Source organism: Acomys minous (genome assembly GCF_964271855.1).
Source record: "Acomys minous genome assembly, chromosome: 1".
Classification (NCBI taxonomy): Eukaryota; Metazoa; Chordata; class Mammalia; order Rodentia; family Muridae; genus Acomys; species Acomys minous.
The window spans coordinates 129,669,356-130,246,071 of NC_140483.1; the positions used below are offsets into that span (position 1 = coordinate 129,669,356).

The 576,716-nt window shown below is 41.3% G+C and overlaps 7 protein-coding genes, 1 long non-coding RNA gene and 1 pseudogene across 21 annotated transcripts; 7 read left to right on the top strand and 2 right to left on the bottom strand.

The window, feature by feature from the left end:
- Positions 1-20,732: 20,732 nt before the first annotated feature.
- Positions 20,733-28,730, bottom strand: PRDM13 (PR/SET domain 13; the record flags this gene model as incomplete). The annotated part of the gene is given in 5 exon segments (XM_084780551.1): positions 20,733-23,013; positions 26,383-26,503; positions 26,786-26,917; positions 28,444-28,667; positions 28,670-28,730. Coding segments are annotated over 5 exon segments (2,235 nt in total). The 3' UTR covers positions 20,733-21,316.
- Positions 28,731-63,052: 34,322 nt separating this feature from the next.
- Positions 63,053-83,524, top strand: CCNC (cyclin C). 5 transcript variants are annotated; one of them, XM_084776399.1, is made up of 13 exons: positions 63,148-63,324; positions 64,909-65,054; positions 65,529-65,635; positions 66,847-66,931; positions 67,095-67,164; positions 69,883-69,934; positions 74,583-74,638; positions 76,185-76,220; positions 76,819-76,910; positions 77,914-77,981; positions 79,940-80,019; positions 80,270-80,388; positions 81,772-83,524. In XM_084776399.1, the coding sequence occupies exons 5-13, from the start codon at positions 67,126-67,128 to the stop codon at positions 81,824-81,826; spliced, it is 597 nt and encodes a 198-aa protein (XP_084632525.1). In that variant the 5' UTR covers positions 63,148-63,324; positions 64,909-65,054; positions 65,529-65,635; positions 66,847-66,931; positions 67,095-67,125; the 3' UTR covers positions 81,827-83,524. The 5 variants fall into 5 exon arrangements, with proteins under 5 accessions (XP_084632526.1, XP_084632525.1, XP_084632524.1 ...); XM_084776398.1 differs by lacking the exon at positions 64,909-65,054 and adding an exon at positions 81,123-81,216; XM_084776400.1 differs by lacking the exons at positions 63,148-63,324; positions 64,909-65,054 and adding an exon at positions 63,053-63,135.
- Positions 83,525-90,471: 6,947 nt separating this feature from the next.
- On the bottom strand, positions 90,472-100,359 carry LOC311594597 (thiosulfate sulfurtransferase/rhodanese-like domain-containing protein 3). Its single transcript, XM_084776441.1, has 4 exons — positions 100,204-100,359; positions 93,163-93,336; positions 92,914-93,073; positions 90,472-91,561 (listed from the first exon to the last, which is right to left on the bottom strand). The coding sequence occupies exons 1-4, from the start codon at positions 100,271-100,273 to the stop codon at positions 91,489-91,491; spliced, it is 477 nt and encodes a 158-aa protein (XP_084632567.1). The 5' UTR covers positions 100,274-100,359; the 3' UTR covers positions 90,472-91,488.
- On the top strand, positions 95,487-100,197 carry LOC311594603. The gene is made up of 3 exons (XR_014778142.1): positions 95,487-95,952; positions 95,986-97,190; positions 97,222-100,197. It is a non-coding gene; the product is annotated as an uncharacterized lncRNA (long non-coding RNA).
- Positions 100,360-104,779: 4,420 nt separating the features above from the next.
- On the top strand, positions 104,780-171,165 carry USP45 (ubiquitin specific peptidase 45). Of its 5 annotated transcripts, none has more exons than XM_084796541.1 (18): positions 104,780-104,826; positions 108,965-109,074; positions 113,348-113,520; positions 114,873-114,976; positions 116,657-116,757; positions 127,157-127,299; positions 127,685-127,780; positions 130,278-130,408; positions 138,305-138,392; positions 145,339-145,420; positions 149,985-150,076; positions 151,439-151,495; positions 152,055-152,198; positions 158,424-159,060; positions 160,245-160,342; positions 165,328-165,414; positions 167,229-167,382; positions 168,072-171,165. In XM_084796541.1, the coding sequence occupies exons 2-18, from the start codon at positions 108,975-108,977 to the stop codon at positions 168,200-168,202; spliced, it is 2,418 nt and encodes an 805-aa protein (XP_084652667.1). In that variant the 5' UTR covers positions 104,780-104,826; positions 108,965-108,974; the 3' UTR covers positions 168,203-171,165. The 5 variants fall into 5 exon arrangements, with proteins under 5 accessions (XP_084652667.1, XP_084652670.1, XP_084652668.1 ...); XM_084796544.1 differs by having other exon boundaries at positions 113,351-113,520; XM_084796542.1 differs by having other exon boundaries at positions 104,816-104,954.
- An 8,451-nt stretch (positions 171,166-179,616) lies between these two features.
- Positions 179,617-203,646, top strand: PNISR (PNN interacting serine and arginine rich protein). 3 transcript variants are annotated; one of them, XM_084796509.1, is made up of 12 exons: positions 179,619-179,765; positions 185,393-185,491; positions 188,087-188,275; positions 189,835-190,058; positions 191,606-191,777; positions 192,679-192,869; positions 194,828-194,965; positions 197,885-197,984; positions 198,712-198,765; positions 199,850-200,020; positions 201,983-203,069; positions 203,308-203,646. In XM_084796509.1, exons 2-12 carry the CDS (start codon positions 185,404-185,406, stop codon positions 203,336-203,338), a joined length of 2,445 nt encoding a protein of 814 aa, XP_084652635.1. In that variant the 5' UTR covers positions 179,619-179,765; positions 185,393-185,403; the 3' UTR covers positions 203,339-203,646. The 3 variants fall into 3 exon arrangements, with proteins under 3 accessions (XP_084652637.1, XP_084652635.1, XP_084652636.1); XM_084796510.1 differs by lacking the exon at positions 198,712-198,765; XM_084796511.1 differs by lacking the exons at positions 189,835-190,058; positions 191,606-191,777; positions 192,679-192,869; ... (4 more) ...; positions 201,983-203,069; positions 203,308-203,646 and adding an exon at positions 188,505-189,828 and having other exon boundaries at positions 179,617-179,765.
- Positions 203,647-208,359: 4,713 nt separating this feature from the next.
- On the top strand, positions 208,360-240,839 carry COQ3 (coenzyme Q3, methyltransferase). The gene is made up of 7 exons (XM_084796615.1): positions 208,360-208,518; positions 226,741-226,867; positions 229,723-229,875; positions 233,770-233,869; positions 235,080-235,322; positions 239,016-239,175; positions 240,511-240,839. The coding sequence occupies exons 1-7, from the start codon at positions 208,410-208,412 to the stop codon at positions 240,720-240,722; spliced, it is 1,104 nt and encodes a 367-aa protein (XP_084652741.1). The 5' UTR covers positions 208,360-208,409; the 3' UTR covers positions 240,723-240,839.
- Positions 240,840-250,173: 9,334 nt separating this feature from the next.
- FAXC (failed axon connections homolog, metaxin like GST domain containing) lies at positions 250,174-312,992 on the top strand. Of its 3 annotated transcripts, none has more exons than XM_084796591.1 (7): positions 250,174-250,372; positions 251,003-251,124; positions 256,228-256,363; positions 262,432-262,628; positions 273,798-274,021; positions 298,106-298,222; positions 304,833-312,992. In XM_084796591.1, the coding sequence occupies exons 2-7, from the start codon at positions 251,018-251,020 to the stop codon at positions 305,120-305,122; spliced, it is 1,071 nt and encodes a 356-aa protein (XP_084652717.1). In that variant the 5' UTR covers positions 250,174-250,372; positions 251,003-251,017; the 3' UTR covers positions 305,123-312,992. The 3 variants fall into 3 exon arrangements, with proteins under 3 accessions (XP_084652717.1, XP_084652716.1, XP_084652715.1); XM_084796590.1 differs by lacking the exon at positions 250,174-250,372 and adding an exon at positions 250,467-250,558; XM_084796589.1 differs by lacking the exon at positions 250,174-250,372 and having other exon boundaries at positions 250,579-251,124.
- Positions 312,993-374,445: 61,453 nt separating this feature from the next.
- LOC311606743 (small ribosomal subunit protein uS19-like) lies at positions 374,446-374,842 on the top strand (annotated as a pseudogene). Its single transcript has one exon. The product of its transcript is annotated as a small ribosomal subunit protein uS19-like (transcript).
- Positions 374,843-576,716: the final 201,874 nt, after the last annotated feature.

Sequence of the window (576,716 nt, forward strand, 5' to 3'; positions counted from 1 at the left end):
AGAGAGTGATGGAGGAAAGAAGAAAGGGAGAGAGTGATGGAGGAAAGAAGAAAGGGAGAGAGTGATGGAGGAATGAAGAAAGGGAGAGAGTGATGGAGGAAAGAAGAGACAGAGCGAGGAAGGGATGGAAAGAAGAAAGGAAACTGATCCCCAGTCTGGACTTTGCTCATTTGTTTTGTATCATTTTAGTTATCTGATCTAGGTTTTCTGGATTAAACTAGGCTCCTTAACATGTTTTCCCTTGATACCTCTACAAAATCTCAAGAAAATTGGACCTTGATTTTTCTTTCTTAATGTTCTATCTCAAAGATGGATTAATCTTTTCAGTTAATAAGAGGGTAGGACATAAAATTAAGAATAAAACTTGAAAGGCAAGTCTGGAGAGATGGCTCAGTGATTAAAAACACTGGCTGCTTTTGCAGAGGACGCAGGTTCAATTTCCAACACTCACATGACAGCTGGAAACCATCTGTAACCCTGCTTCCAGGTGATCCGATGCCCTTTGCTAGCCTCTGCACACATGTAGTGTACAGACATACATGCAGCTAAAACATCCATGCATATAAGAAAATTTTTAATGAAAAAGTGTTTTTAAACTCTCAAGGTTAAACTGCAAGGTATCCTGTACCAAGAACACTTTCTCCAGAGACAAAGTTTGACTCACCTGTTTTATACCACCTCACCTCCACTCTGTCTTTAGCTAAAGTACACATCAGCAGCTCCTGAAACCAGCCCCCACTGCCCCATTAGGAGAAGAAAGACAGCATACATCCCTTTTTATTAACTAGCATATATTCATTGCACAAAACTCAAAGCACACTTTTTGTAATTACCATCAGTCACCTTCGACAAGGCTAGAAGAAATGAAGACTCACCCAGGACGGCACATCCTTCAGCCTCAATTCCAACACATTGTCTGCCAACTCTTACCCCACAGATATAATGAAGGTAACCATACCTCAAGCTGTCTTCAAGGCCCCAAACCAGAATGTAACACTGATTTCTTTCTCTCCTTTTCCTCCAATGAGCCAGGTGTAGTGGCACATGTCTCTAATCCCAGCACTCGGTAGACAGAGGCAGGTGGACGCCTGTGAGTTCAAGGCCAGGCTGGTCTTCAAATCGAATACAGGACAGCTGGAGCTATTACGCGGAGAAACCCAGTCAAAACTTTTTCTTCTCCAGTATAAAGTCCATGTATAGATGCTCAAGACCCTATTTCAAACTTAAGCCTGCTTCTAATTGCAGATCAACATTTACTGCTAACCTAATCCCCATTTCACTGACATTTATCCCCTGAAATATTGCAGTCATGTTCCACACAGTCTTTCCTTACAAAACAGTCAATATGACCTTACACTTTCCCCATCTCTGACTAAAGCTTTCTAATGCCTTCCATACAACACTCAACCCAAAAGTCAGCAGCATTGTTGTATCTTCCAGAACCCTGACTGTTCTCCCCTTCTGTCAACCTCAGGTACCTAGGTACATCCCATTTTGTCCTCATCATGCTGGGCTTTCTCTCTTGGAAGTACCAGACTTATAACTGCCAAAGGCATTCCCATGAGCCTTGCCTTTGCATTAATGGGTCTCCCTTGGATACACAATGCCTGGTTCCTCTGATCATTCAGTCCTCATCTTAAATGCCACTTCCCCATAAACAGCCCTTTGACAGAATGATTTACAAATGCTCCTGGTCCCTTCTGCCAGTGTTGAATTTTTGCCTGCCTAGTGTGTTGTTCCCCTATTTATTTGTTCCTGTTTTCTTCTGTTACTAAACTGTAAGGTACATAAAAGGTGGGGTTGCTATGCCTACTAGCACCTAACGTGTATCTGGCACAACGTAGACATTCATAATTTGTTGAATCAATGTAAATGAAGACTGGGGGACTCGAGGAAGGGTTGTAGCTTATTAGTTTTCCTCATCTGTTAAATAGTGAATGTGGATTCACAGGATTATGACAATAATCAAAACAGCCATTTTATATATTTACATATATGGCATGTAATTTTCTATTATTGCCTTTTAAGTGAAATAAATAAGTAATGACTTAAGGGTTAATCCAGGCATAATGGAACACACCTGTAACCCCAGCTATTGGGAGGTGAAGGAAGAAAATTGGGAGATAAATCCAGTCTCAGCTACACAGTGAGCTCAAAGCCAGCCTGGGCTACACGTGACCCTGTCTCAAAAATTAAACACAGAAGTAATTTTATTGTCAGTATGTAGTATGAACAAGAAGTAAAACTACTATATATTAATTTACTAACACAGCGAGACTAAGACCGTATCTCAAAATCAACTCCTGGAGATAGAGATGAGTACCAGAGCCTGTGCCTAAGAAATGCAAAGCCTAGGGTTCAATCCCTAGAAGCTGTTTCCATCCGATAATAGCTAACATTTTTAGTAAAGGTGATAGAATGATAAGGAAATACAATGTACATATGTACAACATGCACTAAGATCAGTTACTACCGCAAGGAAAATCCAGAAGCTCTTGACCACAGAAACAGAACGATTCAAACTGGACCCTTCTTCTACACAGACATCACCATGAGTGACCAGTCGTCCATGCCAAGTCCCCTGCATCTTCATTAGCCCCAATCATCATCCGCCTAAAAACACAATATGTGACTTGATAACCATTTTTGATATGTCTAAAAATCACAAAAGTCTGAGGAAAGATAAGGCCCTCCGGGTCACCCACTCGTTTCACACTACATTAGGAGTATGTGTGCCCCACAAGTCCCATGGCAATCTACATAAGCATGGTGGATGTCTGGGATACTCACAGCAAATTAAGAACTCTGTCATCTTCCTCTGATATAAATCGAAATCATCACCAAGCTGAAAAGCAGTTATTCCTCTAGGAATATATTATAGGAATAAATAGTTTTCTTTCACATTCCCAAGTGATTTTAAATGTTTGACCTTTTTTATAGCCCAAAGAATGTACTTCTTACCAGCACTAGGGCGTGCATCCAATCGCACGTCACAGCACCTTCCCATTCAAGTGACCTCTTGGCCGTCCGTACGTTCATAACTCTAATGACTGCAAAGCACCTGGCACTAACCAGACACTCAGTAAAAGTTTTGTGAAGGCTTGAGTGAACAAATGAATAAAAGAACCTAGAAATGAGTAAAGACAAAAATTATGTGTTCCTTCATTTTTTTTTCATTCAAAACAACACTATGCCTCTATATGCTAAAGTACTGAACAGAAAAGTATTTCAGTTTAATAAAAATACTACCATGCAAGGTATCTGAACATACTTTTTCTAGTTTGGTCTCTGGTGCTGTGATTAAAAACCATGACCAAAAGCAACTTGGGAGAGGAAAGGTTTTATTTGGCTTAAAGGTCATAAACCATCACGGAGGAAAGCGAGGACAGGAACTCAAGGGAGGCACCTCAAGGTAGGAACAGAAGCAGAGACTTCGAAGAAATACTTGCTGGCTTGCTTCCAGGCTCACATTCAACTACCTTTATTTACTCTATAGAACAGGTGGTATGGTAACTTCCACAGCAGGCTGGGCCTTCCTACATCAATTAGCCATGAAGAAAACGCTGTGCAGTCATGCCCACAAGCCACTCTAATCAAGACAATTCTTCAGTTGAGGTTTTATTCTTTCTGGGTGTTTTAAGTCCACAAGAAAGATTAGCTATCATAATATGAAATACAAAAATCAGCCATATTGGCACTCTGGCTATGGGTAGACGACAAATCTATGAAAGGTACATAGCCAAGTCTATATGTAATTAAGAAGAACATTTTGACTATTGCTGTTGCAATGTATGCACAGCAAAGGTTCATCCAGCTGATCCCAACACTAAGTAGGAAAAGAGAGCTCTGCTTGACTTTGTTCTTTTCTGTTTCCTGCCTTGTTTTCAAAAGATGGTTCCTGTTGGGCTATGGTGGTCCAAACCTTTAATCCCAGCACTTGGGAGGCAGAAGCAGGCAGATTGATATGACCTCAAGCCAGCCTGGTCTATGGAGTAAGTCTCAGGACATCCAGAGCTACTCAGAAAAACTCTGTCTCGAAAAAAAAAATGGTTCCTAAGGACAAAAAACTAATAAATCCAAAGTTAAAGAAAAAATATATGTTTATGTAGTGTTTAATTTTATGTATCAATCAGAGGCATTGCAGTTTATTAGAAACTGGTGGCTTAAAGAAACCATGTTTTCTCATGAAGACCCACTTGTCCTAGTATGAGGAAGGCCTGGGAGACATGTCATAAATGCTGCCTCTGTCTCCCCAACGAGCCAGAAATAAGCTGAGCAGAACAAAGCCTCGAATAAAATAAAAAAATAAAGCTTCGACTTTTCATACAAGGACAAAAGGCAGTTATTAGGCATACCAGGAAGGTGCTTTCACAGATGGTAATTACAAATAAATTGGGTACATATAATAAGAAAAATCATTTTCCTCTTCACTTACTTAAAAATGTGATTTCTTGCAGTCATTATATAATTGCTGGTATTTTTCGGTAACATTATTAGGAATAAATGGGCGACTATTTCTGGAATTATCATGAAGATAAAAATACTGGGCCCTCTCTATTAGGACTAGTTGCTGTGTAGGTGGGAAAGGAAAATGGTCCCTTTCGGCAGTAGCAATCTGAGCATTCTTCTGTGGCAAAAGGGATAAATTGATCATTCTTCTCTCCCCCAAAAAGTGATCCTTCCTATTTCCCACATATCTTTACAAACATTCCATCTTCAAACTTCCTGTGCTTTATTACTGCTCACCTGTGATTTAAAAAAAAAAAAATAGCTCTGCTAGGAACTGGAATGCCACCGCTTAACTCACCAGAGCCAACATACTACTGAAGGAAAAGGAAAAGAAAACAGACTCTGGTTCTTCCTCTCTCTGCTAGCTTCAGGATTTATGGAGAGTTATTGTAGCAGAAGGCTTTACATTACTATAGTGAAATAACCTGAGGAAATTAACTAACTATGAAAAGAGAATTCGGCACTGGGAAGATGCCTAAGAAGATAGAGCACTTGCTCAGCAAGCATGAAAAACTGAGTTTGATCCCTAGCACCATGTAAAAATCCAGACATGGCCATGAACACCTATAAAGCCAGTGCTATGAGGAGTGCAGAGAGGATTGCTGGAGCTTGCTGGCCACCAACCAAGCTCCAGGTTCTGGGAGAGACCCTGCCCAAAGGAAATAAGAAAGAGCAAGACAGCCTCCTCTGGCCTTCAGGTACACACCCACACACCCACACACCCACACACAGAGAGAGAGAGAGAGAGAGAGAGAGAGAGAGAGAGAGAGAGAGAGAGAGAGAACAGGCATACACACACACACACACACATATGCACGAACAAATACTATGCATACATTCGCACACCCACTATGTGTATATTCACTCACATATGCACACACAGAGAACAAGCATACATTCACACACACACACACACACACACACACACACACACACACACACACACCATGCATTCATTCACACACAGTTCCCTTCTGTGGAGCATTCCCAGTAGTTTAAAGATCTTCTAAAAGGCCCCCAATTCCTAAAGGTACCTCCCAATAGTGTCACCATGGAGACCAAGCCTTTAAAACTGAAACCTTTGGGGAACAAATACATAAAGAAGGTAACTTGTTTTCCCAGTCTTTCACTATTTCCTTCCTCTGCCTTCTGCCTGCTGCTCTTCAGTCCTGAAGACCTCCACATAAAATCCTGAACCACCGTCCCCCATCCCAGTAAGCACACCCCTTTTTTAGTTGCAAGCACCTCTCATCTTCCTTTTTTGGAAAGGAGAATGTTTTGGCTTTGGGTTTGGGTTGTTTTGTGGTATGTGTTTGTGTGGTGTGTGTGTGTCATTTTAGGTCTTTTATTTGGTTGGTTGGTTGCTTGGTTGGTTTTTGTTTTTCAAGACAGTGTTTCTCTGTGCAGCCTTGGCTGTCCTGGATTCACTTTATAAACCTGGTTGGCCTATCTTAAAAATAAACGATCCCATGTTCACTTTCAAAAACACAGTCCATGGACACAGATGACAGCAACCAGCCAACAAAATAAATGAATTGTTGTTAACATATTAATGTTTGATTTTTCTCCCCTCAGCGCTTAATATTTTGATAATGTCATACCTTCACCTGGTTACAGTTTTGAGGCCCTCAAAGGAAGTAGCTTGTTGGGCATTGCCAGATACTACATCTGGAGAAAAAGAAGAGTATGTGTATAGGTTCTCCTTTAAGAAATTCTCAGCGCAGATCACATAGATATCAAAAAGCTTGCACAGTCTTTGATGTTGTTACTCAACACTTTGGAGTAGATGGGGAGAGAAAGCTCCCAGGGAAACCTGGTTCCAGGACATTTCTCAAAGCCAAGTTAGAATCAGAGGCGAGATGCTAAAGCCAGGACATGGACCAGAACCCATCCCCAGGGAAAGGAAGGTTGAAGTGGGCAATGCAAATAATACAGACACCTGCGTACTAGCAAGTGTGAAAAAAAATAACAAGTGCATAAAGAAAAGTAGAACTAGAAAATGACAAATTTACACTCAAATAAAAAATGAATTTAAGCAAATTTCTTCAAGAAATGCCCAAAAAAAATTTAGTTAAAAAGATGCTTTTATAGCTAAGGAGATAGGGACTGGAAAGGGAGATATAGAAATATAGAGGGAGGATAGAACAAAAGGTAGATTATTGAACCTACTCCTCATCTCAAGGCCCTAATTGTTACTCACAAATAAGATTATTTTTTAATTCAATGGCATTGAATTTTGTATATGGATGCAAATCATGCTCATGTCAAAAACTGGTCTAATTTTATCACAAGAATATATATTCTAGGTCTAACAGATAGATATAATTCTATAGATATCTGAGGTAAAATAGTTAAATAGGGTCTTCAAAAACCTCAGAGACCTACAGAATATGGCAATAGAAGATGTTTTTATTATTCTAAAGATTCTACGACAAGACAAGTTAACTCCTGGCAACACCCAGCCTGCCTCAAAGAAGAAGATGAGAATCAAAGAACCTCCTTATGGAGATGGTTTCAAATGTGGCAAACAAGCCACTGGGCAAAATGTCCTCTTTTCTGCCACAGACAGAAATATGTCAAAAAATGGGCAAGTTTAGATGCAGGCAGAGTCGACCAAACTCTGCCAAAACAGGGTAAGCAAGTACTCAATAGTTCCTGCCTCACTAATATGTCCGTCAGATATATTGGGCCAGAAGGCTGAAGATGATGCTCCAAAGTTACAGAGTGGTGGGTGACTGTTCAGGCAGTAAAGTCTATCAGTCATTTTTTTTCATTTTGGAAGTTGCTAACCTACACTCCGGGTTCACTCAGGTATTTAAGTTTTATCCCTTCTCAAGTCTCTGATGGGTTTGAAGACCAGATGGTTTAGTCTTTCAATTAAGCTTAGTAGGTTAGGGGTTAAGACATATTTAGATCAAGATAGATGTTTTACATTAATAGAGATGAGATATGGTAGATATTAATCTCCATTCAGAAATTTAGACCCAATAAGACAGGAAAGATGTTTACTTCAAGTTTGTCAAACATAATAAAAACTTTTCCCAAAAAAAAGATGCTTACCAAGTTGGGAGATGGCTTAGAAGATAAAGTTCTCACTGTTCAAGAGTGAGGACCTGCGTTTGAATCCTTGTAAGCCACATGAAGCCTTGTGACACATCTCTGCAATCCAGTAATGCCTCAGAGAGGCAGGAGATGAACACAGAGGAATCTCTACAAGTTCTCAAACCAGAGAGTCTTACACACTCAGCAGTGAACAACAGAAGACCCTGTCTCAAGTTAGGTGAAGGGAAAGGGCAGACACTTCAGGTTGTCCCAACCCCCCTACACACACACACACACACACACACACACACACACACACCTACAGTCAAATGCATGCACACTGGCACACTCACACAATTACTGGGTTGAAAATGTAACTCTCCATGGTTGAATCCTGGCTACCCTTGAATTTAGGAATTAATTATCTCTAAAACTGAGGCATATATTACCTGCCTCCTGGGACAAAACATAGGAACTTTGTAGCCCTACCCATATATTTAGTTGTTCCCCATTAATCTAAATGATCCTCACAGAAACTGTAATGAGCTAAAGAATGTGACAACAAAAAAAAATGTAAAGAATTGCTAGGAGTAGACCTCACATGAATACCAAATTCAGCTGTAAAAAGAACAGTTTCAGATTACTGCAAAAATCCATTATGGACTGGGGAGTAGATGATGCTAGGGAGCACTTGTCAGTTCCGTCAGAGGTATAGCATCCACAGCTGGACTGATGCAAAGTTTGAACTTTAAAACACTTAAGCAGAAGTAAAGGAAAAAAGATTTAAGACATCAAGGGAGGCATCCTCTCACCTTTTTCTCTGCTTTGTGCTACCTCTCTCAGGGAATTCATATCAAAATATCTCTTGCTTGGTTGCTTTACTCCATTGCTGACAATCTATTTTCTTCTGGTTTGCTTTGCTTTTTTGTTTCATGCAGGTTACAAGATATTCTTGACAGCTTAATTAAGTAGTCACATCCTTCTGTACAGGGCTTTTTGTTTGTTAGCTTGGGGTTTTTGGTTTTGTTTTAGGTTTTTGGTTTTTTTGTTGTTGTTGTTGTTTTGTTTTGTTTTTTAGGCCTGATTTCATTCAAAAGGTCCAGCTAATTAAGAGAGACCGTGCTGTACACAACCACGGGGAAAGTGAGTCAGCAGCTGAGGGAGATGGTTGGTAGCTGTCACCAAGCAAGTGGGGAGCCCTGTGAGAAAACACGGGACCTGAACAACTGGCTTGACAAAGACAGTGTGGCAAAGTTCCTCACCCCAAGCACAGACCTACTGGCTGCTTTCCCATGCTTGCTGCCAGCTGGCGCCAAAGGTCTAAGAGCCCTGTCCCCCTCCTCCTCCCGGCTCTGAGCCAGCTGTCTTCCTCCTCCATCTTCCACACCAAGTGGCCCAGGGCCTGGTGGACAGTTCTACCCAGCCAACAGCCCGGTGGCTCCAGGGAGGGCCCTCTACCCAGCAGTGAACAGCCACACTGAGATGGGCAGCTTTATCAAGTTTTTTTGTTTTTGGAAAGAAACAGCAATTTTTATCTATGGCCTGTGTATTAGATGTTGTTACAGAATTAATTGCCCTTAATGGGGTACAATTCGTGCTAAAATTCTAAGGGTTAACTTCTTATAAGATCAATAATGTACTTGGAAATCTATTCCCAATTACTAAATCAAAGCAATAAAACTAGACTTGCTAGTGGGAAACCAAAAGGCAGCAAACTCAATCAGAAGACTATATGCCCTGCACAAAGACTGCCAATGTTTTGCATGTAATTTTCCAGTATTCATTTATAGCACATATCCTTCAGTAAAGGTCATAATCAGAGGCAATCTTTGTGTACGTGTTCAGCAATTTTTCCCCCTGTGTACATGAGAGTGGATGTTTGCCTGTGTGACTTCTGCACTGACCCTCTTCCCTCTGAGACAGGAGAAGCCCCTTCCTCGGTGTATTAGTCTATCACTACACTCACCACACAGTGTAGTCAGCGTAGTCAGCTCCTACTCCCGGACTTGACTCCTCAATTGGAACAGGAGCAGCTTGGAGCAGCTTAGCCACACTAAGCAAACTGTGTTTCAGGCACCAGTATTTCATCAATGTTCAATAAGACGGGAACTTTAAGGAGGACCAGGTAATTCTCAAATACCCATGGAATTCTCAGCAAGTCTGAGGTATGTTTTCCTTTGTGTGTGTGTGTGTGTGTGTGTGTGTGTGTGTGTGTGTATACATATCCATGTGTACACCAGCCTGTAAAGGGCAGAGGTCAACCTTGGGTGTCTTCATCACTCATTCTATGCCTTATTTGACAAGGGGTTGCTCACTAAACCTTGAGCTAAGGCGATTTTTTTGTTGTTGTTCATTCATCCAATCAGGCAACTCCACATGCCCCAGTTCCACACCAGGTGGTCTTTTGTATTCAGTCACTTTACTTTGCAAGGTACATGTTTTGAGCATAGGCTGCCACTTGCTTACAAAATACTTTAAGGGCTAGTATTCTCCACAGGAATGAGGAGACATGAGGGGAGGTTTAAAACTGTTGTCAAAAGATGAAGATGTTCAGAAAGTAAAGTCGTGTAGCAATCTTTCTAGTGTCTGAACACATGTGTGAGCTAGGACCATGGTTAGCAGTAAATGGCCAAGCTAAGAAGCTGGTCTCCTTCCTCTTCACCCTGACTCTATCAGAACGATAGAGTCTCTTCCCTAATCTGAGATCAAGGTGCCAGATTTAAGTTTTATTCCAGGGCTGTCCAAAGAGAAACTTCTCGTTATATCTCTCAGGCCATCTCTTAAAATAGAAATTCATGAAAAATAGTCTATATAAATTAAAAAAAAAAAAACTAGAAACCGTTACATCATGAGATACACTGCGGATGATCAAACTGTAAGAAACATGTGCAGCCTCATGTAACATATTCAATGGCTGTCCTAAGGTCACGGAGGCCTTCCTACAAAATGTGAGACATTCTGTTTACATCAAACACAGAAAACTCATTTACAAGTGAATGTCATTTTCATCTTTGTTCCATGGCCAAGTACATCTCATTTGCATTCGTTTGTCTCCCTACTGGAGTGCTTTTCTACAGCTGGCGGGGGTTGTGCTCAGTACCTGCTACTTACCACAGGCCTGCATAATAATTCCAGTGGCATTTTTATGTGTAAGTTCCAATGGTTACAGCAAGGGAAAACAACTCAATAATAGTATTCATGGCAAAGAACTCGAAACTTCTAAGTGCATGTGCATACAAACAACATTCCTTCTCCATATTAGACTGGCATTGAAATTTCCATGTTGGCCAGATGATGTGGCATAAACCTGAAACCTCAGAATTTAGAATTATAAACAGAGAGAGGCAGGGGGATCAGGAGTCACATAGTGAAACTGAGGGCAACCTATGCTATAGAAACAACTAATTAATTAATTAATAATTTTTAAACGTTGCCTGACCTAGAAAGGCACAATTTTGTAATCAAGAATTCCCACCATGTCTTGGCAAATCCTAAAAAGAAAAGAAAAGAAGAAACAGAGTGGATGCTCTACTGCCTACTGGTGTCTCACTATATGTGTAGTCAAGAACTGAAGAGACTGTATCTTCCAAGTATGGAAAGAATAACAGAGCAAACAAGTATCCCAGCATCCTTCAGAGAGAGGTTCATTCTCTCCTGAAACTGTCCTGGTCATCAATTTTCTCAGTGGATCTTCCTACTGTAATGATGGCAAGCCTTCTAAAAGACACCTGCAGCCTTTCTACAAGAATTACTTAGCATTAACTATCCATTAAAACATTCCAACAGCCTGAATGCCCATCAGGAGAAGAACTAGCTAGATATCCTTTGTACTCCTACACAATAGGGTGCTGTGCAACAGCAAAAGAGAGAAAGGAATAAGGACATTCTCTTTATAACAAGGAGAAAATGAGTATATATATACTGTTTGTTCTGGTATGGCTTGGTGCTTTTAGTCCAACTCCCATAACTCCATGGAAATAATAAGTCATGAGACTCTAAATATTACTTACAAATACCTAGGCCATAGTGCTAGGCTTTTCTCTGACTAGCTCATAGCTTAATAACCCATTTATACTAATTTACTTCTGCCATGTGGCTGGTTCCTGGGCTCAGGTACCATGTGTCTGTCTGTCCTCACATCTTGCCGGCTGAATATCCCACACCTGGCTCTATACCAGAATCCCTTCCGCCCGCCGGATGTCCCACCTTCTATTTCTGCCTAGGCTATAGGCCATTGGGTTTATTATTGACAGGTGCTACATCCATACAATACACAAGATATTCCTTCTTATAACTGTTGGTTGTTTGTACTTTAAAAGCAAAGACTAGGACAGGTAAGATGGTTCAGTGGATAAAAGCACTTGCCAGGCAAGCCTGACAACCTGAGCTCAGTTTCTAGGATGTGCTATGGAAGGAAAGAATCAACTACTGAAATTTGTCATCTAACCTCCATGTGCATACAAGTGTGTACCAACACTCATATATACCATATACTAGTGATAATAAATTAAAAAATGAAAGGCTAGAGTATATTAGAAATAACAATAAAGATCAGAGAGATGGCTCAATCATAATGTACTTGCTGGGCAGGCAAGATGGCTAAGTAGGTAAAGTCGCCTCCTAGTAAAGCCTGCTGGTCTGGGGAGTTCAACCCCCAGACCCACACAGTGGGAGGAGAGAGTTGATTCCTTCAAGATATCTTCTGGTTTTCACATGTATGCAATGGCATACAGGTGCCTGCACTCATACAGACACAGACACGGACAAAAAATTCAATGTAATAAAATGAAAAATAATAAAGTGTTGAGACTTGAGAGAATGTTTCATGCTTAAGAACACTGGCTGCTTTTTGCAGAGGACCTGGTTCATTTCCCAGCAACCACACAGTGGCTGACAAATATCTGCAACTCCAGTTCCAGTGGATCTGACACCCTCTTCTGACCTCCTCCAGCACTGGCACACACAATGTACGCATATGCAGACACAATGCTCATACAAATAATAAATTTAAAAAAAAATAATAGAGTATTGCTGTGGCTCTGCACTAAGGTGCCTCCTCCCTGCCCCCAGAAAAACTGACATCATTTCTGCTCCTATGCCCAAGAAGTTGCTCCTGACAGCCAAGGATGACTGCTACACATCAGCCCCAGGGTAATAGTGTCACCTTGGGCAACTTGGCCAAGGCCATCTTTGATTTTGCCTCCAAGACTTACAGCTCCCTGACCCTCAGTCTCTAGAAGAAGACTGTGTTTACCAAGTCTCTATCAGGAATTTACTATCTTGTAAAAATCCACACCACAGACTCCATTCAAAGGATCCAGGAACCAGGTGTGACTAATACATAGGATTTTTATATCACAAAAACAAAGTGAATTAAGTCTGATAAATAGGAGAGAGAGAGAGAGAGAGAGAGAGAGAGAGAGAGAGAGAATGAGAAATATGCTTGGCACGCAAACATGAAGACCTGACTTCTATCCCCCCATGTAAACCTATGGGTACAACAGCCTCTGCCTGTAACCCCAGCACCAAGAAGGCAGAGACAGATGTTTAGGGCTTGCTACACAGGCAGCCAAGCCTAGTTAGGCACTCCAGGATCAGTAACAAACCTTGTTTCAAAAACTAAGATGGGGTTCTGGAGAGATGGCTCAGAGGTTAAGAGCACTGACTGTTCTTCCAGAGGTCCTGAGTTCAATTCCCAGCAACCACATGATGTTTCACAACCATCTATAATGTGATCTGATGCCCTCTTCTGGCCTGTAGGTGTTCGTGCAAAAAAAAAACAAAAAAAACAAATAAAAACAATACCTAAGATGGAAAGTGTTTAATGAAAAAAGCGTGGCATCAACCTCTAGCTTCAACATCCATGCACATCCATGCACACATGCACACACACATGTACATGCATGTATACACAAATGATAATAAGTTATTTCACAGTGAATATCCACATGGTGAGCACAGCATAACGTTAAAGTCTTCTAAAAATCTCTTGACAGCAAGGTTCATAATATGTGTACATAGACTGACAGAAAAATAGAAATTAGATGGAATTAAATATTCTTATTTATAGCTTGACCTTCAAAATACCAGCAGTACCAGGTTAAAACACAAAATTAACTTTTACATAAATCCTTGGGCTAGAGAGCTGGTTCAACAGCCAAGAGCACTTGCTACTCCTGCAGATGGCCAATTCCAGCACCCACATGGAAGCTCAAAACTTCAGTAATCCCAGTTCCAGGGGATCCAGTGCCCTCTTCCCTCACTCTCCCAAATGTTTATGAATGCTTGCTGTGTACATGAATCTAATCAGACATGCACACTACACTAAAAAATTTTAAACATACTAATAATCCCTCTACCTGGTTCCAGCAATTTCTGATCATGCTCTCCATCACTCCTGTCACAGCCCAGGCTTCTGGTTCTAATGTGGCCCCATATTGCTCACTACTATCTACAAAGGTTCTGCCTCTGCTGAGCTCTATCTTGGTGGTTATGTGCCTGGTGCTCTACTTTTAGTTTGTACCCTCAGTTCCCTCTCTAAGGTCACTGTCAGCTTTGCCATTAGTAAGGCTACTTCAGACCAACAAATCCCACCTCAGCACCTGCCTGAAATCTAGCCTGCTGCCTGAAGCAGCATTAAACTGCATCACAGGTAAGCTCTGATCGTGAAAGTCAGTATCAGAATAGAAAGTAGGCAGTTTTCTGTCCTGAAAAAAACAAAACCAAGCTATCATACATTTGCCAACATAGACCCAACCTTGTTTACAAATTTGTGTTTAACAAGATAAATGAGGCTATATTGGACTAGAGAGAATGTTTTAGGGATATGCCAGAATTATAGTGATTCCAGGCCAAAGGTGGTCTCTAACTTAAACTCTGCCTTCAACTGTAAAGCCTGGGCACCCACTGAACTGTGAGTGCCCTTCAGCATCACTGCTCAAGACAATGACTAGCTGGTCACATCCCTTATCAGGTAGTAATGCTTTATGGTATCTTATGTTTTTATTATTTGTAATTAACTTACGAAGAAGTTGGTTTCATTGTGACATTTTCAACATATATATCCATATTCTTTGCTCTGATTCAGCCCCCTCTAACACTCTCCTCCATGTCCCCAACTCTCTTCTGAGGGCCCTTTCCCTTCCCTGAAAAGTCAGGAGTCACTCTTTTCTCCTCCCGACTATCTCCCTTAAGATTTGTTCCTTCCCTAGCAGGCTACCAAGAAGAGACCTGATACCCTATGAGCATATACAGGGGAAGGTAATCCCCCTCAGCAACAGTCATAGGGGAGGGGAATAAGGGGAAAATGGGAGGGAGGGAAGAATGGGAGGATACAAGGGATGGGATAACCATTGAGGTGTAACAAGAATAAATTAATTAAAAAAAAGAAAAAGAAAAAAATTTTTGTTCCTTCCCTTCCTAGATTTTCTTTCTATTTTCATGACCTACACACATGCATGTGTGCCCACAGACACATAGAGATTTGAATCTATATTCTATATGTGATAGAAAATATGTGTGAGAAAACATTTTTTTTGAGTCTAGCTTGTTTCCCTCAGTGTAACGGTGTCCAGTTATATACATTTTCCTGCAAATGTCATGATTTAACTTTTCCTTGTGACTGAATAAAATTCTATTGTATGTATGTATCGCATTCTCTTTCTTCATCTATTGATGAATGTGTAGGCTGGCTCTGTTTCTTAGTTGTTATGCATAACAGATTGATGTACAAAGATATGTAAATATATACCTGATATGTTGACTTAAGAGTCCTCGCGGTGATATCCCCAGAAGTAGTATACCTGGGTCATATGCTGGCTCTATTTTTAGTTTTGAGGAAACGTCACACTGACTTCCATAATGATTGCACTAGTTTGCATCTCACCAGCAGTGTGAAGGAGTTCCCCTACATTGTCACAAGCATTTGATGTTGTTCATTTTATTGGTAAGAGTTATTCTCACTCCTGTAAGATGAAACCCCAGAAATGTTTTAATATACAGTTCTCCGAAGGCTAAGGATGTTGAACACCTTTTCAGGTATTTATAGGCCATTTATACAGGAAATAGTGTTTTAGAAATCATGGGTAATATATTAAAAGTGAGTCTGTGGATTCAGTAGGAAGAGGAATGAATCTCAGGGAAATGTTTCACTGGTTGTAAAACATGATTCCATTACTCCTCGTTTAGGAAATAAAATGTTACAAAGATGAAATGAGATAATAAAAGATTTAATGAAAGGAATGCTTTTAGGGCAAAATAAATTCTCTCTGTGTGTCTCTCTGTCTCTCTGTCTCTCTGTCTCTCTGTCTCTCTCTCTGTCTCTGTCTCTGTTTCTCTCTCTCTCTCTCTCTCTCTCTCTCTCTCTCTCTCTCTCTCTCTCTCTCTCATTTGTAAGAGAACATTGAACATTGACCAGGCACCAATTCAAGTCTTTAATACACAAATTGATTTTCCAAACAGGGGAAACAATGTGTATACAAATACCTATAGACGCCAAAGCCATCGCCCTGGGACCAGATTTCAGGATGTTAGCCTTAAATAGTTTAGAAAGCCTATCCCATCAACTCCCTGTGTATTCATTTCCCTCTAGAACATCTTGATTGCTAAGACATTTCTTTCTCCTGCTTTCTGAAAATCACAAATAAGCTTATAAAATGTGACAGGCCACATTGACTCACTTCTCATTGGAGTGACTGTTAGCATACCTGAAAGCATTTTATTGCTCACAGATGTGTTTTGCTGTGGCCCAATACCCTCAAGTTAATTTGAATGTGACCTGGTCATGTCTCCATTTTCCTTAAGGTAATAAATATAGGAACGTACTTCCCAGTGTCAGATATAGAATCTTATCTTTCTGCTTCTTTTTTAGTGAATTAAAAAAAAATTTTTAAAGAACCCTTTGCCCTTCACTGTCTTATGTAAAGACATCTGCTGTTGCATCTCCTCTGGATGTGTCTCCTGTCACATACGTCATTTCCACCCACAGCGTTCTAACCTATATTTGAGTGTCTCCCGTTTGGATACAACTTCTCACAGAGCCTTGGATTTTAAACAATCCACTACTTAAAGTATCGTCGGTAACATTATTACACTGCCAACATTAAATATAGGAAGTGTGCACTTGCATTCATGTCCTACAATCGCCAACTATGAAAAAGTGCACATGAATAGGGGGAAAGTGAGGACATGATATTTAGATAGCTAATGTATTTCATTTTAAATGAAATCTAAATTTAAGTTTATTCATTTCACGTGAAAATGTTTGTCTTCATCTGTTTAACTCAAACAACCAATTTTCCCTTTGATGATATGACTTCTACATTTTTCAACAAACTTGTGTTTTAGTTTTTTTTTAATCTATTGACGTAGAACGTTTAAGTTTAAATAACACGTACTAAAAATGAAACCAATGTCTTTTTAAAAGGCCATCCACCAAATCTTGGTCCCTTTTTGTAGGACCTTTGGATGGTTTCCAAGTCAGAGGCATTTACAAGTTGTCTGTCGCACGTTTTCCCCTAATTTGAATTGAACCATAGTTGCAGATGACAGAAGCTCTCCTTTCATCTTTTGTAGGAAGGTCGCCCAGCTCCTAGCGAGCTACCCGGGAGCTCCTTCTGAAACTAAACACTTAGGCTGCGCCTTCTGTTGAGTTCTCCCTCTTCTGCTCACACCTGGGTGGCCAAGGGTCACCTATGACCTCGATGGTGGCTGTGCTTCTGCTTTCTTCCCTATGGGGAGGCGGCAGATGGCGAGGTCGCAGGGCGCTGGTGCGCAGCTCCCTGCCACAGCCAGGCAGGACTCGGAACGGGGGACGAGCCTGGCTGCAACCGCTCGGCTGCAGCGGGTCGCCGTTGCTTTTCGAGTGCATTTGCTCCGTCGCCCCACCCGGAAACTCCCGCTCTCAGGGAGCGAAGCTGAGTCTTTAAAGTGCGCTAGTAAACAACAGCTTACCACTGTGCTGCGGGCCTGAAGCTACCACACTGCCCGAAGGCCCGGCTGCCACCGCCCAGGTTCCAGAGCACTGCGAGTCCGCCACCAATGGCCACCCTAGCTACAAGGCGTGAGCCAATGGGGGCTTTAGGAATGAATAATGACAATGACAGTCTAGTCCGCTCAGCTCAGCGGACCACAACGCTAACCATTCACTTGCTCTGAGCTTAGAATTCCCCACCACTGCCAAACCATGGCACTTCTAGAAGTCTTGGCTCTCCTCTAGACTACGGAAGGGAGGTGTGCGCTTGCCCGCCTCTGCCCTGTGCTTCTGTTTACACTCAACCCTCACAGCCCAGGCAAGCTTTTGAAAAATTAGTAAGTGGAAACGAAAATGGCATTTTCTCCCATCATCAACCTTTGGAACTGGCTTCTGGGCTTACAATGGAAACCGAACAGAGGTCTGAAAAAGTTTCCCAAGTGTAGAAAGCCTCTACTTACCGAAATTGATGTGACCTCATGAGGGACTAGAAGAACAAAGTCAAGCTGGTATCCTGAACAAGCTGCTAATGCTTATAAAACCTAGTATCAGCCCTTCTCTTTACAGTGTAGTCTTTTACATGGAAGCAGAGAATTACTTACTAGAGTAAAAATGAGAGCTTTCTGTGCACCAGGCATAATTTCTAAGCTACTTACCAGCATCACCTTGGAATGTTCAAAACTGCTCCATTGCTTATTGTGTCCTCTGTTACAAACGAAGAAACAGTAGCAACAGACTGTCTGGCACAGAATGTGACAGTCGTAAGTGCCAGAGGCAAAGCCAAAACCCAGATGTATCTGACCTTTTTAAGTTAGCAAAACTTTTCAATATCCAAATTAACTAAAGCTAGACAATACGGAAGCTTTCTCTTCTAGAAAGCATGAATCGCCATCCTTTGCTTTCTTTCTTCCTTTCTTTCTTTTAATTTATCTTTTGGTACAAAAAAAATTTTTTATTAAAATCCAGGAACTATTCAGTGCCTTTAGCATTGCTCTCTCAGAACGAGTTATGGTCACCAAGTTAAGAATTACTGAGTGAAGGGAAGTAGAGAAAGGGACACATGCTTGGAATTCTAGCACTAAATAGAGGCACTAAGGCAGGAGGATTCCTCTGAGTTCAAGGCCAGCCTAAGGTACATAGCAAAATTCTGTCTTTAAAAAAAAAATAAAAAAATAAAAAATAAAAAATAAAAACTTCATTTACCAGATTGTGTTTTACTGATTTGACTTAGGCATAGAAATAAATAATGTCTATTATTTATATAGTTAGAATGCATGCATGAACAAATAGGGGGGTTGTCTTAGTCAACCTTTGGAAAATTACAAACAAGCTGCAATTAAGAGCTTTGTAAATGTATGTTTAATTTTTATTTTTAATGTTACAATCTATTCTGACAGGGAGAAATGGGTGGCTGGGCTTTTGTTTTATTAAAAAAATTTTTTTTAGCAATTTTCAATGTATTTCATTTAACCAAACAATTCTTAACTTGTTTGTTTATTGACCATTTTCCCACAAAACAAGAACCACAGCAATTAGTAGTGGTTGTAGAAATAAAGTGCAGGAGCTGCTTTTATAGCTAATAGAATATTTCTCGTGTTTCAAACCTGGGAGCCTTTCTAACTTTCCCTGAGGATTTATAAAATCTGATTTCAAAAGGGAAAATTTTTTCTTTTCAGTATTCTACCCAAGGATGAATCTGCTTTCAAGTGACAATTGCTACAAAGGACAAGGCTACAAAGGACAAAAACATGATAATTAAGCAAGTGGTGAAAAACTGAATTATGGAACCTAGGTTTAACAAGCAAATGCTAACCATGAGTATCAAGCATAGATGTTCAAGATCATCTCTGAAGCCCCGTTATGGAAAGGAAAAAAATGCAGATAGTTTAGGAATCTGGCCCAGAATAGTTCCTCAACAAATGTATGTTTACCATTATGTCCACAAGAGTTCTCTCTTTCTCTCTCTATCTCTCTCTCTCTCTCTCTCTCTCTCTCACACACACACACACACACACACACACACACACACACACACACGTTTCTGTGTTTCTGTCTCCCTACATCCCTTTATGCCTTACACAAGAAAACAATGTCAAGCCAGCTAATATCAAAAACCTAAATTTTCCAACACATACCTTCACTTCTCACAGAAAGAATTTTTTTAAAAAAAAAAAAAGCACCATTAAGAGAAATCAAATGTTCTTGGTTGTGAGGTGGGGGGAGGTGCTGACAACTGCCTAGAGACCAAGGCAGTGTTTCCAATCAGGAGACAACAGTGGGATTCAGGATTCAGGACTCAAGGACAAGGTTGGATGAACATGGCCATCCCAAACCTATCCAAAGTTTCTGATAACATGCCAAATTCTTTAACACCTGGACCATTGGTGTACCTGCCTTTAACTAAGGGCCTAATTCTCTACTTCTAAAAGGAGATGGGGAAATAGTCCTAGGATGTATATCTAACATCGCTTTTTAAACATAGCAAATACAGTCACTGCTAACAATTTTGCTATTCTAATTATTGTCTACATACCGTAATCTAATGACATTTTCTCTCCTGTAAAATGGAACCAAAACTGACAGCACAAAGTTGTTGGAAGAAATAAAAGGGGAGGGAGACTTAAGCCCCTCCAACAAAATAGGTCCTCCTTTAGTGTTGGTTGAATTAATACTAAAGTGTATGACTCATAAAGGACTTTGGACAAATTTCCTCTTATATCCCCAAGGTAAACTGTCAAAAAAGTAGACAAAAAAAATTACTGATTCCAGTTCCACGATTCTTTGTGACAAGGAAATATATGGAAAGTTGTTTTGCTTTAGTCTTGTTGTATACTTTTTCTAGAAGGTCCCTGATTTGAACATAGAAACAAGTATCATGATTAACAATGGTTTTAGAAGCCAGTGAGTTTTGCCTGCTTTAAGTACACCCTGATTAACATTAATTCTGTGAATAATACAAATCCTCTATGACTTAACTTGTCAAGTTTCCTCAAAGGTTGTCTTCAAATTAAATTATTTCTTTAAATGTTTAAATGGTCATCTGAAGTAAGCAAGTAATAGAATTCTCATTTGTATCTTTATTATTCTTAAAGATTGCACAAAATGGAAACAAGAGCAAAGTACTGTATCCACTGTACATCATCCATTATAAAACAACATAAACATCTGGACTCTACCAAATAGGACTTTATTTATATAGTGCGTGCTTTTAGATTCATGCGTTATTTTACATTTATCATTATTCTCTCATAAATAGTTGCAACTTGACCAATTTGTACATCCACTACCACAGTAAACTCCACGTGACAAAGAGTGATCTCTGACAAGAGAACAGATGAAAAACGGAAACGTGTTTGGGTGTCACATCTACTGTTGTGCCTGCTATGCAGTGAAATACTTAACATAAAATTCACGCGGAACATCTTTTCAAAAGGCACGGACTTCCCCCACAGAAAAAAAACGTTTTTTAAAACGCGTGCCAATTAAAATCATCACCTTTGAGGGCACTGAGATACTTGTATTGATGAGATCCGGGACCCCAAGACCAGAATGTTTGCAGGGCAAAAGGTTATGCCAGAGTCCAGGGGCCTACCCACGTCCTGTGGGTTGTTCATTGACTGTGTTTCTATAACTCATCCTTAAACTTTGCTCCACTCCAGAACTGGAGCGGCTCACTTCCAAATCCGACACCCTCCCAGAATTACATTATGAACCAAGGACATTATTAACCAAGTCCTTCTTGTCACCACCTCACTCTACTCTGTCCATGTCCCTGCCCCTTCCTTGGAAGACGTGTTAGGAGGCGTGCTCGCCAGGGCCCCCAGCCTCAGGGTCGCTCTGGTCGTCGGTGAAGCAGACGTCCACATCACTGTCCTCGCTCTTGGGATCCCCAGGCTCCAGAGCATAGCCAGGCTCAGCTCCTGGGCCCTCACCTGCCTTGGCGATCAGGCTTTGGCCAGGGTGGCGGGACTTGACGTGACGCTCCAGGTCTCGGCGGCGCACCAACACCTTGCCGCAGAACTCGCAGCGATAGGGTGTGTTGCCTTCTGCATGCAGTCGGATGTGCTTGTTGAGATTGCTGGGGTCGCCGAAGGGCCGCAGGCACACTTTGCACTTTAGCGGCTTGTAGCCTGTGTGCGTCCGCATATGGATCTTGAGCCCGTACTTGCGCGAGTACAACTTGCCACAGTAAAGACACAAGTGGCCCGTCTTGGGCTTGCCTGCCGCGCTCCCGGAGCCGCTCCCGACGCTTGCCGCGGCTACTACGGCTGGAGGCAGAGTCCCCGAGTCCAGGCGAGCGCGACCCTTCCCGGCCGCCATCTCCGACAGCTGCTGAGTGTGCATGGCGATCTCGCGGTCGATACTGGCCAGGGAGCCCAGCTCGGCAGGGCCGATCGCCGCCGCAGCAGCAGCCGGCCCGCTCAAATAGGAGATGGATTCGGGGTATTTGAGCAGCCCGCCCAAGTGCAGCTTGAGAGGGTAATAGGCGGCAGGTGGCCCGTAGAGCAGGTCTCCGCTATACACAGTGAAAGCAGGCATGACGGCTGGCAGGGGGCTGCACTCGCCGCTGGAGTAAGCTTTGAGCCCGCTGGCGTCGAGGGGCGGCAGCGCACAGCGTTCCAGGGGGAGCCCAGGCGCAGGGAGAGCGGCGTAGCGCGCGGCAGGCAGCCCGGTGGTGGCGGCGGCGGCGGGAGGGGCGCGCTCCACGTGCTTGAAGGCGGACGCTTCTTCCGGGTGGCCCGCGAGGAAGGGGAAGGCACGCAGGGCCCCGGGACACTGCAGGCCGGGCGGCGGCGGGTCTCCCGCGAGCAGGCACTTGGGGTGGTGGTGATGGTGATGAGCGTGGTGGTGATGGTGGCCCGTCGGGTTCTCCCCATTGCCGGGGCGCCCGCCTATCCGGCCCCCGCCCAGCAGCCGGCCCAGAGCCAACCCCGGTCCCTTGCCGCCACCCTCTTCCCGGTAGGGGTCGCCCTGCGCTGCTGCCCGGGCTAAGCCTGCGGGTTTGAAAGCGGAGCGCACACCGGGGTAGAAAGCCAGACCCCCATTGCCGGCTGAGGAGCCGCCCACAATCCCCAAGAAGTGACCGTGGGCGCGGGCCGGCCCGCTGGCGTCCAGGGGGCGGTCTGGCTGCTCTTTGCCCTTCTTGGGAGTTCCCCACTTGCCCGGGGGAGGTGAGGTGGCTGGGGGCGCCAAGGAAGCCTCGCGCTTGATGCTCTCCCGCGCCCCGCAGGCCTGGGTAAACTGAGTGGCCTGTGCTGGGGGCCGCAGAGAGGCTGCCTGGACCGGCGCGGTCAAGTCCGAAGCAGTTGGTTTCGGAGGGAGGCCAAGACCTTCTGCCACCGGGGCAGCACCAGGCCGGGAGGCATGCTCCTGATGCAGGAAGGCGCGGCCCCCGCCGCCACTGAGCACACAGTGGAAACGCAGGTGTGCCTTGAGACTGTTAGGGTATCTAAAGGTCCTCCAGCAGTACCAGCAGATATAGCGCTCCTCCCCTGTGCAAAAAAAGAGTGGAAGAGTAACCAGGTGAGAAGCAAAGAAGCCAGGAAGAAAGCGCCAGCACAACAGGCATTAGCCCAAGTTTTAACCTGCTGGAGGGGGGGGGGGCGGCGTGGCGGGGGGGGGGGGGGTGGAAGGGTGAAGTCTTAGAATGATAAAGTTTAGTAATCCTATCAAGACCCTCCCAAGGCTTGTAAATGGCCAATTCTTGTCGCCTCCATCCTCAAAGGCCTACTCAAAGAGTAAAACAGGTGACCCGGGCCTTTCCGATGAAGACTTCCACCAAGCCCTCATAGTAAATCTCTCTTGGAAGAGCAGTGCTCAGGAAGGCTGGCCGGAAAGAGCAGAGAGCAGCTGTTGCCTTAAATCAAGTGTTGAGGCTGTGCTGTGCTGTGCCCATCTGTTGGCGTTTACAGAATAGGTGGCGTATGTCAAGGAGTTTGGAAAAACTAAACAAAGGCCAATCTAATAGTCGTGAGCGCCTCATTACCAGGCAAGACAATGTCCTGTATGTATGGGCCATATGTAATCATTCCTTTTCATATAACAATGTCTTTTGTGTCCGCTCTCCGCCCTTTTTTACCCCCTCCCCGTCTTAACCACTTGCCTGAGGTTTTCCTGGAGTGTGACCAAATGAGCCCCCACATAAGGGGGCTATTCTTCAAAAGTACTTGCATCCTTATTTCCTTTTTAGCTTCATCTGATTGGATTGGAGATTAAAAATCCTACTTCCTGATATTCTATAATGGATGATGGTGTTCTGAGAAAGATGGTGTAGCATTGTCCTGTCTGGTTTTTTTTTACCTGGTAGTTAATTAACTCCTAGGTAGCTGCACAGATGCAAACTTAGGAAAGCACTTAGGCAAGATACATTTCATTTAGTTAATATATAAAAATGAGAAATGTGCTCAGCCTTTTAAGGTGCAGATTTCTCTATCACGAGTGGTTTGTGCGTGTGTGTCTGTGTGTGTGTGTGTGTGTGTGTGTGCGCGCGCGCGCGCGTGTGTGTGCACTTGTAGTGTCAATTCTTTGTGTCTCTTACATTATAACTGTTTTGACTTGCTAGGGTCTGTGAACACAAACCAGAGACAGGTGTATGAGACAGCTACTAATCCAGTGCTGGAAACTAATTTCTACATATTGCTGTGCATACAATGCAGTTATTTTTTAAGTGGTTGATTGATAATACTAAAGGTGCCTGTGAGAAGTTGATTGGGCCACAAGGAAAGTACATTGTAGATCTCTTAAGATTTACTGGAAAAGTTACAGTCTCAGCCTTTATGTGCACTCAACTCACACTTTCAAAACATCACTACAGAGCCAGGCATGATCGTACATGCCTTTACTCCCAGCACTTGGGAAGCAAAGATGGGCAGATCTTTGGGAGTTAGAGGTCAGCTTGGTCTACATAAAGAGTTCCAAGCCAGCCAGGGTTACATAGCAAGACTGTCTCAAAGGAGAGGAGCAGAGGTCAAAGGAGAATTGGGAGAAATGGGGAGACAGAAGGATTAGCCTATCATAGCCTATTACAGTTGTTTGGTGAAGACTTAGACAAGACCATCTCAATATTCCTGTAGCCTGTGTTAAACATTCGCATAAAGCAACTCTTGGAAAAAGAAAGATGGATGGCCCTTGGTTTTCTTGGCATTGTATGAAGTTCAGAAGCTGCTTTGCTGCAGCTCTTCAAAAGAGTTTTCAGTCTGTTCCAGAATGACCCTGCCCTGCAGAGCCAAGTAAACCTTGTTCTTAAAACAAAGGGTCAGTAACTTAATCCTTCTATGAAGTTAAAACTGACTGAAGTTAGCCAGTGTTGTAAAGGGATATGGTATCCCTACTTATTTCTTTCTTTTCCCAAAGTTTAAGGTGTGTGTGTGTGTGTGTGTGTGTGTGTGTGTGTGTGTGTGTGTGTGTGTTATTCCACACATCACTTTTCCAGCTTATCTTCATCAACAGGTTCTGCAGACCCTAAAGTTCAACTCTTGCCAAGCGAACCAAACACTCTTCATAAGTGACTTTGCCCCTCCCCATCATGTCATAACTTTAAGGATTTCAGACATTCTCAATCTAGAAATACAAGGGTCAAAATAGGATATACCTTCTCTAACAGGAAAAGTATGTTTTTTTATATTAGCAGTTGTCATGTGGCATTTATAAAAACCAGCTGTCAGAAATAAAATACACAGTTAAACAGGTTGCTTTTCTCTGTTTGGTCATCCCTACAGAAAAGTATTCTGCGTAGAAGTGGCTGGCACAATTTGTTATAGCGTGTCAAGTTTGAGAGTTCCTTGTGACGCTGCTTGTACTTATTAGTGACAAAATAATCTGATAATGTGGTTCAAGGAACAAACTATATTAGGAGAATTCTTATGAATATTGGACCTACGTATCTATTTAAAAAAAACAAATAGGATTGATTTCCAGAGGACAGTGACACTTTGAAGTGAAATGACTCAGGGCTCTGAATAACCTGTCCGGCTCATGAAGTGTTTCCTAATTACCACACTTTTATCAATATATACCTGTTTCTAAATGGGTGCAATAGAGCAGCAGTTCCGGAGGAGATCATATTAAAAATACTTTGGAACACTTATTTGTTGTCTATAAATAAATGGCTTCTTGGGGAAAAAAAATTACAAACAAGCCAAAACAATTGGCAAGGGAGGGAGAGAAGACCCGGGGAAGGCTTATGAAGGATGAAAATGGAGTCTCAAGACCTTAACTACGTTAGCACCTTCACACCTTCTTCCCATAGCAAATGTCCTTCAGTGTTGTGTGGAGGGTTTGGAAATGTTTTTCTTTTTAGTTGCTGTACCTTAATTTGCATAAATTGGCTCTTGGCTTAGAAGGAATCAAATAAACCTGCGAAGAAACTGAGATATACCCAGATTCAACTTAAGTAGGCTTATGAGGGAGAAATGAATAAATACCATTTTAAAGAAGGATGTTAGTGCCTGCTGCCAAGGGACCAGGTGTAAGCACTGTGATGCTTCTAAATGCCATCAAATACATTACTCTCCTGAAAAACTAACCGAAAGAGCAACCTCATGCCTTCTTAAAAAGCATTCTAGGTTTAAGCTTTGGTCTCTAGAACTCAAGTGTAATTGTTGTAGCATATTAATTCTCCTTTCCTGTTTCTTAACTGAATAGATACCTGTCAGAGTATGAATATGGGAAAGAAAGAACCCATGAAGTTCATGAGGAGTGTTCCTCTGGTGTTGGGACCACTTGCTAATGGTTTAAGGCAGCAGTTTCCTCTCTGTGTAAAGAATGTTCCTCAGTTCTGGGATCAGCTCCCACAACCCAGAAGAGCTGGATTCTACTCTTGCGCACCCTCAAGGTTGGGGAGACCTTCTCAGGGGCAGTACCTTTCTCATCATGAGTCGGAGTTGCAGTCGTGGGGATGTCAAACCACTGAGCCAAGGAGTTAGAATACCACACAGTCAGCTCTTCCCCTGGCTGTACGTCTCGCAATGCCCGATAGAAGATCTAGGACACAAAAAATAAGATTCTCTGTCACCACCCCGGGTGGTTAAGAATAAAGGTTCAAAGGCTGACAGTGTGATCCACAAGAAGCTGTGTGATAGCTTGGGATCCCATCCTTCATTCTTTAAAAGTCAAAACAAAAGTATCTTCCTTACAGGGTCATTGGTACTTTAAAGAGAGAACTCTCGCCTTTCAAAAGTTCTTTGCTCATTAAATGCCTGGCTGCCTTGGGGACCATTAATAGATGGAATTGGAATTGACAGTGATTAGGGGCACTGACAGTACCTGTCCTCCTGGTAAGTCTGCAATAGCTTCCAGAGTCTGTTCCTGGGGGTTCCTGGCTGCCCGGATTAACCCTATCCACTCCAGAGGGGAGCCCCCTGACTCGTCCACCAGCTCCCCTCTCACCATGCGCACCTGCAATACAAGCAGTGGTCATTCCCCCACATGCCACAGCCAGGCTCACAACCCAGAGGCAAGTTTATCCTCCATCCCACCCAACTCAGGAAAATGTTCTCTTTAACCCAACTTCTAGGAGCTGCTGGGAGAATAGTTCTTTAGGGGGTGGAAAATGAGGGAGGCTAAGTAGTAGACAGTACCACCACCACCACCACCACCACCACCACCACCACCACCACACACCTTGGAAATATTCTCAGAGCTCCTGGGTGCATCTTGTTGCAAAGCGCCCCACCTCTTCCCCAAATGAGGTTCTGGGATCCTTAAACCAGGACAGAAGTGCCTCCAAGTTCAAGCTCGCTGGTGCAGCACTTCTACCCTATTCCTCAGCCTCTCAATTCTCTTGTACAGCACGTAGGTGCAAGTGAACTCGGCAGTGAAATGCTCAGAACAAAGCGAGCACGGAGAAATTTTGCCTGCAGCTAGCAGGCCATTTAAAAGCAATTAAATTGCGGTTAAAGAGAGAGGCGTGGTGAGCTACAAAACCGGGTGTGTAGACCGGAATGAGAGACTAGGGGCTTTTTCCGGCACCAGGAGAAAAGTTCAGGCCCTGCTGCTCAAATACGAATGATGCTTCTTACAAGAAAGCTCTAGGTGGCTACTAACAAAAAAAAAAAAAAAGATCTTCCCATCTTAAATGAGTTTGGACTTCAATTCCTGGTTGCAGTCTGCCAGTCCTTGGTTGTGAAGGCGTACCCCATCCTCTGTGGGCAAGAGCCTTTAAAGTGTGTGTGTGTGTGTGTGTGTGTGTCTGTGTGTGTGTGTGTGTGTGTGTGTGTCTGTGTGTGTGTGTATGTTTGTGTGTGTTTGCGGGGGAGGGGGTGGCGGAGTTGAAGAGTTGTACCTGGCCTCTCTGGGACTCTCAGAGCCAGCTGCAAGGGTCCCAACTGTGCGTCCCCAGTTGAGTAGGGTGGGCTCCCCTACCTCCTAACAGCTATCAAAATTCATCACCACCTGGCTCATCCTCTCGGTTTCCTACCCAAACCTACAAGCAAGTTAGCGGGTGGGGGGATAGTCTAAGAACTAGGAGCCTCACAAGAAGTATCTCTTTGGTGAAATGGAATTAGATTGTTTAAAACAAAATTTAAGCCTCATATTAGTAAACAGAAGGGGAGAGAAATCCTCCCCGCCCGATACCTCCAGCGAAAAGTGTATGCCTGGAAAGGAAGCAAGGACCAAGGTAGGAGTTAGGAGCCTCCATCACCTTGCTGAGGACACCCAGGAGCTCTGGGGAAACTGCCCTTTCCCAGAGGCCCCCATACCTACAGACCCTGGCGCTCTAGAATCCGTTCTCGCTCAGCTCTGCGGTCCCTTCAGCCCGCCCAACATCCAGTTCAGTTATGAGACATGCTAAGGATAATTGGATGGTCTGCGTATTTAGCAGGTATCCCTTTTCTCTGCTGCTCCTCTCTATCCCATTTCTGGATCAGGGCAATAAATAGGAGGCGAATGGCAAGGGATGGAGATCCAGAACGCCCTAGTACCTTTTTCTTGGGCCCTGGTTCTCTGCGATCTGACAGGTACTTGCCCAGCTTGAAGGTGCCAGGCACCGGCCCTAGGCGCAAGCCAGCCGGGATGCAGCAGTCAGCGTTCACGCTGGTGGCTGGAGTGCGGGAAGTTCCGTGCATTGTTGCCACCGCCGCCAGGCAGGCGCTGGGGCTCGCCGGGTCCTCCGCGGGGCGCAAGTGACAGAACCAGGAGCAGCCTCATGCGAAGAGAGAGCCGCACCCCGACGTGCGTCTTCTGCCCGCGGAGTGACGCGGGCGGGCATGCACTGCGCCTTTTCAATCCGGGCGGGCGCCTTTTGGCACCGTGAGCGCAAGGGCGCGGAGTTTGGTGAGAGAGTTGCGCTGTGAAGCAGCTGCAGAGTCCCACCCGAGAGGGTCACATGGAGTGGTTCCCTCAGCCCCCTGCATAATCGAGGCCTCTGAATGGCTAGCACACAATGGTCCAGGCGACCTTCCCATTCCTAAAAATCCAATTTGTCAAGGGCGAAGAAAAGGCGCTGGTGAATCAAAGGTCCGGCGGGACCATTAATCCTCAGCATGGGGTATTGTCCCTGAGACAGTTACGATATTTTAAGTGACAAATCCACTGTATAATTTCTCCATAAATTTTACTTCCTTTTATTGTTCACCGACAAACCAGTTTTGGGAAATAAGTGACTACTTTAAGTCTACTTGGCTGATTCCTTTGAGCCTTGGTCTACTTCAAAGATTCTTAATTCTCCCCCCTTGGCTTTATTGTAAAGGAGATTAAACAAAGGGATGGGGACTGTTTGGAGGACTTGTTAACTTCTATTGATTTCTGGCGTGTGCCATACAGAAATTAGGCAGGTACTTGATGGGAAAACACCAGAAAATACCTACACTTTTTAAATAACGACCATAGTACCATTTCGGGGATTGGGCTCAGGCCAGTCCCCTGTTTAGAACCACTTTAGTTGTTCCCTCAGCCCCGATTTGCCTCCAAATATGAAACCACCGGAAGAGTTTGAAAGAACGAAAGCAAGCTGAGCATCGCTGGGCACTGAGGGCCCACACTTTCTGAGGGTAGGAAACCGGCCACAAAGCCAAGAGCTTCGTAGGAGATCTGCTGTGTGGATCACGCTGCAGCCTCGAAGAGGAGGAAGCTCTCCAGCACTGTTATCAGTCACATCTCCCGCACAGGCAACCCATCAATTTAAAACTTGTTTTAGCTTTAAAGTTTAAAACGGGAAGGAAGACCTGACACTAACGTCTACAGAACCAAAAGGTTGAATTTGTACTTATTTTTAGAGCAAACAACAACAAAAACATCACAGTCTCTCGACGGAAAAGGAGAGGCAAAGCGGGAATTCGGGCACCATTCCCCTCCAAATGCCACGCTGCCATCACTGGAGCCACCAGGAAACTCATGCAGAGGCTCCCACCTCATTCTGATCCCCACCTCCACCCGACCCGGTGCTCACAGAAAGCAGAACTGAGGACCCTGAGCAGCACGCTCACTGGTTCCCCCGGTGACCTTGACCGAGAAGGGATCGGGAGTGACTCTGTCTAACAGCTAAGGGCTACACCTCGGTCCCCATGTCAAAGAGAGCCCTTAAAGTAGCTTACTAAGCTGCCCTCTGTTGGAATTTTGTGTTCACAACCATAGGCAGGACCAGAAAACTAACCCAAGACCCAAGACCCAAGACCCACGACACCTTACAGGAATTACTTGGAGCCTTGATCTGTAAAGTGGGAATGCTGCATACAAAAGGTCCCTTGCCTCCCGCTCCACTCTTCACTCCAGTTTATTGGGAAAGTGCATAACAATGGCATCATGAAAGACAAAAAAATTCCTTGTTTGCAGCAATGGGGAAAGCCAGGTCAGGTCAAAAGCCTTCAGTCTAGGCAAATCAAGATAAGACCACGCTGGGACACAAAGAAAATAGATCTGGTGTCCGCTCCACAGCCTATGTAGGTATACCTACTTGGGACACGGGAGAACCTCTTGGTGGGCCTTGAGCAGCCATGTCTATGTGACTGCGCTGTACCTTGCCTGGAACTACTTTCTAAGAGAACACAACGTTCAACCTTCCAAGTGCTTCTCTGAGGATAAAGAAAGCTATCCTCCAGAGATAGAAGAGAGCCTTTGATCCTAGGGCTTATGAATGGCAAAACCGGAGGAGGGGATTAGGAGGGGGGCCGCTGCGGAAGCCTCTCCGATGAGTCCAGGGCAATAAATTTAAGCCATGAACATGTCCCTCTAACCTCTGGCCTGACGACTCCGATGACACCTAGTTTAACTAACCAGCCCTGAGAGCTAGAAAGGGGCGAACGCAGGGCCTGGGTTCGGGGCGCCTCCCTACCCCTTCTTAACCAGTGAAAAAGCGTGAACGACACGCGAACAATTTTATCAATAGGACCATGTAAAGGCCGACTGTGAGGAAAGTTATTTATTAATATAGCCAATTGTGACTGGTTCCCAGCTCTGCGAGAAGAAAGAGACTGCGCCAGAGGCATTCACACCAGCTCGCCGAGTTTTATTCTGTCCTGTGGCTCAGAGTTGCAGTTCCCCAAGTGAAATAAATTGTCTACAAAGGAGAAAAGGAACACATTTTCTTTTATTTTTCCTCCCCTAAAAAGCAAGGGTGAAACCAATCTAATGTGCCCAGTGGAGCAAGATGGGCCGTGAAAGGCTGGGTGTTAAAAGTAAAAGCGGGCTGTGCAGCAAATGGGATGGAAAATTAAATGAAATTAAATAGCTTGAACGGCCGTATTGTCCCTTATTAAAAAGACACATTAATTACATGGTCTCAGCCTTATTCAAAGACAATGTTGAGACTCAATCAAAACATTCCACACGGCTTTTTTATCGACTTTAAAATGGGCGTCCAGAGGCCCTGTTAAAGCGAAATCCCTCCTACACGGGAGGTGCAAGGCGAGCGTGGTTTGGGGCGGTCCTGCAGCCTGCCCAGTGTGAACCTCAGTCCGCTCCGGCGGAGGTAACAGGTTGCCCAGGGAGGGCTCCTGCTCAGAGAGAGTCGCCATGGGCGGGAAAGGCGAGCGCGGGGGCTAGGACCTGCTCGGCTCTCAGAGCCCTCGGCCTGGCCAGCAGTCCCCGCCCAGGTCGGGGCAAACGCCTCGGTCCGCGTCGCACGCGCTCTGCCAGCTAGAAAAGAGGCCGCGCATCCCTTCCGGGCGGGTCGCAGGGATTCCTCCCGGGAACACGCTCCTCCGGGCAACCTGTCTCCGCCAAGCAAGGCCTGGGTCTCCGGGTCCCCTCAGAGGCTGAACTGGCTGCCCCGAGTAGGTCCAGGAGTCACCACCAAACAATTGCAATATCCCCGCTACTGAGTCGCACAGTCCCCACCCCGAGGTGGCGAGAGCCCCGGAGGCCGCGGACTGGAGCCACGGTTCCGCAGCCGCCTTCGGGCCGGCGATGGCCCAAGAAGCGCCCCCTGCGGGTGTCGGTGGCGGCCGAACCGCCAGGTCACAGCAGACCAGCTGCTCTGCCCCCGAGGCGCGGGTGGGACATTAAGCCTAGGTCTGAATAGAGAGGCTGAGACAGGCTCTGGGAACGCCACCAGATGACGCGCAGGCGACTGGGCCTTTTCCCCCTTAATTGCGTGGACGGTGGGTGCGCGGCGGCCCAGAGTCTTCAAACTTGTAGCCAAGGACGCAGCCCCGACACCGCTGGTGGGTTTTGTGGTGCCTTTTGTTTTGTTTTGTTTTGTTTTTCGGTTTGGTTTGGTTTGGTCTTTTTTTTTTTTTTTTAAGTCTAGCGTTAGAAACGACTCAATAAAAGTATTCAGAGTCCCTCTCAAGTTGCCTTTTAACCGGAGTTCCCCAACTTATTTCTCGGTTCTTTCGGTTGACATGGTGCAAAGAAAAGTCAGCGAGCGTGCTGCTGAATTGCAATGTCTTGGGGCACCTCCACATTCACGCTTCTCTGCCGGCCTCTGCCCGAGGAGCCCGCGCTCAATTCGATTTTCCTTGCTATTGGGCACATTTAGGAGAGCCTCTATTTGTGAAGTTCATTTCTAGGCAAATGTATTCAAGAGCTGATGGGAATGAATAGGACCGTGTGTCAGCCGCCCCTAATTGGGATTAAAGCACTTAGGAGCATATGCAGAGACTGACAGAAATTCTCAGGTTGCCTTGTCTTCAGACTTCCACCCGCTCGGACGCTCCTCCTCCGAGGGAGATTTATAAAGATTGCGGGGAGAAACTGAGGAAAGAAAGAGGAAAGGCACTGAGCCAGGCTAATAGCTCGGGGTGGGGCTGCAGTTCAGGGAGTTGAGGTGGCGGCTTTGCAGAAAAGAGACTGCAGATAATTGAGCGAGGGCGGGGGGGGGGGGGAGAGGGGGGGAGCAGGTCCCGGACTCTGAAGGGCTGGGAGTTAAAAGGCGAAATAAAGATGTTCTTGAGGCTCCCAGACGCCCCTTCCTTTTTTGTTCTTCCCCCCCCAAGAACCTGTCTTTATTTCTTTTTATCTCTGCTGCTCTTCTCTACCCCGAGGCACATGCCCTCTCTTGAAGAAATAGCACACAAGTTGATGCTTGAAAGGGAGAGGAAGGAGTCACATAGGAGGCAAAAAATAACTTTTGTTATGTTGAGAAGGTCGTGCGCAAACTATCCTGTAAAAGCTTCCCGATGAATGGGTTAGATTTATGCACACTGTGTGGAAACACAAGCACGGTGAGTTGTCGTAGGCATACAAATTGTGGTTTTGAATATATTACTGTAAATTTACCGGCTACCTGTAAATCTCAACTCAGAAATGTGCACTGACAAAACCTTTTCAAGGCTTGCAAGTGGCATGGAGCTGAGGCTGAACCAATTTCCAAACAGAGAGCAAGGTGAGGTGAGGCTCTGGAGAGAACCGTACAATAGCTTTGTGATCGATTCCTACTCAAGACTTGACTCCCATCCTGACTCCAGGGTCATCAACCACACAAAATCCAGACTCCTCAAGCCCTGGCATGGCTGTAGTAGTAGGAAGCTGTGCTCTCCAGCCCTGGTGGGGATTCCGGACAAGAGCTGACCATGTGGCACAAGAACAACCTCTCAGGAGTGAGCGGACATTTCAGTTCCTCAGCAGAGCTAAAAACTTCTTCTCTCACTAGGATAACCCAACTCCTAATTACATCGCACAAGTTTGTGTCCTATAAAAAGAGAGTCTTTCCTAAATCAGTTTTGGTTGGGTTTTGTTTGTTGTTGTTGTTGTCGTCCTCACTAAGGAGTGAGGACTCCTGTTAAAAAAAGTGTGTGTGTGTGTGTGTGTGTGTGTGTGTGTACACCATGGCACATGTGTGCAGTTCAGAGGACAACTTAGGGGTCAGTTCTCTCCTTTTATCATGTAAGTTACCAGGATCAGACTCAGGCCATCAGGCTCAAGCCATTTTACCAGCCCTCTTTGCTTCTTTTTATTGGCATTTATTAAGTGTACCAAACAATGAATTTCATTGTGGGAGTTTAATATGTCCTTGACTTACTTTGATCATATGTGCCCTTCTTAGTACCTGTTATTATCTATCTTCTTTGGAAGGTGGTACATAATAGGAGGAAGGCTGCTGTACAGACATATTTATAGGAGCTGAGACACTGTATGAATGATGGAAGTTCATAATATCCATTACAATAGTAAGAGGAACAAAGCAATAGAAATGTCCAGCTATGTCACAACTGAGAACCAAACCCAGACGCAGGAGCTCCACCTGCAAACGATTCACAAGCTCGCCCCCGGTGTGGCAAATCTGATGCCTAGTGCTCACATGCCTCTCTGATGTTGCTCCATCCCTTCTGCTCTCCATGCTCATAGGGCCAGCAAGTGGTTTGCTTAGATTCCTGAAATTGTGTTCGAGTGCCATATATTCATGCATTCAGGTAGTCTTTCAGACAGATGGAATAATGATGTAACACTTAGATGAGATTACAAAAAATGAATTTTATGTAAATACTCGGAAACCTTTTTGTTTCTTTCTAAATAGTTTTATACAGATACAGTGATTGGGGGCATACTAGCAAACAAGCCTTGGGATTCACGCGTGATCTACTACTGATCTAAACTCCTAGCCCCTGACATACAGTTCCCACATCATAAACTCATCCACTTAAATGAAAATTTTTAGTATGTCCATAAGCATGTGCCGCCACTGCAATTATCGATTTTTTTAAATGTTATATTGCCAACTCCAAGAAAACTTTTATTCTAGGAAGCCACCAACATATTTTACAGCTTCAAAGAATTGGTTTTTCTAGACCTTTCATATACACAGACTCACACAACATGTGTTCTTTTGTGACTACATTACATCATTTTAGTGTCATGTTTTTAGAGTTTGAGTCCACTTTCTGTTGTTGTAACAGATTACTTAAAGACTGGCAGCTAGAGAAAGAGAGACAGAGACAGAGACAGAGACAGAGACAGAGACAGACAAACAGACAGACAGATAGACAGATAGACACATACACACACACACACACACACACAGATTTAGGTTTAAATTCTGAAAGCAATGAAGTTCAGGGTAAGTTCACTGTGTCTCCTGGTGTGATGTGAAGGCCCTGAAGAATGCCAAAGAAGCACATTGTGAGAGAGAACAAACTTGTCAGCCTATGTCTTTCTCCCTCTTACAAAGTTAATTATTGTATTATGGGAACCCTACTCTCATGACCTCACCTAATCTTTTTTTAATTGGAAAAAGACTTTCCATACAGCATATTCTGATTATGATTTACCCTCATCCAGCTCCTTCCAGCTCCTCCTCAAATCCACACCATTTCTTTCTCTCATGAGAAAAAAATCAGGCATCTAAAAAATAATAATAAAGTAGCAAACAAATGTGAATAGGGCAAAATAAACAAGTAGAAAAAAAGAGCCAAAGAAAAAGCACAAGAAATATATACACATGCATAAATACAAACATTAGCATACACAGAAGTCCCTAAAGATACAAAATCAGAAACTGAAATATATAAACAAAAGATCTTTTAAGGAAAAATAAAAGTCCAGACAAAGCATTATGGTGAGGGGGAAGGAGAGAGAGACAGAGACAGAGACAGAGACAGAGAAAGAGAGAGACAGAGACACAGACAGAGATAGAGGCAGACACACAGAGAGAGAAAGACAGACAGACACACACACACACACACACACACACAGAGAGAGAGAGAGAGAGAGAGAGAGAGAGAGAGAGAGAGAGAGAGAGAGATCCAAAACACTATTGAGATCGTTTTTGGTTTTGTTTTTATGGACCATCTACTAGGCATGGGACTTGCCCTTAAGTGTGGTTTGTATACTCAGTGAGACTCCCATGGAGAAAACAAAATTTTCATTTGTGAGTGGTTGTCTAGCTACTGGATTAAGGATGGGAGCTTGTGTCACTTTCCTTTCTCAGTGCTGGGACGTGTCTGATTTGCATCTGTGCAGGTCTTACAGTCTCTGTGAGTTTATATGTGTATCAGTCCTGTTGGGTTTGGAAGACACTGTTTCATTGGAGTCATCCATCACCTGGAGTTCTTATATTTTTACCACCTTATCTTCTACTTCTATCTCTGAGCCTGAGAGACATTTAGGACTGAGTGTTCCAAGGCTGCTCACTTTCTGCACATTGTCCACTGTGGATCTCATTCTCTCTCTCTCTCTCTCTCTCTCTCTCTCTCTCTCTCTCTCTCTCTCTCTCTCTCTCTCTCTCTCTGTATTGGTTTCCATCCACCTCAGGAGAAAGCTTCTCTAATGAGGACTGACAAAGACATTGATGTATGAGTATAGCACAATTTTGTTAGCAGTCATTTTATTGCTATTTTCCTCTAGTAGAACAGTAATATTTGGTTTTCCCCTTGGTCCCTACCCTACCTAGTCTCAGGGGCCACTCAAACAGTGTTAGGCATGGGTTCCACCTCATGGAGTGGGCCTTAAACCTTACATCCAATCAGATGTTGGTTGGTTACTCCCAAAACTTTTGCTCCCATATTACACCAGTGTATTTTGCAGGCGGGTCAACATTGTATATCATTGTAGCTAGTTTGGGGTTTAGCTTTCTTCTCCGGTGGCACCTTACCTAATCTTAAACATGTATGAAAAGTCTCACCTCCAAATACCATTCACTTTGGGGATTAAGTTTCCAATGTGTGAAATTGAGGAGACACATTCAAACTATAGCAGAATCTATCCATGTTGTAGCATCATTTCTTCTTATAGATGAGTGATATTCTATTACATTGTTTTATTATATTTCATTCATTCTTCAATTGACAGGCCTTTGAGATGTTTCTACTTTATTATTTTGAATAATGCTGCTTTTAATGTTTATATGCAATCCTGTGTGTGTTTTGGTGTGGTATCTATGTATGTATGTATGTTCGCCTAAGTGTTGTTGCATGTGTGTAGGTCCAAAGTCAACATTGGATGCCTTCCTCAATCTCTCTAATTTATTTATTAAGGCAAATTCTCTCACTGAGCCAAGAGCTCATCAATTCCATCTAGTCTAGCTACCTAACTTGCCCTATCTCTTCTTCCCAAATATTGAGATAACAGGAGGCTGCCATGGCTGCCTGCCTGCCTAGCAAGGATCTAAAGAGGACTCCTTCAGAGCAAGTGTTTTATTCACTGAGCCACCTCTAACTCTATGCAAGTGTATTTTCATTTCTTTCAATTGCATATATAAAAGTAAAAAACACTAGGCCATGTAATTACTGGATTTTTTTGTTTGTTTTGTTTAAGAATCATCAAGCTGTCTTCCAAAGTGGCTGCACCATTTTACATTTTCTGTTTCTTTCTATCTTTCTTCTTCTATTTCTTTATTTATTTTTGGTTGGTTGCTTGGATTTGTTTTTGTGTTTGCTTGCTTGAGAAAGGGTTTCTCTGTGTATCCCTGGCTGTCCCAGAGCTCACTATGTAGAACTCACAGAGATCTGCCATCACTGCCTCCTAAGCCACTTTACATTTGCAGGAACAGCATGTGAGGCGTCCATTTTCTCTCTATACTTTGCAGCATCGCATGCAGGTGTGTGTGTGTGTGTGTGTGTGTGTGTGTGTGTGTGTGTGTGTGTTTCAAGACAGGGTTTCTCTGTGTATCCTGTCCTGGACTCAATCTGTAGATCAGGCTGGCCTCAAACTCACAGAGATCCCACTGCCTCTGCCTCCCAAGCAATGGAATTAAAGGCATGTGCCACCACACCCAGCCCCTTTCCAACATTTTTGGTTATCTGTCTTTTTCATTGTAGGCATCTTAGTAGGAATAAAATAATGTCTTACAGTAGTTTTTATTTACTTTCCTGTATGATTAAATGGCCAATGTCCATCCTTTCATGCATTCATGTATCTTTCTAATTGTATGTGTTGTCTGTAAAAATATCTGTTCAAATTTTTGCCCATGTTTTCATTGAGTAATTTGTTTAATTATTATGCACACACAGATTTTTGTTAACTTTCAAAATGTTCAAAACAATATAGGCTACTACATTTAATCATAACAATACCGTGAAATATATTTTATTATCTATTTATTTAACTAATGAAAAAAATGTTCAAAGTGGGGGAGGAGTCAGATGTTGGAAGAGTGGGGAGGGGAGCTTTGAGGGGCTGAAGAGAAAAAGGAAACTGAAAGGGGGCATTACTCCAGCTTAAGGAGACCTGTGGCAGGGTAGGCTCTAGGGAGGTCTAGGTAGGTTATAGGGAGGATGTCTCTAGCTGAGCCTCCTAGCAGCAGGAGAGAGGAGACTGAAAAAGCCACCTTCTAGCCAGGCAGGACCTATAGTAGTGGGAAGGGAACACCAATCCACCTATAAAATCTTCTAACCAAAATTTACCCTGCCTACAAGATATGTAGAGATAAATATAGAGACTGCAGCCATGACCAACTAATGCCTGCCCAGCCCGAGACTCTCCCCATGGGAAAGAGCCAACCCCTGACACCATTAATGATACACTGCTATGTTTACATACAGGAGCCTAACTTAACCTTTCTCTGAGAGGCCTCACTCAGCAGCTGAGACTCACAGCCAAGTATTAGGCAGAGCTCAGGGAAGAGTGGGAGGGAAGGATAGAAGGACCCAGACTGGACCTAGGCCCCCTACACATATGTAACCTATGGACAGTTTGATCCTTATATGGGTCCCCTAGTAAAATGAGCAGGTGCTGTCTATGAGATGGACTCTGCTACCTGCTTTTGATCACTTTGCCCTAACCAGGCTGCCTTACCTGGCCTCAGAGAATGAGGAGAAGCTCAGTCCTAAAGTGGCTGAATGTTCTCGAGTTGGTTGGTTGAGGGTTGGCTCCCGTTTTCTGAGGACAAGGGGAGAGGGAGGGGGGAAGAGGGAAGGAGGGGAGGGAGAATAGGAGGGAGGGAGGAATTAAGATCCAGTAAGATTGTGGGAGTCCAAACTCAGGTACTTATGCTTACGGGATAAAATTGTCCTATTTGCCACCTCCACGGCCCTATCAGCAATTTGTAACTGATAATATAAGCAAATGAAAGATACTAGCTTTGAGTATGTGAGATCAATGAACTGACATTTTCGATTCTCTTATAAATTATGTTACTTTTTGAAATACTTATAAACAAACCTTCTAAATTGAGAAAATATATTTTTTGCCTAAAATATCCAGAGGGAAAAATAAAATTTTAAGTTGTTGTTAAAAGAGAAAGCATTCTGAAAACTGTCATTTCAATTTTTCAAAGGTATATTCCACATAGGAGAGAAAACATGCCATATTTTGCTTTGAGTCTGCCTTATTACACACTTAGGTTTGGACTCTTCCATTCCATTTTGTTGCACATGACATCATTTTATTTTTCCGTATGTCTGAATAAAATCTGTGTATTGCCAGGCATGGTGGCGCACACCTTTAATCCCAGCACTCAGGAGGCAGAAGCAGAGGGATCACTGTGAGTTCAAGGCCGGCCTGGTCTACAAAGCAAGTCTAGGACAGCCAAGGCTACACAGAGAAACCCTGTTTCAAAAAACAGAACCAAACAAAAATCTGTGTGTTTTCTTTTTTCATTTGTCTGTTAATGGGCACCTGATCTGGCTCCCTATCTTGATTATTTCAAGTCGAGCTTCAATAAATAAGTATCTCTATAGAACACTTACTTAGATTCCTTCAAGTATATCCAAGAGTGGGCTAGCCCAATCATATGCTAGGTCTATTTCTAGTTTTTTGAGGAATCTTCTTACTGATTTCCATAGTGGCTGCAACAATTTACACTCCCACCAACACTATATAAGAGGCCTATGCTGAGTCCTCACCAGCACTTGTTGTTCACTTTTATTTTATTGTGTGAGTGTGTGTGTGTGTGTGTTCTCATGTGCTGTGCATGGCTCCCATTTAGAGTCAGAAAACATCTTTAGAAAATGACTTCTACCTTTATGTGAGCGTCTGGTATAAAACTCAGGTCATCAGGCTTTTGTGGTAAGTGTCCTTACTTGCTGGACTATCTTGCCACCCTTGTCATTTCTTTTCTTGATGATAATAATTCTGACTGAGATGAGATGTAATAACAGTGCAGCTTATTTGTATTTCCCTGTTGGATAAGGATAACAATATTATCCTATCTTTATTGGCCATTTGAACTTCTGTTATGGATGTCTTATTTGATTTATTTTGCAAGTAAAAAAATTACCTAAGCTGACCCTGGTGGCTCATGTCTGTAATTCCAACACTTGGAAGACGAGGCAGTAGAATTGCCTTGATTTTGAAGCCATTTGGGGCTATCTAGTAAATACCAGACCAACAGAGCCTACAGAATTGAGAGAGTTTCCAAAAACCACAAATGCACCCCAAAACAAGGGGGAAAAAACTAAAATGATGCTTCACTGTTGCCCTGTGTCTGGCTCTAACTGTTGCTGTCATATCCTCAATGAACTCAGCTTTAGATCACAGAGATCACATATATAAGATATAAGCAAAGCACGCATAACAAAAACCACATTCAGCAAAGCACGCTATAGTGTGTAGTTAGCATGTCTAAGGCACGCAAAAGCCCTGGTTTCAATCTCCAACACCCCTACCACGCCAAATCTGCCCCACGCCCACGCGTGAAAAAGAAAGGAAAAGCCTCTTATTTTTATATCTCACTCAGGCTCAGCTTATAGAAGTTGGATAACATGGATGAAAAGTTGCTTTTCGTTTTCCTTCTGTGATTTTTTTTTTCTTTTTTTTAAAGACAGGATTTCTCTGCGCAGCCCTGACTGTGCAGGAACAGCTCACAAGAGATCCTCCTGCCTCTGGCTTCCTGTCCTTCTTTGATCTCTTAGACTGGGTCTTGATTTAGCCCAGAGGCGGGGGGGGGGGGGGGGGGGGGGTGTTGGGGGGGGGTTGGGGGGGGGATGCCTTGCCTTAGGCTCTGGCAGGCTGCACCCAGCTAGGCCTTTGGCTTTCCACAGGGCTTTTCCTGGTGATTTTTCCCTTCCTCGTTCACTGGTTAAGCTCCTGTGGGAGGCTGCTCTGTCGTGATCATTCCCAGTAATTAAAGCTCCCCCGTCTTCATTCACATGTATAGTGTCATCTCACAATGACTTTAACGACTCCTCTGATGGGTGGGAAATCAGCAAATGTTGACAAGCAGACGCTTAAGTACTTGGACATCTGGGGCTGGCTTTTTTTTTTTTAACATATTATTGATTGTCATCAGAATCAGCCTGATCTAGCCCCCTTAAAAGACCAGCTGGGTAAGATCCAGTGGGAACCTGCAGAAGCTTAGGAGGAAAGGGTTGTAGGAGTCAGAGGGGACGGAGGACACCAGGAGCACACTGCCCACACTGCCCACAGAATTAACTAAGCAGCGCTCACGCGGCCTCACAGCCACTGAAGTGGCAAGCACGGAGCCTTCAACGGTCTGCACCAGGTCCTTTGTGTATGTGTTATGGCTGTTAGCTTGGTGTTTTTATGAGACTCCTAACAGTGGGAGTGTGTCTCTGTTTTCTTTGGCTTGTTCTTTGAGCTCTATTCCTCTTACTGGGTTGCTTTTTCCATCCTCGATATGAGGGCTTTGCTGTGTCTTATTATATCCTGTTTTGTCATGTTTGCCTGTTGTCTCTTGGAGGCCTGTTCATTTCTGACGAGGGAAGGGGGTGGGGGAGGGGCGGCATGGGGCGAGTGTGGAGGAGGCGTGGAGGAGAGACTGTGGTTGGGATGTATTGTATGAGAGAGAAAAATCTATCTTCCACTAAAAATAAAAAAGACCAGCTGCAGACAGTGTAAAACTACCAAATGATTATAGCCAATTGAGTTAGATTAGGTAATACAAGTGAACATCCTTTTAAGGAAAGAACAGCCCAAAGTGCAAAACTGCAGGCACGTAAGTTGTCTTGTCACTAACTTTTTATGTAGCTAACTATTTAGGAGCAGGCAATTGATCTTTTCTAAATTAATTAAAATTAAGTATAACAAAGATAGAAGGCAGGGAAGGGTGGAGGGACCCACCTTGGTTCAAGCGATCACCAGTCTTTTCCTGCCCTGATGTCACTAAGCATGCCAAAGGGCAGGAAAACAAGCTTTGTTTCCTACCTACTACCACAGGATGGCGTTTGCCAAATCCAGTAGAGTCCCTGATGAGGACAAGAATGGAATACACACAATTATATATTTTTCCCAGAGTCCTGTCCTGTCTCTGTCTTACAAGGTCTGAGTCTGCTTTGATAATAGTTAGTGCTCAGAACCCAGGTTAGCAGGATCTCTACAGTAGCCCGAGAGCCACAAAAAGCAAAAACAAACAAACAAACAAAAAACCCCAGGAGCTTGGTAAAGTTGAAGCTGGCCACTTGGAGAAAATGCAGTTGTCTGTATCATCCAGGGCTCTGTAAGCAGCCACTGATAAAAACTCATTTTATCAATTCGTCCAGATAAACTTGAATGAGTCATTCTTTGGGTTGCTGGTGCTACCTCAATTGGAAGAAAACATTAATTTTATGTCCACTCAAAAAAAGGTCACTTAAAAAACTATCTTTGGTAAATGCTAAATTCCCAAGGCCCCAGTACGTGAGTCTTGAGTACCTTAAGTCAGAAATAACAGTTCTTTTCCTCTTGTTTATGGGTACGGTAGTAGTGTCCCTGTCTGGCCCCAAACAAATGAGAGCAAGCTTTTGGGGATGTGCCTGGCCAGAGATTTCCCTTATTTTTTAAAAGGATGTGAAGAATGTGACATATGCTACCCCATTGATGAAGTCAGATAGGTAGGAGTTATCCCTCGTGGCACTCTGCAGATAGTGCAGCACCAAATGTTCCCCCAAAGGGTACATGGGTAGCTGTGCTCCCTGCTAGAACGCTCAAACAAGCTTTCAAAGAGTTCTCCATTATTTTTTTTTCCTTGACTAGTATACGAAAAAAAAATTGCAAAATAGCATCAATCAGCAGGGCGTGGTGGTGAACACCTGTAATCCCAGCACTCAGGGAGGCAGAGGCAGGTGGATCTCTGTGAGTTTGAGGCCAGCCTGTTCTACAAAGTCCAGGACAGCCAAGACTACACAGAGAAACCCTGTCTCAAAACAAACAAATAAAAACAAAATAGTATCTTTCCTCATAAGGGAACAAACCTAAGGACAGACATCAGTGTGTTGAAGTGTTCAGATACTTGTGATTGGGCCATGCTGAGGCACCGAATGAAACAATCTTACAGCAGATCCTCCTTTAGATAAACACTGCCTCAGGTGGTTAGTTTGGTTGGTTGGATGGGGTTGTTGTTGTTGTTGTTGTTGTTGTAGTCATCATCATCATCATTGTCTTCATGGCAGTTCAATGCAGAGTCTCATCGTGCAGTTCTGGTTGTCCACTATATAGACAAGTCTGGCCTAGAACTCACAGAGATCTGCCTGCCTCTGCCTCCCTAGTGCTGATATTAAGGGCATTCACTGCCATGCACCAGCTCCTTAAGGTAATGTGTTCTATGAGGCCGAGTAAAGTGAGGCCAATACTGGAAAAGGTGGATTTTTATGGGATGGCTTTAAAAAGATGTGATATTTGACTGGAAGGAAGGGAGGGAGATACTCACATAAAATGTCTGGGCTGTATAAATGCCCTGTGCTGGATAGTTTTATGTCAACTTGACACAAGCTGAGAGAAGAGAACATCAATTAAGATGACACCTCCATAAGATTGGGTGGTATGCAGGCAGACATGTAAGACACTTTCTTAATTAGAGATTGATGGAGGAGAGCCTAGCGCATGGTGGGTGGTGCCATCCCTTGGGCTGGTGGTCCAGGGTTCTATAAGAAAGCAGGATGAGCGAGCCAGTAAGCAGCAGCCTCCTTGTCCTCTGCATCAGCTTCTGCCTCCAGGTTCCTGCCCCGTTTGACTTACTGTGCCAACTTCTTTAAGACGAAGAGCTATGTGGAAGAGCAAGCCAAATAAAGCCTTTCCCCTCCAACTTGCTTTTGGTCATGGTGTTTTGTCACAGCAATAGAAACCTTAACTAAGGCATGTGTCAACACAGAAGTACACCTTGTAGTTTCCCATTTTGGAAGCTGCTAACCCGCACTCCCTGTATACTCAGGTAATTACTTTTATTCCTTCTCACGTCTCTGATGGGGTTGAAGACCAGATTGTTTAGTTTTACAATTAAGCTTATTCGTTTAGGGGTTAAGATGTTTTTAGGTCTACATAGATGTTTTAAGTTAATAATGATGGGATATGATAGATAGTGAGCTACACTCAGAATTTTAGACTCACCAAGATAGGAAAGATGTTTTCTTCAAGGCTGCCAAATACAAATAGCCAAAACACTAAGAATGTAACATTTATATAATTCCTGATTGCTTCGTGATTCTCCTAGCTGTAGGTAGTTTATTGTATATATGTGTAATAATATAAACATATATGTAAAAAATAAAAATATTCAAAGGCTAGCAAGGAAGCAAATTGTGTGGAACTGAGAATGTGAGAGAGGGTGGGGACGTTAGATGATAGCAGAGAGAAAATAATGAGATCTACTTGTGTAGGTTCTTTTGAATTATAATAAAGACTACAGATTTCCTTATGGTGGAAATCATCTGGATTTGAACAGAGGTGTGATAATTTTGTGTGAGAAAGTTTCTGCTGGCTAGAGTATGGATAATAAAATAATGAAGACAAATACGGATGCATTTTTGCTGGGCATCTACAATAATGTCTAGAAGGAACACAAATAGAGTAGGATAAAAGCGGTGGTGGCGGTGGTGTATGAGAGATTCAGCTTCCCCTTTGTACCTCACCATGCATTTCTATTGTAGTTTTTATTAAACATTTTATTTACTATTCATGTATGTATATAATGTATTTGAATCCAACCCATCCCTGTCCTCTCCCTACTGTAGTCCTTTTTTCCAGTTTTTAGTTACTCACTTATTTCCTGTTGGGGACGGGCTACATGGCCAATGTTCAGCCATCTTGTCAGAACCTGGGTTCCTACTTCTCCAGAAGTCTGCCATTCACCAGAAGCTAGCTGACCTTGTCGTAGGTCGGCAGTTAGACACCTGTTGTGGTTTATTGTGGGGGCTGGTCATTCCAGACCCCCGAGCTACTCCTTTTCCGGTGGGACTACCGATAAGATCAGATTAAGGGCCAGCTGCCTGCGAGCAGCAGTTCCGGGAGCTTTTTCCTGACTAACCAGATCCCTCACAACGTTCCTGAAATTTCTCTCCTGCAATTAGCAGCTGTAAAGGTAGATACCTACCTGCTGGAACATTCCAGAGTTAGGCATCCATAGCAACCCTTGCTTATGTAAATACCCATGCCTCTGTGCCTATATAAACTCAGTAAAAATTCTCAATAAATGGGGTTTGATCAGAATGCAGACTTGCTCCCTTCTTTGTGTCTAGTGTTCTATCTCCATACAGGAAAATTCTCCTCCTGAGCATTAGTCGAACCCCTGTGGGCCCGGGGAATTTCCCATTTCAATCGTGGTTAAGTGTAGATTCAGTGGAGTATATGCATTCAGACCCTTGAACAAACATCACTACCCATTCCTCAAACACAAACTTTGTATTTATTAAATAATAACTCCTGTTCCCTAGCCATCCACTCTCCACTCGCTCACCTGCATTTTACCTTGGCTCTCCACAAATTTGATCATACAGGTCCCACACGCAGTAGAATCATACAAAGATTATTCTTTTGTGTCGGGACTATTTCATCCGGCCCAGTGTTTTCAAGATGAGCATTATAAAGTCTAACGATAAAAAGTACATGTTTTACATGCAAAACAGTTTAACACTGTACTCAGCGGTCTGCACAAAACAAGCATCTTCAGCAGGCATCACTTCTTAGTCCAGTCTTTTAGAGGAAAAGGGGGAGAAGCAACGTTAGCTTTTCATCCTGGTACTCTCATGCCTCCTGTTGGGACGCCAAGGAACTGACTCTCTCCATAATCACTATTGAAACCCAGAAGCAATTCAGGAAATTTAAGTATTGCAGAAGAACCGGGCATGCACCTCAAGTTATTTGCAAGTCAAATTGCCTGACAGGGGATGTGCAACAGAGTTTCAAATACTCAGAAGGTGGGCAGGAGGACTGCTTGAGCCTAAGAAGCTGAGACTGTTCTGGGGTATCCACCAGAAACATCTACTTAGACATGGGTTTAAGCCAATAAAGTCTTTATTACCTGGCGCGTGTCTACACTGAGTGCTCAGGATCCCAGTGTAGTCTTTCTCAGGGTAAGCTTTTAAGCACAAAAACCATAGCCTGGTTTGATGTACTTCAGCTAACAAGAACAGTTAGCCAGAAGCAGAACCACAGAAGTGAAAAGCAAAATTAGCACATTTAGAGACTGTCTCAGAACTATGGACTGCAATGGATTAGGTCTTTGTTTTAGTTTTGGCAGGTGGTGCTGTCTATGTCCTGAGTTTTGTGGCCCGAATGGCACTTTCATCATGGCATCCATTGTGCTAAAGTCTGGTTACATTACCCACTGGTTCTATGGGTGCGAGTCAAATCGTGGATTCATCTGGGGCAGGGGCTTATGTTGTCATTTTAGCATTAGTAGTTTAACAGAATTTATTCTCAGCTTTACATAGATACTAGGCAGTTGAGCAAGGAGAATCCTATAGTGAGAGCTAGGAATAAGAGGACTTCAGGCCTAGCCATGGCCCTAAGTGCACTATTAACAAGGGGGTCCAGGGAACAAAGATTGGTACCAGTTTTTAGATTCCTGACATCTCCTTTTTCTTTTCTGAAGGTTATTTCTGATTATGGCTAAGCTTTTTTTTTTTTTAATTATCCCTGGCTGGTTGGCATAGAAACAAATTTCTCCCAGTGGGATACAATGAACTCCTTGTCTCAACCAATATACAAACATGTAAGCATCCACGTATGTGCATGTGTGTGTGCATTGTGAATGCCTGCATGTCTGTGTATGGGTGTGTGAGAGTGTATGTGTGTGCTTCTATGTATAGTATGTACATGTGCTTGTGTGCAGGTGTGTGAGTGTGCACCTGTTTGCAAATATTTGTGTGCATGTATGTGCATATGTGTATGTGTGTGTGCATATGGAGGGGATGTGGGGGTGTGTATGGATGTTTGCATGTGTTTGGGTGTGTGCACAAGCATGTATGTGAAGGTATGTTCATATGTGTGTGAGCGTTTCTGTCTGTGTATATGAGTGTGCATGGATGGCTGTGTATGTGTGGGCATGTATGCATGAATGTGTGTGTGTGTGTGTGTGTGTGTGTTCACCCATGTAATTCCCTGGAGTGGGGAGGTGAGGCAGAGCTGCTTTTGAAAGGATGCTGATGAGAAACAGGCAGTACCATCCTCATTCACCCAAACAAGCCTCAAATCTAAAAAGGGTTTGGGTGGACAATGCTGCTGAGTGGACAGGTTAGGATGGAGAGAAATCTGACTTTGTCATGCTCTGTGACCTGCAAGGCAGTGGCCAAGCACTATCTTGAGAGAGAACCTAATGTTAAGAACTGAGCTGCCCTGCATTTATGCATTGGAGTTGCAGGAAGTTTCTTGATGCTTGTATTAATATTTGCATGTTTATAGTGGCCCAAAAGGACTAGGGAGCAAGAAATTGGAGGGGATGGAAAAAGAGATGGATTTGGTCAAGAGATATATGAGAAATTCCCAATAACACAAAACCAACTTGGAGCTGATCTGGATAATCTCATGGGCATAAATAATATATACCAACTGTTGAATCCTACCAGTGTTTATAAATAAAATATACTATATGTGTACATAGTAGCATATGATAGGCAAAGGAAATAATTAAAATGAAGTTAAGAACATTCTTTCACATGTGTATCTGTACAAAACAATAGCTCATGTATCATTATAACACACAAAATAATAGCACATATTCTGGCAGCTTGGGATGGGGAGGCATCAGCTTGGACAGGAATAGTACTGGATAGATCAGAGCCTCTTCAAGTCATGTGTGAACCCACAGTCCCAGTAGCCCCTGAATGTAATCGTTTACAGAAATCTACCTGGAAGGTCAACTGGGTCTCTGTGGATAAATCGGCTATGAGCTCTTGGGTTCTCATCTTTCTTAACTCTCATATGAAAGGTCCTGGCTTATGGGGTCTGGCAGCTTTTCCCATGGGCAGACAAAATAAAGAAGACAAACTCTGTAACTACAGAGCCCATGTCAGTCTTATTTTTAGGGGTAAGAGGACCTGGTGACAACTCTTCTGTGTTCTCTTCTGTTGCCTTCTTCAGCATGGTGCAGTGGGTCCATGGAGTGACATCGTGACCTTGGCTGCTATTTCAGGTGAGGATTCTCTTTACCCCTATAAGGTCACTAGGTGGGCAGGCACAGACATAGGCAAGGATGCAGTCACTCAATTGCTTTTCTGATGAACAGTCCTCTGTATCTGTTGCAGGGCCTGCATGGACTGGAGGAGAGAATGGTTAACGATTTTTGTCTTAGGAACTTCTCAATATGGGGTGCACCTGGCCCTTAGAAGAACAAAAGGTAGGAGGCTGGCTCAGTTTTTGCCAGTCTCAAGGACATATTTTAAAGATGTTTGTCCCCCACTCATGCACTCTTTAAAAAAAGACAAAAACAAAAACCAAAAAAACCAAAAAACCTGTCCTGAGCATTGTGGCGTATAGGCATAATACAGTTGTTAATATTAAGTGCACTGTCAGATTTAGACAAATTTTGGCTGTTGAAGTCTGGGCCATTGCTGGACACCAGGGGAAGGGCAACCCAAATCTAGAGATGATATCTGGGTTTGAGTAACTCAGCAGTTTTAGTTGTCCTCAGACAGGGTTTAGCAGCCATCTGCCTTCTGATAATGGCAAGGTATCCTGGTCTGGCAAGACATCACCAATTTATCTCCTGTTTGGCATCTTTTCTTGTTGTTCACTTGTTTCTTTGTGTGGACTGGGCTCCGGAGCATCTCAGGCTCAGGCAGGGTAACCAAGATCTAGATCTAAAGAGGCCCCCTGGCTCTAGGGATGCCTTCTGGGTGGCCAAGACTACTACTCTGCTCCCTTGGGCCTCTGGAGATTCCCTCTTTTTATTTCCTTTCTGGCTGAAGTGAGGAGCTCCCCCCCCAATACTATAGTGGACCCCATAGACATGGATCATGGAAAATGCTTACCAACTATCCATGTACACAGTTTACAATATCCATATATACAATATACAGTATCGGCTTTCAGTGAAGTACCTGGGCTAACTCCAGGAGCTTGGCTTTGTGTTGAAGGCCCGAATTGCCGTATCCAAAGATATGGAGCTAGCTGGTCCAGGAGAAGTGACTGATGATGTGTTGTTTGAGCATTGTACATCCACTTCTCTAGGGTTCCTCTCAAGAGGGCCACTACAGAGTGTGGGGTGGTTAGGGACAGTTCTTGGCCCTAAGTTAGTTTCTCAGCTTTTAATAGTGTGGCTATAGTAGCAACTGCCCACAAAGAAGCCTGATAACCAGCAGAAACAAGATCAAGTCTTTTTTTTTGACAGATAGGCCATTGCCCCCCTTTAGGGTCCCAGTGCCTAGCCAAGGACACCCTTTATAGGACAGGACATCTTTGGCTTCTCCTTTTCCCCTCTGTGTCTCTGCCTTCCCCTATTAGATTTCTTTTACATTATAAACCTTTTGAGCAATCTCCAATAACTGGGAAGTATTTGTATTTTTAAACTTCTGAAGTTTATTTCTAATATAAGGGACCAACTATATAATAAAGCCAGGGTTTGGTTGTTGTTGTTGTTGTGTTTCCAAGACAGGGTTTCTCTGTGTAGCCTTGACTGTCCTGGACTTGCTTTGTAGACCAGGCTGGCCTCAAACTCACAAAAATCTGCCTGGCTCTGCCTTCTGGCTGCTGGGATTAAAGGCATGTACCACCACCACCTGGCTAAAACCAGTTTTTTAAAGAGTATGTATGTATGTATGTATGTACGTATGTATGTATACAGTACTCTGCCTGTATGTACATCTGCAGGCCAGAAGAGGGCATTAGATCACATTATAGATGGTGTGAGCCATCATGTGGTTGCTGGGAATTGAACTTGGGACCTCTGGAAGAGCAACCAGTGCTCTTAACCTCTGAGTCATCTCTCTAGCCCCCAAACTAGTATTTTTTTAAGCAGTTTTTTTTTTTTTTTAAGATTTACTTATTATGTTCTGCCTGCATGTGTGTCTGTCCACCAGAAGAGGGCACTAGATCTTATTATAGATGGTTGTGAACTACCATGTGCTGTCTGAACCATGAACTCAGGGCCTCTGGAAGAGAAGCCACTGCTCTTAACCTCTAAACTATTTCCCCATCCCTAAGCAGCTGTTTTTTAACCTTCTCTTAAAAGAGTAAAATTTAATCAGGCTGGCAAAAATTGTTTAAAGTCTCCTTACCTTGGTCGGTGTTGGACAGAAAGGAAAATCCATTTTATGCAGGCGGCACTGTCTGGCAGTGATTACCCCAGCTGGGCCAGGGATGGTTTCTCTACTGTTTTCAGAGACTGATTTTGACTTTTCCAGTTATATAGATCATTGGGTGAAAGGAAGACATACACTACGAAAGAAGGAGTAAAATATATTGTTTGCCCTAGGGTGGGGTATTGGGGAAATTAGGGAGTGCACAGCTCAAGGAACTATTTCTCCCTGAAGTCTTCATAGAAGGAAGGGGTCCCCCAGATGAGAGGCCAGGTCCCTCCCAGCCCCTACAAGGAACAGACCACAAGCAGGGAGTCAAGTTACCAAACCAGCAAACAGGAAGAGGAGGGGAGATGTCAATTTCCTCTGTTGAGGCTGAGAGAACATACGGAGGTTTTGTGTTTCTCTGGAAAACCAAAAGGATTCTGATGCCCAGCAAGAGGACACAAGTCTTAAGCCAGGGTGGGTCTTGTAACCAGAGAAATCCACTAGTCAATAGAGAGGAGCTAACTGGTTGCTATAGCCAGGGTTTGAGTCACCTAACTGCAAAGGAGGGCATGTTGAATTCACAGAAGGTCTGGAGTGTTTCAGTGTGAAAAACAGACATCACATCCATCCTTACGAGCACAATTCTCCTTTGGGCCAAGGCAGGCCACGCCCAGCATTGCTCTTATCATCACCATAGCAACAGTCTCCAGCTGCAGCCACAGCTGATGCCTGAAGGGAGGCACGGGGCACAGTGCTGCCTATAACCTGGACCTAACGCCTCAGGTTCAGCACCCCCTAGGGGGCCTTTGACAATTGCATTCTTCCCCTGCTCCAAGACTCACAGTGTCTTGAGATGTGGTCTCTAGCGACCTTGGTGGAACCTCCAGAAATGTTGTAGGGTATCCAACAAAGAAGACAACTTCAGACAGGGGCTTAAGCCAATAAAAAGTCTTTCTTAGCTGGCTGACGACAACAACAATGGGATTCCAGTGTAGCCCCAAGCCTTTCTCAGGAGGAACTTTTAAGCACAAAAGTCATCCTGGATTGACATGCTTCAATTAACAAGAAAAGTTAACCTGAAGGGGAACTACAGACACTAAAAAGCAAGGTTAGTACATTTAGAGGCTTGCCCAGCACTATGGACTTTGATGGATTAGGGACTCTTTTTTGTTTTGGCAGATGGTGCTGTCTATGTGATGAGTTTTATGGCCTGAGTGGTACTTCTATCATGGTGTCAGTTGTGCTAAGGTCTGGAGGCCTGTTACAAGTTCAGCATGAGTAACATCATGAAACCCTATCTCACGCTGAAGATATAACTCGGTTGTAGAATGCTTTTGTTGTTGTTGTTGTTGTTGTTGTTGTTGTTGTTGTTGCCTCCCAAGTGCTGGGATTAAAGGCATGTGCTGCCTGACTTAGAATGCTTTTTAGGCATGCACAGGTTAGACCAGCCACACCATCGAAAATAATTAATATTGTTATTATATTCAAAAATATTCACAATATATAAGACAAATGAAGTCAACAAGACTCTTCTCAGTTGCTCCATTAAACTCAAAAGAACATTTTGGTCTGATGCTGATATCAGAACTGATGAACATTTGAAAGCCAACATTTCTTGCTTTGTTCTCTTTTTAATTTTTCTGGTCTAGTATTTAAGCTACCTTCTTCTCTGTATCTTATGATACAAAACAAGGAGTACTAGCTCATTACTACAAATAAATAATGCTGAAATACAAGAAAACATGGACAAAGGCCAGAGAGCAAGAATAAAGCCCAGGGTGGGGGTGGGTTGTTCATAATAACAATCCTCTGTAGAAATGGCCTGTGGGAAAACTTCACAGCTTTGGTGTGTTTAAAGGGCAAAACAATGTATGGGGTTCACAAAAATGCAAGGAATTTTTTTCTTTTCTTTTTTTTAATTCATTCATTCATATTACATCTCAATGGTTATCCCATCCCTTGTATTCTCCCATTCCTCCCTCCCTCCTGCTTTTACCCTATTCCCCTCCCCTATGACTGTGACTGAGAGGGACCTCCTCCCCCTGTATATGCTCATAGGGTATCAATTCTCTTCTTGGTAGCCTGCTATCCTTCCTCTGAGTGCCACCAGGTCTCCTCATCCAGGGGTCAAATATGGGGCACCAGAGTACGTGTGAAACTCAGTCCCCACTCTCCAATCAACTGTGGAGAATATCCTGTCCATTGGCTAGATCTGGGTAGAGGTCTGTATTGTCCTTGGCAGGTGCCATAGTTTGAGCAGGACCGCTGGGCCCAAATCTGCCTGTCATAATGTTCTTCTTGTAGGTTTCTAGGACCCTCTGGATTAGCAAGGAAATACTTAAATGGTTCTAAAAGTGGCAAACTTGCATTTATTAATCAAATAACTCAAGGGACAACTCGCTTTTTTTTTTCAAGACAGGGTTTCTCTGTGTAAGAGCTCTAACTGTCCTGGAACTCACTCTGTAGACCAGGCTGGCCTCAAACTCATGGAGATCTGCCTGCCTCTGCCACCACTGCCTGGCTCAGCTCACATTTTTTTTTAACATAAGAATTTGCTTCATTTTACTAAACCATAGATTTTTGGCCAAGGATGAAGTACTCAGATATCCAATGAAGCAATTCTTAATATTTTTGTTACTTAAATTCTGGATAGCACTGCCTTCAAAAATCTTATTTTTATTTTACATGGTGGCCTTGGAGAATTAACTAGACTCCATGCAATATTTGTGAATAAGATACAGTAGATACTATATGTGTTGACCACTGCACTCATTCCACTTTCTTGTCATGATTTCTGTAACTGGAAAATACACGTTAACAGTTCCTCCTACTAAGATGGAAAGACAAAAAAAAATGTGGAAAAAGAAAACTAAGTTTTTTGACTTCTGAAAGAATTTTATACCCAAAGATCCTGTGAGCTAAAGATGGTTATGATTTACTCAAAGCTCTACCGTCCAGCTTTTCATTTTAGCACAACAGGCCATGGAGGTTAAGACTAAGAGCATACTTTCCTTCATATTACTAAGTGAATGTAAGTTTAAGAATCTTTAGGTATGGCAAGTGGATTTCATTTTAAAATAAGGCATTGCATAAAAAAGGGTGCTAGTCTGAAAGGAAAGGAGGTCCACTGCTCTCAGAATCACAATATACTCTTTCCCAAACACTTAGAACCAGGTACTTTTGTTTGTTTGTTTTGTTTTGTTTTTTGTTCTTCCAAGGCAGAGTTTTTCTATGTAAACTTGGCTGTCCTAGAACTTGCTTGGTAGATCAGGCTGGCCTTGAACTCACTGAAGTCCACGTGCCTCTGCCTTCCAAGTGCTGGGATTAAAGGTGTGTGTCATAATGCCCGCATCTCAAGCTTTTTATTAGAATTGTTTCATCAAAGGTGATCAAAGGTTAGCTTCAGTGTATTCCAGCATTTCAACTATCCTCACGTCCTGTCCTGTGGAGTGTCCAATTTGTCAAGTCTTGGCAATAAGATCTCCACCAAGAATGAAAAAGTGGTGCATGTCTCAGTAACTTGGCAACAGTGTTGTAACTGAGAATGTGGGAATTTAAGCAAATTCCTTTTGCACAACTGAGACTAGATGGAAGGGCAGAAACTGCTAAATTAAAAAAATTTTTTTTAACTATTTCAGCATTGTCTGGTCTTCTAGAAACTGTGATGACTAAAGTTATACTGTAAGTTTAAATTACTGTGCTTAAGAGATCTATAAACCAGCCGGGCAGTGGTGGCGCACGCCTTTAATCCCAGCAATCGGGAGGCAGAGGCAGATGGATCAACGCGAGTTCAAGGCCAGCCTGGTCCGGGACAGCCAAAGCTACACAGAGAAACCCTGTCTCGAAAAACTAAAAAAACAAACAAACAAACAAAAAAATCTATATTCCAAAAATGCCTCTAACCTGTAAGCTCCACCTGCCCAAGGACAGATAACTTCCCAGAATGCTGAGGGCTGTTGTTCATGTGAGATAACAAGCCATGTATTTTCACTTCTGTAAGTTTGGTTTCCCCAGCTGCACAGCATATGATTGATCACACGGAGACAGGAGGCACATCGGAATTCGCGTTTGCTGCTGATTGGACTTAGGTGTGACATACATTGCTTTGTATGTATAAACTCCTTGTCCATTGTAATTCAGAGCCATATTTTGAGAATCCTGGGTATGGAAATGACTAGTGTCCATCATCCCGGCCAATATTTAATAAAGCTTGCTTCGAGATTGAGGAACTGTCCAGCCAATGCCTGGCTCACCTGAGGCCCACCGCATGGAGAGAGCCTATTAATGACACTCTGCTACACTCACAGACAGGAGCCTAGCATAACTGTCCTCCGAGCAGCTTCACCTAGCAGCAGATTGAAACAGAGACTGAGACTCATAGCCAAACATTGGTCTAAGCATAGGGAGCCTTGTGGAAAAGTGGGGGAAAGGATAGAGGGACCTGGAGGTGACAGGAGCTCCACAGGAAGACAAACAGAGCCAACTAACCACTGCAGTTCTGAGCCCCAAGCCAAGCCCAGCAGAGGAAGAGTCCAGAGAATCCCAGCTTTCTATACCACCTGAAACCGCATCTCGGGGGCTCCAGGGGCATTCCCAACCCCCCACTGGGGTGGCCACTTTGAACCTGCATGAGCACCCAGGCCCAGCCCTGGCAAGTGCGACACCTGCTCCACCAGCCCAGCCAAGTCTTGCAGCCCTGTGAGAAGCAGAACTTGTGTGTCAGAGCTGTGTAGACCAGATACTCTGACTCTCCCAAGCTTTGCATCAGAAGACGCACAGTCGGAGGGGCCACCAAAGGTGCAAAATCCCAGAGACATAGATGGGGCAGAGATGACTCCTCAGGCAAAAAAAAAAAACCTTTCAAAATAATAATGTTCACTAGTTAAAAAGATACAAATGGTGGCCGGGCGTGGTGGTGCATGCCGTTAATCCCAGCACTTGGGAGGCAGAGGCAGGTGGATCACTGTGAGTTCAAGGCCAGCGTGGTCTACAAAGTAAGTCCAGGACAGCGAAGGCTACACAGAGAGACCTTGTCTCGAAAATAATAGTGATAATAATAATAATAATGATGATGATGATGATGATGATGATGATGATGAAAAAAAAAAAGTAGGGGTTCACTATGGTCCAGAAAAGGCTGATTATAGTAGAGTTCGTGGTATGAATACTCTTCTTTGGTTAATTCATACAGCATCCACGCCTTCCATGTGCATGTCCTGAATACATTCTAGCTCCTCTCTCAGTGTAGTGAGTACGACCAAGGAGGCAGTTACACGCAGTCTTCAAAAGTGGCTTGAAAGCCTTGCTGACCATAAACAAAGGAAGAAGGTCACATTCAAGGCAAGATGGCTCATCACATTCTCTCTGTCCCAGTGCAACCCAGAATTGGATGTTCCCGAAAAAAACGAAGGTCAAATGCGGAATCAGTCACTGTCTTGAGACAAATCATGAGTAAGGACTTCTTGATTGGTTGCTTGTTTGTTTGTTTGTCTGTTTGTTTTCCGAGACAGGGTTTCTCTGTGTACCCTTGGCTGACCTAGACTTACTTTGTGTGTGTGTTTTGTTTTTTTGAGACAGAGTTTCTCTGTGTAGCCTTGACTACCCTGCACTCGCTTTGAGAAATACAAACCAAACACCTTTCAAAAAGTGAAGTCTTTTAGAAAAATTTCAAGGTCAAAATGTTGAGATTGTCAGGTGAGTAGCTGCATTCATCCCGCACCAATCCACCCAGGCAAAGCACTCTGGGGTAGGGGACTTGAGGGGAGGGAAACACCAGGCAGGGTGATGCCGCATACAGCATAGCAGCCACCCTGGACTTGAGCCCCTAAGAGCCTCTCTGGCCTGGCATCCAGACTCAGCCACTGGGTGGAGGCTGGGGTGCAGCGAAGCCAGAGGAAGAACTTTTTAGAGGCTGCGGCAGGGGAGGAGGGTGCCCGGAGAAGTCCCATCTGGCTGAGCTGCTGCGGGGCCTCTGCGGTCCTCAGGTATGGCTATCTGCTGAGCTTCCGGGCTCCTGCAGGCGGTTGGGAGCCTCGGCAATGCCCTGGGAGGAATCATCAGGCAGTGGAGCTGCATGCAGCTGGCTTTAGCAGATGGAGCCCCACAGCCTGAGCCGACTGAGTACCTCTAGGCCAGACTTCAGATGCACACGCCATCACCTCCAACCCCGCCAGAAGCTTGAACTGCTTATGTAAAGCTTCTTAGTTAGCTCTTGGGTTTTAGGTTTCTGCTGTGTGTCTCCATTCTTGTAGAAACCGGTTATGGTGGCTAATGCTCCATAACTGGCTAATGTCCCACTATTGGAGAGGCAAAGGCAGGAGAATTACTAAGAATTTGAAGTTATAGCCATGCGTGGTGGCCCACACTTTTTTTTTTTTAACTAGAATCTATTTAATTAGCCTATAGCACAATGCTGCGAAATAATGACTCCATCCTAAACCTCCATGCTAGTACAGTTTCCTCCCATTCTGATTTCCCACTTTTTCTCTGTGTAGCCTTGACTGTCCTGGACTCGCTTTGTAGATCAGGCTGGCCTCGATCTCACAGCGATCCACCTGCCTCTGCCTCCCAAGGGCTGGGATTAAAGGCATGCGCCACCACGCCCGGCGGATTTCCCACTTTATACTTGCTTTTAAGTCATCATTTCCTAGGCCCGGTTCATTTCTCCTGTTGTTTTCCAGTCTCCTCCTCGTGGCTCCATCCCAGCATTTGGGAGGCAGACAGGATAGCCATAGTTACATGGTAAGAACCTGTCTTTAAAAAAAAAAAATTTTTTTTTTTGAGACCCTGGGTCGATTTCCAACACCCACGTGGAGGCTCATATCTGTTATCTCCATTTCCAGGGAGATCTATCGCCCTCTTCTGGCCTCCATGCGCACCGCACAAGTGTGTACATGACGCACAGACATACAAGTAGACAAAACAATCACATACATTAAATAAATAAATAACAACAGCTATAAAAGATGCCAGTTATGGGAAATTTTCCTATTGGTTGCCTTAAAAGGACAGAAGAGGGAAAACTGGGCCAAAGAGCTAGAAATACAACAATCCTCTCCCCTTTCCCTGCACAATTGTGTGTGTGTGTGTGCGTGTGTATGTGTGTGTGTGTGTGTGTGTGTGTGTGTGTGTGTGTGCGCGCGCGCGCGCGCGTGTGTATGGGGGGGAAGAGTAACTTTCTAATGAGCATCTTTAAATTTAAGATTTGAGACTACAAAAGCTGGCTTAATGGCACATGCCTTTAATCCCAGCACTCAGGAGCATTTGAAACCTCAAAGCCCATACCCAGTGACACACTTCCTCCAGCAATGACACACCCACTCCAACAAAACAATAACTCTTAATAGTGTCACCACTCCCTATGAGCTACATCTTTCTTTCTTTCTTTCTTTTTTCTTTCTTTCTTTCTTTCTTTTCGGTTTTTTGAGACGTCTCTCTGTGTAGCCTCAATTGTCCTGGACTCGCTTTTTAGACCAGGCTGGCCTCGAACTCACAGGGATATACCTGCCTCTGCCTCCCAAGTGCTGGGACTAAAGGCATGCACCACCACTGCCCGGCTGTTTCATTTATTTTTTTGTAGTGTTTTTGGGGTGGGTGGTGGTTTTTTGTTGTTTGTTTGTTTGTTTCTAGTTTATTGATTTCAGCCCAGAGTTATTATTTATTGCCATCTACAGTATGGGTTCAGGAACAGCTACACACTGACCACTCAAACACCAGACTCAGACTTATGGAAGATTATTGAACACTGAACAAAATCTGACTGGTCAGGGACATACTCTGAGCTCATGTCTGTTTCTGCGGCAAGCTTTTTATATGAAAAACTGTAACCAGGTAACAACCAGGTAACCAGGTATGGGAAGGGGGAGGGAGGCTTTGCATCATTTTGACCAGTTAAACAACGCATTTCATCTAGATAGCTAGACAAAGCATTTTGAGCTGATTGGCTAGATAGAGACTTGGGGACTTTCCAGTTCCCCATCATTCCAGGAGAAAGGAACATAGCAGGATGTTGTGGTCTTCATTCTAACAGAACATACAGTTATCTTTAACCCAAGCAGAACATGCATTTATCACCTATTGTTTTATTCTAAGCAGCAAGTATTGAACTATTGAATTGTATTCTGGTCTGAGGCATGGAAGGCCTAAGAACCTGAATTCTATTTTACCTTATAACCAGAACAGAAACTTGGAGGCAAAATGGCTTCTGATATGTTAGAGGCAACACAGGTGTTAACAGAGCAGCCACAGTTATGCTAGGCATGATAGAGTTGATACCAGGGCTATAGAGTTTAAGCAGGTTAAGCAGATTACAACAATACTCCTTTGGGGTGTGATTTCTTCTTATTCTACAGTTTTCAGGTGTGTTTTTAAGTTACTCATATTGAAACAGGACCCCAGACCATAGCACAATTGGTTCCATAATGAAAGTATCAGTCAGGCTGTGCTCAGAGTATAAACAGTTCTACCTGCCAAAATGAAAACAAAGACCTAATCCATAAAAATCCATCATTCTGGAAAAGTCTCTAGATGTACTAACCTTGCTTTTTGGCTTCTGTGATTCTGATTCCGCTTCTGGCTAATTGTTCTTTTTAACTAAAGTACAGATATGTGTTTTGTGCTTATAAGAATTATTGTGACTATGGTGTCTCTTCACAGAAATAGAAACCCTAACTAAGACACTGGCCTTTAGGAAGCAAGAGAACCTGGGGAATCACTCTGTGCCACAGGAAGGGACTCTGGAGATAGATTTACTGTCCATAAAAAAATGTGCCCCCCTCCCAGGCTTCTGGACCTTTGGGTTCCAACAAAGATCTCCTACCCATGCTGAGTCCTCAACTAACTCTCCCCTTCCAAGCATTTATCATACCTGGGCTAGAGTCCCACCTCCATTGTCCTGAAAGCTGTGGTATCTCATCCCTATTTTCCACTCTTGATAAGGTTCACAGCTTCATTAATTATTCCCAGTCAGGATTGCTTGTTATGCTTAGACCCCTGACCTCATACCACATAGAATTAGGAACTAACCAGACTGCCAGCCCACTGAAGGAGGGAGAGAGGCAGGGGGAAATCCTGTAATGAAATCATATTTTAATAAAGTTATCATTAAATTTAACTGTGTGTGTGTGTGTGTGTGTGTGTGTGTGTGTGTGTGTGCAGGCATGCACAGTGCATGCAGGTGCCCATGGGGGCTAGGAGGTGTTCATCCCCTGGAGCTTGCCATTGCAGCTGGTTGTAAGCCATCTGGTGTATGTGCTGGGAACTAACTCTACTCCTCTGAAAGAGCCACAAACACTTTTAACTTTGAAGTCATCATTATAGCCTCCCCTAAAATTGAATATATATATATATATATATATATATATATATATATATATATATATATATATAGATGTTTCTTTCCAAAGTCTGTTCCCATCTAATTGATTCCAAAAAAATGAACACTAAAATTCCCACAAACATACATTCTGGTCACGCCAAAGTTAGGACTAGAGGGCAGAACGAGTGATAATGGAATGATTTAAGCTTTTACATTGCAAATCAACACAATAAATTATTGTTCACTGCAAAGTATAATTGCTTTACCGGTATCAGACAGAGCAGATATTTTCTGTATCAAGGCAGGACACTATTACTAAAACCAAGTTCTTTGTGATGTGTATTGTAATCCAGGCTTTCTTGTGTAATAGAAGCTAAAAGTGAGCCAAGTAGGATGGCATGCAACTTTAATCCCGGCATTCTGGAGGCAGAGGTAGGTGAATCTCAGATTTTTTTTTCTTAGATCATAAGGCTTACACAAAAATGTTTTTATCCACTGTGCCATTTTGCAGACCAAGTTTTTTGCTTGTTTGCTTTATTTTTTATTTGTCCAAGGTTTGAAACTTACCACCTGTAAAGATTGTTTGAAACATACCACCTATATGGATTTTTTTCTTTCTCACATGGAAAAACAAGATATCTAGGCATTTAAGAGGTTTTGGAAATCACTCTGTTCCAACATAGATATCCTTAAGTAAAATTAGCTTAAATGGGCATGCTGTTCCTATCAAACCACCTTCTAAATATTTATGTTCATGCCTATAGATCAGTGCTGCTCTCAGCACTGGCCAGAGAAAGCTTATTTTGCAGTGGACAGAGGTTACTGCAGAGACTTCTAATTAATTGGCCAATGTGCAGAGAAAAAAGTTGTTGTTGAATACTCAGCCCTAAAAGGAACATCTACAGTACCCCTTCCTTGGTAAAAAAAAAAAAAAAAAAAAAAAAGAAAAGAAATAAGGATATGCCACTCCCAGGTATGGCTAAGGAGTGAGTTTATTGTAGATATGAGAGAGAGCATAGGCCGAGCTGTCTGGAAGAATCCAAAGTGAACATGGCTGGCAGACTTAACACAGCCATGTGTGAAAGGAAAGAGCGGAGAGGGGAGAGCCAGAAGCCAAGAACCTAGGAGAGCTGGAACCAAGAGTGGTGGCCAGGAGACTACAGTAGCTGAAAATGGCTGAGTTATACAGAGATCCAAGAAGCCTTTCGTCAGTATTTTTATCCCAGCAACACAGAAGCAAATCAGAACATTTGACTTCATAGTGTCCTGAACTCACTATGTAGACCAGGCTGGCCTTGAACTAACAGAGACTCACCTGCCTCTGCCTCCCAGAGTGCTGGGATTGTAAGCATGCACCACCTCCCACAGCTGTTGGTTCACACTTTTAATCCCAGCACTCAGGAGAAAGAGGCAGGCACGTCTTCGTGAGTTTGAGGCCAACCTAGTCTACATGTGAGTTCCAAAACAGCCATGGCTACATTGTGGGATCCTGACTGAAAAAGAAAAAAAATTAATGATAATAACGTCATAGAATCACATAAAACATTAGTAATAAGACTTTGTTACAGAATCCTTATGCAGCGCTGACAAAACAAAAAGAAAAAAAAAACAGAGAGTTGAAAAAAATTTAAACTTTTATGATGCAGCCCATGGCTTGGGTGATAGTGTTTTTAAGACACATTTTTAAAAATGTGATGATCTGCAGTGAAACAAACAGCAGTGTTCACAAATGTATTACATGCTCCCCAACATTTTTCAGGCACCTCGGCAATTAAGTTGGAGTCATGTATGTGGTATCGTGGTCAGTAGGTCATGGGAACTGATGACAGTGTTGTTTCTATTTCAAGACTCTCAAACGTGGCTGGAGAGGTGGCTCAAAGGTTAAGAACACTGGCCATTCTTCCTAGAGGCCCTGAGTTCAATTCCCAGTAACCACAAGGTAGCTCATAACCATTTATAATGAAAGCTGGTGCCCTCTCTTGGCAGGCAGGCGCACAAAAAGGCAGAACATTGTATGCATAATAAATAGATACATTTTTTTTTAAAGAAAGGATGCTTAATACCAGTTATCTCAAGAGCTAGTTTGAGTCCTCTATGCTCTACCCAAAAAGATTTTGAGCCAGGCAGTGGTGGTGCATCCCTTTAATTCTAGCACTTGGGAGGCAGAGGCAGGTGGATCTCTGGGAGTTCGAGGTCAGCCTGGTCTACAAAGTGAGTTGAGGACAGCCAGGGCTACACAGAGAGACCCTGTTTTGAAAACACACGGGGGGGGGGGGAGACAGGAGAAAGAAAGAGGGACACACACACAATGATTTTGGTCTTGGAAGCAAGAAACCTTGAGGTGAGTAGTTGAGAGATAGAAACACTCTAGCTCTCTGGAGATCTAGAGGGCAACCACGGAGAACTAGCCAGCTTTAGGGAACTGCATGAGAATGGCATGCATTTTTTATGCTAAATTGGGGATATTTGGGGTGAGAGTGGAGAGATGGTTTGGCAGTGTAGCCTAGTCTAGCACATCCAAATTCATAAATAGATTTATTTCACAGGCTAATTGTGTGTGTGCACAAGTGGACCCAATTTTAAAACATCTTTTTATAGCTGGCATACTAGTTTTACTTGAAAAAAAAAGAGTTTTCACTCAGTTCCACGCCTCAGTTGGTCTCCACCCACGAGGGAAAAACACTTGTGTTATCTGCTTCAGAATTCCTGCACACTTTTCAGGTGTGCCCAATCACTTAGAGACTGGCAGGGTCGGGGGAAGAGTTTGGTGGTTTGTTGTTGAGGGGGTTTTTGTTTGGTAGTTTGTTTTAGTTTTGTGGAGACAAAGTTTCTCTGTGTAGTCCTGACTCTCCTGGGACTCGACCTGTAGACCAAGCTGGCCTTGAAATCAGTAGCAAGCACTGCATCCCTTGACCTAGTCCCCTACCACAAACCACCGCCCCTATATGTTTTTCAGTGTACAAACAGACAGCTCTGACTGTACTAGAAATTCTACACTTACTGTACTAAAACCCATTAACAAATTAGGCTTAATGCCGGCAGGAACTTCACTGAGGGCACTTAGATTGTAAGGCTAAAATTATTTTCATTGATTTCTCCTTTCAATCCTAGGAAAGAAAGCGGTTGTTTAATGTCATGGTTTCTTACGAATGCTGGAGTGCTTGTGGGATGGGGGTTTGGTTTTTTCGAGACGGGGTTTCTCTGTGTAGCCTTGGCTTTTCTGGGCTTACTTTGTAGACCAGGCTGGCCACAAACTCACAGTGATCCGCCTGCCCCTGCCTTCAGAGAGCTGGGATAAAAGGCGTGCACCACCACATCCGGCCAGAGTGCTATTTTTGAAGGCCTAGAAGGTGGATTAACAAGGTCCCTAAATGGAACCAAACGAAACCAATACTAGACCAGAAAACCGTGGCGTATTTGCCCAAAGGCGGAAATCACAGGAAATCTTTCGGGAAAGGTTCCGCCTCTGTTTACTCTACTTCCGGTCACCTGTCTCAACTCTCCCATTGGCAGTCGCGCGTTCGCTTGCTTCCTCCGCTACTAGGACGGGGCCGGAACTTTTGTCGGGCGGAACCGGTGTACGCAGTTCACTGTTGTCGACCGGCGTCAAGGCAACAAGGGATGCTGTTCTCTTCCTCCGGCTGCGGTTGCCGTGGAGTTCAGTCCAGCCAATCTGGTTGAGGAGCACGGTGGTCTGTACTGGGTCTATGGTTGCTCCGCTGGCCGCTTTACCGGCTGGTGCTTTTGTATCAGGCCAAGCAGTATTCCATGGCAGGGAACTTCTGGCAGAGCTCCCACTAGTAAGTGAGCTTCCATTTTCTCGCGTGGGACCGGTTCTTGGGCACGGGGAGGACCGGGCCTGCCTTTCCCTCGGGGGTTTCCACCCTGGTCGCTCGCTGTTGCAGTCGGGGTGAGCCCTCCCTGAGAAGCCGGGGGTCCCAAGTGTAAAGAAAGCACTTGCTTGCGGGCCTTCCCTCTTCGCCCAGCGGGATTTTCGGGAGCTGGGCTGGAAGGATGGGTCAGAAGAAGGTAAGAGGTCCAGTCTCCGAGAAGACTGAGCTGGTTTTATTTTTAATTTGGGGCTTAGGTAAGTGGGCACCGGCAAGGGCAACTGACCCATTGTAGCTCTGTGAGGTTGCCTGTTTCTGATGTGTATGGCTTTCTTTTGCTGGTTTTGTCGTAGCAATGACATTATAATCTCTTGTCATTTGCCTTACTTGTAGATTTGATATTTATTTACTCTGAGGAGGGGAGTGAGTCCCGCTTGTTTCTATCTGCTGTTTCCTGGCTCTATCTAGATTGAGTCCCCCCTCCCCCGCCCTTCTGGAGTCAGGGTTTCTCTGTGTAGCCTTAGCTATCCTAGAACTCAGTAGATCAGGATGACCTCGAATTTACAGAGATCCTCCTACCTCTGCCTTCCGAGTGCTGGGATTAAAGGCGTGCACCAGCATTTGCCATCTCCTAGACTGACTTTTATGTCCCTAGAATCTGAGAGCGCAGGTACTCTCAAAGTGTATCCATTTTCACTCTATTAGCCAGTGTCTTATATTTTGTTCTAAAGGTGTGTGTTTTCCAGATTTTGTCTCTTCCTTTAACCATTTAAATGAATAAGTTTTGATGTCTTTCAGTGACCATGGAAGAGCTAAAGTAATACTAAAAACATTTGTCTCTAAATGCATTTGGCTAACATGCACTAAGTTGTGTGATTGGGCTAAGCATTGAGCAGGCTTTCCACTAAATATATAAAAACTGAACAGGACTTGATAAAGACATTAAGTTCAAGTACATTTTAGTGGGAAGAGAAAAACAAATTTTTAATTCTGTGAATTGGGTTGGCTCTTTTTCCTCTTTGCCCAAGAACAAAGAAGAAAAAAAGTGAATTTGGAAACCTGTTTCTGGGAAGCATGTTTTCCCTTGCTACAGAATGATTTTGGGGAGATGAAATGGCTAGTGACGCATCACAGTGGGACATTATTTTATGTTGTTTTCACTCACTGAGATGTTTTAGTTAGAGTTGAAATACAGTAGGATTAAATTTGGGCCTGTACTTAATTCTGGTACTCAGATACTGCCTTGATTGTCTCAGTGATGTAATACAGACAATAGTATGTCCTTGGACATCTGTCGTTAAGGATGGGCCTTACCATAAAGGGTCTGAGAACCTGTGAGTTGGTACTTTGTACAAATGACAGTCTGAAGGAAATCCAGAAAGAGGTAGAGAATCTGTGAAAACATCAAGTTTTTTTACCCTCAAGTTCTCCAGTTTCTTCCTCAAAGGATCTTGTTTGAGCTGCAGGTGGGCTGCTGAAAAGCTAGAGAAATCTGATAAATAACTTATCTGAGAGTTTAAAATGGCATCCACAGCATCCTTATTCATTGACCAGGCAGAATGAGAGTCAAGTGGACTGACAGAATTATTTGAAGATAGTTGGCAAAGCAGTCACAAATAGCATCAAAAACCAAAAGGATTACATTGGTCCAACAAGACTGAAACTTTGGGGTGATGGTGAAAATGCTGATTGAAAAAAAGGTATTTCATTAGAAAAAATGTATAATTTCTGAGGCAGAATTTTACTTGGAATAGGTGAACTCAAGCATTTCATTGCTGAATATAATTTAGGCAGTATTTTAGAGACCTATTTAGAAGAATTAATGCTGGAGTTTCGGGGGTAGGCTAGTGCTCTATCTACCCCTGAGCTACATTCCCAGCGACACGCTGTCTATTAAGGATGTACCTCCAAAAAGAGGAGCTGGGGATTGTACTGCATGCCTTTAATCCTGGCACTTGTGGTGAATCTCTGTGACACTGAGGCCAGTCTGAGTCTCAATCTATAGATCAAGGACAGCCAGGGCTACACAGAGAAACTCTGTTTCGAAAAACAAAACAAACAAGCAAACAAAAGAGTACCTCTTAGAATATGACCAGCTTGTTAAATCTTAGTGTTTTATGTGCTTTTGCTTGTTTGCTTTCTATACCATGTTTTAACATCTTTACTTTTTCTAGTTTGCAGTGGATTTTGGATAAACAAGATCTGTTGAAAGAGCGCCAGAAGGACTTAAAGTTTCTCTCAGAAGAGGAATATTGGAAATTACAAATATTTTTTACAAATGGTAAACTTTTACACTGGTTGAAGTAATATATTGAGACTATTTTCGGTGGTAATTTTCAATGGACTGTTACAGACTATAGTTACAGCTTTTATTTCTGTATGTATCATTTTAGTGTTCTGGGTGACACTGATTGCTCCTTATGTATCATAAGCACATAAATGCTCCTTAGGCATTTCTAGTCCGGCCCATTTTAAGGTTGGCAAAAGCAAAATAGTTAAAGAATAAATGATTCTTTAAATTAAATCCTATAGTTGTCATTTTTACCTTATAATTTTGCATTAGCAAAGAGATTCAGTCAAGGGACCTTTACTATGTCTGGGATAGCTTTGTTGCCTGTTTTGGGGGGGGCGTTGTTTGTTTTGGTTTTGTTTTTATTTACTTATTTTATGTATATGGGCATTTTCCTTGTATCTGTGTGCTGTATGCTGTGCTTGATGCTAAGGAGATTTGGATCCCCAGGGATTGGAGTTACAGATGGTTTTGAGCCACCATGTAGGTGTTGGGAATAGAACCCAGGTCTTCTGCAACAGTAGGTAGTGCTTTCAACTCCTGAGCAGTATCTCCAGTCCTGTCTCCTGACCTTTTTCTTTTCTTTTCTTTTCTTTTTTTCTTTCTTTTTCTTTTTTTTTGGTATTTTGAGACAGGCATTCTCTGTGTAGCCCTGGCTGTCCTAGACTAGCTTTGTGAACCAGGCTGGCCTCTAACTCATAGTGATGAGCCTGCCTCTCCTACCTGAGTGCTGGGATTACAGGTGTGCACCACCACGCCTCTCTTATGTCTCCTGCTCTTTAGCTCTGTCACTCTCTGCAAACCTACCTTTCTTGTGTATCAAAGGTTAACTATGGATTTCTTGGTGAAATAACAATATCTATCTTAATCTTTAAAGCTATTTCTGTAGGTAATATGAAAATCATTAAAATATGTAGTAAAGGAAAAATATTTGATATTCAACCTCCTTTTTGCAAGGATAATTTGTAGGCAATTTCTTTTTCTTGTTTATGCATATTGCTACATGTACAAGTCTTAGACTGCTGTGGTTGATAGGGTGTCAGAGTGTGCTCGGGTGTGAATGATCATTATTCCAACGCATAGAAGTTACTGTTAAAAGTTAGTGTTATTAGTGTTGTTATAGTGATGCCAGATGATGCATTTAAATTTTGTTGTTTAAATAAATAAATAAATAAAAATAAATTTTGTTGTTTCCTTTTTAGTTATCCAAGCATTAGGTGAACATCTTAAATTAAGACAACAAGTTATTGCTACTGCTACAGTCTATTTCAAGAGATTCTATGCCAGGTATGGCTGTTTTATTTTTCTGTTATGCCTGGTTGAAATTCTCTTCTAATTTCTATATGCCATAAATAAGTGAAGCACTTGCCTGCTGTAGAGTTATGATTCCCCTCCCCCCAGTGTGTTTTCTAAACAGTCATCGTTTAACTCTTGTCTGATCATATTGTAGGTATTCTCTGAAAAGTATAGATCCTGTATTAATGGCTCCTACCTGTGTTTTTCTGGCATCCAAAGTAGAGGTATAAAACAATTTTCTGTTCTTCATCAAAGTATAGTCACTGTGTATGGTTAATCTTTTTTTTAACATTGCCTTTTTATGGATAATCATAAGTGATAATTTATATAAAATAATATATACATCTTGCAAATATTTTTATTTTTTTATTTAATAAATATGGCACTTACTGTGTATCGGGTTATTTAATGAGATCCTTTACAAATTCCAATGTAATCCTATACCTGTAGTATACAGCAGTAGTATCCCTGTAGAGTAAAAGGGCCAAGAAGAGAACACCCTGACTTGAGTCCAAGCTGGAGACTGAGGTCAAGAAAAAGAAGCCCACCAATCCCTGAGCACTAAAACCCATCAGTTCACGAGCCTGCCCCAAGACCATGCCACCCTGGTACCGTGCATACAGGTAGACAGACAGACAGACAGACCGACTGACCACACACACACACACACACACACACACACACACACACACACACACACACACAAAACCCTATATAAAGCTTGCCTTCTGTTCAGTTCCCCGCTGCTTCTTGCCAGAGCAGAGGCAACCACCTTATCTTTCCCAATAAATCTCTTGTGTGAAGCTTCTGACTGCCAGGATGCTTTTCCTCAAAGTTGCAACACCAGGAAACCCCCTTCCTCCATGCTGTAACTCCTCCCAAGAGGGAACTTTGCTTATCAGTGCTGCAACACCTCTATGGAAAAGCCTTTCCCCTCAGAGCTGTAACCCTTACAACTCCCGTTTTATAAATGAGAGGGCAGTGGTCATACACATAGTGAGGGCAGAGCCAGGGCTTGGGTTCTAGCAGTCTAGATGTCCAGCTTGTCATCTCACTGCTTTGCCATCTTTAGAAGACATTGTTTGACTAGGTGTGGTGTGCCTGTAATCCACCTGGGAGGTAGAGGCAGTTGGATCTCTGTGAATTCAAGGCCAGCTGTATCACATAGTAAATTATGAGTTCCAGGACAGCCAGAGCTACGCTTTAAAAAAAAATTTTTTTTTTAATATTTTATTTAATTTATGTGTGCTGGTGTAAGGGTGTCAAATCTTGGAGTTACAGACAGTTGTGAGCTGCCATGTGGGTGCTGGGAATTGAACCAGGGTCCTTTGGAAGAGCAGTCAGTGCTCTTAACCACTGAGCCATCTCTCCAGGCCCCAGAGCTACACTTTTTAAAGACAATGAAACCCTGTCCTGAAGCAACCACAACAAAAAAGACATTGTTTGGTGCTAAGTTGTGTTAAGAACCACAGCTTGTCTACTGTAGCTTGAGAATGTCTCTGCTTCTTGCCCATGTGCTTTTTATTTACTCCTGTCGTCTCGGTAACAAGCCATGGGGGAAAGTGAAAGGGCCGGAAAGGCTATAGCTCTGTAGACTTTAGCAAGGAAAACCGTGCATAAGTGGGGGCGGAGAGGGTAAGAGAGAAGGCAGGTAAGGACTTGGACCGGCAACTGAGTTTCAATATGTTAGACAAAGCTTATGTTGCAGCCAAAATACAGATAGTAGCAGAGTCTAAGAGCAGGCTGCTTTCCTTAACTGATCCACACAGTCCCTAGTCTATTGTTTCTATTCTTAGGTCATGACCTTAGAATAGTAATTGTATCTGTGTGAATTGAATATTACTTTAACCTAGTAAGTTTATATGTGTGTTCATTTTGATTTAGAAGCATCCATGACATTTTTTAAAATTACCTCCTAAGTAAACAAAATTGAGTATATTAGAAATACTAAATTTCTAGGAACTTGTGTTAACTCTTGAGATAAAATTTGAATAAATGTAGTTATGGAGGTCAGATATAGTGCTTGCCTAGTTTCCATGGCCTGATTTCAGTCCTTAGGACTGGGTGTGTGTAGAGGCTATTTTTGGATATTGAGGTCTGGTAGGCCAAAACAAACACCACACACACACACACACACACACACACACACACACACACACACAGAGATAAGGTTTTAGGCTACTTTTTTTCCTTCTCCTTCTCCTCCTCCTCCTCCTCCTCCTCCTCCTTCTTCTTCTTTTTAGGTTTTTCAAGACAGAGTTTCTCTGTAACAGCCCTGGCTGTCCTAGACTCACTTTGTAGACCAGGCTGGTTTTGGACTCACAGAGATCCACCTCCCTCTGCCTCCTGAGTGTTTGGATTAAAGGTGTGCACCACCATGCCCATTTAGACTACATATTTTTAATAGAAGGCATTTGAATTGTTTTTAATTTGTTAAATAAGGGACGAACTAGTGGTTTAGAAATCTTAAGTGGTTTATTTGAAATTAAATGAGAGTATATTTAAAGTAATTTACATGATACATTTTATTTATTTTATAGGGGTAGTATATTAGATTGAAAAAGAAATGAAACCTTATATTCCATTATAACTGTTTCATTATTTAGAAAAGTGGGTGTTTTGTATGGTCTTTTGAGTAATGTCAGCATTTGTTTCTTGACTGACTGGTTGGTTGGTTAATTGTGCTAAGGACGGAACCCAGGGCCTTGCATATTCTTGGCAGGCAAGTAATATACCACTGAGCTATATCTCCAACCCAAATTATTGAAATTTTAAGGAAAGGTAATACATTTACAAATGTAAATACTTCATAGATTAAATAGGTAAGGACTGAGTAGACTGTAAACATGAGAGGAACTTGGAAATACTGTTTTGGATAGATCTCAGATATCTTTAATTTTGGGGGGGATAATAAGTACTTGATCTCATTCACTTTTCTCTAGGAATTTGGTGTCGTCTCAAATACAAGACTGATCGCTGCTACTACTTCTGTATGTAAGTGCAAAGCATCTTCTGCTTTAAGGATGAAATCTGAAAAAGCTCTAACATACAGATTTTGCTTTTGTTTTTTATGAACAAAAACAATGCTTTTTATCATTAGCATATTTGACAGGAAAAAAATGTTTGAAAAGAACTTGATTTTTTTGATGTTGTGATATTCTGTGACCTCAGTGCTTACGAGGTGGAGGTAAAGGAGTAGGAGTTCAAGGATAGCCTCCCCCACATAGTTTGGGCCAGGGCTGGACTATCTCTAAAAAGTTTTTACATTCATTATGGCATTAACTTTTTTGGTTTGGGGTTTGTTGTTGTTGTTGTTTTGGGAGTTTTGTGGGTTTTGTTTTGTTTTTTTTGAGACCCAGTCCCATCTGAAACTTAGGCTCCTCTAGCTTCTGCTTACCAAGGAGGGTGGTTAATCTCCAGCTGAGATTACACATGTGTGCCACCATACTTGGTTTAAGACAATACTTTTTAGTAGTAAAAATGAGTTGTATTGATGAGAATTAACCTTCAAGTTGAAAAGTATGGTACAAAATGCTGATTGTAGTGAGCCAGTTGAGCCAATTTTTGTTTGTTTTTTGAGGCAGGCTGCCACTGTGGAGCCCTGGCTGACCTGGAACTCACAGACATCTGCCTCCTGAATGCTGGAATTAAAAACTTCCATCATCACATCTAGCAACTCTTGTATTTTTAAAGATTTGTTTTTAATTATGTGTGGGTGTGGTGTGCATGTGGATATGCATGTGAGTATAGGTGCCCAAGGAGGCCAGAGGCATGAGTCCCCTGTAGCTGGAACTACAGAGGGTTGTGAACTGCCTGGTCCTCTGGAAAAGTGATCTTAACTGCTGAGCCATCTCTAGTCTTAGTGAGCCGACTTTTACCCCATTTCTGGTTCTTTGTAGTTGTGTTCATCCTTATCCAGTTATATAAGTTTTTAAGAAGTTGCTTTTCCTCTTGGCCTTAGGTTTGTTTGTTTCTGGACTTTTGAGACAGAATCACTGTGTAACCCTGACCTGGAGCTCTCTTGCCTCAGCTCCTAAGAACTAACATCACCCACCATCTTTCCCAAGTTATATCTCAATTTTTAAAATTTTCATGTGTAGGTGGGTGGGTTTGTGTAGTTTGCTGTATATGCAGCATATTTGTATGTGGTAGACATCTATAAACTTGTATATGCTTACAGTGTCAAGACCTGAGGTCTTCATTTCTCTCCCACCTTACTTGTTGAGGCAGGGTCTCTGAAATAAACCCAGAGCTTGCTAATATGACTGGCCTCACCACTAGCCAGCTTGCTCTGAGGAATCTTCTGCCTCTGCTTTCTGATGCTGGAATTACAGATGGTTTGCCACATGTGTAATAATTTATGTGACTGGGGACCCAAACTCTGGTTTCTAATGAGTGTAGTGTCTCAACAGCTGAGACCATCTTCCTAGACTACATCTTAGGCTTAAGGGAAGAGGCTTGCAAGAAAAGTTTAGTATTGCCATACATCTCTCTCCATATTGTTTTCTGGAAACATTTCATGTATTTTCTCATCTGTAAGGATAGAACCAGTTTGTATATACAGCATATTGAATAATGCCTTGCTCTATCTTTATTAGGGTTGTAACAAAATGCCAGATTTGATATTTAAACAAAATGGTATTTTCTTAAAGTGCTAGATGCTAAAGGCCCAAAAATAAAGACACCAAGCTTGGTTTTGCTTGTGGCTTCCTTATTTTGGCTTTTATGGCATTTTCCCCTCTGGGCCTCTCTCTGTATGCCTATACCTTTTTCTTTTTCTTTTCTTTTTTTTTCAAGATAGGGTGTCTCTGTATATCCTTTGCCGTCCTGGACTTGTTTTGTAGGCCAGACTGGCCTTGAACACACAGAAATCGGCCTGCCTCTGCTGTGCCACCACCACCCAGCCCTTTTTTTCCTTTTAAGATTTATTTATGTGTATAAATAGTTTGTCTGCATGTGCACCATGCTTGTGCTGTGGAGGTAAAAAAGAGAGGATTGTGTCTGCTAGAACTGGATTAATGGTAATAGTGGCGGCCATGTGGATGCTAGGAGCCCAACCTGGGTCCTCTGCAAGAGTAGTAAGTGTTCTTAGCCACTGAGCCACCGCTCTACCCATCCCTGTATGTTTCCCACATCACTTTAAGACAGCAGTGCTCAGGTGTGGTGGCACATACCATTAAGCCCAGCACTTAGGAGGCAGAGGCAGGTGGATCTTTGAGTTCAAGGCCAGCTTGGGCTACAGGGCTAGTTCCAGGACATCCAGGGCTACAAAATGAGACTCTGTCTCAAAAAACACAAAACAAAGCAAAAAAAGACAGCAGTTAGATGTTTTCATGCTGTAAAAAATACTGAGTGAAGCAGTTTTAAAGGAAGGATTTATTTTTGGCTCATAGCTTCAGAGAATTCTGCATGTAATTTGCTACTTCCATCACTTTTAGGGCTGTGGCAAGGCCTGGGCTTGGACACCTACCACCTCCACTGAGATTAGATTCACTTTCTACTGTCAGCTTCTGCTCCACTTCATGCTAAAATGACCACCACCACCCCACACACCACACACCACACACCACACACATAACCTTCTTTTGGTACAAAAAAATTTTTTGAAACAGGATCTGACTATGTAGACCAGGATGGCCTCACGCTCAGAAAGATCCACCTGCCCCTCCAAGTGCTGAGATTAATGGTGTGCACCGCTATGCCAGTCCTGTACAGACATTATTTTACCTTGTTGATTCTCTGCCGTTAGTAGGAACCTGTCTTATTTGTATACTTTATACCCTGCTTAAATTTAAAGGAATTGTAAAACCCAGAAACCTTAATAGGAACATTTTCTTTTTTCAATTTTTTATGTTTAAATTTAGATTATTACACATACACAAAATAAACTACATAGAGTAAGAACAACCAAAACAATGTGTAGCCCAGGCTGCCCTTGAACTTGTGATCCTCTTGCCTCAGCCTCCTCAGCAAATCCTACCAGCATGTGCCACCTCAACCAGCAATAGGAACATTTTCAAATGAATTTCCTAATATCAAGCTTAAATAGTTCCAGACTTCAGATCTTGGCAGATGTCATCCTAATTCACCGTAGAGTACCTAATTTATAAAATACCCTTTTTGAAAATGAAATACATAAAATGCACAGAATTCCTCTTACTTTGAAGGAAGAAAGTCACTTGTACCAGTGGAAGGTATTATAAACTAGAGCTGCTGAAGCTGCCAGTTGATACCCTCATTGGTTTAAATATTGTAACTTAATGACTTAAATACAATTTTCTCAATAATACTTAAGTATATGTAACTTATGACTTCTTGAGATAGTTAAGAATAGTTTTTCATTTGTACTTTATTAGTGAGTACAAATAGTAACTATGTAGTATAAGAAAATCACCTAGAGACTTTGCATGTGTGTTGACAATTTCTCTAAAATATATGCTTTGGTGAGGTGCACTAGTGCATGCCTTTAATACCAGCATAAGACAGAGGCCAGCAGATCTATATGACTTTGAGGCTAGCCTGACCTACATAGCAGGTTTCATGCTAGCCAAGGCTACATAATGAGACCTTGTCTCAAAAAACTAAATAAATAAATAAGTTTATTTGTTTGTCTTTTGGCAAAAAAAAAAAAAATAGAAAAGAAAGAAAAAACTTCTAAGTTCTGAAAGTATCAATTAGTTAAAATACAATTTTTATAGTCTCAGATAATTACTGCTAACTTTTTGACATATTATCCTAACATTTCCCTCTCACCTTTTTATAAGTTAATATGTATGTGTCTTGTGTTCATTTTAAGCTAACTTACAGATAAACAGAAAAATACCACTCTAGAGTTGAAAAGATTTTAGAGATGACAGAATCTAGTGATTTTTTTCAGTCTTTTAATTTTTTTTTTTAGTAATTTATTTATTTTTATTTTATGTGCCTTGTATTCTGTGGGTATCAGATTTTGGATTTACTGACAGTTGTGAGCTGCCATGTATGTGCTGGGAATTGAACCCGGGTCCTCTGGAAGAACAGTCAGTGCTCCCAACCGCTGAGCCAGCTCATCTCTCCAGCCCAGTCTTTTAATTTTTAAAAAAGCAGCAGAAGCCGTTGTTTTTTGTTTGTTTTGGTTTTTCAAGAAAGGGTTTCTCTGTGTAACAGCTCTGGCTGTCCTGGAACTCACTCTGTAGACCAGGTTGGCCTCGAACTCAGGGAGACTGCCTGCCTCTGCCTCCCAAGTGCTGGAATTAAAGTCCTGCTCCACCACCGCCAGGCCCCTTTTCTTTTCTTTATCCTCTCCTTTTCTCCTTCCCTTCCCCTTTCTTGTCCTTCCCCTCCCCTGCCCTTTCCCTTTCCCTTTCCCTTTCCAATCTTCCTCTCTCCTGTATTCCCATGGCACCTTTCCAACAAGAACCTTTTCCTTTTTTTAGTATAAAATTAAAGCTCTACAATTGTATAGGCAAGTGTGCTTCCTACCACTCTCCTACCACTCAATCTTGTTCTCTCTGGAAACAAAGCTCTAGATCTGCATTTCTGAGAGCTCCAACTGAGATAATACACCATACCTTCTAATAATTTTGGATTGTATTGAAGGAATTTTGAATAAATTCATGTTGATATTTTCTTGGTTTTAATTGTTTTGTTTTGTTTCTTGTAGTAAAAACTAGATTTTCATATGCCTTTCCAAAGGAATTTCCTTACAGGATGAATCATGTAAGTATATTATGTAGCACTCTGTATTAACTAACTACAATTATATTAGAATAAACAAACCAGAGTCTCTTAGAAATGGGAGTTTCAAGTATTACAAAATATAGACATTATTTTACATTAACTCTCAGTGGCTTCTCTCTGTATATTTTTCTGGCAATACTTAGCTATAGTGGTTTTAGTGATTATTAATCTAGGATCCCAGTTAAGTTATCTTAGGAAGTTTTTAATAAACTTGAGGTTAGGACTTCTCCAAATTAAAACAGAACTTCCAGGCTTCAGTGGTCACTGGCCGTGCTCTTGTATCAAAGCTTGTTCGAGCACTACCATAATGGAACAATTTGAAAACTGCTCCTGAGAAATTACCTGCTGCGTTTCTGTTGATACTTTATTTATTTATTTTATCTTATTTTATTTTTGGTTTCTTTGAGATAGGGTTTCTCTGTGTAACCTTGGCTGTCCTGCACTCACTTTGGTAGACCAATCTGACCTCAGAGCAGTCCACCTGCCTCTGCCTCCCAAGTGTTGGGATTAAAGGTGTGTGCCACCACGCCCAGCCTCTGTTGATATTTTAATAGATGTACCTTTTCCCATCTTGTAAGGAATTTGTTTCTTCCATTAAGTATAGATACTACACTATGCATTTGTCAAATAGAAAGTACTTAGATGGGACTGGAGAGATGGCTTAGCAGTTAAGAGCACTGACTGCTCTTCCAAAGGTCATGAGTTCAATTCCCAGCAACCACATGGTGGTTTACAACCATCTGTAATGAGATCTGGTGCCCTCTTCTGGTGTGCAGGCACATATGTGGGCAGAATTCTGTATAAATAATACATAAATAAATCTTCTTTTTTTTTTTTTTTAAAGAAAGTACTTAGAAAAAAAATGAAGTTTGTTTTGTTTATGACAGGGTTTCTCTGTACCTCTGGCTGTCTTGGAACTCTCAATCTTGCTCTGTACCAGGTGGGCCTCAAACTCAGAGATCTACCTGTCTCTGCTGGCATATGCCACCATACCTGGCTTAAATTTGAAGTTTCTAACAGTTATAAAACAAGCTTTTTTTTTTTTTAAGTAGTAAAAATTCTGAGGTAGTAGCTCGGTAGAAAAGTAAGTGTTTAGCATATTTGAGACTTTGAGTTCAATTCCAAGTTACCCTGTCACCCCCAAAATATATGATAATGCTTTTCCCATGTAAGAGTTTAAGATGTATTATATAATGGTAAAAAGCAACATTTTTCCATTCCAGGTGGAATGGCACACGCCTTTATTCCCAGCACTTGAGAGTCAGGAGGGCAGATCTCTCTGACTTTGAAGGAAGCCTGGTCTCCATGTTAGACCCTGTCTCCAAAAAACAATCAAAACTAGTAATTATGAATGTATGAATGTTAATACTAATCTAAGCCACTGTGTTTGTTTTTTTGATTTAGAAATTTTATGTAATACTGACAAATTATTTAATTTATCTGTATCTTTTAAGTTGTTATTTAAAATAGAGTATTCGTGTAATTATGCTTTTTTTTTACTGGGTAATTTTTTTTCATTTAACAGATACTAGAATGTGAATTTTACCTTTTAGAATTAATGGTATGTATTTTTTTTATAATACAGTAAAACTTAAATTAATAAGTTGTATTGAAAGGAAGTTAAAATTTGAGTGTATCCAAATGATATGTTATGGGAAAAATTATAGAATATAAGAGTATCAACACCTATTTCCTTTCTGAAGCCTGTAAAATAATTTATCTTGCTTGGACTGGAAAAAAACTTTTGTAATCTTACTGTAACTATAATAAGGATCATAAGCAAATAATCCAGAACATTAAAGCACTGTGAACTATGTGCATTTGTTCAGTTAAAGAGAGAGTGTGTCTTTGTCAGAACTCAGCTCCTCCAGGTGAGAATTATGGACTGATAGGCTAATAAGATGTCTCAGTGTGCTGCAGATATGACGTTTTAATCTCTAAGGGAAAGAATGATGCTGACTGAATGCCAACCAATTTACCGAGGTTATTTCAGAGAGTACTGCCTTCACTGTTATAGTAGCCTAGGGCCGTATGTGAGTAAAAGGGTAAAAAGGGAGCAAGTATGACATAGAGAAATTAATTTGAAATTTGGAAAATGATAATGCTTTATGTTGCAATAAACCTGTATTTATATGTACATATTTTAAAACTGTTTCTAGGATTGTTGCTTGATAGTGTATCATCCTTATAGACCTTTGCTCCAGTATGTGCAGGACATGGGCCAAGAAGACGTGTTGCTTCCCCTTGCATGGTAACAAGAACACATGTTATTCATGTTACTAGAATAGGAGTGCTGACAACTGAACATGTGGCTTAGGAGTTTAAAGTGCCCAAGACCTTTTACATATATTAATGTTCTGTATGAAAAACCAGACTTTACATAAAAATTATAGTCCTTTTGCTTTTATTCGAGGCAGGGTTTCTCTGTGTAACTGCCTTGGTTGTCCTGAACTGTCTTTATAGATCAGGCTAGCCTTGAACTCACAGAGTTCCACCTGCCTGTGCCTCCTGTGCTAAGATTAAAGGCATGCGCCACCATGCTGGGCACTGATTTAATCTTAAAATAATACTTTTTTGTTGGATTTAATACAAACTTTATTTATTTATTTATAAAGCTGGATTTCTCTGTGTAGCCTTAGCTGTCCTGGACTCGCTTTGTAGACCAGGTTGGCCTTGAACTCACAGAGATTCCCCTACCCCTGCCTTCCCTAGTGCTGGAATTATAGACATGCACCACTTTGCCTAACTTTACAAACCCTTTTTTTTTTTTAATGTATATGAGTGCTTTATTTGCATGCACACCTGCATGCCAGAAGAGGGCATTGATTTACATTATAGATTGTTATGAGCCACTTTGTGGTTGCTAGGAATTGAATTCAGGACCTCTGGAAGAGCAGACAGTGTTCTTAAACTGTTGAGCTATCTCTCCAGGCCCTACAATCCCATTTTAAATTAGGGCTTTTTCATCTTCTGATTTTTAAAAAATGTGAACAACTTTTACTATACCTAATTTGTTGTGAGGTTCTAAAATTGAAAATATACCCATTAGTACATGGATTTTATATTAATCATGTATATATCTCTTTGCTGTCACATTCCTGCATCTGTTGTTTTGCTTCTGTGTTTCATTTTTGTGATTGTGCTCAGTAATTGAACAGGGATGTAAGTGTTCAAAGGTGGGAAGTCTGGCACTGTCTGGGAGAAGTTACATAGTTGGGAACCAGCTGTGCTTTTAGTAATTTACATTTTTACAGGAGGATAGTGAATGACACCTACAGGACGGATCTTTGTCTGTTGTATCCTCCCTTCATGATAGCTTTAGGTATGTAAATTTGGTATGCCTTTATTGGTTAAACTGTTTTTGCCTACTTAGATCATCCTAAAATAAATTTCACCTGAATATAACTTACGTTTTTATGAAGTAGTAGACTAGTCCTTGAATGTGAGCTTCCAGTAATATGCACTACAACTGTCACAAATTAGCATTATTTCCCCCTTCCCCTTTTTTGGTAAGGTTTCCCCCCCTTAATTCACTTAAAATCATTTTTCTTGGTATCTAAACAGTGTTTTTGTTTGTTTGGGGCAGCATTCAGGATTAAATCTGCTGGTACTAGTCATATAAATAACTGGTTCTGTTCCTTTTTTCTTTCTTGTTGATTTTCATGACTCCTTTTTCTTTCTTTCTTTTTTTTCTAAGACAGTTTCTTTTGTGTAGCTTTGGCTGTCCTGGACTCACTTTTTTTTCCAAGACAGAGTTTCTGTGTGTAGCCTTGGCTGTCCTGGACTCACTTTGTATACCAGGCTGGCCTCAAATTCACAGAGGTCTTCCTACCTCTCCATATTCTTATTAGAGTTATATTCTGCATATTATTGAGCTGAGCTTGTGATTCTAAATGGAAGCTAACCTCCCTCCCCATTTCCACAGGGACTATTTGGCAGTTATGTCTAGAGATGGACTTGGATTTCACAGTGAGATAAAATGCTGATGGCATCTTAGGGGTATAGATGCCAGGGATGCTATTTACCATCCTTTACCATACATGACAGCGTTAAAAGCTTGTCAAACCAAATGTGACTGTAGTGCAAAGGTCAATAAGTGCTTAAGTGAATTTAGATTATAGTCTCCAAGGACTATCTAGGAAGGGAGTCTGGGATAGACATTCTGTGGGATCTGCATGAAGTTGGCTTCTACCGATAGCAAAAGGGCAACAGGTCATTAACAATATGCACTCCCAGCCTCCTGGATGGAATGCAGGTGGTTTTTTTAAATGATTGATTTCTTTTTCTAATATGTATTGGTGTTTTGCTTGCATATATGCCTGTATGAGGGTGACACTGGAGCTATAGACAGTTTTAGGCTGCCATATGGATGCTGGGAATTGAACCTGGGTCCTTTGGGAAAGCAGGCAGCACTCTTAACTGCTGAGCCACCTCTCCAGCCCCCTGGAACACAGGTGTTTTATTTCCTTCTCTGAGGAAATGCTTCTGCTTGATTAACATTCCTGGTTTCCCTGGTGCCCTCAACAAACTTTTCTTTCTTTTTCCTTTTCTTTTCTTTTGGTTTTTCAAGACAGGGTTTCTCAGTGTAGCTTTGGTTGTCGTGGACTCACTTTGTAGACCATGCTAGCCTCCAAGTCACAGCAATTCACCTCCCTCTGCCTCCTGAGTGCCACCACACCCAGCCTCAACAAGCATTTCTAAGACTGAGCAGTGCATTGGTTAGGTAGTGCTTTGTTTTCTGTCACAGACTTCTGGGTGTGATTTGACTAACTGAACTAGTTTTTATAGGTGATTTTTTCCTGTCCTAATTTCTTGGTTGGAGTTGTTTCTCCTGTAACAAATTCGCCCTCAAGGCACCCTCTCTGTGACCAATACACAGTGAAGACAGGGTATGAAGATCCATCTTGTAGCTATAGGTTTTTTTCTGTATCATCAAATTGATAAATGTTCTATTAAATGTTGATACTTGCCGGGCGTGGTGGCACACGCCTGTAATCCTAGCACTTGGGAGGCAGAGGCAGGCCAATCTCTGTGAGTTCAAGGCCAGCCTAGTCTACAAAATGAGTCTAAGGACAGCCAAAGGTACACAAAGAAACCCTGTCTTGGGAAAAAAAAGAAAAAATATATTGATATACAATATAATGTGTGTGTTTCTCAACATTGTAACGACACTTTTAAAAAATTAGTATTAGAAAATAAGACAATCTTTATGAAAATCTAGAGTTCTTAGACTATGTTTGCAGTTAAATTTGAACAATTGTCTTCAATTTTTCTTTCTAGCTTGCCTACATGTAGCCTGTGTTGTACAACAGAAAGATGCTAGGCAATGGTTTGCAGAACTTTCTGTGGATATGGAGAAGGTACTCTTTTCTTTTATTGAACACATGGTCTCACTATAGCCCTGCCTTGTCTGGAGCTTGCTATGTATATCAGGCTGGCCTCCAATGCCTAGAAATCCACCTGTCTCTTTCTCCCAAGTGCTGGGATTGTGAGTTGTGTCACCATGCCCTGCATCATGTGTGTTCTTTACATACTAATATGATCTGTGTTCTTTACACTAATATATTGCTAGTTTTTGCCACTGAGATCTTTTTAAATTTTTTCTTCTAGATTTTGGAAATAATCAGGGTTATTTTAAAACTATATGAGCAATGGAAGAATTTTGATGAGAGAAAAGAGATGGCAACTATTCTTAGTAAGATGCCGAAACCAAAACCACCTCCAAACAGGTACATTTTAGATCTCATTACTAGTTTAATTTTATTGTATTGTATACTCAGTTACTGTATTCTTAAAATGTCTCATACCTTTTGATTTCTATTTATTTATATAATTTCTGTCTTGATAAATTGAGAATGTCTCGGTTTTAAGATAAATTCTTCTGTCTAGTAACTTTTTCCAATGCAATGGAGGTCTATTACAGGTATCCCTCAACATACAGCCACACTGTGTACATAAATGGAGCTGAATTAGACAAACATTCAAAATCCAGAGATAAAAAGCTTGAAAGTAAATCTTTCTATTTGACTGCCATTTCTCCCTTCAGTAATGATTATTCTTCTATTTTATACATTTCAGTAATCATTTTCAAGATTTTTGATGATCTGATATGCTAAATAAATTTTGGCTTCTGAGTGATCCTATGATCGATAGCACACAGTTATATATAATTTTGCCAAAGAGGAACATCCTGTGCTAAGGAGTTTTTGTTGTTCACTTAGTTGAGTGGCTTTCTGCCTTCCTAATGTATCAGATCATTCAAAGAAGAAAGCAAGGTGAGAAGGAAAATAAATGCTATAAGCTTAGTTGTGTGTTACCTAGGAAGGTTATATAGCACTAATGCATTTATAGACTGCTGCTGGTTACATGATATTACAATTGAGAAGAAAATGATCTTTAAGTGTTACTAGGTACTGCTTAAGGCAGTCATTCAAACAGCTACCTTTGGATGCGTTTTTTACAGAAGCTCCCTGAGTGATTCTCCACTAATGGCAGGGCCTGAAGCTGCAAGATGATGCTGGACAAGATCAGGCAATCTCCTATTGTCACAGTTACTGGTATTTTCAGCTTTAGTTATTTTTATTTTAATATTTGGCATTTTTTCAGGAAATTACCATATTTTTTATGTATAAAGATTTGTTATCATTACCATATGATTTATGCCATTGGACAACAGGTTTTTTTTCCCTTTTTTTTTTTTTTGAAGGACACTTTGGATTTGGATTTTCCTAAAGAGTAGAATAGTTTTACATGTCACATTTTAATTTTGTAGGAAATTTGTTTAGAAGAAGTTGTAATCTCTATGTTGAGTGATACCTGTAATAATAGTGAAATCCCAAACTCTAACTTAAGTCTTTGAATGTATATAGACACTAACTTCCAGACTGCTTGTTATGTACAAGAACACAAAGCTACAGAAGAATAAAAACATAAAACCAACTGTTAGTTTTCTGCATTTTAATTTTCTACACCTGTTTTTTATAATCAGGAATGTCTTTGTTTCGTAGAATTGTTCCACAGAATAATGAACTTCAGAAATTAGTAGTACTAGCAGGGTGTTGAAAATGAATCTTTTAATTGGCATAAAACTTTTTTTTTCCTCATTTGAACAGTGAAGGAGAGCAGGGTCCAAATGGAAGTCAGAACTCTAGCTACAGCCAGTCTTAAAACACCCTGGAGACTCCTGTAGTGGACAACTTGGAAGTAAAGCATTGGACAGTTTGAGTAATGTCTTCATTGGAAATCAGATGCAAACGAATAGCTTGTTTCTGTCAGTCATATTGGGAAGTGACTTAATTTTCACAAAATAAGTTTTCTTTACCTAATTGATTCTAGTGTATATTTTATTAAATCTTAATTATAAAATTTAATAGAGCTCTAAGGGGACCTATAGCCAGCCATACACAGACATTTCAGAGTTAACCTCTCTTTCTCTCTCTCTCTCTCTCTCTCTCACTCACACACACGTACACACACAGTGACACATTAATACTGGTTTTTGATTAGTATAATTTTTTATTAATAGCTTTTTTAAATTAAGACAGGAAACATGAAATGTCATTTCTTTAAAATTTTCTTTATACATTGAGGGACCAAAAAAGAACATAAAGTATCAATAAAAGTTCCCCCTACCCAGTTAATATTTAAAAGTTTAAAACTAAGAAATTAAATCTTACTGGGCCTGGTGGTGCACACCTTTAATCCCAGCACTCAGGAGGAAGAAGCAGGTGGGTCTCTGTGAGTTTGAGGCCAGCCTGGTCTACAAAGTGAGTCCAGGACAGCTAAGGCTGCACAAAGAAACTCTGTCTCAAAAAACAAAAACAACAACAACAACAAAAATTAAATCTTAGAAAATCCGGGAAGGTTTTGGGAATAGTAATTGTAATGTGAGGGAGATTAATCAAGCACTTACAGATTTTAAAATGTCTTTTATTGATTTGTATCATCACAGAAGATAGCCCAGCCTGTGAGAAAGTGCAATGTGTACAGCATACTTCGGCATTTTAAAGGTTATGTTGACTTACTAGCTGTTTTGAAGTGCTGGGAAACCTGAAAAAGTTATTTGCAATTAATTTATAGTTAATAAGCATTTACAAGTTTAATTTGGTTGGATCGCTATGGGTTCAAGGCCAGCCTAGTCTAGAAATCTAGTCTAGGACAGCCAAGACTTCAGAGAAACTCTGTCTCAAAAACAAAAACAAAAAGAGGGGAGGAGGGCTGGAGAAATGGCTCAGAGGTTAAGAGCACTGACTGCCTAAGTTCAATTCTCAGCAACCACGTAGTGGCTCACAACCATATCTGGTGCCCTCTTCTGGCATGCAGGAAGAACACTGCATAATAAATAAACAAACAAACAAACAAACAAACAAGCAAGCAAGCAAGCAAGCTTAATTTGGTTAAATAATTAAGTTAAAATTTTAATAATTGCTGGGTGTGGTAGCATACACGCCTTTAATCCCAGTACTTGGGAGGCAGAGGCAGGCAGATCTCTGTGAGTTCCAGGCCAGCCTGGTCTACAAAGCGAGTCCTGAACAGCCAAGGCTACACAGAGAAACCCTGTCTCAAAAAACAAAACAAAACAAAAATTTTAATGTTAATCTTTAATCTGTCCTGAAACTTTTATGAGACACATACACCAGTTTAATTTGTGCTTTAGTGCGAGCTGACAGGTGTATAGCAAGTATTCTGAGTCAAGAGCCTAGTCAGGTTTCAGGCCAGTAAGATAGTGTCTGTTCTTAGTTCTTGTAGGTATAGACTTCAGAGTAAATGTTATATCTGTGGGACTGCTATCTCTGGAACTTCATAAATGAACTCATTTCTTTGCACTTGAAGGAAGAATGATAAATAAAATGTGGAATAATGGGATATTATTGTATAGTTTTGCACTTTTAAAAAACAAATCATGAGGCCAGGCATGATGTACGCCTTTAATCCCAGCACTAGGGAGGCAGAGGCAGGTGGATTGCTGTGAGTTCAAAGCCAGCCTGGTCTACAAAGCAAGTCCAGGACAGCCAAAGCTACACAGAGAAACCCTGTCTGGAAAAACCAAAAAGAATAAACAAAACAAAAATCATGAAAAAAATTATTAAGTCTTAATTAAGTTCTTCAGCTATATTTACTAATGTCCTGAATTCATGTTGCTAAGTTTGACTTAGGTTTTCTATGAATCTTTCTGTGTGTTAAATTAGCCCTATCCTCTATAAAGGGCTGGTTTTATATAGTTTATGAATAGATGATAAGGAAAGTCCTGCTCCTTATAGAGAGTATCAGTGCTGGAAAGGAGACGATGCATCACCACCAATATGGTCCTCTTAAGGTTGTGTAAGAATAAGAAACAAGAAACCAAGCTCCCCTCAGGCCTGGGGGCTGGAGAGATGGCTCAGAGGTTAAGAGTGCTGGCTGCTCTTCAAGAGGTCCTGAGTTCAATTCCCAGCAACCACATGGTGTCTCAACCATTTATAATGGTGCCCTCTTCTGGCAGACAGACACATATGCAAATCTTAAAAAATAAATAAATAAATAAATAAAAGACAGACAGAAAGAAAAGAAACAAAGCAAGAAAAAGAAAGGGGGGAAAAAGCTCTCCCCAGGCCTGAAAGGGTTAATCTGAGCTTAGCTTGGATGCTTGGTGATAGCCAATCATAGTCATTAACTATAGTTTTATCTTCAAGCTTCTTTTAACCCAGGTTAGTTTATTTTATTTTATTTTATTTGTCTAATCTCTGTGGTTCATAGTTTTCTTTGCAATCGCTTGTTGTAAATAAAATATTTACAAGAAAATAAATTTACAGGAAAATAAAACATTTACAAGAGCAGACAAAGCAGGGTAATAAAGCAATTACTGATTCATAGCCAATTTCACCTTATTTAAACTTACACACCAGTCTCCAGTTTGCATATTATTTTGAACAAAATTCCAGCTATATCATTTCATCCATAAATATTTCATACTTCTAAGAGGTAACATAACTACCAAATATCACATTAAAATTCTTAATTCCTGGGGGCTGGAGAGATGGCTCAGAGGTTAAGAGTACTGATTGCTCTTCCAGAGGTCCTGAGTCCAATTGCCAGCAACCACATGGTGACTCACAACGATCTATAATGTAATCTGATGCTCTTGTCTGCCCTGTAGGTGTACATGCAGGCAGAGCACTGTATATATAATAAATAGATAATCTTTTTTTTTAAAGTCTTAATTCCCTGAAAATTGCAGAACATTCTATGTATTCATTTATAAAAATCTTTTAGTTTTAGATTCATGGAGTCTTCCTCTATGTTTAAAAAAAAAGAAATCCCTGTTTTCATTTGTTCATCTACTAAGTTTTCCTTAGCCTAAGTTTTGCTGTGAACATCTTTAGAATGCCATTTACTCTGTGTTGTTTTTTATATTTCTGTAAATGGGGAATTGAATATAAAAGCTGATACTTTTTGTTTTGGCTAAACTACTGTATCAGGTGGCATCTCTTCCATTAGTAAACACGTAGTGGTTGTTGCTGTATTGTCACCCACTTATGACAAGTATTGTTTTTGAAATCAGTTACTGTTAGGCACACTGTCCAGTATCATAGCCACCAGCCACTTAGGGTTGAAGAGTTACTATGTGGCTTGTGTGAATGCAGATATACTGTAAATGTGCAAACATGTTGGATTTCAGGTACTTAATACAAAACAAAAGAATGTTAAAATTTCAATTTGTTTATAACCATTATGTGTTTTAAATGATAATATTTTGGATACATAGAATTAAATAAAATATTATTACAATTAATTTTTCTTGTTTCTTTTTAATTTTTTAAATGTAGCAACATTGAAAATTACAGAGTGGCTTACATTGGACAGTGCTGCTACCAGATAATAAATAATAGATTTCTGTCTCATCCCACAACCTCTCATTTGCATTTCCTGCTTTTCCTTTTAACTTTTAGATATTTCTCTGCTATTTACTTCAACATTTCCAATCCAATTAGCAAACTCCTGATATTGTTAATTTAAGCACTCCCTGTTTGCCAAGTTACACCCTATGCTGTCTCAGTTTAGGGTAATTCTCAGAGTAGGTTTACTGTTCAGCCACAGATGACGTGTGTAACAGCTTAAATGCAGGTTCTAATTGTAAACCCTGGACACCTGAAGTCCAAACACTTCACGTATTTCCTCTTCTGCTTACCCCTCCCTTTGTATTTTTTTTTTTAGTTTTTTGAGACAGGGTTTCCTCTCTGTAGCCTTGGCTGTCCTGGAATCACTTTGTAGACCAGGCTGGCCTCAAACTCACAGCCATCTGTCTGCTTTTCCTCCCGAGTGCTGGGATTAAAGGCGTGCGCCACCGTATCTGGCTTTATTTTCATTTTTTATATTATCCTACTTTGAAAGATGGAAGATCTTGCTTTCTCACACATCTTCCCCTTCCCCCCTACAATGGGACTTCTGTCATTTAACTATGCAGTTTGAGCTGGCCCACACCTGTAGTACCAGCACTTGAGATGTGGAGTCAATCACACTTAGGAAGACTTTGCTGAGTCTTATCTTACTGGCTAGAATGACTGATTTTAAGACCAAGTATCATTGCTGCTGTAGGAGTGGCTAAATTGGGATTATCCTTTCTTTTTTATTATTTAGTCACCAAACTTGGGATTTCAAGCCTTTGAAGTAGCACCTTGAGAATTTAGATTATTCTCTGTCTAAGACTATTAGGCTTGTTGGTTGTTTTAAGGTGCTTTTTGTTCCCTGGTGGGTTTTTTGTTGTTTTGTTTTTCTTCCTAGACAGGGTTCCTTTGTATAGCCCTGGCTGTCCTGGAACTCACAGAGATCCACCTGCCTCTACCTCCAAAGTGCTGGGATAAAAGGCATGCATCACCACCACTGGCTGTTCCATTTTAGCAGTTTCCTTCATGTTCCTTTTCTTATGTTTGGCTTAGTCACACTGTTTCAAGTTAGAATCTTGCCATAATTTAAAGGATCGTACATAGTTGAGAAGACAGAGAAAAGTAAACAGTCTTTCTTATTACCTTTCTCTATCTTCTCAACGTAGTGTACAGGGGCTGGAGAGGTGGCTCAGTGGTTAAGAGCACTGATTGCTCTTCCAGAGGAACTGGGTTCAATCCCCCGCACCCAGTACTCACAACTATCTGTAACTCCAGTTCCAGAGGATCTGACACCCTCACACCAATGCACATGAAATAAAATTAAATAAACTAAAAAAATAAGGTTAGCAGCATGGCTTTAAAAGAGTAGCATAGAGCTAAGGTGGAGGGAGGCAGTGGCACACGCATTTAATCCCAGCACTCAGGAGCCAGAGGCAGGCGAATTGCTGTGAGTTTCAGGCTTAGCCTGGTCTACAAAGCAAGTCCAGGACAGTCAAGGCTACACAGAGACCCTGTCTTGAAAAACAAAAAAAATAATAAAATAAAAAAGTAGCATGGAATCAAAGATGAAACAACTGTCATCAGGACTGGAAAGTTGGTTCAGTAGTAAAGAAAATTGGTTGTTCCTGTAATGGACCCAGATTTGATTCCTAGAACCTTCAGGGTGGCTCACCACAGCATGCTGCACAGAAAAAGGCAGAGCACTCATATGATTAAAATGAACCTAAAAAAATTTAAACCTATCATCAGATATAATCTTCAAAGAAAACGTGAAGAGGAATTTATAAACACGCTCAGATATAATCTGAAATTCTACCTGGATGATACTTTCTAGAAGTTTTTCCTTTCCCCTTCCCTCTCCTTATTGAATCTCTCATCTTTTTCTCCTCCCCCTCTCCCTCACTCCCTTGGAGCTGAAAAAATTTATAGTGTTGAAAAGGTATTGGTAATTTAAAAAAAAATTGTTTCCCCCACACAGGGAACAATATAGTTTGCTGGACACTGTGGGAATTGTTCACTCCTTAATTTAATTGATTGATTAATTAATTGGGTGGATGGCCTCAAACCATTGACGCCCTTGCCTCAGCCTCTGTAATGCTGGGATTGAAGTTATGAGCCACCAGGCTTGGCTTCTTTATTTTATCTTTATCATTTGGGCTAAAATGATAGCTCAGCAATTAAAAGTACTAGCTGCTAGGTTGAATTCTCAGCATCCACATGACCACTCTGTAACTCCGGTTTCTGGGGCTCTGATGCCTCTTCTGGCTTCGGCAGGGACCAGTCATTGCAAGTGATGCCTAGGCACATGCAGATAAAATAACTATACATAAAAATAATTTAGAAGTATTTTTTAAAAATAATATAGTAGCCAGGCACGGTGGCATATGCCTTTAATCCCAGCACTCCAGAGGCAGAGGCGGACAGATCACTGTGAGTTCGAGACCAGCCTGGTCTACAAAGCGAGGACAGCCAAGGTTACACAGAGAAACCCTGTCTCAAAAGCAAAACAAAACCAACAACAAAAAGGCAGTATTTAGTGTTGGGGAGATGGGTCAGGAGTTTAAGACCATTTGCTACTCTTTGCAGAGGACTCTGGTTCAATTGCTAGAACCGTCTGTAACAACAGTTCCAAGAGATCTGACTCCTTTTTCTGACATATGTGGGCACTGTGTGCATTTGATGTACTACCAAGCCAAGAGAAACAGTTACACACACACACACACACACACACACACACACACACACACACACACATATATTTTTTTTTTCGGGACAGCGTTTGTCTGTGTAGTCCTCTCTGTCCTGGACTCACTTTGTAGACCAGGCTGGCCTTGAATGCACAGAGATCCACCTACCTGCCTTTGCCTCCCAGGGGCTGAGATTAAAGATGTGTACCACTGTGCATGGCTTATATAAATGTTTTTTAAAAGAATGTAAAACATCAATAAATCTTGTGTTGAACCTGTATCCATTGTTATGACAGATAGATAGTAAAAAGCAAAATATATTCTTACAGAATCAAAGAGGCCCCTTGGAAATCATAAGATAGATGAAGACGATAGTAAAGGGAAACAGACATTTGATTAATTCAAAATTCTGTCCATTGTTGGCACGTTTTCTATGGCTACCTCTGTTCCCTTGTGATCTAGTCTTCTTGAAGTTATCTTCTCCAATGATGGAGATAAAATAGCTACTTTATTTTATTTTGTTTTATTTTTTAAAGATTTTTTATTTAATTTATTCAGATTACAACTTAAATGTTATCCCCATCACTTGTATCCTACCATTCCTCCCTCCCTCCCACTTTCACCCTATTCCCCTCCCCTAGGTCTAAGACTGAGGGGGGGGGCCTCCTCCCCCACTTTATGGTCATAGGCTATCAAGTCTCATCTTAGTAGCCTGCTTATTCTTTCTTTGAGTGCCATCAGGCCTCCTCACCAAGGGGAGGTGTCAAATATGGGGCACCAGAGCTCATATCAGAGTCAGTTCCTGCTCTCTACATAACTGTGGAGAATGTCCTGTCCATTGGGTAGATCAGAGTAAGGGTTCAATGTTTACTACTTGTATTGTCCTTGGTTAATGCAGTAGTTTAAGCAGACTCCCCTGGGCCCCAATCCACCCATCCCGATGTTCTTCTTGTAGGTTTTTAGGACACTCTGGGTCCTCCTATTTCCCCATCTTCTATATTTCTCTTACCTAGAGTTCCCACTAGGATGTCCTCAGATCTATCCCAATCTCTTGGTAAGTGAAGACTTTCATGGGACATGCCTTTCGGGCTAGTGCCCAATTATAAGTGAGTATATACCATGTTAGTGTTTCTGCTTCTGGGTTAACTCATTCAGTATGATCATTTCTAGTTCCATCAGAGAAATGCAAATCAAAATGACTCTGAGATTCCACGTTATATCCATCAGAACGGCTAAGATCAAAAACTCAAGTGACACCACATGCTGGCGAGGATGTGGAGAGGAATACTCATTGCTGGTGGGAATGCAAACTTGTACAACCACTTTGGAAATCTGTCTGGCACTATCTCAGATAACTGGGCATAGGGCTTCCTCAAGACCCAGCTATTCCACTCCTTGGCATATACCCAGAAGATGCTCCAGCACCCAACAAAGACATGCTCACCAATGTTCATAGCAGTTCTATTCATAATAGCCAGAACCTGGAAACAGCCTAAATGTCCCTCAGTTGAAGAATGGATAAAGAAACTGTGGTACATTTACCCTGTGGAATACTACTCAGCTATTAAAAACAAGGAAATCCTGAAATTTGTGGACAAAACAGCTACTTTAAAAATAAGGCATTAGGCCAGTGTAGTGGCACACACCTTTAATCCCAGCAGTCAGGAGGTAGAGGCAGGAGGATCTCTGTAAGTTCGACACCAACCTGGTCTACAAAGTGAGTCCAGGACAGCCAAGGCTACACAGAGAAACCCTGTCTCGAAAAACCAAAAAAAGTAGACTAACCTGTTCTTGAGTCTGTGTGTGCATGTATGCATTTGTATGTGTGCTCGTGTGTGTGTGTGTTTCTCAATATTTCTAGTCCTAGTAGGAAGAACAATCAAGAAACCAGACTGACAGTGTGAAAATAGAAAGTCAAATGTTTCCCAGCACTCAGGAGGCAGAGGCCACTGGTCTACAGAGTGGGTCCAGGACAGCCAGGGCTATACAGAGAGAAACCCTTAACTCCAAAAAACAAAAAGTTCAAATGTTAACTATTTCCAGATTTTTTAAATGGCTTTCCATCTTATTTTGGGAAAGGAAATGCTTAAAGAGCTTTGCTAGGTAGGTCCTACATCATCTAAATAACTACATGAATGAGGGGTAAAGAGCAAATGGGTCAGAAACGGCAGGAAAACACACGTTTACTTTGTTACTATTATGCCAGCACAGTAATAGCCATATAACTTAACATTCTAAAGAAATACATGCATGCCAGGAGGAGTCAAGCTGGCATAATAATTGTTTTTATTAGTTTTTACATGGAGGTATATTACTTGTAAAACATATTTTTTATGTTCGCTTTGATGAATTTTGACACACAGCCCCCTGATGTTTCAGTCATGCCACAGAACACCTCTGCTGCCCTACAAAGTTCCCTGGCCTCTTCTGCTGATCTGGTCTGCTTGCCATAGTCATAACCCACTGCAACTTTTATCCTCACCTTAACTTTAATTTTTAAAATTAGTTGCATTGTTACTATTCTGGCCATACTTGAGTCTTCAGAGGCTGTAAATGTGTTTTCCTGTTCAAAGTGGACTTCATCAGACCACAGATTCTTTTCTTTTGAAAGAGGATCTCTGTAGTCCAGGCTGGCCTCAAACTCATAGCAATCTGCATCAATCTCCTGAGTATTGGAGCTACAAGTACAAGCCTAAAACTAGATGCTTCATCATTGTTTGAGATCAGAACTGCTTGTTAATACACCATTTTTAGCTCATGGCCATGACTGTACATGATTTGTTAATACAAACTACCTGATATTATGGAATGCCAAAATACTTAAATGTAGATGGAAGGGAAACTGGTCTGGATCAATGTATGGAAAAGTAATAATTAAAAACATTAGCTGTAGAATCTGTATATTTCCATGGTAATTCATATTATCTCCGTTTTCAGTAGACTTTGAAAATGTTCAGGGGAGCAGTATCTTGTTTGTTTTGGTTTGGTTTGGTTTGGTTTTTTGAGACAGGGTTTCTCTGGGTAGCCTTGGCTGTCCTGGACTCACTCTGTAGACCAGGCTGGCCTTGAAGTCACAAAGATCCACCTTCCTCTGCCTCCAAAGTGCTGGAATTAAAGGCATACGCCCAGTGTGGAGAGCAGTATCTTTAGTTCACAGTTGAGAGAAGTAAGAAGCCAAGTATTTATACAGAATCTATTAGCCTTTGGTGCCAAGATTGGATTTTTCTTTTGCTTTATCCACTATCCTTGGATATAGGAACACAGTCTGTTATATCAAAAGTTAATTTTCTTGTTTCTTCTCTGAGATTTCATAGGTTATCCATTCCTTCCATCCTCCAGCATAGTGTTGAGCACTGAAAACATAGATCAAATAGTGTTTCATAACAAACTGAGTGGAACTTTGCAATAGCAACTCACCATACAATGGAGATTCTACATGTCTTAAAAAATGTGTTAACCAATACCAAGAAAAGACTTGATACCCTATGAGCATATACAGGGGGAGGAGATCCCCCTCAGGAACAGTCATAGGGGAGGGGAATAAGGAGAAAATGGGAGGGAGGGAAGAATGGGAGGATACAAGGGATGGGATAACCATTGAGATGTAACAAGAATAAATTAATAAAAATTTTTTTTAAATGTGTTAACCAAAAACAAAACCAAAACAACCTATGTATTTAGCCGGGTGGTGGTGGCGCACGCCTTTAATCCCAGCACTTGGGAGGCAGAGGCAGGCGGATTTCTGTGAGTTCAAGACCAGCCTGGTCTACAAAGTGAGTCCAGAACAGCTAAGGCTGCACAGAGAAACCAGTCTCAAAAAACCAAAAAATAAAAATAAAATAAAAAATCAATAAATAAGATTTGTTGTTCTTGAACAGGTTGGAAAGACAAATGCTCTTAGTTTCTATACCATCTGCCTGCCTGCCTGTCTTCTTCCTTCCTTTCTTTTGTTTTGTTTTGTTTTTTTGAGACAGGGCTTCTCTGTGTAGCCCTGGCTGTTCTGGAACTTGCTCTGTAGACCAGGCTGCTCTTGAACTCACAGAGATCCGACTTCCTTTGCCTTGGGAGTGCTGGGATTAAAGGCATGCACTACCTCTTGGCTGTACTGTCTTTATTAAATAATTTTTTTAAACCCCTGTGGTAGTAGTGCTTAAATCCAGGAACTTGTTCATGTCAAAAATATATGGTTTACCACTGTATCATATCACCAGCCCCAAGAAACTTTTTTTTTTTTTTTTTTTTTTTTTTGGAGACAAAGTATCAGTGTGGCACTGATTGGCCTTGAACTTTTGAATTTTTGTTACATGGTTATATGGTTATAGATGTTTTGTCTGCATGCCTGTCTGTAAACCAAAGGATTTCTGGTGCCTAAAGAAGCCAGAAGAAGGTATCAGATCTCCTGGAACTAGTTAACAGACAACAATGAGGTGCCGTGTGTGTTTGTGTGTGTGTGTTGGGGGGGGGGGTCCTCTGGAATTAAAACAGCACTCTTAACCATTGAGCAATCTCTCCAGCCTTGCCCCTCCCTAAGACATTCTTAAGTAAAGTAAAGTAAAGTAAGACATACTTAAGTAAAGTAAGAGATGTTTATTTCTATTTTTGCTATGCTGTGGATTGAATCCAGGGCTTTTCACATAGTAAGCTATAGCTCCAAACTCCCAAATGTCCTTGTAATACTGCAATACACAGTGCTCAATCTACACACCTGTTAAAGCCCAGTGATATTGCTGTGTCCATAGCCTTCTTGCTTCTCACTCCAGCTAAACAAGAAAACACTAGACTGTCAGATTTGGATGGCTTCACTTCATGGTACTTCTCTTTGAAGTCCCTTGGGTTCATCTGTAGAGCTTCGCCTACCTCATCCACTGGGAGAAAATGTTAAGGCATTCAATTAAGTTTTGGATATAATCAGTTAAGCATACAAATGAGTCTGTTTAAAACACATATTACTTACATGGTATGTTGATTGATCCAGGTATTTTTCCATGCTCAAGAATTTCCCATGTATCTCTAACATCAATTAACATAATGTCTTTGGACTTCAATAGGTTTTTTAGTTCCCAGTAGGTCACATCCTTAGAAAGAGTAGAACAAAAATGCTGGCTGCTTCCCCATATTGACTTCAAACCTGAAAAAAATGAAAGCTTAGACAACTTTGACGTAAGTGACACTAGTATTGACAGCCCTAAGTAGTAATAGTTAGATAATTATAATTAGGAGACAGACATGACTGAGTCCACCTTCTTTAATAAACTCTAGATACATACCCTGTCCCTGTTTTCCTGACTTGTAAGTACATAGAACTTCTGAGGCTTGTAGGTGACTCCTTTGTTTTAGTGAGGTTGACTCCTGTGACCTAGACAACTTCAGGGTGGCACCGATCACCACAAAGGCCAAGCCATGAATAGGGCCTGGAACTTTTATGCCTGGTCTTCCATGCAGTGGAACAAGACTAGAAGACTGAATGAGCAATCAACAGGGCGAACATTATGGCATACCCATTAAGCTCTTTCATCTTTGGAGTTGGGAGATCTGCTGAGGTAGCATCCATGTGTTGCAAACATGGTACACCCTGGGTCTGGGGCTTAAGAGTTATGTGGGAGGAGCCAGTCCACTACAGGTATCCCACCCCCTCCACAAATGCACTTACGACTCCTCAAGATCTCATACCATGACTTCGTCAGCAGGTTATTCATCTGAATTCCCTAATAAATAATTTAAAAGTGTTTACCTTCAGCAGGGCGTGGTGGTGCACTCCCAGCACTCCGGAGGCAGAAGAAGGCTGATTTTTATGAGTTCAAGTCCAGCCTGGTCTACACAGTGAGTCCAGGACAACCAAGCTACATAAAGAAACCCTGTCTCCAAAAACCAAAAAAAAAAAAAAAAGTGTTTATCTTCTTTCTGTTAGCAAATTACTGAACCTGAGGAAGGAGTCATGGGCATCTTTGATACATAGTCAGAAGTAAAAGAAGCCTGACTTTGGGTTTGGTATCTAAAGTGAGGCCGTTTTTGTTGGAAAGACTGTATGGTTTCTTCATTAACTCTGGGTAGTTGGTTCAGAATTAAAATGTAATTAGAGCCGGTGGTGGTGGTGGCAGCACACACCTTAATCCCAGCACACAGGATGCAGGGGCAGGTGGATGGTTGTGAGTTCAAGGCCAGCCTGGTTTACAAAGAATCCAGGACAGCCAAGGATACATAGAAAAACCCTGTCTTGAAAAACAAAGTTATTAGAGAATTAGCTTGGTGTGGGAAAACTAGCAGATCATGAAAAATATTTCCCAACACACATACATTCTGACTGAACAAGAGGATATGACCTGCCACATTGCGGTGAATGCTAGACTGCCAACCTTCAGCAAGCTCCATATTCTTTCAAAACCCTTTATTTAGCAAGAACTTGGAAACATATCAAACATTTAATAATTGAGTCCTGTTTATAATTTATTAGTCCCACTCTAACTCAAATAAGATAGTAACCTGTATATCTTATGGTTTCTGTTGCTGTGATAAAACACCATGACCAAAAGTAAACTGGGAAAGAAAGGGTTTATTTCACTTTATAGCTCATAAGTCCATCACTGAGGGAAGTCAGCGGCAGGAAGTCAAGCAAGGAATCTGGAGATAGGAGCTGATGCAGAGACAGGACAATTACTGTATTACATTCTCTAGTTTGCCATGGCTTGCTCAACCTGCTTTCTTGTATGTTGGGAACAAATAAGAACCCCAGGATCATTGGTGGAGGGGGGTGGCCCCTCCCACATTGCTCTTAACTCTTAAATCAAGAAAATGCTCCAAAGACATGCCCACTGGCCAATCTGATGTGCTGCACCAAGAAGAGCGCACAAGTTTGTTACTATCCATGCCAAAAGGTGCACCTGGACTCTTGTCAAAAGGAAGCGTGCAAACTGATATTTCACATTGGTTGGAAAAAATATTCAATACAATTTTCAATCAACTAATTAGAAGAATGTAATAAGCACACTCCTGATTCCTTGTTTTGTTTTAAAGATTTATTTATTTATTTTATGTCTATGAGTATACTGTCTTCATGCGCACCAGAAGAGGTCACCAGATCTTGTTATTGATGGTTGTGAGCCACCATGTAGTTGCTGGGAATTGAACTCAGGACCTCTGGTAGAACAGCCAGTGCTGTTAACCACTGAGCCATCTCTCCAGCCTCCTTGATTCCTTATGTTTAAATAAATTCTAAATATAAAGGTAACACCTTAAAGATACTAAGATAGCGTATAGATAATTTAAATTTTGTCATAAAGATTATGACAAAGGTCATAAAGGAGTTGTCCTTAAACGAATGTTCAATGAACGATTTGATGACAAATTGCAGGCAAGAAGGCATTTGTAGATGAAAATAAGAGGTAGTCTTACTAGCTGGGTGGTGGTGGCACATGCCTTTAATCCCAGCTCTTGGGAAGAACAGGCAGGTGGATCTCTGTGAGTTAAAGGCCAGCTTGGTCTACAAAGAGTTACAGGACAGCCAGAGATACACAGAGAAACCCTGACTTGAAAATACAAACAAAAAGCAAAACAAAACAAACAACAACAAAGTAAATTACTGAAATGGAGCTCATAGAAATAACAGGATAAGGTCAAACTCCCAATAGAAAAGTGATGAAAACATATGAACAGAAACTTGATGGGAAAAATTTAAATGACCAATAAAATGAGAAAAGTGGCCCAATCTCACTACAATTAAAGAAATATAACTCATAGCCAGGCAATGGTGGCATGTGACTTTAATCTGAGTACTGGTCAGATGGAGGCATGCGGATCTCTGAGTTCAAGGCCAAGCTGGACTACAGAGTGAGTTCCAGGACAGCCAGGGCTACAGAGAGAAGCCCTGTCTAAAACAAAACAAAAAAGAAATAACCAAAAAGCAGAACACAACAAAACATATAAAAGTGAGAACTTCGTGTCAGGCCTGTAAATCTTAAGCATATTGATAATGCCAAATATTAGTGAAGGGTGTGAGGAAAACTATTCTCTCAGACACTGTCATTCACAAGTCTTCCATGGGGACTGCAGAGATTGCTAAGTGGTTAAGAGCACTTCTTGCTCCTCCAGTGGACCTCGGTTTGGTTCCAGGATCTGATGGTGACTTAAAACAATTAATCTGTAACTTCAACTTTAAGGGATCTAGAACCATCTTTTGCCCTCTTCAGGCCCCAGGCTTGTAGGTAAGACATATATGTGGACAAAATATTTATACAGGTAAGATAATAAAATATGTATCGTGTTGTTGTTGGTGGTTTTTCTTGGAGACAAGGTTTCTTGACATAGCCCTGGCTGTCATGGAACTCACTGTGTAGATCAAGCTGGCCTCAAACTCACAGAGATCTGACTGCCTAGTCCTCTGGAGTGCTAGGATTAAAGTTTTTGTTTTGTTTTGGTTCGGTTTGGTGTTTCAAGACAGAGTTTCTCTGTGCAGCCTTGGCTGTTCTGGACCCACTTTGTAGAGGATTAAAGTTTTAAATAGAGCTTTTGTGGAGAAGTAGTAGGGATAACATTTTAAGAAAGCATATTCTTTTTGTCTGATGGCTTTACTTTTAGGAATCTGTCCTACAGGAGGAGCCCATGTGAAGATGAGAGGACAATTCTGTAGAATCAGTCCTTTCCTTCCACTTTCACATGCATTTCAGGAATCAAAGTTAGGGCATCAGAGTGACTGGCCAGCACCTTTACCCACTAAGCCATCTTGTCAGCCTCAAGATGAGATTTAAATTCTTTTTCTTTAACTGTTAAGGTTTCCTTCTTGTGTATGTGTGTAACATACGTGTGGCGAGGCCACATGTCCGGAGCTGGAGTTAGAAGCATTTGTGAGCCACCTGACATTGGTGATGGGAACTGAACTCAAGTCCTTTAGTGTGGAGAGCCACAGATAGCAGCGCCCCCTGCTGCTTCCCCGGCACAATGCGCCTTTGAGCGAGCCCCTTATGCGCATGCCTGAAGGCATAGCGTGAGGTGGCATGATCCGAACAAGGCATATCGTGAGGTGGTGTGATCCGAACGCACCAACCAAGAGCGACAACGTGGCAGTCTCTGATAGGACCAGGCACACTATAAAGGTTCTGTGGGAGCTTTTCACGGGGTCACTCCGGTAGTCAAGGTTCCTGAATAAACTGTGGCAAGAAGAGTTCCCGGTGTTGGTGTCCTTCCTGCTGGTCGGGGGCGGCATCGACACTTTAGGAGAACAATAAGTGCTCTTAACCACTGAGCCATTTCTCCAGCCCAAGATTTATTTATTTTTATTTTTGGCTTTTCAAGACAGGGTTTCTCTGTGTAGCCTTGACTGTCCTGGACTCACTTTCTAGACCAGGCTGGCCTCAAACTCATAGCAATCCTCTTGCCTCTGCCTCCCGAGTGCTGGGATCCCAGATTTATTTTTATATGTCTTCACAGTACACATATGGAGTTCTCAAATGACACCCTCAGAAGTCAGAAGGGGGTGTTAGCTCCCCTGGACTACCTGGCTGGGAGTTGCCGGATCCTTGGCACTAAACTCAGGGCTTCTGCAGAAGTGGGAGCCTTTAACCACTGAGCATCTGTCCAGCCCTCAGCATTAGATCTTTTAAAAACTGGAATAAACCGATTCAAATTACAGACAGTAGGCTGAGGTTACAATCTTCTATGTGGCATAATAATCAAGTAGAAAATGATGTAATCTCACAAATTATGTTAGTCTTGATTCTAGCAACAAGCAGCATCCCCCTCCCCCCTCACAGGGTCTCTCTGTCCTGGACTCAATTTGTAGACTAGGCTGGCCTTGAACTCACAGTGAACTCACACCTCCTACCTCTGCCTCTGGAGTGCTAGGATTAAAGGTGTGCGCCACCACGCCGGGCTAACAAGCAACTCTTAAAACTGGATCAAAGAGAATTTCTTTTTCTTGTCATTAAACTGGCTTTTAACTTCCTAGAATTCAGCTGCACTCACCACTCACTTGTGAGGTAATATATAAGGAAGACAGGTTTTCCTGCCTTTCCACTCAGAGATCAAAGCCTGGAGCAACCACCTGTTTCTCTTTAATCTCACCTTCCTCAAGACTCTCAAGGTCATGAGCCTACACTGTGCACTGTTTACTTGCATCAAGCTATAGGTGTTTTTGTATACCATATCCTTCTTGTAATTGACCCCTTGATCTAGTGTTCAACCAAAGAAGCATTCATCAGTTTTACACTAAAGGGGGTGGGGGGGGGGGAGGAGGCTGTCTATGCAGGGCAGTGGTGGCGCATGCCTTTAATCCCAGCACTTGGGAGGCAGAGGCAGGTGGATCACTGTGAGTTCAAGGCCAGCCTGGTCTACAAAGTGAGTCCAGGACCGCCAAGGCTACACAGAGAAACCCTGTCTCAAACAAACAAAAACCAAAAATGGCTGTCTAAGTTTTAGAGAATGAATATCTATATATTCTTTTGTCAAGGCTTGAGCCAAAATAAACGCATTCTGAAAATTGTTTTTGTCAGGTATGTTATAGAGAAAACTGATGAATATATGCCTTTGGTTTTAAATAAAATTAATGTATATACAGTGAAATCAATAATTATTGCTCTTTTCCTGAATTATACCATACCGTCTCCCTTCATTTCTACACAGGATGCTTATTCTTCTTTCATATCTATTTACTATTGCTTGCCACTTCCCTTTAACAATTCTATTCCTAGATACTCATTCTAGAAAAATAGTTGTTTATGTGCACAGGGTAGATTACACAATGATTATCAAGTAATTTAATAATAAAAACCTAGAACTAAATTTTTCTATAAGTGACTGGTTAGTAAACTGTAACACATCCTTGGTATGCAAATTTAAAAGCTAAATACATATGAGTCAAAAATACAGAAGTATATACACAGTATTTACATATAATAAGAACTTATTTATGGGTAATCATAGGGAGTATAAAAGAGTTTTTCGAAATCTATATCTGAGAAGAGTGGGATGTGAGGTTTTAAAGGAGATCTGTGGCTGGGTGGTTTTGTTTGTTTGTTTGTTTTGTTTTGTTTTTTCTTCAGTGAGAATATAACCATGTACTAATTGTGTGACTTTTAAAGCACACAAAGACATCTTCCTCTGGCGTTAAGTTCACTAGCTGAGGCTTTCCCATTGCAGTCACACTTGGATCAGGCTGTGTACTTGTGTCCCTGCCGCTGCCCACCCGGGCACAAATGGTGAACTCTTTAGCTGCTGGAGCTGTAGGCCCTGCAGGAAGCCTGGCAGATTGTGTCTAACAAATAATTGCTACAGAAAGGTGAAAGAAAACAATTTTCACAGAAAAGCCCATCTTCTGTAACAAAAGGTGTTCACAAAGGAGCAAGGGCTAGCTTGATAGGCCCCTGCAGCTGCTTCTTTGGAAGAAAATAGGCTCAAAAGAAGAGACCATATTTTAAAATAGGAAAAGGGGGTGGAGTTGATACCCCGAAGGTACTGAAGCCCTGGACTGAGCTTTAGACCCAGCTGGGTCAATATCTACTTTCAGGTCTCCGCCTTCTGCTTCCGAATTTGCAAAATCAATAGAAGGGGGAAACATCTTCCTGGTTCTAATTCGGATGGGTGGGGTTGGGGTGGGGTGTCTGTTTCATGAAGAGATGAGCGCAGTGCCCTGATGGGTCCCAATGGTAAGTTAAAACGGTAGGTATGTAATTAAGTCTCTCCGGGGCCTTCTTGCTGGCTCCTTTCAGTGGGGGAATTGACCTTCCTCCCTTAAACTTGCACAATGCATTCCTATTATAAATAACCTTGGTGCCATGTTTACTCCGTCGCTGTGCTCATCAGCGCATTTCCAGGCAGCGAGAGCGTGGAATCCGGAGGGTCAAAAAGAGCAAAAGCTGCAGGCGGGCACTGCATACCTACGCGCCAATTGTAACAGGCTTCACTTTTATTAATAACTGAAAATCTAAAGAAGAGAGTACAGCCAATGTCACTCCCTCCCCGGCACCCGAAATCGAGCGCTTTTCCAATCCCCGGGGATCAAGCTCACCGCCAAGCGCAGGCTGCACCGATCCTAGGGCCGCCCTGCATGCGGTCCCAAGCACCCGCCTAGCCAGCATCACCAAGGGCTCTTTGGGACCCGGGAGCAGCTGACCACTTCCTCCTCCTCGGCTTCTTCCTGCAATTTTTACCGCAGGCGCTGTCTAGGCTCTTGAGCGCCCCCGCAGCCAGCACCGGCAGAACGGGACACTGCCATACAGTTAAAACTGACATGTTTTAGGGTAAGGTTAAATCCAACTGCTTTAGAGTGTTAGCTTCCCACTGCTACATCAACAAATTACCACATGTTTACTAGAGTAATACAACAGAAGTTATTTACAATGTTTAAATTATCGCACTTAACTAAAATCAATGTGTCAGAAAATACGGTGTATTTTCTAAAAACTTTCTGAGAAGATTTTGTTTTATTTTACTTTTACTTGCCTTTCATCTTTTCACAAGACTTTATCTATCTTCAAAGCCAGTATTTTAGCATCTCCAAATCTCTCTGGCTGACCCTTGCTTCTGTTGTATGTCCTTTCATCTGTCCTTCCTCTATTCTTCCCCTAAGGACCTTTACATTCAGACCACTGAACTAATTCAAGTCAGTCTCTCCACTTCCGGATAGTTTATATGTGATAATATCTTCAAAGTCCCCTCTACCAGGTCTGATGGTTTAAATAAGAATGGCTCCCAGCCGAGTACAGGTGGCCCAGGCCTGTAATCCCAGCACTCCAGGAGGCAGCGGCAGGTGGACCTCTGTGAGTTCAGAAGCCAATCTAGTCTACAAAGCGAGTCCAGGAAAGCTAAGGCTACACAGAGAGACCCTGTCTTGAAATCCCACCCTCCCCCCCCACACACACACAAATGAATGGCCCCTATATATTTGAATACTTAGGGAGTGCCTTCAGAAAGGTGTGGCCTTGTTGAAAAAAGTGAGAGAGAGCTTTGATGGTTCAAATGCTTAAGCCAGGCCCAGTGTCCCTCCCTCCCCCTCCCCCCTCACCATATCTGCCTGTGTGCTGCCATATCTCCTGTCATGACAAGGATGGACTAAATCTCTGATATTGGAAGCCACCCCCCAATTAAATATTTTCCTTCATGAGAGTTGTTATGAAAAACAAAAGCAAGAACAACAACAAAAAAAAAACCCAAACACTTGTCGTGGCCATGGTGTCTCTTTACAGCGATAGAACACTGGCTAAGATACCAGGTAAAATAACACATTACCAGTTCCAGGAATTAGAATTTGGGGCCTATTTGGAGTTGGCTATACTGGGGCTTTGTTTCCCCCACTTACAGCTTCTCGTTGTACGGGTGATGTATGCCCAAGGAATAATTCCATTAAGCACACACTTTGAGGTCAGCCCATTTTAATAATTCTGTATTTTTTTTTATTGTATGTTAGGTGTGTGTGTAGTGTGTTGTCTGTATGTGTATGGAAGTACTTGTTAGAGTGTATGGAGGGCAGAGGTTGATTCTGGGTGTCTTTCTTCAGTCATACCACCGTAATTTTTGAGTCAGTGTCTCTCACTGAACCTGAAGATGACCAAATCAATAGAGAGATGGCTCCACGGTTAAGAGTACTGACTGCTCTTGCAGAGGACCCAGGTTCAATCTCCAAGGTCTATATGGTGGTTCACAACAGTCTCTATTTCCAGTTCTGGGAGATCCAGTGCCTTATTCTGATCACTGAAGGTATCAGGCAAGCATGTGATGCACAGACACACAAGGAAACAAAACACTCATATAAACTAATAGATGAAAAATTATTTTTAAAAATAAGACGAACATGTCGTCTAGGTTGGCTGGCCACTGAGCTTCAGGGATCAGCCTGTCTTTGCATTCTGACCCAGTTACCCCTCAGGAGTGGAGTTACAGGAGCATCCTGCTCTCTCTATGGTTCTGGGATTCTGAACTCGAGCCTTATGCTTATGTAGCAATCACTTCACCAACTGAGCCTCTCCCTAGATCTAATAACTTAATAATTAATAACCCACATCAGATTTCTATACCAATGACATTATCTACTACTAGGTTTCCCCTAATCATTTAGAGTTTAATTTTTAAATTGTTGATGTGTGTGTGTGTGTGTGTGTGTGTGTGTGTGTGTGTGTGTGTGTGTGTAGACAGGGTTTCTCTGTGTCACTCTGCCTGTCCTGACCAGTCTAGGCTCAACCTCACGGCGATCTGCCTGCCTCTGCCTCCTGAGTGCTGGGATTAAAGGTGTCTGGCACCACACCCAGCTCCAAATATTCCACTTCTTTAAAAGTGGCAAAATCATCCCTATGAGTTCAAGGCCAGCCTGGTCTCCAAAGTGAGTCTAGGATAGCCAAGACTACACAGAGAAACCCTGTTTCAAAAAAGCCAAACTAAAACAAAACAAAACAAAAGAGCAGCAAAATCAAGCTGTGCACAAGCAAGTGAGCATCCACATGTTTATTTGTATCTATCCACTTGTGACTATGTATTGTTGGAAATGAGTTCAGGGTTGATACCAACTCCATCAAGGCAGACTTTACTTTTGATAAAGATGCGCTCAGAAAATTGAACATGGACAGGAAATACACTTGGTTTCTATTCAGAGTTTGGTGGTGACTGTCTTTTCTCCATCGAATAGGGTCAGAGCCCTCAGCATTAACTGGCTAATCTGAAAACAACTGGTGAACAGAAAATGAAGGAGAATGTAGCTATTGCTCCAGGCCATCAAATTCTTGGAATACAGTAGTAGATATTTCAGTAAATCCTTTCCAGGGAGGAGGGTAAAAAAAGATTTGAATTCCTTGTCCTAAACACAAGTTTTATAGTATTTGATACAAAGACTTATATTTGCTATTTCTTACAGTGTGATATTTCTAGCTGTCTTAAATTCTACTGTTTCCCAATCGTCCTCTGATATGCCAATAAAACAGTTTACCGCCAGGGGAGAGAATAGGGTTGGTCATTCTGCCATCCAGATGGATGAGAAGGAGTTAGAGGAGGAAGTGGGGAATTCGGCCACAAGCAGAGGTCCAGAGATTTCAGGAGAGAGGGACTGGAGGCGAAAGCTACAAAATGCATATCTCGGGGATGTATGCTGGAAGAAAACCAGACTAGCCTAGAGGGTTAAGAATGGAATAATTGGCCAGGTGTGGTGGCACACACCTTTAATCCCAGCACTTGGCAGGTGGATCTACGAGTTTGAGACCAGCCTGGTCTACAGAGTGAGTTCCAGCACAGGTAGAGCTATACAGAGAAACAGTGTTGAAAAAACCAGAAAATAAAGAAAACAAATTGCTGCACAATTGTTGTGTCATGAAGCTTGTTAAAACAATATGAGTCTCAGTTATTTGGGTGATAGCCGGGTTAAGAGATAAACTGAGAAACAAACACAAGTATGGTTTTTCTTTGTTTTTAAAAGAGTTATTTATTTATTTATTGGTTTTTCGAGACAGGGTTTCTCTGTGTAGCCTTGGCTCTCCTGGACTCGCTTTGTAGACTAGGATGACCTCGAACTCACAGCGATCCACCTGTTCCTGCCTCCCAAGTGCTGGGATTAAAGGCATGGTCCACTACACCCGGAAGATTTATTTATTTATTTTATGTGCATGAGCACTCTATTTGCATGTACACCTGCATGTTTGAAATGGGCATCAGATCACATTATAGATGGCTGTGAGCCACCATGTAGTTTCTGGGAATTGAACTCAAGACTTCTGGAAAAGCAGCTAGTGCTCTTAACCTCTGAGCCATCTCTCCAGCCCCCAACAATCTGTTCTTACTGATACTATGTTTTCTTCTCTGCCTCGAAGAAAATGGCCTCCTAAAAGGCAGTTATGTATCCCTATACACAGCATCTTGACTAACCTATTTGTAATCCACTGTATGTGCCCAATGCATGGTTCCTATAAACAATGTAAACGAATAGCTTCCTCCTTTCTCAAGTTTCCCCGTGGAAATAAATTTTATTGTTTAAGGTTAAAAAAAAAGTCAGTTTTTGGCATTTAACTGGAATCTCTTAACTTCTAACCGAGCACTCTACCCATTAGGCCACAACTTATCCTTTGTGATAGATTGAGACTTCTAGGGCCCATCAACCAGTGCTTGCAACAAAATAATTTCAAACCATTTTTACTGAAAAGCAAGGTGTACATAGCTGAAACAGACACTCAGACTCTGAAGAATTACAGACGTGATGTACCATCTAGTTCAGAAGTGAGAACCACATCAAGCAACAACAACAACCCTTAAAATCATTTAGAGTGAATGTCAGATGTAACTTTGATGTTCCGAGAAGGGTGATGGGACAGGGGAGGCCGTTCCAAAAGTGCCCAGCAAGTGGGCTCTGGGCCAAAAGAACCAGAGCAGCTCCCTAAAGCCAGCACCTGAATCCTGGCCCTGTGGCTGGCTATGTACCAGCCGGCAGCAGGGGGCCCTCCCTCAGTACACCTACAGGGCCTAGCTGCCACCCACCTTTTAGCTGCCAAAAGGACAACCCCAAAAGGATATAGACTCTAAGTCCCGCCCCCACCCCACCCTGAATACCAGACCCCGCCCCGGCCCCACCCAGGATGCCAGGCCCCGCCTTCTCCGGCTTGGCCGCTGCGCACGCGCAGAAGCTCCTGCTTGTAGAAGCTGCGGCCCGGCGGGCGGGGTGAGTTGGGGCCCACGCTTTGGGGTCACTGCAAGCCTTGTGTCTTCGCTTGGGCGCCGAGGCCTCCTTGTAGGTGAACCAGCCTAAAAAGAGAGGTCTCCCGTGTACCTTCACGTCCAGATCACATGGTGCGCCGGGAGGCCTCCCGGGCCGAGTCCCGGTGGCCGTGGGAAGGGGGTGCTGGGGAGGGGGCCGAGCCGAGTCCCATCTTCTCCGTGACTCCGGCGTGCTGCAGCCACTTCTCCCTTCCGGATCGCTCGTCGCGGCGCATTCCACTCTGCTTACTTGGGGTGCATCAGTGCCCCGTGGAAGAAAGCCTAACCACGGCTTTCTGGCAACACCGAATATTAGGTTAGGGGTTGATCCTAATTGAGTCCACCTCTGGCTTCCGGACTTGTGCAAATCACTTTACCTCGATCCAGTTCCAAGTGCAAAATGAGGATGATGATAGTGACGCATCTCCAAGTGCTTGTGAGAAGGTTCTTAGAATTGAGTGTTTTGAGCCCGGGTATCTAAAAGGAAGGTAGGCATTTCCTTTTCTCACGCTGGAGAACTGCAGCCCAAAACTTAAGAAAACACTATTTGGACATGGGATGCTTGTAGCCAGTTGAAAACCATAATATTAAACATACCTAATATTATGTACATCCTGTGTTAAAGACAATTGAGTTGCTGGATAATGTTTAAATTAAAAACTGAAGTTCATGGTTCAGCAGCTCGGCAAGCCTGACAGTCCTGGCCCCATGCGGTGATAGAGAAAGCCACTCTGGCTTCAGGGATTCAAAATGAAACACTTAAACACGTGCCCAGCCATACACAGAAAATACAGACATAAATGGATTTTTTTTTTTTTTAAAGAAAGCTGTAACGTTTGATGTTTGGAAAGACCTCACAGAGAGGGGGGCGGGGAAGCCAGAACATATTTATGGCAAAGAGTTAACAAACCAGGCCCCAGACATCTGCTCTTTGATGGCTCTGCCTGCAACCTTGGCCCTTGTTTGGCGTCTGGAAACTTGGAGTTTGGGAGTGTTCTGATGTAGTAGTAATTGTTCTATACCCAACACTGTATTTTATGCCAAAATTACCAGTTACCATACAATTGCCAGACTCCAACACGTTTCTAATGGGTTCCCCTGAGCTCAGGTTATGTTGCTGCTCGTTCCTTGTGAGGGAGAGTGTGGGCTCACCCACCTGAGAGGGAGAGCGGCGCTATGGACGTTATGGAAAAGTGCCCTTTCCCATTCTAATCAGGTTGTATGTTCACGCAAGTGCTTTAGGAAATGTACACCAGCTGCTGAGTCCTGTGAATCCTGGTCGCTCCTCAGTACCCCCAGGAGCCTTGGAGGGCTCCAGACACGATGTTGATAATGGAAAGTATTTGAAAGCGTAATACTTGAATGTTTTTTTGTTGTTGTTGTTGTTGGTTTAGCCTTAAGTGGAAGTTAGAAAAGGAAGTTACATGGAACTGTGATATTATGGGCTGGCTTAAGCTCAGATCCATTACATCTCCTAAAAAGATGATTAGAAATTCCTCCTCCAGCCTGGCATGGTGGCTCACGCTTTTAATCCCAGCACTCGGGAGGCAGAGGCAGGCAGATCGCTGTGAAGCCAGCTTGGTCTACAAAGTGAGTCCAGGACAGACAAGGCTACACAGAGAAACCCTGTTTCGAAAAAAAGAGGGGAGGGAGAAAGAAATTCCTCCTCCAAGATAAGTGTGAGACTGTTTTTGCAACAGGTAATTTACAAAATCTAATCAAATACCCAGCTAGGAGAATTCTTCCCACTATCCCTATCTGTACAGAAATCTTCATCTTTATCATCTTTATAGGGGGGAAATAAGACCATTTCTCAGGAGCTATTTCATTCTGAGAGTCTGTTAATGCCTCTCTCTCTGTCCAGGACTCAAATTAAAGTTAATGGATGCAGGTTTGTAAATTTAGAGGTGGGAAGACTGGATTGGCCATGTGATTGTGGGAGGTAGGAGATTGAAAAAGGTTAAGGAGATTGAAAAGGGTTTCAAATGGCTGAGTAGAGTGCACAGAAGTTGACCAGAGAGATGGAGTGGACAAGGGTTAGATCTAGCTTTCTTACAAGACTTTGTGAGTTCATGAGAAAATGACAACCTGGGTTTCTTCTACAATTGGCTTCTGCTAAATAGGTGATGTATTGTTTACTTACCTAATGTTAAATGTGACCACATGACTTTTTTTTTTTTTCCTTTTGCCAGTCAATATGAGCTTTCAGGTAAAACTTTAAAAACTAGCTTTGTATTAGAATCTTTCCCCATTCTGCTATAGGAATTAAAGTGGTTGCTAAGATGTGTTAGCAAGGACATTTACATACCCCCCCCCACATACACATACTTTTAAAAAATCATATGGGAAAGCAGTATTAAAAAAGAAAAAAAGACTGAATTCCCCCCCCCCCATGTCTATAGAATATGCATGAATCAGAGAAGGAAATTAGAATATGCTAGATAAAAGATACCAGGTAATACCTTTCTTAGATATGATAGAGGTGTTATATACGAGGATTATTCATTGTGTTTAAAGGACTATGCTTAAGTATTTAGGGATACATTTTCATTATTTCTACTACTTATTTTCAGATTACTATCAAAATCAATCATACATATTGAATTGAAGGGTGGGACAGTGGTCCCCAGCAGCAACATTGGGCAGTGCACAGCTGCCTGTAACTCCGTCAGCAGGGGAGCTGGCGGTCTGTCCATCCGCCCTCCAGGAGCACCTGCACTAACATGCACATACCATAGACATACACAGGCTTTACAATCGTTAACAATTGTATGTTCCTACCTGGGCATAGTGGCCTTTAATCTCAGCACACTGGAGGCAGAGGCTGGTGGATCTCTGAGTTCAGGTCAGCTTGGTCTATACAGTGAGTTCCAGCCAGGGCTGCATAAGAGGAAACCTTGTCTTGAATCACCCCCCCCCCACCCAAAAAAAAGAACAACAAAAAAATATGTTTCTATACTGATATTTTGACAAAAAGTACAGCAAAGTACATGTATATATGCATTTTGTATACTAGATGTATCCTAGATTGCACATGTATATGTCTATACATGTATATGTCTATACATGTGTAATCTAGACAGTGTATGACCTTTGTAGATTTAAAATTTCTTCATAATAAAAGCTTGAGGAGAAATTATGGTGGCCTAAAAGTAGAAATAATTTTTCCGTCTATCCCACTAGGAAGTATAGCCATTAGGGCTCCTGACTAGTAGGGTTACTTTTCCCTGGTCCAGTGTACATCTTCCAGACGCCACTCCTGCGTAGATGACAGGGTAAGGAGAGGGCCCATTATAAGAAGCAGTACTTATTTCCTTAATGAAACTTTATCTCCGAGACATCATGCATGCCGAGGGCGTGTCTGAGTTCAGGGCAATTAAAAAAGAAAAATTACTGTCCACTAAGTGGCTTTGATGGCAAACATTAGTTGGGTACTGAAGGCTGTCAAGTCCAAACTCAAAGTGCTGGCAGATCTTGTATACCTTGCTACATGCAAGGGTAAGGTAGACCCCAATTAAAAAAAAAAAAAAAATATATATATATATATATATATATACACACATTTGCCTTGACTTTCTTCTGGTTACCTCACAAAAATGCAAGGTTCACTCTCTCACCTACTCTTTTGTTTGTTTGTTTTTGTTTTTGTTTTTTTCTTTTTCTAGACCGGGTCTCTCTGTGTTAGCCTTGGCTGTCCTGTACTTCCTTTGTAGACCAGGCTGGCCTCGAACTCACAGCGATCCTTCTGCTTCTGCCTTCCAAGTGCAGGGATTATAGACATGCGCCACCACGCCCGGCTCAGGGCCCTTCTCCAAGTACTATCACATTGGGGGTTAGATTTCAGCTTAGGAATTTGGAGGTGCTCAGGAGGTAAAAGCAGTCTATAACAGAATAGTGGAAATGTGCCACTTGAGTGTTGACGTTTTTGTGGCAGTCCTGAGGACAGTACCCAGGCGCTCCTGCATGCTCTACCACTGAGCTGTACTCTCAGCCTTCTATATTGATTTTTTTTTTATTTACTTTAGCTGATTCGTTTGAATATGCATTAAATATACTCTAAGTTTGAAGATTAAAGTATTGCTCTTTTTCTTGAAACTTTTCAGTAAATAACAGATGCGGGTAAAAGATCCATCGAAAGATCTCCCTGAGAAAGGCAAACGAAGTAAGAGACCATTGCTACCTCATGATGAAGATTCTTCAGACGACATTGCTGGTAAATTGTGATATTTGGCATCTCACAGAGTGATGGGTTAAAGAAGTAACAACAGAGGCTTTTTCGTAAATAAAATCAGTACCGTATTTTCACCATTTTCTGCATAAGTCTGAGAACTGGCTTGTGTAGTTCCACCCACAAAACCATTGTTGATGTTCTTTTCTGTTTTGTTTTGTTTTTACGGTTTTTTGAGACAGTATTTCTCTGTGTAGCCTTGGCTGTCCTGGACTTGCTTTGTAGACCAGGCTGGCCTTGAACTCACAGTGATCCGCCTGCCTCTGCATCCCAAGTGCTGTGATTAAAGGCGTGAGCCACCACGCCCAGCTTTGTTGTTATCTTATTGGGGTTTTGTTTAAGTTATATGAATATTAAAGTTGTCATATTATTCTTTGTCTTTTCTCATGGCTCATTAAAATTAAGTCTCTAAGCCACCAGAGGTGGACCAATGGTGATCTTTTGGTTTGCTAACAGTAGGATTTCCTTGGCCTGCCCTCTCCTCCCAATTTCCACTTTCTTCTTCTTTCTTCTTTCTCCTTCCTTTCCTTCTTTCATTTCTCTGTTGATGGGGTCAAAATATCTCTAATAGTCTTAGTTCCTCAGGGCCTTGTATATATTACCTGAGCATTCTCCCACTGAGCCATATGCCTAGCCCACAGTGCATGCTCCCCCCCACCCTCCCCCCTCTCAGACAGTCTCACTATATCCTTGGCTGGCCTAGAACTCAGTATGTAGCCCAGGCTGGCCTTGAATTCAGGACCTCCACCTGCGTCTGCCTCCTGAGGTGTGCATCACTCCAGCTAGCAAGACTTGTCTTTCTTAAAAATGAACTTGGAATCTTTGTTTTCTGTTCTTGCTGTCATTTAATAATTTAGAGAAGAGAAGGAAAGTGTTGACTTTATATCACCGATTGCAAATTCCATGTAGAGTTTTACTAATATTTAAAATAGATACACTAGGCTGAGGATAGTGGTACCTGCCCTTAATCCCAACATTCAGGAGACAAACGCAGGCAGGTCTCTGAGTTCGAAGCCAGCCAGAGCTATACTACTGGCTTTTATTTGCCTAATGGAAGCTGTGGGCTGTAACAATTTTGATTTCAGGAATATCCATACAACCTAACATATGAATTAGATAATTATATACTTTACAGAAAACCCAAAGGAAATTTACTTAACATAAAGTAAATTGTTTACATCTTTCCATAAAATATATTATCTTGAGTCCATCCACTTATTTCGATTTTAGAAGACTCAGTAGTAGCATCAAAATGTTTACGTTGTCCTTCAGCACCCATCCCATGATTATGGAGCAGATACACAGCATAGAATGACCTTTCCTTTTAGAATTTTAGATTATAAAGTTCATACAAAGTGGTAACATTTTGTAAGCTGTTGCTCTGGACTAGCTAGTCATTCATCAGTTTTCCCTGACTGTCCCTTTCCTCAGTGACATGGGTCCTTGCTATTTAATATATATCACAATCACTCTTTTGCTTTGTTTTCGTTTTGAGCCACGGTCTCCAGCCCTAGCTAACCTCAAGCTCACTGTGTAGGTGAGGATCAATTGCAACTTCGGATTCTCATGCTTGCGTCTCCTGGGTGCTCGGAGGATAGTATACGTGGTTATGGGGTACTGGGGCGCAAACCCAGGGCCTGGTGCATGCTTGGCAAGCATTCACAGCTCTGAGAAGTCTAGACACCCCCTCCCCACCCCAAGCTCTTAGAATTAATCCTTTCATGTCTATTTTTATGGTTTACTCTTAATGTAAAATTAGGAATTTTCATGTTTTACATATTTCACTGTAAATACCTAGTGAGGAATGATATTTATGTCTGAAATAGTTAATGCATAGCTAGCTGAGTAACGATCCTTCTCTAGGCAGTTGGTAGATGGTTGTGGCTTTGTAGCTGTAGTTTTTTTTTCTTTTGTTCATTTATTTATCTATTTATATGAGTGCTTTATCTGCAGAAGTGGTCATCAGATCACATTATAGATGGTTGTGAGCCGCCATGTGGTTGCTGGGAATTGAACTCAGGAACCCTGAATGAGCAGGTGGTGCTCTTAACCACTGAGCCATCTCTCCAGCCCCTGTAGTTGTAGTTTTGATGCAGATATGTCACGAAGAGAAATTAAAGTGTCCAGGTAGTTGGGGACAATGGAAGTATTAACTGGGCCCTTATAAGGAGAATATAATTGTTTGAAGACTTTGTATACATGCTTAATTTTAGCCATTTTCCCCCACATACAATGTAAGCTGTTATAAGTGATATTTAGGGACTAGGCAAAAAATTTGTCATGTGAGAATATTCATTAAGAAGAATTCTGAAGCTGGGCATGGTGTTGCATGCCTTTACTCCCAGGCAAGGGACAGGTGCATTGCTGTGGTTTGAGGCCAGCATGGTGTACTAAGCAAGTCCAGGACAGCCAAGGCTCTCGAAAAGCAAAACAAACAAAAAGTTCTGGCTCCTGTAAATTGTGCCACTATTTGTTGTCCTTTATCCTAACAACGAGGAAAACAGCAACATAGCAAAAAGAATATATGCAAAAACATTTATGTATCTTTTTATTTTCCTTCCTTCCTTACTAGTACTAGCAAATGAGCCCAGGGCCTGTTGGATGCTAACTGCCAGCTCTGTTTCTGAGCTAAATATGTATTTTCCTGCCTCTTCCAGTACTGGGGAAAGACCATATGGATAACTCTTTAAGAAAGTTTTTAATTTTTATTTTAATGTATGTGTATTTGTCGTTGTCAGTGAATATCATATATGTATGGGTGAGGCCAGAAGCAAGTGTTGGGTCCCTTAGAACTGGAATTACAGGATGTTGTGAGCTTCCTGATGTAGGTACTGGCAACCAGACTCTCCAGTCCTCTGGAAGAACAGGAACTCTGGAACTTACTGTGTAGACCAGGCTGGCCTGGGATTCACAGAGATTCCCCTCTGCCTCCCTAGTGCTGATAGTAAAGGCGTGCAGCACTACACCTGCTTAGTAAATATTAATCTTAATTCTATTTCTTCTTTCCTTCCTTCCTTCCTGCTTTCCTTTTCTCTCTCTCTCTTTTTTTTTTTTTTTTTTTTTTTTTTTTTTTTTGAGCCAGGGTTTCTCTGTAACAACTCTGGCTGGCCTGGCCTGGAACTTACAGAGATCCGCCTGCCTCTGTATCCGGAGTGTTGGGATTAAAGGCATGCAACATTATGCCTGGCTTAATTCTATTTCTTTTTTTTTTTCTTTTTTTAAAGATTTATTGATTTATTCTTATGTATACAGTGCTCTGCCTGCATGTACCCCTGCAGGCCAGAAGAGGGCATCAGATCTCATTATAGGTGCTTGTGAGCCACCATGTGGTTTCTGGGAATTGAACTCAGGGCCTCTGGAAGAGCAGTCAGTGCTCTTAACGACTGGGCATCTCTCCAGCCCCTTAATTCTATTTCTTATTTTCGACTAATTTTAGAGTAACATGAAAGCATAAAGAAACCTACAGAGGTTTCATAGCTTTCCCTTGCCCTTCCCTGCACTGCTGTTTTACAGTATCAATACTGATGGAACAACCTTAGCTTATTGAGATATCACCGGAGTTACATGCGCTTTGTGTGTGCTAGTCTCTGTGTGTGTTAGTGTGTTCCTCGAACTTTATTATGCCTGTAGCTTTGTGTATTTCAGTGCGCCATGCCTGTGACCATGTTTTGCATTACATATATATATATATATATATATACACACCTTCGTCCTCACCCATAGCTCCTAGCAACCACTAATTGCTTTTGTAATTATCTCAAGAATGTTATGTACGTGCATTGATGTAATTATATATCCTTATGGGTTTGTTCTTGACTTTAGTGCTTTTTAGTTAGTATCATTATAACAGGCTTACTTACTGTCCTGGTTTCCTTTCTGTGCTGTGCTAAACACCTACAGCCAAGATCAGCTCGAGGAGGATAGGGCTTATTTCAGCTTATAGTCTGTCATGAAGAAAGTTGGGACCAGAACAGAGGCAGGGAGGAAAGCGAAGGCCAGAGGAACAGTGCATACTGACTTGTTACCTGTGACTTGCTCAGCTTGCTTTCTTATGCAGCCCAGGACCACCTGCCCAGTGTGGCGCTGCCCATATGGGCTGGGCCCTCTCACATCAATCATTAATCAAGAGCATGCCTGCAGACTTGCCTGCAGGCCAAGCTGAGGGAGGCAGTTTCTCAGCTGAGGTTCTATCTTTGCAGAGACTCCAGTTTGAGTCTAGCAGAGAGAAAAGGTTTTCATGTTGCCCCTTATTATTCAGTAGGTTTAACATGTCCACACATCAGCTATGCTGTCAGCGTGAATCATGTGAAGAGAGCAGTGGCTGAGAATCTGTGGTCAGTCTGTTCAGAGTGCCTGAAAGAGAGAAGAGTCTGTGATGGACAGCCAGTACTTCCTTCTGATGTTTGGCTGTGCCTCAAGTGTGGCTTTCAGGTAAGAAATGTGTTACTTGTATTTATGTCTCCTGTTATCCTTAAAATGCCTACTGTAAATGGACTGTAAGTCATGTAGGCTTTAAAATAGATTCATTTCACATTTAGATTGGCACTCCAAGATGGACTAAGGGCTGCTCTCTTTAGAAAGTAAGCATGTGTCACTCATAAATACTTTGAAAGAGAATCTGACACACTTGTTCTCATATCTGGATCTGTTTTTGCCATGTTTTTTTCTTTTTAAGTTTGGGAAATGGATCTAACCTTATAGATTCCCATTTTCATTCCTTTTTTACCTCATCTCCCTTTTTATATTAAGTTACTTTGTGTGTGTGCATGCCACAACACGTATGTGTATAGCAGAGGGCAGCTTCCTGGAGTTGGTTCTCTGTTACTCCCATGTATGTCCCAGGGATCAAACTCAGGATGTCAGGATTGGCAGCAGGTACCTTTAGAGCCATCTCACTAACCCTAATAAAGGTATTTTCTACTGAAATGAAAGTTGTGGTGCATGCCTTTAATCTCAGCACTTGGGAGGCAGAGTCAGGTGGAACTCTAAATTATGGGCTAGCCTGAGAGAGAGAGAGAGAGAGAGAGAGAGAGAGAGAGAGAGAGAGAGAGTGTGTGTTATAGGGGAGCCACAGCCACACACAAAAAACAAAATAAACAGAAATAATAAAAAAACAAAAATAAGTAAGTAAGCAAATAAATAAATGAAATAGTTAAGATATAGAAATTGTGTCACTTTAGAGTTAGTGATTAATTTAAGAGAAGGAAACTCTCAAAATAAAGCTTAAAACAAAACAAAACTGTGTCATCTCCAGCTTCATGGTTTCAGAGATTGGAGATGTTTCAGGCACTGTGTGTCAGACAACAATTTCCAAAGCCAAAAAGAAGGAAATGTATGTGCCTTTCTTTTTCAGATACATGACCTTTTCCTGGGCTTCCTCCCATGGGGTACTCATTCTCTTGTTTATCCAGCAAGGAAATGACTGTACTTTCCTGTTCTTATTCTCAGTGAGGCTGGGGTGGAGAACTGGGAACTGTGTGTGTGAGGAGAGCACCCCTGGCCTAGGAGGATGCTCAGTGTCCCACAGTGTGTAATATACTGGACGGCGAGTGTATATATTCCTAAATGGCAGGGAAATCAGTCACCTGTGGTCATCATAGGTAAATACACAATGGACAGTATGTTATCTACAAAGAATTACATTTAGTAAAAATCTGTATTGTTCTTTGAAGCTGTTCCCTCCTGCTTGAAATCAGAACTGTTCTTAAGTATAATTTAAGATTTGGTCATTTTGAAAGAAACTTATGTGTGAATCATATGAATAGCATTCTGTTCATTTTCAGGGATGCGGTAAAAATTCGGAAAGCCAGCATTCACTGAGACACTTCAAGAACTCTGGGGCAGAGTCCCACTGTGTTGTCATTAGCCTGAGTACGTGGGTCATTTGGTAAGTTAACTTTTGTTAGTATTTTATCTGCTGAAAAAACTTTGAGCATTACAAAGTAAAATAAAGATATAATATCAGTGTATATATCCTTCTCACACACAATCTGTGGGGTAATTTAAAAAATAATTTTAGAGCTGGCCGTGGTGGCGCACGCCTTTAATCCTAGCACTCGGGAGGCAGAGGCGGGTGGATCGCTGTGAGTTTGAGGCCAGCCTGGTCTACAAAGTGAGTCCAGGACAGCCAAGGCTAACACAGAGAGACCCTGTCTCGAAAAACCAAAAAAAAAAAAAAAAAATAATAATAATAATAATTTTACTCATGAACATCAAGCTTAAAGTAAAAAAAAAAATCTTATATCTCTCTAATCTTTTGTTTGTACCATAAAGAAAAATTCTGTCTACTTGAATTTTTTTTTTTTGTAATGAACTAATGCAGAATTCCAGCACTCTAAGAGGTAGATGGTACTTTAAGCACTCAGATAGTTCAGAGATGTTCTGACCCACACAGTGATGTTTTAAAAATATTATTGGAGCCAAGTGTGGTGTGGCACACCTGTAATCACAGCACTGGGAAGGTGCTCATGAGTTTCAGGCCAGCCTGAGACATATAGCTAGATCCTGTCTTAGAAAGAAAAAAATCTGGGGCTAAAGAAATGCTTCAGAGGTTAAATGTGTATACTACTGTGGCTGGAGAGATGGTTCAGCAGTTAGGAGCACTGGCTGTTCTTCCAGAGGACCTAGGTTCAGTTCCCAGCATCCACAATGGTCTGTAACTCCAGTCCCAGGGGATTTGATGCCCTCTTCTGGCCTCTTTGGGTACTGCATGCACATGATGCACAGACACATATTCAGACAAATACTCATACCCATAAAATAAAAATAGTAAGACTTAAACAACAAAAAAAAGGCATGATGATGCACACATTTAATCCCAGCATTTGGGAGGCAGAAGGAGGGGAATCTCTGTGAGTTGTAGGCTAGCCTAGTCTAAATTGTAAGTGCTAGGACATCCTATGCTATATATAGAGAGACCCTGCCTTTGTTTTACTGTTGCTCTTGCTCCTGCCCGCCCCCACCGCCCGGACAGGGTTTCTTTGTTTAGACTTGGCTGTTCTGGACTTGCTTTGTATACCAGGCTGGCCTTGAACTCACACTGATCCACCTGCCTCTGCTTCCCAAGTGCTGGTACTAAAGGAATGTGCCACTGTGACCAGCACTGCTCTTGTTTTATCTTGGTTTTGAGGCAGGATCTATCTCCATAACTCTGGCTGTTCTGGAACTCAACCAGAGGGTGTTAAACTCAACACAGATCTGCAGCCTCTTCCTGCTATGTCCTGGATACTGCCTTTAAAAAACAAAACAAAAACCCCAAAACACCAACACATCCCCTCCCTCCCACCCCCCATATGAGTTGGCTACATGTTTAAATCGGACCATGTCACATGTCACTGCTCTGCCTGAAACCATGTGACATTCTATTACATTTAAGACAAACTCCCAACATTTGATTTGGTCGGTGAAGGTCTGTGTAAACTGTCTCTTGCTTACTAGTCCAGGGTTAGCTAACACCTTCTTCTTTGAGTTCCTGATTCCTACGCAATATGAAGACAGAAGTTGCTAAGTGGGTTCCTTACATATAACTATTGAGTTCGTAACATCTGCTCGCATTCCTGTTTTTCAGGTGCTATGAATGTAACGAGCAGTTATCGACGCATTGTAACAAGAAGGTTTTGGCTCAGATAGTTGACTCTCTCCAGAAACATGTTCTTAAAACACAAACAGGTAACTTAAGCAACTGCTAAAGCAATTTGGATTAAAATGAGGTGTTTTGCACTTTGTGTAAAGTGTACATAAAGAATACCTCCCACTGACCCTCGCCCCCAGCAGGCAGAGGCCATGACCTCTGTGCATTCGAGGACAGCCCTGTCTACATAGTGTGTCTCAGGCCGTCCCGGGCTACATATGGCAAGCCTTCCTCAAATACAAAACAAACCACATCTTCGGTTTCACCGTGGCTTTTCTCAGTGTGTAATTTGAGTGAGAACTACCGTATAACACATGCTTAGCCAGCAGCCTCAGCCTGCTATCACGTAACATATTTCTAACATGAGAAATGGAAACGTGTAGCTAGCATGAGCTTTAAAATGTAACAGTCCTGGTTTGAATTTAGTGTCCTGTACTATTAGCTGCGGGCTTCTGCTCCTTGCTTTCCTTATGATAAAACTGGGATAAGAGTTCTATTTTGAGGAGTGTTGTGAAGCTTGGCAGTGATCCTTTGTGCAGATTTAGAAATATTGTCTGTGAGAATGCTTGACAAGATCGTGGCACATTTCGGAGCTGCGTCTCTTGTCAGTGTTGCGTAACTGCAGCGCTCCACTGATCCTAGCTGCTCAGACCAGGGCACCTGTGTAGCAGCCAGAGGACCAACTGTGAGAACTGGCTCTTTCATTTCCCCATGTGGGGCCTGGGGTCACGTCACCAGGCTTGCTAGTATGTTCTCTTACCCCTGAACTGCCGTGTTGGCCCTTGAGATGCCTTTGAAGAAATTAAATGCTTGAAATGTTGCACCAGCAACAGAAAGAGTTTATAAAAATATAGGTGTGATAAAGGGTTTGTTTTATTTATTTGCTTTTTGTTGTTGTTGTTGTTGTTTTGAGATAGGGTTTCTCTGTCTAGCCTTGGCTATCCTGGACTCCCTTTGTAGACCAAGCTGGCCTGGAACTCACAGCGATCCGCCTGCCTCTCCTCTCCCTGCTCTCCTCCCAGTGCTGGGATTAAAGGTGTGCACCACCACTCCTGCCTGTTGTTTATTTCTTTTTAACAGTGCTGGGTTTCATCCCAGAGCCTTGTGCAGGATAGGCAAATACTCTACCACTAAGCTCCATCCTCCATCCTTTAGTTGTCATAAAAGACAAAACAAGCAAGCAAACAAAAGGCATAGCTCCCAGCTGTATTCCTGCAGTCCAGTGTGTGCTTCGTTTGTGGGATTTTTACCTTTTCTCAGGTACGCCCGTGTGGCTCAGTTTCTGCTGGAAGAAGGAACCAGGGAGGTAGGTTGAAAGACTTTGAGCCCATCAGCAACTAAATTTGGTCTGAATGCTGTCTCTTGAGAACTGCACATTACATTTGCTTTATTGGCCATAAGGGCACACACCGTCATTTGATGGGAAATGTAGGAAAAACTGTTTTCCCTACATTTCTTTCCTTCGAGTCCCCAAGGTTCTGAATAAAGCCAGTGTCATAGCCATTCAGTTTTTCAGGTTTCTCGAATACTTAATTGTAGGAAGAATATCAGGGAGGGAGTGTGTTAGTTTTTCATTGCCCTGACAAAAACCTGAAGGAAACTTATAAGAAGGATTTATTTTGCTCTCTTATATCTTAATGGTGTCAGAGGTTTCTGTCTCTGGTCAGCTTGCTCTATTGCTATGAACCTATGGGGAGTCAGAACATCATCGAGGTACCCCTGTAGTCACAGGAAAGTTGCCTGCCTTGTGATAGTTAGGAAGCAGAGAGAGAGAGGGAATTAGGAAGGGGCCAGGGCAAGATGCATCTTCCAGGGACATGCTCACAGTGGCCTACCACCTCCCTACTCAACTACTGTTTCTGTTCATAGCGCATTCAAGCCAAGTGCATGAGCTTTGGCGAGAATTTCATATTCGTATCAGTTACTTTTCCAATGCTGTGATAGAATATCCTGACCAAAAGCAACTTAGGGAAGAAAGTTTATTTTGGCTTACAGTTTGACAGGGATAAGAGTTCATCAGGGGGCGAGGAGGTGTTGAAACAAACAACAAACAAGGTCAGGAAGCAGAGGTCACACAATCACACAAATCAGAGAGTGTACTGGAAATAGGGCCAGGATGTATAGTCTGTCTTCATTTATTTACTTACTTGTTTATTTATTAATTAAAAATTTATTTATTTTTATGTACATTGGTGTTTTGCCTGCATGTATGTTTGTGTGAGGGTGTCAGATCCCCTGTAACTGGGATTACAGACAGCTGTGAATCACCATGTGGGTGCTGGGAATTGAACCTGGGTCCTCTGGAAGAGTAGCCAGTGCTTTCATCCACTATGCCATCTCTCCAGCCCCCAGATTGTAATTGCTCCTTTTCCTTTCCCCTTAAGCCCCCTCCCTGCTCTCCTTCAAATTCATGACCTGTTTTTTTTTATGAGTTGTTATTGAATGTATATGTGTATTTGTATATAAATACATATTCCCAAATATAACCTGTTGACTCTATATAGTGTTACTTGTGTGTATATTTTCAGGGCTGGCCATTTGTTGCTGGACAGCCAATTAGATTGTTTTTCCCTGGGGAGGGCCACTTCTCCCCCCACCCAGATTTCAACTCCCAGTTGCCTGTAGTTCTTTGTGTAGGGAATAATGATATTGAAAAACTCTTTTTATGATTTTGCACGAAGTAAAAATAACCACCGAGAAGAAAGCCCGTACCTGTTCCTGAAACTTCCTTCAAGTTATGCAAGGCCTCTTTTCTAACACTCTTAATGTTGCTTATAGAGAATCTAGGCTCATTCCTGCTGTACCTCTAAAAACAAGGAGCTTGTTGAGTCTCAAGATTTTGATGTCACTGCTCCTTTGCACTTTTAAGAGAATGTTTGAGGCTCAAGGAGCTTTGGTTATGTAGCTATATCTGATAGTCTCTGTTAGAAGTGAAAACAAAAAAAGTTTGAATGTTCATGGAGAAACATCAGTAATTCTATGATTTTTTAACATAAATACTATTTTTAGAAACCACAAATACTTGTCAAAATAGGGTTGAATGAGTAGTACTGTTTTACATTTTTATAAATGTCCTTACTGTTTGGTAGAAAATAGCTGCAGTCTCTTTTTGTCTCTGTGTCTCTGTCTCTGTCGCTGTCTGGTCCCCCCCGCCCCCACCTCTGTCTCTCAGCCCTGGCTGTCCTGGAACTCTCTCTGTAGAGCAGGCTGGCCTCAAACTCAGAGATCTGCCTGCCTCTGCCTCACAAGTGCTGGCATTAAAAACGTGCACCAACGATGCCTGGCAAAAATAGCTGTATTCTCCTATCTGCTTCTGTTATCGCAAGTGCTGTCAGTTGACCTGAAAGGCTCTGAAAACCTGTGTTTTACTGCTGCATCCAGCATGACTCCAGGCTACACTGCAGACTGACTGGAACACAAAGGGTATGAAGAAAGACAAACACACAGAACAACTGGGTTTGGGTGGTCTAGGGCCTCCTACTTGGAGGATTTGTCCTTAGGACAGTGAAAAACCATTGTTAGGTTTTCAGTCCAGAAGTAAATGGTCAGTGTTGTATTTTAGTCAGGTTATTTGACTTGTAATATAAGACAGGTAGAAATGGATACATACCAGCCAGTGACAGATTGTATAACTAAATAAGTAAATATTTCTAAGGCTGATGATTAACTAGACTTTAATTAAATTAAATGGATTTTCAGAATAAATAGGTGCATTAATTATTATTCACTTTCAAACTAGAGAAATTGTGGCAAAACAGTTTTTCTTAAAACTTCTTTCAGCTGTAGAAATGGGCAAATTAGCATTAATACTACATGACTGGTTTAGGTAATTGCATTAAGCAATTGAGATGAATCCAGTGCAGGTTCCCAGAAGAATGCTTCCAGCTGTGTAGATTTCACATCTGATGTTAGGATTTGGATGGGGGTTGCGGGGGCCACTCACCCTTGTCATATGCACAGTGAAAAGGTCATATATAGCACAAGATTGAAAAAGAGCAACAACAACAACAAAAACAATCCTTGCAAGATCCAACCAGAAAGATGGGTTATAGAGCAGAGACCTGGAGGCTGTAGAAGAACGAATAAGGTTGGCAGAGCCTGTGGGGGAGAAAAACCATGCAAAGTGCAGAGGGCTTTTAGGGCCATGGAATTCTCCTACGATAAGGTGATACCTGTCATTCTGTATTTGCCCATCTAAAAGGAACATACACTACCCAGAGGACACCTAATGTAAATTACGGATGCTGGGTGATAATCAAGTGTCAATGTAGGTTCATCAGTTCTAACAAATGAACCATTCTGGTGGTGGATGTTGATAACAGAGTTTTTGGATGTGTGGGGACAAGTGTGTGTGGCTCAGTTTTACTTTGAACCTAAAATCTCACATTTTTTTTAAGTGACCTATGTACTCTGAAAGGGTCATTAAGCTACGTTAATAGGCTTATGTAATGAGAGTATTACATAAATATCAAACTTAGGAATTCCTGATAGAATATCGGTGGATATTCGTTTGCTTTTTGTGAGACTAAAAATTCCATGCTCTTTCTAGAGTATCTATTAGTCAATATTTTTGTTTGTTTGTTTGGATTGTTGTTGTTTTGTTTTGTTTTTGTTCTTTAGTGGTTTTTTGTTTGTTTGCTTGTTTGTTTGTTTGTTTTGTTTTTTAGTTTTTCGAGACAGGGTTTCTCTGTGTAGCCTTGGCTGTCCTGGACTTGCTTTGTAGACCAGGCTGGCCTCGAACTCACAGCGATCCACCTGCCTCTGTCTCCCGAGTGCTAGGATTAAAGGCATGCGCCACCACGCCCAGCTATATTTTTTGATTTTAATGTAAAGGAATATTAACAGGTTTGATTAGGTGCTGAAGTTGAGGATAAATAACACTATGACCTTTTTTGGTAAAAATTAGAAAGTGTTCAATACCTTTTAAAAAGGCATGAAGTGAAAGTCCTGCTTTTATTTGCATTTTTACATGATGAACACCAGCTCATTTCCTATCCTTGTCGAGTCCTGTGAGGCAGAAGCTTTGGTATTAGAGTTTTGACTTTAGCTGTACACCATGGCAGAGGAAAGTTTAGCTGCCGGACAAGATGTGCTTACAAGAAGATTGCCTCAGCCATGAGGGCCCGGCCTGTGGAGTTTGTGAAGGTGCCAAGCCCATCTCTTTGCGCTTGTGTGGGATTTTGTTGAGCCTGGGTGTGTCAGGTTGGTGGGGACCCTTTGTTGCTGAGCATCGAATCAGCCTAATTTTATGTTTTAGGGTTACCATTGCTGTGATGAAAGACCATACGAAAAGCAACCCACAGGTCCATATCAAAAGCAATGGGGACAGGAACTCAAGTAGGGAAGGAAGCTGGAGGCAGGAGCTTATGTGGAGGCCATGGAGGGGTGCTGCCTATGGCTTACTCAACCTCTTTTCTTATAGAACCCAGAACCACCAGCCTAGGTGTACCCCCACCTACAAGAGACTGGAAACTCCTACATCAATCACTAACTAAGAAAATGCCCCACAGGCCTGGCTACAGCCGGATCTTATGGAGGTATTTTCTTAATTGAGAAAATAGAGTCATCTCTCTGATGACTCTAGCTTGTATCAAGTTGACATAAAACTAGTCAGCTATTAAGACTGTGGACAGCAAGAAACTAGGGGAGTGGGTAGGCCTGATGCCCGGCTCAGTTAGCGTCTCCTGAAGCCCAGGCATGCTTCAAACCTGCCCTACTTCCCAAATGCTGAGATTATAGGTGTGCCTCAAACTCTTACACTAAATAGGGAAACTTCGTCCTCTCCTGTAAGAAAAGGGGAAAGACCGGGGCCTGGAGAGATGGCTCAGAGGTTAAGAACACTGACTGCTCTTTCTAAAGGTCCTGAGTTCAATTCCCAGCAACTACATGGTGGCTCACAACCAACTATAATGAGATCTGATGCCCTCTTCTGTTGTGCATGTGCACATGCAGGCAGAGCACTGAATACATAATAAATAAATAAATCTTAAAAAACAAGAGAAAGAAAAGGGGAAAGAAACAGCATTTTCCTTTGGCTTAACTGAGGCAATTGATAAATACTCATATAAAACTCCAATTTAATATTACTTAATAGCAAAGCTTTATCTTTTATTTTGTAGGTTGTTTTGGAATTTCTTCAGACAAATTATAAACTCAGGTTAAATTCTGAGTCTTAAAGTGCTCTTTGAGGGGCTGGGGAGATGGCTCAGAGGTTAAGAGCACTGACTGCTCTTTCAAAGGTCCTGAGTTCAATTCCCAGGACCCACATTGTGGCTCACAACCATTTATAATGAGATCTGGTGCCTTCTTCTGGCCTGCTAGCTCACATAAAGGCAGAATACCGTATAAATAATAAATAAATAAATCTTTCTAAAAAAAGAAAAGAAAAGAAAAGATTATACAGAGTGGGCAGTTGACAACAGTGTCATTATTCCTCAGCCTCCAAATGTTTTCTTTTCTTTTGCTTCCTTTCTTCCTTCTTTCTCTCCTTTCTCCCTTCCTTTCTTCCTTTTTTTTTTTTGTTGTTGTTGTTGTGGGTAAAACTTTAGATGGAAAATTGAATGGTAATAAAAATATTTTAATGTTCTTTACATTTTTGTGTGTGTGTGTGTGTGTGTGTGTGTGTGTGTGTGTGTGTAGAAGTTTTGTTCTTTTCGTTGTAACACACCCTGAAAAGTTCCTAGAGTTCAGTCTTTAGGATATTTCGTTCTGTGTGTTTGAAAGTTGGGGGGCTAGGGTGCAGCTCATTTTCTAGCACACTTGCCTACATTTGCCTAGGGCTTGAAACCTGGGCTTCAAGCTCCAACAGCACGTAAACTGGATATGGTAACACACACACACACACACACACACACACACACACACACACACACACACACACCTACCTTTAGGTATAAAATAATTGACTCATTCAGATATCACCCTGTTTTAAAGTAGAATCTTGGCTGTCTGCAGACAATTCTTTTTTGTTTTTGTTTTTTAAGACATGGTTTCTCTGTATAGTCCTGGCTGTCCTGGACTCGCTTTGTAGACTAGGCTGGCCTCAAACTCACGGCAATATGCCTGCCTCTGCCTCCCAAGTGCTGGGATTAAAGGCATGCGCCACCACTGCTTAGGTCTCAGCAGACAATTCTTTAGTGAATAGATGTACAAAATGCATATACTTAGTTTCACTAAGATAATACCAGGAATTCAAGGCTTCGTGATAATAGTGGCTCATGTAATACCTGGCACATTGTGGACATTCCATTAACCAACTGAATTTAAATTGTTCCATATTCTAAAACTTCCCTTCTTACTTTAAAATTTAAAAGTAGCTTTTAGAAAATGCTAATATGTTTTCTGGTTAAATTAATGATCTGTTTAATCAGCCTAATAACATTGTTAGTCTTGGATATTTTCTCATAGACTTGTAAAAGGGAACAAACAGACCCTTGCCACTTGTGTGAAGTGGCTATTTAACCATGAAATCAACTGTGTTTATTGCTGCTGCCCTGCGGGCATGTTCTTTCTGGCAGTGCTGTCCATATTTGGTGGCTGTGCATGGAGAGCCAGGTGGTGCTGCAAAGCATCGCACAGTGAAGCGTGGATATCTCCAGCTTTGACATTTGTCATCCCTTACTGCTGAAGGGAAGGGGAAATCTGTTTTTCCATATGTTTATGCTTTTTTTTTTTTTGCCTGCAGTTTTGTCCAGATGGTCTTATGAACATTGTTTACTTTGGGATGTCATCCCAGATGTTTTAAAAAGTGATGGATTAATGAGGTATACAGATACATAAATTTATATTAAAAATTTCAGTGTTGCTTATTTCTAGGGCTATTTTTGTAAGTGACCATGTGTTTTATTTATTTGTATGTATTTATTTCTTTCAACCATTGCTTTTGTGTAAAGAGTTAAAGGAACAGAGCTGGTAGGTAGTTCAGTTGATAGAGTGCTTGACTAGGATGGAAGAGTCCTGGGGTCAGGCCACAACACTGCATAAAACCATGCGTGTTGATAATTGTCTGTAATCCTGAACACTGGAGGGGGAGGCAGGAGGATTGCACCCAGGTAAGGCTGTGTGAGCCCTTGCCTCAGATATGCTACATATCAGAACATCACTTAGTAAGAAACACTAAAGAAATGGATCACCAAAACAGCATCAACCCCAGAACAGCCATGGGACATAGAGATGAGGTTAGCTGGGAAGCAGGGATGGACAAGCATAGCAGGGGACCAAGAGTATAATAATGGAGGGTGAATATTTAAACTACAACGAGAACAATTATTGTATAAACTTAACATATGTGAATACAAGAAACAAAAATACAGTATCAGTGAACATCCACAAGTCAGACAGTAACTCTAGGAGAAATCCAGCCTTTTTAAATGCCTGATGAATTCATAAATGGACATGAAGGATTGGAGCATCTATGATCTGTGAGTCCTGGAATTGTGGTCTGCTATGGACATATCAAGGGATGACTGTAAATGTTTTTTGTTGTTATTGTTTCTTGTTTCTTTTTTTAAGACGGGGTTTTATGTATCCCTGTGCGAACTCACTATGTAGCTGAAGATGACTTTCCACATGCTGAGATTCCATGTGTATGCCACCAGCCTGGCATTCTGTGATACAGGGAATGAACACGGGGCCTCCTGTGTGCTAGGCAAACAGTCTCTGAAGTGAGGGGTCTAATCTGTTACATAGATATGATCGACAGGTCAGTTTATAAATGTTAGAAATTGTTCTTCATTCCTTTTTGTTTGTTTGTTTCTGTTGTGGCTTTTTTTTTTTTTTTTTTGAGACAGGGTTTTCCTGTGTAGCCTTGGCCACCCTGGAACTTGCTCTGTAGACCAGGCTGGCCTTGAGCTCACAGAAATCCTCCTGCCTCTGCCTCCCAAGTGCTGGGATTAAAGGCATGCACCACCACACCCGGGCCTGCTCTTCACTCTTATACTGTCATTGCACACAAACTAATAATGCCGTTTTCAACTGGATATGGTGTTACAAGCCTTTAATCCCAGCACTAGGGAGGCTGAGGCAAGTTCAAAGCCAACCTGGTCTACATGGCAAGTTTTAGGCCAACCAGAGCTACGTAATCCTGACTCTGTCCTTTCTCCTGTTTATTAGTTGTTGTATTTTCATCAAAGTTTTCCCTCTGAGCCTGACATGGCGAAGCTCCATTTGAATCCCAACACTTAGGAGGCAGAGACAGGCCAGTCTCTGTTGAGTTTTAAGCCACTCTGGTCTATAGAATGAGTTCTGGGCCAGCCAGAGCTACCTAGTGAGACCCTGTCTCAAAAAGATAGAGACAGAGAAAGACACAGAGCGAGACAGAGAAAGAGTGTGTATATTTTCCTTTACGGGACTGGAGAGATGGCTCGGTGGTTAAGAGAACTGGCTGCTCTTTCAGAGGATCTGGGTTTGATTCCAAGCACCCACATGGTGGCTCACAACCATCTGTAACTATTCCCAGGGGATCCAAAGCTTTCTTTGGCCTTTGTGGGCATTAGGCAAGCTACGTAGTACACAGGCATACATGTAGGCAAAATACCCATACACATTAAAATGTTTTAAAATTAAAACAACAGCAACAACAGACAGATACTGTCTGCTCACCATTTAATCTCATTTAAAAAATCTATTATTAATTTGCATTCATTCTGTAATCATCTATTTCAGTACCCTTATTTACCATGATGCTCACATTTTGATGCCAGTGGCTTGTTTGTTCTGAGCAAGAACTCATTCCATGTAGCCCAGGGTGACTTCAAACTCTATTTGTAGCTGAAGATGGCTTTGAACGTCTAGTCATTCTACTCCCTCCTCCCATGTGCTGTAGTTGTTGGAGTATTCCACCAAACCCAAGTGCTCACTATTATTTGAACCCTTCCTTATTCTTTGGCATAACAGTTTCATAGACTGATTTCCCAGCTTTGGTCCTGGAAGCTTAGAATCATCTGTGTTTAAGCACTTTACTGCTTTCCTTTTGGGTAATAGTATTTATTTATTTATTTATTTATTTACTTACTTATTTATTTATTTATGGTTTGTTTTTGCTTTTTGTTTTTTGTTTTCCTAGACAGGGTTTCTCTGTGTAGCCTTGGCTGTCCTGGAGTCACTTTGTAGACCAAGCTGGCCTCGAAATCACATCGATCCACCTGCCTCTGCCTCCTGAGTGCTGGGATTAAAGGCGTGCACTACAGGAGAATGGTATTTAGACAGAAGGTCTATTCATCTATTTCTCTTTAAACTTTTAAACTCATCAGGAAATTATTCTGTAGTGTAATATATGGTACAGATAGATATATTAGAAAGAGTTTAATTGATAGCAGTAAAATATAAAAACAAAAAAAAATTGTGGTCTTACTTGGTTTTAAGTGCTATATTTAAATTGTCAAGTAACACAAATTTAATTTTACACCTCACATCAGTTATGTTTTCTCTCACTCATAGGTGCATTTTCGAGAATCATAAAACTTTGTGAAGAAAAGCGTGAAACAGGTGAAATAAAGAAAGGAAAGAAAGGCAGCTGTGTGCCATCTGTTAAAGGAATTACAAATCTAGGAAATACTTGCTTCTTTAATGCAGTCATTCAGGTAAGAGTCACCAGAGTCACTTCTAAACTGTGAACAGTCACACGTAAGCTAGTTAATTTGCGCACAGCACACAGGCACGTTTGTAGTGCAGACTGTCCAAGGACTGTTGAATGTCTCTCTAGAAAGTTCTGTTTTCCTTTGGAGTAGTTGTTGGTCATTACCACATGCATCCTTACAGTGCTACTTGGAAGTCTGTTGTCTTACAGTGCTTCATTAGTCACACTGACAGGAAACATAAAGTGTATTCAGTTAAGTCTTTACAGTTTTAAGTGGACATGACTTGCCGGGCTACATGAGGTTTGAAACTTTGAAACTTTGAAAGTATTCATCAGATCAGAGGCATACTATAACTGAACCAGGAAGCTTGGCCTTTTCTGTTGTTTAGAACTTGGCTCAGACTTACATTCTGTTTGAACTGATGAACGAGATGAAAGAAGATGGCACCAAACTCAAGATCTCTCTTTCGTCAGCTCCACAGCTGGTGAGTAACAAATACAAGAACACATAATACCTGCTTTCAAATGTTTCTTTTCTGTTTCTCTAAACTGCCAAGGGTCTCATAAAAATAATAATCAGATAACTTTTTCAGAAATTATAACTTTAAGACATGCTATGATTCAGACATATCATGGATCAAAATGTACAAAAATATTGAGGCAGTTTTTATGTGCACATACTGGAAAAAACAAATCAAACTTTTATTGAGCAAAGTGTCTAGGACTCTTGTTTTATAGTTAATGGTAATATGTATTTAAATTCAGCTTGTCCTTGTTGTTGTTCCTTAAACTTAGATTTAGATATTTGACATTTGGGGGATTAAAGTGTTTTTATTAACAGTTTATTTGGTGTGTATACACACGCAAGCCATGGTGCAGGGGTTAGAGGGCAACTTGTGGGAATTTCTTCTGTTTGATGTGGCTCCTGGTGCTTGAACTCAGGTTATTGGGCTTGCCAGCAGACGCTGTTTCCTGTTAGGCAGCTACCTCACAGGCTCTTCATATAAAGGGTTTTGAAATCTAGTCTGATGATGAGATTTTAAGGTAATGAAATTATAAAGAGAGCCATTGCTGGCCAGACGCTGGCCTACCTAACACCCACAGTCAGGCCATGTTATTCGGTCTCAGGATAGGGCAACCTCAGGCTGCGGTTCTTAAGTTGGGACAAAATGAGAACCAAGTAAGGCCATTTTGTAATTTATCTAAATCCTCACGAAACACATTTACTCTTCCATTTAGAAAACCGGAGTACCTCTATTGGCTAACATGAGGGTGAATGACAGCCACTTCTTTAGCAGGCAGACCTCAGACCTCTCTTGCCCTCTCTGTAGATTAGACTAGTTGAGATCGTCACTAGTAGAATCACATCTGTTTGCTGATGGCATCTGTTGAGAGTAAATACTCATTTCTTTAGATTCAATGTCAAATTACTTAACCAGAGTACAGATCTTTGGAGGATCTTATAACACCTCTTACTGAAACACTCATCATTCTCCAAAAATGTATGTTCTACCTCATGGTAACATGTAACATGTACTTGGCTAACTTTATTTCACTGTATGTGTGTTTTGGATGGACTTTTGCATGAACAGACTGACATTAGTAATCAATAGTAGTTATTGAGAGCTAGTATAGTGCATGTGCCTATACTGCCTCAGACAACTGAATTGGAGGCTATTCAAGGCAGCCTAGGCAATGTGGTGAGACTTTTGATCTTTATGTTTAAAAAAAAAAAAGGCTGAAGAAAAGAAGCAGAAGCCCAGCTACCAGAGGGAGAGGGTTAGGGGAGGAGTGAGAAGTGTTGGGCAGAGCCACTTGTACTGAGGGATGCTGGGAGAGCTGGCCAGCTTCCACTTTGATATGCTAATAGCACCTCAGTTAGCCCTTGTCTGGGCTTTCTGAGACCCAACAGTAAGGTGAAGTTCTCGCAAATACATTTTGTGTTTATTTGTGAATTTGTTCAAATACCAAGAAGGTTTATAATTTTGTTTGCAGAAAAGCACATCAAGAGACAGGTAGAATCAACTGAGGGGTAGTGCTCTCACTTAGGCTTGTGGTCTCAGTAAAAGGCGGAGGATATTGAAAATACCTTGGGTTTTGTTATTATTGTTTTGTTTTGTTTTTTCTTTTGGTTTTTCTAGACAGGGTTTCTCTGTGTAGCCTTGGCTGTCCTGAACTCACTTTGTATATCTGGCTGGCCTTGAACTCACAGTGATCCACCTGCCTCTGCATCACCACTGCCTGGCTGTTTTTTTGTTTCTTTAAGCAAGGCATAATTACCAAATTTGTGTCCCTAGTCATGTCCGGCCACTTATCTTTAGTAAACCAACTAAAAAAGCCAAAAGAAATGTGGAAAGTAGAAAAGGGAGAGTTGTTCAGTGAGGCTGCATTTGGGGAGAGGGACGAAGAGATCCAGCCAACGCCTGAAGTGAGGAACGTTAAATCAGTGGTTCTCAACCTTCTTCATGCTCACCCTGTATGTGATGACCCCAACCATAAACGTGTTTTTGATGTTACTTCCTAATTGTAACCTTGCTAGCATTATGAATCATAATGTAAGTACCCGTGGTTTTTATTTAAGGGTCTTGGTGAAGAGGTCACAACTCACAGGTTCTCAGCTGCTTGTTTAAATAACAGGCCCAAGGTATGCAAGGGCTTAAATCTCAAGAGTGTCTGGGATTAAACCTTAAGCCTTATTCTATAAAGTGGCCTGACCCATTCTTTGAACTCTGTGAAATACACTTATGCCTTGGGAGGCACCTTTCCTGGGGAAATCCCCATTTTTTAGGGGGTCCATTGTTTCAGATTGAGCGATAGGAGTCTCTTTAGTATACCTGCATTTTTGCTAGTCCACTAAAACATTTAATCTCACAAGATAATTTAGTTACTGTCATTTAAATAAAGCACAACTCTTAGATTCTTAGTAATGTTTTGTTTTGAAATGACATGTTTCTGACCATAGCATTGCTCATGTTTTCAAAGGATCCATTAGTGGTGGAACTTTCAAGCCCTGGACCATTGACTTCAGCCTTGTTCCTGTTCCTTCACAGCATGAAGGAGGCTGAAAAAGGACCACTTTCTCCTAAAGCTCTTTTCAATCAGCTTTGTCAGAAGTAAGTGATATTTTATTTGCCTCAGGGAGTGGCCAGGTTCTGGATGATGGCCAGCCTCTGATGACCACGTCTAGCTATCTGGAGAAATGGGCCATGGGGCAATATGTTCCTCCCTTTTGACAGTGTTACAAAGGTTTGCCCTTGGTCAGTGTTTAAAAAGAGATACAAGTACTTGCTTGGATATGGAAGTGCTAGCATAGGAAAGCACTGAAAAGTAGACTTAAGTGGTTTTATGGGAGACAGGAAAGATTGAGGCTCCTCCGGGAGCCACCTTATTGGATTCATAAAGAGGATGAGCAAGCAGCAAGGGATAATTTGGGAATTCATATTCAAAAGAAATTGATGCATATAGCTTGCCTTTGCTTCATGGGCTGGGGTAGGCAAGGAGTTCCTTGGGGTATAGTTCTCCCTTCTAGTGCGGTTAAGAGGCCCCGGTCAGCTGGTCTGGGTATTATCTCTGGAGACCATGAAGTCCCAAGAGGCAAGAGATTTAAGAAGGGTTGTAGAGTGTTGGAGATTATAAGGGAGGGCTGCGTAAGAGATCATCTACATACTAGAGAAATTAGAGGATAGGTATAGGTGGGTGAAGTCCTTTTTTGAGGCCTAGCCAAAGTAGTGAGAGCTGTCTTGAAATTCCTGGGGCAAAACTGTCAAGTGCGCTGCTGGGCTTGTAGTATGTCCAGGTCTTCCCAAGTGCGGCTAAATGGGGTTGAGAGTGTGTGTGTAGGGGGATAGTAAAAAAAAGCATCTTTAGTCAGGTGTGGTGATGCATGCCAAGATCCCAGCACTATGGGAAGCAGAGGCCAGCAGATTTCTCTAAGTTCAAGGACAGCCTGGTCTATAAAGAGAGTTCAGGACAGCCAAGGCTACACAGAGAAACCCTATCTCAAAAAGCCAAAAAAACAAAACAAAACAAAACCAAAACAAAAACCCGAAAAAAACTAAACCCAACCAACCAAACAAACAAACAAAGAAAGCATCTTTAAGGTCAGGGACAGAAAAGGAGGCAGCGGAAGGGAAGATAGAGGGAATAAGTGAGTATGGGTCACAGACCACAGAAAGGTAGGAACAGTGGCCTGGCTGACTCTTCAGAGGTTCTGGATAGGTGATAAATATTGTTGGCCTTTTTGACACCTTGGAGTGTTAGTAGGAGTCCAAGGAAGGGGAGATGCAGAGGGTGACGATGAAAGATCGGCAGCAGAGAGACTGTTCCTGTTGGGGCTGTGGTATTCTAGGGTGGGGCCTCATCACCAGGATCAAAAGCCAGACAACTGGAGTGGGGCTTGGATATGGGTCTAGACTTTTGGTGACAGAGAAAGACCTGGTGGGCAGGACTGGAACTGGAGAGAGACAGGTGAGACTGAAGGGCAACATAGCCTTGGGCATAGATGTCTTTATCAACTGTCTGTTGCTCTGAAGGGGCACCATGACCACAATAACTCTTATAAAAGAAAGCATTTACTTGGGTCTTTCTTCTTCTTCTTCTTCTTCTTCTTCTTCTTCTTCTTCTTCTTCTTCTTCTTCTTCTTCTTCTCCTCCTCCTCCTCCTCCTCCTCCTCCTCCTCCTCCTCCTCCTCCTCCTCCTTCTTCTTCTTCTTTTTCTTTTTTCTTTTTTTGGTTTTTCAAGACAAGGTTTCTCTGTGTAGCCTTGGCTGTCCTGGACTCACTTTGTAGACCAGGCTGGTCTTGAACTCACAGAGAGCCACCTGCCTCTGCCTTCCAAATGCTGTGATTACAGGTGTGCGCCACTGCACCTCATTTAATTGGGGCTTGTTTACAGTTTCAGAGGTTTAGCCTATTATCATCAAGGCAGGGGTATGAGAGTTCTAAGTCCAGATCCAAAGGTAGCAGGAAGGGAGAGAGAGAGATACTGGACCTGGCTTGGGCTTTTGAAATCCCGAAGCCCATCCCCGGTGATACACTAACTCCAGCAAGGCTACACCCTGCAATCCCTGTCAAGAAGCAACTCTCCCTAATGTCCAGGCATTTAGAGCTGTGAGTCTGTGGGGGCCGTTCTTATTCAGACCGTTATAAGGCTGGACCACTTGCCATTTCATTGAGAAAGTTGTCTAGGTCTATAAATAAGAATGTCAAAATTGAAAGTTCCAAATTGGGGCAGGAAATGGCTATTATCAGGGGAGTACTGTGGCCAGATTTGAGTGGGTTAATTTAATGAGTTTGGTGGGCTGGAGCTCTCTTAGATGGATATTTAAAATTACTTTGGAGACAAGTCAAGAGAAAGTCTAGGGACTGATGAATGTAGAGCTCATTTGAAAATTTTGGTTTAAATTTGAAATGACAGGCAGAGCCAGTTGAGAGTCTTCTTATCTCACTATGTGGGACATCCTTCAGGTTTAGAGAAAAGATGAAAATGAAGCTGAGGGGGGCATTCATATGCTTAAGACTGGGATGGGGTGTCACAAAGTCAGGTAAGTGGGAGGTCCCTGGAACCTCCAAGACCCTGAGATCTGGAGGAGTGAGAAGCTCCTGGACTTTCTAGGGTCTGGTCACGGTGCCTCTGCATCAGAGCCAGTAGGTTTTCTTGTCCTGCAGAACTTGGGTATGTCAGTGGAGATATGGTGAAAGGCCTCTCAGCCTGAGATCAGAGACTGGGAGGAAGAGGTCAGAGGAAGATGGGTAGGGAGGATTTGGAGGAGACTGGAGGATTGCGATTGCATTGGGTTTACATAGAATGCCAATAAAGTCCCAAGAACTGAGGTCCACCAGGCCTCGATCGTCCCCAGGGCTTGACTGCTCTCAGGCACCGAGGACACACACACAGGTCAGAGATAACAGTTTGAAACCAACGGCTGTTTTACCTGTGTCGTGAGCAGAGGCGTCTGTGCCACAAGGGAGGAAGGAAAGCGTTCTGCCCAGACACCAGGTGTAAAAGATGAGGCAGAGAACCAGACAGACTCAGTCAAAACAGACTGCTTTATTGGAACCGTGAGGGTTCTCAGCCTTTCCTCAGGATGAAGGTTGAGTGCATTTAGAGGGGCCGGGAGGATGAGTGAGGGTGGGTGGATACGTGTTGGCAGGATGAGTTGCTTTTGCTATCTGGGTATATTGTTTCTGTAGGTGGAACTGAACAGTCAGGCTGTGGCTAAGCTTGTTTGTTTGTTTGTTTGTTTGTTTGAGGCAGGGTCTTCCTATGTAGCCTTGGCTGTAGACAGGCTAGCCTCAAACTCACAGAGATCCACCTGCCTCTGGTGCTAGAGTTAAAGATGTGAACCATCAAACCTGTTTTGCTACACAATTCTTTGTAGCTTGGGGCTACTGCTAAATGCAGCTTGACATGATTCCTGTAAATACACATGACCTGAGGCTGTTACTCAGCATTGTTAAAATATTCACTCATTTCTTTTTCTGAAACATTGAGGTTGATTAGGTCCGGTTACTGTGTGTAGAATTAAAACTGCTCTCTTGATCCTTATAAACTAGTTCAAGCCAGTAACTGAGGTGTGAAAGAAGGAAGTCCTTTAGGAAGAACTTGCATTTTATAGTATCTACAGACTGTAAAGTTTTGTTTGAACTTAAGCTAGCCCCAAATATAGAGGGTTTGGCATGCTTCATTACTCGGGACATAATGTTTCTTTGGCACCTGAAGGCCAGAAGAGTCTGTGAGAAGCTTGGAGAGCTGCATGCCTGATGAAGTTAAATAGTTTTATTGTGTTGTATCCTTTAGAAATGTCTTTTAATTCTGACCAAAATAGCATCATTTTTTGTTTGTATGTTTCCTCCTTTTATTAAGATTTATAAAAATTACTTTAATATCAGCACTTGGGAGGCAGAGGCAGGCGGATCGCTATTGCTGTAAGTTCAAGGCCAGCCTAGTCTACAAAGCAAGTTCAAGACAGCCAAGGAGACAGTGAAACCTTGTCTTGAAAAAAAATTATAAAAATTAAAAGTATGTTAAAGTGGTTAAGTGCTCCTAGATTAAAAATTCAGACTTCTGCCTACCCTGTTCTTTAGGAGTCATTACTATATGGTTAGCACCCCTCACCTGATATGCTTAGGGGCAGAAATGTCTTACCCTTTGGGTTGGTTCCGATTTTGGAACATTTTCATATTTTATGAGCCATCTTGAAGAAAGGATTCAAGTGCAAGTACAAAGTTCACTTATGTCGTCTATGAGCCTTACGAGCATAGCCTGGCAGTAATCTTATTTTTTAACAACGTTATGTTTGTAACATGTACAAGAGCTTGCCTGCATATATGTTTGTGTACCACCTGTGTCTGTTGCCCGTTGAGGCCAGAAGAAGGCATCAAATCCCCTGCAACTCCAGTTTGAGATGGTTGTGAGCTTTGGGAACCGAACTTGGTTTCTGCAGGATCAGCAAGAGCTCTTAACGACTGAGCGCCTAGTGGACATTCTCACAATATTCATGGGAACGTTTTGGACAATTCTGTAAAATGTATTTGAAATGAAGCTAATTCATACTCTTGCTGTCTTTTATTTAGGCTTCATTCGTGTGTTTTAATTTCTCAGTTTTAGGCTTATTAGGTGTATTTTTTGCTTATTCTGTTTTCCTGATTTGTGTCCCCACTTCTCTCTCACTCCTAGTCTCATGTCACTCCTAGTCTCATGTCACTCCTAGTCTCATGTCACTCCTAGTCTCATGTCACTCCTAGTCTCATGTCACTCCTACACTTCCTTCCTCAACCTTCTTCATTCTCTGCTTATTCATTCTAAGTCTTAAGTTGCCATCACATAGCCCTTCTAGCTGGCTTGGAGATCAAGTTTCCTAACACTTTATTTACTTTGTGGTCATAATTTGGGGGTCTGGCAGCCTGTATTCAGGCTGTCTGTCCTGTTGTGGCCTTTGGAAACATTGTCCAGTGCCTTCCTTCAACAACCTGAAGGGACTGTCCCAATCCTTAAACACTACGCTTTTAGCTTGGCATTTAGCTTGCTCTTCTTCAGTCTTCTCAAGTAGAAAACGTAGTTTGTTTTCACAGATTCTTTAACAGTGATGGTAAATGAGACATATATATAATATATAAAATAGTGAAAATATTTTGTTTGTTTTGTACTAAATTAAATACTATTCTGTGTTCATTTCATAAAATTCATCTTAGATTAGTCCATATTCTAGGGGTAGCTTGCATTTATGGAGAAACATTCATCTTAAACATTGGAATTTGCTTTAGGCTTTTAATATTTTTTAAAATTAGCATATATTATTGTCCAAAGAGTTGATTTTATTATAACTTTTTAAAATATTTATTTATTTTTGTGTATGAGTGTTTTATTTGCATGTAGACCTGTACGTCAGAAGAGGGCATCAGATCCCATTATAGATGGTTGTGAACACCATGTGGTTGCCGGGAATTGAACTCAGAACCTCTGGAAGGTCAGACAGTGCTCTTAACCACTGAGCCATCTTTCCAGCCCTTATTATGACATTTTTTTACACATGTTTGTCATCTACAAATTTTACATTCTCCTGCACTGGTTCCTTTACTCTTCCCAAATACTCTCTTGTCACTTTCATATCTTACTTTGTTTTATTGAGATGTCCACATATGAGAAAAACATAATTTTTCTTTCTGAGTGTGGCTGTTCCACCCATTTTTCTACAAATGGCATTTTGTTGTTGTTGTTTTTAAGATTTATTTATTTATTATTATGTTTACACTGTTCTGCCTGCATGTATACCTGCAAGCCAGAAAAGGGCATCAGATCACATCATAAATGGTTGTTGGGTTTATTTTTTTAGTTCTGAGTATAAATTTGTTGTGTAGGCATATATTCTCTTTATCCACTTGTGTATCGATGGGCATGACACCTAAACTAATCCTGTATCCTGTGATGGCTGTTGTGGCTAGTGCTGCAGTGAGCATGAGTGTGCGTAACTTCTGTGTGTGGACTTATGTGCTCAGTCATGGTAGTGCTGGGTCACATGCATTGATTTCATAGTGCCTGTGGCATTGTACTGTCCCAACTGGGGTGAACCTCAGTATCTAGTTTTTTTTTTTTTTTAAGATTTATTTATTATTATGTATAGTGTTGTGCCTGCATGTACACCTGTAGGCCAGAAGAGGGCATCGGATCACATTATAGATGGTTGTGAGCCACCATGTGGTTTCTGGGAATTGAACTCAGGACCTTTGGAAGAACAGTCAGAGCTCTTAAATGCTGAGCTATCTTTCCAGCCCCTCAGTATCTAGTTCTAATTTGAATTTCCCTGTGGCTAAGGATATGGGACCTTCCCCCTATATTTCCTAGCCACCTGAGTACTGTCTCTTCAGTGTTCATTACTCCATTTGTTGCTGGGTTGTTTCCTCTGCGTGTGTGTGTGTGTGTGTGTGTGTGTGTGTGTGTGTGTGTGTGTTGGTAGTGGGTTTTGGTTTGCCTTTTTAATTTAATTTTATTTTTAGCTCTTTATATAGATATTCTGGCTACTAGTCATTTATGGCAGGGAGTTTTCCCTCAGTCTGAAGGCAGTCTCTTTATGCTGGTGATTGTTTACTTTTCTATGAAAAGTTTAATTTTATGCAATCTTACTTGTTAGTTTTTGTTACTATTTTATAAGCTATCAGATTCTGTTTCAGAAAATCATTGCCTATACCTATATCTTGAAGAGTTTTCTTTTAGTAGTTTTCAGCATTTCAGGTGTTATATTAAGGTCTTTTCCATTTTATGTTTTTGTTTGTTTTTTTTTAGTTGGTTGGGTTTTTTGTTTTTTTTTTGAGACAGATTTTCTAAGTTTAACAGCTTTGGCTCTTCTGAAACTAACTTTGTAGACAGAGATCTGTCTGCCTCTGCTTTTCAAGTTCTGGAATTAGAAGTGAGCACCACCCAGCTTTGTGTTAATTTTTATAGAGCGAAAGATGGAATCTAGTTGTATTCTTCTCTATGTGTATGCCAAGTTTTCTCAGTGCCATTTACTGATGTGGCTGTCTTTTCTCCAACATATGCCTTTGACACCTTTGCTGAAGTGTGTGTTTGTATCTATATCATCAGTTTGAGTCTGGTGGTTCGCATAACTGTTGTTGTTGTTTTTTTCTTTAAGATTTATTTATTTATTATGTACCCAATGTTCTGCCTGAATGTGTGCCTACCAACCAGAAGAGAACACCAGATCTCATTATAGATGGTTGTGAGCCACAGTGTGGTTACTGGGAATTGAACTCAGGACCTCTGGAGGAACAGTCAGTGCCCCTAACCCCTGAGTCATCTCTCCAGCCCCTCACATAACTGTTTTTGTGCCACTGCCATTCTGGCATTGTTACTATGGCTCTGTAGAATAAATTGAAATTAAGTATTGTGATACTCCCAGCAGTATCCCAATGCAGACTTTAAAAATTACCAAAATCAACAAAATATTGGCTATTAGTACCTCTATATGTAGCACTTAACTGTTTTGTTCAGTCACATGGAAAATCTAATTGTTAAATCTTTAGAAGGAATATATATTCATAGTTATCAATGTATAGTTATATTAAGATTTATTCTGTAATGATGCGAATATATTCTAAAATAAAAAGCAAATTAATATAGTAAGGTACAGGATATATCTTAATCTTTTTATTCTTTGAAGTAAAGTGATAAATTACAGCAGCTTGGATTTGAGTGCTATTTTTCTTGCTGGTTGTATAACTTTGCATATTATTTTAACAACTTTTCTGGCCCTTCATTCAATGGGTTTGGGGAAAAGAAGTTAAAATGTGTAAAACTGTCAGTACTGCGTATGATATACTTAATAAAAAGTAGCCATTTTGGTCTCAGTGCATATCCGATGGGCTTGTTTTCACTGGAATGGGAATAGCATTTTTTTCTCTTTAATTGAAAGTAATAAACTTTTCAAAATGATATAATTTATGACTGACATGTTACTGATGATTCATGGAATGATTATCCTTTGTTTTCTGCTTTGTTTTTTAAAATCCTAGGGCTCCTCGGTTTAAAGGTTTCCAGCAGCAGGACAGTCAGGAGCTTCTGCACCATTTGTTGGACGCAGTGAGGACAGAGGAGACAAAGGTCAGATTTCTAAATGTTTGTCACACGTTCTCTTTAAGGCAAAGGTATGAATTGCAAATTATTTCTCTAATTTTAAGGTATAGTGAGAAGTAATTTTTATCTACATTTTTGCCTTTCTTCAGTAAGATTATTTCTTTTATACCTTTGTTCCCCCATTTCCCCCTTTAAAAAAAATGTCCTGTAGCTTTTAAAATAAATGATTTCAAAGTAGCTTAGAGACAGAGTTGCTGTGGTGCATATTTATAGTTCCAGCCCTCAAGAGGCAGAGGAAGGTGGATTGCTGGGACCCAGGAGGTTATAACGAGATCCCTCTCAAGAGGAAAGGAAGAGCCGGGCGTGGTGTTGCATGTTTTAATCCCAGTACAAGGAAGGCAAAGGCAGGCAGATCTCTGTAGTTTGAGGCTGGCCTGATCCACATTCAAAGTGAGACCCTGTCTTAGAAGGGAAGGGGGCGGGGAGCTGGAGAATGGAAGAAAGGAAGGAAAGAAGGGAGGGAGGGAGGGAGGGAGGGAGGGAGGGAGGGAGGGAAGGAGAAAATATCTTAAATGCTGAGGGCAAGGGATATAAATAGAGGAAAGTCAACAGCAGTCTAGAAAGTGGCCCCTCATCCCTGTATTTGCCTTTCTTCTAGTTTCTTTGGCCCTTAGAGTGCTTTCATTTCTGTCAGAAGACTGAGCAGGGTTTGCTTTTCATGCTGGAAGTCAGCGCATGCTCAATGTAATATGCACACTTCTGTTTCCTATGTGCAAAACCTAAACTGACTGTTGTGATTTTGAATTCTCAGAGGAAACCTTCATTGCCCTATACTGGCTTAGGTTCATGGCTAGGGGAGTGGAAGTTCAGCCATGCAAATCCAGAAACTTCTCTACGAAAAATAGCTGCTAGGAGGATCTCTGTGAGTTTGAGGCCAGCGTGGTCTACAAAGTGAGTCCAGGACATCCAGGGCTACACAGAGAAACCCTGTCTTTAAAAAACCAAAACAGCTGCTAAAGTGGCCTTCTCAGACAGTGCTTATTCCAGCTCTATACCTTAGCATATTGGTTGTTTATTTGCTTTAATATGACATTGGTGAAAGTTAACTTTTTGCGTCTTACATGTAAATACTTTGTAATTTATCAGAGAGGGCATAAAATAATAAAGATATCAGAAATATAGCACATTGCTATGTTCCTGATGTGTTCCCTAAGAGTGCACATGTTAGAAAGCTGATCACTAAAGTCACCTGTTAATGATATTTGGACATGGGATCTTTGGTGTAAACAGGGTTAGATAACGTGTGCGAATGAAGCGGAGGAGGGATCCATGGCAACATATCTGCACCATCACACCTACGATGCCTTCCGCCACCATGTCAGACACCAAGACCCTTGTCTATGCCGTTGTCTCTTCCCTGGACTTTTAAAGCAGGTCTTGCTATATAGACCAGGCTGGCCTTGAACTTGAGCCTTGTTTCGTGTATATTTTTGTTACAGAAACAGGAAATAGACTAACACTGTATTTTCTCCCTTTCTCATAGAAGGCATTACTAAGTGCCTAAACAGATTCTATGAGCTCCTCTGTTAGTTATAACCAGAGAATAAGGTAAAAACTTCTCAAGGCAACTAGTTCTTAATCTCTGTAGAGATATGAAATACAGCAGTCAAGTATAACCAGAGTGCTTCCTGGGCAGCGTGAGTTCTCCCTCCGCCCTTCCCTCACCCAGGGCCTTACAGAAGCTTAGCAAGTACTCTTAAAGGCCTGCTTTGGTTTTTTTGTTTTGTTTTGTTTTGGTTTGGTTTGGTTTGGTTTTCAAGACAGGGTTTCTCTGTGTAGCCTTAACTGTCCTGGACTCTCTTTGTAGACCAGGCTGGCCTCGAACTCACAGCAATCCACCTGCCTCTGCCTCCTGAGTGCTGGGATTAAAGGTGTGTACCACACTGCCCAGCAAGGCCTGCTTTATTTGAACGGTAGCATTTGTATTAATGGCTAGTTTTTAGTGGAAAGAGTTGGGTTCTAATGTTTTCTTAGAAATTATCTCAGCAAAACAAAGAATGAGTTGATTTCTGCATTCTACAAAACAGAATATGCTGTAATTATGCTGTTTTGCTGACTTCCTTACTCACCTAGTCCAGCCTTTGCAGCCTTCCACCCCTTCTTCCGCTCCAACACTTTTGTATGCATTTTGATTTTGAACCTTCTGTTAAGATTTGTCTTATGGGGCCTGGGGACGTGGCTCAGCTGTTAAGAGCTCTGGCTGCTCTTCCAGAGGACCCAGGTTCAATTCCCAGCACCCATATGGCAGCTCACAACTGTCTGTAACTCAAGTTCCAAGGGACCCAACACCCTCACACAGACAGACATCAATGCACATGAAATGAAAATAAAAAAATCAGTTTTTTCAAAAAGGATTTGTGTCTTGACCTAGCAAGGTGTCACATTCTGGTAACTGCACACTCTGGAGGCAAGAGAATGAGGGCGGTGAGTTTTGGGCAAGCCTAGGCTACATAGTGAGAGCTTGTCTCAAAACCCAAACAAAATAGAAAAGATTGGTATTATTTTCTAAAACTTTTCTAGAGTTATGTCTTTCTCTGAGAAAGGCATTGTTTTTGTCTCCTTCCTTTATACCTGGGTGGAGCCCTGTGAATATTGGATGAGTTTATTACAGCTCCATATGAGAACTTGAGCTGGACAGATAACAAATCTGGCCTGTTAAATTGGTTATTCTGTCTGCTTTCCTGGGTATTTGCAGCTATTTTGAATATGTTATCATTTGAATAAGTTGATAGGTAACTACTATACCATGTTATAGCTATATTTTTTTAAATTAAGAAATTTACAATTATGTTTTTGAAGATATTAACATTCCCTGTGCTAAAATTTGCTCACATTGTACAGCTTTGTAGTTTTTCCTGCAGAAATATGTTCATTGTGATAGTGATATATCATTATGAATTAATTAAGCTGTTTTTCTTTGCATCGTTTTTTTTTCTGTTGTACAGTATCATAGAAACTCAGTCAGAACACGTTGTTCTTATTCTGTTATTTGAGGGGCATAGATAGTGTGACAAAATTAAAACGTCACGTCTGTGGATGTCTTTAGCCTCACAAGCAGAAGAGCCGTGCTGGGCAGTTACATTGAGTGCGCAGGCGGGGGCTGCATTGTCGAGCCTGGGAAAGAACAGATGCTAAGTGTGCTGTGGTGGACACGTGTCGCTGCCCTGGATTTCCTGATGAAAGAAAGGCTTCAGTGTTATGTCTTCCACCAGAATTGTGTAGAAATGACTTAAAACTGTGGATTTTTCATATTGTTTCCTTAAAGACTTTCCTTGTGACTATAAAGTTGAGGAATATACTATTGCTGAAGTGAATACAGTGCTAAAGTGGACATGCGAGTAAAAATCACTCATGTTTGTGCATGTACAGATTATATAATTACATTTACTATAAACAGGTCCTTCATGGACAGCCTTTCACCTTCAAATTCATGCTTTCTTTGTGTTTTTTTTACCTTCTCATTTTCGCTGTCATTAACAATAGACTTCTATAATTTGAAAGATACAACTTTGTAATTTCTTGTTCAGTAAGACATGTTAAAGGCAGAATGTTTCACATGTGTGTTTAAGCAGCTCCATGCCTGGCATTTCCTTTTAACCAGAATATAAAAGTGTGTGTGTGTGTGTGTGTGTGTGTATTTTGAGTTTGTCATAGATCCACTGATGGGAGCTTAAGAGGGCGATCATTCCGTGCTTGTTGAATGGGGCTTGGGAGACAGCAGTGTTTGCCAGGTGGTCTTTTTCATGCCCCCAATACTGTAGCTTGGACTTTGTCAGGCAACCACTATCTCTATTGAGTCATATTTTAGACCCTTAATTTACTTTATAAATGTAATTTGGAGCTTCTTGTTTTGTTTTTTGGTTTGGTTTTTTGAGATTGAGTTTTCTGTGTATAGCCCTGGCTGTCCTGGAACTCACTCTGTAGATCATGATAGTTTGGAACTCACAGAGATCCACCTACCTCTGCCTCCTTAATGCTGGGATTAAAGGTGTGCCCTACCACAGCACAGCTTGGACCTTTTAAAAAAATGTTTGTTCTACTTCTTAAAACAGATTTTGTGTTAATCTGTGAAATTATTAGGATTTTATTCTTTTTTTCTCCTTTCCTTCTTTCCTTCCTTCCTTCCTTCCCTCCCTCCTTTCATCCTTCCTTCCCTCCTCCTGCCTGGCATAGTGAGTGATTTTCTGTCTCTTCTAGAACTAATTTTAAAAATTATATTTTCTTGGAAAATTGCCCACTATATATTTTCTCGAAGTTTCAAATGTAATTATGTTAGAGAGTATCCTCTTGGGGTTATTTAAATTTTCTTTAACTTTACCTTACCTTTATTATATTTTGATATTGCCTTTCAAATGAGTAATTATAATAAAAAACCAAATGAATCCCAAATTCAAATAATTACCTGTGGGTTCATATATTATTTCTGTCCAGTCCTGGTTTTTGCTTTGTTTTGTTTTGTTTGATTTTTTTGAGACAGGGTTTCTGTAGTAGTCTTGGCTGTCGTGTAACTCTCTTTGTAGCCTAGGCTGGCCTCAAACTCACAGAGAGATGCCTCCCTCGCTTCCTGAGTGCTGGGATTAAAGGCATGCCCCACCACGCCCAGCCTTCCAGTTTCTGTTTTAATTTCCTTTAAAGTTATTCTTTCTACTTTTATTTGATTTTGGCATTCTTTCTCTAAATTCATAATTTGACTGCTTCATCCATTTGCTTTCATTATTTTCAATTTATTTAAATATTTAGGTATAATTTTTTTTCTAAACATTGGAAAGAATCTTAGATTCTGATATATAGGTTGATTCTGTTGAAATATACCATATAGAGTCTCTTTGGCATTTTTTAAACAGAATTCTGTGTCATTTTCACAGTGTAAAAGCAATTTCAGGGGCTGGAGAGATGGCTTGGCATTTAAGAGCACTGGCTTCTGTTGCAGTGCCAAAGTTCTGTTCCCAGCTCGCACATTGGGCTGCAAAAGTCTGCAACTCTAGCTCCAAGGGATCCAATGACCTCTTTAGGATTCCTTGGGTACTTGCATGTAGACACACACCTTACACACAGACACATATAAAGAAACAATAATTTTTTAAAGTCTATTTCAGGCAGCAGAGTTGTTTTTTGGTTCTAATTTGTGTGTGTTCCCATATGTTGGTGCATGCATGTTTTTGCATGGAGGCCCAAAGTTGACTTTAGCATCTTCCTTAATAGTTCCTTATGCTGTATGTTGAAGCAGTGGCTCTTGAACACAGAAGTTGTCCTTTTGGCTAGTCTAGCTAGCCAGCTTACTAGGGGGATTCTCCGTCTACACTGCTCACACACTAGAGTCACAGTCAGGCCCCCACACTCACAGTGGCTTTGTGGGAGGCAGGGATTCTGGAAATTGAAATTTTAGCTCCCTATGCTTATATGGCATGAACTTAACCCGCTGAGCTGTCTTCTACCTCTCAGGCAGAAGATTTATATATTAAAACCTGTGACCAATACATAGAAAAAGATCTTTTGAAAGATGACTTTTTTTTTTTTTTTCGAGACAGGGTTTCTCTGTATGTCAGTTCCCAGTTCCAGCTGTCTTGAAATTTGCTCTGTAGACCAGGCTGGCCTCGAACTCACAGAGACCCACCTGCCTCTGCCTCCCAAGTGCTGGGATTAAAGGCATGCACCACTACCACCCGGCTGACAAAACTTATATTAATTAGAGGCACAGCAAATGTGAATACTTTGTTGACTTAAAAAGGTTGGAATATATAGTTTATTCTGTTTTGAAAGGTTTTTGGCACTTGCCTAACATATAGATAGACTATGTAAAAGTAAGGGCCGTGAGAGTGTGGCTAAGTGATAGAACTCTTATGAATGTATGTGAGCCCAGGATCAGAGCCCAGCATCACACATGTGTGCATGTACACACACACACACACACACACACACACACACACACACACACACACACACACGCAGGTATGTAGAATTATAAACCTTGTAACTACTACAAGCAGCTAAAGACACGGTCATTACTGACAACACTAACGATCACCATGATCATGGTTTGGGAAATTGTTGATCAATGTTGGTTGATAGTCTGGATTTTAGGGTCCCTGTGTATGTGCCCTTTCTTTGGAGATACTGAAGTGGCTACTGATAGCTTCTTATACCTTAAGGTTTCTTTGTAGGTAGAAAATTTCATGTGATCTGATTTCATGCAGTCCCTCCCCCTCCCCCGTGGCCCGCCCTCGAGACAGGGTTTCTCTGTGTAGCCTTGACTGTCCTGGACTCACTTTGTAGACCAGGCTGGCCTCGAACTCACAGAGATCTGCCTCCCAAGTGCTGGGATTAAAGGCATGCACCAGCACCATTTGGTGATCTGATTTTTTGTCTCCCTTTTCATATTTTGTCTTGATGAGGAATGCCAGTTTAGATAGAGGGACAAGGGGAGGGGAAAGACACTTACTCTAAACCTAAAGGAAAGCTGAGCTGGGTTACTTGCTTTTGTGACTGCAAGGCTTCTAATGTGAGAGGGAACCTGAACAGAAAGTTGACTCTTATATATGAAGATGTGCCATTAGAAAGGTTTTAGGGTGTTTTTTTTTCTGGTTTTGTTCTTGAATCTGTTTTAGAAGCATGGTTTCACTCTGTAAGTCCAGACTAGCCCTAACTCACAATCCTGCTCCTTTCTCCAAATGCTGAGATTACAGGCTTGTGCTATCATGCCCAGTCAGAGGGTTTGTTCATTTGTGGAGTTATACAACTGAAAGATAGAATAAACTACATATTCCAACAATAAATCCCAATTTAAAATTCACATATTTTATTTCAAGGGTAGAAGCTAAGAGGCATAGTGTAATTTGCTGTTAGACAGTCATCCTTGTGTTGAGAATGGGATCTTCATTAACCACCACTGGGTTCTGATACCTTTGTTTTACAGAGGATACAAGCCAGCATTCTAAAAGCATTTAACAACCCAACAACAAAGACGGCTGATGATGAAACGAGAAAAAAAGTCAAAGGTATGTTGAGTCTGTTAAAAAGTACTTAATAGAACAATATAGCAACGTTCTTCCTTCATCCAGGGCTCGGGGAACATGACAGACGAGGTGGGGGAGGGGCAGAGAGCTGGAGAACACTTTCTTCTCCACGTGCCTACCCTAGCATGAACTCTCAGCAGCTGTGGTTTTCCAGAGCCTGAACAAAATTCTGGAGGGATCCTGACACCTGTCCTTCCCTGAATATGTGGATACTTTTAGTTGTTGCTAGAGGGAGGAGACATTTTTTCAGTGACATAGCCACTGGATGGTTGTAAATGCACATTAGAATACACTACCTTAGTATGACATCGGTTCTTACAAATACAATGTTGTGTAGTGTTTAATGCACATGCGTGCATGTGTGTGTGTGTGTTTCAAAGATGCCATTGTGTAGTGCTTGAATCCCTTTGGGCAGTAACTGAGGAGGCAAATCATTCAGGAAATAGTCCTACATAATTTAGTATGCTGGGCAGTACTTTGTGTTTAAGAAGAAATTGTGGTATCTGTTTTACTAACTGATAAAAAAATGTCAGCTGCAAAATGCCTTGATTTTTCCTTTGAGCCCTGGTCCTTGTACAGGCTTTATAACTCAAGTTCTTAAAAGCCCTAGGTAATTTAAGCCTCTCAGTTGTAGGAGGTAGCCAAAGCCTATCTTTTCTCTTGAAAAAACTAATTATTGTGTTACATGAGAGCTGGAGTCATTCGATTCATCGCAACTTTTGAGAGACTTTAACATTCTAGCAAGAGGTTTCTATTTTAATGTTGCATTAAGGGTCAGGTGGGTGTGTCTCTGCAGATGGTTCCTCAAGAAGGGATTTGTGACTAGACTCCTGTGATGTGCTGCAGGATAGAGTACATCATAGGATAGCTATTGTGTTACTGGGCAGGGCAGTGTTGCAAGGTACTTGGATACAGTGAAAAAGGTCATATCCTTCTCTCTTAAAGGGAAGCAAGAAATCTCTAGGGCTTGGGCATACAGGCAGACAGATCTCTAATAATTTGAGGCCAGCCACTTTTGAGTGACTCAAAATCTGTCCACAAAAAAGAGTGCACTGAGATGGAACGTGGAACGAACATGTGACAACATATGTGTAATTTTTTTTCTTTTTCCTTTTCCTTTTGTTTTGTTTTTCAAGACATGTTTTCTCTATCTGTGGCTGTCCTAGAATTCACTCTATAGAGAGATCCGCCTGCTTCTGCTCGAGTGCTGGGATTAAAGATGTGTGCCACCACCACCACCACCACCTGGCTGTAATTTTCTTTTTCTTTTCTTTTTCCGAGACAGGGTTTCTCTGTATAGCTTCGGCTGTCCTCGACTTCCTTTGTAGACCAAGCTGGAACTCACAGAGATCCACCTGCCTTTGCCTCCCTGAGTGCTGGGATTAAAGACGTGTGTTCTAATTTTTTTTATTTAAAAAATATTTATTTACTTTATGTATATGTACACCAGAAGAGGGAATCAGATCCAATTATAGATGGTTGTGAACCACCATGTGATTGCTGGGAGTTGAACTCAAAACCTCTGGAAGAGCAGCCAGTACTCTTAACCACTGAGCCATCTTTCCAGTTCCTGTAATTTTTTTCCCTTAATCAAACTAATATCTCATGTATGGATCCATTGACCACATGTCCATACCTGGGATCTTCTAAAGGAGACTTGCTTGTTGAGAGTAGCGCCCTCACTTGGAAGCTGTTGATGTTGCACTTTTATGTTAGATGAGTGTTCACACAATGTATTTTTCATATTGACCATACTCATCTCCCACTTCCCTGTCATCTCTGGATGCCTTACCTGCTCCCCACAAAACCCCCAAATAAGGATTCCTCCTCTTTGAGAATTGAGTACTATCCTGTAGTCCAAAAGTAAAGGGTAAGGCCCCATTAACCCGTTGACTTATTGATAATAACTGCTCCTCTGTGGGCCTCATACATGAACTGCAGTTGATAAGTTAGTGATTACAGTAGTTCCATCACATCTAGAGAGTGACACTTTGTAGCTTTTCACTCAGTTTTCTGGCTCTTACATGCTTCATGCCCTCTCTTCTGTCTGTCGTGTTCCCTGCCTTTGAGGGAGTGGTGTAAGTGACCTGCTTAGGGATGGGCCCACACTGTAACTTTTTATGCATCCTGTGCAGCCATGAGCTGGGAAACATTTTTGTCTATAGAGAGCAAACTTGGGGCCATGTCTAGTTCACTATCAGAAACGTGTTCTCCGCATGAGTCTACTACCCCTTTGTGCCTTCATTGTTTGCCAGGCTTGCAGTATCAGACACTGGTTCACCTCCTCGGCGGAGAGGGTATTGAGCCCATTCAGAGGGCAGTTACATTACCTAATTTTGTTTAGATAAAATAACTGCCTAGATGCGCCAAAGACGTTGCAGAGTCACTGTTTATTTAAGAGACTAATAATAGCAGCACATCTTGCCTGCTCCAGCTTTGTGCTACATGTCTGTCAATATGAGGCAAGCCAGTGATTAAACAAAGCTCGTATAAATACTGCAGTTTGTGTTTATATCTTGTAACATCCAATTCCCACTCTTAGTGTATATCCTGTCTCGGCATACTGTTAGTATGCAGCTGTCAATTGTAGACGACGTGTAAGATGATGTTTGTGTTTTATTTCTAACTTTTATTTTTGTAGCATTGTACTGTTTATAGTATATGACTATAATTTATAAATAAGCGCTCTAATACTTTATTGTAGTTGTAGGTTTAAAACTTACTTTCTCAGCCAGTCATAGTGTCACACATCTTTAATCCCAACACTCCAGAGGCAGAGGCAGGCGATCGCTGTAAGTTTGAGGCCAGCCTGGTCTACAAAGTCCAGGACAGCTAAAGCTACATCATGAGACCCTGTCTCCAAAGGAAGGGATTTGATGTAGGGCAGGGACATAGTTTTTCAGTGGGTACCTTGTTACTCTGTGTTGTGATGCTGCCATCTAGTGCATGTTTAGAGTAACTGCCCTGGTTTTCTTTCCATTTGTGTTGGTTTCATTTGTAGTCTGTTATTCAATTTTTCTTAAGGAAAAATGGTGTTTCTTAATGGTTACTATAAAATTTCTATTGTGTAAAAGTGTGTCTTCTTTGTTATTCAGTGTTTTGTCTAAAGCTTTTTAATAATTGCCAACACTTTCCATAAAGGCAGAGGGTTCAAAGGGTGGAAGTTTGGAAGCGAGACAGACGGTTTTGTTAATATATTTTCTGTCTCAGGTTTTATTCTGAAAACTTTAGCTATCTGTCAGAGCAGTAGGATTAGCACAGTGCATCTTCTTGTGCGTGTGTCACCTACCTTAACTTCTTCCATAGCATGTTGTTTGGTCAGTTTTTTCCAGCACTGGGTTTATTTTAAGCAAACTGTTAGTACAATTCCCATTGATCTGTAAGTTCTTCATAAACAAAATACTTTCAACTTTTTTGTTTGTTTGTTGAGAGAGGGTTTCTCTGTGCAGCTTTGGCTGACCTGGACTCGCTTTATAGATCAGACTGGCCTTGAACTCACAGAGATCCACCTGGCTCTGCCTCCCGAGTTCTGGGATTACGGGAGTGTGCACTGTGTCCAGCCTATTCTCAACCTTTAAAAGCAATCACCAAGCACATGTGTGTACATGTTTACACGAGTCTTACTGTCCAGAGTCACTTCTTACACTATGTTGCACATACTTGTCTTTTACACCCCCTTTCATAGCTGTGGTTCTGGAATCAGTAGCATCGAAAGCAGTTATATCCCTGTTCTGTCTACCTTCTGGTTAGGAACAGAGACGTCAAAAAGTTTCATGGGAGCCTCTGGGGTGTGGTATGATTAGCAGTTATTGCTATATTTATTTTACCTCTTAAAAATAGTTTGTGCTGGCAAGATGACTCAGCAATAAAGGTGCGCACTCACAACCCTGATGACCTGAGTTCAATTCCTGGGACCTATCTGACGTTAAATCTTAAAGATTATGGTACTCAAGCTGGGTGTGGTAGCGCACGCCTTTAATCCCAGCACTTGGGAGGCAGAGACAGGTGGATCGCTGTGAGTTCGAGGCCAGCCTGGTCTACGAAGCAAGTCCAAGACAGTCAAGGCTACACAGAGAAACCCTGTCTTGGAAAACCAAACCAAACCAAATAAAACAAAACAAAAAACAAAACAACAACAACAACAACAACAAAGATTATGGTACTCAATAGTTATGTCTCCTTTATAAAATTATAGAGAAGGATGTACCATAGTATAAAATACATTATGGAATGTAAAATAGAAGTTCTATTTCATCAAGATGACTTTTATTTTTAGATTTATTTATTATGCATACAGTGCTCTGCTTGCATGTACACCTGCATGCCCGAAGAGAGCACCAGAGAACTTTATAGATGGTTCTCAGCCACCATGTGGTTGCTGGGAATTGAACTCAGGACCTCTGGAAGAGTAGTCAGCCCTCTTAACCTCTTAGCCATCTCTCCAACCTCCAGATGACTTTTGAATAAACAAATAATGGCAGGCTACTGTTGGACCAGTAACTGTTTTGTAAATTTTATAATTTTAAAAAACGCCTTCTTTTTACAGCCTATGGAAAAGAGGGCGTGAAGATGAACTTCATAGATCGGATCTTTATTGGTGAATTAACTAGCACAGTCATGTGTGAAGAATGCGCGAATGTAAGTACCTAAAGTTCACTTCATGCACTGTACTGTAATCCCATTGTTTTTGTTGTGGTATTTTATTTGTCCAGTATCACAGTGGCTACGGGTAGACAACAATAGCAAAATAAGGGCATGGATGTGATTTCATGAATTGATAGCCTTACTTTCAGGAAGAGGAAGGACCGATTCAGATTTCCAGCACTTGCTGCATACACAAATAGAACCACTTAAAGGGCATTAGTGGTAGCTCGGAAGTAACTAGTTTGTGTAAGCCAACTGTCTTTTTTAAAGGTAGGATCATATACTTTGCTTACTCAGGCTCAGAGATGATAAAGCTTACAGCACGTGACTGAAGGAGAGACAGACTGTTATGGCAGCAGTCACCACTTAGCTTTCCTGTAAGAATCAGAGTCCGCTTTTTAAATTTAAAACATCCAGGGAGAATGGCAGCCAAGAGGTTGTCTCCTATATGTAGTCTTTAATAGTCATTAAAAAAAAATGTTGGGGCCAGGCACTGGTGGCGCGCACCTTTCATCCCAGCACTTGGGAGGCAGAGCAGGTAAATCTCTATATATTTCAAGCCAGCTTAGTCTACAGAGAGAGTTCCAGCACAGCCAGGGCTACAGAGAGAAACCCTGTCTCAAAACAAAACAAAACAACAACAACAACAACAAATTGAAAGGTAATTGAAAGGTGTGTGTACTTAATCTTCGGATTTAGTACTACTTTTTGTTTTGTTTTGTTTTGTTTTTCAAGATAGGTTTCTCTGTGTAACAGCTCCAGCTGTCCTGGAATTCGCTCCGTAGACCAGGCTAGCCTGGAACTCATAAGACCTGCCTGCTTCTGTCTCCCAAGTGCTGGGATTAAAGGTATGTGCCACCACTGCCCAGTTTTTAATGCCATCTTTAACAACTTAAAACATGCATAAATTTTTATAGACTTTTCAACTACTTGGTAAGAAATATTTCTGAAAATGTGGCTGAGTATGATAGGTTAAATTTTTATCAGATTTTAATGAAGAGTATCAATGTCCAGTTTTTGTGCCCTCTCTAGTTTTATTTAGAAAACCAGAATTATTATATCTCCTCTTGCCTGTGACATTGAAACATAAACTTTGGCTATAACTTAGTTACTAAGATCTATAGAGCACTGGGCACAGACGCTGATTTCTCTCTTACACACAGGTATCTTCTAAAACAGATTATCCTAAGAAACCAGTTACACTGTCAGATTCTGTTTTTTCTTAACACTACACATTGCATTTTAACGTGAGATTTTAAGTCACCTGGGAAGTTTGATTTGTTTTGCTCTTTAACAACAGTCTGTGTCTATGTTAGAATTCTAACTGAACTTCTCAATCTGCCTTTTCTTTTTAAGATCTCCACTATGAAGGATCCCTTCATCGATATTTCACTTCCTATTATAGAAGAAAGGGTAAGGAGAAGAAATCATAAAACTCCTCTGCAAAGCATGCATTCATTCATTTATGTAAACACCTGCTGTGTTATCTGTGTCTCGGGGTCATGGTTTACACAGAATTGGGTTTGTGTAGTGGGTTTGGTATCAGCTTAATGTATGTGTGCACGAAGTGTATATATCTTCTTACTCTCCGAGATTAAATCTTTAAGCCTTGTAGTTTGAAATTGTGAAGAAAATTGTGCTTGTGAGAGGGCTAGAGAGATGGCTCAGCAGTTAAGTACACTGGCTGCTTTTCCAGAGGACCTGGGCTCATTTCCCAGCACCCACATGGCTGTGAGCTCACGACTGTCTTGAACTCCAGTTCCATTTCCAGGGCATTCTACACCCTCTTCCGGCCTCCATGGGCACTGATGCAAGTGACACACAGCCATATATGCCAACAAAGCACCTATACTAAGAAAAGACTTTTTAAAAAATATTTTAAAAAATAAAATCATTATTTTGCATTTGTAGTAAGTTACAAATTTTGAAAATAATTAGTTTACCAATTTTTTTTATGTTATATGTGGCATAGGTTTCAAAGCCTGTACTTTTGGGGAAAATGAGTAAATGCAGAAGTTTACAGGACACAGACCAAGATCATAACAAAGCCACTGTTACTGTAGAAAATACCCATCAACCCAGAGCTGCCAAGAAGCATTCGTCACCTAAAGATAAGGTAAGTCAGATTGTGGGGGCAGATTGGGCATGTTTTTAATACTTTTATTTTGAAAAATCGCAAGCATGTTCACAAGTAGAAATGCCAGTCTGATGAACACTTACTATCGTGGTCTCAGCTTTCCAATGGTCAGTTCATGGCTGATCATGTTTCTGACATATGTATCCCACCCCTGCCTCTTTCCCCAACCTAGGTTGTTCTGAAGGAAATCCCAACTAGATCTTGTACTTCAAAGTACATCTCTAAACGTTACTTTCTAGGGGTTGGGTTAGAGCCTGTGGTGGAGCACTTGGCTTAAATGTTGAATACCCATAAAAACAAAGAAATAAGAAATGAAGATAGTCTTTGCAAATGTAAGCATAGTACCAGCATAATACTTGAAATTATCAATAATTCATTAGAGCCGGGCATGGTGGTGCACACCTGTAATCCCAGCACTCAGGAGGCAGAGGCAGGTGAGTCACTGTGAGTTCGAGGCCAGCCTAGTCTACAAAGTGAGTCCAGGACAGCCAAAGCCATACAGAGAAACCCTGTCTTGAAAAACCAAGTAACTAACCAAAACAAATCAAAAACTTATTAATAAAACCAAAAATGTTTTAAAGTTTAGATTTATGATTTTAAAAAGGGTCAATAGATTATAGTTGACTAGCACACTTTTTTTTGGTTTTTCGAGACAGGGTTTCTCTGTGTAGCCTTGGCTGTCCAGAACTCTCTTTGTAGACCAGGCTGGCCTCGAACTCACAGTGATCCACCTACCTCTGCCTCCCGAGGGCTGGGATTAAAGGAGTGCGCCACCACGCCCGGCCAACTAGCACACTTTTTAAGTCTCTTTCTAATCTACAGATTCCCTCTTATTTATTTACTGAAGAAATGTGATCCTTTGGTCAATAGTTTCCTGCACTGACTCAGAATTCATTTTGCTATTGAGTTCCCATGGTTCTGACAGGTTCTTCTCTCTCTTTTACTTCCTCTCTACTGCAATCAAATGTAGAGGCCAAATTTAGCTTTGACTGTTTATTTACTTTTCAGCAAGACAACTTCTAGCCAGGTATGGCAATGCACGCCTGTGTCTTTAGCACTGGAGAGGCTGAAACAGGATTCCAAGTTGAACTTCATAGCAATTCTGGCTCAGGCGGAACTACAGTAGCAAAATCTACCTTGGAAACAGTAACCAAAACAAACTGGGGGAGACAGGGCTGCAGGGAGAGCAGGAGAGAGAGGGAGAGATACCGATTTTTAAGTGGTAGTATATTTCAAGTAGAGACATACAAGTTTTGTGTCTTTCCATATTGCTAGCTGTTACAGCATTTTGTAGATACATTATTTTCCTAGAGACAAGTCTGGTTGTTAAGGAGTCAATTAAAATCAAAAGAAATCAATCAGAATTTGTATTTTATTTAAAGAGAACGTCTTTTATATGAAGCTTTTGTAGTGATTCAGCAAACTGACATGAAACTGAAGCTAGCTTCAGTCTTATAAGGGGGAACACTACAGTAGCCAGCATGGGTGGTTTTCTCTTGTTGCTGTTTTATTTTTACCTTGTTAGCTATCTGTCCATCTGGCTGGCTGGCTGGCTGGTTGGCTGGACAGAATCTTGTGGTATTACCTAGCCTGGAACTCACTGAGCAGCTCAGGCTGGCCCAGCACTTGCGTCAGTCTTCTTGCTTCCTTGCTGGGATTTCAGGTGTACTCCTTAAATAAATGTCTCGTTTCTGCCCCAGGAAATACCTAGGGTGGTTAATGTGCTTGAACATCTGCCTTTTTCTAACAATGGAGACCAGAAGCGCCTGGATTAGAGCCTCCTGTGGGTTAACATTGAAGACACTTCAAGTTTTGATGTGCTTCTCTGAAGTACTGGCTAGGAAAATATGAGAATTTAATAACTTCTCTTTAGCTTGTGATTTTTGCTTTGTTTTGTTTTGTTTTGTTTGAGACCAGGTTTCTCTATATAGTACCAGCTGTTCTGGAACTTGCTATGTAGATCAGGCTGGTCTTGAACTAACCTGGATCTGCCTTTCTCTTCTGCCTCCCAAATACTAGGATGAAAGGCATGTGCCACCAAGCCTAGCCTATTTCTGTTTAACTTTAAGAGCTAGTGGGCAATGCTGTGGATTGGCCATAAGACTTTTAATAGATGTGTTACTTAAACAGCCGAGGGAAACAGTGCCTACACAGTACACAGTAGCAGTTGGGCACTGAGAGCATGCTGGTCTTCAGATACTACAAATGGATCCCGTAGTGCTATAACTTGGCGTCATGTGGAAAAACTTGAAGCCATTCTTTATTGAATTCCTTTTCATGTGATAAGTTACCTTTATTGCTGTCTTTCTAGTTCACGGGAGGACAAAATAATCTGCATATGTTTACAAAGTTAAAAACATACCATTCTCGTAGCAACTTTTATTTTATTTTGTGTGTATGAGTGTTTTGTCTGTATGCATGTCTGTGTACCACATGCATGCCTGGTGCCCTTGGTGGCCAGAAAAGGAAATCAGGTAGGGATAGATGGTTGGGAGCTGCCATAAGATGTTGAAAATTGAAGCCAGGTCCTCTGTGAGAGCAACAAGTGCTTTTAACTGCTGAATCATCTCTTTAGTCCCACCCTTTAGTTTCTTTGAGACAAGCTCTCACTATGTAACTGTCTCCCTTTGAGAATTTTGAGAAAACTCAAAAAAAAAAACAAAACATTTCTTTAACTATTTTTATTTGTTCTATGTTTTTAAGGTGTAAAATGGACTTTACCCTCACATTTAGTGTGTTTAGCAGAAACTCACTGAATATTTTTAAAATAAATGCAGTTTAAGTACTGATCTGATAGTTAGTTGTTGATCTTTTTACTGTATGGTCCTACAATTACACCACTAAGATGGTACAGAGTTTCAGAGAGAAAATGATCATGATGCATAGGGTTAAAAAAAAAAAACCTTAAAATAAATAAATAAATAAATAAAATAAACCTTAAGGCTGGATGGTGGTGGCACACACCTTTAATCCCAGCACTCGGGAGCAGAGGCAGGTGGATTGCTGTGAGCTTAAGGCCAGCCTGGTCTACAAAGTGAGTTCTGGACAGGGCTACACAGGGAAACCCTGTCTTCAAAAAACAAAGAAAGAAACAAAAATAAACCTTAAATAATAACTCAAGTGTTTTCATTGTTGGGAAATCAGAAGATAAGGCCATCTTCCGACTATTTTAAAACATAGTGACCTGGCAGGGTGGCACATGCCTGTAATCCCAGCACTCAGGGAGGTAGAGGCAGGTGGGTGTCTATTAGTTTGAGGGCAGCCTGGTCTACAATGTGAGTGCAGCTAAAAAACGTCCTAGATTGTTCGATATTACTAATAAAGACTCAGATGGCCAGATGCTGGGGTGGAAACCTGCTAGCCCAGAGAGGCAGAGAAAGCACCCGCTGACCTCCTTGTCAGCTCATGTCCTAGAGGAAAACCCCAAAGGCCCAAAGCCAAAAGCTTGCTAGCTCAAAACTCAAAATCATCTTCTTCCCCCACCCCCCTCCAAGATAGGGTCTCTCTGTGTTAGCCTTGGCTATCCTGGGCTCGCTTTGTAGACCAGGCTGGCCGTGAATTCACAGTGATCACTGTATATATAATAAATAAATAAATCTTTTTAAAAATCATCATCATATCCTCTCTGTCTTAAACACCCTTCAAACTCAAAGTCCCTCCTACTCTTTAATCCCTGTCAGCTGGTTTCTTGCTCTGCCTCTTGACCTAGGGTTAACTTTATTAAATCCTGTGTACAGAAAGCTCTTAGATTAAAGGTATGTGCTAGAGCTGGCTGAACCACACCACAATCACCTGTTTACAATAAACAGAAAGTTCTTGGATTAAAGGTGTGTGTTAGCACTGAACCACACCAAACAAGACACAGAGTTTTATAGTTCATAATCTCAGGGTTCACAATGGGATCAAATATCTTGCAACACAAGGTTATACAGAGAAACCCTGTCTCAAAAAACCAAAACCAAACCAACGAACAATAAAACAACAAAAAAGAAATCTGCCAGGCTGGAGAGGTGGCTCAGAGGGTTAAGATCAATGGCTGTTCTTCTAGAGATCCTGAGTTCAAATCCCAGCAAACACATGGAGGCTCGTAGCCTCTATAATGAGATCTGGTGCCCCATTCTGGCCTCTAGTCATACATGCAGGCAGAAAAAAACATTAAAAAAAATAAAAAGAAATATGTCTAAAATGTTAACACTTATAGGTGCAGATAGGAATTTATATAGGCTAAGTAAGGAATATGTTTTGGGGTTTTTCCCCCCTTTGTTTACTGTTTGTTTGCTTGCTTCTTTTGAGGCAAGGTCTCCTCCCTGTGTAGCCCAGGCTAGCCTGGAACTCTGTGTAGATCACAGAGATCCAACTAACTCTGTTTTCCAACTCCTGGCATTAAAAGTATGAACTTATCACATAGGCCAAGAGAAAGGTCTGAACTATGCACACCTGTTCCCACTGGCATCTGCTGTTATTTTATTATTTTATTTTTATCTTATGTGTATGGGTGGGGTTTTTTGTTGTTTGTTTTGTTTTTTTCTTTCTCTTTTTCAAGACAGGGCTTCTCTGTGCAGCCTTGGCTGTCCTGGACTCACTTTGTATACCAGGCTGGCATTGAACTCGCAGAGATTTGCCTGCCTTTGCCTCCTAGAGTGCTAGGATTACAGGCGTGTGCCACTGTGCCTGGCTTGTGTATGGGTGTTTTGCTTGTATGTATGTCTCTGTACCACATGTGTGCCTGGCACCTGTGGAGGCCAGAAGAGGGCATCATGTGCCTGGAACTGGAGTTACAGAAGGTTGGGAGCTGCCGTGTGGGTGCTGGGCAGGAAGCCAATGCTCATGGGAAGTGCTGTGTCCCTGCTGCTGTGTCTCTGGAACCTTGCTCAGTACTTGTACCTGGATGGTGTTTTGGGAGACCAGTGTGATCAGTCCCATGGTCACTGCCAGTGACGCTGCTGACTGTGGGCTGCTGTGTGGTTTGCTTCACTTGGCCACAGGAAAACTCACTGTGCTGGGTACTTGTATCTTGGAGATGAGGAAATTAGAATACTGAGATGTTTCTAAATTCTTCAGTGTCACTGTCTAGTTACTAACAAGACTTGAACCCAAGTACTTACTACTGGCACATGCCCCTGACTTCTATCCTAAACTACCTCTTGGACAATAAAGATTGCTTCTATGCAGTTTTCATTATCCTTTCAAAATAATCTTAGGGATATTTGGTCCTAATTTGTATTATAAGCTTAATACAAATAGTTTTAGGTAGTTAAATTTATATGGGCTAGGCATGGTGACACGTGTCTTTAATCCTAGCATGAAGGAAACAGGCAGGTAGATCTCAGAGTTCAAGGCCAGCTTTATTTGCATAGTGAATTCCAGGCCAGCAGAGCTACATAGTGAGACTCTGTCTCAAAAAAATAAAATAAAATAAAATAAAATAAAATAAAAAATCTATGCCATCAAGGATAGGAATGTGAGCTTTGATTTTCATTAGGAGTAGCATAGATAAAATAGGCCAGTTCAAAATCTCCCTGGGTTTAGTCCCTAGGACCATAAAACACAGACAACACAAAGCCAGCAGTCCTAAAAGATTAGAATTAATTCTACTTAATTGTGTTTTTATTAAAGCAGATCTTCAAGTTCAAAACAGTGTTTCATAAATTCATAGGTGAACTTTTTGATTATTTGTTTGTTTGGTTGGTTTGGTTTTTTGAGACAGCCTTTCTACATAGTCCTGACTGTCCTGTAACTCACTATGTAGACCAAGCTGGCTTCAAACTCACAGAAATCCCCCTGCCCCTGCCTCCCAACTTTTTGGATTAAAGGTATGTGCCACCATGCTTAGCTCAACTTGTTGGCTGTCATCCTGAAGTTTATAATTTGTTATTCATTATTTATTATGAGGTCTTTACTAGGCCAAATGCTTAATGATAGAAATAGAGGTTTTAGTTCTATAAGGAAGGTTTAAGAGTCCCTGGTAGCCCTGTTCTACAGAATTCCTGTTCCCTTCCTCACCTGGGCAGCCAGTGTTGTTAGACTCCAGGTAAGAGTTTACCTTTAAAATTAGAGCACATTGTTTCTCGCATAGGTAGACTTTGAAATGGATCTCAAAGACATATATTGAATAGTTGTGGACAGTTAAGTAGGGCTTTAGTTGCATTTGTTTTCAATAAGGTCACAAGATTCTTTTCTCTGAAAAATACTGTCAACTTACAGAATCAACTCAGTCATGACAGAAAACATTTAAGAAAATTGCCACCTGGAGAAGAGAAAACTGTTGTTACGCATCAGAAGAATGAGACCTTGGAAGTGAGCCACTTTTCCAGCATCAGGAGTACTGAGTCATCCCTCAACGAAAGCCCCACTGATGGCAGTGAGAAAGAAGCCAGCCTTTCTGAAAGCAGTGCTGATGCCGATAGCGAAGCTTCTGAGTCCGAGAGTGCTTCCAAGCGGACTGTGCTGTTCCAGTCCAGTGGGGACCCCTGTGGGCACACGGAGCAGCACCTGCACCCCCCAGACACGCATAGTGGTGATGAAGCAATGGCTGAAGCGATCGCTGAACTTCATTTGAGCAACACTGTGATTGGAAATAGAGATTTTCACAGGGAAAAACAGCCACCAAATGCCCCAAATAATTTGTGTTTTTCAGAGGGAAAACACATGAGGTTTCACAGTGCCCAACATGCTTTTCAGACTCTTTCTCAGAGTTATGTAACTACGTCTAAAGAATGCTCAGTACAGTCCTGTCTCTACCAGTTCACGTCCATGGAGCTGTTAATGGGCAACAACAAGCTTCTTTGCGAGGACTGTACTGAAAAAAGACAGAGATGCCAAAAAGAAACCAGCTCTGCAGGTAAGCGGCTGCCTTGCTTGCTTGCTGTGTGACTGATGGGTTGATGGGGACGAGCATCTTACAGTTTCTTTATGTGTGCGTTCAGCCTCTTGGCACAGGCTGAAGGGCCTTGTCTTACTTAGGACTCTGAACTCAGGACACTGAGTAAGCAGAGTAGATTCCCAGGAGAAACTGCAGGAAGACAGCAAGAAGTACACTTCTCTGTCTTGAAAATTAAAACCCAGGTAGTCTAATCTGAGGGATCTAGCTGTTTAAAATCTTTCTGATTTATAGTTGAATCACTAGTAGGATTTGAGGTTACTTCACAAATCCCCTCAGTTCCTTACAAGGCCCAAGATATGTATTTGAAAAAAAAAAAAGATATGTATTTGAAGTTTTTTAATATATTTATGCCATGAGTCTAGTGTTTGCTTGGTTAGAGGGAGATGGGGATTCTTACCTGATGAATTTTTTTCTAGCACTCATGATTGCAAAGAATATTCTTGGTGGCCACATTGTGGTAAAGTGTTTGCTGAAACAAGCATGAGGGATTGAGTTCTGGTCCTCAACACCCATACAGAAGCCAAGTGCAATGGCACATGCCTGAAATCCTAGCACTTGGGAAGGAGAGGCAGATGCATCTCTGTGGTGTACATAGTGAGCTCCAATACAGCCTGGACAGCATCATGAGGACCTGTCTTTAAACAAAAACAAAAACAAAAAACAAGGTGGAGAACTGATTAGGAAAGCTGCCACTGTCAAACCTCTGACCTCCACATGCATGTACACAAAGTGCATTAACACCTCTCTCAAACTTCCTGCAACATGACAACACACATGCGTGTGCACACACACACACATATGCATACACACACACACACACACACAAAGGAGTTTCTTTAATATTTTTTAAATATGGTATAGCCAGGTATGGTGGTGCACACTTCTAGTCCCAGCACTTGGGAGGCAGATCTGAGTTTGAGGCCAGCCTGGTCTACAGAGTGAGTTCCAGAACAGCTAGGGCCACACAGAGAAATCTTAACCTCCTCCTCCCCACCAAAAACAAACAAACAAACAAACAAACAAACAAAAAACCCACCTGAAAACATGATGCAATACTATTTAAATAGCTTTTATGTAAATGTCTACCATGTTATAAGTAATACATTCAGTGGAATTTTACAAGTACATTTATATTTGTGCAGAAAAGAAAGCAGGAGGCGTTTATACCAATGCCAGGAAGCAGCTGCTCATATCTGCTGTCCCAGCTATCCTAATTCTCCATCTTAAAAGGTTCCACCAGGTAAGAGGCCATTTCGTAACCCTGTAATTAGTTTCAGGATATGGTTGCAGAGCTCTAAGTGCTATGAGAAATTGTTAAGCATTAGACAGTGTTTCCTGGAATTAAAAAAATATGATATCATGTGGGATTTCCTGTACTATGGAAAAATCTTGAATAACATTATTGAAAGGGAGGGCAGGAGAGATAGCTCAGAGGACAAGAGACTGGCTGCTCTTCCGAAGGTCCTGAGTTCATGCCCTCTTCTGGCGTGCAGGCACACATGCGGGCAGAGCACTATATACATAAATAAACAAATAAATCTTTAGGAAAAAAATTAAAACATTACTGAAAGTGGTAGGAACCTAAGCAATGTCTTGAAGCGGCGTGTGGTCACAGGTATGTTTTAATGGAGGCTAAATGTTATTAAGAAGAAATACAAGCGGGGTGCACTAGGGAGGCAGAGGCAGTCAGATCTCTGTGAGTTCAAAGCCAGCCTCGTTTATAGAGCAAGTCATGGACAGCCAGGGCTACACAGAGAAACCCTATCCTGAATACCTCCCTCCTCCAAAGAAGAAGAGGAAGAGGAGGAGGAAGAAGAGGAAGAAGCATTATTATTACAAAGAGCAAAAAGACAAAGTCCACACAACTCTCTGAGCTCTCATGACCTGGCAGAGATAGTGTTTGGACTAGCTGTGTTGACTAGGGACCAAGCAAAGCAAGGAAGGAGGCCTTAAATGTCGGTGCCGCACCGTAAAACACCAACAACCAGACTTCTCGAGATCTTTACTCAGGATTAAGCTCAGTGGGAATGGCCCTGAAGAAGGGAAGGGCCAAGCTTAAGTACAACTCAAGGGCCAATCAGCTCATGCCAGGTGCCACCTCCTCATAGGTCCGCGTCAGAGCAGGACTGCTCGTCATCAGATCACCAGTTACCCTTGCACAGCCTTTTGCCATATAAGGACTTGTTTATCTTAGAGAGCGCTCGCCGTCGGGATGGCGGAAACCTGCGCTTTGTTAAGGTGCAGCACCTCTCGGCTCTCCACACTTAAACCCTTAAGACTTCAATAGGAGGCAACCTAGATGTTTTTATTGTTAAAGAGAAGCTCACCTTCCTGTAACTATTTATGAGCTTAAGCTTGTATCTTGTTCAGTGGGATTTTGTTTTTCTTTCTGGTGTTTGGTTTGAACCCAAGGTTTTCTAGTTGCTAGGTAGGTGCTCTGCCATTGACATGACTTCCCTGTTTTTCTTTTAAATTCGAGACAGTCTCAGGTTGTTGCCCAAGCTGGTCTGGAATTTTCTGTGTAGCCTGGGAAGGCTTTGAAATTGTAATCTTGCTCTGGCCTCCCAAGCAGCTGTGCCACCAGGCCTGACTACTTTTTTGTTTTTAAATAACTTTTCAATTTCTCTGGAAGAAGAAATAAATATAGACTACTAAGTACTGTAACTTCTTTTTGTTAAGCTACGGCTTTTGTTGTTGTTTGTTTGCTTTGTATTTTAAAATAAAATTAGTAATCAAGGACTAGGTAGCTACCTCAGTTGGTAAAGGGTTAGAACAGGAGGGGGAAAGGAAGAGAAAGGGGAGGGGAAGAGTTAGGTACTTGTTAGTTATTAATGCTCAGGCCTTTAATCTGAGAAACTAGGGAAGGAGCAGGGAGAAACTTTGAGTCCCAGGACAGCCAGAGCCATATAGCGAAACCTTAAGCAACAACAACAGCAAAAACCAAAATGAAAACAAGCAAAAAAAAGGCTGGTGATTCTCCATAGCTAATGTTACGGAAACATGGTGGAGATGTGTGACCTCATCTCGTCTGTATGCCTGCCGAATGCTGAAGGTGCGTCTCTACAGGCTACGAACAAGGAAGGGCACGCCAGATGCAGAAATTAATTTGTTTTGTATTTGGTACTTGCGTTCTTGCTATGAACAAGTTTAAAAATATTTATGAATCCTTTAGTCCCTTCTTAATCTGAAGCTGGATGTGACCTCAGGGAAGCCACACCCTTGCTCCCAAGGCTTAGAAATGGTGGGGACGAGTTCCTAAGTGATACCTAACATTTTGTTTCTTAGTATCTCTAGAATCTTTTTTTTTTTAATAATTTTTTATTTTTAAAAATAATTTATTCAGCCAGGTGTGGTGGTGCACACCCTTGATCCCAGCACTCGGAAGGCAGAGGCAGGCAGATTGCTATGAGTTCCAGGCCAGCTGGTCTACAAAGCGAGTCCAGGACAACCAAGGCTACACAGAGACTCTGTCTTAGAAAAACCAAAACAACAACAACAACAATAATAATAATTTATTCAGACTACATCTCATTTGTATCTTCCCATCCCCCCCTTCCCCTATTCCCCTCCCCTAGACCTCTGACAGAAGGGGACTTCCTCCCCGGCAACAACCTATCAGGTCTCCTTCGGATAGCCTGCTTCCCCTTTCTCTGAGTGCTGCCAGGCCTCCCCACCAAGAGGAAGTGATCAGATTGGGGGTACCAGAGTTCATGTCAGAGGAAGTCCCGCTCTCCCCACAACCCTAGAGAATGAGCTGTCCATTGGCTGGATCTGAACAGGCGGGGGGGGGGGGGGGGGGGTCTAGGCTTACTGCATGCATTGTCCTTGTTTGTTTTTATGTAGTAATTTTAGAGCTATATTTCAGAACCATACACAACACTTAAGAACAAACCTCAAACTGACTAGAGATGTTTGTCATAGACATACTAACTGATTGCAACTATGCAGACAACTCTTAAAGTCTGATAAGAAAGATGCTGGCCCCAATAGATGAGTGCAGGGCTCCAGAAGAGGGAGTACAAATTCCAGTAATGTAAAACAGAGGCTCATCCTTTCCAGATAATTAAATGTCTTTTCGTAACTGCAATTTAGCAAAGATACAGAGTCTAAAGGAAGACCTTGACACGCGTGTGCCAGCAGTGGGAATCTGCATTGGTAACACCGCCTAGAAGTCAGTAATGGTGTCAGGTGATGTTTTAAGTTAAGCAAAGGCACTTCCATAATTAATCTCACTTCTAAGAACTCGCTGCATTGAAATAGAGATATACCCAGCAGAGCCATTTATCTTATAGATCAAGCCAGATGGCAGAATTAGCATCTAGTGTTTAGGACATCTGATTTATAGTTTAATGACCAGGGGAGAATCGTTCTGTTAAAAGGAAAACAAAAGGCAAGAGACTGCATATGTAATGCTAGATATTTTCTAAGAATTGTCCCCTAGAAAAGGATTCATCCTCTAGGCCTTTATAGATGCCTTTCTATGTGGAGTATTTACCAAGAGTCTTAGAGAGACTGAGGAGAACAGACCAGTCTGAATAATCTCATTGCTGGTATTGGATGCTTATAAAGGTTGTCTGATTTAAAAAAGAAAAAAAAAAAAAAGAGGCAAAGAAATTCCTGCATGTGATCTTGTAATTTCATGTTAGCTATGTGAATCCTCTTAATGATCATATGGGTCTGAAGAGATGGCTTAGCTGATACAGTACATGCTCATGTAAACATAAACAAACAAACAACTGGTCATGGTGGTATATGCCTGAAATGTCACCCGGGGAGGCAGAGACAGGCTGATCAGCCAGTGTGCCTAATTGGTGAGTTCTAGGCCAGTAACAGACCCTGTCTCAAAAAGGAAAGTGATGACACCTGAGGATTGACATCCAAGCAATGGCACCAGAAGTTGTCCCCAAGCCTCGTATACATGTGCACATCTCCAGTACATGCACACATGAACAAGTGTACCTACATGAAGAAGCTCGCACACATGCACACATGTCCCTTGGACAGCATTAGTTGGTATATTTTGACAAAAAAGTGTTTTTTCTTTAAATAAAGCTCAGAAGTAAAATGAGACAAATATACAGTGAAGTTATGTGATTGGTAATGTCAGGAAGAGAGCGGTGATGTCAGGGAAGGTGGGGCCTGCTTTGTCTCTGCACAGCATTCATATTTAAGCATCTTCTCGTTTCATCTGTACCCTTTCACTTCTACTAGTGGATCGATCTGTTTACAATTTTTACATTTTTATTTGTGTGTGTGTGTGTGTGCGCGCGCGCGTGCATATGGTGGAGGCGAGAGGACAGCTTTTGAGAGCTGGTTCTCTCCTTCCACCTTGGGTTCCGGGGAGCAAGCTCAGGTCATCAGGCTTGCACAGTGAGTACCTTTCCCTGCTGAACCACCTCGCCAGCCCTCAGTTAAACTTAATTACCATTACACAGTGGAGAACACACATTTTTAAAGGTAGCTTTGGAAATAAGATTTTTAAACAGAAAAATAAGAGTTTTCTTAAGATCATAAAAGTCCATTTGATGTAATATGTACCATTTACTTTTATTGAAAAATAGTGCAAGTGTTCAAAGTCTTTCATTGAGTATCACTGAGTTTTAGAAATGAAAATCCATTTGTACCCATTTTCTGCCTTGGCCTAGATGAGGTTGCCTACATTCGAGTTTATTTATTTATTAAGATTTATTTCTTTATTACGGATCAGTATTTTGCCTGCATGTATGCCTGTATGCTGAAGAGGGCACCAGATCTCATTGTAGGTGGTTGTGAGCCGCCATGTTGTTGCTGGCAATTGAACTCAGGAAGAGCAGCCTGTGTGCTTAACCTGCGAGGCGTCTCTCCAGCCCTGGAGTGCATCTGTAACAAGTCATTGAGTTAGGTAGTCTTGAATCTCGTTGAGTACATTTCCATGACAGTATTTGTCAGTGGATTAGCTTTTAGTACATTAAATTTATATTGCTATTAATTGTTGTAAAAACCACAGAGGAAGTAATTGTTAACCTTATTGTTCATGGTAGAAAAAAAAACCTCATGTGAACAAATAACCTAATAACAACATAGGAAATCTAATTTTTAATATGTGAAAATTGCAGACTATTATTAGTCATGTCTTATTTATATCTGTGGAAATAATAACTTCTAGAATTCTTCTTTTGGTTTTCATTAACATAGTACTTTAAACTAACTTTTGTTTTACTAAAAATTTTATTTTGTCCTTTTAAGGCTGGCTTGAGTCTTCGTAAAGTAAACAGACATGTAGACTTTCCACTTACCCTTGACTTAGCACCATTCTGTGCTGCTACCTGTAAGGTATGATATCTTAAGAAATTTAATTAATTTCCAAGTGAAATGCTTAAAAGCATACTGTTTATGTTCGTAAGACTATGATTTTGTTTTATTTAAATAAGCTTTTCTTCTTGAATGAGTCGCTGCGGCTTATTAATACAGCAGATGTGGCTTTGGTTCTTTGAAAGATGAGTAAGGCATTAGGCATGGTTCAGAACCATCAACGCTGCCTGTTAAGTAATTAGCAAACGATATGATGGCTTTGTGTCTTCCTGTTCCTCTGAGCAAACCAAATAACGAGCTATAGTTAGAGCACTGCGGCATCTGTGAAGGTCTGTGTCTTTTGCAAATCAACACACTGCTGCATTATTTTCTTACGCTGTTTCACACAAACTGCTCCTAGTTACTTACCAGCTGAGTGCAATAGGTCTGAATTGCTAATGCCTTACTAACCAGGTTTACAACTGTTTGCAAGTACTTACACATCAGACTTGTGCAGGCAAAACTGATGAGCATTTTATTGAGCAAAACAGTTCTACAGTAATAGAGTGTCATATTTATGATTACTGGCCAGAAGTCCAGGTTTTGTGGTATGTCATAGAATACTTTACTGCACTTAATAAATCCAATACATTGACTAATTGAATTTAGCTTTTTGGTGAATCCAATTTGTTTGATGTGGAATACCAGCTCTATCAGTTGCTAACATTCATTACTCACATCCATTATTCCTAGAAGTAATTGATAATACAGCAAATAAGAATGAGATTTTGTAAGCTCTATGTTTACTTTTTAAGAACATTGTGTTTTTGAAAGTACCTATTCTGCCAGGCATGGCACATGGCTTTAATTACAGCACTCCAGAGGCAGAGGCAAGCAGATCTCTGTGAGTTCAAGGCCAGCCTGGTCTACAAAATGAGTCTAAAGACAACCAGGGCTGCACAGAGAAACCCTGTCTCAATAAACAAAAAAGAAAGGACGTATTCTAAAGAACTTCTGACATACTTGAAAGTAGACAGAACAGTACTGAACCTCCGTCATGCGTTTCTAAAATCTGTCCTGTCTCATCCCCTTTCCTCGCCCACATGCTTCTCTGCACTGTCCTCTGTTACTGCTTTGAAGAATGTATCATTTCATTATGTATGCCTAAAGTAGAATCATTGCTCTATTCTCTTTTTCTGTTTTTGTTTTGTTGTGTTTTTTGTCTTGCCTATACTGTTCTGAACTCATGAGCCCTCTACCCCAGCCTCTCAAGTGCTTGCATCATCCTAACCACCATATATTTCCCTCCGTGGGTTGCTTTTTGGTGGGTGGGGATGGCAACTGACTCAAGACATCACACATGCACTGAGCTATATGCTCCTGGCCTCTCTCCCATTTTAACACAACCATTGAGTGTCATTTAATATATCCTCCATACATTTAGTGTTCATGTTTCCTGTGCTCTTACACATGTGATTTGTAAAAGGAATTAATATTCAAGTCATTTTAAAAAATCAGTATAATAATTAAGATGAATTGGAATACAAGTAAATATCAATAATGTTAATACTATTTTAATGAATTTTTTTTTCCTTTTTTGTATTTTGCCAAAATTTAGTTTTTAGTGATTATCCCTTTGTCATCATTGTTTTCTACATGCAGGCAGTTGTAATTAATGAGGATTAGATAAATTAGGGTTTGACAGTCTCCCCTGACTTTTTGTTTTTGTAATGCTGTTGCATAGTGGGCATTCTGTTCATTGAGGATCTCAGTATGGTTTTAAGAATACATTTCTCTTATGCACTTACTTTTTACGCAGTTTCACTAAATGTACTTCTTGCCCCTTTGTTTGAAAGAATATAACTGTGGGAGAGAAAGTTCTCTACGGTCTCTACGGTATAGTGGAACACAGTGGCTCAATGAGAGGAGGCCATTACACTGCTTATGTGAAAGTGAGAGTGCCCTCCAGGAAGTTATCCGAATCTATTACTGGAAGGAAAACCGTGCCAGGTAAGCCATCCTATGCTGGTGTGATCCACAAATATTGTATTTTCTGACTATGAAAAAGTGTGTTCTTAATTGTTAGCAATGTCTGGCTAGCACAGTATGTACATGTCACTTCCTCATCTGCCTTTAAAGTAAAGCAGCCTGGTGTGGTGGCACATGCCACCTGTTACCCCAGCACTCAGGGAGGCAGAGGCGGGCAGATCACTGTGAGTTCCAGGACAGCCTAGTCTACAAAGTAAGTCTAGGACAGCCAGGGCTACACAGAGAAACCCTGTCATGTAGGAGAGGGGGGTGGGGGTGTGGAAGGAAGGAAGGAAGAAAGAAAGAAAGAAAGAAAGAAAGAAAGAAAGAAAGAAAGAAAATGAATGAATGAAAAAAAATAAGACAAGCTTCTGTGGAGAAAGTGACCTTCCCCATTGTAATAGTTGAGTAAGGAATGTGGGGTTTTTCTGTTTTTGTTTTTGTATAATAAAGAGTTGGTGTCTGGGGCAGGGCGTCTGGGTAGAGGTAGTCTCAAGCAGATCCAGACGGGTGGAGACAGAAGGGGGAGCAGAGTACAGGAGAAGTTGGGTTAACTTAGTAGCTAGCGGAGAGACTGCCCCAGTAAAAGGCCAACAGCTTTAAACCATATAGATGTGCTCTATTACTAAAGCTCTATAAATAACTATAAATTGTACTTTCTGTTCTGCTAGGTTTGAAAGAAGCTGATAGTGAATTGGGAGGCCACTGGGTCCATGTCAGTGACACTTACGTGCAGGTGGTTCCAGAGTCAAGAGCGCTGAGTGCACAAGCTTATCTTCTTTTTTATGAAAGAATATTATAATTATGTTAATTGTTAGCTCATTTTTATTTCAATGCTGCAACCATAACCATAATATGTAATATGTCTTTGCAGTCTTTAGGAATAGTGCATCCTTCCAGTGTTATTTAACTTTTTCACCATGTGATGAATCCTTTAAAAATAAATTAATATATTAGGTGGTGGTGGTGGCACATTCCTTTGATCCCAGCACTTGGGAGGCAGAGGCAAACATCTCTATGAGTTCAAGCCCAACCTGGTCTACAGATTCAATTCCAGGATATCCAGGGCTACACAGTGAAACCTTGTCTTGAAAAACAATACAAATTAATTACTTTGTTAATGCTTTCAAATCTATATATTCTTAAATGTAAAAACATGTTTTATGTTAATTTTCATGTCCTTGGAGATTCCCCCTCAAAAAATTTGACAGTAATAGAGAAATCCTCTTTATGATGTGACTTATCATTACAGCATTCAGAGATGATGCTACACTGAAGCATTCTATAATACACTGTTTCCTAATATGACTTATCTGAGTAGATGTATTATATCTCATGGTATAATGTACTTACTTTTTATTTTAGCCTTTTAAGATCTTGGCCCTGTTTTGAATCATAGTTTACATTTTTATGTGCTTGTTACTTTTATAGTAAACATTGAGGTAAATTTATAACTATGAAAGAAAAATTGTTCATTCTTCTACCACTCCACTTAAAATCATCTCAGGGCTATACAGTGTATGTGCGTGTGTGTGTGTGTGTGGGGGGTGTTACTGTATAGAAAATATTACTAGAACAGTCTTAACTAGTGCCTAATGTAATATAATTATATTTTCATATTTGATGTGATTTGGTCATGTAAAAAGGAGCCAATGTAATTTTGGCCATGTAAGTTTACAAGTAATGTCTTAATTAGTTTATTGCTTCGAATATTTGAAAGTATTGAGATATTTGCAGTTTACTAAAGAGAATTTGCAAGTGATTGGTTAAGGCCAAAATAAAAATACAGAGAATTGTAACATGAAGATTTGGCAATTAGAAGTTTATAGTCTATATAGGAACACAGGATACTTTAAAGTTTAAGGATGTCTTTGGACTATAAACTATCAAATTATATTTATAAATAATAGGAAATCATATTCTTATAGTTAGCAAAGGAATATAATACATTTTTGACTTCATATATACTTCAATAAATATTAAACATGGTTTTGTCTTCATAAGCATCATTTAAAGGTTCAGGTGGATAGCTGGGGACAAAGTTCAGTGGCAGAGCACTCACCTGGCCTGTTCAAGGCCCTGGTTTCATCCCCAGCAGCACAAGTAAAATATTTGAGTGGGAGCGGCTTTTACTTTAATGGGGCACAGAGCTGCTATTTCTCTTCCCTTTAAAGAATTAAGTAGTAACACAGGATAGTTTCTCCTTGTAGAAATCAAATGATTGTACTGTGAAAACTTTGCATGAGAAATATTACTATCCTAAATTTTAAGTAATCAGTGAAGTGGTTCACTGACACATGGTGTTGAATCAATACGTAAGGGACTGGTTCAGTATCTTAATCATCAGTGCCAGTGTTTGATTCTGTGGGCAGATGTGAAAGGAGAGAGGCTGTAACCTGTGCAGTGCAGACCTTTAGCCAGGATTAAGCCTTCTTGACATATGTAACATTATAAAGTCACCAGCGTTACTCTTGATTCGGAGATGGGTAAAACCGACTTGTTTAATGCAGAACATTTAAAATACCATTGCTTAACTTCTGTTTTTAAGTTGTGGAGGAATTTTCAATGGTAATTCTCTTGGTTTTTTTTTTGTTGTTGTTGTTTGTTTGGTATTGAAGATCTGTAGAGCTAGCTCTGTTGTGTCCTCTAAAGAGAACTTTGCAGTGCTTTCTGTTTCATCAGACATTCAGAATTTACTAGCCATTGGCATGGAAGATTCTAGCACCAGAACAGTGAGATAGAGAAATAATTTATTTGTTCAAGTTGGTGTCTTGGTCATAGCAGTTATCCTCACCAAACAAATGTAAATAGCTTACCTTTTTTCCTCCTGGAAAAGACATACCTGGCCTGTATAACAGTATTTTATCACTCTTTAAGATGGAAAAACTGAAAATCTGTATGATTTTACACATTATCCTAGTAGTGACATGCAAATAAAATCTTTATTACCTAGTATTAACTGAGGAGATTTTGATGTGTATTTTTTTTATTGTTTAAAGTTTGAGTAATTTTTCCTGCATTCTAAAAATGGAGGAAAATGGTTTGATTTTGATACCTAGGAATTTCTTATCAAGCTTATGTAATAGAGAAAGCTCACTTTAGTCCACACTTAAAATTTTGTTTTTATATTGAAGTTTCCAAAGTACATTTGTAGGAATTTTAAACTGTGAAGCTATTGTAGTGACAGTAGTTTCCAGATTACCTCAGGAAACAGTGCAAATAAACAAGAATGTTTACAGATCAACACAACTACTTAATGTTTTGGCACAGTGCATTTGAAAGGTAAAAGAAGTTTTCAGCTAGATACTGGTTTACAGGGTACCTCTAGCCCCAGTTCTCCCTAGATTTTCCATGTTTAAAATGATAAAATTTTGATGATATGCCGATTGTGTGAATGTTTGTGACATAAACAAATATACATCTGTATTTAAGGTTTATTATTTAATATTTAAAAATTATATGAAGACTATCCACTTAAGTGGTCAAGGAAATGATCACTGTTATCAGCTCAGAATGATATATCAAAGAGCTATATCTAACAATTCTTAGCTTGCATGTGTGAGTAAATAGTAATTTTATGCTATAGTTTAATAAAATTTCCTGAAGATTTACCTGTGAAATGTCACTGCACATTAAATTTTTGTAGTACAAAATAACATCCTGCCTACTTTCATGAACTTTATACTCAGCTTATTTTTTTGCATGACATCTGATCAAACAAGCCTAAACCAAATATGTTCAATAAAGTCAAGCTTTTAAATAGTATCCATTGCATTATTGGGAAAATGATTTCTGTATTAAAATGGTTTTGTTCATTTAGAAATCATCAATTCAGATGTGTTTAAAAGATAAATGACTGTTTTTCAAGTATCAGTAATAAATTCACGGCATCATTCTACTCTTTTATCCATTTTTACAATGTTTTAAAAATATCCATATAGTTTACTGAGGATTATTTTGTCATTGCTGTATGTATAAACATCATAATAAATATTAAGTTCTTATGTTAACAGATTGTCCTTGAAGTTTTGCATTATGTTATTAACAGAATATTATATAAACATTGTGTTTATGCTTATTTTAGTCCCCTTTGCTATAACAAAATATAATTTGAGGACCTAATGAACAAAAAATTTTATTTCCTCCACTTTCAGAAGTCAGAAAGATCAAGATCAGTACACAAACAGACCCACTATCTAACAAGGTCTACTTCAGATTTTCTGGTCATACTATCACAGTATTTGTTCACCTGGCTAAAAGGAAAAAGGAGCTGTATGATTATATTTATGAGGGATTCGCGTCCATCACCTAGTCATATTCTGAAGACCCCCCATTCACACAACTTTCACATGAGGAGTTTGAGAATGTGACATAAACATTTAGTTCATAGCAGCCTTCATATTTTAGGAATGCACTATTTAAACAACAACAACAACAAAACACTGTCACCAGTCTGGTACTGGGGATTATATCAAGCTTCCACTGAGTCCCTCAGTCCAGAAAAAGGATGTTGACAGGCCGGTTGTAGTAGCTGCCTGAGGACAGTATTCAACCTATCAGCTATTTCTCAGAGCGACCGGAGCTATTTAGATAGACACACTAGGAAATATGTATGTCCATGTTTGTTTAAACTTTTTTTGGAGTCATGAAGCTTTCTGGGGTTATGATGAGGTTGTATACTTTTGTTTTTATTCGATCATTTAACAAGTGTTTACTGAATACTTACCTGCTCTTTGTTTGGCATTAGGGATATAGCAGTGAACATAAGAAATCACTCAAGAAGTGGGAGTAATGAGAAAAATATGTCAAGTGACAGGGCCTCGGTTATAGTAACACTATAACCAAAAGCAGCTTCGGGGGGGGGGGGGGAAGGGTTTGTTTTCTTTACATTTCCACCTCACAGAAGGAAGTCATGGCAGAAGCTGATACAGAGGTCCCAGGGGAGTGCTGCTATTGGCTTACTCTCCAGGGATTGCTCACTTGGCTTCCTTAAAGCACCCAAGACCAGGCCAGGGATGGCATCACTCACAGTGCTCTGGACCCTCCCCTGTCAATCACTAGTTTGAAAATGTCAGACAGACTTGTATATCTTCTGGAGGTATTTTCTCTGTTGAGGCTCCTTCCTGTCCTGACTCTAGCTTATGTCAAGCCAGCACATACATGTTTTGTGGGAAAGATTAAGCTTTGTCACAGGTGGAAGCAGTCTTGGCGGGCTTTACCCTTGGGGCACACCATGAATACCTTGTAAGAGACTGTTTGGAGCCTTCCTGGGCTTGGAATTCAGGAAGCCTACCTGGGAACCCCACCGTGGCTATTGTTTTCCTAATTGACCCTCGAAGGGAGAAGGAGACCGCCCTTTGCATGTGACTGGGAAAGTGGTGGGAAGAAAAACAACAGGTTGAGAGAAGGCGAGGAGAGAGCGCGGAGAGAGAGAGGAACGGACCGGACCAGCTCGTGGGTCAGAGAGACACCTAAAGACCTATCCCGTGGAACGGAGACTGGAAGGTTCATTCTTTTGTCTCTTTAACCTTTTTTCCTTCTTGTGTATGCTAGTTGGGTTGTATAATAAAGTTTAATTGTTAATAAGCAGAGCCAACATGTTTAGTAGTGAAGTAACCCTGTGGAGTACAAGGAAGGCATTTACAAGATGTCTCTGTCCCTCTGCACCCTTCTAGTCTCTAGTCACTCAGCTTTTTAGTCATACTTGGCAACACGATGACTCCCTTTTCAAGGGTCATAGTCCAGGTGAGTTTATCCACCAAAACCAGGTTTCTAGAGTGTGTTTGGTCATGTCTAGGTGTTGTTTCTGCTGCTCTGAAGTTCCAGGAGCGAAATGGTTATTTTTTCCACATACTTCATAAACTGTTGCAACAGTTATCAGTACACATTTTCATTCAGGAGAAGAGAGAATGGGAACTAGTACCAAGATCTTTTACTATGGGTGTAAGTTAGATTCACTAGACTTTCCTGACTCTAGATTCCCAGGAGGTTTGTTGGCAATTAACATCATTGGCTACATTTCAGTAGCTGTTGCAAAATATGACATACTAACAAGTTGCACAGCCTTTTAAAAAGATAATTTCCTTGTGCTAATCTTGAGATTTGCCAGAAAATCAACTCTACCATTTTGGGCTAAACTTAAGGAAAGCTTTATTATATATTAAATACTGGCCAAAAGATGGACTTTGGTCAGATCCATTCCTCATAATTTCCCACTGAGAATGGCCTCCAGCCATATGTTGCAGGGGCTTATAAGGACAAACCTATAGGCCACCATACTTTCCTATAAGGCTTTGTTATTTCCCAAGAACTACAGTTCCCAGCATTCCAGGAAGTTACCTGGTTCCTGGGCAGGTGGGGACTTACAGGTTCATTTTGGGCATTACAGTTGATGAGGAGCTATATATATTAGTATATAATTGTGATGGCTGTTCTTGACTACATCTGGAAGGAACTACATTCTACAAATGGAGGGCACACCTGTGAGAATTGTTGCTTGGTTTGAAGTAAGTGAATCCATTTCTAGTCTGGACCTTTGAGGTAGGAAGACACAAGTCTTTACTCGGACCTTGAGGCAGAAAGACATGCTTTAATCTGGCCTACACCTTCTGATGGACCTCCTATACAAGGACATGGAAGAAGAAAGCTTTTGCTCTTTGCCTGTGTGCTCTAGCCTTGCTAGCAAGCCCATCCCATCACTGGCATTGAAGCTTACTCTTTGGAATTCCAGCTTCTACAGAAGCCCAGCTGAAACACCCAACCTCATGGACTGAGCAACTTCTGGATTCTTGGACTTTCCATTCATAGCTAGCCACTGTTGGACTAGCTGGATCACATCCTTTAAGTAATTTTAATAATTCCACTCATATATGTACAAATATATGTACACACATATAGTGCACATATATATTCCATATGCATATATGTGGACAGTATGTAGAATTTATACACACATAGGTAACACACACACACATGTATATATGATAGAGAATCATTCTGTAGGTTCTGTTTCTCCAGAGAATTACAACTAATAATAATTGCATATTCTTTGAGCCAAGTTTCTGGTTTTCTTTATTTTTCTTTTTCTTTTTATGTGTATGGGTGTTTTGCCTATATGTGCATCCATGTGTCTAGGATAGCCAGAAAAGGGCATCAGATCCGTTGGATCTGCTAGAGAGGTGTCATATAGGTGCTGGGAATCAAATCAGGTCCTCTGGAAAAGCAGCCAGGACTCTTAACTGCTTAGCCATCTTTCCAGCTCTAATTTTAAAGTTAAATTCATTTAAAATCATTAAAACTCAGCCTGTAGCAAAAATCATGAGGATTCAGACTTCACAAATACTTTAGAAATCTTTTCAATAACTAAAAGCAATAGAAACATAATTCCTTTTTTTAGAGTTAAAAACAGATGCTTAAGGGTAAAGCTGTGCTTTTCTTGTCTTTAGACAATATAGTATAGCAACTGTTTACATAGTAGTTTATACTGTTTTAGTTATGTACTGCATTTACAGAGGAACTGGGTTCCAGCTCACAACTGTCTGGAACTACAATTTCTGGGGATCTGACAGACTTTCCTGGCCTTTGCCTGCATCAATCACATACATAATCCATATGCATACATGCAGATAAACATACTCATACTAATAAGAAAAACTAATGAAATATTTTTAAAGGCTTTTATGCTTATTTTGTACAGTTCAAAAATCCAACTTCAGCTAGTTGTAGTAGTGTATGCCTTTAATCCCAGAAATCACTGAGGAGGCAGAGGCAGGTGGATCTGTGAATTAGACACCAGTCTGTTCTAGATACAAGTTCCAGGAAAGCCAGGGCTACATAGAGATACATAGTTAAAAAAGAAAAACAAAAACAAAAACAAACAACAAAACAATCCTTCAAGGATCAGAAGATTAAAAAAAAAAGTTTTTATTATCTTCTGTTTTAGTTCTCACAAACCATCTAATCTTTTCTGATTTCTACCTTCTCCTTGCCCAGACACACAGGATTTATTATCTATCTATCTAAGCTATCTTATCTTGTCTATCTGTCTGTCTGTCTATCTATCTATCTATCTATTGGTTTTTCCAAGACTGACTATATATATATCAGTTTTTCCAAGACAGGGTTCCTCTATGTAGCCTTGTAGACCAGGCTGGCTTCGAACTCACAGATCAACCTGGGTTTAAAGGTGTGCGTCATCCTGTCCAGCTACATAGAAGGTTTTAATGTGTGGCCCAGTCTGGTCTTTAATGCCCAGGCTCAAGTGACCTTTGGGCCTCAGCCTCCAGAGCAAGTCAGACTATAAGAATAGCCCAAGAGGCTCATATGTTTGACTAGTCACCAAGGAATGTCATTATTTGAAAGAATTAAAAGAACCAGGAGACATGGCCTTGTTGGAGGAAGTGTGTCGCTAGGGCTCAGCTTTGAGGTTTTAAAAGCCCATGCCAATCCCAGAGTGTCTCTTTCAGCCTATGGATCAGGATGTAGCTCTCAGCCATTGCTCTAGTGTCTGTCTGCATGCCCCCATCAAGATGACAATGGACTAAACCTTTGAGACTGTAAGCAAGTCCACAACTAAATGATTTCTTTCATAAAAGCTTCCTTGGTCATGGTATCTCATTGCAGCAATAAACACTGACTAAGACAAGGCATGTACGGCTGCACACATCTCTTCTTCATACTGCCTTGTTAAATGCACCCAGTAGCACCTAGTGTCTAGTGGCTTGCTTTGCAAACTTTTCCATTAGCTGGAAATTCATCATATATAGGTTAGGGTGAATATCAGTTAAGATCAGCTGGAAATTCATTATATACATTATTGCCTCACAGGTTATGGAGAGTATCATTTAAATCCAATGTTCTCCTGTAGCAGCATAACGTAAAGGGATACATTTCTAGACACTAATGTTAGTTGTTACATCTGTCAACCTCCTTCTAATGTAATGCATATTTTGTCAAGGGGATGCTTTTTGTTCAAGATAAGTAGCTTTATCCTGTATTAGCAAATGACTCAGCAGCTTACTCTGTGGTTATTGTAAAGCTTTCACCCGCACTTTCTGAATCTGCAGCAGCTGAAAGCACGTGGCCTGGTGACCAGGTCTCACAAGCATATGCACAGGTGAAGGGAGAGGACATTCCTGAGCATTCTTCAGGGGCGCGTCTACCTTTGTGTTTGAGTCATCAGGGTCTCTTAATGACGTGGAACTCAGTAGGGGCTAGGGATCTGCCTATCTTCCTCACTTCCAGTGCTGGATTTACAAATGCACACCACAGTACTTGCTTTTTTTTTTTTTTTTTGCACGTTTTTTTTGGGGGATTAAACTTAAGTAAATCCTCTTGCTTTACCTTCCAGCCCTATAAAAACAAACAAACAAACTTGATTTTAAAATTCTGTTAATCATCAAGAGTAGATAGGATAGTCGGGCGTGGTAGTGTACAGCTTTAATCCCAGCACTCCGGAGGCAGAGGCAGGTGGATCACTTTGAGTTTGAGGCCAGCATGGTCTACAAAGCAAGTCCAGGACAGCCAAGGCTACACAGTGAAACCCTGTTTTGAAAAACAAAACAAAACGAAAAGTGGATAATTACAGTACATAATAACCAAATTATAGATGATAAGATACCAAATTGTATATGATAGCTACTCAGAACTTTAACACAACAGCACATATTCTGATAAAATAGCATTTGAAATCCACACACAGGAGAAATGTGTTGTGGTGACATGTGCCTATAATCCCAACATTTTTGCTGTGACAAGAGGATTATTAATTTCAGCCCAGCTGGGTCTACACAGTGAGACCCAGTCTTAAAGCAATTCATATTAAATCAAGTCCAGATCAAAGCATACACTGTAATGTGTCTGTTTTCTCCCTCAGGTTGTAATGTTACATGGAAATCCTAGACTAGAATACTTAGGGAAAGGAGAAATGAACTGTAAAACTCACTTTCTATTCTGATATAGTGACTGCTCAGAGTATTAAGCTGGTACCAAAGAGCACGATGAGGAGGCATTTAATAGTCCTTCCCATTTAGATATCCAAAATGACGAGCTTACACTGGTGTCACTAGTCAAAATAGTCAACCACTTGACATTGTAAACTTTTCTACGTGCTAGGTAATATGTTAGGCCCTTGGAGGGCAAAAGTTCTCACCCAAATATTGGTTTTAATTTTACTAGAAAAATAGAAAATAGTTGCAGGACGATTACGGGGAAGAGGAATTATTCATGATGGCCTTGCTAATCCAATCAGATATCACTGGGATAAGTTTATTTCTCTGGTTAGAATGTTTCTCAGGGAGGTGGTGCATGGTGTCACATGATTTTAATCCCAGCAATGGGGTGGGGGTGGCAGGTGAATTTCTGTGAATTCTTAGTTATGCTAAGTGGACATAGTCAACTACAGCTTTCCTTTTGAATCTAGTACTAACTTCATAAAAATTCACATCATGGTTTTGCCAGATAATTGGTAATTTTCACCACGCCATCCCCCAAATTACATATTGAAGGCTAAATTTGAAGTCAGCAGGGGTTTATCTAGGAGGATTTTATTCTAATAACACAGGCTATTTGTTTTTCAAATGATTACTTTAAGAATGACAGAATTTCTTGCAAAGGGCATTCAGATTCTCACATCTACCCATATTTTCCTTAACCAGCCAACTAGACTTGTTTCTAGAGTAATTTGATGTTTCTTGTGCACAGTTCCCAAGTCAAAGACTTAAGATTCTTGGTGTATTCTGAGGATGGGGAAAAACACAGTTTTTGCCTTAAAGGGAATAAGAGCGAGCTTATTGTGCAGCCATATTTGAATGATCATGGCCCAAGGAACACTAATTTAGGTTATGCCAATTCCATGTATAAGATGGAAATGGTTTCAGGATTATTTTACAGTTTTAAAGAACAAAGACAGTCATAAATCAAGGCAAGCTTAAGATACATTGGTGTGTACATCACACAAGAAGTTACAGTAAGATGCTATCTGAAAACATTCTTAGCTTTTGGGTTGGTGGAAACTATGAGTCAGCTAAGTTAAAAAGTTCCAAAAGGGCTGGAGAAATGGCTCAGTAGTTAAGAGCACTAGTACTGAAGTTCAGTTCCCAGCACCCACACGGCAGCTCATAACTGTCCATAATCTAGCTCCATGTGATTTGATGCGTGCTCTCTCTCCTTCCCCTGCCCCTCTCTCTCACACACACAGAGACAGACAGACATGCATGCAGGCAAATAAAAATAAAAAATAAAAAATCACTTTTTAAAGTTCCAAAGGTTTTTATCTATTAGTCACAGGATGGTAGCTCCAATACAGAGGTTAGCAAGGACCAGCTATTTGGTGGGCAAAGCTAAACCCAGTTTGGGTAATTAGCCTCTGGGCCTGTAAAATTCCAACTTCTCCACATCATCGCAACTCTAATCAATCTTTGCAGACAGCTTCTTTCCCAGGATTCTCCTTCACAACTTTCTTTAGTCACCCTGAAATTTCTAGAAAGGCATTTCCCAAACTTTCTATTAAAATGTAAGCATTCTTGTTTCTCTTGTAACAAAACTCCTAGGCTGGAAGAGTGACATTTAGATATATGTACGCTTTTTATAATAAAACACCTTTTACCTCCTCCCGGGAGGCCATCTTTGGTTGAGGTAAAGAAGGACCAGTAAAAACTGTTTCCAAGTTACTTTTCTTAAGAGTAGCAGAAGTGAAGTTGAATTTAGTAGATGTTCCCACGAGGGGGCGCGATACCAGGAGATTAACAAAGAGACCTAGGCAAACAGTCGGCTTCAGACTCTGAGACTCCAGCCCTGATGCCAGCTCGTCTGAAGAGGGCCTGGCACAACGAGTTCGAAATTGGCTGGATTTGACCTGGGAGCCTCTCCGTAGTCTGGAAGTGGAGAAGCGATTCAGCATTTTTCTCAAAGCAGAAACGTTCCTAAAGAGAGAACGCGAGTTTTTGTTTTGTTTTGTTTTTTGTTTTTACCCCCCTTGGGGGTCTCCTTACTAAAGTTAAGAACTTCAAAGTGTCCATTATACCGGAACATTAGGCTCGTCTTTGTGCTGGCTGTACGGCTAAAAATGTGTCGGTCGAGTAAAACGCAGGCTTAACAACAGACAAGAACGTCCAACTGCAGTACCCGCGGTGAGTTTGCCCCAAACAAAAATGGCGCGGACGCATCAAGCCGGGAAGATCACATGCTCACAAGCCTGGCTGAGAGTTACTATGACTTCAGGCGAAAAGCGGATGTTATTATAATTCACTTCCGGGTGACGACCATCGGGCGCCATCTTGTCTTGTTCATGAAGAAGTAGAAGCATCGAAAGGGTTGGAGAGTATTACAGGAACGGTGGCGACAGCGGTATTCCGGAATCGGAGCGGGTAAGCGACGAGCAGTTTATACAGGGGGACTTGCCGGAGTCCTAAAATACTCTGAATGTGCACGGCGAAGGCAGCATGACTTAACCAGGCTGCGTATGCTGCTTGGCGCGACCGCCGGAACCTCATTCTCGAAAAGCACCGGCGTCCGCCAGAGCTAGTGAATGAGAGCGCTGCTCTCGCCGAGAAGGAAGTGGTTTTGGTTGAGCAGAGTGTTCACCACCCATTCTTCGAACTAAGAGTTTTCTTTGAGAAGGCAGGGGACTAATTGTTGGGCGCCTGACCGGCCGTTAAGCACTGCGCGTGCGCAGTGGAAACCCTTTAGGGGCAGGGCGTACAGAGGGGCGGAGGAGGCGGGGGCCGGGACCTGGAACTTATACCCTGCCACTCGCACTACGCAGGCGCAGCCGAAAGCGGCTGCGTCCTATTAAAGTATGGTTTTTGTTGCTTAAGTTTGCTTTTGCGTTTTTCCTAGTGATGCATATTGTGTGTTAAGAAGCATCACAAAGGAAACAAGAAATATTCGATATTTCTGTTGTTAAGTTCTTTTGTGGATAATACCTGTCACCTAAAAAAAAAAAAAAAAAAAAAAAAAAGGACACCGAGGAAATTTTTACAATGCTTCATTAAATTAAGCAGTCTTTAATACTTCATTAACCTTTTTCCCTCTTGACCCTAAATAGGACAAAATTTTAAAATTTGTTGTACAGCAAGGCAAAACCAAACCAGAGCACTAAAAATGTCATTTGTGTGTGTTTCCTTTTCATCAAGGGAGATGTAGTAAATGAGTTCTAGGATATTCTTGAGAGGCACTATTTAAAACATACGTAAACTTTATACCGTAGAACTTTTTTTTTTTTCATGATGATGGATTGAGACAGAGTCTCACTATATATGGTCCTGCCTGGCCTGGAACCCACAGAGATCTGCATGCTGCATGCCTTTGCTCTTAAATGCTGGAGTTAAAGGTATTCGCCACCCACTAAGCTTTAGAACTTAAGTGTAGAAAAATTGAACAGATAGTGTATAACTACCGCCCACCTATTTTCCTCAGTAGCATACACTTGTATGACATTTTTGTTACAATTCACAGAAAAACGTTGCTACATTATTAACTGATGGCTTGCTCCTATTTCCTTAGGGTTTTGTTTATTTGTTTTGTTTTTTGTTTTTGTTTTTTAATCTCTTTTACAACATTGAAAAAAAAGATTCTATTTTTCTGTATATGCGTGGGGAGGGTTATCTGTGGAGGCTTGAAGAAAGTGTCGGGTCCCCTGAAATCAGATTTACAAATAGTTTGAGCCACCCTGTGGGTGCTGGAAACTGAACCCAGGTCCTCTGCAAGAGCAGCCAGTGCCGAGCCATCTCTCTAGCCACTGTACTTTTTTTTTTTTAAAGCAAGATTATTATGTTATACCTATATGTCAGTATTATATTTTGTTGCTCAAATGCTTCCACTTTTGACCATGGCTAAATCTTTCAGGTGTGGACTGATCTCCACCAGTTTTTTTGTTTGATTGCATAATGGTTTGTTTTGTTTTGTCTACTCCGGTGCTGAGGCTGGCCTCGAACACTCAGCAATCCTCCTACCTTAGCTTCTCAAATACAGAAATTACAGACATGCGCTACGACAGGAGTTTGTTTTATTTTAGTTTTGGGGCGAGGACAGGGTCTTAATTATATATAGCCCAGGCTAGCTACCAACTCAGCATCTTCTTGCCTTTGTTTCGGCACCTCTTTAGTGCTGGCTTCCACATCTGGCACTGTAATCTGTGTGCTTTGGTGTGCTTTGAATCTGTCTGCAAGGAGTCATAATATTACCTCTGCTTTAGAGGTTTTGTATTTGGTAAGTTCTTTTGTATAAAGATCTTATACTGAACATGAAGATTGTGGGCTTCTGAGTCTTTTTTGTTCGTTTTGTTTTTCGAGACAGGGTTTCTCTCTGTAGCCTTGGCTGTTCTGGACTTGCTTTATAGTCCATCCAGGCTGGCTTGGAACTCACAGAGATCCACCTGGCTCTGCCTCCCTGAGTGCTAGGATTACAGGTATGGAGCCACTGTGCCCAGCCAAGCTTCTGAATCTTTGTCATCAAATTAGTCTTGGTCTTTTCTTAAATAATTGATAAAGCTCTTTATTAAGTATTGTGCTAACTTAAAACATAAAAAATATGTATTACGTTCATGATTAATTATTTTTTCTAATCAAGTTTTTGCCTAAATTCTGTTACCTTTGCATATCTGTTTCTTTTTTATAGACTTCTTTTGATTGTTTTTTGAGGCAGATTTTTCTCCTGGTAGCCCTGGCTGTCCTAGAACTCTTTCTGTAGAACATGGTGGGCTCAACCTCACAGATCTGCCTCCCAAATACTGGCATTAAATTTGTGTACCACCACTGCCTGGCTTCTTTTTATAGACACTTAACAAAAGTCAAAGTTTAGTTTTCATGATCAGCTAGTTATTTCTTTTGGATTAGATTTTGAAATGTACTCTAACTTCTGTAAGAAAATGAACAAAGGTTACGTGGTTTGTCTTTTTTGTCCAGGTGACTTGTATGATTTTTACTTCTTACAAGTCATGGATTGTGCTTGTCACTTCCCTTGATTCCTTTTATCTTTTATATTTCTAAAAGTACACACACTATAAAATAATCCAAATAATAAAAAAGGTAGAAAGTGGAAGTTCCCTGATAAACTTTTGTCTGCTTTCCTGAACTGAAGGAGTTTTGTAATTTAAAAATCTTAGATGCATGCTGTACTGTGAAAAAAGAAGAAGCTTTGAGTAGGGTTTTTTATTTTGTACTGTAATATTTTTAACTGTGTTTGTGTATCAGTACATGTCAGTGTATAAAGCCGTACTTAACTCGTTTTAGTTGCTCAGTAAGATCCATTTAATTAATTTAATTAACATTTACTTTTAGTTAAATTTCACTAAAAGTACACATGCACTATTAGAAAATTTGTTAAGCAACTAGGTAGACCAAGGAGTATGTTTATAATTTCAGTAAGACATATAATTTAGTAGTGCTATATTGCCTTTCAAAAAGATCCAGATATTTGGTAGCTTGGCTTTACCTCATCACCAGCTAATCAAGATTCTTCTGATTTAGTTGAAGCACTTTAGTGACTCCTGATACCTTGACTTTTATTGTCATCTTTGTTCCCCCACCTCATATTTTACATCTGATTTTCTCAATCTAAATGTAGCAAACACCATTCCTGAATAGTAGTTCCTGTGGAGACTTGGAGAGCAAAGTTTTGGAAACGGGGTGTGTGTGTGTGTGTGTGTGTGTGTGTGTGTGTGTGTGTGTGTGTTGCTTGCTTTCCAGAGTTCCTTCCACCATGTGGGTACCTGGGATCCAGCTCAGGGTCAGGCCTGGAAATAGGTCTCTTTACCCACAGAGCCATCTGGGTGGGCTCTGTTACTGGTTCTGTTTCTAAAGATTTATTTTTGCTTAATTTCTTGTAGATTTTTTTTTATGTGTCTGGGTGTTTTGCCTGTATGTACATTTGGGTATCTTGAGTGTGCCTGGTCCCCATAGAGGTCAGAAGAGGCTCCAGATCCCCTGGGACTGGAATTAGGGATGGTTGTGATCTACTGTGTGGTGCATGGAATCAGACCCGAGTTTTCTGCAAGAGCAACATGTGCTTTCAACTGCGGAGCCATCTCTCCTGCCCCTAAAGATTTCATTATGTGTTAGGTGTGGGTCTGTGAGGATGTGTGTTTACATATGTGCACATGGATACAGCTGTGCTTGGAGGCCAGTGGTGTCCAACCTTCTGGAGCTAGAGTAAGAGGTGATTGTGAGCCCACCCCATGTGGATGCTGGAACCAAATATGATGCTCTGCCAAATCAGTATGCATTCTTTTTTTTTTTTTCCCTTGAGACAGGGTTTCTCATGTAGCCTTGACTGTCCTGGAACTCATGCTGTAGACCAGTCTGGTCTCGAACTCACAAAGATCTGCCCGCCTCTGCCTCCCAAGTGCTGGAACTAAAGGCATGCGTCATCGCCTGGCTCCGTATACACTCTTAACTGCTGAACTATTTCTAGCCCTTGTTAATAGGGTTTTGTTTTTTGTCTTTTGGGGAGGGGTGAATGGAGTGGAGTGGGATGCAAGGGCATGGTTTGTGATAGGGTATCACGGTGTGGCTTTGGCTGGCCTGGGACTCACAGAAATCCTTTTCCCTCCTGAATGCTGGATTAAAGGTGTGTTCACCATACTAATCTGCTTTTGGGTTCCTGAATAGCATTATTCATTGTTAAATAAAGTAGTATATTAGATATATATTAGGCTTGCTTTTTCTAAGAAGTTTTTAAACTTGTTTACAGAAAAGTGAGTGGTGGAAGACCACCATCCTTTTATCCATAACTTAGCTATAACAGTTAACAGAGGGCCGCCCCGTCCTCCCTCCCCATGCTGGTTAAATCTTAAGAAACAGGCATTAGAAGCTGTCTCACTGTGCAGCTTTGTCTGGTTACTATTTCTAAAATTAAGTTTATGTCATTCCTTGACATGTATTTGTATTGGAAGCTCAGTTGTACATTTAAATATTTGTGGTGCTTTAGGGAATTATATCTTATCTTGTAAATCAGACGATGTGGGTGACATCGGCTGCCTTTGAATTTCTCATTTCTCACAACTTTCCTTCTAAACTTTTCTTATGTGTTTGTTTTTGTTATTACAAGAACAAGTTTTTCTTATCTGCTACTGCTGTTTGTTTCTCTATAATTTTTTGTTTGTTTTTGCTTTTGCAGGGGTTCTCTGCAGCTCTGTCTGTTCTAGACCAAGCTGTGAGTTCAAACTCACAGAGGTCTATCTGCCTTTGCCTCCTAAGCACTGGGATTAAAGGCGCGTGACACCACATCCGGCTGATATTTATTACTCTTAAGGGGGTTTGGTTGAGGTTTATATGAATCGCTGTTTTTGTTTTTGTTTTTTTAAAGATTTATTTATTTATTATGTATACAGTGTTCTGCCCACATGTGTCCTGCCTGCTGGAAGAGGGCACCAGATCTCATTATAGATGGTTGTGAGCCACCATGTGATTGCTGGGCCTTGAACTCAGGACCGCTGGAAGAGCAGTCAGTGCTCTTAACCTCTGATCCATCTCTCCAGCCCCGAATCAATTTTTGTAATCTTTAAAATAATTGAATCTCTAGAGATATTGGGAAAATTATGTATACATATTATATAATTATAGGTATGCCTTCTTTGGGCATAGCTGATTAGAACTGTATTTTTCACCAAACTCTGACACCAGCATTAACTTAAACTTTTTTTTTTTTAATTTTTAAAGATTTTAGTAAGTATACACTATTCTGCATGTGTACCTGCACACCAGAAGAGGGCACCAGATCTCATTATAGATGTTTATGAGCTATTGTGTGATTGCTGGGAATTTTACTCAGGACCTCTGGGAGAGCAACCAGTGGTTTTTTTTTTTTTCAACCAGTGCTCTTATCCTCTGAGCCAATACTCCAGCTTCTAACTTAATTAAACTTTTCAATTCTTGCTTTTCAATAGAATTACAGAGCTTTCATTATGTAAAATACATCATCATGCAATTTATGGTACAAATTTTGAAAATGTAAAAAGTACCAACGTGAACTGTCTTTTACTTGTTATAAATAGGAAGTTAAAGGATGTGGGATCAAGGAGGACAACCTTGGCAGCAATGGCCCTTGAACCAGCAACAATGGATGCAGTCTTTTCAGCACCAGCAAGATCCAAGTAAGGAAAATACTGAATTTGGAAGGGAGTGGTGATGGTGGGTCGCCCGGAGGTGGGTAGGATATAGCTGATAACATTCAAGTTGGCTTCTTAAATTTCATATCTTAAAGCTGACACTGGCTTAAGTTTTATAAAGAAAAAGAATAAAGTTTGCTTAAATATTACATATTTCTATTGTAGATTATATTTATTGCAGTTTGTGCAATATCACTTTTTTATTGTGTTGTGTCTGTGTGTGTCTGTGTGTGTGCAGCATATGGAGTGGGTGGGGATGTATGTTTGTGTGTGGAGAAGAGGTCAGGATCAGATGTCTTCCCCAGTCACCCTCCACTTTATTATTTGAGGTACAGTCTCTCACTGCATCTGGAGCTCACTGATTGAGTGAGACTGGCTGGCTGGCCACTGAGCTCTAGGAATCCACTGTGTCCAACTTCACAGTGCTGGGGTTATAAACTGCGTTTATATGTGGGTTCTGGGCAATCCAGACTTAGGTTCCCATTCTTACCATCCCAAGGTCTGATTGAGCCATCTTCTTAGACCCGTTTAAGATTTCTTTTTACTGAGAGACCATCTCAAGATTGTTGAGGTAATTAAATTTGGATTGGGCATGGTGCTGCTAGCCTTTAATCATAGCACGTGGGAGGGAGAGGCAGGCAGATTTCTGAGTTTGAGACCAGCCTGATCTACATAGTTCCAGAATAGCCTGAGCTACATAATGAGGCCGTGTCTAACTACCCTGACCCCACAAATAGTATAGAGATTGAAAAAAAAAAGGATCAGGAGCCTCATTTAGCACTTAGTTATGGGCAATTTTCTCGTATCCATGTGATTATTTACATTGCTCCTTCCTTAGGGAGATGATTATTTTTTAAAAGATTTATTTATTTATCATATATACAGTACTCTGCCTGCATGTAACATCAGCACACCAGAAGAGGTCACCAGATCTCATTATAGATGGTAATGAGCCACCATGTGCTTACTGGGAATTGAACTCAGGACTTTTGGAAGGGCAGCCAGTGCTCTTAACCTCTGAGCCATCTCTCCAGCTCAGGAATTTTGTTTTGTTGTTTGTTTGGTTGGTTGGTTTGGTTTTTCGAGACATGGTTTCTCTGTGTAACAGCCCTGGCTGTCCCGGACTCCCTTTGTAGACCAGGCTGGCCTTGAACTCACAGAGATCTGACTGTCTCTGCCTTCTGAATGCTGGGATTAAAGGCGTGCACCACCATTCCCTAGGATTTTGTTCTAATGTAACCCAACTATGGTAGCAACAGCAAGACTTCTGGGTAATTGATTATTTATACCTGACCAGGCTTAAAACAGCATAATCTTGTATACATAACATGTCACTTGTCCAGGTATTTTCGTAGTAATGGTGCTAGGTTTGCTAGATCACAGTTACAGATTAGGGAAGTTTAAATATATTTAACCTAGTTGTAATTCCATCCATCTAGTTACGTCAGTTTTCTGTTTCATTAAAATGTATGAGAATGTTTATTGAAACCTGACTGAACTAGTTTGCTATTAGTAATGTGAGGTCTTAGAATTTTAATACAGATTTTGGAGAGGAAAGCCCTAAAAGATAGTAGGAACAGTAAATTTTGAAGTTGTTGAAGACGAGGGATTTTTGTCTATAGCAGTGAGCATAAAAGGACAACTGTGAGAAGGAACAGGGATAGAAAGCGACATTAATCTATCATGTGTAGGCCCAAAGGCAGCCTGGAAAGAATTGAACATCCTGAAGGAAGAAATGACTGTGTTTGATTATTTCTAAGCTGGCGTTAAGAGGTGTATGTGTCTTTTTAAATACTCTGTAAACTAAGGTAGAGGATAATAAATTCTTTGTAAGATAATAGTAGAATATGTTAGAGTGGGTTATTTTGTTTTGTTTTGTACTTTGCTCTCTATGTAGACCTGGCTGTCTTAAAGCTCCCTGTATAAGCCAGGATGGCCGTGAACTCACAGAGATCCTCCTACCTGTGCCTCCAGAGTTCTGGGATTAACGGTGTGCACCACTATGCTGGGCTAAGAGTGTTTTTATAGAGTCCTTTTCTGAAACACATATTTTGGTCTGCATATGGATTATTTTCTAAGCATTCTTGTAGACATAATTTTGTATAATAGTTACATACCTGTAATAAGGAATGATTGAAAAGGGGAAGGAGGAAGGACAGAGATGAGAAAAAGAAAGGAAGGTGCCAGGAGATGGTTCAGAAGTTAAAACTCTTGCCATGCAAGCAAAAGAATTGGAACCCATGTAAAATGCTGAGTGTGTAATGATCCATCTGTAATTCCAGCCTTGGAAGACAAACTAAGCAAACTGGCCGTGGAGACTGGCCTTATCTGGGATGGATTGAGAAACCCTTCCTCCAAGAACAGTGTGGATGGGATGAAGGAAGAGATGAACATTAGGCTTCCAAATGCACATACACTCATACACATGTAGACATAGATATATATATGTATAACACATACATAGAGGAGGAGGAGAAGAAGATGACAAATAACGGAATGAGTGGGGTGCTTATTTTACATAGAAGTGGTATTTCTTCAGCTCCTGTTTTCTGAATGCTAAATTCTGCTACTTTACTTTAGGCCAGATTGACTGGGCTGCTTTGGCCCAAGCTTGGATTGCACAAAGAGAAGCTTCAGGACAGCAAAGCATCGTGGAACAACCACCAGGAATGATGCCAAATGGACAGGATATGTCTACAATGGAGTCTGGTCCAAATAATCATGGGAATTTTCAAGGGGATTCAAATTTTAACAGAATGTGGCAACCAGGTTTGTTATTTATGTTTCCCAAATTTAGGATGTCTTAAAATGAAATTAGTAGTACAGTGTTTAACTTGTTTACCTTTATGCCTTCTTGAAATTAATGCTCCTTAAAAAATAGGCAGCCTTTATTTGATTTGATCTTGACATTTTTGTGGTTAAATTATTTTGTACACAGTCTGCTAGCGCTGTGGCACTCAGTTTGATTTTTTTTTTTTTCTTGGTTCTTCATTCCTAGGCTGACAGGGGCTGGGAACACTCTGGAAACCTCACTTGGCATCTAGGGAAAAGAGAGCACTCTTTGTCTCTCTGTTGCAACCTCTGGCCATTTCAGAAGCAGCACTGGCAGAGTAAAGCATGCCTAGCCTCTAACTAAAGAAAAGCTGTGCCACTGTATGACAAACGAGCCTGTCAGATATGCTCTGCACCTATCACCCACCCCCTTTTCTCCTCCCCTCTTCCCCTTTTTTCAGATAGTGGTGATTTTCCTAAGTTCTTGGATATTATATTTTATTTATTTTTTGAACTACACAGTATGATTTAGATGATTTAGATTCTTTAATGCTACTTCAATTTTCCCTGATTGTATTAATAATATTTTTAATAATCATATCACTATAGAGATTTCACATTTGGATACATTGCTGAGGAAGTCATAGCCTCCGTTTGCTATTTATTATTTCTATTATTATTGGTGAGAATAGAAAACATATGATATATTTTTACTATTACTTTTTTAAAAAATGACAGATATTCTCATCTTTGGTATATGAGTGGGTTTTTTTGTCTTTTAGGAGTCCAAATTTCCCCAAATTTGAAAGTATTTTAGTTTTTAAGTTGAAGTTTACTAATCCTGGTATCATTGGTTCACCTCTCACTCCTGCAACCCTTAGTTTATTTCTCCTTTCTACCCTTAGTTTCACCTTTTTGATTTTCTTTGTGACACTAAGGAACTTACTAACCTTTGTGTGCCTCAGTTTCCCCTTGTGAAATTGACAGATAATAATACCAGATTTGTCCCTACCTCACAGGGTTGTTGTGAGGATAAATGTGTTCATGGAAAAAGAAATAATATAAAATTAAGGTATTAATTTTATGTTGTTGCTATTGAACAGTCACAGAGTGGTTCATCCAAGAGTTGCTTTGGAATTTGTTAAATTTGCTAACACTTTATGGAGCTGAGTGGTTGCTCATGCCTGTAATCCCAGTGTTGGGGAGGCAGAGGCAGAAGGGGCTCCTGTTGGAGGTCAATCTTGGCTATATAGAAAGTTCTAGCTTAGCTTGGTCTACATAGCAAGATTCTTGTATCAAAATATCAAACAAAATAATAACTGTGGGCATTTTGAGAGTGTGAGTTAGAACAGAGTTAACTTATTTGAATTACATATGGGATAGTTTTTAATTCATTGCTTATTTTTAAGATAATACAAAAGAAATTTCACCAAAATGCCATAATTGCTTTTTAGAATCTGTGTCTTTACTTTCTCTAGCTGTCTTGAGATCTTAAAAACAGTGTTGACTTTGTTATAACCCCCTGTTGAATGTCTTTATGCCTATATCCTGAATAGAATGGGGAATGCATCAGCAGCCCCCACACCCCCCTCCAGATCAGCCATGGATGCCACCAACACCAGGCCCAATGGACATTGTTCCTCCTTCTGAAGACAGCAACAGTCAGGACAGTGGGGAATTTGCCCCTGACAACAGGCATATGTTTAATCAGAACAATCACAACTTTGGTGGACCACCCGATAATTTTGCAGTGGGGCCCGTGAACCAGTTTGACTATCAGGTGAAAGATACTTTGTTACTTTACTATCATAGATGTGCATGTAACCGGTTCTTTGTAAATGTCTCATCAAGAATTCCTAAGATGTGTGTCATTTTCAGGGTTGTACAGATAAGCACATACAGTCTCAGAAAATTTTGCAACATTTCTTAAAATCATTAGGTGCTTAGTTGATTAGAAAAATGGTACAAAGAAGCCTTAGGAAAAAAATTGGATAAAGTAAAAAATGTATAAGTGCAAATGTATAGTTAGTTATATGGTGTCTTGTTTTCCAGGTCACCATGATAAATTTAGTTTTTAAATGAAATATAGAATATATACAGTAGTTGAATACATTATATGTCAATAATAGATTATGAACAAGATCAAAATAAATAATAATATATGTAGATTATCTTCTTAGCAACCATACCTTCAATATAGAATTATTACTGTGGGTTTTGTTTGTTTTGTTTCATTCTTATACAACATATTAATGGAATTTATGGCTTCCTTTGTGACATTCACCTGATTCCTAGGGACATAGAACTCTATGGAATATAATGTTATTGTGTAGGCTTTATGTCTTAAATTGCTTTGCTAGGGTCTACCCTTAAGTGGTACTGGATGTCATTGAGAAAAAAAACTGATTGCAGTGGCTACTTTATGTAATAAACTCATAATTTAATCCCTAGAAACTGCATATTTAAAAACTATTTTTAAGGTGAATTTGATAAGCTCACCTTGAAATGCTATTCTTCCCGTTAATGCCTGATTAGCTTGTGTTGGGTACTCACACTTGAAATTTACATGAATCAGTTTTTGTTCTGTCCTGAAGGGATGAGTGACAAGGAGTCCCCCTTCTTACCCTCATTTGGCTTGCTGAACCCCTATGAACAAGGGAAAGAGCCTGTTGGCAGTGTTCTCCTAAAAAGCTTTAAAAGTAGCAGATTTTCAAAACAAAAATGTACTATAGTAGTTAACTCAGTATCATTTTCAGCTTGTAAATAAGTAAGTCTTGCACCACATTAGAAATAACCTGAATTCTCTAGCAATGGGAAGTTGAAACTGATGACAACATTAAAATTGTTCTGTAGTTTTTAGTTAAATAAAAAATAGCTACATGTGGTGATGTATCCTGTCATTCCCAGTACCTGTGAGGCTTGAGTTTCAGATCAGCTTAGTCTGGGCCACAAAGTGAGAGCTTTTCTTAGAATGAGAAAGAAAAGAATTTTTGGTATCTTGGTGATGTTAGGGTTTATGAATGAATTTAGAATGAAAAGGTTTGCATACATATATAGCTGTGTATGTACCTTCCTATAGTTCTTAAGTAATTTATCATCTGGGTTATAAAAGCCTATGTGTATTTGTATAGGCAGAGAATCTTTATCTTTCCTAAGAAAAGTAAGCCTGGGTTCTTGGGGCTACAGAAATACTGTTGGATGTTAGAACCATGGAAATCTTGGATTTGCTGCACACGTGGATTTCTACTGTCCCAGTTCATAACACGCGTGTGTCCCAGAAGGTATATGTACTAAATTGAAGAAAATTAAAATGCAATACTCTTTCAGCATGGGGCTGCTTTTGGTCCACCGCAAGGTGGATTTCATCCTCCTTATTGGCAACCAGGACCACCAGGACCTCCAGCACCTGCCCAGAACCGAAGAGAGCGGCCAGCATCATTCAGGGACCGACAGCGTTCACCTATCGCACTTCCTGTGAAGCAGGAGCCTCCACAAATTGGTAGCTATTAAATCTGTTCTACAGACCACCTTAACATGATGGCTTCATCACTCTTAAAAAACATTTTGTTTTTCTAAGTTGTTATAGCACCTCTTTGATGTAGTAGAAATAATGGTATTTTAACACCCTATCATTTTATAGTCATAAATATTAACCAAAAAAGAGCTACTGACCTAAAATGTAAAAGGTATTGAGTATGTTTCTCAGATTATTTGCCTTGCACAGTAGTTTGTGGTAAAATGTAGATACTTGCTGACTATAGCATATTCAGTGTTCATTGCCTTGAATCTCCTTCTAGTCTTAGTTATGAGATACATGGCTGCCAGATTAGTTCCTTCAATTATTTGTTTCCCATGAGTACTTTTAACAAAACAAAACAAATCTACTTTTAAATAATATTAAAGCTGGTAATGACATGCTATATATGCATTCCACATTATATCTGGAAACTTTCAAATCATGTATCATTTGATGGACCAGGAAATAGACCTTTTAATGCCTTAGGAAAATTCTAACTTACTGCTTTTTACATTTAACTGAATGAATTCTTAGTATGAAAACAGACTGTGTCTTTGATTCTGCTGTTTTTCTTATTTTAGGAAGCAGAGAAACAGCTTAGTATAAGACTTCGGGTCTGCATTAGTCTATATCAGGATGTTTTTGCTTTTTAAACCTAAGCTAGCATATCACTTTATTTCATTGAGCTTCAGTTTCCTCACCTACAAAGGGGTTAAATACAGCAGTGACCTTGGGCTTTTGTCTGTATTAAATGAGGAGACAGTCTAATGCACTCCCATGCCCTGGCAGACTGTAAGCATTGTGCTCCCAGGGGCATTTATAGAAACGCAAAAACATGATTTACTTAATTGAGTTGTGGTATTTTCCCCCTTGTGTCAAACAGATGCAGTAAAACGCAGGACTCTTCCAGCCTGGATTCGTGAGGGCCTTGAGAAAATGGAACGGGAAAAACAGAAGAAATTAGAGAAAGAAAGAATGGAACAGCAGCGTTCACAGTTGTCAAAAAAAGAAAAAAAAGCCACAGAAGATGCTGAAGGAGGAGATGGTCCTCGCTTACCCCAGAGAAGTAAATTTGTAAGTAGAACCTGACATGAGACTGATAATTTTGTTTGTGTTCAGAGTGGCCTGAGCCTACAGAAAAATATCACAGTCTTGGTTTAAGTATGTTATGGCTGAGGCCTGTTGGTTTGTGTTTGTTTCCCTCAGATAGGATATAGTTATTTGGCCCAGTGTGGCTTAAAACACTTCCTCAGGCTCGTGTTGAACCTATGCCTAGTGGGGTTTCTGTTTTTATGAGGGTAGGTGAAATAAAAAGGGGGAAGGATGGCAGTAAGTCTAAAAAAAGCCTATTCTGCAAAGCTGTTGCACGTAATTCTGGTTAGTTTTTATGTTAATGTACATACGCAGCTGTAGTTTTTCATTATGATACAGCCAACTCCCTAAGAGTGGATCATAGAAAAACAAAACAATGCTAAAAAGCGTAGAAAATGGGCCTGCCTTTCCACAGATATTTAATGTATAGGCTTAACTGAGGCTTTAGTAGTTTTCATTCTTGTTGATATGAACTTTGAAAGTTTTAGCTTTAAATCTTTTAAATATTAAATATTTATTTATTTATTATCAATGTGGCACGTGTGGTTTAGGAATTTTTCTGTTCTGTACTGTTTTTAAATCTCAGCTTTTGTTCAGAGATTGTTTTTCCTCTCTTCTTTAGTATATTGGGCTTGTATTGCATATATTTGTCCTCTGGTTTTACTATTCTATCCAAAAGATTATTTAGATAGTCATCTGTTTTTTAACTTGGTACAGTACAGTTGCTAAGAGTGACCATATAATACTTTGTTGACCAAAAAAGGATCTAGGGTTTCTTAATACTGAAATCATACAAAGACAGTGTCGTAGTCTGAAGTAGACCTAATTTCTTAATCTGTCTGCTCATTGTGTAGTCAGAAAGAAGTAATTTAGGGAGGCCTGAGGGATGGGTTAGTGGTTAAGAGCTCTGGTTCTCTTCCAAGAAACCTAAGTTGGATTCCCAGCACCCACATGGCAGCTCAACCATCTGTAACTCCAGCCCGAAGAGATCCAATGTCTTTTTCTGGCTTGTGGAGGCATAAGATACACAAGACATAATATCCATACACATAAAATAAAAATGAAGGTTAAATTTTTTTTTTAATAATTAAAAAAAGCAGAGAAAGAAAATTTAGTTTTGGGCACAGCAAGCTGAGATTTTAGATCTAGCCAGGGATTTATTATTATTAAATTATGTTAAATAGATTATCAGGATTATCAGTTAAATATATAATGCTGTAAGAAAAAATCTGGTCCATTTATCCAAAGTTCTACTAGCCATTTGTTTAAAAAAGGTATTCATTGAATTGTCTCTGCATGTGATGATTTCCTTGTAATTTACAAAATGGGAGCCAGGCATAGTGGTGCACACCTTTAATCCCAGTACTCAGGAGGCAGAGGCAGGCAGATCTGAGTTTGAGGTCAGCCTGGTCTACAAAGAGAGTTCTAGGACAATCACAGAGAAACCCTGTCTAGAATAACCAAAACAAACAAAATCACCAATATAGGTTAAAATTCATAATGGAGAAAAAAATTGAATTGAAAAAGTAACATACAGCTCTTTGTAATCTTAGGTTTCTCTCCAGGTTACACTTTCAGTTACTAAGTGAAATAGTACAAATTCAGAACTGAGTGTGGTGGCATATGCTATACTCTCAGTATTTCCAGGGGATGCGGCTGGGTCCTAAGTCTGGAACTGATATCTCAATGTGGGAGGGGAAAAAAAAATGGAAAAAGATTGTCTGAAATATATATATATATCACAGCAACAACACAAATATTAATGTAATTTAAAGAGGCTGAAGGTATAAGTGAGCAGTAGACTACATGCTTAGCATCTTTGAAGCAAACACCAAAGAAGAGGGGGAAAACCTGTAATTTAGAAAGCAGATGCTCTTGCATGTTTGTTTCCTCAACTTATATTGTAATTGTAAATCTGTGCTCCCATACTGTTCTCATAGGATAGTGATGAAGAAGATGAAGATGCTGAGAACATTGAGGCTGTGAGCAGTGGGAAAGTCACTAGAAGTCCATCTCCAGCTCCCCAAGAAGAGCACAGTGAACCAGAGATGACTGACGAAGAGAAGGAGTATCAAATGGTAAGGCATTTTGTTTCCGACCATGCATAAGGATTTGTCTACAGTTGTTTTGAACTGTTGAGTGCTATTTAAACAGAATTCTGAAGCAATTATGAAATCTTTATTCAGGTATATATGTACTAGGTAGAGCATGTGTAAAGAGTGCAAATATTATTTTGTTGTACCTCTCCCACACTCTTAAAAACCTATGTAATATATAACGTACAGAACACCAGTCTGTAGTTAGTATTTGTTTCTTTGAGACAGAGTTTCTCTGTGTACCCTTGGCTGTCTTGAACTCTATGTAGACCAGACTGGCCTCAAACTCAGAGATCTTCCTGCCTCTGCCTCCTTGAGTGCTGGGCTTAAAGGCATGCATTACCACTGCCCAACCCAATCTTTAAAAAATTTTTCTTTTAGAAATCACATACTTTTCCTCTTCCCTTCCTCCCTCCCACGCATACTTTCTTTGCTTCCAGATTCATGGCCTCTTTTTGGTTTGTTTGTTTGTTTGTTTTTTACTATTTTTATAGTTAGAGTTCAACTTTATTATTACTACCAATGTTTATTTATAAAATATAAATCTCCTCAAAAAGATACATTCCTTCATTTTATCAATTGTAGAAAGCCTTTACTAACCGGAATTATCATGGGCGAGGGCAGGATGATTGTAGGAGCCAGAGGAACAGGAGCTTTGCTGTGAGATTGTATCGTGTAGAAATGTCAGACATGGCTGCCTAGACCAGACCTGAACAGGGACAAATAGACGTGAAACATGGAGGTGGGAAAGCTCCCGGAGCTTCAACCTTAGACAAAGGACTGTGTGCAGCTAAAACATGCTGAAAGCAGGAGAAATGATCTCCCCAGGAAAAATCCCTCAGTTGGTTATCTAATAGCAAGTCTATTTTTTAGTACCAGTAATATAAGTAAATAATACTTAAATGGCTGGCAAGGTGGCTCAGGGGATAAAAACACAGGCATGTAAGCCTGCCAGCCTAAGTTCAGTCCTTTGGTGGAAGAAGAAAACTATTTCCAAAACTTGTCCTCTGACCTCTGCACATGAGCCTTCACCCACATACACACAATAATAAAATAAAGAAATTTTAAAATGTTTTAGTATATATGAAGCTTGAGAACATTTAATTTTTTCTACAGTTTTTGTTTTTTTTTTAATAAAAATGTTAAGAATGAATACACAGTCTAGGAGGCAGTAGGAAATTGTCCTGGTTTCTTTTTTATTGCTATCCTGAGATACCATGATCAAGGTAACTTAGAGAAGAAAGGGTTTGGGGGGGAACTTACAGTTTCAGAGGATTAGAGTCCATTATGGTGGGAAACATAGTGACAGGCAGGTGTGTGCTGGAGCAGTAGCTGAGCTCTTAAAACTTGATCCATAAGCACAGGGCAGAAATAGTTAGCTGGGAATAGCTAAGAAGCACCCAATCCGTGACCTCTAATACTTCCAAACAATTCCACCAAATGGGGACCAAGTATTCTAATATAGGTGCCAATGGGAACAGTCTCATTCAAACCACCACAGGGATTGAGCAGAGTTAAGCTTGCTTCTTTCTTTCTTTCTTTCTTTCTTTCTTTCTTTCTTGTTTTTTTGTGAGAATTCCTAAAGCCTTTCTTGTTGATGAAGTAGATTGTCACTTGGTTAGATTGAAATTTTCCCATATTCTCTGGAACATGGCAATTCAGTCTGCTCTCATTTCTATAAATAAGTGATCGTGGGCACAGAAAGTCTGAGGGACTAAGAGTCTGCATTTGAATAGTTGTTGGTAGTCAAGCCACAGCTACAGTCCATCTCTTACTCAAATAAACAGTGCTTTCTATTTTATATGTGTTGATACATTGTTGTATCTGGCAAATAGAGTACCACTGCCATTTCCTTCTGTTTTGTTCTCTCTTGCCCCCCCCCCAACAATTTTAACTTTGAAACTGATTTAAGAAACTTGTATTGTAATACTTACCAATAGTGTTAAGTGAAAGGCTGCTCTTTTCAACTTCAAACTCCTTTGGACAGTTATGTCTGTGTGTGTGCATGTGTGTGGGAATGGTATGTGTGTTGCAGGTTCCCATGCATGTAGGTGTGAAAGCCAAAGGGTTATATCAGGCATCTTTAATACCCTCTGTCTTATTATTAATTATTTTTGAGGCAGGGTTTCTTACTGAACCTGGCGCCACTTGGTTAGACTTGTTGGCCAGTGAGTTCCCAGGACCCTCCTTCCTGTCTGTACCTCCTAGAGCCCGTGTTACAGGTGCACACCACCATGCCTGGCTTTTTAGATGGATGCTGGGGATCCAACTCAAGCCCCATGCTTCCACAGTACGGCCTCTACCCACGTAGCCATCTTCCCAGCCATGGGCATTTTCCCTAATACAAGCTTTTACTTTTGTCTCTAGCTAAAGAATTCAGGGTCTCTACAGATAAGTTTATAGCTTGTCTTCTTTTAGAAATAAATAGGTCTTGCTGTGTGACTCATATGGCTTTATAGTTCACAATCCTTTCGTTTGCGCTTCTGTATTGCTGAGGTAACAGGTGCTTTCCAGTACACCAAGTACAAGTAGATAGTTATTCTTTGATACCTATGAACTTAAAGGGTTTTTTTTTCAAGTTTTAAGGTTTTTAAAATGTTTTTCAAGATACTCTGTTCTTTGGTTTTGTTTGTTTTTATTGGAGACAAGGTCTCTCAGTGTTAGCCTTGGCTGTCCTGGACTCGCTTTGTAGACCAGGCTAGCCTCAACCCACAGCGATCCACCTGCCTCTGCCTCCCGAGTGCTGGGCTTAAACGTGTGCGCCACCGTGCCTGGCCAGATACTCTGTTCTTAATGACAGACTTGATCTTAAAATATCTTAACTAAAAAGGCTTTGCATTTTAATTCTTTTAAAAATAATCAGACGTATTAATTTGGAAACTATAAAATATTCTTCTTTAGATGTTGCTGACAAAAATGCTTCTAACTGAAATTCTTCTGGATGTCACAGATGAAGAAATTTATTATGTAGCCAAAGATGCACATCGGAAAGCAACGAAAGGTACATTGTGGGTGCTCTAGGTTTTGTTTTTGTAGGGGAATTTTTATTTCCATGGTTATTTTGGACTTTTTTGTTGTCCTCTGGATTTCTATCAAATACTTAAATATTCTCTCCTTGCATGTGTTAACTCTTTGGGAAAGATTCAGTTTGTAGATACCATGTTGGAACCCTAGGACTACTTTGTTTTATCTGATCTACCTAAGCACAGATAGCATTCATCCTGTAGTCCTCTAAAACACAGTGTGGAAAATTCCTCATTTTCAAGATATTTCACCTGAGGCTTTTTTGTTTGTTTGTTTGTTTGTTTAAATAGATATCATGGTATTGATATATGACTTCTATAAATTTTAAATGAATTCTGAATTACAAACCTTTAGAGTTTTCAGTTTTGTGAGTTATAATTCTTATGAAACAGTGACAACCACCTTCCCGTATGCTTTAAAAACATACAGAAAATAAAAATTATGTGCCATATTTCAGAGAAAGAAATACAGATATACTTATCAACCTTTTTCCTCATCATAAACCAATTTCAGCTCACATCAGAATTGTAATTTCAAAGCCAGACGTGCTACTGGTTTTAAAATGAATGTTATGTTTTTAATGTTTCTTCTCTCCCCAAAAAGCAGCAATAGTAGTAGATTTAACAATACCGTAGACTCTCATGACTATGAAATCGTGGCTATTTGTGTTAACATGTTGTTCCTGTTGTTGATGTGATACAAAGCTCCTGCAAAACAGCTGGCACAGTCCAGTGCACTGGCCTCCCTCACTGGCCTCGGTAAGTGTCCCTGTGTGTGTGAGAGGGCTAACGGGAGACTCACTGATCTTGTCTTTCTACTTGTTCTGTTGGGAAATGCACTGTTTCTACTTTATGAAGCTTAGGTGTCAGGCTTATTTCAGTCTCTAAAAGCTTTATCTAATTTCTTTGACTAAAGCATTCACAGTAGGATGATAATAAATGTGATAATGTAGTTCATTTGGGTGAGTTGAAGATTTCCTCATAATTGCTCCAGTGTGTATGTAATATATAATGTGTAGTTATGTGTCTTATATATTATATACACATAGTTTGTACTTCATAGATAATGGTTTAGCCATGGTAGTTTCTAAACTCCCTTTTCAAATTACAGCATACATACTTACACTTAGGAGTTCACCTAGACAGTAATGAATTTAATGATTTACATGAATTGTGTTGGAGCAAATCAAGTTTCAACTTAGAGGAAATGAGTTTAACTTACAGTAGTAGTGTTGTGTTCATATTTTGCTATTTGCATGGTATTAAGGTTAAAGGTTGACTTTGCCTTTTCTACATCTTCACTTCATGTTAATTTATGTGAGGAACAAGAGAAATGGATAGAATGAAATGCCCATATAGTATTGATATTATACTTTTGAGATCGCTTCTGGGTGGGGAGTAATTCACATCATTTTTATTCCACTGAGAATTATTATATTATTCTAATTTATAATGTAGGGAACTTTGAACAATAATTAACTTTAGAAATATTTTCAGCATCATCGTTAATTTTATTATAGTAGTTGGATTGGCTTGACTTTAGTAAGACTTCATTATTGCCATGTTAAATGCTTTTGTTAGTTGATGTGGACAATAAAAGCCATTATTATGACTCCTTGGTGTTGAGAAATATGTGAAGTGTAGTCCAAAGAATAAGATTTTTAATTTCATCATTGTCTGAGGATTCTGAAAACTTTGAATTTATGTTTCTCCCCACCCTGAATAAGCATATTCTTCCTGGAAAAGGCAATGAAAAACAAAATAAAATTTCTTCTCAACCTTAAAGAGTTTTTAGTGGCTACTGTCATGTTTTCCTATGATAGACTGAGTTTTATGCACACAGGTGGACTGGGTGGTTATGGATCAGGAGACAGTGAAGATGAGAGGAGTGACAGAGGTTCTGAGTCATCTGATACTGACGATGAAGAATTACGGCACCGAATCCGGCAAAAACAGGAAGCTTTTTGGAGAAAAGAAAAAGAACAACAGCTATTACAGGATAAACAGATGGAAGGTAATCTTAGATTCGTGTAGCTTTTATCTAGTTTTATGTGTGCTTTTGTATGTGGATTATGCACATTAGTTTTTTTTACCCCAGCTCACCAATAATACATTAAGGAAAGAAATAAAAGCACTTCCTCTTGTAGTTATTTAACCACGAGTGAGTTCAGATTTGAATTTTCTGCTTCATGTCCAGTATGTCTTCTGTTTGTGTGTTGTGTGAGCCTGAGTCTGTACCTGCCTTTGTAACTTTGTCTGTCCTTGTATGTCTGATGAGCTGTGTGTCTGTCTGTTCCTAACAAAGGGCTTTGCTCTGTATTGAACAGCACAGAAAGCTTCACATGGAAAACTTAACAGAAATCTTTAACAGTTTTACAAGGGATTAAGTCACTCACTGGTCCCAACTGGCCCAGATAACAAACATCATTCTTTTTCAATCAGTGTTCATAGATGGTTGCTTCCAGCATTTATGGCAATTTAAGGAAGTTGCTTTCAACCTCTGTATTTGCTGCTTTCAGCCAATGATACACGTGCATAGTTTGGGTCAAGGGAATAGAAGAGTGATAATTTAAGATTACAACTTTGCATTAGCTTAAAGTTGGTTTCATGAGAAATCCAAGGCCAGAAAAATCAATTGTTACATTTTTCTTTTAAAAGTAGTTAAACAAATAAGCTGAGTACACAGCAGGATAACAGTCTTATGTCCCACGTGACTTTAAGGTATATTAACTTTGGCTGTGAGGTCCAGCAAAAGTTGCAGTCTCTTAGAATGTGAGAGATGGTTTAATAATATCATCATATTTTTAGTTTTAATCCAAAGTAGAAATATTGTAGGGTGGAATTGGCTTAATTGTAAGTAAGTGGGATAGCTGAGTTACAGTCACATTGTAGTTTTAGTTTTAGTTTGTTGTAAGAGCCATTTGTCCCTATGAACATAAACCAGCTACCTAGATATTTTTATTTTGTGTTAAAATTACTGCAGTACAGGGGCTAGAGAGAGATGGTTCAGAGGTTAAGAGCACTGACTATTCTTCCAGAGGTTCTGAGTTCAATTCCCAGCAACCACATGGTGGCTCACAACCATCTATAATGTGGTCTCGTGCCTTCTTCTGGTGTGCAGGCATACATGCAGGCAGAGCATTGTATACATAATAAATAAATAAATCTGAAAAAAAATTATTGCATGGGAAATAGGCTTTTGTAATGAAGGAATTTATGATTACTAAGAAAATAGCTAGATATTTAGGGAAAGTAGAAGATGAGAAACATTGTTAAGAAGTGTTTGTGTGGTAATACTAGGAATAATGAAAGTATGAGGATTTAGATTTTGAAAAATATTTGGACAGCTCTTAGGAAACAACTGGCTTTATTAAAAGTTTTCTAAGAATCAGTGCTTATCTTTTGTTTTGTGTTTTGTGTTGTTGGGTTTTGGGGTTTTGTGTTTTGGTCTTTTGAGTAGTCCTCACTGACCTGGAGCTCCTTCTGCCACTGCCTCCAAAGTGCTGGGGTAAAGGCCTGCACCACCATACCCGACCACTGCTTATCTCTTACTTACTAGTACTGGGCAAAAGAGAAGTCTTTTCTTGTACTCCTGCATTTTGGTATTTTCACTGTACTGTTCAAAATGGTAGCTAGCTAACTATGTGTGGCTGTTGAGTACTTGAAATGTGGCTAGCCCTCAACTAAAGTGTTGACATGGGTAGACAATGCTAGGCTTTGAAGATTTTCTGTGAAAAAAAGTTTCAGTTCTTTTTGGTTCAGTGTTTGAAATATTAATGCTTTTGATATATTAGGTCAGTGAAACGTGGGGATTAACTAGTTTTACCTTTTTAATATAGCTGTTACAAGTGTTTAATTACTTAGGTTTTCACCTTAATTATATTAAAGATGAAACTGTTGTTATCATTTGATGATATGAAAGCTTCTCATTTCTTATGTAACTTTTCTGTGTTTTTTTTGTCTTTTTCTATTTCAGAAGAAAAGCAACAAACAGAAAGGGTTACAAAAGAGATGAATGAATTTATTCACAGAGAGCAAAATAGTTTATCACTTCTAGAAGCAAATGAAGCAGACGGTGATGTGGTTAATGAAAAGAAAAGAACTCCAAATGAAGCTCCATCAGTTTTAGAGCCCAAAAGAGAGCATAAAGGGAAAGAGAAGGAGCGGAGGAGTAGGTCAGGGAGCAGCAGTAGCGGCAGCTCCAGTAGCAACAGCAGGACTAGCAGCAGTAGCAGCTCCGTCTCCAGTTCTTCATACAGCTCCAGCTCAGGCAGCAGCTGCACGTCCTCTCGCTCCTCTTCTCCTAAAAGGAAAAAGAGACATAGTAGGAGCAGGTCTCCTGCAGTGAAAGCTAGACGGAGCAGGAGCAGGAGCTACTCTCGCAGAATTAAAATAGACAGCAGCAGGACTAGGGTGAAGCTGAGAGACAGGAGGAGATCTAATAGAAGTAGCATGGAAAGAGAAAGACGACGGAACCGGAGCCCTTCCCGAGACAGACGTAGAAGCAGAAGTCGCTCAAGGGATAGACGAGCCAATCGTTCCAGTCGCAGTAGGAGTCGAGATAGGCGTAAAATTGAGGATCCACGTGGAAATCTTAGTGGGAGCAGTCATAAGCATAAAGGTGAGGCTAAAGAACAAGACAGAAAAAAGGAGAGGAGTCGAAGTGTAGATAAAGACAGGAGAAAGAAAGATAAAGAAAGGGACCGTGAGCAGGACAAAAGAAAAGAGAAACAGAAAAGGGAAGAAAAAGATTTTAAATTCAGTAGTCAGGATGATCGGTTAAAAAGGAAGCGAGAAAGTGAAAGAACATTCTGTAGGAGCGGTTCTATATCTGTTAAAGTCATAAGGCACGACTCTAGACAGGACAGTAAGAAAAGCGCTCCCAGAGACAGTAAAAAGCATTCAGGTTCTGATTCTAGTGGAAGGAGCAGTTCTGAATCCCCTGGAAGTAGCAAAGAAAAGAAGGCTAAGAAGCCTAAACATAGTCGGTCGCGCTCCATGGAGAAATCTCAAAGGTCTGGTAAGAAGGCAAGCCGCAAACACAAGTCTAAGTCCCGATCAAGGTAGTATACTTTTTAAAGTATTTTGTCTGATTTGTTGTTTTTTTTAAAGTTTTTGAATTTATTCAAAAGTTGAAAGTGTCCTTTCTCTCTCTCTCTTTTATAAACTCAGTTTGGAATTTGTTAAATATTTTAAAATAATGTTAGAAATCCTGTATAAAAGTATTTGTTTATATTGCAGATTTTTAAGTTTAAATACATTTTTATTTTTAAATTTTGTCTTTCCCCTTTTTTTTTCCAGATCAACAACCCCTCCCCGTCGTAAGCGCTGAGGAATGATGTGGCAAGAATGCCATGATGCTGTTTTTAAAAATTCCATGAGTTTTAAGGGCTTGTCTCATTATAGAGGCACATTGTGGCTGTGTAGGTGAACCAGATTTTTTTTTTTTAATTGTGTAAATAGGTGTCTTTTTCCAAATGCTGCTCCAAGTTACTTAATAGGATTTCTTTGTATTACATTTTTTCAAAAAATAGTACTTAATAAGACTATAAATATGCCATTCTCTTTCAGCTGTAATGTTCTTAAAATTCCTGAATGTACTGTGATGTCAATAAAGCTCTTTAGTTCATTTTTGTTAAACTCTTGCACCTTAATTTTATGATTTCAATCTAAGGAACATACTTTTATAAAGAGGCAGCTGAAGTTTTGTATAACAGGTTTTAAAAGATCTTCCCATCTTCCACAAAGAAAATGGTTTTAACCTAATAGTCTGTCAAAGTTTGTAAACTGTGCCCATGGACTTTTGTCAAATTCCAATTTTAAGGGTGTGGGAAAGGGCCAGAAAATGACCCTTCTTTTCTTTGAAGGCATCTGATCAGCTTTCTAAACTTTTGCGGGGGGGATTGGGAGTTCAAATAATATATTCTCTATGTGTATAAAATGTGATTCACTCCTGTAAAATGAAATTGCTGGAAACAATCAGGCCATTGCACCAGTAGAGTTATTGGTAATGACTGTTTCCACTAATAGTCTGGAACTATATAGTCACTCCTGTTTTACATGCATAACACCTTGGGGTTAGAAATAGGACATAGACTCAATATATTTATATATTTTAAATATAATATGACCTCAGCTTAATGGAGGAATACTTGTGTTATGCAGGATTGTGTCAATTACATCACATTAAAATGGTCTGATTTTCTGTTTCCAAAAACTATGACCAGTGAGTGGTCTCCTGTGTGTCACTGCTTAATGAGTAGTAGGCATTTTGACAAGTATTCAGCTGCTTCAGGGTCTGTTTTTTAAGGTAAAACATTTAAACAATGATAGTTGAATCTCTGAAAACAAATGCTTTTAAACTTTAACTGAAAAAGAGAAAGAGAAGTGCAAGTGCAGAACACAGAAAAATTTTAAAGTATTATGCTTTCGTACCAGCAATAGTTCATTTGAAAAATGCCAGGTTTGCCAAGATCAGTGTTTCCTCAAAATGAAGACAGAAATAGATTTGTTTGTGTGCTCTTGTACCTCAACATAGCATCTTAATTTTGAGCAGTTACGCATTTATCTAAAGGAAATAAATCTCTGAATAAATGCATGTTTACCAAAATGGCTGTTTACAGTGCATTTAGTACAATATTTATAAAGTTGCCATTTCACAGAACAAAAATAGCTGGAGTTCTATACAGTTCAGTCATCAACAACATCTGGAGACAAAATGTGCAATATTTTTATGTAGGTGAGCTAACACAGTGTACCTAATTGAAGAATTATGATTAATTTGTAATAGATAAGTTGTATAAAAATTTCATACCTTAAAGTGTTTAGATCAATCTTCAAGTGAAGTATTATTTTCAAAATAAAATTCTACTGAAAAATTCTGCTGGTTATGATACATACATTTTTAGACATACAAATGAAAGCCCAAAGGAATTTGCCAGTTTTGCTTAATAATTTGCACGCTTTTTATCATTAAATCTTAACTTTCAAAAACCAACAAAGTATTTATGATTATTAGTATATACACTTGTGTTATGATTGTTTTTCCATCTGTCAGATATTTGTGGAAAGTTTATTATGTCCTTTACATGTGATGTAGTATTTATCTAAGTGGGAACATTTTTTTAAATAGGGTTTGCATAACTTAGGATGTGAATGCTAAATCATATATGAATGTTAGATGTAAAATTTGGTTATGAAAACCTTTTTAAAATTATGCTTTTGAAAATGACTGTTCTCCCGGAGGTCCTGAGTTCAATTCCCAGCAACCACCTGGTGGCTTACAACCACCTGTAATGGAATCTGATTGCCTCTTCTGGTATACGTGAAAACAGAGCACTCATATACATAAAATAAATAAATTTCACTTATAAAAAAAGGGGTGCTGGAGAGATGGCTCAGTGGATAGGAACACTGAAACATCTATTCTAGGCAGCCTACAACCTCCTTTTAACCCAGCCCCAGAGGCAAGGCATCCTCTCTAGCCTCTGTGGGTACATACCCATACATGGCACACATACACAAACATAGACTAGAGAGGTGGATTGATTCTCTTCAGGGCTGGTAAGTTGACTCAGCAGGTAAGGTGCTTGCCATAAATCCTGATGACCTGAGCTTGATCCTCAGACCCCAGTGGTGGAAGGAGAGGACCAACACTGAAAGCTGTTCTTTCATAATTTTTTCATATCTTAGGTGTTTTAGAGCAACCTTCAAGTGAAATATTATTTTCACTTTAATAATAATGTTTTTCTTAGTATTAAATAATATTGTTCTGTAACCCTTGCTTTGCGCATGCCTGCTTGTACACAGTAAGTGCAGGGAAAATAAAACATTTAAAAGAATAGACACTCTCTATTGTAGGGATCATAGTGTTGTTGTGGAATGCAGGCATACTCCACCCCAGTAAGCTAATATAATGTAATTTGGGGAAGAAAACTACAAGTTTTGTTTCAGGCCCCAAAATATAAATATTGTGCAGTTTCATTAATGTGTATGTCTCCTGCCTTGTTGATTGCTTATCGTAATGACGTAATGCACAATAGGTAAATGTCCAAATATAGTCCATTTTAGCGAAAGTTGTCTTAAACATGAAGTATGATGGCACATGAGCTTTGCAACTTTTGAGAAATATTTTAAAGTTTATGTGTGCTGATGTTTTGACATACACTATATGTATTCCTGAATTACAGTTGTGAACTGCCAGGTGGATGCTGGGAATTGAACCTGGGTCCTCTGGAAGAGTAGTCCGTCCTCTCAATCACTAAACCATTTCACCAGACCCAAGATTTATTTATTTTTTTTAATGGGGTGTGGAGTGTGATCTCTCCTGATACTGAGCTGTAAAATTTTTTATTTGGAAAATTTTAGGAATTGCATAAGGACCAGAATTCCTATAATACATCTTTAAAGACATGCTTGCTTTTATAGACACATAGGTTGTTTTTTCTTAAAAGTTAAACATTTTTAACATTAAATTTCCAGGCTGTGATAGTGATAGTAGCTGTGTATTTTCCGTGTTAGGTGTCCGAAGGGGCCTGAAGAGCGTGTTAGGTGCCCTAGGTAGAGAGTTAGAGGTGGTTGTGCGTCACAGTGGAGGTGCCGAAAGCTGAATGTATTTCCTTGCTGGGCCATTTCACCAGCTCTCCTGTAAGTTGTTTTAAATAGAATTTGGCAAGATAGAGTTTCTCAAGCATTACCAACTGATAGACTTTTTGAGTAAATAAAAGAACTCATTCAGCTGAGTGGATGTAGTAGTAGATTGTTCAAAGGATAAAACTTGTATAGACATAAAGGAAGTGACTTATCCTTAGTTTGTTTAAAAAGCTTTTGAAAACACATGACAAATGTTAAATAGGTGTTGAGTTTTCTAAAATATGTATGTTAGTTTACAACTTGTTCATAAGTAATACTCTAGGACAAGTTACTCTAAGATATTTCTGCAGCACTGGCTACATATTGCATTACAGTCAACAATTTTATTTCTGACACAGCTTAGGCTTAACGTACAGAGAAAAAAGCTTTTTGTTGATGTGCTGGGGATTAAGGAAGTTCTTTGCTTCTGACCAGTATTTAAGGCACATCACTGAGTGCCTTGCTGGAGTGAGACTGGGAAGCTGTGTGGTGTGCATTTAATGTAGGTACAGGGCATGTGCGGGAAGTCTTTGGAACTTTAATCATACTTGCTCTGTTGACTTTCCTTGCATCTGTCAAGCCAACAAAAACATAAGCCATGCTAACTTTTGTATAGAACTTTTCACCTTCGTTTGGAGAAATGGCCATATTTCTTCTAACAAAGTGACTCTGAATATGATACAGCAGCTGAGAAGCCTGCAGCTGCTTTTAAAAGCTTAATATTTTAGCTTAGAGGATGTAAATGAGAGCTTAGTAAATTTCATTAATTCAAATTTCCCCTCTCCACTCCTGGCTTGCCTTCGTTGCTATGGTAAAACACTGACTAAAAGCAACTTGAAAGAAGGGTTTGTTTGGCTTAGAGATCCTATTCCATCATTGAGGGAAGATCTATAATTGAAAACTGCTCGTTGTCTTGCCTAGTGTCTTGCCAGTTCCACTTCCCAAAGGACTGGACACACCCCCACACTCCCACACATCAATTATTAATCAAAAATGCCCTCAAACATACCAGTTCATTCTAATGAAGGCAATTTAAGTGAGGTTCTGGCCCAGCATGTGGCGCCTGCCTGTAATTCAGCACTCAGGGAGGCAGAGACAGGCGGATCTATTGAGTTGGAGGCCAGCATGGTCTACAAAGCAAGTCTAGGACGGCCATGGCTACGCAAAGAAACCCTGTCTCGAAAAAAGGTCAGGTAAGGCTCCCCATTTCCTGGTGAAGCACGTTAATGTCATGTTGACAAAAAGATAGATGATAGATAGATAGATAAATAGATAGCCAGTCAGAAGTACTGATGATCCCTGTTTCTACTTCCGAATTAACTTTGTCTAAACAGTGTTACGAGTTTTCTGCTACATAAAGTGTATCCTCTACAGAATATTAGGTCAGATTCAGAAAATTTACTTTAAATTTGGACTAATGTTTTCTGTGATACTTGAGCGCCTTGAAAGAGTAACTCTGCTCTCTGAAGAAGTGCTTCCATACTTAAGTGATTTTAAGCATTGAAGTCAGGGTCTTGCAAGAATATTCAAGTCTCCGAGGAGATACCGGCTAAATACAATAAGCTCGCCGTGATACGTAGGGATGATTAGGAACATTTTATTGTTTCATTGCGGACATAATTTGTAGATGAGTTCGAATAACAGTGGCCACTCAAATTAACTGTGATGTAAATGCAAAAGCCAGCAGCAGAGGGCGGGTGTAGCAGTCGGAACCCTTCCGTTAGGGATTTGTTGTGAGGAGGGACCGGAAAAGAAGTGCAATTCTTGTCGCGATGTGGAGGGGCGGAAGGCTGAACACTCTTGGGGTTCGTTTTCTAGAAACCCTTGGGTTTGGGTGTCCCAGCGCCGTAGCCAAGCCTCCTCGTATAACTTCATGGTCAGGTGAGTGTTGGTGCGGGGCTTTTTCTGCAAGCCTCTGGCGACTCTGCGCAAGCGCGGCGGAGCGTGGTAGGCAGTCGCCAGCTGCCTGTTCGGTTTACTAGCAGCGCCCGCCACCACGCCCTCCGGGTTGACCTCCAGGACTAGGTGTTGCCCTCACCAGCGGCTGCGATCCTCTAGTTCGCAGAAGCTGGGAAAAGCTGAGGACTAAATCTGGGCCTCTGAGAGCATTTCCCGTGGGCTGCCACCGTGTCGCCTTTGCCCTGTTTTATCCGAGCTCTATAAGCCTGGAGGTGGTTCTTGTTCTCCTTACCTGACCAAGAAAGACGCACCTGGTGACCGATCGCAACCTCTGTCTAGCTATTTTGTTGCTCATTATCTTACTGCCTCATCTCCGCCAAAGAATGTAAGGATCCCAGGTCCTCTAGAGCAATCTGAGCCATCTCTCCAGTCTATTTAAAAAAAAATTTTTTTTTCTTATAATCAAGTTTTTAAAGGAGTATCTAATCTATCTTGTGGATCAGGGAAAGTCTTTTACGAGGTAGAAGAACAAGTGTGGTTAGAGGGCAGGAAGAGAATACAGGATGTTCTAGGCTATGACAAGCTCATGAAAAGCCATGACCTAGAAGTGACAAGAGGAGTAACATGACACATACATAATGTTTGTTTGTAACAGTTGGAACTCACTCTACAGATCCAGGCTGGCTTCAAACTCAAGAGATGTGCCTGCCTCTACCTCCCAGGTGCTTCAATTAAATGTGTATATCAACACACCCAGTTTTTTAATATCTTTGCCGTATATGTGAAAGTGTCTGTGAAGGCCAAAAGAGAGCAGCAGTCTCCACAACAGAAGTTACAGGCGGTTGTGAGCTACCCCATGGGCCGCTATAAGCAGGCTCTGGTGCCCACATGGCTGTTCACAACTGTGACTCCAGTCCATTTGGGTCCCAAATGGCCTCCGTGGGTACTGCAAACAAGGGGTTCACACAGTATGCATAAAGGTAAACACATAAAATAAAAATAAATATTAACCGAGCTCACGGTGGTGCATGCCTGTAATCCCAGCGCTTGGAGAGGCAGAGGCAGGTGTATCTCTGTGAGCTCGGGACCAACCTGGTCCACAAAGTGAGTCCAGAACAGCCAACAGCCAAAGCTACACAAAGAATCTCTCTCCCTCTCTCTCTCTCTCTCTCTCTCTCTCTCTCTCTCTCTCTCTCTCTCTGTGTGTGTGTGTGTGTAGTATGTAAATGATGACCATATTTAAGACCTCACCCATGATGAATTAAAATTGTATTAGCAAACCATTTCACTAATTATCAAGGATAAAAATATTTCATTAGCAGTGTATGAGTGGTCAGCGTGAGTTACCAAGTGCTAGACACATCTATTATCTATAGGGTTTTTAATTGATTCAATATCTATGAATGACGGTTGCTCACATTTGGACATATTTTTTGGTAATTAACCTAAAGGAGCATTATAGAAAATTACCTATTTAATCAATTCCATGGTTTTGGTATAAAAAAGAAATAACCTAAATGCCTATTGATAAAGGGTTGCTTGAATAAATAGAGTCATGCAATGGATTACTATGCAGTTCCTTTTTTCTTTTGGTTTTTTGAGACAGGGTTTCTCTGTGTAGCCTTGGCTGTCCTGGACTCAATTTGAAGACTAGGCTGGCCTCGAACTCACAGGGATCCTTCTGCCTCTGCCTTCCAAGTGCAGGGATTATAGGCTTGCGCCACCATGCCTGGCTCAGGGTCCTTCTCCAAGTACTATCACATGGGGGCTTAGATTTCAGCTAGGGATTTGGAGGTGCTCGGGAGGTAAAAAAGTCTATATAACAGAGATCCTTCTGCCTCTGCCTCCAGAGTGCTGGGATTAAAGGCATGCACCACCATGCCAGGCTTACTATGCAGTTCTTAATTAAAGCAAAAAGAACCTCTATGCAATTTTATAAAGCAGTCTCCAAGAAAAACTGGTAAACTAAAAAAGAAAAGCAAGCTGCAGGAGGATGTGTATGTTATGTAAAATGACAGGAATTGATTCATTAAAATAATTGCATATGTATGAAAGGTTTCTGGAGGCTTGCAAACAAACGTGTCTGCCTGCAAGTAGAGAGACTGGGTGGTGACATGGAGTTGGAGAGATATGCTGTGATTAAAAAAAAAAGAAAATTATTTTAAATAACTTAAATCACAGCAACAACAAACCCTGTACAGAGTATACATAAACATTCTTTGCCTAGAGCATCTAATTATACTTTTTGTTGGTTTTGAGACTTGGCCTCACTATGTGGCTCTGGCTTGTCTGGAACTTGCTGTGTAGACCACGTAGATAGGCTTTGCTATTAAAGGCATGCACCACTTGACCCTGCTATCATTTAAAATTTACGATTAAACATGAGAAAAAAGTATGGTCTTTGTTTTTTTGAGTGTGGCTTATTTTGTCTAACTGATTTTACTCGGTTAATTTTCCTGAAAAAAAATCATAATTTCATTTTTCTTTGGGCTATGTAAAATTTTGTTGTGTGTATATACCAGATTTTCTCTATCTGTTGGTGGATATCTAGACTGCTTTCATCCCCTGGCTACTGTGAATAATTCAGTTCTAAACCTGGACATGGAAGTATTTTGTGCATACCAAGTGGTGTGGCTGTTCTATTTTTCAGTTTTTGAGAAACCTCCATGTTGATCTCCATAGTTACTGCATAAATTTTCTTGTATTTCCCTGCAGCTGAGGTTGTTGAATATTTTTTAAGCTTTATTGACCATTTGTATTTTTTATTGATTTTGTGGTGGTGGGGGGCTTACGTGTGGAGGTCAGAGGATAAGTTTTGAGAGTTGATTCTCTCTACCACGTGGGTTCTGGGGATTGAACTCAGGAATACAAGTTTAGTAGGAAGTGCCTTTACTTACTACCCTGTTTCTGGGTTTTTGTTTTTTGTTTTTGTTGTTATTATTTTTCAGTTCATTGCGAATGGATGAATTGGGTGAGGATGATTACTTTTTGCTGTTCTTTACATATCTTGGAAATCAATCTCTTGCCTCATACATACATTTTGGAAAAATCTTTTTCCCCATTCTGTAGGCTGTCTCTTTTCACTAGTGTTTATTCCATTTGTTGTCAGATTCTCTTAATTTCTCATAGTCTCATGTGTCAGTTTTGGGGGATTTTCTGTGATACTGGGTTCCCGTTCAGAAAAACTTTCCTATGTATTGCCCTATTTTCCCTATGTCTTCTTTTAGTAATTTCAGAGTTTCATATCTTACATTGAGGACTTTACTCCATTTTGAGTTGACTCGTGCAGAGTGAGAAATCTGGGCCTCATTCCATGCTGTGTATGAAGGCCAGTCTTCTCAGCAGTTGTTGAGGGCTTTCCCTTTTCTCCAGTGTATTTTTGGCAGTGTAGTCAACACTTATACTATAATGTGTAGTTTCTTTCTGGGTCCTCTATTCTGTTCCACTGATCTACATGTCTGTTTGTGCCAGAACCATGCTGGTTTTGTTATTGTGGTTCTGTAGTATAATTTAAGATGTTGTGATACCTCCAGCGTTGTTTTTTTCTGCTAACAGTTGCATTAGTTATTTGAGGACTTTTGTAGTTTTATAAAAATTCTAGGACTGCTTTCTCTAGTTTTGTGTAGAATCCCATTGGAATTTTACAAAAAGAATTGTATTTTTTATTTTATGTGCATTGGCTCTGCCTGCATGTACGTCTGCAAGAGGGTGTCAAATCTTGGAGTTACAGACAGTTGTGAGCTACCATGTGGGTGTTAGCAATTGAACTTGGACATCTGGAAGAGCAGCCAGTAGTCTTAACTGCTAAGCCATCTCTCCAGCCCGTCTCATTGGAATTTTGATGGTGATTCATTGAACCTGTTGATTGCTTTCAGTGATACAGCCATCTCCACAATATTAATTTGGTCTAGCCATGAGCATAGGAGATCTTTCCATCTAGTGCCCTTTTCACTTTCATCAGTGTTTGGAAGTTTCGTTATAGAGATCTTTTCACCACTTTGGCTAGATTATTTTTAGGTTTGTTGTAAGCTTTAATGGATGGAACCCCCTCTAAATAGTAATAATGTGACTTTTTTTTTTTTTTTTTTTTTTGGACAGAGTTTCTCTGTGTAGCCTTGGCTGTCCTGGAACAGGCTGGCCTTGAACTCACAGTGATCTGCCTGCCTCTGCCTCCCAAGCGCTGGGATTAAAGGTGTGTGCCACCACCACCCAGCCCAGCTAATAATTTGACTTTTTCTTGTCCTGTTTGTATCTCTTTATTCATTCTTATGCCTTTCTGCTCTAGCTTCAACCTTAAGCACTGTAGTCAACAAGTGTGTGGAGAATGGACAACCTTGCCTCATTCCAGATTGTAGAGGAAATCTGTTTTCCCTGACTTAGTATAATGTTCATGTGGGTTTCTTGTGTTTAGCCTTTGTTCTGTTAAGATATATTTCTTCTATCCTTATATCTTTGGGGCTTTTAGATGAGGGATGTTGTTGAACTTTGTTTTTAAAGATTGAGGTGATTGTGTGTTTTCTATCTTAAGTCTATATTTGCTGAGACATATGAATTTATTGAATCAAGCTTATATCTATGAAGTAAAATCAACTTGGTCATATCACATTATCTTCTTAATGTGTGGCTTCTTTTTCTTTTCTTTCTTTTTCTTTTTTTTTGGGGGGGTGCTTATTTGTTTGTTTGCTTTGGTTTTGATTTTTCATGACAGAGTTTCTCTGTGTAGCCTTGGCTGTCCTGGACTTGCTTTGTAGACCAGGCTGGCCTCAAACTCACAGTGATCCACCTGCCTCTGCCTCCTGAGTACTGGGATTAAAGGTATGCACTACCACACCTGGCCTTAATGTGTTTTTGAATTCCACTTGCAAGTATTTTGTTGAGCATTTTTGCATCGATGTTAATCAGGAAAATTGGTCCACGGATTTCTTTCTTGGTTTGTCCTTATCCAATGCTGGCTTTGTAGGATGAGTTTGATAGTATTCTTTCTATTTCTATTTTATTGAGGCTGTCCGAAAAGCACTAGTGTTCTTCTTTAAAGGATTGGTGGAATTTAGTTATGGAGCCTCTTTTCTTTGTAGGGAGACTTTTCTCTTGCTTCACTCTCAATGATCCTTAGGGGTCTGTTAAATTGTTTTTTATTTACTTTTGGCAATTTATATGTGCTTAGGAATCCATCTACTTTTGGATTTTCCAGTCTTTCGGAACATGTTTTCATGGATCTCCCTAGTGGTACTTTGTATTTTATTGGCTTATGTAGTAGCCTCTATCTCTAACTTTAATAGGTTAGCTCATTTGCTTTTTCAAAGAACCAACTGTTGTTTTTCCAGTGCTTGGGATTAAACCAAGGGCCCTGTGCTTTCTAGGCAAGAAATCTACCACCTCGGTACATCCTCAGCCCCGTAAAGAAACAATGATGATTGGTTACTTAGATTGTTGTTCCTTTAGTCTTTATTTCATTAATTTCTGTCTTAAACTTATTATTTACTGCTTTTGAATCTTAATTGTTCTTGTTTTTCTAGGATTTTGAAATACATCACTAAGTTATTTGAGAGCTTTCTGATTTTTTGAAAAACATAATCACCTGTGACTAAGAGCTTTCCTCTTAGGACTGAGTTGTATTTTCAAAGGTTCTGGAAGGCTGTGCTTTAATTTTTTTGAATCTAGGAACTTTTAAATTTCCTCCCTGATTTCTTCAGTGATCCCTTTGGTCATTCTAGTTTCTATAAATTGGTATTGATCTCTTGTTTATTTTACAGTGATCTGATAACATATAAGACATTGTATCTATTCTTTTGGTAAGGCTTGATTTATGTCCTAGAATGTGTTCTGTTGGGTGCAAGGTTTTGTTTTATAGATATGTTAATTCCATTTGATGAATGGTACAGTTTAACTCCTGTTTATTTTTGTTGATTTGTGTGTGTGTGTGTGTGTGTGTGTGTGTGTGTGTATGCGCGAGCGCGCGCGTGCATGTGCGTGTTTCGCAGTGTGTGTCTGCATATGTGTATGAAGGCCAGATTGATGACAGCTCCCTTCCTCCATCGCTCTGCACCTTGTGTACTGAGGCAGGGTCTCTCACTTGCTGATTTGTGTAGTCTAGGTAGCTTATGACGTGTATTCTGTCTCCACCTGACTCCCCGTATCCACCCAGCATTAATGTGGGTATGAAGATGTGAACTCTGATCCTCATTCCTGTGTGGCAAGCACTCTGCTCACTGAGCCATACCCCCAGCCCTCTGTTTTTATCTTTAGTTTGATGACCTATCTAGGCATGAGAGCAGGATATTGAAATTACCTATGATTCTTGTATCAGCACCTATCTGACATTTTATGTGCACATTAGTATTTATTTTATGAAATCAGGAGCTCCAGTGTTCATTTTGTGATGAATTGTTTCCTTTATTAATAGGTAGTGGCCTTCTTTGTTCCTTCTGACTGATTCTGTTTTATCTACTTTCTGACAACAGAGTAGCCACTCCAGCTAATATTAAATTTCTGTTTGCTTGATCGATTGGTTTCCTCCTTTGGACTCTCAGTCTGAGTATCTTTACTAGAGAGTGTGTTTCTTATAGACAACAGCTAGTTCATCTAGTTTTCTAACCCAGTCAGCAACTCTGTGCCTCTCTATTGGTTAGTTGAAGCCATGTACACCTAAGGTTGTTATTGAGGGATGTCTACTAAGTCCTGTACTTTTCTGGTTGTTTGGTTTAATTTTATTCTTTGCTTTTTCCATTATTAGTATAAGGGACTCACTCATTTAAGATGTTTAGCTTTGTGAGTTATTTGCTCTCCTACCTGTCTTTGGCAGCTCTCCCTTGATGATCATGATGACTTGCTTTCATTTGTGCTTGTCTTGAAACATCCTTAATTCACTGCCACTGTTATTTCACTTCCTGTGCATGGGTGTTTGCTTGCATCCTTGGCTGTGGACCACTTGTGTGCCTGCTGTCATTATAGGCCAGGAGAGAGCATCCAGTGCCCTAGGACAGTACTTAAACATGGTTGTGAATTACACATGGATGCTGGGGAATCCAAACCAGTTTCTCTGGGAGGGTAGCCAGTGCTTTTAACTGTTGAGCCATCTCTCCAGCCCCCATTGCCAATTTTAAAAGGTAGATTTTTTTTTAGATATAGCAGCCTTGGTTCATATTTATTTAAGAGATTAAAATATATTTTATTTCATGGTTTCCTATTTTTGAGGGTTGCTGATCAGTAGATCTAGTATTACTCTCATGGATTGACTCTGTAGGTGAGTTGTGCATATTTTTCTTCTTACAGTTTGTAATATTGTTTCTTCACTTTGCATTTTAAAAATAGATTTATTTTTTATTTTTTATTATGTATATGTGTATGGGGCTATGTGCACATGTGTATAGGCGTCTACATGGGCCAAAGATTTCATATTCCCTGGAGCTGGAGTTGCAGGCAGCTATGAGCAGCCTGACATGGGGAACAGCCTGACATGGGTGCTATGAACTTAACTCTAGAAGAGAAGTGCGTGCTCTTAACCAATGCTTTGCATTTTTGATAATATGACTGTAATGTTATAAGAGGCTTTTCTCCAGTCACATCTATTCAGGATTCTAAGTCTCCAAATGTGTTTTGAATGTTCATGTTCTTCTCTAGATTTGAGGACTTTTCTGCTCTGATGTCTATGGATGGCTATCCTATATATTTGGTGTTTATCTTAGCTTGTTCTTCTAGGCTGTGGATTCTTAGATTTGTTCCTTTGGTTGTATCTCATTGTAGTTATTTTCCTTATTGCTATTTGAATGCAGTGTCTAGTCATCCTTGGCCTCCATCCCCGACACTCTACTTGATTCTATTGATGATGCTTTCCACTGTATTATTTATCTACTTATTTTTGAGGCTTTATTTTCTAATATGTCTATTTGTTTTTATTTTTTAACTGTGGTTTTTTTCTTTTTTCTTTTTTAACTGATTTTTATTGTTGCTGTTGGCTTTTTCATCCATGTTGCTGATTTTTCTTTCTTTCTTTTTTTTTTTTTTAATCTATTTTTTGCTAACTTTTTCCTCTCTGTTATTGAGTTTCCTCTCTTGGACCTGGACTGAATCCATCTGTTATTTGTATCATCTTTGGGGTCATTGATCATTTTCTCGAGAATACATTTGAAATCTTCATCTGGCATTTGACCTTCGTCAGTATCTTTGGGTTCTGTGGTTGCAGTACGGTCTTTGGAGGAGTCATGCTGTCTTGCTTTCTGATGTGTTTTACATTTCTGTGTTGTGATTTGCACATCTGTCGGTTTGGATATCTCTTCTGGATTGGGAGCATCCTCTTATTAAGTGGTCTCCTCTTGAACACTTAATCCCCAGTTCACCTGGCAGAGGAAGCACACTGCTGTGACAGCAGCAACACCTGCCATATAAAATACATCAGCACATGTAAGATCAGTTACAGCACACTGCTCCATCAGCAGTAGACACATCACTGAAAATGGAAAACCACGGTAGAATGTCTAAGAAGTGTAAGTGTCAAAATAGTAAGTAAGTAAGATATGGGAAGAAGGCAGGGAAAGTGACAGAGAAGAAAGGAAGAGCATTGTTATTCAGACAAAAGGAGAAAGGGAATGTTGAATGTTAGGGAACTGAAATGATAAGGGCAAAAGATTAGAAAAAATAAAAAATAAAAGAAGGAAAAAACACCAAAAAATTTATCAGTGATAAAAACATTCAAGATGAAAAATACATTAATGCCAAAGGATTAAAAAAAAATCAGTAAAGCACCTGCCACTCAAGCAGGAGCGCCTGTGCATAAACCCAGAGCCCACATACAAGTCCACTGCAGTAGCTTGTCTCTAACTCCTGCAGTGGCAGATGGCGTGGGCCGAAATGGAGTTCTGGAGCTCACTGGCCAGTCAGCCTAGCCAAGTGAATGAGTTCCAGGCTCTGTGAGAGACCTCATCTTACAAAGTAAAAGTGATTGAAGGACACCTGATGTCAACTTCTTTCCTACACACACACACACACACACACACAGATGTATACACATATATATGCATAGACACATACTGCATCCACACACACCCACACATACCTTTATATGCACACCACACACAAGTGCATACACACTTTTTAAAAATGGAGATGTTATGTAACAATTTCTTCTGAATTGAAACATTACTAGCAGGAATAAAGGGCAGAGTCACTAATCTCACAAGTTGAGAAAGCTGAAGGGAACAAGATTCACAAAAGCCTCTCCTCAAGTTCATAGAAGAATTAAAGATTGCTGAGAGGAGAGGCTCTGACCCACTCAGCTGCTTGGAAGCCCTGCAGAGAGCCCTAAGGTTGCAGCATCATGAGTCCTTTACTCGTGCTGGGGTAAAGCCGCCCCTTACCTGCATTCCTATAACTAGTGCTAATGAACTCATCAATTTGCTAGTTGGACCTTGGGGAGAATAGTTACTATGGTTCGTGGTTGGCTCTCTATCTTAGATATATAGATGTTTGTTTGCATCTCCCCTAGTAGGCACCCAAGTAGAGATGAACTGAACCAAAGATGAGTTGGATAGGATTGGTTGCATGGCTCCCTGCAGAGGATGCTGAGACATGCAACTGAGTCTGATCCATGTAAGGGTGAAGCACCATGGGAGGATCTAATAAGGCTAAGTTTCCCCGTGAGGTAGTGTACCTCTTTCCTGTAGTGGTGGTTGGCAGGCCTCAGAACCTGTGACAAAGGCTGAGCTGTCTGGGAGTGGAGCATCTTTGTGGAGAATTCCAAGATGGGCATCTTCCTGTACTTGGTAGGGTGGCATGTCTTCCTGGTGAATGGGTTCCACCTTCTGAGTTATGGGAATGCCTCATAAACAGCTACTGGGTTGAAGAATGTTTACCAGTCCCCAAAAGTGGGATGTGTGGGTTGTGATCTTAAGCAGCTATGGCTTCAGTGGTATATCCTTTGTTTGGGGCAGTACAACATGCATATGAGGCTCAGCTGTCTTCCAGAAAGAATTTGTGGGAGTAAGAGAAGATTACAATGTTTTTTAAAAAGCAAGCAAACAACCCACCCCCCACCCCCAAAAACGTGCTGTTTCTAGCCCCTGTGTCAGTTGCCAGTTTGAAAAGGAAAGTGAAAAAGAGAAGAGGAATGGAGGTGTTGGCATGTTGTTTCTTACAGTTGGCAAGATTCAACTGAAAGAGAGTACAGATTGGATGTGTGCTAAAGAGCCCTCCCTAGGATCCAAAGATGTGGAACCCCTGGGAAGAGTCACACAGTAGGAGGGGTTAGGGTAAAGGTGATAGAAGATAGCCCTCAGGTCCAGCGTTTAATAAGAGAAAGAGAATCCATGACTGAGCATGCAGATAGGGATCTTAGGAATGACTGAATGCACGAGACCATGCAAGGGAATGTTCTGTCGCTCAACTGCTTGGCTTGCAAAATACTGTTTGTTTGAGACAGGGTCTCACTATGTAGCTTTGGCTATCCTGGAACACACTGTCTAGACCAGGCTGGCCTTGAACTCACAGAGATTCACCTGCCTCTGCCTCTGCCTCTCAAGTACTGTGATTAAAGGCACGTGCCACCATGCCCAGCTCTGTAAAAGACTTAAACAAGCAGTGAAAGACTTGGTCATAGTCTTTGCCTTACAGCTGCATGAACATGTATGGGATTGGTCTGGGTGCTGTAGAGGCAGAGAAACTGAACAATATAACTGTTCACCCTTTCTTTATATAAAGGCTATATAACCTCAGCCAATAATGAGAGAAATAGCTTCCTTATGGACAGGCTTATTACAGACCATTAGAAATACTTGGTTGGGGTGGAGAGATGGCTCAGTGGTTAATGGCACTGATTGCTCTTCCAGTAGACCCAGGTTCAAACCCACATGACAACTCACAACTGTCTATAACTCCAAGATCTGACACTCTCACGTAGGCATGCATGCAGGCAAAACACCAATGCACATAAAATAAAAGTAAGTAAATAAATAAAAGAAAGAAAGCAAGCTGGGCGTGGTGGCACACGCCTTTAATCCCAGCACTCAGGAGGCAGAAGCAGGTGAATCGCTGTGAGTTCAAGGCCAGTGTGGTCTACAGAGTGAATCTAGGACAGCAAGACTACAGAGAGATCCTGTCTCAAAAAAAAAAAGAAAGAAAGAAAGAAAGAAAGACTTGGATATAAAAGACAGTACAGGAAGAACATGCATTACTGGGGAAGTGAGAGAAGTGTATTGATGTCTAGGTCTTCAGGCCAGACAGAACTGTGCTTCAGGAAAGTTTAGAAAGAAGTCAACTCTTATGAATAAGGCTGCTATGAACATGGTTGAGCAAATGTTCTTGTTGTGTGCTGGAGCATCTTCTGGGTATATTCCAAGGAGTGGAATAGCTGGGCCTTGAGGAAGCCCTATTCCCAATTTTCTGAGATAGCGCCAGATAGATTTCCAAAGTGCCTGTACTAGATTGCATTCCCACCAGCAATGAAGGAGTGTTCCTCTCTCTCCACATCCTTGCCAGCATGTGGTGTCACTTGACTTTTTGATCTTAGCCATTCTGATGGGTGTAAGATGGAATCTCAGCGTTGTTTTGATTTGCATTTCCCTGATGACTAAGGGGGTTGAGCATTTCTCTAAGTGTTTCTCAGCCATTTGATATTCCTTTGTTGAGAATTCTCTGTTTAGTTCTGGGCCCCATTTCTCAATTGGGTTATTTGGTTTGGTGATGTTTAATTTCTTGAGTACATTTACACTATGGAATACTACTCAGCTATTAAAAACAAGGAATTCCTGAAATTTGTGGACAAATGGATTGAACTAGAAATGATCATAATGAGTGAGTTAACCCAGAAGCAGAAAGAGTCAAATCGTATATACTCACTTATATCTGGACACTAGCCCAAGGGGCATGTCCCATGAAAGTCTTCACTTACCAGGAAAGTGGGTAGAGGGGAGGACATCCTATTGGGACTCTAGGTGAGAGAAGCATGGGAGAATGGCAAAATAGAAGAATCCAGAGGGTCTTAGAAACCTACAAGAAGAACATTATGATGGGAAGATCTGGGCCCAGGGGTCCTGCTCAAACTATGGCACCAGCCAAGGTCAATATGTGCAGTAAACTTCAAACCCCTACCCAGATCTACCCAAATGGACAGGACATTCTTCACAGCTGAGTGGAGAGTGGGGTCTGACTTTCACAGGAACTCTGGTGCCCCATATTTGACCATGTCCCCTGGATGAGGAGACCTGGTGGCACTCAGAGGAAGGATAGCAGGCTACCAAGAAAAGACTTGATACCCTATGAGCATATATAGGGGGAGGAGGTCCCTCTCAGTCATAGTCATAGGGGAGTAGAGTAAGGGGGAAATGAGAGGGAGGGAGGAATGGGAGGATACATGGGATGGGATAACCATTGAGATGTAATATGAATAAATTGATAAAATTTAAAAAAAAACAAAAAAAGAAAGAAGTCGACTCAAAGGGCTTTAGTAGTTTTGCTGAGTCCTAGGGTGGAACATGATCTGTACAACATAGCACAGGCTTTGGCATCCCTGAATAATCTAGTCTGACATCTAGATCATGTTTGTAAAATGTTAAGCACTCAGAAGGAGATAAAGGAAAGAGAAAGCAAACAATGGGTCCTGTTCCCATTGGCTGAGAGTGAACTTAACAGGCCTTGTGTCTGGCTGGAGTTCCCAGGGGGAAACTGATGAAGAGCCAGAAGCTGTGCTTGAGAAGTTTGGGAAAGCTTTGAAGCTTGACTGGCAGTTCACTAAAGGGTTACAAGAAGAGATGGAAGGCAGGTATGTCCCCACTGTACCCCTTGCCAAGGAGGAAAGACATGTTCTAAAGTTGCCTGAATGAAGGCCATATTTAGGGACCAGGAACATTTTTGTGGAATTATTGCTACTCATGAGAAAAAATATTAGACTTTGATGGAATACATACTGTTGGTTTCCTAATAGACATTTGCGTGTGTCTCCACGAGAAAAGCCTCATATATCAAAAGGTAAAGTCGAAATACTAAGTATCGAGAAGGAAAAAAAAAGAAGCAAAAAATTAAGAAAAATGTCTGCCCCTAATTGGAGAGGAAAAAAAGCAATAAAAAGTTAGACAAAGTAAAGGGAAATGACAGATACAACAGAAAATAAAAAGAGGGCTGGAGAGAGGTGTCTCAGTGGTTAAGAGCAATGGTTGCTCTTGCAGAGGGCCTGGATTTGGGTCCCAGCACCCACGCTGTGGCTCACAACCATCTGTAACTCGAGTTTCAGGTGGTCTGATGCCCTCTTCTGACTTACGTGGGAACCAGGCAAATAAATGCTTATACGTTCATACAGGCAAATCATACATACAAAACAAATACATCAAAAAACAAGAAGATAATGGAGGGCCGGTAAGATGGCTCTTGATACCAGCCCTGGAACCCACATGGAAAAAAGAGCCAACTTCCAGAAGTGTGCGAGAGAGTGCACGCGCGCGCGCGAGAGAGAGACTTTCCAGTTCCTTAAACGTTGTTGGCTCCTAGACCTGGGCTTAGAGGAGGAGTGCCAATTGAGTTTGGGTTTGTGCTGTTGCTGGGTGTCCAGTGTCTTCCAGCGTAATCTTTATAATAGATATTTTCCTTCTTTGTGTACCAGAAGCCTCTGCTTGACCACAATTATCATTGTATCCTGTGAACAGGGAAGATACCACCAGAACCTCCCCAAATGATATAACATAGGGCAGCTATTTTAGTTGAGGGGTGTCCCCCAAGTGAGCTGGGAAGTGACCCCAGCACTGGCATGAGTACAAGCAGAGAAGTGTTGCCCTATCTTCGAGGCCTCCAGAGTATTAAGCACCGTGCTGAAGGGATGTCGCTGTGGATATGATGTGCCCCTTTGGGACTTCAGAGTTTGTGGACTTGAGCAGGGAAGGACAGAGGCATCTTCAACATTCCATCTACCCACTGGCTTCAGTATCAGAGCTACCAAACTCCAGGCTAATACTCAGTCGGTGAAACCTGGTTCTGACCTGACAGTGGGGGGAGTTGGCATTATGCATTTCCCACCCTGAACTAGCCTCCTGCTCTCTTGATCCTTTGGCTCATTTGCCCCTTCTGCTTCTTATAGCTGCTTGGGCCATCCTTCAACCAGGAACTGTGGCCCACTAAACTGGGGTTTCTCAGACTGTGGCGTTTCCATGATATAGCTCCTGGGGTGACTCCGTTCTTACCAATAGTTTTTTTTTTTTCCCCAAGATGAAGCCTGGCTGCTGTCCTCTGAGCAATACGGGGTGACAAAATGGGATTTCCCTTTGGTGCTGCTGAACTGGGCCTCAGAGGGATCACTATCTGCAGGTGGATTTGAGGGTGTTGACCCGAGGGTGGGACTTCCTGGGTCTTATCAGCTTTACTTTTTGGAAGCAGTTGGGGCATGGCTGGCTGGGCGTGTGTGTGTGTGTGTGTGTGTGTGTGTGTGTGTGTGTGTGTGTGTGTGTATGTGTGTGTCTGTGTGTGTATGTGTGTGTCTGTGTGTGTGTGTCTGTGTATCTGTGTGTCTGTGCTTGTGTACATTCCATATCTCTGAGATTAGTGTTCATATAACACAGTTGCCGAGTTGCATGTTAAGTATATGTCTTACTTTATTGGGAGCTGCTAAATTGCTTTCTAGAGTGGCTGTACTCTTTTACATGCCCACTGCCAATACATGAAAGATGCAGTTGCTTCTTTCCTGGTCTACATTTGATGAAATCAGTATTTTTAAATTTTAGACAATTTACCTGGGCAGTGGTGGCACATGCCTTTAATCCCAGCACTTGGGAGGCAGAGGCAGGCAGATGGCTGTGAGTTCAAGACCAGCCTGGTCTACAAAGTGAGTCTAGGACAGCCCTGGCTACACAGAGAAACCCTGTCTCAAAAAGCAAAAAAAACAAAAAACAAAAAAACCAAAAATTTTTAGACATTTTGATAGGTGTAGTTCTCACTGTGGCTTTCATTTGTTTTAATTAATTTGTATTAATATTGAACATCTGTTTTATCCTTTCACAGTCACACACAGAGAGAGAGAGAGACAGAGAGAGAGAGAGAGAGAGAGAGAGAGAGAGAGAGAGAGAGAGAGAGAGAGAGATCATATTTATCCCCATTATCCTCTGCAGTCTCCCTTTCATTCCTGAAGAAGAATCCCTTCTTAACAAATCCCCCATCTACTGTTGTTAGGTCTTTCTCTGTGTGAGACCCACTGAGTTCAATTCGGGTTGCTTGCATGAACATTAGTGAGTTTTTTTTCTTCCACATTTTATTTTGTGTGTGAGAGTGGGGTGATTGCGTGCCACGGGCACACTTGTCAAAGTCAGAGGACAGCTGTGGGAACCCCAAGGATTGAATTCAGGTCATTAGGCTTGATAGCAAACACCTTTACCGAAGCTAAGCCATCTTGCTTTGCTGAAGTTAAATTTTGCTAATTTTTTTCCTACTGGTTGTTTCAGGTTGTTGAACTCAAATCTTTAATTCCAGGAGCTTTTGTTCAAATGTAAGATTTCCTTGGGGGCTGAAGAGATGGCTCAGCAGTTAAGGGCACTGTTGCTCTTGCAGAGGACCTAGGCTCAGTTCCCAAAACCTACAAAGCAGTTCATGATCTCTGAACTCCAGTTCTAGGGTAACTGACACCCACTTCTGGCCTCCGTGTAACATGTACACACACACACACACACACACACGTAGAACACTCATATACATAAGATAAAAATAAATAAACAAACAAATAATAAACTGAGGACTACTTAGGATTTTCTACATAGACAATAGGAACAGTTAATTTTCCTTCTTTCCATCATGTATGCATTTTGTATTCTTTTCTTGCCTTATTGCCATGGCAACAATCTTGTTCCTGATGTAGGTAGTGTCTTAATCTTTTATCATTAAAGTTATATGTGAACTATAGGGATTTTATAGGTGCTTTGTAAAATAAGTTTCCTTCCGTTCTTATTTTTTAAGTCTTTGTCATAGATGGATGTGAATTTTGTAAACCACTTTATCTGTCTCAGTCAGTATGGTTGTGCTAACATTGTTTTTTGTTTGCTTGTTTGCTATATTTCCTATGTATTTCTTGATTTTATCTGTTAATATTTGTTGATTTTGTTTTTTCAAGACAGGGTTTTGTTGAGATTTTTAAGTCTGTTCTTTAGGCAAATTAATCTGTAGCCTTTGGTTTTTTGAGTAATTTCATCTTTGTAAAATGAGTTTGGAAGTGTTCTGCATTGTTGTTAGGGCTTTTGTCTTGCTTTATTGCTTTCAACATTTTTTTTTTGCTTAAATTTTTTCATATAATATATTTTGATCATATTCCCTTCCTCCAGCTACTCTGAGATTATCCCCACCTTCCTACTTCTTATTGTTTTTCTCTCTCAAATAAATAATTAATCAATCAAAAATCAAGGGGTTGGAGATTTAACTCAGTGGTAGAGCACTTGCCTAGCAAGCACAAGGCCATGGGTTCGGTCCTCAGCTCTGGAAAAAAAAATCAAAACAAACACAAACCTCAATAAGAGAAGGAACAAACAAACAAACAAACAAACAAGATAGGGCCGTGATATATAGCACGGGCTGACTACCAGATTGCAGTCTCCCTCTCTCAGCTTCCTAAGTGCTGGAGAGACTGGGTAGCACTGCTGTTTCTTCTTCCAGGAGCTTTGTTGAGATGTCGGATTCCTTTGGGACTTGAAGAGATGGCTCAGTGGTTAAGAGCACTTGCAGCTCTTGCAGAGGTTCTCTAGTGGAACTATCTGAGCCTGGACGTTTTTAGAAGGCTTTTAACTGGGAATTTAGTTTCTTTAGAGGTTAAATAGTAATGATTATGTCTGTCTTTTTGAATAGTCTATGAATGCTTGAGAGGATGTAGATTCTATTGCCATTCAGTTATCTGTATTGCTCAACAACATTCAGTTTGGTGTCTGTGCTGATTGCCCCCTCCCCCGCCTCTCTCTCTGGCTGCTGATCCGTCCACTTAGAGTGTCGGCCCTCCACTCTAGCTGTGGGTTTTTGTGCTTTATCTTTTAGTGGATTATCCTTTTATCATCATTAATGTCATTTTTGTTTCTAATATACTTTGTCTGAATATTAATTGGACAATAATTTGAATACCTCATTAAATAGGTCTCTATGTAAGTTTAAACAGGTTTTTGGTTTTTGGTTTTTTTCTCAGTTTTTCAAGACAGGGTTTCTCTGTGAAATAGCGCTGGCTGTCCTTGACTCACTCTGTCGATCAGGCTGGCCTGAACTCACAAAGATCTGCTTGCATCTGCCTCACTAGTGCTGGAATTAGAGGTGTGTGCCACCCACCCGGCCTGACTATGAGTTTTTATTTTAGGATATAATAATCTGTGTGTTTGTCTGCCCACCTATCTACCAATACACACACACACACACACACACACACACACACACACACACACACACACAAAGAGAGACTTTTGTTCTTCTGTCAAAAGCATATCTAAAAAACCATTTCAGGTACCTAGCATGGAACTGGCAGAATATTAACTAGTTTTGACAATCTAAAATTTAATATTTTAGTATAAACAATGAAATAGTTTATATTTGAATATATATTTATGACTTTTTTTTTTAATGCAACCCAGTACAGATGTAAAAATTAGCAGTAGGGACTGGAGAGATGTCTCATTGGTTAAGAGCATTTGTTGGTCTTGGGCCTTTCTTTCTTTCTTTCTTTCTTTCTTTCTTTCTTTCTTTCTTTTTCTTTCTTTCCTTCTTTTGCCTTTTCTTTCTTTCTTTCTTTCTTTCTTTCTTTCTTTCTTTCTTTCTTTCTTTCTTTCTTTCATTCTTTTCTGAGACACGCAGTCCTGGACTAGCTTTGTAGACTAGGGTGGCCTTGAACTCACAGTGTCTCTGCCTCCGTGACTGCTGGGATTAAAGGCGTGCACTACCATGCCCAGCTCATTTGCTGGTCTTGGAGAAGACTAGAGTTTGGTTCCCAACATCCATGTCAGATGACTGGAAAGGGCCTATAACTCCACCTGCAGGGGATTCAACATTCTTTTCTGGCCTGCATAGGCACCTGCACACATGTACACGCACACACAAATAAATGTAAAAAAAGAAATTGATAGATTTTACATATTTAATTTTTCAATTAAATTCCAAAATAAGAAATGTGTTTGTTTCTCGTTTGCAGTACACCATAAGAATACTGTATAAAAATTCTTCAACTATGTTCACAACAGAATTACATGCTTTTCTCTGGATACCTAACTTTGTTTTCAGCTTACTCAGGGAATCAGCTCACTAGGAATCTACAGATTAAACCATGGGGATTCAGTGACCACAGGACCTTGTGGTTTGGATCCAACAGGATGTGTTTTTCCTGTTCGACCAGAACAAAAACTTACAGGTGAGTTTATCGTAAAGATGTACATAACTCTGTTTAATGGTAGTTGTGTAACGATGGTTTAGTTTTGATTGTGTTTAATATTAATAAATTTGGCCAGTATTTTTTTAAAAGCTCACTTGGCTTTATTAAAGTAGCTTTTACTTATTTAAATTTTCTTTAGTTATTATTTTGTAATAATGTTTAGGTTTAGAAAACTTAAAAGGTCACCTAAAAGTTGGAAGGAAAATCCAGTATATAGACATGTATGTTATTTATTTAAATTCAGAGACAATTTTTATTTTTAATAGAAGATTAGGCACATCTGTTTCAAGTTCACCAGCCCACTTCGTCCTGGAGAATGCCTTTTTCTTTATCATTCTTAGGGTTTCTGTTGCTGTGAAGAGACACTAAAACCATGGCAACTCTTATAAAGGAAAACATTTAATGAGGGTTGGCATAGTTTCAGAAGTTCAGTCCATTACTGTCATGGCAGAAAGCATGGCAGCATGTAGGCACACATGGTGCTGGAGAAGGAGCTGAGAGTTCTACATGTGTATCAGCAGGAAACAGGAAGTGAACCAATTTGAGCTTCTGAGACCTCAAAGCCCACCCCTTGGTGACACACTTCCTCCAACAAAGCCTCCTAATAGTGCTACTTGCTATAGACCAAGTATTCAAATACATGAGTCTATGGGGACTATTCCTATTCAATTCACCCCAAACCCCCACCTCCGTTTCTATCACTAAAGAAAAGTTAGAAGGCTGTATTAAAGACATGGAGATGTTTTTACTTCTTTATAATACCTTTGTGATAAACCAAACATAAACACCCTAAGATGGAGAAGTCTATAAAGTTAGATAGTAAGATTAAATCAGCAAATTATGTGTTTAGTCTTTACAAATCCATTTCTAATCTTGTGAAAAATATCTCACAGTACTAGTTAAAATTGACCTTTGAGATTAGGCGTAGGGAAAACTATTTTTAGTCAATGGAGCAGCTACTTACAGTTTGTTAACTTTTGTAAGTTAGTCCTGATGACTGAAGTTTTGCCTTAATCATGAGAAGGGTTCCTAAGTGGTACTTCAATTTAAACTTTTTAAAAATTACATTGATGTATTTATTTATTTATTTTTGTGTGTGAGTGTGTGTGTGTGTGTGTGTGTGTGGGACATGCATGCCATGACTCCCTTGTGGAGGTCAGAGAACAACTTGCAGGAATCTATACACTCCTTCAGCCACATGGGTGCCAGGATCAAAAGCAGGTTGTCAGGCTCGGTAGCAAGCATGTTTACATCCTGAGCCGTCTCACTGGCATGTGGTACTTGAATTTAAGTTTAAAAAGAATAATGACTACAGAATGGACACTCTAAATGTATCCAAGAGAAATTGTAAAAATTTGAGTGGTATTATTTTTCTGACTTAACAGTCTAATTATCTTTTGCCAAGCAGAACTTTGGAGTATTTTTCTACACTATACTGACATGTGATTCAGGGTTGTGTCTAATTTTTTTTGTCTCCTGTCCTCATGAGATTAAAAGAGTTAAAACAAATTATATGCTTTTTTCTGATCCTTTACCTTTAAGTGATCTATTTGACAGTTACCTCCTGAGAAACTCTGTTCTAGGAACTGTACTAGTCCCCAGGAATAAAGTGATACGCAGGACAGCCCATGCCTTTCCCACATAGCGGGAGCTTTAGTGAGTCACAGACATGCCAGAAGGCCATACAACCCCATGGAGAAGTACAAAAGGAGATAGGAACTCAAATAGGGGCATGTGACCCACGTTTTAGCACCAAGGAAGATTTTGTAAAACATTTTATTTAAAATAAGATTTGAGGGATGAGAGACTTAGGTGCTTAGTAGAGGAAAGGAAGGGATGTAGGGCGAATGGTCCAGACAGAAGGAACAATACACGCCAGGAGTGTGAGGGAAGAGTAAGCATGGCCAGTCCAAGGGCTGTATGCCTAATGGGGGAAGATGAGGAGAAAAGGAGAAGCCGTGGACTCCATGCTCCCGAACTTGCTGTCATGCAAGGGATTTAGTCTTTTCTCTAGTAGCACTGGAATCCTGGGAAGCATTTTAAATGAGAAAAATTAGCTAGCTTTTTTTTTTTTTAAGATTTATTTATTTATTATGTATACAGTGTTCTGCCTGCATCTAGGTCTGTAGTCCAGAAGAGGGCACCAGAGCTCATTAGAGATGGTTGGGAGCTACCTTGTGGTTGCTGGGAATCAAACTTAGGACCTCTGGAAGAGCAGCCAGAGTACTTAACTTCTGAGACATCTCTCCAGCCCAATTAGCTAGATTTTTATTTCAGAATAATCTCCATAGTTCATCACGGAAAACAAATTAGAAGGCAGTGATGTATGGAACCACCAGACTAATGAGGAGAGTAAGACTGCAGTCAGGGAGGAGGTGGTGGAGTTCTGGTTTTTACCATCTCCGTGGAAGTGGAAGGCAGAGGGCAGAATGGTACAGTCAAATTGTGTTCAGGTCGTGGCTCAACCACCTATCTGACTTCTATGAACTTTTTTTTTTCTCAACCACAAATAAAGATACTAGTTCAATTGTCAAAAAATAACATCTGTCTTATATGTTTTTTTCGCTAACATCTGGCAGTTCTTAAGTACTCAGCAAGTGGTAGATATTTTGTTGTTATTATTGTTACTGCACTTAGGTATGACCTAGAACAGCAGGTTTGGGCCTCAAAAGCTTGTGAAGATACATGAGTAAGTAATTGATCTTAAAGTATCAAAATTGAGCCACCTATATCTTCAGACTCTAATAAGTTGGAATATCTTTCTCTGCAGTATATTCTGGGTAACACAGTTTTAGAGCAACAATATAGCCGAGTTCTTTGTTTTCATTTCTTAGGTCCCCTTGGAAAAGATTATACAGTACTTCACAGACAACAGTTGACAACAAGGAGGTGAAAACCTTCCTGGCCCTGGCTCACACGTGGTGGGATGAGCAAGGAATATTTGCACCTCTTCATTCTATGAACGACCTGAGGGTGCCGTTCATTAGGTAACATTTTAGAAACTTAAGTCTTTAAAAGTGCATAAGTTCACTACTTTGCATTCACTTCCCTTTTGTTTTACTTATGTTCAAAAGTGCATAAGTTCGCTAATTTGCATTCACTTCCCTTTTGTTTTACTTATGTTCAAAATTCTATATTCTCGGGTTGCTTTGGAAATTAGGGACATGCTTCATCAGGATCTGCCATTTAAAAGTATTAGAGAAACTTTGTCTCAAAAAACAAAAACGGAATATCAAAATAAACTAACACAAAAAATGTATTAACTTTGGGGTGCAGAAATAGTTTATAGTTCAATAGTTAAGATAGTTCAGTAGTTAAGAACTATTGCTATGCTGGGTGGTGGTGGCACACACCTTTAATCCCAAGTGAGGTAGAAGAAGGTGGATTTCTATGAGCTCAAGGCCAACCTGATCCAAGACAGCCAAGGCTACACAGAGAAACCCTGTCTCAAAAAAAAAAGTGAGTATATACCATGTGAGTCTTTCTGCTTCTGGGTTAACTCACTCAGTATGATCATTTCTAGTTCCATCAATTTGTCTACAGATTTTGGGATTTCCTTGTTTTTAATAGCTGAGTAGTATTCCATAGTGTAAATGTACAGTTTCTTTAGCCATTCTTCGACTGAGGGACACTTAGGTTGTTTCCAGGTTCTGGCTATTATGAATAAGGCCACTATGAATACGGTTGAGCATATGTTCTTGTGTGCTGGAGCATCTTCTGGGTATATTCCAAGGAGTGGAATGGCTGGGTCTTGAGGAAGCCTTATTCCCAGTTTTCTGAGATAGCACCAGATAGAGTTCCAAAGTGGTTGTACAAGTTTGTATTCTCACCAGCAATGAAGGAGTGTTCCCCTTTCTCCACATCCTCGCCAGCATATGGTGTCACTTGAGATTTTGATCTTAGCCATTCTGATGGGTGTAAGATGGAATCGAGAGTCATTTTGATTTGCATTTCTCTGAAGACTAAAGACATTGAGCATTTCTTTAAGTGTTTCTTAGCCATTTGATATTCCTCTGTTGAGAATTCTCTGTTTAGAACACTAACCCAAGAGGTATTCACTTACCAGGAGATTGGGATAGTTGTGAGGACATCCTATTGGGACTCTAGGTGAGAGAAGTATGGGAGAATGGGGAACAGAAGGATCCAGAGGGTCCTAGAAACCTACAAGAAGAACATCATTATGGGCGGATCTGGGCCCAGGGGTTCTGCTCAAACTACTGTACCAACCAAGGACAATACTTGCAGCAAACATCGAAACCCTTCTTAGATCTAGTCAATGGACAAGACATTCTCCACAGTTGAGTGGAGAGTGGGGACTGACTCGGACGTGAACTCTGGTGCCCCATATTTGACCACTTACCCATGGTGGCAGGCCTGGTGGCACTCAAAGAAAGAATAAGCAGGCTACCAAGACAAGACTTGATAGCTTGTTACCATTTACTGGAGGAGGAGTTCCCCCTCGGTCACAGACATAGCTCAGGGAAATAGGGTGAAAGTGGAGGGAGGGAGGAATGGGAAGATACAAGGGATGGGATAACAATTTAGATGTAATATGAATAAATTAATTAAATAATAAAATAAATTTTTAAAAAAATGAAAAAGAAGGAGGAGGAGGAGAACTGTTGCTTGAAGAGGGTTCAGTTTCCACACCCAAATCAGGCAGCTTACAACCACGCTAGGGGATCAGACATCCTCACTTGGTTTACGAGGGCACCCTGGATCATGTCCAAATATCCAGACACATTTGAGTAATTCAAACAAACAAATTTTAAAACCATTAACTTGTAGAAACAATATTAAAATTCCAGGTTGTTTTCACAACTTAACTAGAAACATTTTTGGCCCTATTCGATTAGTTAGAATTTAGTCCTAGGGGCTAGAGAGATGGCTTAGTGGTTAAGAGCACTGTCTACTCTTCCAGAGGTCCTGAGTTCAATTCCCAGCAACCACATAGTAGCTCACAGCCATCTATAATGAGATCTAGTACCCTCTTTTGGTGTGCATTGTACATAAAAGTACAACATTGTATACATGATAAATAAATAAATATTTTCTAAAAAAATTTTAGTCCTAATGAAAGGGAAATAAAGTGCTATGTCTTGAAGGCCATTTTATAGATCCTACTCTACAGTGGCCTTGGTGACTTTTAGGCAGTTCTGATACAGGAAACATTACAGGGACAAATGTTGGTTGGTTCAATAAGCTCTTTTGAGTGCTGATGCTGATGGGGCTCTAGTACCAGACTTTGAAAACTATGTGGATGAATGAAATATGAACCATGTGTTTCAGTGGGAGATAAAGAAAGACAGAAGTTCAGTGGGCTTGCCATTGACGCAATTTGTTTCAGCAAGTCTTCCAGGTGATTCCAGCATTGTTAAGTTTGAGAACTATAGTCAGACTACTATGGCGTCTTTATTTATTTAGTTATTCATTTTTTATGTGCATTGATGTTTTTCCTGCATGTATTTCTGTATGAGGGTGTTGGATCCTCCTGTCACAGACAGTTGTGGTGCTGGGATTTGAACCGAGGTACTCTGGAGGAGCATTCAGTGCTCTTAACCACTAAGCCATCTCTCCATCCTCCATTTACTCATATCTCACATAAAGCAGGTCATCTCATGTGATGTAAACTCTGGTTTCATGTTTGAATTTTGCTTTCATCATAACTAGAAGCCATTAGAAGAAAACAATATGGTCTGAAAATTATAACAGCGTCATTTTATGATTATTTGAAGAATGGATTGGATTTCATTTGAAACAGATCATTACCTATAACATCTTCAAGTGATCTACTTAGCTAGTGCCTGGGTTATTTTAAGAGCTTAGTTACTTTTACTAGCTCTTTCTCTCTATATAATATTTATTATGTATATAATATATTATATATATTATTTATTTTAGTATATAGGTAGTTAAGTTAATATGTCTAATTTGAAAGCTTAATTTACAATACTATACTATAAAGTGTGTATCAGATTGTCTAGGAGCATGTGCCAGTAGGTTTGTGTGTTTGGTAAAGCATTGCTATGATTATCCTAGAATAAGTTTATTTGATTTTGGTGTAAGTGTACATAATCATACAAGAAAAAGCCCCACTAACTTAGCTTAAAATACACATAATAAAGAAGGGAATATAGACAACTTAAATAAACGTGGAACTCCACCTACTTTTTTATCTGTAAAATAATTCATGAAGTTAGCCTAGAAACTTCTGAAAACATAGCCCAAAGAAGCTGTAAATTTTCATCCCATATTGTTGGGACAGTGTGATTGAAATAAAAAATTGAATTGGGGCATGGAGGCGCACACCTGTAATCCTAGCACTCTGGGATGCAGAGGCAGGCAGATCTCTGTGAGTTCAAGGCCAGCCTGGTCTACAAAGTGAGTCCAGGACAGCCAAGGCTACACAGAGAAACCCTGTCTTGAAAAAAAATATATATATATGAATACAATTAGGTTCATTGGACTAGATTATGTTTAAACTTTTAGATTGTTGCTAGTGCTAGTGCAACAATCTAGATTAACCAAAATAGATTAATGCTGGATTATTTCAGAACTTTGATTATTGAAAGTGTACAATTTAAATATGCTATTTAATTATGAACATAAAAAATGTTTATATAATATTTTTCAATGATTCATTTCAAATGAGCGTTCCGGACTAGGCATGGTTGCATCACTACTGTAAGCCCAGAACTCAGGAGGCTGAGGAGGGAAGATAGGCAGCTCAAGCCTCGCAGTGAGCCTGTGCCTCAAAGTGAGCCAGCTACATAAGCAAATTAAATGCAATGGCGGTGAACATTTCCTTGAAGATTGTATATTTTAAAAACCTTTCTTGATAAAAGTAGCTGTTTTATATATTTTGGGTTCTTATTTTAAAGAGACAATCTTTTGAAAACAAGCGCTAGCCACCATCCTGGCAAGCCTCTGTCTGGGATGAGGATTCTCGACGTGGGCTGTGGCGGTGGATTACTGACTGAGGTAAGTGCCCTATGGTGGCTTTTCCACTCTTTATGCAAATGAGAATCTCTCTTAAGGTATTTCAACAGTAATTTGTAGATCACATCAGTATGTTTATAGAAACGATCCATTCAAATGAAATCCAAGTCATTCTTCAAATAGTTTAAGAATATTATACACACATTTATTATGTTTTGATCAAAATTTTGTTATGTTGGGTTAAAAAATGAGGAGTGTGCTTCTGCTTCATTTATCTTTTTAATAAATAATATTGTGATTTTTAGTGAATAATGCTAATTTTAATATTGTAAAAGTTGTATTTATTTATTTAATGTCATATATATATTTTCCCCTTGAGGCAAGGTTTCTTTGTGTAGCCTTGGCTGTCTTAAACTCGCTTTGCAAACTTGTCTGGCCTTGAACTCACAGATATCCATCCACCTGCCTCTGTCTCCCTGAGTGCTGGGATTAAAAGCATGTACCACCACTCCCGGATAGTTATATTTTCAAAATTGTAAAAAAGAAAAAAGAAAAGAAAAACCAAGAATTTTCAGATAACTCTACTGAAGCTTTTGGGTTTGTTTTTAATAATTAGTGGACATAGGTCATTCACATAACTTTGTTTGATCTCTTCCATCCCAAGAAATTAGATTCTTCTATAAGATTAATACGGGTTTAGTCTGTCCTCTCTACATCTCAAAGCCTGCAAGCATGCTTCTACTTGTGGGATCAGTTCTTTTAGAGGTGTGGTCATTGTCCCTGGGAGAAAATTTATGCCTTACACCTGTGCTTTCTAGTCCCCATAAGCACAGGGACCTCTTGCGTCATAATGTAATCTTTGATAGATATTCTCAGTTATGCTCTTAGTATTGTATATGTTGCCCTCTGAAACATGGAACAGCAATTTTGACTTACTAAAATTTTTAATTAAATGAATTTTTAAAAATTTGATGTATGTGTCTTGTACTGACATAATTTCTCTCCACTCCCTCTCCTCTCTCCAACCCTCCCCGTGTCTCCCATGTAAAACCTATGGCCTCCTTTAAAACATTGTTATTGTTCCATATATGTATTAGAATGAGTACATGAATACAGCCTTGTGGTTCTGTTGATTCTGTTTAGCGTTGTTTTTAGGGCTGAACACTTGGTATTTGATAATCACGTTGGATTGACTTTATTGCTTACACGTGTTCTGTTTTCTTCCTGAGCATAACAGTTTCTGTGCTATTAGCCTCTAGGGCGCCTGGGGGCTTCGGTGACTGGAATCGATCCTGTGGATGAGAACATTAAGATAGCACAGCATCATAAATCTTTTGACCCAGTCCTGGATGAGAGAATAGAGTACAAAGTGTGTTCCCTGGAGGACACTGTGAGTGAGAACGCAGAAGGCTTTGATGCTGTTGTGGCTTCTGAAGTGGTAGAACACGTGATCAACCTTGACATGTTCGTACAGTGCTGCTATCGAGTACTAAAAGTAAGACGGAGTTGCCTCGTGTTTTCTGCCAAATGTGTGTATCCATAGCAACGCATTGTGCCATGGTGCTACATTAGCAGTTCAGCAACTGAGACAGGAGAGAGAGACTGAGGTAGAAGGACCAGTGCCTGGTATCTCCGCTGGAGATGACTTCCGCCCCTCTGTTGCCCTCAAGAGCAAGTCTTTTCAGCATCTGGTTGGTGTCATGATGGCCAGGGATCTTAAAAATCGTTGGTGCTAAGCACTAGAAAATAATGCTTCTATGAGGCTGGGCAAAATGACACACACTTTTAATTGCAATACTTGAGAGGCAGAAACAAACAGGTCTCTGTACGTTCAAGGCCAGCCTGGTCTACATAGCAGGTTTCAGGCCAGACAGTACTACATAGTGAGACCTTGTCTCAAACAAACAAATAAAACCCCAGAAAAACAGCACCTTCATGATGGTATTCTCCATAGCTGTATTAAATACTCAATAGACATTCTTGGTAATTATGACAATTACCAAGAAACTGATTCAAATTGATTTAAAACAACAACCAGTGCTGGGGGGGTGTGCAATGGCACACCACTTTAATCCTAGCACTTGTGAAGCAGAGCCAAGTGGATCTCTGAGTTTGAGGTCAGCCTGGCCTACAGAGTGAGTTCCAGGACAGACAGGGCTACACAGAGAAACAAACAAAGCAAAACAAATAACCAATGACCACTATAATTCATTTCAATACCATTTATTAAGCAATATATATATTTGTATACACACACACACACACACACACACACATATATATATATTCAGCCTATAAAAGTGTTCCTTCATGTCAGCTATCATACACATCTGTGATCCTAGTACTTGGGAGTCTGAGACAAAATGATTGCTGTGAGTTTGAGATCAGCCTGGGCTATGTAGTGAATGCTAGGTCATCTTGGGTTTCAGAGTGCTGAACCCCAAGCACTCTGACCCCCAAGGGGTCATGTTCAACTCTCATGACCCCTTTTATAAAATGAAAGAGTTCCTAAAGAGGTTCTTCATGTGGCCCAGTCTTATCTACAGCCAGATGAGTGAGGAAAGGCAGGTGCTGCCAACTTTGACTGTGAGCACTCAGGATGCCCCAATGTCAGTGGTCCCTTTCTCCCCTCTCCATACACACATTCACTTTTTTTTTTTTTTGGTTTTGGTTTTGTTTTTGAGACAGGATTTCTCTGTGTAGCCTTGGCTATCTTAGAACTCTCTCTGTAGACTAGGCTGGCCTCCAATGCACAGAGATCTGCCTGCCTCTGCCTCCCAAGTGCTGGATTAAAGGCGTGTACCACCAACCGCTTGGCTGACACACATATATTTTTAAATTTATTCCTTGAGAATTTCTTCCATGCACTCAATGTATTTTGATCATAGTCACCCCTATTTTCTGCTTTAACTCTTCCCAGATCCCTTCATGCCCCACTCCCAACTTCTTGTGTGTGTGTGTGTGTGTGTGTGTGTGTGTGTGTGTGTGTGTGTGTGTGTTAAATAAACCCCTGGTTCTAATTACTGCTGGCTATATACACTTGGGCGTGGACCATCCACTGGAGCATGGTGCTAGTATCAGTTCTTGTCCCAGAAGAATTTCCTACTAGGCAACATACAACCCCACACTTGCCTAAGAACCAGGGAGGAAACAGAAACCAAGGAACAAAACAACTACTCAACAAAGACAAATCTGTAACAGTTTAAAAGAGTTTCCTCTTAAACGGAATTTTATTAGATTTATTTCCTATCTGCCAAGTAAAATAATTAATTGTTAGTTTTTATATTTGTATTAATATCTATTTCTAAATGCAGGATCTTTGACACATATGAGGAATGCTGATATTATAAACTTAAATATAATTTTGTTTTAATGGCAACCAAATGTTTAAAAAGCATTGCTTACTACTGTCGACATGAAGTGTGATACTACAGAACACAGATTACTACTCATGACTCTTGCTATGATTTAAAGTACTAAAGCTTACAGCAAGGAACTACAATGGGTGGTGATATGCGTACCCTAATATTTTCATCCTCTTTCTTAGTTTTGATCTAGGATGGTATTGAAAAATATCTCTTTTCCCTATGATACACACATAATATCTATCATCTATCTCTCTACCTATCTGTTGTAATCATTAAAGAGAGAGAAAGACAGAGAGACACAGAGATGACCATAGTGTGATTTTGGAGTGGCATTTTATCCTCATGAGACTGGGTAAAAGAGGGAGTGACATTACCTTCCTTGATGTCTTGAGAGTAACATAGGAAATATACATATTATCATTACATAAGCAGACTAAATATTCCCATAAGTGATTTGCTTTCATCTAAGTGTTTATCTTGATCCCTTCATAGTCTTTACATAAATCAAAACAAAAATTCTTAAACCTTAATAATTAATATTTTTGTCAGAGAGTACTTGGTGGTAATGCTCCTTATCACAGTGTGTATAGGCGAATGCTGTACCAAGCACATTAGGATCAGCAACTGTGAGAAAACATGGAAGTCCTCTGGATGTTAAGGGGACACCAGGAATTGTTGTGCCCACTAGACACAGCATACCAACTCACCAAAACTGGCAGCGTGCGCCGGGCCTAGAGCTGAAAGAAGTGGACACACTCCCATTCTCAACCCAGAACCGATCTCCAATTGAAGGTCACTTGCAAATGAAAAGTTAGTTTCTTCTAAGGGAGTCTCAGTGAGGAAACAAACACTCTCTGGGGCAGGCCCCATGCCCAGCACTGGCTGATCAACATGAAACAAACTCAATGGCATCTTTGGAAGTTCTTTGTCTCATAATGTTAAGTCAAGGCATTTTAAATTTTAACAGTACAGGTCCTTTGCATGTGTATTATGGCTTCCAGTTTTCATTTTTGTGGGATTCCTGTGTGTGCAAACATGTGTGTCTCTGTGTCTATATGTGTTTCTTGTGCTTTTTCCCTGGCTCTTGTTTGGCTGTTCTGTCACATCCCATTTATTTTATTTTGTTATTACTCCTTAGATGCCTGATTGGTTTCTAAGGAGACAGAAAGGGTATGGAAGCAGATTGGAGGGAAGGCGCAGAGGACCTGGGAGGAGCTGGGGGTGGGAAAACAGTAGTAAGAATATATTTTATGAGCTGGATCATGGCGGCACACGCCTTTAATCCCAGCAGGTCTCTGTGAGTTTGAGGCCAGCGAGGTTTACAAAGTGAGTTCCAGGCCAGTCAGGGATACATGGTGAAACCCTGTCTTGAAAAGCAAAAACAACAAAAAACCAAAAACAACAACAACAAACACACCAACAAACAAACATATATAATATGAAAAATCCATTTTCAATAAAAGGAAGAAAGATTGTGAATGTAGAGGTGTATCAGCCCCGATAAAGTATTTATTATATTCAAAAGAATATATATAAACATAAATGTCATAGGAATAAAGAATTTTGAGTTGAAAGCTGTGCTTTATGTGTAGGCTTAGTGACTCTGTCTGTATTAGCTTGCCTGTAGTAACAGATTTTCCCAAGAGAGAAAAAAGAATGCTACTTTGGTAAATTCTATTTTATTTCTGCTTAAGTATCTTAGTTGCACTTAACTCACTTGGGAAGAAGGCGATCTGGGAAGGAAGCCTTTACCTAACAGCTGCTGCTAACTTTATCTTCACTGCCGTTGTTTTACTTGGGCCTACATTTCCTCCCTTTAGCCTGGTGGTTCTTTGTTCGTCACTACGCTCAACAAAACACAGCTGTCCTATGCCTTGGGAATTGTTTTCACAGAACAAATTGCAGGCATTGTTCCAAAGGGTACTCACATGTGGGAGAAGTTTGTTTCACCTGAAAAGCTAGAGAGTATCTTGGAACCAAGTAAGTATTAAAATGGTTTTCCAGTTTTCAAGGCCTATCTGAAATGCATGCATAATTACTAATTGCATAATCTAGCCCTTATTTAAGCAGGTTACTGGATTTTTAGATGTCCATTTTATCTCTTCAATGATGTCTTAACTATTTGAAGCTATAGTTATGAAGTAGATACCACTTTTGCATGCACTTAGCCTTGAGGGATGGCCAGTTACTCCTTTCCTGGCTAATTGAGTCTTATTTGTTTACGGATGGGTGTCAGTTGTTTTACTTACACATGTTCTGCTACTCCTTGTGACCCCTGCTTATCTCAATTCATCCTATGGTTTTTCTTGACTCTTCTACACTCAGATATATTTTCAACTTCTATGTCATTTCTTATGAATTTCTGGTACCTACTTAAGTGACTCAGAGTCACCGTGGTAGAAATCAGAGTTGGTATGTGAACCCAGCAGGCTCTTTGGAGTATGTATTCACACCTGTAGTAAAGTAGGACCTAAACATGGTTGCGTGTAATTTTCACATTTCTTCACTCTGGTCTGGCCCATAAGCCCCTTTTTGTACTCTACACAGTGCCTCACCGTGCTTTGACACAGTAAATGACTTGTTTGTTGAAATCTGGTGAGTGATGTTTCTTAGTTCACCTGCTTGGCGTTCTGGAGGTTTTGTTGAGTACTTAGACAATTACCCATGCTTCTGTTAATGACAGTGCACTGACAGACTATTTTCCCTAAATTATTGTCACTTCAGAGCAGTGCAGTGGCTTTTAGAGATGTCTGTAACTTTGGTGAAAGTAGAATAGGAAAAAAAAAAGATATTTTAAAGAATCGTTTTGGAGCTGGAAATAATGGTGCATACTTGTAATCACAGTACTTGAAAGGCTATATAACAGGAGGCTTAGCCTGGGCTACTCAGAAAACCTGTATTAAACAACGCCAATCCTAAACAACCTTGTCTCAGCAAATAAAAGAGAATACAAACCAAAAGATACTTTATGGAGACCATTTCTTGTTGACAGATATTCTCAAGTGACAGCTAATATTTGTTGAGACTTAGAGAATTTTAAGCACCAAGCTACTTTAGTTATATCTCCTCCAATTCCGATGCTCCTGGACACATGATCTATATGAGGCATTCAGAACTGGTCACTGTACAGTCCTCTGCTTTGAAGTATGTATGTATTTTTACCTGCTGTTAAGTATGTGACTCAAGCGTGACTACAAAATATTTTTGTTCATTAAGTTAGGAATGTTTTGTTAATAAGAAGAGCTACTGTATATTCTTGTGGCCGAATGGTAAATGTTTACTGAATCCAAATTTTCTGAATTTTTTTTTTTTCAGATGGCCTGTCAGTTCAAACGGTGGCAGGAATGGTCTACAATCCTTTCTCAGGTTACTGGCATTGGTGTGAAAATACCAGCCTTAACTATGCAGCTCATGCTGTGAAACTTGGTGCTCAGGAACAGCCAGCGTGTGCTGAGTCCGCTCTACAGGGCGAAACAGAAGCACTGCATACTAATGCCTCCAGTCGCCCATCTGAGCAGAAGAAATGAGATACCGCTGAGGACAGGAGTAAATATGATTAAAAACTTGCTGTTTACAAACTCAGAAAGCTAATCTTTTGAGAAAGATTGTGAAGAACAGAAATCAATAAAAAAATCTCTAAATCATTGGAGAAAAGTTTCTGGGTCACCTAAGAGGTACTTTGAGGAATTTTCTGGTGAGGTTTGTCAAATGTGCTCAAGGAATTTAGTCTCTCAGCTTTTATTATAGAAATGTATGTTCATTACATTTTACATATTAGCCATTTCTCACACATGTATACAGAAACATGCTGTTATTTATTTAATGTAAGCAATCTCAGTTGTCTGTGGTCTTCCTTTATTTTTAGTTAAAAGATACAAGACCCCTGACTAATAAAAGGCAACTGTAGTTTTTATCAGTTATACTTGGGAATACAAAATATATTTTAAACCTAGAGTGGTGGCGCATATCTGTAATCCCAGCACTTAGGAGTCAGAGGCAGATAGATCTCTGTGAGTTGGAGGCCAGCCTAGTTTACATAGTGACTTATCATGCGAGGGCTATATGAGACCCTCTCTCAATCAATCAATATTTTTCTTTTTTAATTAGTTCTTAGAATTCTGAACAGTATATTTTTATCATAATCATATTCAACCTTCTACCCCAACTCCTTCTCTACCCACCCAACTTTATGTCTTGTGTTTGTGTGCCTGTGAAGTTCAGTTTGTCAATAGACTTTGGGTTGTGTGGCCATCCACTGCAGTGTGGTTGACTTACCAGAAGCCCCATCCTTAAAAAACAAAACAAAACAAAACAAAAACCCAAAGCCTGACATTGTGTCTCCCACTAACTATCAATCGCTTATAGCTCTTAAGCTAGTGGTGGGACTTTGTACCTACCCCTCCTCTTTGAGGTGGAATTTTTTGTCTGGCTTAGGTTATTGTAGGTCTTGTGCACACCATCACAACCACCATCAGCTCATATGTGCAATTGCCCTGTTGTATCTACAAAACACTGCTTTCTTGTATTCATCTGCTACTTCTGGTTTTTCTGCCCTCTCTTCCCCAGTGATCCTTGAGCCTTGGCATGAAGGGATGCGATACAGATATCCCATTTAAGGCTAAATATTCTGTAATCTCTTATTCCTTGCATCTTGAGCAGTTGTGGATCTTTGTGTTAATCATCATCTACTGCAAAAAGAAGCTTTTCTGGTGAACAATAAGAGATTTACTAATCTGTGGGTATTACAAAAGATCATTAGGAATTAATTTAATATTATGTCCATTTAGTAGACTAATAGTTGTAGATTCTCCCCTAGGGTCTATGACCTGTTTAGCCACAGATTAACCCCAATAATGCTATCATCTTGTGGAGTGCATCATAAATCCAAGCATAAAGTAGTTGGTCATTGCTATGACATCTGTGCCACAAATTACACCAATGGGCATATCTTGCCAGGCAGGTCATTATCATATGTAAAAAAAATTATTTACATATTTCAATTGTTATCTGGGAGGCTTACTGCCTCCTTCTGTATCCTAGATCTAGTCCTGGAAGCTTCTAGCCTCTATATAATCTAATCTAGGCCTAGAATGTTTTCAGCCTTAGAGACTTACTGCTTAATAAACTCACACATTTTTGTTCTTTCTGAGCTCATAGCTGGCTAGTTCAACTCAGCTATTCTGGCTCAAACTCCTCTCCCAGCTAGCTTATTCAATTTGGCTTTTCTCTCGGTCTCTGAATTACTCTGGTTGGTCTCAAACTAACTCCAGCAATCTGCTCTCATCTTCTGGCTCCTTCTCATCCTCTAGTTTGCTCTGTCTTCACCTGTGTCTAGCTTGTTCTCTCACTCAACCTCTCTCTGTAAAACTGCCTCCTCTCTCTCTCTCTCTCTCTCTTCATTGCCCCTTAAATAGCTTCCCTTTCCTCTTTCTTCTCATGAGAGTTACATGTATCCTAGTCTGTCAAATCTTTCTCTGATTTGTCACTTTTTCTTCCACTGAATAGACATCACTTTCAAACATGGGTGCTTCCTTCTACAAACTAACTTTACCTTCATTGTTTGGGATTAAAGGCGTGTACCACCATACCTGAACCTAAGCTTTTCTTTTCATGAAACTTGCTCTATGTCAAGCTGGATCACACAACCTAGAAAGTCTTTGGATGTGCTCTCTTGCCAGAACACCCATGTTCTGAATTAAAATTCCTCTACAATCATATTTTGTTAGATGCGTGACCGGGTAAGACTATTAATTACTTTTCTTTTCCAGTAGCTTACATAGCACTTTCCAGTGCTATAAAACTAGCTAGTAGGGATTAATTTCCCCATGTCATACAAATCAAGTATATGGTATTTTAGGATTAGGCAGTAAAAGGTGCCCTGGCAGGTCCATGTCAAGGTTTGCTGCATATATCACACCACACAACAAATCTAATGCAAGAGGCTTATTGGGGGGTGGGATGGGGGCTGCTTTAGATGCTGCATCAGAATATGGGCATGAGAGAGAGAGAGAGAGAGAGAGAGAGAGAGAGAGAGAGAGAGAGAGAGAGAGAGAGAGAGAGAAACTCAGGTGAAGACATAACAAGCCAGAAAATGAGAGGAAGCCAGAAGATTAAAGCAGATTGCTGTGTTAGTTTGAGGCCAAGCTGGAACATGGCCCACTCATCCAAATACATTTTCATCAGCTTTCTGTTTCAAATGGTTTTCTTCACTGCCTAAGCACGGCTGTCCTAGAACTCACCCTGTAAAACAGGGGACCTCAAACTCAGAGATTCATCTTTCTCTGCCTCTGGAGTGCACTGGATGTAAACATATTTTTGTTTTGATTCTAAGGGTGGGATGTGATGTTTGTTCACTAGAAACAGACTCTTGAAAGGGCACATGATCTTTGTCAACTGGGAGCTGCCTCATTTGGGGGCATGGTTTTTGTCAGTTGGAAAACATCCTGTGCAGACTATGGGAAGGTATAAAGTAGTCCCCCAAAACAAAGGGAGAATGCCTTTGTGTCATTTCATATCTCTTAGCTTTGAAGTTGCTGCTACGGTTGCTGTTATACTTGCTGGATCATTGGTTTGTTGTTTAGCTTGATGAAGAGTGGAATCACCCCAAAGAACTGAGTCTAAAAAGGTCTGCCTCCATTGTCCCTACTAACCTTCTGTGAGCTCCTATAAGCCCTGCTTAGTTGTTTCTGTGGGCCTTGTTCTCCTGGTGTCCTCAACCCCTCTAGCTCCTAAAAATCCTTGCTCCCTCTCTTCCTCAGGGTTCCTTGTGCTCTGCCTAATGTTTGGCGCTGGATCTCTGCTCCCATCAGCTGCTGGAGGAAGCCTATCTGATGATGATTGGGTGAGGCACTGATCTATGAATGTGAGCATAGCAGAATATTATTAGAGCATCATTTCATTGGCTTTCTTTTATTTCATTTTAATTTTTGGTCAGTTGTGTTTGGTTCTACCCTAGGTCTCTGAACCATCCAGCTTCTGTTTCCTAGCCATCTAGGCAGTGCCAGACAGATTCCCTCAATGGCTTGGGCCTCAAGGTAGACCAGCTGTTGGTTGACCGCTTCCATTTTCTCTGAGCCCCAGTTTATCTTTCAGATAGGGCAGGTTATATCTAGATGGTTCTGTGGCTGGGTTCATGTCCTGGTCATATCACCAGAAATCCTTGCCTGGTTACAGAAAATGGCCAGTTCAGGCTCCACATTCTTCATTGTTAGGAGTCCTTGCTAAAGTCACCCTCATAGGTTCCAGGAAGTTCCCACTGCACTAGGTTTCTACACCACCCCCAACATGCCCCCAAATTCTAGCCGTTTCTCTGTCTTCTCTCCCTACCTCCTTTTTTTTCTTCTTCTTCTTCTTTCTGGTTTTTTGAGACAGAGTCTCTCTGTGTAGCCTTGGCTGTCCTGGACTTGCTTTGTAGAGAAGGCTGGCTTCGAACTCACAGAGATCTGCCTGACTCTTGAGTGCTGAGATTAAAGGTGTGAGACACCATGCCCAGCTTTGTCTTCTCTGCCTTTATACCACCTTTTCAGCCTGATCCTCTTGTTCCTATGCCCACCCACCCCTAGTCCATCTTCAAAATCTACTTCCCTATTCCTAGGGAGATTCATGAGTGTCCTCTAGAGCCCTCCTTGTTACTTAGCCTCTCTAGGTTTGTGGATTGTAACATGATTATCATTTATTTAACAGCTAATGTCCACTTATAAGTGAACACAAACCATGTTTGTCTTTCTGGGTCTGAGTTACCTCATTTAGTTTTTTTTCTAATTCCATCCATTTTTCTGCCTTTTTTTTTCTAACTTCTGAGTTCTTCAGCTTCAGTGAGAGAACAAAGCGGACACACACATACACACACACACACACAGTTGAGAAAAGCAAAAATAGACAAGGTATAATCTTTAGAGATGGGACTAGATAAACTTTCCAAGTTCTGTTTAGACTTAGTTTTGTCAAAATGTGATCGTAGAAGGCCAGTCAGAATTTATTAATATTTTTAGAATGTTTAAAGACTTTCAACAGAAAAAAATGATTTCTGGTTTTAAATAGAGATAAACGGATTAATAGGTCAGTGACAGTGCATATGGATACATAGAAGGATAGGCGAAAGAGCGATATTCAACCACCATGTTAACTTAGAGCTCATGGGAATAAAGTTTGCGCAGCAGGACAGCCAAGCACTTTGAATCCTGTCTTCACCCACTTAAACCCTCACTTGAAACACAAGGCACATGCAGCGACCAAGCCTCTGATTGACAAACTTGTAGGCTTTGATTTTTTTTTTTTTAAATCTACTTTATTTGCGGTTCTTTAATGCCTCTACCTCCCAACCCAATCCCTTCCAACACCCCAACACCAGGTAGGAAGGAAAGAGGGTTAATCAGGAGAAAGGGCGTGGTTCCCTTTGGCTACTTCCTGCTGTTTAGAGTTATCCGGTTCTTTGGGGCAATACCAATCTCTGTGTCAGGACAGCCAGCCAGCAACAGCAGCAGCAACAGCAGCAGCCTTCTCTTGAGCCTAAGACCTTCTCCTCCAAGGGTTCTTCTTGTAGCTCTCCTTCCCGCCCCCACCCCCATGCCTCCTTCCCGCCCCCACCCCCATGCCTCCTTCCTGCCCCCACCCCCATGCCTCCTTCCCGCCCCCACCCCCATGCCTCCTTCCCGCCCCCACCCCCATGCCTCCTTCCCGCCCCCAGCCCCCATGCCTCCTTCCCGCCCCCACCCCCCATGCCTCCTTCCCGCCCCCACCCCCATGCCTCCTTCCCGCCCCCCACCCCCCATGCCTCCTTCCCGCCCCCACCCCCCATGCCTCCTTCCCGCCCCCACCCCCATGCCTCCTTCCCGCCCCCACCCCCCATGCCTCCTTCCCGCCCCCAGCCCCCATGCCTCCTTCCCGCCCCCCACCCCCCATGCCTCCTTCCCGCCCCCACCCCCATGCCTCCTTCCCGCCCCCACCCCCCATGCCTCCTTCCCGCCCCCACCCCCATGCCTCCTTCCCGCCCCCCACCCCCCATGCCTCCTTCCCGCCCCCACCCCCCATGCCTCCTTCCCGCCCCCAGCCCCCATGCCTCCTTCCCGCCCCCACCCCCCATGCCTCCTTCCCGCCCCCACCCCCCATGCCTCCTTCCCGCCCCCACCCCCATGCCTCCTTCCCGCCCCCACCCCCATGCCTCCTTCCCGCCCCCACCCTCTCATGCCTCTTCACGGAACACTTCCCTGCTGACAAAGATCACAGGCCCTCTCATGAGGCTGTTATCAGAGCAGCCCCCCCCCATATCCCACTCCTGGGATTAAAACAAAAACATGTTTACATATCATAAACCAAAACTTCCACAACCCAAACTGGTGTCCTGGAGTGAGTTACTGAGAAAGCTGGTTGTAAATACAGCCTGACTGAGTCTGCTTAGGGCTTCCTCTATCAAGATGTGACCTCGTTTTTTTCTTACATGCCCCGTATCATTTGCCATGGAGTCCCTGCCACAGCCAGTACTATGCTATTTTTGGTTTTGTTTTGGGTTTTTTTTTTTTTTTAGACTCCAGTCTCCCCCAATATGTGAGATAAATAGTTTTCTTTATTAAGTTAACATGGCTAAGGTATTCTGTTATAGCAATGAAAAATAAAAAAATAAAAAACGACTAATATCTGCACTGCTGGCTGAATTTATTTATTTGGGTTTCTGGGAGCATATGACTCTATGAATGCCCCTTTGTGTTTTCTTGAAGCACTCATTCCTTGACTCTCTGTCTCTCCTATAGCTGTCTGACTCCCGTCCTATTGTCCTATTTCTGTTGACCCTACTTCTGGTTACCTGCAGACTCTTTTCTTTTTTGTTTTGCTCACACAAATGTGTTGTTAGTTGTTAATACAATACTGAATTTAAAATGTCCCTATCCTTACAATGAAGCATTTTCAACTTCCCTCACTCATCTGAGCCTGGTTACTAGGTCCCTATTTTCCTTCTTAATTCTAAGCTACTCTTATAAGACATGCTTTCTGAGAGCTCTTTAATGACTTGTAAGATGTTCACGTCCATGGATCAAGAAGCACATAGATAAAGCCACTTCATGGTGACAGAATGGCTTCTAGACACAGTGTTCGTTGCTGGATCTGGTGTTGTGGGCATATAATCCCATTTCCTTGAAGGCTCAGGTGGTAAGATGGAAACATCAAGGGCAGCCTGAGCAACTTAGTGAGGCTTGTCTCAAAATGAAAGTAAAGGGCAGCCAGCAATAGAGTGCTCACATGCAAGGCCATAGGTTAAATCCCTGGAATGGAAAAAAAAAATCACCTCTCTCAGGCAAGTAGGGCAGTGTTACATTCCTTCTACACAAATTGTCTTAGTTAGGTTACTATTGCTGTGACCACACACCATGACCAAAAGCAACTTGAAGAGGAAAAGGTTTGTTTAGCTTACATCCTTGTTCATCATCAAAGGAGGACAGGGCAGGAACTCAAACAGGACAGGAACCTGGAGGCAGGAGCTAAGGCAGAGGCCATGGAGGGGTGCTGCTTACTGGCTTGCCCCTTATGGCTTTCTCAGCCTCCTGCCTTCTTATAGAATGTAGGACCACCAACCCAGAGATAATACACCCTACAATGTGATGACCCCCTGCCCCATCCATCACTAATTAAGAAAATGCTCTACAAGCTTGCCCACAGCTCACTCTAATGGGGGCATTATCTTAATTGAGGCTCCCTTCTCTGAGATACCTTTAGTTTGTGCCAAGTTGACATAAAATTATCCAGCACACAAATAAAAAAAAAACTGAATCCTTACAATAAAACCCAAAAGAACATTATCAAATAAATTATTTATTGCTGAATAATACACAGGCATTTTAACAAAATGGCATAATACATTTAATCATTTAAAAAAAGCAAAAGCGCCATATCACATCTACTTGTTACGGAAGCAAGGCCTTGCATCTCAAGTTGTATTTTAAAATAAGAACTGTAACATCATGAGAAAGTGTCAAGTGTAAATGAAATGTTTATCTTGCTCACTTGATCATGCTTGAGAAATTGGCAACGTCTTCAACTGCTTAGTCAGGGAATTAGAGGCCAAACAACTCACCTGTAATTTGCTCCCTTTTCTCTTACCCTCTTCCTTTCCTGCCCCAAGGCTTCCTCCCTCGGCTCCCACATGCTCAGCACTCTGGGCCCTACTTACTTCCTCTGTTAGAGTCTTGGTAAATTTCAAACACTTCTGACTCTATTTCTTCCCAGTCCTTTTATCTGTATGTATTGGCTTACCTCCTAAAAAACAGTGTGACCTAGTGGGGTTGATGAGGAACCCTGTGCCAAGGAATACCTTTAGTGGTCAGAGTTCTTTATTCCTTTTGAGCTAGTGATACAGAGACCTGTTGATCAAATAGTCATCTGGTATCACCTGGGGACGTATTAGAAACTCAGAATGTTTGGGGTCCTCAAAACACAGAATTTACACTTTAACAAGCTTTCCCATAATTCATGTGCACAATAGTACTTGAGAAGCACTGGTGTGACCTAATTGCCATTTATCTGATCATCACGGCTGACTCCCAAGGGATAACAGAGCTATTTTCTTTTCTGAAACAGGTAGTTCAGACTGGTCTTGAGCTATAAATCCTCCTGCCTCCACCTGAGTGCAGATACTGTATGTATATGCCACCACACCTGGATACATAACACATATATGTGCTGTCATGGAAGGAGTGACATTGAAGTTTTAGAGTCATTCAATTTGGACACAATTCAGATTGTAGCTGGAGCATCCTTTAGATACTGCAGACAACATGCCAGCATCCATGGGCGGTATGAGTGACAATGCTGGTGATTGGACAGTTCACAGGGCCACTGTGTGAGACTCCCCTGGGTTTTAATTCTGGCTCTATTACTATGCAGCTTTTGGAATTTGATAGTGAGTTGTTCTGCGACCTTAGCTTTTTTTTTTTTTTTTGTAAGATAGGTGAAAACATGTCTAAGAAATCTCATTTTGAAAAATTAGTGTACAATTATGTAGCATAATACTACATAGGCAAGTGTTCAGTTAATTGGTTCCCTCCTCTTTCAACACCTTGAGTAAAGCTAATTTTGAGGGGGAAAAAAAGGCTTGAAAAAGAAAAATACTTCATCAGTTCTCAACTAAGTGTGATTTTAGTACTATTATAGGGGAAATTAAAACTCCCTCTTTGGATTCTTAGTTTTGTTCACAAAAGAACTTAAAAATAGTCAGTTAGAGCTCCAGGAAAATTTTATCAGTGTTAACATCAGCCTTCCTGAGGGGGTGGTCTCTTGGCTAAGTGATTGACTGGCCCAGATGAATTAACTCTTAAGGGAGAAGAAAATAGTATGAAATGTTCTATTCTTAGAGAAAGATCAGAGTGTCCTGCTTCCACACAAGGCCAGAGGTATACTCCATTCTTTTGATGAGGAGGAAGTGTCAAAACTGACAAGATTAGTTACGATAATGGCAGGGATGGAGTTAACGTGCTAGCTCTCATCCTAGAATCTTCACACCATTCCAGTGGCTAGTGGCGCCTAGCAGCGGTGCTATAGCTCAGCCTTAGCTCCTACCCCTTCTGCCGTCAGAGATGGGATGGGATGCACAGCTACTGCTAGTCAAATCCGGGCTAGCGTCTCCTTCCCTATCATGGAGTAAAGTCTCCACTGTCTTGTGGGACAAATGCGTTCTCATGTTCACACTATGTTTTTTAATGTTTTTGTTTTATCTCCTCTAAAACGTCCCATGCTCTGGCTAGAATTTGTGTGCAAATCACAAACTCCTACGAAACATGGTACTGTTCCCTGCATTTAAGAATTTAAGGGGCTGGGCATGTAGCTTGTTGGTAGAGCACCTGCCTACCATATATAAGGGCCTAAATTTAATCCCTAATTAATCTCCTCAGGGTTATCCAGGGTGGGGAAAGCATCGAATGCACAGTTGCTTATTTTACAAATTTTCTGCACCCAAACGGAGGGAGACCCACAAAACATGCATCAGAGATACCCTTGATAACAATTCCCAAGTGGAAAAAGGACAAGCTATGAGAGGGAAGATTTCTCACCTAGAGTACTTTCTGATGTTATTTGTCAAGACAGACATCTCTTGTCAGCAACCTAGGGTGTCCGTGCCTCTCAGAACAGCCGACCTTAATCTGCCCTCGCCTCGCCTGACCGGACGTTGCCAGCCCACGGCTCAGGGCAGGTGAGTCGCCAGCCCTGCAAGGCGCCTGCGGGAGCGGGCGGAACCGAGGGCGGCGGCTTCGGGCTCGGCCCAGCCGCAGTCCCATCCTCCCGCGCCGCCCGCCTCCCGGGCCGGCGCCCAGCCCCGCAGCTGTGGCCGAGCGGAGGCAGCGCACCGCGGAGATGCGGGGCGGGGGCAGGGCGCGGGGTAGGTGACTTTATCCCGCCTCTGTTGCCCGGCTCAGGGGAGCAATGACATCACGTGGCCTTTTCCACGCACCGACACAAAGAGCGGCTGCCAGAGGCCTCGGCCAGGGAGGCCGGCGGCCGCCGCTGCCTCTCAGGGCTCCGGGGCCCCGCCAGCCCGGCCCTCCGCTCGCCCTTCCGCCGCCGCCGCCGCCACCGCCGCCTGCGCCCCCTGCGCACCGCTGAGCCCGCCCGGGCGCCGGCCCCTTCCCATGCGGGCGGCGCGGGCCCTGGGAGGGGCGCCCCGAGCCAACCGCGCAGCATGCACTGGGGGGTTGGCTTTGCTTCGTCCAGGCCGTGCGTGGTGGACCTGAGCTGGAACCAGAGCGTCTCCTTCTTCGGCTGGTGGGCCGGGTCCGAGGAGCCCTTCTCCTTTTATGGGGACATCATCGCTTTCCCTTTGCAGGATTACGGTGGGATCATGGCAGGGCTGGGATCGGATCCCTGGTGGAAGAAAACCCTGTATTTGACCGGGGGAGCTTTGCTGGCCGCGGCTGCGTATCTGCTCCACGAACTCTTGGTCATTAGGTGAGCCAGAGAGAGGGCCCCGCGCGCGTGGACGCAGACAGGGGCACCTGGCCCGGGCAGGGCTGGAGAGCTAAGGGGGGTCGGGGCCAGCCCCTCGGTCCCGCTGCTCAAAGGTCCAAGCGACCTCTCTTATCTTCTAACCCCTAGGGCGGTTTCATGGTCACCTGGCTACTTGTGAGGGCCATTGAGAGTTGATGGGAGAATTAAATTGGGAGGGGAAAGCATTTATTTGCCTTCCATCATTTCGATGCTAAAAGCAAAGTGCTGTGAGTCACTAGTGCTATGGATCAAAACAATCTGCTAAAGCCCATAGGAAGATTCCAACTGCAATCAGTGCATTTGCAACAATAGAATGAAGCGTTGTAGAAATACTAAGGCACACTTTTATAAACGCCTAATTGGTTTATGGGTAATAATGCTGGGATATTAACTATTAACCTCATCTTTACTTAAAAGGTTAGTTCTCTCTTACTCCTCTCTAAATGTCAACATCATTAAGAGGCTGCAGTTGCAGAAGGTTGGAACCTGCAGTCGCTGTTAAAGATGCCTGGCTAAGTGTAGCCCTGTCCAGTTTTGATGCAGCCTTAACCTGCTTACCTGCTTCGCTGGTATGGAAGTGTAAGCGCCTTCAGGCTTAAATGCCGGTGTTGTCTTGGCAGTCGGAGATCTGAGGGGCAGCACTAACTAGCACATGGGGTACTTGACATAACAGGGAGTCTCCCTAGGCTGTAAACAAGTTTCATGGCTGCCTGCCGCAGAATGAATACCGGGCTGACTTGAAAATTACAGTCAGTGGAGGTCCCTGCTGTTGGTACTGCTGGTCCCATAACTCTTTAGTGTTGTAGATGCTAACACAGGGTGCCCAGACAGTCTTTGGCTAATGGATATGTCGATATATGATTAAAAATTCCCTGCATTTGGGGTCCCAGACGCTGGAGATCGTTGGAGGCAGAGCAGTTTTCAGTAGCTCGGAATTTTCCTTCTAGCCAGTATTTTTCTGAAGGGGTAAGGATGTGTTCACACCACATTCTCCAGGCGTAGGGTGAGGGAGAGGCATGGTTCTGGTGGCTTTAAAGTGGCCACTGACCTCTAATGGGCCTGCAGGAACTCCAGGAGGACACTGCGATGGCCCTATTGAATTCACATAATTTGTTGATTCTGAAGGGGTTAGAAAATCACTTAGGCCTGAAAAATGTGTTGGTTTTCATATTATTTATTAGCTGCAGTGGAAGACTGAAAAGTTGATTTTTTTTTTCAGTTGGCTACATCCCACTTAGCTCAGTGTGTTGAATTTAGCTGAACCAAACACAGAAGTTTTAAAGTGAACTGTCTCCAAGATTACTTCCCATTCGTGCCAGCCTTAGAACTCTATTTCAAGTCAGGTCTCAGTCCATATAAAGAACTCCCTCATCTGTGCAGCCTTTGAGACAATAGCCTGCTGTCTCTCAGCTGGACTTCAATCAATCCAAAGCCTGGGAGGACTGTCCCTTGCACCATGTGCCTTCCCGGCATTTCTCCAGTTTGTGGAAAGTAAAGGCTTCGTATGGCTGAATCCACAATGTGGCTTAGATGACCTTGCAGAAATAATAGGGCCTTGGGAACTCACTTTGGAATAGACCACACCCTGGCTGCTTTGAGCTCTGTACCCAGGCTCTTCTCCATCCTGGGTGGGTGGTTGGTGAGCGCAAACTCCAGATCAAAGTGTCTTAAGGCCCGTGTTTGTTTACTTCTGTCTCTTGACAAATGGGTTGATAAGCCCTGTTTACCATACAGACTGAGAGAAGGCTGCCGATTTGGGGGGGGGGGAACCTAGTGGTACTCTGTGTGTGTGATCACGCGCAACTTTAACAAGTGCCACTAAGGAGCAGAGGGAGGTGAAGTAATCTGCTGAAGCTCATGCGGCCACAGGAGTAATGTTGAGGTTTCAAGGTGGGGCCTGGCTGCTCGTGAGAACGCGCTCACTTTGAGGTGTTTTCCTGGGGGAAGAAAGGAGAAGAAATGAGGAAAACGGGGGCATTTCCTGCCAGCTTCTAGAGACAGGGACTAGACATAAGCACTGAAGCCTGGCTTCAGAGGGCACAGAGAGGGAGGCTTCCCCTTGCTATGAAACCTAAGTGTCAATGAATAGCTTAGAGGAAAAAAAAAAAAAAGCAAGTCAAACTCTGAAAAGTGGGGGAGGGAAATATAGAATAAAATGGGCTTGTTGTCATTGGCAGCTGTCAACTCTCCCCGACCCTGCCTGGACTTCTGTGGAACAGTTTAACCTTAGTCTATGGTTTTGTCTCATGAGAAAATAAAGTTATCAGGTACTTATGAAGTCTAGTTAATGAGTGTAATAACCAATGCAGGCGTTTTTAGGGTGAAGCATGGGAGCTTATGTAGGATATTATTTTGGGGTATTTGCACTTTTTCTACTGTTATGTTTTTAAATAGTTATTAATTCTTTGTTTTCCCAGTGTGGAGGTGGCTTGGCATCTGTATTAAATTCATTCAAGCATCTTGAAATTTGCCTGTAAATTGAATGACTAAGTAATGACTTCACTACCTGGAGCTCATTTGCATCTTGTGTACTCCATCTGAAGGGTCCCCATCTGATCTCCATGACAGACTCATTGCCTGTCACAGAGGCATGATCACCTCTGATGTTCTTAGAGCAGGGGCAGGAGCTAGTTAGTGTCCTAGTAGGTGAGCCAGCTGTCCTCTGTGGATGTTCTCTTGTGCAAATCTCACTCTAAGGTCATTTTTTTAATGAAATAAGTTGCACTGGAAGCAGCTCATCTGCTCCTGTGACTTATAGAAGGAGGCCTATGGAGCCAGATTTTCTGGGTTCACATTTGATTCATCCCTTAGCCAACTGTGCACCTTCGATGCTACTAAGCTCTGAATCCGTGTCATCTGTAGAGGGGAAATAATAATAGTAGCCTTCCTTATCCAGTTGACTTAATACATGTGAACTACTTAGGACAGCGTTGTGATATGGGCATTCAATAAAGATTAGATATCTCTAGCTATCTGAATCAACTGGCTGTGTTAAAACCAACTGAAGAATTGCCAATTTTCTTTTCTTTGGACACACACACACACACACACACACACACACACACGTGTGCAAAAGGTATACAATATTGTTTTTACTTGTACTAAGGATTGATCTCAGTGCTTCACCCATGGAAGCCAAGTACCCTACCACAGAGCTATATCCTTACTTCACTCCCTTTTGCCCCCCCCCTTTTTTTTTAAAGACATGGTCTAGCTGAGTTACCTAGGCTCACCTTGAACTTGCAATTTTCTTACCTATGCCTGCTGAATAGCTGGGCTCTGCTTTCAGGTTTGGCCTGATAGACTTGCTCTTAAATTGGTATTTCTTGGGCAAGTTCCTTTCTGACTTTCAAGTTTCCTGTCTACTATAAAATATTAGTATGGTGTCCCAAATTTAAACTCCAGCAATGACCACTTTAGAGTGCTATTATCAGAATTAAGTAGGTTCATATGGGCATGTCTATAAAGTCATTGACACATGATACTCATCTGTTCTGTCCATGATGGGCCCTAAATTGGCCTTTAGAATTCTTTAGACTCTTCTGGTCAGTAGGGCAGGGAATCAGTTTCATACTCATCTCCTTTTAGTTCTTAAACTTTTGTTTTGATTGAGATAGGGTTTCTCTGTGTGGCCTTGACTGTCCTGGACTCCCTTTGTAGACCAGGCTGGCCTTGAACTCACAGAGATCGACTTGCCCCTGCCTCCCTGAGCGCTGGGATTAAAGGCGCGCACCACTGTGCCTGGCTTAGTTCTTATACTTTTGCCTCTCTAATAGATATGACATCACCACTTTGTGATGTGAATTATTTTACTGGGCAAAGTCAGTTGTGAAGTGTAGAATTTGTATTCTCTACTAACATAGTCAAAATATCTGATGTACCACACACATTTCATATAAAGGAAAACCTTTGTTTTATAGTAAATGTTTTAACTCTTTTGGCTTTTAATTTCAGAATGAATCATTCTGAGTACTTTAAATTGAGAGAACTTGTTTTACGAAGTGGAGATGCTGAAGGTAGTGAGCACCATGTGGTGATGGTGACAAGCCATTACTGCTTGGCCAGAAGTAGGTGTAGAATTAAAGTGAGATCTGGAGAGGGAAGTAGAATCTTAGGGAGGGCTCGAGATCGATGGAGTTTATCTGGTTCCGAATGCTAGGCAGACAAAACGCTGCAAACTGTACTAGGTCTCTGAGGGGTGTATAAGCCAGATTGAGTGAGACTGTAAGTGAACCTAACTTACTGCCTAATAATAAATTCCTCTACACTTTCAATACTTGGTAGCTCAGTAATTGTTTACAGATACTATTTTATTTAATCCTTGTGATGGTCAATAGAGAAGAAGAACCAGAATGTTCAGTATCAGATCCCTGTAGATGTGGATCATGGCACAGCACACCTATTCAGTTAGTTCCTCGTGTTACTGACAAGGGTCTGTTTCAAAGTTTTGTCCGATGCAGGCGTGTAGGCAGTGTTCACCTTCTGCAGTGTACTAGCAATGTGACTGTGTACCCAGGATCCTCTGCAGCCCAGTAGTCCATGACCTTGTGATGTTTTGGTTTCAGCTTCCTGAGAGCCAATTAAAAACCTGGAGTACCATGCTCACCTAGCATTTGCACCTGTAAAATATATGTAATATATCGACTTCATAAGCTTGTTCTGAAGATTAAATAAAATAATACCCATGAACCGCACAGAATCAAAGGGAACACATAGGAAGCACAAAATGCCTGTCCCCAAAATACTTCTCTTGCCTCTGGAGGCTGCAGGCAAAGGAAGCAAGTTGGTTTGTAGTTACTTCCTGGAGCCACTGGGTTATAGTCCTTTCAGAGTTTGTAAGGTCCCCCGCACGTACACTATGCTTTTCTTCTCCAAACATGGAATGAGGTAAGACCTGGCACACACACACACACACACACACACACACACACACACACACACACACACACTTCCGCTTGTTCGTGGAGGACTACAACCCTTCAGGGTCCTCTTGAGAAGTAAGGCAACAACAACAAAAAAACCTAACATGCAGGCTGTTCTTGATTTCTGTTTTGGTTTTGACAGGAAACAGCAAGAGCTTGACTCCAAAGATGCTATTATTTTACATCAGTTTGCAAGACCTAACAATGGTGTCCCCAGCTTATCTCCTTTCTGTTTGAAAATGGAAACTTACTTAAGAATGGCTGACCTACCCTATCAGGTACCTGTTTGCAAATACGCTTTTTTTTTTATTCTTATGATGTCACCGTCACGTAGAGGGAGAAATAGTTAATGTCACACAAGTGGATGTCAGAGTCGGCAGGGTGTGAAGGTAGCAGTGCCCAGTGCTTGGTAAGATTCCAGGGTCTGCTGAGTTCTTTATATACCAGTTTTAGTGAAGGACTCTTAGTATGTATTTTGATGTGTTCTTTGGTTGGAGGTTTGGATAGGCTTATGGGGCAGCTGGTGAGGAATGTGAGTGTGCTACTGCCTGGTGGAACTTTCTTTTAGGCTTTCGTTTATCTTTTTTATTTTCTCCTCCATGAGTGTGGGGTTGGAGGGCACAGTTGGCATCGGGTGGACATCTGAAAAAAAAAAAAAGATTGCTAGTCCTAGGGATTGAAGCCAGTGCCTCACGTGTACCAGGCTCTACCACCTACCTATAGCTCTGGCCTTTTAATATATTTTAAGTTTCCCATGTTTTGCTCAAGTTGATTTCAAGAGAGTACCTGCTGATTTCAGCAGCTCATAAAAGGAGCAATTAAAGGATGATGGAAAGAGGACTCGGTGGTTAAGAGCACTTGTGAGTCCTGCAGAGGATCCCGGTTCAGCTCCCAGCCCCCTGTGTGGCGGTTCAGGATCATATCTAACTCCACTTACAGGAAATTCCATGTTCTCTTCTTACTTCAGTCACTAAGGCAAGCATGTGGCACACAGAGAAACATGCAGGCAAAGGACATAAATTAAATACATTTTAAAATTTTATAAGAAGAAATTCAAGAGAAAAGAAGGAAAAAGAAACACACATACCCATATATACATACGCATTCATATATAATAAGTAATCTGTGGGCTGGAGAGATGGCTCAGAGGTTAAGAGTGCTGCCCGCTCTTCCTAAAGTTCCTGAGTTCAATTCCCAGCTCACAGCCACCTATAATGAAATCTGGTGCCCTCTTCTGGCTTGCAGGTGTACATGCAGGCAAAACATTGTATACATGATAAATAAATCTTTAAAAATTGTATTAAAAATAAGTAATTTGCAAGTATTTTCACCAATGAAAAAGGAAATATACCAAAGTCTTAATTATAATTAATTACTGAAGTCTAGAATGTGGGTACTTTTAATAAATATGTATATGTACATATATTTTTAAATTTGCAAAATTTCTCCAATATAAAATAGAAATAAATATTATTCCATAAAAATTAATAAACAAAACAATGTATTTGAAGATACCCATCTTTTCCCTCAGTAATGCTGGAACTAGCTAACACGTTTGTTTGTTTGTTTGTTGTCATTACTCTAGCTCAATTTGTTCCCTTATGTTTTTTTTTTAATAACAAGTTCCAGATATATGAGAATTTACTAAAGCTTTGGTTCTGTAATTGTTTTTGCTATTATGGTCAGAGAAAATAGTCTCAGCGATACCAGTTCCTTAAGTTTACGGAGATGCTATCCGAGTGTGTAGTTTTTGTTTTTCGTTTCATTTTGTTTTGTTTCTAAGGCAGGGTTTCTCTGTGTAGACCCAACTGGTCTCTAACTCACACAGATCTGCCTGCCTCTGCCTCCCTGAGTGCTGGGGTTACAGGCATGTGCCATTGTGCCTAACTACACATGGATGATTTTTTTTAGTACAATAATTTCCATTTGTTCTTGGAGAACTTGATACATGCATACAATATATTTGGATCCTATTCCCCTCAGATCTTCCCTCTGACTTCTCCTAGGTCTGCACTTCCATGCCGTTCAAGCTTTATGCCTTTTATTTTTATTAACCCACTAAATCTAATTTGTTAGGCCGTATTTAGTCATGGCTGTTGGGTCACTGGTTGGAGCGTGGTCAACTTCCTCATGGACCACAGGCTTAAAGAAAGCTCCTCTTTTTCTTCTTGAAGCCATCCCCTGCCGCTAGCTCCTCAGGTCAGCCCCTTCTCCAACGATGTTGCCACTTGTCTTATACAAGCTCTGTGCTGGCAACCACAGCTGTGATGCGTTTGTGTCCTGTTATATCCAGATAATACTGTTTTTCCCTGGTCATCTCCAACATCAGGGTCTTAATCCCAGTGTCCTCCCTCTGCCTCCTGCTCTCGCCACCCCCCCACCAAAAAAATCCAACCTAATATTTTTTGTTTTATTTCTAAAATTTTTGAAGTTTTGGGATTAGTAGGGGGAGTTGGCTATGCTCTTCTAGAGCTTTCTGTTCTGATGCACCTTTGCAAAATTGTGTCTCCTTGTCTCCGGCTTGCTCTAAGTGCTGCCTGGGTTTTAGTTTGGCTTCTCTAGCAAAGAAGGTGAGTAGTGAGTAACCTTTGCAACGGGCTTGTCATATCAGGCCTGCGAAGGAAGAAACATTTATAAATTTTTAAATAGTTAGAGGGGAAAAGTTAAACAATTGTCATATGTGAAGTTCAGTTTTCAGAGTCCTGACTTTTTACTGGAAGCATCCAAACTCGTTCACTTTTCATCACCCATGCCTGCTCTTCTGCGTCTTCTGCAATGTTGAGCTGTTAGTAGACGCTTGCTGGCCTGAGGTGTTTACTAGCTGGCTTTCTACAGGAAGACTTTGCTAATCTTTATTCTAGAGAGATAGTTAAAGGTATAGATTTACCTAATACTGACTTCTCTTTAAAAACAAAAAAGAAAACCCCCCACAACTTTATATAGCAAAATTGACATATAACAAGTTGCACAAGTTTTAAATGTAAACTTTGATAACTTAAAAAAAAACCCAAACAAACCAGGTAAGTACTTATGAAGCCATTGTCACAGTCAATAGTGAATGTATCAGCCAGGTGTGGTGGTGCATACCTCTAATCCTAGCACTCAGGGTTGGAAGCAGGAGGATCAGGAATTCAAGGCCAGCCTTAACTACATGGTGAATTTAAGGCTAGCCCAGACTGTTAAGACTGTTTAAAAAACAAAACACAGTAAAAGGATCCATTTTATTCTAACATTTTCATGTGCTTCCTTGAAATTCATTGCTCTTGCTCCCTACTGTCCTTCATTGTCCTCAACAATCATGGATACACAGAGATTAGTTTACATTTTCTAGAGTTTTCAAAAGAAAGGAAAGAAGGTAGGAAGGAAGGAAGAAAGAAAGAAAGAATTTACAGTGTACTTATTTTGTATGTGTGTTGGCCTTGAACTTACTATTGTAGACCAGGCTGGCCTCAAACTCCCAGTAATAAATCTGTCTGCTTCTGCCTTTCTAGTGTTGGAATCAAGTTGTGTGTTACCAGCCTAGCATGTTTGTACCTGTTTGCGTGTGGCATGTGGAAGCTATAAATTGATGCTGGCTATTTTCCTCTCTATCTTATTGGTCTCTATCTTAATTTTTGAGGCATGGTCTCCTACTGGTCTTAGAGCTTGCCTTAGTTACTCTTCTACTGCTGTGAAGAGCTACCACGATGAAGGCAATTCTTACAAAAGAAAGCCTTTAGTTGGGGGCCTCTGTGTGGTTTGTGAGGGTTAGTCCTTGATCATCGTTGGGGGAGGTGGGCAAACATGGTGTTGGAGCAGTAACTGAGAGCTTTTCAGAGAGAGAGAGAGAGAAAGAGACAGAGACAGAGACAGAGACAGAGAGACAGAGAGAGAAGAGAAAGAGAGGCAGAAAGACAGACAGACACACAGACACAGACATAGACACACACACACACACACACACACACAGAGAGAGAGAGAGAGAGAGAGAGAGAGAGAGAGAGAGATGGGGGGAACACACATAAAGAGACTGACCTAGTAGGCTTTTGAAACCTCAAAGCCCACCCCCAATGACACATCTCTTCCAATAAGGCCGTATCTCCTAATCTTTCTCAAATAGGTCTACTAACTGGGGACCAAGCATTTAAACACATAAGCCTCTGGGAGACTTTATCATTACAACCACAGAGCTAGGCTGGCTGGTTGGCTAGTCAGCCCTAGTATTCTGCCTGTCTCTCCTTCCCCAGTGCTGAGATTGCAGGTGCCTGTTCCATATCTGGTTTTTAATGTGGAGACCAGGGCTTGAAGTCAGGTCCCCATGCTTGCAAAACAAGTATGATACCGTCCAGCCCTGCGTAGTCCTTTTCAGTCTAGCTAATTCTACTCATAAAACTACTTTTCAGTTTATCCATGTTCTTTGTGTATAAGTAGCCCATTCTGTTCTTTTTCCTGGAGTTATAATACATTGCATATTTGTTGGCTTTTTATTAATTTACCTCTGAGTAACATTTTTTTCCATTTCTGATAATGGAAAAACTTTTATAAACCTTTAAATATTTATTTTATTTCTATTTCTGTGTATTTCACAGAGGCATCTGATATGGTCAGTGAGAGCCACAGTCAGGTCCTCTGGAAGAACACTGCATGCTCTCCAGCCCAGATTTCTGTTTACATGACTTTGCATGGCTGTATGCTTTCTGACTCTGAGTTAATACATAGGGGTGGAATGCCTTGATTAGAAGAAAGCTGTAGGGTCTGGAGAGATGGCTTTTTAGTTAAGAGAAGCCACTCTTGCAGAGGATCCTGATTCAGTTTCCAGAACCCACATGACAGTTCACAACTGCCTGTAATTTCCGTTCCAGGGTACCTAATGACATCTTCTCCTGGCACCAGGCTTGCATGTGGTTCAGATATACACTGCAGGCAAAAAACATATACACGCACAACAAAAAAATACATATATTTTTAAAAAAGGTAGAATTCTGCCGGGCATGGTGCACACGCCTTTAATCCCAGCACGCAGGGAGGCAGAGGCAGAGGCAGGCGGATCTCTGTGAGTTCGAGGCCAGCCTGGTCTACAAAGCAAGTCAAGGACAGCTAAGACTACACAGAGAGAGACCCTGTCTTGAACAGCAACAACAACAATAACAACAACAACAACGGAGAATTCTGGAGGTCTGTGTTTAACTTAAGACACTGTCAGAAGGTTTTTAAGTGGTTGGCTCTCATCCCCACCATGTTTTTGAGTACCAGTTTTCTCAGCTGGGCCAACATTGGCCCTTATTCAACAGTGTCTGCATTATAAAGTGTAAAGAAGAGTTTGTGACAATCACATTAATTTAGGCTGTGTAGTTTACATGACAATGGATACAGTTTAACAATCAACTTTGAGGTTTAAATGACTATATTTATTGAGAAAGTGATTGAAAACAAGGAATTCTTCAGAAGCCCTGTTTTTGTGGTCCAGGTCTTTACTTTTTACACATCAGAAAACAAATGCCACTTTAATTTAACCACCTTCTTGCTGGTTCGTGATCATCTGAGATGCTAGGCATAGTGGTGCCCACCCATAATGCCAGCACTTAAGGAGGCAGAGGCAGGCAGATTTCTGAGTGCAAGACCAGCCTGGGACAGCCAAGGCAACACAGAGAAACCCTGTCTAAAAAAACAAACAACAACAACAACAACAAACCCAAATACAAACAAACCCCCAAACAAACAAACAACCCTCCCCCCAAAAAAACCCCAAAACTTCTGAGCATCTAACATGTTTATAGATCAAAATAGAGCTTGTCTGGAAAGATTCTGAGTATCACTTCTAGGCCTAGAAATTAAAGGTCTAGACTGAAACTGCTGATTATCCTTTAGGAGAGATCATGTATTTTTTTTAAACCTCAGTATGATAATTTAGGGGACTTCTTGCTTGCAGGGTAGTGACAATAAGCATTATTCAGACGCAACATTTGGATTTCAAGTGAGTTTTTTTCGGTTACTAAGTTGGTACAAGCTTCTTTGTGGTTTGTTTGTACTTTTTTGCTCTTTGAGGGTAGTTTACACTTTATAACTAGACTTGTCTATTTCAAACCCACCCCTTTGCCCTGCTGTTCCTTGCTTCAGCTTCCTCCCTTAGTTCAGATAGGAGTTGAATCCACGATAGGCCTATGAAAAAAATACTTTGATATTCAGTAAAAGGCTCCCCCCTCCCCACTTCTAAAGTCATGATCTTAAAGAGTTAATGTGCTGAGTTCATTTTGAATAAATAATGTGGACCTGAGCCCTCGTGGGTTGAAATGTTTGCTTCTGCCAATCGGTGAAATTCATATATGCATTGCTTCTCTCTCTCTCCCTTTGAAAATATTCCATCTAGAACTATTTTGGTGGAAAACTCTCTGCTCAAGGGAAAATGCCTTGGATTGAATATAATAATGAAAAAGTGTCTGGCACAGAATTCATAATTGACTTTCTGGAAGAGAAACTTGGAGTGAACTTAAACAAAAACCTTGGCCCTCATGAAAGAGCTGTCTCCAGAGCTGTGACCAAGATGGTGGAAGAGCACTTCTACTGGTGAGTCCCTGCTGTGTGTCTGTCCCTGCTGTGTGTCTGTCCCTGCGCTCTCCCAGCCAGCCTCAGTTCTCCTTCAGCTTTCTGACACCCACTCACCATCTCAAAAGTTTTCTGTTAAGTTTTACCTTTCTTAAAGGTTTTATAAAAAAAAAAACCCCTCTGACTTAGGCTCAGTGTTCTGTCCTTTGCTCTAAGTGTCTAGACCAGGACTCCACAGGTATTTCTCTGGAGTCCATCTGTTACAGCCACATCCACTCAACTACGCCAACAGACTTGTCAGTTTATAAGCAGACTACACTTCAGTAAAACTATCATGCATGCTGAAACGTGGATTTCATTTATGATAACATAATCTTCCTTTGATCTTCTCCCAACCATGCACATATGAAAAAAATCTTCACAGCCTATGGTCTACAGTTTGCTGGATTGTGGTGGGGCTCACCACTACAAACTGCTGAAAGAAAGTGCATCAGATGCTGGGCAGTGGTGGTGCACTGCTTTAATCCCAGCACTCAGGAGGCAGAGGCAGGTGGACCTCTGAGTTTGGGGCCAGTCTGATCTACAGAGCGAGTTTCAGGATAACCACAGTTACACAGAGAAACCGTGTCTTGAAAAATCAGCATCAGACACCAGAGGAAGGCATGGAAGGTTAAGTAAAGATAGGATCCCTCAGTGGAGTGAGTCACATTTGGGAGATTATGTCCCCTTTCTTTAGATAACATTCTGCCCCGATGCCTGCATTTCTCGTTGGAAGCATCACATAGTTGGGCTGACCAGTTGTTCTGTTTTGCTTTGGTGGTCCCAAGCTGATGCAGTACAATTAGAGTTAGTCACATCTGGCTAGTCTTATTTTGCAAACTGGTTTGTCTTGTGGGTTTTTTTTTTTCCCTTTTCAGCTATTTTCTGGCACTTCTACTTGCGCCCCCCTCTATACACCTAAAGATGACAGACAGTTTCTTCCAAATATTTGCAGACTTACTTTGCCCCAAATACTTAATTAGAAATCCTTAGTCCCACTTTATTGGCTTTGCTATTTCTTGGTCAGATGTAGGTCTGGGGCTTTTACTAACCACTTCCTTCCACAGAGGTTGTCTCCTTGTGGGACTGACTGTGGCTCTCTCTCCTCACTGGCTCTCTCTGCTTCACCCATCTGACCTCTTTTTGGGTGTTCTTATCTCCAAGATTTTAAGTCACCTTCTATTTTTCTCGTCCTGTGTTCGATTTTTTTTTCCTCTGTTTATCCCGGCGCTGACAAGCACTCGTCATCCTTTCCCTACCTCACTCCAGAGATGGAGGAGGGCTGACCAGGGAAGTGCCTTGTGGGGGAGTGTAGACAGAGCGCTGTGGGAGAGGGCAGATCCAGTGTTTGCAGGAGCCTGGGTCCTTTCCATGAAATGCTGATGGACATGCCAGGTCTCTGCTTTGTCATAGTGGGCACTGTGGTGTGTGACTGTCTGACTCACTTGGCTTCTGGGAAAGGCTGTGGAAATGATCCTGTCTTGTTCATTTGCTGGGTTTCAGGCCCAGCTCTGCAGTGGCAGAAGGAAATGAGGAGCATGCCTTGGGCCACTGGCCCTCAAGCCACCTTTCAATACTGTTGCACTATGCCTCAATTGAGAGATGGGGTTCCTGTCACAGTGGTGTGGAGAGCTATCACATGCCAGCTTCCTAGAAAGCTACAGAACTTACATTTTTATTGATATTTTAGCTGCAACTCTTAAATTTCTGTAGTAGCATATATGTATACACACACACACACACACGCACACACACGCTGGTTTAAATGTTTGGATTCAATAAAATACCCAAGTCTCACAGGTAAGGGCTTTTGCTCTGGAGACCTGCATGATGCATCATTTTATATAACTTTACCCTCTGGTAGAAGCTCACAGACAACACTTTTCTGTCCTTCTTTTCACTAGCCCTTAGCTAAATATGGGAGGTAGGGTAGGCTGTGGATGTGAGAGGGGACAGGTGGCAAGACCCTAAACTTCCAAGAGCTCACTTTACTTGGGTGGTACATAGCCTCCTTAAAGGGTAGTATTGCTTCTCTAACTCATCGTCTATGAGAAAAAACCTAGGAGGCATTTTGAGATAAAGTACACTTTCATGTCTAGTAGCAAGAGGAAACAAACCTCTGTCCTGCTTCTCTTCCTGCCTCCCCTCCGCAGAGACTCCCCCACTCCCACCACGGAGCTCGATATTCCCAGTCTCACAAGGCGATGCCTAAGGCGGTGGTGACCTGTGCTCTCTTTCCTTAGCCTCTTCTCCTCTCCTTCTGCTTTTCCCATCTCAGAGAGCAGAACGGAAGCTGGCCCCAGCATGGGAGCTGACCTCAATGTATGGAAGTTTTCTATGAGATTCTCTTACGTACTAACAAGCACTGAGCTCCTAGATCGTGACTGTACTTACAGAGTAGGGAGGGCAAAGTCAGTCAACCCTCAGGGTTTCAGTTATTTGATAATCTGAAGTGCTTGTTTGTTTGTTTGTTTTCTTCGAGACAGGATTTCTCTGTGTAGCCTTGGCTGTCTTGAACTCACTTTGTAGACCAGGCTGGCCTCGAATTCACAGCAATCCACCCCCACCCCCCAGTGCTGGGATTAAAGGTGTGTACCACCATGCCCAGCCCAAGGTGTTTTGTTTTTAAAGGTATTTTGGCCTGAAACTATAAAAATGGTTAAATATAATTTTCTGCAAGACAAAGGTGATGGAAAGCTAGCATTATTATGTAACATGCCATCATTTTGAAGCTCCGTCTTAAGGTCTATTCAGATAAGCACAGTCAGCTATAAAGTGGTTCTCCTTGCATTTGAAATCTATATAATTATATCCTACTTGCATTATAAAAGCTATTATTGAAGATGAATAATGCTTTTCTTCTTATCTCCTTTGTTTTGTACTGAGTGCTTAAGTTAGAGCCAATACTTGGAAACTGGTACAAGAGGATTTCTCAGACAGGGAATCAAGTTACTAGAATGAAATTGATTTTTTATACCACTGATGCTTCTTCAGTGATACCTACTGCCCTCTTATGGTCACCAGTGAAATCCTTAAGAGTCTTCTAACACTGTAGAGTAAGTGCGACACTCAATATTTTCCATGCAAATCTGCTTCTAGGTTGCTCACAGTTTATAAATTTTAAGCTTCAACATTTCTTGGTGCTGGAGTTTGAACCCAGGGGCCTTGTGCATGCTTGACAAGCACTTCAGCACTGAAGCCCGTCTCCAGCCTGAACTTGGCTTTGGATGTAATTTTAGTGTTGGAGAGAGATGGGGAACTTTCATTAGATGGCTTTACAAGAAGATGCGCAAAAGCTCGAACACGATTTCAGTGCCACGGATTCATTCCACTCCCCTCCCCCACCCTTTTAAAATCCAGTTTTATGTGTAGAGAGAGCTCCTGTTTGGAAGGTTGGTGAAGTCTGATGATAACTGAAGAATTACACCTATGGTTCCTACCCCTTTAAAACAGAATATAAGCAAAAGACAATAAGGGAAGGGCATGTCCCTATGTAGAGAGAGGCTTTTTTTTTTTTTTTTTGAGATAGGGTCTCACTGTGTAAACTTGGTTAGCTAGGAACTTAGAGAGATCCACCTACCTTTGCCTTCTGAGTGCTGGGCTTAAAAGGTGTGCCACTGTGCCTGAAGGTGAAAGGCGTTCTTATGACTTGGAAGGCCATGTTCTGAGACTTACTGTTTGCAACTTTCTGTATATTATTATTCATTTATGCCTTGGGCCTGACTTCGTGTTATGGTGAAAAATATTTTCATGAAAACATAAGGGATAAGGGACTGGGAGTTACAGCTCAGAGGTTTGGCGCCCACTTAGCAGGCACAAGGTATTGGGTTTGATTCAGTACTAAAACCCCAACCAAACCAAACAGAAAGAAGGTCAACCAGGGACCTGCAGGCTTTGCCCTATTCCTTTCCTCCTTCCCTCCACTCAACTGTGGAGAATGTCCTGTCCATTGGCTTTTGGTCTACCTGAGACAGGATTCTGTTATGTAATCTTGTGAGTTGTGTAAACTGACAATTCTTATGACTCAGCTTCCCGGGGGCTGGGATTACAGGCATGGGCAACAATGCTTGGCCCTTTGCCTGTTTTCTAGGCTTCCTTTAGAAGCGTTTGTGCAAGTTTTAAATCTTTGACCCTATTTTCGTTGGAACGATTAGACCCATTAGTTGTGATAAGGAAAATGAACACCTTAACTTCTGAAATAGATTCTCACATGATAAATCACTTTAATTGCTTGCCCTACTCTGCTTTCCCAATTGGCCTTTCCTGCTGACTCCACTTAATAATTCATGATGCCTTGTGCTCTGGGCTTCTTCCCAGTGAAGATAAAGGGGCCGTGAACTTCTGAAGAGATGAGTGATGGCTGCTCCATCTTCCTCCGTGGGTCCTTCTCTCTGTTTTTTAAGTACATGTTATCACATAGCCAGCATTGGCTCAGTGTAAAACTGTTTTTTCATTCAATCAGTAATTCGTTTTAGCAAATGAAGTGAATGACAACTAGTGTACAGATACCATGCCCCCACCCCCCCTTAAGTGGCTTTCAGGCTGGAGAGAGCCTTCATGCGAACGCCTTTCCTAAGCCTTAGTGCTTGTCATTGTCAGGGAAGAGCGTGAGGAGCTGAGGGAAGGCAGTAAGCAGCCACTGGAGAGACGAGTGGAGGCAAGGATCCCAGAGCAAGTGGTAGCATGATAGAGCCAAGGGACAGCTGGAGTGGCAGGTGAGGGAGCTGATGGCGGGGATGGTTAGGGTGTTCAGGCAGAGATGGCAGTGTCTGTAAGTGTTTGGAGCCAAGAAACGGGGATGTTTCAGGGAGTGTCTTAGTCCATTCAGGCTCCTGTAGCTCAACAGCAGTCTGGGCCGTTTAAAAGAAGTATGTATCTCACTGAACAGGGTAACTAGTAAGCCCAAGGCCAAGGTTTGGCAGATTCAGTGTTTAATGAGGGTCTGTTTTTTGATCCACAGATAACCATCTTCTTACTCCAAGGTCACATAACAGAGAGGATACGGAAACTCTGTGGGGTCATTTTTTTTTCATTTTTAAAAATATATTTTATTAATTTATTCATATTACATCTCAATTGTTATCCCATCCCTTGTATCCTCCCATTCTTTCCTCCCTCCCATTTTCCCCTTACTCCCCTCCCCTATGACTGTGACTGTGGGGGGCCTCCTCCCCCTGTATATGCTCATAGGGTATCAAGTCTCTTCTTGGTAACCTGCTGTCCTTCCTCTGAGTGTCACCAGGCCTCTCCATCCAGGGGATATGGTCAAATATGGGGCACCAGAGTTCATGTGAAAGTCAGACCTCACTCTCCACTCAACTGTGGAGAATGTCCTGTCCATTGGCTAGATCTGGGTAGGGGTTCGAAGTTTACTGCCCATATTGTCCTTGCCTGGTGCCATAGTTTGAGCGATCCCTGGGCCCAGATCTGCCCATCATAATGCTCTTCTTGTAGGTTTCTAGGACCCCCTGGATCCTTCTATTTCCCCATTCTCCCATGCTTCTCTCACCTAGAGTGCCAATAGGATGTCCTCCCCTCTGTCCCAGTTTCCTGGTTAGTGAAGACTTTCATGGGACATGCCCCATTGGCTAGTATGCAGATATAAGTGAGTATATACCATTTGACTCTTTCTGCTTCTGGGTTAACTCACTCATTATGATCATTTCTAGTTCAATCCATTTGTCCACAAATTTCAGGAATTCCTTGTTTTTAATAGCCGAGTATTATTCCATAGTGTAAATATACCCTAGTTTCTTTATCCATTCTTCTACTGAGGGACACTTAGGCTATTTCCATGTTCTGGCTATTATGAATAAGGCTGCTATGAACATGGTGGAGCAAATGTTCTTGTTGTGTGCTGGAGCATCTTCTGGGTATATTCCAAGGAGTAGAATAGCTGGGTCTTGAGGAAGCCTTATTCCCAGTTTTCTGAGATAGCACCAGATAGATTTCCAAAGTGGCTGTAGTAGTTTGCATTCCCACCAGCAATGAAGGAGTGTTCCTCTCTCTCTACATCCTCGCCAGCATGTGGTGTCACTTGACTTTTTGATCTTAGCCATTCTGATGGGTGTAAGATGGAATCTCAGAGTTGTTTTGATTTGCATTTCCCTGATGATTAAGGAGGTTGAACATTTCTTTAAGTGTTTCTCAGCCTTTTGATATTCCTCTGTTGAGAATTCTCTGTTTAGTTCTGAACCCCATTTCTCAATTGGGTTATTTGGTTTGGTGGTGTTTAATTTCTTGAGTTCTTTATATACTTTGGATATTAGACCTTTGACAGATGTAAGGTTGGTGAAGATCTTTTCACAGTCTGTAGGCTGTCGCTTTGTTCTGTTGACAGTGTCTCCTGCTTTACAGAAGCCTCTAAGCCTCATGAGGTCCCATTTATTAATTGTTGACATTAAGGCCTGGGCTGTTGGTGTTCTGTTCAGGAAGTTGTCTCCTGTGCCAATGTGTTGCAGGCTCTTCCTCTGTGGGGTCATTTTTATCAGGATAGTAATCTCAGTCTTGAAAGCTCTCTCCTCATGAGTTAAGCATACAGAAAGCCCTGCTTCCTAACACCAACATACTGGTTTCAATGTAAGACATTTGGGAACTTGAACATTCAGCCTCTAGTGGGGAGGGGAGGTTCATGCCCTTCTGTACAGAGAATATGAGGGTTTATAGGAGCCATACTGAGAGATGGAGCCTGGGAAGGGCCAGACCATGGTGAAGGACCAGCGGTTCTAGACAATGAAATATGAGTGTTGCGCTGCATGTGTAGCCATCCTGGGAAACACATAGCCCGTGAGCACACCTAGGGAGGAGCCATGAAGAAAATCTCCTGGAATTACTGAAGAATGGTTCCTAGGATTCTGGCCTGGGTGAGGTGAAGCAAGCAAAAATGAGTCCGATTTTGCAAATGTAGTTTGCATTTCCTGAAGCTCTCCCATGTGTGCCTCATGGGCCTCATGATGGAGGTCTGGGTTAGGGGTAGATGTTAGAGTTGCTTGGAACTTCTGGGTCTGAATTAAATCACTTCGTGACTGCAGAATAAGTAGGTCTTCTAAACATGGGAGAGGTGGAAAGAAACCAGCCACTGTGTGCTAAAGGCAAGTCCCCAGAAGAGGCTAATAGTGTGAGATGGTGAAGCTTCCTGCGCAGCTAAGTTCAGTGAAGAGGTGCTGCAGAGCATTTAGCAAGTTGCTGGCTGTTAGCTTGGTTTAGAATTCTTTAGAATTTGTCGGATGGGGTGTAATCTTTCACCATTCCTGGAATCCTGAGAGGTGTATCCTTGGCTGTAATGACATAGAAATATGCAAAATATGTATGCTGCCTGCCATGGCTGAGAGTATGTGATCCACACACTTTTTTTTTTTCTTTTAACACTTTGCTGGATTTGATCCCTAAATAGCCGCGAGGCCCTTATTTGACGCTAGTCTCTACTATTGGACTATTGGACAGTAGAGAAGCAGAGGGATCAAGCGCAGGACAGGGGCTGGGGAGGTGGTCACTGATGCGTGGCAAGGCCTGGCAGGTGTGAGGGGCTCAGTTTCATGTCCGTAACCCTTGTTTTCAGAAAGCTGACTTTTGGGGCTGGGGAGATGGTTTAGTGGTTAAGAATGCTGGCCGACCTTCCAGAGGACCCGAGTTCTGTTTCTAGCATCCATGGCAGGTAACTAACCACTGCCTGTAACTCCAGCTCCATGGGGTTCTTACTCTCTTCTGGTCTCTTAGGGCACATGTTCACATGTGGGGGTATACTGCCCCCACCAAAAAATAAAAAAAGAGCCAGGTGTGGTGGTGCATGCTTATAATCCCAGTGCTGGGAAGGCAGGGGCATGGCTCTGGGGTTCACTGGCCAGTCAGCCTAGACACACTTGGCAAGTTCCGGGTCCACAGAGATCTTGCCTGAAAAACAAACAAACAAACAAACAAAAAAACTGTGGGCAGAACCTCTAGCTTCTACACTCATACTCATATGCACATATATGCCCTTGTGACCTCAAAACACATGCACTTGTATATATATATATGTATATGTATATACATGTATATTTATATATATATTGAACATGTACATGGGCGCACAGAGGCATACACCTATACCCACCTACACCCACCCCCATATACACACACACACACACACACACACACACACACACACACACACACAGGGTGGGGAGAGGGAGAGAGAGAGAGAAAGAACAGGAAGAGGAAGAGAGGGAGACCCATTTACAAGGCTACTTACAGCCTCTGAGTTCTGAATGAGCACAGTTTTCTTCTGTGCCCTGTGCTCAGGCTGCTGCTGCAGGGTGAGAGCATTTGACTTTCTGCCACTGCTGCTGAGCTGTGTGGCCCAGGCAGCTGCCTCTCCTACAGCCTACTGCTCTGTACCCACTGTTATTTCCTCACTTTCTGCACATCTCCACATGCATATTTCCTGCCCTGGGGAGGAAACAGAAGCCTGAGGCAGGAAGCCTAACCTCTCTGTAGCCCTCCATCCTTTGTAACACTCACATTCCCTGCATTGACGATAATGAGATGTCTCTCCCCCACTCCATCCCCCCTTCCGGCCTCACCTGCTTACCTTCGAGCTATGGTTTATCCTAACATTGTCCTCATTCTAGAAACTTCCTCAAATAGTCTCTTTTCTCCTCACTGCTTTAAAACCTGCCAGTTCTCCCTGTAAAGTCTAAACTTGTCTCCTGAGTTCTTTCTACTTTCTGAACATCTTCAGGTGGCAGGTCTTTGGGACCTTCGAATGCAACTGGTTAATCCATCCTTCCTTCCCCAATCCACTCAACCACGAGTACTCCGGCGCTGATTAGTGAAATCCACTCAGGTGCCTAGCCTGGGAGGAAACACCAGTTCTTCCTGATATCCGCTGCCTCAGTATTTCCCCCTGTACTATGTGACACCTCTCTGTCATGGTCTAGTCAACACACCATTTCTTGTTTGTCTCATTCACCTTGTCTTCTAGCCAGCTGCCACCCCAGTGCTTATGTTTCTTGTCTGGTTGAACCTTTCCAGTGCTTGACCTTTTCCTTCGGCCTGAAAATGAGTCAGCCTGGCCTCAGGCCTGCTGCGATCTGCTCCTTGGTGCCCCTCCACCTCAGGTCATAGGCGTTTCCTCACCTGTGTCCTAGGTACATACAATACTCCTGGACTTCTTGCAGGTCCAGACAACCAGTGTCTTCAGGCAGGTGCCCCTTGAGCTCTTTCCTGTTCATCCTACAGTTATGCCCGGGATCTCGCTGGCTGACACTGGCTTCTTTTCTTTTCTGTGAACGTTCCAGCTTAAAGTCCCGCCTTCCTCATCTTCATCCTTCAGGTCCTCTGCTGTTCTGGCCTTACTTGTTTATGTTCAGTCTGGGATTACTCCCCCACCCCCACCCCCCGCCAAGATTGTTGGCTTTCCAGATGATCAAAGGTTGTGGACCCCTTTGTTGTGAATTTAAGTAATGCGCGATTGGAACCACAGTGCGCATTGTTCTAATGGGATGTGAAAACCACTAGGTTATTGCAGGTATGAAAAGGAGGGCTCAAGAAGGGTATGTACTGTCACATTTACATAGAATGTACTGGAATGGATGTGGGATAGTTTACATCAAAAGACCCGTGACATCCACTGCCAGTGCACAGTCAAATATTGCTGTGATGTACCTTTTCCTTTTTTCAGCAAAATACATTTCTTTACTTTGCAGTACTTTGAGAGGCTTATGAAACACACACACACACACACACACACACACACATACACACACACACAGAGAGAGAGAGAGAGAGAGAGAGAGAGAGAGAGAGAGAGAGAGAGCTTTCTACAAGAATTGTAAGTGTTCCTTTTAAAAGATACTAGGGAAGATTTAAATATGCTTGTAGTGTGGAGAGCAAATTAAAATAAGGACTTGCTAGTAAAAATCCAAGAATAATTAAACAATTTTAGGTAAATGGACTTTCTTTCTTTCTTTCTTAGTGGAAAGGACCTCAATAGGGAATAACTACATAAAATGCTAAAAATTTCAGGGCATTTTATTTTACTTTTTTTGTGGAGCTAGAGATGAAGGTCAGGGCCTGGAATGTGCTAGCAAATCCTTTACCACTGAAATGCACCCTAGCTCCTGCTTTCTTCTTAATGTATAAAACAACATTTCTTTGTGCCTACAATTTACTATCATCCTTTGTGTTTTTTCTAATAATCTTTACCTTTCTGATTTTAAAGAGGCTATTACTATGAATCAGCCCACATCAGGGGTAGGTATAACAATCAATGCATTTTTTTTTCATTACAAAGAAAAATTAAAATATTTCATGTGTTACATTTACATCTCTCACCTACATTTTTCTCAATGGAGAAGCTATTTACTTTATGCCTACCAACATGGTTAGCTATAAAAACACTTTTGAGATTGCACAGGTTTCTCAAGCCAAGTAAGGAAAATATAGGCACTATAGCCAATAGGATGCTTGATTGTCTGCATGTGTTGTGTGGGAACACTCGATAGGTGAGTTTGCCACAGGCGCCACCCAGTGGGAAAGTGACTCCATTGTTTCTTGGGTGAATACTTAAAATCCTTGCAAACAGCCCAAGGGAGAGAGATGATTTTCTGGAGTGCAATTTTTTTTTTTACATATTCACAGCATATCATTTTAGATATGCAGGCAGCTGTACCTTCCTCTTAACCTCTGTCCAAAGGGCAAAAAGATATCTTAAAAAAATAACCCAGACTCTTTCATTACGAAATGTAAAATTCATGCAGCCTAGAAAGCAGAAACACAGGATGTGGTTAGCACAGGGCACTGGGCTGTGGAGGGAATGATGCTCTCTTCACATTTGCTGCAGACACTGATGTGCACCCCATAGCACTTGCCAGCCTGGGTGAAAGGCTACCACTATTGTGAGACAACAAGAGAGAAAAAACAGAGGAGTCTGAGGACAGGAGACTGGGATGATTTGGTTGAACAGGAACACAGGACACAGTCATTTCTCTCAAAGCTTCTAAGCCTCAACATTGACAAGAGCTGTTGTGATAATACCTGCCACTCAGGTTAAACACTGCGATGGTCTGGTTCCTCCAAAAAGCACTTAATTCTGAACAGTGCTTTTTGAAAGCGACTGCAGAGCTGCACATCTCTGATGCACAGTAGTAACTTGTTTCCACACACTTCCAGGACACTAGCTTATTGCCAGTGGGTGGACAATCTCAATGAGACCCGGAAGATGCTGTCTCTTAGTGGTGGTGGTCCCTTCAGTAACCTGCTCAGGTGGGTCGTGTGCCACATGACAAAAGGAATTGTGAAGCGGGAGATGCACGGCCACGGCATTGGCCGCTTCTCGGAAGAAGAGATTTACCTGCTGATGGAGAAGGACATGCGGTCTTTAGCGGGGCTTTTGGGTAATGTACCACACCTTCTATACTTTCTGTGCTTGCTGTTGCATGGCTGGTAGAGTGATGCAGGTTTATGAACTTAACTTGGGTGGGATTTTTTTTCTCCCACATGTAGGTTGCATTTACACCATTTAACCGAGTCCCCCAATTTCCTGGTGCCATCTCTGGTATTAGTTTTTCGTGTAGACATTGAGGCCCCATATGAGAACATGTAAAGCATGCTTTAACACCGGAAGCTGGCTGTGGGGGATGCTGGCTTTGTTGTGAGAATAGGCTGATTTTGAGCAAGGAACCTCCTATTTTAATAAACAGGTCAGGTGGTTGCTTAGACTTGGTGATAATCCAGCTTCTTACCTGTTTGTGTGTGTGTGTGGACACTTGTCATCTTATGCTGTCCATTTTGATGTGTATCCTTAGTTTTCTTCTTCCTAACATGTTTTATCACAGATTTTGCATTTATTGCACGTCATGGGCTAAATTGTGTCAGGAGAGCTCCATAGAGAGGCACAGAGAACCTTAAATGCCCATGAGCTAGTGACGGGGAAGTATTCCATTCACCAGCTGGCTGGAGATAGTTGTGGCTGCTGTATTTCTGTCCTGGGTGAGCTTGACCTTGACTATGACAGTTTACAAAGGGACTGGCCAAAGCAACGGTGTAGATTTGAACCAGTGTCTTTTAATAGAGGGCCATTAACAGGACCAAGTCCTCAGTGGGACTTCTGGTTTTAATTTCAGAACTTGGTTTTGTTCACCAGTCCTCCCTTGGTGGTGATGATTTCCAGACCTGTCACGATCCCCATCCTAGAGCATGTTAGCTTCCTTGCCTCCGTGAGGAAGTGGGTGTGGGATTTGCTTTGTTGAAGCCTACCCAGTGCTGTGGAAGTGGAGACTGTATGGACATAACCTCCTTTGCAGAATGATCTACATTGACAGCTCTTAGTTGTTCCACATTCCACATACTTGCTAGACCCATTTGGTGCCTTGCTCTGGGAATTGTGGTCTATGGGCTCTTGACCTCAGATGATCAGCCTTTAGTTGGGTCCCTTTTGCTTAACAGTAGCTGGTTTCTATTTCTGACTTATTCCTCTTCCTCTCTGGTTTATGCTGTTGGAAGCCTCAGCAAACATGGACTTCATTTCCAGAGTTATTATGACAAAGAGTTATGCCAGGAAAACCTCTTTTTTTAAAACAGTTGAACAACATTGATTTCTTGACCAGAGCATTGGAGAACATCGCTTCACTAGAGTGTTTCTTGCTGAGAGAAGTTTAGGGTGCAGAGTGATGACAATAATGAAAACTGACACTTTCTCTAAGTACCCAATGACTAGACCAGAGGTTTGTTCCCAAATTTGGGGAGACGGGAGGGAAATGCATCACTGATGGGTAGGATGGGGGCCTTGTTTACACTCACTCATGGCTCATTTGCTGCAGTTTCACACCTCAGTGGTCGACTGTGGTCTGAGTGGGAAGTCCCACTTAATATTTGTAAATTTAACTTGGGTGCTGTTCTGAGTACCAATGATGGATTCTCTTGGGTGCTGTTCTGAGTACCAATGATGGATTCTCTTGGGTGCTGAGTACCAATGATGGATTCTCTTGGGTGCTGAGTACCAATGATGGATTCTCTTGGTCCCTTCTGTGTATCCCAGGACGTATATGAATCCTCTCTGGCTAGGAAGTCCACAGAAGAGCAACTGTTTACTGCCTCCTAGTAGCAACAGATTCACTGTAGTGGGGTCTTACAATGCTCGTGATGAAGTAATCTTTATCTCACTTAATCACAGAATTTCCACTTAACATAACTTCATTAGAAATATTGTTTTCTAGGAAAATGTGTTTGGAACAAAAAAACTTTTGCTGACTTTTAAGCTTATTAACTATATAACTTTGTGAAGCTCCAGAAAAGCACAGAGAAGGAAAATAAGTCGAAATAATTTTACAACCTATTGCTAACCAAAGGATTATTTAATGCCTAACCTTTTGATACTTTTATGCATAAGTTTGAATCATGTCTATATGTACATACATTGTTTTTCTTTTCTTCTACTTTTTTTCCCCATTATTAAGCATTCTGTGCCACGTGACTATATGCCTATATCATACTTGATGCTGGGAAACCTTATCAGACAAACTCCACTTTGCCTATTGCTTGTCTTGTATTTTTGTTCTGTTAATTCTGAGCCTACAGATACATTCCAAAAGCAAACAGAAAATAAGACAGCATAAGAATAAGATTTGTATCACTGTGTCTAGTATTAGCAAAGCAATTTCCAGACGTGACCATTAGGTATGCAATTAAATAAACAGAGACTATGGAATCCAGGAGGAATTCAAATAACACTCACTACGCATATGATAAATGAGGAAACCAAAGCATACAGGGGTAGAGTCACACAGTGGTCTGAGTGACATAGGGAACAGAGCCAGAATAGTAGGCTTAACACATTATGTTCTAACTGCTGAGGCCTTGCATGGATTGGGTTCCAAGACCGGGATTGGGTTGATCAGGGAATAAAGAGAGGTCAGACACACACACAGGCAAGCTGGGGTTGGGTGGTGCAGGCTCTGATGGAGATGCTGCAGTGCCTGGAACCACAGTGGGCTTATTATGTAGAGTTGAATAAGGAGGCTGGGCTATGGCATATAGCTGAGTCAAGGACTCAGGTTCAGGTAATCATTGTAGGAGCAGTCTCTGTGGGAAAGCCCCCTCAGGCCATAAATATGGTGTGAGGGGATGAAGCTATGGTAGACATTTTCTGCACACACTATCAACATCCACACATGAACCAGAAGTGAAGGGTTGGCTACTCCAGTGGGGCTGAGAACTGAGTTTCTTGACATGACTGTGTTCATGTTAACCACACACATTCACTCAGGACTTAACTGGCTCCCTACTACCCAATGATAACCCCAGATTTCCTCATGAACTATAGTGTAAGTGAATTTTTATTATTTCAGGGCAGCATCTTTAGAACATTTCCTGAAGTAGACAGAGCCTGGGCTGTTGAATTGAGAAATGATCTCTAAAGTAATGTTTGATTTGCTTGTGCCTAGAAGTGGACTTGTAAAACGATTTATGGTTGTCTGGGACTGTAGCTCTATAGTAGAGCACACTTGTAAGCACAGTGTAAGACCCCAAGGGCTGGAGAGATGGCTCAGAGGTTAAGAGCACGGCTTGCTCTTCCAAAGGTACCGAGTTCAATTCCCAGCAACCACGTGGTGGCTCACAACCATCTATAATGAAATCTGGTGCCCTCTTCTGATATACATAATAAATAAATAAATCTTAAGACTCTGTGCTCCACTCCCAAGGACTACAAGCAAAACAAAAGAAAATAAGTATAGATGTGTTTGTAAACTGAGGTTGCAGCCTTCATTGGGAGGCATGCTTTTAAGAGCCTGCATAACTAAGAGCCAAATGATAAATTTGACTTTTAAATGGAAGTGAGAAAAGCTGATTTCCGGAAAGCATCACTTGCTTAATAAAAAATTTACTGTGCATTTCTAGTGTGAAGTATTTCTTTTGAGTCCGCAAATAGCTCAGGGTTTCTTTGTCTTCCGTCCCTATTGATATCAGGTTGGCACATTTGTAGGAACCACATCTATTGGCTATTTTAGTAAGGATCTATGATCTTGATTATTTAATGAAGAGTAAATGGTGCAAAGTAGTGTGCCCTGTCAGAGGCAGCTTTGTGTCCCCTTCCTGAGGATGTGTAGTTCCAATGTGGCTCAGTTTTACAAAATGGTTGTGTGGTGTTGGTGGATAAAAGGAATAATTTAATTTTGTTTTTCAAGTAAAAAGATACTGGGCTGGTCACTCAGTTCAGAGTTAAGATGAGATTTTTCTTTCTTTCTTTCTTCCTTCCTTCCTTCCTTCCTTCCTTCCTTCCTTCTTTTCTTTCTTTCTTTCTTTCTTTCTTTCTTTTTGGTTTTTCAAGACAGGCTTTTCCTGTGTAGCCTTGGCTGTCCTAGACTCACTTTGTAGACCAGGCTGTCCTCAAACTCACAGCAATCCGCCTGACTTTGCCTCCCAAGTGCTAGGATTAAAGGCGTGCGCCACCATGCCCAGCCAGAGTTCAGTAATAGATAGAGGGTTAAGACTTTCTCAAGGAACAACATGGTAAACTTTTGTGATGAGAAACAGAAAACCTTTAGCTCTTGTGGGCTAGCCACCTTACCTTGTGGCTCTCAGACCTTCCCAGTTGCAGAACAAGACTGCATGTGGATGTTTTGAAAAGCAGACGTCATAATGTTGGCCGTTTCTTCTAGCTCCTCAGGTCATGGTGGAGCACTGGGCTGCTGGCTGTGGGAACTGGATCTGGTGCCCATCCAGATGACCACAGTGTGTGTCTGATCCTGATGAAGCTGCACTCGGCTGTGGTGCTGCTTTGCCTTCAATTGGGCATCTATGGTCCTGGGTGGTGACGCTGCCATTATCTCATTTGACAGTAGATGGGTGGTAATTGATACCTGGAGTTTGTTTGTGAAATGGAATCTGATATGGGGAGAATAATGAAATTAATTTTCAGATGTGAGGGCTCTAGCACTGCACAGGTGCTAGTTAATAGTGACGGTCTGTACACAGCAGACAGCTAAGAAGAACCTCAGGATTTGTGGATATAAATTAATTCTGAGAAAAAATATTACGTTTATGAATTTTTTTTTAGTTAAACTCTCATGTAGTCTAGTCTGGCCTCAAACACACCACATAGCAAAGTGTGGCCTTGAACTCCTGGTCCTCCTGCCTCTGAGTCCTAAGTGTTGGGATTACTGGCATCTGTCATCATGAACAGCTTAAATAATGGACACATTTAAAGGATGGGGGCAGAAAGAGTAACAGGCTCTAATGCCCCATTCAGACCGGTGTTCCATGGCAGGGAACACTGTAGGAGAATGTATTTGTGAACATGAGAACTCAAAGCAGTTCCTTTGATCAGAGCTGTGCATTGACTGGTATGCTGAGACCTTTGTGAAGGGCTTGAGAGTCAGCGACAAATAAGTTTGCCACAGCTCCGAGTTACTGGGGATGCCACAAGAAAGAAATACTGTTGGTAAACATTTATAAAATCATGCCTTTGTGAAGGGTGCCTCAATGAACAACAGGATGCAAAGAAGGAATTTCCAGGGGAGGAGTTATGGATATCAACTTGAAGGGAAAAGTAGCTATTCACAGAGCCAGGGATTGCTGGAGGAGGAGGACTTGTAGATTTTAGGTGTGGATTTGAGAGACACCTAAGTGGGGATGAGGCATGTGGGCAGGTTGTGGTCATCCCATAAGACTTCTTTTGGGCGGGGGCACTGACATTTAAACTGAATGCTGAAACATAAGTCAGAGTTAGCCAAATGTGTGTATGTGTGTGTGTGTGTGTGTGTGTGTGTGTGTGTGTGTGTGCGCGCGCGCGCGTAGGGAGGGCAGGGCTATGATGGTGAACTGAATAGCATGAGATAAGAAGGCAACGTCATATGGGAAGATCTAGAAATCTAATAATGCAGCTGGGTTCTTTCCAAGACTGAAAAGGTGGCCAGTGTGGTGAGAACTTCTACAAGAGCAGAGAGGTGTTCGTAGGCAGAGGAAGTCAGGGGCTGAGAACACTCAGGGTTTATGTGTCATGTAAATAATTTTTGTGCTTCTTGTCTGGGAGCCAAGGAGACAGTGAGAAGTTTAACATAGGGAGTTGGGAACTGATGGGATGGGATGGCTCAGCAGATAAAGGCCTCTGTTCCCAAGCCCGATGAGCTCAGTTTGAGCTCCAGGGTCCACATGGTGGAAGGAGAAACCAACTATTAAAAGGTTCTCTGACCTCTGAACATCTGTGGTGACACAAGTACCCACACATATTGACACACACAGAGAAAAATTTTTTAAAAAATCAGTAAAAATAAAGTAAGAATCTTGCATACACAGTTTTATGTTGACTGTGGTGGTGGATGTGTGTGTGCGTATGTACGTGTGTGAGTGTGTGTGTGTGTGTGTGTGTGTGTGTGTGTGTGTGTGTGTGTGTGAAGAAGAGGGTTGTTACTGTCTAGGAAAGATAAAATGGTGTGGGGACTACAGCCAGGTGGTAGAGTTGGGCAGACAGTTATGGATTAGGGTTGAGTTTGGAGACAGAAGTGGGGAAGCTAGTCACTGTGGAGGAGCAGTGGTGACACAGAGTGAGAAAGGGAACCAAGTTACGGACATGAACTTAAAAGGAAAAGTAGCTGTTCACGGAAGCCAGGGAGTGCTGTAGGAGGGGGACTTGTAGATTTTTAGGAGTGGGTATGCTGCATTTGTAAGCTGCTTGAGTGGAGATGAGGTATGTGGCAAAGGGAGCGTCTTGTTAGTGGATAAAAGGCAAACAAGCTCATCCAGTTGTACTGGAGCGGTTGTGTAACTGCTTGGAACAAAATAAGTGCAGTTCTGAGTCCATGTTATAGACAGCCAGGCTGGTGGATGCTGCTTGGTCATAGGCCTACTGCAGTGTTGAGCTGAGGTGTTGACCTCAGTGTGAGGAGGTGGGATGCAGCCGGCTGAAGTGTGTACAATAGCTTTGGGGGGGGGGGGGAGGATGCTTTGAAGTGGCTGCAGGGACAGCGTCACTCAGTTTGCTTCCAGACAGGTAAATTGACTTGAACTCCAAAGGAAGTGAGAAGGTTGCCAGAAAGTTCTTTTATGTCTTTAAATGACCAACTGGCTAACATTGCAGTTAGTGATTTTGTATCAGTTATGTACAATGTTAATTAGGTGCTGTGCTAAGTCTGTGGGAAACACAGGATAGTGAGCAAGGTCTTTACTCCCCAGATGCTGAGATTCCAGCTGCAAGGCACAAACACTGTCATATGTGTGAGGATGTCCTATCTGATCTCAGAATCCACTTGTCAGAAGATGGAGATCAGAAACTGTTCCTGTTTACAAAGGGGAGGGGCAAATAGATTTGGATACTGAACCAAAATACCCAGGTGAGGTATTAGGAGATGGTTGGCAGATTCATGGCAGGTTGAGCAACTATGTCTATCTTGATAATGTTAACGACCTGATAGTGTCACCATCCAGCTCTCTAGGGACAATGCCTGTTGTGTTTAGTACTTTTCTCAGTGATCTGTTCACAACTCTGGAGAAATTGGTTTTCCAATGATTTTGGATGGAAAGATCAAGAATCAGAGCATTTAACCATAGCAAGATGAAACCTGGGTGGATAAATGGTTCGATTTTGTACTGTGGTCCAGAAGCAAAGTTGCACTTATTCAGAGTGGGGAGGCCCACACAAAGGAGGAACACCGAAAGATTTTAGTTATTTCAACCTCAGTTTGTCCGCAGCATTAAAGAAACACTAACATCTTTGTCTGGGTGGGCGGAGAGATGAGATGGCCCAGTGAGTAAAGCCCCTGCTGGACAGCATCTTGGCAGCTGAGGAAGGATCTTGCTATAGGTGCTCAGATGTTTCTAGATGGTCTTTCTGGTCCTTCTGACGGCTCTATGGTTTTATGTTTATTCTCGAAGGAAGGAGAGGAGAGTCCTTTCCCACGGAGGTCAGAGGGCAGCTTTTGGGGAGTTGGCTCTCACCTTCCACCTGGCTGAAGCAGGTCACTCTTGTTTCTGCCTCTGCTTTGCAGTCAGCTTCAGGCTGGCTGGTCCTAGGCTTTCAGCTGATTCTCCCAGAGTGCATTGCAGGTTGTCAGGTTCCCATGACAAGCATTTTCACTCCCTGGCCTCCGAATCTTCTTTTGGCTTTTTTTTCTCAAAGGCGTTTGGACAATTGAACGTTTTCATCTTTTATATAAAAATTTTGATCAACATATACTAGTTATGCAAACTTACGAGGTAGGATATGATTTTCTTTTGAAATGGGTCTTACTGAATTGCCTCGGATGTTCTTGAACTCATGTTCCTCCCCCTCTGCTTCCTCAGTAGCTAAGAGTATAGCATGCACTGCTATAGCCACTTAGTGTAACATTTTGATCCATGTATAGATTTTTGTTTTGTTTTTTTAAAGGATGATTTATTTATTATCTGTACAGTATTCTGCCCATATGTGTGCCTGCACTCCAGAAGAGGGCATCAGATCTCATTATAGATGGTTGTGAGCCACCATGTCATTGCTGGGGATTGAACTCGGGACCTTTGGAAGAACAGACAGTGCCCTTAACCTCTGAGCTATCTTTCCAGCCCCTAGATTTTTGACGTAGTATATTTTACACTTGCTTTTACTATTGCATTGTTAAAAATATATTTATTTTTTATTTTATGTGCATGTGTATATCCCTGCTTGAGCTTATATGCGCCATGTGTATGCAGGTGCCTCAGAGGCCAGAGGAAGGTGTCAGGTCCCCTGGAACTGCATGGTATGCATGCTGGGAACTAAACTCTAGTTCTTTCCAGAGCAGTAAGTGTTCTTAAATGCTGAGCCATCTCTTCAGCCCTCTATTCTGTATGTCAAACAAACAGTTCCTCATAGAAAGAAATGCCTGGGCCACCTTCACATTAGCTCTTTAAGCCTTGCCTGGGCACTGCTTGGAACACAGTGTTCCCAGTGAGAAAAGATGAAAGCAGTAGTTTGCATCTATACACCTTTCAGCACACCCAGTGTATGCTGGGAACTCAGGCCAGCTGGGAAGAATAAAGACATAGAAGTGATTGTGCTTGTCAATCTAGCCAAGAAGAGAAGATCCACATAGAAAAGAAGAAAATAATAGCTATTAAAAGGAATGTTCTGGGACCTCAAAGCAGTGCTTCATAAAGCAGGCTTTGAGTGCTGTCCACACTGTTGGGTCCTGTTAGAAAAGTGACCTGTAGCCTGATTGCTCTTTCAAATCACCGGGGAGATGTGTGGCCTGGTAGACAGCCAGCTGCACAGCCCCATGCCAGCTGGGTACATCAGCATTTCCAGGGATATATGTAAAGAGATATTTTTTTAAAAAAAAACTGAAAGTGTTGTTTTCTATCATCTACGTAAACTCTGCATCCCCATTGACCGATCTATGTGATTTGTTTATTTGCTGATTCATGGATGGTTTAAACAGGTCTGAAATCTGATATGGGTTAGGAGTGAGGACTTATGTACTGAAAGAAGAAGACTGGCAGGGGACAAATGCAGGGGCACATGAGGATTCTGTGCCTTTGTGCCACTATAAGAGAGAACACTGTAATCTTTTGCTAGGTAGGAGATCAAATGAGAAGAAACCAGGCTGACTTCAGTGCCGTTGAGAAAGTGGCCTACCTCAGTTGTGTTTGTTAACATGATACTTAATCTGGCTTTTCCTTGCTTCTGTGTTAAAAAAAAAATGTTACTCTTAGCTGTAGATTTAAAAATTCATAAATGTTTGTAATAATTCTTTGCCTTAAGAAGTAATGACCTGTTGATTCCAAATTGTCTTGTACATATACTTCTTGGTGTGGGGCTATCTACTGGAGTGTGGTTGACCTACCAGGAGCCGCATCCTAAAGAAAACAGCATCTTCTCCCACAAAAGACAAACTGTCTGTAGCTCCTCGGTTGCTGGTGGAGGCTCATGCACTACTTTTCCCTGCATGCTAGGGTGCTGCCAGGCTGCTCCTGTGTAGGAACCCACCCTGTGCATGCTAGGATGCTGCCAGGCTGCTCCTGTGTAGGAACCTACCCCATGCATGCTAGGATGCTGCCAGGCTTGCTCTTGTGTAGGAACCCACAGGTGCTGTGAGTTCATGAGTGTGGCAGTCCTTCCATGTCTGGAAGACACTGTTTTGCTCCAGCCCTTCCTGGTCTCTGGCTCTTACATATCTTTCCACCCCCTCTTCCATGATGTCTCAGAGGGTTGAGGAAGGTGTGTGGTATAGATTTCACATTTGTGGCTGAGCACTACCCAGTCACTTATTTAGTACATTAGCTAGTTGTGACGTTCTGCAATAACCACCATCCACTGCATAAAGACGTTTCTCTGGTGAGGTCTGAGAACTGCACTAATATATGAGTAGATACATATGAATTTAGAGGGCAGTTTGGTACTATGTCCACTTAGAAACATTTAAATTATATTAATTTATTTTATCTGCCGTGTGCATATGTGCACAACAGCGTACATATGCAGAAGTCAGAGGACAGCTTAGCTTGTGATACTTGGTTCTCTCCACTGTGTGGATTTTAGAGATGAAGCCTAGGTCATCTGATGTGATAACAAGTGCCTTAAACAGCTGAACCTTCCCCCTGGCCCCTAACTGTGCACTGTTGTGTGTGTGTGTGTGTGTGTGTGTGTGTGTGTGTGTGTGTGTGTGTGTGTGTGTGTGTGCGCGTGTGTGTGTGTGTGTGTGTGTGTGTGTATGGGTTATAGCGGGACTTTTGGGACCTCCAGCAATTGAATAAAGGCATGGAGACTTACATTATTATTATTATTATTATTATTATTATTATTATTATTATTATTATTATTATTATTATTATTATTATTATTATAGCTTAGGCCTTAGCTTGAGCTGCCTCCCAGCTACCTCATCTAACTTGATTAATCTGACTATTCTAACCCACCACCCACCACGTGGCCCATTACCTCTCTCTTACTCAGTCAGTGCACCTGTTCCTCTCCATGTCTCTTTGTCTGATCCTTCTCCCCAGACCTTCTCTCAGCCTGAATGTCCTGCCTTCTCTCTCCTGCCTAGCCATTGGCCATCGGATCTTTATTAAGCCAGTCAAAATGCTAGGGAAGAAGACTGTTTACAAATATGATGTAGGTGCTGATCCATAAGAATAACGGACGGTACTCAACTCTCTGCTGGTACAGAGTGAACAATTAGATATACAGAGACACCTCCACACAGTCCACAGAAGGATCACCCCAATGGTGGCTACATGTTAGATATTATTTATAGTAGTACCTTGCAGATATCCTAGCCTTAAACATATCTGGCTGCACCCATCTTCCCAGGCAATTCTAAAGAGGAATCCTGCTGGAGAACATTTGGAACCCCCTTTATGAAACAGTGCACTGAGGTTCCAACACATCCCCTTTAGTATTTCTCCTTTTATCTGTCGATGGTCTCTTTTAGTCAGGTTGATATGGATCATTTCCTTTGGCTCTTCCCGACATCTCATTCAGCTGCAGCAGCACGTGAGGCTCAGAGGGTCTTAGAAGTGGGTGAGGGCCATTCAGTGCCTTCCACTTGAGTACACTCACTTGTGTGTTTGCACTGTTGGGTTGTTGAAGTCGCATGTAAGAAAAAAACAATAATTAGACTTGTGAGTCCTACTTTTTTCTTCCTTAATTGAACTCTGGTGAGAGCTTAGCTCTTCAAAGGCCCATACTGGAGATCTGTGCTTAATGATTGAAGGGCAAGTGATTTATATAAAAATTAAGGCTTTTCTATGCCTGTTCTAGCTCCCATGTAATGATGTGGAGACTTATTGTATGTATCAATGAGCTTCCAACATTATAGCTGGGCAAATACTCAGCTATTCTAGACTTGCCTACTTTGCAGCCACGTGTCCTGTTACCTGCCATCTTAGACTCACTCTGGCTGCTCCTTGTTCATCCGTGTCCTCATGATGACCTTCCCCATGGAGACCTTCTCCTCTCTCCATTCTATACCTGGGGACATCCTCACAGGGATTGGAAATCTCACCTTAACTCTCCTCCCCAGCTATAGGCTGTTCCGTTCTTTATTGGCCAATCAGAGGTGATGGAGAACAATTTTGAACTTCAAAATTGATGCTTTCGATGCTTCATAGAAATGCCAAGGCCAAAATCCGGACTGCAGCCAGAACTCTGGTTACAGACACAGTGCCCAAGACCAAGCGCCAGCAGATTTACTCAGAAAGGCTTTTACATATTGATCAATGACTAAATTGTGTGCTGCTCTCTGGTGGAGAGGCTACTAGATGCTATACCTAGAAAGTACTAGCTCCTCCTCTTGCTCATCCTCCTTATTCCAGAACCCTGAAGGGAGGATGGGGGCCTAGTTACTGTAAGGGTAGTGATCCTGGGACACTCTTGGGTTGTGATATCAGGCCACATTTGTGTGCTTAAGGGGACAACACATCTGGAGCCTCATTTGTGGCTTATTCTCTGTTCTCTGGCATCATCCTCTTAACTCCTCCTCTGCCCTCTGCTAGTTTTCAGACAGGGCCTGTCTGTGTAGCCCAGGCTGCCCTTGCACTTGATATGGTTCCAGGGCATGCTCATGGCAACCATGCTGCCTCAACCTCAGTACTGGGATAACATGCCTGCACCCTCATTCCTCTCTTTTCCGTTTTTATTGTTTGCATTGCAGTTAGGAAAATATGTTGGCGTAAAAAAAAATACATTGATAATAGTATGTATACCAAAACCTGTTTTCAGAAGAATAAATGTAAAACACAACTAAATATTGAGTTTCCAGAAATCCTTGTAATGTATTTAGTAATACAGATTACTTTATATAATTATGACAGACCTCTTTGTTTTATTCTGGGGTATTCTAGCTGTTTCTTCCTTAGAGAAAAAAGTTTAACTTTGTGTTTACAGTTCAGGGTTCAATTCCTAAATGAAGATACTTAAAAGAAAAACTTGAAAAGACAGCCCATTTGTACAATCAGCTTTAAAAATCTTTATTGGGCCAGGCATAGTAGTACAGGCCTTTAATCCTACAGCTGGTGAGGCAGAGGCAGGTAGATCTCTGTGAATTTGAGGCCAGCCTGATCTACCTAGGGAGCTCCAGGCCATCCAGGCCTATACAGTGCCCTGCAAAAACAGAACAAAAAAACTATATTGGGATACATACTTTAGGTGTTTGTAGTTCAGATTTGAATAGAGAATGAGAAGCTTAGCACTTGTCCCATGGACATTGTCATGTTGAAAACATTTGTTGACCAACTTTCCTGTGTTCCTGGCACCTACTAGAAGGCCTCGTAAGTCGCTGGCACCAAGTAGCGGAGAGGGCAGTGAACCATGCTAGTATGAGGCAAGGCCACATCATCTAGTGGTTAGACTGAGTACCTATGAAGGTCCTGGCTCGGCTCCTAACTTCCGGACCCTATAGTTATGTGACACTAAGTATCGAAAGGAATAGTTTTTTAGTATACAAGATTTTAGCACAAAGTATTGCAAACTAGTTTCCACTGATGGGAGAACAATTGTCTTTTCTGAGTCCTGTAGTGCTGGTCACTGGCCAGGTGCTGGGAGATGGACTTTTGAGCTGAGGCAGATCTGATTGTCTATGCTGGTTTCTGTCTTTCCCAAATGTATTCTTTAGGCAAAGTCACTGGAGAACTATTCTGATGGGACTGTCAGAGCCTATGGGTACCAAACAAGCCCCCCCAATAGTTGAGTTAATTGCCTGTTACATGAGGGCTAGTTAGCATCATCTGTGTCTGCTTGTTTTGAGACAAACTTTTTTTTCCAAGATATATATTATTTTATTAATTTGTTCTTGTTACATCTCAATGGTTATCCCATCCCTTGTCTCCTCCCATTCTTCCCTCCCTCCCATTTTCCCCTTATTCCCCTCCCCTATGACTGTTCTTGAGGGAGACTTCCTCCCCCTGTATATGCTCATAGGGTATCAAGTCTCTTCTTGGTAACCTGCTGTCCTTCCTCTGAGTGCCACCAAGTCTCCCCCTCCAGGGAAAATGGAGACAAACTTTTTGCATGTAGTTAAGGGTGCCTTGAACTTGAAGTCCTCCTTAAGGCTCCTAAATGCTGGGATTACAGTGCTAATCTCACTTGCAGTGTGTGCCAAAAATAATAGTTGTGAAAGCACTGTCTGTGTCTTAGTCAGTATTCTTTTTCTGTGGCGAGGTACCGTTACCATAGCAACTCTTATATAGGAACCACATTTAATTGGGGCTGGTTTACAGTTTCAGAGTTTAGTCCACTATCATGATGGCAGGAAGCATGGCTGCCACCAGGCATCAAGAATTCTACATCTGGGGCAGCAGGCAGCAGGAAGAGAGATGGGGTGGTGGTGGTGGGAGGCACTGGGCCTGGCTTGAGTATTTAAAACCTCAAAGCCCACCCCCAGTGACACACTTCCTCTAACAAGGCCACGCCTCTTAATAGTGCCACTCTCTGGTGACCAAGCACTTAAAATCTATGAGCCTAGGAGGGCGATTCCTATTCAAACCACCACAGTCTGCTTTAACATATATTCAAACATTGGAGAAAATCTGCTAAGCATTATAACTTAAAGTCAGGTGTAGTTGATACTCCCACCCCCTTAGTAAGGTGGTTTGTTTTTATTACGAAACATTTTAAACACAGAAAGATAGAATAATAATAATAAACAATAAATAATAAACAATAAATATAAATAACAATATAACTATATAAATAAAAATATATACTGTATAAATATAACACAATAAAATAATATAAATATGAATAATAATAAAATAAATACACCTGTCATATTAACTAGAAAGGTCTATGCACAAAAGAAGAGCTGTCTTTACCCAAGAGCTAGTGAGTAACTGACATACTAGCAGCCATGTGAGAAATGTTTTAGCAGATCTTCTCATAGTTAGCCTTCTAGGTAAGTGCAACCCTGGCGTATCAGTAAGCTTTCTGATACTATAGTAAATAAGGAAGGCTATCAACTTACAAAGAGAGAAGGTTTGTTTTGGCTTACAGATACTATTCATGATCAGGCCGACTCATTGCTTTTACCCCTTTGATAGTGGCGCTGGATGGCAGTGATATGTAGACATGTCAAAGAAGAACTTCTCATTTCATTGTTGGGGGAAGAGGGGGAGAGGGAGGGAGGGAGGGAGAGAAACAGAGACAGACAGACAGAAAGAGAGACAGACAGACAGACAGACAAATAAATACATACATACATAAGTAAATAAATGTAATTAAAATGTTTAAAAAGTGTGGTGGCACACACCTTTAATCACAGTACTCAAGAGGCAGAGGCAGGCAGATCTTTATAGGCTTTAGGTCATCCTGGTCTACATATCAAGTTTCAGGACAGGGAGGGGGATGCATAGAGAGACTCTTGTCTCAAAAAACAATAACAACAACAAAAAGTTTATTGTTGTAAGCTGCTAAGTCTGGGGGGGGGGTAATTTATTAACAGCCTGCAGTAACCCTCCACTATAGCCATAGCCCCATTAGGTATAGCAGGCTCCTTTACTTAGCTGCTAAGCTGTGGGAGTGAAGCCAGTTTGTCATCAGTCCTAAGAATGTTTGTTCAATTAGTTAATAGCAGGCACCGGATCTCGAATATTTCCCAGTTGTTTAAATAGAAGACTTTACATCTTTTAGAGGGAGCATCTTGTTGTTTGGTCTCTGAGAGACTCTCTTATTATAACCACCATTCTGAAATCAGAAGGAGTATTCTTATCTTGGCTATAAAGAAACTGGGACTTGTTCCAGGATTACAGGGCATGGCACATGGAGGGTTCTGTCTCCGGATTCAGTCATCTGTGCGAAGGGAGTATGCACTGGGGGAAGAACTGTGTGGCTGCTCTTAACTTCTTAATGGTCCAGACACAAACAAGAGGAGCATTGGGTAGGCAACGATGAAGGCCAAGAGGGAGTTACAGGCTCAGTACTGTGCTTGCCAAGAAGCCTCATACAGAGTTTTCAGCGCGGTGCCCAGAGAACTGAGACAGCGTAGGACACTGTGTTTAAAGACAAGGCTGGACCTGGGGAGATAGCTCACCTGCTTAAGTGCGTCCCATGCAAGCATGAGGGCTTGAGTTTCACACCCAGAACTCATGTAAAAAAGCTGGGTGCAGAGGGGAGAGCCCTGGAGCTCACTCCATCAGCCAAGCTGTCCTAATCAGTGAACCCCGATTCTCTATGAGATACTCTGTCTCAAAATCACAAAATAGAGGATGGTCCCCATATATGTGTATATGTCCTTCCTCTTCAGGGCCCTGTGCTCATGGGTTTGATCTGAATATGGCTCACTACTCTAGGCAAGTCCAGTGGTGCTGGCTGTTAAAGGTATTTACCAGGTTGCCTGCTTGCACATAAGCTGAACGTGACTGAAGATTTTTTATTCCATCTAAGGTGACACATGGGGTCCGCAATTGAGGAACCGTCTGGGAGTGTGAGGTCTGTCTGCTTGTGAAGCTGACTTGTGGCCCTGAGGCTCAAACTGGAAGCCATTCATCAGAGTCTGTCACTTAATAGAAAGGCTTGCTTCTTGTAGAAGATTTGGAAACAAAATTTCTACATGACATTGAGTTCTGGGAAATAGATTATATCATTAGGCTAAATTTGGAGGTTGTCAAATAGTCTTTAGCTTCAGGAGTGTATTTGAGAATTCAAAACTGGGGAGGGACACCTGACTCATATTAGTTAAATTTTTTGTATACTTATTTGTGTGGGTGTGTAAGAGAGAGAAAGAGAGAGAGAGAGAGAGAGAGAGAGGAAGAAGAAGAAGAAGAAGAAGAAAGAAAGAGAGAGAGAGAGAGAGAGGGAGAGAGAGAGAGGAGAGAAAGAGACAGAGGGGAGGGGCACACACAGAGGGGAGGTCAGAGGACAACTTGTAGGACTCATCTCCTCTCACCATGTAGGTTGCAGAGATCACACTCTGGTTGCCACCCTTGGCAGCAATTGTTCTTGTCTAGAAACCCATCATTCCCAGCCCCTTCATTTAACTTTTATAGCTTCCAAATCTCACCATTGCAGCCAGAGGCATCCTCAGAGCCAGAAACAATATTGAAATTATATGGCAACAGAGAAACAAACGGTTGTCTGGTTAGCAGTGAGTTAGAACCACAGGTGTCTTTGTTCCAGATGCGAGCTGTTGACTTTAAGATGGAGGAACTGCTGGTCAGTGATGTTGAATTGCATGCAAGAAGTGATGGGAGTGAGGGGTGCTTTTGCTCCTCTTGAGGAATGCTTTCATCATCCAGCATTCCCACCAGTCAGGTTTTTCTGCAAGGGTGCAACCCTACACCCACATTTCCTAGGTTTACAATATGCTTATGGATGCTTTGGGCGTACAGAGTCTAGAAGATACTCAGACACATTAAATAAGTAGAGACGGAAAAAACCCATTTGTCATAGTGGGGGCTGGGCTCATGCACTTCCTGCCTCATTCTCAGGAAAGTTCAAAAGGTAGGATAGCAGTGAAGGAAACACCGCGAGGAAGAGAAAGGGTGACTGGTGTTAGTGGCGAGTGAGGATGATGTGGAAATTTCATATAGAAAATTAGAGGGCTGTCTAGGAATACTCTCTCTAGTGTAATGACGAGGCGTTAATTAACAAGGCATTTAATTACTCAGAGCCTTCTGGTCTGCATCCTCACCCACCTTTGCCTTTCCCAGGTGTTGAGCTTGTGAATGCGACTAGTTAGAGATTTGTCAAAGTTGACGACTGTAGTTGTGAGACTTTTACCCAAGCAGTGTGTGACCGCCTCATCTGAGAGGGTAGCTCCTTACTGCCGGAAGAACTGTGCTTTGAGTTTGGAGTTTGCTGTAATCGCAAAGAAAGGCTGCTGTGTACATTATTTCAAACAAAGAGTGGTTTGATCAGGAGTTTAAGGGAGAGCAGAAAACAGGTGATATTTTCTGACGGTGTTATCTTCTGGGAGACTCAGAAGCATAAGCAGTTGAAAGCATGTGTTTTCTGGGTGGATGACTCCAAGATTACCCTGATGCTCTGTGCTTTCCTTGGGGACAGCAATCAAAATATTTGATTCTTCCCTTTGCTTGAATTCCCAGTTAACTCAAGGAGAGAGAGAGAGAGAGAGAGAGAGAGAGAGAGAGAGAGAGAGAGAGAGGGAGGGAGGGAGGGAGGGAGGGAGGGAGGGAGGGAGAGAGAGAGAGAGAGAGAGAGGGAGAGAGAATATAAAACACATACAGCATCCACCGTCACTTCACTGGAACTGTCTGCTTGTAAATTATTAGTATCAAGTACGGGGAACTCCGAGGGTAAACGATATAATCCTTCTTCACCACCTATTGATAAAAATGATTATTTGAAAATATTCCTGCTTTGAAACTCTATTTTCTGGAATAGCTATGTATTTCTGGAATGAATAGTCTGGAAACTCTGTAAAGCTACAGAGTGTCTAATTAAAACTGGGGAGGTAGTTACTAAGTGAGGAGGGACATGCTCTTTCTGGTGCTCTGAGGAAACCTTGTGGTGTGCCATCCCATAGTTCTGTGAGAAAGCAGGTGGCCAGTTGTCCCTTAGGAATGTTAGTGAAGATAGGTACAGGCACTGTGAGACCATGCATGGGCTATGTGTTCTCTGTGTGGTTCCAGAGGAAAGAACAGAGAGCTATGAAGAGATGTGTCTTATCTTATATTTAAGAACTACAGAAGGGTCTGATGAGCCCACTATGAAGGTAGAAGTCCTCGATGCAGTCAAGATAGACCTTGTAGAGATGTTAGAAAAGGAGTTCTTGTACCAGGAGGGATGCTGAACCGGTTCTTTCCAGAAATAATTACTTGCATTGGTTATTAGTGATGAATACAAACAATTCCTTCTGTAGGGTGGCACCTCCTGACCTTTTACAATGCTTTTGCATTATGCTTTTTAACCTCTCCATTCTAAGAAAGGACAGGGAGTGAAAGTGATTAAGTGTAGAATCATCATAATCGAAGGCTTCTGTTGGGATGGTTAGCAAATAGAAAAGTAGAAGAGAGGGTTCCTAAGTCTCAAATGGCTCTTGAGAATTTGTACAGACAAGATGTACACCTAAGTAAGACTACAAGATGGCCCATGGAATTACCTAATGAGTAACTGGACTAGTGGTTTTCAGAGTCTCGTCCCTTGAACTAGAGTTATGCACATTAACCTGGAATCTTGTTAGAGTTAGTAGGGACGGGCCATGCTCTGCACCTACTGAACGAGAAGCTCCTGGCCCGAGGACCTAAATCAGTGTCTTTCTGCTGTTGTTGGTTGCTGGGGATCAGGTACTCCGGGACTCGTGCATGCCAAGCATGAACTCTGAGCTGTGTCCCACTGAACTCTATTCATAACTTGTGTTAAGTGTTCTGAAGTTTAATGTCGCAGCTCTACTCTGGCACATCTCAGTGCTTCTTGGTTTTTGCCTTCAGTGCTTCTTGAGTTTTAGGATGTATAAAAGTCACTCAAAACATTATTATTCAAAAATGTGCTGAAACAACAGGAGGCTTTGGCCTGGCCTGGGGTTGCCCGTGACTCAGTGGATCCCTGACACCATCCACTAGGAGGGATTTTTGGGTCATCTGTTGATGTCCCCTGCCCTAGTAGAATGACATGAAAGCCCTGAGAAGGGGCCCTCAGCCATCGGCATTTACCGTGCCAATACCGTAGTGGCTGAGGCATGGAGGAAGCAAGACGCACAGTCAAAGAATAACAGGGCTAGGGAGACAGCTTAGTGCGTAAGCACTTGCCACACAAGTGAGAACCTGTGTTCCATTCCCTAGAGCTCACGTAAAGCCGAATATTGTCATGTGTGTCTGTAATGTCTGTGCTCCTACAGTGAGCTGGTAGGCAGAAACAGCAGAATCTTTGGAAGTTTGTAGGTCACATAGCCTGGTGTACCCAGGGGCAAACATGGGATGCATGATAGAAAGATGAAGACTGGCACTCTGACCTCTACATACCTACTGTGACACATGTGACACATGTGACACATGTACACACACAAACAGAGCTTTTTTTTTTTTAGTTAGAAAACAGAGAAGTAACAGTTTTAAGATTGAATGATGCCCACTGTGTGTGTTATTTTTTGGCCTGGGTAGTTTATCACTATTTTTCTCTCTTTGGGAAATTGGCTTAGATTCTGAGGTAAGACTGAGATGGTGAAGATTGGTTGACAGTGAGAAGCAGCAAGGCCTCTAATAAGGATAACTTGATTTTCTTCATCAGAAAAGATCATTTGACTAGGCTCAGCAGATTGCCCTGGCGTAGGGTATTGCTTGGTTCCTGTGGAATCGGGACATCCTCTCATAGTAGACATTCTGTGTGTGTGTGTGTGTGTGTGTGTGTGTGTGTGTGTGTGTGTCCCTATCTCTGTCCCCCGCCCTTTCCTTCTATGTAGATCTCAAACTTACAAATATTCTTCTTGCCTTTGCCTTCTTCAGAATACAGGATTCAAGGGATGTACCCCCCATGCCTGGCAGTAGACATAACTTAAAAAATACCTCCCACTTTGTTCACCTTTACTGCCTTGTTTCCTTGTGTTGCTTCCTCTAGAAGTTTCCCCTCTTAACTGACCTATGCACTGATGTCAACTTGCAACTCAAGGAAGCTTCTTTGATATGGTCATGTCAGGAAAGTGAAAGCACATTGCAAGAGTTTGTTAAAGGCTCAGAGGTTAAGTGCACAGTGACTGCTCTTCCAAAGGTCCTGAGTCAATTCCTAGTAACCACATGGTGGCTCACAGTCATCTATAATGTGATCTGATGCCCTCTTCTGGCCAGCAGGTGTACATGCAGGCAGAGCACTATATACATAATAATCAGCAAATAAATATTTTTTAAAAAGTTTGTTAAGTAAAAGAGTTTTCCATCTGCTAGATGGACAAAATCCACAAATAGAAAACAGCCTGAGCATACACAGCATAGAAAAAAAAATACTATGTAAGGGTCCTGAGAGAAGGAACTAGAATATATTTATTTTCTTTGTGTTTAACTCAAGTCACCTCTGTATTCTCAATAGCTTGCAAATGTTCACATTTCATGGTTCAGGAATATGATGCTAATAGACATTAAATGCTCTATGTCCTGTGGAGTTACATGTATAGAAGTGAAACCGAGCTGAGGATGTATGAATTGGCATCTCCTGTTATCACTGGGCAGACGAAGAGATGGTGTTGAACCTCAAAGATGGACAGACTTGACTAGATAGAAGTAGGAACCCACACAGGTTATGCAGTGTAGCCATGGGAGGCAGCATGTGCTGGGGGACAGAACAGTGGCGTTGCCAGGGTAAAGGAAGAGAGAGATTTCACTGGAGTGCAGGTTGGGCTGGGAGCAGAATGTCATGGGCCTTGTTTTCCAAGTGAGTTTGGACTTTATTTCCTAACTCCTTTAATACGCCATTGAAAGCAATTGCGAAAAGGAGTGCCATGACCTTACAAGATGACGTTGTTCTGGGATGAGGCATGGATGTATGAAAGGGAGCCCTGGCTGTCCTAGACTTACTTTGTAGACTAAGCAGGCCTTGAACTCACAGAGATTCACCTGCTCCCACCTCCCAAGTGCTGGGATTAAAGGCCACCGTGCCCAGCTTTAAAGGAGAGAATGGGGATTTATTCCTTTCCTTTCCTTTTCTTTTCTTTTCTTTTCTCTTTCTTTCTCTTCTCCTCCTCCTCCTCCTCCTCCTCCTCCTCCTCCTCCTTCTTCTTCTTGTTTTTTGAGACAGGGTTTCTCTGTGTAGCATTGGCTGTCCTAGACTCTGTAGACCAGGCTGGCCTCGAACTCACAGTGATCCACCTGCCTCTGTCTCTCAAGTGCTGGGATTAATGGTGTGTGCCACAATGCCCGGCTCTTTCTTTCTTTCTTTCTTTCTTTCTTTCTTTCTTTCTTTCTTTCTTTCTTTCTTTCTTTCAAAAAAGATTTTAATTTATTATTTATACAGAATTCTGCCTGCATGTATGCCTGCATGCCAGAAGAGGGCACCAGGTCTCATTATAGATGGTTGTGAGCCACCATGTGGTTGCTGGGAATTGAACTCAGGGCCACAGGAAGAGCAGCTAGTGCTCTTAACCTCTGAGCCATCTCTCCAGCCCCTTGCCTTACATTTTTATAACATCATAGTAGTCAAGAGGAACAGGTGTTCTTCCTGTGCGACAGCAACTCTGTTCCTACTGTGCTCATTTGTGCTTGGCATCTAGAGGCCAGGGAACAACCTCAGGAGTCATTCTTCAGGCAATGTTCACGTTTTTATGAGACAGGGTCTCTCACTCACGGATACAAAATAGGCTAGGCCTACTGGTCGACGAATAAGGCTCCCAGAAAGGAGGGTCCAAGTGCATGCTGCCTTGCCTATTTGTTTCCTTTATATGGTTTATAAGACTGGAACTTAGGTGACTATCCTTGCAAAGCAAAGGCTTTATTGACTAAGATATTTCCCTAAGTCCCAGGAAAAAGCACTCTTAATGTCATCTCCTTATTGCAGACAGGAAATCTCTGAGAGGTTTAGAAATGATCAGGATGGGTAATCACGCGACTGGATGTGACCTGAAGGAATACAATTCTCCCATTGCCCCTTTATGCTACAGTACCTGACAACAGCCCAGAAGCCAGCTTGGGGCAGTTTTTTTTTTCCTCTATTAAATTAATTAAAAAGTTTCACATATGTGAATAAGAATTACCCCCTTTTTTCCCTCCTACCCCTCCCGATCCCCCCACTTTCTTCCTTCTCAAATTTATGGCCTTTTTTTCTAAATTATTATTTTTACAAATATATGTAAGTAAATATATAGATACAACCTGCTGAGTACACTTAGTTTTGGTTATATGTGTATGTTTCTGGAGCTGACCAATTATTAGGAAGCTCCACCCTGGGGAAGACTAATTCTCCATTTCTCAGCAGTCATTGCTTGCCTATAGCTTTTCGTCTAGAAGTAGGGACCTATGACATTTCCCCCATCCATATAGGTATATTAATCGGTGTTGTTATTGTCTAGACAGTGTATAATCAATTGCACTGTGGAGATTTCATGGTTGTAGCTTTCCTGTCATGGCTAGAAGGTACAATCTTAAAGCAGAAGTCCTGGTCCTCTGCCCTTAAGGTATTACTGTCCCCTCTTCTGTGATGTTCCCTGAGCTTCAGGTATAGGGGTCATACTGTAGGTGTATCATATGAAGGGGGCTGGGTGCTCCATCATCAACTGTTCTCTACATTTGGACTAGTTGTGGCTTCCTTTTGGTCTCAGTCTGTTACAAAAAGAAGTGCCTATTCATGCTTCACAGAATCCAAACCCAACTTGGGCAGTTCTTCTTAGTCCAGTGTGATAGTCCACATATCAAGGCCTAAACTTACTAAGTTAGTGTTGGCTGTGCAGAGACACGAGAACAGGTGTCTGAAATGTGCTTGCCTAGGGCCTGATGCCAGGGCTAAACCTGTGACCTTGTATCATCTATGTAGTTGAGGCCTCCCAGGGAAGCTGGCACCTGTGATAAACAGTTGCCTTGTTCATAGGCGTGTCATTGACAACCTTGCTTTCGACTTCTTAGTCTGGGCTTTTTGTTTGTTTCTAAGCAAATATATTGATTTAGTCTTATAAACAGTGAGGTCCCTTATGCTTGGTGTAAATTACTTTTGAGATGGTTCTAGCAAAATTCCAGGTATTGGTAAGCAGCACATCTTTTAATTACTAGAGCTGAGACAAGTAGGTTCTCTCAAAGTCCAGTTGTTGATGAATTATTCACAGTTCTGGAAGCTTCCTTGTTTGTAACCAGCATTAGCCACTTTGTAGGTTTTTCTTTCTTCCACCCCTTTTATTCCACCGTTACAACCTCCTAACACTAAGTAAGAGAGAAAAAAGGGCAGAGAGGAAAGGAAAGAGATTCCTGAAAGTCAGGGATCAGAAAGGGCTGACATATTGCTGGACTACTTCCTGCTGATTAGGGATGTTGAGCTTTTTGGGGCAAGTTTGATTTTTGCTGTTGGGATATCTAGTTTCTTCTTGTTGTTTCTTTTCACATAAATACTTAGCAAACCATGAGCAACAACAACCAACAACAACCAACCAACAACTCACCATTCTTCTTGGGCCCTAGCATAAATATACCCTCTGAAAAGTCCCCAGAATTCCAAATGTCACACAATCACAGGAACTATCTATAGCTGGAAAAAAAATTACACCTCTGTTAGAGCATGAGGCAAATCATAGTCATTTGCTATAGACAGTCTGAAGCAGCCCATATCCCACACCTGGGATTAAAACAAAAACATATTCTTATAATATTTCTGTTTTTTTTTAAAGAATCCAAAAGTCCAAAATTCTTACTTTACTTATTCCTTTGTGTATGTGAGCATTCTTTCCTGCTTTGATTCTACCTTGGGAGTTATTGTGTCATAGAACATTTGGTTGTTGTTGTTGTTGTTATCATTGTCTTTTTTGGAAAAGACATGCATGCATTTTGATTCTGTAAAGGGTTTTGGTGCACTGTTAAACAAATGTATAGTGTGAATGTGCTTATTGCTATCATGGTCTTATTAGACGGCATGCGTCATTTCAGTGAGCTTTCTGTTCCATTTGCTGCAGGTGACAAGAAGTACATCATGGGGCCCAAGCTTTCCACTCTCGATGCCACTGTCTTTGGACACTTGGCACAGGCGATGTGGACCTTGCCAGGGACAAGACCGGAGCGCCTAATCAAAGGCAAGAAATAATGCCCTTCATGTTGTAGGAGGATGGGTGGGTGGGGAGCAGCACAGGGAAGATGGGTGCAGTAAGAATCAGTGACACCCGCAGCTCTCTGTCTATAGCATGCAGTTAATTTTGTATCCACCCCTTTCACTGCTTTTGCTCTCTTGGGAGAAACTTTGCTAAGAAAGCAGCAACAAAGAGCCTGGATCTCATAGGACTGGTCCAAACCCAGGAGTGTGAGTGTCATGGGTAGGAAAGTTTTCTGCTATAGCTTGGGAACAAACAACCAGGACACCCTTGGCCTTGTCATGTGTATGAGTATGTTAAAATGAATTTTAGTTCTTTGATCCTAGCTGTTGACAGAGCCACACTAGCTGCTCTTGCGACTGGTTGACATAATGGGAAACTCATCTAAATTTAGATGAACAGGAAGACAGACTGAACAGTCAGCAATTCTTAAAATATACATGTGGTGGATCTGAGAGATGGCACAGCTGGTAAAGGGGCCTGCTACAAAGCCTGGCACCCAGCGGCCCATCTCTGGGACCCACACAGTGGAAGGAGGGAATCTATTCCTGTAGGTTATCCTCTGACCTTACTCGCGCTGTTCTAAGTAGATAAGAATAATAAAAATCAAATAACACACTGTAGCTATACATACAATTACCAAATATTACACAGCTAACAGGAGGAAATATAAAAAAGATAAAAAATTTAAAAAGCTGGAGGGCTCAAGGTCAGCTTTACTTAACACACAGAGTGCCAGGCCAGCATGAGCTGTATCGTGAGATTCTGTCTCACAACGATCAAACACGTGAACCAACAAACAAGTCTGTGACTTCATCATTCACAGAGAACTACTGACATCATGCTATGTATTTTCATGTTTTATCAAGAACAAGTATGTATTTACTTTAAAAAGCTAGAACCATAATGTCAATGCTGTTGTAACATAAAGCTATAAAATAAGTGTGTATTTTGCTTTTCCCTTGACATTAAATATTCTTCAAGAACACAATTTTAGTATTATATGACATGCTATATTGTAATTTCTGCAGTTAGTATTGTTTTGTATTTATGGGTTGCTTAAGATAGTTTCGTTAGTATTCTTTTTAAATTTTAAAAATTTTGTATGTGTGTATAGTGTGTGTGTGTATGTATGTGTGTGATCATACTAGTGCCTATGCATGAGTATACATGTATAAAAGGTGACATTAGTATCTTCCTCTCATCTTCCATTCTTTTTTTTTTTTTTGAGACAGGGTTTCTCTGTGTAACAGCCCTGGCTGTCCTGGACTCCCTTTATAGACCAGGCTTGCCTCAAACTCACAGACCAGGCTTGCCTCTGCCTCCTGAGTGCTGGGACTAAAGGCGCGTGCCACCATGCCCGACTTCTATTTCTTTTTAAGGTCTCTCACTGACCCTCACTGACAGACTAGGCTGGCTGTTCAGTAAACCCTGGGGATTTTCCTGTTTCCACTGTCCATTGCTAGGGTAACAGACACAGACCTCGTGTCTAGCATTTGCATGAGTTTGGGGATCTTAACTCAGACTCTCAGGCTTGTAAACACTTTACTGATTGAACTCTTTCTCTAGCCCTTTCCCCATATTTTAGATCTGTATTCTACAGTGGATATTGTAACTATTACTCATTCTTTCTTCTGATTATTCCCTGAGGTTAAATCCTAGGTGGGGATAGCTATCTCAGGGGATAGATGCTTTGGATTTATATGCTTTCTAGAAAGGCCAGTGTATTTTCTGCTCTTCTGAACAGTGTCTGAAAGCCTCTTCAACTTTAATTCCTTGATTCGGCTAACTATAATTTGTTTTAAATTCTTAACCATTTCTGTAATCCGTGTTATAATCAATAATAGTCCTGCATTTTTGTTGGCATGCATTATGTAACATTTCTGTTCTTTATTTTACTTTATTTTTACATTTTATTCTTTTTGTGTGTTACATATGTGAACATGAGCGTGTTTCACATGTGTGGAAGTCAGAGAACAACTTGTAGGAGTTGGTTTTCTCTTCCTTCTCTCTCTCTCTCTCTCTCTCTCTCTCTCTCTCTCTCTCCCTCCCTTCCTTCCTTCCTTTCTTTCTTTCTTTCTTGTTTTTTGAGACAAGGTTTCCCTTTGTAGCCTTGGCTGTCCTGGATTCGCTTTGTAGTCCAGGCTGGCTTCATACTCACAGCGTTCTATCTGCCTCTGCCTCCCAGAGTGGTGGGATTACAGGTGTGGGTCACTGCACCTGGCTTGATTCTCTTTTCTATTATGTGGGTTTTGGAGGTTGTCAGGTTATTAGGCTGGGTAGCAAGCATTTTTAACCTGGCGAGCAATCTCACAAACTTTCATTAAGACAATCTCTCTCTTTCTCTGTCTCTCTCTATGTCTCTGTCTCTGTCTCTGTCTGTCTCTCTCTCTCCTTCAACCCCCTCCCGTGTGTGTGTGTGTCTGTGTGTGTGTGTGTGTGTGTTAATAGAGAGGAATCATAGGGCTTTGTACATGCTGTCAAGTGCTCTACCACTGAGCTATGTTCCCGCCCTCCTTATTACTCTTTCATACATGTATATAATTGACTCTGACTTTATTTGCCCCTGCCCCAGTAACATTCCTGATGTACAGTCAGAATTAGTGTTTTAATCAGGAAACACATGTTCTAAGAAAAACCTTATTCACAAACTTTCACAACCAGTGATTTCCTGTCATTTAATTTTTTTTAACTTGATAGATTAAAAAAACATGTAAAATGGTGAATGCTAGGGGTATTGTCTTCTGAGATCTCTGAGCTAGTGCCATTGATCTGAGTAGTTTCAGTGTCAAGGAGACATGATATAAGTAATGTCTTTACAGCATTCCAGTCTGTTAAGAACTTTTTTGGAGGAGGCTAGATGCAGTGTCTGATAGTTCTGTATAGCAGCCACAGTGGTAGCTAGTCCTTGAGCATGGGACAGGGCCATACTGAGTATATACCTGCAGAGCGCTTGCGCATGCGTGTGTTATGCTAGTAATGACCCAGAACAGGTAGCAGCTACTGCTGGAGGGGAGGGGTGCTGTAGGCCTCTTCTTCTTCCTCATTCTTACCATGTACTATTGGATCTTGGAGAAAATTGATCTTAGATTCCAGGTCTGGGTGACAGTGTTTCCAGTGACAATGAGACTATTCACAGAACGTTTCAATTATTAGGGATATTAGGGTGACACAGGAAGATAACACTAGTCACATTTTTTTTAAGCAGTGGAGGATATTACCACTTGGGAAATTCCAAGAGATGGCTCTTTATTCTGTCTAGGATTGCCTTCTGGGTAGAGGAGCCTTCAGCTTTTAAGTTGTCTGAAAACTGGTAGCATGTAAAATGGGCTATCTGATGGTAAACTTGGACATGGGAAGGACCAGCAGAGCAAGATGAAGGCAGATCCCAACTCTGGATGTTCACTCTCGGTTTCATTCTTTTTTCAAGGGCAGGATGTAGTGTGTGAGGTCCCAGTCCTTGCTCATCAAGGCAAAGGCTCTCAACTTTGCACTGGAATTAGCGCGTTTCCCACCATCACTCACCGCTGTCAGGGAATAGTTCTTCCCGTTCATCATTGTAGGAGGAAACACAGGGCAGTAGTCCATGGCAAATATTACGAAAGGATTACACCCTGGGCCAGTCTCTCTACTCCTCAACCAAGACTGAGGCGCCATGGTAGGGAGTGAGCCCTGTGGAGTTAATACAAGCTCAGCAGATGAGTAGAGAAAGCACTTGCCATGCCTCCTCGCTCACAACAAGGACCACGTAAATGTTGACTGCTGTGACTATTGATTTTCATGATCTCACACAGAAGTGACATTAATGTCACACCACCAGGACCAACCTTTATGGAGGAAAGGTAGAGAAACAAAGCCATAGGAGGAGAGACAGTCCCAGTGACAGAGCCTCAGATGCTGTGTCTCTAGATCTTACGGCTAGAGTTTAATTTTCGTTATTTCTTTCTCCTCCTTTTTCTGTCCCAGCCTCTTTTCTCTTCCCACTCCTTTTCCTTTTGTTTCCTTCCTTCCTTTCCCCCATGCCCTTTTGTCAGTGCTGGGAGTGAAACCATGCCCCCAGCCTTCTTTTATTTTTATTTTTTTAATTTTACTTTCATATATAGAGACAAGGTCTCATTAAGTTGTCTGTGGTGGCCTTGAGCTCACCCTTGTAGCTCAGTTATCTTAGTCAACATTCAAATTGCTGTGAAGAGACACCATGACCACGGCAACTCTTATAAAAGAAGGCATTTAATTCAGGGCTGGCTTACAGTTTCAGGGGCTTAGTCCATTGTCATCAAGGCAGAGAGTGTGGCAGGAGGCAGGCTGCTAGAGAAGTGGCTGAGAGATACATCCTCATCTGCAAGCAGAGAGAGGGGGGTGCTTAGTGCTGGGGCCTGGCTTGGGCTTTGAGGTTTCAAAGTGTGTCAGTCCCAGTGACATACTTCCTCCAATGAGGCCACACCTACTTCAACAAGGCCTCGCCTCCTAATGTTTCCAATTCCCTCTCTCTCTCTCTCTCTCTCTCTCTCTCTCTCTCTCTCTCTCTCTCTCTCTCTCTCTCTCCAGGATTTCTCTGTGCTGTCCTGGACTCACTTTGTAGACCAGGCTAGCCTCGAACTCACAGACATCCGCCTGTCTCCCCCTCCCGAGTGCTGGGATTAAAGGCGTTCGCCACCATGCCCTGCTAAACGTTTATTTATTTATTATTATGTATAGAGTGTTCTGCCTACATGTACACCTATAGGCCAGACGAGGGCATCAGATCACATTACAGATGGTTGTGAGCCACCATGTGGTTGCTGGGAATTGAACTCAGGACCTTTGGAAGAGCAGGCGGCGCTCTTAACCACTGAGCCATCTCTCCAGCCCCCAATTCTTTCAAATAGTGCCATTATCTGGTAACTAAACATTTAAGTGTATGAGCCGACTGGGATCATTCTCATTCAAACCACCACACAGGCAAACCTTAACCTTGTGACCTGCCTGATCAGGCTCTCAAGTAGCTGGGATTATAGGCCTGGGCCACTAGGGCAAGAGTCTCCTGGGCACAGCTTCTGGGACATGAATTTGACTGAGATGAAGAGGCGCACCTGAGACCTCCAGAGTCTCTTTCTTGTGAAGGCTTTCCCTCTTTCTGGCTGTTGCTATCCCATTCTTTTACACTTCTCAGTTACCTGTGTTCGTTTCGTCAGTGGTACCCAGTAAGATGTCCCAGGCCTATCCCTGAAGGAGAAAACAGGGCAAGCTTTTGTATGTGTCTCCTTAGGAGGGATAATGCCCACTTCTCGGTTTTTGCCTCCCGAGCATGAATACCCTCATCAGAAGACGAGCGGCACGTGGATCACTGTTGTGACTTGAGAATTAAAAAATGTGATCTCTGACCATAGATTTATAGGTCCAGGAAGCAGGGGCCGTGTATGCCTGTAGAGGGGGTGCACGTGTAAGGAAAACACCAATCAAGGTCTGGGACATTTTAATGACACAGGGAAATATTTACAATAATGTTACATGTAATGGCAGTAAATAAGTAGAAAATACAAATGAAATGAAATGTTAATTGTGATAGCTTTGCATTGAGGGCATGATAAGTGCTGGTTTTTTGTTTTTGTTTGTTTTTTCCTTTATGTGTTCTTACAATCTCTATTCACAGACTTGTAATCTTCCAAATTATGTTATTGTCTTTAATAAAAAAAAATACAAACCAGGGTAATTAGTTAGACTCTGAGCAATAAAGCCATCAGTGTAGAAACAAATAAGGGGGCTGTGACAAGGGACTGGAGGGAAAGTTTAGAATGTGGTGCATCCTCATAATACACTGTGAGATGACCATGGATTCTATAGTGAAATTCAAAGGTCCACAATGTGTGTTGTCAAGTAGAAAAGAGGCAGGGACAGACACCATGGGCAAGTTTATGTAAATACTTAAAAGCACATTTCTTTAAGAATAAAAAAAAATGTTATTGAGAAGGGCTAACTGGAAACGCGTATTATTTTGCTTATTAGAATTTACTATTTTTCACTAAACATAGATTACATAAATAATAAGTGAAATGTTTATATACATGAAAAGATATACAAAGAGTCTTAGAAAAAGATGTGGCAAATTATTACTTATGGGCAACACTGCCATCTAGTGGATTAAAGGCAAAACTCATAAACTCATTTAATTTCTTTTCTTTTTTGAATTGGGAAATGGGAAATTGGGAAATGGGAAATGGGAAATCTACCTGCCTCTGCCTCCCTGAGTGCTAGGATTAAAGGTGTGTGCCACCGTGCTGGGCGGGGAAGCCATTTCTTTTTATTACAGTGCTTGGACTTGGGAGTTCTGTGGCCATGGTGTGGAAGGCTTGGTATCTGAGGAGGGCCTGCTTCCTCACTAGAGCCTCATATAGCAGAAGGGCACTAGCGGAGCCTTGTTTTGGAGGTTTTAATCTCGTTCATGAAGGCTTATCTCATCACCTTCTGATGTCCCATGTCACAACAACATCCCCTTGGGAGTTCGGATTGGAACCCTTAGGTTCGGGGGAGAGGATGGGGGCACAGGCATTCTGATCATAGCACTGTTTGCTGTTCGCTGTTGAGACCTGACTCCTGCCTCTCTGCCCTACTGCAGGTGAGCTGATCAACCTTGCCATGTACTGTGAGAGAATCAGGAGGAAATTTTGGCCCGAATGGCACCATGATGATGACAACACCATCTATGAGTCTGAGGAGAGCAGCGAGGGCAGCAAGACTCACACACCCATGCTGGATTTCAGCTTTTACTCAAGGACAGAGACCTTTGAAGATGAGGGGGCTGAGAACAGTTTTTCCAGGACCCCAGACACGGATTTCACCGGACACTCTCTCTTTGATTCTGATGTGGACATGGATGAGTACACAGACCACGAACAGTGCAAATGACATCCCACCACTGACCTTCTTCGTTAGGAGTTAACTGCTTCCTGGGGTCAGTCCGGTTTCCCAGGTAGAAATCCCTCTGAGCTGGGAGGAGACCTTCAAGCTTGGCCCAGTTGTAACATGCTAACTGGACTATAAGCCGCCTTATTTCTTTTTTTGTACAAACAAGACACAGAACCATTCAGATGGTCCGTTTAAAACAGACAAAACAAATATCAGCATGGTACCTGAAATCCATTTTTGTTTTCATCAGAAAACCAATATTGTGTGGGAGGGCAGGTACATGAGTGGGCTGTCAACTGAGTGTTTATATTGATCCCCTTCAACTGAGGACTTGGTTGTCCGATGGATTCTTGAGCATCTTTCATCTGCAGGTGTTTAAAGTAATGAGAAATACCATCAGAAAAGACGTAGGCGATAACGTCCTTTGTACTGTGTGTGTGTACTTGTATGTTGAGGCAGAGGTCAAATGTGACGTCCACCGATATTCAGTGGACAGCTGTTAAGAGTGTGGCGCTGAGTGGGGGTGCTATGCAACACGCGTTTCATTCTGAACCCTGCCAGTGACTAGCTGTGTGATTTGGGGCAGGTCCTTTAACTACTGTGTGCCTCATTTCTCCCACCTGTACAGTGGGGATGACAATGCTCTCCACCTACCTACCTCACAGGGGTGTCGTGGGGGTTCGTGTGGCAGCATCAGTATGGCGCTTTTAAACCTCCTGGAAGTGGTGCAACACGGACTCATTTTATTCTTCATTGTGCTTCATACATGTTAAGATGGGAGGGCGAAGGACTTTCATATTTGGGCAACAAGCACAGTCACTTGCAAAGAGCTATACAGATGAAACACACACCAAGCCAGTTAGGACTGTTTCATTTCTCTCTGTGACTTTGCTGGAAGAACTTTGAAGTAGCTTCAGCAAATCATCAGCCACTGCGCGTGGTCCTCAGCTCCATGCATTTACAGAACAACATTCTTTCATTGCCGAGTGCATTGGAATTGGCTTTGCTCCTCCCTTCCTCCCCCCCCCCCCCCCCAGTTGCCTGTTTATTGATTTGGAGAAGATGAAGCTTAGGACAATGGCAGGCTAACAGAGGTGAAGGAAAATAGTTGACTCTTGTAGGCAGAAATTGTCAACTGTCATGTCCTTTTGAAGATGGAGATGTATTAGAAAGAGAAGCAAGAAGGTGCTCCTTGTGACCAAGTCCTCTGCAGTTTCCGTAATGCACTGTGCCAGCTGTCCCACTGTTGCTGGGTGACACCAAACCCTAGTGTCTCACCATCTCTCTCATCCCTTCCCATCCCCTCCTTCTGTATTTGTATTTGTCTCTGAAGACAGCTTTGGATAGTTTAGTTCATATTCCAGGCAAGTGTGGGGCAAGGGTTCTGTGTGTGTTGGCTGTGGATTTGGGCTGTAAGACTTAACTACAAGCCAATGGCTTTGCTTCTGACCAGCTGCGTGAGGTTTACTTCTTACAGGGTTGGAGAGGCCCTTCAAGGATGGAAGTTTCTGGGAAATTAATGTACTTTACTTGAAAAGTAACCTCATTTTATATAGCTTTCCCACGACAATCTTTAGAGTGTTGCTCATTTTCAAGAAGGCGGAGAGGGGGCGTTTTGAAGATGTTTGCCGCTTAGGCAGCCTTAGGGCATATCAAATGGGAATAATGTTGAAGTCTTAAGTTAGAAATTCTTACCTGTAGAAAACTTAGCTATGAATAGTTTGTATTAAAACCATTCCTATTTGGAGGAACTGTTTGATGAGTAGTAAGGTTAGAGAGGCGAAGGTGTGCATGAGTAAGCATGCTTGGGTGTTGGTGTCATGTGGGTGCCTCCTGAGTTTCTAAGCAGCTGGTGGCAGGTCTGTGCGGCTAGGGAGAGTCTTGAATGACGCATGGATGGGAGGTCTGTTCCTACCCACTCCCCTCTCAGCTACAAAGAAATGCCTGGCACTTTGCATATAGCCAACTTCTTACCGAGTGTGATGCTTTTCACTGGAAGAACGTCTTGAGTATGGGGATGTGGATTACCATCTGCTTTCTGATGCGTTACTGGGAGGGACACTCCATAGCCAGGCAGCGCCTGTTGTTAAGTTGCAGGGCAACCCATTTCACCCACGTGCTTGTGGAGGGCTGTAATGAATGGGCACTATCAGCCGGAATCATGGGTACTTGGACAGCTCACAACTGGCTACTTGGTATGGACGAATTAGAAGAGATCCTCTGTTTCCCTCCTTCATGTGGAGTTTTGAAACAAAGTGACCAAGACAAAAATCTCGACAGTGTGGTCCCTTAATGGGAGGCCTTTCCTTTCCTTCTTTTTTTTTTTTTTTAAAATGTGCTGCCCAGATTTGAAACCCTGTCCAGTTTGGTGACTAGGTGCTACTTATAAGGAAAACAATGAGAAATTAAGGGTTGTTTTACTCATTTGCTCAAGGCTGTTTGCTTTTTGTTCTGGAAAGTAACTTGAGGAAGCACAATCTTTTATATAAACAGATGTTTTTCATTGGACAGAAAACCCAAGGACCACATGTTATTTTAAACCTTTTATTATAGAAACAAAGCTTCATGTATGTCTGCCTCCCACTCCACAGTCAGCATTAGGGAGCAATGGTCATATGCTCTGAATCCGTCAGGGCACTTAAAAGGACAAAATACATTTCTGCAGAAGCAGCCTATGTTGCCATATTTTACCATCTTTTCCTATAATCAACTGTGATCAGTGACGCTGTCAAGGCCATGGCAGCCACATCATTGATGACAACTTAGAACAGTTTGGGTTTGAATCATTATTGCAGTCCAGGCCTCAGGTGAGTCTCGCCTATGTACACAGAGGAATTAGATATGCTTTTGGGAAACGAGTAGGGCTTAAGGGAAGGAAGCACGAGATTTGTTTTGTTTGAAAGCATAGAACTGAAGGAGGTCCAAGACTTAGCTCTAGAGAGCCTCTTAGAAGCCAGCCCCTGAGGCCGTTACTGTTTCTATCACATACCACGTGTTTGAAGAATAAGACTCACAACTGAACTCTTCCCCTTTGCCCTGGAGGGCTCTTGCCGGCACACTCCTTGGCTTGGTTTCTTTATGAGCCGTTGTTTCTGAGCACTTGCTCCATGCTTCAGTACCAGCTCACCCCAGCCTCACTCTGAGTGCTGGGTTCCTACATTGCTCTCACCTCCCACACCTAGCCAGGTCGGTTCAGGTCAATTCAAGAGACCTTTGCTCACTATGGATTGCACATGCAGTCCTGCTAGGCTGTGTGAGTAATAAACAAGGTGGATTTCCAAATTCTCAGTCCTCCCCTTTTCGTCTTCTGTTACCTTTAAAATACCTTGTGTTCATTCAGTCCCTCATCCAGTCACTCACACACTCAGTATGTACTGAGAGCATCTACCCTGTGTGTGACGCTGGCGTGTACACTGGATATAGAGGAGTTGAGAGGGCAGATATGACGCTGTGTCTTCAGAGCATCCTCTTTTGTTTAGATATTTGTGGTGGTAACTACACGCACAGACTCTTTCCAGACTTTTGGTCTGGAGTGGGTATCTATTGCCGCAGGCTGGGGTTTCCTCCTTCGGGCTTGATAGTCTTACTTTCTTCCCTCATCTGCCATGACTTTTCTATACACCCTCAAGTGCAGCAGATTCATTATTACTACCCACACATGCCTTCCATGTTCCACCTTTGTGCTTCTGGTCATTTCTGCTGAAACGCCCCACCCTCCGGCCCCAGACACTCATCTCTTAAGACCCAACTTCATCAGTTCCGCATGAGGAATTCCCAACTTATTAGCATCCCCCTTTCCGCTAAAAACAAAAACACTTATCATTTCCTTCCCTGAAGGCTAGCTGGGGAAAGCATGCTCAGAAAGTGGGCCACGTGCTATAAAGTAATGGGTTTCCATTGTGAGTGTCAGCGCCTCTATTGATAATCTAATGAGAGTCCTGGGCTCTATTCCCAGAAAAGTGCATATATGCAAATACCCAACATTTTGCATATAAATTCAAAGATTTGGAAAGTGGAATTGCTCTTCGATTCCTTAGGGGGGATCCCATAGACCCCAGATGAAGAGGACTTGTTCTAAATGTCACTGTTGGTGTTGTCTTTTACACATCTGGGGAAGAGAGAACTGATGAGAGATGTGCAAACAGAAGTGATGTCCATTGTTATCAACAGTGAGTAAGTGCCGAGTGACAGAAAGGGAAGAAAGAACAGCTGTCTCACATTGTTTGAGAAAATATCTTTGTTCAGGCAGACTTGGAGTTTTTATCTTTGTGTGTGTGTGCGCCCACGCCTTTGTGGATGTGTGCGCTGTGGTAGGTGCACAAACAGTATGGGGCACTGGCTCCCCAGATGTTTGCAGGTCGTGGGTGCTGGAATTGGAATTCCAGTCCTCACAACTGAGCAGCCCTTGCTCGGAACCACTCAGCCATCTCACTAGCCCTGGGTTTACAGTTTTGAAGGGATATATTTTGTTATTGTTTTCACTGTTGCTTATTTTTAACCACTTGAAAAGCTGATGTAGGAAAAAAAAAAAAGGTTTGGGACCAAGTCGACATCATTTCTGCCCTCAAATTGACCACTTCTGAGTGAGTAAACAATCGTTTGGGGACTGAAGGTGGGAAAGAAGTGGTTCTCCCCTCTTTATGGAATAAGATCTACGCAGCACATTTTCCTGTGTTCCTTTTTTTCATGGATCAATTGCTGATTGTATTTTCAATTAAATGGTGATGTATTATGTTGGTAGGGATCAGCTCAGTTTATTCTTCCATTAAAAATAAAAACAAAAAGACCCTAAACAGAACAAAGTTATCTTTAGTGCTGCTGAGGGACCTAGAATCCTTTCTGGGTGTGCAGTATTCTTTGAGAAGACCTAGGACTGTAATTTTACTTTGAAAGCTGAGCTCTGTCAGTCCATCCTTAGCAGGCCCAGAGATCAACTGTGTACGGGACTGTGACAGGCTTCACCTTCATCCAGTGCTTCTGGTGACCTTCATGAACCTGAAAAGTTCACAAGGATCCCCTGTGGTGGGGTGGGGCTAGGGTTCTAACTAATGCCATGGACAGATACAAACACATGTAGCACACTTTCCTCCTTTCAGTTCCTTACCTGGAGCTCGGGTCCTGAAGAAGTAATTGCTGAAACCAATGACTACGTTGCCTTTCAGAAAACAGTTATGGGAGGCCGTGAAGAGTGCCTTAGGGAAGGGACTGAGCTGTTTTAGAGCCAACAGACGGCATGGCCTTGGCCATTCTGGCTTTCGCAGAAGCAGAGAGCTTCCTCAGACTTAAGAGTTTCCAAAAGTCATCTCGCTAGACCATAGCAACTACAAAGCTCTGATTTCAGGAGGATCATGGCTTCAAAATATCTAATTTGTGTGTACAAGAAGGTGTCTTTGCAGTAGTAAAACAGATAAGTCATGAATATGGTCTCACACCAAGTCCTGTGCTTTGGAATTCATTCTGTTAATTCACAGTTAATTCCAGCATTGCTTCCTGGCACTTGCAAACACAACTGTCCCTCATTACCATGTTAGCTATTTTAAGACAACCTACTGAGTGCTGAGTAATATACATACACCGTTACCATGAACAGTTCATTTTATAAAAGGTAGTTTTGCTAACTGAGAGTAATGTATCTCCCACTCTCTGTCAACAAGCACTTATTTTTATTTATTTGCTTTTACTCTATGGCTCTAGAATATGGCACACTTCATTAGTCAGTAATATTTTAATCTTTTTCTTTATTATCACTTGAGCTATCTTCTGATCTTAAAGAAATAAATTTAGCTTGAAAATTTCCATGTTTATTAGTGCTTGCCAAACAGATAACAAAGAAGACAGGACATTTGTTTCAGGGCTTAAAGAGTGGAAGGCTCTTCAGTGTGTGGCGTTTAACCTTTAACAGCTGTTCAGAATGGAAGTGGTCTTTCATATTTCCTTCAATCCTACCCCTTCTGAGAGATCACTTTTGGTATATTAACCAAGTCTGGTGGCTAGGTTTTAACTTTTAAATTGTGTGTATAATTTTATTTATTTATTTATTTATTTATTTATTTATTTATTTGCTTTGCAGTAGTAGTGACTGAAGACAACATTCAAATATTTGGCAGGTCTCTGTGACAGCAAGAATGACATGTTTCTGTTAAAGTGATCTTGCCTCAGTAATAAGTGTCATGAGATCAGATCATGCCAATTATAAACAGGTTTTACCCACTTACCTGCACTGTATTAAATGACATCTCAAGTTTTAATTTGGGTGGTGATTTCTTTATGGTGGTGGTTGGGAAAGTAAGGTACCAAGTCTTTTCTCTGGGGTTCTGAGCCTTTCACTGAAACAGAAGAGAAAGAAATAGCAACAAATATTAGGACTCAGACAGTGGTGTGGTGTGGCTGGGTTGGAGATGTGTTGGTCATGGAGAGTTTTTTAGGTGATGGAACATTGTGAAAATAATAAAGAGCAAGTCTTCCAAATGAGAAACAGTGTGCACAGTGGGGGATTGCCTATGAGCATACCCGTGGCCAGCGTGGGAAGCACTAAAGTAATGTTTGTCTTAACTTCTCACCAAAGACATGATCCCTGAATGCATAGCCCTGTTCATCCCCATCTCAGTGCTCTGCACAGTACTGTCTCACTGAGGATAGTCACTGTTCATCTTAGTCACAGAACTCGTGTCCAGTACTGTCCCACTGAAGCTGGGTTGGCAATTGGCAGAGAAACTTAAAGGTCCTGACCTAGTGTGTTTCTTTGCTCTTTTGATTTTGAAATTTATTCTAATATGAAAAGTTATTGCACTTATAAAAATGTTGTTTGAGAGGTTTTTAAAAATGTTTGGAGACACAAGTCATTTATATTTAGACATCTGTCCAAACCATTGTGTGTAATTTTTTTAGTAGAACTTTCTGTGCTTGTCTCTGTATTTACTTACGGTAAATGCAGAAGTATATGGGTTGACACTGCTGTATGTGTGCATATGTCTGATGATTTATGATAGCCATTATAAAGCACCTCAGGCCTAGACATTAGCAAGTATATGATTCAGGAGAGTTCAGAGGGTGGAGACGGCTGCTTAGATAGCACCCTGAAGGCTGTAACTGGTTGGAGAATGTGTCTGTAACCTGTGTGGCAAGTGGACAGACTTGGATGCATAATTTAGGTCAAATTTTTACTTATTTTTTATGTAGAGTAGGTGACAAGAAGAGACAACAGTTAGATGTCAGTTGTTTCCTTTGAGACAGGATCTCAGTAGCTAGATCCCACATTTGCAAGAGCTCATTTTAATTCTGTTTTTGGGTACACCTGATCTAGAATGTTTTGACAATTCCCAAATGCTTTCACCATACTAAGGAAAATGAGAAATTCAAAGGAAATGGACCCAAATTATTCAGTATAATATGCGTTGCTGGAGAATTGGAGCACCCCTCTGAGAAGCAAGCTTTGCTAATACCCGGTAATCACCATGTTATCTCGTGTATCCAAATGTATGGAAGATATCCAGGTTTACCCTAAGATGTCTGAGATTGCAAGGGCCCACACTGGCATGATTTCAGCCCACCTTTCAGCTGCTTGGGGCTGAGGGAGGACATCTACCTGTATCATCTGGTTGGCAAACACAGTGAATAGCATCTCCCTGAATGAGGGCCCCAATGTGGAGGCGTCACACAGTGTTTATTTCTGGAGCTATGAGTTACTTTAGCACACTTACTGTTAGTAGTTTATAAGCCATACCTTCCACTTGTACACTTGATTGTAAGATAGGTTTAAATTGTGCACTATGTTGATTACTCTATATAAATGTGGAAATTCTGTATATTTGGTCTTATGCTGTATGTATTTGATGTGTAAATGATAACTAATGGATATGAAGTAGCTGGCTGTGGATGTCTTCATTCCAATTCATTTCTCTTTAAAATTTGAATGTTTAACTTTTATACCTATGGGGAAATATTCAAATTTGCATCAAATATCCTGTTAATTGGTGGCCTTTTAGATTATTAGGGTACTATTTTAGTTGTAAAGGTGTTGTACAATTGGAACAAGGTAATGATTTTTTTTTTTTTGGTTGTTGCCGTTGTTTTCCTCTTTTTTAATTTAAAAAAATAATTTATTGAGATTACATTCCGACTCTTATCCCTTTACCTGTATCTTCCCATCCCCCCATTCCCCACCCCCAGGTACATAAGTTTCTGCTTGGATTTTAAATGACTGTATTTTTAAAGAAGAAGCACTGGTTTCCCTTTTCTGCTTCTCCACCATGCTCCGTACGGCCTCCAAGAGCACTGTGAAGGGTGATAATCCTGCCTAATAAGGGATCAGAGGGGCAGCGAGGGGCACATATTGAAGCTTTAGCTGTGGCTAGACCCTGTAATGTCCTGCAAACCAGCTCTGGGAAACAGTGTAGAGGAGAGAAGAGAAAGTCTTGATGGTTCTGCAGTAGGGAGAATTGAGCAGGTGGTGAACAGCTGGTTAAGGGAAACCAACTGTCGGTGAACAACTAGCTAGAGGAACTAGTTGTTGAGGAGAGATTGAGGAACAGAGGAGAAAAGAAATAGTGAGACCCAGGCATAAATTTTAGTTCAAAAACTGAAAGGTCTTGTAGCCCAGGAGAACTTTATTTTTCTTCTGCTTTTCTTGTCTCTTACTTGCTTCTTGGGCCAGTCCCAGTACTTTATTTAAAGCAAAGTTCAAGTTTTTTCATTACACACTACATGAATTTTCTCATCTTTTACAATAAACAGGGCATTTAAAAAATCAACAGATCAAGAAAACAGTCTAACAAAAAAATACAAACAATTCTGTATAACTTACAATAAAACATACAGCAAAAATCAGTCAATATTCAAGCAATGGTGAACATGCCCTGATTATTATTTCTTAAACAATACATAGGAAAGTCTAATCATAAATTTCCCCAGGATAAAGCCATTGTGTTTTCATGATTATCATAGCAACATATCTTGAAACTAAATGTTCTCAACACATAAAAGACTTGACTTATTTCCAGTCCCAAACCAACAGGTGTACTATCCAAGCCTAGGCTAACTGCCAATGGGTCCTCTATTGTAAAATAATTGTAAAGCATGATGTTCCAAGCCCACCTTCTATTGCTCTCAAAGCAGATTCTAAATAAACAAGTTTACTTTTCTATGGCTAACAATATCTAACCAGGTACTGTTATGTCAACGTCCTAATCTTTCTTTTTAAGCAGTTTCTGTTTGGCTTAACACAATCAGAGCCAAGACTCTCTCATTGTTTCAAGCCTTTGGCCAAATGCCTTCTTTCAACATTCTCTGTGGGAAAAAGTTTTCCAGTGTGAATTTCATTAGGGTTGAGAAATAGAGAGAAAGGCAGTTTTAGGAGAAAAAGTAGATTTCAAGGTAGTTTTAAGGCAAAATTACACCTGGACCATAGACAATATTTAAAGGCAGCCAGAGGTCTTTGGAACTTTGTCAAGCAAAGCCTCTCTGACATTTTCTCATGTCCATGGCAATAATGAACTCGTTTCTTGTAGGATACTACCTCCCTTAGTTTTTATCCTTCATCAACAAAGTAACTATGCTTCCCATTTGTAGACCAAGGGGATGTGGGTAGTATAGGGCTAAAGTATGGGTAATATGTTGGAATCAGAGATGCACAGATAAGATTTGGGAAAGACAAATCTTCTTTTCTACGTGTTCCACAGCATGTGTGTGCCATTGACCCTCTGAGGGTCGCTGGACCTATCGGCATGGCAGATTCTGTGGAGATATGAAGGGCGCTTCAAATATTAATCTTCAAATATGATCTTTTAATATTCAAATAATAGTTTTTTAATATTTAGGGCAAATTATAATAAGGTAATTTCCAAACTTTACCCCAGAATCAGAATATCTATTACATAGGAAATGAGAAGATTCCTAATCCCACAGTCTAAGTAGAATGGTTTGAATTCTGTCCTCTGAAAATTAATGACAGAGTGCTTGCCTAGCACCCAAGTACTGGCTACCCCATACACACAAATCATATTTAATAACTCTATTCTCCTTTCTCTCTGTCTCTGTCTTTCTCCTTCTCTGCCTCTCTCTCTCTCTCTCTCTCTCTCTCTCTCTCTCTCTCATTTTTTGGGGGGCAGTGTTTCTCTTCTCTGTGTAGCCCTGGATGTCCTGAAACTCACTGTAGACCAGGTTAGCCTTGAACTCAGATATCTACCTGCCTTTGTCTCCTGAGTTCTCAGGCTAAAGGCATGTACCACCACTGCACCAGGCTTAAGAACTCCATTCTTAACCATTTACCCATGCTTATTTTTAATTTTTAAAAATATATTTTTGAGACAGGATATCCCTATGTAGACTTCAATTACATGGAGCTTGCTATATAGACCAGGCTCACCTGGAACACACAGAGCTTCTTTTTCTCTGCCTTCTGAATTCTGGAATTAAAGGCCTGCCCCACCATGAACAGCCTCCATGGACCATCATCAGATATATTTTGGGACAAATATACTCTATCCAAATATAAGTTGGAACAAGACCCTCCTAGAACCTTCACTGACAAGGTGCAGACATAGGTATTAAGCTTAGCCCCTGCCTTGTTAGGGAGGCATTTCTGTGCTTGCCTTTAGAACTCAGTAGGGAAGAAACTGTTCGCCTTCCAGCTTGTTCTGCTAGAGGGTGAAGATAGATGCTTTGCTACTTGTACTCAATGCTCTCTGACTCTCATATTTTGTCCTCCTTTCCTGCAACAGGAGAGATAGGAGAACTGGTCTCTGTCCTCCAGGACCTGTCTGTTTTGTCAGCTTCCATTAAATAGTTCCCAGTTGGGGCTTATTCCTTTCAGCAACAGACTTCTCTTTTAGTTACCCCACAGGCTATAAAATAGCTTAGCATATGGACAAAAGGGAACTCTGGAAAATACAGAGGAAAGGGTGATAGTTTCTTCCTTAGGGAATTCATGTGAGGTTGCTCTGTGTACATGAGGGAGGGAAGTGCCTGGTTGGTTGATACTAAAACTCAAGGGAGCTATCTTTAGTGGAGGTGCCTTAGGGTCTGAGACTGAGTTTTTCCTATCTGTGAGTAGGGGTTAGTTTGGCTTGGGTGAGTGTTCTGTAGTTCATACGCTGCATTGTATCCTGGCTAACTCACCAAGCTCCGTGGCAGCCTTGGAAAGGATGAGAGCCAGAGAAAGGCTGAAAGGAGCAGGCATCTCTGGTCCCAGTCCTAAGGGGTGCACAGGTGCTCGCTGATCAGGTCATGACTTCCTTCTCTGTCCTCATAGGTAGTTGACACACAGTGGGTTAGATAGAGAATAATTATCAAATTTCTATGATTTTTAATTATTTTTAGGATAATTTCAACTGATAGGTTATCTCTGCAAACTAAAGAAGCCAATCCAAGCCGGGTTGAAAGCATAAGAAGGGCAGGTTCATTTGGAAACTGAGGTTCCTGGGAAAGTTCAGCAGCCTCAGGGGCCAAGGCCAGAGGAAGTCACATCCAGACATGATGGGCAGGGATTTTAAGGGTTGTAGTCAAAGGGAAATGACATATTTGCCACCTGCTAGACTTGGGAAGCTGGTGGCTCCAGGTGAGGGGTTGGCACAGTCCTCAGGGAATGCCAGGAGTGGAGGCTTTCCTGGTGTGTGTGTGTGTGGGGGGGCAGGGTTGGGGAATGGGAATGGGATTTACTGAATGATGTAGTGGGGGTGGGGCAACCAGAGATGCCAATCAAACATCAGCCACACCTGGGCCCTTCTGCCCAGCATGAGGAGCCTTGCATGCTTGTCTTTGAAGTCTTCCACCCCAAACCTCCTCCCATACTTTCCTGTAACTGACTACTACGCTGTAAATACCAACTTTAACTCCTGCTCTGATGATTCTTACAGCAGTGGAAAGAGGAGTTAATTGACCAAATCAAGTAATTATAGCTAACATTAGCAAATCACTACGCACCAAGTTCAGTGATCTTAGCAGCCTACACACAGAACTCGTTTAATCTTTGCTACAGTGTGAGAAGATGGGTTTTGTTCTTGTCACTATCATAATCATCATTGTAAATATCCATTTCTTTAACAGTGAATTAATGATGCTTAGTTTTATTAGCCGTTGTTTAACTTTATGACGGCTAATTTTATGTGTCAAGTTGACTGGGTGCCTCAATTAAAAACTCTTTCTGAATATGTCTTTGAGGGCATTTCCAGATAAGACTAGCATTACAGGAATTTATATACTGGAGGGTAAAGTTCACATTGTTAAAGGCCTTTGAAGAACTCAGCCACACTGTAGGAAGCTGAGGATGTACATATTCTATTTCCATTCCTAGTTCTATATTTCTGATCCAAAGCCACAAGAATAGGATCCTGAACAGCAAAGTGTGGTGAGGGAGGACTGTGGACAAAAAGATACAGAAGACAGAATGTCTGAGGCCAGGCAGTCTTGCATGAGCTGATTGATGGTTCACGCCAAGCAAATTTATTAAGAAGTTTCATAAGAAGTATTATGCAGCATCTTATTCACAGTTTGCAGGGGAAAGATGGGACAGAGGCAGCAGAAAAGCTGTCATACAATGGGACAAAGTCAGTGAGAAACAAATGAAGCAATGCTGCTCAAAAGGAACACAGAATCTCTCAAGTGCCTCACAGACCAAAGCACTCAGCAGTCTTGGGGCTGATAACACCAGTCTTCTTTAGGGGGAAAGGTCAGCTTCCCAGGAATGGAAGCCTTAACTCCTTCGAGGCCCTGGCCATAACCCCAGATGGGACCTTGCCAAGTCTGCCTCTGGGCAAGGACACAGAACTAGCCTTGCCATTGTCCTTTCATCAGCTCTTCTGAGAAAGCCTTGTGTCAGCCTGGCTCCCAACATATTCCAGAGGAAAGGAATTTACTGACTCAGTAGAAGCACGCTTCCTTATCTATGAGGGTGACCGTCATTCATTCCACGGAGGCCCAAATAAGACAAAAGATGGCGAGAGGAAAGAGGAACTCCCTGTCGCTTACCTGCCTCACTGCTTCAGCTGGAACAAGTCTGTCCTCTGACTGGGATTTACATATTAGCTCCCACGGTTTCAAGTTTCTGGACTCAGATTGGATTCTACCACCTTCCATTGAGGGTGGGATCAGTAGGTATATGGCAAGATAAGCAAGCCCTTTCCCGCCCTTACCTTCAGTGAAGGTAAGACATGAGCATCCAAATCTGATTAAACCTAGGTAGTGATAATAAGAGAGTCTGGGCCCCATGATGGAGAGCATCCTTTCAACCTGCAAAATGCAGGGGCCCTTGCAGATGTCCTCTCGGGGTCTCATCTCCATCCTGCCTTCACAGCAGTTTCAGCTAACTTACTTCTCCAAGTCAGAACAATTTGAGAAGCGTCCCCTCTCTAGGAGAAAAGGAAGGAAACTTCGCTTCTTTTGATTGGGAAACATTTTTTTAAAGTCATAGCCAGATGTTTGAAAAATGGAACTGACCCTGTGACCTGTATTCTTTTTTTTTAGGGGATAGGGGAGTGGAGATTAAAAAAAAAAAACAACCCACTTTATTTATACATGTTCTATTCCTTTAAAATATACACAGAGGGAAAGATTTGATTAAAAGCCAGGAAACAAAGACAATTCTGCTAAAATCCAGAGAACCTAGTGACGTCCCAAAACTCAGAAGTAATCAGAGCAGCCACACAAGGGCTAGACCCGTAGAGAGAGCCCGGTCAAACGGCCCCTGGCGCCTCTGCCGCTGTTGATTTAGCTTTACAAGTTAATATGCAGCTCAGGAATGTCCATATCCTTATTTCTAATCATTTCACATAATAATAGTCTTTTATTTAATAATACAATATCAGATAAGAGATCTCGCTCATTAGTCACCGGAAGTTCTCTGTCGGTGGCACTGGAAAGATGACAACGGGAAAGAGACGTGCTTAGCGATTATTATACATGAGACGATCGCGGGAAGCGCTGGATGCTTTGTGATTTTTGTCAGCAGAAGCTGAATCAGGATCACTTTGGAAATCTTTGGACATTCAAGTTGGCTTCTTTCTCCATCCTGTAAGACATTTCTGAAGGCTGTATGGTGAAAAAAAAAAACTGCCCAGCGAGAAACGAGTTTTCCCAAGGACGACTCCCCACTGGTAAAGTTTGAAGACTTTCTACTTTCTTCTCCCACCAATTGTCTTGTGTGTTTTGGCTGTGTGTAGCCTCTGAGGGTCCAGGACCACTGTGATGGATGTCTTTCTGAGGGAGGGACTGGGCTTGGAGAGCTTCTCAGCCTCCTTGAGCAGGCTGTAAAAGTCATCTGTGAGCTCCTGAGGAAGGTCAGAAAAGTCACTCTTGAGGGTGTGATGCCAGATATCACCTTTAACAAGTAATGACTCTGCTTTCAAAGCTATTGCAACTGTTACCAAAAGCAAAATACGCTTTGGGAAGGTGTCAGCCATTCCCTTCTGAGATCTCATTAACTGGAAAGCAAGGGAAACACCCTTCTTCTACTTTGGGTTGCTAATTGACGTCACATGACCCAGGTCATCAATTTTATACATCACACCAGCAAAGAGAAGCCAACCAACTAGCTTCATTTTCAGTTTCTTCTGGGTCTCCAGGACAGCCACTGCATCTTATGACAAATAAAGACATTTCTGGGTTTGATGTCTAGTCTGTGGATTATCTTAAGCATCAAAAGAGTCTGTAGAAAGATGTTTTCAAGTTTGGGTTCTTGGAAGTGATTACCAGACATAGCATTGGCATTTTCAAATACAGCAGCTTGGAAGCTCTCACCACTCATTTATTTATTTTGAGTAGTTACATGATCATCTGCCCAGGAAAATGGGGGTCACCAGCCCACTACATGGAGGTGATGGGTAGTCACCATATGAGCATTAACTTTGTGCAAATCCGAACTCCGATTTGATAATCATGAAAAGTTTTCTGTGGAGAACTTTACTGAAGAAATGCATCCACCCAATAATGCACTTGTAGACCATACCAAATTCCCCAACCCCAATTTCTTCCACTTCCAAGAATCCTTTTCCATTCCAGGAAGCCATACTACTTTCCTGTAGTGTCGATGCCGCTCCTGTCCAGCAGGAAAGACACCAACACCGGGAACTCTTCTTGCAGCAGTTTTATTCAGGATCTTGGACTACTGGAGTGACCCCGGGAAAAGCTCCCACAGAACCTTTATAGTGTGCCTGTCCTATCAGAAACTGCCACGTCGTCACTCCTGGTTGGTGCATTTGGATCATGCCACCTCACGCTATGCCTTGTTCAGATCACACCACCTCACGCTATGCCTTGTTTGAATCACGCCACCTCACGCCATGCCTTCAGGCATGCGCATAAGGGGCTTGCTCACTGTGCATGCATTTAAGGTTTGCTCACTGCGCATGTGCAAAAAGGGGCGCACTGCGCATGCGCAAAAGGGGGCACATTGCACCGGGGAAGCAGCAGAGGGTGCTGCTATCTGTGGCTCTCCACACTGTAGGCCAATTTCCTTAGCAGGCAGCCACATCCTGATTTGCCTTCTTCTGCAATTTCTTCAAGATAGCCTCTGGCTTTCCTCTTGCCCTTTGGTTGAAGGAATACTTTTCTATAGGGCTCTGGAATGAATGGGTTGATACTGAGTAGAGACAAAGAGGTATTATTGATATTTATAGCTTTGGGCAGCTCTGGCTGGCTCAGCAAATGTCTGGGAGTAGAGGGGTTGTCACTGGACCCCCAGCTTGCTCTTGCTGTGTAGTACTAGTGTCCCCAGACATTTGGGAGAGTCAATCTGGAACCTGAAGAACAGGATCTGGACTTTTCTTGTCCCTTTTCTGAGAGACATCAAGTTAATTTCTACCTCAAGCTCTCTCTGCCATCTTCTGACCTTCAGTTGGTCTCATCTTCACAAAAGAGGACATTTCATTTTGTATTCAGCCCCCAATTTGCCCCTCTGTCAGCCATCTCAGCCAAGGGCCTTATAGTGTAGGTAAGGAGATCTCTGAGAAGGGAACACTGAATCCACAAAGGTAAGGAGAAACAATCTACCCCCAGCCTCTTCCACAACTTTAGCCTACCCTTCCTTCTATCAACCAACAGCTGTTGACCTGAATCCTAAATAGCAAGTGTGAGATTCTGCTTTATCACCAGTCAGGATGACTCACACTGTGAAGGGTTCTCCACAATCAGCACCTTACATTAAACAATGTTTGCAGTGAAGGGACGAAGGGTGTAACAATAGGAGAGAACCTGGCTTTACCTACCAGCTTTCTAGTTGCTCGGAGGTCAGTGGTGTCAGTCAGCATCATCTAAATGTTTCCTTCTAGAAGCTTCCTTTCAAGGAGTATTCCCAGCTGGGGGTGATGGCGCATGCCTGTAATCCTAGCACTCAGAGAGGCAGAGGCAGGTGGATCTCTGTGAGTCTGAGGCCAGCCTGGTCTACAAAATGAATCCAAGACAGGCAAGGCTACACAGAGAAACCCTGTCTCGACTCCCTGTCCCAAGTCACTGTGTACTAGCTTTACTTCTCCCAACCAGAGTCCTGGGAAGCTAGAGCCCCAAGGATGAAATTTCTGAGAGTCTCATCCTGAAACTCTTGTGGTTCTGTCCTGAATAAACATTTGCTTTCATTTTAGTCGTCAATAGGTACTTATTTTCAAGGCAGGGCTTCCTTGCTGGCTTTAGGATGTCTGATTTCTGTGCTGGATAATATGAAGGCTGTAAAGCCCACAACAGCTGGAGGTCCAAACAGGACCACACAATCCACTTCTCCCCGCAGCATGACACACATAGTAAGTGCTCAATGAAGATTTACTGCAGAAATGGACAGATTCTCGGGTAAAAGACAAATCAAATTGCAAAGAAATATCCAAAGTTTGACACAACATACTGTGCAAAGGGAGTCAGTAAATTACTCATAAAACAAACCACAGGTGACTGAAATACAGGACAGTAATTTTTGTAGGCTCAGGTGGTTTATGCAGTCTTCGGCATCCCTTGATGGAATTATAGCCCCACAATTCAAATAGCTCCTGCTTCCTTGGAACACATATAGCATGGGTATGAATTCCAAATCCTGCCCGTAGTTGCACCATGTGTCTTTACTGCTGAACTCTTCTGCCCAATAAGGTCTCTTGTTGGCACGTTCAGTGTTAGGTATCTTGATTTCATATTACCCAAAACACAGGCACATCTGGATATTTCTTTGTATCACCTTATTTTCTGTATTTAACGTGATAAAGCTATACACATTAAATGTTACAGACTTCTCTGAGGTCCCACAAGTTCATTTACTGGGCTAGCGATGTGTCGCTTAGTGAGTAAAGGCACTTGCTATATAAGCCACTGAGAACCCATGGTGGAAGGAAAGAGCTGACTACCCAAGGTTGTTCTCTGACCTCTACATGTGTGCTGAGACTCACCCCCATGCCCCATATACTTACCTTCACACATACTAGTAGTTCACCCCCACCCCCATCTAGTTACCCTCACACATACTCGTAGTAAGTAGTGTAAAACAATTTTAAAAGTGAGTTCACTCCTGTTAGCTATCGGCTCTTGCGTCTCATAGACAGCAGAATGAGGTTACTGACGCTGCCTTTGCTTAAGTGCCAGCACAGGTGGATGTCCTTTCACCTTTGCACACAGAGACAGAGGGAGAAATCCCCGGGCACTGGGAGATAATGGACCCTTTCATTTTTTCCCTCTCTTTACTTTTTTTATGCCATGAATTCCAATTCATAGTAACGCGGTGTTGCTTTGGGTCCTCGTTCCTATGCTATCTTCTGTATGTAATTAGTATCCCACAAACAGGTGTAACAGGTGCAATTGTTCAGCAGCACTGTGGGTTTTGCCGCCCCTCTCCCCGCCACCCCCCTCCCATGATAGGTGGTATACCAGGAAATCTTCATAAGTGTGCGATACGTTTACTCTTAGACAATGAAGAGCAGAGAGGGAAATCTCTAGTTCCTCTAAATTGTTCCCGTTCTAGTATCAGTGCATCTAATCAAACGGTTAACCTGAACCACGCTCACCTGCTGTGCCTCGGTCTCCATCTAAAGAATATTGAGCTGTGGCGTTCTTCTCTCAGTTCATTCTCCCCCCCTCCGTGTGCTACCCTGTGCATGCACTGACTACCCCCGGCTCTTAGCCACAGCTGTTGATTTTTCTCAAGCTAGAATAGAAGATTGCTTTGAAGGTTGTAGATATTTACAGATGTGTAAGGATGGCCTTCTGGGGACATTTTCACAGCCTCCTTGAAGAGCTATCTCCTTTAATTAAACAAGCAGATGTGCTTCTAGCTGGCTACTCTGACCTGCTGCTGCTCCCGGGTTGAAATTCTACCAGTCTTCCAAAATCTTCTCTGGGAACGTCTCTTTTTAAAGATGGTTTCATTCAGAAGTGCAGAGTGCTGAAACATTTACTTGAGAGATAAATGTCATTAAAGAGATGTAGTAGATGTACCGCATCTCGCTGTATAAATTATACACTTCCAGAAAAACGTAATCGAGTTCCTGAATGAAAACAAATGACTCCCTTGCTAGGTGTGCATGTGGGTGTGCGTGTGCATGTGCGTGTGAGTGTGCACGCGCCTGTGTGTGTGTAGGTGTGTGTTGGTGTCAATACTATTTTGTTGAAGGTGAGGACAGTAAGAATATAAGGGAAAGGACCCATGACTGAGTGATTCCCAGGGGAGTGGGACTGAGATAGGGTCTCACTATGTTGCCTAGTTCGGCTCAAAGTCTCCAGCTCTACTAACCTTCTTGCCTAGCGCCATGTAGCTTGTGCAGACTTGTGCCGTCACTCCTCACTGCCTGAGTGACTTTAAAAGAACAGTCCATAGCACCTTGTGGTTAGCGACATATCTAAGTTATTGTTGAGATGATTTTTATTTTTGTGAAGTTCAAAGTATTGAAGTGACGGGTTCCATATGCATCCAGATTCCTGGGCAAATAAATTCTTCCTTTTGTTTGTCCTAAATTGCCCTTCATACTGATGATCCTATTTAAAGCATAAGGTCTATATGCTTTTTAAAGGTTAGGGCACTGTTTAGCCAGACACCCAAATATTTATATACAGAGATCTACACGAGTGTTGTCTGATTAATGCTTGTCTTCTTGGGAAAGCTGTGAATAATGTCAACACAAACTACATTATTCCTGCTAGAAATCCATCCATTTAGTTTAACTTGCATGTAACAGCACCTGAAAGCCAGGAGCTGTTTGCCGAGTGCTGCTGCAATACTGTTGTACCTCATTCATAATGAGTGGTGCTGCAAAATCTTCTGCATACCAACTGGGGGGGGGATGTCTCAGCATAAGTGGGAAATTTAGGTACTGCTAGAGACCTTTAATATATGATGGCAGCAGAAATGCAACAAGTCTCAGGGAAATCCTTGTTTGAACATAAAGAACCTTTCATCATAATAAAATTGAATCTGAAGTTGAAGCAATGGGACTAACCACACAAGTTGCATTAGTGCTGTTGAGATTTATTAAAGAGCTTGGGATGATGCTTTGAAGTCAGCCAGGAAGGGCTGGGGGAAGCTTCTCCATGTCCTTGTGCTTCCTCCAGCTTCACCTCTGAATTAATAATAATAATAATAATAATAATAATAATAATAACAACAACAACAACAACAACAACAACATTTCCTGTTGTTACATGACTTTTGTTTGTACACCTTCCTTTCTTTTGAAACTTTTTCTTCTCCTGGTCTTTGTTTAGTCTGTGCTTTCTACTGAAGTACAGCACTCCCTCTTTTCCCCATGTGCTCCCTCCTGTTCTCTGATTATAATCCCCCACCCCAGATGTACCATTGCATTGACAGGTTTGGCATTTTGCAATGTGAGTGAAGCCATTAGATCAGTCTTTTCTTTTTACAGGTGAGGCTGAGAAATCCAGGACAATGTACGTACCTGTTGTGCTGATTAGATAGGGTCTCTTGGGAAGAAGGATACCAGAATGGCCTGGGGCATAATGCTTGAAGGTATTATATAATATAATTATATATGTATACACATATATAATTTTAAAAAACTTGTTTGGTTTTCCTAATTTAATTTTTAAAATATATTTTATTAATTTATTCATATTGCATCTCAATTGTTATCCCATCCCTTGTATCCTCCCATTCCTCCCTCCCTCCCATTTTCCCCGTACTCCCTTCCCCTATCTAATTTAATTTTTTTGAGATTATATTATTTCCCCCTTTCCTTTCTTCTCTCCAGACTGTCCCATGTACCCTGTCTCTTGCTCTCTTTCAAATTTATGGACTCCTTTTTTTTATTTAATTTTTACTACATATATGTGCATATGTATATGTGAATATGCACACATAATGTTACTTGTATGTATGTTTTCAGGGCTGACCATTTGGTATCAGACAACCAGTTGGTGTGCTCTTCCTTGGGGAAGACTATTTCTCCTATTCTCTGAATTCTTTCATTACTGTAGATGCTTGTGTAGGGTTGAGGTCTTGTGAGATCTCCCTGTTCTATGTTAGCATGCCATTTTCTTAATTAATGATTGATGTGAGAGGGCACAAACCACTGTGGGTGATCCATTCTTTGGCAGGTGGTACTGGACTGGTTGAACAGATTGAGCAAGTCATGGAGAGAAAGCTGGTAAGCAGAGTTCTGTTCTCCTGGGACCTTTTCCTCAGGTACCTGTCTTCCCTTCTTTCTAGGATTGAGTGTAAGTATAAGATGAAATTCAACCTTTCCTACCCAGGTGGCTTTTGGTCATGGTGCCTATCTATCATAGCAATGGTACCAAACTAGAGCACTTGCTCAGGTCATGCAGATGATCGATGACAGAACCCAGGAAACCATCACACTATGTCTCAGTGCAGAAAGAGATTGGATGGCATGTCTGTTGCTCACTCATCTACTCCATGCAGAAAGGATTTCCAAATATGTCAGCATAGGCTGTTTGAGGGCAGTACCAAGGCAATAGCCCACTTCTGTCTTATAAATATTACTATTTTGTTGGATAATTTTCAGATAGAGCTGCTATTTTCATTGACTTGCTACTGTCCACTGGAGCTACAATCAAGGCTTTCATGTGGGTCTTTCTTTTAAAAAAAACATTATAGGCAAATCTTACTATATAGCTCTGAAACTATGTAGAGCAAGGTGAAGTGGAAGTTTCTGGTTTCTTTGAAGACTCAGTTGTATTAAGTGATGTTTTTCTGGGAGCAGACGTGTGAGAGGGCATGTGATGTTTGGAAGGGGTTTAAATAGAATCCCTCAGACAGCGGGACAATGCTTTTGCAATGCTATGCCACTGTGCAATGCTTCACTGGTCATCACTTGTTAGAAATATTCCAGAGAACTTCCTGTGGTACTCTGGCTGATTCTGGATGCTTCCATGGACTTGTCCTGATTCGGCAGAGCCTTACCTTTTCTGCTGGATTGTGCCACTGCTATGGATTCGTGTGGTGTTTGGTGTTGGCTATTGGACTGCTATGCTGGTATCTACAATGTAGCACGGAATTGGCCCAAAGAACTACATCTAAACAGGGCTACATCCTCTCTTTCCTATTAGAAGTCTTTCTCCCCTTCCTCTGATTGGGGAGTTAGAAGTGAGATTGAAGTGTTTATGAACCCTAAATAAAGTAGGTTTTGAACAATCTAAGCCTACAGCAAGCTGGTCTGGATTCTGCTGAAGATCTTCCTGCCTCTGCCTCCCTAGTGTTGAGTTCGCAGTCATGGCCTCTCATACCTGTCTTATGCTTGTTTTTTTTTTTGCATATAATATATAATGAGACAAACAGGTTCTCTTATACCTTCCCTGCAATCATCACTTATACTCTTGTTCTGTTAATGGTTCCTCATGCCATGTGGTGGACGTGTCTCTCATCACCTTAGAGCCCTCATGTGAGTGATCTTTAGCCACAGCTAGCCTTGTAGGGTGATGGCAGATTTAGCACACTACTTCAAGTAATATTTAGGCCACCCAGACTGCAAACCTCTAGTATCTGATCTGGGCTTTGGTGCACTTGTTACTTCTCATCATGCCTCTTTATGGTGCGGGCTCACATAGATCTGGGTTTCATCCACTTCTCACCATGTACATTTATGGTGTTGGTCCATGTGGATCGGGCCCATTTGAAATCTCCAAGAGTCTTCATGCCAAGAATCTAGACCCTGTGAACTCCTCCTATCTGATTGTGATGATCACAATATCTATATAGGTCTTACAGTGTTTTCATAAAATTACAGTATAAGGTTACAGTATTTCTGTAAGAGCGATCATTTGACACATGCCTGTCATCCCATCACTTGGGGAGCTCAGGCAGCACCATCAGGAGTTTGAGGCCAGCACGCTCAATGCTATGAGGCTGGGTCTCAAGGAAATAAAAAAGCCCTCTTTTAAATATTCCTGGTTTTGTATCATTTTTCCCACTGCTCTGGGTGTGTTCTAGTTCCTGTATATCACACACACTGATCGCCTCCTACAGGTGAGCAGCTGACTTTGACCAGTGAGTAAGATTATTTTTTGTGATAATTCAACATTGTAATGCTGCCATGCTATAATGGCATCTGGGACAGGGTGGAATGGAACATACCTCATCTGGGTTAGTTAAGATTCATTGCATTACAAGTACTAGAATCACTTGGAAGAACTCGGTTGTATCTCACAAAGGTATAGGAAGAATGTTATTTATAAGGTCACATGACTGCCAATATTTTCCATTTACCTTAAAAAAAATGGATGAGCGCTTTATTGTTTTGCTTAAGACCATGATTTGGGCCAAGATCTGACTCCATGTTTCCAGTTCCCCAGTTAAATCTTCTTTATTCTAGATCTCTAATGCTAAAGAAGGAAAAGATATATACTTTAAAAAAATTAATTAATTAATTTTTTCACTTGAGGTTTAGTTGTTTTTTTTTAAGCATCATTTCAACTGTGGTAGGATTATAAGATCAAAGATGACCTTTATTTTACAAATAATAGTTCATTCTCCAATTTTATTAACAACTAAGAAAACATTTTTCAATAAAATGCATTTTTAGGAAGAATATTTAACACATTTTATCAGAGCTAGGTAAGTTATAAGGAAATTTATCTGTGGCTCTAGTGATTGGTGGGTTCAGATGGAAAATCAATTGATGGATGCTCTAGTGGAGCCCTTCAAGCCGTCTAGCAACATGGCAGAAAAGCAGAAAGAGGAGCAGCCATGTACTGTAGAGCCAGACAAATATATTGGGTGGACTCAATTTAAACAAGTAGCATCCCAAACCATTCCCTTATTAATTCATCATGGGGGTGAAGTCCCAAGACCTGGTTTCTGGTCACTAGGGCCCACTGCCTAAAGGTTCTACCTCAATACCATGTTACTTGAACACTAAGCCTCTAGCACATGAATCTTCAGGGGGAAAAAAACTCCACAGGACAAGTACTGAATAGTGCATATAAAATAAACAGCTATGAAAGTGTTCATAAAAGACCATATATTACTCATTTACAGATGGCTCTTGACTTCTCATGGTTCAATGTACCATTTTTTTTTCAACTTCGTGATAGTATGAAAGTGATATGCATTTGGTTGAAACCACATTTTGAATTTTGATCATTTTCTGGAGCATTAAAATGTAGAGAATACTCTTTCAAGATGTACTGTCCAATATAGTAGCCATGCCTGCCTACTGAGTACTTAAAACGTAACTACCGCAAGGGAGGTATTTATATAAATGAAAAAAGATAAACATGGCTGGTGGCTTCCGTGTTGAGCAGTAAAGCTCTAGACTACAGGGACTAGATGAGTGTCCTGGTAAGGACAGACACTATCAGGTATGACTTTGATGAGTTCTCCATTTGAAGAACTATTCATATCAAGCCATTCCTATGCAATGCCAGCATAGTTAGCCAAGGAGGAAAAAAATAAACAAATCAGTCAATTTTTGCACTTAGTAGATTTAGAATCAAATTATCTTGTGACGGAGCATGCCCACAAGACAAGCTTTTCTGATGTGAATATACTAGTGACATCGGAGTGGACGCAACGTAAGAGCTACGACACTAGGATATATGTATCATATCAATAAAAGACAACAGTAAATAAAATACTGTCTTATGAAGGTTCTTCTCCTCCCTCAGATTATTCACATGTGCCAGTGCATTTTTGTAAGATTTCTGAAATTTCATTTACATCTTGAGAATGTAATAATTTAAAAATATCCGTTCAGGTTCATTTGCCTGTCACTAGTTAAGTTGCAAATGATGTGGGAGCTAACAGGAGACTCTTAAATCTTTCATTAGCACAGACTGATCTCCAGAGGGGATGTGACTTGCTCTTTGGATATATTCCAAGTTCAGGAGGGTCTTTTCAACATTCCTAAAGACAAAACCAATTCTCTTAGCTCCTCATGGGCCCTATTTGTCTTCTTGAGAACGGGGCTTGGGTTGCAGTGGAAAGGGAATATGCCGCGTGTTCCCAGCTCAGACCTGCCTCCTGGCTATTCCTTGGAGCCTAGTTTGGTTTCACAGTTGATCTAGTCCAGGATTTCAGAATGGCTCTAAGTCCGCCCCCCCCCCCCGACCCCCACCACCCGAGAGAATCCTCAATAAGTAGTCTGGAGTTTCTTTTTCCTGCCTTCCACCAAAGATAGTTAAGCTGGGAGCACAAATCCAGGTTTGTGCTCAAAGAAAGTGATCAAAACTTTGACAAACCAGATTTTATGTCTTCTCTTCCTGTTTGTTTTCCAGAGGCTAAGGGTACAGTGTGGAGTTCCTTTGGGGCAGGGTGTACTTTTAACTTAGACAGGAACTAGGCAGATTCCAAGCACCAGTGGGATGAAGGTGTGCAGGAGGAGGTACTGTTTTCTAGGTACTTTGCAGCATTGGGCAGCATGTACTCTCTAGTACATGTCCACTGAAAAGCGTCAGGACCCCATGCCACCCACAAGAGGGCAGCAAATGATTTCCAATCTGGTTTTGTTTCCTTTAAAAAATCATTTTGCTTTGCTTCCAGAGAGAGCTCCTATTTAGTCAAGAAATAAAAATTTGCTGCTGATGGGAGGAATGGGAGCTGGGTTTCATTTCCCTGCGCATTCTTGTTAGCACAGCTTACCACTGGAGCGTGGCAAGTGTGGGCTGGTGGTCTCCCCGCCCCGTGGAGATTGGTCCTCTTTGTATGAGGTCAGGGTTTATTCCCAGGGAAAGGAAGGCACTTACACTGCATCTGAGAGAGCACAAATGCGTGTTACTGTTTTAACACCCCTTGTTCCTAAAGAGCCTTCACACTACACTGATTATCAAATTATTAGATGCTAATCAGTTGGCAATTTATCTACCTAGGAGGCTGAAGAAAGTGTTGTGTTCGCGTTTGAAGAGCCTTTTCCTCGTTGGTCATAGGGTTGAGCATTGTCCTGGAAGTGAATATATATCATTACTGCTGTGTCCCCATCACGGAAGGCACAGACAGGCCTAGGCTGAGTTATGAGTTTGGCCCTTCCCTGACATCCTTTCATTTCCCCTCGCTATGTCCTCCTGTCTCACGGGAGGGTCCTTCTATAGTCTTCAAATTCAAATCAATGAATATTTATTAGGTACTTCTACTGGAAAATCACTGGATACATGCCTTAAGGGACATAAAATAATACCCACAATAACTTACGTATTAGATATGTGTGCTTAGTTCATTTGCTGACGTTTCATTATCCCCCAAACAACCCTATAAAGTAGGCATTATTTCTAATATACAAATGGATGTTGGGATGGTGGGATGTTAAACAATTTGTCACTTAGCTTGTCAACAGGAGGAGCCGGGACTTGAATGCAGACCTATTGACTACAGACCCCTAATCACACTGTTATACTCCTGGAAAGGCATTTAGTACCAAATATGTTCTAAGTTAATACAGTTGCTCTCTGACGTGGGTGCATATAAGAAGTCTCTAGGGAGCTTTTACATTCCAGTGTCCTATCCAACAAGGCAAGTTTGTGTGTGTGTGTGTGTGTGTGTGTGTGTGTGTGTGTGTGAGAGAGAGAGAGAGAGAGAGAGAGAGAGAGAGAGAGAGAGAGAGAGAGAGAGAGAGAGAGAGACACAGAGACACAGAGACACAGAGACAGAGAGACAGAGAGACAGAGAGAGACAGAGAGAGGAAGGTGGAATTCCAAACACTGGTATTTTGTGTGGTTTCCAGGTGATGTGGAATCAGTTAAAAGTTCTGCTTTAGTGGATAAGAGAGGGTGCTGGATATGATGTTCAGACATGAAAAGAAAGAGAGTAGTGTGTGTGTTTTGGGACTGCTTGTTTGTCAGTGTTGTTTGGCCCACTATAGCAAGTAGGTGACTATTCCTGTCAAGGTGAGCATCTGTATGCAGTGGAACCCTCATCTGATAGCCAATAGCTAATTTCCAAGTGTCTTTATGTACCACGGTTCCTAGTTTACTCCCTTATACTAACTCTTCATTAGTATTATTATTACCATTATATGGTAATCATACAAATGGTTTTATTGTCCATCCCACCACAACATAGTGTTAGAACTTACCCTGTCATTAAGGCTAAGGTATAGTTGGTTCTAAGATATAATATATTCATATATACTAAGAGGCAAAGAAAAAACATGACCAACTAACTGTAAGTCATCATAAATTATGATTTTGCAGATATAGAAAATGTGAAAAAAAAACCATATCTTTTTTTTCAGAGAATAATCTTACTTTTATAGGTCAAGAATATTGGAATTAACCTCAAATTCATTTCATTCTTTATTGTCTTCCATGACCCAAAAGTATTTGGAATTTCTCATCTCCCCCTCCTCTGTCTCTCTGAAAACTATGAGTGTGAGTCTTAGGTTACAGTGTGGTTGTCACTGGTTTGACAGATACAGGCTTTCTGAAGAAGACACGTGGATCTGAAGAACCTCTGAAAAACCCATATCTTTTTTTTTTTTGCAGACCTCTGTTACATTTTTTTTTCTTCAATAACATTTCCTTAAACATTTTTTAAAGTTTTTTTCTCCTTTATTAATTTATTCTTGTTACATCTCAATGGTTATCCCCTCCCTTGTATCCTCCCATGCCTCACCTTTGACCATGTCCCCTGGGGGGGGGGAGACCTGGTGGCACTCAGAGGAAGGACAGCAGGTTACCAAGAAGAGACTTGATACCCTATGAACATATACAGGGGGAGGTAATCCCCCTCAGGAACAGTCATAGGGGAGGGGAATAAGGGGAAAAACCCATATCTTAAAGCTAGTTAGGTTGAGTCCTCTTGTTCCCACACAGAAAGCTTCAAGTCACGTGTTAACGTTGCTCAATTAGGAAGAACCAAGTATGAGAATTTACCGTGCCATCATCATTCTTCCTAACTGTAATTTTAAATGGAAATATTAAATTTCATATAAACAGACCCTAATTATTTTAATTGTCCCCTAATTTTGGTTGATTATATATTGATGTCTGCTTTGTGTGTGCTTATGTGTATATGTGCGATGTATGTATATGTGTGTGTGGCCTGTGCGTATGCCAGAGGAGGAAATCCAATGTCCTATTCTACCATCCTCCATCTTATTGCCTGAGACAGTGCCTCTTCCCGAACCTATAGCTAGGATGGTGCAGCAAGCCTGGGTGGTCCTCCTGTCTCTGCTTTACTCTCCTATTGCTGGTGCTGTCTGAGTGTGCTTGGTCATATCTGCTTTCTTATGTGGGTTCTTGAGATTGAACCCATGCTTATGCAGTAAGCAGGCTTACCCATGGAGCAATCCTCTCATCCCAGATGTGTGGGTTATTTGTGTCCTTTCCTAGGCTATTGACAACTATGGATAAAGTGCTCATTTGAAGCCTGAGAGGTTGCTAAGACTTTTCAGTCCTGAGAGAGCCAGCTTTCTTCACTGCAAATGTTTAGGCTTTCCTCTTGTGCAAATCCGGGAGCCAGTGGCTCTTCAACAAATAGGCTGGGTGGTATCTTCGTGAGTCTCCTTCTTTTCTGCAATGTGACACAGCTGAAAGAGCTGTAGTCCACATTACAGAGGAAGGTTGCAAGTAATCTCAGGTGGCATGGGGTTTTGCTGGTCACACCAGGAGGCACACACCTCTCCCTCTGTAGGGCCTGTCACCCTCTCTTAGCTAACGTGTTTATCCCGGATTTTCTGGGACTGCACTGATCTCTCAGGTGTCTACTGGGCTGGTTAACTGGAAGCGTTGGTAACTTTCTTTCAAGTGAGGCAGATTTTTATAGATAGGCTTAGCATTTTGAGTTGGTAAAATGATTGTCTGGAAGTAGTCTGTTTTAGTTGCTTACTGTGTAGTGAGCTTCTCCAACGCTTAACGGACTGAAGTTATGAATTGTTTTATCGTCTCTTATCCAGTTCTGTTGGTCAAGTGTGCTTAGCTGCTTCTGTTGCTTAAAGCCTGGCTTGTGAAAGGAGCTGCAGCCAATCTGGGGCTAGCCTGGACTGCTGGGAGATCTCAGCCTCTCCCTTCTCCAGTCACCACGTGCCACTTCTCTCTGTGACTTTTCTCACACAAGGAAAGTGAAATTATTTGTTTGGTGCCTCAAGCTCCTAACAGAGGTAAAGTGGAAGCTGTGGCCTAATTAAAACTTAAGTGTAGAATGGGTATAATGTCATTTCTATCCATTAGGAAGTAACATTGTTTGGATTTTGAGTGTTCTTTAAAGGCCCATGTGCGAAAAGCTTTGTCACCAGCCTGGCACTAATGCCAAATGATGGAAACCTTTCGGGTATGGAGCCTAGGAGGGGGTCTTTAGGTCATTAAGACTTACTGGTAAAAGGGATTATGGGGCCTTGCCCCCTTCCCTTCTCTCTTGTGCTTCCTGGCCATAGATGAGTGGCTTTGCTTTGCAGTGTGCTTCTGCCACAATGTACAGCCTCATCCTGGCCCAAAGCATGCAAACCTTCAAAGCCAGGAGCAAAAATAAACCTTTTCTCTTCACAAATCAATTACCTCAGGTTGGCTTTTTTCTTTCTTTCTTTCTCGCTTTCTTTCTTTCTTCCTTTCTTTCTTTCTTTCTTTCCTTTCTCAGAGAAGGTCTCACTATGTAGCCCTGGCTGGCCTGGAAATGTGTGTGTGTGTGTGTGTGTGTGTGTGTGTGTGTGTGTGTGTGTGTGTGTGTGTATTATTGTGTGTAACAAATGAACAAATAAATACATTAAAATATGTATATACACACAAAGGGGGCTCAAATTTACAGAGCTCCTCTTGCCTCTGCCTCCTGAGTGCTAGGCTTAAAGGCATGTCACCTCATCTTGTTACAGTGACATGAAGTTGATTCATACGAGGAGCCATGTGCCAACTGAGATTCAAAGCAAGGTCATTAAAATATAATTTTAGTTGGTGCATGAAAGAATTTTGGCCATTTTCATTCCATATCAATGCTCTCATAAGAAACGAACATTTTGGTGAAAGCAGATTAAGAGAGAGGTCTGATCTCAAGGATTCAGGGATATGTAAGGGCTTCTATACTGTTTTGGTGAAGATGCCAAATGTGAATGCATTGGCAAGAACTTTTTCTAGAGAAAAAAAAGCACCAGTGGCAAGGTGCACAGTAGTCTTATTACTCTAGCCACTGGTTATGTAATTCAAGAAGAGAAAGAGAAATTAGACATTTTCTTTTTGTTTTTGTTTTTTTTTTTAGACAGGGTTTTTCTTGTAGTCCTGGCTGTTCTGGACTTGCTTTGTAGACCAGGCTGACCTTGAACTTACAGAGATCCAACTGCCTCTGCCTTCTATGTGATGGGATTAAAGGCATGCACCACCATGCCCGGCTCCTAGACATTTTTTAATGATTTTTCAATGATGGCTATAATTGGCTTGTTATCTTGGATTTTTTTTTTTTTTTGGTCTGGTAGAGCTCCTATCTCAGCTGTTGGTGGCCTTGGAGAAGAACCAGCAAGCTCACTGGTCAGACAAATAGCAAGACAGACATTGGCCTCAATGCATTGCATCTGCTAGAGACCAGGTCCTGCATCTTAACTTCTTTTTAAAAAATAATTTATTTATTTTATTTGCATTGGTGTTTTGCCTGCGTGTGGGAGAGTGTCGGATCCTCTGGAACTAGAGTTACAGACAGTTGTGAGCTCCCATGTGGGTGCTGGGAATCGAACTCGGGACCTCTGGAAGAGCAGCCAGTGCTCTTAACCACTGGCCCAGCTCTCCAGCCCCCCGCATCTTAACTTCTTAACCATAACACCTGTACATCAACCATGAATGCGGTGTGAGCTGAACTACAAAAACAATGAAGGAGACAGGGTAAACTCAGATAAGCCTAAATAATATAAAATATAAAAGAAAAAAGAAGTAAGACCTTCCTACATATAGCTTCACATGCTGTGGGAGATGAGGCAACTTGTGACAGGAAGAACTTGTTAACTGAAATTGTGACAGGCTCACTAAGAAAAGCTTTCAGGGTGTTAATAAACGGTGAGAGATTCAGGAACGGGGAGGCTGCTGTTGGGACTGAATTCTCAGACATTTATGTGCAAGAAGATCCTTGCACAGAGAGATCCTGATAAAATGTAGATGCTTATAAGATCCTTATAGGCCTGGAGATCTACATTTTTAACATGGTCGCAGGTATTGTGGCTGCCTCCTGCCCCAGCACAAGAGACTACGTGACAATGTGATACTCAGAGGCAAGCACTGCAAACAGGCTCCTGTTTCTTTAAACCTCACATTCAATTTTCTTAGTGTGTTAGGACTCCATCTCACTAGCAGCCTCCTTCAGGTGGGAAGTAGAGAACTTTCTAATTTTTGAAACTACTTTGAGATTGTGAACAGATGTTTCCAGCATCCAAAATTTGTTTGAAGATCAACATGATGTTTGAGGACGTACCCCCCCCCCAAATTGTCAACAAAAATGAGAAATTCTTGAACACACTAAAGAATATTTCTCACTTAAAGATGTTGCTTATTCTCGTTTTCCTTACATGTGGCTTTTATTTCCCCAGGTAAATATAGTGAAAAGTCCAGGCTCTGTGTGATTACTTCTGCTTCTAGAATGAGCTCCTAGACCTTCCTGTGCGACACTGCCCATCTGGGTGGGTAAAAATGAGGACATGGCCACTCCAGGATGTGGTCGAGGAGACTTTTATTGTAGATATGAAGGGGAGTATTGCCTGAGACATCTTGGAGAGTCCAGACTGAACTGGGCCTTGAGAGGAGACAGAGGGATGGAGAAAACAAGAAAGAAAAGAAGAGAAGATAAAAGAAGAGAAGAGAGGGAGGGAGGGAGAGAGAGGGACAGAGAGAGAGAGAGAGAGAGAGAGAGAGAGAGAGAGAGAGAGAGAGAGAGAGAGAGCCTAGAGGGCAGAGGTCAAGAGTGAGCCAAGACGTGAGAAGAACCAAGCAAACTGAGAAGGTGCCTGGCTGAATAGCAGGGAGAAGCTGTGGTAGGGGAAGAGGCAGGAAGAGCAGAGCAGCTTGGCTATGCTTTGATATGCTAAGGGCTCGGTGCAGCAGAGCTCTGATCTCCACCCAAGATTCCTGGGCCCCCTTCATGGTGAGAGGTGTAGGCAGGCAGTAGCAAGGCGGAAGTCCCCAGCTGCCCTCAGCCGTTGTTATCACATCTTGTCCATCAGCATCAGGAAGATGGAAGTAAGGATCCCTAAATGATATAATTTGAACCCACTTGGTTTTTTTTTTTTAAGTAGAAGTTATTCAGGTGTCTGCTTCCACGCTTTATGAACTGTGGTGTGATGTCTTTGCTGTATAGGAAATCTTGATTTGTAACACTCATTTGCCAGATAATTGTTTTTTTTTTTTTCAGTCTGAGATTGCTGTGAACCATGCTATGGAAAACGAATACAGTATCCCCTTCCTCTATTGTGGTCTAGCTTAGATAAGGAAATGTGATTGCAGATCTTAGCCAAGGCCTATGCAAACTACCTCGGTTCAGAAAATTGGTCTGTAAATCTTATGGAGCCCAGGATTTTCTTGTGCACTTATGTAGTTTCAGGTAGGTCAAGAAATATTGATACGGTCTGCCCTTAAAATTACAACACGGGTCTGTGAAGCCGGCTGGTAATTGCGAATACTAGAAGCATTATGAAATGAGAAGGAGGGATTCTTAGGTACTGTGAGCTCTAAGAGAACTTTCTGTGCCAAGGGTTGAACTTAAGGCCTTAGATGTGCAAGGCAAAGATGCTGTCACTTAACTATGTCCCAGGTCTTTAAAATGTTTTAAGACAGAGTCTCACTATATAGCCTTGAACTTGTCATTCTCCTTCATTGGTCTTCTGAGTGAATGGCTGCAGGCCTGTGACACTCTGCCAGGTTAAAAAAAAAAAAACTACAGTCTCATTGCCATTTTAGTTTTAATGTCAGCCCTCTTTGATGACAAAATATACCCTGACCTCTGTCCAGCCTTCATAAGGAACACTTTGATCTCACCAGATTGGCTTGGTAAACTGCGGCATCTGCCATATTTGGTGGAGTGGAGCAGTATGGGGCACTTACAGTAGCCAGGTACAGAGAAAGCAACAGTAGCACGCACGCCACTGATACTTTGTCTCAGGGGTTATACATTATACATTAGGGGATAAAACGGGAGAAGACTTCTCCCATTATTGTATGTCCACCTCATTCTTGGTTTTGTGAAACCACCAGATCACGTATTTCCCTCAGCTGATAGGAAAATAGGTGTTCTTATTCTCAGTGCTCATCATAAGAAACAGGCTCTAGAGGTCTCTAACTTTCTCCCACAGTGGCAGTGGGAGGATCTGCCAGTACAGTTGACTTTAATAGCACCCAAAATTACCTAAGGGCTTCCACCTCCAATCTCATCTATCCTGTTTTACTCCTCTGTGTTGTTCACCAATACTCTTTTAAGGCATTTGAAATGGAGATAGGGAGAAAGGAGAAAGAGTAGAAAGAAAACCAGGAAAAAGATTGTAAACTCAGGCTAATGCAATAAGGTTGTTTTATCATGATTCTCCAGGCTCCAACATATGTAAACATTATTACTATTTTTTAAATGTATTTTGCCTGCATGGATTTAAGTTCACCATGTGTGTGCAGTGACCAGTGAGGCCAGAAGAGGGTGTTAGATCTTCTGAAGCTGTAGTTGTAGACGGTTGTGAGCTAACCTGTGGGCGCTGGGACTCAAGTCCAGGTTCTTTGGAAGAACAGCCAGGACTCTTAACCACTGAGCTATCTTTCCAGTTCCTTATGAACATTAAAAAAAAAAAGATTTTATTTTTATTTTTAAAATTATGTGTATGCATATTTGTCTGTGCTTAGGGTATGTGAACATGAATGCAATTACCCTCAGAGTCCAGAAGAATGCCTTGGATCCTCTGGACCTGGAGGTACAGGTGATAGAGAGCTGTCTGAAGTGGACTCTGAGAACTGAAAGAGCAGTATGTGATCACAACTATTGAGCCACACTTATATCCCCTAAAGACTAAAAAAAAAAAAAGTTTTAAAGTGTGTATGTGGGGGGGGATGTGCATGCACGCATGTGGGTACACACATGTACTAGTGTCTCTAAAGGCCAGGGACATCAGATTCTGTGGAGCTGGAATTATAAGCACTTGTGGGCTGCCTGACGTGGGTGCTGGGAACTGCCTGTTCAAGTGGCATGTGGTTGCAGGGCATACACCTCTCTCTTAAGAAAGGTCTTTCTCTTCCGTCATAACATTCAGACTTGATATGTACTTTGTCTTTTCCTTTCTCAGTTATAAGGAGCCAGACTTTTGGGGAAGCTCATCTTTGACTTTGTTAGTTCTATACTCTGCCTCAAGGGTAAGGAATGTGGCTGCAGCGTGCCTCAAAAAACTGTGGGCGGAGGTATCACAGACCCTGGGTCTGGAAAAACAAGTACTCCTTCTGCCACCTTCTTCAGTAACTTTGGATTGCAAGGCAGCCTGCCTCCTTTCTTTGAAACTGGGTTTATTTGTTAAGCAAAGGCAGCACCATCACATCTTGCTGATGCTTGGAGCAAACATCAGTAGCAAATGATCCTCTTAAGCAAGTGCAAGTGGCTGCAGGCAATGCTGGGGGCTAAAAGTACAGAATGGACTAAAACCAAAACAACTGCTCAACCTCAATGCCACCAAGCTTCAGAGGGACCCTTCAGAATACTGATGTGAGAGGAAGGCTTTTCAAACAAACAGCTGATGGGTTGGGAGAGGGGGCTGCTTTCCATACAAGCAAACTGCTCACATTTCTGGGCATCAACCCATGACTCATAACTCAGACTCCTCATTGTCTGGCTACGGAGAGGTCAGCTGCTGGGGACCTGAACAAGTGTATCAGAGGTGTGGGCCTGAGCTAGAAAGGGAAGTACCGTATTTTTTTTGGACCATAAGACACACTGTCCTGAAAAAATGTGTGTGTGTGTGTGGGCGGAATTAGAGTGTGCTTTATGCTTCAATTGCTGTTTTTACTGTTTTTCTTGTTTTACTGCTCTAAAAAGGTGGATGCATCTTATGGTCCGTCTTATGGTACCTTATGCAATGCTGGCAGTATTCCTGTGCCCAAATGGGTCATTTATTTTCCTAATAGGAAGTCCTTGTCACTGGGTGATCTGTCTGTAATCCCAGCACTCAGGATGAGGTAGCAGGATCCATTACAAATCCGAGGCTGGCCTAGGATACACAGTAAAACCTTATCTCAGAAAAAAAAAAAAAAACAAAACAACCCAACCAGAAACAAAATAAACAACCACCAACATTTTACCCTACCTATTGGGCAAATAGTTTATGCTTGGGGTTTGGAAAAGGAAATCCTTGGATAATTTCCATGCAATCCCTGATGAGTCTTAGCATTCCTTTCAGAGTTCTGTTTCTGATAGACGAGTAGGATAGGCCTCATGGCACAGTAAGGGAAGACTGATGCCCAGATGAACCTCTGTGACTAGTTTACTGGGGCCAGAATAAGTGGGTCTGCATAGGCATTTGCACTTCTCAATCATAAAGTACGTGTAGAATGGATGTGTTCACATGACTGCTGTAAGGGTCCACGAGACTTGATATGTGTGCTCAGTAAGTGGCATCATTAGAATCCTGTTTCCTCCCCAAGCTGTCTGCTTTCCGGTTTATGTTATTGCCCTTCCTGCAGGACAGGTCTTTCTGAACAAACCACAAGTTTCACTTTCTGGTCTATTCCCACCTTCAGACAGGAGAAATTTAAGGAGCTTCAGGTTTTGTACCCGGTGGCCTTTGATGAAAGTCCAGTCCTGACATCACATCTTCTGATAAGTGAAATCAGGTGATAGTCCTAGGACATCACTCTCTGTGCCCTAAGTGAAAATTGTTTCATAAATTGCTTCCCAAGGCTACATGGGCGATAACAATCAGCGGGGAGAGAGACTGTAGTTGTCTGACCTGCTCCAACCTGGGCAAGGATCCTAGAGGCAGTTTTTGCAAATTGTCACCCACGCTGGAGTAGAATTTTGTGTGACGTCTCTGCCTCAGACTCACTCCTGCTCCTGTCTACAACCTTAGTCATCTCACCAGTTGACTGAGGTAGACTTAGACTGTAAATTTCTTTGGTATGCTGTTGGTGTCCTATCTTGGATGAGTAGATGTTTGTTTATATCTCCTTAGAAAATGCCTCACAATGGGAACTGAAAACACATTTACTGTTTTCACCTTGTAGAAAAAGAGACCCACGTATGGTAATTTTCTATTTAGTTTTTCTATTATTTGCCTATGGATACTTTTTTTCCAGCAATTTTAAATTTAGCTTGGTCCTTCCAGTGTAGGAGCTGTGCTCTTGCTAGCCTCTGTTCGCTTTCTCCTGGGGAAACTCCATCGTTGAGGGTTTAAGAAACTTTCACGCTTCTGCTGCCTGTAGGGGACTGAATCTCTCTTGTGCCCCACATGTCTCCTGATTTGCTGCCTCGATAACACAGTTTCCCATTTTGGATCCAATTCAGAATGTTCACCCACCCATCTGCCTATGCATTCTTCCATCCATCCGTGAGTTAATGAGTGAGTAGGCGTGGCTCTCTAGGTGTTATCTTCCTTGACTTTGCTCTGCAGAGATCACATCAGCCCTGGCAGGGTGCTTCTCTTTTCAGTGATGGTAACAAGGCCTGCCCTTAAACTCTGTTGACAGAATCTAGCCATAACTCTTGCTTTCTTCATGTCATTCTGTCTAGCTGTCTTGTTGCACTGTTCCTTCGCTGCGATTTGTTTGTCCACATGTGACAGAGCCCTGAATTCAGTTTCCATTTCTCACTTTGATCATTATTGTGCAATACTTAGTTTGCATTTAAATTAAGTTATTATTATAACTCCATAGCATTTCTTTACCTTTGTTTATTAAGATATAGGATCAGATTAATATAAACATGATGCCATTATTTCAGTACGTTTTAATTACTTCTGAGCTGTACATCTAGTTCTTATTATTCCCACTCTAGTTTTGTCTTGATAAATTTTAATATTGTATCCCAAGAAATTTTGTATCATTTTGTTAAAATATCTCATATTTTCAAGACTTCTATGAATGGAAAAAACAGGCTAAAATTGTCATAAAAATTCACTTCAGGGAATTAGAACACTGGACAGGAAATTGGTCAGTCTTTTCTCTTTAGATGACTCAACAGGTGATTATCCTTAAGTTTGTAAATAACACATTGTTTAAAGTTTTCTTGTGAAGCTGTGGGTATTCTCAAAACAATAAAGTGAAGGGAAAATGTTGAAATGTTTAAGACGCTTATTAAAACTATTTCATTTCTGGTAACAGGAAAACACATTTGGTGACCTGAAAATCTGTTGAGATAAATTTTGTTTTTTTGCTTAAAATAATGGAATGTATAATAAGTTGGTCCAAGTGTAGCTGATGTGCTAAATTGACTGAAATGGTCAAAGAAGAAGGCAGCTCACTACTGTCTTTAACTCCAAGAGCTGACGCCCTCACACAGACATACATGCAGGCTAAACACCAATGCACATAAAATGAAATAAAATAAAATGAGTAAGTTATTAAAACATTAAAAAAGAAACATGGAAGGAAGGGGGAACTTAGTACATTTTGAGGAAGATAATTGGGATAAGAGTGGCATTCTAGATAAGGTCCCCTTGTTGCAGTGAAGACATTTGAAGACAAGCAGATCCCACAGGGTTAGTGGCACTTTTCACCATTGTCTAGACAGAGTGTTCTAAATGAGCACTTGAATGGTTCCTCTGGGCAGACTTTAGATGTGGTGCCTGGAAGGCAGTCCTATTATCTATCTCCAGTCCTCCTTACTTAACTCTGTAGCAATTCACTTGCTTTCCCCATGAAATGCTTCTCTCGGTCTTTGATCTGCATGCCAGCTTCACATTGGACTCCCTCCTCTCTTTTCCTCTCCCCTCCTCCCTATATCATCTTACCTTGTTTCTCCTGAACTCCATACCCCTCACATTTGAATGATTATGCTCGAAAATGCTGTCTTTGACATTTTCTCTATTGTGTCCTGTGCTCCCAGTCTCTCTAGGGTATGAGAGTGTAGACTTAAAGAGCCTCAAGCGCTTATTTCAGGTAGCAAGGTAAGATGAATTCCTTCCTTAAACATATAAACACAGACAGATACACATATGTACATACCTGTGCAAGTACACACACATTTCTTAAAAATATTCCACATGCATTCACTGTGAGTAGTTATATATGATGTTCAGAAAACTCAAAACTGGATGTGGGCTCTGACTAATTTTGTTTCTTCAGCTTTGAAAAGTAACTGTTTCCCTGAGACCTGGGTGCCAACCAGTGCTGTTCCTTGTGTTCTGTGTTACAGAATGGTATACACTATTTATTGTGGAACAGCGCTGAGATATGTTCCTTGTTATGTGGGTCATGGTCACTAATCGTCTTCAAATTAAAAAAATGACATTAGCTCTAATGGAACCAGTGGTTTTCAAGCTTGGGTGCTACAGCTCAGAATCACCTCGGGAGCTTTGATTTGGCATCATAATTCCACACCCCAAGTTGATTGCATGAAACTCTCAGTAGATGGTTTCCAACCATCATATATTTTTAAAGTTCCATAGTTGATTCCAAACTAGCGGTGTTTGAAAACCCAAATGTAAAGCCTCATTAAGGAGAGTTTGGTCCATGGATCAGCAGTGTGGGGAGTTCCTGGTAGCATGTTGGCCCTCTCAAGCCCCACTTAATTCTTCCTCAGTCAGAATTTGCATTTTGTCAAGATGCCAAGATGTTTCCATGTGTGAAGTTGTTGGAGCGTGCATAGACATTAAAGGGCACTCTGCTAACCGTTTCACCCACTCATTCATAAGCAGCTGATTGCGCTCCCCTAGTACACCATGCAAGCAAGGAACGAGGCAATAAGTGCTTACAAATTGGCATTTCAGCATTGTTTTAGGAGGAAACTCGGTGGGGGGGGGGGTCTGTGCAGGTCAACCACTTCCAAATAGGGCCATTCAGGATTGAATTCTGGTCTCCGTCGCTCCAAAAATGGACCTCACACAATGCCACATTGCTTCTGAGTGCAGCATAGTTTTTGATTTTTTAAAAAATATTAAGCCAAGTAAATAATACTTTCTAAATCTTCATCCCACTGATAAGATATTTGAAGCCAGTTATCAGGGATGGGATTAAGGCAGGTTACATGGTGAAAGAGGTTTTTTGGAACAGTTTGGAGTAGTCTCTCAGTGAAGTAACGTGTTGCTTTTCTGTTACTAATGCAGGCAGCAGGAGACAAGACAAAAATATCCCCCTTGCTTATGAGTGAGTCCCGGGGACACACTGAATATTCATTTTAAAGAGGGAATATTCTCAAGTTAGGTGTGTGGGGGCTCTGGTGAGCCTGACTTCAGGTAATGGGGTCTGGGAAAACTGTAGTTGCCTGTAGGGTAGCTTCACTCAATTCTACAAGCATTCTTGTCTTCTTGTCTGCCTCAGGCACATCATTCTGAGGCTACTTGTTCGAAGATTTTTTTTTGTAAGTAATTCACAAGGACTGTGGTAGCTGGGATGTGAGGGATATTTGAGATGACTGGAAATAGGCTTAGTGATGTCTATTGTACATACTGGTATTATTTCCGCTAAATAACAAGAATGATCTGCCATTGTGGCTCTTCTCTACATTTGTGTCAGTTTCTTTTGCAAATCAAACTTAGCTTTAATGACTCATTTCTAAGCTATATTAAATATAATAAGGTGGAATCAGAAAAACAAACCATACCTTTTCATGCAGTCCTAATAAATTGAAAACCATATACATGAAACAGCTTTTAAGATTACTGCTTAAAATCTGGTTCTTCAGACACACCATAACTTATTTCATTAGCATTATCTCTTTGGACTTGCTACCTGTTCTGCTTTTATATGAATATTATTCTCTATAAATCTTTGTTCCAAATGCAAGTCTCTCTTTAGCATCTGTTTTATAAGTAGAGATGGTGAGTTAAAGAGTATGAGAATTAAGTTTAGAAAGGGAATGTATTCTCTTACAATGAGAACTGCAATTCATCAAAACGACTATCCATCAGCCCATTCACAGAGTACCGTAGAAAATATAGACTTTTTTTCACTGTTTTAAAAATAATTTATTTTTAAAACTTTACATTCTGGTCTCAGCCCCCTCCCTCCTCTCCTCCTGGTCCCACCTTCCCTACTTCTTTCCCCATACAGCTCCCCTGTTTCTTAGAGAAGGGGGGCACTTCCCCATACCAATGACCCCAGCTCATGATGTCATAGCAGGACTGCTTGCTTCCTCTTCCCCTGTGGCCTGGTAAGGCAGCTCCACAAGGGAGAAGTGATCAAAAAGCATGCATCAGAGTCCATGATAGAGATAGCCACTGCTCCCCTTACTAGGGGACCCACATGAAGCCTGAGCTGCCCAGTAGTTACATCGGTGTAGGGGGCCTAGGTCCAGTCTATGCATGGTCCTTAGTTGATGCTTTAGTCTCTGCAAGCCCCACTGGGTCCAGGTTAGTTGGTTCTGTTGGTCTTCTCTTGGAATTCCTCTCCCCTCTGGTCCTTCTATCTTTTCCTTGACTTTTCCCCAAGGCTCCTTATGGTCAGGTTGGGACAAGCATTGATTGGACATTGCCTCAATCTCTGCTCTATCTTTATCCCTGCACACCTTGTAGGTAAGGTAAGTTTTGGAGATCAGACCTAGGGAGAATGGGAGTGGGAGGACACAGGGCCTTCTGAGAGAAGAGAAACCATGGTCTTGGGGCATCTCTGTGACAAGCTGGAGACCTAAGACAGGGTAAGCTTCTGGAAGGATATGGGGCTGACTCTAGCTGAGACTTCTAGTAGCAAAAGTCATGGAGATGGAAAAGGATACACACTATCTAGACAAGAATCTTAGTGGAAGGAGGGGAACACCAACCCACCCACAAAAACTTCAACTGAAAATACAGAGATTTTTGACAGCTTATTATACTCACTGTAAAGTTGGTTTCTAGAGAGTTTATACAAGTGCATGTTTGTGCAAGAGGTAGTGTTCGAAGACCAGCTGCCCATGTAGGCCTGCTGATGAAGCATTAGCAAGATGGAACAGTTTACTAGGGAAGATGCTGGTGGGATGGGGAGTAAGCCCAAGCTAGCACTGCACTGTCAGCCTTTTGATATTAGGAGCCATTGTGTTTACTATCTTCTATCAAACCCAAATTCAAGCCAAACCAACCAACCAAGCAAACAACAACAACAACAACAACAACAACAACAACACCTGTAAGCTTATTAGCAAAAATAGGGATCCCAAGAGGATAAGCCAAGATCCAGTGTCTCTATCAACACCTATAAGTCAGTATCTTTTTTTTTTTTAAATGTCCTCTCTTTGGTTCATTTTTCAGGTGTCAAAAGCATTTGAATGCATCCACATTCCACATATATAGCAATTTAGTGTGTGTTCTCTGGACTCCCCTCACTCTCAGTCAACTTTTTAAACAAAATTTTACTAAACTTTGGGTTTATTACTTTTATATGTGACAATATAGTGGGCATTTGTCTTCCCTTATATATACACAAATCCATCTTATTGTTTTAGGACTGTATTGGGACCAGACCTTTGGCTATATCATTATTTATTTATCCGGTGCTCTTTATATGGATAACTTGTGTGTTTTTCAGATCTTATTATTATAAAGAGTTAAACAATACTTGTGTTTTCTACACAGGTGTGCGTGGATTTGAAAGATAACTTCCCATGAATGGAATTGACATGGCAAATGGCATTCAAAGCTTGCTATGTAACAATTCTACTTTATATAGTCAAGGATCACTTCTAAAATTCCATGTAGATTTGGAGCATTATGTTAACATTTTAAGGACTTGTCTTTGTGTAAATGCATGAAAGCTGGAGGCACGGAGCTTGCTGTTTCAGCTAGACTGGCTAGGCAGCAGGCCCCTGTTCTTCCCCTCCGGTCCGCAGAGCTGGGGTACAGGTATACACTACTTGCCTGGATTATATATAGATAATGAGGATGTAAAATTGGGTCCTCATATTTGTGAACTTTACTCATCGAGCCATCTTGCCAGCAAAGCAATACAATTACTTGGCACTGGAAAGAATCTCCCTGCCCTGTGGATGATGGGCTAGAAATCAGCAGGATTGGAGTTGTGGAATCCAGCAGGGGGCCATGTCAGTAGTGGTCCAGGCAAGGTCAAGGATGCTTGGAAGAGTTGAGGGGGAAAGAACTGAAGGTAGAGCTGAGAGACACACAGGGAGATAACCAGGAGGACTCGGATTTCGGGATGGGAAAGGAGTGAGGGGTGCATTGAAAGAGGGTTGGCCTAGACGACATTCAAAATCCTTTGCATTTCTGAGACAGGAACACTGTGTGAACCTTGACCATACACAGGGCTAAACACATTTACTTTATTTTAACTCTAAGTGGGGGGGGGGATGTCAATCTTTAATCTCAAGGGTTATTGCTAGTTTTATTGTTTTCTGCCTAGATAAAAATAAGCCGCTGGGTGTTGTGGCCCACACTTGTAATCCCAGCACTCCAGGGGAGGCAGACGCTGGCAGATCTCTGTGAGTTTGAGGCCAGCTTCATTTAAAAAGTGAGTCCAGGACAGGCAAGGCTACACAGAGAAACCCTGTCTCGAAGGGGAAAAAAAAGCCTGAAAAATAAGCTTGTCTATGACTTTTTAATATTTGATGATTTGATAATATTTCTTAACAGCTTTATTAGGATATAAGTGATATTCAGTAGGCTCTCATATTTAAAGACTACAATTTTATAAGTTTGATATATATATATATAAACATGATGTCATCATCTTAAGCAAGAAAGTGAACCACCTGTCTATCACTTCCCAAGCATCCTGTGACCCACTGAGGTTTCTTCTTCCTACCGTATCCCTTTGCAGCCACTCACCTGGGTTTTGATGCCATAGGAGAGTGTGCATCTTTGTTAAATTTTGTGTAAATGAGATACTGTACTCCTTTGTGAGGCAAAAGGGTTTGGATTCTTTTTATTTGAGAAAATGCTTCACGAATGTATTATCTTTATTATTCAATTATCAGTGAATGGTAGTTCAGAGAATTAATTTCAAGGTCATTGAGACAGTAGTTCATGTCCTCTGTCACACGCGGTTGCAATGTACCGTCTGTAGCATCATTTCTGTGATGTGAGTACACAGGGCGTGGGCTGTGTCTTTGGGTGTGGAGATTGGAATCATGACCTGGGGTGTCTGAGATGAGCTCCCGACCTCCCACGATAGCACACATGTCAAGAATTCTACTGACAGGGCAAACAAACACAAGTGGCCTTAAGTTGTGTGGGGCTTCCCTTTCGCATCTGAGTTCAGGGCAGACCTCTGCTTAGCAATTGTCGGGGGGGGGGGCAGGGGTGTTGGAGAGATGGCTTTTAGTAGTTAAGAGCACTTTCTGGGAGGAGGGAGGCAAGTGTTGAGAGTTAACAAGCAAAATCACTCAAATGATCTTTCTTCTCCCTCTTTCCTGCCCTGGCCTCATTAATACAAGGAGGCTAATATTTGGCTCTGGAGTGCGGGCAGGACTGGAGCTCTCTCCAGGGGCTCTGTTAAATGTCATAAATTGCAAGCGTGCAGTTAGAAGAGTTTGTGAATGGCATCTGAGCCTGAGGCCATCTAGTAATATTTATACGGTGGAAGTTCAGCCTGTTTCCCTTTTAGAAAAAGTTTCTGATTTGTTTCAGATGATGTCCATCTCAATCACTGTTTATGGGCTCCAGTGAGGGAAGACTCCGGGATCCAAGTGCCAGGGGAAGGCTGTGGGAGAAGCAGGCTCTGTGCTTGGAGACAACTCACAGAGGCTCCCATCCAGAGTCCTTTATTCTGCCCCATGCCTTCTTTCTCTCAGGAGTACAGTCAGGAACTAGGTCTCTAGCTGCTGGGAGTGAAGAGAATCGTGCTTATTTCAGTCTATAAAACCCAGAGAATAAATTAAACATGCCGTCATAGCCATGTTCAAAGGTCATGAAACCCCACAGCAGGGATGATGGAATATTACCAAAAACAATAAAATTTCAACTCACTCGTTCCCGGAACTTATTCACAACCCCTGTTTAAAGTTGTGTATAGAGATAGCCCTTTATTACAGGAGCAGTACTGCAAGGCAGATACTATTGTAACCCCCCATTTTAAAAGCCAAGAACCCGAGGTTCTGGTTTCTGTTACAGGGTCATGTTAGCTGCTCACACACAGGCAGACATCTCAAACCCAGAGACCGTCATCCCAGGACCCTCACTGTTTTGCCCCAACTTGCATTTTCACTCTAATTTCACTCAGTGAATTTTTGGGTTTGTGCATGTTAAGAAACCTGGCTTCCTAGTTTATCACAAAGCCTCCCTCCTCAAAGAAAATTCATCCCACATTTTACCTGGGCATCCATATGGCCATTCCAGTCTATAAAAATCCAGAGAATAAATTAAATATACCATCATAGCCAAAAAAGATATCCCTTAAAAAAAAAAGATTTCCCTTTTGCTCTGAAGTCTTAACTGCTCCCTGGTTGTTTATGCCTGTATGATCTTGAGGTGGTTTTGCACTGTCATTCAAGTCTTGTGGTTTTTTTTTTTCTTAAGGAACCATCTCTCTCTGTCCCAGAACTGGAGTATTCAGGAGGGCTAAGGCTGTGTATAAGCAAAATAATTCCTCAGTCAGAGACACTAAAGGAATAATGGGCCAAGAGCATTGGTTTATACTTTCTGACTCATAAGAGAACCACAAGAGATAAGTGGAGCACTTCGTGAGCAATTGGGATACTCATGGTGTCCTTTGGGATGGTTAATGACTGTGATTTAATACTGAATTTAAGCAGATGGCTCTTTTGACATACTGGTCTACAAAACCCACCTTTCCTCAAAGTGCTTTGTACAACACAATAAAACTTTAGCATTATGGAAAGCCAGGAACACAAAACCATCATGAGTGGCAGCAACAGCCGTGAGTAGATCTTGCCCTTTCTTTTTTCTTTTTTGGCATGATTTTGGCTGCTGTAGGATTCATGGCGGGTAAGCCTGCAGTGTTAATTGTAGGTTTACCTATTGACTGCCATCGGTTGCTTTTCCATGAATGACAGAGCTGTGATTTAGAAGAAGCTAAAAGCCTAAATGAAGAATTAATGGTCAAGTAAAGTGATGCCAGAATTGCCTTTGGGTTTAGTCATGGGTTGCTCAACACATTTAAAGCTCAAGTGTTCCCTACTCTGATATACCCAATGGACAGGACATTCTCCACAGGTATGTGGAGAGTGGGCACTGACTTTGACATGAGCTCTGGTGCCCCATATTTGACTACCTCCTCTTGGTGGGGAGGCCTGGTGGCAATCAAAGAAAGAATAAACAGGCTGCCCAGATGAGACTTGATAGCCTATGACCATACAGTGGGGAAGGAGGTCCCCCTCTGTCATAGACCTAGGAGAGGGGAATAGGATGAAAGTGGGAGGGAGGGAGGAATGGGAAGCTACAAGTGATGGGATAACAGTTGAGTTGTAATCTGAATAAATTAATAAAATTAAGGAAAAAAAAAGCTCAAGGGTCTTTTAGAATGTGACATGGAGCCCTGAACTTGCACCAACAGGAACAAGAAAGCATGCTGGAGAGCTCTGACTCAAAAGTTGGGTCTGCGGGTGACTAGGCATCTCATGGTGCACTTGTGACTTGTGGTAAGAGTTACTGAGAGCTGGGAAGAGCACTGTGCCTTTCCCCTTGGTGAGGTCCGCAGACTCACCTTTGTGGTACTTGTGGTCTCTGGGTCCATCCTCAGCTATCCTCAGTGCCTAGGAAGAGCTGTTTGCTCTCACTCCAAGAGGAAAGAGACCTTCTGGGTACAGAGAGTAATGACTGCTTTTCTTTTATATTCATCATAAAGATCAATAATCCACATATAATTTCCACACTGGGCGTTAAGTATGAGTAATTATGGAATAATTAAATGTGCAAAGGGTGGCCAGGACTGTTAAAAGAGCAATTATGTAGCTAACTCCTCTGGGCTGCCTTCACTCTGAGTTGAAATAAGGTAATTTGAAATATAACATCAGATTCCAGCGTGAACGTTTTAGAAGCCTCTTCAACCTGCAGTGGAACCCTTTCTGTCTCAAAATTTAATGAGGACGTATCAGTCCCAGAGCCCCAAACAAGGGCAGGAACAAGAGGGACACAGGCTGTGTGACACAGTAGCGTTGTTCTTCTAGGCAAATCCCTTAGCAGATTCAAGGAAGGAGGACAGGCGATGTGGTTCCACACATGCTGATGACTTCTGTCAATCCAGGCACCTCTTGTAGTGCTGTTTGTTGTAATTTGTTTCACATGCGCTGTAGGTTGGCTGTAACCCTGCTTCACTATCTATTCACTATAGGATCTAGGTTAACCAGGCATGACGTTAATAGAGGTGGTATATGAACTAAGCTAGTAAAACCATATCACTTCTCCTAAGGACCCTGCTCAGATGTGGTATGCATCTTTTTATAAGGTTCTTTTTTTTTTTTTTTTTTTTTTGTACCTGTGAATGTATGTGTGCCGTGACATGTATGTGGAGTTCAGAGGACCACTTGCAGGAGTTATTTCTCTTTTTCCACCATGTGAGTTTTGGGGATTGAATTCAGTCCTCAGGCTTGGCAGCAGGCACTTATATCCTCTAGCATCTTGCCTGCCTGGCACACATCTTTTCTGCTCACAAAGTGGAGAATAATATTCTTTTCCTCAGGCTTCTGTAGCTGACTTGAATGATAAACATTCAGCAGGCATTATGGTTGGCACGCTAATTCTTATGGACTAAATTCTGCCCAGCACTTGATTGTATACTGTCTGTAAGCAGAATGGTGCTCATATTTTTATAAAATTGAAGCAAGTCAAAATAAATAAAATGAAATAAAACAAATAGAAAGAACATTGTTTCCTTATATATCAAAAGCACATGAAAATCAAACTGTTACACACACACACACACACACACGCACACACACACACGGTTGTTTTTAGAGTGTTGGAGAGATGGCTCAGCAGCTATGAGCACTGGCTGCTCTTCCAGAAGACCAAGGTTTGATTCCCAGCACCTACATGGCAGCTCACAACTACCTATAACTCCCTTAGGGGAAATATCCACTCCCATCTATATGTCAGAAGTTCCTTTCTTGTGACTTGGAGCACATTCAAAGTGGCATATGAGTGGGAACTAATGCCAAAGAAACTTATCCTAAATAATATTAAATGACAATAATAGCCTGGGGGGTTATATTGGCAACAGATATGGTAGGCCAATGATAAATTCTTATAAATTAGTAGAGAAAAGATAAGTACCTCAATATAAATTAAAGGTTCTAAACTATTTAACAAATACTCTAAAAGCATATGACAAATATCAGTCTTGCCAGTAGTCAAAGAAATGCCAATTCAAAATGAGGCCCTGATTTATCCACATATTAAAAACAAGGAAACGCTCGCCAGTAGCAAAGGTTCATGAATTATGGCACACTTCAAAGAGATGTGCAACTTTTAAAATCAATGTGTACAACTTTTGGTGGTCTGAACGAGATGTCCACTACTAATCTCAGACATTTTTAACACTTACTTAGTGCCTGGTGAGTAGATGACTTGGGAGGATAAGGAGGTGTGGTTCTGTGGGAGGAGGTGTGCCTCTGGGGTCTACCTGAGGCTCCAAAAGCCTCCCACCACCCTCAGTGCACACCAGCTCTGTCTCCTCTTTGTGTCTGAGGCATAAGCTCTCAGCTCTTCCTGCCACGTGCCTTCAGTCTTCAACCACGGACTCTAAACCTATGTAACTGTAAGCCCAGAGTCCATTCTTTCTTTTTGTGTGTTGCTAGGTCATGGAATTTTATCAGGGCAATAGAAAAGAAACTACAGCACTGGGGAACTTGCAAATAAATATCAAAATCTTAAAACCATTCACATTCTCTGAGTTTGCATCAAGGGTGAGGAGGAACCCATGCAGTGGCTTCTGCACAGGAACTGTTACTACTGGTGTTACTTCGAGCAGAAAATTAGAAACCATGTATATATCCAGTAGTAAATTCTGCACTTGATCTTTGTCAAAGGCTGAGAAGTGATCCCCTGGCAAATTCTACCCCCTATTAGTATTACATTGTAAGAGAAGAACACTGCTGTGGGAAAACGTTCAGTGCATCAGTAGGTGGAATAAGCCTTACACAAGTAGTATTTATATTGGACTTGCATGTTTGAAAAACAAAACAACAAAAAAATGGGACACACACACACATCTCAATCCACTGGAAAATTTTATAGTGATTTTCTTTAGCTTGCATTTGATTTGAAATTTTCTGCCTTGGAGCTTCCTACACCTTCCTCATTTTTCTACCATAATATGTATTGCTTTGGCAATTAGGAGAAGGATATAAACGATTTTTGACTGAAAAATATTTGTAGTTACAGGGTGCACATGAGCACTTGAGGAACCATATAGTTCAACCTTATATAATCTTCTTTATGGCTTTCCTCAACTTTGAGAAGATTATCTGTAAACTACAGGTGAGGAGAATCCAGGGGCTTTGTTCTTGTTCATGTACTGAAAAAAAAAAAAAGCGATTCCTAACCATGCTAGACAAGGAACTTTTCACTCTGTTCTGGCACTCCAGCAGTAAAGAAATGCCTTACTTGGCTCCTCCGCGTTGGGTTTGAGGATTGCTGCTCCTCAACAGGTGACTTTATTGCTATTGCTGCATCAGAAAGACAGCTGGAGGCCAGAGTGCTCTTTGAGAGAATGAACTGGGCTTGAGCAGAAACCGTGTTCCGACTTGGCGGGCTCTACCTATAGTGTGCACGGGGTTTTCATTGAGAATCCTCATGCTTCCTCACTACCCTGAGCGGTGGCTCCTCACCCCCTCCCCCAGCCACCTGCGCCCCAGGCAGCACTGAGGATCAGGGGTGGGGTGGAGGCAGCCTGGGCTGAGGTCTTGCTTTGGAAAGGCTACCAATGGTTACCCAGAAAATAGCTTTACTTCTCCGTTTCTTAAAATTGCTGACTTGGCTTTAGTCATCCTTGGTAAGTGGATTTCTAAGCAATGTTTGAAAAAATTGAATGTTTTTTGGGCTTCTCTGACTAGTAATCTAGAATGTTATGGGAAAAAAACTCTATTCATTTTTTTTGTAGTCCTCTTTTGTTTGGCCTCTTGCATATGGGTTTTTTTTTTTCATGGTCTCTAACTGGACGTCTGTGTCAGGATGCTTCTTTCCTCTCTGGAATTCATGCTTCCCTGGATGACGTACCCACAGTACAACAGGAGACTAAAAGTAACTAAGAGACCAGTTATACCTAGTCAACCTTCAGAAGCCAAGGGAGGAACAGCATGAGCGGTGCTGCAGATTCTGAAGAGTAAGGAAATAGCCTGGCACAGCAGCTATGCAGGCAACAGAGGGACTCAAGAAAAAACTTGAATGCTCTCTCAGAGAGTCCCCAGGTAGTGGGATTCTGGAATCATTATGCCAGTCCACGGCTACCAGCATGTTGGAGTCCCACAGAAGGTGGATCCATAGTATAAGAGCAGAATAAAGGTCTGTCTTTGGCTGTGGGGTACAGTGGAAGTAGCTTGGTCTTTGGCATTAGCTGGCCTGGGATTGATACTGGCTTCGTCACTGACCCTGGGTGATTTGCAGTATCACCTGCTGTTTTGTCTGTGTGTCGTGCTTTCAGGCCCTGGGAGGTGGGTTGTACAATGCACACAGCATGACTTCCTTGTCTCTCAGTGAGCTTGGGTTCAGAACTGAGCAGTGTGCTAAGCTTGCCAAGGAAGTGCCAGTGGTTCCAGGCAAGGGCTCTGCTGTGCCGACGCACATAAGCAGTCTGTATTTCAGTGTGAATTTTAGCAAAATATTTCCATTGAGTTTTCTTTCTTCCTTTTCCAAGAGATTTGAAAAAAAAAGGCATTTTGAACTATTGTGTTTGATTGAAATCTGAGATGGTTAGAAAGAAATGGAGAGGTGTGAAGAGCAAGTGAAGTTTGACACGTGGAGGGAATTCAAGATGCAGTGGTGACACTCAAAAAGAAACAAAACCAAGGTATTTGTGTAGAGAGAAGGTAAAAAAAAAAAGTGCTGTTCATCTTCTACACTCTTTAGTTTCATGGAAGAAAACAAATATGGGCCCTTTCTTGTAGTTTTATAGCTATTACAATTGATGCTAAAGGATCTGTTGGGTTTACATTTTTTAGTCCATGAAGTTACTTCCTCAGAATTGCTCTAAGAATTCTACTTTCCTGCAGTCACTCACAGTCCATGCTACAACATGCAGAGGAGGTAGGGTAGCTACTTCTCTGCATCCCAGAGATATCCACACCCACCTCCCCTTGTTTGGCTTTCGGCTTGATTGTAAAGGAAGTTAAAATTCATACTACAAATGTGTTCTTATTTTATAGAGTAATAGTGACTTTAAAGAGAAAATTCCTGTTATGAATTAAAAATCAGATCAAATAACATACATTTTTTTCATGCATTTTGGGGACTTGTTAATATCATAGACATCCTTGCTTCTAGATGAATCTAACACCTAAATCTCCAAGACCAGAATTCTAGGGTTTTTTTCCTCACTGCCACCCTGCAGAGACTCCAGATTGTATGCCCTTGTACATATTGGAAATTTTTGTTGTGGGGATGGGAAGGCCTGGAGAGACAGTCTAGCCCAGTGTTGATGTGTGTTATGTGATCTTCTAGCACCTTCCATTCTCAGTTTGGGAGATCTTCCTATGGAGAGACAGATAGCTTCCTGGATTCTTGGGCTGCAGAGAGAGATTCCAACCCCTGAAAAACCAAGGATTGAGAAAGACTGCAGTAAAGAGTGTCGCCTCCTCCAAAGACCATTTCCATAGGAGACAATCCAGGACATGGGGATGTTCTGCTAAGCCATCCATCCTAGTGACTTTACTTGCTTTTCCCAGAAATTATTTACCAATATTAACCATCCCACCATGGACATATTTAAAGAACTTTTTATGAAAGATCATTAACAGTAACATTTCATGATCAATGTTGGTGGCCACTTAGATGACAGTTCTAGGGATGAAACTAAAGTCAGTTTGATTAAGTTTTCTTCTAAGACCAAACTCCATTCCTTGTGCTTGAAAGCCCAGCTTTCATGAATTGTTATCATTCCATTTACACATGCCTTTGTGCATTTCTTTAGCCTGTTCTTTCAGTTGGATTTCCCTGACCACCAAAGGCTCTATGTTATTCTTTCTTTAAGCCTCGTCAAGTACTGATTCCCTTGTACCATGCTGGAAGTGCCTTCTTCATTGTCCTTTACGCAACATGGGGAACTCAAGGAAAGTTCTTCTAAACACTGAAATCTCTGAAGGGTGTACTCGGACCACACATGGGATCTGGGCCACTGGGAAAAGAGAGTTTAACTAATGCTGCGGAGCCATGGCCAGTCTTGAAGGATGGGGTTGTGGGGTAAACACTCCAACCTCCATCTTTCCTTCCACTGATTCTGATTCATGTCAACTTGGTATTGGTAGAATCCAGCTTCTCAGAGAGGTAACCTGCTCATTTAAAGATTCTTTACTGGATTTTTCTCCCTTTGTCATTTCTGTGTTTCTTGCATGCAGGAATGTTCTAAGACCCCTCCCCCGCCCTCCTTTCCCTCTGTCTTAGTCACTGTTCTATTTCTGTGAAGAAACAACATGACCATGGCACTTCTTATACAACCAAACATTTAACTGGGACCTGGCTTACAATTTCAGAGGGTTAGTCCATTATTAGCATGGTGGCACTCCTGCAGTGGAATAGCTACATCCTGAGCTGCTGGCAGAGAGATAGAGATAGAGACAGATAGATAGATAGATAGATAGATAGATAGATAGATAGATAGATAGAGGCTTTTGAAACCTTAAAGCCCACACTGAGTGACACACTTCATTCAACAAGGCCACAGATTCAAATCATTCTAATTCTTCTCAATAGTGACATTCCCAGATGTCCAAACAGTCAAATATGTGAGTGCATGGAAGCCATTCTTATTCAAACCACCACGTCTACAAGCTACTTGCATCCATATCTTTCTCTCAGGATTTGTTTTGGGGGTTGGGGAATTCCCAGAACAAGACAACATCTATGATGTTACAAACGCACAAACACACGCAAAACTTTCTCTCTTACATTATTTTACCTGAACTTTCCTCATCTGGTGTGTTTTTTACCTCATTTTAGAGAAAGTTACACCTCTGACTTACGTTCTGTATGAGAATCTCACTGTTTAAAGGTGGGACACCTGCTGAGTTCCTTTTTATTTTCCACATGCCCGAGCACAGCTCTCTGCACAGAACAGACATTAAGCATCTAGTTGTTGAATAAGCGAGTAGATTAGAGATGGATCATGGCAAAGCTCCTTCACATTTTATGCTTCATTGCTGAAGGTTTATGCAGAACACATCCCATAGGGCTGCATCTGCAGTGCTCAGCACATGGGGTAAACTCAGAAGATGTTGGTAGGGTAAAATAAGTCCCATTTGGTGGAAACAAAACAACCCCCAGGATGCAGCAGCATCGCTTCTCATCAGACCTGTATCTGCTTTGTGGTCAATCAACCCAATGACCTTCAAGAAGCCTTCATGGTCTGGTGACTACAGAGGCTGTTTTCAGCCAAATCCAGTTAGAGTGGTCCTTGTTGTAACAGCCAAACCGGTCTTTCAGCCTGGACTCTGTCCCCTGTCTTTGTGCATGAGCCTCAGGATTGGCCAGCAGCAAGAAGGTGGCCTGTCTCCCTGATGGCTGTCAGCAGCTCCTGCATGTCGGAAACCAACTTAACTCATAGGCTGAAAAATTCAGAGTCCTCTGAACCACTGAAAGGAAGTCTTGCAGTCCTTAAGACAGTGCCCCAGGGCCTGATCTCACCCTGAGGAAACCCTTAGGGAATGAGGGCTCTGCTGGACTCCATAGACTGGGGGGAGGGGAACCCAGACACTTCGTTGTCTAAGAGAGATGGTGAGGCCCCAATTCAGACTTTCAACTACTGGAAATAATGTCACATTAGTGACCCATGTCTATACTTCACATTGGTAGAAGTGACATTTACTTTATAAGGAGAGTTGGCATATTAGGATAAGACCACACCCACAATGAAGTGTGGGATCAAGAAACTATGATGCATTAAGTTGCTGCCCAGTGAAGCCACTCTTAAGAAGTGAACCTGAGAGCTGCCATTGGCCTTAACATGCTCAGCCTCTGTTGCCTGCCGTGTTATTGGGAACAACAATCCAGCAAGGCTGGAGGAATATGAGAGATAAAGTTTGGGCTACAGTAGCTAGCCAAATGTATGTTCTTTCTGTGCATGGTTTTGTCTCCCCTCTCTTTTATTTTTTTCATTTCCATTATACTTTGAGAGAAAGAGTACTAAACTGTACAATATTCTTGAAGCGTGTTGTGCCTTAGGCGTATCATTAATAAATTACCAATAAGCTAGTAGTTGATTGATCTGTTTCTTGGGTATTCCAGAGGCAGTTGCAGGAGTAGGTAGGATCCCAGCTTCTTGTTAAGAAGAGTCACAACTAGAGTCCCTTATAATCTTTCCAGGCCTGTCTAGGTCCTGGGCTTTGAGGACTGTCCAGGCTAGGCCGATCTTACCCTAGATCTTGGAAATGAAGAATTTTGAGGAACTCAATGTTCCTGTTGCCACTGAGTTACCTTAGGCACACTTGGGAGTTTGAGACAGTGGAAAAAAAATCACAGAAGCATTTGGTTCAAGGAGATGGCACTGTACATTTTTACCTCTAGAACGGAAGCAGAAATGAATGACTGGCTAAAAAAGAGAGATGTATTCCCTCAGACTATTACCATGCAACTTGGGAAAGCAATTAAGGACTTCATAATTTTCAGCATTAAGAAGGCTTCTCACTTAAAAGTGCTCTTGGTAACAGAGAAACAGGAATTCTATGTAGATAATGATCGTCAACACGGTTTTTTTTTTTCAAGATGATGGGGACAGTGATGGACAGTGAGAAAAGAACCAGCAACTGTAAGGCAAATCTACTTTAGAGAGAAAATAATTTTACAACTTCTTTTAGGGAAGGGTGAGACCTGTCTTTTGTCACAGCCTTGCTGGTGGCCACACTTTCCCTTACTTTTAAATTAATTTACCTACATGCTCTTTTTAAAGGATCAAATGGCTTTATGTATCTATATTGATCTTTGCCAATTGTAGTGAGGTAAAATAGTTCTACAGTGTCTTGTTCTGTCCCGGTATACAAACCTGTTGATCAAATGCTATTAGCTCGATATGTGGACTTTATCACTGTAAACTTACAGGGGATGCTGGAATGTTGACATTTCAAATACTCCTTTAGTTTTTAACAATGGAAAGATGATAAAATACCAATGTATGAGAAAATGTAAGAACAAGGAACCATCCAAGCTCCAAAAGCATCACTGCATTTGAATTCAGTTGTTGACAGCTACGCTGCACCTGTTGTGATGAATGAACCCGCCAGTATGACACACGACTTTCAAGTGTGTACCTTCAGTGGTCTTAGACGTTGCTTGGCCTCCCAGGAATGACTTGGTTGCTGTGGCGGCATGCAGATGGGCAGGAACAGGGAAGACACCAAAGACTCCCATGTCTGCATTAAAGTAGGGAACCGAAAGTTAGTGTCGCTTTACTAACTTCGTAGGAGGAGACACATATAGTAGGTGAGGCACTGTGGAACTTGTGGATTGCAGAAGATTAAAGAACAAGAAGAAGGAAAGAGAGTCTAGATGTCTTGACATGACGTAACTCCCATCAGTTGCTGAGCTATGATGAGTACAGCTGTACTGGCCACTTGTTGTTTCTGTGACAGAACACCTGACGAAAACGATGTGATGAGGGAAAGCTTACAGTTCTAGGGTACAATGCCTCATGTCAGAGAAGTTATGGTGGCGGGAACTTGGGGAAGCTGGTCACATCTCATCAGCATCAGAAAACAGAGGATGACAAATACTTGTACATAGCCTGTTTTCTTCTATTTATTTAGTCTGGGATCCCAGCCCGTGGAGTGTGTACAGCCCACACTCAGGGTGGATCTTCCTGCTTCAGTTAACCTAATCAAGATGATCCCTCACAGGCTTACATGCAAATTCATTTTTCATGAGAACTCTAAATCTCAGCAATCAAGACTGAGCATCACACAATGACCCTACAACGCAATGGAGGAAGCACCATCCTTGGTAATTATGGTCGGCAGAATAGTGGTTACAGAGATGCCCATGTCCTAATACTTGGACCCTGTTATCATTACAGAACAAAACACTCTATAGGTATGATAACATTAGGGTCATTGAAATGGGTAGTTATCCTGGTCTGGGGAGATATGACTTTAGAGAGAGATACAACGTTGCAGATGGAGGTGAAGGCTCCATCCAGGGGTGTAGGTGACTCCTATAACCTGGAAGAGCCAAAGAAATAGATTGTCTGTAGAGTCTTGAGAAAGGAAGGCAACCTTGCTGATACCTCAACTTTAGTCAGTGAGATGGATGTATATTCCACAAATAGCAATAGCAGAGTAGTACGGTGGTAGATAATGGGACTGAGTAATTGTAACTCTCTGAGACTTCTTGCTCCACTATTCCCTAATCCAAACTGTCTTATTAGATAATCCCTCCTCATGAGAATAATCATATAGTTCCACACAACATGACAGCATGAAACATTCAAGTCAAGGCAAGTAGATTTAATAGTTGGTTTATCTTGATTTTTATAAACATTTTCTCATTGATCAAGGCACATTCTTTCTTTCATTCTCTATTCAGCTGGAAGAGGCCAGGGAAAACACATTGCTTTTGAATGGGTCCAGATGCACACCTCCTGCACATTGTTAGGGCTTTGTGCTCCAGGACCTTAGGAAATTAACTTTCACGTGTTTCCTCTTAGCTGCCAAGATGAGTCACTGACACTTTAACAGATGAGATTTAATTAGAATGTGAGTGACAAGGTGACAATGTGATTCCCAGGGCAAGCCAATGAAGCGAGCTCAGCACAGCCCTGATTCTGTGTCAGTCACAAGAGTGAAGGGCTGAGGGATGCAGGCTCAGAGCAGTGTAGTGTGGGCTCAGATCTCTGCCAGCCACAGAGAGAAGCTTCAGGAAGGGACTTCCTGTAAAAGAGGCCAGTAGGCAATACATCTTACAGTGGCTGTTTCCAAGGATGAAAGTGAATTTTTATATTTGAAAATCAAATACTTTGGGAAAGCCGTTGTGTCTATCCTTTTTCTTGCTAGAAGGTTCCTAGGTAACCTATTTTACAGCTTAGGGAGGAAAAGCTTTTCCTTTTCAAAGATAAAAATAACTTAATTCCTACTTGGTGGGCGGGTAACCACCCAGAAGCCACAGTTCTTCTAACCCATTGTTCTCTGTAGCCCTTTCTACACAGGGTCATAATTCTACGTGATGTCTTCTCTAGGTAAAGAACTGCCTATGTTTTTTATAACTGCCTCTAGGATCCCTGAAAAGTTTCTGGTCTAGCACTGGAGCAAAATTCATCCATGATGCAGATCATATTCTGGAGCATGTGGGGAAAAAGGTTCGACACGACGTGAAGAGGTGATGGATGTCACAGCAGATTGACTCAGTAGGTGCTACAGCACACCTTAGATGCAGGCGAGAAAGTTCAAGGAACACTCTATGGGCCACAAGCCTAGTGAATAGTCATTGTTCTTTTTTTGTAAATGTTTAATTTTTTAAATTTTTTTAATTTTAATTTTAATTTTTTGTTGTTTTTTTTAGTCATTGTTCTTATGTGATTCAATTTTCATAAATGATGGTCCAGTCCAAGAGCCTGTGGCTGGGAGGCCAGAGGTCATAGAAGGGGCCATTGCACTGCTATTGTTCTACTAAGTGGTCATGTTGTCCAACTGCCACCTATTTAACAGAGAAGTTTATTACTGCAGCAGGCAGAGGTAATGCAGAAGCCCCCAGCAGAAAAAAATGCTAAGAGTAAGTGATAGTGGAGAGCTTGATCATAAATGGGAATCTTCATCACCGCTCCAAGGCTCAGAGAATATTGCAAAAGTTGGGACAGAAGGATTTAAGCACCAGAGGATGGGGAGATGTACAGTAAAATGTCTTCTAGATATGATATAGCCACTGGATTGTCAGACTCACTGTAGCTGTGGTTCCCTGCACAAGAACTGTACAAGATTGGGCCCATCAAAATGCATAATGAACAGGAGAGGGACCCATGAGACCCCAACCTTCCTTGAGGGCCTATTAATATTATCTTGGAAAGGGGTTAGTGTTTCCTTTAGTGGTATAGTCATTGCTAAGTTGCTTGTAAATAACATCCCACCAATTAAACTCAGAGAGTCATACACAGAATGCCAACCAACCAACCAACCAACCAACCAGTCAGTCAATCAATATTCATAGAAGGGAAGATTTGACAATGTAAGTTTTAAACTCAAAAAGGCACAAAGCTTAGAAAGTAAAGGCCTTTTGCTTCTGCTATTCTACAGTAAGTTCTAGTATGACTTAAATGACTATTAGTAACTTTGGGTGAAAAACAGGTGACTGACAGGGCCTTTGTCACCAGGTCTCTGAACATATTTCCCAGTGTCTTTCTCCTGGAATCTTGCCATTTCTAGAATTAGTGGCCCTCTTTCTTCATTTGGAATACCTTGGGTGTACCCTTTACTTGGAGATCAGAGTGTCTTATAAACCTGATGTTTTACTGTCAAACATTTTCATTGACTGTTCAAAAACCCTTGGGTTTGGGGTTCTGGAAACTCTTCTCTGTGGAGACCATGTAATGACCTTATAAAGAAAAGTTTGAGCTGCAAGGTACCTGCAAATATTGTAGTAAAATTGTCTTTCTTCTATTGTGCTCCATAAAGGTAAAATAATGTCCTATTTGCTTCTGATGTACCTACTGTTTCCACTGATCAAAAAAGCAAACCATGACAGCCCCTGGTCAATTGAGGGTCCTGGTGTGCATTTTCTTGTGAACACTATGGTTATGACTTCTCCTTGGTAAGCAGTTGGCTTAGCTGAATTTCACTTTTCCTGAATTGGCTCATTGTAAGCTGCTCGTGTGGACAAAATGGCAGAGTACTCCAGGTTTTCTTCAGCCATGTAAATGGAGGCCTGTGACCCTGTTGAGAGTATTTCCCAGATTGGTTGTTCAATGTATTACATTATTCTGTTTAACTAAATATCTCTTCCAAGCATAAACAGACCTGGAGTCACTTACAGACAAGACACAAATGTGCACATGTTTAATAGAACATAGCGTTCTCTCGGAGCCAGATTTTACCTTTGCATTCTGACAGTGCTCTTTGGAGGACAGCCTGGACCTAGTAGTCCTCTCCACAGGGCCAGTCTAGCCTTATAAAGTCAACCATAAACAGAATGCTCTCAGGAGCTAAAATGCTCTTCCTTCGTGAGATAATCTAGGGAGCCACATAAAAATGATGCCATTTATAGAAACAGAGATGGTGGGGAGGGGAAGAGAGAGAGTAGGTAGGAAGGCCGGGGTTGAAGAGAGTGAGCCCAGTGAATTCATTTGCAGTGGGGCAACTTTACTTGGAGACTTGAGATTGGAGTCCTACCCATTGTCCTTCCTTTTCCTTCTGTATGGAGCAGCAACTTTCTGCTGTACAGAGGCCTGTACTATCAACCAACAGAGCCAGACAGATGCAAAGTGATCCATGGCTTGTTAAATAGAGAGCAATTCTTTTAACTAAGTTGACTTTTCATCTGTGCAATCTGTCTACTGCTGTTTGCTTCACTTAACTCAGGGAGCAAAAAATAAATGACTGATTTGTGTTTCTGAATTTGAGTATTTTTGTATACAACTACCAAGTTTCAGACCTTACAGTTTTGTGTGTGTGTGTGTGTGTGTGTGTGTGTGTGTGTGTGTGTATGTGTGTGTGTGTGTGTGTGTGTGTGTGTGTGTGTGTGTGTGTGTGTGAAAGTTATTATTCTTTCTTTCTGTACTCCTCACATTATTTACCCATCGCTGGCTGTAGAACATTTAAATTAGAAGGAAAAAAAAGGCCGGAAAGAAGAGACAATGGGTTGATTCTGAAGCAGATGTGACTTCTGCAGTGTCGGTTCTTATTTTGACTAGGGGACAAGGACATCACTCTAGCATAACTTTTGTTAATAGAAGTGGTCATGTCACTCCTTGCTTAAACCTGTGGAACTTGTCAGCATCTTTGGTTTGCCACTCAAAGTATGAGATATACTAGACACCCAAAAATGTTTAGTTGAATTTCTTTGATTGATTTGAATGTAAGAGGGGAAGAAAGAGGAAGAGAGACTTGATTGGCTACCAGTTAGGGTAGGAGGGAAAGAGTGAGAGAGAGACACTAAGATATGGAGGTTTTCCATTAGTGTCTTCTTCTGATGTGGTAAGTGTACTATACCTTTAGGCTCCGCTCCTTGCTGCCTTGCCCGCAACCACACAACAGGCACCTGCAAACACACACAACTTCTGCTTCAGACTCTCACTTGGTGTGGACTCTTACTTAGTTCCCAGTTAATTAGGAAGGCTTAGGTGGTGTGGCATTGTTGGAGATATGTCACTTAGGATGGGCTTTGAAGTTTCAAAAGCCCACCTCAGGCCCTGTCTCTCTTTCTTTGCCTGCAGCTATCAGATCAGATGTGAGCTCTCAGCTAGTTCTCCAGCACTGTGCCTGTGTGCTACCACATTCCCCACCATGACAATGGACTAGCCCTCTGGAACTGTAAGCAAGTCTCCAGTAAAATGGTATCTTTTCTAAGCTGCCTTGGTCATGTGTCTCTTTAGAGAAATAGGACAGTAACTACATACTTATTAAACTTGCTTAAACTGCTTTAGCAAGAGAGTCCTGGTCTCATACACTGTTCTTTAAAATGTTGGATTTATCTATATCTCAGACTTAAAATATTTACTTGTCCTAGCACTGTACAAGCATTAAGTCTTATCAATATGACCTCAGATACAGAATTTAAATGAATTCTCTCCCAGAAGTGATTGATGCTTCATGTTCTGATGTCATATTCTGCTCCTCTTGAGGCCTTTCCTTGAATCTACATGCTGCCTATTACTCCTATGCAATCTTCCCAACTTTCCTATCTAAATGGTATCTTTATTGTCATGATTTTAATTTAAAAAATTTAGAGAACTGCATATATAGTATTATCTTTAATCATTCCCCCTCCAACTCTTCCCATGTGCCCCCACTCCCTTTCAAATTCAGGATCTCTTCTTCTTTAATTATTGCTAACACACACATACATACACACACAGCACACACATACATGTGCATTCATACAGAGTGCACTTAGTATTACTCATATGTACATGTGAGTACTGTACTCACTGTGGGCTGGACATTGAGATAGATAATCTTTCAGAATTCTTGTCCCTGGAGAAAATGGATTCTTCCTCTCTCAGATGCCATTGATTACCTGTATTGCTTCCCAAAGGGATGGAAGCTTTGTGAGATCCTTCCCACCCTCTGCTCATTTACACTGGCTGTCAACTGGTGTTACATTAAGCATGTCTTGTGTAGGTGAGCATATTGCTGAGATTTCATGGATGCAGTTGTGTGTGTGTGTGTGTGTGTGTGTGTGTGTGTGTGTGTGTGTGTATGTATGTATGTATGTGTGTATTTTAAATGACAGCATCATTTCACTACCTTTGTATTGTTGGAATGGGAGTCTTCCAAGAAGGAAGGGACTGAGACAGGTCCCCTGATTCCAGCTGTGCATTCATGAACCCCAGTGCACCACACTTACTTTATCTTGTAGCAACTAAAAAGAAAACCTCTTCCTTTTTCCCCTCAAGTTAACTAGGAGACAGAGAAACTGTAAGGCTGACATACAGCACATTCCGAATGAGACCCATTTGCTGGCTAAGCAGTAGATCAGCACAAATTACGAGCACTTAGACATGTGCTGACCTATTAATTGAGGAAGGGGGACACTAGATGATGAGGTCTCCCTAGATGCCCTTGATCTTCCCCCTCCCGATTCCTGAAACACCAATTAACACTCTCAGTCAATACTAGAAAGCATATGGCGAGTATAAACATTACCCTATAAAGAGTGTCACCCCTGAGTGTCACAGGACATTAACAGATCCATGTTGGCACCCCTAAGGGGTGGTAGCAGCACATTGTAATGGGAACTTACTGTTTTCCTGTTTAACTTTCTAGTTGAGAAAGAGGTTCTTTTGACATCTAAGAACAATACAGGAAAGTTGGTGCGTTTATGAGTGTGTGGTGTTCGGCCCTGCGAAGCTTGCTCCGTTGCTATTCTCATTTACATGTAATTTTTATGATCTATTTTTGATCTGGTGTAAGGTCAATTTAATCGCAAAGGTGGGCTAAGAAGTACATGATGTATTTTGAAGATTTATGAAAGTAACTTCTGAAATGAAGTCTGAATTTTTTTCAGTGGCAAGTCATCTCTTTGCATTAAATGTGTCCCCCCTCTCTAGGAGGCCCCCTATGTCATGGGAAGAACATGTGAAATTCCTTGGAAAAAATGGGTGTTTTTTTTTTAAATGGAGCCACTCTCAAAGTAAAGTGTACTGGCATGCTTACCTTGGATGAAGATCCAACCTGGTGCTTCACCTGATGCTCACCTCTTAGCAGCATTGTCATGACTCCTGCCCCACTCTGCCCTGCTCTAGTGCCTCCCAATATTTTAGGGATTGGCTCCTCCTGATTTGTATGACCACAGATAGCAGAGTAGCAGGCAACAAAACAAAACAAAACAAACAAACAAAATCCAGGTCTGAGTCTCTGGACCCTGTGGTCATGTCATATTACATGGCAAAAGAAGTTAAGGTTGTAGATTGATTACTTTTGTTAACATTGGATGGAAAGATGATATTGGATTAGCCTGGCAATCTTGAACCCTTATATGTGAAAGGGAGAGAAGGAAAAGAGAAAATCTGAGGCCTGACGTTGCTAGCTTTGAAGATGGAAAATCAGAAGCATGAAATAAAGAATTATGGTAACAAAAGAAATCCTCTCCCACAGCCCTCAAAAGAAATTGGGCTCAGGGGTCCCGCTCAAACTAAGGCACCAGCCAAGGACAATACAGGCGGTAAACCTTAAACCCCTACCCAGATCTAAACAATGGACAGAACACTCTCCACAGTAGAGTGGAGAGTGGGATATGACTTTCTCACATACTCTGGTGCCTCACCTTTGACCATGTCCCCTGGAGGGGGAGACCTGGTGGCACTCAGAGGAAGGACAGCTGGTTACCGAGAAGAGACTTGATACCCTACGAACATATACAGGGGGAGGTAATCCCCCTCAGGAACAGTCATAGGGGAGGGGAATAAGGGGAAAATGGGAGGGAGGGAAGAATGGGAGGATACAAGGGATGGGATAACCATTGAGATGTAACAAGAATAAATTAATAAAGGAGAAAAATGAAAAAAAATGCATTCTTCAAATGTGCCAAGCCAGCCACTGCACAAAATGTCATTGTTTCAGCCACAGACAGAATTCTGCCTAAAAATGGGCAAGCTTGGATACTGAGAGTCGGCAGGCTAACTGTGTCAAGACAGGGTAAGCAAGTCCTCAATAGTTCTTGCCTCGCAAAAATATCTGTCAGATAATTGGGCCAGAAGGCTAAAGATGATGCTCCAACATTATAGAGGGTTTTGGATGACTGTTCAAACAGCAAACTGTCTCTGTCATTTTTTTCTTCTCATTTTGGAAGCTGCTAACCTGTACTTCTGGATAACTCAAATAATTAAATTTCCTTCCTTCTCAAGTCTCTGATGGGGTTGGAGACCAGATAGTTTAGTCCTTTAAGTAACCTCAATTGTCTAGGAGTTAAGATTTTTTAGGTCTAGATAGATGTTCTAAGTTGACAGAGATGAGATATGATAGATATTGATTCTCATTCAGAATTTTAGAAACATCAAGGTAGGAAAGATGTTCTTGACAAGGTTGCCAAATACAATTAGCCAAAACACTATGAATATAACATTCATATAATTCCTGATTGCTTCGTGGTTCTTCTTGCTGTATGTATTTTTTTATTTATGTGTAACAATATAAATGTATATGCCAAAAAATTAAATAATAATAATAAAAAAAGAAATGCATTCCTGCTACCACTGTGATTTAGACTGGGGAGTGTGATGGTTTGAGTAACAATGGCCCCCATAGGCTCATATATTTGATTAATTAGTCACCAGGGAGTGGAAGCCTGACTTTGTTAGAGTAGGTGTGGCCTTGTTGGAGAAAGTGTGTCACTGGGGGGTGGGTTTTGCAGTTTCAAAAGCTCATGCTAGGATCTCTCTCTCTCTCTCTCTCTCTCTCTCTCTCTCTCTCTCTCTCTGCCTGATGCCTACAAATCAGGATGTAAAGCTCTCAGCTACTGTTCAAGCAGGTGCCTACCTGCCACCATGCTGCCTGCCATTATGATAATCTCTAAAATTATAAACAAACCCCCCAATTAGATGCTTTCTTTTATAAGAGTTGCCTTGGTCATAGTGTCTCTTCATAAAAATAGAATAGTGACTAAGACAGTGAAATCCATTTAAATATCTAAGATCCAGAACTTTAAGATAGTAAGTTTGTATAATCTTAAGCAACTATATTTATGGTTATTTGTGACAGAATTAATAGGAAATGAATACCGTGCCCTTATTGTTGGCCTCAGCCTGGGAAAACATTGAGCCTGTAGAGATATTGACTGAACTCCATCTCCTCAAGTTCAAGGTTGTGGTTAATCTTTCTGAAAGATTAAATCCCTTTTCCACTAAAGCTCTGGTCCGACCATAAGCAGTTGTACATTTGCTTATTTCTTCAATGTGTATTAACAAGGTTTGGGTTGTATAAGCTGCTGGAGGGCACATTTCCTCTGCTTAGGAAATGTAAACTTGAGAGCCAGGACATAAGATTTATCCTCGAATTACTTAGCCTCTCATTGAAGAACTGAGGTAGAAAATAAAACTGACTCTAGTGCAAGGGAGAGTGTTCCGGGTTTCCTAAGGAATGCATCAGTGGGGCATGATAGGCTTCCAGAAGAAGGCAAGAGTGGTTCCTTGGTGTAGGATTGATGTTGAATACATGTTTGAGAGAAGTTGAAGAAATTGTAAAAGCAGACATTTGCAAATCAACAGGAAGCAAAATTGTGAGATAGCATGACTTAAATCTCCCCAAGGTATTTGGCTAGAAATCAACACTGTTAAATACTATTAAGAACGTCAACGCTACTATGGCCTTTTATTATAAGCACCCTCTAATCTTAACTTTTCACTCAATAAATTATGTTTTGGGGAGATGGATGATGAAGCTCTCTAGTCAACAGCTGTTCAGCTCTCTCCTGTGCCTGGCGACTTCCTCGAGGAGCCTGTCAGCCAAGCAGGTGCCCTTAGGGTGACTGGAGAGTATGGTATTTTGGCAACCTGCTTCATAATCCTCTTGAAGAAGCAACATTACAAATGCCCCTAACACTTTGCCTAGCCTTTTCAACAGCTGTTCCAGCCAGCACCAAGGCTAGAAAACTTTGCTTTAGACATGACAAGCTTTGATAACCTTCACATACCCAACCTAAAGATGTCCTTGAAGTCTTGTTAGTGGCTGATCTTGGCCTTTTGATAACCATCTTTAATTAGGTCAAAAAGGAACAGCACTCCACCAGGACCTCAGCAAACCCTGTGATTGACAGGTAGAGGGCTGTATGGATTCATAGCTTATCACTAATTCTTTCCTATGGCTTGTTATTGATCCTTCTGTGAGGGTTGTGATTTATCCTAGTAAACTGGAAGCTGTGCTGTTATTGGTGCAATTTACAATCTCGAATTTGTATGCTATACAAATTCAAATCGTCTTCTGGCTATATAACTAGATTACTTCTTGGGTTTTGAAAGTAAGTTTCGAGGTTTCCTTCTGTGTGCTGCCCCTGATGTTGTAACATAGGGGCCAGTGAAAGTCTTTTTTTCCAAATGGTCATTATCATAAATGGAATTGACTGATCTGAACTTGAAGAGAAGATCTCAGTTATAGAAGTGGCAGCAACAGTGGCAACACTAGTACTAGCCATGACAACAGCAATGAGGAGAGGGTTGCTAAGACATTCTCGACAGTAACAGGGTAAAAAAGACAGTAGAAGTACAGACATGGTAAAGGAAGGCATAGAGCCAATACTGTGGATGGCCAGAGGATGTAAAGAGCTGAAGGTGGGAGAAAGCAAGCCTTCATTCTGGAAAAGTTCCAGATTACTACCAAATCTTAAGGATCATGGGTATTCAAAGCTAGAAAGCTGTAACACTACTCATTTTGGTGGTGCATGGTCCTGACATGCAAGACTCAGGAGCTATAACAGTAGCTGACACTGGATACTGCTACTACTACCTGCTAAGATCTGAGGAATCTATAAACTGGTGAGTGTTGTGCCACAGGCAATTAAAGCCCAGAGCAGTAAGTTTTTAACCTGAGAACCTAAAGTCTATCATTTAAAGCTTGGAATCATAAGTCATTAATTATCAGGGCTTGTTTGATGCCCAAAAATTAACCTGTAAGCCCCACCTGCCCAGGAACCAGGTAACTTCCTGGAATGCTGGTAGTTGTAGTTCTTGGGAAATAACAAAGCCTCACCGGAAAGTATGGTGGACTATGAGATTGTCTTTATCAGCCCCTGTAGCACGTGGGTATTCCAGGTGGGACATTCCGGACAATGGTCCTGACCAAAGTCCATCTCTTGGCCAGTATTTAATATTTAATAAATGCTTGCTTTAAATTTGGCCCCAAAAAGGTAGAGTTGTTTTTTTTTCTGGTGAATCACAGGATTAACAGTTGGAACTACAGGTCTCTAAGTCTGCCGAGTCAATACATACACCCTTGGCAATGTAAAGTCCGGAACTGAAACACTAGAGGACCATTACTTGCTTGTCAAAACTTGCATTCTGGTAGAGTGAACGGAGTCTAGTTAGCTGACTACTAACAACTGGAAGGAAACGGAGAGAGGGAAACGTCTTAGTTCACTCACTTACTAAGTCTGGGGTAAGCTTCTATATGTCCTAGGCAATAGATGAGACACAGAAACACAGTGCTGACAAGATTTTTTGGAAATGATTTTATGATTTTTATGGTGTTCCTTGAGCATAAAGAACTAAATTCTTGGAGAGCACACATCTATTCTGCAGAGGGTAAGCATTTGGACTAGAACATGGAGTAGGTTAGAGGAAGCAGAGGGGTTATGATGAGTAGTGGATAGGCGAAAGTCACCGGGGGCTTTTGAAGTAGCTTGGGACATAGCAGCCTTGAGGAAAGATAAGGGCTAGAATAAACTCCTCTGGAGAGAATTCTGTTTGGGAGACCTGTTTCCCCCAACAACATTTGATAAAAGATAAATATGCACTGTGGAACACTGGAATCAAGAAGCTTGGAAAGGATTTTGTGATCTGTGCATGTTGGCTTGAAAGATGTTCTCAATGCATCCATAGAGCAAGGCAGCAGTTCTTCCTGGGAACAAAAGAGTTAAACCTTTTTTTTTTTTTTTTTTTAAAGAAATGGGCTTCTCTTTGTCAGAAGCATAGTAGCATGGTGATAATGCAAGTCTACAGTAACAGCACACAGAGTAAAGAGGCAGGGCTGTGAGGTGGATAGCTAGACTGTCACCTATGTCCTAAAGGATGTGGGCCATAGCAAGGCACGCCAGAGAAGTAACATTGAGTTGCTTTGTTATCTAAGCATCGATAATGAGCCAATCACTGACTTGATTTAAGGCATTAAAAGGGAAGGGGTTGACGTTTGCAACTATATTCAACATATTTGTCATGCAGGCAAGGAAACATGCTGGGACAACTTTCCACAACCTCATGCATGGTGTGGGATCTTTGATCTCATTTACATTTTCTTTATATTGAGAAAAAGCTCTGAGGTGTCCTGCAGTCGAGATTACAGTAGCCTCCTGTGGTAATAAGTTGCTACTAAGTTGATTTGACTTGACAAGGGGTCAACTCTTGTCTCCTGATGAAAGCCTAGTATGCTTAAAGAGCCTCTTGCCCCTCGATAACCCACGAGGAGTCTTTTAGTTATTCTTCCTCTCTTAGCCCTGAAATGAGCATCTAGCATTTACATCTCTCCTTTAAGACACCGAGTAGATTGTGTGTCTGTGCCAGAACAACTGTCACATTAGCCAGGTGACATGATTCTTCTGCATCTGGGCGTGACTTTTCCTCAGCTGGAAGTAGACTTCTTAGTGATGCCGATGGTACTGATAGATACTCTTTCTTAGGACTCTTCCACTGATTAAGGAAATGAAAGCAAATATTACTGCTTGGAGGAGGCTCTGCAGGTAGGATTGCGGAATGCAGAGTGAGGCATTGCCACACCCTTTGTAAAACCCAGTGGGTTGGATCATGAGGACCCACTTGGGCTGCTTGGGGTGGGGGAGCATTCCGGCAGTCCTATACCAAACATTTTTCATGTTGGGCAGGCAATGCGTTCATGATTCTGAGAGTTTAACAGCAGACACGAGTGTTAGAGTGCTGAGTGTAGTGTTTACCGTGCTCAAAGTAGTCCCTGACTGGTTTGACTTTCCCTTCAGAAGGATCAGGTTTTGGCCTGACACTCACCCACAGTCCCCCTTTAATGGAAAAATAGTGACCTGGGCTGAGGGAGGCCTGTTTGGAGCACAAATAGCTATTATTACAGTTTTAGATAACCCAGTCTAACAGAAGGCCATGGGATTGAAAAGACAGATGATAAAATCTAAATACGAGTCAAGCCTAAGGATATGCCCTTTCTTCTAGAGCTGACTGCCTAGTTCTGTTTGTTATCTGACCCTGTAATTAGGATGGCATTCAGAAAATAGAAGGGAAGCTGGTATTCTTTTCAGAATCCCCCAATCTTTGCATTGCTGCGTGAAACTTTTGGCTTCAGCTTTCCCCTGTTCATTAACCATGCCAAAATTTTTAATCTAACACCACTGTTAAAGAGTGGCAGGCTTCCAGGGAAATATATCAGCCAGGCTTATTAATTTCATGCCAAGTGCTGGAGGCGTGAATGTAGAGAACGCTGTTTGACTTTGGATAATAGGAATCAGGCAGCTTAAAGGCAGGGGATAGAGATCAGGAGCCCCACGTCTCAGGAGGAGGAGCAGGTGCAGGCTTCAAGCAAGGCCTTCGGGCCCAAAGGGGCAGCCCGTGCTTAAAACAATCTGCAGTGCTGTTTTTTTTTTCCTTTTTTCTTTTTCTTTCCTTTTTTTTTTTTTTTTTAATTTGGCGTGTGCCTCTCACAGCTTAACAGACCGCTGCTCCACAAAGAGGGGGTAAACAGAGAAAGGGAAATTAAAAAGGGAAGTCCCAAGGTAGACAAAAACAAATTAGGGCAAACAAATTACACAGAGTCAACAAATAAACAAGAGAACATCTGTGAATATATTTCTTGGGTCTTCTGACTCCGAATGGAACCTGAAAAATGGCAGAAGGAGGGTCAACACTGCGATCTAGAGTAAGTCCTCTTGGAGGGATGGGCAAGCCAACAGCTAAAACGCCAGAGGGACCTGGAAGGGGGCCTTTCTGTGGGTGCTTGGAAGAAGTCAGAAGCTCTGCAGGTGGACTGTCCAGGCCCTCGTGCAGCCCCAGGAGCTGATGGCGTGCTTTCCTGCTGCACCCTTGGCTTTCCTTGCAAGGCAGTCGGTGCTCTGTGTTCACCAACCACAGAAAGCGCTGTGGAAATGTGATGAGGTAGCCGTCCACCCACATGAGCAAAACAAAATAAAATTAAGCAACATTCCAACACGGCACATGTGTTCACCTTATCCTTCTCCCACATCTGTTGCAGAGGGCACACTAGCTCTTTCAGCCAACGAGATTTGTGCCAGTGTTGACTGGCTGTTGGAGAACAGTTGAGCTACTCGCTTCTGGCAGTGCGGTTGTTACTGACACAATTCCCTTCTACCCCGAGGCTGCTGAGACAGTTTCAAGGTTTTGAAGGAAGTTCAGCATATTGCAAACTATAAACCAAATACAGAGCTGAATTTAGAGACAGATGAAAAGAGCAGGAGGGTTTTTTTCCTCTTTTCTTTTTCTTTTTTCTTTTCTTTTTTTTTTTTAAATCTAGCTCCTATGAATTCTTTCCAAGCATAGAATATAGGGAATTGAAATATGGCAGTGAAGAAATAACAAATACTTGGCTTATTCATTGCACAAACTCAACTAATAGTTTCTAAGATTTCTCTTGCATTCTTTTTTAACTTTTTAAAAGTATGCAATTGTTTAGAGTCTACATTACTCTTTACTGTTGTGCCAAATGCTGTTACCCAGCCTTTCCTGAGGTGTCCTCCTGCAGTAAGTGATCAGCATAAATGTTCAACAGGGTGGAAACTATTTTGGGAGTGAAAAATGCAAGAAAATGATCAACCTGCAAGGGTGAGAATGGTTAGATCACATAGGATCACTCTATTAGAAATAGCTGAGTGGCAGGGAACAAATACCGATTGACCATCTGTCAATCAATATTGGGGCTATCTAGACACTTTCCTACTGAGGTGGGTATGCTGTGGGAGCTTTCTGCATGTTTGCTGATTTGTAAAGTGATCACAACCATATTTCTTCTTAGTTTTACAGTAGAAAGTCCAATCAGTATCATGAAGACAACCCCAATTTAGGACAGAAATTGGCCACAACATGGCTAGTCCTCAACTTGTTACTAATGCTTAAGTCACAGGGCTGGTGAGGGCTGGGAAGGTTAGCTGGTCTCAGCCTCTGGGGCTTGTTATTTGGGATCCCAGAGAAGCACAGTGATAGATTATTTCAAGTTCCTTTCTGTCAACATATTAAGATGAGGTACCCACTTACTATCAAAATTCCACTAAAAACTCATTGTACGATACAAGAAATCAATACCATGAAATCCTGATTAAGTGTTATTGGGTGCTTTGTGCTTCATTTGTAACTCTTTGCTATAATTTAGAGTTAAGATCCATAGGCTCCTACTGGCTTATTTAATAACTTTTCTCCTTATTCAGTTAAAAAAATCCACCTCCAATTCCTTGCATAAGCCAAATATATCTCTCTGGAACGAGTTGGTAAGAAATACAGGTTTATGAGCAGCTGCCAAGATGGCTGAAGTGGAGCAGAAGGAGAAGCAGATCTTCTGCAAGTTCACCTACCATGGCGTGGACCTGGACCAGCAGCTGGACGTGTCCTATGAGCCCCTGATGCAGTAGATGTACAGCGTCTGCCAGAGGCAGCACCTGAACCACGGCCTGCGGCGGAAGCAGCACTCACTTCCGCCAAGAAGTGAGGCTCCACACTGGAGGTGGTAAAGACCCGCCTGAGGGACATGATCATCCTGCCGAGATGGTGGGCAGCATGGTGGGCGTGTACAACGACAAGGCCTTCAACCAGGTGGAGATGATTGACCACTACTTGGGCAAGTTCTCTATCACCTACAAGCCCGTGAAGCACTGCCGGCCTTGTGTCAGTGCCAACCTCGCCTCTGCTTCATCCCCCTAAAGTAGCCGCAGCCACTAAAGACTTGTGTTCAGTCAAAAAAAAAAAAAGTTTAATATCATGTCTGGGGAGAAGACTTGGGACTGTCTCCCTAGAACGTTACTTCAAAGGTTACTGCTACACTAACCTGAGAGGACATGGAGACCTCTGTTTACAATACTATTGTTTCACTTACTTCAGACACTCAGTTATGACATAAAGTACACGCTCTCTTACAAGCTTGGCAAAAGTTATGGCACTATAATTATGTTTGTAAAAGCTTCGAATGGGGGGTTTGGGGATTTAGCTCAGTGGTAGAGTGCCTGCCTAGCAAGCGCAAGGCCCTGGGTTCGGTCCTCAGCTCTGGAAAGAAAAAAAAAAAAAAAGAAAGCTTTGAATGGGCTTCATCTTAGTCTACTTCCTCTGCTTGAGGAAGTCTTAGGCCAGTGCTTTGTAGAGATTGCCTGTTTTCTATATCCCTTGAGACACTAGAATGTATGGGCACTGTGGACCTTGGTGTAGTTATTGGGAGTCTTAGTTCTTGAGATTCCAAACAGCTGTTGATTTTGCTGATCAGTAGGTCAACATTTGTTTTTATTCCATTTCTCGGCTGAATTATGTACCTATGAACTCACTGTATTCTTCATACTGACTTAAAATTTATGAATTCGAGCTGGGAGAAGCAGTGATGGTTCTTTTGTCAGTGGGGGAAAGTGGTTTGAAGTCTTCGGGAGACTGAAAATTCAAGGTAGTTGTTAGTTTAATTAACCAATTAATTTAATGAATCCAATTACTTAACTTAGTGTTGCTTATAGCCTATTAAAAGGTAATTACTGCTCCTGGTTTTGATTAAGATTCACTGTGTAGTAGCAGACTGGCCCTCTCAGTAAGGAGAGCTGTAAACCAGATACTGGAAAAGTTAAGACCTTTGAAAAGGAAAACACATTAAAGAGAAGAAAATACACTCACTGCCGCTACATTCATACACTCACTTTATTTTGGGAGCGTTTACCAATTATGAAGCAGGAAATAGACTCTGAACCCAGAGCATGGTGCAAAGAATCAAATTTCAAAGTTTAGGGATCACAAAGCAACTATAGCTCAGACAAGTGAGGACCAGAGGACAGGGCAGTGTAGACCATTGTTTTGGTTGGTGTTGTTCTTGCTGTGGAGAGATACCATGACCATGGCAATTATTAAAATTAATGTTTTATTAATTTATTCACTTTATATCCCAGTTGTAGCCCCATCCCTAGTTTCCTCACAGTCCTACCCTGCCCTCTCCCCTAGTCCTCAGAAAGGTGGAAACCTCTTCCCCTACTGTCTGATCCCAGTCTATCAAGTCTCATCAGGACTGCCTACATCCTCTTCCTCTGTGGCCTGGCAATGCCACAGCACCAGGGGGAAGTGATCAGTGTCCTGGCAACAGGGTCCATGTCAGAGACAGCCTTTGCTCCCCATAGTAGGGAAACCACATGGAGACTGAGCATAGACAGACCATGGCAATTCTTATAAAGGAAAACATTTAGTTGGAGTCAGCTTACAGCTTCAGAGGTTTAGTCCACTGTCACCATAGCAGGAAGCACGGCATCATGCAGGCAGGCATGGTCATGAAGGCGCTGAGAGTTCTGCATCTTGATCAGAAGGCAGCAGGAAAGATACTGCATGCCACCCTGGGTGTAGCATGAGCTTATAAGACCTAAAATCCTGCCTCCTCAGTGACATACTTCCTTTGACAAGGCCACACTTCCTCTAACAAGGGCACACTCCCTAATAGTGCCAATTGCTCTGGCCAAGCATTCAAACAGATAAGGGCCATTCCTTTTCAAACCATCACAAACATTGAGCCGAGGGTTGAGCTTGCATGCCTCCCTCAGGCACTTGTCACATTCTGAGAAATACACATATGGGATGAGATGCTGATAAACTTAGCAGAAAGTAGCTGCAGAAAGCTAGAAAAGTATAAGCAGAGAGGGCATCGCCACAGATCTGGGAATCGTGTCTAGAGTTCAGGAGAAGGGGCTCTGTTGAAGAGCCAGATATTCAGTTCTATTAAAGAGCTAAGCATTTGCTTGAAATTCCTGAAGAGCCAAGAACCAAGAATAAGGAGAAACTAAATGGATTGGCCTTGCCTGGACCAGATAAACTTCCAGCCCTTTAACAAAAAGACAGAAAGAAAAGAAAAAGAAAACTAGACCCTCCCTGTGCAGTTATATGCGTGCTGCTCAGAGGCTTTCCTGGCAGTGCTGATGTATGGAGGAGGAATGCAGTTTCTTCCTTCCTTCCTTCCTTCCTTCCTTTCTTTCTTTCTTTCTTTTCGGTTTTCCGAGACAGGGTCTGTTCTCTCTGTGTAGCCTTGGCTGTCCTGGACTCACTTTGTAGACCAGGCTGGCCTTGAACTTACAGTGATGTGCCTGCCTCTGCGGAATGCAGTTTCTTATCTAAACCCAAGACCATGCTAGGCAGAGGCAGTATTAGCCTGTGGCTGGGGCTTGTGGGATCTGTAACTTCATCCAGAGAAGCCAGCTCTTCTCTCCTAAGGGGTTGTGGTTATCAGTCTTCAGGCTCTGTGTACATGGTCTGTGCTGCACTTGAGGTATCCTGTTTTCTCTTGGTGTAACATGGCTTGATATAATGACAGTTTTCTGTCAACTTCATTCTATCTTTGCCTTTGAAAACTACATATAAGAAGCTGTACTTCTTAATAAGCTTGTTTGGCATACAACATAGCTTGTCCAAGGCCTCCTGAACCCAGTTTTTTTAGTGTTTTCATCTCCTGGCTCTCTCCTGTGAACCTGTTACTGAAAAGTTATCTGCTGGTTTAGGTTTCACACAGAGATAGTGTTTTAAGCACTAAAATAAATACAGAAATAAAATAAAAAATAAAACCATCAGACAAAACAGGAAACAAAGTAGAACAAATGGTGAGAAATTTTACTAAAAACGAAGAATCTGTATGAATAAATTAGACAGGAACTACAAAAATCAGGCTGATGGTAGGAGTGCTTGCTGTGTTGAAATGCCCAGAATCCATGTATGATCCAGGAATGGCTTTGTGTGCCTGTAATCCCAGCATCAAGGGAGCAGAGAGAAGCAGGCTGCAGAAGCTTGCTGGCTGGCCTGTCTGAAAAGAAGGCAGAGGGTGATGGAGACACCAAACATACTACTCAGGCCTTCACATACATGACTATAGATAGATGTACATACTCTTCCACAGATATACATCACACACACACACACATACACACACACACACACACACACAGAGAGAGAGAGAGAGAGAGAGAGGGAGAGAGAGAGAGAGAGAGAGAGAGACAGAGAGAGACAGAGAGAGACAGAGACAGACAGACAGAGAGAGAGAGAGACAGAGACAGAGACAGAGACAGACAGAGACAGACAGACAGAGAGAGAAAGAGAGAAAGAGAGAAAGAGAGAGAGAGACAGACAGACAGAGAGACAGAGAAAGAGAGACAGACAGAGAGACAGAGAGAGAAAGAGAGAGACAGAGAGAGAAAGAGAGAGAGAGAGAGAGACAGAGAGAGAGAAGAAATCAAACAGCTAAAATTGCTCTGAATTTAACCATTCATAGATATTTTTAATGGCAGGTTATAACTTCATGAATGAATTACTGGAAGATAGACAGTAGAAAATGTCTAGATCAACTTACTAAGATATAAAGGAAAAAGAAAGATGAAAGACACATTCATACGAGGCTGCGGGAGAGCATTTGCCTTGCATATATGAGACCCTGCTAGGTTTTATCATCAATACTGGAAAAAAAAAAGAAAGAAAGAAATGGTAAAGAGGCTTAAGTGTATGCACATGAAGTTTTAGAAATGAAGAGACAAGTGGGTCAGAACTAAGATAAGGTGGCTCAGAGTTTTCACGAGTTCATGGTATTTTTTTGTCATGGATGTAAAGTGTTTCAGTAACACAGGTAGCATACTTGAGAAGGAAACTATATCAGACACATCACGATAAAAACTCATAGTAAATAGGCACTCCCAGGCAGGCCACAGGCCCCTTCTGCAGAAGAAGCCGGTAGGCCGACTCCAGATCTTTATCTCACCCTGTGCTTCTCCAGGTCCAGTCCCCTAGTCTCATTCCCAGCTCTGAAGCAAGATGCTTGTGGCAGCCATACTCACCCCTGCCATTTCTAGTAGATCTTGAATAAAACTGTTCAAGAGTTAGAAGTGGAAATAGAATTGATAAAGCAAGCCCAAACTGAGGGAAATCTTGAAATAAAAAATTAGGAGCTTGAGCAGGAACCTCAGAGGTAAGCTACATCAGCAGAATACAAGCAATGGGAGAGAATGAATCTCAGGTACTAAGGATATGGTAGAAGAAATATATAGGTCAAAGAAAAAGTTAAATCTAAAAATCCTGACACAGAAAACAATCCATAGAAAGGCAGGCCTATTAGGCATACTAAGAGCTATCCTCATTCTTGAGCCAGGTTCCCTAGGGCTGTCTCGTCCCTGACCCTTTACCATCATCCATGACTCAGTACCAATGGCTCCACCATCACTAACAGCCAATGTGATGCTTCCATTGCCACATTTTCATTATATGTATGCTCCATACCACTATATAACCCGCCATCATGATCTGACTTCTCACTGTCTCCATCCCCACTCAGAGGCAGCCACTTTACATCACACCTCTCAACAAATGCCTTGTGTGAGGTTTGTTGTCTGGTGTGATATTTGTGGTATTCCTTGGCCAGTGATTGCTGAGATACTTTTTCAGGTGAAACCCCTTTCCAGACCTATTAGAATTGCACTGGACTTCTCAACGGAGACTCTAAAAGCAAGAAGGGACTGGACAAAAATTTTTATAGACTTTAAGAGACTATAGATGCCAGCCTAGACTATACCCAGAAAAATAAGGTACTCAATCATAAAACCAAATTTAAATACAGCTCCACAGAAGTTGCTAGGAGAAAAAAAATGCAACCAAAAGAGCTTAGCTACATAAAGGAAAATACAGGGAATAAATTATCTAGGACCAGCAAAGTTAAATGGAGGGAACCCCCCCCCCACACACACGGCATACAAACACACACATACATATACATACAAAGATGCAACAAGAACAACAACAAAATAACAAAAATCAATAAGCACCACTCATTGATATTTTTCAACGTCAATGATCTCAACCCCCAGTCCACTCCAAAAAGACATAGACTAACAGAATAGATGAGAACACAGGATCCAATCTTCTCCTCTATCCAAGAAACATACCTTAACCTCAAAAATACTATAGCCTCAGAGTAAAGTGTTAGAAAAAGATATTGCAAGCAAATGGATCTAACACAAGTTTTTATAGTCACTTTAATTTCTGACAAAATAAAATTCAAACCAAAATCAATCAGAAGAGATAGTGAAGGACACACATATGAAAAAATCCACCAAGAAGATATTTCAATTTTTAACACCTATGCCCCAAACACAAGGACATCCAAGTTTCTAAAAGAAGCCCTCACACATTGGTAATACGAAACTTCAATGCCCCACTAGTGCCAACAGACAAAAACTAAACAGAGAAATGCTGGATCCAACATATTTACAGAATATTTCACCCAAATACAAAAGAACATACCTTCTTTGTACCTCATAGAACTTTCTTAAGAACTAGCCACATACTTGGGCCTAATGTTAGTCTCAACAGCTATAAAAAAGTTGAAATAACATCCTGCATCCTATCTGATACCATAGTCATAACAAGAACAGAAACAACAGAAGAATTACAAGTTCATGTAAACTGAACAACTATCTACTTAATGGAAAATAGGTTAAGACAGAAATTAAGAAAGAAATGAAAGATTTTCAAGAATTGAATGAAAATGAATATACAACATACACAACTTATGGGACACATGAAGGCAATTCTAAGAGGCAAGTTCATAGCACTAAGTGCCTACATTAAAAAAAAGAAAGAAAGAAAAATGGAGAAATCTCATACTAGCAACTTAACATCACAATTGAAAGCTCTAGAACAAAAAGAAGAAAACATACCCAAAAAGAGTAGACTGTAAGTAATAAACTCAGAGCTGAAATAAAAAAGCAAATAAAAAAAACCAATGCAACAACAACAACAACAAAAAGCACACAAAACCCAACATAACAAAGAGTTGGTTCTTTGAGACCATCAATACTGCCAATCCCTAATCCAAATTAACTAAAAGGTGGAGACAGAATTCCCAAATTAAGAAAATTAGAAATGAAAAGAGGAGCAGTGCACTTTATTCTGGGACCAGCGTCCCATCCTGGGAGGCCCATGGTGGCCACCTGGGGAAGACTCTTGATCGATTTCCAGGCACCAGCCCTCTACTTGCACTAGGCCCCAGGGCAAACACAGCAGTGGCTAGCTAAGTTCTACTCCTTGCACCTTCCATCTACTGGACCTCACCTCTACCTTCATTCTCAGAGTATGGTCAGCTTCAGAGACCGCCAGGTGAGACCCTACAGACCATAATTCTCAGACTGCCCTGTTCTTTCAGTAAACCTAGTGGTCGAGAAACCTGCTCCATCCCCTGCACACCCCATTCTGGGTTCAGTGCACCATTCCTTGAGGTCCACGGTGGTCACCTGGGGAATACAGGTGAGCTCTCCTGGCACTAACTTCCTATTTGTACCAGGCCACTGGGCAAACACAGCAGTGGTCAACTACTGCCAGCTCTCTGCATCCTCCATCTACTGGATCTCACCCCTACCTTGATTCTCAGAGGCCAGGGAGCCCTAAGGATCACCAGCACCTCTATCCTTGGTGGCCACTTGGCCAAGACAGGCTGGCAGCCACTAGGGACCACCAGGTAAGACTCCATGGACCACAATTCCCAGCCTTCCCTTTCCTCCCAACAAACCCAGTAGTGGAAGGACCCATGCTGTCCCCAGAGCATGTAAAGTTGAAAATGAGTAGATAAAGAAATTATAGTGTGTTTCCAAACATTAATGAAAGTGGTTAATGTTGGAAGAATCCTGCTGTTTGAGGTTGCAGTGCTCTCAGTCCACATAGTCACTCTGAGCTATGAGTTAGGTGTAGGACTCCTTCTCCCCAGCAGAGCCTCTGGCTCTCTGTCTGACTCCATCTGGAGACTGTCTTTAGACATAAATGCCCCTAAGCACATTTGATACATGGCCCTTGACACAGCTCCCTGCTAGCTCTCTGCGCCTATAGGATAATTAGGTACTGTGTTACTGTTTATATGATAGGAGTGTGCTGCCAAATGCAAAACAAGCATCCTTAGAGCTCCTGGTTTCAACCAATCATTAATGATTATCCTGGAAGCCCCCACCCATTCCTCAAGGCTTATATAGCCTTTGTTCTCCCTGACTATAGTTGAACTAGCTCCTGAGGTGTTTCCTCAAGTGTTCAATCTGTGTCTTGCTTATGGCCTTCTAGGCCCTGTGTCTCATCTTCTGCTCCTCTTGCCTCAGTGGGCTGGTGACCAACAGCCCCACAGGGAAGAGAAAAACCACAGTTAACATTGTGTAAAGTAGTTTGAGAGCAAGATGTACTATTATAGAACACATTTTACGGAACAATTTTTTTTCTTCTCAGTACTCTTGGCATTTTCAATGGTGAGGAACCTTCTGTGCATCATGGGATGCTGTGTTGGCCACTTTATGTCAACTTGACACAAGCTAGCATTACCAGAGAGGAGAGAAACTGTCTCCATGAGATCAAACTGTAGGCAAGCATCTAGGGCATTTTAGTAATTCGTGACTAATGGGAGAGGGCCCAGCCCATTGTGGGTGGTGCCATCCTGGGCAAGTGGTCCTGGGTTGTATAAGAAAGTGGGCTAAGTGAGCCACATGGAGCCAGCCAGTAAGCAGCATTCCTCTATGGCCTCTGCATCAGCTCCTGACTTCCTTTGATGAGGAACTATGATGTGGAAAGAGTAAGTCAAGTAAACCCTTCCCTTCCAAATTGCTTTGGCTATGTTGTTTGACCAGACCAATAGCAGGTCTGACTAAAATCAATGCTTTTCAGCAGCCATGCATGGCCTTTTCTCACTGAAAACCAGGAGTAGTTGAGGTGTGGCAACACAAAGTGCCCAGTGTCCTCATTAAGACTCACTCTTACACAAAGATGTTTCACAGCATCGAGATCTAGTTTAAAAAGAAAATGAGACAATCCCACATGTCACTATTTTTCCTTGTTATGCATAAACACTAAGAGCATAAATCCAAGTTTAATTTTTTTCTTGTGCTGTATGTGTCAACTAATGATGTATTGCTTGATTTCCAAATATTTGGCAATTTTAAAATTATTTTTCTGTTATTAATTTGGCTAACATGTCTGAGTAACCACATAGAAGAGAGTAGCCATACAGAAGTCTCAGGACATGGACGGAATGTAGACAAATTTTTTTTTTTGTCAGAGTATAGTTTGGCCCTTAGTTAATTCCCCTTCACAGTCCTTGCTCCCCCTAGATCTCACAGATATAGTTTTTGCTGGTCATCTTCTATTTAGCATTCTTGTCTTGCAAACTTCAAGAGAATCACCCATTTAATTCTGTATACAGTGCTCTGTGGTTTCTTTAGCCTAAATCTCTAATTTTTCTAAATTCTACCTACAAACCTGTTTCAAAGGCTCAAGAGGCACATGGTGATGTTTAGTTACAACAGTGACCTCATTCTTCAATACTAATTGTATTAGTTGCTTCATCTGCCTGTGACCAAACACCTGAAAGAACAACTTATAGAGGAATCATTGGCCATTCCTGACCATACTTTAAATTTTTTGCTTATAATATTTTGTAGCTTTAAATTTTTTACTAGTGTATATTAGTTTTACAAGATAAGAGTTTGTTGAGGCCAGCCTGGTCTACAGAATGGCCAAGCTTAGCTAGTAAAAATATATTTGAATGGGGGCGGGGACAGGGACAGGGGCGGGGCAGGGGCAGGGGGAGGGGGTGTTTCAGCCTCAGCAAGCAGCAGTATTTGGTAGTTTTGGTCACATGGTTCTGGTTTTAGAGTCAAGGTTAGAAGAAAGAGGCTGAGGATTCTCCACCCTCAACTAAGGACAATCAGTGAGGCCAGACATAATCTGTCAGGGGTATCCCTTCATGGAGGCCCAGAGAGGCCCATTGTGTGGCGCGAAGCTATGAAGGTGAAACCAGGGTTGCCTTACAGACCCCAAGGTGTTGGAGATGCCAGAGCCATGAGATATCTGCTAAGGAAAGCTGCTAATAGGGGGTGGAAGCAGCCCAAGAGAACGAAGTGTGCTGTAGTCAAGAAAACTGAAAGGAGTTGAAGATCTGAAGGGTGCTTTGACATCAAACATGGAGACGCAGAGGTTGGAGTTTGCCCAGCTGGGTTTTGGTTTTGCTTTGGCCCAGTATTTCTTCACTATACTCTCTTTCCTCCCTTTTGAAAGGGTAATGTGCATCCTGTGCCATTGTTTGTTGGAAGTATGTGATCTGCTTTTCATTTTGATTTTTATACTGATTACAGTTAAGAGGTTGCATGAATCTCAGAAGAGACTTTGAACTTTGGATTTATAAAGACGTTTGAGATTGTTATAGAATGCATTTTTTTTTTGCATTATGTTATGTTATGACTACAAGCTTATGGAGGCCAAGGAGTGGAAATGTGGTGGTGCGAATGAAAATGGCTCTCATAGGTTCATGGAGAGGGCACTGTTAGCAGATGTGGCCTGATTGGAGGAAGTAAGTCATTTCAGATGCTCAAGCTAGGCCCAGCATTGTTATTCTCTTTTCCCGCTGCTTGAGGGTCCAGATGTCGAACTCTCAGCTACATCTCCAACAGCATATCTACGTGTCACCATGCTTCCCACTATGGCAATAGTGGACTAAATTTCTGAACTGTAAGCCAGCCTCAATTATGTGTTTTTCTTTGTAAGAGTTGCTGTGGCCATAGTATATTTTCCCAGCAATAAGACCCTGATAAGACAATAACAATGAGGACAGAATATGTGAAGAAGTAGATTCATATATATTGTCAGTAGGGGAGTAAAGTACCGAAATCACTTTGGAAAATACTCACAATAGTTTATGAACCTAACATAAGTATAGTCTGTGATGCAGCAATTCTACATCTTAGATGTAAACCTCACAGAGGTGTGTGTCCCATACTTGAAGGTTGGACACTTCTGGTAGTGTTATTAATGATTGCTAAAGCGGGAAACAATGGTGATGTCTATAAATAATAAAGCAGATAAATCCTGGGATATTAATATAATAGAATTCTACACAACAATGAAAATAATGAAGTAATCATCATAATGTATGCTCATCTCTCTCTCTCTTTCTCTCTCTCTCTTGCACACACACACACACACACACACACACACACACACACACACACACACACACACAAACCTGAGCAAATTAAGCCCGCCATTAGAGAGAACAAGAATATAACCAGGATATTAGTAACTGTGATTGGTAATGTTCCAACTTTGGTCTGATGCTAATTCCACAATGGCTTTTAGCTTATAGAAGTCCACAAGGTGTATAGTTATTATCTGTGCATATTAATGCTATGCACTGAACTGTAGGAAAGCTAGGGCCTCATTTTTATAGGAAGCTACTTTGCCAGGTTTCTAAGGGCAGCCTTGGAAGGGACCAAAGTTTCTTCTGATTCCACCTGAGTGTTATATTATTATGCTAAGTATGACCATTTTTAAAAAAAAAAAAAAAAAAGCAGTCTAGCTGATCAACGGAATCGGGTTCAAAGACAAAGGGATATTTTAAAATGTAAAAGAAGCTTGGGATTACCTTTAATACTCTCTCTTTGGAACCAGTGGACAGGACTGATTCCAAAAAGCTTTTCAAATTCTTGGACTTTAAATCAAAGAAAAAAGTAACCCCAGCCTAGAATTTTGGGGCAAAATAAAGAAAACCTTGAGAGTGGGAGCAAAAGAATGTGGTAAGGTAGCATGAAGGGCCAGGAAGTCAGGATTCCTCGCCTAGGAGTCTGGAGTGTGTCAGAGTCTGAGAGCTAAAAGACTGCCAGGGAACCCGGAGTGAATCTGTATTTGTTCATTTGGATATGTAAAATACCTTGGGGAGAGAAAACAGGTGTGATATGAATGCATTAATGAAATGAAATATGAGGCTTGACCTATGAATAAATATTCGGAATAAAAACATTTTAAAATGTATCTTGGTTTTAGGGCACTTACTGCATCTAACAGCTAATTCCAAGTTTGCACGGTCACACACACTCACAGGTGTGTCAGCTTTGCATCTGCTTGAGATGCTCACTGAGCAGGTCCAGGTCTGTGTGCCTCCTCAGCCTTTTTCTGGCTCAATCATGTTCCTGTTATAAACATATTCTGCATAAATTAAATAGAAAAAGACTCCTGTATGAATTCAGATAGTTCAATTATGCCACCAGAAATCCGGACTTGGAGCTAACGCCCCCGACAACTATCCTGGAGGCAGTCAGCCACATCTTCCTGAAGAGATCTGGTAATACTGGTATTGTGCCTTCAGATATTTTCTCAGTCTAGTGATAAGAACATTATCAGAAGTCCATGAAAGAGAAGAATAAAAGCCAGTAAGATAGGTCAACTGCTAAAGGTATCTATAGCCAAGCCTGCTGACCTGAACTTGATTCCCAGAATCCATGTAATAGAAGGAAAGAACTAACTTCCCAAAGCTGTCCTTTGATATCTACACAAAGACAGCAGCACATATATGCCCCCACATGTGTACACACACACACACACACACACATACACACACACACACACACACACACACACACACACACACACACACAGCTCATGTGCACAGAAAAGTAAAAGTGGCAGGTGGAATTGAGACATTAAATAATCCAGTCTGTGGGAGTGCCATCAAACACAGTAAAATAAACTTTCACAACAACCTTTTCAGCCTGCAGATATGCAGAGCTCCTGAAACTGAACCCCAAGGTTGTCTTCCTAGACTGAGACCTAAAAACAGAAAAGGGCCTTTCCAATGACTCCTTCTGCACATTATTGGGAAGTCTGCCTTTGACTCAAGAGAGACATTAGTGGGAATGGATTTTGATCCCCTGTGGATATTCACTGCCCTGAAGCAGCACCACCTCTCCATCTACCCCAATGCCCTAGTTTACCACCCGCCTCCGTTCCCCCCTCCCCCACCTGTTTGTTAAGTGGCTGCTCTTTAGGCCTTTGGAGTTGCTGGCCTACTTGAGTGTCTTTAGGAATCCTGGGGATTGTTTTCCTGAGTCATAGTCTACCTTGGCTAGACCTATGTGAGGCTTTGTAGCAACAAAACAAAATTAAAACCACTACCAACAACAAAACCAACCAACCAACCAACCAACCAACCAACCAATCAATCAATGAGAAGCCAATTAACTTTTCTACTGTAGTTGATTAACAGCCAAGGCTGTCTCATCTACAAGCAGGAGGGGTTAGCTGATATTTTACTTACGTATTTGAAAATTTTAGGTTCTATTTCCCCATTCTCCCATATTTCCCTCACCTAGAGTCCCAATAGGAAATCCCTGCATCCATCCTGATCTCCTGGTAAGTGAAGACTTTCATTGGACATCCCTTTTGGGCTAATGCCCAATTGTAAGTGAGTATATACCATGTGAATCTTTCTGGGTCTGGGTTAATTCACTCAGGATGATCATTTCTAATTCCATCCATTTGCCCACAAATTTCAGGATTTCTTTGTTTTTAATAGCTGAGTAGTATTTCATAGTGTAAATGTACCACAGTTTCTTTATCCATTCTTTGACTGAGGGACATTTAGGTTGTTTCCAGGTTCTGGCTATTACAAATAAGGCTGCTATGAACATAGTTGAGCATATGACCTGGTTGTGTTCTGGAGCATCTTTTGGGTATATTCCAAGGAGTGGAATAACTGGGTCTTGTGGTAGCCCTATTCTGAGTTTTCTGAGAAAGTGCCATATTGATTCCCAAAGTGGTTGTACAAGTTTGCACTCCCACCAGCTTTCTACTGGGACTCTAGGTGAGGGAAATATGGGAGAATGGGGAAATAGAAGGATCCAGAGGGTCATAGAAACCCACAAGAAAAATATCATGATAGATGGATCTAAACCCAGGGGCGTCTGCTCAACCTACTGTACCAACCAACGAAAATACAAGCAGTAAACATTGAACCTCTATTCAGACCTAGCCAATGGACAAGACATTCTCCAGAATTGGGGAAGAGCAGGGACTGACTCTGAAATGAACTCTGGTGCCCCATATTTGACCACTTCCCTTTGGTGGGGAGGCCTAGTGGCACTCAGAGAAAAGACAAGCAGGCTACCAGGATGAGACTTGATAGGCTGTGACCATATGGTGGGGCAAAAGGTCTCCTTCTGTCATAGACCTAGGGGAGGGGAAAAGGGTGAAAGAGGGAGGGAGGGAGGAATGGGAAGATAAAAGTGAGGGGATAAAAATTTAGATGTAATCTGAATAAATTAGTAAAAAAAAGAAAATCTTAGGTTTACGATAAGTGATACACTACTTGGTTTAGATGTAAATAGTATGTCTGAAAAAGTCATAAGAGTAAACAAACATCAGTAAACAAGAGTATAAAAGTAACTTATAATTACATAAATGAAAACCAATCAGTAGTAATACTATTACAAATGAAAAGGACCCAAGGAGCTGCTGTTGAGACTTGAGCCTTTGTGAAGCACTATGCCCGTGCTTTCACTGTTTAGAGTCCATGCAATCCTTCTGGCTGCAGAGGGCAGAGACCGAATAGAGAAGTGATGCCAGGGGTGGTTCTAGGTTAGGTGGATGTGCCTGGATGCTTTCAGAATGGTTCCCTTTTATTTATCTGGATTCTCTATTCTAAAATATGAGCTTGCAAGAGAATTTTAGATTGCAGACAGCTATCTACTGAGTTTCTCTTATGGATTTATGCCTTCTCTGGCACGGAGAAAATTATAGTACCAGCATTTGAATAAGGCCACTATGAAAACAAAATACAAACCAATTACCAACTGATACATTTGCCGTATGAAAATGCAAGCTATAGAGTACACAGAATAAGAAGAAACAACTTACACAAAATATCTATTAGAGCATAAGGCACAGTTCCCTAGAGAGCTTTCTATGTGTGTACAGCCATACACACACCTAACACAAACTAGAGGTGTGTATCAATATACATGTACCTAACAAGGACTGAGTGCTTGTACAGACGTACATATACTGAACATGGAGTGGGGGCTTGGACAGACACACATATATTCTAATACAAAGTAGGGTCTAGCAATATGGACGCATATGATGCAAGCTGTTCCCCCAACCTACTGATGATGTTTCAGAGATTTTTTCTTACATATCATTAAATGCTTTTCATTATTCTAACTGCTTGATGATAATTTTTGAAATGAATACAGCGCAGTTCATTTCCCATTACACTCTCATGGGCATTTAGATTATTTTCAATTTTTAATTATGAAAAGTTTTATTGATAAAAAGTAGGCACAGAGGGCAGTAGGATATGGGTGGCCCACTCAGAGTGCACCACACACTGAAGTGAAAATAGTCTTGTGTCTGTAGCTTAGTATAATCTAATAAAAACTCTTTGTAACATGGCAGCATGTGCACGCTTGCCACTATGCCTGGTACGCATGCCACTGCTGCTCTGTGTCATTCTGTAGTGCGTAGTCTTTAAATGCGATGCACAGCGATGAAGCAGCTTGTGGAGAAGTGTTCTGGGGGATCCTGGGATCAGAGGTTTGTGTTTGTCCATACTAGTTACTTGGCAGTTTCTTAGAAATTGCCCAATCTGGCCACTTAAAATGCACCTTCATTATATGAGATTGATTTTAGTGACTTCTGACTACCAGCTATCACTGGGTGAGACCCTTAGTGCAACAGCTTCAAAGAACCAATATCCTGCTTCAGCCACAGGCTTTGAGCACAGTTTTCCTCAATTGAGCTTTCAGACCAAACTCCAGCTCCTCCGGGCACCTTCATTTTAGCCTCTAGAAAGAGCTTGAACTATACAGTCCTGCTAAGCTGTATAGCAGCTGTAAACCAAATTTGTGATCATCTTAAACCATGGAGGTATTAAACATGTTGTTTTGAACTACTAAGCTTGAATCAATTGTTCAGCAGCAACAGATAGCAAATGTGGGTCTTTTAAACTGCTTATCCCTGGGGATCACCTTCTGCTTTGCCTTGTGGCTAGGTTGGTTAGTCTGGTTGTCAAATTTGTTAAGCAGTTCTGCAGTAGAAGCAGCCATTGGGACCTTGCCCTTCAGATGACAGGTGAGAGAGCTCAGGGATTCTCTCTCTTTCCCGCTTTTCTGGTGTTCACCTAGCAGAACTGCCAGGCTTCTGGGAAGTGATGAGCCCTTGGTGCATGCTGGGCAAATCTGGGTGGCAGCGATAGATGCTGTGGGTTGGGATCTGGCAGGTAGGAAGCTGGTGCTGATCCAGCATACCTACAGACTCTTCACTGCGTATGCCTGGTCCTTCCTCTGTGGTGTGGCCTGGGGGTTCATTTCTGAAGATTAACTTTCTCGAAGTGGGCAGTACTCTCAGGAGAGAAGTGATTGATTTCTGCCATGGATTGTATGATATGAGGGAGACTGCCTGCTACCATAAGTTACTTTCCTTTATTTAGGAGAAAAGATTATTTTTTTTAAAACTCAGGAAGATTTTCTCTTTGCAAATTGAATAGTGCAAAGGAAACAGGGAACACATGCTTTGAGGGACTGCTAATCACAAAAGGAAACAAAGCGGCAAAAATCAAGGGTCAGCATCTTGCTTCCAGCCCTCTGGCGGGAAAGGGTCCTTGTGTTCAACTCTTTGCTCCAGACATGGTATTTAAGAAGGACTGTGGTCAAGACAGAAGTCTGCTAAGGTGACTTATTTTCCCAGTATCCCATTTGAAAAACAGAAGTCTAGCTGCCTGTGGGGAACTGGAATAACAAAATAATGTAATTTATTTTTAAAACCAATTACCAGCATTTAAAAGGCTAGTTTTTGGGTCAGGGCTCATTTAAGCTGATCTCTTAATTACACACTCATTCAAATGTTTTTTTTTTCCCCTATCCCTGAAACTAATTTTAAATAAGCATTTTAAATACCTTTATTATTTTTTTGAGAATTTCATACAATGTATTCTGATCGTATTTGTCCCCATCCCTCATGCCTCCCAGATTTAAATAACAGTAAAGAAACTTTAGAGGCTGCCATGGAGAGATGTTGGTAGCTGTTACAGTAAGTAGGAATGTTCTAGCCTGCTGTGTAACAAAACACCAGGGAGCAGGCAGCTAAGAGGGGAAGCTCAGCGACTTGAGCAGGGCAAGGCCAGCTTTCCCTTGTGTTCATGCTCTCACAGTCACAAGATGGCTGCTTCACCTTAGGGTGCTGCCCTCACCTCTCGAACAGCAAGATTGGTGACGAGATAAAACCAGTCACATTAGTCTCTTTCATCAGCCAGCCCCGATCCAGATCATTTCTGCTATATCTTATTGAACACTTCTGTGCCACAAGGCTCTCTCTACCTGCAGGGGAGCCAGGGAAAGTAGGTATTTAGGCATTCCATGCTTCCTAATGGAAAGACTTATGGGAGGAAGGAATTGTGTACAGGTGTTGCGTCAGCCAGGCAGCAGGGGTTTGCCGTATGGCTCTTAGAATTACAGCATTAAATGCAGTGGCTTGGTTTCAAACCTCTCCTCAGACCCATCCCGTTTTTCTGCTTTGGAGAAAGGCAGGAGCGGCTAGGCCACAACAGTATCAGGATGAATTGTATGTCAGTCTGAAGAGACTTTGAGAAGATGAATTAAGCATAGTGATGGAATGACATGGGACATTTTAGGTTCAAACGAGAGGAAAAAATCAAAATAAAGCAAAGAACCAAACAGGCCAACTGGAATTGATAGGAATAGCCTGGTGCCATAAGGGGACTGGGGAAAACAGGTTGGAGGGGCAAGGCAGGTTGCTCTTCCTTGGAACGAGTGGTGCAAGTGGTTGGTGGGTCGTGGGGTTGGTCACTATGTTAGCTGTGGATAATTAAGGACTATGCATGTGGAATAGACTTGAAACCCAGTTTAGGGACGGACACAGGCGGAAAGGGTTTGATTACTGGGGGCTGAAGGGAAAGGAGCAGGTCTTGTCATTTAAGAAGTCTTAGGCTGTTCGCTGCTTGAGTGTCACGCTGGAAGACGTTGAAAGTCAGCAAAGGTCCCGAAGGCATGAGAGTTCCCTTTCCCTTCAGCCCTTAGTGTGAGGGCTCAGTGAAACCAATGAACTGGACCCACTCTGTGGGTGGAGGGTAAGGTTTATTCGAGCTGCCAAGGATATCTCTTGGCATGGTGGGGTTGGGGTGGGCAGAGAGAATAGCAAAAAATGTAGAGTCTTGCCAGTTATAAGGGGTACATTGCAGCCGGAGCAAGGGTGTGAGCCAGCGAACTAGTGCGGGCACTTTGAGCTGATGTAGGCTTGTTTGATTTAATAGGAAACTAGATGCCCCACTGCTGGAGGTAAAAGAAGTAGTGCTGACAGAGAGGCTTTTGTTTATTCACTAGCAATCCTTCCACTTACATGCTCAGAGTCCAGCTTGAGCTGAGCCTAGACTTTCACTGAGAACATTATCAATAGCACTGCCATTTTTGGGACCCACTTTGGAGGTAACATTTAGGACCATGGTAAGTGGAATAGATTTCATCATATTTGTTCAGATAGGCTTACACTGGTTCACCTAATGTTTATTTGCCTAGTTTGAAATAAGCCTGGGACAGTGACAGAGTGTGACATACAGAGCTTGTTCATTAGTATTTGCATATAGGGTGGCCTTTGTTACTTATTCATAATCACTACCACTTGGTTGAGAAAGCATTTTGGCTTGTGGCAGGAACCTTCTAAATGTTCCCTACATCTATAGATTGACATCTAGCATTGACAAGCATCTATCTATGACACAAATGTTCAGGCAATGTTGGAAGCATGTGTATCCTCAGAGGGATTGTGAGTACTGGGGCTCAGTTTAGGAGTTGTCAGAGTTAGGGTTACTATTGCTGTGATATACCATGACCAAAAGCAGTGGGGGGATGGGGAGGAAAGGCTTTGTTCAGCTTACACTTCCTCACTGTTCATCATCAAAGAAAGTTAGGATAGGAACTCAAACAGGGGAGGAATATGGAGGCAAGAGCTGATGCAGAGCCCCTGAAGGAACGCTGCTTACTGGCTTGTTCCCTATGGCTTTCTCCACCTGCTTTCTTACAGAATCGAGCACCACCAGCCAGCAATAGCAGCACCCACCATGGGCTGGGCCCTCTGCTATCTGTCACTAATTAATAAAATGCCCTTTAGGCTTGCCTACAGTCTCATCTTACTGAAACATTTTCCTCATTGAGGTTCCCTCCTCTCAGATGACTTTAGCTTGCATCAAGTTGACATAAAACTACCAAGCATAGCAAAGGTAGATGCCATTGCCATTAGGAAAGTCAACCTACCAGACTGACAACTTGAATGCTATGCTCTTCTTACAGGCTCATTTGAAAGAATATGCGAGGTGTGAACAACCTTGGCTAGACTGTTAAATAAGGCAAGAAGCCTGTGTCTTGCCTCGTATCTAAACACCCCAGAAGTCACAAGACAGAGTCGGTGAAGGGTTAAACAGAAACTTCCACTGTACTCATCAAGGCCTGGGAGCCCCAGCTTGCCCTTCCAGAGCTTGCTTCAGGGTCTACCATTTTCTAAACCCCTGTCTTCATCACAGCTTTTCCCTGCCCCTCACGCAGTTTGTTTTCTGTCTTTATTTGTCCCTGGCTTCTTTGGTACATTATCAGGCTTCTTGTTTTTATTTTGTTTTCTTTCCCATAGACTATTTTTTTCTTGATTTTCCATATTAAAGGAAGTCCATGAACTATCCCAGTAAGATTATATGCCTGCCCCTCCTCTTACAAACTAGGCGATTTGAATCCTTTCCTGTATGTAAGTCACGAAGAAGGCAACATACTCAGAAATATTGCCTGGAGGCAGAGCCTTTTGGTGATTATGCATGTCAGAAAGTTGTAGCAGGTGTTGGAGGTAGACAGTACGCGTCATTAGAATTATTTGGCAGAAGCAGGCTGGAGAGAAGGAAGAAGAAAGAGCCTAGGTGTGTAAGCAAATTCTGGTAACTTATGGAGCTCAGCAAGCAAACAAGCACTCCATTTTGTTTTACTTAATTTAAAATTTTACATTTACCATCAAGAATTAATAATGGCAATTGGAGACCTGCATGATGCGGATTAGCTAGTGAAGTGAAAAGAATTTAAGATGCAGAAATAGTAGTTACAGATATGGGGCGAGTCCTCCTTCTCCTTAGCCTTCTCTGGAAACCCTCAGGAAGTCAGTTTCCACGTTCTGGACTACCCCAGGATGTCAGCTCCCACACTCTGGAGCAGCAGGCCTGAGATCTAGACTTGGTGGGGGAGGACAGAGCAGTGGCTCTGTGGGTGGCAGGGATGCTGCTGAGCAGCTCAACAATCAAACCTTGCTGGAACCTTATGCTTTGTGATGCAGGGAACCCCAACAGGGACACAGGGAATTTGCACACATGCTGTGACACCAATCCACTGGGTGCGGAAGTGGGGAGTGGTGGGCAGCGGGATGGCAGTGTCTGCAGGAGCCCAGCACTGCAGAAGCTATGAATACTGCAGGTAGGAACTCTGTGGCTTGTAGATCTTAGTTCCCGCCTTAAATAATCCAGCAGCTACCTTTTTTTTTTTTTTTTTTGGCTAGGCAACTTGAGTCTGTGGGGAAATGACAAAACCATTGCAAACTGTTTTTCAAAAGCTCAGATCTGTAGGAGTCTTTCCTGGGCTGGAGGTTTGTACTCTGTTAAAATGCAAATACCCTGCAGAAGAAATGGCATGTTAAAGCTGTTATCAATCATTTATACCTTGGTGTCACTGTCTTCTCTCCAGACAGCAGCGTTTGATGTGATTGTTGAGGGTGGGAGGGAATGAGAGGACTTTGGGCAGCAAAGATCTTTGGAGGGATCTCCTAATGTGAGCAGACAGCGGGCCACGGGAGCCTGGGCGCCAGCCAGGACCTCGCCTGTTGCACAAGGTTGGGATCCCTATCCTGACCGAGTTCTGTCCAAATATCAAATGCAAAAATCCACTTTTTTTTTTTTTTGGTAGGACATTTCTCTCCTGTTTCTTCTCTTCTCTTACTTGCTCCGGGGAGGTTTATGGTTTGAAAAATTAAAGTGTGGATCTATTTTCATTACCAAAGGATTTGCAAAACGGAGCTGGGCCTTTCTGAGCTCACATTTGCATTCGCCATCCCTTAAGCTGATTTTCAGTGCTCAGCAGCTATTTTAATGTTTTCAAGAAGCCTCTTTTTTAACTCTTCCTTACTTGTGCTATCTATTTCTGCGGTTAAGAAAATTCCTTTGCCGACTTTGGGTGGAAAATCTCAGTGCCAGATACTGACTGCAGTCACGGGTGTCTGCTCAGGGTCTGTTGGGCAGCTCTGCACGCGTGCTAGGGTAGCTTACTATAGAAGGCTAAAGGGGAGGCTGGCAGCGTGTCTGAGGTCTCAGAAGACTCAGATGACCTCAAGGTCTCTTTATGATTGGAGTTAATATCCAAAAAGTATTTGTTGAATACATGATTGGGCTAAAGGAACAGAAAGGCTTCTGGGAAATGAGGAATCATCTCGTGCTCAATTATGCTGGTTTGTTATTCCCCTATTTGTACAGGAAGACTGCAAAGTGCTTTGCAATTCTCACATTGCTCCAGACCCCTCTTTGTTACCATCACTGTGTTGACCTTCAACGCTGTTCTTGGAAGGGTCTTCCTAATTCCTGGAGGGACAGGCTACTCTGGACTCCCATTAGAACTTGTATGCACTCCACTGAAGTTGTGATCATCTTTTTCTTAAAAAAAAAATGGTTTCTTTATTTCATTTTGTTTAAATATACTGTGGGACTGGGGCTGTAGCACAGTGGAAGAGTTCTTGCTTCCTTGCAAGTGCTCTGTGTTCAACCCCTTGTCTTGCCCCACCCTTAAATACACTGGTGTATGTGTTCTTAAGAAAGTGGATTTGATTATTTGATGTGAATTACTTTGAACAGTTTGTGGTAACTATGGCATGGGTAAATAAACATTAAAAAATAAAAAACATACTGTAATTTAATTTACTTGCTTCTTTGTCTCTCTGCTTGCTAAAAATTTGTTGCTCCAGTATCATGTCTTTGTTTTCTTTTTTTAAAAATTTTATTTAAGTAATTTATTCAGATTACATCTCATTTGTTATCCCCTCACTTGTATCTTCACGTTCTCCCTCCCTCCCTCCCTCTTTCATCCTATTCCCCTTCCCTAGGTCTGTGACAGAAGAGGACCTTGTACTCCACTCTTCCTGGTCTCTTCCTGGCAGCCTGCTTACTCTTCTTCTAAGTGTCACCAGGTCTCCCCACCAAGGGAAGTGTTCAAATAGGTGGCACCAGAGTTCATGTCTGAGTCAGTCCCTGCTCTCCACACAATTGTGGAGAATGTGATGTCCATTGGATAGATCTAGATAGGGGTTCTAGGTTTACTACATGCATTGACCTTGGCTAGTACAGTAGTTTGAGCTGACCCACCTGGGTCCAGATCCACCAGCCTTAATGGTCTTCTTGTAGGTTTCTAGGACCCTCTGGATCCTTCTATTTCCCAATTCTTCCTTACCTTTCTCATGTAGAGTCCCAATAGGAAGTCCCAGTATCTATCCCAATCTCCGGATAAGTGAAGACTTTGGGGGCATCTCTGTTGGGCTAGAGTCCAATTATAAGTGAATATATGCCATGTGTATCTTTCTGGGTCTGGGTAAACTCATTCAGCATGATCATTTCTAGTTCCATCCATTTGCCTGCAAATTTCAGGATTTCCTTGTTTATAATAGCTGAGCAGTATTCCAGAGTATAAATGTACCACAGTTTCTTTATCCATTCTTTGACCGAGAAACATCTAGGCTGTTTTCAGGCATGTCTTTGTTTTCAAACACTCTGTTTCTTGAATTGACAGATGATTTCAGAGCTATACGCTGTAAGTGGATGAAAAGGGCTGGATCCAAGGTGTTTAAGGTGCTGATGCTTTTGGGAGGGTGTTTGATGGAGAAGGCAGCTGGAGAATTACATAACAAGAGGCCAGCCCAGTGCTTATCTCAGGGATCCCAATAGCTTCTCTGTTGCTATGCTTCCAAAGACAAATGATTATGGTTGATGCTAAAAACAACAACCACAACAACCACAACCACGACAACAACAAACTATACTTGTTACTACTGCCAATTTCTGTGGCTACCCCTCATTTTCAGACATATTTTAATCTTTTGCCTAGTAAGGAGTTTCATTTATTTAAAACTATACACGGGAACTAAACCTGCACGGGAGAGAAAACATGGAGAGTCTCTGGCCAGAGCAGAGGGCGAGGGCGAGGGCGTTAGAGAAGTCTTTAAAATCAGTCGCTCTTCACCTTTGGGGGCAGCAGGTTCTGAGACTCCATGGAGCACATCGGGACAGGTCTGGTTTGTCTTAGGGAACCCAGTGAGCATGGGATTCAACCTTATATGTCAACAATATGTATTTGGCATCGAGGTTATGTACTTACCAAGCCTTCCACACTACTCAGAACCCTTTACCTACGGTTTAAACATTGGTATTGAAATAGTTACTCAGGTTTAATTTTAGAAAACCCAGGTCAATCAATATGTATGACTTTTAAGTTTAATCCTTCCTTTGGGGCTCTCAGAAGCTCCTTCCGGCTCTAGCTTGCTTTGATTTTCTGATTGTGAAGGGCAAGGTGTGAAAGAAATAAACAAGGTGACTAGGTTTCAAGGCTGGATTTCTTGGCATGAATGAGTAATTGGAAAGCTAGCATAATCAAAGTAATTTCATCCATCATGTACAGAAAGGAAAATAGAATTCAGGTTATTAAGGTTGCACGAAACTGCGTTTTGAATGTATGTACATATTTCTTCCTAGGGGCTAGATAATGCTTCCCATTTTTATTTCTAAAAGGAGTTATGGAAAAAAAGACAACTGAAAATAAAGTAGGAGCTATGGTCTCAAAGCAAAAGTAGAATAATTCATTAAAGAAGAGAAAAGAGTTTTGGGTTTTCCCTTTGAAAGGGACAGGATCACAAGCCAGGGTTGAGGCCTGCCCAGGCAGGCTGTGTATCAGCAAACTTGGGTCCTTCCAAGAGCAGGGCTTCTCATACAAGGCAAATGAGCCTAGTTTTTAGCTCTTCAGATCCATGGGGCAGAGAAAGGAATGACATGCTTATTTTTAGACTTTGAAGTTTCCTTTTGGAGTTTGGGTGAAACAACAACAACGACAACAACAACAACAACAACATGGGGGAAATGATGAAAAGTGAAACTCTAGCCAATGTGTGAGAGAGAACAGAGTTAAGCCTGGCTAGTTCCCTCAAGCTGGGTGTCTGAGAAGGTGGTGGGGGGAGGGCAGAGGGATAGGGGTGGAGGTTCAGTTTTGTAGGAAAGCCAACTGAACTATGCACTCACATTCAGTCATAGCTGGATGAATATCCTTGTGGAATAGAATGGTTTCAACATCTGTTGATTTCACTAAGTCATGAAAATTGGCCAACAACGTACATTTAAAAGTTCCGTAATCTCCTTCCTTTAAAAGGATCCTAGCTGGAGAATTGTCTGTGCATTGGAATGAAAGTTCTGAATTGTAGCAACTTTGTCTTCTCTAGTCCCAATTGTGACCCTCCATTTAAAGCAGGTGTAGGTGCTCAATGGATAGTTTTAACATTCATGGCTCACTTTTCTCCTCTTTAGTTTTCTTTTTGAAAAAAAAAAAAAATAGAATTAAATGGAGTCAGTGGAGAAATCTGGTTCCCAGCGCTATGACAAAGGTGGCCCTTTTGTGTGCACTGGAGACAAGTTTTGGTTCCATTCTTTCAAGCCCAAGTGCACGAATTCCATAGAGTTTTTCCCAATGATTCTCCTTTTAATTTTCCTTCTATGAGCCAGTATGACATTAACTTATTACTTAATCATGAACCACGACATACAATTCCCTACTTGATGTTTGTGATTCTTTCCCCCAGCTAGATTTTAATTTCCTAGATGACAGAAGCTGTGCTCTCACCGTATGAAAACACCCACCTCCTGCAGCTCCTTAGGCAGAGCCCTGTGCCTATGGGGTTCCAGCTTGTTGGCTTCTAACACCAAATTCTTAGGGTGATCTTGTACAGAAGTGATATTGGTCAGGAAAATGAGCAGTCTCTGCTTTGCTGAATGTCAGTATGGACTAAGGAGCCTTCCGAGTTCTGGATTGTTTTGGTTTCTGCCTCTGCTGAGAAGGGAGAGTAGGGGAGATTTGTCTCTTGAAAAGGCAGAAATTGCATGTGGAGCCATTTGACCTCTAGCTTGGACATCAGCACTTGGCACAAAGTCAGATGACCTACCTACCCTTTTGTCAATATTAAGACAAAATTAAAACTAAACAAACCCAACAATGTTGGGATCCAAGGAGTAGGATTATTGTTATTTGCTTATTGTTATTAATAGCTGACTATGTTCTCTCTGTCCTCTAGGGGCAGGAGTAAACAACAGACATCTTAATTACATATAATGTCACACTCTCTAATCCATTACATCCCGCATGGTCCCTAAGCCCCATTTAATGAGAATATTTCTGTCCTCTATTTCTTTCTTCTTTCATTCTCACACAATAATGTATCTATCTGCAAAAGCAGAAAGTTAATGAGAGAGAGAGAGAGAGAGAGAGAGAGAGAGAGAGAGAGAGAGGGAGAGAGAGAGAGAGAGAGAGAGGGAGAGAGAGAGAGAGAGAGAGACTTACTTGGCATTATCTGCAAGCTTGACGGCCTGACAAGCTTTACTTGCTATGTTATTTGACGACAAAGGTTTCAGGTTTCTTGTGACTTTATTATTGTTACTCCGAAGGCTCATTCATGATGATATGTATGGAGATGAAGAAGCCAAAATATAATTGTTTGAAATATTTTTAGCCTAGTGTCACACTCTTAATCTATAGATCTCAAAATGATGAAAAATTATATACGTTTAGGTTTTTTTTTTTTGTTAATGTTAGTTTCTTCTTTAATTACAAAATTAAATTTTAAAAGGGAGCATTCTATACTTTTCATTGAGTTTGGACAGTGATGTTTATGGATAAAGACTATTTATTTATTTATTTATTTATTTATTTATATTTCGTTTTCTGAGACAGGGTTTCTCTGTGTAGTCTTGACTATACTGGACTCACTTTCTAGACCAGGCTGGCCTCACGGGTTATCACGAATCGATTAACAATGGAACCTAAAAGATATAAGGGATTCTGGCTGCAGATCAGCACCACCTGAGGGAGGTACAAAAACTGTAATACCAGATTCCCTTTCCCAGAGAGTCAGCCTCAAAGCTGCCTGGCATAAACCTAGCGTGCAAAGTGGAGCAGCTTAGCTTACAGTTTGTTCTGTCGGATCCCAGAAAGAAGGAGGACAAGAGGAGTCAGGTTTCCCACCCCGACTTAGATCTGTATTATCACTTAGTTTTAACACCTTTGAGACTCATTATAATGGCTTGAGACAGATCTGTACTTTAAGTCAGTGGTTCTCAACCTTTCTAACGCTGTGACCCTTTAATACAGTTCCTCATGTGGTGACCCCAACTGTAAAATTATTTTTGTTGCTACTTCATAACTGTAATTTTGCCACTGTTATGAACTGGAATGGGAATAGCTGATATGCGACCCCGTGAAAGGGGTGTTGGACCCTCAGAAAGGTTGCTGCCCAAGGGTTGAGAATTGTTGCTCTAAGGGAACACAGCCTTTTCATCTCACTGTTGGGGAAGTCTCTGCGTCTCTATTCACATATGCAAGAGGCAGGCAGCATCGAACTGGGAGGATTTTATCAGCATTTTGTTGTTTTTCAACAGAAGTAGCTACATGTTCTTCCTGAGGGGAGTGTGAATCATGTGCTTTTCCAGTGAACTTGGTATTTTAAATTTTTTTCCTGAAGGATTCTGAAAAGGACATCTTGCAGAGAACCACTCTCCCTGGCTTGCTGAGCTGCTGGATGCCACAGGCTTATTCCACACATAGGCCACTGGTTTTCCTCCTGCCTGACACATTTCCTGGCACGTGGTGGTGGCCCCACCAGACATAGCCTATAAGGAAGATCAAGATCAAGCCCTGAGTCTATTCTTATTGTTATTGTGGATTATGAACATCGATGCCTTTTTAGCTTAAGCCAAATGTAACTTACTTTTTTTTTTTTTTTTTTAGTTTTACGTTAAAAAAATTTTAATGCTAGTTTAGGCCATCCTGCTGAGCTCTAGTGCCCTCAGGGGTGTGTTGGAGAGTGTAGAATGTTTTTATTCTGCACTAAATGATCCTGAGCTGCTGTAATTTTTTTTCACTCCCTTTGTTTGCCTGCTGTATTATCTCCCGTCCCCCCCCCTCCCTTGCCCTGCCTTAAAGCTTTCAGCTGCCATGCCTTACTGTCTTATTGACAGCAGTGTCTGGTCCGTTTCTCCACGTCCCTCCCCCCACCCCCTTCTTTAAGTTTGCTTCTCAGTTGCAAACCTCCAAGCCAGTTAGAGTTTCTGTAGAGGAAAGCCGAGCCGGCAGTGAGACCCCAGGAAATGTTTTGCGGTCAAGTTCGCTAACAAGGGAGGCTTCTGAGGTATAGATGTTGGCTGCTCAGAGGTCTCTTTTGTTTGTTTCTTCGTTTTTCAGCTGTTTCCCAATAAAGCAAGTGCCAAGGAAACATTGCCAGTGTGTCTTGAAAGGGAAGCAAGGCTGGTTTCGTCTGAATTACAATTCTTACCCTTCTTAGTGATTAGGGATTGTTTGGGAAAAGCCTTTTGCCTGTCTTTCTCTTCTTAGAAAAAAAAAATAGCTTGTAATCCTGAAAACCCACAGCAGTTTGGGCTTCCTTAAGCCATAAAAGTAAAAAGTGTTGCTCCTTGTGCGTGGGAGCCATGGATAAGGAGAGCACTGGGATGGACGGGGGATTGTGACCCTGGAGTGAAGTAAGGCAAGGCTATATGCTCCTTGATCGCTCTCAAAAGCCTCTGTTCTAACATGGCCAGGGGTTTCAAACTTTTACCACCATTAATTCCCTCTGGTCTACTAATCTCAGGGCATTCCTGGCTCTGGTCTCAGACTGCTGGGCATAGTCCAAGGAAACGTCCCACTTGCTTGTCATCATGACCCTGCTCCTCCTCCATCCCCCGCAGCCGGCCCCCCTCCTGTCCCTTTACTGAGTCTCAAGAAGAAGTCAATTTTATCAACTGAGTCTCTTCTTACCTGTCCTTCTTTCCTATGCTTTGTACTTTCTCTGGGGACTACTTCCCGACCACGGCCCTGCGTGATTTTGATTAGCTTCTGATACAAAAATACCTCAGAGAATAGCACCTTCAGCGCAGTTGCACAGACTCCCTATGATCACCAGGCAGTTGCCCCACCTTGCACCCCCGGCCTGTTGCTTTCCACCTCCATGTAGACCGGCCACTGTGGCTACTCTGCCCTCTTTGCTTCAGAAGTTGTTGGTCCCTCACACTGTGTGGGGTCTCTCAGAGCTGAATACAAAGGCCTGGACTGTTCACCTTGTCCTGAACCTTGGATTTCCTTATATCCCAGGCACTATAGACATTGCCTCTGAATGGTCTTCAGGCATATTCACTTTATCAAAATTAAAGCTGTTTTTATCTCTTGGCGCTGGAGAGCTGGCTTGGCATGTAAGAGCACTTCTTGCTCTTGCAGAGGACCTGGGTTCAGTTCCTAGTGCGCACACAGTAGCTCTCGACCATTTGCAACTCCAGATCCAGGGGACCTGACACACTCTTTAGACCTTCATGCGCACAGACATGCACATGCACAAATGCAGGCAAGACATGCATTCTCATAAATAAAATTTAAGACATTCTAAACTGTTGTTCTTCTCATCCTAAGCCAATAACCTCAGAGACATCCTTTTTTTTTTTAATCAACTCAAGCTCTGCTTCATGTCTGTTTTCTCTCCTCGATATAACTAATGGTTATAGCTGCATTTACTTTTCATAACAAGTTTTTGAAATCTTACAAGTGTGCTCCAACATCCCACCCACATATTACCTCCTTTCTTACGTGTATCAGAGTCCTGGCACATCTTGCTAGGTCCTTGTCCTACAAGCCTCTGACGGTCATCATCACATGGCTCTCCCAGGCCTTCTTTTTCCAACCCTCTCGTAGGCCCCCTTCTGACTCTCCTTCAAATTCACGGCTTCTTTTTCCACTAATTGTTATTGCATTGCAGCACATATGTATATATGTATAGATTCCTAAATATAACCTGCTCAGTCTGAATAATGTTAATTGTTCGTTTGGCACTAGACAACCAACGGGAGCTCTCTTCCTGGGGAAGCCCATCTCTGCTGCTGTCAGCTTTCCCCAGTTGCCTGTAGTTCTTTGTGTACCTCTCACCTCTTTCTTTTCTCTCTGCCTATCTGATGAGATGAGGACAGGCATCTTTCAAGGGGATGAATATAGTTAAGAACTTACCCGGTTCAGTTCTTCAAAGACTTGTCATGCAAAACATAACAAATTATTTACGAAAAAAAAAATACTTGAAAAAATGCTACAAAGACCACCATGTTTTTTTTTTTTGCTTTTCCTCCCTCAAAACCAACTATTGTACTTTAGCAAATGAGTATATATTTTCATGAACAAATTGTACATCTCTGTGTACACATATATATGGACATGTGTATGTGTGGGGTATATGTGTATACATGTATACACATGTGTGTGTTGCTAGTGATTTAGGGACTGAATTTAGACTCATGTACATGTTTGAGTTTATGAGACAAAGGCTCACCGTGTAGCTTGGTTTGGCTTTGAGCTCAGGGTCCTGAGTGCTGAGATTATGACACTGCTATGTCCAGCTATTGAATTCTTAAAAGTTGTTCCAACCCTTTGAACATGCACACTGAGTAGCTCACCAAACAAAACCCAATCCATCTTCAAAATCTTATCCCCTGGGAAATATTTTACAGATGTGTTGCTTTTCCTTGCTTCCACCTGCACTGCTGACACAGCTCCACCAGTGCTTGGGCGGGTGCAGAAGAGGGCAGAATATGCATCATACGTGCCTGAGGCTGGGTGCCAGAGAGACTCCATTCAAATGAGTGATCCTTGAGCTGAGGAGCTTCAGGGAAAGTGGTGGCTGGGGACCACCATTAGATGCCCAACAAGACCCCAGGGTGGAAGTCCTTGCAATGAAGCACGCTAGGTTTCAAGTGACGAGCTTCTGTTGCTTACCAATTCTCTGTTAGCACTCCTGGCTCTTGCCCTGGTCTCTTCAGTGCACACATGCTTTTAGAGGCCAGTCCTGAACTCCTTTCCCTTGATGTGTCTATAACTTAGTAACTACTGTCACAGAGAAATGGATGGAACCATTGTCTGCATGGAATTTTGAACATACATTGGGACTGCTCCGTTAAGTTTAGGTAGCAGTTTTGAGGTAAACAGAGTTGCCTGTTGCAGAGTTAAAAAGCATCCTATAATCATGTGCATTCATTGGTTCTCATTATGAAATGTGGTTTGTGTCATTTAGCAAAGCCTGGCAATATCTGTCTGGTGGTACAGCCTTCCCTGCTCTCCCCAAAGTGCCTGGTGGGTCATTGGCATCAGAGGGCAGGCCATTTGGAAACAGTTCCAAAGAGGTTCATGATTTGAAAATTATTGGCACAGATAATCTCTGTGGCCTCTTCCTGCTTCGTGTGTCCCTGGCAGCTGTGTCAAACTGATCCTGTTTGACCATGAAACATGATGTGGACAGAATCACCAGCCTCTTTCCCAGGAGGTGAGGAGGGCTTCATCTTATCGGAGTCAAAGTTTGTCAAGGTTACGCACGTGAGCAGGGGATCAAGGCTATATGTCCAGAGACATTGGTCAGCAATTTGCTTGTGGTTAAATGTCTGGTTCCAATGTAATTCCATTAGCCTCATTTTTTCCCTTGTAGAAACAATTAGAAAATTCAAATATCGTATTCATAAATTGCATCTGGGACTTAATGATGATGTTTTTTCTTCCTGACTGGTATGCCTGTATAAGTTGCCCTCTTATTCCCACTCATGTTTTTTTTTTTAATGCTTGAACCTAATTCACTTGTGGGTCAGAACGAAAGCACTTTGTGCAATCTTTTAACTGTTAAGATTGCCATCCATAGAGGTCTTGGGGTCCCTGTAAAGAGCCATGCTTTTGCCTCCTAGCTTTAAAATAATAATAAAAGTGAGCTCTCAGGAAGTTTGGTAAAATGGCTGATGTTTAAGGAATCTGTTGGTTTTATTACATGCACATATTTCAATGGTATTCGTCTTGCCACTGACCCAGCTTACTGTGCTCTGACCTCCAGTGAAGTTTTGCTTGGTTGGCTGGAGACAAATTATCATGACTTTTGTAGCTGATAGAAAACATTTTACCAAATACAAAATGCAATGGGTACTTTAAGTGCAGCATCATTTCTACTTTACTTTCTTGTATAACCAAAAGATTTTTGTTACTGTTGTTAATCATAACTCTCTGTGGACTTAAAAGAGATGCTTACTTGACTTATCTATTTAGTTTTTATCACATTTATTAATCAGAAGAAATGTGTTTTGTGGGTATGAGATGTCTGTGGATTTTGTTTTTGTTTTGGTTTTTTTTGTGTGTGTGTTTCTGGAGTAGATGTTGATAGCACATCTCTTCTGAATTTGGTCACTGCGAGCTTTAGTACATTAAATTCTATTTACCAAAGAGGCTGAATGTCAAGAATTTAGGTCCAATCAGGGTAAACACACAAAATAACCAAAATGAAGTAGTAAGAAAAATATTCTGATGCTCTTGTTTATAGATGTATAGAGAATGTTCCTGTTCAAGAGCATCTGTTGACAATTCACCTGTCACATATTGAGGGTACACCTGTCTTCTCAGCAGTTCCAATTGTGATGAAGCTTGCTTTCATTTTCAGGAAACTATCTGCACTTTGGCGATGCCTTTTCACCCAAACTCACATCAATGGCAAGAGTATGATCTTTGGAACTAAGAGATTAGAGGTTTAAACACTGACTTGTCTATATGTTAATTTAGTTCATCTGAGATATTCTCATTATCTCATTTGAATTATACAATGAGGACAATAAATACCTTCTTGTGTGTATTTTGTTGTTGTTTGTTTTATTTTACAAAGATGGAGCTGTGTGTATAACGTGTCTGGTATGCATAGGGCTTGATTTCTATGGAACTTGATAATCCATTTGGGAACCTGGTTTTGACACATGCAACATGTGGAGTTGTGTCTTAGTGTTTTAGCTAGGCTCAGAAGACAGTGCTCCATGGCTTACAATAGCCAACACTAAAGTCAGTGTTTGAGCCATGCACCTTAGCCAGCATGTTCAGCAACCTCGTGTTTATGAAGCTGCTGTGTCCCAGCAAGCTGTGGGTTGCCTTTGCTGCATCCTCCATATCTTGAAAGTAGCGGAGGTTCATTGCAATACTGAGCATGAATTTGTACGTTTTTCTCTGTGAATTGGTGCTTTTTATAAGCAGAAATCTTTGCACACCAGCCTTTGCTGGGAGGTGCATGGCGGCTGTTTCTTGGGAAGCCTGCTGGCTGGATCTCACTGGAGGCATATCTTCCTGAGGAAGGAGCGAGGACATTCCCCCAATCCCTTTTGTCAACACAGCGGGAGTTATCTGAATTTTGTTTGGGTATTAGTTGCCTTGTGGGTCGGATTTCTCTCTTTTAGTGGGGCCCGTTCTTAGTAGATTAAAAGCGCAGTTGCTGGGAAGCACTTACAACTCCGTGGGGGATTTCTCCATCAAGTAACAGGGTCAGAGTTTTGTCTGTAAGCTTTTCTAGCAAACCCACTTTTCAGAGTCTCGTTTTTTTCCCAGGCAACTTGACCACTTAGCTGGAGTCTGAGGAGAATATTCTCTTTCTTATTATGAAGTGTAGAGGTGATCCAGACTTGATTTTCCTGCAGTTAGAAGCACAACCTGTTTAGGAGCATAGTTCAGCCATAGGGGAGAATTTCATGCAAAGAAACTCCATGTAAAGCCTTACAATCCAGGGAAGCAGGCATCTCAGGAGTATTACCTCACTCCCAGAGGTCCCCACGGTTCACACACAGTCAATGTAGAGTTTATAGTTTTGGGTAGCTTTGAAATGGGTCAGAGTGGTATCCTATTTTGGATGTGAGTTGGAGGCCGACACTGAAGTCTAGGGACAGTCCAGGTTTGGACCACTAGGATGGACACCCAAGTTAGCTCCTGGAGCCAAGAAACCAAGAGCTGGGTTCTGATTCCAGCCTGTTCAGCCTGGGCGCAGCTCATACATCTACTCAGGGAAGAGAAGCAATTCCGAGTGCCCTGAAAGCTTAGCATCTGCTCCTTCTTGGCTTCTGCTGCTTGAGAAAGACTCTAGAAGTTTTTATTGGATTTAGATGAGACGAGGATAACATATTTTCTGTCTCTCCGGAAGCCTGCACCCCACCTTAGCAGCCTCATTTACATGCACATCCAATGCTGTCTGACTGCCTTGGACTGTACCTTTGAGCAGATCCGGTGGGATCCCCACATGCATGTCAATGAAGCTCCCTTCACCGGAGCCCCCCGCTCTGAAGAGGCAAAGAGAAGGCTTTGCCCGGAACTTGTTACTGTGACAATCTAACCAGACACCGCAAAAAAAAAAGATTTCTTTCCTTGCTTGTGTGTATGCCAGGAGCACTCCATGTAACTTGGTTTTGCAGACCAAGGTAATTTATTTAAACATGGATTATTTGAAAAATGGGAAGGGATACAGGGTCTGATTTTAATCCCGGCTAATATAGAGAAAAGAATGCTCGTGTCACAACTCAGTGAGTGTAAAAATTAAAAAAGGCTGAGACCATTGTTTGAAAACAGGCAAAATAATTAAAATTATTGTGGAATAATCACATATCACACAACAACCTCCCACTCTTATGAGCAACAATCCAAAACAGCTCCTCCAAAGCGGGCCCAAGGGCAGGGGTTCTGTATATCATTCAAAGACCATCTGTCGTGCAATTCCTGTAGCGCCTTTGCACTGTTCTGAGGGCAGGCTGAAATTCAGTCCTGGCACTTTTCTTTCCATTTGCTAACAAACAGCAGTGATGGCAGATAAATATGGCAAACAATAGGCGCTTGTAATGAACTGGAAAGGGATGAGGAGTTTTGGAACCGGCACCGGAATAAGAAGTTTTGGGTCCTTTGCTGGGCTCCTGAGACCCCGAGGGCTAGTTCCTGCCATGTGGCAGCTCAGACAGACATCTGCAGGCTGAGAGAGGCTGTGGTGAGCTCAGCCAACCGGCTATGGGCCTGATTTAAATAAAGTTCTTTTTTTTTTTTTTCCCCTTAAAAAAATTAATAATCACAAAGACTCAGAGCTAGGCTTCCATTGTCATGGGACTCGCACACACCGGAAGTCTTTATCTGCTCCCTTTCCTTGAACTCAGTGTCATTGTCTCCTCCTCGGAAAAGCTGCCTGGCTCCTGCGCTCTCAAGTGCTCCCTCACGCTCTGAGGTGCTCCCTGAGCCAGCTAGAGCAGGATCTTGATAACTCCACTTGATAAGGTGCTTCTTCATCTTGGTTTCTAGGAAGAACTTTTTGATATGATTGTCTGACAATAAACTAGGATTACCAAACTACGTGACCACAGATCTTCAATAGTTGGCGGCTTCCACTCACAGATCAGCAGTATGTGAGGAATTCTGGGGAAGCTCTTTCTCTGGATGTTCAGAGAGATCTGAAATTCTGACCTGGGTCTTCTTTGAAAATTGTTTGCTCATCATTTTACTGTGATCTGTAAATATATGTATGTATGTATATATGGAGTCCAGTGCTGCTGTAGACCCCGTTTATAACCCCGGGTCCCCTGTACTTTTTCTCCTACTCCTTCCCTTCCCTCTCCTCTTTCCTATCCCTATTTTTACCCTCATCCCTGTCCGCTGCTATCTGTACTCCTAATCCTATCTCCATCCTCAGCTCCACTTCTATCTTCCCATTGGTCAGAAGAAGTCTGCAGCAAACTTCATAGGAGGCTCAGGAGTGGGTTGCATAATGAGTAAAATAGCATCGCTCTCTGTACCAGGCCCAGCCCACATTAGGTGTTTCCATTTCTCTACTAGTTGGAGTAAGAAAACATTTGTTATAATACGCCTTGTAAAATTAGCACCTTACACCGAGGAAGACTCTCATCTGCACTGATAAAAGACAGAAGAAGGCCTTAAGTAGAAAGGCAGCCTTAGCTGTGCTGCCTGGCTCTGGGTCCAGGTGTTTATTTGGATATGTATCAGGCCATTAACAGGGACTGCAGTGTGGTGGATATGAAGTTCAGAAAGAGATGTTGGTCCCCCATTATGGAAAGTATTAAAAGGGATGAGATTGATATCTGAGGGTTTTTGGAGACCCCCCCACCTCCTCATTTTGCTATTCATTTATGATTCATCAGCACAGTGTGTCAGTTCCAAGATCAGAGCTCTATGATGTGCGCTGCCATTCATACAGGTTTCATTTCCACCAGTACTGTGGAACGAACATGGCTTCAACTCAAGAGAACTCAGGTTTTTTTCTAGTTCCCGCTGTGAAGCCTAACATTTGAGAACCAGCAGAAGACACAAAGAGAATTCTGCACTTTGTACATGAGACAAACTCAAATGTAATGAAGTTATATGACATCTCTAAAGTCATGGGAAGAGGAGCCAGGGCTGTCTTCTGGTCATCCCTAGCTTAGGTCAATGCTGGGCAGTCTTTGCCACACACACCATCCTATCTGATCTTTGTAAAAGAGGCTATAGAACCAGGCTGCACTTGGTGGTTTAGAGTGCTGTCCTAGGCTATAGTGTCATATATAACTATGTTAAACTATACCACTAGACACATACATTGCCAGTGCTACCATACACGTCTGAGAGTCTCTTAGTCTTCTTGAAATAACCACAGAGTTCTTTTTTTAAAAAAAATATTTATTTATTTATTACTATGTATACAGTGCTCTGCTTGTATTACACTTGCAGGCCAGAAGAGGACACCAGATCTCATTATAGAAGGTTGTGATCCACCATGTAGTTGCTGGGAATTGAACTCAGGACCTCTGGAAGAACAGACAGTGCTCTTAACCACTGAGCCATCTCTCCAGCCCAACCACAGAGATCTTGTTATCAGTTCAGTTGATCTCATGTGCTATTGACCTGTTTGTCTGGTTTTTTTTCCCCCTAAGTATAATTTGTGTTACCTGGCTCCTTGAATGCTTTCTTCTTGTCTGGGTCCAACAGCCTTACCTCTACAAGGTGAAGAAAATGCAGTCAGCTAGTAAGGGATGATTTTGCTGCATGCATGTTCCTCCCTCTCATTTAGGCCTGGGCTGGAGTCTGCTTGTGGAGCTTTGTGAACGTTTTGGAGGAGGTGATGAGAAATTTTACAACTTACTTGTTAAATAGTTAAGTTAGATAGTAGTCATGAATGTCTTTTATCCCAGCACTTGAGAACCAGGGACAGGCCAATTATTGTGAGTTCAAGCCCAACCTGATCTATATAGTGTGTTCCAAACCAGCCAGAGTTACATAGTAAGACCCTACTAAAATACATACATACACACAGTTTAAAAAGAACTAAATTGAACATAGTGGAGTATTTACATTAAAGAAAATGACAAATATTACTTATGTTTAGATTTTTTTCTAGAATTGTTGATAGCATAGAAAATATTAATAATATTTGCATGTATTTATACATGATACAAGGAGGGAATTCTTTCAGAATTCTGTGGGTTACTGTTGTTTTCATTCTTCAGATTGATGTGTGTAAGTTCTTAGGAAAAGAAATACCTAATAGAGTATGCCATTATAATTCCATATTTAAAATACACATTTCAAGAGCTTAAAGAATAGATATCCAAAGCACTAGATACTAAGAACTCATGTAAATTAACAAGAACAGTTATGTGCTTCCACTTTTTTTTTTTGCAAATTCAAAACAAATTCATGCACATTTATTTGTTCCAAATGAGCACTGAATGTTTTGGCTATCCATTTGTAAGCTCTTCTTTCTGAAGAGGACACTAGAATCTTCGCACAGCCAAGGGTGGAAGACTCTGCTCACAAGCCAGCAGAGAGCAGATTAAACAGCAGTGAGTGGCAGCTGGTCAGTTTACCAGACAGTTCTAATGTGGAGATGTTCCTAAAAAGAGAGCAGAGTGTTTCCATGCCATCCCAGGAGCTGGTCCATGCTTTCAGGGTAAGTGCAGGCTCAGGCTCTGCCAAGCACAAGTGAAACCGGAGTGCCTGTTGAAAGCAGATGCTGTTAAAATTCAGGCAGGAAAGCATGCCACTCCAGAATCTCCCAGATAGTGGGCCAGATACCAAATACATAGTTTAAACATCAATGCCTGGTCAGCTAAGTCACCAGACCCAGTTAGTAACGTTTCCATTCCTGGGAAAGCTATGTGTACATTGCTGGGCTGTGTTGTGTTCTCAGATGTCTACTGTTCCTTCTTAGATAAGTGAGTAGAGTGTTATTTTGAGCATTACTTTCCCTGAAAAAGACCAAGTATGAGATCTCTTTCTCTGTCAAAATTAGTTTTCCCTAGACAGGAAGCCGGTGTTCTAACTGTAGTAATGGGCTGCCTGAAAAGCATCCAATTATAACATGGAACAGAATCTGGTTCTAGTTTTATTATTGATGAAGCAGCCCATGACATCAGGCAAATGATGTCATCATTAGAGCATCAGCCGATGCTTGGAACTAAAAGGCCTGGTCCCCCCTCTGCACAGCCATCTGGCATCACCGTTTCTCCATAGAATGAATTTGATTTTACTTCTCTAAAATAACTTGCAAATTTATCAATGAAAGTCCCTTTGCTTACAGCCATGATTCTTCAAGGGAAGTTCCCAGAAAAGATACCAATTTCATGGCTGTGGCTCAAATATGGCTTAATTCCTAAAGGGCTCATTCCTCTGTGTGGCAAAGTGGAGATGTGGAAACCCCAAGGCAATGGTTATCAACCTATGGGTCCAGACCCCTTTTGGGGGGGGTCGAATAACTCTTTCACAGCAATCTTTAAGATTATTGGAAAACACAGATATTTACGTTATGATTCATAACAGAAACAAAATAACAGTTAGGAAGTAGCAATGAAAATAATTTTATGGTTGGGGGTTACCACAACATGAAGGACTGTGTTGAATGCAGCAGCACGAGGAGAGTTGAGAACCTCTGCCCTAAGGGGTAAAGTCTCACGAAGTGATGATGTCACGGGGATTCTGTCCTTGGAAGGATTAAAGTAGTTATGGGTAGGAGGGTGGTGTTAGTTAGTTTCCTTAAGAAGGTTGTATTAACAAGCAAGGCTATATTCTCTCTGCCCTACCTTTCCGTCTACACATTCCTATCTACCATGTGATACAACCTAGATAGTCCTCACTGGATCTGAGAAGGTGCTGGTACCATTCTTTTAAAATTCTCAAACTGTGAACGAAATAAACTCATTTTCTTTATAAAAACTCCCAGCCTTGGGCATTTTATTATAGCAATAGAACTTGGGCTATGTCAATCTCTTAGCAACTTAGTAGAAATGTACTTCTCAGTGCTGGTGAGATGGTCAAATGGTTAAGTGCACCTGTGGCTCTTACAGAGGACCTAGGTTCAGTTCTTGGTACCCACATTGGACAGCACACACCACCTGTAACTTGAACTCCAAGGGACTCAATGTCCTCTTCTGGCCTCCATGGGCATTTTAACTATGTGCATAAACTCACACATGCAAACACACACAGACACACACACACACACACACACACACACACACACACACACACACGATTAAAGGTCATAAAAAGAAAGAAATACAACTCCCAGGCCTGATCCTAGATCTTCTCACACAGATCCTCTCAAGGTGATAACCAGAATCCTGCATTTTGAAGAGCCTTCTAGGTAGTTCTAAGGTGCCGATTTAGAGAGACTGCAGCTATGTGAATAGCTGTCAGTATCTCATCAGTTGTCATGGCCAAAGTTCCTTCATAATCCAGGGGCCTGATCCACAGACCAGCTTTAAAAAAGCATGCTAGGTACCAGTTAAAAGAGTGGAGTCAGACACTATCATAGTCAGCAACAATACTCTTTATAGTCGTACATTTCCCCACATTTTCCCATTCGAGCCATGGAGCTGTTGTGTTGACGAGAGTGTGCGGTGCTTTGAGTTGGGGCTTAGCAACTTAGTGGGTTGATTTACATTTGGGGAGAAATATGGCCCCTGACGCACGCCATATTTCCTGCAGTGTGACGATGGCCAAATACTCAATTACAACAAACTCACACACTCCTGGAAGCAGAACGGTGGTCTTTACTGGGGAATTGTAAATTGAACAGACCAATAACTGCCTACCTCAACCAAAGACAAAAACTGCGTGGGAAGTGATTTTCACATTTAAGTCACCTAATTCCATGACCAAGCAAACCACAGTGAGGATGAAAAGATGCATATTTCTTCCACTCCTGAGTGAGAGAAGTCTGCTGACAGGAATTCCTCATTCTCAAAGTCAGAAGGGGCTGCCGCATCCTGAATCCTGTGACATGTAGCCCTCGGGCCTCTCACTGCTGTGATTGGCAGGTCACACTCCCTTGGTTTTGACTAAGACCTGTCACAGTTGAGAAGACAGCCAGGGAAATGGTTTTTTACTTCACTGAGGGTCATGCCCTAGGTTGCCAGTGCTGCCACCTAACAGTGAAATGCTGCAGAGCCGAGGAGGAGAAGCACACGGTCAGAGCAGCTGCGTTCATCTGTGGTTGCTGCTGGGTGACACGGTTGCCAAGTGCAGAAAAGCAGGAAGAGTGTAACTTAGAGGCGATTGCCAAGGCTGCCACGACAGCACATTGCTTATGAACATGCTGCCGTGTAAGTTACAGTCACACCTTACTAAGTCAAGGAAAAACTGTGTTGTTTTGGATAAGGCTCATGAAACAAACCAGAAAATGCCTCATTAACATCCAGTTTCAGTAGGACTTATATGAGGAATGCATAGGAGACTTGGAGTGTGGAGTTGACTGACAGAATCGTCATTTGGCTGCAAACCTCTGCAGAGTTTCATTAGCTTGTACACATTGCATATCAACATATCATAAATTCAGGTGCATATTAAATTAACCGGAAACTGAAATTATATAGCATTAGACAAGAGCAAATGTACAATGCAGAGCCACTGGCAGTGTGTGTGTGTGTGTGTGTGTGTGTGTGTGTGTGTGTGTGTGTGTGTGAAGAGAAAGACAGAGACACACAGAGAGTCATTGGTAGTGATTTTTAGCAAGTCAGAGGTATGCAGACTATTCTGCAGATAAGGAATTTGTAAAAGTCAGAGTCATAGAATCATAGGGCCTGGTCTCTAGTTGCATTTTTCTTCAGTCCCTCCTTCCCCTGTTCCTCCTTTCTTCTTTCCTCCTCCTTTTCCCCTTCTCCCTTTGTTCCTTTTGTTTCTCTCTCTTTATCTTAAAAAAATCTTGAATTAATTACAGGACGTGATTAAAACAAGAGAAAAATCGTGTCAAATCTGTTAATGTTAGTGAAACATTCCTTTAAAGGTCTTAGAAACTCTAAAACTACACATGCATGCGCATCTAGCTTTAAAACCTTCACTTCCCCCTTTCAGAGGGCACATTGATTTTCAAGTGTCGTCCTTGATGCATCTGCCGAGATCAGGAGATACATGGGGGGCATGCTCATCACAGGAGGCAGGTTCACAGGATGGGTAAAGAGCAAACCGTACTGAGAGTGGAGTGCATTCTCTCAGAGAAAAACAAGTCCCAGGAAATGGTGTCTTTGCCCTAGTCGGTGGCTGTCTTTCTTCCTTTGTAGAATTTCAAGTCTTATTTTTCCTTTCTCACAAGGACCAGCAGAAAAAGATTAAGCTTTGACATTGATATTTTTAATTTTCTGGGTGAGTTGTTGTATATGTCATAATTAAAGATCAAATAAATGCTGGCTAATGTCCACCTGGTAAAAATGATTAGCCTGCTAATTATAGAGAGTGCCTTTTATTCTAAGTAATCAAAGATATTGTGAGTTATTTCAGCTTTTGTAATATCAGTGGAAACAATAGTTTGAATTTCTACAAGCAGCTTTAAATTTAATGCCGATTTCAGTTCACAATAGGGACCCAGGCTTTATCTTTTCTAATTTAATTTAAACAAAACTCACAATGTGTGACTGCCTGCTTTCTGACAGGGATGTTATTTAGTACGCAGCTGTTTGATATATACAGGTTTGTGTCTCTCTACCAGTGATGTGTAGTTTGTCACATCTGAATTCCTTCAGGGTTTCCATGTTGGGAAGACCCTCTGCTTGCCCCAGGTCTGTCAGTGGTGATCTTCCTTGTCTGTCAGACTAAGCTGCACCCTCTTGGTCATTTTGTTCTCAGCTGTGTTAAATGTGAGATCACATGACAAAAAGGCTAGAGATCCTGTCACCAAATAAACAAATACCCCAGCTGACTCATTCAACAAATTTGTTTTTCACAAAAAGGGGGGGGGGTTCTATCAATGCAGTTATGTGGATACCTGACTGTACCACACCAGAGAAAGGCTGTGGCAGCTTACCTTGACCACGAGCGAGGTCAATATATAATGAGGCAAGCTGTGGCTCGATGGGTTTTTTGGTTTGTTTCTTCTACAGAGGTGGATAGACAAGAGTAGCCAAAGAATTTTGTCATCTGCCCATTAGGTTTTCATTCAGTTACCATCATCCTTGCCCATTCCTACTGCAGAGTCAGAGAGAGGCTAGCTATTCATAGGATCTCAGCGACTTGTAAACACACTGTAGTGTTTGCACACTCTGTGATCACACTTAGTTCTGAATTCATTTTTTAAAAAATTTTGAGGATTTTATTTGGTAGCATTGAGGATCCTTCGTTTTAGGCAAGCGAACAACAACAAATGAGAGACCACACTGGATCTGTACTTCTACAGTCTGTAGTAGTAAATGTAATTATTAATCCCCTCGAATATTGATTTCAAGTGCACCCCCCCACCTTGTGTTTAATTCCTGGCTGTGCCTAACCCTTCTATATTTTGTGTGAGTGGTACAAGTGTTACAGACGGTGAGCAATTCCCTAGGCAATTGCTGGCATGGTTTGTTTTCAACGCAAGTTCTTTTGGAAGGATGGCACATAACTACACATATTAAATGTTTTCTTAGTATACACTTAAAGCTTGTTGTAGGACACAAAGAAACTGGAGATCAGCTTTATTTTCACCCTGTCCGGATAAACACTGCTGCGATTTTGAAGGCATTTATTCTGAACACTCTTTTCACACATACGAAAAGCTAATGTTTTTCTTATGGGGCTTAAGGAGTTAAAAGGGAATGAGGGATTATTCCACTTCTTGCTTACATTTTCAGTTCCCTCAAGGTCCCCTCTTTAACGGAATGTCTCGGGAGTGATTCCGGATGCTGAAACAGTTGATCACTGAATAAATCTTCCCGGACTCTGAAAATGTTGCGGCATTATGCAGCACACACAGCATGGGTTGCAGCTGAGCTGCTCTGTGGCCAGAGATGATCTCTGGGTAAAGAAATTGCCTGCAATTACCCAGGGGAGTTTGCATTTCAGTAGCGAAATAGTAAGTGCAGGAATGGAGTGGAGCGACTTGCTCAAGATTCTGGCCGTATAAGCACTGAGCAAGGGCTGGTGGAGTGCAGGGTAAAGGAAATCGCAGTATCATTTGATTCAAGGAGGACAAGGGCATTTTATAAGTGTAACTCATTAGATAGCTCCAGAAATGGGCCATTTCAATATATCACAGACCTGCTGGCACAATGGAATATTCTTGAAGTGCCATTTCTCTTGGAGCCATTCTAAACAAGAAATCAGTGTAGCATGAGGTAATGTCTATTTCAGTTTCCAAACTTCAGATATTGGCTTGCCCTCAGAATGGGGTCTTGGGGTTTGAAAAGGAGAGAGGAACCGTTCACAATACAGTCCCCTAGAAACTTATGTCCTGAGGAATTGGTTTTCGTATTTGGATTTTGTTGTTGTTTTCCAGACAAGGTTTCTCTGTGTAGCCTTGGCTGTCCTAAACTCACTTTGTAGACCAGGCTGGCCTCAAACTCACAGAGATCTGCCTGCCTCTATCTTCCTGAGTGCTGGAACTACAGACGTCTGCCACCGCAACATGTCCTCATGTCCCCATGTCCGCTGTGGGCCACAGAAGCAGTGCCAGCTGATTTCTCCCCCCAGCCCCCACGCCCACGCCTTCCTCCTACTGTCCCTCTTCCGGCCCACGCCCTAGCTGGAATCCATCTGGTCTGGTCACTGAGCTCCGCCAAGGCCATTAAAATAAAATTTAAATATATTCCCCCAAACTGTGAGCTACTTTCTCAATTTTGTGTTCTTAATGTTGAACCCAGCCGCCAGCACATATTAGGTACACGATAAATTTTTTGCTAACTGAAGATATAAGTGAAAAAAATAGGGTCTGGAGAGATGGCTCGGTGGTTAAGAATCCTGTCTGCTCTTCCAAAGGACCCGGGTTCAATTCCCAGCACCCGCATGGCAGCTCACAACTGTCTATAACTCTAGTTCTAGGGGATCTGACACCCCCACACCAATGCACATAAAATAAAATAAAATAAAAAATAAGTAAAATAATATAGTTATTGTGGCCATAAGACTAGCTTTGTTGTGGGATGGGTTGAAGTCATAACCAATAGACAATGTCTTTCTTTGACCTTTCTGTTTCATGTACAAAACAAAGGGAACTTTAATATTATCTAGTCCACTGGAGCTCCGTGTAGTCAGCTCAGTAATAGATGATTTTTTTCCCTAGGGGTGCAAGGTGCAGAAGAGGTGGCAAATATGGCTCCCAGCATTAGAAGATATTCAAAATGCCTTTGGATAGAATATTAAGTTTCTCATATCCAAACTTTCATTGCCTTATTCACAAGCTTTCTTGTTCACTTATGAAGGCATTTGAACTTCAGACCCTTGGTACAAAGCCTCTTCATATACCAGATCTATGAGAGAGGGCATGGATTTATCATTTCAAAAGGAAGAACAGACACGGGTGGTCTGCAGGTGGCCATTTGGGTACCAGTGGCATAGAGGAAGGGATAATGTGGCTTTTCCATTTTTTCTATAACTTATGTGGATTACTTAATCTTAATGTCCAATTACTATGCAGTGCCATAACAATCACCACATGTATGTTGTTAAGTGTTCCTGAAAAAATTTATTATAACAGATAGCAGTAAGTGTTTTTCCATGAGTGCCTCAGTCTTTAGAGATTTTATGTGCAGAACATTAGAAGCATTAAAGGGAGCACAGTTTTGATCTTCAGTTGAGTATTTGTATTTATAATCTTTTGTATGTATACGAGTAGAGAGTTAAGCTGTAAGTAGCTTTTCTCATTTGAAAAGTTATTTTTTAGTCTGGTAGACAATTGCTGCTATCCCTTCTATGATGCTTGCATTCTCATCCCTTCTCATTGCTGGGTATTGCTTGCTTACAGCATATACATGGCCAGGCATGACCCTTCCTGACTGTGGTGTCTCAAAGTCACACTTCAGCATTTCACACCCTCTATTTCATGCTATTCCAGTAAAACAAGCAAGCAAGCAAACTGACAACAACAAAAACAAGGAAAAAGAAAGCTGAAAGGATATCCTGTATATAATGGCTATAACACGGAAGAAAACTGTAAAGAAGATTCATTATTTTAAATAACTGTCAAGGATGGTAAATGATAAGGTTTTCTAGAGTAACAAACCTTATAGAATGAATCTCTCCCCCCCCTCCCTCTACACACACACACACACACACACACACACACACACACACACACACACGAAACTTATTAGAATGACATACAGCTGTGGTCCAGCTAATCCAACAATGGCTACCTGTGTACAGAAGGTCCAAGGACCCAGTAGTTGTTCAGTTCATGAGGCTGGATGTCTCAGTTGGCTTGTAGTATATGCGATAATCCTGAAGAAATGGGCTCTATTCCCAGTGAAAGAATGGACTTGGTAGAAAAGATGGAGGATGCGTGCGAAAAGAGTGAGCTTCCTTCTCCCATGTCCTTACGTAGGCTTCCAGCAGAAGGTGTAGGCCAGAATAGAGGTAGGTCTTCCCACCTCAAAAGATCAGAATTTGAAGAGGATCTTCCCACTTTAAATGGTGCAATTAAGCAAAAATCTCTCACAGATGTGCCCAGCCATTTTGGGGTTTTAGTTAATTCTAGAGTATCAAATTGACAACCAAGAGTAGCTATCACAGTAGATGAATAAGATCAGCTGCCTAAGTGCAATAGGGATAGAATACTTGTCTTGCCTTCCTATGCAGGAGTTTTCAACTTGCCAGATTTCCTCTGAATCGGCACTCGTTGTCAACACAGGAATCCTTCTTCTTGAATTATCTAGCCACCCACTGACATGACCCCTGCTAGGTTAAGTGAATGGTGAATGCTAGCAAACAGATAGTATGAGCTGGGCTTGCTTCAGTTTCACCTCCAGTGGTCCCTCAGGGAGATAAGGATACTTGTGCAAGTGTAGGTTTGAACATTTACCCTCAACACAGCCGGTTGCTAACTTCTGGTGTGATCCTGGGCATGTTGTTGAAGTGATGAGCATCTGTGTTTCTTTATGACCTGTAGCACAATGTTGCACCGAGGAGTAAGCATGTTTGTCTTTGTACAGTGACTTAATCTGGATCCGATATCACTTTGTGGGGTGCGATTTTTTTCTCTAGATTCTGTAGAGCTGGCTCAAAGTTGTCTTGATGCCAGGATGAGGTAACCAGTCTGGTATTTGTGCAGAGGGACATGTGAGGCTTTTGTGCGGTAGAGTGGAGGTGCCCTTCAGACCACTCCTTCCATAGGCCCCCCAGGCAGTGTTGTTGTTGTTGTTGTTGTTTGTTTTTTTTAGTGATAGATATCCACCTAAGACTAAATCTTTCCAGAAATACACTGGAAAGTTTCTTCACAGGTCTGTACCCACTTGGGTGTAGCACAGGGGCTTGAAAACATGCTGTTTCCTGTGTGTACACAACAGGAAATCCATTCTGGAAACAAGTGGAATTTGGGGTCCATGTGACTTTTGGATCTCCTGAGAACCGTGATTGCTTATAGCAGTGATTTAAAGAGAAGAGAGGAGTGGCCAGATGTCACACTGCAGCTGTCCTCCCACTCACATTTTTACCCCTCAGCTTCTGGGCGGTTGATCTTGTGAGGCCTCTCTCCCCATATTCCACCTTGCTCCTTCACTAGTCCTGTGACACTTCGCTCTCCAGATAGATGTTTTGATGTGATTCTTTTCCTCCCTTTCTCTTAACTAACACATTTACATCATGTCTCTAAGAGAATATGAGCTTTAGGAGGGGTGTGTGTGTGTGTGTGTGTGTGTGTGTGTGTGTGGTGTGTGTGTGTGTGTGTGTGTGGTGTGTGTGTGTGTGTGGTGTGTGTGTGTGTGTGTGGTGTGTGTGTGTGTGTGGTGTGTATGTGTGTGTGTGGTGTGTGAGTGTGTGTGTGTGTGTGGTGTGTGGTGTGTGTGTGTGTGTGTGTGTGTGTATTTATTTTATCTTAAAATTTTTTTTCATTGATTTATGAGTTTCAAATCATAAACCTCAGTCCCACTCAACTCCCCATCCCTCCATACCCTGCCTCCACCCTTACAACCTACCCCCACCAGAAGAAGTAAAAAACAAAACAAAACAAACCATCTCACCGTGGAAACTGCCATGTGCCACACAGTACACCCTTTTGTCCAAAGAGCTTTATTTGCAAACGTTGATTGCAGTGAGTCGTTGACCTGGTCCACAGCTTCTGGCTTCTGCCACACTATTCATACTGGATCCTCATCAGGACACATCTCTGATACTCTGTCGTGGCCCTGTGTCATGGAGATCTTGAAGCTTTAGCTCTGCGAGACTGGCTCCTTCACGTACTCCAGCAGTTCATGGATGATGTAGATTGGGGGCCGGGATAACTCAAAGTCCTGGGTCTAGGCCTAGGAAGTAGTTGAGTTGGTCAGCCTGTCAGCTTTTAGTTCTCCTGCACCCACACCACCAGTGCCAGCTCTCCTGCTTTGCCCAGGTGAGGGGTCGGCCTGGCACGCCTGTCAGTGGAAGCTGGCAAGGGAAGGGACCAGCTCTCTCTCATTTCCCAGGGAGAGGGACAGGGCTAGCCCCCTAGAGTGCCATGGCTAGTAAGAAGTGATCCAGCTTTCCCATGCCCCCTTCATTAGGGCCAGCACTACTGTGCTGCCCAGGCATGGTGCATGGCCTGCTCTCCTGAGTGCTGTAGCTGGTGAGGGGTAGGGCCAGCTCTCCCACCTGCCACAGGAGGCTAGGGGTGGCAGGGATGGGGGTGGGGTGGAGAGCAATCTTTCCTATACCCATGCCACTCCATGTCTAGGTAGGGGTAGGGCTCTCTCTCCCACCTGCCACATTCAGCAAGATGTGGGAGGGGGGTTATTTCTCCCACACTCACACCACTTCAGAGCCAATGAGGTTCTGGGGCCAGGAGACAGTTCTCCAACTTTACGGACCAATTCTCTCAAGGTGCTCAGGAGAGGGGCAGAGCCAACTCTGATCAGCCCTCAGACATCTACATGTCTTCAGTTGGCAGCCCAGACAAGGACCATCCTTATGGCCTTTGGTGGTAAGATGGGCCCTAGACATTGACACAGACCTCTGCTGATGCAGGGCCATGGATCTTGACATGACTCTCAGTGGTATGAGCTGGGACTTCAGCATGGCCACAGGTAGCATGGAAGGTTACTCACATCAGGTTGTTCTTTATCACCTTTGAGTCTCCAGTTTCATCTTTCTTTATAGTGCACCAAACATTCTCCTTCTCTTCCTCTTCCATCTCTCCATCACATACTTGGCTCATCATAGTGGCTCTCTCAAGTGCCACATCATTAGTGACATCTTCTTTTGAAAGGTACAGTGGTTAAATGTCCAGTCCAAAAATTCTAAAGGAAATAAATCCCTGGCCAAAGTTAAATATAGCCCAGGAAAACTGTAATTCAACATGAAGTCATCCAATCTCATGGTTGAGCCATCACTACAACTAACTAGAGAGATTAGCAAATAGGCCAATGATGAGAAGTAAACACAGCAGGACATGTCAAGTCAGCTGTGGGGTTCCACTCTGCAGACACTGCTCTTCTTCCTGGGCTAGGATACAGCTCTGGGAGTCACAGTGATTCACACAGTGGTTGGTTTTCTCTAAGGAAGAAGGCATAGGCCCATTGGCATTCGGCATTTGCTACTGGCTCTATTGAAGGACAGAGTAATTCATATTTCCCAGGAGCGAGAACAGCAACCATCTTCGTGTCTCCAGTTTTGTCTCTCTTCTATCTCTCCATTACCTATTTGGTTGCTTCTTTCTTTCCCATCACTCCACCACCTACTTGCTTGCATCCTGACCCAATGGCAAGTAGAGTAGGCGCGCCACTTTGCTGAGGCCTACGGTGTTCTCTCATTGCTTCCTGCTGCACCCAGGCTCCTGATTTGTCTTTTTAAAAAATTGATTGATAGTTTTATTTATTTATTTATTTAGTTATTCAGATTACATCTCAATTTCTTTCTTTTTTCATCATTGAGGATTTTTATTTTCTTAAATATATTTTTATTAATTTGTTCATATTACATCTCATACATCTCAATTTCTATCCCCTTGTTTGTCTCTTCCTGTTCCTCCCTCCTGCCCTCTTTCACCCTGTTCCCATGCCCTAGGTCTGTGACAGAACGGGATCTCCTTCCACACCATATGTTCACAGCCTATCAAGTCTCATCTTGGTAACCTTCCTATTCTTTCTCTGAGTGCTACCAAGCCTCCCCACCAAGGGGAAGTGGTCAAATATGGAGCACCAGAGTTCATGTCAGAGTCAGTCTCTGCTCTCCACATAACTGTGGAGAATGTCCTGTCCATTGGCTAGATCTGGGTAGGGTTCAGTATTTACTGCATGTGTTGTCTTTGGTTGGTGCAGTAGCTTGAGCAGACCTCCCCTGGGTCCAGATCCGACCATTATAATGTTCTTCTTGTAAGTTTCTAGGACCCTCTGGATCCTTCTATTTCCCTATTCTCCCATACTTCTCTCACCTACAATCCCAATAGGAAGTCTCTGCATCTATCTCAATTTCCTGGTAAGTGAAGACTTTCAGGGGGACATCCCTGTTGGGCTAATGTTCAATTATAAGTGAGTATATACCATGTGATTCTTTCTGAATCTGGGGTAACTCACTCAATATGATCATTTCTAGTTCCATCCATTTACCCACAAATTTCAGGATTTTTTTGTTTTTAATAGCTGAGTAGTATTCCATAGTGTAAATACACCACAGTTTCTTTATCAGTTCTTTGATTGAGGGACATCTAGGTTGTTTCCAGGTTCTGGCTATTACGAATAAGGCTGCTATGAACATGGTTGAGCATATGTCCTTGTTGTGTGGTGGAGAACCTTCTGGGTATATTCCAAGGAGGGGAAGAGCTGGGTCTTGAGGTAACCGTATTCCCAGTATTCTGAGACAGCGCCATATTGATTTCCAAAGTGGTTGTACAAGTTTGCACTCCCACCAGCAATGAGAGAGTATTCCCCTTTCTCCACATCCTCGCCAGCATGTGCTGTCAGCTCTTAGTCTAGAGAATGCATGTGCTGATGCAGATATATAAAAAAATACAGACTGAATGAATATGAATAATCACAACGTCATATTTTTAAATGGTTATTAAGTCTGGCCAATGAATTCTTACTATGCCTTAAAGGGCTAAAATTCAGTGGGAAGAGTATTTATATTATCAAATCTCTTGGTCACATTTATTTAATGCAAAATATGCAGCATGAGTGAAACTTCATCTGCTCATTCAGGAAGAGTGCTAGGAGTGCAGGACTCACATCAGACCAGAAATCAAGCTGGGATTTTTTTCTCCCCTAAGTTCTATGACATTGTTTTGAGTTCTCGATCAGTTTATTTTCTTCCTTGGGTCCCTCCTCTGTTGATTTTAAAAAAATATATAAATGATCTCTAGATTGTGGTCTTTTGAAGATTTTATATCTTAATGCAAATAATTTTGTTATGTTCATGAAACCTCATTATAATGTTTCATAGCTATCATTTAGAAGGTGTACACTTTTATATAAATTGAATTGGTGATAATTGAAAACCGTATTTGTAAAAAACATTTTTAATCATTATTTGTTATTTTTTGGCTAAACTAGAATAAATCTAATAAATTAAATAGTTGTACCAATGAAGGTTTTTTAACCCACTTGAGGATTTAGGAAAATAGTATTAAAAATGCTTCATAACAATAAAATGTCATCCTAATAATATTTATGAAAATACAGTTTTACTATTTATTAAAAATTGCTTTTTATGTAAGAACTTCAATTTTACATAGCTGTAAAAGGTAGAGGGACTAGGAAGGAAAGTGATGTCTAGGATAAATATATTCTTTTCCTAGTAAAATTATAGACAGTATTATGAATGTTCTGCCTGATTAACTTCTGATTATAACATTCTAATTGGAAAAGTCCTTCAGGTAAAATAGGACAAGCTCTGCTATAATAGTCTGAGAAACACAGTTTCAAGTACAGTCAGGTGACAAGTATTTAAGAATGCTCCTGGCAGGTGGAATTCTGTCTGGGGACCTGAATGAAGAAGAATGCTGAAAGTTAGGCAGATACTGTTCCCAAAGCTATTGCATTCTCTTGTGGGTCTTACATTCTCTAAACAGCATAATATCCATCCATCCATGCATCCATCCACCCACCTATCTGTCCACTCATCCTTCCACCCACTCACCTGTCTGTCCATCCACCCACCCACCTAGCATCCATCCATCCATCCATCCATCCATCCATCTATCCATCCACCCACCCACCTAGCCACCCATCCATCCATCTATCCACCCACAAAGGTTTGGATGAGAAATGCTCCTACTCCACTCCCAAATAGGCTCAGGTAATTGAACACTTAGTCCCTAGGTGGTGCCCTTCGGGGAGGTTATGGAACCTTTAAGTACATTCTGGAAGAAAAACTTCAATAGGACAGGCTTTGAGAGCTTATAACCTCACCCCCCTCCAGTTTTCTCCCTCTGCTTCTTAAGTGCAGCTGAGATTTACTCTCTCAGCTTCTTGTTTCAGCTGCCATGCAGTCCTTGCCACTATGGACTCTAACTTTCTTCCATAATTTAATTTTTGGTCTATCTATCATCTATCTATCTATCTATCTATCTATCTATCTTCTATCTATTTATCTTAGTTTTGAAAGCCAAAGATTAAGCATTAGCTATATATATTTAAAGCTAATTTTCTAGGTTCTACTCCCCTGGAAATTTTATACTGGCTGTCTGCACTTTGACCTCAGTGACTGACGTTCTGATAACTCTTTGCCTGCTCAGGTATTTTTTTTTCCTTAGCTGAAAACAACACAGCATTTACCTGAACACATCTTTGAGTTACCTTATGAATACAGATTCATTTAAAAACCAATCAAAGGGGGAAATATGTAGAAAGATACAAACAAAACATTGCAATTTATTTCAGACTCTGAGCTTGAGTTTATTTTCAGGTCCACCTCAAAAATTTGTATTTATTTATGCATAGTCTGCTTTGTTCCAAAAATTATTTAAAGTTAGTCTATATCCTTTGCTTATTTCTTAGGTAAAACTATTTGAGCAATTCAATGAGACAGCACAGATCTTGTCGAAGATGTGGTAAACAACCAACCTACAGAAAGTATAGAGATGCTGAAAAGCCTTGTGAGGCTGGAATAGCAACCCCACTGCTCCTCATATTATCAGATTTTATTAGAGTATCTCTTCGGGATCTGCTGTAGACAGCTATTTTAAATGGAAAGTTACCTTGGAGAAATGCCAAATAACCTGTGTTAGTGTGTTATATATCTGATTAATTCTTGTTTGCAAACACTGTGCCTTGGGGGGTCAGGCTGGTTACTTATGAGACTACTAAGGTGGTTGGGCAGGAAGGTGATCCCTCTGCTGTTCTGAGGGTCAGCTGTATATGGATAAGCCCTGGTGATTTAAGTGCTTGGGGGTCTAGGCTCTTGGTATGACTCACTTTTTAAATGTATGAAGTACCCTGATTTTACAAGAGATTTGAAAATACTTTATAGTATTAGAAAACCTCTGGTTGCTGTTACGTGGTCTGTGATTCACCATCCCTTGGATAAGTATATCGATCATGTTGTTTAGGAATGTCAGGCTCTACAGTTAGGGATTTTCTTGAATGCAGACTGAAGGCGGATGGAAAAGATGTCTATGGCCATATAGTGGGGGAGGAAGTCCCCCTTGGTCTTAGGCCTAGGGGAGGGGAATAGGGTGAAAGTGGGAGGAAGGGAGGGAGGGGAGGGTACAGGTGATGGGATAACAATTGAGTTGTAATCTGAATAAATTAATTAAATAATAAAAAAATGTTATAATATTTAAAAAAAAGATGTCTTCTATGGCTAATTGCTAATATCTAATACTGAAGCATGTTATTCAGCTCTCAGTTACTATGACAAAACACCCCAGAAACACAGCATGAAAGGGAGAAAGATTGTTTTGGCTCTCAGCCTCAGAAACTTTAGTCCACGACCAGCTGCCTACATTGCTTTGGGCCTGTGCTGACCTAGCATATCATGGAAAGAGCACATGACAGGGTGGATCACTTCATGGCCTCCAGAAAGGAAAGAGAGAGAAAGGAAAGGACATAGAATGTCTCAATATACTCTTCAAAGGCATTCTCTAATGCCCTTTCATTAGCCTCCTCATCTTAATCAATCTGTTAGCAGTGCTATAGGCAGAAGGCAAGCCTTTACTATGGGCCTTTGGGGGACATTTCAGTTCCACGTTGTAACACACAGACATGGAATAGGGGCCCCAGGGGAAGAATGTTGGACTGAAAAGAGGGAGAAGAGAAGAGGAAGGATAGACAGGGGCTGTCCCTGCGTTGTTCTGCCTGGGAAAGATCTGAGGGAGGAGGCTTCTGTCAGCTTTAGAAGATAACATTTGTTTCCGTCTATCTGAATGCTACTGTGTTTTGGAGAACTCAGTGCTTTGCTGGTTTGCCAGATACTCCTGGGGAGAGCAGGTACCAGGGTCTTGCCCTACCAGTAAGCAAACAAGCCCCCCTCCCTGCCCCGAGTGATGCTTCCTCTTGGTTCTCAGCCAGAGGATTAGGCACGGCATGAAGAAGCACAGAAGTGCACTTAGAAGACTGTGTTTTTGGCACTGGAGTCAGCCAACAGCTGGCCTTCAGGAGAAACGCAATCCTTTAATGCAGAACTGAAAATAGACTTTTTCAAACAGATCCCCAGAGCACATGGTGGCAGTCTGGCACTTAGTATGAGGAGATGACGTGGAATCCTGGTTCAGTGCAAATTGAGGACCCCAGATTGAGAGCTTGACAAGTGGAATCCTATCACAGGCGGGGGAAAGTAGTGGGTGGGTGGTCAATAAGAGGGGTTGGAGGCTGTTGCCATCTCACTTGTGACTAGTGCTCTCTCTCTCTCTCTCTCTCTCTCTCTCTCTCTCTCTCTCTCTCTCTCTCTCTCTCTCCTCCTCCTCCATCTCTCTTGTTTTTTACTCATGGGCTGGACATTAGGGGAGTTCTGAGCTTGATTAAGATCCATAGGTGGCTTAGATCAGCCATATCTTCAATGTCATTGGATGCATAGAGCTCACCTTATGGTTCCTTTCCTGCCATGCTGTTTCCTTACAGCAGCAAGTGGTTGTTTTAGGATAGTATTTCAGGGATGTGGGCAAGAAGGCTCTGGGCAGAATGAAAGAGAAGCAGTTGGTGTTGGTTTTGTCTTTTGTGACAAGAGGAATCTTTGTTGGAAAAGTAGGATGTGGGAGTATGAGAAGGAAGGATGTGGGAATAGGAGAACCAGGAGAGAGGAAGAGAGATCCCATCCTTATGAGGATTTGGCAGACAGGTGACATATGGGAGTCTGACCGAGGTTGACCTACTGCATTTGTTTGTTATAGATATTGATTATATTCAGAGATCAGTCACCATTGGAGCAGCTGACCGGTTGCTGCTACAGATCAATAAGTTCAGTCAGCAGTTTTATCATATTAGCAGGTAAGAGTTTTATTGCGTTCTTTACTAGTGGACAATGAATGTTGTGAGTAATTGTATCCACACCAAGACCCTTTCAGTCTGTGCTTCTGGCTTTGGATCTTGATTTCATTCTCAGTGAAGACAAGAATCTCGGGATGCAAGTAAGGTCTATACGGGTTCTTCACCACACAGTAACAGTCTGTGTGTGGCCATTGGAATGAGGAGGAGTCCAGGGTTAGTGGCCCTCCACCCCATCTTCCTGTGAGCAGAGTAAATAACACTGCTTATTTTCATTCTCATAGGTTAGGAGAAAATAGAAGAAGAGTGATAAATGAGGCTAAATATACTACCCTAGCACCAGTTTTGTTAAAGAAATAAGCCACAATAAAATCTTTGGGTAAATGTTCCTCAAAGACCTGGTTTCTATGACCACTGTTATGCAGACTTCCTGAACCGAAGGATCAGCAACACTTTATGGTATTGGGGTGGGTAATAATATTTCCTTAAACTATTTCAGAGAAGTGAAAGTCATTTCAAAGGACTGTGATTGCTATGGATTCCTACTTACGATTTTGGAAGCAGATGACGGTGATATAAGTCTGGCCAGACAAATGAGCCCTGTGACCTGGCAGTTCACCCTATTTGACCAAATGCCACAACAAACCCTTGGAAAGAAGTGAGCGTTCTGACCAATGCAAGAAAAGAAGAGGTTGGTTTGTGTATTTAGAGAGAGAGACAATGAAGATGCAATTTTGGCCTCAACAGAGACAATGTTAGGAAAGAGTTCTCAAGGTGAGAGGTAGGGGAATATGATGTTTTATTTTGCTGCTGGTTGTTGCGTTGGAGCAGAGGAATGGTTTGCTTGTACACAATGCATGCCTGTGTGTGTATATATGCTGCATGTGTTCATGTATGTGCACATTGTGTGCTAGTGCATACCCATGTATGTGCCTATGGAGGACAGAAGTCAACATTAGGATGTCCCCATCACTCTACTCCCAATAACATCTCTTCACTGAATCTGAAGCTTATCCTTTGATATCTGTCTGTCTCTCCCCTCCAGTGCTGGGGTTACAGGTGCTAGCCTTGACCACACTTATTTTCTTTCTTTTTCTTTCCTTGTTTCAAAGAGGATGCTGGAAATCTAAACTTAGGTGCTTAGCTTGAACATCAAGTACTTTATCCATTGAGCCATCTTCGCAACCTTCCCAATGTTATATTTTTAAAGTGATTCTTTGTATATTAAAAATTAAGAACTATTATCTCAGAGACTGGTGGTTAGAATAAAAATGGCTCCCATGGGCTCATAGGAAGTGAAACTATTGGGAGATGTGGCCTTGTTGGAGTAGGTGTGGCTTTGTCAGGAAGTACATCATAGTGGGTGGGCTTTGATGTCTTAAATGGTCAAGCCAGGTGGGTCTAGTGTGACATTCACTTCCTGATGTCTGCCCATCAGGATGTAAAACTGTTAGCTCCTTCTCCAGCACCCTGTCTGCCTGCTGCCATGCTTCTCACAATAACTCTAATGAATTAAACCTCTGAAACTATAAGCATGCCCCGGTTAAGTTTTCCTTTATAAGAGTTGTTGCGGTCATAGTGTCTCTTCACAGGAATAGAACACAGACTAATACAGAGACCATAAGGCCTCTGCCCTAAAAGGTAGCAGAAACGAGAGCAAGAGGGCAGTTTGGTAGTTCTCTGTAATTTCCCATGCATTCTCACAGGCCCCTCAAGTGCTGCCTATGAAGAAGTACATCCAAAGAGAGGTGAGGCAACTTCTTCAAGGTTACACAGCTAGAGTGAGGTGCTAATGAAAGGCAGAGACAGCTCTTGAATTCTTTTCTTTAGTTAATTTAAAAAATTTCTTAACATATACATTTATATTATTACACCTATATAAAATAATCTACGTACAGCAAAAAGAACCACAGAACATTCAGGAATTACATTCATGTTACATTCATAGTGTTTTGGCTGTTTGTTTTGTTTTTGGCAACCTTGAAGAAAACATTTTTTCTATCTTAGTGAGTCTAAAATTCTGAATGAAACTCAATATCTATCATATCTTATCTCTGTCAACTTAAAACATCTATCTAGACCTAAGGACATCTTAACTGCTAAACAACTAGGCTTAACTGTGAAACTCAACTGTTTGGTCTTCAACCCCATCAGAGACTTGAGAAGGAGTAAAATTAATTACCTGAGTAAACAAGAAATGTGAGTTAGCAGCTTCCAAATTTATTTTTAAAAAATGACAGTTTGCTGCCTGAACAGTCACCCATAGCTCTCTAAAACATGGGAGCATCATCTTCACCCTTCTGGCCCAGAATATCTGACAGACAACTTTGTGAGGCAGGAACCATTGAGGACCTGCTAACCGTGTCTTTACAGAGTTTGGCCACTGACTCTGCCTGCATCCAAGCTTGCCAAGTTTTAGCTAGAATTCTGTCAGTGGTCAAAACAAGAACATTTTGCCCAGTGGCTGGTTTGCTATATTTGAAGCCATCTCCATGAGGAGGTTCATTGATGCTCATCATCATATTTGAGGTAGGCTGGGTATTGCCAGGAGTTAACCTGTCTTTTTGTCAAAGAATCTTTAAAACAACATAAACATCTTTAAATGCCATATTCTGAAGGACTCTGAGGTTTTTGAAGACCTTATCTAACTATTTCACCTTCTCTGTCTATGGAATCATACCTATCTGTTACATCTAGGATGCATATACTTGTGGTATAAATAGACTAGTAATTGAAATGACTGCGATCTGATCAATTGACAATTAACTTGACTAACTTACTTGTTCTAAGCAGCCTAAAGTAACATTTTCAACATATTGGAGGTAAAGCTTGTATTTTACTTGAGTGGTATCATTATAATACCTCACATTCGAGTAGAAATATATATATAATGTACATGAAGAATAATCTTAAGTTTGGATTCTAAACCAACATATCAAAATTAAGCTTATTTTTGCATCAATATATAAATTTTTATGCCAATGAATTAAAAAAAACCTTGTGAGCACAGTTAAGGCCTTAGGTTGAGGGATTGACTCAACAATCCACTTTCTGTCATATCTTCCCCATACACCTCCACATTCCCCCTTCTCTCTTTTCAGCCCCCATCTCCAAACCCATGAAAGAATGATAAAGGAAATGAGATCCCTGAGTCCAACCTTGTTTTCTTTCTGAGTAAGACCAATAGCAACTTATAACCAACTTCCAGTGAAAATAAACACCTAGAGCCCAAGAAAGCATACAAGAACCTACCCAACCCCCTTAAGGGAAATGGGTTGTCGTTCTCTTAGGGTTTCTTCTGGCTGATTTGAGGTGAATAATACCTTCATAGGGGCCTAGATAAAATTGGGTAAAATTGTTAAACAAGCAAGGAATAGCATTTGTGGTCCAGTTTCTAAATGTTGAAAACTTCCAGGCTTAATGAAAGTCCTGTGTGGGACAGTCTGAAATGCTGGACCAATTAGGTACACAAGTTTTCTTTGACGCTTTCTTGGGAGCTGTCCTGTTCTGATGGAGAACAGCAACTGAAGCACTTGGTGCTGGAACATGAAGGCTGTAGGATGTCAATGTCCAGCATGCTGAGAGGAATGAATTCTGCCAGATCTTATCCAGCTTCAAAGTCCAGTTCTTTTGTTCTGAAAACATACAGTTTCTCACAAGCATTATACTGTCCTAAAACTAGCTCTTGAGTTCTTAACTTCATGGAAAATTAGTATTTTTTTTTATCAAATCACAGAGCATCCATGAAAGGAAAGAATGTATTTTCCACTTCTTAACATTTGTTCAGGCTCCTCCAAAATTCATCAGGGGGACTCTGACATCCACCATCCATGGGACAGAGACAGGCGTCCTTTGTCATACAGCTCATAGCAACCTCTCTCCCTGGGGCTGCTCCACTAGTTGTGGGATGAGGATCTTCATGTTGTCTGCAGAGGAATCCCAACTCCATGTTCCCTACACATTACTTCACCCTATCTTATCCCAATCTTTGGTTTTCTATTGTTTGTAGAAATAAAAGCAAAGTCCGCTCTCGTGTGAACTTTATTTCAGACTAGTGTATTTGGCGGCACTTGTTGTTTTTAGGTGATTTCATTCTACAAAGGAAAGCTTAGCGAGATGGCTCAGCTGGTAAAGGTACTTGCCCCCCAACTCTGAGAAACTGAGTTTAATCCTTAGGATTCACAATGTAGAAGGAAAACCAAGTCCCACAGAGTCCTGCAAGTTGTCCTCTGACTTTAACACCTTCCCATAAATGAAAGAATCCATAAGAGAATGTAATGAAGAATTAAAGAAAAGCTGTAAAAGCATTCTGTGGTGACTCTTGTTTTTAACACTGACTTTGCAGCATGTTCGAAAGGCTCTGAGGAAAGCATTCACCTTTAAGGTTAGAACGGAGTCACCGAGCTCAGTGAGAAGACTGTAAGCTCTGGACCACAGTAGACCAAAGCAAGCTACTGAACCGTTTTCCCAACCATTTAAATATCCATAATGAGGCCAGCATCATAGAGGGGCTGCAATGACTCGATGAGACAAAGAGTGTTTAGGGCCAATCTCAGCATCTGGTGCAAGGAAAGAGTCAGTTCTTGTTTCTGGAGGTGGAAGAGAGAGACTCTTCCCATGGGATAGGAGCCTGCCGCAAGCAAAGCTCTAACCAAATCCAGAATTGGAGAAAAAAGCCTGTGGGCAGAGGCTGAAATACATATTTCATCTTTATAAGAAATGAGTTGCAATCAGCTCTGCTTTTTTGACTCCAAGAGACCCAGATATATTATAGCCTTCTTCAGAGCACTTTGTGTGTATGAAGCTTTATCAGGCCCACAGTTGGCTGCTGCAGTTTGTATCTCAGCTGTCACTAGTTGTGAGACTTGGGCAGATACATTCTCAGTTTCTACTTGTGAGTAATAGAGAAAAAAGTGTTGCCTAGTGTAAACATTGTAAGAAGGATTAAAGGAGAAGAATATTCACAGTAAGTGCTCAATAAATGATTTCTTGTAGCTTCCTATGCTCTGGGGAATGTTATTCTCTCTCTCTCTTTTAAAAGATTTATTTATTTATTATTATGTATACAGTGCTCTACCTGCATGCACACCTATGGGCCAGAAGAGGGCATTATATCATATTATAGATGGCTGTGAGCCACCGTGTGGTTGCCGGGAATTGAACTCAGGACCTCTGAAAGAGTGGTCAGTGCTGTTAACCTCTGAGCCATTTCTCCAGCTCCATGTTATTTTCATTGTACTGTTGGAAACACTACCTTAATGAATAGAAGTTCTCTTTCTTTTTGTCTCTGAGCCTGAAAAGTCAATGAGCAAACAGTATCTACCACAACTGTTAAAGGAGATTAAGTATGAGGAAGAGAGTTTCATGGTCACTTGCTAAGTAGGGAGCTACATGCATCCAGGTCTTTTTCTGGCAGGACTAACTTTGCTTCCATGCCTAGAAAAGCCACATCCTTTTCACCTTTGATTTACTTTGCAACTGTCCTACCAGCTAGATCGAAGTTTCTTTCTGGCCACAGTCTGCATCCTATTATACACAGCTGGGACTAGAGATTACCAAGATACTAAGAGAGACAGTCTAGAGAGGCAAAGTGACATCGAGAGTCCAACATTTTCTTGCTTGGTAAGTGGTGGTGGGGCAGCTAAGACACAGAGGTGGAAAGTGGCTGAGCTGCTAAATGAATGCTGGACCACCTCTCCCAGGACCCACCAGGGTGAAGGATGTCATACTAGGACTTTGAACTGTATCCCTCAAAGGTAATCTTTCTACTGGATGCTCTTACTTTACTGCTTGAGCTGCTAGTGGACACAGTTGTGCAAAAACCAAATGCCACTACCACCAACAAAAAACAAACAAGCAACCAAATCTAACAGCTGTGGAAAAAAAAATCCACCTATCATGTTGTTGGAGAGGTGTCTTCCAAGGAAGTCTTCCACCCTTGAGCCTGGAGGAAGCTATATAGTCTCCATTAAACCACAGACCAGGAGGAAGTCAAATAGCTAGAAATTCAAGATTCTGACTCAGGTCTCAATACTGAGAATCGAGACAGATTTATTATCCACTAGGATACCTGTATTATCAATAAGGAAAGACTTAAAAGACTGTGGGTTAAAGGAAAGGCCAGTGCTAATATAATTACAGCATATATAGTTTTAAAAATGATGCTGTATGTCTTAAGCTGAATTGTTTTAGTGTTATCTCTGTAGATGCTTTGTTTTTGGTAGAATGTTAGACCTGTAGCACTTACAACCAGACTTGGCGTTTTCCAAACGTTAAAACCTCTTAGAATCTTGATGTTGAGACATACGTGGTATGAGGAAGTGTGTGCAGCATTTTATATTTATTTATTTATTTACTTAATTTTTGCTTTCCCATGAACTTGTCAGGATATCGCAAGATTGTCATCAACAACCTACTCATCGGTCAGTGATTAGGGAGGCTTGAGTACAGGCTTGGGTGGCACCGACATACTCGGAGTGACTGGACAAAATGTCAGGTGCGTGATGGCCCCAGGCTTACACACCTATTCTAATGAGGAAAGTGAGGAAGACGAAGTTTTGACCCAAAGCCTTAAAGTTCTTTAAAATACCTTTTTTATCTAAAAGTATTTTCAAATCCTCAGAAAACTTACAGGAGTTTAAATAATGTTACACAGTTTCTATTCATTTCTACCTATCACTAATATTGGTTTGTAATCTATATATTTGTGCATGTTGGAACTGCTTAGTGGTAATTTGCATATATTATGGTCCTTTATTTCTAATTCTATTTATTTATTTATTATTTACTTATTTATTGTTTTCTTTGAGACAAGGTTTCTCTGTGTAGCCTTGGCTGTCCCAACTCTCTAGACTAGGGTAGCCTTGAACTGACAGAGATCCACCTGTCCCCGCCTCCCTGAGTGCTGGGATTAAAGGCATGTACCATCATGCCTGGCTTAGTGAGTATTCTTAACACAGCGGTATATATTTGCTATATAGCACCAGTACAGCCCTGTGCTTCAGACCATTTCACAGACATCGTGCTTCTTGTTTAAGGTTGCACCACGTTTTCATTATGTTAGTTGGCCTGATGGTGGCTTGTGTGGCATTTTGTTCTTTCAGTACTGAACCCGACCAGGGAGCGCTGCTGCAATGAGTTCTCATGTTTTGGGCTCCTTCGAGATAGAACCTTTTTATTGCCTTAGAGCTTCAGTCCAAGTATTGAGTAATGCAGGGCTCTCTTGTTTTGTTAATAGAAAATTTTTTCTCATACTTCCTTCTGCTTAGATTCTCTTACAAGTCCATTATTTGTCAGCATGCTCCATGGTTAGTCTCAGGACACACACATAGGCAGCAGCATCCCTCATCGAAGATGTTAGTTTTGGCCACTTAGTGATCAGATAATTCTTACCTGACTGGTCTCCATCAGAATGGTGACGGGCAGGGTTTTAAACGGTGAGCACCAGACAGCCATAAGGTGATTAGCTGCAAATGTGTGTAGCCAATAGCTGGTATCTGCTTGCAAAGTGGAAAGGTCCCTTTCCTTTTCATTTTAATACAGGAACCAGAGAGGGTTGAGGTTAATTCCCCAGATTTCCTGCTAGCTGGCCCATTATGAGATTTACAGGAGCTGCCTCCTCTCTCCCTTGTAGATCTTTAGCTGTCTGGCATTGAGGCTTGGCAAAAGCAGCATGGATTAGGACTCATTACAGGGCACAGAAATCAGTTTATTAAGTTTTTTTTTTCTTCTTCCCATCCTACCTCAATGGATTGATCCACACTTGGACTCCTTGGGGTTTCCTTTACTAAACTTGATAAGTGGTTTTTCTTCTCCTGACCCCTGACCTCGGGGATAGGAAGGAGGTGAGTAGTAGAGAGAGGTACCTACATCTCAAATATTGACAAAACAGTATGTAGGCAGAATAAATAAATAAATAAAAGAAGGCAGGCAGCCAGCTCCGAGGAGTTTGCAGCCCTGCCCCCTGCAGGCACTTGCACTTTGGGGCCCACACTTCCCACATTAGAACAGATAAGCAGGAAGATAGCGGGGCTGTGCCTCTCTACCTTGGGGGAGGTGGTCTTCCCTGTGGTAGAAACTATCTGTGCTCCCCAGTAAGTCCAGGAACAATCTCCACTCATTACCTCAGCTCAAAACCCAGGACTGTTTACAGGCTCACGCCGACAAGACACTAACCCTCCCTCATTACTGTCACGGTGGGGATTTATCTGCTCCACATTCTCCTTGCATGGGGCCCACATTTTCATCCAGTAAAATCACATACTGTTAACTCAATATATACAGTGAAAACAGCATGAATAATGGAACCTTTAATCCTTATTTCTCAAAATTAGATTTCCACTTTATCCTTCTCCCCTTTCCTCTCTTTAAAAAAAAAAAACCCTCAGTGCCAAGCAGAATAGATGTTGTCAAGACCTTAGCTGTAAGCAGAGTCTGTGGTTTTTTCCATTCCATTACCAGGTACCTTTGCAGATCCAATTTCTCGGTGGATTGATTGTATTTCTTCCCCTGGTCACTTCACACGTGACTCATGAGAAATTAACATCATCTTTGCTGCAGAGAAAGAGAAGGCTGGCCCATTGACATGGTATGTTTCAGGAAATGGAGTGCAATTTTTTATGTCTGGGTAACTTCATATCTCTAATATCAGAATGCAAAGATGTATCCATGCCTCCCTTTCTGACTCTTCCTTAGTAAAGAGATTTATTGGGCCAGAATAATTTGGGATATTGAATCAGTATATAGGAATACTAAACCAAACTTCAGGGAGAAGGCTTATCGAAGGCGTGTCATAGAGTGTGTGTGGACCAATGGTATACTGCTAATAGAACAGTAAACCTGGATGAGCCAGATTTTTACCTGCTGATAAAGTGACCTATATGATAGATTAGGCATTAGCTCCTTTCACAAGTTTATAAATGGTCACCTTCTTTTTTTAAGAACCATATTTCTGAATATACAACTACAGCCATATAGATACATACTTACATACATAGTTTCTGCACAAGAAGTGATGATTATACAACTTGTGTTATACGAATTATGATATGGTAGTGAAGAGGGCAGTCTCTGGCATCCAGTGACTTTCAATCCCATCTCCAAACTCCTCATATCCCTATCTATAAGCAGGATGATCATGAACCCTCCTTGTAAGAATTAACGTGCAGTGCAAGTGAAATCCAGTATGGCACCTGGGACGCCAGTGTACAATAAATGTAGCCATCATTATCTGAGAGGCAATTTAGCGTGGAATGAATTAATTGAGCTATGGCTCATATGATCCTGATTGGAAACTGCTATCTCGAAAGACAAATGGACAACAAACAAAACAAAATCCAAACAAATTAAAAAAAAACCAACCAAACAACATTTAAATCCTCAGGCTAAGATGAAATGGAATGATGTTGATCACAGAGGTGGCTAATGTACTGAATGGTTCAGGGGTTCGCACCAAGAATTTTTTTTTAATACATTTTTATTAATTTATACATATTACATCTCAGTTGTTAGCCCATCCCATGTATCCTCCCATCCCTCCCTTCCTCCCACTTCCCCCCCCTACTCCCCTCCCCTATGTCTGTGTCTGAGGGGGATCTCCTCCCCCTGAATATGCTCATACGGTATCAAGTCTCTCCTTGGTGACCTATTATCTTTCCTCTGAGTGCCACCAGGCATCTCCATCCAAGGGACATGATCAAATATGGGGCACCAGAGTTTGTGTGAGAGTTAGATCTTCTTCTCCACTCAACAGTGGAGAATGTCCATCGGCTAGTCCGGGTAGGGGTTCAAGGTTTTTACTGCCTATTTTTTCCTTGGCTGTTGCCACAGTTTGCGGAGGACCCCAGGGCCCAGACTCGCCTGTAGTTTTCCAGGACCCACTGGATCCTTCCATTTCCTCTTTCTCCCAGGCTTCTCACACCTAAAGTTTCAATAGGATGTCCTCCCCTCTTACCCATTATTCTGGTAGGTACAGTTTTTCATGGGGACGTACACCTTGGGCTAGTGTCTCGATATAAGTGAGTATATACCATTTAGCTCTTTTTGCTTCTGTGTGAACTCACTCATTATGACAATTTCTAGTTCAATCCATTTGTCCACAAATTTTGGAAATTCCTTGTTTTTAATAGCTGAGTAGTATTCCATAGTGTTCGCACCAAGAATTTATATCAAAACATCTTGTAAGTTTGTCTTCTTATGATCCTTAGTTTGAAAGAGACTTTCTACATGTTTCTGCATTTAGATGGTTTGTTATTTATTACTAATTTTTATTTATTTCATATTTAGTGTGTGTGTGTGCATGTGTGCATGCGTGTGTGCATGTGGACTCAAGTGGAGGTGAGTTACAACTTGTGAAGTTCCGATTTTTCCGTCCTGTGGGTCTCCTTAGCTGTGGCTGTGACTGCTTTTACTTGCTGAGTCATCTCCCCAGCCCTGGAAGGTTCACCATTTAACAAAGGAGAGCTTCCTTTGATGTCCTTGAAGAGATACAGTGTCTTCATCCAGGGAAACTTCATGATGCCAAGCACCGAGCATCTCATTGCCGTCTTACAGTCGGCTTACCTTTTTGTCATGCTGGGCTGTGAACGGCCTGGCAACACAGCACTGGTCACATGCCAAGGTAAACTCCAATAGAGTTGTTCTCTGTTCCTACTGGCTGTCAGCACTTCTTCATTCTGGAGACCAAAAGTGTCTGTGAAGAAGGCAAAGGGAAATGGCATTAGAGCTGGAGCTCAGGTCCTCACAGACTGTCTTGAAGGCATTGCCCACCACAAGGATATGGGGGAGCCAGCGCTTTCCACACTGCTGTGCCCTGAGCACCATGCTCTATGAGCATTTAATGCTTTTCCTCACCAGGACATTGTCTAAGCATTAGCAAAACACCTCTGTCAGGAAAGGAGATACTCCCATTGTTATCTCATAAGGCAGGAGATAAAATGGAGAGGAACAGAAATTGGCCCCCGTACATGTGCAGTGTATGGACGACCTGTGACGTGTGGCTTCAGAACCCTTCCTGTGACTCTATCAGAATTATAAGGTCACCAAAGACAGATATAAGTATGCATGCGTCCATAGATGTATGTATGCAGCCCTGGGCTGAAAGGGCATTATCTATCTATGAAGTTTTAAATAAGAGAAGAAGAGAAAGGGGTGGGGAGGGCAGGTTGTAGACAGTTATCTTTCGTGAAATTCCAGAGTTTACTGATATCTGACTGCTTCTATGGTGGTCTTCTTATTTGCTCTTTAAGGAGATGTTGACTTAGGAAGTTAGTACTAGTCTTCTCATTGCACCCACAGCTGTCATCTATGCTCTCCCTTCTCCCCACTCCCCCCCCCCTTTTTTTTTGAGAGGATGCGAACTGCAGTTGTCCCAGGAATCTAATCTCTGCGGCCCTGTGGAGATCAGGTTTGGCCATTGCTGGCGGAGGTGCCCATTAGCAGACGGGGAGTTTTACAAGTGACAGCATTGCTTTGCTTTTACTCTGCCCAGTTAAGACCCTTGCAGCAGATTTAACAGGCTAATGTGTGATTGCTTTAGTAACGTGTAATCTTCCCAGAAACTAGATTGAGTTTAAATGGAGCTCTAAAGTTTCTGGAGCTGTCCTGAAGCCAAGGACAACAAATGAATTGGTGTTGCACACAGTTTCATCCATCTGTTACAGCTGTTTTGCAGTAATATAGAAACCACTGCCACTTCTCTCGTTGCGACCTGTCTTCAGTGCTATTGGCCTTACAAGTTCAAGGCCAGGGGCAAGGTCCATTTCAATAAAGACCAGGAGAATCTGGCACATCTGTGCCTCTTACATGCTATTCGGCTATTCTGATGGAGTCTTAGCTATGGGTCCTCTGTGTAAGAAAGCAACAAGATGAATTCTTATCAACTGAATTTTACTTAATTTCATAATTTACTGTGTCTGAGAAGTGGGAAGACTGGCACCAAAATGATCATAATTCTAAAAAAAAAAAAAAAAAGTAGAGCACTCAAATAGTGAAATAAACTAAACCCAGAAACAAACATTCATTTCGGACTCCGCATTGATTTAGATTATATATTGTGACTCTTGAGTTTAGTGAATTGTTGAAGTTTGCTTGTTTTCTCTTTGGACCCAAGGAAACATCTTTGTAGCAAAGGAGATTTGTGCTTTTATTAGATCTTAATAGCAAGACAAGTAGGTGCATTGAGGTTGCAAATATCGTTTACTGAAGAATGGTTCCACCTTGGTTTGCAGCAGGAGATACCATGTCTGTGGTAAGTCAATGATTCCATGTATGTAGTGTGTGTGTGTGTGTGTGTGTGTGTGTGTGTGTGTGTGTGTGTGTGTGTGTGAGAGAGAGAGAGAGAGAGAGAGAGAGAGAGAGAGAGAGAGAGAGAGAGATGCACTATTCATTAATTTGAAGTCCATTAAATCCAGCCTAGATTTTTCATAAATCATGCTTTTCTTTTGTCAAGCCCATAGACCCTGCAAAGAATGGTGATTCTGTGAGAAAGCCTTGTCTAGATTGCTCAGAGTGGCTTGCCTTGACAGTCACGCTCTTTAGAACTTGATGATACAGAAGGCTGGGCAAGTCCCTTGTGATTGCATCTAACTTGCCACTCCCCTCCCCCCCCCTCCCCCATAGGCACCTGTTTTTCTTTTTCTTTTCCTTCTGGCCAGCAGGGGGTAGTCTGACATCAGTATTGATGGCACAAGGCTTGGCATCTGTAGTCTCTGAGATGTCTTGTACCTGGAGGAAGAGCTCTCCAAAGGAGGACAGGTCTGGCTACTGTGATGAATCAGACCTGCCGTTCAAACACGGCGTTAAATGTATCAGCACAGATGCAATTATTCACCAGCTTGAAGCTGCAACTGAACTGCAGATGAAAGAAAGAAGCGATAGCATTCAGTCTCTTGCGCAAATGTCCTCTGCTTTGGCAGTGGTGTGTTTGTTTCTTCTTTTTGGTTACACATAGAGAAGGCCTCTTCAGAGTCTCTCTTAAGCCTGCCTCCGCACCTCCACTACTGCTAAGTTGTTATTAGGAACAGGGAGATTCGCCACTTCTCCCTTCTTGGACCACGTTTCTAATTACCAAGAAAGATTTCTAACATGTGACACTTTTTAGGCACAAAGCACGAGAAAATAAGAATATACAGAGAGTAAGCATCCAGCTGGGGAGTGCAAGGATGCAGGCGTGGGGCATGGGCATCCTGTCAGCAAGCTCTGGAGAACGAGACTACTCCAGGGTGAGGAGGTCTGCAGGTTCTTACTGTGAGCGCTGAAGCAGAACTTCCCCAAGAGCCTCCACTGTGCCCCTCTTTCTTTGAGCTTTCTCATCAGGATGAGCAGGAACTGGGACTCCCAGTTGTCACAGAAGCCATTAGCGGCGGAGTGGTGTAGTTAGAGATGTCCGCATCTCCTGCGGCCACCACGTCCAGCACTGCCTCCTTTGTGGCTGCTTGTGTTAGGGTAGCTAAACACAGACAACAGAAAACACTGGTTTAAAAAATTGGAAAGAAGGGGGAAATCAGAGTATAAACTAGCCTGTATAATTCATTTAGAGGCAGTATTTCTTCTATCTGGAGTGTGAGAAAAGACTCAGTTTAAGTAAGAAGAAAGCTATAAACCTGGTTTATATTTCACAGCTTTGGAAAACCCTTCTCCACATTCGTTTTAAAGAAACTTTTATCCTTGTTTCTTTATCACATTGTGAGGGCTTTGTGACACTTGGAGAGGACTGAACCGATGGCACTTATTAACGAGACTCTACAGCACTCTGCAGAGATGAAGCAGAGAAGCACAATGAATGTAATTATTAATGTTTCCCCTTCCTCCCCAAATGTCCCAGTTCAGGTAGTAAATTATATGGCCACTATGCATGCTGTATAACAAGCTCTAAATGTTTACAAATTGATTAAATTTGGGAATTCCTCCTTGTTAATATTTTAGTTTGCGGTTTCCTGTGACTTGCATGAAGCTCTCTTTAATGCTGCCCAGCTTATTTCTTAATTTTTTCCCTCCCATTCTGCTCTGATAAAAAATTCATCATTTCAGGAAGTCTTCTGTTTCCTTTTAGGACCGATTCCTGTTTTGGTCTCTTTCTGGGGAGTCATCTACACTTGAGAGAGTGATGCTTCCGTGATCACATTTGGATTTGCATGTTTCTGAAAGAGTGGCAGTCTTCACATCTCTCAAGACTGCCCTTTTGCTGTGCGCAGACTTGTTTTATGTTACCCCAGTTTGTCCTTTAGTACCTCAGTTCTTCTACTTATTAAGTGGGGGGCTAACCCTGCCTAAAAACTGCCTTGTGGGAGTGTGATGGGGAAAAATTGTGGTTGTTTTTTTTTTAAGTGCTTTGAAGTTTCCAGATGAAAGATATTGCCACAATTCAAAGCATTAACTAAAGAAATATGCCAAACAATTTTACATATGTATATTGCTTTCAGTGAGTAGCACAAGCTTCTAGAAAAAAGAAGTCACTCTTCATGCCATCCTATTAGTCACCACAGCAGTGACTTGAGGAAATGGTTGTGGATAGCCACGCCTGAGTAAAGAGCTCGAAGCACCAGTTGGAGGACCTTCTCTTTCACACCACCTGCAAATCAAGGAAGCGGGACACATTTTCTCAGGGCATAGTGAGGCAGCAGCCTCTGACAGAAAGACAGCTGCCTACAGGCCCTGCCTGGGATGCACATGATTTCATTTGCATTTTGATTTCTGTGATTCAACTGACAGCTCAGGTTCTCTCTGCCAAATATCCCTGGCCTACCGAGGGATCCCAGGTAGAACTGCCCAGAGCAGGCTGACTTGTGAGGACCCCCACAGCAGCCCCACTATTGCATCCCCAAACATTTAGTAATAAAAAAAAAATCTGTTGTTCTTTGGTCGCCAGGACTTAACAAGCCTAATCCCTGGGAGAGGCGATAAAAATTCATTAATCTAATTAAATACTTCTTATTGCCAAAGTGACTTTGTAGAGTAGCTTTGCTGAAGGATAAGTGCAAAGTAAAATGGGGTCCCAGCAGAGAAACAAACGTTAGACTTGAGCAAGCTGGTGCACGCTTCATTAAACTCATAATTATCCTTTGGTTCTAAGTAGCTGATAATATTTAATGAGTATCCAAGATAATTTAAAGAAAATGTTTACTAATGAGGTACAAACAGTGCCATGCAACACAGATACCTAGGGTGCCATAACCGTGTATCTTCCTGCTGCATCTTGTTCATTGAATATTGGAAGAGAGACCGCAGGCATTGTCACAGACATTTAAGCCAAGTGGAGTAAATTTGAAGGTAAAAACATGTTGTTAAAAGCCAAATGTGTAGAAAGTTCTATGAGGCAGAGAGAATGCTAAGGAAATTTATTACTAGGATAAGGACTTGAGAAAAGACCAAATGCCCTGTTACATGAGAAATAATTAAAGAGTTTGGGTGTCTGAGCTATTGTGGAGTTGTCCCACAGAAAATGTAAAGATTTGTTCCCATTGTCATTGGGGTACAAAATGTGGGCCAGTAGTTGGAAAACCTAGGGAGAAAGAGACATAATCAGTGTGATACTGACTGAAAACAGCATGTTCTTCTTTGATGGGGAGATGAAGTCTTGTGCACTAGCAGGATGATCATTTGGGGGGAAGTTGAAGAAAGAACCAGTGTTTTCCTAGAATTCTATACACATCTCTGTCGAGAGTCATGCTATCCATTGAATTCCAGAGTGACCGTATAGCTTTCTCCAGTTGATGCAGTGTGAACAAGAGACACAGTCTGGTTTTCTGTGTTACTTTCCTGTTATCTCAAAGACTGTTATTACATGAATGTAGACACCACCCCAAAATGCAGCAGGGTGAGGAACTTCTGGGGACCTACATATAGCACGGGCAGAAATAAATCCTTGATTTTTTTTTTTTTTTACATTGAGAGTTAGATTTTACTGATGGATAAAAGAGCCTATTTTGACTAATAAATACTATTCTGTTTTTATATGACCTTTAGAACTATTTCCATAACCAAGGCTTTAAATATACTTTGATAAGAGTCATCTCAGGATGTGATGTCATTTGCAATCTTTCCCCCCTTTTTAGTGACAGTACTTTTCTTTCACGTTAGAGTTGGAATTGCTAAAGGGTATAAAGTAGGAAACTACAAATTACTGAGTTGATGTGGAACTCGGTAATAGAGTACTTACCTACTGTACACAAAGTCCGCCATGGTCCTCAGGGTGCCCGCCTCAGTGTAACCTGCCAAATTGAAAAGAATTAAAAACACCACAAAAATGCATGTATACACTCTCTATATATTCATTTACAGTGGAAACAGTTGAATTGCTTTTAAGGATCATATAGTATAAATGTATTTCCCTAAATTCTAGAAAGGGCAGCACAATGCCTGTGTTTACAGAAGTGCCTGAAAAGTGAGGTCAACTGATGGAGGAAATAAAACTTGATATCTCCCATTCACGCCATGACTTCCATGTTCTCTCTCCCCGTCACCCTGCACATTACATCTGCTGAAGCTACACACTTTTTCCTGCAGTGTGGCCATACTGAACTTTTTCTCTTCCTCTTTGTAGTGCTGGAGTTGGAAAGCAAAGCCAGACTGCAAACCCTTGCCTACATTTCAGGTCACCAGAATATAAGGACGTCTACTAAATTTGGTCAATATCCTTTTATATTTATTGCTTGGCAGGAATTTTTGAGGTCTCTGTGTGTGGCCTTAGGTACTCCATCAACCCCAATATCTGCCTTTTTTTTTTTTAACATTTCCCAGTGACAGAGCAATAGATTTTAAACAGTCAGCCACATTCTCTTAACCTGGTCCATCTATCTCCAGGGAAACAAATAAACATAAAGCACACTGACAACACTGGGAAAGATTTTGGTGGTGAAAGCAACCGGGAGGAGACCAAAGTAGACACATTTTACCATAAACAATCTGAACTGTGCCTTGTTTTCTTGCCTACTCGCCTTAAGAGGAGTCAAGTAAAGAGGCATAGCATTTTACAAGCTTCCCCCCCCCCCCAATTAACAGTAGTGATGTCCGAGTGTTGGGCACAGGAAGGTAACAGGGTAACAGGGCAGAGGAAAAAGTGAGCGAGTGGCTGGACTAAAGGAAAACCAAAGCAAGGCCAGACTCAGCCAGGTCTCCAGACACGAAGAAGTTTCTCAGCATAGAGAAAGTTAACTAGCCCAGCAATCCATGGCAGCTTGCAATTGTAACGGTGTGCAAGCGTCATGGATGTTGTGTGGGTTGAATAATGGACAGGTAAGTATTTCAAGTCCTGTTCTCTGGAATTTGTAAATGTTATTTTGTTTAGAAAGAGAGTCTTTGCTGATGTAATTATTAAGACTCCCAAGAAGACTGTGCTACATGCCAGCGTATGCCTGTATAGGAAGGGCAAGAGAAGGCAATAGGAACCGAGGAGGCCCCGTGACTATAAAGGCAGAGTTTGGGCACTGACTGGCCACCAGAAGAAGAAAAGGCAAGGAACGGATGTTGTCTTAGGCCCTAGGAGAGTGTGGCTTTGCTGACACTTTGATGTCAAACTTCTGTTTTCTGCAACTGTTGCTTTGAGCCATCCAGGTTGAAGTGAGTGCTTCAGGAAGTAGCCCCAAGAAACAAATACGGATTTTGAATAAGAACCTGTAAGAGGATTCTGGGCCTCCACGTCTGAAGTGCTGCTGGCTGGGCATCCAGCTTGCTGAGGAATGACAGAAATCTCAGGAAGAGTTCTGTGCCATCCTGTTCTACCTAAGGGCTCCGGCTTCATTAAAGGGAGCTCTTTCATTGCTAGGAGCACAGGTCCTCTAAGGTAGCATAGAGCTGGGTTAGGAAGGGGACAGATGGGACCAGGAACCATAAGCTTTGGACCTTTACCACCTTGAGATGTCCTTTTATGTATAAATGCATGGTTCTGGTTAAACTCTATATGCATGCAAATTTCAGTCTTTTCCAACCCAATAGGAGACCCGCTACCTAATAGATGGGAATTAGGGGGGTCTATAAGCTGTAATGGCTTGGCTTCTGTTGCTTCCCAAGAGGCAGAATCCTCGTTAATAACAGAAGGCCAGCAACACGCCCCGATGAAGTTTTCAGAATATGGCATACGCATAAAGCTCACCTGCAGGGATCAGGCAAGATGACTTCTTAACGGTCCTTACAAGGCTCACAACAAGGGGTGGTTTTAATGCAGGAAGAGTGGAATTTTAGCAGCTGCCTTTGCTGCTTCTTCGAGCGGTTTCGCAGATGTGTTACCTATTGTGTGGCATAAAAGGTGCTGGCATAGTAAGCAGTCATCAATACAGAGTCAGGAGCTGTCGGCTCACACCCTGCAAATACAGGCGCATGATAACATCCTGAATACTTCATCCCGTAGACACAGTGAGATTCATAAAGCTGTCGTTTAGCCATTTCAGAGTTGAAATTTTCTCACCTTCCAAAGCACTCCTTCAAAAACTAGCAGGCATTTTACAACTGAGCAGAGAAGCTGGCTTTTAAAGCCGCTTCAAGGGGCACAGTAAATGGAAATAGCGATCTTAACTTCAGGCCAGTTGGGAATGCAATCTCGATTTTATGTAAAGTGAAATGATACCTGGTTAGCTTTATTTTTTAATACTCACCTTTATTATTTTTTTCTGAATTTTGTGGATTCCAGAAGACATATTTCATTTATAAATGTATATCCCCACTGTTATGTTATGCAAAGTGATTGTTTAAAGTGATCAGAAACTGTCCCCTTCTCAGTTCACTCTTGATTCACTTGCCCCTTGTCACACTCAAGATCTGTTCTTGTAACACGAAATAGAGATTTAAGGCAATTTTCTGGGTAATTGAAAATGTAAAACCTCATTCTATCTTGGAAGTAGTTGGGGCAAATTATCTGAATACTTAGTTTGTACTTTCCCAAGTTAAGATTGTTTGAATTCTATATTCTCTGGACACATCTTCCTTCTGTCCCCAGACCTTACTCATTACCTGGCAAGATAAAATCTAGGTTTTTTTTCCTATCAGAAATTCTGGGTTTTTTTTTTTACTTTGTTTTCTGTGTTTGTTTAAGAAGAAAGAAGATAGAAGTTTCACTCTGAGATTTTAATTTTTAAGAGTTTTATTTTCCAGCTTGTATTTTAAGAAATCATGGTATATATAAAGAAAGAAATATTTATATGCTTAATAATGTGTGAGTAATTTCTATTATTTTTCAGTATTTATGTGTATATATATATATATATATATATATATATATATATATATATATATATATATATTCTTAGGAAACATATGCTAGTTTGGAGAGGCTCTTGAAAGGAATACATTTTAATCCCTGTGAAAGCCAGCACTCTTCCCAGAAGCTGTGTGTGTGTGTGTGTGTGTGTGTGTGTGTATGTTGTGTGTGTGTGTGTGTGTGTGTGTGTGTGTGTGTGTGTGTGTAAGCATTTTCTTTCATGTTTGATGAGAGAGTACATTGATCCAAGCTGAAAGGAGAAAGATAAAGATAACGGCCTCCGCATCTTCAGGTTGCAGGAAGGAACTCATACAGTCTGCAAACCAGAAAGAGTTCAGTGCGCCTGTATTGTGGAAGAAGTTAGCTGCATCTAAGACATGCCATAGGTCTTTGGTATGGTTCTGCTAGATTTTGTTGCCAGGAGAATGCATTGTCCTGCATTAGTTGATTTTTCACATGACCTTGTACTTCCTCCCTGTCCTTGGAGAGTCACTTGATTTCTGATACATCCTGTGACAATTCCATTCTGGACCATCCCCATGGCCTGACATGGGTCTTCCAACATGCTGTATCATACTTCTGCTCACAGAATTTTTTAAAATGTGTTTTTTTTCTGTTTTCCTAATCCCACAGATTTCTTAGTGTTGGCCATTTGACAGAGCCTTGCTCTTTGGGCATAATATAGATTAAATCGCAAAAAGAAGCCTTGTGTAGTTTAACACCTTGTGTCTACAGCAATCCAACAAATTCCTGGAAAACTAGGAATCTAGCCCTAGTTCCTTTCAAGCCACTCGCACCAGGTCTCATGACACAGGAAAACTGGAGGGAGCTACATTTCAGGGCAGTTAGCCAGGACTCTCTTGGCTTACTAAGTTACTTAAGAAATAGCTACCCAAAGCTTCTTTCCCTGTTGATATATTTTACACATACAAACAACATTTTGTGTATTAATACCCTGGAACCCATCTGTGAACTTCCATCAATAATCCAGGCATTAGATGTTATATTATAAAATGTAAACTGAAATGAGCAATCTATGTCCCATATATAACGGCTCAGAAAACTATCACCAAAGAGTGATTTATCGTCTAAGGGTCCTGGCTACCATAGTTTAATGGACTGAGGGGCAGTAGGGACCTGCCCAAGCATTATTGACTTTTGTTTCATTTACTCACAGCAAAGGAAATGGATAAGGTACATTTAGTAGATATACTATAGGATGTAGTGTTCTAAAAAAAAATAATTAGAGTTTGGTTGAGCAATTTTCTGTTTTTGTTGTTTTTAAGAAGGATATTGATGACAATTTCCATAGCTGTGGCTGATATTTTTATTCAGTACTAGAGAACGTAGACAGTTGTGCCATGAGACATGGAGGTTCAGAAGGAAAACTTAGGATAATTCATGTAGATACTGAGAATTTATTATTTCAATTATTGATGAACTCACAACATGTTTGTTAGGAATTTTGTGGTGCTCAGCCCAGGGTGGCTTTGGAGACGTGATTGTGATCTAGAATAAACTTTGTCTATTTCTTTTTTTTGCAAGGAAAAACAATTTCTACACAGGTATGAAAAACTGGAGAAGCCAGTATTACACACGCACGTGTGTGGGCTCGCGCGCGCGCGCACACACACACACACACACACACACACACACACACACACACACACACACACTTTCTTTAAGGATGCCAGCAGTTAATTTCTGGATTAGGAAAAATATTCTGTAAAAGGACACGTGGTGACACTAGAAGAAGGATGCAATCATGGCGGTTTAATTCCTGTGTTGTAATGACTGATGCAGGCATCCCCCAGTGCAGAGAACACCGAAAGAAGCTTGCATTATAAAGCAGGAAAAGGGAGGCTTCATGAGGCCTGGAAAATTACCCTCCTGCTTGAATTGCCGCAGAAGCTTTCCATCGTAATAAGCTGTAAGACGAGGAGTTTTTTTTTTTTTTTTGAAAGACTGGAGGAAAGTCTAGTGAATCAATTATCTCCAGAACCTTAAAAGAGCCTCTTCTTTTGTAGACAAAGATGAGAACAGCAATAAAGGCATGCAAGGAGCCGACACACCAGCTGCCAATAATATGCCCGCCTGGCTCTGGGAAAGGCTGACTGCAGGTGATAAAGCTGTCAAAGTGTAAAGGACACTTGCCAGAACTGGCAAAGGGGACACATGGAGTGCCAACACCCCTTGGCCTGCTTTACTTTAAGAAGAAAAGGCAAGTAGGGAAAGATCAAAAACTGCAAGAACAAACCAGCATCTGTAGATTTTTCTATATATAGTAAAAATATAACTATGAGGGTTCTTGATATTAGATTTCCTTCCTTCCTTCCTTCCTTCCTTCCTTCCTTCCTTCCTTTCTTTCTGAGTCAGGTTTTTACTATTTGCCCAGGTAACTTTGAGCCCATGATCTTCCTAGCTCTGCATCCTGAGTGGTGGGATGACAGGTGTATGCCATCGAGTCTGGCATGTTGCTGTTAAGAATTATTTTGCCTGGTTTTGTCTTCCCCTTAGTGTATAGTAAAGCTATTGCTTTATATACAAGATAAAAACAATGACTTGAAAGTAAAACTCAGAGATAAAATTAGGTTGAGGTATACCATGGCATTTCAGTGGCTGTTTATATGACAACCAACAATCCTGGGGATACTCTTACATTTTAAAATTATGTCAAACTAAAATATTTTCCCCAGCAAATAAATAAGTTAAATAATAAAAAAGGAAAAAAAAAAAAAAGAGAGAGAATCCTGTCGAAGAGGGGAAGTCAGAGAGATCAAGGACACCCAAGAAAACGTACAGAATTAAGTACCCTGGGCCTATAGAGGCTCATAGAGACTGAATAGTCAACCAGAGCAGATGTGCGGGACAGACCTAGGCTCTTTACACATATGCAACAGTTGTGCAGCTAGGTCTTCATGTGGGACTCCTAAAGCCAAAGCAGGCCTTGACTCTGTTGCCTGCCTTTGCATCCCTTTTCCCTAACTGGGCTGCCTTGTCTAACCTCGGCAGAAGAAGATGTGCTTACTCTTACGGCAAGTTGACATGCCAAGGTTGGTTGGTAACATGGGAGGCCTCCCTTTCCTGAGGAGAGAGGAAGGAGGGGTGGGGAGAAGAGGAGAGGTGGGAGGGAGGGACTGTGAGGAGAGGAGGGGAAGCTTTGATCAGGATGTAAAGTAAATAATTAATAAAAGAAAAAAAATCTCCCCCACTTTAGGGCTTATACATATATGCCACCATTACCAACTATCGCATTGCCACACAACACAGTTTTTTTGCTTTGGGTAGAACAGTAAAATCACTAGTTTTATAGAGGAAGAAACCCAGGGTGGATTTCTGTCATGTAAGATTGCCCAGAATCGTTCTAAATATTCACAGTTTCTCCTAAAGTGAGTATTGTCTTTTTAAATCCCAAAGCTAAATTTCTAAGGATTCTTTCATTTTGGAGACCTAAATAAAACTTGGGTCACTGTCTTTCTTTCTTTCTTTCTTTCTTTCTTTCTTTCTTTCTTTCTTTCTTCTTTCTTCTTTCCTTCCTCTCTCTCTCTCTCTCTCTCTCTCTCTCTCTCTCTCTCTCCTTCCCTCTCTTCCTCCCTCCCTCCCTCTGTTCCTCCATCCTCTCTCTCTGTATGTGTGGTCCTGGGGATAAAACCTGAAGCCTTGTACTACCTCTATCTCTGAGACACATTGCCAAAGCTAAACATTGAGGTGTTAGCACAGAAATAAGCAATCAGGAATGAACTGATTGCGAGGAATCCACAGGTCAGCATGGGTGTGGGTAGAGAACCTGCAGATCTCCAGAGTCAGTGTAGAGCTCCAGGCTTCTCTGTAATCCCAGTGACTTGCTTCGGGGCTCTCACTAGCTGGAGAAGATTGCCATCATTTTCTGTTGCTGTGTCAGAACTTCTGAGACTGTGTTATGATAAAGAAAGGAAGTTTGTTTTGGCTGATGGTTCCAGACTCTTAAAAGGTGATGGTGGTTCCTTGGCGTTGGTAGAGGCCCTGTTCTATCTCATATGATGGCAAAGAAGTAGAAACAAGGAGCAGGCATGCTCAGAAGGGGTCTGCAAAGGTGAGTGAGAGGTGACATCGGTCTCTGGTATATTACATCATTGCAATGCACTCTGGTGTCAGGTCTATATTAATCCTTCTGTGAGGGGGGAATCTGCTTTGTCCTTGTCACTTCTTAAAAGGCCTCTATCTCTCACTACTATTAGGCTGATGATTAAATTTCAATAAGAGTTGAAGCCACAGTGAATACTAACAAATGCAAGAGATCAAGTAGTTGCCTTGAAATTACTTGATTAATCTGAGAGTGCCAGAATTAGAGCTAGGCTGCTTCAACTCAGTGTATATATGGGGCTAATTTAACCGCAGCTCTTAGGTCCACATGCTTGCCCTCTCTGCTTAGGCTGGGATGCAGACTAGCTCGTTCTCTTTCTTCCCCTTCTTCCAGAAGTCAGCAAACTGAATCAGAACCACAGCCCACTCACTCTTGGAAACATGGACACTCGCTTATGTGTCATCTACGGTAGCGTAGTTGCCAGAAGCCATATAGCATGCGAAGCCTTAAATACTGCCTTACTCTTCTTAGAAAAAAAAATTCTTGACAACTGATTATAGGGGGATGCCTGCTGCTAAGTGAGCCTGGCAAGTGGAACAGACCTGTTGGTTCTACTACTCATTCATTTCAGCTTTTATGAGCAGTAATAGCATTTTGTGGTCTCTAACAAGAAGTCTAGTAGGTTGTGCAGATGTACAGTGAAGCGATGAAACCACACCTCTTAGAGGATATGTAAACTTTGTATATGGCTTCTTAAAAATTAAAATGGCTAGTTTAGAAGCATGTGTCTTCTCAATTTGTATTTGATTATATTGATAGGTTTCAACTACGACAAGAAACATAAAAGAAAGGTGATCAAGATTGTTTCTTTTCCAAGCTGGCATTCAGCAAATGTCTTCCATCAAATTAGACATTGTGTACTCTTAGATATATGTTAAGGGTATAATGAAAAGTTGTAGGTCCCAGTTTCAGAAGCAGAAGGTCAATGTTGTGCCAACACTTGGCCTTTTGTTAGAAAGTGTTCTACAAAAAGAAAAACTTTTATTCTTAAAACCTTAGAAGGAAGTTAATTGATTGACTACATCTCTGGATTAAACCTTCCTATATTTTCTCCAACTGAGCAAAATAATCAATATTTCTAAACTCTGCCCCTCTGCCTTATGCTTTGAGGTTTTGTGCACACATGTAACATGCATTCTTTCATTGTCTACATGGCTTCTTTGGTCCTTGATGACCCTAGCTCTGTATCAGTCCCTCCGGAACTCTCTCCATCCCCTTTCCCTGCATGACATGGGCCTCCCTCTGGCATGGCCTCTTCATGCTGCAGGGAATGATCTGTCTCCTCTGGCTGTCTTCATAGTGGCCGAGTCCCTTGTCTCTGTGTTCCCAGCACACAGTGCATGGTGTTCAACATGTTTATTAGAAGTGGTGCTCGTTTGATGGAATCAATGCCCACTGTGAGGAGACACACCAGAAGGCATGATTGCACTTGCTGTTCTGCTGAGAGAGGAAGATAGGTACCAGGAAGACAAGAGAGGAGCCAACCAGGAAGACAGGTAGCCTTCATCAGAAAGCTGGCTTACCAACCACCATGGCTGTGGACTCCCAAACTGTGAAAAAACAAAATATCTGATGTCTAAGCCAAAAACAGAGTGAGAGGAGGAGAAAAAGAGGTGAAGAGGTCACACAAAGGGAGGAAAACAAACCAAAGAAGAAAAGAATAGAAAAAAAAGTGTGAGGATAAAAAGCATTTTCATGGCCCAGAGGCAGGGTAATCTGGGATTTGTTTGTGTGACTTTCTCATCAGGAAATGATTCTAATGTATTAGAATTTCCTTTCATGTCTCTGATCTCCTTTGCCTAGTTTTAAATATGTGGAAAGAACCTTATAAAGGGGAAAAGATGGATCAATGTGTAAAGTCATAGAACTCAAGTAAGTGGGATTCAGGGTGTTTGCTGTTGTTGTTTACTTTTATGTATGTGGGCTATATCTTTTTATTATTTTATTTATTTATTTTTATTTTTGTATGTGGATGGGCCTGTCTGTGGCATGTGTGTTTGTACTCTGTGTTCATGCAGTGCTTGCGAAGGTCAAAAGGAGTCATTGGATCCCCTGGAACTAGTTACTGGTGCTTTTGAGTCATCATGCGAGTGCTGGGAATCAAAACTGTGTCCCCTGCAAGATCAGCTAGTGCTCTGAACCACTGAGCCCTTCTCTTCAGTCCTGTATATTCTTATATATAGAAAATAGATGTTAACTATAATTTAAAACAGCAAGATAACTTGAAATATTGTCAAATATTATCACTTATTCCAATGTTAAAGCCTTTAGGCGTGATAGCTTTAGGCATGTATCTAGCATTACTATTCCAAATATTTATTTATTTTTGTGTATATGTGATCCCTCTCTCTCTTATCCAAGCCCAGCCATCTGCAGATGACCAAGTATTACAATGGAAGAGTAAAGTAAATAAACCCTTCCTCCCCATGATGCTTTGGTCATAGTGCTTCTCACAGCAACAGTAACCTTGACTAGGACAGCGAGAGGTACATTTATCTCTGCCTAGATGGTCAAGAATTAAGAACACAGTTAGAAATTATGCTGACTTAGGGATGTGGCAGGAGCAGGCTCTCATCTAGAATCCAGGACCTCATATTGTGAACCTCAAGATTGTGTTGTTTACTGGGAAAACCCGTTTCTAGTTGTGGTGTGGCTCACCCCTAGCATACATCTTTAATCCAAGAGCTTTCTGCTTCAAAACAGGATTAAATAAAGTCAGTCATAGGTCAAGAGGTAGAGCAACCAACCAGTTGACAGGGAATGAACATAGAGAAAAAAATATAGATAGTAAGAGGAAGTTAGGAGGATGGGTAGAGAGATGCACAGGAAGTAGAAGGGATGGACATTGAGTTTGAGGGTTTTTTTTTAGAGGGCATGGAGAGAAAAAGTCTCTTTTTAGGACATCAGCTGAGGAAAAAAAGTGCTGGGTGCTTTTTTGGCTTCTCCAAGCTAGCAGGTGTTCACTCTAGGATCTGGCTCCCAAGACATTGTTGGTAAAATAAAACAATTGAGATTTTGTTAGAAAACAACATCACCTGTCATTTGTAGTTGGGTAGCCATATTGTAATACGCATGGACTCCCTCCTACTCAGCAGACCTTATGTCTAATTAGAAAGCTTTTGGTTACCCCAAGATGTAAGTGCCACTACTGCACCTTCTCCAAAAGAGTTCTTTCCATATAATGCACAGGAAATTTTCCTTTTGTTATGCGGTGTTAATAAAATAGCTTCCATGAAACTGTTTTACACTGAAGTTGTCTATTGCCATTTTTCTGTGGTCCTTCTTCCTTCATTTCTTTCTCCAACAAACACGATGTGACACTAGCAACACAATATCTAACAGGCAAGGGTCTTTTTGCTTATGAAGTGTGTGTGTGTGTGTGTGTGTTTGTGTGTGTGTGTGTGTGTGTGTGTGTGTGTGTGTGTGAGAGAGAGAGAGAGAGAGAGAGAGAGAGAGAGAGAGAGAGAGAGAGAGAGAGAGAAGGGGGCAATAAATAAATAAATAAATAAATAAATAAGTTGGTGAAGAAAACAGACAGGGACTTCACAGAAGAGAGTCCAAGAAGATGATTCCTTAACTAGTGTTTTCTGGGAAGACAACTATAAAATACTGACTGTAGTACTATCATCTGAGAAAGGGATAGAGTTAAACTACTCCAGGACAGAGACTTAAAAAAAAAAAAACACACACAGGCTATAGAAATGGGAAAGTGCTCAGAGGTATGAAGTATTTAATTTATTTGAGATGTTGGAAAGGGATCAAGGAAAGAAATGATTGACAGGTGTGGTAAACACTAGGGCAGGCTCAGATCCTATAAAGTGAGGTAGGCAGTAACAATCCTTGGTCAGTACACAGTGGTACAATTACACTAATTGTTTAGAGTGAACATCATTTGATTGGCCAAGGCCTTGTATTTGCTATTTTTATTCTTATTTTGATCATAGGTCACAGCAAGGACAATTGTACTGTAAAAGCATATGTTTCCTGACTTCTCAAAGAATTGCTTTAGGTAAACTGCCAAGAGCTGAGAAACTTGGCCCCCAGACAGTGACTGTGCCAGCTCCGAGAACATGAGCTGGAATGGCATATAGGTTGTTTCTGCTCTTGTTCTGACCTTCCTGTTTATTCAGAGTCTTTCTGAGACACTTGCATTTCCTTTGGCAGCCCACGCAGCACTTAACCTCTACCATGCAAATAGTATTAATCTATCAAGAATTCTAGGCCAGCTTGTATGGTTTTTTTGTTTTTTGTTTTTTTAATCCCCATTAACCTCTGGCTAGCCCCTACAGTTCTCTGATAAAAGGAGCTCCATTTCCTAATCAATGGTTACTTCCCATTGTAAATCATAATTTAGTTAGCATACACAGCTTTATGAGTTTGATAGACAGGAACGTGGGATCAGGCTAGAGTGATTTCTTCACCCATTGTTTTGTAGGTTACATAAGATGGCTAAAATTATAGTTTAAGTAAGACTAATGTTGAGAGTGAAGAAGGCACTACTCATAGTTATGGGATAAAAATGACATGAAGTGACATAAAGTAGATAGCATCCTTACCTTCTGTGTCTAGACTGTATCATGACTGGTTGTACTTCTTAGGCTTAGCTGTATAATAATGCATACCATTTACTCTTTCTCAATCGTACAGTCAAGTAGGCTAAATCCTTCTCTATACAGACAGTAACATAAAACCACAGACTGGCCCTCTCAGCAGCTGCCTTGTACTTGTGATTATGTCAAGCTTATGGAATTAAGTCAAAACTTGTAACATCAGTACTGTCCTGAGATTCTAGTTGGTGAGGAAAGCAACTGAAATGTCTTAGACAAGTTGGCTTTTCTCAGTCTAGCTTCTCCCCATTGCATGAAGGAAGCACCCCTGAGAGGGGTGAGGTGAAGATGAGGTGGAGATAGTTTGCCTGAGGATCTCTGGCTAGACCAGCCGCTAGTGACACTGAAGGCAGAAAAGGAGACATTCTACGGACTGCAAATAGTCTGCCACACAGAGACCCTGCTGGGCATTCATATAGGAAGTGGACTATTGGGACTGGAGAGGTGGATCAGTTTAAGGTAACTGGGTTCTCTCCCAGAGGATCTGGGTTCACTTCTCAGATCCACATGGCAGATCCCAGCTGTCTGTATCTCTATTTCCAAGTGATCAGACTCCTTTTTAGAGCTTGCACTGGCCCCAGACAGATACATGGTGCAAAAGCATACATGTAGGCAATGTTTATATATATATATATATGTGTGTGTGTGTATGTATATATGTATGTGTATATATGTGTATATTATATATATATATAATTTTAAAAATGAAAAGAGAAAAAAGAATTAAGCTATCTTCAGGGAATGGAGGGAATGGCTGAGTTTATTTTGTCAATGTTCATATTATTGAAAAAAATAGAACTCTGGGTAGTCTTGGTTGGCAAGAATAATTCTTTTTAAATTAGCTTTCTCAGAGGCCTTGTTCAAATAGACATTTGTATATTTGTTTAAAGAGCACGATCTTTGGATAAATTTCACATTGCGTCCTGTTCTGTAGGAGCAATGTTTCAGCCACAGTTTATTGGCCAAATTAAAGATGCTCTTTCATACAGGCTAGGGCTGTAGCTCAGTGGTAGAGCATATATGAGACCCTGGGTTTGATGCCCTACCCCACTGGGTCTTGGTGTGTGTGTGGGAGGGCCATTCACATACCGACTTGTAATGAGTCTGTCATGAAGATGATGATGTTTTTGAAGGTGCAAATTAATCATAAACAGAAACAGTTTTTGTTTCACACACATTTTCTAAGAAGAATTTATTTATTTTAGTATGAGAAGCTGAAGGCATGCTGTGAGGTGATTATTTTATTGGATGATTTAAACTAACAAAGTATCTTGTACTACAATTCCCCTCTAGGGATTTTGTAAACTGTGTCAACATATGATGCTATTGACATTTCCAGGAAGCTCACCTGATTCTCCAGTGACCTCTCCTTCTTTCCCCCAGCTCCTGTAATTTCCCATTCTTTCCATTGCTTTTTATATCTGCAATAAAAATCCACTTTCTCCCTTGTTATACAGCTTTCCTCTCAAACCCCAATTGTATATTCAGCTCAGTATGGCTCCATTGTGAAGTGAACATTCTAACAGAATTAATAAATAAAACACGAGTAGAATTATTAAAACAATTAACAAATAAAAGAGCATCTATCTTATAAAAAACACAAAACATAGCCAGGCAGTGGTGGCGCACGCCTTTAATCCCAGCATTTGGGAGGCAGAGGCAGAGTGGATTGCTGTGAGTTCAAGGCCAGCCTGGTCTACAAAATGAGGCCTGGACAGCCTAGGCTATACAGAGAAACCCTGTCTCAACAAACACACAAACAAACAAACAAACAACAACAAACAAACAAAAATCAAAACCAAAACCAAAATGACCCCCCAAAACCCCAAAATCCAAAACCAAAACAACAACAACAACAAAAACCAAACAATAACAACAAAACCTCAAAACATTACCCAGCATAAAACCCAAGATGAAGGCTTAAGAATTTCCAGCCTCATGGAGTGTCTTAACCCCACTAGTGGTTAGTTGAGATAAAGCATGAGCCTCATATTTGATAGGAAAAATTTTGGTAGCCAGATTTTTAAGTGAAATTATTTTTAGTAATGTATTGTATTTGATCCAAAGAACTGTCACCTCAGCATGAAGTCAATAAAAATATTAATGAGCTATTTCATTTTTTCACTTACTCTGTCTTTAATATCTGGAACACATTTCAATCTAGATTAACTGTTTGTCACAAGCCTCGTTGTTACACCTGAATGTAACTATAATATTTAGACCAGATAGTGCGGATTTAGATTATTGTTACTATGTGGTCTGTGTCAGGATCCACTCCACAAACTATTTCCTATCTTCAGAGTGAGAGAAGACTAGAGGATGGGCTTAAAACTCTGGTAGCAACCGATCCTTTTACGGCATCTAAGCAGGAGATCATTGTTAAATAATTTGATTTTGTTGTATTTAATAGGATACTAGTCTGTATTTGATTAGGATGGATGTAGGAAACAACCTTTTTCTTTCAGACATCTTGGGATGCCTCGGGCTTGATTCTCCATCCTCCATCTTTGCACTATTCAACTTCAGCTTAACTGGGGCGCCTGCAGAGATTCAGCACTTGGAAGTCACTAGTACACTGCGTCGTGGACCTCTGATGCTGTGATGCTTCTTGTATTTCCAATGTTTTATGATACTTAACTGTAGACAAACTTTCCTTCTCTTAAGAAAAATTTAAAAGATTATTGGTCCGCGTGGATTTTGTCTTTGTCTTCTTCTCATTGTCTAATTCATATTCTCCAGGAAAGAGTTTGGTTGGAAGTAGGATGATTTAAAACGAGTAATTTGTTGAGTGTATCATGGTAAAGGGGGGAAGCAAAAGTAAGGGAAAGAAATAGCATCTATGGAATTCAGAGAAGAGGTGGTATCACCATAGCAGAAACGGGCAGCTCAGCATGACAGCCAAGAAACCAAAAGACAACGTTTGGGCAACGCACTACTTAACTCTATGGATGACAGAAAACTACGAGTTTTCAGCAGATGCAAAATGAATGGACCCACCTTTCTAAGGGATGGCTTTGTGTAGGGTGGGTGTCTCAGGGGGCACAGTGTTTACCCCACAAGCATAAGAACTCAAGTTCAATGCCCAGACCTCATGCAAGAGCTGTGTGATCCACACACTATAATCCCAGTGCAGGGAAAGTGAAGACAGGTGGGTTCCTGGAGCTTGCCGGCCAGTCAGGTTCACCAATTGCTTAGCTCCCGGTTCAATGAAAGACCCTATCTCAAAAAATATGCTCAAGAGTGAGGAAGACACCTTATGTCAACTTCTTGTTCCACATGCACGTGCATACATGTACATGCACAGAGCATTTACACACACAATCACTATATATGAGAGGCGGTGAAGAGTGACTAAGGAAGACACTATATATACACTATATATATATACACTATATATATACACTATATATGTATAAAGAAGGTGAATAGTGACGCAGGAAGAGACATTAACCTCTGTCCTTCACATGAACATACAAACATACATATATGCACATGACATCCACATGAGCACACACAACGAAGGTGGAGAGTGATGATGATATCCAATGCTGATTTCTGGCCTCCGTGTATTTGTGCATACATATGAACACACACACACACACACACACACACACACACACACACACACATACACACTCACTAACTCACTCATCTCACACCCATAAAAGAAGATATTTCTTCTAGCTCATATGAATATTATTGTTCACCTATTCCTTTATCTTTGAGACTTTCACCAAAGAACTTTAATCTATAATAACTTCTATCTCTATTTAAGTTGAAAGCTCTAAAGCTATTTCTTATAACACCTCTCTTGCGTTTTTGTTTTTATGGGATGAAAATGTTGGAAATGCTGACTCAATCAGTTTCTTTGTTTTTGAAACTCCCACTCCCTCCTTGACTATTTTCCTGTTAAAATTCACATCTTACGAGGCTCAGAGTCAATGCAGATGTGTAGTCTTGTAAGGCCCAGAATCAATGCCGATGTGTCATCTTGCAAGGTGCAAGAGTCTTGCGGCTTGCCCGGGACATACTGTCAAACCTGTATCAACCTTTCTTATTCCTTAGGCCAAGATTCCTTTTAGCTGTTGAAAAATCTACTGTCATGCCGTGGACATATAAGAACAGGCTGCATATATGTCATAATTCCCCTTGAAGTCAGAAATGTAAGGTGACTCGGGTTTTCTGTATCTTTCTCACAATCTCACTATGCTGAAAAGGGCCTTTCACAGAGGAGGGATTTGATTGGTGTTTAATTAATTCTCACTCCCTGAGAACCTCTCTCCACTATTCTAGGCCAGGCAAAAATACAGCTCCTTTGTCTTCTTGGCAGAAGTTCAGCTGTCCTAACTTTGTGTCTTGCCATCATGTCCTTGGCTATAAGGTGTACTGGAGGGAAGCCAGCTGCATACAGTCCTCAGTGCAGTGGCATCTTAGGCATGGGGCCCCGGGCAAATTCCTTTACTCACCCTATACTCTTTTTCTTCCAAATAGAAGGTCTGGAACACTCTATGGAGATCCCCCAAGGGCAGTCCTAAAACACAGAGCAAGGAAAGATCAAGACCTGAAATAAAAGGTGGGCTTATTTCTCTTGTGCTCCCTCCCGCCTCCCCAGTTGTGAGGCAGGGGAGGGAAGGACTGTTTCCTGAGTGCCCATGTGTATTTTCTCAGCCCTAGCCTCAGTATAATCTTTCTGTGCTCTAAAAGGTATTACAACTGTGGGCTCCCTTTTTGTGATAGAGCCTGCCTGTGGTGAAGGGCAGCAGGGAGTAATGGCTTTTGTCAGGGAGTCTCTTCTCCCCTACGGAGGTGTCAGCTCCCCTCGCTGGGGCTTGTTCCCCTCACTCCTTGTGGGAAGAACTGTCAAAAGCTGTCAGGATAAATTCTCTGCTCTTACTTGTGCCTCTTCTTTCTTTCTTTCCCTCCCTCCCGCCTCTCTTTTGATTCTGTCTTGATGTCATCTCTTCAAAGTATACTACCTGTAAAATATTGATTCACAGCAGGCTGCATCTGCCAGGATCAGATTTCTCTTCTGCTGGCAGCAGTAATAAACTACCACAGACACCGCAGACCTGGTGCCAGCTTCATCACCGCTTCACGTGCACAGCCGTCTGTCTTTTGCCTGACTCTACATAATAAAACAGTGTCCAGAGACATTTCAGAAGTAGGGAGACCAAGCAACAATCGGTGGGGACATAAAAGAGCCAGCAGCACCTACAAACAGAGGATATAAAGGTCTCATCCTATGCGGCACATGAAATAGAAGCCTGTGCGCCCACCCCCCCACCCCCGCGCCCGAGCCTCGCTCTCCGCCCCCTCCCCCCCGCCGTGTCCGAGGGCAACTGGAGAAATAGCAAAGGGAATCAAAGCCACCCAGTTCATTGGCAACCACAGTAATCTCCAGGGCCCACCTCCCATGCTCTCTCCTTTCTCCAACATCCTGAGACAGCTTGTGTTATGGCGGCTTGAAACACCCGGGAACTTAGGAGGTGTGCAGAGCACAGGGTGACATGAATTTGGTTTACCTGAGTGTAACAGAAGCAAGGGAGAGGCAGCATGGCAGGTGGGCTGAGCCTGGGGTGGTGCCTGCCACTGCCATTTTCAAACCTCGCAGTTTAGGCGAAGTTGCTCCTCTTCTCTGTTTCTGTTTCCTTGTTGGGGTAACAGGATTTATGGTTGGAAGGCATCCGGAAGACTGCCTGGCATATATATCACTGTTAAAAGTGTTTTTATTTCCACGTATATACATAAACGTTTCCTGTTTGGAAATTAAAAGCCCGGTTTAGTGGAAACAGTATTGGTATGTCTCTTTCCCTCTGGGATGTCTGTACCTCGTGCTCTTGGAAATGCCCCGGGGGAGACAGGCAGCTGGAACGTGAGTGGGGACTTGAGTGAGCAACGGAGAGTTGAGTGCCACCCCCTTACCCCCTCCCCCGCCACCTCACCTTTTCTTCCTTGCTCAAAGCATCCCTGCCCCCGAGGAGGTCAGCTGTGGGAAGACTTCACTGATCTTCAGGAGCATGTGTCTCTGCCATTCGCAGGCTGCCTGGGAGCGGAAGGTATTAAAAAAGGAAAGCGGCCATCTAAAGTCAGTAAATCCGTCATCAGGGATGACAGCTGTGGGTTTGCATGCTTGTTTTACTGCGACTTTGAGCAAGTTGGTGAAGGTGGCCATGGCAGGCAGCCCTGGCCTGTGAAGAGTTATGTTTTCCTACTGTACTAAGCTACTGAGGGGACTCTCCCACTTATCACCCACTGGGGAGCTTTCCCTTTTGCAGTACAGGGGAATTTACCCCTTGTGACCAACTGTTAAGCTTCCTTTGAAGCCTGTTTTAATTCAGGTTTGCTTCAGCTTGCGATGGCTTCAGAGTCAGTGGGGAAAACATTGATGATATGACAAACTAGCAACCTGTATTTTTTTACATACTGTTAAAGAAATCATGAGTCCTTTATACTTGTGTTCTTTTGCTTTTATTGGAAGAGGTGTCCTCTGAGACCCCTTCAGCTCCTCACTTTATATTCTTTCTCCTGTTGCAGCCTCAAAGCCTCTCACACAGTAGCAGGCTTCCCTTTGATGAGGTACGCTGGAGAAAGCTTCATCTGGAGTCTGCCACAGTCAATGATGCGGGGTCGAGTGAGACTGTGGAGTCAAGTGCAGCACAGGCGTCCCTCCGCTGTCCGTAGGAAGGATCCTTTCTTCCGAACGAGGCAGGGCTCCACTCTTGCAGGCCTTGAACGACACTTGTGATGTAATGGGATTCTTATCGGCTCACTGTATTCAGCCTGCAGACAATGGCATGATCTGTAGAACTTTTGTATGTATGTATGTATGTATGTATGTATGTATGTATATATATATTTTCTGCCATAATTCTGAATTACTGTGTTTCCTTTTAGCAATAGGAGTTTAGTCCTATTCAAAATATCTCTTGACGCCCACTTGTGGAAGATGCCAGATTATGGGAGCACATAGGATGGCAAATGAGGCATAGCATGAAGACACAGGGCAGGGCTAGACCTCTACTCTGAGCTAGGCTTCACCAAAACCCCATAAAGAGGATTACTGTTCTTCACAGTAAGGGGAGGTCAAGGCATGGCTATTTAGAAATCAAATGCAGTAGCATGATTAAACTGCCCAGTTGGAGCTCAAGTCTGCAATTGTAGGATCTCAAGCAAGTGGCTAGGACAGAGACTGCACATAACAAGGCTCGGATTAGAACTAATGACTACTCAGTATGAAAAAGTGCTGCAGGGCCATGGGTTTCTTAGGATAGGTTCTCTTAGGAGTGTGACAGAAAAGAGATGAAAAGCAACTCAATAAAGAACTTTAAAGTCATCATCAGGCTGCGCACACTCTTCCTTCTCCTTACCTTACAGTCCCTAGCAGGAAGGAGCCTGGTAGGAACACAAATGCTTTTCAAAGAAACCAACACTTAGATGCACATGTGGGCACAGTCATCGTTGCTAGGCAAAACCTCTCACCAGCCGCCCCCACTGATCTGGTTACAACTTTATTGTTCTTTTCAATTAGAAAAGTATCTTTCAATTGTTGACTTTGGTCTTTTCCACATGGGAGTCTGTGCTAATTTGCACAATTGGCTTAACCTACATCATGCCAAAGGCTTCTGTATATTCATTTAACCAATATTTATTTTGAGTCTTCATAGTTCCCTAAGTGCAAAGGTTTAGTCTCTATTTTCATAATCCAAAAGAGTGAAGTAGACTAGAATAATTCACTATGCTAAATATCCGGGTGGCTATAAATAGAAGCTGTTATGTAAATGCAAAGGCAGGGAGCTTTATGACCTTGTGTGTATGTGCTTATGGTGATCAGGGAACTCGGGAAGATATCCTAGAAATGGTAGCATCTACCACTCTGATAGTGACATTACATTTCAATGCCAAAGTGAAGACTTTCACAAGGAACAAAAATGTCCTGTAAAGTGGTTGACTGATGTCAGCTCTGTGACGAAGGGATGGGAGTCCTAGAGTGAGAAGCTCAGCATTCAGCTTTGCAAGATATAAAACAAAAGAATATCCTTTGTCAGTGAGAGTTTGCAGAGTGATGGGGAAAATGTTTTTTTTTTTCCATAATGAACCGGGGTTCCAATTTCTGATGGCAGGAATTAATGAACAGGTATTGTGTGTTATGTAGAGCACTTCTGTCATAGTTTCTATTGAGAGGGAGAGGGAGAGAGCACACATTTTTTTGTTCTGACTGACTGATACCTGTCAAAGAAGAACAGAACAATGCCAAGATTTAAACAGAAACGTCACTGGATCTCTTTTATTAATAGCAGGGATACACAGTGGCTGCCATGTTACTTAGGAAATTGCTTGGGTAGAAAAGCCTTTTCCTTCCTAAGTAAACACAGACAAGAATGTCTGAGTCACAAAGAAGCTAGTTCAGGTAATAGCTTGGCGGCATCCACGATGGTAAAAAGAAATGATGAAGGATTGGAAAGCAAAAGGAAAACTCATTTGAAGAAGAAGGAGAATCAATAACGTTAGCTAGCATGCCTGCTCATCTGTAAAATGAGGGGTTTGGGGCTGGAAGGAGTCCAAGATTCTTGACAGCTTTGACACATCACGAACCTATGGATCCAACAAGGGGCTGACAAGCAGTATAAGCAACTGCCTAACCCATTAATTAAAACTTACAATTCCCTTCTTCTCAAGAATGGAATGTCCCATATATAGTGCTGAAATTCAGGGCTTTAACTTAAAAAAAATATAGTAATTAAGTTAGTTATTTGACAACTTCACACACACACACACACACACACACACACACACACACACACACACACAATGTGTTCTGTTCACTATGCTCTTTTATCATTCTCCCGCTTCTATCAAGCTCCTCTTTTCCATACAAGTCTATGTTCAGATTTAAGATGTCTGGTTTGATTTTTGTGACCTACTTAATTTAACCAGTTTCCCTTGGATTTGGACTATCCATTGTATACTGGTACAGTCACCAGTGGGTATACCACTCAAGAAATAACTACCCCCTTCAGTTTATCAGTAAGAAATAGTTTACCAGTCAGACATAAGACCCTCTGAGCCACGCCTGCCTCCATTCATGCCTGGCTGGTTGGCGATGGTCCCATTCCTATGTAAACCAGGGCAGGCATCATCAATTGTTGAGAGTTCAGTGATTGCATGGAGGCATTTTGCAGTCATTCTTTCTGTCCTCTGGCTCTTATATTCTATTTCTCCCTCTGCTATGCTCCTTGATCCTTGCAGGGGATGTTACAAATGTCTCGCTAAGGGCAGCACACTTAATTGTCATTTATTTTCTTTGCTGGGACCAAGTCTGCATTCACTGAAGTTCAATAGGAGGAGTGGCTTCTCTGATTAAGTCTGAGCATGGACGTTTTCTATCGATATAAACATATATATTTAGAATGAAATTTGGTGCTATATTTACTCAGATAAACAAGAGTTAAATTTTCTCCTAGGGCCTATAATCTCACCTGGAATAGACTTTTCAATGGGTTTACAGTAAGTGATATGAGTTTCCTCATGTGGAGCAGGCCACAAATCTAATAAGAGATTGGCTGATTACACCCATGATTGATTACAATCATGCCACTATTGTGTGAGGGCCTGAGAGGTTGGTACCATAGTGGCTTATAGGGTTCATAGTTGAATATGACAATTGATGTCCTTTCTTCTGCAAAAGACTGTATAGTTTTTTTTTATGGCACTATAAAAGCTAGCTAGCAGGAAGTAGCAGTTATTTTCTTTGTTGCTGTGACCAAATACCCAACAAGAAGTCACTTAAGGAAGGAAGGGTTAATTTTGGCTCATGGTTTAAAAAGAGATGCAGTCCACCATTGTGGGAAAGGCTTGGCCATGGGAGTTTGATATGGCTGGTGATGATATATATATACAATTAGAAAGTAGAGAAGATAGGAATGAGGACCTATAAGCCTCAAGGCCCATCTGCCAGTAAACACCCTGCACCAGTGAGACTCTGCATCATTTCATAAAGTTCTATAGCCTTTCACAGAACTGAGGCCTTTCACCAGCTGGGGACCACGTGTTCAAACACATGAGCCAAGATATTAGTAATGGAGAATTCATTAATTACAGATTTGGTTCTCCTTTTCAAACAGGGTACAGAGCGCTGAGCAGCTCTAGAAGATGACTGAACTCTAGGACAGAGGAAATACAGAGCTCTCAACACTTATAGAAATCTGCCGGTCTACCGGGAGGCTTCTCCGTAGTTCTTAAGTGAACAAGAATAACTTTCGGTTGAACTTTTAGAGATTTATTCATTACAGTAATTACATTATTTATGTAGGTGCCAACTCTTCAAGTCTTGTACAAGATAGGAAAAGTTGTTGACTGGAGAAACACTGTTCTAGTGACCTTTCTGTTGCTATGATAGAACACTGACCAAAAGCAACTTGTGCAAGCTAGCTTTTATTTGGCTTACATTCCTAAGTCACCGTCAGTCATCTAGAGAAGCCAGAGCAAGAGCTCCAGCCAGGTGCCTGGAGGCAGGAACTGAAGCAGACATCGTGGAGAGATGCTGCTTACTAGTTTGCTCTCCACGTTTGCTCTCTTATACAAGACGGGATCCACCTGCCCAGCGGTGGCAGTGTCCACCTCGAGCTTGGCTCTCCCACAACTGTCGTTAATCAAGAAAATGGCCCAGTAGGCACTCCCAGAGGCCAAACTGATAGAGGTAATTTCTCAAGCGAGGTTCTCTTTTTCAGGTGTCTCCAGCTGATGTTAAATCGACAAAAACTAACTAATGAGCATAAATATACATACCCTGATTTATAGATGGCCAGCCTGACATGTGAAAAACCCATGTTGCTGACATTACTTGTACTTGAGAAAGGGTACAGGCATGAAGAGGAGAGGCAGGAGAAGAGCAAAGGAGAACAGAGGAGAGGAGAGGAGAGGAGAGGGGAGGAGAAAGATCTGAATCTTGGGAACCAGCAGCTGAAATTTAACTCTTATTTATGCTTTGTCAATTTAAAAATGAAATAGTATAATTCCTAATTATAGCCTAAATACTTATCTTTATTTCCACCGATAATTATAGCTCTTACTCCTCGTCAAAGAAACTTCTCCTTGCAACAGACAGAGACCATTATGAAAAACCATATGCAATCAAAGTGCAGAGAACACATGACCATTTGGTACACAGTCTTAACTGATCCATGTATAACACAAGTCTTGCACCCACTCACCAACCAACCAACAACAAACCAACCAACCACCCAGGAAGTTTACTGTGAGATTGTATCTCCTAGAAATGTCAGAAGCTTCATGAACATGGCTGCCTAAACAAGATCTGAACAAGGATGCCACCAATAAGCATGATAACATGGCAGGAAAAAATATCACGGGGCCCCAACTCTGGCCAAAGTACAATAGACAACTAAGGGATGCTGAGAGTGAGAGAAATAGTTTTACCTGTGCAAGAGTGTCCAAAATGCTTACCTAGTACAAAACTCTGAAATCATGTATAAACAAATACTCTTATACAGACTGAGCAGGTTGCACATACAACCACACACACATCAAAAATTAAGGAAATTGAGATTATGAATTTGAGAGAAAATAGGATGGGGTACATGAGAGGGATTGAAGGGAGGAAAGGGAAGGGAGCAAGCAAATAATATAATTATATTTTAATTAAAAAATGAAGCATAGGTTCTTCTATTGTCAGCAGCCATATATTGTTTTTATTTTTACTGAATTACCCAAAAACAGTGTACAAAATAACATGACCAGTAGCTATGCCAAAAGAATTTCTTGTTAATCTCAACATTCTTAGTTAGATTGGTCCTCACCATACTCCTTTAGCTGCTTACAGTGAGCACATGCCCTAAGGCAGTGTGGTTCTTAACCTGTGAGTCTGTGATCCTTTTGGCAAACCTGTATCTCCAAAAGTATTTACACAACGATTCATAAGAGTAGCAAAATTACAGTTATGAAGTAGCAATCAAAAGAATTTTATGGCTGAGGATCACCACAACATAAGGAGCCATATTACAGGGTTGCAGCTTTAGGGAGGTTGAGAACAAGAGCCCTACATGGGTTTAAGGGGATCACAGTGAGGAAATGCCCTTGGGTAGTCTCAAACGCATTTCTATATTCTCATAAAGTTATAGAAGCAGTGTGTGCTGGCTAGGTTTCTGTCAGCTTGTTAGGATTGACAAGTTAGGACCATCTGAGAAGAACAACTCTCAGCTAAGAAGTGTCTCCATCAGACTGGCCTTTAGGCAAGTCTGTGGAACATTAGTGTTGGAGAGCCCAGCAAACCAATGCCACACCTGGGCAGGTGGTCTTGTGAGGCATAACCCAGAAGCAGAAAGAGTCAAATGGTATATACTCACTTATATCTAGACACTAGCACAAGGGGCATGTCCTATGAAAGTCTACACTTACCAGGAAAGTGGGACGGAGGGGAGGACATGCTATTGGGACTCTAGGTGAGAGAAGCATGGGAGAATGAGGAAATAGAAGGATTCAGAGGGTCCTAGAAACATATAAGAAGAACATTTTGATGGGTGGATCTGGGCCCAGGGGTCCTGTTCAAACTGTGGCACCAGCCGAGGACAATACATGCAGTAAACTTCGAACCCCTCCCCAGATCTAGCCAATGGACAGGATGTTCTTCACAGTTGAGTGGAGAGTGGGGAGCACTCGTACTCTGGTGCCCCATATTTGACCACATCCCCTGGATGGAGAGACCTGGTGGCACTCAGAGGAAGGATAGCAGGCTACAAAGAAGAGACTTGATACCCTATGAGCATATACAGGGGGAGGAGGTCCCCCTCAGTCACAGTCATAGGGGAAAGGAGTAAGGGGGAAATGGGAGGGAGGGAGGAATGGGGGGATACAAGGGATGGGATAACAGTTGAGATGTAATATGAATAAATTAATAAAATATATGTAAAAATTACAATAAGTGCATATATTCATGCAAAAAAAAAAAAAAAAAAAAAAAAAAAAAAAGAAAGGAAGAAATGTAGCTGAATAGCCAGTGAGCACACTCACCTGTGGCCTCTGGTTCAGTTTCTGCCTCCAGATTCCTTCTGGAGTTTGTTCCCTAATATCCCTTAATGATGGATGGTGATAGAGAAATGTAAGCCAAATAATCCTGATTCTCTCTAAGCTGGTTTTGGTCATGGTATTTTATCACAGCAATGAAAAGCAATTAAGGCACAGTATCATTGTAAAATCAGCAAGAAATGATCATAACCAAAACCTGGGGGAAACTGAGCATTTATAGTAAAACTGTTCAATGAGTAGAACCCCAAACAATTAAGAGAAGGAGTAATTTTAGTCAGAATTGTTACAGGCAGGTCAATATATCAAATATACCATATACTTAAGCGAAGACAAATAGAACCTTTCTCTTAGGATATATATATATCCTAAGAGATATATATATATATCTCCTTAGGATATATATATATATCTGTCCCCAGAGACACCTGTGTTCTAAGCACACTAATGAATCTTTTTCTGAATGACTTTTCAGTGTGTAACCCAGAACGGCTTCATCAAGCACTGCTGTCTTCTCCAAGTCTCAGTGAAAAGGGTTATTAAATCATTGTTCTTGGAAGGTTTCTGAAGCATTTTAGCTCACATTTTAATAGGCTTAAAATTTTGTTGCACTTTCGTTGTTTTGTTTTTGCTAGCACATATTAATTAAAAATAATAGTTTTCATTATGATATTTTCAAACATGTACATAATGCATTCTGATCTATTTATCTCAGAGCCTCTCTTGTCCTCTCCAATTCTCACTGATCTATTTTCTCTTCCCAAGCACCCCCCCCATCCCCTTCCATTTTTCTCTTTCTTTCTCCCGCACCCATCGTTTCTCTCTCTTTCGTGACACGGTGAGTTTCACTAGAGTACTTAAGGGACTTGGGTGAAGGACATGAGTTCCCTACCAGTGGCTGTGCCACTGAAGAAAATGGCCCTCCTTCTCTCATCAGTCTCTTTCATTTCTCTTTTGAAAGATGGGGCTATGCCCAGAAAGTAGCTCCAATCTGGACAAAGTTAGGGTGAGGGTGTGATGTGTTAAGGGTCTGAAACCCAAGGAATTCTTCATTATCACCCCAGGTTTGCACGACCCTAGAGTGAATTCCGTCTTAAGCCTGGCCTCAGTGTTCACTCGCCTAACTGTAATTCTTCCTCCAACTTTCACAGAGAAACTAATATGAAAAGCTGTACTTCTGAAAGGCACAGAGCAGCTTTTGACTACTTGGTGTTTCTGTCTGAGTTTGGCAATCTGGTAGTAACTGTGGGATGAGAGATACAGAAGGATCAGCTCCAACGACGTCAAGGTGAGTTCCTGCTGAGCAAATGACACCGGAGAAGAAAAGCTTCTCTCCTGCTCTTTGCTTGAATAATAATAATAATAAAAAAGGACCTATAATTGGATTTCCTTAAAGACTCGGAGAACTAACATCTTTATAACTTTTGGATTGAAAGTTAGTCCTTTTGAATTCTATTAACTTCACAGCCTACAGTTTTTAGAAAGTGAGGTTATGCAGGTTCTGAAGGGAATCAGGAACAATGAAGTGAGCAATATTTGCATTCACAAGCTATTCTGTGTTGGCAGATTGTCATCTTTTGTAGAAATATCACCATTTTCAAAAGGGCCACTTTGAAGATAAAGAATTATATTTAATCATTTTTTTTCATTAATAAAAATGTCATTTTGAATGCTCACTTTGACAATCAAAGATCCCATTGCCCTTTAGTATGGTGCTGTCCATTTCAGGGAGACAAACTACAAGGCAGGGCACCATCACTCTCCAACCCTCACCTCAGGGAGAACAATAGCCCGTGTTTGTACCCTGACTCCTTACAGTTTCTAAAGCATTCATTTTAGCAGAAAAATGAGAACTTAGTTTTCTGGGGAAATTCCTAGCCTGGCATCTAAGGAAATGGAACCTAACAGCCACAGCAGATAAGAGTTGCTAAAACAAACAAGCAAGCAAACACAAGAATGGGGCAGACCCAGTTTAGTAGAGTCCAAGTTAGTTTAGTATTCTTAGCCTCAGTGACTTGTTACTGAGAAAGAGTCGGCTCTTGGTGACATGAACAGGATCTCTGAGAAGATGCTTTTCCTTATTCTAGAAATATTTCAAGAAACCGTGATTAGATCGAGGCTTCAATTTTGGAAAGTTGCTAATGTTTGTTTTGTCTTCTAAGGGATATGCTGGTAATTTTTGCTTTACACCATAATGCAGTCAAGGCAGAGAAGTGGTCATAAATGTAATTACTGTGTTGTTACTTCTAGAATGACATCTAGAATTTGAAAGGAAAATGCTACTTTGTGTTTCTTCTATTTGGTCTTTAAAATTAAGGCCAGAGAAGGAATTTTCATCTGCTCCTGTCTAAAAGCTCCAATTGGAATTTTCTCTTTCCTCTTAGGTAACACATTTTTATATGGACCGCAGGTTAAGTCTAAGCGTTTGAAGTTTATGCAATGCCATCTTAAAGCCATTATGTCATCCCTTAAACTAAAACCACAGTAAAGTAAAAAGTAAAACTGTTTTATGTTCATCAAAGAAAACAGGACAAAGGATTATAATTCATTGCCCTAAATGTTAGACTGTCATTTTAGTCTCCCATTAGTTGTACCTTCATGCTGAGACCTATAGTTGACTTGCTTTGTTCCCATATGCCCTGGTCAACATGGCAGGGGAGGAGCTCATGAGGTAAAGAGCTTTCCTTGATTACCAGACTCATTTCCGGGGCTTCTTCTCTGAGGATCTCTTAACTTGGTCATGGCATTTTTGTGTCCTGTGTAGCCCCTGTCTCACCCTCACTGGGGCTTCTTTTACAAGAGCTCAGTCAAACCTGAGGGTGGAGGAGTCTCATGTTGACACTGGAGTTCCTGAGAGATTATCTATCAAAACAACAACAACAACAACAACAACAACAACAACAACAACAACGCCTGATAAAATCAATGATTTAACTTTTTTTACATAAGATTTTTATTGATTTCTTGGAACTCTCCCATCATGCACACCCCATCATACTCACTGCTCAGTCCTTCCGTGTTACCCTCCACCTTTGTGAACCACCCAAAAGTAGCTTCTTCCTCTTTAAGCTGTTCCTTTTTGAGGGGATTGGGGTAAGAGCAGGGGTTGTCACAGAAGCCTTTCATGTCCCTCCCTCTCAATTGTGCATTTGCAGTGCTCAGTGTCACAGGAAAAGTAGCCTCCTTGCCCTTCACAGTCAGTGACAGCATGGGTCATGGGCCTCCACATGGGAACAGCACAGACCATAAACATGGCTCTTGGCTGCTGTAGGATCACAAACTCAGACAAGAGCCTCAGAGGCAGCCCAGGCAACAGACATCAACATAGCTTTAGGTGGCAGAGCAGGCTTCCCAGATCAGTATGGCTCCCTGTATCAGTATGGCTCCCAGCTTCAGCATGGTCCATGGACGTCAATATGGCTTACAGACAGCAGCACAGACCATGGACATCCATGTGGCTTTCGGTGATAACACGGCCCATGGACATCAACACAGATAGCAGCTGTAACAGGACCACTGACCCAGACATGACCCTCAGTGGCAGCATGGACCTGGACATCACCATAGTCTCAGGTGCCAGAGCAGGTCACTCAGGACATCCACTACAAACACCAATGCTGGCCAGCTGTTGGCTTCTACTGTCTGCCTTGCACGTGGCCTGGCCAGATCTTTAATGATTTTTTTTTCTTGTTGTTTTGGTTTGTTTGTTTTTTAAAACCTGTCTGCTATTTTTTTTTTAATTCTCCACTGATGCCTGCTCTATCTCATGTATGACTCATGTTGTGGTCCACTTACACTCAGATGACTTTCAGATTTCTCACCATTATGTGTCTACGGAGACATCTATGGGCAACATAGTCCTTTGTATTGGCTTTCTTAGTGCTTTGATCAAGACAAGAAATAACTTGAGGTGGTAAGGATTAATTTTGTCTCAATATTTGGGTGTTCAATCCATCATGGTGGTGTCAGCATAGTGGCAGGTGCAGGGGTGAGTCACAGCTGTGGTAATGGTAGCTTTTCTCACATCTTTGTAGGTCAAGAAGCTTAGAGAGAGGAGTATTGGGATTTATATGACTTACTCAATTACCATCTTCAACTTCAGGGATGGTGATGGCTCCTCTGTCAGTCTAGTCTGGAACAGTCCTAACTGAAGTGTACTTCAATACTGCCCTAGGCACTTATTAATCTATTCAAGTTGACAATTAAAATTAGCCATCACAGATCCACTCCTTGTCAGTTTGACACCTTGATACAGTCTTTAAACTATAACATTATGCCCTTTACCCATAAAGTTTCAAGTTTATCTTATTATGCAAAGTGCATTTAGTTAAACTCCAAAAGATTGCCGTGGTCTTAATAGTTCCAGCATCATTCAAAAGGTTCACAGGTTGTACTTACACACATGTGGAAATACCTGACAAGAAGCAACTTGAGGGAGGATGGATTTATTTTGTCTCACAATTTGAGGGTGTAGTTCATCAGGGTTGAGAAAGCACATTTGGGCTGATGAGGAACCAAAGAGAGATGGATGCTTGTCTTAAACCAGCTTTTTCTGTTCTTTCATTCAGTCTGGGTTCCTAGTCCATAATATGGTACCTTCTCTTCAGAGTTTGCCTTTCCTTCTCTGTTTGTTCCCTTTGGAAGTGCTTTGGGTCCAGATCCGACCATCATGATGTCTTTCTTGTAGATTTCTAGGACCCTCTGGATCCTTCTATTTCCCCATTCTCCCATACTTCTCTCATCCAGAATTCCAGTAGGAAGTCCCTGCATCAATCCCAATTTTCTGGCAAGTGAAGAGTTTCAGGGGACATCTCTGTTGTGCTAATGTCCAATTATAAGTGAGTATATACAATGTGATTCTTTTTGAGTCTGGGTTAATTCACTCAAGATGATCATTTCTAGTTCCATCCATTTTCCTTCAAATTTCAGGATTTTTTGTTTTTAATAGCTGAGTAGTATTCCATAGTGTAAATGTACCACAGTTTCTTCATCCATTCTTCGACTGAGGGACATTTAGGTTGTTTCTAGCTTCTGGCTATTATGAATAAGGCTGCTATGAACATGGTTGAGCCTATGTCCTTGTGTGGTGGAGCATCTTCTGGGTATATTCCAAGGAGTGATATAGCTAATGACAAAATCTTTAGAAATGTGTCTGTGACTCCATGTACTCATGTTATGTTTAGAAACTTAGCAGCATGCCACTGTTGTAGATAGATTAGTTTGTCCTGGAAAAGCACCAATGCTGACAAAATGTGAAAGACGATATTGCCTGCATAGGTCCAGGCTGGAAGGTGAAGAGTCTGGAAGTACTTCAGCACTATCTCATGGATGATAAGGAGACATCAACATTGACACCACGGTTATGGGAAAGTAGAGCATAACTCAGTGTTCTGAGTGGCTGTCCTCAAAGTTACAATACTGGGATCAGGAGGATATTTCAACGGTGCCGGTATGAGTGGGTAAGTGAAAGGAATGTGTAATCAGACAGATATAGTGGACATCAAGAAGGAAGCCTGATAGAGCCCTCGGGCTCTCAACATAGGTAGATGCATACATGGTAGGAAAAGCACCCAACACTAAGCCTCCTCTGAACATGTAACAATTGCTACAAGTCAGTAACTGTGCAGGGTAGACTATGAACTGAGAGTCTGTAAATAGAAATGTTGGTTAAGCCCTCCAGTAATCTTGGAGATGGGCATACTAAACATCATTATACAAGTAGCCGTGGCACAGAAGGCAATGTCCAGAGCTATACAGCCAATCAGCAGTGCTGCTGGGGTTTGAACCCAGGCCATTCACCTTCTAAGAGAAACTCATTTCCATCATTCTTTGTTTTCAGAAACCACAGTCTCCCCCCCCCCCTTTTAGTCTGATCAAACATGTAGGGCTTTATAAAACATTATTAGATGCTGAGCCTCAATTCTCAATTGCTAATAGATGACCACAGTTCCCTAACTAAGGAAATAAATCAATTATATTCTGGGTCTGTTGGAAGCATTTTCTGAAATAGGGTCTGTGTGGGTCATCCAAGAACATATTAAGTAGGATAACAACGTCATTACCAACCTTTTCCCTACTTAGATTCTGTATTACTAGATATTTGCAACAATGATTGCTCTATAAATCCATATAAAATTTGAGAGAGGATTTTAAAAGATGTGGCTTCCAAGAGTTTTTTTTTTTTGTATGTGTAGTGCAAACTTACACTTCAAGGTGACCTGTCCAATTACAAAAATGCCATTAACAAGAAAAGATGAAAAAAAGGATCCTAGAGACAGTAGAGACAGAAACAGCTCAAGAAGGCACTGTTAGTTGAATAGATTATGTCTCTATTGTTCTCTGTGACTTATAAGATTCTGTCCTGGGAACTACAAACATTCCTGTGTCAGAATGTGCATTTTGCTGGAGGAAAGCTCAGAAGTGAATGTGGACAACAATTACAGGTGCCTCACATATGCATGATGCATTTACACAAGGACCCTCACCCCGTTCAGCAATGACTTACCAATCACATACGAATCCTCTCAGTATAGACAGAGAGCATGTGAGGAGTTCACAGTGTTTATCAGTAAGTTTTGTTCTCTTGTTAACAAAAGAAGAAAAGAAGGCCAGTCGTGCCATCTGGAGTGGCTGTGACAATCTCTAGAAGCTCAGGCAAGCTCGCGGCATGAATGTGCACATCAGGATTAATCTCGCAGGTTCCATGTACGTTGAGATGGACTCAAAGCAGAGGAAAGCCTGCTTCCCTGCCTCCTTCACTTCCTCCTTTCCCTCTGTTTTCTCTTCTCTTTTACTTTTCTTTCCTTGAAATGTTCAGAAGTGACTCTAATCCTAACCAAGCATTTGGGGCGGGGGATGGAAACCCAGTTTCACGTTCCCTCTCTCTCTTTTTCCATCCTTTATACTTAATATGAAAACACAATTTTCTTACAGTAGCTCCTGATTTACATTTCTGCTCCATTGGTGGGTTTCTCCCTTGGTGTTCAGCAGCATCTCACTCCTAATGACTATTTATAGCCTCCCAGGGTTTCTGTGGCCCTAAGTATCACCACGGAATTTATCAGAGTTCTTGCCTATTCTGATTGCCTAGGTGCACCTGCTGTGGGATTTATAGCCTTGAAAATAAGTACCAAACACCTAGTGGCTTCTGAACTTTTTTCTTTTTAAATAAGTCTTTCAAGCAGGTTCCTTTCCACCCTTCCCTCCTTAGGAGGCCCACGGTGGCTGTTTCTACATGATGTCGAATCATCCAGATGAAAAGTGAAAATTCTGTCAATCTCCTGTGCTCAGCTGTAGCTTAATGTAAGAGGCATTTGTATGGTGGTTGTGATGAAAAGAGGATTGGGAGAAGGAGAAGGAGCTGGATCTTTGCTTCCCACGTCCTCATGTCTCTCAGCCTGAATCACAAGGTTCATTTATCCTACCATTGTTACCTTGTCACCCAAAGAAACAGTGCCTGCTTTTGAGACCCAATATGGACACTAAATTCTCTGTTCCCCAGTTTTTCCTTCTCACCCTGTTCTATGCACATGGTCCTCCCAATAACCCCTTTACAGTTATTGAACAAAAACTAAATTTTGCTTACATGCATGTTATTATTTTACCATTCATAAAAATAGGAATCCCCTGTGCTGGAAAGATGCATGATGCATTCTGTTGTGTCTACCACTTAAAAGCAAGGAAAACATGAAGACTTCAGTGTCAAGAAGTCTTGAGTTGGTAAAGCGGTATGACTCAAAAGCTGAGATTCCCTCCTATAGTTCTGACCTCAGTGGGAGTCTTCTGTCACATTCAAGTTGACCTGACTCAGCCTGCTCTCCTGTTCAGCTTTGCTTACCCACCTGTTTAAATAGTAAATGTTAAAGTTCTTTCTGTTCCCATGGAATTCCCAGTCTCAAGCCACCATTGTACCTCTCTGGGAAAATCCTTGCCATCCTAGGATGGATGTATACTTTTGGATCACACCATTCTCACTGGAGATGCAGTCTGCTTTCTGTCACCAGGAGAAGGAAAATGTTTTTCAAGGCCTTATGGCTGATAAAAGAATCCCCTTATACTACAGCATCAGCCCACTGTAACAAGAGACTCCTAACTTCTAGAGACTCCACATCCTCTTTTTTTTTTTTCTTGGCTTAACGTAGGCTCTGCAGTCTCTAATGCTTGGTGAGAACTATCCTAATCATCAAATTGTGAACACTGGGGCTTCTCTTTTACAGTCATTAAAACCTATTCTGGATATGTTAGTTAGCTCTATTTCCTCAAGCTCTCACCCTCCACTTTGCTCTTTGGGGCCAGTCCTGGCTATTTGCATCATCCACATGCACTTTATATATGCCCTTTATTTCTTCTTTTAGATATAGTGCTAGTGTGCAGTTTTCACACACCCAGCAGCTCCACAGCAGCTGTATCGTCCTCTGAGAATGATCGTCAACACTGTCACGCATCCTTACATGGAAACATGTTGTATCTAAGAGTGTATGGGGAATTGCGTCTTCTCCATGGGTTTTGTAAAACACACCAGTAACAGTACCTGCCTAGCCAACCACTTGCGAACATGACATCAGTGGAATCTGCCAGGTAAGTTGGCCATCTGTGTACATTAATTTTTGCTATTTTGATTCAGAGTTTGTCCTGTAAAATTCATAACAAGATCCTACCCAAAGTTGCCTGCCTACCTTGTGGACCAGACAATGACAGACAAATAACACTGGCAAGCAAGGTATTCTGTGCTTTGGACTCACCAGCAGGAATTTACAGTGATTTCCAGTTACAGCAACATTTCTGTTCCAGTTTCGGCGGTATTTTGTGGCAGTTATAGCAATATACCTGAAGTGATTGATTACTATGATTTATTGGCACTGATTGTAAACATTTCCACCTTGAGTCTTGTCTATTTTATCTATGATATGTCTGAAAGAATTGAGATACAGGAGTAAGCAATCCTCCCATGCCTCCCATTTGGAATTCGTAAGAGCTGGCATTGAGGACTTGTTGTATCCCAGTGAATACCTTCACCTTTTCCTTGTGTTTCTATGCAAAGAGAAAGCTATTAGGCATCCGGGCATCTTTTCCAGGGAATAAGGATGGCAAGGAATCACACTCTCTTCCTTTCTTCACTTACTGTCAGGGCCGCTGGGTGAGTGTCAGGGAAAAATGAAGCAGCTTTGTTGTTATCTCCATCTCCTCTGTCATGAGAGGAGAATCGGAATGCCCAACCGCTGACGGGGCTCTCTGCCTTATACTCATAAAATACGCATGCACTGGTCTGTGTGCCTGGACCATACGCTCTCTTCTCTAACTTCCATCTCTCAGCTCAATCCATTCCAGTTCCTCAGGAAAGCTTGCCTCATCTGGGTCAGAAACCTCAAATATCTGCCCTCACAGGCAGAAGCTTTATACTTGCTCTGCACATAGTTGTTTCTTTTCCCTAGGAAGCCATAAGCTTCATGAAGCCAGGAGAGAAGTCTGTGACTCAGATTACTATGGCACGCCCAGCTTCCGCAACAGTGCCTGGCACCTTCTAGGTAGGTAGTCTGAATTTGCTGGAGACTTAATGCAGGGCAGGTGTCACCAAAGAAGCTGAGAGGGAAATCTTTGTGCTAGGGCTGTATTGAAAATGTCACCCTCAAGCACATGTGTGAGGCTTGGCTCCAGGAAAAAACAAACAAACAAAAAAACCCAACAAAACAGCATACTTCAGACTCAGAGATCTCTCTGCAGAACTTCTGAGATCCCCATGAAAAATAAATCCTCAACAAAAGTGCTAACTGGGCTGCTTTGATTGGCTTGAGTGGGGAATGGGTGAGCAAAGTTGCACGTGTTTCTTTCAAATAGTCGCAGTAAAAGGTAGGTAGCTCCCCTGTTGTCCTCTGGGAGCTCCTGGGATACATCAACAGAATGATTAGGCTGTTCAGGATTCCTCTGCCACGCTTCACCTCCACTGTATTTCCCACAGTCAGCAGGGAGGAATGTTGGGGCAGTTTTGATCTTCGTGGAAGACAGGTAACATGACACTTTGAACTTTCTGCTTTCTCCAGCAATTCATTCTTTCTGCTGTTCCCCCCTTTCACCGAGCCTTTCTGCCAAACATATCACACCTTCTTTTTGCAGTGCCTGATTCCTGCTGTCCTTGAAAGCATTCTTTGATCTTCCTTCTTTTTTTTTTGTCAGCAATTCATTTTGGTAGAGTTGCTCAATGAATTACTGGTAACCGCTCTTATCAGAGTCTGAAATTATATCCCTGGGGATCCTCTGCAGCTTTCTTGTTTCAATGAATATTCAAGTACTTGTCCAAGAAGTCTCTTTCCCCCTACGGAGTAGCTGATATTTTGCCTATATAACTCACATCCAGGGATATATGTGCATAGACAAATAAATGTTCACATATATGCACATATAATGGAGAAGTTATCACCGATGTTTTTCACTCATTGACAATCTTAGTTCATATATATATATATATATATATATATATATATATCCAAATGTAGTGAGTAAGCTTTTTAAAAAATCATAATCACATCGTCTTCATTTGGTAGGTGTCTATTGAGTACTTTTCTTGTGACATACACTTGTTCACTAGTTGCTGGAGGTAAAATGTTAATCAAATATAATAAATGCCCATACTAAGTTTCTCATAAAATATATGTGATTGAAATTAACAGTGATTTACTACCAATATATAAAAAATTATAAAAATAGGAGATAGAAAATGGGAATAGAAGTGATAACCCAAGAGCTTTTAAGAGCAGTTGGTCTTCAGTGAGTGAAGAATGAAAAGGTGTATGTTTGGAATCACTGCATAGGATGATGGAAACTACAACTGCTCTGCTTTAGCACCCGCCCCTGTACTGTTCGTCTGGGGATGGCCTCCCTGTGAACAAGGTGGTGGATCCAAAGGGACAGCAGCTCAATGCATAAATAAACAGGCCCTAAGGAGTTGCATATGCTCTCATATACCAAGTGCTCGCCTGTAAACAAAATTTGGGCCTTTTTCTCTTCCTTCACCTGGAATTCCAAAATGGTGGTCTGTGAGAGCTAAGGGACGAATCATGGCTCTGTGCCATAATTTGGGGCTTTGTACTGGATATTCCATTTCTATCTTACGATGGTCTGTTTCTGAGTCATCTTATATTTGCGACGGGATAGTACAGACAGAACACATCTCCCACTTAGACAAGACACATGATGTCCTAGTTTGCTTCCCTGTTGGCTGTGATAAAACATGGATCAAAAGCATCTAGGAGAAGGAAAGCTTTATTTGACTTATATTCCACATCACAGTTCATTATCAAAGGAAATCAGGGCATGATTTTAAGCAGGAACAGAGACAGGACCCACGGAGGAATGGGTTTCTCCCCTTGACTTCCTTAAGTACTCTTCTTATACAACCCAATGCCACATGCCCAGGCATGGTAATTCCCACAATTGCCTGGGATTTCCACATCAATTATTAACCAAGAAAATGCATGGAGGTCCTTCGTCTGTTTTATTGAAATGTTTTTCTGCACAATGTATCGTCATCATGTTTTCCTCTCCTCCAGCTCCTCCTTACTCTATTCTCCTGGCCTCCCCCACCCACAAGACCCCATTCCGTTTTTTACCTCTGTCTTTAGAAAACAAACAGGTAAACAGTAAAATAAAAAGAAAAAGAAAAAAAGAAAAAGAAAACACTCACACACACACTAACACCACCACAAAAACCCAAAGTTAGAAATTGCTATATATAAGATAAAGATCAGTAAGACAAAAAAAGTCCATTTAATGCTCCTACTTCTCTTCTTCATATATATATATATATATACACACACACCCTTCCTTGGGGTATACTTTACTTTACTTTACTTCCCACTGTTTCCTTACTTGATACCTAGCCTTTGTGGTTACATGGATTGTGGTATACAAGTAGTATACAAGGAGACTTAAAAGTTAACAACCACATATTAGAGAAAACAAATATTTGTCTTTTGGGGTTTGAATTTTAGTTCCCTCACTCAGGATGCTTTTTTTCTTTAAAGTCATCCATTTACCTGCAAAGTTTATGATTTTCCCCCATCTTATAAATGTACCGCATTTTCATTATCCATTCCTCAGCTGTGGAACATATAGGCTGCTTCCAAATTCTGGCTATTAAGAATAGGACAGAAATGAATGGATTGGATGTCTCTGTAGTAGGATGCAGAGTCCTTTGGTTATATACGCAAGACAGTCATGGCTGGATCTGAGGTAGAGCTATTCCAAGCTTCCTGAGGAATCAACACACTGATTTTCCTGGTGACTGTAAAAGTTTGTACCCCTACCAGCAATGAATAAGTGTTCCCCTTTACCCTCATTCTCACCAGCAAAAGCTGTCATTTGTTTTATTGATCTTGACTATTCTGACTAAAGTGCGATGGAATCCCAAAGTAGTTTCGATTTGCATTTCCCGGCTGACTAAGGATGCTGAACTTTTTTTTTTAAGCTGTTGCTCAGACATTTGTGCGTTGCGTTTTGAGAATCCTCTGTTTAGTTCTGCATCCCACTTTTAACTGGATTGTTTTCTTGATGTCCAATTATTTTTTAGTCATTTATATATTTTTAGATACTAAGTCACTATTGGATCTGATATTAGTAAAGATGTTTTCCCATCCAGCAGCCTGAGCAGTGGTGTCTTTTGTGATACAAAACTTTACAGTTTCATGAGATCCCATTTATTAACTGTTGGTCTTAGTGTTTGTGCTATCAGTATACGATGCAGAAAGGTTTTTTTTGCTATGCCAATAATTTAAAGGCCATTTCACTTTCTCTTCTATCAGATTCAGGATATCTGGGCTTAAGGTGAGGTCCTCTATCTCTCTGGAGTTGAATTTTGTGCAATATGTGCATTCTTCTATATGCACTTTCCTAGTTTGACCAGCACCATTTGTTAAAGGTGCATTATCTTTTCCAATGTGTATATTTAGCTTCTTTGTAAAAAAAAAAAAAATCAGGTATTCATAGGTGTTCTAGACTTAGGCCTGGCTCTTCACATTGATTTCATTGACCAGTGCATCTCATCTGTTTTTATACTCATAAAATGTTCCTTTAATACTAAGCTCTGTAGTACAACTTGAAATCTAGAATAGTGATACCTCTAGCATTTCTTTCATTATTCAGGACTGTTTTAGGTTTATTATGTTTTCATATGAAGCTGAAAGTTGATTATTTATATTCTGTGAAAAGTTGTGTTGTGATTTGACGAACTGTGTTGAATCTGAGGATTGCTTTTGGTAGGTCGGCCATTTTTACTACGATAGTCCTACTAATCCATGAGCATGGCAATTTTTGCATTTTCTGGTGTCTTCTTCAATTTCTTTCTTCAGTATCTTTAAGTTTTTATCATTCAAGGCTTTCACTTGATTGCTTAGTTACTCCAAGATATTTTATTTTATTTTTTTGAGGATATTGTGAAAGGTGTTACTTCCCTAGAATCTTTCTCTGTTTATTATTTCTTTATTATTCGAGTATAGGAAGGTTACTGATTGTTATGTTTTAATTTTGTATCCTGCTACTTTGATGAAAGTGATTATTATCTATAAATGTTTCCTGGTAGATTTTTTTACTTACTTTTATGTATAAAATTGTGTTATCTATAAATAAAAGTACTTTGACTTCTTCCTTTCCTATTTGTATCCCCTTGACCTCCTTTAGCTGTCTCCTTTAGTTGTCTTATTGCTCTAATTAAGACTTCAAGTACTATACTGAATAGTTAGGCAGAGAGTAAAAATCCTTGTTTAGTTCCTTATTTTAGTGAAAATTCTTTTACTTTTTCTGTTTAGATTGATGTAAGCTGTGGCTTGTTGTATAATGCCTTTATTATGTTGAGATATAACCCTTGTATCTCTGGTCTCTCTAGGACTTTTATGATGAAATGATGTTGGATTTTGACAAAGGCCTTATTTTCTTTTTGCATTTAATGAGGTGATCATGTGGCTTTCAATCTGTTTATGAGGTAGATTATATTTATTGATTTACATATGTTGAACTTCCTCTGTGTCTTTGGGATGAAGCCCATTTGGTCAGGATGAATAATCATTTTAATATGTTCTTGGCTTTGATTTGCAATTTTTTTTTCATTTGCAAATATTTTATTAGGAAATATTGGTCTATAATTTTCTTTCTTTGTTGGGTCTGTGTGTGGCATAGGTATCTGGGTAATTGTGGCCTTATAAAAAGAATTAGGTAGTGGTAATGTTCCTTCAGTTTCTATTTTGCAGAATAACTTGAAGAGGATGGCATTAATTCTTCCTTGGATGTCTTACATCTTGTAGAATTGTACATTGACTCCATTGGTCCTTTTTTTTTTTTTTCCCCAGGGGAAGACTTTTAATTACTGCTTCTATTTCAATAGGGGTTATAAGTCTTTTTAAAAAATTGCTTATCTGATCTTGATTTAATGTTGGTAGATTGCATATATCAAAAAATATACCTGTTATTTATTTATTTATTTATTTTTTTAGGTTTCCCAGTTTGGTAGAATATAGACTTTTAAGTATGTCCTTCTGATTCTCCTGGATTTCTGCAGTGTCTGTTGTGATGTCACCTTTTCATCTCTAATTCATTAATTTGTATCTTCTCTCTCCATCATTTGGTTAATTTGGCTGAGGGTTTATAAATCTTACTGATTTTCTCAGAAAACTAATTCTTTATTTCATTTTTTAAAAAAATTTTTGTAGTTGTTTCTATTTTATTGACTTCAACCCTGAGCTTGATTATTACTTTCCACCTACTCTTTTTGAGTATGATTGCTTTCTTTCTTTCTTTCTTTCTTTCTTTCTCTCTTTCTTCTTTTTGTTTTCTTTCCCGTATGCTGCTAAGTTGCTAATATGAAATCTATCCAACTATCTTATATAGGTACTTAGCATTATAAACTTCAATTATGATATTCAATGACATGCTATTCAAGTAATGAACTCAATTAAATTATCATATAATATTCAATTAAAAAGTATCAATTAAATTCCCAAATGCCTCTAGCTGGTGTCAAGTTACCCAAACAAAAATAACCTAATATTTTGTACTTTATTTTTAAGCATTCTGTCTTTAGTAAGTTAAGGCATGAACTGTCTTCCTGGATATATATATATATATATATATATATATATATATATATGTATATATATATATATATATATATATATATCGTTCTTGTAGAATCCAGAAAGCCTGCTGAATGTCAAACCTCTAACATACATAGTATGCTGTCACTAAGTTGACACATACCTTAATTTTTGCATTCCTACTAAATATTTCATAAGGAGTTACTTCAACTCCCAAGTGTACTGATTCTAAGTGCAGATCAGGTAATTAAAGAATGGCCATTCAGTGGTTCTGTGGACCTAGTTGGACACTGGGATCTGAGTCTATTCAGCACAGTCTTTACTGTCTTATCTTTTTGCCCTTCTAACTAACAAGAAAGTTATAATGACAATTTGGAATTTGGAACATTAATATAAACTATATCTAATAATCCTCAAAATGCCACTGACAAGACAACAATTTATTGTCTAATAGAGGTTATTTAAATCTACAGACTTAGAAGGGTGTGAAGAAAAAGAAAGGAAAAGGTTATAGACCAAAAGAAAGCTGGTAATATAAGAAAAGGTCACATCTTGAGGCATATTAACTACTTGAAATGCACTTTGAGTAAATATTGATAATGTTAATAATGACATTCAACTTTTAGTGGAATGCGTTTAAATCGGGATGCTTTGTGAAATTATAATGGCTATATGCCTGTCCTAATAATAACTAAAGGTAAAATTATGAAGAATGTTGTATGATTGCTTCCCAAATGACCTTAGAAATACTGTAAGCATATGCTCGAAGGGAAGTTTACATTAATTTTGAAAAGTGGTGGTGATGGAAGAACTTTGGGGATTTTTGAATAAACTAGATTTAGCTCTGTAATATTTTAATAAAGAATAATAGTATATTTAATTGACAGTGAAATAACAATTGCCTCAAATTTTCTTGCATTTGCATGAACTATTATCTGCCTAACCCAGGTGTCACGCACCTTGTGTAGTGGTGGACAAACCAGTTCTAGTGTTTCAGCAATGGATCCAAGAGTAAAAGAAGGTTAATGAATACGATGGAGGACACAGCCACATCAACTTGAAATGACCCTCAGCTTGAAATTTGTTTTTGCCAGGCACAGGGATGTTGGCACATTTTGCACATTTATTAACCTTTAGTGAGGCTTTTTCTGCAGTAGATAGCCTTCATCCGAGTGAAATGGGCAAAGGCACCGATGCCTAAGCCAGGTCTTCATTGAAAAAAAGAAACATCAATAAGTCAGGAACGAAACGTTCCCAACAACGTTCTAGAGTTTGCTACTTATGAGTCCACAAATGTACAATGGCTATATAAGTGCAGACTACAGACTCAAAGTGGCTCCAAAGCCCTGCTCTGGTACTTGCTGTGTTGGCCATGGATAATTTATTTAATTTGGCCTCAGTTTCCTGATCTGTGAGACATAATGGATCAGGGTGAGCAAATTTTTCCTGATCGGTGGTTTTTGTTTTTTAATTTATTTTTAAAATAATTTTAATTGAAATAAAATTACGTAACTTCCCATTGCCTTCTCCTTCTTTCAGCTTCTCCAAGGTACCACTTCTCCACTCCCTCGCATGCTATTCCCCCCCTCAAGGTGATAGCCTCTTCTTCAATTGTATTTGTTACATACATATATTTGTGTGTGTATGTATATACAACACACACACACACACACACACACACACACACACACACACACACACCCTGATGAGTTTATTTTTGTTATTTGTATGTTTTAGTTTCAAGGCTAACATACAACACACACACACACATACACACACACACACACACACACACACACACACATACACACCCTGATGAGTCTATTTTTGTTATTTGTATGTTTTAGTTTCAAGGCTAACCCCTCTGCATTGGGCCACTCCTCCCTGGGGCAGGCTAATTCTTCTCCTAGAGCCAATAGTTGCCTGTAGTTCTTTGTCTAGGGATGGGATCCCACAAACTTTTCCTTGGTCCGTGCCAACACGTCCATTGATGCTTCTATTTTTGGAGTCTTGTTTATGCAGCCTTTTCAAGGAGAGACTGTTCCACGGTGGACTTCCTGATATTCTGACTCCCACAAACTTTCTGTTTCCTCTTTTTTGATGTTCCTTGAGCCCAAGATGCAGGAAGGTATAATGTAGAGGTATCTATTGGAGCTGAGGTGCTTGCGATAGATTGATCTCTGCGTTGCATCCAGTTGTGGTCTTCTGTGATAGTCTCCATTTGCTATAAAGGGAGACTCCTTTGATGAGGGGTGGTAGCTGCATTTGTCTGTGAGTATAAGGATTAACATAGAACATAGTAAGGATTTTTGCTGCTCTACCAAAGTGCAACGGTCAACATTTTTCTAAGGTCAGTGACCTCACTAGGCCTAGAAAGCTAGCTAGTTTTCCAGTACCAGAGATGATTTAGTTCCTATTAAGTGGACCTTAACTTCAATTAGACTGCTGATATTTGTCATTAACGTGTGAGTGTCAATAACTTATTCATATATCACCATGTTGGTCATTGCCCTGATCCATAGGTGCTACAGCTGGGTAGGACTGTTTAATTGGTTCCTTGCATAGTTTTTTCTTTTTGTTGCTTGTTTGTTTGGTTTCTGTTTGTTTGTTTGTTTGTTTGTTTTTTCGAGCCATGAAAGCTTACACTGCAGAAAAGAGGCTTTCAGGTCAAATGCAACTTGAGTCACCTAAGCTTTGTGTGCTAAGTGTGCAGCTTCTTCAGTAGTATGAGTCCACTGTCAACCCATGAGAGGCCATTAAGAGCTTTTGATAACTGACAATCTGTATTGTTTAGGGAGTCACTTGGACTACCCCTGGTCAGAGTTTTTAGATGAATATTTTCCAGGTACCATATATTAATATTACACATTAAAGTAAATCTTTAATAAGTATTTACTCATTGTCACTATAAATACTTGGTACATGGTAGTGCACTAAATGTAAATCTATAGGCAAATATGGACTCATATATTTGGCTGATGTATTGCATTCCATTCCACTGTATTACATGATATATATTATAATAAGTCAGACAATATATTTAGATGTTTTTAATTTGTAGTAAAAATGTAAGTAGTCAAAAACCAGCAAATTTTGCATGTTCTAGTTCCCAGACTATTTGCTACAAATTCCTGGTAATTTCTTTTTCTTTTTCTTTTCTTTTTTTTTTTTTTTTTTTTTTTTTTTTTTTTTTTTTTTTTTTTTGGTAATTTCTAAATTAGCAAAGAAAACTCAATTTTCTTAAGAAACTTAGGAATTGAGATGGGCAGATGTTACCTTTTATGGTAAGCATTCACATTAATTTAACCTTTCCTATGCTTGGAAAAAAAACCAAAACTAAACTAAACTAAAACTAAGCAACAGATGAAGAGTCCAATAAACTGTTGTTAACAAAATGTGAGTCACAGGATACTTTTGCCCTCATAAAAAATGAACCAACCAACAAATAAATAAAAATAATCAAATGTAAACAACAAGCAAAGCTCTTAGTAGTTCAAGGGAAACTGTTGCTATCAAGTAACAGGAATCACACAGGTAGCAGTGTTAGTAAAGGAGGTTTCTAAAGCCTTTCCTTGCTCCCTGATGGAGAGCTGCATTTGGACGGTGCAGTTATTCTTAGGGCGTCCCTTGTAATAGAGCACCACAGCCTCAGGTCCTGAGAACAATAGTCTATTCTGTTAAAGCAGTCTTCAGTGTCTCCATGGCAAACCACTCCATTTGGTTCCCAATTTTGGGTGATAATATTAGTAGTGATAGGAAACACACATACACACACACACACACACACACACACACTTGGGGAAGCTTAAGATTTTATTTAAAAAAGTTATGTAAATAATGCATTTCTGAAGCAGATATATGTGTTTTGATAGAAATTAAACTGGCCTGTCAAAAACAGATAAAAAACAACATTTATCTCTAGTTCCTGTCTTAAGAATGTTGGTGAGCAGTAAATTTTAAGTAAATGAGTTCAACTCTTGGATTAGAATTTTTTTAAAAGTTGTTTTTATTATTCTTTCTCATACTCTTTTCCTTGTTGTGGAATTTTCATGATCCTCAATAAAGTATTAAGAAAGTTGCCTATATTAAGCATAAATTATGATCAGGTTTTTAAAGAAAATATATTTTGAGTCTGGCTCTAAGGCTAAAGTTGAGTAAATATCAGGAATAAATTAATGTCTGTTCTTTATAAAAGCAACAGATTTTCATTTTTAAGTTTGTTCATTTATATGATTTATAGTAATTAAGCCAAACTTGCTCATGCAGTTAGTCTAATAATATATTGGACCAAAATAAGATTTTGCTGGTCAGATTTGGAAGGATTCATGCATATGAGCTTTAGGAAAGGTGTAAATAATAAAAACATCATTTGACTAGAAAAATAAGACCATCAATGCCCAGTAAATTTTAAGTAAATGAGTGCAAGCTCTGGATTAAAATTTCTGAAAATATTTTTTCTGTAGCTCTTTCTTTTCAGGTACCAATATAATATCTGGTTTTTCTTATCTGAGAAATCAATTTAAAGCAACATGCTAATGACTGACAGTTTATTTTTCTTCTGGGCTGTTTGCTTTGTTTCAGGCCTTCAGTAAAGGTGTAGGAGTTGAACTAGGGTGGTTGTCAAAATCCAAAGCTACCTTTAGGGAATCTTTTATCCTCACATTTTCTAATTGTAAAATAGAGGAGGTCAGATGACTTCAGAACGAGATTAGCCATGAAGAACCCACTAGCATGTTATCATGGAAGATGTGTGGATGGTAGAGATGCAGACCTTTGGAATTTTAGAGATGTTTTGGAGCAAAGGAACACCTTTAGACCATACAAAGAATGCCTCCTAGGAGTTACCCCGGTAACGTCGAGTTAATACTAGCCTTAGGAACGCTGTACTGCATGGCCTCTCACCTGATTTCCGCTGACGATTACACTGGAGAGCAAAGAGGCTGACATACATCCATGAACACTCATTTAATACTTAATGTGTGCCAAGAATTTTGCAAGGTACTAACTAGAGATACAAAAATGAATATGGAACAGACAGTTTACTGTTCAGTGTGTTGATGCCTTGGGATCTTTTTCCTCTTCCTGCTTAAGCAGCTTTTGTTACTGGGAGAGTTGCCTGGCAGTATACTCTGCATATTTTTGTGCTTCTTTCATGGCTGACTTTACCTTGAGAAAATGCAAATGCAGTTCTTTTCATCTTCCCAATGTGGTCAAAGCCTGTTCCACCCTTTTCCATGTTGCTGTTAAGGCACCACCTTTCCTGTCCAGCCTACCTCTGGGCAACCCCTGCTGTGACAGCTGAATTGGCCATGTTTCATTCTGATGAATAATGGGCCTGGTCACCCCTCAGTGCCTTCCTGATTTACTCACAGGTCTCTGGGGGGTATCACCAGCAAATAAATCCCTTGCTTGACTTACCATGGGGTCCTTTTTCTCTTACTGAATTCTTTTTGGTGCTATTTGCTGACTCCTTCGTTAGGATGCCTCAGCTCACCCAAATACTTTCGTGCCCTGGGTGCATCTCTGTCTATGCAGCCAGGGCTTGCTGTAGCCGAGTCACTGACCTATGAGTCTTCCCACTCAGCATCAGTGTACCCTCATTCTCTGGTTTTCTTTTTGTTAACTTGCAAAACTAGTATGCATGTGGGCTAGCCATTTGCTCCACCTATGCTCAAAGAGCCAACTGTGTCTTTTTTCATAGAGTCAGTGTCATTGGCTAAGCCTTCCTGTCTCATCAGAAAGCACAGGTAGCCAGTTGTGACCCTGGGCTACTGCCTTGCACACACGCACACACATACACACACACACACACACACACACACACACACACACACACACACACACACAGCACTTTGGATTGTGTGGTGGTTTGAATAGGAATGAATTTCATAGGTTTATATTTGAATGCTTGGCCATTAGGAAATGGTACTATTAGGAGATGTGTCCTTGTTGGGGTAGGTGTGGTCTTGTTGGAGGAAGTGCATCACTATGGGTGGGCTTGGGGTTTTAAATGCTCAAGCTAGGTCCAATCCTCCCTCCCTCCCCTCCTCCCCTCCTGCCTGCTATTCCAGATGTAGGACTCTCAGCTACCGCTCCATTATCATGTCTGTCTGTGTGTTGCCATCCTTCCTTCCAGGATGATAATGTTTTCCTTTATAAGAGTTGTTGTGATCATGGTGTTTCTTCGTAGCGACACAACATTGACTAAGACAGGCTGCATGTGAAATAGAAGAAATCCGAGGAATGGCGGCAGACTGCCAAATGGCCAAATGGCTTTTCTTCCCTGGTGGCCTCTATTTCTGTGGATATGTCTTGGTGCCAAACCCTGACTGATTTTGGTAGAGCCTATGCAAGTATTTTGTCTCATTGCTTTAGATGAATACTTTTACCTTCAGAAAGGAAGACTACTGAGAAAACCAGAGGTACTCTCAAAGAAATCACATTAGGTGACCTGCTGACTTTGGACTATTCTATAAACTGTCCACACCTCTTAAAACTAATTCTACCATGATTTTTGCCTTTCAGTGTTCTAGCATCAGGAAAAATCCCCACAGAATTATGTTTCTAATCACCTTGGACAGCCCAAACTTCTGCAAAGCCCCAGCATTGCAATTGAACATTTACTGGTGTAGGCTACTTGTAAACAGGGCGTGTGAAATTGCAGCCTCGCTTTCAGGGAGTGCTGACAACAGGGAGAAGGAGGAGGAAGAGTTCAGCAGAGATTTTTGGTAGCCAAATACCAGCTGCACATGCCCCTCGCAGCCCTCTGGGTAAGCCGGAGCAGCCGCCTCCTTCCATTCATTTTTCTCCCACTCTAAGCCCAGAAGCCCCCGTGAGCAGTGACTACAGGACTGGATGTTATCTGAACTCTCGCTGAATCACAGCTGACAGGGCTGCTATTTCTAAGGCACAGACTCGCTCTTTGAACAAAATGCAAGTGCTGTGTCTTTTCAACCTGTTCTTCAACAGTGGAAGCAGCAGGATTCCAGCACTGTATAATAACTGTCAGAAACAATTTCTGCTCTGTAAGTGAGGTGAAGCAAAATGTCAAAATATTTGAATACATTTCATTGAGGATATCTTCTTTTAAATTAGTGAAGGCTGGAGAAGAAGAATCCCATTCTTTCACATAATAAATATGCATGGAACTGAGGAGCCACGTGCATTCTAATAAAGCTGAGTCCTGGTGTGTTGATGCATTATAGGTCCACAACAATAAAACACAATAATTACTAGTTAAAGCGATGCCAGGGTTGGCCTTTTACCAACATCTCCGAACATATAATTCATAATAAATTTAGTAAGGCTGAAGTTGGCCTGTTAATTAACCTATTTTATGCAATGACTAGGGTGGAGGAAGCAATCACATAATCCAGAGAGGCATCCTCCCAAATGTGCACAGCTCATTACTGGCTGGACTCTGTATTTTTTTAAATTTTTTTTTTTGGGTCCATGCACCTCAAAGGACCCAGAATTCTGGTTTGTGTTAATATAGATGAGAAAGTTTGGGGAGGATGCTAAAGTGATATGTAACTACATAACTATCAGATATCTAAAAAAAACTGGCAGGGAAGTACAGACACAGACAGGAGGGGTTAAGGGCTTATTTTTCAAGCCAACAGCTTGGGCATGAGGTGAGGGCGGTGCTGAGAGAGGTAGGAGACTTGACTGTGCATATGGACATTTCCTTTTTTTTTTTTTTTTTTTGGCATCAAAATGATGAAAAGGATACAGACATATCACAGAGCTGATAGCAGGAAAGAATACCAGAGAAGATTCTAAACTACAAAAACCAGAAGAAATAAGACTCATAAGAACAGAGGGTGCCACAGTAACACAAACCAAGAAGAAACGTCCTCTGAACTTACATTTTTTTCTGGATTAGCTACTGCTACCTAGTACACTGACAGGAAGAACACACAGAAGTCATGGGCAATAACCAGGCAAAGGTATATTTTTAGAAAGCATCATAGGCTGAGGATACAGCATGGGCTATGTGCACAAGGCTCTGGGTTTGAGCCGCAGCAGTGGAGGAGGTGTTCAAACAATCCTTGAGAAGGTGTAGACTTGCTCTCCCATTCTTCTTTCACACTGAACAAAATGTGGTTGAGGTTCTACCCAGAGGCTAAAAGTGAATAATTACCCTAGTCAGAGAAGTGAATATGCTGCCAAAGGGGCAACTCTCTAATGTTGGAACCAACTGGCCAAAAGCTAAATTTCATAGCCAACATCCAACAAGTAGAAACACACCTGTACCCTTGAGCTCTTGCACTTAGTTCACCCCAGGAGACGTTGGGTTTGGAGAATGTGGAGCAGGCAGGCTGATAGACCACGTCTTAGTTGCCTTTCTATTACTATACTAAAGTACCATGACCAAAACTAACTTGGGGGATTGTTGTCTCACATTTCCTCATCACAAGGCATCACTGGGAGAAGTCAGGGTAGGAACTCCAGTGGGAGCCTGGAGGCAGGACCTGAAGCGAAGACCGTAGAAGACTGCTTCTTGCTAGTTTGCTTGGTCCACCTTGCAGGTTCACCTGGCCAAGGGTGGCACAATCCACAGTGGGCTGGGCCCTTTAACATTAATCATTACTCAAGAAAAGTCTCCACAGACGTGCCAAAAAACTCAATCTAACGGAGCAAGTTTTCAGTGACGGTTCCTTCTTCCCAGATGACCCTACTTTGTGTCAAGTTGACAAAAAATTAACCGGCATAGGTAGGGAAGTCACCTTACTTCTGGTCGTTAGTTGACCCAGAACACCATTGATAAAATGAGTGGGAAATCAAGGGACCCCAACACTCTATAAAAATAAAGCCAGAAGAAGAACCAACATTCCTAAAAAGCAACACAGCACACAGCTGTGAAAAAACAGTCATCAGAAAGTAAGCGATTCTAAAAAATTCAAATTTTATCCTTGAAGTTTAAAAAAAAAAAATGAGGGCTAAATGTAAATTGAACAGAGATTAAAAACAGATCACAAGTCTGGTAAATACAGTTGAAGCTGTCTTAGAACATAGAAAGGTAAGGATAGAAAACAATTGCATGATGTGAGTGAGGAACGTATGGGGATCTTTACCTAATGTCTAACATCCACTCAGTTGGTTTTTCAATAGTAGAATCAAGGAAAAAGAAAAAAAAAATGCCTCCTAAGCACAAAGCTTCATCTTAAAAACAGTGAGCGCAGAGACTGCAGAAGTGCCCAATTATGTCCTGGTGGCATTTGTTCAGATGCATTAATGAAATTCAAAACTTTAAATGTCTTGAGAGCTAAGCATCATGTTACTAGAACAACGCACACACTCACCATTGTTAGTTCTACAGTAATGCATATATGCACATGAACTATAGATAGGAAAAACAAGATTTGAACAACAATGCAATATGAATATGTGTTCTTCAGACAAGCAGGTAGAAGTTCGAGAGTGGATGGAAGGCAGTCTCAAACTAGTTCTTAAGAATATAAAATGGAAAACTTTTTGGAAAGGGAGATTGGTATGTTTACCTAAACTTGAAATGCAGAGACTTTGAGAAAGAAAATACGTTTCTAGGTGTCATTGCAGGGAGATGTCTTCATCTGAGTGTGGAAGATATTCACCTCCATTTTACTTATAATAGCTTAAAAAAAACCCAGTATCACTAGTCATATATTTCTACACACACATATTTATGTGTAACAATAATAATTAACGAAAAGAGGCTATGAGTTTGAGAGTGGGGGCATGGGAGGGATATGGGGAAGAATAACTAGGAGGGACTGCAGGGAGCAGAGGAATTAGAAAGAAAGGATGCAATTCTATTTTAATTTAAAAATGTACATGAGGAGGAAAAGGTGGAAGAGCAACCCAATATTAAAAAAGAAAGAAAGAAAGAAAAGAAAAAGAAAGCTGGGTAAAATAGATGATGTATTACACTTGAGAAACAAGATGTGCTGCCTAGTTTTATGTCAACTTAACAGAAGCTAGAGTCATCATTTTCTTAATTAGTGATTGATGTGGGAGGGCCCAGCCCATTGTGGGTGGTGTTATCCCTGGGCTAGTGATTCTGGATTCCCTGAGAAAACAGGTTGATATTACCTTGGTGTTTTGTGGGACTCCTAACATCAGGAATGTGGTTTGTCTCTGACTCTTTTGTCTTTTCTTGGGACCCTTTTTCTTCTACTGGGTTGCCTTGCCCAGCCTTTGTGCCTAGTCTTATTGCATCCCATTATGTTGAGTTTGGTGGCTATTCCTGGGTGGTCTGTTCTTTTCTGAAAGGAAGGGAAAGAGTGAGTCTCGGGTAAAGAGGAGGTGAGTCTGCACTTTAGCAAGTTCCCTAGGGATTGCCTTGGCTTCCAGGATTTGGGAAGACGGTTATCATCTTCCTTGCCAGGTGATGGGTCGGTGAGGTGCACACTTAGGCACAACTCTTATTCTGAAATGTTTGTGGTGATGTCATTTGGGCTGTGTGCCATTTAGGTGGCTTTGTTCTCAGACCAAGAGAAGCAGAAAGTGGAGATGACTGGGGAAGAAGTTGGAGGCAAGAAGACCATGTGTGCCACAGTGACTTTGGACTTAATTTGAAACTGGCTATTCCTATGGACAGATTAGGGGAGCTTCTCTTCAAGGCACCCACTTTTCTCATTTTGTTTTAGTTTAAGTGGTTACTGAGGCCTTAATCCCCACAAAGGGGTAAAAATTGGCTTTTGGACAGGAAAGTGCAAGGAATCTGAGACATAACAATACTTCACGGCCCTCTGAAGTACAACTCTACCCAAGAATATCTTCTTCATTTGCATTTAGTTTCTCTCATTAGGGACAAATTTAATTTAAATTTTAATTCATTAAATAATTTAAATAATTTAATTTAAATTCATTGATTAAAAGAATTTTTTCTCTCTCCTTAGGGGAATGGTACTGAAAGGAATGGTTGAGAAGCATCCAACAAAATCTGACTGAGGCATAGACAATTTTCCTCAAATGTTTACAAAGCAAAACAACACAGAATATAGAGAAGCAACACAGTTCCCTGAGTCTCTCTAAGGAGTGGTAAATTCTGAGGACAAAGTCCATTGCTAGTACAGCATGAAGGAATCTACATTTTCATTAATCCAAGAAAGAGAATTTAGAGTTGGCTCCTGTCCAATAATGTAAGAGGTCACCCATAGGCATGTAACCCCCACAACGATCTCCCTTTCTTTGTTTTGTGCACAAAATAGAACAAAAGCAACTTAAATGACAACAAGTAAAATTTGAACCAATCTCATCTCTGCCTTATAGCTTTGGTAAGGGTTAGGAAAATAATATATTTAGTCTAAAGATTGATAATACTGTGGGTAGTGGGGCTTCTTATGTTTCTGTAAGTTTTCTACCTCAGTCTCTTCAAAATTCTGAAAGCAACAAAAAGAAGATATCTTCAGTAGTTAGGAAGTTTTCTTAAGGTGTCTGTCGATTTAAGCTAATATAAGTTATAAAACCTAACCAAATATCTATTACCTATGAAAAAGGCAAAAAAACAAAACAAAACCCAAAGAGTTGGAGATTTCTCTTCTTTACAGTACTACCCAGGTGAATTGAAACATACAAATTGGAAAGTAGACCAGGTAAAAGACCGTTATTCTGCCTCATTAAAAGTCTCCTCCACTTGGAAGACTTTGGTCCTACCTACTTTTGTACAATCTTAATCACATTATTGTTGTTTCATTAAAACTTTTACCCTCTCATTCATTTCAACAGCAGTATAACTTTTTGGATATTATAAATAAGACTCTTTTTGGATCTGCACACATGTCAAAGTAATTTTAATGTAAAAGTATTGTATGGCCTCTTGGCTAATTGGTTAAGAGGCTCCTTTGTCTCCCACTACCTATTGTAAATAGTTTTGGGTTTTGCAACAAGGTAAGGGATCCCTTAAGTTTTCTCATTTAGTCCTTTTGAAATGAACTGAAAACAGTGATCTAAAAGAAGCTCATACTAAGGAATATTTTTATTTTTTAGCAATACTAATCATGAATAGTTGGCTCAATTCATTTGCTCACCTTATTTCTCCAATATAAAAATACATGACTACATTTTCTTTAAAACTATTATATCACATGGCAACATACAAATCTTATGTGGGTAAAATAAATGTCACAGATATTTATTTACAAATAAATTAGATGTGTTGTTAGCTTAAGAAAATGTGACTCAGAGGAAAATTAAGACAAAGTCATACAACTGGTCATAATGAACTTTGTCTTAATGTAGCACTGGGAATTAAAGATAATGATCACTCAAATTTTCTCAAGACCATAGTGGTTCATGTTATAGCCAGGAAAGAGTTAGAGACTAAGGTGGGGTATCTTATACTATATATTATAGCTTGTTTTGAAACAGAAATTATACCTGATAATATAGGCAATCATTTTATGTTACCTTAACCTGCTTCTTTCACTATCATAGACATATAAATAGGAGTGTCTTCAAAAATTATCTGATGGCATTAGTTTTGTGATTGGCAGCATTTCTTTTTACAAAATACTTTGAGCACACTAAGTTGCCAAGTTGTAAAGCATCTATCTGTCCAGTACACTAACTCGGGGAAGGAAAGCATCAGTATTAATGCCCTTTCTAAGCTTATTCTTGCCAAAGCTTGTAATTGGGGAAAGCCCCAGCACACAAGTAGAGAAGATATGCCAGTGACTTGGGAATCAAGGTATCAGTAACAGTCCTTGGATGTCTGCTATGGTCATTAGGATCACTTACCAGACTCGGACATTGTTGTCTAATCAGATTTTCCTAAACTATCATGCCCTACACCACGAAGCTGGTATAAATGCTGCAAGTGAGGCAGGCTTGTTGATGGTGAGAAATGTGCTTATTTATATAATTAGTAATGAAGATAATAGGGTATAAATGCATCTGTTAGCAAGAAGAGGTATCCATGTTTGGATATTGTGTTAAAAATATGCAGTAGCATGAGATTTATGCTCCCTTTGACTCTGTGCTAGGTTTATCAGGAACCTCATAGATTGGACATGGACAATTTCTATGGCTGTCATCCATTGCCTTTGTGATATCATCTGTATACCTGAGTACATTAGCTGCTGTCAAGTGTGTGAAATCACATTTCAAGCTTAAGTAGATCTATAGGATTTTCAATATAGTTGGTGGATTCCCAACTGTAAGGATCTGGCTGTTGAAAAATGAAAATTTTTATTAAAAATTTCTGCAATTAGTGAAACCATTAACTGGGAACAATGACAGCAAGAGGGTTTGATCAGAAAAGAGTTCCTGTGAGGTTAACTAAGTGAGAAACAGGAAGATCTGGTTCCACCATGGAGCAGGAAGAGCAGGTGTAGAGTAAGGAGTCAGTACAGAAATAGACTGAAAACATTTTCTACCCCTTGTCAGCATCAACAGTAGTCCTGGTGATAGAGTAGGGCCATCATGGGATTGGCCAGCACATGCCTCTCCCTTTTGAAGCACAGAAGCAATGGGAAGGCCAGGACATGCAGATGTCAAGGGAGACACTGAGATTGAAACAAGGTCATAATCTACAAAGAGTCCTCAAGAAAATATCAATGACTACCTAGAAAATCTGAGCAGATGGCAAAGATGGAAGACCAGGACAACCCAAAGTCTGGTGTGCTAGGGCCAAAAAAAAAAAAAAAAAAAAAAAAAAAAGGAATCAGACAGAGGCCACTGGTCTAGAATAGGACAGACCAACCACTGTCTACAATTGTTGAGGAGGAAGATGGCAGATGTGACATAACGAAGCTCCAGTTTTCACACCTGAAGAATGCAAAGCATCTCTTAAATGTGGATAGCATCTTACTGGGAGCACTACTGCTTAACAAAGATCAACTTCTTGGCTTACAGAATAATCAGAGTGAAATCCTAACCTCTTTAGGAATCGTCAACAATTTTCCCTCCTAGGAGAACTTGCTACCAGAAACTGATGACGTGGAGTTAGGCCAAGTCTTCCTGTATGGGGAAGCTGTGAATGTAATGGCCTTAAATTTACAAGATTATGCACCTGACATTCTTCAACTCTGTCTATAGACACTCATGAGAGAATGAGCCAGTGGAGGTCCAGTTGGCAAGCCAGATAAAGCTATGTCTTACTGCACCTGATAATTACCTCCAACAACTTAAGCACACCAATTCAACAGTTTCTTATATTTTTCTGCAAGTTGTAATTATATGTATGATTAGCAAAAGCAAGTGAAGAACATTAAGATAAAGTTCCATAAGACTCTCTGCACTCCACCCCAAAGTTTGGCTGTGAGTCTCAGTATCTGCTTGGATCTCCCACTGGGTGGAATCTTTCACAGGACCACTATGGTAGGCTCCCATCCTCTTCCTTCTCTTTAACTGCTTCTGGTGTCTATTCTATTTGTCCTTCTGAATGAGAACTTAGCATTCTCCCTAGGGTCCTTCTTGTTATTTAACTTCCTTAGGTCTGTGTATTGTAGTGTGGTTATCCTGTATTATGTAGCTAATATATGGAGGTGACAGGAGCTCCACAAGGACACCAATGAAGCCAACAAATTGAGGCAGAGTAGAGGGGGTGGTGCAGAGACTGATACCAACTAAGGGCCATGCATGGTGGGGACCTAGACCCTCTGCTCAGGTATAGTAGATAGGCATCACAGTCTCCTTGTGGATTCCATAATATGAGGAATAAGGACTACTTCTGATATGGACTCTGGTGCCCACACATTTATCACTTCCTTCTGGTGGGGCAGCCTTACCAGGCCACAGAGGAAGAGGATGTAGGAAGTCCAGATGAGACTTGATAGGCTGAAGTCAGATGTTAGGGGAGGAGGCTTCCCCTTTCTGAGTACTAGGGGTGGGGGGAAGGGGTCATTATGGAGGGAGGGTGGGACCAGGAGGCTTGGGATTACACATCATAATGGTGAGATTTGTTCTATTCTAGGGTATGAAGAGACTAGGGAGGGTGAAAACTCTGCTTGCCAATTGGGTGACAGGAGACAATTTCCCCCAACTTGGATTGAATGAATTGGACTCATTGTATTAATTTAATTAAAGGCTAGAAGACAGGTCCTCAACCCACAAAGCTATCCTGATTGCAACCAGGCAAACTTATACAATCCTGCTGCAACTACAGATATTAAATCCAAGGCTAAGCTATCCTAAGTCTGTCATGAAAGTGTGAGGGCTGTGTCCTGTAAAATTAGTTTTTATTCTCCTGTTTTAATTGTTATCTCCAAAACTTACTGCCTCTGTCTTCTAATCTAGGCCTCGTCCTGGAAGCTTCTAGCCTCCATATAATCTAATCTAGGCCTAGAATGTTTTTGGCTTCTGAGACTTACTGCTTAGTAAACTCACCATTTCTAGTTAGATTTTTGTTTTAGTTTGTTTTTGTTTTTTGTTTTGTTTTTGTTTGTTTGTTTTCGTCTGAACTCTGGCTGGCTGGTTCAACTCAGCTGTTCTGGCTCAAATCTCCTTTCCAAGCTGACTGATTCAAACTGGCTTCTCTTAGCTTCTAACTGAATTGCTCTGCTTGGCCTCATACTAACTTTGGTGAATATCTTTTAATCTTCTGGTCCTCATTCTCTGGGTCATTTTGTCATCACCTGTATCTAGATTGTTCTCTCTCTGTAACTTGTCTCTGTACAACTGTCCCAGTAAAGCTGCCTCCTCCCCTCTCTCTGTGCTGCTCTCTTAAGTTGCCTCTCTTTTCTTTTGAGAATTGGGCATATCCTATTCTGTCAATCTTTCTCTGATTTGTCCCTTTGTCCTCCTCTCAACCAGACATCACTTTCAAACATGGGTGTGTTCTTCTACAAATATTATCTTAATTGTTTGGGGTTAAAGATGTATACTAATCGTGTGTCTGCATTCCAGCCAGATCTCACAGACCTAGAAGGTCTTTGGATATGATTAGAGCAGTGGGGTTAAACGATCATCCTGAGTGAGATAATCTAGACCCAGAAAGGTACACATGGTATACACTCACTTATAAGTGGATATTAGCCCAACAGTCATGTCTTCTGAGAGATTGCACCCAGTAGGGGAATGGGACAGATGCTGAGACTCACAGCAGGCTCTGGGCTGGAAGGTCCCAGAGGGTTCAGCAGCTCCAGAAGGAGACCATCAAGGCCAGTGATCTAGACTGGGGGTGGGGGTGGGGGTCTTGCATAAACTGTTACACCAACCAAGGATGATGCATGCAGTGAACCTAGACACCCTGTTCAGATCTAGTGAATGGATGGCTCATTCTCTGTGGTTGTAGGGAGAGCAGGGCTGCCTCTGACATGAACTCTGGTGTCCCTGCTTTGATCACTTCCCTAGGTGGGGAGACCCTGGGGGCACACAGAGGAAGGAAATTCAGGCTATCCAAATGGAGACAAGGGCCCCTTCTATCAGAAGTCTAGGGAAAGGGAAGATACAAGCAAGGGGATACCAATTAGGATGTAACACAAATAACTTATAATAAACTAAAAAAATTCCACTCCAGTGCCAAAGGCTACAGCACTTTGGGGAAAGGATGAGTTTATATATCTATGCAACCCAGAAGCACATGATAGGATTAAAATTCTAAGAGAAAGTTGATTATATGGTGAATCTTTTCATCTGGTATGTTAGTTTTGTTAATTATTGCCCCATATCACTAAGTAGTTATTTGTGGTTTGATATGACAAACATTAAGGGAAACTGTGATGCAGTAACTGAAGAGGTAAGAATAATGAGTATTTAAGGTTTTTATTGGCCTTGTAAATCTACTATTGGAATTATTTTGATCACCTATGCCATAGGTAGACACGGTGTTTATTTGCATCAAGAATCCTTTCTCAATACAAGAAATGATAGAGACGGACGCCACAGCTTACACCTGTCCAATGGGAGGACAACATTTTCTTCCAGGTGAAATTAATCAAAGGATTCTCCTATATGAGAAGTATCTGTTGGCTCCTTTAAAGCCCAGGACTTGAATTTCAGGTACAGATGGGTAGTACTTACAGAAACAAACAAGAGGGGCCCTGCCTCAAAAACAAAATGGAAATAAACAGCTCTTGAAAATCTGTTCTCTGACACTCACACATGAGCTATGGCATGTATGTTCATCCACATTCATTCACTTGCACATAGGTAAATAATACATAAGTGATTTTTTAAAAAAAATTGTTACCCCAATTCATACATGTTTCAGAGTCTGGGAAATGGTGCCTGCCTAAGCACTGATTGTTTAAAAGCTCTCCAGTGATCGTAGTGTTCCCACTACTTTCATGGTGTGCTGGTCAATCTTTTACAAGTAGACTTCTTTGATGAAAGGCAAGAAGAAGGCAGCCTGCTTTGTAGTGTTTGCTAGTTTCCATAGTGGGAATCCCCGTACCATGGCCAATCCAATCTATGGACACAATACCCCAGGATGTGAATGAAGGAAGATGCACACAGCTGGCTCTGGTGAGCTGGCTCTGGTGGGCTAGTGGGAGCTGTCTCCAAGCCATGTTAGCTACTTGTAGAACAATAGGCTTGGATGACTCATAAATATCTCTCCGCTACAGCGTACATCACGTATCAAGCCTGCTTTCCACAAAGCCGCCCTCTCGGTCTCCATGCTCTAATTCTCTAGTTCTCCTATTATTTCACTGGATGCTCTTTCTTCTGTCAATTTTCAGACTCATTTTCTTTATCCAAACTTTACACGTTGGAGCTGCTCAATATTTTGCCCTCACTCTATTCTCTTTGTTTTAAGTGCTTTCTTGCAAATTGTTATTCCTGCCTCATTCCTATCCTTATCCATGTAACTAATGTCTCTCAGTATCATACCATTAGCAGCAACCACTCTCTGGGCAGACCTTAGTATTCAGCCACCTACTTTCCATCCTAATATGGTGTCTCACATACAACCTCAAATTCATCATTACAGAATTGGTACCTGTGATTCCTCCTTCACACTCCCAAATCTCATTATCCCCTAATACTCTAGATGGCTCTGTGAACAGTGCCCTCTTTCACACTGTTGCACAAGGATCCAGTGAATCACGATTGCCACTTACTCACCCTAAGAGCTGTCAATTAATCACCATGCCCTGCTGATCTTTACATCCCCACAGCTTTTTAAACTACCCACCTCCCTCCATGAGTAGTGCAGGACAGACACATGAGAAAGAGAAGCAATTTGGCTAGAGAAATGTATAAGAGCTGTTACTTGAACAGTGGGTAGGGAATTGCTGAAGAAGAAGAGGAGGAAGGTATTCTGGAAAGAAAAATGGGTTGGAGAGTTTGGTCACTTGGTAAAGTCCTGTCACTCAAGCACAAAGAGCTGAGTTTGTGTTCCTGAACCCATATAAAAAGCCAGGTATGCACCTCATGTCTATAATCTCATCACCAGGGAGGCAGAAATAGCTCTCTCTAGGGTGAACTGGCCAGTTAGGCTAGCTACACTGGTAAGCTCCAGATATACTGAGACATTGCCTCAAAAATAAGTGCAGATTGACCGAGGGAGATACTTGACATTGGCCTCTGGCCTGTAAACTCAAACACACACACACACACACACACACACACACACACACACACACACACACACCATAGTCATCTAGGTATACAGGTGTTGTTCTTGACATCACCAGTGTGCCCATGAGGACAACTCAAATTTCACACATTTAGATCAGAACCTGATTCTGCCAACTTTTCTGTATTCTAGTTCAATCTCTTCCATCCTAGAAAAAGGCCCAGGTGTCAGTAGACATGAAATGCAGATATCTAGGCATCAAAGATGGTTTAGCTTTCACCTTTCCTTATCTCCACACCCAGTTTCTTGGTAAGCGTTATCTAATCTACCTGAACCCTTTTATCTTTCCTTATCTCCATTGTTCCTTCTTATCCTTGTTTAGAGCAAGTAATTTAGTTCCCTTTTTCTTTTTGCCCCTAGTATCCTTCCTTAAATTGTTTAACACAGCAACCAGACTAAGCTGATAGAAAAAAAAATTTGATCCTATGTTTCCCATATTTAAAATTGTGTTCCAGGACACCAGAAACAAGTTGGAAGCCCTTGCTCTGTGAGGAGGCCTTGGAGTCAGCACAGAACACACCCAGACAACAAACATCTTGGCACATCAGAGTTTTATCACCTCTGAGGGACAAGCACTGAGGGGCTGGAGGGTGTGCCTCTGGATCAGGCAAGGACAGCAGCAAGTGTTTCCGCAGAAGTGGGTGTCTAAGGAGAAAAGGGGGAAGTCTGTGCTAGGATAAGCTAAGTCCTGAGCAAATATGTTAGCCAGTGAAGCCAAATCCTTAGTTTTGATGGCTGGATCTGTGTAGTGGTAGCTGGACCTTGGAATTTTAGTCAGGCCTAAGAAAGTAGCCAAATAAGGCAATAGACCTTGGTGGCTAACTTTAAGAATGTATTCTAACATTTAGCAAGGGAGTGGGGAGGGGGAGGAGCAAGAGCGGCCAGCGCCATGTTTGCCACACCCTTCATTTCGTCCTATAGTTTGTTCATGAAGATGTTGACTGTATTTCGTTTTGTGTTGATTACCAAGCTCACTCAATCTCTTCCGGCAAGTTTGTATTTGAAAACATTTTCAACAGAAAACAGTAAAGAACTCAAGTGCGTTCTGTTTTACAAGCACACTAAGCTCGTCTCTCCCTTGAAATGTCCCCTCCTCTGCCAGAATGATTGTGCTTGAAGTTTTATTGCTGACATGATCTGACCCCAGATCCTCCTCTCTTCATGGATGCTTTCCTGTATGCCAGCCCACTTCCACCCCCATGTCCCCCGTACCACATCCTCTTGTTCTCTGTCCTTTATATCACCTCTCATGGCTTAAGTACCCACTGACTTTTGTTTTCAAAAATCCTTTATTAGGACAGTTTTGTTTTGTTTTTTATTCCACCACACTTAACCAAAGATGCTCATGGGTGCAAATATCTTTCTGTGTCATTTTTCTTTCTTCTTTTTATCCCTCTCTCTCCCTCTCTCTTTCTTTCTTTTCTTTATTATCAAATAGAATTTGGGAAACAAAACACACCAAAATTAATAAGACCCAAAGACTATGGAATGTAATGACTTATATACAGTTAGAATTGTGATTAAAAATGAAAGTTACAAAGCTTCACATTAAACTGATGTCCTTCCTCACCACACAAACCCAAAAGTTCATTTCCAAGTTTCTAGCACCTCGGGAAAATGCTGTGAGTGCTCACAAAATGTTATTAACAAATATTTACTGCTGAAAATGTTTTAAAATACCAATCTGTTCTGAACCTGAGTAAAGGACCTGCTTGTATGTCTTGCTTTAACGCTTATCAATTATAAGCAAATAATAATAACCTGTGTATTTGGCAATGTGAAACGTTCAAAAGCGTTTGAAAGTACAAAGTCTTTTTGTAGTGTAAACATACGATAAAGGGATGTGACAAGGATAACCACTGTTAAGGCACGCCTATCTACAGCTCCTCTCCGGGGACTTTTAAGGACTCCAAATATTGGCCTGATCATGCAAATCAGAGCAAGGAGTAAGGAGGAAATTGAAGAAGAAAGGAGGTTAATGGGATTTATATTGCAGATGGAGAGCATTACTCATTGAAAAAGGAAAAGGGCATCCAGACAAAGAGAATGAGAGCAGTATGAACTGGCCAGGGTGCTCTGGCTGCACTGGAGGATGGGCTAAGAAAGCCTGGAACAGCAAGGGACATTGGCGTCTGCCATGTGGTTGAAGGGCCATGCATGCATCAGCGGGGCCATGGTTATAAATGTAAAGGGAGGATTTTGAAAAGATTTGCTGTGACTTACGGTTTTTTAATTTAAATCTTTTTTTTTTTTTTTTAAATTTTGTCACTTCCAGCAACATTTGATCAAATTCTGTAAACTTAAACAGGACATTACATGTCTAAAGCAGGAACTTTCACTCTGGGAGATGAAGGGATGTAGAAGGCACTGGGCTGGGAATTTGGAGATGGCTTGTTAAGGTACGCAAGGTCATTACAGCCAAGCTAGAATTTTACTGGTCTCTTTCTGGTTCCAGAAAAAGCCAAATGGCACCATGCTTTCTAGTAGTTTAGTAAAAGAATCTTGGTCTTGGCACACAAAAGTCCGGTATAGTCTGTTTCGGCTTTTATCAGCTGTGTAGCTTTGGAAACATTGCTAGAAGATAGCCTCATTTTAAAAATAAAAAGTTGAACCAGGTCAATGCCTTCCAGACACCAGTCTGAGAGCCAGCGTCAGTCTGCAAGGGAGTTTTTGTTGGTCAGTGACAAATTAAAAAACTGGAAAAGATAATGTTACAGCTAATATCATTATATATTTGTTACTGGAAGATTGCTAAGCAGGCTTTCTTGGAAATAGATATTCTCTCTCTGTGTCTTTTTTTGTAAAAATAACCTTTATTTTATGATATCATGGTGATATACATAGCTGTTATTTCTGAAGGAAAATTGTCTTGGCATATCATTATACAAAGTTCATGACCTTTGTACCTTTGTTTCTGTACCCACATCTGTGAACTCACTGAGTTAGATTATTCCTAACGCTTTTTCTAGTTAATTTATTTTTTTTTAAACTAGAGAGGAGAATCACACACTGAAATATTTAAAGGGTTTAGTCAAGTATGGGGATACTGAATAAAGTGTGGACAGGACACTGGGCATCAAGCTGTTCATAGCAGTCCAACTTAACAAGGGCAGTTCCCTGTCTTAAAGAAGCGATGGAACTGCAAACCAATGGCATTTTGCGGGCCGGGCTGGCATGCAGACACCACCACTGTTTTGTGAACCCTGCTGCATTGTTCTGAATCGTTTTTCTCCTTGACATTATAATAGTCTGGCTTCCTGGTTTGAATTCCTACCAAAATGTTGTAGGCCATTTAAAAATATTATTTAATAATTACGTTACTAAAATCATATTATCTTGTAAAATTTAAAGAAGCCACATTATTAGGGAGATGATTTGAACTACATGTTTTTTGCTTAGCTAAAGAGTATAGTTGACACCTGCTTAAAATATGAAAAAAAAAAAAGCTCTAAACTTCTGTACTGACTGTCACCGAATACTACAGGGCCACAGAGTTTCTACTACAGCTCATTTCTTAAATTTTTATTGTTTTGGTTTCTTATCATTCGTACACTAGGATTTCCATAAACTTAGTAGAGCAAACAGTTTGCCTCGTGGCACATTAAAGAATTGCAGAAGCTAGGTGAGTGCTGTCATGCGCCTTTAAATCCCAGCACTTGAGAGGCAGAGGTAGGCGGATCTCTGTGAGTTCCCGGACTAGACAGCCAAGGCTACACAGAAAAGCCTGTCTTGAATCTCGCCCCCCCCCCCCCCCGCAAAGAAAAGATTTCCAGATGCAAGACTTGATGCCAGTGTCACAACTTTCTACATTCAAGAGCAGCAATGCAGACTTCAGCATTTGCCCCCAAAGTTTTCGTTTTGTGGACTTTTCGATTCTGTAAACTACTATGAAGTGCAATGTAACCTTAGTCCATCTTTCCTACTCAGGGGGAGGGAACAGAATCAGCTACTAAAGCAATTATTCCCGGAAGGTATGAAGAAGAGAGGCACGACCAGTCTAGCTGGGACTTTGTTCCGATGGACGATTGTAGATGGGCTACAAAGCAGAGCCAGTTTTGAGGCATGTAAGCATCAGGCCCTTTTATTTCCACTTTCCACAAAAGGCCAAAACTGAAGGGAAAAGGCATGGTAGGTTGAGCATGATTGAAGCAACACTGAGAATCAAGAACAAGAGCTGTTGAGAGCTAACCAACCAAGCCCCTTGGTTAAAAAGTGTGGGACTCACTGCACAGCGAACAACTGGAGGCTCCATCGCTTGCTCAAACCAGAGCCAATAGGCTACTTCTCTTTTTACCACTCCAAGGTAATCACTAAGTATCAGTTGCCGTCAATCATTTGATCAAAGCTTCTGATCCTTAACCTTATACCCTTTCTCTCCCTTTCAAAAGCTATGGTACTTGGAGAAGACTTGTTCGGTGCTGCCCATCTCTTCTTCTTTGCTATGAATAGCTACAGTGCAAAGCAGACTCATTCAATTGTGGACACTTGTCCTGTCTTCTCTATGATATAAAATTCTGGAGTTTAGTTTTTATATATGTATATATACAAAAATATGCATATATGCACAGTGTATACACCAAACCTTATATTTAACATATGCCATATACATATAGTTTACATATATTTATGTATGTATATATATATATTTATGTATATGAAATTATTTCTGTCAGGAGGTACAAAGAAGTAGAAGACAGTTCCATGACCAAAAGTATGCTTTTTCTAAAAAATTTCTCATAATATGAATTTTAACGATGATGATACCATTGGGATTTTAAAAATGTTTTGCTTGAGGTCCCTTTTTTTCTTTATAGTGTATCTTGAAGGACTGTGTTCTAAGGACTTCACACAGTTTTATGACAGGGAAAGATGAGTGTGCAGAAAAGAACCTGGGACCAGGAAAACCCTCAGATTTTAGCTGTTATTCTCAAGACAGTGAGTGACCCAACATATATTTCAGGGAACTTATGAATATCACTTCTAAAAAGCATTTTTGAGCTTCCTGAAGTTCAATTTGAGCATGAGTAAGGCAGGATTCTGCTAAATTGCAAAGTCTGCTCTGAAAGACCTATAGTAAAAAATCCTGTGGCTGGATTTTGCATTTCTCACAGAGCCCAGGCAGAACAGTTGCTGATGACCCAAACCTGACACTTTGATAGCATCAATGAATCTGTCCATCCAGGGACATCCAGAATAGTGTATTATTTTCAAATGTCACTATCTTCCAGTTTTCATATCACTTTCAACTCATGAATAAGTGCTGCCTTTTTGGTCATAATTAAGTTCAGATTTATACTTTTCTTCATTGATTATTCTACTGTTTTGAGAAGCATGACACAACAAATATGTCAGAATTTGCCAAGTGTTCTTGCTCTAACCCAACATGTTGTCTAGAGCCTTGAATTTTTGTAGTTCACAGCTCTATCAGCATTGTAATCTGTGACAGTTTTGGGTGCTGTCTTGGATACTGCCACAGAGTGTACTGAGCACAACAGCAAAAGAAGTATCTTTGTATTTGTTATTTCACTACTTGTTCTGCAAAGATGCAGAAGGAATAGGCAACACAGGTGTAGCTATAGTTGGATTTCTTTCTGTCTCATTGTCTGTCTCTGTCTGTCTGTCTCTCTGTGTGTGTCTATCTGTGTGTCTGTCTGTGTGTCTGTCTGTCTGGTGTCTCTGTCTCTGCCTCTGTCTGTCTCTATCTCTCTGTCTGTTTGTCTGTCTGTCTCTCTGTCTGTCTCTCTCTCTCTTTGTGTGTGTGTGGGTGTGTGTGATGAGAATTATCCTATTCAGTTACAAAGGCAGAGACATTCCATGCTTTCATCTGTATTCTGGATAATCAAGAGTGTGGAAAATGGCGTGAGTTCTAATCTGAAGGCACAAGAATCAAAACGATTGATGTCCAATTGAGAGAGGATATGAGTGTCCTAAGTCAAGCAGGGAAAATAGTGCACACCTTTTTCTTCTCTTTTGTTCTATTTGGGATACCAGTTGCTTGTATAGTGCTGTTTATGTTGGCCAAGTCATCATCCTTACTTAGACATTCAAAAGCTAATCTATTCTAGAAACACCTAGAAGTAACACTTTACCAGCTATCTGGCCATCTTTTTGCTGAAAGGAATTGACATATGGAATTAACTATCACAATGTTTTTGTCATTTATTTGATTTCTATTACTACATATTCCATAAACCACAAAAAGGTAAGATGTTGGTGGATGCTGTGACAGAGAAATGAGACACTGAGCAGACTCACACCCAAGTCTGAAGGCAGAGAGGCTTTGCCTTGACTGCTTCATGTTAGTTCTTTATATTCTAGGCCTTTAGTTTGGAGCATACATTTTGATTGCTTACTCTAAGGCTACAGGGCTGTTACACAGAGGCTATAGGGCTATTACAGAGCTGTGCATGCATATTGAGTAAGCCACACTGTCTGTTTCCTCTTTCTTGTCCTTGCCCTGGGATATTCTTACCTCACATTCAGACTTTTGCATATGATATTAAATTTCTTTTGAAAGAAATTAAGGAAAGGGAAGGATAATGTATTATGCTTATCCAAATATTTTTGACTTTTGACCCTCTTCCCCACGTATATTCATATTTCTATCAGATACTACATTTCTAGCAGGGTAGACCTACTGAATTCTTCTACTTCCAGTTATCTGAAAAATGTCAATTTCATGATAATTTCTCCCTTTAAAATGATTATAGTTTATGCCAACTGAAGAAAAAGGAAGCAAAGAAGGAAGGGAAAAGAAAAGAAAGAAAAGAAAACAAAAGAAATTCCACAGAAGGCAGAGAACTTCTGTATTTTTGAGTGGCATGTGTGGTTGCCTCTGTCTCAGTAACAGGATGATAACATGTAAGTAATTGATGATCTGTTATTGTTCTGAGGTCATTGTTTTTATTTTATTTTATTTTATTCCTATTCACTTTGGTAACTCTATGGACATTGTGCTTTCATAAGATGTTTTATCTTCTGTTAAGCCAATCCATGGTCAGCTTGTTTTAATCTTAGATGCTACGTTTGATAGAGTGAGCCAGAATTTTGCTTTAGTCTTAAAAAAATAGTTTCATCGCTTTGCAAAATATCTCACAAATTATCATGCCCATTTTACTATAAGTGTATTTGTAAATATCTTAGAGTCTTCTGAGGCTCCCATATTTTGATTAAATACCATTTATTAAATATGGTGCACTGGAGGCATTCTTATGTTATTTTACTGGGTTCTTATATCTACCATACTTCTCCACCCCAATCCCTTCCACCCAACACTAGGTAGCTGAGAAAGGTTAGAAGAGAAAGAAAACATAGTCCTCTTTAGGTTACTTCTTGATGATTAGGGTCATGGGGTTCCTAGGGGCAAGTCCAATCTTTTTTGTCAGAATACCCAGCAACCCAACAACCCAGTAATTCAACAATAGTAAATGAAGCAACAGGAATAATCAACAGCAAGGAGCAGCAGCAGCAGTAACAGCTGCCACCACCACTGACAGCGCTGCCACTGCTGCTGCTGCCACATGGGGGTCCTCTTGGGACTCTCCCATTGATGCCCTCTCAAGAGTTCCCAGGATTAAACTATCTGCATCTGGCACAAACCACGCCCTTGCCAGACACGTTATAGTTAGCTGCTGTGGACAATTTGAAACAGCTCCAAATCCCACACCTGGGATTAATACAAAGACATATTCACACAACATAACTGGGTTTTAAAAGAAATCCAAATCCTCACTACAGTGTTTATACTCCTGCTCGATTTCTGGTCTCATGCTATTGTACCTTGTGTATAATAAGTGAAGGAAATGGGGGGAGCATTTTGTTGCATTTTACTTAGTTCCCAGCACATCCACTTTCCTCTAACTATGAGACTGGCTCCTTAGGCTTTCTCCTAGAGAAGACCTGGCCTAGATTCCAGGCTGAGATCCCCCGTGTGGAGCCCAGTGCTGAAGTTCTGTGCCACTTCTGGTTTTGACAGCATCAGTAGTTGAGCATGTAGAAGGTGGGGTTCATCTTTGGCAGGGCTCAAGGTATGAGTGCAGGATTACCTGGTCTCCAATCCTTTCTTGATTGATTTTCTTTGCAAAATTCAAAAGTACAGTTAGCGGTGTGAGAAAAGGACTTTTTTTTTTAATGTTTGTATTTGGATGTCTTTTGTGTTTATTCTGCTATCCCAGACTATCTTTGTTCCTGCAGAGCCTCTACCCATGGTAACTTCTTATTATGACATCTTGAAGGTAAGCTATCTATTCCTGGGGACTTAGGATTCTTTTCTCACCCATAGGATATTCGTTTCTCAGGAGTTCAGTTAATTCTTCCATTTAGTTTCTGCTTCATTAGTGTAACTGAGAGGTCATTAAAAAAATGTTTTTCCAGGTCTTATTGTCATGATGTGAACAAAGATCTTGGACTTTCTCAATACCACAAAAGAAATGTTATCCTATCTGATGCGCTTGATATGAGCAATCCTATGGAACATTTAATCACAAAGTAAATATTTTGCCAGTAAATTCATTGAATAAATTCAGAATACTGTGAAGTAGATGACCAGTTCCATCCAATGCCTTGGCTTTAGTTCATGGCTTTAGCTTTTCTAAATGTTCTTGGGCTACGTTTGCCATTTAGTGTCATGGTTAATTTTGTGTATGCTATATGAGTCCTCTAATGATGACAGTTTCTGGAAAAACTTAATATGATCCCTGTAAAAGTTTTCTTTGATCTGCTACCCTAATATCAACATCCATTGCTTATTTATTATTATTATTGCTATTTCTCTCTCTCTCTCTCTCTCTCTCTCTCTCTCTCTCTCTCTCTCTGTGTGTGTGTGTGTGTGTGTGAAGGTTTGTATCCATGAGTGCAGACATACATAAAGTCAGAAGACATGTTGCATACGGGTGATGGGAGGCAAGTTTGGATGCTTTGCAAGAACAGTAAGTGTCCTTAACTGCTATGTCACCTTTTCAGCTCCTATTATTTTACCTTCTCTATGCAACAAAAATAATAACTGTACCAAAGATGAAACTTTTTATCAATATCACCTCTTGTGACTATCAGGTTGGACCATTTCTTGGTTTGAGGGAAAAGATAAGCATCTCTTTTCCCATAAGTTTTCTATCAGAAAGAACTATCCTTAATAGTATTCAAATTCATTCATAATTGCTCTCTTGGAGGCTTGCTTGCAATGATTAGAGATAACCTTAAATTTGAAACCTCTATTGTTATCTTCTGAAGGAATTTATAGCCCTGTTACAGTATACATTGAATGAAATTTAAACCTGGTATTGCAGTTAATTTAAAATAGATTCATGACATTGCTGTTTGAATTGTACTCATCATTGTTATCTTACATTTAAATTGGCTATTTATGTTAATATCATTCATCTTTTTGCATAATAGGAAAAAGAATTTAAAATGGAAATGAATCACAGGGATATGTTTTAATGACAATTGCTGCCAACAACACACTCCATGAGTTCTCTCTGACCATGAGAAGGATGTTAAGACTTCTTTTCTCTTCCACTTGGTCTTCTTTTCATTTATGAATAGGCCTGGCTATTGTTACTTTTGAGACATCTTCATAGCCTGTGTCTCAGGTGGCTAAGAACAAGACAAAAAGGCTAGAGCAAGACAGAGGGCATTGAGCTTTGAGGCTACACAGAATGAGGCTCAGCATGATGAGCAAACTTTTCTTTAACTCTAAAAAAATTACTTTTCCAATTTTTTTTCTTGAAATTTGCTTATATATTACTTCATAAGAAAGGGACCATTGGGTTTTCTGAATGTTAGCGTCTTTCACTTTCTAGCTTTCCCTACCATACTCATAACAACCTTTGTTACAAACGAGCCATCTTGTTTCTGATTCTGTTATAAAATAAAAGCAAAGAATTCAAGTTTCTCAACACTTGCCAAATTCCATGTAAACTATCCATTTAACACTCATTTTAGGAATATTTTGTATATAACAGGCAAATACAAATTATACACATTGAGAGTTTCTCTCCAAGAGGATTATATACTCTATTTAGATGTATTTAATAGCTTTTTTTGACAGAATTTTTCTTTTTGTTTACCTGTATTTGTCACATACTAAGGCAAGATACTGGTAGGACAGAAATTATAATTATTATTGATTAACACTGGGAGATATATCTTGTTAGGAATTACATTAAGCAATTAGTAAGTTTTTTTTAAAAACCAAAACAAAGCCAGGAATAAGATTTAGACATCAAACTGGGCATGGTGGTGCACACATGTAATCCCGGCACCCAGGGATGCAGAGGCAGGAGGATCTCTGTGAGTTTGAGGCCAGCCTGGTCTACAAAGTGAATCCAGGACAGCCAAGGCTAAGAAACTCTGTCAAAGAATAAAACAAAACAAAACAAACAAACAAACAAAAGACTTAGTCATTAGTTTAATTTTTTACTAGCTAAGCTAATGGAAGTCTTGAAAGTAGACAGCTCATCCTGAATATGAGAGGACTGTAATTATTAGACATTAGGCTTCTTAGCTTTTGTTTTGCTACCTTAGAGCATGACTCCAAACTTCAGGGTTCTCTCATACCCCAAGAGAATTTTTGAGGCACTGACCATCATGTATAAGAAATAAGAAAGAGAAGGCACAAAAGGGATGTTCATTGCACAGAACATATCCTATAACATCTTACTGGCCAGAACGCAGCTTTAAACTCAGAGCAACTGCAAAGATTATCTTGATATTCTATATGATTATCTAATGTAATCACACCACGATCTTCTGTTGTTTTGAGAGGAGAGAGAATGTACAGTAGCGAAATGCCCAATCTTTGTCACATCCATCAAAGTTTAAAAATAGAAGATGGTGTTGGGGTCATTTTAGACATCACTTGATCTTACATAACATTTGAACATATGCAGCACCTACATAATTCTATTATACTTTAAAATGTCTAAAGACATATGAAATTTCTAGGGAATATCCAGAGAAGGTTGAAAGTAGAAAATATAACTTCTGAGTAATAGTAATTTCTAGCTAGAGTCTAAAGTTGTTACTAAAAAGACGGAAGATACCAAGTATTGACAAGGACATGGGGCAAATGGAACCTTGATATTTGGTGAAAATGCAGTTTGATATAGCCATTAAGAAAAACATAAGAGATTCGTCAAAATTTAAAAATAGAGCTATCACAAGGCACAGGGATTATACTTCCCCATTAAAATGGAGAAATGTCTACACCCATGTGTTCATTGTAGCTGTATTTACATGAGATACAGAATACAGATACAGAATCAACCAAGTGTCCTACAACAATGGGATGAACAGAGAAAATGTAGTATATTTTTATATGTAATAGAATATTATTAGGCTTTTGAAAAGAAAATACTCTTATTTACAACAACACATGTTAATCTAGAAAAAAAACTATGTTAAATGAAATAAGCCAGACACATAAAGATAAGTACTACATCATCTTTAATTTGTAGAACCTATAAATTTTCTATTTGTAGAACCAGAGAGTAGAGTGGTAACTTCCAAGGTTTTATTGGTAGCAAGAGTGAGGATGTAGCCAAAGTGTTAATAATTACACAGGACAGATGTGTATCTAGAGTTCTAACAACACAGGTCGGTGACTATACTAATAACACTAACGTGTTACCATAGACTTGACATTTGCCAACAGAGCAGATAATAACTGTTCTCCTCACAAAAAGTAACTGAGAGGTAATTGATATATGAATGAATTTGATATAATTATTTTACAATATTTAGGGAAAATCACATACTATGGTTTTAAGCATGTATAATTTTAAAAGTGTAAAGTAATATGTCCATAAATTGGAAGAGGATCCTTCTTAAACAAGCAAAAGTCACCACTATCAACTTTTGCTCTTTCCACAAGAGGCTACATATTGCTCAGATAGAAGGAAAATGTTTTAGTCTAAAATTTGAATTAAAATAAGCAAGATGATTCAGAGAGAAAGGTACTCCTGCCAAGCCTGAGCTTGTTCCCAAGGACCCACATGGTGGACTCCCCAAAATTGTTCTCTGACACACACACACAAACACACACACACACACACACACACACACACACACACACACACACACACACACACACACATATTCTTGAGACCCAGAAACAGATTTTACTTGAGTTGACACTGTCTAATGACGAAAAGCTTTGCTCTGAATGCACAAAATTTCCCATCACTAGAGAAGTTTTTTTTTTTTTAAAGACTATTTCTACGAAGTTTTTCAAAGAAGTAATTAGGAATATTTGCAAAGACAGATAATCAAAATCAAATAATTAAAATATCAGAAAGTATTGCACAGCACAGTCCCTCAGCAAAGCAGGACTGGCTGGATAAATTGTGGCTGATCCATAGAGTCTGCAGGCTATATACAGTTACTTATTGTCAGAGAAAGAGGCTCATGACAGAGAAGATTAAACAAATGATGGCCAGAGCCAATCCTGTAGGTGTGATTTTGTGCATCTATAGCTTGTGCCAAAGGCTGATGGTGAGATTGAGGGATCATTTTCTTCTTTTTGGGGGGCAATATGATAGATATAGAAATTATCCATATACTTATGTATGAAAATAGTACACGTAAAGAGAAGATAGGCCTGGGGATCATTTGTCAGGACCAAGGAAAAGAGATTGATTAGGTCAGGGCTGATAGACTTTTGCATTTTCTTCCAGCTCTGACTTAACAAAACTTAAACGTGTGCTTATAGCTAAGTGCACCCAATGATTGTTTTGTGTCTTGGTTGTCAAATTGACAGAGCAGAAAAGAGGGAAACTCAACTGAGGAACTGCCAGGACCAGACTGGCCCGTGGCATGGCCGCATTTTCTTAGTTACTAACTGATGTGGACAGGTCCAGTCCACTGTGGGTGGTGTCATTCCTGGAAAGATGGTCCTGAGCTACATTAAAAAGGTAACTGAATCTAGGTACTGTGATCATGTGGTGGGGCAGGAGGTCCCCATCTGTCACAGGTCTAGGGGGGGGGAATATGGTGAAAGAGGGAGAAGGGGGGGGGTGGAACAGGAAGATACAAGTGAGGGGATAACAATCGGGATGTAATCTGAATAAATTATTTAAAAAATAAAAATTAGAAAAAGATAACTGAATGTGGTCCTGAGAGCAAGTCAGTAAGCATCCTCCCTTCTGTGGTTTCTGCTTTAGCTTCCTGATTTGAGTTTTCCACCTTGTGACCTGGAAGTATCTGTCAATTAAACCCTTTCCTCCGCAAGTTGCTTGTGATTATAATGTTTATCATAGTATCAAAAAGTAAACTAGAGTACCACATGAGTAGTCCACATACTGCCAATAAGTAAGAACAGAGCTCCCAGTGCTTAGGAAGGCTCAGCACCTCGTGCCTGTCCAGTCACAGCCTGTGACACTTGTGGTATGCCTTTCAGCATTCTTTTTCCACTGTGACTCTTCAGCACTGTGTACGATAGCTGACACCCACAATTTCTGAAGAAAAGAAGCCACTTCTATTTGTTTTGTTAGTGTGCTGTTCCTTCAGAAACTCTAAAGACTTCACTTAAAAATCACACTGGTTGGAAACTGACTGCTGAAATAGTTCTCAGACACAGCTTAATGGAAGCCCTGGCAAGAGAGAGGGCAGTCCACATCCTCCTAACATTAAGGGGGCAAAACAGCAACAGTGACAACAAGGATGGGTTTGGGAAACACATTGCCTTTTAGACAATTTAGTAGTGTGTGACGTTAACAGACATACTGTTTATTTCTTCAAATTGTACATAAGTCAATGTGCCCATGCTAGGCACCCAGCTACCCTAGCACCTGCCCGAAGTATTGAGGGAGTTCTGTGGGTCAGTGCACCATTGGGTGCGTCTACCTTCATCCACTTGACACTGAATAACAGGGCTAGCCCGGTACATACCTATATAGCTGAAAGTTATGAAGAAGGCGTTGTGCTAAGTCCAGCATAATATTCAATCTTGGCTTGACAGCAAACACTGTGCTTGGAAATCACCTGCCCCACCCCCACCCCATCTACCCACTCCCACCTGCAAATAAAAAAAAGAGTTAAAATTGTTAGACAGCTAAGAAAGTATAACAAAAGGCTAATGAGACTATTTAGCAACTATTATTTTAACTGTAATCTGACTAGTGTAAGAGTTACAGAAGTCAAAACATGGATACCACATAGGATTATTTTGAGATGGGGATAAATGTTACATGATTGAATAATTTTAATGAATAATGAGCCCACTTGTTATTTATTTTCTTCCAAATGTTAATAAACAAGCTCCAATGATAATTACTGGTTTTCTATATTTATGGAAAACTGGCATTTCATAAATATCAAAATGTGATGCTATCTACTTGTGTGCTGGGTTTCTATGAATATATAAATTTTGTAATTATGTCTAGAAGTACAAGTTAATTTTTTTGTAAATCAAGGAGGATGATAAATCTGTTAAAGTTGTGGAATCTTAAGCACCTTTTCCATTGTTCCATTGTTATTTAAAATGAAGCCATGAGGTGTTATAGAAAATGTAGGAGGCAAAAATTTTTATAAACGCTTCCAAGATGTTCATCAGAACTCAGTCAACATACAGACATTTGACAGGGATGTACACAAAGCTTCCTCAAAAGACCAGAAGGTTAAAAACATGCTCTCATTCCCAAATAATCAATGCTTAAAGGCTAACCAGTGTGCAGGGGTTATACTAATTCAAACTAGGAAAAGATTTCATTTTAAAGGGAAGTTTTAACTTACTTTGAATCCAGAAAAAAGACATTCTCACTTGACATATTTACTATTAAAATGTATTCTCTTGGATAGGATTGGCAGAAACTCCTCTATTAATATTTATTTTTAGAACTCTAATCCATTTCATGGCTCAGTAGAGAATTAATATTTAGCAAATGTGTGATCAGCTTTTTTGTCTTATGGCTCAAATTCACCCAAGTCTTTCCTGCTCAGATTCTTTTATGTTATGAGTTTTAGAATAAGCATACATTTCCCCCAAAATGTACTAAAAATCCTTCTAATGGCATACAACTTTTATTTTGTTTTCAAAATTAAGTCATACTAACTTGGAAAATTTTAGTAGCAAAGAGATGAGGCTAGAAGAAACTGAGTCTCTTAGGGGTTTGATGTCCTAAAGTACATTGAGACTGGCCAGTACTAAACTGATAATTCCAGACCACAACAAATTTCAAAAAGGCTTGCAAGGATCTAGATCTTAATTGAGTAGTATTATGTTGTTCTATAATCATTACATCATGTGTTTTCATAAGGAGGTAGCCTTTCTCAGATTGTTTAAGTGTAGCGGTGGCACCTGTGCTGGGAAGGATGGGTTTTCTGTGACAGAGATTAGCTACAGGAGTCAGAAATAACTGACCTGACAAAATACTGATCTAACAAAACCTCCTGCAGTTGTGAATCTATGAAGTAACTGGGTAGCATCCCGATGTTACACCTCTGGAGCACTCTAACCAGCAGGAGGGGGCACACATGTGCTTAACAGCCTCTCCAGGTGGAAGTTGAGTCCCAACCGACCAGCTGGCTCAACAGGAAGCCAGCATCAGCTCATCACAATCAGAGAACTTCATGCTGTTTCTTATTAAAGAATTAGCTGCGATTATTAATGTGTTTGAATAAAATCATAGACAGCCTACGAAAAGTTGAGCACACGACAGATGTCAAGTTTTCCAGATCCTGTTTTCAGGGGCTAGAAACTGATTAAGAAAGATCTTAGCTACAGCTTTGTCTTCAGAATTTTAAAAATTATTGTTTGAGAATTATATACATGGATGTTATGAGTTTTGATCAAATCCACTTCTCACTCCTTGTCCTCTAACTTCTCCCATATTCCCACTACTACTTTTCCCTCCTGACTCCATGTACACGTTTTAAAACTCACTGACTCCACTTGGTACTGCTAGCGTGCGCATGGGAATAGAGCCATCCAGTGGAGCATCCATCGTGTATGCAGGGGCTGCATCAGAAGTTTTAAAGCAGATTGATTAGATGGCTTCCAGGATATATACCAGTATCAGATAAGTATTGACTGGGCCTCAGAAGACAGTGCACAATACTTCACCAGGTTTGTTGCCAGTCATCATAATATTCAAGCTCCAGAATTTGGGTTGTATCCAAGCGAGGAAAACATCTAACTCATTTTGTGTGTGTGTGTGTGTGTGTGTGTGTGTGTGTGTGTGTGTGTGTGAATGCTCTAGGTAGGCACATGGATTTTCTTTTGCATGGCTCCTTGAATCCCAACTAATATGCTGGTAAGGCACTACTTTCTTCCCCTTTGAGGTTAATGTGGATTTTTAATTCATTTTTTCTTCTTCTTAGAATTCATGTCCATCATTTTCTCCTGCACATTGCCTTTGGTTATGAGCTCTGGCATTACATAACCATGATTCACAAGAATGTTCTTGAGGGAACAAGGTAGCCCCTCCACTCAAGAACTCCAGAAGAAGGCCAACTGTCTACAAACTTGTAGAAGCTAGTCAGAGTATCATCATAGGTCTGGAATGGCGGCTCATGCTTATACCCCCAGCAGTTTGGCGGCTGAGGCAAGAAGATGAAAAGTTCAAGGCCAGTTTGGGCTGCCAAGTAAAAAAAACTGTCTTGAAACCCCCAGGAATCTATGAGGGTGACCCTACCGAAGACTCCTAGCAATGGGGGATATAGAGTCTGAAATGGCCATCTCCTATAATCAGGAAAGACTTTCAATGGAGTGACTGGGACACCAACCCAGCCGCAAAACCTTTGGCCCACAGTTTGTCCTGACTACGAGAGGTGCATAGGCCAAAGATGGAGCAGAAATTGAGGGAATGGCCAAGTGATGACTGGTCCATCTTGAGACCCATGCCATAAGAGAAAGCCCACCGATGACAGTATTAATGATATTCTGCTATACTTGCAGACAAGCACCTGGCATAACTGTTATCAGAGAGGCTTCACCCAGCAACCGATGGAAACAGATGTACAGTCAAACATTATGCAGACCTTGGGGAATCCAGGGGAAGAGTGAGGGGAAAAGACTAGAGGAACAAGAGAGGTGAAGGGTGCCACAAACAAACCTACAAAATCAACTAACCTGGCCTGTAGGGGCTCACAGAGACTGAATCACCTACCAGAAAGTAAGCATGGGATGGGCAGCTGGGTCTTCATGTGGGACTCCCAATAGCAGGATCAGGGGCTGTGTCTGATTGTTGTTGCCTTTGGATCTCTTTCCCCTAACAGGGCTGCCTTGTCTAGCCTCAACAGAAGAAGATGTGCCTATTCTTACTGCAATTTGGTATGCCAAGGCTGGTTGGTATTCATGGGAATCCTCCCCTTTCCTGAGGAGAAAAGGAGAAGGGGTGGGTGGAGGATGAAGTGAGAGGGAGGGACTGGGAGGACAGAAGCTATGATTGAGATGTAAAGTAAATAAATAAATAAACAACAACAACAACAACAATAAAAGAAGCAACAATCAGTTAAAGTAATTGAACTCTCTTCCTCTAAAAGCAAAGTGTGATCAGCCATTCTCCGTAGTGTGTCAAATGTTCCACTTTTTATTTTAATATCTTATTTCTGGGAGTATCAGTATGCCTGCAAACAGGTATCATCTGGTTTATAAAATAAGCACCTCTAATAAGTATCTTTGTTGGCTGATAGATGTCTTCATAAACAATTTTTAAGTGGTTTAGGTGACTGCTTCACCTCTCAGGGAAGCCCTCAGGAGCCACCACTGCAAGTTTCACTGCTATGAAAATATTGATTCTCTAGTTGGCATTCCAATGGAATCCACTAAGCTTCTTGAAGGTAATGATGCTGGTTTTCTAATCCTGAAAATTTATGGGGCTGCACGTAAGTGAGATGTCAACTTTTGAACCTATATTCATGTATGGATTTTTATCTCAGCTTGCCCTTAAAACTGAATATCACTAGATAACCCAGCGTATTGACTGAATCTAAATGACAAGTTCTCAGGAAGAGATATAAGGCCCATTCCTCTTCATCGCCTGTGATTCCAAGTGGGCACGAGGCAGGACTTGAATAACACTAGTAATGGCTACTAACATTTACTAGGCACATTACAGACTAGCTCTTAATGCTCAAACAACCACCCAAGTTAGGCTGTTTTTAACAGATAAGAAAATAATACCCGGAGAAGTAGAAGGCAAGAAACACACACATGTGCAAACTGGCCAGGGGGCAGACTTGACACTTAAGCCAAAGCATTTTTATTAGGAACATAAGTTCTTCAAGTTTTTGTGTTCTTACTGGTTAGGTCTTTAATAAAAAAGGATCTGACCCGTGCAAACATCTTCAAAAATCAACTATCCATTAAAACCCAAGATCCACTTATTTTGTGTCCTGTATGCCACTACCAGAATCCAGCTGTTATATATATATCTCCTGTTTGTGAGCCTTCTGGCTTTGATTCATTAGGAGCAATGGTTTGTTTGTTTGTTTTTGAGTTCTGCTTTTAAAAAGCACAAACAATAGAAGGACAAGAGGGTTTCCAGGAACCAACTCTCTCAGGGCAGGCTGCTAGAAGAGACAGCATAGAACCATATTCTCTGAACTTGTTAGATATGTTTAAATTCTATAACTTTCCACATTTCTCGTCTTCAATATTTCCTATTTCCCATTATTAACGACAGTAATGTAATTAAAACAAATGGCTTGAATATTGTTATTTGGAGGCACTGGGATTCTACAGCTTTGGAGATTCAGGGTGTTATTTCTTCAATTTGAATGGTGAAGATTAATCTCAGAGGAGAGCACTGGGATTTTAAAGAGTAAGGTTTATTTTATTTTCATTTACTTGTGCGTTAACATGAGTGCAAGTGATTGTGAATACCAGAGATGGGGCCAGATCCACTGGATCTGGATTTACAGGTTGTGAGCCACCTGAGGTGGGTTTTGGAAATTGGGAATTTTGGAAAGTGTAGCAAGTGATCTTAATTGCTGAGCAATCGCTCCAGCCACGTTGCAGCTTTAAACATATTAAATTACGTTTTTATTATCTGCTTTGTGTTCATGTGGGTGTGGCACGCTCCCTCTGGTGTTTGTGTGGAGATCGGAGGACAACTTTGGGTAGTCTGTTTGCTCCTTCTGCTATAGAGCGAGCTTATTGGGATTCATCGACCTCAGACTGTTTGGCCGTGGGAGTCTCTGTCCACTGAGCCCCACTGCAGGCCCAGGAAGAGCAGCTTTTATGATGAGGATATGTTCGTTTGTAAGTGGACGTTATCATTCCACTTTCAATCAACATAGGGTTGATTGAAAAAAGCAGGCAACAGGATGATCCATGCCATCTGATGCCACTTATTTAAAGATAAATCTGTAAAATTACACTGCAAATCACTTGTGGTTTCAAATATGTAGAGAAGAAATAGCAAGGACAAATAGAAAGATAAGCAATGGAATCATAACAGTGATTGCTTCGGGAAGACACAGGAACTCCAAATTTGAAGTATTTGATTTATAACTAGAAAGATGAACATGTTTTATGTGGTAGAATATAGAAGTACATTTAATTTTAAACAACTTAAAATTTATTAAAATAATTAAAAAATAATGAATTAAAGCAAAAATAGAGGAGAAAGAAGATGACAAAATTGTTTCAAAGGAAATGATATGTTGTACAAGTTTAGGTTGGGCAATCTGCCCTGTTATTCTTTGGAGCTGACTCTAAGTTTAAATGACTGAAATTTTTTTGAGTGTGTTAGATTACTTTAGGGTTAAAAATTAAGACTTGTGTTTGCATAGAGTAAGTTCAGTATTTTTGACAGGAAAGGATATATATTAAACAGTAGCATAATAAATATTCTATCTAATATATATTTAATCTTATTTCCCTAGATTCTTTATAGGAGCTCCTTTTTTAAAGAATATAAGACTTTTTTTTATTTTAAAGGTCATATCTGTATACAGTAAGATTCACAGTATAAAAATCATACAGCAGAAATCATCTTTGCAGAAATCATTCCTGAGTTGGTCTCCAGTTTTCTTTAGAGTTTTCTCGTGGCTCTCTAGGAATAATCTGAGTACAATCATGAACAGAAAGTAGACATGCACACATGTACAACAGACACACAGAGTATGGTTTCTCTACATGCTTCTGATCTTTTTTATTTCATCATATAGAAAGCTAGTGTGGTATAGTGCATTCCTGTAATCCCAGTACTCAAGAAGCAGAGACAGAAGGATCTCCACAGCTTAGAGGCTAGTCACAGTGAGTCCTGGGCATATATAAGGAGACCTTGTCTACAAATAAACAAACAAACAAACAAAACCACCTCATGTAAACTGTCAGTTCACACATGTGCAGCTCATCTATTTGAAAGCTTCTTGGTATTCTAATTGCTTGGATGTATTATAACTTTTCAAACTAGTCTCCAGCTAAATCTCAGTCTCTTGCTAAGAAAGCAACCCAGTAAATAGCATCCTGTATCCATATCTACATATAGAAGTAGATTTATTTTTTATGCTAGTGTGGTTGGTCTCCAGGGCTTCACACTTGGGCTGTGACAGTAAGTTTCCTGAGAACAAGTGGATTTGGTGCCTTTGCAGGCCTGAGTTTCTTTCATTTGTAGATATTGCAGAATTCTATGCTGTTTCTATATTCATGCAAAAGGCTTTGCCCTTTCATTTAAATCCCAATGGAAACACCAGCAGAATTTAGGAAAGGTCAGACTGGGAAAGGTGGGTCCAGCATTGTGAACACTGATCAAACTCTACCAAATACTGCATTTTCACATCCATGTGGAATTCAGTAGTACATAGCAGAAAGTTGGAGGATATTATTCTTTTACTCCATTTTCAGTGTCTTCTAAACACACACACACACACACACACACACACACACACACACAGAGAGAGAGAGAGAGAGAGAGAGAGAGAGAGAGAGAGAGAGAGGAAAAATGTTTTCCAAACAAAAACCCAAAACAAGCAAGGAAGCAACTATAAAAACAAATGCAAGGAATAATTCCAAATCAGTCTCAAGGTCTGATGAAGACCACAGAGAATTTATGTCCCTTAAGCTGCAACAGGGAGCCATGAAAAAAGAAGAGCCCTGTTGGATGCCATGATGTCTCACCTGAGGGGATTAGCCCACATCAGAGATCTTCAGAGCAAGTCTATGGGTAACAATAGTTTTAGATTTCAGTAGCAGCTGTAAGCTTCACATGCACAGGGATAAGACACACACACACACACACACACACACACACACACACACACACACAAATGTATACATATACATGTTACACGTATATGTGTGTGTGTGTATGTGTGTGTGTGTGTATATATATATATATATATATATATATATATATATATATATATATATATATACAGAGATAGAGATAAATGATATGGATTTACAGATGGAGAGAGAGAGAGAGAGAGATCCTCTGGCAGGCCAGATATTTCTGCTTCTGCGTCACCCCCACCCCACCCCACCTCCCACCGCAAGTACTGGAGTTATAGCATGCACTACTATGCTTAGCATACAAAGAGAAATTTGTACCAAGCTTCTCCTCTTCTTCAAAGTCACCATTTCTGATCAAGGATGAGCCTACAACCCCTTAAAGACAAGTGAAGCCAGAGATTTACAGTCGGTATTGAGCACATTTCTCTGGAGAGATCGCTTAGGTTTTCAATGTGTTCTTTTGTATTTAAGTCACCATCTGTTTTTTTATGACTTTAAATCCTTTATATATTTTTATCCAGCTGAAAAAGGAGAGCAAATCATTATTATAACACATAAACATTAAATAAAAGTCCAATTTTAATGGACATAAAAAGCTTTCCTATGGGTCAGCGAGACAGCTCAGAGAATGTTCTAGCTTCATTTGTTGCTGCGAGTAAAATACCTTGGCAACAGTCAACTTGAGGGAAAGGGTGTATGAACTCACATGTCTGGGTCAGGCAGGGTCTTCAGGCATCAATTTGGGCAATCCAGTCCATTCCTCACAGACATGCCCACAGGCCAAGCTGACTAAACTCATCCTCACTGAGATCCTCTTTCCAGGTAAGTCTAGGTTGTGTCAAGCTGGCAATTAAAGTCAACAATTGCAGAGGGCAAGGGAACTTGCTGCCAAGCCTGACAACCAGGCTTAGATCCTGAGAACCAGCATGGTAGGAGAGAGCTGAATTCTGCAAGTTGTCCTCTGAACTCCACACCTGTGCTACAGCATGTATACCCCTCCCAAAATGGGGAGAGAGAGAGAGAGAGAGAGAGAGAGAGAGAGAGAGAGAGAGAGAGAGAGAGAGAGAGAGATATTAAAGCATTGCTAGGGCACACTCATGCCTACTCATGTTATGTTTTATCTTTCATTGTTTCTCTATGACAATGGAAGGATTGAATGACTGTTGTGGTGGTTTGAATAGGAATGGCCCCCATAGGCTCATACATACAAATGCTTTGTTACTGTAGGTTATAGAGCCTGAGAAACTCACAAAAGACATATGGTTCTGTTTTACTCACCTCATCTGTAGATGTACCCTCAGAAGATTCTTAGAACTTTAAGCCATTTAGTACCTCCTGCCTTTCCCAAGGATGAGTGCTTTCAGGGCTGTGACACTTAGATCCTATAACCCACCCCCCCTTGAGTTGTGCAGTACATTGGTGAAATAAAAATAATATTTAAAAAAAGATTTGTTAGAATAATCTAAAATTAGGGAGGGAGCAGTGGGCTAGCGTGCTAGCTGTTCTAAGAGAAAGCAGACCTTGGGACAAAGGTAGTTGGAGGAAGTTAACTGTGGAAAACACTTGCAAAGGATAAAGTTGAAGGAGCAGGAGTTGGTTGGGAGACTCTGAATTGAAGTGAATTTCTGACCTTTCTCAATGAAAAGACACAAGGAGGATCTGACTAGAAGAGCCTCATCCAATAGCACTGGCAAGAAAACCTGACTCAGGCTTCTGAGGGGATTTTCAACAAAGATTTCCTTCACTTGCAGGAAGGAAGTGTATCTGTTCTATGTATCCTGTTTTACTTCGTCACCATCTGGGATCAGCCTGGGGTTCTCCACAAGAGCAACACAGCAAATCCAAAATGGTGGAAGTGCAAAGTGGATAACCATTTGAAAACCAATCTGGTACTTTCTCAGAAAATTGAGAATAGCTCTACCTCAGGACTCAGATATACCACTCCTGGGCATATACTCAAAAGATGCTCCACCATACAACAAAGGCACTTGCTCAACTATGTTCACAGCAGCTTTATCTGTAATAGCCAGAATCTGGAAAAACCTAGATGTTGCTGAAAGAAACTGTGGTACATTTACACAGTAGGATACTACTCAGCTATTAAAAACAAGGAAATCATGAAAATTGCAGCAAATGGATGGAACTAGAAAGGATCATCCTGAGGGAAGCAACCCACACCCAGAAAGACATACATGGTGTGTACTCACCTAAGTGGATTTTAGGCATGTAGTACAGGATAGACAATCTATATTTCACAGACCCAAAGGAGATAAGTAACAAGGAGGAGCCAAGGGACAATGCTTAAATCTCACTCAGAAGGATAAGTAGACAGGATAGCAGAAGCAGTTGAGGAGAGGGAACAAGGTAGGAGAGAAAATACAGAGAGGAATGAGTGTGGAGATCAGACCCGGGCCTGAGTGGGTGCAGGACAGACGGCCTCTGAAGAGAAGAGAAACCTTGGGCAAGGGCATCTCTGTGACAAGCTGGAGACCAAAGACAGGGCAGGCTTCTGGGAGCTGAAACTCCTAATAGAAGGGGTCATGGAAACTGTAGGGTAGACTCTAAGTAGACATGACTCCTAGTGGAGGGAGGGGGGCACCAATCCACCCATAATTTGACCCAAAATCTACCCTGCCTACCAAATGTGCAGGGATAAAGGTAGAGCAGAGATTGAGGTAATATCCAACCAATGCCTGGCTCAACCTGAGACTCACCCCCTACCCCAAGGGAGAGAGCCAATCCCTGACACTATTTAATGATACTCTGCTATGCCTGCAGACAGGAGCCTAGCATAGCTGTCCTTTGATAGGCTCCACCCAACAGCACCCTAAATAGAGGCTGAAACTCAGCCAAACATCGGTCAAAGTGTAGGGAGTCTTGTGGGAAAGTAGGGGAAAGAATAGGAGGACCAGTAGAAACAAGAGCTCCACAAGAAGACTGACAGCACCAACTAACCAGGGCCTAGAGGGTCTTGCAGAGACTGAAGCACTAATCTAGGACCATGCATGGACTGGACCTAGGCCTCCTACTCAGATGTAGCCGACAGGCAGCTCAGGCTTCATGTCGGGGAGTAGGGACTGTCTTTGACATGGACTGCCCTGCTTGCTTTTGATCACTTCTCCCTGGCAGACTGCCTTGTCAGGCCACAGAGGAAGAGAATGTTCTCAGTCCTATTGAGACTTGATGGCTGGGGTAGATTTGAAAGGGGGCTCCCTTTTCTGAGGAGTAGCGGAGAGGGATAGGGCAACAAGTGAGGGAGGGTGGGACTGGGAAGAGAGGAGAGAGGGGGCTACGTTCGGGTTGTAAAGTGAATAAATAAATAAATTAATTAAAAAGAAAAACTATATGAAACAAAGTAATCATTTTTATGGTAAAAGCATTTATTAAATTTGTATTACAGAATTTGCCTTTAAATCAGTGCAGTGAATATTTGATTCATTTGCCCTTTAAAATGATATTAAAATTATCTACAGTGTAATGCCCTCTGCTTTGCAAAGAAGTCTAAGTATACTAGTCTATAGAGTGAGTTAAAATTGTCGTTATGTGTTATTTTGCAAAAATTAAGAATTTCTAGAAAAAGAATTTGACATCAACAAAGAGCAAATATGGTGTGAAGTTATGCTCCCATCCCCAGAAATGTGCCCTCCAAGGCACAAAATAGAAAGAAGGTACAATAAAAAGTAATACCTAAAAAGTCATGCTTTAAAAAATGCTGCTTCTTAAAGTGTATTCTGAAGGAGGCAAAGATTTGAAAGTGAAAAATCAAACCATAAGAAACTAAGTTAAAATGTAGGTGATGCCTGCAGCCAGATAGACACACGATGCAAGCAGCTCCCTTGAAACCTCAACAAAGTGGTTTCCTGAAGAAGACCTGAGTGATGACAATGTGAGCTGCCGTGACATGTGAATGTAGAAAATTCTGGAAGGTCCCACATGTAGATAAGAAGCTACAGTCTAACAATGGCTGCTGAGAGGGGGAGAATCAGTTTTCTCCAGGGGTAAACTCCCTGATAAGCTAATACAATCCCAAGTAGACACACACACCACACCATACACCACAACACACACATATATCAAGTTCATTATCTATATCTATATGTATTATTACATAAATACATATCTAGTGCATTTAGTATTGTTGGTGACTTATGTCTGTGTATGTGTATAATACATATATATTAAAAGTACACACATGTATACGTGTATATATATGTATATATGTGATGAATTTGAGAGGGAATGGGGGAGGGAGGGGTGGAAATGGTTTGAATATAGTACTGAGCCCTAAAAAATGTAAAAGTAAATTCATTAAAAATCTACATAAAATAAAGTTAAAATTAAATAAAACGTATTATAGCTATGAGCACAAGAAGACCTCTCCACATGGGAAAGAGCACAGAAGCCAACACCAGTGGATTAGCAGTCTGTCACACCACCATTTCTCTGCTGCTACTGGCACCAAGCAGCCTGAGTCTGACTCCTATTTCTACACAGCAGTCATAAATACTTATCCAACATATGGCTTTTATTCTTAGAAGCATCTTGAATGAATTTCTCATTTAATTCCTGCAGTAGCTGCATAGAAAATATTACGGCACCAACTGCACTGATGTGGACAGTAGCACACGGTGTTTAGTTCATCAGGGTCCTCAAGCCACTGAGTGGCAGAGAAGGAGCGAGGAACAGGCGGGCATGCGTCTCCCTCCCTCCCTCTTCTGTTCTCGATGAATTGTCTTGTTTTCAAATGCCGTTGCACATTTATTTATTTATTCACTTTACATCCTGACCGTTCCTCTTCTCCCACTCCGCACCTCACACACACACACACCCTCACTCCCCGCTCAACTCCTGGTCCCCTGCGACACAGATTCTCCATGCAAATCAATAAGCCAGCGTTTCCTTTACTATCATCTGGGCCCAGCCACACTGAGTGTGCAGACAGCACTATGGCTGTGAGCTCACAAAGGAGAGGCTGAAGACTTGGGACTAAGAGCGCAAGGGCAGGAAGTGATGGTGTCGCCTACGGTGGCAAGCCTGCCTCTCTTGCTGACACCCTTATATCATTTCCAGGGCTTTAAAAAAAAAAATCCAGATCACTCATATAGGTGCTTAAATTTCGAAAATAATTTATGACTATATTTTATGAAAGCTTTAGGTTTGTAGGCAAAATCTGTACAGCAATCGTCTCTTTATCACTTGTTCTAACATGAGCACATAGCTTTCTTCCGCCATCAACGTTCCCACCAAATTAGGGAGGGAGTGACAAGTAAGGATCCTACAGTGACACATCATTTTCTCTCAAAGCCCATAGTTTATGTTAGAGTTCATTCTTAGTTTATGCCCGTGAGTTTGGAGAAATATACAGGGATCCATGCTAACCTCTTACTGTACAGAATACTTTCCATGCTCCAAAACTCCTCTTTGCCCTGCCTCCTGTTCCGTGGGCAGACACTGATACCTACACCATGGTTCTACCTTCCACACAAGGCCACTTAGTTTGACTTGCATGGTGTTTGGACCTTTTGTATTGGCCTACTTGAATTGGCATTCAAGTTTCTGTTCTTCTTTTAACGCTCATTTTTTTTTCTATTTTTGTTTTTGTTTTAGTGCTGAGTAATAACTACTGTCTGGATATGCTATATAGTTTATTTAGCCAATCATCTGCTGACAGATAGTATGACAGATAGCATGGTTGCCTCCCACTTGGGCAATATAGGTACTAAAACATTGGTGTGCAGGTTTTTATGTGGACATAGTTTTTTTTTAACTCAGTGTGCCTTTAAAAGAGCAAACATAACACGTTGACACCAGAGGATGAGAAAGCTAATCTGAGCTGTAACCGCTGAAAGGGCACAATACAGTTGAATAGTGCCTGTTATGGCCTGACTATGACATGTCCCCCACAGGATCATGTTTTGAATACTCGGTCCCAGGCTGGCAATACTATTTTTAAAAATTCTGACAACCTCAAGAGGAAATACTTATCTGGAGGGAAAAAAGTCCTTAGGATGGGGCCCTTTGGAGAGTCTTGTCCTTGGCCTCCTCCTGTATCTCTCCCCCATTTTTCTGCTTCTTGTCCATTGTGACTTAAACTGCTGTGTTCTCCCTGAGCAAGAAGGACTGACACTTGTGACTCACAAGGACAAAGAAACCTCTCCTCTGTTAAATTGTTTGCGTCAGGTGTGTTGTTGCAGTGATGGGAGAAGTGACCCGCCCAGTGCTAATTTTAATGTGGTGTTATACAGGCCACCTACATAAAACTGGCTATACATATAGAGAACAATCAACTAAATTGAGCTTGAAGTTTGAAGAGCCTCCAAAGAACAGCTAAAAGTCATATTAGGTGTGCCCTAGATCTTGCCGCTGTGGACCTAGGTCAGCTGAGAGCTTCGGGTGACAGGCTATATTCTGCTAATTTGCTCTGTCATCGTGGCTGCTGGCCACAGCTTTCTAAAATCAATAAACAGCACACCCATGAGAGTTCCTGGCAGAGGAATTGTTTTCAGTAAACTCTAGAAGGGCAACTGCTGAGTGGCAAGAAGGAAGCCAGGGCTAGAATGTTCTTCCTGTCCTGACAAAGTGTCACTTTCTAAGCCCTCATCCTGACCAGGAAGAGTGGCTGCTACACAGTGAATCCATTGCTTTGGTGAGAAAATGGGTAGTTTTGAAATATGTAAGTTTTGGTAGAGATACTTTCTCTTTTTCCCAGGCAAGGTCTCACTTATATAGCCCTGCCTGGCCTGGAATTCATTATGTCGATGAGGGTAACCTCGAATTCAGAGATATCTTCCTGCCTCTGCCATCCAAATACTGAAAATAAAGCATGCCCTACCACAAGGATCCCTTACCAAATCGTAAAACAAAGCAAATGAACCCTTGGTTTTACTAAAAAGCTTGGAAATTGGGCTTGTAGGGTAGTTAGGGTTTCATACATGTGCTTTTTCCTCTCTCTAATTTTTCTAGAAAACTTGGCTTAAAAAAAAACCACAGAAAACAAACAACAAAAAACTCTGTCTTCCTGATCTTTCTTAGCCACACACTTGCTAACCTTTAAAACCTGGCTTCTGCTCTGCTGTCCTATTGACAGTATCCTCTTGAGATACCTCCCAAATGTCATATTCCATCTCTCTTTTCATGCCGATCTTCTGACTTCTAAGTCTCCTCTGATAATGTTTGACACTTTCTCCAGTGTCACTTACCTCGGGCTGCCTGTTAGAATGCCCTGCTATTTCTTCCTGCCCCCTACACTTCAGCCTCCTCCATGAATTTCTTTTCCACTTCAGACAGCCCCATTGTTGCTGCACAGCCAAGATCCATACTTGGATCTGCCACTGTCCTCTCCCGTCCACTGTCTCTCTCCCTTCCCTTCGCCCTTTTAATCTCATCTGGACATAAAAATTCGGACAAATGCCCAAGTACACTGTGATCTTTCCCTTGAATAAGCCATCCCATTTTTTTTTTTTCCAGTTTAGTTTTCCTTCCTACCAGCCAACTTCAATGTCCGATGCATCAGTCAACACTTTGGTGTTTTCCTTCTCCCCTGACCTCCCGCACCACACCTGATTCACTTTTGCTTTCTGGAACTACTACATAAGCACATGTGCTTAGCTTGCATTTTAAAGAACTGTGTGAGCAGATAAAACAGCCAGGTGACCAGTGAAGCTGCTGTGGAAGTCTGGGGCTCTCAGTTTGTAGAAATGGACTTAGAGGACAAAGACACTTTACTTGCATTACATTATGAACATGATACTCTAGACATTACTTATACCACTGTCCGTAAACTTCTCCACAGTTCCTCAGAAGAGCCCCAAAGTTAGAGCTGATATGCAAGGTTCCAGAGTCTGGAATTAAAAAAAAATTTTTTTTTCTACTTGAGGCTTCTTGTACTACTTTTTGCATGCACAGCTTGCCCATCCATTCCTTCAGTCCTTACGTTGTTTACTTTAATTTGTTTTTACATGTCCTGGAAAGACCTGTAAAACATTCTAAGGATAAGGTCATCCTGCAAGCGTTCGTTGGTGATGGTGGTGACCAATAGCTGGTACTACCGTGAGAGCTGTTCATCGCTAGCCTAGATGGACACAAAGCCAGAACAGGGCAAGTGTCTGTCAATGTTCAGGACCCCAGATGTGGAGCAAAGCAGGGGGCCCACACAGAGAATATCCTCTGCAGTGGGGAGAAGAGCAAGCTGACCGTTCCCAGGCATCCCTGATACCACTGTGAAGAGTTTTCTGCCTCGTTAATGTGCCCATAAACATGCTGTACCACAAATATACCTGGGGCTTAATGACAAGAAACCAAGGTTTGTAAGACCCAAGGGCTGCGATTAAACAAATAAAAAAACGGCAATACCATGCTTCATTAAGACTGGGAACAATGCTGTCAAATTAAGGTGTTCATTAATTTTAAGATGTGCTCAGATTTGAGCTCTTAAATTGTTTGGGGGAAAATGTAAGTCTAAGAATAGATAAAATATGGTTAAAGGCGTCCATCATGAAAAAGAGAGAATATGCTAAAGGGAAATTTCTTTTTAACTTCCTTGACCCTTCAGGTGGGCAGCCAAGATGAAACTGTACTGCAAAAATCTATAATTCATGAAAGGTGACATTCTTTGATTGGCACCAGGTGTTAACTGGATCTTTATGTCACCTGTGATTTTTTTAAAAAGGCAACTTCTAATCTTAAGATATAAGATAAATTGTTTTTATTCCCGGAGCGGGGGTGGGGTGGGGGGGCAGGGGGGAAGCGCACATTGAGGAATATCTGAATATAACTTTCTTCTTTGGCATTTGAAGAAATTTAAGTTTCTTTTTAAGATTAGGAGACAGATCAATGGGAAGTCTTCCATAAGATGTAAGCCATATTCTGCTGGCGACCAGCAGGCTTCTCCACAGCTGCCATCTAATAAGGCATGTCCATCAGTAAGAACAGGTTAGGAGCTCAAACAGGGCAGGACGCTGGAGGCAGGAGCTGATGCAGAGGCCGTGGAGGGGTGCTGATCACTGGCTTGCTCCTCATGGCTTGCTCAGCCTGCTTTCTTATAGAACCCAGGACCACCAACCAGCCCACTCTCTGTAGGGCACCCACAATGGATTGATAAAGTGGTTAAGAAAATGCCTTTCAGCTGGATCTTCTGCAGGTATTGTCTCAACTGAGAGTCTCTTCTTTCAGGTAACTCTAGGTTATGTCAAGGTGACACAAAACTATCTGACACAGCAACTGTTGTTTAAAAAAAAAGATTTATTTTATTATTTTAAAAATCATGTGCACACACAAACACACATATATATTTTGAGACAAGGTCTCACTGTGTAGCACAGGAACTCGCTTTGTATACCAAGCCGACCTTGAACTCACTCAGATTTCCCTGCTTCTGCCTCTTCAGTACTGGTATTTAAGAAGTGCACTATCGCTTCGGACTGATTCCTCTTCTCTATCGGCTCTCCCACTTCATGAAGGAGCTGGGGGCATCCCAGCTGAGTGACGTATTCAATATCAAAGAACTCAAGAAAAGAACTACTGTCTTTCCTTTAAGTGATATGCATCGTAAAGTTACAGTCTTGCACTTCTTCTAGTTTTGGTGCTATAAACTCAGGAGAGAGTAAAACTGTGACTCCTGAGTACTGGATGTCAGATATCAGATGTCAGGTTTTGATATTTTGCTTGATGGCATTTTCCTAAGCTATGGATTCTGCAGTCATGTCAGGCTTTTTCTTTCTTTCTTTTACTGAAATTCTGCTGGATAAACATGAGAGTTACAATACAAAATTCAATCTCACTTTGATTCAAGTGTCCTTAATGTCCCTGATATGTACCATTGCCATGTTTATGTTTGGGGACTGAACATATAAATGAAACCGAATTGTTAAGAAGGTGATTTGATCAAATTTTTATACCCTAAACCAGTTGTAATAAAGCAATACGGAAACTGCAGATGGCTTCAGCCTTCTTCTGTTTACTAATAAAAGCAGCATTTTTTATGCAATCAAGCTTTTGTGTTCTGAGGTGAGCATAATATAATGATTGCATTTGCATTTTCAAGTATTGATCATGTTAGCATCTTCTGCAACACACCTGCGAAATTTATATTTTTCCCAAACATTACTTTGCAACGTGAGGAGACATGATTCTTGTTTGGCTGTGTTGGGGTAGCATTATAAAGCAGATAGGATAGGGAGGGGCAGACAAAACCAGGTTTTAGTCTCAGATGTGTAATACTAATAGTTTGTCCTTAATATACAAAATTAACTTTTCTTTCTTTTTGTTTTTTTCAGTGCCTAGGCAAGTACTCTACCACTGAGTTAAAACCCCAACCACAAAATTAACCTTTCTTAACCTTGGTTTATCCCATTTGTGCAATAGAAGTGATAATAATAGCTATTTATACACACACACACACACACACACACACACACACACACACACACACACTTGGTGCTTAAATGAGATAAGGCATGCAAAGCACTTGGCACAGAAACACACACTCAGAAAGACTAATAGTCATTAGTTTGTGACATTGGTATTGCTGAGGAGAGTGCCAAACGGTGACTACTAAACAGTCACACTGCTTGTCTCTGATGATGGACAGGAGGCTGTGAACATACACCCACAAAGAGTCAATGGTCTACAGTATGGGAGAGAAGAGGCAGCCCAGAAGATTGGTTACATCTATAGATCTAAGGTTATCTGTTCTCTTTCATCAGAGCCAAAGCTGCTTCTTGTGAGGAAAGGAGGATGGGAGGAAAGAGGCTGCTCCAACAACAATGATAGAGACAGAGCTGTGGATCCCAGGTTCTCAGCCTCAAGCCCATCTTAGAAGCACTCTCATGGGTAAGTCATAGGCTCAGGTTTATTCAGTATTTAGAATACACATAGAAACACACACACACACACACACACACACACACACACACACACACACACACCCCTCTTTTCTTTTTTCTTATTCCTAAGGCTTCCCTTTCTACAAAGCTGATCTCATTTTGGAGAACAAGGCCGTAGGGGATTTGGATGGCTGTCCTAGGTGTTCAAGCCTGAAGATCAGAGACATCACTGGTACTACATTTTAGTGTTCACTCCTCTTGGAAGTGTCAGAGTACTTTGATATTTAAATGAAGTTAGTATCTTTTCTCTATGAGGGGGAGGGAATACAATCCAACAATAAAAAAGGTTAATGGGGGCGGGGACATAAATGTGGAGGTAACAGTCTCTAAAATACCCAGAATGTTTTAATATAAGAACCTAGATATGTTATTTTTCTAATGGTTGCTTTTAGGGTTCTATTCTTAGTGACTTTTGAAAAGAAGTTTATTTTATTTTTAAGTGTGTATGTGTGTGTGTGTGTGTGTGTGTGTGTGTATGTGTGTGTGTGTGTGTGTGTGTGTGTAGGTCTATCCATGTGAGTTCCTACAGAGGCTAAAGGAGGGCAAGGGATGCCCTGGAGTTATAAGCAGTTGTGAGCACCATGTATGGGGGCTAGGAACTGAACTCTGGACCCCTGCTCTCTCATTCTCTCACGTCTTCTCTCCAGTCCTTTTTTTTTTTTGGTCCTGTAATCTCAGATCTTCAGTATTTTGTGTGGTGGTTGGTGCATGTGTTAGCATTGTGAAAATAGTTTTTTTTTTTTACCTAAAAACTGGTTTAGAGTTGCTTACGGGCATAGGATGGTGGGATATTTCCCAGGAAAAGTGAACATCTATTCTGACTGGTGTGGAATGTCAGATGGACCAGATAATCAGCCTTCCAAGATCTCTGGGTTTCATTTCTTTTTACCCTTCTTGTTCTCTCAGCTGTAGCTATCCCGACCTCACTGGGAATGCACTTAGATGCTGAGAATACTCTAAGCTCCTGGCTGTGCCCTCTGCCCAGAAAACCCACCCTCTATGCAACCACGACACTTAATTGAGGTCCTTTATTAGGTATCGCCTTCTTGGAGAGATGGTCCCTCCTCATCCTCTCTGAATGAGTATGCTTCCACTCTCTGTACTTTTTCTCTTGTATTCATTTTTCACCCAACTTATTGGTAGTAAATGTTATGTTAAGTGTTTGTATGATCACTTGGCTACCTCTGCAGCACTCCACTCACTTTCGGTCTTCGGAAACAGCCAACAGTCTTTGTTCATTGTTCCAAGTACTCTAGAGTGTTTCATGACTCATTTTAATATTTCACAGTTGTCACTCCAACCATAAATATACCATAACACTTCACTCAGTGCAAGGCTCTGGGTTCAGTCCTCAGCTCTAAAAACAAACCAATAAACAACAATAGCAGCAACAAAAACCCAATTCATCATATATGTTCTGCCATCATCCTTGCCTATCTTGGCCTTTGAATGGACATGGCCCATTGAAGACAACAGAAACAATAGGCTAGTGGATCTGGGTATCTGACAGATTCTTCTCAAAGAGATGTACAGGGTATCAGCTTTCAGAGCATCATAGGCACTGGGTGTGAAAGAAATAATGGCATCATTTTATTGCTGGGAAAGAAAAGTTAATTGGGAGCCTATCAGATGAAGAAGATCTCCACATAAGTGAGGTTATGTCTCATCACGTGTCTGTGTGCCATCTTAAGGAGTTTGAGTTTGACCCTGAAAGCTGTAAAAGAATTGGTGGTGAGTGAAGAGAACTGAGACTGACTTGGATTTCAGGAAGGCTAACCTCAAGACAATGCTGAGATAAACATCTTCAGTGCAATGAGATGAAGACACCTAGAATACAGTAAGGAAGGTAGACATGGTGTAAATGAGGATTTGAGTAATAGCTACTGTCACAGTGTGAAAACAGATGCTGCCCTCTAAAAGCCATATGTTAAACATGTTTGGCTCTATATGACACTAGTAGGAGATGGGGCCTTTGTAGACATCCTTATATTGGTGGGGCTATGCTAAGAGGCTGTGGGTGCCCATGTCTTCCTCTTTCTCTCCTTTTATCCCTGGCTTGTGATACCAGCTGTTAGGCTTAGTTATATTCTTTGTTTTATCACTTGCTGCTAGCTCCACTAGAAACTCAAATCAATGGGTTCACTTGATCATGGACTGAAACCCCACAACTGTGAACTGAACAATCCTTTGAACAAGAATCTAATAGCATAGGTGTTTTGCTACCGTAACATGTCAGAAAAAGTGATAGGATTTATTTCAGTTAAATTTGATGACAGTTACCCATCTGCTACCATTTAAAGACTGATGCTAAAAATATATATATATATATATCAAAGAAGTAAGGAAGGCTATGGATTTAAACCCCTTTATCTCCCCTCTTTCCATGGCTCTAAGAGCAGGGCTGTATGTGGTCCTGATGGGTACTTTTCTGTCCTTCTCATTGTAGAGGCTTAAAGGAGCCAGAGGTCACTACAAGAAAAGGGGATGCCTTTTGGATTCATCCTCAGCCACTTGCCATGGGCTCCAGGGCACTTGTTTTGCCAGGCAGAGGTTTTAGTCTTCCTAATTGACAACTGCATTCAGACCCATGCTCACGGTTTGTAGATAACAGGTCCCTGTGTTATTTGTTTGTGCCCCGAGTCCATATCATTCTCTAAAACCTTTCTAAAGTGCCCACATAAGCTTTACCTTTGCCTTCCCACAGTCAAAAAAGCAGCCATGTTTAAGGACTCAATGTGTTTCGGATAACACTGAAACGCACAGAGCAAAATCTCAGAATTCTCCTAGCAATTCTCTGGGCAGTGCTTTAGAATACCCTTGGGTTCCATATTTTATCACAACGAATTTCTTGGAACTTATTTTATGTGTAGATTAAATGGTTATTCTTCATGCTGTTTCTGGCCTGTGCTGATGCAGCAGTTTTTGAGACCTTGAAAATCCAAATGCTATGGGAGCCCTGGGATTCATTTCTGCCCCTGTGGGGAAAAGCTGTTTCCCAGCCATCACACACCCACATCCTTTATGACTTCCAAACTGCACCTCCTTATTGCAAGCAGATTGGAAGGGGAGAAAGGGAAGCAGGCATGAGAGGCCACATGCCAAGAGCACAGCTCCTCAGATATAGACAGTGTTCTGTAGTGGTGTCTTCAGCACCATAAAAATCCACCTGATTATGGGAGAGGCCCAGGTATCCTTTGCACACTACTGTTGAGACATTGTGTCCAGACCTTTTATTGGACATAACAACAAGATTTCCAAAGAAAAATTTTGTAATTTTCCCCCCATTATTTCCTGTTTCTCCCCAGGCCCTCACACTGTTTAATTAGCAAATTTATCTTAAGTTCCAATTTTTCCATAGTGGTACCTATTTAAATTGTTGGGGTATAATTATTAATGACTTTTCCTATTTACCACCCAATTGTCCCTATTGTCTCCTTATTCTGTGATTACCTGCTCTATAAGACCTTCCAGCAATCCTAGGCAAGTACAATTTACCCAGCTAGAAGACATCCAGATCAAGATAGACGACAAAGGCATACAATAGCGAGAAGCTACTATGTGAACCAGGCAGGCACTGTAGAAAACTACTGGAGGAGGCAGTGATCTCTGGGAGCTCCTCACCAGCTAGTAAGAGGAAATATAGTGATGAATTCAGAAAATAATTACATTGCATGGAATATTTAAAAATAGTGTGGTGAAGAGAGAAAACCCATGGTGGAGAAACAGAGAGTACTGTACAAGAGGCTGAATGCAGTTGAGGAAGAACTGTCTGTGTGGGTGCCACTGGGAGGGTGGCATTTGGACAAAGGCTTGAAAGAGGTAAAGGTGTTAGCAACAGACAGAGGAAGGATCACTCACGACAGAGGGTACCACCAGGAATGCATATACCCTCAGAGCATGTCTAAGAAATAGCCAGAAGGCCAGCATGGCTGGGCTTGTGAGGATGACATAGTAGGCAAAAGGCCTGATAGACAATGTGAGAAAGTCTGGTTTTTTAAAAAATAATTTATTCCCTGTCATAAATTAAAGGCCTTATGCTTGATTGCCCCACACCTGGGTTTCTAAATCAGTTACTAGCAAAAACATCAGAGCCCACACTTGCCTTACCTGTCTCAGTACCTGTCTTTGCAGCTGATGCTAAGACTCCAAGCTCTTGTGGTGTGGCACAACTGGTGAAAAGGAACAGATACTGGAACCATAATTTCTTCACAGTTATTAACCCTGTAGAAAGACTCCGAAAAGAATCTCCAAAGATTGTCCTCTTCTTGAACAAATAACATCTCTGTTTGCCTGTTTGCCACTGGCCAGCATCAGGCATTTTTTTACTAGAAATGAATGAAAGAAGAAAAAAGCCACAGAAGTGTTTGAAGGAACACAGAGAAGAAGTATTCCATAGTAGTAGCATCATGAGATCACTTTCTTCCTAGCTTTCGTTTGCTCTCATCCGCTACCAAGGGTGATCAGTAGACTTACAAGAGTTAGGTCAACCCTCTGTGGCCTTCCACTGTCCCCACATTAACTGCTCTCCTTTGGGTCTCAACTGAATGCTCAAGCACTAAAATATGAGTTTAACGGTTATCTCAGTGCACACTGATGATATCAGTGCCCTTGGATTTCAAATATGAAAACAGTACAGGAAAAGTTAGGGACATGAGCACGTAGTCGCTGCTAGGGAGTCACTTTCTACCTTCTTAATCCAGAACAGAGTCTCTAACACTCATTTCTGAAAAATCATCCATTGCTGAAGATTCACAGTATCCTAGCTATAAACAAGAACACTCTTCAACTTGCTTAGGTGCTGACAGACAGCTTCTGTAAACAGAAAGGATTGCCTAAGAATTGAGTCATCAAAGTTGATTAGGTAATTACAACCCATGTAGAAGGCAGATTGGGGCCTGGGAAAGTGTAGGATACACACCACTATGAACTCTTCCCCTGTAGGGGAGAGTAGACAAAGGTGAAATGCTACCTTAAGTAACTCCAGAATAGCAATGCTCAATAGATTTTGAGACAGAAAACTTGATTGCCTGTCAAGGCTGCTATTTCTCTGTAACCTTAAGTCAGGAGCATTTATTCTTTATGAACTGATTGCCTGTAACTAGGGCTGGTAGAGATAATCTCACAGGTTTTTATGAAAATGAAAGTAGGAATGAAAGTAGAAACTGTGCCACTCCTTTAGGACAAAGGGAAGGTACAGCATGCGTCCCTAGTGTACAGATGGCAGAGTCTTAGTGAACTCAGGGTGGAAAAGGAATAAATTAATGCAGAATCTCTAATGCTTTACCTCTGAGTCCGATGACATGACTTATAGAGTAATTCTTCAAATTCAAAATCTTCTGGGACAGTATATTCCTCTGTAAGGCTGGCAGCTCCCACTAAGAAAGTCTTCTGATGGGATCTCTCTCCTTTCTTGTTTGAGGAGCCATTGGCAGGGCTTGGCTCTCTACTCTGACCAAGGCTGGTGGTGAGGAAGAACAAGATCTACACAAGAGACAGCACCATCCTTCCACTGGCTGCTATGGCCTGGGGAGGTTCTGAACAGTCTCATGTGGTTGAGTGAGAGGACCTACTGCCTTACTATGGAGACCAGAGTTGTTAGGGGAACCTTGAAGCCAAACAAATGCTCCCTGTGAGTGTATGTACTGGTGTACTGGCATACAAGGTCAACATCAGACATTGTTCCTCCTCTAAGTGTGTACACACCTTGTTCTTTTTGAAACAGCATCTTTCAATGGCCTGGAGTGTATAGATTAAGGGAGCCCTGGAGATCCATTTAGCTCTTTCTTCCTTGGGCTGGGGCTGTATACTCTCTCTCTCTCTCTCTCTCTCTCTCTCTCTCTCTCTCTCTCTCATCTGTCTCTGTGTCTCTGTCTGTCTCTGTCTCTCTGTCTCTCTGTCATTCTCTCTCTCTCTCTCTCTCTCTCTCTCTCTCTCTCTCTCTCTCTCTCTCTCTCTCTCTCATTTTTAATATAAATTCTAGGGATTGAACTTGGGTCCACATGTTTATAAGGAAAGCAAGCACTTTACTGACTGGGTATTCTCTTCAGCCCAAATTCCTTATTTTTAGAGGCAATGCACATAGCTGTTAAGAACAAGTTCTAGAATTAGGCTGCTTAAATTCTAATTGTGATCTTGTGAGGGTTTAGTGGCATGTCCTTGTACAAGTTCCTTCATCTGGAAAATGAGATAATGTTATCCCTAGGGTTTACTGTAAGGATTAATTGAACTAACTGATACAATTTTCTTAGACTAGTATCTGGGCTATAGTAAGAAAAACTGTTCCTATATAATGTATTCAAGTAGGTTTCTTTCTCTACATATAACAATAGCTATGAATACTTTATGTTTTAAGCTATAAGTACTATCTCTTCTTGTATTTAAATCATGTTTTTAAAAAAAGGATCCCAAAGCTTTCTCCTTCACCAGAAAAAGACCAAGGTAGCTATAAAGAGTAACTTTAATATGTATATGTATATTTAATATATAGGCATATATTTATTATATATGAAATTATCTCAGTATGACTTTATTCTAGATTAACATTTGATCACATGATAATAGCTATCTTTTGTTTCTATTTTTCCTCTTGTTGCTCTTACCAAAATCCCATTTGGGAAGTCAACTTTATTTTCTGAAAGCTTTTGGTAGAGCTCACCACCTTCTCTAGCATATCTTCTGAGGCCTTTTTTAGGCTTAGCAAAGGGAAATTCATAGCCCACTTGGCCAAATTTCTCTGTGTGTCACTCAAGAAAACATCAAATACAGACTTAACTAGAGATTTTTGTAGAACCAGGATAATCCTAGAGCTGGGGCACTGTATCCTGGGATTGTGGATTCCTCAATCTGTAAGTAAAATCTCAAAATTCCTCCCTTTCACCCCATTGGGGCACTCTGGTGAGCCAGCACTGTGAGTAATCTACACTCCTGCCCCTCATGGAGTCGATTGTTTGTTAAGACGTTGAGTGGAAGACAGCCAGAGCTTCCTGGAGAGCCTTCATCAGCTCAGCCTCTGAACAGGCAGGGTTTGGGAACACACTAGTGGCAGCATAGTGTCCTCAGAGCCCACTTCTTGAGAGCTAGGGAGATTCTACCTCCACTCCTCATTGAGCTAGTGGAATCAAGGGACAAATTAAAGGTAGCTGCTGTCTCTCTGTTGGCTAGTTAAGATTGTTTCTCAAGTGCAGTGGAAAATGCACCATAGGAAAATGACAATAAGTGGTTTACATGGAAACAAAAAGAGAAAGGCATTCAGGAATCTTTGATTGCAGAATAAATGGAGTAGCATGTGTATTGAGCATGGAAACCCTCAGAGAATAAAAGGCCACCCTCCCAAAAGGCCACCCATCTCCTTTCCCTGAATCTTCCTAAGTTCTACTCGCATGATTGCTCTTCCTCATGGAACTAGTGACTCAGAAATATTGTTTACAGTGAACTTTCCAATATATATATACACATACATACATTGGATCAATGCTGGACAGGTCTTTACAGACCAAGTCTTTCTAGGCTTGGACAATCCTGACCACTTTATTCATCAACCCCTGTCAAACTCAGTCACTCTGGTGCATTTTAAGGACTCATTTTGCCAAACCTGTATAATGTACAAAACTTGCAGTTATTTACTATTTCCATCATAAAAGCAAATATTCTTTTTAAAAATAATTTATTTAATTTTATTTTAGTGTGAGGGTGTCAAAGCCACTGGAATTGGAATTACAGACAGTTATGAGCTGCCATGTGGTGGCTGGGAATTGAACCTGGGTCCTTTGGAAGAGCAGACAGTGCTCTTAACCACTGAGCCATCTCTCCAACCCCCCAAAACAAATACTCTTTGGGTCCATAGCTCCTTTAAACAAATGTCTAATGGATTTGTGACTGGGGCCTGATGTTAAAGGACAAAGGAGGGTTAATTGGCATTCTTTCTCTTTCAGTAAGCAGCCACCAAGTACAGCTTTTCTCTCTGTTTCTGTCCTTCTTTGGAATGTTTGCTGACTGATCCACAGCGAGCCAGAGAGAACGAGAGGACCCCAGTGAGCAGACGTCAGGAGTCCAGAGAAATCATGGGCCAGTGGGATTTCCCAGTTTGCAGTCTAACCATCCAGAAGGTTTTTGTTGTGGTAGATGGGGTGTAATCAGACTGCGCACTGTTTTTATTACTCATCTGGAACCGTCCAGAGTTCTCAATCATTCTTTTAAAATCGGGTCACAGACATCGTATCTTTATTTCCTTTCCTAGTGATATATTCTAAGTCATGTCTTCTCCTGTTGTCTATTTTAAGCAAAGAACAAAAATATTACTGAGCTCACTATATCTCATTTTAGTATATTCATTGCATAGAAAATAAATAGCCAATGCTTCTGAAAGTCCTGTTTTCCCAAAGAACCATCATGTTTAATAGTACTGTCACCCATTCCTATAGCGAGGACTTACCAAATGCCTACTTATAGACACGGGGGCTTCAGAGATTTGAGAGCCAATATTCCTAGCCTTTGATGCATTTCACTAATTTTATTCAGAAGGCTAAATGGAGTAATGCTTTTTTTTTTAAAGCATCACTTCCCATTTCATTTTCTTTATTTAACAGTAACATATATGAATTCACACCAGGAGGGTAATTACTACAATAATTGCAGTACTTGTTTATCCTCTACCCACTCTTGTGTGTTTCAATTACATGTTTATCTCGAACAGCCTTTTCCAGTGGTAGAGAAGTAAACATGGGAGTTTGTCCTAAGGGTTTTAGCATTAGTGCCTTTAAGTGATTTGCATCTTCTATTAATTAAAATTAACTAAACCAGTGGCCATGGCAGCTACTTGAGATTCCTATATTTCATAATGTACCATAACTGTTAGGACTTCAGGGCACCTAAAAGTCAAGCCATACTTCAGGTGTCACTGGTAAACCTAAGAATGAGTAAGTGGGCACTGGCGATGAAAACAGGAATGGATAAATGAAAAGTAGAGGAGAGAAAAGTAGATCCTAACAGTACATATATGAGATGACCAGCAGACTTGAAATTGGCCATAGGAACCCCAGATAATAGGGTTTTTAAAATATTTTATTAATTTATTCATATTACATCTCAATTGCTAGCCCATCCCTTGTATCCTCCCATTCCTCCCTTCCTCCTGCTTCCCCCTACTCCCCCCCCGCCTATGTCTGTGACTGAGGGGGACTTTCTCCCCCTGTATATGCTCATAGGGTATCAAGTCTCTTCTTGGTAGCCTGCTATCCTTCCTCTGAGTGCCACCAGACCTCCCCATCCAAGGGGAGATTTATTTTATCTATTTCTATTTTTACACCCTTAATTAAAATAAAAGGATATCATTTACCCTTTCTCTTTCCTCCCTCCAGCCCCTCCCAGGCACCCTAACCGACATCTTCTTTTCTATTATTGTTGTTGTAATTTATATTGGTGTGTGTGTGCATATGTGCACATGAATGTGTGCAAACATAACCAGCTGAGTCCAATTTTGTTGTCTGTGTGCATATAGTTTCAGGGTGGACCATTTTGTATTGGATAGCCAATCAAGAGCTCATTCCTTGGAGAGGCGAATTCTTCTCCTCTCAGTAGTCCTTAGTTACTTGTGCTTCTTCGTATAGGAGTAGGACTCTGAGATTTTCTACCTTCCACATTAGCATGTCTATTGTTATTGTCAGCCTTCTGGTCTTGTTTCTACAGCCATTTTAAGAGAAGCAGATCCACAGCAGACTCCCTGGTGTTCTGGCTCTTAAAATCTTTCTGCCCCCTCTTTTGCAATGCTCTCTGGGTGGTGGATGCAGAAACTGTGCTACAAGTGTAGCTATTGGGTCTGAGATTCCCCACAATCTAATCTTTGCATTGTGTCCATTTATGGTTTTCTACAATGGTCTCCATTATATTAGAAGCTTCTTTGATCAGGGGAAATGGCTACACTTATCTGTGAATATAAAGATAATATTTTATTTTATTTTTTAAATTTATTTTTATTAATTTATTCATATTACATCTCAATTGTTAGCCCTTCCCTTGTTTCCTCCTATTCCTCCCTGCCTCCCACTTCCCCCCTTCTCCCCTCCCCTATGTCTGTGATTGAGGGAGACCTCCTCCCCCTATATATGCTCTTAGAGTATCCAGTCTCTGCTTGGTAACTTGCTATCCTTCCTCTGAGTGCCACCAGGCCTCCCCATCCAGGGGACATGGTCAGAAAAGGGGCACCAGAGTTCGTGTGAGAGTCAGATCTCACTCTCCACTCACTGGTGGAGAATATCCTGTTCATCGGCTAGGTCTTGGTAGGGGTTCGAAGTTTACTGCCTATATTTTCCTTGACTGGTGCCTTAGTTTGAGGAGGACCCCAGGACCCAGATCTGCCTGTCATAATGTTCTTCTTGTAGGTTTCCAGGACCCTGTGGATCCTACTATTTCCCCATTCTTCCATGCAACTCTCACCTAAAGTCTCAATAGGATGTCCTCTCCTCTGACGCACTCTCCTGGTAAGTAAAGTTTTTTCATGGAACGTATCCCTTGGACTAGTGTCTTGATATAAGTGAGTATATACCGTTTGTCTCTTTTTGCTTCTGGGCGAACTCACTCATTATGATAATTTCTAGATCAATCCATTTGTCCACAAATTTCAGGAATTCCTTGTTTTTAATAGCTTCATATTCCATAGTGTAAATGTACCACAGTTTCTTAGTCCATTCTCCTACTGAGGGACACTTAGGCTGTTTCCATGTTCTAGCTATTATGTATAAAGCAGCTATGAACATGGTTGAGCATATGTCCCTGTTGTGTGGTAGTGCATTTTCTGGGTATATTCCAAGGAGTGGGATAGCTGGGTCTTGAGGAAGCCCTATTCCCATTTTTCTGAGAAAACGCCAGATAGCTTTCCAAAGTGGTTGTACTAGTTTGCATTCCCACCAGCAATGAAGGAGTGTTCCTCTCTCTCTACATCCTCGCCAACATGAGAAGCTTCTGTAAGGCAGGAGACACTGTCAGTAGAACAAAGCAACAGCCTATAGACTGGAAAAAGATCTTCACCAACCCTTCATCTGACAAAGGTCTAATATCCAGAATATATAAAGAACTCAAGAAATTAAACACCACAAAACCAAACAACCCAATTGCGAAATGGGGCTTGGAACATATCAGAGAATTCTCAATAGAAGAATATCAAATGGCTGAGAAACACTTAAAGAAATGCTCATCCTCATTAGTCATCAGAGAAATGCAAATCAAAACGACACTGAGATTCCACCTTACACCCATCAGAATGGCTAAGATCAAAACCTCAAAGGATAATATTTTAAAATGCCATTGAGAAATTATGCTGACCTAACAAAGTGGCAATAGTAGGTTCTCTTCTAAGACCCAATGACCTTATTAGCCCTGGGTGGTTGGTTAGGTGCCAGGCATGATTTCTCTCCAGTTGAGTGGGTCTTAAGTCCACAGGCAGCTCATGGTTGCCAGTAACATGCGAGAGCCACTATTGCACTTCTAGAGATGTCTAGCCATGCTGGCCATTGTTGTGGTTCATAAGCATCACAGATGCATAAGGCCATTGGGTACTTCTCTATGTTGGTATTTTGTATAGTGCTTTCTTCCATAGTACCAACTGTGGAAGTGAAACCACAAGAAGGATGCTTCCAGGATAGATCCAGCTTAAATAATCTAAGCCTTGGGTCTTAAGTACATGGTGTCTTCAAGAGAAGTATGGGAGAATGGCAAAGTAGAAGTTTCCAGAGGGTCCTAGAAACCTACAAGAAGAACATTATGATAGGCAGATTTGGGCTCAGGAATCCCTCTCAAATTATGGCACCAGCCAAGGACAATACAGGCTGTAAACTTCAAATCCCTACCCAGATCTAGCCAATGGACAGGACATTTTCCACAGTTGAGTGGAGAGTGGGGTCTGACTTTCACACGTACTCTGGTGCCTCATAGTTGACCACGTCCCCCAGATGAGGAGGCCTGGTAGCACTCAGAGGAAGGATAGCAGGCTACCAAGAAGAGACTTGATACCCTATGAGCATATACAGGGGGAAGAAGTCTCCCTCAGTCACAGTCATAGGAGAGGGGAGTAAGGGGAAAATGGGAGGGAGGGAGGAATAGGAGTATACAAGGGATGGGATAACCATTGAGATGTAATATGAATAAATTAATAAAATAAAATTAAAAAAAAAAGAAGGGCAAACCAGAGTTAAGGAAAAAAAAAAGAGTAAGGGTTTGCCTTCAACCTCTGAGAGTCTTTAAAATGCAACAAAAATAGTCTTTATTGTTTTGGGAGTCACTTAGACTCTACCTTGACCAACCATTCAAAAGGAAGTTTCTTGTGCCTGGACCTGATGCTTGGCTTATTGCTTGTCTATGATTCTTACAGAGAGTATGTTCACCCCAAGTGGCAATCCCAAGTGCACACATGTGTGCACACACACAAACACACACATTTAATCTTGTGTATAATTTTATGTAAATGCAAAATAATACGATAAACCCAAGAGACATTTTTATCAAAGAACTTTGATATTATTTGTCCTTTATCCCTCCTCCATCTGCATTGACCTCTTGACCCTCTCCTTATTTGGAACCCCTTCCCTGTCTTCCTATTTCTCCCTTTATATCACCATATCACCTCTATCTTGCTATTTCTACCTCATGTCCACACACACACACACACACACACACACACACACACACACACACTCACTCACTCACCAACACACACACAGTGGGTCCTTTAAACGTTTCCGGTTTTTGTGGTTTGTAATGGATGTTTCAGTTTCTTTGTAAACTTAATTATGTTATGTAAATATGTTTTTGTTTTAATCCCAAGTGTAGGATTTTAGGTTAGTTTGTACACAGATGATAATTGCCTCTCTTGTGCAGGGGTGTGGTCTGCCAGCTGGAGTTAATTGAATTCTGAGGATTCTGAGGGGTATAAAAGACCACAAAATATTTGTCTTCTTAGTTTGAGTTCATCCAATATAATTATTTCTCGGTTCAACCATTTACCTACAACTTTCATGATTTCCTTTTTTTCCAGCTAATATTATTCTACTTTTGTATGTGCCACATTTTCATTATACATTCAGCTGTTGAAAGACAATTAGGTTATTTTCAGTCCAAAACTGTTGTGAAGAGGGTAGCAACGAACATTGCTGAGCACGTATTTATGGGGTAGGATATTGAGTCCTTTAGAAATGTGCCAAGGAGTGGTTAGCTGGGTGTTATGGTAGATTTCTTGTTGTGTGTTTGTTTTGTTTTGGGGTATTTGTTGTTGTTGTTGTTGTTTGTTCCCCACCCCCCCTTTTTTTTTTTAAGACAGGGTTTCTCTATCCTGGACTTGCTTTGTATGCTAGGTTGGCCTCGAACTCACAGCAATCTGCCTGACTCTGCCTCCTGAGTGCTAGGATTAAAGGTATGTGCTACCATGCCTGGCTTGTTGTTGTTGTTTTAAAGATCTTCCATACTGATTTTCAGAGTGACTACACAAATTTGCCTTCCAAACAACAGCGAATGAAATTTTCTCTTTTACTACAATGTTTCCAGCCTTTGTTTTCCGTGGCTTTCTCAATCTTAGCCATTGACTGTGGTGAGATGAAATTTCAAAGTTGTTTTAATTTGAATTTCCTTAATTGCTGAGGATGAAAGCCATTTTTGCGAGATTCCTTATCCATTTTTATTTCTTCTGTTGAGAACTCAGTTTAGGTCCCAGGTCACTTTTGAACTGGGTCATTTGTTTCCTTTACTCTGTTTTCTTAGTATATTCTGGATATTAATCCTCTGTCAGATGCATAGCTGTTGAATATCCTCTCCTATTTTGTGTGTTTCTTTTTCGTTCAATTGGTTTCTTAGCTATACAGAAACTTTATGAGGTCCCAGTTTTCAACTGTTGGCTTTAGTACCCGAGCTGGTAGAGTCTTGATCAAATGGTCCTTTTCTATGCATGTCTTGTAGTGTAGAGGCAGAAGATTTTATCTCCTTTATATTTCACCTTGTTGTCTGTTGTCTACTGCCTTTTCCTTAGCAGAGTTGTGTTCCCCTTATCTCAAGTTTCTCTGGCTGAGATTTGAATGACCTAAAATTGCCTGATAAGTCTAGCATGAGCTTTATTTTTTGCTTCATAATTTTACAAATAGAAGATTTGTCCATGATAGTAACATGAACACACAAGTTTTAAAATTTTAAGCCAAGAATTTCAAACTTCTTCTTCCTCTTTGTTTTTTTCCTGGTATAAGGAAGTTTATTTCTGGGAGAGGAGTTAGGGGACAAATGATTAGGCAAATAGACAGGCAGGCAGGCAGACAGGCAGACAGGCGGACAGCGACAGACACAAAGCCCTGAAGGCGAAGAAGGACATACAGAAAACGTAAGATAGAGGGAGAGCAGAGAGATAGGAGAGGTCAAGAGAGGTCGAGAGAAAGTGAGAGTGAGGGGGTAGGCAGGTCCTTTTTATCCAGCACACATATGGCACAGCTGACGGTGGCAGCAGGTGATGACATAAGGTGTTGCTAGGACCGTAAAGGCAGGTTAGTGGAATCACCTGTAAACTAACTTTCCTTCCTTTTTGTTTAATTAAAATGATAAACTTAAAAAGGGGTGGTAAGGCAGGAATGAGGATGCTGTGTTCTTTTGACTGCTTTTCATGCAAGACAAACAATAATAAATACATTCAGGTTCATTGGAACTCGGCTCTCAGCTGCCATGGAGGGGGAGGGAGGAAGCAAGCAAGAACACCAAAATGTCTGGATTATATAACGAAGCTCGAGGGGAAGCCCCTGCCCCTGGCCTGGAAAGTTCAAGGTAGAGAGAGAGGGCAGGGTGTGCCAGCCATGCCCTGAAGCAGGTGGATACAGGGAGAACCTGAAGCTGCTTGTCCCATGTCTGAAGTATGACATCCCAGTCTTTTGATAATAATAAATGAATAGGGGACGGCCTAGTCATCTATGATTGCTTCCTGCTGACATTGGGGGTTCCATATTGGGGGTTGGGGAGGGCAAAGAGCTGGAATGTTGGCCATGTCTAGAAAGAGCAGGCTGTTTTACTTGCTGTCCAGGATCTGAGAGAACATCCGTAGCTAGGAAAGAAAATGCAGGCCCAACTGGCACAGTATCCGTGGTTAAACTAGAGCCCCCGTGGGTAGCTATTTGGTGCTGTCTTGTATGTAGGAAGCACCTGGACGTGAGAGGACACTGGAACATCGATGTGGGCAGAAAACAAAGTTAAGTAGGTTAGGGAAAACATTCCTTTTCAGGTGTGCATTTGAAACTTTTGGACCTATGGTTTTGGTAGTTGTGAGTGAGGAGGGGGAGTTCCAAAACCAGGGAGAAGGGGAGGAAAACAAGCCTGAATTTCAACCTTTTTTAATTAAAGAAAGAATTTAACCACCTGAATTGCTAGTGTTACAGCTCTTAGCTTTGAAGTATCACTGAGTAATACGAGGATTACTGAAACACACATACTGTGATATTATAATAGTATACTTATTAACCAAGTGGGCTCCTATGTGCTTGATTGGGGTAGGGGGATAAAGAAAGAGCTCATAAAGCTTTTATTATAGCAAATTGCTGTTGTCCTAGCTTATTATTATTTGTTATTGATCCTTATTTGTTATTGTTATTATTTTTTATTTTTGTTATTAATGAAAAATTTTGTTATTGTTATTTGTTATAATTAATTTATAAACAAGACAGTCATAGGTGAGCATGTGTAGGGAAAAACACAGTATATACAAGCTGTCTGTGTTACTTGACATCTACTGGTGTTCTTGGGATGCATTTTCTGCAGGTCAGAGGGCACTATTCTCCCACTATCACCATCTCCTGCCCGGGATAGTGCAACAGCCTCCTTATGTGCTTTAAAGTCTCTAATGTTGTTCCCGCCAATCTAGTCTTCTCATGATAACCCCTTGAAATAAGAACTCCAACTTCAAACCAAATCTGCTCATAATTATTCATGTTTACAAAATATTTGTAATAGAAAAATGCATGCATGCCTAATTTTAGAAACATGACTATAAAATTCTTTTTTATGGTAAAATCCCAATTAAGATTTAGGAACTGGGTAGATGGCTCAGTGGTTAAGAGCACTGGATGCTCTTCCAGAAGACTCAGGCTTGGTTTCCAGCACCTACCTGGTGGCTCACAACCATCCCGAAGCCCAGTTCTAGGGGACCTTGTGGCCTCTTCTGACCTCTACTGACACCAGACACACATGTGGTACATAGACATATATACAGGCAAAACATCTATACACATAAAGTAAAATAAATCAATCTTTTTAAAAGTAAGAAAATGAACAGAATATGTTGGAAGATTTGTTAACATTGCGATTGTATGCATCAGTATGGTGAGATTACTGATAACTTTTTAAAGGTTTTATATAATATATGTGTTTTAACTTCATAAGCAGAAAAGAAGGGGTTTTAAGGAACACTGCGTGAAGGTAAACTAAGGTCATGTGTTCTAATGCAACTCAGCCGTTGTTTCTCCCCAACATGATATGCTGGAAAGACTGGCAATCGGCTGTTTAAGATATTTCCTTTTGGCAGAGTAGATATTTGACAGAATGTTCGTATTTTTTAATTGTGCCGTGAGCCTCCTGAACTAGAACACAAAAGGAAATGTCAAAGACAATAGACTCTTTTAGAGTCCATGTGTTTATAGTATGTAGACTTATGGCTGCTATATACATGACTTTGATATGAGACTTAATTCTACAAAATATCATTTTAAAATTTATGTATTTATTATGTTTACAGTGAGTATCTTTTTAAAAACTGAATAAACATATACAGGCTCAGAGAAATCCTCTAAACGTTGCAAAGCTTGATGTAGGGGCTGCTTTGCCACCGTTCACTGTTCTTGCTACCTGTTGTACGGAGGGAGAGACATGGTTCTATAGTGATATAGTCATGGTGACTACTCCAATTCATCCTTACAATACATGAGGTGAAAAATAATCTGATTCCACTAAAATAATCTTCCCCCTCTACTGTGAGAAATTACCATATTTTCTTTGTTTCAATTTTCCAAAAAGTTTTACAGTAGACTCCAGCCCTAAGCCAGCTGTGGTTCTCTAGGCACTCAATTGATTTTGAACTGGCACACAGTTCATGCTGTCGAATTCGTCTCTAGGCAAAGAGCTATCAGGGATCTATCACTTCTGGTCCCAATTCTAAGTCAAGTCTTAGCGTGAATGCTTACAATTTTAAGAGTGCAGGAAAAAAATAGGTACTGTTTCTTATCCAATTCAGGGCAAGGTGTGTGCACACATATATGCACAGCGTATTATGTGTGCTATTCCCCAAAGATCACCCAAATTTTCTCACTTTTAATATATGCCTTTTTATATTTTTATCTTTTCATTGTGCGAGAATTTCATGCATGCAATGCAACGCATTTTGAGAAAACTCACTCTTCTTTCTCTTACCTCTGGTACCTTTTCCTATATCCCCAGTACTTTTTTTCCAAAAATCTTCATGTGCTCTTTATTGTTTAGACACACTGAGAACACTTAAGTGTCCACATGTGCATGTACTAGAGACATGTACTGGAGCACGCAGCACCTCCCAGGAGCCACGTCTCTAGAATACCATCTCTTTCTCCCCTAGCAATCACCAGTTGACAATAGCCCCTCTTGGAACTCCATGAGTCCCTTCTCCACCCATGCTGAGCTATTGCCTGGCTTGATCTTGGGCAGGTCATGTATACGTAGTCACAGCTGCTGAGTTTGTATATACAACTGCGTAGTCATGTTGATGAGTACTGTTCCCTTGCACACATTACCTCTGGGCTCCCTTGACTAACATGAAGTTTCTAATACCTGGCAATGGGTTTCTGTTAGATAGTCTATAGTTCTAGGGTTAAGCATTATTACCCCAAATGGTATAACTTCATTTAACTGTATACATACATGTGCATACATGAGCTTACGCACATACGTATGCACACACATATATCCTATATAAATTCATATATTATATGTTTATTTTAAGTAAACATAAAATAATCTTTCCCTGTGGCTTTTTCAAACACCCTTAATGCTAATTATTCTTCATCCTTCCTTCTGTATTCCCTTCTCTTTCCTCTCCCTAGTTAAAGTCTTCCATCTTGTTTACTTATTTTCTCCGTCATAGCGCCTGTATCTAATTAGCTCCCTCTCTAGAATAAAGCATTTTAAATGATGCTGCAAACTCTTACTGAGTAGACTATGGTCAAAATGATGAGTCTCCACAGAAAACTCTCTTGGAGCCTATTTCGTCTCAGCACCACAGAGTACACCATTTCCCTTTCAATCTGGTTGTCAATACACACCAGTAGACCCTCCCGCTAGCATGGTAGAGTTAACCCCACCTCCTCTAGGCTGTCCTCTTGCCAGCAGCTTGAGTTCCAGAAGCCATCTTGGGTCTAATGTTTTGTGGAATTTTCCTTGCAACATAAAGAAGAAAACACCCCGTGGGGGAAGAAATCAGGCCGACTAGGGACAAAGAACATGATGCAGAACCTAGTCTGAAGCAGGAGCCACTCCAGGGGAGAGTGAGTGAGGGTTGGATTGGGTGGAGGGGGAGGAGAACTCTTTCAAGAGAGAGATCGTTCTCCACTGAAATGAACATGGCTGGTTCTGCCATATTGGTCAAAGAGTTCCTTCACTGTGAGATTTTATTTTATGTTTTCCTTTATAACATTTTAATCTGCATGCATAGTTATATATAATGATTTTAATTATATTTTCATACTTGTATATAATGTGTTTGATCATAATCAGCCCCCTCCATTATACTTTCTTGATACATTTTTTTCTTTCGATTTATTTTTATGTGTATGAGTGTTTTGCCTGCATTTATGAACGTGTATCACCTGTGTGCCATGGAGGATGTTGGATTCTGGAACTGGAGTTACAGACAGTTGTAAACTGTTATGTGGGTGCTGGGAACTGAACTCAGGTCCTCTTCTAGAGCAGCAAAGGCTCTAAGCTGCTGACTCATCTCTCAAGCCCTTATTACTTCACCTTTTCCTCCCTCCTACTTTGAGCCTGTTTTGTTCCCCTTTCACTTCCATTGACCCCTTGCTCTTGCCAACAAGTTCTCTTACTGTCTTTTTCTTTCCATTTTGAGACAGGGTCTTTCTCTGTAGCCTAAGCTGTCCTGGAACCAACCTTATTCATCTCAGTGGACGATCATCTCCCTCTTGAGCTCATTCTTCTCCTCCTCCACCTCACCCAATCCCCTCCACCTCACCATCTCCTTGAGTTGCTATGTAGAACCAGCTGGCCTGGAACTCACAGAGCTCATCTTCCCTCTGCCTCCCAAGTGCTGGGATCAGAGGCTCCACTACACCTAGCTTAGTCTTCTTGCTTTCATGTCATCATTTTTTTTTTGACCCAATATGTTTCACTATGTTTTTTTTTTTTTTAACACAAACACAGAGAACCCTGTCTCGAAAAAACAAACAAACAAACAAACAAAAAGAAGTTGTCTCCACTAGGCGGGGCACCTTACCAATACCTCCATCGATAAAGAGTTCGCTCTCTCCCCCATCAACCATCCGTTGCATACAAATCCCCAGGAAGATGTGGAGCCTCCTGAGCTCCCCTCCCCACCATCATAGAATGTTTATAGATGCAATCTTCTGTAGATTGTGTGGAAATCATCACAGCTACTGTGAGGCCAATAGTGAAATTCGCAGAAGTCAGAGTCTACTCTCCATCTCCCTCTGGCCCTTACACTCCTTATGGTCCTTCCGTGATGTTCTGTGAGCTTTGGTGGGGTTAATCCAGATGTCCCATTTGTGACCAAGCATTGATTTATCACTTAATCTCATCATTCTGACCAGATATGAAACTGCAGTTACTGCTGTTCACTACCAACAAACAAACAAACAAACAAACAAACAAACAAACAAAAAAAAGGCCTCTCTTACCAAAGCTGACAACACCACTAATCTACAGTATGAATATAGTTACTTAGAAGACAAAACAACAGCAGTAGCTTCCCCACTGGGGCCTATAACTTCCTCAGCTATGGGCTTTAACTGGGTTTACAGTGGCAGATGTGAGCTTCTTTCTGTGGAGCAGGCTTCAAATTCAACCAGAAAGCAGTTGGCTAACCCCCAAACAATTTGCCACTATTGCACCTAAGAGCACATCTTTCCTGCCAGGGAGATAGTGCTTCATGCAGCGTTAAGAGCTCAGTAGGACTGTTGATGAAAATTCTCCAGCATCCTGCCCAGCATGATCTGGCACTATGAGGGCCAGCCAGTAGGGAGGAACCCTACAGCCCAGTTCCAGCTTGAATTCTTCTAGTAAAATTTAGAATTCATAATGTCAATGTCTCAAGGCATTATATATACATGTTAGGGTTAGTGTTCATTACCGAGAAAATTAGAAAAATTTTAAATAAGGAGAATTTTAACATGCTATGGAGGAGCCAACTAGAAGTCAGAGAATATGAACAACTTAAGCAAGGTCACTCAGCTTAGTAGTGAGACATCTGAACTGGATTCAGGCCTCTAGTGGAAAGTTCACAGGCAGCACTGTCCTTACAAATACAGCTGGAAAAGAATGTATACGGGTGATCTAATTCTGTAATTGTTGAGAAGAATGACTTGGATAGTCATGTTATTAATTATACCTCAGGAATACAAATAGGAAAGCTAAGAAGAAATACACGTCTTTCTTTTACTCCAAAGAATGAATTAATGATCATAAGTTGTTATGATCTTTAGATCAGCATTTGTTGGTTTGATTGTTTATTGGTATGGGGTCTTACTCTACATCCTGGGTTGACCTTGAACTCATCATATAGTTTAGAATAGCCTCAACCTTGCAACTCTCCTCTCAGCCTTTCGAGTAGCTAGGATTATAGGCAATAGGCATCTTCAGGTAGATTAGTGTCATTCTAACAGTGATATGACTCATGCCTTTAGTTCTTTAATATAGGCAAAAATTCAAAGCTGAGGAAAAAGGCATAAAATAACCAAAAGGACATATATTGTGCATCATTGCTAAGTTCCGATTTGCAAGGCAATTTCATCTAATCATTATAAAATAACACTTAACACACACACACACACACACACACACACACACACACACACACACACACACACAAAAGCCAAACCTCAGACTTCTTTTTTCAAAAGTACATTTGTCCCTCTTCTTCATTGGGGCACCCTCCAACATTCCTCAGGCCTTAATTAAATTAGAACAGGCAAGAGCATTGGGCTTGGGGTTAGGATAAATAGCCCAGGTTCAAGCAGGAGATGCTGCTTTAATGACTTGGAATGTGTCCAGAAAGCACAGACTGGCTAGCAGGCAAATCTGACAGCTACTGGATCTTGCAGCAATAACATTCTAACCAATTAAAAGCTGAACTAGAAATAATGGTTTGTCACTGGGAGGTGTTTCAGAAACCAATTGGTCCAGATTAACCAGAAGATTAACTTTTCTAACTGAATTTAAAGGTCATGGGAAGCTGACTCTAATGAAAGAGAAAAGCATTCAAAGAGAAGGGGGACACTTACATATAGAAATTAGGTTAATTGATCTTCTATGTTATTTATAAACAAATGCAAAAGTGCTGTCTTCCTTTCTGTCAGAAGTTTATAGAGATAAATATGCTCATGATTAAGAATAAAAACAAATTTTAAAAAAGCGCAACAGCAACTTTTAAGGGATTCCTCTAACGGGAAGGACTTGAATGGGCTTCCTCCATTCACAAGTGTGCTCAGCTTTAAAAAGTGCTCTTCCAGGTGGTCTATCTACTTTCAAATTATTTTTAGCAATGAGGAAACAAAAGTCATTAATGATTGGACTTTTGACTTTGGAGACACCCAAAGTCATTCTCCAGATGGCGGTTGGCTATATAAGACATGCCAGTGGCCCATGCTTTTCAGGGTTTAAAAAACAGGCATATAGGGTATCAAGTCTCTTCTAGGTAGCCTGCTATCCTTCCTCTGAGTGCCACCAGTTTTTAAATTTTTTTTTGCTTTTTTTTTAATTCTTAATTTTGTGCATATATGTTATGTGACCACAAGAGTTCACTTGCCCTCGGAGACGAGAGAAGGTGTTTGAGTCCCTGGGGCTGGAGTTGCAGGCAACTGGAGGCGTCAGGAGTTGAACTCAGATCCTCTGCAGGAACAGTGCAAACCCTTAAACACTGAGCCATCTCTCCAGCCCCCTATGAGTATATACAGGGGGAGGAGGTCCCCCTCAGTCACAGTCATAGAGGAGGGGAGTAAGGGGAAAATGGGAGGGAGGGAGGATTGGGAGGATACAAGGGATGGAATAACAATTGAGATGTAATATGAATAAATTAATAAAACATATTTTTTTAAAAAAAAACCTTGTTTCCACGGGGGTGGGGGGTAGAAAAAAAGAAGAAAGAAAGGAAATTGCCGTGGTTTGGATGTAATATATGTCAGAAAATAAAGCAGCTTAAAAAAAGAGAAAAAAAACTAGGTATGTAGAAAGGCCTGGTGAGGTGGTCCAAATGGTAAGGGTGCTTGCCACCAATCGGGACAATCTGAATTCAGTGTCTGCACCCATGGGAGAAAGACAAAATCCACTTCTACAAATTGGTCTCTACATGGGATGTGTACAAACACACAGAAACACACACACACACACACACACACACACACACACACACACACACAATCTAATAAGCATTCCTTTAAATAAGAAAGGATGGCTTTAATGTCCCAGCATTCCTTGCAAACCTTTCACCTGGGTTGTCAGTGGGTGCTGCACACTCATTGGAATGACATTCCATTAAGACTAAGTTTCTTCCTGCAGAATCTTCCCTTATGAGAAGCATCTATTCTCCACAGGAAACTCTGCAAAGTGAAAGGAGCTGCCACTAGGGTAGAAGTCTTGAAATAGCTCTTTTCTGAACTATTGGAATGCAGTTAAATATTAAGAGTATTAAGATTAAGGAAATATTATTTCCTCTCCCTTCTAGCACATTGTGAGGCAAATAGTTGGTTTTGGTGAACAACAGTCAGAAAAATTTGGGTTCATTATTAAAAAGACAGAAGTTGATAATAAAAAAGACAAAGAGAAAGGGAAGAGGAAGAAATTGCTTATAAACAAAATAATTCAATCAGATTCATATCTGTTTGGTATCTGTGGGATTAGAGTGAAGGGAAGCAGAATTTGCTGTTAAGAAAAACAAGAACAAACACAAAAGAACTTGTGTCAAAAGCATGTGGGTGGCTCATAGATGACACTTAAGGAGGTTGAAGGTAGCCAATGTGTCCTCTTTGTAATGTGTAATGTGTGTCAAGGGTGCCCAACAAGGACCAGCTGATCTTACCCAAGAGCAGCGGTGATTACCCCACGCTGTTGGACCAATATTCACACTAGCTAGGATAGTTTCTGAATCAGACCGAGTGCTCAACTGAAGCTCCTCCTGGCTTGAAAATATCTTTTTTTAGGTCCACAAAGTAGGCATTTCCCCCAACTGATTTGTCCTGTTGTGACTGGTGGTTTTTCAAATCCTTAGGAATAGGTGGTAATGATCTCTGGCTGAAGCACTCCCCCCAACCCCGAAACACACACAAATATTTCTAGCATCCCTAAGTTTGAAGTCCTGGCTTCACTCTCCATTACCTATCAGCTAAGAATTATTGTTGTCGCCAGAAGATAGACCTTCCAGTCTCTGACACAGGCCCAGGTATGGGTTGTTACAGAGCCTACATCTCCAGCTTGCATTTCGACTGTTCCCTTAGTTCCCATATATACTCATGGATTTTTTGCCTTACTGATTTGGCCCAGAGAGGTTATTGCACTGACTGCTATTGTTTGGATGAATCATAACAATTCATCAGCCGTCAGTGAAGCCCTTGGTTAGTATCTAGACCTATCTACACCAAGACTAGGCCCCCACAAGCCAGTGCAAACTGTGTAGATGTTATAGATGTTATAGTTTATTGCACTGGACGAGTAGTCACATTAGTTTTCTTTATATAAAATTCATCTTGATCACTGAATTATTTAAACTGGATAGATCAGAGGAATGAATTAACTCCACAGTTGATTCCTTTTTTTTCTAGGTATAGCCTTCTTGTTAGTATTTTATAGCAAGAAACATGGACATATCAAACACACCCAACACATTAGCAAAATTCAATCTGTGGATAGTTCATTTTTTTCTGCTATCACTGTGTTTCTTCCCTTTTAAGTCAAATCAGAAGAGTGACTGGGGTCCAATTAACTAAAAATTTTCTACATGCTGAACCCATGGCTAATTCTTTTCTTTTCTCTTTAAGACCTTGGTTTTCTAACAGAACTTCATCTCAAGTAGTCATCCCGCACATCTGGTGGCAGATTGAGACTGAGCCAAGCAGGGTTTGTTCTTCTGAGGCTCGGCTGGATGACTACTATTGGTAAGTTTTGCCACAGTTCCTATATGAGCCACACACCCTTCTGCATTGTGCAAACTTGGCAATGAGTAAAACAAAATCCCATCTTTCCTGGGTCTTAGAACAGTCTTGACCTAGTGTTCTCATTATGTTAAAAGAATCAGAAATTGTTCCAGCACATAGGATCCTAATAAAAGACATTGCTGCTCTATTTCTGTCATTTTTTAAATTCATTCTAATGGTTGCATTTCCTATTCTATAGTATGTTTTTAATCACAATAAGTAAACCTGGGAATGAGAAAAATATCTAAGGAAGATATTCTAGTGTACATTTATTGATTTGTGTTCCAAACTGTTGCTTATTCCTCATACATGTTTTGGAAAAGGGGCTCCATGTTTGGTAGCTGCGGTGAAACACACAGAGCTTACAGGGCTGTTTCCCTCAGAGAAGTCTCCCTGCACTGTGCCAAGCCAGCTCTCATTCTGTCACCCTTAAAACTCTTCTCAGTGTATCTCTACCTGTAAAAGTTCCATTGTCCTGTCCTTCACAGACTGGCTCCATCTCTGTGTCTTTTCTTGTCCACATAAAGAAAAAGGCAGGAAGTGTTATGGCTGTCTTGGTCTGTTTAGAAGCCATAACAAAACACCATGCAGTGGGTAGATTAAAGGCAGTAGAAGTGTATTTTTCATAATGCTGGGGTCTCTGTTCAAGGCAGATTCCATATCTAGTGAGGGCAAACATTTTCAGCGATGGTACCTTGTCTCTATTCTCTTACATGATGGTGAAGGCAAAAGTAGGTTTCAGGGACTTCTTTTGGAAGGCTGTTAATATTGTTCATGAGAATTCCGCTCTCATCATTCAATCACCTCCAGAAGGCTCTCTCTCCACCACCTTAGAGAGTAGATTTAATATGTGTTTTAGAAATCACAATAGACCCACGAGGAACAAACCTTCCTTTTGTACCATACTCCTTTTGCACCAAGCTAGCATTACTTGCTACATGAACTCTTCTTGGGTCCCCAGGATTACAACTCATCTCTCTGTTCTGCTTCCAGGTCTTATGATCACTTTCTGAAACCCACCTCAAATCAGGGTTCTTTGTGTCTCTGGTTCTTTCTCTAAAGCACAAACTTCTAGAGACAAAGGCTGTATTTTAATCATTGTTTGTATTTCCAAACGTGCCTAAACACAGAGAGTCATGAAGAATGGTCACTGAATCAAGGACTTACTGAATTGAATATAATAAAATACATCAGTGTCAGTTCAACCTTTCATTTGCTGACTTGAAAAGATGGGGAGGAAAAAAAAACCCAGTCAGGCTGAAACACATTGTGCTTACAAAATACTGTGTCAGATAGAAGGATTGTACACTATATTTGTTTCAAGGTTTTATATATATAATTCTTTTCATGTATAGATGTGCTCTGTGTTGGAATGCTGGAGGGAATTACATGAGGCACCCTATCTAAAGCACGCATGCAGTTTACAGAATTGCCCATGCTTTCTGGGACCCTCAAAAATGAGGGGAATAAGGTCCACTGAACTTTTCTGAAACCCGCTGGAGAGGACTAAAACACAGAAAGGTAATCATGCAGGAGGAGCAGCTACCAGGCTCCCTAAGTTGTGTCAAACTGCCTGACTAGTTAGAGCAAAGCTCAGGGCGTCTCTCTGCTGGATGCTCTAACTTGGACTCTCTCCTTTTGCTGCCTTGGGAAGCTTGCCCTCATTAAAAGGCATGGGGAACTAGCCACATCATTATGTTCACTTAAGGCAGACTTTGGCTGGTCAGTTTAGCTACTGTCAGTAGCAGCTGCCACTTTGGGGTTTTGAGCCCTTATTGGCAATCGTGGTTTGGATAGGAATTTTTATTTGTCTTACTTTGAAATTTACATGTCTTTCGAACAACTAAAATTCACAAGAACAAACTAATTAATGGATTCCATTTCTGACAGCTACAAGAAGACGGATGAGAACGTAGCATGCTTCTGGCAGCGTGTTATCAATTGGGAGGCAACAGTGCATTCCCTCTACGTGGAACAGTGAGCTGGAACCAACACTGACAGATGACACGGCCCTTTGACAGTGATGCCTGTACGCGCTGACAGCTCCACTTGCACTCAGTCAAGTCTGTGCTTTGCAGTGGAATTTTAACAGGCTTGATTTGCAGAATATGCTTTGCCTACTTCTCAGCGTGTACTAGAAGTGAATAAAAATTTCAAAGTATTCACATTAAAAGCAGATCCTAGCATCTGTTACCCAGCCTTCTCCCCCACCCCAAGCTAATAGTAATAATAACAAATAAAGCATAATCTTGGGAAAAGAGGACTGGTAACACATTGAAGAAGGGGGAAATTCTCCCTATGAAACCAGATTTCCTATAAATCAAGGTAGACCATATATTAGTCAAAATCCCTTAGGAGTTAGTAAATGTCCCAAGGTAATTATAAACGAATCAAAAATAATATGTCTGTGTGAGTATATATATATGCAAATTATCCCAAATATCTGATTTATTGAATTTCTCCCTTGAAAATGATAAGATATGCGAAGATTGCTTCAAAATATTAGAAAATGTATTTTTAAAAGAATTACTCTTGCCCATTCACTTCCAGGTTCAGGTCATATTCTTTATTTTACTATTTTGGAGTCTATTCCCTTTGAGCAGGATGTATTCATGTAGTTGATTTTCTGTGTGAGATTTGTAAAGTTACTATTCTGTCTTTCAATTACTTCGCAAGCAAATGTTGGTAATCACCCTGTCACTACCAACATCCCACACAGGGGGACAGTAAGAAATAAGGGCACGCAGAGTTACAAACCAGTTGCTGGAAGGCCAGATTGGACTGGCAGGAGTGTTCTGCATCTTTGCATCTGAATGCCCCTAGGCTGGGCAGGCACTCTTAGTTTACATAGCCTCTGCTCCCTGTCTAACTCTGTGTCTCACTGCTCACTCATAGAACTTGTCCGGACCCTGAAGGCAGTTGAGTTTGTGACTGCGGCATCGTCAACCCTCACCACTCCTCACAGAAACACACAGTAACTCTAACATTGCTGATTTCAAAGGCTGAATATAAATAGAAGAAATAAATAGAATTTATGGTGGGGAAAGGCAAATACAAATGAAATAGACAGACAATTACCAGGAACAGTTCAAGAATAAAGATGATATAACACAAACTGTTGAAACGGTGATAAACTAGCATTGAGCCCTTACCAGCTTTTCTCCCTCCTCCCAACCACCCCAGAGTCAATAAACATATGGTGGAGCTGAGACTGACAGAGATAAATAACCTACTTATATCTAGCCAATTATGAAACTGCCCCCACTATTATAGTTTAAATTCTGTCCCTCTAAAACTCGGGCTGAAACATAGTTTCCATTGTAATCATATGGGCCATTAAGAGAGGATTAGGCCACAAGGGTGCCACATTCATGGGTAGCATTGCTGCTGTTACCAAAAGGTAAATTATGTTCCCCCTTACCTTCTAATCTTCTCACCTTCCAAGAGAAAAAAAAAAAAAAAAAAAAAAAAAAAAAAGGCCCTTACCATATGTTGACACCTGGGTATTAGACCCACTAGTCCCCGGAGATGTAAGCAAGTGCATTTCTATTCATTACAAAGTATCCATTTGGGGGTCTTTGAGGGATAACAACACAAAATGAAGTAAGACACTGCATTCGTCTGTCTGTGTCACTGCAGTAACAACATACCTGAGATAGCTGATGAGAAACCTGCTTATCTCACAGCCATAGAAGCTTGAGTGCATGGTGCTTATATACACCCAGGTCTGCCCATGATGGCAATGCTGGGGGAGCACATGCGTGATACCATGACCCATGATAAAAAGGAAACTTCCCCGGTTATGTTTCACTCATCATAACCTTGGATTTAAAGTAAACTTACATGCTCCATTAACTAGAAAATAATCCTCTTCCGTGCTTTCAAGTCACCCGGGGCGTGGCTCACAGTGAAGACAGGTTAAGCTGATATGTTTGAAGAATTCTAAGAAATAAGTTGATTTTTAAGGTGACAGTTGATGTGCCAGTGACACTTTTTAGTGTATGTTTTTATTTCCATCATTCAAGTTGTTGGTATTATATATATTTTAAGGTGTAACTTTGTGATTTATTATTAAATATTTTTGTCTTGCTTATATCAATTAAATCCTACCATCCAATTTCATATGCTATAAATAAAATTATCATAGACTGGTAACAGATATATAATGAGTTCCTAGTCTACACAGGATAACATATCAGTATTTGTTATATCCACATATCTTGATAGGGTTCATAAGAATTATTAACTACAAGTTTTCCCAATGAAGTAATTGAGAATGTAAACAATTGAATAAAAATATTTTATGAAAATAATATTTCTGCCAGGTTTCTCTTTTTCCCAAAATTTCTAAACAATGAGCTTTTGTTTACAAAGCCTTTGACAAATTGTATGATAAAATAGTTATAATAACAATTATTCTGAGTATAAAGGCTTTAAATAAATGACTAAGTCAAATATAAAAAAATTTTCCCATTATGGGTGAAAAAAGGAGAGAACTAAAATTTAAATAAATATTACAAACAGGGAGCATCTGTGTCAGAAACAACGCAAAGATGTTCTAGCCATCCAGGGCCTTCTTCCTGTGACGCCTCCAGACCGCGGTACTCACCTAGTAGAACTGGAAACCTGTTGTAGAAAAGCCACTGCCCAGACTCAAATCATACAGGAGTGAAAAAAAATGAAGCCAGCCAGTAAATAGCTGTGAGGTTGGTTATACTGCTAACCATGGCTAGACTCCCACGCCACCTTTTCTAACAGCATAGCAAATGATCCTTGTTGAGACATCCCCCACCCCCAGTCCCCAAACAAATCAGTACTCAAAACAGAATTATAAAGGCCAGAAGCAGCAGTTGCAGTATTGAATGAGTTTCATGTTCAAAACACTAATCTTAAGATTAAAAACACTTTGAACGTTTAACTTTTGTGTTTGTTTGTTTGTTTTTGAGACAGGGTTTCTCTGTGTAGCCTTGGCTGTCTTGGACTCGCTTTGTAGACCAGACTGGCCTCAAACTCACAGCGATCCAGATCCACTTGCCTTTGCCTCCTGAGTGCTGAGATTAAAGGCATGTGCCACCACTGCCCAGCCACATTTAACATTTTTAAATAAAGCGATCTGTATTGTGGATTTCCAAAGAATTCATTGTGGGAAATTACTTTGGTCAGTATAATTTTTATTCTTCCTAAGTCAGGGATAAGATTGTAAAACAGCAAAGACTGTTAAATGACAATTCTTTTTAACAAGAATTTCTTCATAACAAATATAGTAAACATCTGCATTATATAGTAATGCATATAGCAACATATGTATCATAACATAGTAACAGTATAGGAATTATTGATACTACTGTTTCTAAAATCCTGCTAACTTCAGCTACTTTTTTCCATTTTTTTTCCCCAATGTACTTTTTGATTGAGAAGTGTAGGTGCACAGAACAACTTTTTCCTAAAAAGACACTTCATCGAGTGTAGATTTGGGTTGAAAGGAATTATTGGCTCTTGTTTCAGCTGTGTTGGCATGCTGATAAATAAATATTTAGGCAAGTTATAAACTGATGTATGAAGGCCACAGCAGTATCGTAACTTCCCGTCTCCTTTCCTTGCCTCACTCAGAAATGTTTTGTGAACATGTTTCAAACTGCTGTAGTACACTGTCACACTCAAGGCAGGGTTCCAAGAAAATGACGTGGCAGCAGTTTCTCTGCCACCTCAGAAACAGGGCTTCCTGGGTATTTATCCTGCACAGTGTGTGAGTCTGCGGCAGGCCTGGGAGGTGCTGGGGAAGAATGAGGCCTCTCTCTGAGGAGAGAACAAGAGGAGAGAAAAGCCGCGTGAAACTGTGCAGTTCTCCCCAGGATCCCCTGAAGAGCTGCATTAATTAAAACTTCACTGGCTGAACTTACATCCCACAGATGATACAAATCACAGGCGACTATCATGGGATATAATTACCCAGTACACAGCCACTGACTGTCTTGGACTAGATAGCGTGCCGAGATATAGAAAAGTAGCAACTGGATAACGCACAACAGCCTTGCTTTATTTGCTTGCCACACCCCTCGCCAGCTCTGCAGCATGAAGCTGATGATCCTTGACTGGAGGCAGCAATGTGGAAAATGCTTAGGAACCCTGAGGTGAGGTTTCTCTCCTGCCATTCTGGGTATTACTTGCACTGGCCAAACACACACACACACACACACACACACACACACACACACACACACACACAAAACCTTTCCCACATTTAAGTCTTTTTGTGTGACCCACTGACTTTAACCAAAGCTATCTGTGTAACCTGTTTTGGAAGTTTGGAAGTATCCATTGGAGTAGATTCACCAATAGGCATATAACTTTAGACCATGATTGTTTCTTTCCCAAAATCCATCAGTAGTTCCTAAAATCCATTAATAGTTCAGCGTGGAAGGGTAGAACCCTATGTGCCCCTCCTCCATCCATGACTATGACTGGGATAGTGTTGTGCCAGCCCAGTGCTGGAAGGAACAAACTGTTGTGGGGTCATGATTGCAGTGACTACGTCATACTCACGAGACGGCATTCTGAAGACCTCCTCCCTATCTTTCAGCTTTTATATTCTTTCTTCTTCATTTTTTACTATGTTTCCTGAGCTAAGGTTGAGTTTTATGCAACTTATACTATAAATATGCTTGGGAATATGGAAATTGCAACCTATAGCAAGAATATGTTTTTGAATTTTAAACAGTTCAACTCTTGAACATTAGTTCAACAGTGAAAATGGAAACATTTACCAGTGCCATCGAGTACCACCAGTAACCATGATTGGATGTTATTTTTCTTAATGTAGATTAATAGCTTGGATCATTAACCTATACTGAGCCCTATACACACACACACAGACACACACACACACAGACACACACACACACACACACACACACAAAACTATTTAGTATTTAATGATATCTCTGAGGAAACAGTCATTCCAGAGATACTTATTCTGTTTAACTACCTTGATTACATCATAACAGGCTTTTTATCAAGCCAATATAATATTTTATGAGCCTGAGCTTCTAATCTACTTGCTTGCTGGACCTCTCTATGCATTTAATGACAGGACAATCATTCATTTGAGACAGGACTAGGCTATACAGTGAAACTCTGTCTCAAAAGTAATACATAAATAAATATACAAAGATGTCCAGTGAAACTATTCAAATAATAAGAAAAGTTATCACTTTTCTAGATAAAATCTGGGACACTATGAAAACACCAGACCTAAGAATAATAAGAATAGAAGAAAAAGAAAACTTCCAGCTCCAATACCAGAAAATATTTTCAACAAAATCATAGATGAAAACTCCCCAAACATAAAGAAAGAAATGCCTATAAATATACAGGAAGCCTATAGAACTCCAAATAGATTGGCTCAGAAAAGAAAATCCTCCAGCTACATGATAATCAAAGCACTAAACATACAGAACAAAGAAAGAATATTAAAAGCTGCAAGAGAAAAAGGCCAAGTCACATAAAAGGCCAACCTATCAGAATTACTCATGACTTCTCAACAGAGACTATGAAAGCTAGAAGAACCTGGCCGGATGTCATGCAGACACTAAGACACCATAGATGCCAACCCAGATTACTATACCCAGTAAAACTTTCAATCACCATAGGTGGAGAAAACAAGATATTCCATGAAAAAACAAGTGTAAACAGTACCTAGCCATAAATTGAGTACTAGGAAGATACTAGAAGGAAAATTCCAACCCAATGAGAATTACTTCACCCAGGGAAAAAAAAGCCCCACATATGCAAAAACAAGGGAAAGGAAGTTTACACACACACACACACACACACACACACACACACACACACACTACTGCTGCTGCTGCTGCTGCTACTACTACTACTACTACTACTATAAAAAAATAGGATCCAACATCCACTGGTCATTAATATCTCTCAACCTCAATGGTATCAACTAAAGAGACACAGACTAACACAATGGTTGTGAAAACAAGAACCATCATTCTCTTGCATACAAGAAACACACCTCAGCAATAAAGATAAAGGGCTGGAAAACCATATTCCAAGAAAATGGACCCAAGAAGCAAGCTGGAGTATCCATTCTAGTATCTAATAAAACAGATTTTCAACCAAAACTAATCAAAAGAGATGGGGAAGGACACTTCATGCTCATCAAAGGAAAAATACACCAAGAGGACTTCTCAATTTTGAACATCTGTGTCCCAATTTCAGGAGCACCCACATTTATAAAGGAAACATTTGTAATGTAAAACTTAAATCACACATTGAACCTGACATATTAATAGTAGGAGACTTGAACACCTCACTCTCCCTAATAGACAGATCATCAAGACATAAACTAAATGGAGAAATAATGAAACTAATAGATGACATGAGTCAAATGAATCTAACCAAAATCTACTGAGCACAAAGCAAACCTCACCAGATACAAGAAGACTGAAATAATCCCTTCTATTTTATCAGACCACCATGGACTAAAGCTGGAACTCAACAACAACAGAATATTGAATGGCTGAGAAACACTTAAAGAAATGCTCAACATCTCTAGTCATCAGGGAAGTGCAAGTCAAAATGACTCTGAGATTCTAACCTATCCCAATGGTTAAGATAAAAACCTCAAGTGACATCACAGGCTGACAAGAATGTGGAGAAAGGGGAATACTCCTCCATTGCTGGCGGGAGTGTAAATTTGTACAATCACTTTGGAAACCAATCTGACACTTTCTCAGGAAATTGGCAAGAATTCTACCTGAAGACCCAACCATACTACTCCTGGCAATATACCTGAAAGATGCTCCACCATACAACAAGGACATTTGCTCAACTATGTTCATAACAACTTTATTCGTATTAGCCATAATCTGGAAACAACATAAATGTCTCTCAGGCACAGAATAGATAAAGAAACTGTGGTAAATTTACACAATGTATTTCTACTCAGTTATAAAAAGAAGGAATCTTTAAATTTGTAGGCAAATGGATAAAACCAGAAAAGATCATCCTGTGTGAGGTGACCTTCACCCAGAAAGACACATATAGTATATAGTAACTCATAAGCGGATATTAGCCACATAATACAGGATAACCATACTATAATACAGAGACTGATGTAGCAACCAATGACCATGTATGATGTAGACCTAGACCCTCTGCTCAGATGTAGGAGGTAGGTAGCACAGTCTCCTTGTGGGTCCCACAATACTGGGAGTAGGGACTACTTCTGACATGAACTTTGGTCCTCCGGCATTTATCACTACCTCCTGGCAGGGTGGCCTAGGCAGGACACAGTAGAAGAGGATACAGGTAGTTTACATGAACCTTTATGGCCTGAGGGCAGATGTTTTCGGAGGAGGACTCCTTTTCCTGAGGAGTAGAGAAGGGAGGGAAAGTAGGAATGGGAGGTGATAAGGGAGGAGACTACAATCAGGATGTAAAGAATTAACACTGCAGAAGAAGCAGTTTCTAATCCCGCTACATGGGTATAGCTCTGAGACTGGCTGGGACATGAATATCTATGCATAGATGATGCTTCTTGTTGGTTACAGAGTCCCTGTGACTTATTATTAGATGCCTTTCTTCATATGGCATGAAGGAAGACTTACAGATGTCTTTCTTCTGCTCATATAAAAGAGTAGAGAACTAGCCTTAATTGTTTTGGGCAGCCTGCACACCTTACACATTTACGTTTTCATTACAAAAGAAGCAGACACTGATGCTGGATCAGATGTGAGAGGATTCATTCCTCTCAGCATACTGGACACTGACATCCTGTATCCTTCATGTTCCAGTTCCAAATGCTTCAGCTGCTGTGCCTCATCAGAACAGGACAGCTTCGAAGAAAGCTTCCAGTCGCAATTGGTCCAACATTTCAGACTGTCCCACATAGGACTTCTGTTAAGCCTGGAATTTCTAAACATTTAGAAACTGGATCACAAATGCAATTCCTAGCTTGTTTAACCATTTTTCCAATTTTATTTGGTCTCCTACAGAGGTATTATTCATCCCAAACTAGCGGGAAGAAACCTTAAGGGAACAATGCCCCATTTCCCTTAATGCCGGTTGGGTAGATTCTTGGGCTATAGATTTTTATTTGCATTGGGAGTTGATTATAAATTATTATTGGTCTTATTCAAAGATAAAATGAGATTGGACTCAGAGATGTCTCTCTTTTCTTTTATCTTTCTTTTTTAGGTTTGGAGAGAGGAGCTGAAAAGAAAGAAGGAGGAATATAGAAATATATAGGGATGATAGAACAAAAAGTAGATTATTGAATCTACTTCTCAAATTGAGGCCTTAATTCTTACTCACGAGGTTATATTTAAGTCACTGATATAGCATTTTGAATATTGATGCAAAATAAGTTGACTTTGATACATTGGTATAGAATTCAAATTTAAGATTATACACACATTTTATATATATATATATATATTTCTACTCTAATATGTAGTATTGTACCCATACAACTCAATTATAATACAAGGTTTATTTCCCATACTTTGAAAGTGCTATTGCAGGCTGTTTAAGATAAGTAAGTTATACAAGTTAAATGTTAGTTGATCAAATCATGACATGTCAATTGATAGCATACTTTTATCATAAGAATATGCATCCTAGATGTAGCAAATAGATATGATTCTATAGAAAGATAAGGTAAAATAGTTATATGAGGTCTTCAAAAGCCTCAGAGACCTATAGAATATGGCATTTTAAAATGTTTTTATTATTTTAAAGATTCTTTGACAACAAGACAGGTTAACTCCTGGAAACACCCAGCCTACCTCAAAAAAAGATGATAAACATCAAAGAATCTCCTTATGGAGATGGCTTCAAATGTGGCAAACAAGCCACTGGGCAAAATATCCTTGTTTCAGCTACAGAAAGAATTCTGCCTAAAAATTGGCAAGCTTGGATGCAGGCAGAGTTGATGGCCAAACTCTGCCAAGACAGAGTAAACAAGTCCTCAATAGTTCCTGCCTCATAAATATGTCTGCCAGATATATTGGTCCAGAAGGCTGAACATGATACTCCACATTATAGAGAATTTTGGGTGACTGTTCAGGTAAGAAACTGTTTCCATCATCTTATCATTTGGAAAGCTACTAACTTGCACTCCCAGTATACTCAGGTAATCAATTTTATTCCTCCTCAAATCTCTGATGGGGTTGAAGACCAGATAGTTTGGTTTTACAATTAAGCTTAGCTGTTTAGGGGTGAAGATGTTTTTAGGTCTAGACAGATGCTTTAAGTTCATAGCGATGAAGTATGATAGATATTGATTTACATTCAGAATTTTAGACTCACCAAGATAGGAAAGATGTTTTTTTCCAAGGTTGCCAAATACAAATAGGCAAAACACTATGAATGTAACATATATATAATTCTTGATTTTTTGTGGTTTTTCTTGCTGTATGTAGTTTATTGTACATATGTGTAATAATACAAATATATATGTAAAAAAGAAAAATAATTAAAAAATAGTCATAGAGACAAAAGAAACGATAAGATTTCCTTGAAAATTAAACTGTTAAATTTGAAAGCAGCTGCAGTGATTTTCATTGATGGTAATTATTCAATAGGCATTTTTAAAAATGTATTTATTTATCACAGGCATATCCCCCTCCCTCCTCTCCTCCAAGTCCTACCTTCCCTCTCCTGTACCCCTTCTCCTATTCCTCAAAAATCAGGGCTGAGTTCATCTTATTCCCCTGTGGCCTGGCAGGGCAGTCCTACCAGGAGCAAGTGATCAAAAAACAGGCAACAGAGTTTATGTCTGAGACATCTCCTGCCTTCCTTACTAGAAGACCCAAATGAAACCTCATCTGCCCATGAGCTACATCTATGCAGAGGAGCTAAGCCCAGTTTATGCATGATCCTTGGTTGGTGCTTCAGATGCCATAGGCCCCTATGGGCCCTGGTTAGCTGGCTCTGTTGGTCTTCTTGTGGAACTATTATTGCCTCTAGGACCTTCTATACTGCGCCACGCCCCACCCCCCAAACACACACACACACACACTTCTCCACTAAACTCCTTATGCTTAGCACAATGTTTGGCTGTGAATCTCAACATCTGTTTGAACTGCTGCTAAGTGGAGCCTCTCAGAGGACAACTCTGATGGGCTCCTGTCTTCAAACATAGTAGAATATTATTAATAGAGTCAGGGCTTTGCTCTCTTCCATGGGACGGTTCTTGGGTTGGGCCAGGCATTGGTTGGACATTCCCTCCATATCTGCTCTATCTTTATCCTTGCACATCTTGTAGGCAGGGTAAGTTTTGGACCAAGTTTTCTGTGGCTGTGTTGGTATTCTCCTCCCTCCCCTAGGAGTCTTGTCTGGTTAGAGGGTGTCCTTCTCAGTCTCCATGGCCCCTGCTACTAGGAGTCTCAGCTAGAGTTTGTTCTAGAGGACAAACTCAGTCCCAGAAGCCTACTAACTTAGGTCTCCAGCTTGACACAGAGATGCTCCCACCCACAATTTCTTTGTTTTCTGTAGGCCTCTGTCCTCCTGCCCCGCTCTCCTCAGGTCTGATCTCCACCATTACTTCTCCCTGTGCTTCCTCTCCTGCTTTGTTTCATCTCTTCAACAACTATCTCTGTCTATTCTATTTCACCTTCTGAGTGAGATTTAAGCATACTCCACTGGGTCTTCCTTGTTACTTATCTTCTTTGGGTCTGTGAATTGTAATATGTTTATCTTGTACTAAATGGCTAAAATCTGCTTATAAGTGAGTTTATACAGGATGATCTTATCTAGTTCGATCCATTTCCTGCAAGTTTCATGATTTCTTTGTTGTTGATAGCTGAATCGTATTCCATTGTGTAAATGTTGCACAATTTCTTCATCCATTCTTTGGTTTAGAGATATCTAGGTTGTTTCTAGATTCTGGCTATTACAAACAAAGCAGCTATGAACATAGTTGAGCAAGTGGCCTTGTTGTATGGTGGAACATCTTTCAGGTGTATGCCCAGCAGTAGTATAGCTGGATTTTGAGGTAGAGGTACTCCCAATTTTCAGAGAAAGTGCCAGATTGATTTCCAAGGTGGTTGTACAAGTTTGCATTTCTGCCAGCAATAGAGGAATGTTCTCCTTTCTCCACATCCTTGCCAACAGCCTTGTGTTTTTGATCTTTTCCATCTGACAGGTGTAAGATGGAATCTCAGAGTCATTTCAAAAAATTTTACTAAATATTTTTATGTATGCATTATATTATTACACATATATACAATAAACTACCCACAGCAAGAAGAACCATGAAAAAAATATATATATATGTTACATTCATAGTGTTTTGGCTATTTTTATTTGGTAGCCTTAAAAAACACATTTCCTATCTTGGTGAGTCTAAAATTCTGAATGTAAATCAATATCTATCTTACTTTTCTCAAGATTTCAGGTGTGCCAATTTACTAATATGGGATAGTTTTAGGTTTTTGACATAGGCAATTACTACTGCCTCTTACACCTGTCTTCATTGTGCTCCATAGTTTTGACTATGTTATATTTTCATTCCCATTCAACTCTAGAACATTTTACATTTCCTTTCTGATTTTTGTCTTGACTCAGTTTTTATTCACTAGTAAACTGTTCAGCTTCCATCAGTTTGTATACTTTCTGCCATCTCCACTGTTACTGATAGCTAGCTTTAATCCATCATGCTCATATGGGATATAAGGGGCTATTTCAATTTTTCTATATCTGTCAAGACTTGCTTTGTGTCCTATTTGTCTTCAGTTTTGGATAAAGTTTCATGGGCTGCTGAGAAGAAAGTGTACATGATGAAAGTGTACTTGTTAGTGTTTTGGTGGAAGATTTTGTAGATGTATGCTAGGTCCATTTGATTTATGGCACTATGTGACTCTGGTATATTTCTGTTTAGTTTTTGTCTAGATGACTTCTCTATTAATGATAGTGATGTACCGAATTCACTAACTATCATCACTGTGTGAAGTCAATATGTGATTTTAGATGTAGAAGTATTTCTTTTATGAATGTGAGTGTCCTTGGGTTTGGTGTATAAATGTTTAGTTGCAATATCCCACTGGTGAATTTTTCCTTTGTAATCTCCTTCCTTATTTCTTCTAAATAGTTTTGTATTGAAGTCTACTTTGTCAGATATTAAAATGGCTATGCCAGCATGCTTCTTGGCTGCATTTGTTTGGAATACATTTTTATACCTTTTTACTCTAAGGTAAAGGTCCTCTATGGTCCTTGACAATAATGGTGGGGAGCAGGCAGATAGGCATGGCAATGAAGCAGTAGCTGAGAGCATACATCTTGGTCCACAAGCATGAGCCAGAGAAAGGGAGATGAGAGAGAGAGAGAGAGAGAGAGAGAGAGAGAGAGAGAGAGAGAGAGAGAGAGAAGAGAGACTGGGAATATTGTAGACTTTTGAAATACCCAAACACAGCCCAGTGACTTCCCCTAATTCTTTCCAAACAGTTTCATTCACCAATATACAAGTATTATGAGCCTATGAGGGTCATTCTCATGCAAACCACCATAAGGCACATACCTGTTCTCATCTTTGTAGATAAGATGTTCTTTTCTTTCGTCACTATGATCTACTCTGGGTCCTAGCCAACTGTGGTGGCTGTGGGATCCTGTTAGAGAGCAGTTATGTGTGTTGGCAGAGAAGCACAAATGAATGGTAGCACTACATACTTCCTCTGATAACTGAGATGGCTATTAAGTTACTGGTGTGTGGTTAGCACATATACCATGAGTAACTGGACAAAGTAAGGATTCATCTTTCTGGATGGTATGAAGTAGAATAATAGAAGATTTCATCATGCTATCCAGAAATGTGCAATTTGTAGCTAATAAAATATGTTTCTGGAATTTGTAATTAATATTTTGTACTGAAGTCTGTCGACAATTGCAACTCTTAAAAAGTTAAATCATTTAACATTGTGGGTAGAGTATGTATGTATGTGTGTGTGTATGTATGTATGTATGTATGTATGTATGTATGTATGTATGTCCACAAATCCATGCTTTTTGGATCAGACAGACCTCCACTTAGGGGTTTGTATTTTAGCTATCAATTATTTCAGGAACTATTTTGCATATTTATTAGTCCCAGGTGTTTGTTGGGGACAATGAACAAAACAGATCAATTGCCTGCTTCTGTGGATTTTGAAGTCCAGTGATGGAGCAGACATTCTCCACATCAGAAAATTATTACAGAAAAGAAACCAGAAGAAGTTAGAAATTACTAAATGCCTCAAGCTGGTCTCATTTCTTCTTACTGCTCCCCCGCCCCCCCCCCCCCCCCCACATACAGACCAATCCTCAGTCTGTGATTCTTTCTGAAGCTGTCTTTTTCCTCATGGCCGGCTTTACTGAGTTTAATTTTGTTGTCTGTACCTTGAAATTGAAGCTACTGGCCTTCTTGGAGATCCATATCTCCTGCCAATCCTTTAGAATGTATATGTATTCCTTTCTGTTCCCATAACCCTTGGCTATAATGTCACTGTAGCATTTTCTGCACTTCATGTAAAACTAAGTCATTTCTCTTTTAACAGACACACACACACACACACACACACACACACACACACACACACATACACACACACCACCACCACCACCACCACCACCACCACCACCACCACCACCACCATTGCTATGACCACCACCCCACTACCTCCTCCTCCTCCTCCTCCACCTCATCACTAGTGTCTCCGCCCATGCTCAGCTGCTAACAGTATCATCTTTGTGCATTGGACAAAGTAGAGATTCAACAGAAATTGTTTGAGCTGAATTGTTTATCCATTAGCAGTTAACCTCTCACAATTGGTTCAGTCTTTTAACAGGCAATGTAAGGACTCCTTCAACTCCAAGATGACCACAGGGACAATTTATAATAGATGTTTCTGCAGAAGTGATTTTCATTACCCAGCCCCCATTCATTGTGGCTGTTGTAAGACTAACCAGAAGCCTCCAAGCCCCATGTCCTCCCACAGTCCACAAACTCCCTGGAAGACAGACACATAAAGGAGAGGTCTGTTTCAAAAAGGCTTTGCAATCTTAGCTAGTCTTTGAAACGTTATTTATTGTGTTTCATAATACGTCAATTTAGGGCTCATGTTTGCTCAACTCTGCTGAAAAATGTTAGAACTGCAATCTGAGCTTCCTTTGTTTGATTTGAATTTTCCATAAAAGAATTTCTCCTATAATGAAAATAACCAAAAGGGCTTTCATTCATGAAAATATTTCAAGCATCCAGAAGCTTAGTACATGTAGGAGGACTTTTGTACTGGCCTTTTTGAAGAAATTTTCTTTTAACTCTTTTTTAACTATATTTAAAATGTTGTGATAGATCTCTTAGCATTTGCCTCTTTGCAAATGACCACAAAACAGAGACTAATTTTATAAAAAGATATTTTCATTGGGGATAGACAGAAGTAGAGGGTAGATCAAGGTTAGTCTTACACAAAGAGAATCAAGATCAAACAGCCTCCTGGGGTAATTTGCAGAGAAAAGTAAATGATGAATTTTCCAAGGCCAAAGAGTGATAAAAACAGAGGGAGATTTCCATGGATTCAACACAATTTTCCACAAAACTTACAAAATCACTTTCATAGGGAAAAACAAAAACTTAAGAATAGCTAAAATAACCCCAAGCAATAAAAGAACTGTTGGAGGTATCACTATCTCAAATTTCAAGTTGTACTACAGAGCTATAATAATAAAAATATCATGATATTGGCATCATGTTGACCAATGGAATTGAATTGAAGACTCAGACATGAACCTACACAAGTATAGATACCTGATTTTGATAAAGAAGCTAAAAATACACACTAGGAAAGAGAATGTACGTTCAACAAATAGTTCTGGTCAAACTGGATGTCTGCATGTAGAATGCAAGTATATCTAAATTTATCACCCTGCACAAAACTCAATTTCAAATGGATCAACAACCTCACTGAACCTGATAGAAGAGAAAATAGGCAAAGGCTTCATCTTACCATCACTGGAAAAGACTTTCTGAACAGAACACTAATTGCACAGATGCTAAGATCAACAGTTTCTAAATGGGACCTCATGAAAATAAAAAGCTTAAGTATGGCAAAGAACACTATCATTCAGACAAAATAGTAGGCTACAGAATGGGAAAAGATCATTACCAGCTGCACATGATAGAGTGTTAGTATATAAAATATATAAATAAATAAAATGAACATCAAGAGAAAGTAACTTTACATTGGGATACAGAATTAATCAGAGAATTTTCAAAGATAAAACACAAATGGTAGAGAAACAAACAAACAAAAACAGCTCAACATACTTAGTCTTCAAGGAAAGTCAAATCAAAATGCTTTGAGATTTCATCTTATCCCACGTAGAATGGCCAAGATCAATGAAACAAGTGACAGCCCATGATGGCAAGGATGTGAGGGGAAAATTCACTAATTCACTGTTGGTAAGAGGGAAAACACTGTACATCTATTATGGAAGTCAGTGTGGTGGTTCCTTAGGAAACTGGTAATAAATCTACCTCAAGATCCAGCTATACAACTCTTGAGCATATGCCCAAAGGACTCTACATCCTACTACAGAGATACTTGTTCATCCACATTCCTTATTACCCTATTTATAATAACCAGAAATTGGAAACAACCTAGATGTTCATCAACTGAGGAATTAATAATGAAAATGTGGAAATTTACACAATGGAACATTACTCAGCTCTTAAAAATTCAGTGATATAATTTCCAGGTAAACTGATGGAGCTAGAAAAGAGAATCATCCTTAGTGAGGCAATTCAGACCCCCCCCAAAAGAAAATTTTGTGTATTTTCTTTTG

Excerpts from the sequence above, each read along its gene's own strand:
- CCNC (XM_084776396.1), top strand. The coding sequence starts at position 63,293 with ATGGCAGGGAACTTCTGGCAGAGCTCCCACTA. Across the intron at positions 65,636-66,846 it reads ACAAATATTTTTTACAAATG|TTATCCAAGCATTAGGTGAA; the intron begins GTAAACTTTTAC and ends TTTCCTTTTTAG. Across the intron at positions 67,165-69,882 it reads TTCTGGCATCCAAAGTAGAG|GAATTTGGTGTCGTCTCAAA; the intron begins GTATAAAACAAT and ends ACTTTTCTCTAG.
- LOC311594597 (XM_084776441.1), bottom strand. The coding sequence starts at position 100,273 with ATGCTGGCTAGGCGGGTGCTTGGGACCGCATGCAGGGCGGCCCTAGGA. Across the intron at positions 93,337-100,203 it reads GGTGCAGCCTGCGCTTGGCG|GTTTGAAGTCAATATGGGGA; the intron begins GTGAGCTTGATC and ends CATTTTTTTCAG. Across the intron at positions 91,562-92,913 it reads ATATCACTGGGCTTTAACAG|TGCTCAACACTATGCTGGAG; the intron begins GTGTGTAGATTG and ends CTATGTTTTCAG.
- USP45 (XM_084796541.1), top strand. The coding sequence starts at position 108,975 with ATGCGGGTAAAAGATCCATCGAAAGATCTCCCTGAGAAAGGCAAACGA. Across the intron at positions 116,758-127,156 it reads TGTTCTTAAAACACAAACAG|GTGCATTTTCGAGAATCATA; the intron begins GTAACTTAAGCA and ends TCTCACTCATAG. Across the intron at positions 150,077-151,438 it reads TGTGTGAAGAATGCGCGAAT|ATCTCCACTATGAAGGATCC; the intron begins GTAAGTACCTAA and ends TTTCTTTTTAAG.
- PNISR (XM_084796509.1), top strand. The coding sequence starts at position 185,404 with ATGTGGGATCAAGGAGGACAACCTTGGCAGCAATGGCCCTTGAACCAG. Across the intron at positions 185,492-188,086 it reads TCAGCACCAGCAAGATCCAA|GCCAGATTGACTGGGCTGCT; the intron begins GTAAGGAAAATA and ends ACTTTACTTTAG. Across the intron at positions 200,021-201,982 it reads ACAGGATAAACAGATGGAAG|AAGAAAAGCAACAAACAGAA; the intron begins GTAATCTTAGAT and ends TTTCTATTTCAG.
- COQ3 (XM_084796615.1), top strand. The coding sequence starts at position 208,410 with ATGTGGAGGGGCGGAAGGCTGAACACTCTTGGGGTTCGTTTTCTAGAA. Across the intron at positions 233,870-235,079 it reads GCGGTGGATTACTGACTGAG|CCTCTAGGGCGCCTGGGGGC; the intron begins GTAAGTGCCCTA and ends CTGTGCTATTAG. Across the intron at positions 235,323-239,015 it reads GCTGCTATCGAGTACTAAAA|CCTGGTGGTTCTTTGTTCGT; the intron begins GTAAGACGGAGT and ends TCCTCCCTTTAG.
- FAXC (XM_084796589.1), top strand. The coding sequence starts at position 250,859 with ATGCACTGGGGGGTTGGCTTTGCTTCGTCCAGGCCGTGCGTGGTGGAC. Across the intron at positions 262,629-273,797 it reads GTGGAAGAGCACTTCTACTG|GACACTAGCTTATTGCCAGT; the intron begins GTGAGTCCCTGC and ends ACACACTTCCAG. Across the intron at positions 274,022-298,105 it reads GTCTTTAGCGGGGCTTTTGG|GTGACAAGAAGTACATCATG; the intron begins GTAATGTACCAC and ends CATTTGCTGCAG.